Source organism: Oryzias latipes, chromosome 5, assembly GCF_053564925.1.
Source record: "Oryzias latipes strain Hd-rR chromosome 5, Olatipes_Hd-rR_3.1".
NCBI classification, from domain to species: Eukaryota; Metazoa; Chordata; class Actinopteri; order Beloniformes; family Adrianichthyidae; genus Oryzias; species Oryzias latipes.
In genome coordinates, this window is record NC_136241.1 from 1,186,283 (window position 1) to 1,762,998 (window position 576,716).

The following is a 576,716-nucleotide window of genomic DNA, read 5'->3' on the forward strand; positions in this document are numbered from 1 at the left end:
GAGACTGGGCCTCCAAAAAATATTATTGGGAAAGAGTTAACAGTCAAGCCGCCAGCAGCAAGACTAAGAAAAAACACACCAGCAAAAGCCACCATGTCTCAGTGACTTCGGAAGGGGAAAGCAGACTAAGTCACCACTTAGCACTAGCCAACACCACCCCACCTACATTGCTCCCTATTGAGACCAGGGGACTTCAGGGGGAAGCTGTACTGGACACAGGCTGCACCTTCACGCTCATGCAAAGGAGCTTGTGGCAAAGGCTAAGAAGACCAGGTGATGAACTACAAACCGGCGATCCTTTAACTTTTGTGTTGGCGGATGGACAGGCTCATACATCTGAAGGAAAGGTGAAGTTGGCTTATACCTGGCATGGAGCAGTATGGACTATCGATACCCACATCATGGCTGATAAACACCTGACTTTCCCACTGATTCTGGGCCTGGACTTCCTAAGAAAAACAAAGGTCCAGTTAAACCTGGGGAAAAAACCTATGAAGTCCGTGTCAGAGACAAGTCATGCTCCTTTCCATTTTTGGATAGGACGCCAGGACACTCATCATGGACTCCAGCTCACAACCCTTTGAATCTTTATGTGGTGATGGATCCTTCTCTACTGCCCTTTGTGACACAACACGATGCATCTGTAGAGAAACCAGAAAGCCAGTTCAAAGACCATCCCCTTCAAGAATGGCAATCGGTGTGCACAGAGAAACTGGGAAGGACTGACATCACCCAACATCACACTGTAACAAATGACGGGGTACCGGTTCGAACAAGTTCTTATTGAGTCTCCCCCCTGAAGCGGCAAATAATAATTTGCAAAATTTGCAAATCATGATTTGCCGCTTCAGGGGGCACACCGAGGAGCACATAAATCAGATGTTACACGAAGGAATAATAGAACCTTCTCAGTCTGCTTGGGCCTCACCAGTTGTATTAGTTAAAAAACCAGATGGGACTCACCGTTTCTGCATTGATTACAGACAGTTAAATGCCAAAACCCCATTGGACGCTTATCCCATGCCCATCATATATGACATTCTGGAGTCACTACATGGGGCCAGATGGTTCAGTACCCTTGACCTGCAATCTGGTTATTGGCAAGTATCCATGGACTCCAGAAGCAAAGAGAAAACTGCAGTTATCACACCTATGGGTCTCTTTCAATTCAAAGTCATGCCCTTTGGACTAAAAAATGCAGGAGCAACATTTCAACGTCTGATGGAGACAGTGCTGGGAGATCTAAAAGGGCACATATGTTTTGTCTACATTGACGATATCATTGTGCACTCCCCGGCTCCAGAACAGCACCTGAAAGACCTTGAAGCAGTGTTTGCTCGACTTGCAGCATACAATCTATCTTTAAATCTCAAGAAATGCCATTTCCTGAGGAGCAACTTAAAGTTCCTTGGACACCTAGTCACTGAAAAGGGAGTAGAGCCGGACTTTGACAAAACACTAGCTGTGACTAACTATCCCACCCCTCAGAACATCAAAGACCTTCAGAGATTTCTGGGTCTCGCAGGGTGGTACCACAAATTTATACCCCACTTTGCACACCTTGCTGCTCCACTCAACCACCTTAAGCGGAAGGGAGTAAAGTGGGAATGGACCACTGAATGTCAAGAGAGCTTCAACAGACTTAAACAGGCACTGCAGTCATCTCCAGTATTAGCACAGCCTGATACATCAAAGCCATTTCAAGTACAGACGGATGCCAGCGACTTATGCCTCACGTCTTCTACAAGGAGCACAGCGTAACTACTCAACTTCTGAAAAAGAATGTTTGGCTGTTGTCTGGGCTGTCGAAAAGTGGAAGCACTATTTAGAGGGCTCAAAATTCACTGTCTATACCAGGGGTCGGGAACCTATGGCTCGCGAGCCATATATGGCTCTTTTGATGGTCACATGTGGCTCGCAGACACATTTTTAATTTTTTCTTTTTCATTAGACCAGTCCTTCTCGGGCGCGATGCGATGGCAGAGGCGCACAGTAGTAGCGGTGCTTGGAGAGAAGGATCTGCGCCAGCATTATCACTTTACTATTATCTATTATTTCACAGAGTTTGTACCAGCCGGAAACCTGTGAATTGCCGTGCCTAAAATTGCGCGCCCCCGTCTCTGAGAAAGAGCGCGCAGTAGCGGGGACGGGATGTGACTGAGAGGGAGAAAGCAGAGGGTGAGGGTGGAGTTGTGGGCTCGGTCAGTAAGGTGAACCGCGCAGGGATTGTAAAAACATAAAACCTGCTGCCCGTCACTCACTGCAGCGTGTGAGTGTGTGTGTTTGGCTCCGCGTCTGCATGTGATCAGTCTGTCTCACATTTACAGAACATTCAGACCTATGATCACGTTTAAAGTCTCAACGCCTGAACGAAGCAGAAACTCACCACGTATCAACCAGACTAGACCATCAACAAAACTACCACGAGAAATACTCATCATTTATTAGCAACAGCATAACAATGTTATTAAAAATAATCCACAGACTTATTGTACTTTAAAAGTGTTGAAATTATATCAAATGCACACATTCACTTGAATATTTAGTTTTAAACATATTGTAGCGGACTGAGTTTAACTTGGCTGTTGGGCCGCGTTAAAAGTTCTGGAGTTCCTTGAACGCATCAAGCAGAGATCTGATTGGCTCTTAGTTCTGTCGCTCAGCCTGTTGTTAGTTAATTTGGACCAATGGGGTTCAGCTATGGGCCGAATAAGGGAAATGGGAGGGCTGGAGCGGGAGGGGGGAATATAAAGTTGGGAGAAGCGCTCTCGTCTCGGCGGGAGAGATTCAGGAGCTGCTGAATTAATTTACGGCATTTGTTACAGCCTGCATTAACCAGAATAAAGAACCTTAAAAGAGGTTAAGTCTCCGTGTGGGAAAAGGACACTACATTATTGTATGGCTCTTTCGAAATTACATTTAAAAATATGTGGCGTTTATGGCTCTCTTGGCCAAAAAGGTTCCCGACCCCTGGTCTATACTGACCACAGTGCTCTTTCGTGGGCTTTCAACTGTCCCAAAACCTTGTCTCGACTGACCAGATGGACCCTGCGGCTGCAACAATTCACCTTTGACATTCAGTACAGAAAAGGCTGTGTGAACACCGTGCCAGATGCCTTATCCCGCGCTGTCAAAGGGGACCTGTCTGCTGTGGCAGCATCTTACATCCCGACCCACCCAATACCTGCACCATGGATTTGCCCATTTCCTTGGCTGAAATAGCACATGCACAACATCAAGATCCAGAAGTCGAGGAAATGCGGGATAAAGCAAGCACAACTGGACCAAAGATGAACAGGATTGGATGGGAGATATTGCAGGATATCTTGTATAGGACAATACCAACCCAAGTCATAGGCATAAAATATCAACTGGTGGTACCACACAGCTTCACTGAAACATTCATTCATTACTTTCACAACAATCCACTGGGGGCACATCTAGGCCGGCTCAAGACTCTGCTGCGGATCCTGGAAGTTGCTTGGTGGCCTACCATCATAAAAGATGTTTGGAACCATGTCAAAGTCTGCTCAACATGCCAACAATACAAACCAAGCAATCAAAAGCCAGCCGGTTTCCTACAGTCCACGCAAGTTGAAGAACCAGGATTCATGCTTGGGCTCGATTTCATGGGTCCCTTTCCCAGAAGTAGAAGAGGCAACTGCTACCTCTTGGTGGTTGTGGATTACTACACAAAATGGGTAGAACTGTTTCCGTTAAGAGACAGCAAAATGCTTAGATTATATAACATCCTCAGAGACGAAATATTCACCCGGTGGGGGGTACCAAAATATCTGGTATCTGACCGAGGTCCACAATTCACCAGCCAACTTATGTCTGATCTCTGCCAGAAGTGGGGTGACATACATAAAATGAAAACCAGCTATCATCCTCAGACGAACCTAACGGAACGTGTGATTCGCACCCTAAAAGTCATGATGTCCTCATATGTAGGCGATCGACATGAGGAGTGGGACAAGTGGCTGCCGGAATTTCGGTTTGCTATTATTAACACACCATGAAAGTACAGGGAGAACTCCAGCTGAACTGGCATTAGGACGGACTCTTAAAGGCCCCTTGGAAAGACTCATACATCAAAAACCAGTACTGGATCCTCGACAGCCTCAGTATTCCCTGTTGGAACGACAACATCAGTTAGCACAGGAGGGAAGGCAAAGAGTGGGAGTGGCCAGACACAGACAAGCCAGATATTATAATACTCACAGGAGATATGCGCAGTTTCGTGTAGGAGATCTGGTCTGGGTTAGAGCTCATCCACAGTCTAAAGCCTCAGACAAGTTTTCGTCTAAGCTAGTGCCGAAATGGTAAGGTCCAGCAATTGTGACGAAAATTCTAGGTCCCGTAGACTATAGGCTACAATGGCAGAACCATGATAAAGTTGATACAGTCCATGTGAGCAAGCTTAAACCATACTTTGGGCATGTATCCCCTGTACTTCCGGCTTGGGGGGGGGGGGTCTGTGACACTGCCACAAACAGCATGATGAACAGTTTTAAATATTTTGCTATAAATCCCTGCAGGGGCAAAATATATGCTACACGTGCTAATTAAAATATTATGGCCATAGCTGTTTAGTGTGGGACTATAATGATGGACATTTGTGACAGTTTTTTACGGGCATAAGTAAAGGCAGCATGCGCCTTTGAGAAGGCAACTCTGTCTACGAGGGGGGCGGAGCTTTTAATGACACGGGCTGCTACGAGGGAAAACACCTGTCGTTCAAAAACTACGTTCCCCCGGCAAACGGAGAGCCGTGTCTGAGGACTAGACTGGATGTTCCAGAGCCGCTCCATTTCAAGCTCTACACCCTGGATTACATTTTGCTTTTTCCTGGTGGACAGATTAATGCGTGGGTTTTTTCCTCCCCCTTTTTTTCCCTCCCATGGAAATCTACACACCAAGGACTTACGGAAAGCCGGTGAGATCGAGCCTGTTTGTTTTGTTTTGGCTAACTGCAATGCATTGCTGGGACTGAGATACAAACTCATTTACATCAAACTCTAGTTTTGAACAGAGACACCTGGAATTATCTGAGTGTGTGTATTTATATATGGTGTTGGGTGTGTATTTTGCTTGGGGAATTGTTTAAGGCCTGCTGAAAATTACTAAAACAAACTAAAAGTAAGACTGCTGGATTTTCTATGTTTAATGTTAAGTTGTGCACGCTTTTTCTTTTTCAAAGCAAGTAATATTTTAGTTGCTTTATTGTACTCTTCCTCCGCAATAAGGTAGAGGAAGTTGTTACAGTATAACATAGTCTCTGATTTCTCGCTCCATGAAGGGCCAATAAAAGCATTCTCTTGCTAAGTGAATCCCTTTGTCAGCACCTACATGTCCCATGTCATCGTGCAAATGTTTCAACACAGTCTCTTTTAGTTCATTTGGGAGCACAAACTGTTTTCGTTGCCCGGTGCACATGTACAATACTCCCTTGTCGATCGTCAGTTTATTCCATTCATGTACTAGCTTCCGTGTGTCACGTGTCATTTGTTTCTTGTCCTTTTCATTGGAATTCCATCCTTTCTCTTTTAACTGCATCAATTCCCAGATTGCAGTGTCCTTTTTTTGGGCTGTTTTTACATCTTCAGGTGAGAACACAGGCGTTCCTTCTGTAGGTGTGTCATCCATACTTGTGCGTAACTGCAATGCAGCAGCCCAAGGTACATCACTGCTTTCAATGGCTTTGTCTCCCTGCCAAATGGCAGAAACAACTTCTGGTAGCATTGTCTCTGTGAACTCTGAGAGGTGATCTTGTAGTTTGACCGGATATCTTGACAGTGTGTCAGCGTCTGCGTTTGATTTGCCAGGGCGATACTTAATTGTAAAATGAAAGTCTGCTAACTCACCCACCCAGCGATGCCCAACTGCATTTAACTTGGCTGTGCTCAAAACGTAGGTGAGGGGGTTGTTGTCTGTGAACACGGTGAAAGTGGGTGCATAATACAAGTAATCTCTGAATTTGTCACAGATTTCCCACTTAAGCGCAAGAAACTCAAGCTTACCCGGATGATAATGATAGTTTTTTTCGGCAGGCGTGAGGGTCCTGGAACCATATGAAATGACACGCAATTTGTTCCCCTGTTCCTGATAAAGTACAGCCCCAAGTCCTTCATTTTAGGCGTCTGTGTGAAGGACAAAAGGCAGGTTAAAGTCTGGGTATGCTAAAATAGGCGGACTAGTCAACATATCAACAAAGCGTGACACAACTGTACTGTGTTCTCGAGTCCAGTTAACAGGTGTCTTGGAATGGAGTTGGCCACTACTGTTACTTTTATTTTTGGACCTTTTAGATTGATCTTTAAGAAGCCGATGATCTACGTCACCAGGATGATCAACAAGTTTGAACAGTGGTTTTGCTAACCTTGAAAAGTCCTGTATGAATGTTCGGTAGTAGCCTAGGAAGCCAAGAAGAGCTCTTACTTCTCCAACATTCTTTGGCTTTCTCTCTCTAAGCTGATTAACGGCTTCAAGATCTTTAGGATCCACCTGAACACCTTCGTTGGTGACGAGACGGCCAATATATCTGATCTGACGTTTAAAGAACTCGCATTTATTTGGACGTAATTTCACACCATGTTCTTTGAGTCGGTGAAGGACACGTCTTAGGTCACTGACATGGTCATGGAAAGTCTTAGAATAGCATAACACATCATCCAAGTAGGGGGAACAACACTCATCCCTTAACCCCTCAAGTGCCCCTTCCATGCATCTTTTAAAGGCCGCCGGGGCATTGGTGAGACCAAATGGAAGGCGGGTCCACTCATACAATCCCCAAGGCGTGCTGAAAGCTGTCAGGTGTCGTGAATTTTCATCCACAAACCCCTGGTGGTAAGCACTGCCTTGATCCAATATTGTAAACCATGAGTAGCCCCCCAGGTTATCCAGCAGGTCTTGAATGCGTGGCAGTTGATGGCGGTCAGGGATAGTTTTTCGATTTAGGCCCCGAAAATCAACACCCAAACGTAAAGTCATGTCTTTTTTCCGCACACAAACCACTGGAGAAGAATAGGGTGACATTGACTTCCTTATCCATCCATGGTCAAGTAGTTTTTGGGCATATTCTTTGACCTCTTTATATGAGGGCTTGGGAACTGAGTTATATGCTGTTTGCACTGGGATGTTGTCTGTATGGTTTATTCTGAGTTGTAAACTTGGGATACAGCCAATGTCCGAATCATTTTTAGCAAAAACATCTGACTTCAAATAACATTTTTTTCCACAATCCTTTGTTCATCCTCCTCCAAGTGTGACAAATCTACTGGTGGAAGCCATTGTTGACCCTCTGTGTCTGTGGTTTGGGAGTTGTCACTATTTTTCTGATTTTAACTGAGACTGGCAGAACATGCATTTACGTCAGATTGGTGTTTTGACATGTCTGAAACAGGGTTAACTGGTCTTGCGTCAGTGACCTCTTCTAATGTTCCCAAAATAGTTCTCTTTGGAAGGTAAATGTCATGTCTGGTGGTGTTCTGTATAGGGATTTTAACAGTCTTTATTAACCCTTTAGGAACATCTACCAATGCAGGAAACAACTCCAAACCATCTGGACAGTTATTTTCTAAATCAGGCTGAAAAAGCATTGTACCACCTGCTGGCCATTCTCTTACTCTGCACCGGACCTCACATATTTGACCAGCAAGTAAAAGTTTTCCCTTTTTTCCAGTTTTGACATTGCACTCAACAGAGGTTTCAGCTGGAGTCAACACCTCAAGTACAGATACTAATGCTTCAACTGTGCTGTCATTTACACTTAAAGCGTCTTTAAGTAGCATTATTATGTCTACATCAGTCTCTTTACTAGCTTTGATAATCTCAGCAATAACATTACTGCCAAGGATGGGGTGGTTAAGACAGTTCTGGGTTACTAGGACAGGAACTTGGATAGTGACTTTGCCACAATTTTCCCTTCTAACCTGGAGTTCCACATCTGCCCATCCTTCAAAGGGAACATCCGTGCCATTTTCTGCAGATATTGCTAGAGGCTGATCGGACAGGAGGGATTCAAGTGGTTGAACAGCAACATTAGGTAATGTTCTTTGAATCCATGTCTTTCCTACCATAGTCACTTGCGCACCTGAATCAAGTAGCATTTGACTTGGAGCTCCATTAAGAGCACAGGAAATCATGCTTCTTTTACCGATGAGCTGTGCAAGTCTCCGTCTTGGCGATGATGGTAGACGAATTGGCTGTGGATGAGTGGGTCTGAAAAGGCTGGTAGTCACTGTGGGCACGCTGGTTGTCTTGGTTACTGGTTGCCCTTCTCCAGCAACCACGACCCGTTTCCCGACCTCTTCTGTTGTAGGCAGCCTATGGCTCTATGTCCCGCTTGACCACACACAAAGCAATGTTGGCAAGTGGCTTTGTTTTGCTGTGCACATGATTTACATTTCCCCCGTGTGTCCATTGGTGTCTTTGGGTTATGTCTCAAAGATGTAGATTCAACAGGTACAGTGTAGTCGGATGGCTTTGTCAGTTGGGGTAAATGTTTTGTCAGAGAGGACACTTGGGCGGTCAGTTCTCTAATGGTATCCTGTTCAATCTAACTCTGTTTTGTTAGTTAACATTTCTTTAAATGTACCAGATCTCATCATTTTTAGTACACTTCTGATTATTTCTGATTCAGTTAACCCTTCTTGTAGACCTTCATCAATTTGTTTACACAGGTTACCAAATGAAACATCCGAACCAGTGTCTGAAATCTGTCCACCATGGAGTTTGAACTCTCTGCGCGGAAGCAGACTTGCAACATCATTAAGACTCAATACCTGCTTTCCCAAGCTGAAGGATGAACCAACTTCGCTCAGAAGAGGACGCAGAGTTTTTGCAGTTTGAAGTGGAGGGGTGAAACTTTGTGGAAGTACAGCAATTTCTCCATCCTCTCTGGTGGCCAAACCCTGAGTCATTGTGGATGGGGAAAATGACGGAATTGCCATGTCTCTGGGAGGGGTGACAGGAAGTCGATGTGGATGAGATGGTGAGGGCGAGGTTGGAGCAGGACGGGAGGGTTGGTCTTCCATCTGGACGTGGCCTAGTTCTTCAATTCCTGGCTGTGTGGAATCTTTAGGTTGAAGCAGATTGGTGATGAGGTCGTCAAGGGGGAGCAGGCATGAGAAGCCTTCATCTTCCAATGACTGCAACGTGTCACTTCTTAGATAGTCAACAATCGTGTCATACAAGTCTATCTCATTGGTTTCATCAATCAAACCTGTGGTGGTCTTGTCATCGATGGAGCGGTAGATTATTTGAAGCTGATTTGTGTTCAGTCTTGCAAGCTGTTTCTGGATCTTGACAATCACCGCCCGCCGAGGTGCATTAGTGGCCATGACGTTTCAATGGTGGCAGAGAGTCTCTGGATGACACGAGGCTGTAGCCTTCCCTGAAGTTCTGGGCACCCTGAATACTGTGCTCTCACTCTTCACCTGGCAGTTGCTTCCACAAGAACAATCCCGGACGAGCCCCCAATTGTTACCGGCGCCAGCCCTAGGGGTAGCTGGGCGGTAGCAAGTGGCACACAGATAGGGTGTCTGTGTTGCCAAAGGCAGTATGGCTGTGACTGTGGACAAATCCAAAACACGTCTGATCAGGTTTCAGCTCATTTAATAACGGAACATTCATCAAAGACAATTTCACAATACCCAGTATTCCATATTTCTAATAAGTAAACACAATATAATTAATTAATCTTTAGTAATGGTCATGAAACAAAATATTCAAAAAACTATATACAAATAAACCCAAATTCACTATAAATAAAATAATTTGGCTCACAGTGAGCAGAAACGTTACTACACAAATACATTTAGCTGTTCATTTAAACTTTTCCCTAATACTGCACTGAGTCCACATACACTCATGTTATTCGGGCACATCAAAGAGACCGCAGCACTAAATGGCGGTGAAACAGCGGCAGTAAAACACATTTAGAAAAATACGCCTTTTATAAATGTAGGAAAAATAATTGTTCTTCTACAACAATCATGTATTACTTTAAAATTAATCACCACACTCCTAAAATGACATTTAACAAAAATAAAACAACATACCTGTGGACAAATCCAAAACATGTCTGATCAGGTTTCAGCTCATTTAATAACGGAGCTGTGCCTGCACTTTCTTCGTTGGTTGTCCACAGAAGTATAGCAGTACCGACGGCACCTCCTACTGGTGGCCATATGTAACGCACCCACTCAACCAAGTGTTTTTAAAATATCAGAAAAAGAAGGGGGGTTATTTTCTCTCACTGTTTTTTATTTTATTTCTTTTAACCTTCTACACTGTGTCACGGAGCAACCCTGTGTAGCTTTCAAGATACAACCCAATGAAATGTGCAGCTGTGCAGGTCAAATACAGCTAGAGACAAAAAAAACACAAAAGACAGGAGACGATGACTGACAGACCACTATAGTCCGTTCTTAAAGAACCACTCCAATGAAAATGGGGGTTCTTAATATATTCCTCTGGCATTTTTCTCCTGATGGGGAACATATATAAAATAATTTAGTCCTAAAACTGCATTTATGGTAAATGTTGCATACGTATGTAGCGCTCTTCTACCATCCTGGAAGGCCCAAAGCGCTTTACAAGCGCTTTACAGTCCCAGTCCCACTCACCCAGTCACACACATTTACACACTGCTGCCGAAAACTGCCGCCAACCTTCCACCAGAGGCAAGGTGGGGTTCAGTGTCTTGCCCAAGGACACTTCGCCAAAGCGGGAAATAAAACCTACAATCTAGGGTCGACCGCTTTTCCTCTGCACCACGGCCGCCCCACATTTATAAGTATTTCTTCATTTCAATTGTTAGAAAAAAACTTGCTGCTGTTGCATAAAAAAAGTCTGGGGCAGCTCTGATGTATTCTTTAAAAACCCCTTTTTGGGGAAATGAAAAAGTGAATTGAGCTTTTAAAACTCACATCCGCCTTCCGGATGGTAAGAACTGCAGACTAAGTAAGGCAACGTCAGGCAAAAAAGACTATAGATAAATAATATTGTTTCTTAAACCTTTAGATCGATCTCACTAAAGAGTTGCTGAATGTCTCTAGAATCTATCAAATATGCTGAGCAAATGACTTGTTTTCCAGAAAGGCAGAGTCTATGGCAACAATACTTGTATGCAGCCAGCAAAGTAAAGGTCAGTTAGATTTCCAGGTAAAGTGGTTTTGATGTGTCAGCTGAAAACTTAAATTTGAGAAACGCCACATTCTTTAAGACAAAAGAGGCCTGGCTGACTGCAAACACACCTCAGCCTGGCTTTACCTCCATTACGAGGTCATTCATTTCATTTTATGCATTTTTACTGGAAAAAATGCAGTCCTCTGTTTGAGTGAGTGTGTGGTATGGAAGAGATTCTGTAGCATTATTCAAAATAAAAGTCAAAACCAGAAAGGATTTTTCATTTTCAAAATGAAGCTGCATTTTTTGACTCAAAATGAAAATAATCCACCAAAATGCTTTTTCATTTCCTTCCTCAACACTGCTTCTTCTGTCACTTAATGAAAATGAAAATGGTATTTGACATTTCATTTTCAATAAGTTCTGTGGTAAATGTGTAGCAAAATTCATTTAGAAAAGTCTTTTTTTTTTAAACTTGTCCTGTCCAACAGCTGGGCAGACAGATGAGACCTGAGGGCCTCTTTTGTTGGACATATTTTACTTTAACAACAGGGGTTATTAATCTTCTGACAAACCAGAGGTATGTCTGAATAAACCCCTTTTGTAATCGAGGCCAAACTTGATTCATTTTAATCATATTTGAAAATCTTTTGTGTTGGACCGGACGGAAAAGGAAATGTCTAATTTGACAATTAAAATGGTATAACAGAAGTGCTTTTTCATTTTTAAAATGAAGCTGAATCAAATGACTCAAAATTTCCGAGAAAAGATCTGAGAAACTAAACTATCATATGAATATGTGTAATTCACACATATTTACATCCAAGATGCTCATTGCAGCATCACCCGCACGGAGTTTTAATTACCTTCACGGCTAATGTTTTTAGCAAATTTTAGCTTAATGCTATTTTAAAAAAAATATGAGCGAGCAGGCCCTTAATAATAATCACAACAATGAAAGCACATTTAGAAGATAGTCTCCTGCAGCTTCGCGCTGATTTTGCTGTTCGAGGACAGCTGGAGCCCCATCAACAGCTATAGCAGATTTTGCCATGCTAAACGTTTGCTGGTTGGACCAAAATCACACACTCAGCGCAAAGCTGCAGGAGACTATCTTCTAAATGTGCCTTATTACTGTCATGATTAATATTAATGGCCTGCTCGATCATATTTTTTTTAAATCCGTGCGGTGAGTGCTTTTTTCTTCGCTGCACGGAAAGACCGCAAAGAATATGCTAACGGGAAGGGTTAGCATAGGCTAGGCTAATACATGCTAAAAACATTAGAACATTACACTTAAAACTCTGTGCGGGCAATGCCACTATGAGCATCTTGGATGTAAATATGTGGGAATGACATCAGCCTTTACTTTGTCTGGACACCACTGGAAACACAAATTCATATGATGGTTTAGAGTTTCTCAGATCTGCGTAGCAGCACTTCCGTCATCCGGCTGCCAGTCCGAAGACAAAGCCAGTCCCTGGGGGAAGTTTCGACGAACCGCTGTGGGTCCAAAAGCAGAAATTTTAAATTGAAATTTACACAATGGGGAAATTCTTTCTCCTCAGTTCATAACCGTCACAAAGCCCACTCCTCTGTCGCTAACACAAAGCTACACTGCTCCTAGCATTTATCTCTTAGCAGCCGGACACACGGAGATAGCACTGATGTCATCGCCCTGTCTCCCCTCTGGAAATGCTAAATTGAATTGAATTATGCAACACTATTCACAGGGTGGATTTGAAATTGAAAATGCAATCTCCTCTTTGCATTTTCATTTTAATTATGACACAGAATGAGCTGTTTTTGAGTAGAAAATGTAAAAACATTTTGAAGTATTGATTTTTCATTTTAATTTGGAGTCAAAAAATGCAGCTTCATTTTGAAAATGAAAAAGCATTTCTGGTTTTGACTTTTATTTTGAATTATGTTACATAAATGCTTTCATAGTTTTTGCTAAATCTGTGACATTTCTTCAGAAGAAGAATCTTGTCCTTATATGATGTCAGAGCTCTGTCTCCCCCTCTGGTCACCGGTGGGAACTGCTCCAGAGTTCTGGACACACTACATCTCCCAGCAACCCTAGCACACAGTTCCTGGATGCCACACACCTGACTCTCATTTACCAATTCAACCACAGTATACTTAAGCTCTGCACTGAGCTTAGTGTGAAGTATTGTCTGCCTTCTCTGCTGAGTGTTAGATCCAGACCTGGTCTTCTGTCTCCTGATCCTGGTTTGTCTCTGACTCCATTTGCCTGCTGTCTGCCCTGAATCTTGCCTGGATCCTGACTACCCCTGTCTCTGCTCTGATGATCTTATGCCTGTTATTGACTCCTGCCTGACTGACTGACCCTCATTTAGCTTTGTGGACTTTGAGCTGAGCTAATAAACCTGCTGTAGTTGGAACCAGCCATCTTGTCTGTTTTGTGACAAACATTATTACCTAGATAAAAGAAAAGAACAAATTAAAATACTGAGAAAATGTGAATGTTTTTAACATTAAAAATCATAACATATAAAGATATCAATTTAAAGACATTTAGAAAATTAATTAATTGCATTACTAGAATTAACTCATATTACATATTTTTATGGTTTATTCATTCATCCATTTTTATGGTTTATTCATGTAACCTAAAGTAATATCTTTAGTACTTACTGGTGAAAAGAAAACGGCATCATCATAATTAGAAGGCCACAGGGAACACTGTAAAGATCAAAAGGACTTTCAGAATCTGCTGGAATGATGTTAATTGTGTGAACAGTTGAAGAGTGACAGCAGTGGACAGAATGTCAGGAATGGCGCTAAAGTGTTATAGATAGATAGATAGATACATATAAACTTTATTTATCTCCCAAAGGAGAAATTCAGGTGTCCGGTAGCAAAACACACAACCACACACAACAAACAACGGTAAAAAGACAGTTCACAAAATAATATCAGTTCATATCAGGGAGGGTCATTAAACTGAAATGATAGCTGTAGGGACAAATGAGTTCTTAAAGCGCTTTGTCCTGCAGCGCAGTGAAAGGAGCCTATTACTCCGTGAGCTCTTCTGACCAGACATCATGTTGTGCAAGGGATGTCTGGGATTGTCCAGGATGCTCTAAGTCGAGGCCTTCATCCTCTCCTGCAGCCTGGATCCCAGAAAGTCCACCCTCCTCCCGATCACAGATGCACATCTCTTAATCAGTTTGTCCAATCGAGTGCAATCCCTTGGATTTGGATAAAGGGTTAATAAATGTTCATTTATACTGTTGAAATGGAACATGTATGAACCTTACCGTGTCTTCTGACTGGGATACACAACTGTGTCATTAAAATGTCATCGTTTTTTACAAACTGGGGAAACAGCTAGCATGGCCCCGTCCAAATATAGAAACGTATCCGCCTCCATTTAAACCCTGCATTTAGGCATTTGTATTAATAAACCAAAGTACATGTAAAGTGTTGATTAGTATGTTTTATTTTTGTAGAAGTTCCTTTGACTTTAGTTTATCCCCAGTGTGCAACCTTTATGCTTCAGCTGTACTAATTTACATGTATTCTAGCATGCATACATCAGAGTTTTTTCACCTTTTCTTTTCTAGGGTTCTAAAGAAGGTAGACATGCATACTTGCAGAGAAATATAATTGTGTTTCGATAAGTTTAACCCTTGTGCTATCTTAGATGACCCCACCCTTACTTTGACGTGTTCTCCCTACCATGACAAAGGTGGATAAAGGTGGAAAGATTTCATGTAATCCATGGACACCAGTGAAGATCACAAATCATTGAAGAAAAAAGGTTCAGAGCACTGTCTAGTGGGTCTAGATGACCCAACTCCCAATGTTAAAATGCCTAGAATAGCACAAGGGTTAAAGAAACAAAGAGTCTTTTGGCTTTCCTAATTAGTGGCTCATTTTTAGACCAGAAGCTGAAGTCATCTGTTCACCACTGGATCTGTAAATGCCTCCAACACCAAAAAAAAACACCACTGGAAAAGTGTGTCTGCCAGACAAATGGGACTAAAATATCTCCTTAATCTGCAGCAAGACTTTGATTGAGGATCGACAGGCTGACCCACTGACCCACTGGCAGAACAACTTAGACAGGCTGCTCTGTAAACAGTTCCCACAGAGGGAATATCTTTCCACATTAGCCACACTGGATACCACTACTGCACAGAGCTTAGCTGACAACAAACTGGATAATTGGCCACCGGATGCCCCAATGGTCCTTGAGGGCTGTTGTCTTGTTTCACTGTAAATAAAGTAACACAATCCTACAAGAGAACGGCCTCTTAGTCTAAGGCTGAATCCAAATTCTTCCCTGAACCCTCCGGCTTCTCCCTATCCCTCCAATTCTAGGGGCATTTGGGTTACGGGTGTCTAATATAGTTTTTAGAAGGGGTAATGCTGGAGTGGAGGGCAGTCTATCCCTCCGCTGCAAGGGTAATTGTAGAAACCCTTTTCTTTACGTGGGTGAGCTCTGAAGCAAAACTTTTACTTGTAAATTTAAGTCACGACTCTTTGTTTAAGTACGACTTTTTCAAGTTATCAAACTGATGTTATACATTTTCCGAGTGCTGGCAGCTACACGCTAACATGGCTGACCGTGAACCGCTGATGACATCATCGAGTGGGAGTGACGTCTGATTTAGAAGACTATTTTCCATGAATCTCCGTTTGGAGGGCTGAATGTGGGGGTAGGGGAAGAATCTGGATTCAGCTTTGCAAAGTTCAATAGAAGTAACAAAAGTTTTCAATATAAACAGAAAAAATAGGCCCTATTGTCGCTGGCCACAGTATGTATGTATATCATCAAATGCACGCAGAATGCAATGTTTCATATGCATATGGATTGCAAGTTTAGACTTTCAAATATAAATTGCCTTTATCTGTTTAAGACCTTCTTTTTCATTGAATTGCTCCCAGTCTGTTTTTTTTTAATTAAATGTATTCAGATGAAATATTAACACTCATCTGTAAAAGACAACACAAATCTTATGGGGGGGAATCACTCAGCATGTGGATTTAAAAGCATCCAACTTTCATTTTAAAAAGTGCAGGACTCGATGGCAAAAACATGTAGTATCTGACAGATTTCTGACAGTAGAAATCGCCTTGTTTATCAGCTTTATCCTTTGATGTCGCTGTACTTTTTCATTTTTTGACATCTGCAGTGTACATTTGAATAATTTCCGTATTTCCTCCAGAGCAGCTCATTATTAACTAAATCTGTACGGAGTAGAGACCGCGGGGTGTTTATTTTTGTCCCACATGTACAGAGCAGTGAAACAAGTCTGAAGAAAGAAGCTCACAGCAAGCAGATCGCGGTATGGCGTGTTGCACCTCAGATTCATTTCTGTTGTATGTAGAATGCTGATTATGACATTAATGTGAACTTAATGCAAACAGTGTGCTTTCTATAGCTGCTCATTGTGATCTTTACCTGTCAAACACTTTCAGGCAATAATTGATTTCATTTTCCGCTCATTTGAGATGCAGTGCTTTCTTTGTTTTATAAATGCTCATTAAAACCTTGCCTGAGGTTGTGTGTGCAGGTACCGTCTACAGTTGTGGCTCATCACCTGCTGTGTATATCAAGACACTTTGCTGCACACAGCACAACTCCACTTGAGAAAAACGGAAGAAAACATTCATCCCTTCGCCCCATGTGAACTCTTTGATGCAAAACTGTAAAGTTATGATTCTATCTGGAGGACAGAGAGGATGCGCTAAGTGAGGTTGATATAAACAGAAATATTAAACTTTGGAAAAAGGCACAACTTTAACATTTCCCAGAGCTTGGTGGGGGATATTTATTCAGGCTTTTTAATTTAACATCTGCAAAGGCTAGGAAATATATCTAAGGTCCGTGCATGCTGTTCAGACTGATTAAGCAGAACTCAGAGAATGCTGTGAGAGATGGATTCCAATGTAGCTGAAAGACCAGAAGAAAAGCACTGAATGGTAGAGGGAGCTGAGGGGAGGTGAGTGAACCCCTGATTGGTTAGGTAATGAGTGAAGCTGTTGCAGAATAATCTGGCAGGCTGGCAGCTTGGAGCATGTCAGGCCAAGAATCAGGCAAGGCTAAATCTGTGCAAGGAATTCACCCCTGGGGTAATGCAGGAGGTGCAGAACTGAACAATAATCACTGACCTAAGAACAAATGGTTTCCACAGAGGTTGATAAAACAATGTGCTGAAGAAGGGGTGGAAAGTCAGGGTAGATATGCTGCAGGGGCTGATAAGGTGATAAGAAGAGGGTAAGTAAACAGGTCAAGAGAAAAAGTAATCTGCAGTAGAGACTGCGGTAAAATGATTTTATTACTAACCCCTTTACTGTCCTCACAATACAGTGCAGCAGATGCCAGAGAAATTAAATTACATTCAAGGTTTTAATCATATCACTTTCTTTATCTGAGGTGCTGAGTTAATATTCATAGCACAGAGAGATGACAGTCTTTTGTTCAAATCCCAGCTTTAATCACTCTCTCGTGCACACAGCCGAACCTTCTGCAGCAAATAAGGGTGAGGCACAAAGCTGTTTTAATGAAGTATTCATCTTTAAGCTTCGCATAGATTCACAGGAGATTTTGGACAAATAAAAGAAAACGTCAAAAGAAACTCGCTTTCAAATCAAAACAATCTGGCAAAGAGCGGGGATGAGATGACTGATAAAAAATGAGTTCTAAATGAGATGTTTCTCTTTTTTCCTCCCCTGCACATCATATTGAGCCCAGCAGGAACTAGTCACAGTGTTCTAGTGTTGAATTTCAATTTCACCTGTTTGTGCAACACTGTCCCTGCAAATGCAAACTGTTTGCTTGAATGAGATGAGAATCCCGCATAAGGTTGACTGGTTGAGGGGTTTGTTTAACCCTTGAACAGCAGAGCTTTAGCTCTAGTGTTGACATTCTTTAAGTGTCGTAAGTCTTCAACCATTCACACGATTTCTATAAATCAGCAGATTCGGAAACGGGGCTAAGCGACCGCGCTGTTATGTCAGTGTAAATGTGTAAACGGATGAGGTTTTGCGTTATGTCAGAGCCTGTCTTTTTATTCGTATCACCTACGACATCTCTGGTGTTTAAGGGTTATGCTAGTCTCACACACCTGTATGGGGGGGGTTGATCAAAATAACTAATATTTTTACTGAATTATAAAAATGTACATTAAGAGGCCGTAATTTAATCATCTCAGGTGGCAATATTGCAGGTGGAAACTTATAAAATGGGAAGAAAAATACAGCAATTGCAGTGATGAAGAAGAATAACATAGAGTGGGCGGAGCGCAACACGCTTAACCCCGCCCACGCTGAGCCGCGCCTCGGTCTGCACACTGCAGTTGGACATTTTAGCTAAATATGTTATTTGCAATAATCAGAGCACTGTTGCATGTTACCAGATATTAATAAACAACATTCCTTCATAAAAGTAGTGAAAGTCTTATTTAGCTCCTTTGACCTGGGGTGGGGAGGGGTGGGGGGCTTGTCGGCCCTGTCCTGTGGGGGGGCGTTCTGGGGGGGAGGGGGGGCCCATTATTGGTACGGGTCGGGGGGGCTAGCGGGTCGGGGTCTCCGCTGAGGCAATCAGTGGTTGCCTCGGCCGGTTGGCCTCCTCGGTCCCGTCGAGGCCTGACCAGAGCTCCTCTAGGGCCGGCGTCTGGTGGTGGGGGCCTGGGCTTGCTCCGGGGGGGGCGACGCTTTCTGGCTCCTCTCTCTCTGTGTGGGGTGGGTGGTGCCGGGCCTGGGGTGTCGGCGCCTCCGGGGGTGGGGCCCCTGGGCTGGGTGGCCCTGGCCCCTTTGCTGGGGGTGGGCTGGGGGACGGCTGTTTGACCACCGGGGGACAGTCTACCAGCTGTCCCCAACTTACCCCCTTCCTCATATAACCTCATATTAGGGTGAGGGGGTGGGGGGTCTAGCCTGCGATGCGCCTATGGGGGGGGCTACTTGGGAGTGGCCCCCCTCCTATGGTTGCCGTATGGAGTGGGCCCCCCCTCTTTCGGTTTTATTTGCACCTTAGACATGTAGGGTCCTTGGTAGGGGGGGTGCTTGGACATCACTGCAAGCAAGCAGCAGATGTCCTCCTGGCACCCTACCCGCCAATTTTAACCGCACCTTAGACATTTAGGGCCCCTTGGTGTGGAGGGTGAGGGGACGTCACTGTGAGTAATCAGGAGATGTCCCCTTAGTGCCCTACTCGCCAATTTTAACTGCACCCCCCTTAGTACACACACCCCTCCCCCTTCAATATATACATTCCAACATAAACACACACATATGCACACACACACCCTCTCAAACACACATACACGCACACACATTTTACAAGGAAGGTGGGACCTGGGTCCATCTGTCCCCTACCCCTTCCCTGGTGGGGGGTGCGGGCCCCTTGGCGATGGCGGCCGTGTCCCTTGGGTGCCGGCTCCCTGGGCCCGGCGGTGCTCTCTCCGCACGGTGGGGGGGTTCATATTACACCTGAGCCGGAAATGTTCGTGTCCCTGGGGGGTGGGTCCTGGTCCTTGCCCCTGGGCGCTGGGCCCCGCCAAACTTCCAACATGGCCGAGCCTGGTCGGGCCATATTTATAACACCCCTTGTGGGCCGACCTTTTTTCCCCGGGGTTCCCCCCTCCTGGGCGGGGGCGGCGGGCCCCTGCCTTGCTCCTACCTGGACCAACCGTGGGCCGGGTGGGTGGCTGCCTGGAGTGCGGAGCGGGTCTCCCTTGGGGGGTCCTGGCTCGTACCTGGGGTCGGGGCGGGGGGATGCCCGGAACTCCTGGGTGGTGGTGGGGTGCTCGTCTGGGGCTGTGGGCGTCCCTCTCCGGTGGGGCCCTGCGTTGGGCTCTTCCGGCGCGGCGGGGGGGCTGCTTTCCTGGCTGGGCTGGGGCGGCGCTCTCTTTCCCTCCGCGCCTCCCTGCTCTCTGGCTCTGGGGGCCTCGCGGCGGTCCTGCTGGCCCTGGCCTGGGTGGCGGTCTTGGTCGCCCGGGGGGCGGTTGTTCCCTGCCTGTTCCCGTGTGGCGTTGGGGGAATTCCGGCTGCCGCTGCTGCTGCGGCGGGGGTATGGGTGTGGGGATGGCTGGGCGCTCCTTCTCCTTCTTTTCACATTCCACCATCCATTTTAGAAGAACATAAACACTCACTTGAGCACTGGTGTTAGCTCACCTTTGCACTTATAGTTTGCATGATTGAATGAATGAAAGATTTCACACTAGTTGGTTTAAAGGCATAGGTATGCGTTCGTGAACACTATCTGTTTTGTGTACATGTTGACATGTGGACATTTTTGCAGCTAGCAGGTGTGTTGATAATGTTTGAGTGTGTGTGAACAGGCCCCGCCCTTTTTGTACTACATTTGAACCGTACCGTAATGATAAACAACCAGTAAACCTGTCTGCTCTATGCTGCTTCATGGTCTTATCCCCCCTTCCCCTCCTATTATCACCCTCCTACCCCCCCCCCTCTCTCTAACGTCCCTCTCTCTTCTTCCCCTCTTTCCTTTTCCGTCCGGTCCAACACCAAAGATTTTCAAACATGATTGAAATTAATAAAGTTTGGCCTCAATTACAAAAGGGGTTTATTCAGACATCCCTTTGGTTTGTCTGAAGATGAATAACCCCTCTTGTTAAAATAAAATATGTCCAACACAAGAGGCCCTCAGCTCTCATCTGTTTGCCTAGCTGTTGGACAGGACAAGTTTAAAAAAAATAAAAAATAATAATAAATATGTTATTTGCAATAATCAGAGCACTGTTGCATGTTACCAGATATTAATAAACAACATTCCTTCATAAAAGTAGTGAAAGTCTTATTTAGCTCCTTTGACATAAAAACATTTATTTAAGTTAACAGTTTATACAACTGTAAACACAAAAACATGTTTTTAAATTATATCATTTCATCCTTTCTGCATCCGAAAATGTAATAAATAGAACCTCAGATTGAAGAAAGCACAAAAGGCCTGACCGCAGACTGACGGAAATGCTGTCGCAGGATCTTGAAAAGACTCTGTGAAAAACATTGGAACAAACTTTCAGTCATGTGGTGAAAGCTAGCTGTGAAAGATGCAGATCTTTCTGTGGACTCATGAATTTTCAATGTCAGATTCATGAAATGTCATCTTAATTGTTGACATTTTCTTAAACTCAAAATATAACCCTGAGAGTTGACGGTGTATTTACTTTTTCACACAGAGGTACGGTGCCGTCACTGATTGCAGAGACGCATTCAGGAACTGAAGTTTCCGTCTGTGGAGCAACGGTGGTTTTGAAGCTGAGTCACATCAGAGTTTCCAAATGAGAAAATGAGCACGCTTGGCCAGCGACTGACCCCAGCTGAACACTTGAGACCACATAGGTTAGAAACAATCTAATGAGCACCCTCTGTGTGCTGACTCTGCACCGGCTGCTGTGTGCTGAGAATTTGATGTGTGGAAACCAGGGGCGGACTCAGCAGTTTGGGGGCCCCAGGCGAACAATAACACGGGCCCCTCTTGAGCGGTTGTATTCATTTTTATTTAAAAATCCTTCACTATCAATGTCAAGAATCCAAATGTTTTGACAAGAATTTAAAAACAGAAATCACATTTAAATGTTAAAGAAATGTATTTTATTTTAGATATATTGTTTTCACATAGTAAAGCATTGCATTTATTTATTTTGTTTGTTAATCCGTCACTTCTTATAAGGAACAGATGATGAGTTTCTGTCTTTAATTTTAATTTGTCAGGTTTTCCTAAAGAAGCAAAAGAAACAGATTTTTTTAGTCTGTCCTTGTTTTCCTATTGTTCACGTCTTTTGGGAGTTTAACTACAAATGTCTTTCTTTCTCTTTACCTTTTCCTCTTTTCACAGCCCCTTGGATCTCTCTGCTTCATTTGACCTTCCAGAGTTCAGCAGTCTGACTGCTTCTGGGAAGAAACTGTTCCTCAGTCTGGTGGTGCTGCTCTTTATGCTTGACAGCCTCCTGCCTGAGGGGAGCAGGGAGAACAGGGCGTGTGTGCAGGCTGCAGCCCACAGTCCTCTGCTTAGCTTAAAGTCACCCATTGTACCTGAGCCTCCTCAGAAAGTAGAGGCGCTGATGTGCTTTCCTGACCAGGCAGGAAGTGTTGGTGCTTCAGGTCAGGTCGTTGGAGATGTTCACGCCCAGATACCTAAAGCTGGAAACCACTTGTCCTGTCTGTCCCTCCTGAAGTCCATGATCATCTGTTAACCAGAAGTTGTTGTCTCAGCATCAGCCCTCAAAGCGTTCCACCTCCTACCTGTAGTCGGACTTATCATTGTTGTTTGTGTTGTGTTTGTGTTGTGTTACGCTGTAATGAATCCATCTGTGATCTTCAATCTGGATTGCCTGATTGTTAAAAAGTCTTTTGCCCCAAGAAGAAATTCCTTTCTCTCTGTTATGCACAATTAATGGCATTGAACCCTCTCACAAGTGAGAGATCTAAGTGTCGTTGGAAGACGGATTTAGGAACTCAACTTGATGTCAAAACTTGGTCAAATGCTTTTGTGTCTGCACAAAAAACATTTACAAGCAACAAACTCAGGGAAAACCAATATTGAATTTTACACAGGACTCAATATACACCAGAGGTTTTACATAGTATTCAACCACAGCGCTCACCTCTCTGTATAAAATGTAAAAACGCTGTAGGATCTTTCTACCACTGAGTTTGGCAGTGTCAGTTCATCTCCAGATTTGGGAAAATGTTGCTACGGAACTCAGCTCAATTTTTCATAGAAGGCTTCTTCCTCTTGTTCAAAAATATGTAAAACCAGGAACAAAAACTGTACGTGACTGTTGGGTTGCCTACAGACAGGCATTTGATGGCTGCATTCACTACCAGGTGATACTGGTGCTCACACCCAGCTTGTCGAGAGAGCATGAAGAAGTTATAAAGAAGACATTTACAGGTATAGAGGGAATCTGACAGGAAGTGCTTTAAGCATGAATTTAGAAGGTTTTGAGTGGAACCGTTGGCTTGTAGGAAGATTGTTCCAACAAGACGTTGAAGACGTTAGAGCTTGTTACAAAGTCTAAGGGACCCTTTGTATGCTGCAGAAGTGTATCACATTAGCATATCATATTAAAGATTTTTGTTGTCACTGCGGTCTTGTTTCTCTTTAAATTTACCACATGTTACCTGAGGAGAATTGGGAAGATGATCCATGTGCTTATGGCAAGGAAAATGTGCTTGCTGATAAATATTTGTTGAAGACATAGTAACCACACCCAAACAGACCCTGCTTGTTTATTGTTCAGTTTTGTCGTACAATCCTAGAAATTCCTCAAAGATTTTCTTTAACACTGTGCATCTTGCTTGGCAAGTTCTATGCTAACTTCATGGAAAACACAGCAACATGGAACAAAATATTTGATAAGATAATAGGACAAGAAGGAATTAGACCAGAATATGTTTACTTCACCCTTACCAAAAAGTTGGCATTGTCATGGCCTGTCAGCTACTCCCTCCTCCCCCCTCCTTCCTGTTTTGGACGCGACCAGCTGGATCCACTTACCTCATCTTCTCCTGCCTTCATAAGCTCCTCCTGGATCATCAGCCGGTGCCAGTTCGTTGTTCCTCCTATGGTGCATAGTCTGGTCAGCTCATGTTCTGACTCTTGTCTCGTTACCTTTTGCTCATTGCTTCTCTCGCTCTGCTTCAGGACTTAAACCTGTTTTTGATACTCACCTGGTCACTGTCCACCTACGCCGCAGTCCTCCCTCGGGGAATTCCGCCTCAAGATCCCTCCAGCCAGCCGCCGCTCCTCGCCTAAGGAAAAAGCCTGTCAAACTCTGTTCCCAATTAAATCTCTTTAAACTTACCGTTGAGTCCTAGCCTCTTTCCGGGTTCCAGCATCTGGGTCATTCAGAACTCTCGCCCGAATCATGACAGGCATTGTCTCATTGGAATGTCAGAAGACTAAGTGTATTTACACTGTACTGGAAGGTAATACTCGCGTGAATATACCCAGCATTTATTACTGAAAGTACCATGTAGTACAGTGGAAATTAGGCTGACTTTCTTTTACAGTCCAGTTTCATTGTACTTAAAATGTAGTCTCTGTGTTACTACTGTCTGCTTCTAAATGGTAAGTGCCACAAAACACCCTTCAACTTAACATGTAAAATTCACAAAAAATAAATGGTACTTTCTGTGTACATACTCTGTACTCATTAATACGGTGGCTGACAGGGCTCACACTACATACAAAAGAATAAACGCAACGGCATTCCCGAAGCACAACGAAATTACCCGCAAGACGATGACATAACCGCAGCAACAGCATAAACCTCAGCACAACGGAAATTAGGACTTTTTTTTCCTACTGGTGGAAAAAAAAAAATCAGTTTCAAACTATTCTGTGCAACGGAGTTTTAGGGCCACCAAAAAAAAGTAAAATTACGAAGTTTTAAACCGTAAATTTATGAGAAAAAAGTCGTAATTTTACTAGATTAAAGTGGAGGTGATCTTACAGAGCAGCAAGTGAACGCCGTGCAGCAGCAGAGCAGACCCACTAAACGTAGCTGAACAGGTGAGCTGAATGCTTATTGATAACGTTCCAAATGTTTGGAAGCTCATTTGTTTGATTTACGATTTTTTTTTATGTTTTATTTATTGATGGGCGGTTTGCAGGATCTCTGCCTCCTGATGAAGCTGTCGTCAACGGAGTTGGTGTTGTTGTGGAGTGGGGGTGTGTGTGTGCTGGGGACCGCGCGTGCGAGAGAGGGGGGTGAGAGCGCAGAGCGGAGTTCATTCATTCATTCGTTTATATTGTGTGTTCGGAGGACAGAGAACCGTAATAAAAAGAAGGTGCCCCCCAGTTTTGGAGTCTTTATTAACTCGCTTTGGAGGCTGCGAGTCCGAACGGGAAAGTGAACCTCAAACGAGGATCCGCCTTCGTCCCTGGAGAAAATCTCCCCTGCGTTTCCGAACCCAGTCGGAAAGAAAAAAGAGAAGTCATCGCGCAGGAAAGGTTCAACAGTGTCCCTGCAGGCAGCTGTCCACTTCAATCCTTTCTTCCTCCATTAAAGACCAGGGGCCTCATTTATAAATGTTGCGTACGCACAAAAGAAGGCGTATGCCACTCTGCACGCAATAATTTATAGTTATAAAAATCAAACTTGACGGGAAAATGTGCGGTCCTTCACGCAAGCTCTGACCCAGGCGTACGCACAAAAACGGGTGAAATGAGAAACGGCGACGCCGTCGGCAGATGGAAGAAACACGTGAAAGTGAAAATGACAATACTGCCTCTCAGAAATAACATGAAGACTTCACAAAGCAAGTCTTACAATTAACAGCTACACAAACACCCGTTTGATCGATCAGCAGTGAAACAAACAAAAAAAATCAAACGAAAATTACAACAGAAATTCAAATGAACACATATTTGCAAAAAGAAAAGTGAAATATATTCTGCAATATTGGCATGTTGTGCAATTCATCCTCATAAATAATATAGTTAACAGAACAAAATAATGTACAAAACTGATATTCTCGTTAATGTGTCTGTCTGGCGGAGCAGATATGGGTGCGGGCGTGCGGACGGACGGACAGACAGATGTACTAATTGTCCACTGGGGAAAGTTGTTTTCAGAGCAAAACATTTCTTCATAAGCTATGGAATTATGGTATTCATGCATATGCCTTTAGTTTGTTTTATTTTTGATAAAACAATGTATGGCGTATGTCTCAACCATTCAGAAAGCAACAAGAAATTACATTTGTGCTGAACAATTTCCCATTTCCACGTCGATTATTACCGACATCTGTAGCTTGTCAGATGTAATTAAATGGAGGGAAATAAAATGCCCCATCACAATGCGTAATGACGCACAATGGCTGATCTTGCGCTCTTAGAAGATGTGGCAAATGGAAGAATTCGGAGAGAACGCATCTTTAGACAGCAAGAAGACTTGCTGGCAAACGAGGACGAGTGGCTTATGAGCCGGTTCCCACTTCCTCCAGCCGTCCTGTTGGACCTCTGCGGGCTTTTTATTTCGGCCACGGTCTGAGGTTATGAGGCTACAGCATTTACGGCGTCTGCCACCGTTCGCCACTCAAGTGCCTTTTTGGCATTAGTAATGCCCACACCGTACCCTCCAAACAACACTTTTCTCCTCTTTTACATCTCGCTAACGATAACTTCTACTTCACATTGAGTGAAGTTACGTTTTTTTGATTTCCTCTCGGTGTTTGCCATGATTTCGCAATGAATGAATATTCATTTGTGGGCGTTTCACGGACTATTTATGGGCAACTATAGGCGTGTCATGAAGCCGCAAAAGCTGCGCTACATTTAGAATTGGTTGTGATTTATTAAGGGAAAGATGCGCAGGATGTGCGTGCGCACGGTTTTATAAATCCGAATATTTCTGTGCGTACGCACATCCTATGTTTCATCCGTACGCCACTTCTGACGCAAATCCTACGCAAAGTTTTATAAATGAGGCCCCAGATCTCTACGTCTGTGTGACGCTTCCGTCTGAGAAGGAGGAACACTTTATGGCATTGTTAACGTTCTTATTTCTAATATAACAGACTATTTTCATTCCTCTTTATTGTTTTATGTTGAAACAGGACGTTTCATCTGGAGGACGTATGGAACACCGTTTACTTCCGCATTGGTGTTGGGATAACAGGTTCATGACGACAGGTGACAAATGAACTTCAGGTTATGTGAATGAAAAGGAGAATAAAGGCAGCAGCGGTCCTCTACACCCAAACGTCTCTCTGAGCTCCTTATTTTACAAATGAAACTCCGCTTTACCGACACCAAAACCCGGAAAGACGGCTCCACTGAAAATAATCTGATTTTGTGTCGCCAAAAGGTTCAGAATCTGCTTGTTCTTTAAACCTATCCGGAAAAAAAGCTTCACAAAAGGCTCCACATAATCTATGAATTTTCTCTCGTCAATTTACGAGATTTTAAGTCGTAAATTTATGAGATAAAATTACGACTTAAAAGTTGTAATTTAAAAAAAAGACAAAGAGCGTTAGATGCAGATGTCACTATGTGGAGAGCTGGGTAAATTTATATTTTTAGACAAACGTATATTTGTAAGAAATTAGGTTATCTAGTAAGAAAACACCCTATTCTTGTCCAAATATCACGTAACTCTCTGGAGCGCAGAGTAGTTTGAAACTGAATTGTTTTTTTGGTAACGCTTTCTTTTACAGTACAGTACTTACAGTGTACTTAAGTGGTACTTACATTGTACTTATTGTGTAACTACTGGGTACTTTCAGGGTACTTACATGGTACTTTTGATGGAATTTACTGGGTACTTACAGTGTGTTTACATGGTACTTTCTATGGGACTTTACTGGGTACTTACATGGTACTTTTTGTGTCTACTCTGTACTTAAATGGTACTTACTGTGTATTTATGTGGTGCTATTTGGTTCATACCTATGTGGTACATACTGGGTATTTATAATATTCTTACTGGGTATTTACATGTTGTGCAAAGGTGTCTTTTATGGTACTTACCACTTGTATGAACAAGGTAAGTACAAATAAAAACCTTGAATTTCAGTCTGCACTCGCATGTTTCATGGTATTTACCACAAATTTACCACAGAAACTACCCCTTAAGTACACTGAAACTGGACTGTAAAAGAAAGTCAGCCCTATTTCCACTCAACTACATGGTACTTTCAGTAGTAAATGCTGGGTATGTTCACGTATTACCTTCCTGTGCAGTGTACATACACACTTGCTCTTCTGACCTCACCAAACTAGACAATGCTAACTTGTTGGTAAGGTTAAAGTAACTGCATTGTAAAAACATATTCTGGCCTGATTACTTCTTGTAACATGAGGCAAATGTAAAGAGAAACAAGACAGCAGTGAAAACAACAATCTTTAATGATACACTTCTGCAGCATACAAAATGTCATCACAATAAAATTTGTTTTAAGTTCTCAACAGCATTCCAAAAAAACATATTATTGGCCTGAGGGTCGTGCTTTCTGTCCGTCAAAATTCTTTCAGCAGAGTTTGGTAACGGTGCAGGACTGCTTCAGGGTTTGTAACTGCAAGAAAAATCACGATAAATGAACATAAAAAGCATAAAGACTTTTATAAAGTACAAAGTATATTTTACTTATTTAATCGTTTCTGTAATGAGTTTGATAAATCTCTGTGAATTCTTTATTGCTTTGACTGTAATGCTTGAAACTAATCAATTATCCTCATTTATAAACATGATAATTTATAAACAAGCACGTAGCCTAAATAATAAAGTCTGTGGTTCTGTGCTCGTTTGAACGCACGTCTTTCTGGGAAAATCAAAGAAAGGCGTTTATTTAAAATAATGATGATGTACTTCCGTTTTTTACCGCTTTAGATCAGCTATGGTGAAGAAGACATCCCAGACGAATCCGTGAAGCCGCAGGAGAGTAAGCAAAATTAAGCTAAATCCACCAAGTGGACATATTATTTACATTAATGAAGAGTTTAACTGCATTTTCCCCATTTTCTTTTCTTTCTCGGTTTTTATTAATATTATTTTTTTTAATATGGTAGAGACAACAATACCACCACACAGTGAAATTTAATTTAAAACATATTTTTGTGAGTAACTGTGTTGAATTTGAAATTGCCTATTTATTTCTTTTTTTCCTTTTCTATTACACTGTCATGTTTTCATGCTAATGCAAATTGTATTGTTGAATGATATTTAAAGAAGAAATACACACAGCAATTGCCAATTAAAACATTACTTTTGTCATACTTTTTCTAAACAAATTAGATTTTTTATGGCAATTTGGATTTTTTTTCTTTATATTGTTTTTTGTTGTTTTTGTTTATGTAACTAAAATATAAAGTTGTGAATAATCCATCATGTTTATAAATGAGGATAATTGATAAGTTTCAAGCATTACAGTCAAAGCAATAAAGAATTCACAGAGATTTATCAAACTCATTACAGAAACGATTAAATAAGTAAAATATACTTTGTACTTTATAAAAGTCTTTATGCTTTTTATGTTCATTTATCGTGATTTTTCTTGCAGTTACAAACCCTGAAGCAGTCCTGCACCGTTACCAATCTCTGCTGAAAGAATTTTGACGGACAGAAAGCACGACCCTCAGGCCAATAATATGTTTTTTTGGAATGCTGTTGAGAACTTAAAACAAATTTTATTGTGATGACATTTTGTATGCTGCAGAAGTGTATCATTAAAGATTGTTGTTTTCACTGCTGTCTTGTTTCTCTTTACATTTGCCTCATGTTACAAGAAGTAATCAGGCCAGAATATGTTTTTACAATGCAGTTACTTTAACCTTACCAACAAGTTAGCATTGTCTAGTTTGGTGAGGTCAGAAGAGCAAGTGTGTATGTACACTGCACAGGAAGGTAATACGTGAACATACCCAGCATTTACTACTGAAAGTACCATGTAGTTGAGTGGAAATAGGGCTGACTTTCTTTTACAGTCCAGTTTCAGTGCACTTAAGGGGTAGTTTCTGTGGTAAATTTGTGGTAAATACCATGAAACATGCGAGTGCAGACTGAAATTCAAGGTTTTTATTTGTACTTACCTTGTTCATACAAGTGGTAAGTACCATAAAAGACACCTTTGCACAACATGTAAATACCCAGTAAGAATATTATAAATACCCAGTATGTACCACATAGGTATGAACCAAATAGCACCACATAAATAAACAGTAAGTACCATGTAAGCACAGAGTAGACACAAAAAAGTACCATGTAAGTACCCAGTAAAGTCCCATAGAAAGTACCATGTAAACACACTGTAAGTACCCAGTAAATTCCATCAAAAGTACCATGTAAGTACCCTGAAAGTACCCAGTAGTTACACAATAAGTACAATGTAAGTACCACTTAAGTACACTGTAAGTACTGTACTGTAAAAGAAAGCGTTACCTTTTTTTTCAGCCGAGAGGAAAAGAAAAGTCCTCATTCCGTTGTGCTAAGGTTAACGCTAATGCTGCAGTTATGTCGTTGTGTTGCGGGTAATGCCGTTGCGTTTTTTCTTTTGTATGTAGTGTGAGCCCTGTCGGCCACCGTACATTAATAGTGAGTACCACGAAACACACATAAACTTGCTAATTAAGTAGGAAGTAAATTATGTGCCTTTTTTCTCAATACTTCAAATGTAGTTTTTACCTACTTTCTTGTTACACATGGTAAATACTATGAAACATACAATGAGTGAAGAAGAAAAATCAAGGTACTTTATTTGTGCTTACCTTGTTCTTACATGTGGTAAGTACAACAAAAGACAAACTTGCACAACATGTAAATACCCAGTAGGTATACTGTTTAAAAACCCAGTGTGCACAGCATAAATACCCAGTAGGTACAAACATAACTATGAACAAAATAATACCACATACATACACAAAAAGTACCACGTGAGTACCAAGTAGGTACCTAGTAGTTTTTTCAAAAGTACCATGTAAATTCCGCTTAACCCTTGTGCTATCCTATGGGGTCCAGATGACCCCACCCTTACATTGACGTGTAACCATGACAAAGGTGGATAAAGGTGGAAAGATTTCATGTAATCCATGGACACCAGTGAAGATCACAAATCATTGAAGAAAAAAGGTTCAGAGCACTGTCTAGTGGGTCTAGATGACCCAACTCCCAATGGTAAAGTGCCTAGGATAGCACAAGGGTTAAGGGCCCAGTTTGTTCATCTTTTTATATTTCTTGAGAAAAATTAAAACTTTTAATTTTTTGATAAACTTCTGTTGTCCTCTATGGCCGCTTGATCCTTCACAGGAATTAAAGAAGAGATCTACTTATAATTGCAATTTGTTAATAAAAGGGCTACAGACTATGCTAGTGTTTCGTGACTATTACAAGACGTAAAATGTCTTTTAAAAACATTTGTCTTCTCTTCCACTTTCGGCTTCTCCCATCAGGGGTCGCCACAGCGAACGAGTCGCATGGTAAATTTGGCAATGTTTTACGCCGGATGCCGTTCCTGACGCAACCTTCTCAAACCGGGCTTGGAACCGGCAGAGGTAGAGAAGGGAACAGGGAGCAGCCCGGAGTCGAACCCGGGTTTCACGGACGGAAGGTGCCGCAAACCAGCACGAGCTAAACTGGCTCCCCTGACCTTTTTAAAAACATTTGTATGCTGTTTAAATTTCAGGGTAAACATCTGAGACTGACAGTCTCACATAAAGTCTAGTTTATGCAATATAACATGTGGGGTACCCCAAGGATCAGTCTTGGGTCCTAAATAATGTATTCTTTAAATTAATAATAATACCAGGACATCCAAATTATTAAAGTGTATATAATTTGCAGATGATAGAACTTTTTTTATGGAGGAACAAATCCAGAGCATGTAATTGATGATGATGATGATAATTAAAGTGATACAAACAGAGGTAATAAAGATAACAGAATGTTTTGAAATGAATACATTATCTTTAAATTGTTAAAATTCATATTTTATGCTATTAAGTAACAGAAATAAAAACAGTAATATTTCTGTTTACATATGTGGTACTAACATTAAAAAGGTAAATGAAATTAAGTTTCTGGATGTAATCGTTGAAAGATTTTATTGGAAACCTCACAAAAATAACCAAAAGCATTTAATTTACTGTACAACTCTCTGATTGCTTCACATCTGCAATAATGTATAGACATTTGGGACACTACTTATAAAACATACTTAACCCCAATCTTAACATTACAAAAAAAGGCAATAAGAATCGTTTCAGGAAGTAAATATAGAGACCCATCATTATTACTATTCAGTCATTTGAAAATACTAACATATAATGACCAAGTTCATTTCAATCTTCTCAGATGTATGTGTAAAGCACCTGAGACATGGTTAAAAGACAAAGTCAAATAGATTTAAAAGAAAATGAACTATTTAGAAAACCAAGATGAAGTACCACTATCTGTCACACACCTAGGTGTATGACATCTGTTCTCCCTTTTGACCCATCCCCAGGGGGAGCGGCGAGCTGCAGACACAGCCGCACTCAGGAACCATTTGGTGGATTAGCCCCCCCCAATCCAACCCCTTCCTGCAGGGAGGCATTGGGTCCCATTTTTAAAGTCTTTGGTATAACTGAACCTGGGTTTGAACCCACGACCTTCCAGTCACAGGGCAGACACCCTTCCACAATGCCACTGAGCTGGCATTGGAGAGGTGTGTTTCAGTATACAGACCGAACGTTTAGATTAAATTAGACAAAGAGACTAAGAATACAAAATCAACTGCCGCTTTTAAAAGTCTTGTTAAAAATGAGATTGTATGCAAATATTATATATAGTATGTAGAAGTGTTTATCATGCAAATATTCATTTATAAAGCATTAAGTAGACGATGCCACTGAACCTTTGTGGAGGTAAAAGTGTATGTAAATGTGTGTATTTATGTTCATTTCAAATGTAGGCTGGACTTCATGTTAAGATCATTTTCCTTTTCATTGGTGTACTTTGAATTATTTTTGTTGATGCAGTGATACGAGCAGATAATATAATTGTCTTCCTTCTCAGGGGATTATTCAAGTAAGACCCTAAAGTACAGCCAGGATTTCAGATCAAAAACAAACATTTAATGTCATTGTTTCTTTTACACCTCTTTGTTTTTTATTTACTGTAAAATATTCTTTATTTTTTGCGACTTCCGTGAGTTTAACTATTTTCAGAGCTGCTGTTTTTTCTCCAGTTCCTTTTTGTCACAGTTTTAGGCCCTTTTTGCTAGGATTTAGGTGAGGCATGGTTTAGGTTGAAATAGGTCCCTTTACAACATTCATCACATTTTACAATGCTCCATTTTTCTTTCTTCAGTGTTGCCAAGGTGACGAGATTGACAAAGCCCATTTGCCTCTCGAAGGAGAAGTTTCTGTGATTCTTTGAGATGTAAGATAGCAAGCTTAATGTCTTTGGGGTTTATAGTGTTTTTGTGATAAGAAAAGGACCATGTAAGCTCACATGCCTTTATTATCATATAATGTCTAGATTAGTCTAGATTCATTTGTGATTTGAAGATAGCCGAATATTTGGGTCAACACATTGACAATAAGTTTCTAAATGTCTGTTTTCACAATTTTTATATGTTCATAAAGTCAGGTGTGATTCCCAACATGTGCAGATGTAAACAGACAATCACTTTAATCCACACACACTCCAAAAAGGTGTCTGCTGTTTAGATTGCCCATTTCTCTCTTAGGGATTCATTATACATGCAATGAGATATGCAATTACCATTTTGAGTATCAGCCCCCCCACACACTCCCATGCAAACACACTGAAGGTCAGCTTTGAAGGACAGATTTGCTGCTTTCATTTTTAGAGACTTACAGTGTCTCTGTGGTTCAACATCAGAAGCAGTATCTCATGCACCTGTTTGGAGATAAATGCCACTCTGATGGGCATGTTGCCAGCATGAATTTCTATCTTGGAGGGGAAAATAAATGCTAATGGTTCAGTTTCCTGCAAACAGCAGCACCTCAGCTCTGACATGATACATGATTTTTTATTTATCTTTTCCATAGAGCTCATTGGACTTTAAAAAGCCATCTGTCAGCGTACCTGTCAGCTTCTCTTAGTATACCTGTCTAGCAATTATTATTGTAGAATTGCGTCCAGAAAATGGAAAAACAGAAACCGCATTCCAAGGGACACTTTACGGCACAAGATGACAGGGACATTAAGAGAAGCAGACTGATGAGCTTTCTTTAAACGTGTCACTGCTGGGCTATTTTTCGGTCCGTAAACACTTTTTTTCCCATCAAAAGAAATGTCCCATTTTTGTTTTTAAGAAAGCTTTTGCAGCAGGAAAAAAAACACTTTTAAGAGCTGCATAATATTGCTTCTACCCATCTGCCCACCCTCTCTACCATATATGCTTTCGCTTATGACTCTTTTTTACTCCCATCATATATTCTGTTTCAGTATCTGCAGTGGAAATAACTCAGATGGAAGAAGGGACCTGCCAGCTTACCTCCCCATTTATCATAGTCTGTTTGTGGCTAGTGTATGCGCTGAATGAGTCAGCAGCAGCAGGGTGAAACTGAAAGATGACTGAGAGACACTTGCAGTGCTCAGAAAAGTAGAGCGCTGCTCTGCTTTTGGTATTCTGCTGGACACTCTGCTCACTTGCTTGTCTGCCTGCCACCTCTGACCCAGCACAGTGTGAGCGGAATGTTAATGAAAGCCGTATTGAGTACTGTCATTAGCGTATAGGCTCTGAAATGGCATTAGCAATGAGGCCAAGCTATGCTAATCACAAACAATTTGAAAAGGCTGCATCTAAAGCTAGATTCAGACTGGAGACATTTGGTTCGCTTGAAGTGAATCAGAGTTCGTTTCCCCCGATAATCCGATACAAATTTTCAATCTGAATACACCCAAGTGGACCCTGGTCCGGGACCAGGAACCGCTCTCTGACCCAGCGTTGGAGGTGGTCTCGGTTAGTTTCCAAACGGACAGAGCGTCCGTTCACTCCAAGATTCCTCAGTCTAAATACAATCCAACCATGGAGCGGAACAACTGGACCAAAATGGCCACCGCCACCAGTGGTCATGTGATGTAAACACAGTCAGATTGCAGCAAGGAGGAGCTGCAGACAAATAATAGAGTGATTATCATATTATCAAAGAGAAAAAAGAGTCCAACTGTTTATTTGTTAGAACGTTTATTTTTACAAAGCTGAAAACAGGTTTTTCATGTTTTCTGTGTCTTGCGCCTGATAGACGCTGCTGTAACGTCATCCTAAAAACTACCATTTAGTTCCATCACAGAATTCTCTATAACCCTTGTGCTACCTAAGATGACCCCCCCCTTCCATTGACGTGTTCTCTCTACCATGACAAAGGTGGATAAAGGTGGAAAGATTTCATGTTATCCATGGACACCAGTGAAGATCACAAATAATTGAAGAAAAAAGGTTCAGAGCACTGTCTAGTGGGTCTAGATGACCCAACTCCCAATGTTAAAGTGCCTAGGATAGCACAAGGGATAAACAATGCCATAACACATCAACAATGAGATATAGAAACTCTGAGACATTTTTGTGTTGGTCCGGACAGAAAAGAAAAGGAGGGAAGAAGAGAGAGGGAATTTAGAGAGGGGGGGTAGGAGTGTGATTATAGAAGGGGGGGGGGGGGGGGGGGTAAAACACAAAGCAGCATAAAGCAACAAGTTGCTGGATGTTTATAATCAATGCTGTCAGGTTTAGATGTTATACACGGTTGGTCCAGGAAAAAGCGAGGCAGGGGCCGCCACCCCCGCCCAGGAGGACAACGTCCAAGAGAGGTGGGGGTCAACAAGGAGTGTTATAAACATTGCCCGACCAGGCTCATCCACAGTGGAATTTTGGAGAGGGCCGGCGCAAGAGGGCAATGACCAGAACCCGCACCACAGGGACACGGACACCCCCAGGCTCAGATGTGATGTGATCCCCGGCTCTTGGTCTTCCCAGAGAACTCAGGGATCCCTCTCCCCCACATGGAGAGAGGGCCGCCGGGCCCAGGGAGCCAGCACCGAAGGGACAGGGTCATCTACGGTTCAGGTCTAGCTGGGAGCTCCAGCTTTCTGTAGGACTCAGTCCATTGTCTAAGTTGGGGACTTATGTGTCCTCACTGTGGAAGCCGTCCCTCAGCAGACTAGTAAGAATCTGCACCCGACAGACAAGTTTGGCGTTCTAGTCGACATCACAGACTTCATTGTAAGGCGTTCACAAAGCCTGCATGCACTGGGGGCCTCAATTGCGAGTTGGGCATGTTCCAGCCCAAGGCAGCTGGAGCAGACCTGGTGTTTGTCTTTGCTCAAAATGTTGTTGCCACAAGTACACAGTCCCCCTGACGTCTGGTGTGAGGGGTATGGGTGTCCATCTTCCCGCTAACTGGAGTTTTAGCTAAGGAGAAACGTGTGAGCTGGCGGGCTGAGACATTAGCGTGTGCTAACTGGTGTATTAGCACAGGAGTTAGTTAGCTGGTGTGCTAAGCAAACAAATGCTTCAGTCTGTGGTGGAGAACCGAGGCACAACTAGCTTGTGCCAGGCGACGGAATAAGGTGGTCCCAATCTGTGGACAGTTAAGAGCTAGCAAGGAGAACTTGAGATGCGCTCTAAAGAGGTGTTAGAATGATGCTCATTCATATTCATTCATAGTCATATAAAGAGGTGACACAAGTGTCGCAATCCCCAGCCAATCAGTGAGATAAGGGCTTCTGAGGAATGCAGGGGTGTATCCTATAGTGACACATGGAAACGATTGCTAAGAAAGACAACAGGTTTGTCATTGAAAGGTCAGCCGATCCAGTTTAACCTGCTTATTGAGATGTTTTCCTTTTCCAAACAAACGTATCCTGCATCTTACTCCAGATTATGTTAGTGAAGGAGCTTTTTCACCCAAAACATTTGAAAGAAAACAAGATAACTTCCTGATGCCATGCATTCTCCATTGCCCTTTCACACAGATACACTGAAGCATATTGGGCAAATGTTTACCAATTATCATTTCAAAACAGGAGATTACAGATTCCAATCTTGTATGCCTGTATATCTTGCATGTTTTCATAATGGATTGCCATTTGGCTGACATTACCCAGCAAACAAACTGGACTGCATAAACCACTGTGTGGAACAGTTTCATTTCAACAGAGTGGACAGTCTTTGGATTAAACCCGAGGACACAGTGACAGAATGTTTGAGTCTATATCACATGTGTCAAACTCAAGACCCGCGGGCCAAATGTGGCCATGTCATTTTATGTGGCCCGCGAGTAGGGCGGTGATGATGACCTCATCACCGCACTTATTTTATTTTTTTTATTTTTTTATTTTTTTGTTGAAAGTTCAGCATATGGTGCCTGATTGGAACTTTAATAAACACATTAAACGCATTCATCTTTGCTGATAATTTACTTTTTCTGCTAGTCCTGTGTTCAGACTTTCCTTCTTTCTTTCAGACTGTTCTGTCCTCTCCCACCGCGCCTGTCACTCTCTCTCGTCGTCACGCGCTCTCACTGCCTCTGCTGCACGTGGCACGCACGCGGCTCCCTTACACACACACACACCTTGACACCTTGGGTGTATTCTTCATGGGTGTCAGGCTTCATGGCTACCAGAAAGGTGACAAAGTGTCTGCAGTCTGTTTATTAATGGGCAATACATAATATTCTGAGAAGATGTCTGTACCAGAGAGCACAGGTGAAACTCGCGTGCAGCTAGAGAGCGGTCCGCTGCAGAGGAATCAACACGCACCCCCAACACACGTGTGCGCGCTCCCTCCTCCCAGTCCTACACACGACACAGGGCGCTCACACAGTCACAGTCAATCTACAACACCTATATAGTTAGTTCATTAGTTAGATAGGTAGTAGTTAGTTGTTACTGGTATTTGTTAATAAAGAATACTACGTTGTAATTGTATTTATTTCTGATGCGGCTGCCGGGGGATTTTTTTTTTTTGGGGGGGGGGGGGGTGGGGGGGGCTGTGATTAACCGCGACACAGCGCCCCCTGGTAGTACATCGCCGCGGTGATAAAAAAAATCCTACACGTTCCAGCTCTACCCGCGACAAGTTTTTCATTTCTTAAAAATAAAAATTGTTGTATATTTAATCATATCTAGGGTGGAATTGGACTTGATATATCGGATAGGACAGCTAAACATTAGGACTTAAACACTGTCCATATAACTTAACCTGACAGAATCAAATGGAAAAGGATTTATGGTAAAGTAACAAGCAAACAGATGTTTCTATGCAACTGTAATTGTCACTTTAAAAAGTTATAATAAATAAACAATGAGTTATTTAACATTAAGGAGTAGTTACATTTATTTTTCATTATATTTAGTTACATGTAGAAGTTATATCTGGCCCCTTCGAGGACAGCCACTATGCTGATGTGGCCCTCGGTTAAAATGAGTTTGACACCCCTGGTCCATATCATTGCAAAGAAAGGGGGTGGGGAGGTGGGGTGCCAATATCGAATCAGCAGTACTGCAAATGTAGTGTTGGCCTTAAGATGAACCCACCAGGTTATACGCATATCCATAAGTTCACCAAGTCATATTAAGGTACAGCCGATCTCCTTAATGTAAGAGCACTATTTAATTATCTCATTCAAGATAAAGAGAAAAAGCTCTGGTATATTGCATTGTGCACCTTGTAATCAACCCAAAAATGTAACCAAAACAATTAGATAATTTTATAGGCCTTAAAAAAGTACAAATAACAAGGTTGTGATTGTCTTTGTTTTTAAAGTGAAAGATGTATAAAGTGTTGCAAACTCACATTAAGCTTGTATTGGTATTTAATTGTATTGTAATGGTATTGACTGTAAAAATAATATTGTAAAATAATTATTTTCTCACAAATCGTTGTGTAATAATCCCAATTTATTCCAGCACATGTTTCATCTCCAAGCCTCTGTGTTCAATGTTTGACTACACTGGTATAGAGGTCCACTTGAGTGTTTTTCTGGAAATATAAGGCATAGTAAACAATTGTTGTGTCACACATTTTTTGTAGCAAGACAATATTAAAGAAGTAATAATTAAAATAAAATTTGTTTATTTATGCATTTACCAAGAGCAGGGTATTGGTCTCCTGGTGTTTTGTAATATAAATCTGTGTTTCATCTACATTGCTAAGGTCAATAATGTTGTTATCCTTTATACCCTTGGCCAGTGGGAGTGTGCAGATGTTAAATAGAAGTGGCCCCAGCATATAGACTTGGGGGACTCCACATGTGATTTCTATTAGTTCAGGTGTGAAGTTGCCAACTGACACAAAATACTTTCTAGTTCGAGGGACATTTTGAACCAGTTTAGGGATGGCCCAATGAGACCCGCCCAGTTTTCCAGTAGGGAGGGTGTCTTGACCAAGGACACAACAACAATTGAGTGGGGGAACCGGGGATCGAACCTCCGACCCTTTGATCATTGCCTGACCTGCTCAACCTCCTGAGGCACTACTTCTCTGTTGTAGGGTGTTTCCCTTAAACAAAAAAGTTTTAGTTGTATTGCAAATACAAGAGGACAGACGTCATCCGAGCTACAAGTGCTTATGAACAAACTTTAGTTTGACGTGTTTTAATGGGAGGCTTCTGTTTCATTCTGAATTTACAAAGCCTTCAGTGACTCTGAAGATAATACTTGTGGCTGTAAGGTCCAATAAGAGTAACTGTGTCGTGTGCTTGATTTCAGATCCATCAAGCTTCGTTTTGGTTGGATTCTGATGTTGTGTGAGCAGTCCTCACTGACACTATAAAGGAAAGTTTAAATGCTGATGGACTGATTCCAAAAAGGAAAATCTCCACCTAAAAAGAACACTTTTAGTCATCTCAGATTCTAAAAGAATATTTATTTTCCATGTCAAGACTTCCTAAACTGGGGCCTGTTTAAACGCTTAAACTGTTTTTTTGAGACAGTGATCACTTCTCAGAATGTTAGGGAAACGTTGTCTAACTCAATCGCACAGAGGGCCAGAATCTAAAAAAATCCTAACAGAATTAACCTTTAATGAACACACAAAAACTAAAATTGTGAACTTTTAAAATGCTACTTTTTTAACACAAATGTGAACAGAAACAGACAGGAATATTATCCCTTAATAAATCAATTTAAACCTTAAATAACTTATAATATTTTGCTCTCCATAAAAATGTATTGTTAAAATTATACAAGTTAGAAATAAAGTAAACTTTAGCAGCAAAAACACTCTAATTTCTGTACTTTTATGTCATTTGATATTAAAAAATAAAATTAAAATATTCCAGAAAATTTTGCTCTGTATAAAATAGATCCTGGACCTGTTAAAATTATACAAACATGCTGCAGAACAAAACAAACAAAGCCTGGAAATAAAAATAAAATCTGTGCTTTTCAACACAAACGAATGAAATCAAATCTGTTTTCTTTGCTTTTGTGTCGTTTTCTTTTTTTTAGAGCTGGACTCCAGGCATTGTTTTTATCTTCAAGTTCATTTCTGTTTGGTGTGTGAGGTCCTATGTCTTTGTGAGTGATTAGATTTAAAAAAAAATAACGGTTATTGTGAATATTATTTTTTAGGTGTCATTAAAACATTAAAAACTAGACCAAATGACCTAATCACTTGACATTATTCTAATTTGTGCAATTCCAACAGTAATAATCCTCCCAAAAACGTTGATACATTCATAAACAAATGATCGATTGTTTATTTATTAATGAAAAAGTGCAGCTGTCTCACCGCCTGCATCACCGTCCGTCTTTTCAGTGCAGCTTTATGTCAGAGACAAACACCAAAGAAACCACAAATGTAACAATTGGCCTTTTATATGGAAAAAATACATCTTTTAAAAATGTCTATTAGGGATTGCATAATCGCGATAACGATACAATCACGATTAGCGATTGCATAAACCGTACGCTATTTCACCTCACAGTGTACGCGCTGATTGTAAAGGAAACACACAAAATACAGCGATTTTGAGGCTAAATGTGAGTAAAAATCATGAGATAAACTACATTCAGAGAACAAATTAGTGCACGCTTTTTTATTATATTATTCATGTACAGGTAGAGGATTGGGTACAGGTGAGGAGCTGACTCACCTGCCTACTCCTTCAATAAGGAAGCACTGAACTGAATCCAAACCCACCCAAATTATGTGTCCACCCGCCCACAGCTATTTTTGCACATTTAGAATCTAAAACCCCCCAGTTGGACAGGAAATCACCTGTTCTAGAAACACTGGTGTTCGGTAAAGCAGCTGACACACTGCATGATGGGATCTGTTGCTAATTTTGATTTAATTACTCGGCAGGCCGGATGTGTCTTTGTTGTAGATGTGGGCTAACCAACATGTACAAATGTACAAAGACATTTTCCTTAAGCTGTCTGTGAGGAAGAAGACTTGGCAGTAAACAATAGAGGAACACCTTTTTCTTTCTGTGAATATGCTGCTGCCTGTGACAGCCCTTTGGAACTTTCCAAACATGTCAGTTTGGCATGTCTGTGGGTAGTAATCAGCAAAATCCTTGTCACTTGTGCTGGTAAATTGACGATTACTTGAATTGACGATTAAGAGGCACGAGCCAACCTAGTCTCCTTCATATCCAGGATTTTGAAATACAATAAAATAAAATATGCTTTACTGTCTGTCGGTTTTATTGATAAATTTTCTATCTGCTCCAGCTACTGGCCTATCACAAACTGATGTCTTTAAATTACTGTTATTTTCTACATCTTCTTAAAGATGTTCTCCAAACATTTCACGATGCATGCTTCTTCAGATTTGCTCTTAAGTTTTCTTTTCTTCATCCTTGTAATGTGCTAAACATGACGCGACCCTCTGTCGTTCACCTCTGTTTTTTGCCTCATAGACAGTTTGTCTGCATTTGCAGGTTGGAATCATTTGCAAAGGAACCAGGTCCTGGGTAGACCACGATTACTGAGCTCATTTGGTCAACACCAAAGTTCATCTTTCACACCTGTCAAAGAACTCTGGTGAATGTGGCAGGGTGAAATAACCCCTACAACCATTTGAGAAAGTGGTTGGTCTTTTACAACTTTGGTTGACTCCTCCCCCTGTTTGGGGACATGGTTAAAGTCCAAAAACAACCAATAGGGATAAGCGACATATCGGTGCCAGTATGGGTATTGGTTGACATTAAAAAAATCTGATATTCTTCTGTTTCCAGAACCACTTTTTAAATGTATACTATTTCCTAATAGATTGGGAGGCTTATATTTACAGTCTCAGTCAGTATTTGACTGTTTTCAGGTAAATGATTTCTGATACGTGTTGTTCCCAATAGATCCCTGGCAATGGGAAGCTTATGGTTACCGATTATGTCCAATACTCAATAGATGGTCTGAATGCTTTTAGATAGATTTATATCAAAGTTTTAAAGAGATTCTTGTTCCTCTGAGATCCTTTGCTATTTGTTAAAAGGGTGAAGTTCTCCTACTGGATTACAGCCCCTCACACCCCCAAGGTAACATTAGCGGTGAACAAAAACAGCAGCAGTATCCATAGCTATCCATCCGTCCAGTTTAGATGCAGATTCCAGCTCAGACCAGGAAAACAAAGATGCACATGGATCTATTTGTCTGACAGTGGATGATCAGAAAGGGGCGGAGCTGGGAGACTTGTGGCCTGGCGATGACGGATTTTACAAAACAACTATGAGCTTTTTCAAACGGTGTTTTTTTGTCATGTTACAACAACAGAAGCACAATTTTCCTTGGAATAAGTGTCATGGTCAGAACGCAAGACGGACCCAGATGCTGTAACCCGGAAGGAAGAGGCAGGTAGGTGGAAAGGTAAGTAATGAGATTTATTTGTGGAACCAGCGGGCCTTGGTAAACAGTGAGACTGGATCTCTGGCGCAGCTGAGGCTGAGGCGTGGAGGAAGTTTTCAGAGTTCGTGGTGGAGACTCAGTTGACTCGAGTGGTGAGACGTCGGATCCAGATCCAGGTGTGACTGGAGCGTTTGTCAGCGGCGTGGCTGGAGCGCTTGACTGTGGCGTGGCTGGAGTATTAGACAGTGCGTGGCTGGAGTTCTTGACTGTGACATGGCTGGAGATCTTGGGGAGCTTTAGGGTTTTCAGCTTCTGCTCGAGTTGTTGGTTGACTCTGGTGACTCTTGTGGGATGAAAATCCTGTGACACAGCAAAACAAGATTAGCTTGGAGTAACAAGACAAGGGGCCAGACATAGAGTTCAGGAGACTAAGCACCATCAGGGTTAGCGAACTGGCGAAGAATGCTGGAGCTGGGTCTCCTTATGAACGGCAGGTGTCTTGATGAGGTGAGTAGTCACAGCTGTGAGTCCGGAGCAGAGCAGAGCTGGGAGGGGGAGGAGCGCTGACAGGGCACCATGACAATACGACTTAAAAAAATGTTTTTATAGCATGATCTAACATTTTACCCCTAATACAGGTCTGCAGGCGATTACGCAAAACCTAAGTATTTTAACTGCGTTTAGCAAAGGATCTTATTTAAGTTCGTTTAAGTCAAGTTCTTTTGTTTTCATAGAGACGTATGGTCACTGCTCTGCTATTACATCAAAAACACTCTGCATGATTTTGCAGAAGCATGAATTAGATCAGCTGGAGAAAAGTTCACCTTTTCTTTACAAATGAGGTATGTGCAGAAATGTGTACGCATCTAAAATTCAATTATCCAAACGTAAAGCTTTTTGTTATTAACAGGACAGGTTGATATATGTCATGAAAGTGAGCTAGCAGCACTGACACGCAGTCACTTAGCTTGTCTTGCTTGAATTAAGTTTATAAAAATCATGCTGAAACTAAGATTGGTCACAGACTGAAATACACGATGAAACTAAAGCATAATTCATTTAGACATCATTCATAATTCATCATGAGTTAACTGGCCTTTGTTCTTATCTGAATCCACCAGAACAGTTGTGACTGGCTTAAACTAATGCCATTTCTGTGTGCATTTGTGTGTTTTTTGTCCACAGCAGGACATGCTGGAAATAAAACTGCATGGAAGTGGGCGTGGCCCAGCCAGACAGGCATGTGAAACACACGGGGACACAGATATTCCACCATTATGTGGAGAATGGCTCATGTGGCCATGTTTAGTTGTGAGAAAAACACACATCTAAATAGATCACAGCATCAGGGACAAGAGAAGAGATCAGCAGAAAAGACTATGACATCCCAGCAGTTCACTTACAGGAAAATGAACGGCTGTGTGAATGCATTGTGTTTCTCAGCTCTTCCTCTGGCGGTTTCACTGAAGGGCTGGCTGAGAGCTCTTGAGACGTCCACTGCACATATTGCAGACTTTTGCTTTCTCACGTGCCACTCCATCAGATTATTCAATGAACATTTCCCGGCTGTAGTGCCTGAAAGGAAAACTCCTAACTGGTATTTAGTTCTAACCAAGCCTTTCTGATAAGGTCGGTGCCCTTCACAGCTGGGGTTCATCATCTAGCCATGCTTTGACAAGCTTTTTTGGCATTTGCATTTCATGTCTGAAATCCTCTCTGTTGCCTTTTCATCAAGCAATAAAAAAACTCAATTGTTTGAATTCTGTTTCTTCAGCTTTGGAGAAGTGAAATAGTTTTAAAAACTTATAGTGAGGGAAAGACTTTTATATTTTTTCATTCAAGTGAGCGTGCAACACTGAGAGCTCGCTGCAGCACACGGGTTAGGAGAGCACACACAAAACAGCCAAAGAACTTCCCAGTGAAGGTCAAAGTCATTATCAGCGTACACAATTAATGCTAAGGTGAAGAAGAGGATCCGGGCATGCTCATATCTTATTTTATGCATACCAATAAGACTGTGCTACATTTTCACTCAGGCAGAACATTACTTGCTGTGTTAAATTATTTCTCATACTGCTTGTGTTGATTTTCTTATAAATAGGCTGTTTGGGTCTCTAATTGAGACACGGACTGCCTGCTAGTTTTCTGTTGATTATACCGGGCTAGAAAGAGTGACCCCCCCCCCCCCCCACACACACACACACACACACACACACTTATACAAAACACAACACAGAAATGTCAACAGAGAAGCCTCCACCATTACTGTGTTCCACCTGCCAATTCATCACAGCCTCTCCTTTTTTGGCACCATTTCAGCAATAAAACTGAGTAATTGGTATAAATTAGAACCCAAAGTTAAACAATGTCAGCGTCTGAAAAGCACCAAAACCTTTTTATTACTAACAGCAAAAAACAGCACGCTCATCTTTGCCAGACAGCAACCACAGCCAGCACATCCCATTTCATACAGAGATACTCCATTATGCAACAATTACCTCAAGAGCACCGCGCCATAACTTAAAGTAAGGATCTAAATCAGGCCAGCTGCATTTACAGCTTTAGCTCACTGCCTTTTTTCTCTCCATCGCCACATTTGAATGTTCCAACTAGCGCACAAACACTGGCCTTCGCATGAAGTGAGCTTAAAAACAGCTTTTTCTATTCCCTCGCTTTCTTTAGCGTCATCTGAATAATCATGCTTGCATGTGACCCGGCTCACTCCGAGAAAGCCGCTCTCCAACTGCTGCAGCAGGAAGCGAACACAAGCTGTTTTCAGCTCAACACATCAAACTTACACACCTGTTACTGTTACACCGACTTAGACTGCTCTTGGCAGACGGCACAGCGTTATAAATTACTGCCTGCTGCTTCCACTAAATGTAATGAGCTAAATTAAGTTTACCAAGAAAAATAAACTTCTCCTTTATGCTATTGTGATTCTAAGTAATTGTGACCTTTATGGAGATTAACTTGTCTTTTGGATGTTTTTAGAAAACAAACTTTCTCCAGTATTATCCTGTTGTGTTCCCATGGGCACAAAACAAAAGGGGATTACACTATTAGCGTTCAATGCTGAGAACTAATGGGACCACATGAGGACATTTTGAAGTAATTGTCATGTACAAAAGCCATTTACACCCACAAAGCCGTTGTATCCTAAATGAGCCTGAGAATATTATCTCATTAAGCCGACTTCATCCACACATCTATCAGCTTTACCTTTCTGTGAAGCAGAGGTGTTGGGTGGAAACCCCTTCCAAACTTTTTGTGCTGATGCTTTCACACCATGGCTTGTCTTCATTTCTCATCAATCACAATGAAGAACGGCGTTGAGCTATTTATCAAAGCCCTCTAAGGCAAAAAACAAGCGGCCATCTGGCATCATTAAGTCAACATGGTGAAATGTTAGTCCAGAGGCTCATGAGTCGCCATAGCCCATCAAATGTGAACGTTTTGCATACAAACCGTTTGCTAAAGCAATGTTTGTTAGACTCCAAAAGAGCTTGAAATGTGTTGTGACTGCCGTTGGTTCCCCTAGAGAACATCTGTTACGAGACAAGCAAAGCAGGTAAAAGTTTAGCAGACTTCACTAACAAGCAGTGTACAATAATTCCAAAAATGTTTGCCGAATGCCGACATGAAATTCTTCATGAACTTTGTGGATGTATCCACGATAACTGAAAGTGGAGTTTTTTTGAAGGACCATCTAACTGAGATCTCTGGTAACACTTTATATTAAGATTCCTTAACAAGCTTTGTTAACGCATTAACAAACATTATAATAGAATTTTTAGGGCCTTAGTAAGACATTTATTAGTACAATAAGTCTAATAAGGTGTATTAAATTACTTAGTTAACACACTTACAAGCATTATTTCTAGGATATTTTTAAGATGCTAATGATACATATATTGGCATTATAGATGCCTAACAAATGTGTTAATAAGCAAAATGTACGCTTGTTTAGCTTGCTCTGACCTACAGAAGAAGTCTGTAAGACCTTATGAAGAACTTCCCCGGTTTGGGACATCAGGGACACTAAATGTCCCGTTCCCCTTTGTGACGAACCTAGGCCTTGTCTGCAGTGGGGGGGGGGACCCTTCAGGAAAGTTTACAGTGAGACAGGTGGATCCAGCTAGGTCGTTGTCAGTGGCATTTGCCTTCCCACTTAGGATGTGACCAGGTCTTCCATTCAGTCACCAGTACGTAATCTCCTACTTGGATCAGTTGGTCTTCCTGCAATGCAACAGGGGGTCAGGTACACGGTTACAGTGTTAGCCCAGTTACATTAGGTGTTATATTTAAATAGAGTTTTACTAGTTCTAAGGCTCTAGTCCATTGTTTTCCTGTTTCTCCCATTGATTTTCTCAGACATCCTTTAATTGTTGCTTTCATTCTTTCCACTAGGCCTGCACTTTGAGGGTGATCGGCACAACGATATTTTTAATGTGATCCCGAAGCTGCTTCTAACTTGGTCTATTACGTGATTCACAAAATGAGTTCCATTGTCACTATTCATTCCCTCGGGTATTCCAAAACATCGAATTGTACTGGGAGTGCATCTGGATTGGCAGATTTCTGTCCATTTTGAGGACATATCAACGATTGTTAGTGCGTATTGTTTACCTTCTGATTGATTTAATTCAAAAAAATCTATATAAATGTTTAGGAAAGGGTAAATCTGTTTGGGCAATGTTCCTCTTTTTGGACGCATTGCTCCTTGAGCATTATGTTTGGCACAATTGCCTGTACTGTTTGTAAATAGTTTTGAAATTATACCACCTTATTTTTTTACATTTATTTTGTTTTCATAATATTCTACTTTCTTTTTATGATTACAATGCTGTTAAAGCAACGAACAAATTTCCCATGTGTGGGATCAATAAAGTATTTCTGATTCTGATATCAACGCCACTTGTCCCTCTAAGAAGTTAGACGCCGACCGCACAGGGCCGGGTAACTAGTTGGCAAACAACTATATATTGTAGTTTTTTGGTTAACCATGAACCCCGTGTTGAGACATGAGAACTACTATGGCTCAATACAGCTGCTCTTTTGTGTACATTTTTTGAAGAATGAGTTTTCCTTCTGGTCATTTCCAAAGTTGATCATTTAGTTTAGCTCCTTTTTTTAATCCAAAGGTGTTTCTGTGGTTGAGGTGCTGCATTGCATGTCAGTAAGTACTTCATGATCGTTTTCTGTCATCCCTGTTTGGAGTCTCAACGTGCATCATTGACTTTCGTGCTACCTTCTTTACGGTTTCATCTGCAGATTTGTTTCCTTGAGCAATAGAGTTTTTTTCTTTTAGTGTGTGCTGCACATTTGCATATGGCCAGTTTCTTTGGTAGTTAAGCAGTTTCTGAGACTTTGAAAAGCCATTCTTTGTGAGTTACAGTTTTTTGAGAGGATTTATTCATTCCTCTTTTATTTGTAAAAGCAACATGCGCACAGTCTGTAACACTTTCAAAGTCACAGGACGATGTTTAGAAGGAAAAAGAACAACCGATCTGAGCTTATCACTATACATTTGTCCCAACAAAAAAGTTATATGATTATTTTTTCAGTCTACAGTTTGAATATGAGCTTTTGAATTGTCTGGGAGCGCCGATTTACTCAGATCCTTCAAAGCCTGTTTTAGATGACAAAAGGACTCCTCTAGATCAGGAGTCCATTCCAGCTTAGCTGACATTGAAATGATTTTATCAAACATCAAATCCATCAGTGGTCCTGTCACTTCTGCATAGTTTGGTATCCATGCTCTACAATAATTAGTCAAACCCCAAAATGACAACATTTGATTTTTAGTTAGGAGTTTAGGAGCTTGTCAAACTGAAGCCTTCCTTTCAGCCAAAATAGTTTTCTTATATATATATATATATATATATATATATATATATATATATATATATATATATATATATATATATATATATATATATATATATATATATATAAATATATATATAGTCTGCTGGTTCTGGTTCTTAAGAAGAAGAAGAAGTGTCTCTGTGATGGATGTGAAGGGTCCCCTGCAATCCTGATGGCTTTGCAGGTGAGGCGGCGGTGATAAGTGTCCGAGAGGCCAGTGAGAGGGACACTGATGATCTTCTCTGCAGCACATTGTAAGAACAGCTGAGTCTTCCGGCAGGATGCGGTGCAGGCTCCGTACCACACGGTGGTCAGGATGCTCTCGATGGCGCCCCTGTAGAAGGTTTGCATGATGGGGGGAGGAGCTCTGCCCCTCCAGTTTGCGGAGGAAGTACAGGTGTTGTTGGGATTTCTTGGCCAGTGATGCAGTGTTGTGGTTCCAAGACAGGTCGTCGCAGATGTGCCCCCCCAGGAACTTGGTGCAGCTCACCCTTTCCACAGCAGCACCATTGATGATCAGTGGAGCGTGCTGGGTGTGAGTCCACAACCATCTCCTTTGTCTTCTCCACATTCAGGTGGAGATTGTTGTCTTTGCACCACAGAGCAGCCTGCTCACCTCACTCCTGTAGGGGGTCTCATCGTTGTTGTTTATGAGACCCACTCCTGTTGTGTCATCTGCAAACTTGATGAAGAGGTTGGAGTTTGATGTTGGGGTGCAGTCGTGAGTCAGCAGAGTGAAGAGAAGGGGGCTCAGCACACACTCATGTGCTGGAGGTGTTGCTGCCGACACCAACTGCCTGCTGTCTCCCTGTCAGAAAGTCCAGCAGCCAGTTACACAGGGAGGTGTTGAGTCCAAGTTGGTCCAGCTTGTGGGTGAGCTGCTGGGGGAGGACTGTTTTGAAGGCGGAGCTGAAGTCAATGAACAGCATTCTGACATGAGAGTCTTTTGTTTCCAGGTGGGTTAGGACTGAATGGAGGGCTGTGGAGATGGCATCATCGGCCGATTGGTTAGACTGAAATGCAAACTGGTAGTAGTCCAGAGTGGGGGGGGGGGGGGGGGGTAGACTTGATGAGATGCATGACTAGCCACTCAAAGCACTTCATGAGAATGGGGGTGAGAGCGATGGGGCGGTAGTCGTAGCAGGAGGTAGATGACTTCTTTGGGACCGGGATGATGGTGGGGGCTTTGAAGCATGAGGGGACAACAGCCTGGCTCAGTGAGAGGTTGAAGATGTCGGTGATGACATCTGTCAGCTCATCAGCACAGTTCCTCTGGACACAGCCAGCAATGTTGTCAGGTCCTGGGGCTCTCTGTGGCTTTATCCTTCCTAGTGAGCGCCTTACGTTGTCACGTGATAGCGTCAGCACCAGGTCACTGGGGGGGGGGACTTCTGTGCCGGGATGCTGTTGTCTACCTCAAAGAAGGCAAAGACGGTGGTTAGCTGGTCCAGCAGAGGGGTTGAGTTGTCACAGGCCTGTGGGGCGGGCTTGTAATCAGTGATGGTCTGAATGCCCCGCCACAGGTGCCTGGTGTCACTGCTGTGTCTGAAGCGGTCAGCCATCCTCCTGGAGTGCTCCCTCTTGGCCACCCTGATGCCACGTGACAGGTTGGTCCTGGCTGATCTTAAACCAGCTTCATTCCCAGCTCAGAAGGCAGCGTTCCATTCCCTCCAGAGTCTGTGGACATCTCCCGTCAGCCATGGCTTTGGTTGGCTCGAAGGGTGATGGTTTTGGTGACTGTGACATCGTCCATGCATTTTCTCATGTAGGGTGTGACAGTCTCTGTGTACTCCTGGAGATCAGTGATATTATTATAGGTGGCTGCTTGTTTGAATATACTCCAGTCAGTGGTGGCAAAGCAGTCCTGTAGAGCCAGTAGATCCTTCAGCCACACCCAAACCACCTTTTTAGCAGGTCTGATGGCTTTGACCTTTGGCTTGTCTGCTGGCATTAGCATGGCAGTGGTGTGGTCTGAGGCGCAAAGGTGGGGAAGGGAAAGGGCTTTGTAGGCTCTATTGTGTGGGGTGTAAACATTGTCCAAGATGTTTTTGCCTCTTGTGGGGAAGTTGATATGTCCATGGAGTTGTGGAAACTCGCTCTTGGGGTTTGCATGGTTGAAGTCCCCGGCCAGGATGAGGAAGGCATCGGGGTGTGCTGTCTGCTGCTCACTGATGTGCTGGTGTAGTTCATACAGAGCCTCACTCCTGTTGGTGGAGCTGGGAGGGATGTATGTTGCCAAAGTTTCATTGATGATTTCACTGAAATGCTCTCAGTTGTGTGCACAGACTTTGATGGTCTAGTCATTACAGGTGATTTTAATGTTCATGTTGATAATGTCAATGACAGAAATGCAAAAGAGCTCAATGCTGTCCTTGAAACCTTTGATCTAATTCAGCATGTGAGTTCCCCCACCCACAGCAGAGGGCACACTCTGGACTTGCTCATCACAAAGGGGGTTATTATTTACAATGTCAGTGTGGTTGATGTCGCCCTCTCTGATCATTTCTGTGTATTCTTTGACCTGTATGTTGCTCCAAAACCACCGCCTGGCCCTGCAGTTGTCCAAAGGAGACAAATAAATGAGAGCACTAGGGCACAGTTTGTAGAAATGATAAACCCTGAAAACGCCTCTGGTGCCAATGTTGATGAAATGCTGAATTCTGTTACTTCTAGCATCTTGAATGTTCTGTATGCCATTGCCCCTATGAAGGTTAAATTGAGAAAATATAGACAGAAAGCTCCCTGGAGGAACGATGATCTAGTCAGGGCACAGAAACAACAGTGCCGCAGAGATGAGCGAAAGTGGCGCAAGTCAAAACTCCAGGTTCATTATGGAATGTATAAGGGGTAGTTGTACGATTACAACCAGATCTTATGCAGAACAAAGGAAAGGTACTTCTCTGAAATCATTGGAAGTTGCAGCAGCAACTCTCATATCCTGTTCAGAACAGTAAACAGATGAACTAACCCTCCAACCCAGCTACCAATCTCCAGACCTGGAGATACTTATTCATGCATTTGTCTCCAGCAGGTTAGACTACTGTAACGGCCTGCTCACCGGCCTCTCCAAACGAGCTGTAAAACAGCTTCAGTACATCCAGAATGCTGCTGCTCGAGTCCTGACCAGAACCAGGAAGTATGATCACATTAGTCCTGTGCTCAGGTCTCTGCACTGGCTCCCTGTACCTCAATGAATAGACTTCAAAGCAGCTCTGCTTGTGTACAAGTCTCTCCATGGCCGAGCACCAAAGTACATCTCTGACATGTTAGTGCCATATGAACCATCTCGTACTCTGAGGACCTCAGGGGCCGGCCTCCTGTTGATTCCCAGAGTCAGAACTAAACAAGGAGAATCAGCGTTTCAATATTCTGCAGCTAAAATCTGGAACAGCCTCCCTGAAGTCGTAAGACAGGCCTCTTCTGTGTTCATGTTCAAATCTAGACTTAAAACATTTCTGTTTAGCCGTGTATATGACTGAAAGGTCCTATCTGCACTTTTCTGTCCTTTCCTTCCTTTATTTTTAAATCAATTTTCAATTTTTTTTCTTTTCTTTTAAAGTAAATTTTACATTGATTATTTCTATGATGTATTGTGATTTTAATGCATTTTTCTGTTTTGTGAAGCAACTTGATTTACTTTTTGGACGAATTGTGCTATACAAACAGACTTGCCTTGCCTTGCCTTGCCTTGCCTTACCAGCAGTATGCAGCTACATTCTCTCGGCAGGTAGAATGGCCGGCATTTAATGATCATAAACCCAGCCAGTGGGGAGCAGTGTTGATAACTCTGGCATTCCGGCACCAGGCTTCGCTCTTGTAAACACACAGTCCTCCCCCGCGGGTCTTACCCCCCTCGTCGAGCAGCCTGTCGGCCCGGAAGCATGCTAACCCGGCTAGCTGAATGGCACAGTCCAGGACGTTGTCCGTTAGCCGCTTTTCCACAAAGACAAAGAGTCTTGGATGATGTGCGGAGCAGGCGGATATAGTCCAGTTTATTGTCCAGAGATCGTACGTTAGCCAGCGTGATTGTTGGGATAGCTAGCCGCTAGCCTAGTACGGATGCCTCCACACTTCCCCTTCTTTTGTTTCCTCAAGCACCGCCTGTGGCGCCTCCACTCTGTCTGGAGCAGACCGCATTTACATAGCACAACTGGTACATTCCTCAGAAAATGGTCCGAAACATTGGTTCCGCCAATGGCTAGCAGAACCTCATGGCTGGATGTGCACATTGGGTTAAAAACAATTAGACCCAGTTAAACCCAAAAACACAGGACATACCAAAGATAAGGGGAGAGAAGAGTCGCTTCATGTGCACGTGCCTATCTATCTATCTAGCTATCTAGCTATCTAGCTATGTAGATCAGGGGTCGGCAACCCAAAATGTTGAAAGAGCCAAATCGGACTAAAAAAACAAGCTGCTAAATATTAAAAGCCCTATTTAAGCCTTATAATGAAGGCAACACATGCAATATGTATCTATATTAGCTATATTAGCCTACTATCAAAATAACTAAGTTGCTACAAATATATAATGAGGATTCATGATTAAATGTTCATTTGCCCTGCAGTGCATTCTGCGGAGAACGACGCGTCACGTGACTGCTCTGTTGTGCAAGTTTGACTTCATTACAATATCAATGAATTATGTTTCATTGCTTTGATATAATTAAAGAAATGTAATAAAGAAATCCAATTTTTGTTGTCATTTTTATTTTGAGGATTTGAACACAAAACAATAAAAAATGGAACGTGAGTGATGACATGCCCCATGACAGTCAGCTTGCGCTGGAATGACAGAACAGCTTCAAGCATTTGCGGCGCCTGCAGACTTTCATTCAGCTCGTTTAGGTGTTTGTCACAGTCATATCCACCAAAAAGTGCAGCTTTTCAGCCACTCAGTTGTATCTTCCAGTTGCGGGTAGTTCAGGTCTTTACTTTTCAGGAATGTTTTCACGTGTTCGAAACAGACGACAAAGTGACGCAAAACGTCCCCCCTGGACAGCCATCGGACTTTGTTGTGTAGCAGGAGATCAGAATATTTGCTTTCAACTTCATCAAGCAATGCACGGAACTGACGGTGGTTCCATTTACATCAGCCACCTGCCTAGCGGTCCGTTAAAAGCTTCCTCCTCTCTGAGACTGTTCGGAGTCGTGCGTTGTATGGGCCACAGACAGTTCTCCAGCGCTGCCAGTTGATTGACAGCTCAACTTTTTGACAGCGTGGCTCCCGCTGCAAGTGACGTACCTGCTGGGCTTTACAATATTTTTTCTAGACATTAAAACGGTAAGAATGCTTGTGTCTTGTTTTTCCTCCTACAGAAACCATATTAAAACAAAAAATAAATTTCTGTCCCCCATCTTTTTACATTTTCCAACATTTTTGAAAAAGCCCTAGGGAGCCACTAGGGCAGCGCTAAAGAGGCGGGTTGCCGACCCCTGATCTAGAGAGAGAGAGAGAGAGAGAGAGAGAGAGAGAGAGAGAGAGAGAGAGAGAGAGAGAGAGAAAGAGAGAGAGAGAGAGAGAGAGAGAGAGAGAGAGATGTTCTATATACAGATATAGATATCTATCCAAATCAGCAGGTTTATCAACTCAGCTAAATCAGGGTCAGGCAGGCAGGGGTCAATAGCAGGCATGAGATCATCAGAGTAGAAACAGGGGGTATTCAAGATCCAAGAGAGAGTCAGGGCAGGTGGCAGGCAAACAGAGTCATGGTCAGGAAACAGAAGATCAGGTCCTGATATAACACTCAGTAATGAAGGCAAAGTGGCACAAACAATACTTCACACTGACCTCTCAGCTCAGTACCAAGCTTCAGTATGCTGTGGTTGATTGAGTGAATGAGAGTCAGGTGTGCAGCAACCAGGAAGTGTGGTTAGAACTCTGGAGATGGATCCTGTTGGTGACCAGAGGGGGAGACAGAGTTCTGACTTCAGACAGATTCTGACTCAGAGAAAAATGGCTTTGCACCATCATACAATCTAAAGTGTTGTATATATGTGCAAACCTGATATCATTATATGATATGATATTTTTCTTTGTATTACAAGGGTCTGACTCAGGTTGAGCCTTTTACTTGTTGAGGCTTTTCCACGCCTGCGGATCTTCCTGATTCTCTGCTTATCCCGGTCAACTGTGACGTCACGCCCCTAAGGACCCTGCGAATTGCAGTTCCTGTTCTTAAAAGTAATGAGGTGCACCTGGTTCGGATTCTGCCTTGTGGATCTACGTCGTCTGGTTACCATTTTGGGGATTGTGGGGTTTTGCCGGTGGTCCTCGCCTGGACGGGTTTCTCACGTGGGCTGAATTTGTTGTGGCTTTTGACGTATTTCTCTGTTATTTGTGTTATTTACCCCTTTGTTTTATTTAGGAGCTGGATGTGAATCTTGGCCATCATTCGGTGCTGGATTTGTTATTGCGGCTGTCTGTTTTTCTGTCTTTTCTGTTAAGGCTGCTGTGTACATTCGATAGTTTAACCAGTGTTTGGATTGGTTCATCGTCGGACCTGTCTCTCACCTGTGGACATTTTACTTGTCATTGGTCTCTTTTGTGCAACATCTGTGGCTCCTTTTCTCATTTTAATTCACTTCCGGAAGCAACAATCCTTGTGTCTTCAACACTGCATGCTCAGCTCTCTGGTTCTGCTCCATCCTTCCTCCCTTGGGGCCAGCTGGTGTGTGGACAGCCACCCCGCTCTGTGCCCCGCAGAGTCCAGCCCTAGCCTCAGGGAACTAACATCAGCCACCCTTGTAAATGAGTCAGCTTTGTACGCGGGCCCGTCTTCTCAACCTAACAGATATTTTGTTATTTTCTCTTTCTGGTTACTTCATGGGTTTCTGGTTGATTTGTGTTTTATTTTTTTCCCCTCGTGTTTCCCAGATTTGTGGGAACTTACTGTCCGCCCGTGCAGAGCCTGAGATTGTGGATTCGCTCCCGTCTGAGGAGGTTTGTGGGGGTTATATGATGAGCTCTTTCCAGGGCCCCATTTTCCCGTTTTCGAGTCAGCCCCTAAGGGTGGCCACTCGGAAGTATTCAGGTTTGACGCGACTTATATTAGACATGCCTCGCAGTTCATCAATTCTGGACATCAGCAGCCTAATTCCTCGTAATCCTTTCTGTTTTTATTTTATTTATTTTTTGCACTTTGCTGACAGTGCCATCTCTATGATTATTTCCACCGGACGCGGTGCATAGCTGGGAAAGGCGGATATCGCAGATGCTTTCACTGTTCTGCCTCTCCATCCCTCCCAGTGGCATCTTTTTGGCGTTAGGTGGCGCTCAAAGTATTCTTTGTCCGGTTACTTTTTGGCCGTCACAACAGTCCTCATCTTTCCGTCTACATTTGTCTGAAGTCCTGTGCTGGACTTCGTATAACCCTTTGGGCTCCCCTTTGTATTGCGTCTCCTTGATGATTTCTCGGTGGTCGATTTTCCTCCTTTATCGCCTGGTCATTGCATCTGTACGGTCGCGACTCGTTTTCGAACCTGGGTGTTCCGCTTCATCTAAGTAAGACGTATGGTCCTCCACCCGTCTGGATTCATTTCCTGCCATGGATCTTGATGGTTCATTTATGCAAGCCTCTCTGCCCACTATTAACTCTCTTGCTTTCATGCCGGGCGTCGTCTTTTCTTTTATTTTTATTTTTTTATTTTTTACTTGTTCTGTCCAACAGCTGAGCAAACAGATTAGAGCTGAAAGCCTCTTGTGTTGGACAGGTTTTACCATCACAAAAAGAGGTTATAGAACTTTAGAAGCCAGAGTGTAAATTTGTATAAACCCCTTTTTGTTGAATTATTTTTTTATTTATTTGTTAATTTTAGTGTGTGTGGGGAGGGAGAAGGGAAGAATGTGAGGGGGGGGAGAATAAAAGGAAGAAAGGTCAAAAGGTGGGGGATACAAGTACTGATTTGAATAAGTTATTAATTTAAGCTGTTTTTTCAATCTGTTGGACGTGTGACGAAGGGGTATTTTGTCCCTGTTGGGCCTCCTGAATTTTGCTATGTGCATTATTCCCCACGGTCATTCGTTCATCTTGTTTTCTCAATATAGGTAGTTCAGGTTTGGACCTCTTGTGGCTCCTGTGGTTCCTGTTGTTCTGGATGTTTCTCTGTCTTGCGTTTCTGATCTCTCCTTCTCGATGCTTGAAGTACTGTGTCAATTTGATGATGACTATTTTAACTTGTTTACTGAGGCTGCGCCCTGCGTTGGTTTTGGGGGGGATTTTTCTTTTAAAAATTTAGGATGTTGAACCCAAATCCACATCTCTAATGGTCCACTAACGGATCATGGTGTTCTAAGAGAATACAGCCGTGCAGATTAACAAAGGTTGTTAAGAAGTGCGATGATCAATAGTGTAGTGTGTAGGTTGGCATGGTTTAGTGTTTAAATAACTTTATACTACGAGCAAATTTTATCCCTGGCCGTACAAACAATATCGCTGATGCTCTCTAGTTTCAAATTCCAACAGTTAAATTTGTGTCTGCAAGCCAATTCTCTGCCTGCCCTGCTTTCAAGCAGAAGACACTCTTCTAAGAGTATCTACATTTAGAGACTTATACTTGTCAGCCTCTAAATGCAATAGGTTTGGCCCGGCTAAAATACTATTAACCCTTGTGCTATCCTAGGCACTTTACCATTAGGAGTTGGGTCATCTAGACCCATTAGACAGTGCGCTAAACCTTTTATCTTCAATGATTTGTGATCTTCACTGGTGTCCATGGATTACATGAAATCCTCTTCACCTTTATCCACCTTTGTCATTGTAACGAAGAGCTCCTTTGTTACTTTATTAAAGTTATAGGTATGGTACGTGGGCACACAACATTTTAAAAAGTAACATTTAAAACAGGAATAAATGGCACATTTTATAGGTTGGAATAAGGGTTTATTGGGGTTTCCATGGTTTTATTTTTCCTTTGTGGTGTGTAGATGAATTGGCAGCTACCTGGAAGAAAGGAGATGGTATGCTTAATTAGAATTTAAACCACCTGTAATTTTAGTGGCGAGGGTCTCTTTGGTTTGTGAATGAGTTGGTGCCAAGTGAGAGGAAAATACCTATGGAAGAATAAAGATCTTGTCTAATTTAACCTGGCCTCTGAGAACTTCCTACACTCGCACTGCTCAAAGGCCAGCCGGTGACAATTGGTGTCAGAAAAGGGATCTACCCCTGCAGTAGGAAGGAGAAATGACTAGAGGTGGAAGAAAGACTCCCCTGGAGGAGTAGCAGTAGCAGGATGAAGGAGCAGCAGCTTCTGATGCCTGAAGAGCAAATGGAAGAGTTAAAAGGACTAGTAAAGTCACAGATTAAAGCTCAAGCCACTCGGGATCAGAAACTGGACAATGATTTTTCCCGCCAAGAACAGAGATGGAAAAGTATTCAACATCAATTTCAACAACTTCAGTGTCATGGTAAACGATTTAACACAGCAGAAACTAGAACAAGAGATGCAGCATGATGAAATGGAGGATGACGATGGTGATGATGCAGAGCCAAGGAGCGTTCCAGTAGCTCTGGGTAGAGTGCCACAAAGAGAACCAAGACTTCCCCAATTAACTCTAGAAGATGATATTGAACACTTTCTGGCTACGTTTGAAAGAATGGCACAGGTGTGTCGCTGGTCAAAAGAGGACTGGGCTATTCGACTGGTTCCACTGCTGACTGGAAAAGCGCAGACTGCTTATGTGCTCATGGACATTACTGACTTAGTTGACTATGAAAAAGTGAAGGACTCCATTTTAGTTAAATACGAAATTACAACAGACACTTATTGCCGTCGATTCCGATGTTTGATGATCGAGGAAGGAGAAACACCAAGAGAACTCTACGTGCGTTTGAAGGATCTGTTCTTGAGATGGATCAAACCAGAAAAATTGTCAGTCAAGGAAATATCCGAGCAGATAATTCTTGAACAATTTTTGAGGATGGTACATCCCGAGCTGGAACGTCTGGATCCGTGAGCATGACCCGAAAACAGCAGAGGAAGCAGCTCGCCTGGCAGAAGTCTTCACATCAGCCAGAAGAGGGACTCAGTATCATCCCCTTGGCCGGGGGACCCGCTATGCCCAACCAAGTAAGTCCACTGGGGGTGATCAAGGGGTTGGTCAGTGGCAGAGTAAAAAGACTTTCAGTACCAGGCAGTCTGGACCCCAGAACACTAACCATACTAGAACGGTGCCCTTCAAGCCTATTAAAAAAGAAGTGAGGTGTTACAATTGTAATGGGTTGGGTCACACTCAGTACTTTTGTCCAGCATTGAAATCCAAACCTTCTCTCTGTCTAGTCCCAAGACCTGAAAACAAAATGGCGGTTGAGAAGAATAGTTGTATGGTTCCAGTATTAGTAAATGGACAGCGGTGTGAAGCCTTACTTGACTCAGGAAATTTTCAGTCACTAGTCTCTGCCAAGCTGGTTTCAGAGGAAAAGCTAAGCCAGCAAACAACTACAATAAGTTGCATACATGGAGATGAGCATGATTATCCTACTGCAGAGGTGTACCTGACAGTAGGTGATCAGACTTATGTGTTGCCAATAGGTGCGGTACCATCACTACCATGTCCAGTTATACTGGGAAAAGATCTTCCTACTCTGTGTAATCTTATCCATCACTCCGACACTAACCTGACTGCTGGAACCAGTAACCACGAGTGTGCGAGTGAGAGACTGAGTGAGCCATTTGGGTAGAAAAAAAAAACAGGTCAAGAAACGGAGTCATCAAACTCCTGTTTTGTAGTCACCAGATCCCAGAGTGTAAAGGAAGCACTGAGGGAGATGCCATTTTTTGATGAAGAGCTTGAGGCCCAGTTTAAGCCCAGGAAGACGCGATCAGAAAAGCGATGGGAGAAGTTCAAAGGTCAGTGGATGAGGTTACAGTCAGAGTTGCCAAAACCAATAGAGGGAATGGAGTTTAATATCCCCTCAGATATAGGTACGCTAAAAAACAAAGATCCAACACTGAAAGCTTGGTGAGATAAAGTAACAGAGACCGATGGCCTACCACAGGTTAGCTGCCTGGACGATGTGAAATATGTGGTGAAGAGAGGCATTTTGTATCAGAAAAAGGGGAAGGAACGTCTGGAGATGGCAAAGTTTACGCAGACGAACATGAAAGCGGCCCAGGTACGTCAAAAGACCTGGTATGACCAAAAAGCCAGAGACAGAGTTCTTAATCCAGGCCAAAAGGTCTCGCTGTTGCTCCCTACCAGTGAGAATAAGTTGCTGACAAGATGGCATGGCCCATATGAGATCACCGGCCAGCCGGTGACAGTCATGGTAGGGATAACACGTCAATGTAAGGGTGGGGTCATAGGATAGAACAAGGGTTAAAACTTATGATCCCTCATGGATATCAAATTGTTCTTCCTTTGCCAGTATCCAAACACCCCTTTCCGAATTAATATTTCAGTAGTCTGTGCTTTTGTTGTCCAACTATTTTAGCACCGCTGATATCAAGTACAAAGCATCAAATCCAGCCGAGCTGCAGTCCAGTTCTAAATGAGATGTTGAACTTCCTCATCTACGAATCTCCTTGGATACCCTTCCATTCGCCTGCTCCTCGATGGTCTTCTAAAGGTGCGTCCCTCCGGAAATGACAAAAGGTTACCTCTCTCTTTTACCATTGGTGCATACAAATTTTGGTGCTAAGATTACGTGCAGGTTCCATATCTCACTGTCGATTCTCTGTTGGAATCTGTGTTTCTGTGATATGGTGCCACTGTCAGACTCCTCCTCCTCTCCTCTCCGCTTGGCTGCTTATTCAGCCCAGCTGCGACCACTCACCTCATCTACTCATCCGCCTTCTTAAGGAGCTCCTGGATCATCAGTCTTCGCCAGTCCGTTGCCTCTGATGGTGCAGAGTTGGCTCTCTAATCTTGTTCATGTTCTCACGTTACGTTTGTTCACGCCTAATTCCATTCTGTACTTACCCTCAGGAACCCAATGCCATGAGTGGTCGCCTGAAGCTGTCTCTGCCGAGAACCCTCCTGCCTGCACTCCTTGGTGCACCTCGAGCCTCTGCCGTTTCGTCTTCCCCTCCGGGACCTCCGCCGACAACAACTCTCTCTGGAGAACGGCAAAGGGATCCACCAGTGACGTCACCGAAGTCTTTGTTTCACTCTGCCTTTGTTTGTCCTCCCCATTAAATCCTCTTATCTGCAACTCTCGCTCTCTCCTCCTCCGGGTTTCAGCGTCTGGATCGAAAAGGTGTTCTGTAGCCATGACATTCTGATGGCTTTCTAAGGTGTGGTAACACACATCTAGAACCCTCTCTTTAACTCACTACTTGATCTCACTTTTCCAGATTTTGTCGTTTAAGAGGACATTCATTCCCTTTTTCGCAAGCATTCTAAAACTGATCAGTTCTGCTAAGATACATTTATTCATTGCCAATTCATTGGCATTCGTTTCCTGTGACGTCATTTCCGGGTGAGCCTTTCGCAGTACTAGTCGTGTCTGACTGCTGTCCTCTTGTTTGGCAGTAGCCTGACTACTATTGCTTACTCTAAGGGTTATCTGTGTTAATATTCACATCTAGCACCTTTTAGTAGCGAATACACTACTGTTAAACCGCTTGCTGTTCACTTTCTCATTTTGCTAAATAAACCACTTCTCTTTACCTAAACACCGCTAGCCTTAGCTTAGAACCTAGCATGGTCACCACTCCTTCCGCCTTTCCCCCTTTCTCCTGCCCCATGTGCGATATGTTTAGTGATGATCCTGCCTCCTTTAGTGAAGATAGCAGTAGCTGTGTTACGTGTAGTCTTGTGTTATACTTGGAGGCCAGGTTGGAGCAGTTAAAAGCTCCGCACAGTGGAAGCTAAGCCGGCTAGCCAGGTCGTTACTCGTAGCGCAGGCCGCGCTACCAGGGCTAACTTAGTTAGCACCCCAGCGCCCTCCCAACAGCCGGGAGACATTCAGGGGTTTGCACTGGTTGGGAGGAAACATAGTGCTAAACGCAAAAACTTAGAGCACCCGAGACTCCACGTTAGTAATAGGTTCTCCCCCCTCAGCGACACACCCGCTGAACCCTCAACTCTGGTTATAGGCTCTTCTGAAGTTAGATACGTGGAGCTCCCAGCGGCTACAGTCAGGTGACATCGAGGGGAACCTTAGGATGTTAGCTCAGAGTAAGTCCAGGTTCCGTCGAGGCGTGATTCACGCAGGCGGTAATGATGCCCGACGGAGACAATCAGAGGTGGTTAAGTTAAACGTAGCTTCGGTGTGTAAACTGGCTAAGACGATGTCCGACACTGTAATTTTCTGTGGTCCCCTGCCGAACTTAGTCAGTGATGAAATGTACAGTCGCTTTTCATCATTTAACCGCTGGCTTTCTAGATGGTGCCCAGAAAACGGCGTTGGTTTTGTGGATAACTGGAGCGCGTTTTGGGGGAAGCCCGGTCTCATGCGGAGAGATGGTGTCCATCTTACTCGGGACGGTGCCGCTCTTCTTTCTAGAAACATTTCTGCTAGCCTTAGTCGGTCAACCTGACAACCCAGAGACGAGACCCGGGCGCAGAGCAGCAGTGTAAAACGCTCCTCTGAGCCTCCCTTAGGGTTAGTGCTGGTGCAAAACCCATGCAGGGAAAGTCAAGCAGGTTCGAGCTTCAGCTTATGTGCTGAAAGACAAATGAAAGGAGCGCGTCATAGAAACCTTAAAGTGACAGACGGCAGTTCTCACAAGCAGAATTATGATGTCATTAAATGCGGTTTATTAAACATTCGATCCATTTCCTCCAAGTCCCTCTTAGTCAATGAGTTAATCATTGATAACAACCTTAGTCTTTTAGCCTTAACAGAAACTTGGCTCCAACAGGATGACTATGTTAGATTGAATGAAGCAACCCCCCCCACTTATGCTAACTATCAGAAATCCAGGATTTCAGGGAAAGGAGGTGGTTTGGCAGTAATATTACATTCTAGCTTACTTCTCAGCCCTAAAGTTAAAAATGTTTATAACTCCTTTGAAAGCATCATATTGTCTATAAATCACCCAAACAGGAAGACTCGAAAACCTGTTTTACTCATAATTATTTATCGCCCCCCCGGCCCATATTCAGAATTTTTAACTGAGTTTTCCGACTTCCTATCGACTATTGTCTTAGATTCTGATCAAACTATAATATTAGGGTTTTTAATATTCATGTTGATGACCCCAGTGACTGCCTAGGAAATGCTTTTGCAGCTTTATTAGATGATGTTGGTTTCACCCAAAGTGTGAATGAACCCACTCACTGTCATAAGCACACCCTGGACCTTGTTCTAACCCATGGGATAGAGATCAGCCAGCTGAGTGTCCTTCCTCTTAACCCCATCATTTCTGATCACTTTCTGATTACCTTCCAGCTTACACTGGAACATCCTTCTGCCCCAGTGAATAAGAAACAGCTTAGAAGAACCTTAACTGACCGTTCTGTGTCTGAGTTTAAACACACAGTTCAGCCAGTACTTAGTGATATTCTGAGAAAATACTCTGAGTCCAGCTCCCATAGCATCAGTCCTAGTATAAATGACCACTTTGTTAATGATGCCTTACAAGCCCTCAGGAGTACACTCGATGTTGTTGCCCCCTTGAAACCTAAGTTTGTTAGACAAAACCGAGTAGCACCGTGGTTTAACGCTGAAACTCGTTCTCTTAAACAAGAAACCCGTGACTGGGCTCTGGGGCTCAGACTGGGCTCTGGGGCTCACTGGAGGAGCACGTGATGCTGTAGTATCGCGAGAGCCGACGAGAGGAGTGTGGTGAGTTTACTTGGCGGCGCGTAAGTTGTGAACAAACATTTTTGATTTATTTAATTACACCGCCATATTTAAATAATCCAGAAAGTTTAAAAAATAAAAATCTGAAAAAGTTTGTCAAGCATTTGCCAGCCTGGATGACCTGGAGGATCTGGAGAATTACATCGACGAGTGTTTCAATACCTGCCTCATGAAGAAATCCAACACCGCCACTCCGTCCACCAAACGCAACCGTCCCGAAGACTCCCCGGGGGCTGCCTCCTCCCCAGGCAGCAACATGAGTGATATCCTGGATTCAATTGATAAAAGGCTCTCCAGCCTTGATTGCCGTTTAAATCTGCTGGAGATCCTCCATAAGGAATTCCAAGGTCTGCGAGAGTCTCTGGAGTTCAGCCAACAGCAGGTGCAGGAGCTCGCAGCGGAGAACCAGGCCCTCAGAGAGACCGTCAAGACCTTGGGCCACGACACCGCCCGTCTCTCTGAGGATAACCGATCCATCAAGGAAACCCTCCTGGATCTTCAGGCGAGGAGCATGAGGGACAATCTAGTGTTCGCAGGGATTCCAGAAGAGGCAGGGGAAGTCCCGGAGAACATTGTTAAGTCCTTTATAGAGGTCCACCTGAAACTCCCCAAGGAAGAAGTCCAGAAGATCTCCTTCCACAGGGTTCACCGGCTCGGAGGAAAAAGGCCGGACAATCAGCGTCCCCGTCCTATTGTTGCTAAATTTGAACATTATAAACAAAAGATGCAGGTAAAAAGCAGAGGGCGCGAGCTGAAAGACACACATTACAGCGTGAATGATCAGTTTCCAGGCGAGATCCTCCGCCGTCGGAAAATCCTCTTCCCGCTGAGGAGGAAGCACCTGTCTGCTGGAGCACGCGCGGTGGTTGCTGTTGATAAACTTTTTGTGAATGGCAAGCTGTTCCGGGACCCAGAGGTAACACCCTGGCTGTGCTGAAGGCTTTCAGAGGCGCACTGACATCTGCGCTGCCCAGAAGAAACCCGCAAACTTATTTAACTAGGAAATAATCGGATCATCAATAATCCACACCTCTCAGGAAAAGTGTTTTTTCTTTCTCTCACATTCATGTTTCTGTTGTTGTTTCGTTGTTTTTGTTTTTTGTTCTTTCTCTTTCCCTCTCTCTTTTCTCTTGTCCCCCCCCCTTCCCATGTCCTCATATGTGAATCAGGTAAAGTCAACGCAACCATGGTGAGTATTTATTTATGCACGGAACGGGCGCGCGCGCATACTAGCGCGCATAAGAGCATGCACACGCGATCCCGCACACACACGTTGATAAACTGCAAAAACCTCACTTAGGCTCACACAGGACGCACGTAACATGCAGCTCATAGCCAAGACACGTTCACCCACAACGCATAGCGCTTGTCAGTGTAGCAGGTACGCACAGCGGGCACGCGCACACGGACGGGCACACGCACTATTTAGCCTTGCACTCTCCCGGTTAGAACAGCTATGAGCAGTCTTAACATCGTTAGCTGGAATGTGCGTGGACTTGGTTCTGGGCCAAAGAGATTGAAAGTGTTAAATCACCTGAATGATCTTAAAGCAGATATAGCTCTGCTGCAGGAGACCCATTTATCTTTATCAGCTGGTCAACTCCTGTGCTGTTCCCAGTATCCAGCTATGTATTCTGCCAGTTTCAACTCCAAACAAAGAGGGGTTGCAGTTTTGATTAATAAAAATGTTACATTTACTCATAAGGATACAGTTACTGACCCAGAAGGCAGATTTGTAATCATTAATATATCCATTCAGAATAAAGACTTTTGCATCGCCAGTATCTATGGTCCTAATGTTGACGACTCTTCCTTCTTTCACAGATTCTTCACCTCACTCTCAGTTCACTCTGACTCCACAATCATTATAGGAGGAGACGTCAACCTTGTTTTGGACCCTGAACTTGACAGACTCAGCACAGCAGCAAACCAGCGTACATGGCAGTCTGCAAGTATTCTAAAGCAGTACATGAATGATCTGGGTCTCTGCGACGCTTGGCGCTCATGTCATCCAAGCACTAAGGGGTTCACCTTTTTTTCTCCAGTTCACCATTCACAATCTCGTTTAGATTATTTATTAGTCAGTAACTCCCTTTTGAAAGAAATTAAAAGTTCCAACATTCATCCAATTATTATCAGTGACCATGCACCAGTTTCTGTTACTATTTTAAGGGAAGTACCCAGACCCTCGGGTTCAACCTGGAGGTTTAATACGTCTCTGTTAAAAGACCAGGAATTTATTGAATTCTTTAAAAAAGAGTGGGCAACCTTCTTAGAATTCAACGATACTTCTGAAATATCACCAAGTATTCTTTGGGAAGCAGCAAAAGCAGTCATGAGAGGGAAAATCATCTCTTATTCAACGCATAAAAAACGCAAGGAGAAAGCAGATTTATTAGAATTAGGAAATAAAATAAAAACTCTGGAGACTGCTTATGCTGCTTCTGCACAGGAACACATACTGGGCGACCTGAAAAATTTAAAACTGCAGTTAAATGACATCATCAATAAACAAACACAATTCCAGATACAAAGGCTTCGACTGGAAAGATATGAAAACTCAAATAAATCTGGCAAATTTCTAGCTAATCAGCTTAAAATTAATAAAGAAAAATCAACAATCACTTCGATTATGGACCAAACAGGGAATGTCACCCATGACCCGGTAAAAATTAATAATGCGTTTAAAGACTTTTATCAAAACTTATACACTCCACAGATCAATCCATCAGAACAAAGCATCAACTCATTTCTCAACAATATAAACCTGCCCAAGTTAAACGAAGATCAAATCACAAATTTAGACTCTCCGCTCTCGTTGTCTGAGCTTCATGAAGCTCTGTTACTTATGCCTAATGGTAAAGCACCAGGGCCTGACGGCTTTCCTGCAGAGTTTTATAAGGAATTCTGGGAACAACTGGCACCAACGTTTTATAAAACGGTAAAATTTATCAATGAAAGCCAATCTCTACCACCTAACATGAACTCTGCCAACATTATCCTTCTTCTAAAACCAGACAAAGACCCCACGAGTCCTTCAAGCTATCGCCCCATTTCTTTAATTAATGCAGATGTAAAAATTATCTGCAAAGCACTAGCACAGAGAATAGAAAAAGTCACTCCTCACATAATTGACTTTGATCAAACTGGATTCATCAAAGGCAGACACTCGGATGACAATGTCCGCAGACTCGTTAACATAATAGACTTTGCCACCATCAAAAACCAGGAAATGACTATACTATCACTGGATGCTGAAAAAGCCTTTGATAGAGTAAATTGGAAGTTCCTCATTGCTGCCCTCCATAAGTTTGGGTTTGGAGAATCATTCATCAATTGGATCAAAATATTATATCACAACCCCAATGCATCAGTTAGAACTAATAAACAGACTTCCAACAGGTTTTTTCTTGGAAGAGGAACTAGACAGGGTTGCCCACTCTCCCCCTCGCTTTTTGCAATATTTATCGAGCCTCTAGCTGCAGCAATAAGACAGAATGAGAGTATTAAAGGAATTAAAACCAAACACAGCCATCATAAAATTAGTCTCTATGCAGATGACATATTACTGTTTTTAAGTAATATACATTCTGTAAATGAAACGGCAACAATCATTAATGAATTCTCTTCTATATCAGACTATTCCATTAATTGGAATAAATCTGTTTTATTACCACTGAACAGTAATGCGGAGCAAGGACTCACAATACCAGTTAAATCAGGCAATATAAAATATCTAGGTATTTATTTTTCCCCCAAAATATCAGAACTGGTGCTGCTAAACTACACCCCATTACTGAAAAACATACAGGACTACCTAACACGCTGGACCAACCTGCCTTTGTCCCTTATGGGCAAGGTAGCCACGGTTAAAATGAAAATCTTACCCAAAGTTAATTATCTCTTCTCAATGATTCCCACACAACCGCCATTAAAATGGTTCAAAACATTAGACTCATCCATATCAAGCTTTCTATGGAACAATAAACCTGCAAGAATTAGTCTAAAAACTTTAAAATCTGCAAAAAGCTGTGGAGGATTAGAATTACCTAACTTCCACAATTACTTTCTTGCAAATAGATTACAATACATCTTAAAATGGTTAAAAAATAATCCAGAAACCAACTCATGGTTAGACTTGGAACAGGCGTTATGTGGAAAGATCAACCTGTCAGATCTTCCATTTATTAGTCAAATAGTTAAAAAACAGGATTGTTTCAAAAGTATTAATATAAATGCCACTTTAACAGCCTGGTGGGAATTTCTCAAAATATCAAAATCATCAATTCAACCGTGCAAAATGACACCCATCTGGAACAACCCAGACATCCTCATAAACAAAAAAATTATCCACTTCCCAGCTTGGCAAGCAGGGGGCATAAAACAACTAGAGCACATAATTATTGATAGAAGATTCATAACTCCCCAGGAACTTCAAGACAAACATGGAATATATAACTTCTTGGAATATCAGCAACTTAAATCAATTATTACTAAAAAGTTTAAATACAGAGACAACGATTTAAAGCTACCAGATGTAGTTACCACTCTGATCAATTTCTCAATGAATAAAACTCTCTCCAAAATATACAAACTTTTATGTAATTTAGATAACAATATTTCACTTCCGACAACAAAATGGGATGCGGATTTGAGCATCAGCACAGATGAAAGTTTTTGGTCAGAACTTTGTCTAAACACCTTTAAAATGACAAAAAATCCAAATCTGCAGCTAATCCATTTCAAAACTCTTCACAGAATTTACTACACTGGACAGAGGATGTTCAAGATGGGTCTCAGTAACTCAGACATTTGTCAGCACTGTGACAGTAATCTACCCGACAATTACATGCATGCACTATGGTTCTGCACGCCTGTCCAGGCTCTCTGGCAGCAGGTATGTGCCGATCTATCAGTCTGGCTTAAGGTTTCAATCACAGCTTCACCGTCACTTTGTGTGCTTGGTGACATGAGTGCCATCGATGTAGAAGGAGGATTAGGCTCTATCATTTTCATAACTATTTGCATTGCTAAAAAAACTATTTTAATAAATTGGAAAAGCAAAAAAAATATAAATATAAGTCAACACAGAAATCTGCTGCTTGATCATATCAGCTTGGAAAAAATGTCAGCCCAAAGTTCAAGTAACTTTGAAAGAATTCGGTCTCTCTGGTCTCCCATAGCTAACTCCGTGACTTAGGGGGTGGGGGGGGCATGGTCGTCGCTGCTCCTTGCCCTTCTGCCGTGGGCCGGGGTGGGGGTCGGGGCCTCCGGTGCCTGGCCGGGGGTGGTGGGGGCTCCGTTGGTCGGGGGGTCGGGTCCGGCGCCTGGGTGGGGCGGCCTGGGGCGCTGCGTGGTCCTCTGGGCTTGGGTGTGGGGGTGCGTGGTGGGGGGGGTGGGGTGGTGGTCTGGCTTGGCTTGGGGGGGTGGTCCCTTTGCCTGTGCTGGGGGGGGTTGGCGGGGGGCGCTGCTCGGGGGGGGGGGCCCAGCGGCGCTGGATGGGCTTCCCGTCTACACCTGGGGCTGGGATCGGCCCTTCCCTGGCTCTGGGGCGGGACGGGACAACCCTCTTGGGGCCCCCGGTCGCTCTGGGTGTCATCCGCTTCGGCTGCGGGGTCTGGGGGTGGGGTGGGGTGGGGGTCTTGTCGGCCCTGTCCTGTGGGGGGGCATTCTGGGGGAGGGGGGGGGCCACTATTGGTACGGGGCAGGGGGGGTTGACGGGTCGGGGTCTCCGCTGAGGCCATCGGCGGTTTCCCCGGCCGGTTGGCTGCCTCGGTCCCGTCGAGGCCTGACCAGAGCTCTTCTAGGGCCGGCGTTTGGGGGTGGGGGCCTGGGCTTGCTCCGGGGGGGGCCGGCGCTTTCTGGCTCCCCTCTCTCTGTGTGGGGGTGGTGGTGCTGGGCCTGGGGTGTCTGCGCCTCCGGGGGTGGGGCCCCGGGGCTGGGTAGGCCTGGCCCCCTTGCTGGGGGGGGGGGGGCGGGGGACGGCTGTTTGACCACCGGGGGACAGTCTATCATCTGTCCCCAACTTACCCCCTTCCTCATATAACCTCATAATAGGGTGAGGGGGTGGGGGGCTTAGCCTGCGATGAGCCTTGGGGGGGGGGTTTACTAGGCAGTGACCCCCCTCCTGTGGTTGCCGTATGGAGTGGGCCCCCCCTCTTTCGGTTTTATTTGCACCTTAGACATGTAGGGCCCTTGGTAGGGGGGGTGCTTGGACATCACTGCCAGCAAGCAGCGGATGTCCTCCTAGCACCCTACCCGCCAATTTTAACCGCACCTTAGACATTTAGGGCCCCTTGGTGGGGAGGGTGAGGGGACGTCACTGTGAGTAATCAGGAGACGTCCCCTTAGTGCCCTACCCGCCAATTTTAACCGCACCCCCCTTAGTACACACACCCCTCCCCCCTCAATATATACATCCCAACATAAACACACACACATGCACACACACACTCTCTCAAACACACATACACGCACACACATTTTGCAAGGAAGGTGGGACCTAGGACCATCTGTCCCCTGCCTCTTCCCTGGTGGGGGGTACGGGCCCCTTTGCAACGGCGGCTGTGTCCCCGGGGTGCTGGCTTCCTGGGCCCGGCGGTGCTCTCTCCGCGCGGTGGGGGGGTTCACATTACATCTGAGCCGGGGGTGTTCGTGTCCCTGGGGGGTGGGTTCTGGTCCTTGCTCCTGAGTGCTGGGCCCCGCCAAATTTCCAACTGTGGCCGAGCCTGGTCGGGCCATATTTACAACACCCCTTGTGGGCCCTCTTTTTTCCCCGGGGTTCCCCCCTCCTGGGCGGGGGCGGCGGGCCCCTGCCTCGCTCCTCCCTGGACCAACCGTTGGCCGGGCGGATGGCTGCCTGGAGTGCGGAGTGGGTCTCCCTTGGGGGGTCCTGGCCCGTACCTGGGGTTGGGGCGGGGGGATGCCCGGAACTCCTGGGTGGTGGTGGGGTGCTCGTCTGGGGCTGTGGGCGTCCTTCTCCGGTGGGGCCCTGCGTTGGGTTCTCCCGGCGCGGCGGGGGGGCTGCTCTCCTGGTTGGGCTGGGGCGGCGCCCTCTTTCCCTCCGTGCCTCCCTGCTCTCTGGCTCTGGGGGCCTTGCGGCGGCCCTGCTGGCCCTGGCCTGGGTGGCGGGCTTGGTCGCCCGGGCGGCGGTTGTTCCCTGCCGGTTCCCGTGTGGTGTTGGGGGGAATCCGGCTGCCGCTGCTGGTGCGGTGGGGGTCTTGGGGTGGGGATGGCTAGGCACTCTCCCTCCTTCTTTTCACGTTCCACCATCCATTTTAGAAGAACATAAACACTCACCTGAGCACAGGTGTCAGCTCAACAGACTGAATGACTGAAATATTTCACACTAGTTGGTTTTAAGGCATAAGTATGCGTGTGAACACTATCTGTTTTGTGTACATGTCGACAGGTGGACATTTTTGCAACTAACAGGTGTGTTTATAACATTTGAGTGTGTGTGTGGACAGGCTCCGCCCTTTTTTTTTTTGTTTGTTTTTTTTTTACATTTGAACCTTACCATAATGATTAACAACCAGTAAACTTGTTGCTTTATGCTGCTTCATGGTCTTATCCCCCTTCCCCTCCTATTATCACCCCCTACCCCCCCTCTCTCTAACGTCCCTCTTTCTTCTTCCCCTCTTTCCTTTTCCGTCCGGTCCAACACCAAAGATTTTCAGACATGTTTGAAATTAATAAAGTTTGGCCTCAATTACAAAAGGGGTTTATTCAGACATACCTTTGGTTTGTCTGAAGATTAATAACCCCTCTTGTTAAAGTAAAATATGTCCAACCCAAGAGGCCCTCAGCTCTCATCTGTCTGCCTAGCTGTTGGACAGGACAAGTTAAAAAAAAACAAAAAAAAAAACAAGAAACCCGTAAGTTGGAAAGAGAATGGCGCCGCTCCGGTTCAGAGCAGTCTCTGGATACCTGGAAACATAGCCTATTAAATTATAAAAAAGCTCTGCGTAGAGCTAGAAGCCAGTACTATTCAACTTTAATATCAGAGAATGGAAACAATGCGAGATTTCTTTTTAGCACTATTGCTAAATTAACTCGCAGTCAGAGCTCAGTAGAACCACATGTTCCTGTTTCTCTCAGCTCTGATGATTTTCTTACATTTTTTGATAGTAAAATCTCAAATATTAGACATAGGTTAAATCAAGTTATTCCTACTATCAGCCCAGAGCAGGCTGAAGCGGTAGAAATGGAGGCATCCATAGAAACCTCTGTAACATTAGACTGCTTCACTATTGTGGATCAAGCGGAAATAAGATCAATTATTACGTCCTCCAAATCCTCAAAGTGTCTGTTAGACCCAATTCCCACTAGACTTTTTAAAGAAACTTTTCCCCTAATTAATGATTCCATATTAACAATGATAAATACCTCTCTGGAAACGGGTTACGTGCCACAGTCTTTTAAATATGTGGTTTTTAAACCTCTTCTGAAAAAGCCCAGTTTGGATCCTAGCATCTTGGCCAACTATAGACCGATATCAAACCTCCCCTTTATTTCTAAAATCCTAGAAAGAGTTGTAGTTAAGCAGCTTTACTGCCACCTACAGGACAACAGCCACTTTGAAGACTTTCAGTCGGGGTTTAGACGCCACCACAGTACGGAAACTGCACTAGTCAGAGTCTCTAATGACTTGTTATTGGCCTCAGAAAAGGGACTAGTTTCTATTCTGGTCCTGTTGGACCTCAGTGCAGCCTTTGACACTATCGACCAAAGTATTTTACTCCATAGACTAGAGCAGGACATAGGGATCAGAGGATCTGCTCTCCAGCGGTTTAAATCCTATCTGTCCGATAGGTATCAGTTCGTTAATGTAAATGGCCATTCCTCTCAGTGCACTCGAGTCAACTATGGAGTCCCACAGGGCTCAGTCTTGGGACCGATCCTGTTTACGCTTTATATGCTACCCCTAGGAAACATAATCAGGAAACACAGCATTAATTTTCATTGTTATGCCGACGATACGCAGTTGTATTTATCCATGAAGCCTGACCAGAATGACCAGATAGAGAAACTGAACGCCTGCATCAGTAACATCAAGACCTGGATGACAATTAATTACCTCCTCTTGAACCCAGAAAAAACTGAGGTCATTATACTTGGTCCTAAAAACCTCAGAGATGCTCTGTCTGCTCAGACAGTCTCCCTGGATTCTGTAATTATAGCCCCCAATTCGACAGTTAGAAACCTTGGGGTTTTATTTGACCAGGATTTATCATTTAAGGCTCACATATCTCAGGCGTGCAGAACTGCCTTTTTTCACCTGCGGAATATTGCTAAGATCAGAAATATACTTTCTAAGAGTGATGCTGAAAAACTCATCCATACATTTGTTACGTCGAGGCTGGATTACTGTAACTCCTTGTTAGCAGCGTGTCCTAAGAGTTCCTTAAGAAGTCTCCAGTTTGTTCAGAACGCAGCAGCTAGATTGTTAGCAGGAACTAGCAGAAGAGATCACATCACTCCTGTATTAGTTTCAGAATCAGAATCAGAGATACTTTATTGATCCCACACGTGGGAAATTTGTTTGTCACCATAGCAACTGACAGCAGAGGGGAAAAAAGACTTAGAATTAAGTAAAAAAAAAAAAAAAAAAACAAGAAAAAGAAAATGTAGCATAAATACAGACATCAAGGTATTATAATTTAAAAAAAGCTATTTACAGAACCGTGCAAGTAGAAAGATGTGCAAAAGAAATGTGCAAAATAGAAAACAACTAAATAAATAGGTAATAAAAGATGTGCAAAGGTTATCTTTTGCATTGTGTGTTGTTGTACAGGGTTATTGCATTGGGTATGGATGACTTTTGGTACCGGGCAGTTTTGGAGCGGAGCTGTCTGAGCCTCCTGGAGAAGGAGCTCCGCTGTTTGTCTAGAACAGGGTGGAGAGGATGCTCTGGGTTGTCCATGATTGAAAGGAGTCTGTTCAGGGACCTCCTCTCCATCACTGCTTCAAAAGTTTCCTGTTTGCAGCCAATGACAGAACCCGCCTTCCTGATCAGCTTGTTCAGTCTGTTGGTGTCACTGACTGCAATGCTGCTTCCCCAGCAGACCACGGAGGAGAACAGGGTGCTGGCTACCACAGACTGGAAGAAGATCCCCAGCATCTTGCTGCACACATTAAAGGACCTCAGCTTCCTAAGGAAGTAGAGTCTGCTGCAGGCCCTCTTGTAGACAGCGGTGCTGTGGCTCCTCCAGCTCAGTCTGCTGTCGATAGTCACACCCAGATATTTATACTCCTCGACCGCTTCTACATCCTTGCCCAGGATGCAGAAGGGTTGTAAGACAGTCCTTTTCCTCCGGAAGTCGATCACCATCTCCCTGGTCTTGTCCACATTGAGCAGCAGGTGATTCTCTCCAGCCCACTCCACAAATCCGTCCACCAGCCTCCTGTACTCCTCCTCCTGTCCACCGCTTATACACCCCACAACCACAGAGTCATCAGAGAATTTCTGTAGGTGACATGACTCTGAGTTGTGCTGAAAATCTGAGGTGTATAAGGTGAACAGAAATGGAGAGAGCACAGTGCCCTGTGGGGCCCCCACACCACTCAACACCACGTCAGACAGGACGCCGCCCAGTCGGACAAACTGTGGCCTGTCTGTCAGGTAGTCAGTGATCCAGGAGACGGTGGATGCTCCAGCACCCATCAGCCGCAGCTTATCACCCAGTAAAGAAGGCCGGATGGTGTTAAAGGCACTGGCTCCCAGTTGATTCTAGAATCAAGTTCAAGATCCTCCTGTTAACCTATAAGGCCTTACATGGAATGGCCCCGTCCTATATTAAGGACCTCATTGTCCCTTACCATTGCAAAATGCAGGACTGCTTGTGGTTCCTAGAATTAGTAAAAGTACGGTTGGAGGTAGAACGTTTAGCCACCAAGCCTCTGTTTTATGGAATAAGCTCCCAGCTCATGTAAGAGAGGCCGATTCAGTTTCTACATTCAAAGTTAGACTGAAAACATTCCTCTGTGGACAGGCTTATTGTCAGACTAGTTAGTATTCAGAGATTATTTAACTTAATGTTAATGTGTTTAAATTTAACTTAATGTTAATTTGTTTAAATTAAACATAATAACAATAACTATTTGTTTTAAAAGGCTGCTAGAAGTTGAAGCTGGGTAACTATGGTGCTCTGGGGTTCTGTCCTGTTTTCCCATCTTCTTCTACCCTTCCTCTCTTCTCCATTCTTGATCATTATTCATCATTTAGTTCTCCATGCCTCTGTTTGGTGCAGTGCGATCCATGTATTGTCCCTCTTTCCCTCTCCTGGGGATGGGAGTGCTTCCAGACTCCACTTGGCTCATCCGTGCTCCAGTTCCTGACCGTTAACCTCGCCTCTGCTCCTGCTCCTACACCTGGCTGTGGATCCTGTCTCCGGCTCGACTCGCGCCTTTGACTGTCCCCCCAACCACGGCTGGATGAAGCTCGTATGCTGGACTTTAAATATGTAGTTGTAGATTTAGATTAGTTAATTCTTCTCTAAGAGTTCTTGTAAATCGCCTGTCCGTCCTGGGGGAGGATCCCTCCTTCATGTGGGCACCCCTGAGGTTTCTTCGTTTTTTCCGGAATCCGGTTTTTTTGGGAGTTTTTCCTTACCGCGAAGGGGGGTCTAAGGGCAGGGATGCCAGTATAGCTTAGTCAGTTTGTTAGTTCATTTTTAGTATTTTTCTATTGAACTCTTTGTATTCATGATCCTTTTGAGTTCATGTTTACTTCGGAGCCCATCGAGACGACTGTTGTTGTGATTTTGGGCTATACAAATAAAATTGAATTGAATTGAAGACTGATTTTGCTTTTGTCTTTTATCCATGCATCATTTCCTGAGCCTGCTACGCCCTACTCCCTGGTCAGTACTTCAGTTTCTGGTGGACGGTGTAAAACCCTTAACAAGAAGTTGGCTGGCTTCCAAGTTCCACAGTTTCTGCTCATCATGTGGCCTCCCTGCATATCTCGCCCCTGCACGTCTTGAGAATTGGTACCACAACGATTGCACTCCATGCACCTATTTCTGCACTGAAAGGGAAGGGGTGTTGGCCCTCCTCCGTGTTCCAAAGAGACATCAGACTTAAATTGAACAATATATTAGCAGCACAAAGGAAAATCATTTCTTGTATTATGGATGTTTGAATATTATATTATGCCAGGTGGAAGCCTCGAATTTATGAATGTTACTTAAGCTCGTATTTGTATGCCAGATGGAAGCGTTGAATTAATGGATGTCAAGCTCGCATCTTAGTATGCCAGATGGAAGCGATTTATGGATGTTAAGCTTTGTGTCGTCTTATAGGTCTTGGTTCATGTCGGTTTCAATTTATACTTCCCCTGTGGCGTCTTTTTGGACGGATTGGCTCTACGTTCAATTTTGACTGGCTCTCAAAACTGTTCTACTAGATAGATCTTCAAACGCTTCCTGATTTCTTTTTGGTTGGGGGGGGGTTGGTAGTTTAATACCCAAAGTTTCTATGGAGATCTTTGTTTTATGTATCTGAACGGAGCCTTATGCCAAACTAAAAGAAATATGGAAAAAATCCTCTGTCAAACTAAAAGAAATATGGAATAAATCTTCTGTGCTGCATTAGTTGTCTGACTGAAACGAACGACCCTGGGAGTTTTTCGGGCAGGCAACTCGTGCAGTGCGTTTAGCTGGTTACTCCTCCCTGCGGGCGGTTCAGTCTAATTAACTCACCTGTTCAGCGTCCTACTTAAGTTCCAGGTGTGCGGTCCAATCCCTTTTCTTCCATTTCCGCGAGCTTTGCGTTCGTCACCTCCCCCCACCCTCCTCCCCGGCTTCCACCTGTGAGCTCAGTCAGGGGCAGTTTAATACCTAAAGTTTTCTATGGAGATCTTTATAATATGTATCTGAACGGAGCCTTATGCCAAACTAAAAGAAATATGGAAATAAATCTTCTTTACTGCATGAGTTGTCTGACTGAATTATTCATTTTTCATTTATTGAACCCCCCAGGGAGGCCATTAGTGCGGTTCAAGCAATAACTGCACCCTCTTTGCACTACAGTTGCGTGTCCCTAACATGCAGCCTGACTGATATAAATTAGGGAATTAGACAGTAGTTTGTGTGGGTGTCCTGCATGCCCTTACGGATCACCTGCATACTCCATGTGGGCAGCATGAATGTGCAGGAAGACGGTGAGAGGTCAGGAAGAAGGCAGTTTGCGTACCCCACTAAGGCCCCATTTACACTGCATGGTTCAAGTGACCCAATTTCGATTTTTTTCTCATGTGGCACAGATCGGATATGACCGATGAACGTGTAAAAACCGCATGGATTCCGATTTTCTCAGATTGGATTCAGGCCTCATTCATATGTGAAAATAAATGGGAAACGTGCATTTGCGTGTGCCATGTAAGCAGACAAATCGAATATTCTCCAGTAAATGCGAGTTGTACGTCAGTGACGTCAACTCAGGACACCACCGACTGAGATCACATGACTTATTGAGGTGGATTTGTGCGTTGATTTTGCAGTTTGAGGAGAGCGTATTACCTTTCAGCCTCAGGCTTCAGACCGTAGTCGGAAACCGCTGTTATTTCTGGTCCGACCCCGGTCGGGACGTAAACGGTAACTAATCAAGCGGGACACCGTTTCTCTGGAACAGGCTAGAAGCCGTTTATTCCTTTGCTTGGATCAAACTGTTAGTACAGCACAACGTCTGCAAACACTTCCTCGTTCAAACCTCAGAGAGAGCACATAAGCAGACTGAGCAGCCCTCCTTTTTCCTCTCCCCCGCATCCCCTCTCGGGCGCCTGCCTCATCCAGGAGCGCCCAAGGCAACGCCTCCTTCCGTCGCAGTGTTGCCTCCATGACAACCGCAGTCACACCAAAGTCCGAAGGAGGTCGACGGAAGGCGGAAATGCTGCTACGTAGTCCTCAGAAAGTCTTTGTTTGATAGTTTCAGCATTGTATAGTGTAAATGCAAAAATCTGATACGGGTCGCTTTTAAAAAATATCGGATATAGTCAGATATTTGGATTTGGGCGGATATAGTCAGAAATTTGGATTTGGGCATCAAGACCTGCAGTGGAAATGCGGCCTAAGGCTGCGTAAACCACAGTATCACCTGAGCATAAAAGTGTGTTTATCTTACATAATCTTTACAAACATTTCACAATACACTTACCACACACGACAATGGTATGTTCCATTTCCATTTTCCATTTTTATGACATGCAAGACTGCTCCTCTTAAAATGCAGCACCTCCTCTGCATGACCCTCTCCAGTTCTGGCCAACCCTAAACCCACAGCCTCCGTACGGGTCAATCCCCTGTGCCAGTGCATGGGACTAAGGCACCACAGGTGCTTCTATGTTCTGTCTCTGAATATTTAAGTTAGACACTGTTGACCTTCAGTACAGACATTTCAGTTGAGGGAGAACTTTAATCAAATAATGACAAATAATTCATTTCAATATTTACCAAAATTTTGGGAGAAAGGCGTGTACCTATTTGGAATGCCTGGGGGAGGGGTCACCGCGTCTAGTTCTCATATGCAGTCGATGGTATCTAAGCTGCATTTGGAATGACCATCACCGTTACAAACCAAAATTCTAGTTTACAAATCAAGTGGAACGGCACGCGACTGAACAACCACACATTAGGGAAGATGGGAGAAACAAGATGCAGTACCACATTAAAAGAAAAGCTCCATCAAAGTTTCTGATACGTTTGAGAACTCAATAGTCGCTTCTCTTTCTCCACGTTGGCATCAGCTGCCTGCATAGCCCCTCATTCAGCTGATCCTTTACTGTTCCAACCCTCAGCCGCCTGAGTGGCTGAAAAAAAAACAACCACAGCATAAAAAACAACAGGAAGGCCGTGACAATGACACCACAGGGACTTTGGTCTGCTTGGTACGGTGGCCCTAAAGGGCCAATCACACCACCAAATCACTCGATGCAGAAACATATTAAAACTTACAATGACAATTAAAAAACAAAAAAAACATTACATTAGAAAAATCAAAACAAAATTACAGAAAAAACAAAAACAAAATTAAAAAAATGAAACAGAAAGTCATTTCTAGAATCAAAATAAAATAAAAGGAAACACAAAAAGAAATCTGGAAAAGCTAGAAACTTTGGGACATCACTGTTTGGATGATGAAATCCAGTAACACTTGAAATTACAAACGTGTTATTACAAATGGAGTGCGGAGCGGGTCTCCCTTGGGGGGTCCTGGCTCGTACCTGGGGTCGGGGCGGGGGGATGCCCGGAACTCCTGGGTGGTGGTGGGGTGCTCGTCTGGGGCTGTGGGCGTCCCTCTCCGGTGGGGCCCTGCGTTGGGCTCTTCCGGCGCGGCGGGGGGGCTGCTTTCCTGGCTGGGCTGGGGCGGCGCTCTCTTTCCCTCCGCGCCTCCCTGCTCTCTGGCTCTGGGGGCCTCGCGCGGTCCTGCTGGCCCTGGCCTGGGTGGCGGTCTTAGTCGCCCAGGGGGCGGTTGTTCCCTGCCTGTTCCCGTATGGCGTTGGGGGAATTCCGGCTGCCGCTGCTGATGCGGCGGGGGTCTGGGTGTGGGGGTGGCTGGGCGCTCCTCCTCCTTCTTTTCACATTCCACCATCCATTTTAGAAGAACATAAACACTCACCTGAGCACTGGTGTTAGCTCACCTTTGCACTAATAGTTTGCATGATTGAATGAATGAAAGATTTCACACTAGTTGGTTTAAAGGCATAGGTATGCGTTCGTGAACACTATCTGTTTTGTGTACATGTTGACATGTGGACATTTTTGCAGCTAGCAGGTGTGTTGATAATATTTGAGTGTGTGTGAACAGGCCCCGCCCTTTTTGTACTACATTTGAACCGTACCGTAATGATAAACAACCAGTAAACCTGTCTGCTCTATGCTGCTTCATGGTCTTATCCCCCCTTCCCCTCCTATTATCACCCTCCTACCCCCCCCTCTCTCTAACGTCCCTCTCTCTTCTTCCCCTCTTTCCTTTTCCGTCCGGTCCAACACCAAAGATTTTCAAACATGATTGAAATTAATAAAGTTTGGCCTCAATTACAAAAGGGGTTTATTCAGACATACCTTTGGTTTGTCTGAAGATGAATAACCCCTCTTGTTAAAATAAAATATGTCCAACACAAGAGGCCCTCAGCTCTCATCTGTTTGCCTAGCTGTTGGACAGGACAAGTTATAAAAAAAAAAAAAAAAAAAAAAAAGAAATTACAAACGTCATCATCCAATCAGCAATGTCCCATAGTACCTACCTTTTTTGTGTGTGTTTTATTTTTTAACCTTACATTGTAATTTTGGAAATTACTTTTTCAAAACGTTTCATTTTTACTTGGTTTATTTTTTTTTAAACTGTGTTTTGGTTTCTGGAATGTAATGTTGCTTTTTTTTATTATTTATTTTGTTTTTTTTTGATTTTCGTTGGGATCTTTAATGTGTTTTTGCATGGAGTGATTTGTTGGTATGATTTGCACCACAGGGCCACCAAAGTTTGGTCCCTGTATGACAGATTTCTTGTCAAGAGAACCATCTTACTGGTTTCTGTTGGAAAACTCCTTCTCACTAAACTCCCTAACCGAAAAAAAAAAAATAAAGTTTTCACACAAAATTCTTCCAGGTTTTGTTTTTTGTGCTCATAGTGTTGGACGAGAAGACCAGTCGACTCCACTCTGTTCTGTCTGCAGGACATTGTTCCAGAAGTCTCATCTCAGTTGTTCAGATACAGTTTTATGAACAACACTCAAGCTTCCATGCCCTTTTAAACAGCAGAGGTTTTTTTCTGGTAACCTTACATGACATAACAGTCTTATTTCAGTCTTCTAAGGCTACGTTCACACTGCAGGCTGAAACGACCCAATTCCGAATTTTTTGCCCCTAAGTGGCCCAATTCCGATCTTTTCATGACAGTCTGAATGACACAGATCCGATCTTCTCAATTGCGACCCAGGCCCCGTGGGTTTGCCGTCCTGATTCCGAATTGTAGCCGTTCTTTTCAATTGCGACCGCCGTCTGACCGGCCAGGCGACTTGATTCCGAACTGTACGTCATGGACACGCAACAAACGTCATCATTTTGCGTTGAAGTAGGCAGGAACGAGAACGTAAACATCAACCATGGTGGACGATGCTGCTGAGACCACTCAGTGGAAGGGAAGCGAGATCCCCGATTGGATTAATATTTGGGCTGATCGCTCTTTTCAGGCCAAACTCCAGGGCTCTGATCGCAACTGGGCGGTTTCTGAAAAAATTTCCAGATAAATGGCCGAGCGTGGTGTTGAACCTTTCCCGCGATGACTTTTTTTTCTTTCTCCCCGGCCTTTCCGACCGTGCTCAGAAGCGCAGGGGACCCGAGGCGATCCTCCTCCTCCTCCCTGTTCTGATCCTTAGATTCCCCAGAACGGGTAAATAAAGAGTCCATAGCATTTATTTTGGGGAAAACCTTCTTTTATTACCGCCCTCCTTCCTCCGTAACACACAACATGAATGCGCGCCCACACTGCCCCCCCCCTATTCTCTATCGCGGCACGCGCTTGCACACGCGGGCGCGCGGCCCCAACACATACACATTCCTATTCCACTACAGTGGTTACAGACGATCCCGACTCCATTGCCTTCTTAAAATGAGAAGATTGTAATTGTGCTGCTCCTTCGTGAAAATAAATTTAATATTACAAAAAGAGCTCCGCTTTTGACAACACTGTTGTTGACATCCATTGTTAACGTTGGCTCCGCAAACAACGAGTGACGTCGTTCACCGTTGAGTATTCTTCTGGCTCCTTCTGCGCATGCGGGTCTCGTTTGGGTCGTGTCACGGTCACACTGGAGATCACAAAAGTTCGGATTTACTTGGAAATGTGAACGGTCTAGCAAACAATTCTGATTTTTTCAAAAAATCCGAATTGAGCATTAAGCCCTGCAGATGTGAACGTAGCCTAAGAGGGCCACAATGGACTTAACTTGCTTACCGGTACTAAGGTCTACAAGGTCAGCAGTAGCTTTTAAGATTTTTCTTTATGCCCTGCATTTGTTTGTAATCTTTTCCACTGTAGAATGATTTGCTCCATGGATCTAATTTCCTAGAATTTCTTTCAGCACATTTTCTTAGTAAATAGGCATCAGCAGTTGCCTTTGAGAGGGAGTTTCTCCGTGCATTGTGAGGAATCACATATAAACATTTGGAGAACAAATCTTAGACTTTTCTGCAGTCTGAACACGTGCTGATGAATGGAAAATGAAAAGGGTTACAATTAGCAACACTTGGCGGGGAATTTTCTGATAAATCTTGCAGGAGCAGGGAGATGTTACTCATATTTTTGTATCATTTTGATCAATAACTTAAAATATATGTATGTCTAAAGAAATTCTTCTTTAACTACTAAGGGAAAAAGCAGGAACAAAAGAAAAAAGGACAACATTAAGAGAAAAAAATGTAAGGCAAGGCAAGGCAAGTTTGTTTGTATAGGACAATTCGTACACAAAGTAATTCAAGGTGCTTCACAAAACAGAAAAATGCATTAAAATCACAATACATCATAGAAATAATCAATGTAAAATTTACTTTAAAAGAAAAGAAAAAATTTTCTTACGACTTCAGGGAGGCTGTTCCATATTTTAGCTGCAGAATATTGAAACGCTGATTCCCCTTGTTTAGTTCTGACTCTGAGAATCAACAGGAGGCCGGTCCCTGAGGTCCTCAGAGTACGAGATGGTTCATATGGCACTAACATGTCAGAGATGTACTTTGGTGCTCGGCCATGGAGAGCCTTGTACATAAGCAAAGCTGCTTTGAAGTCTATTCTTTGAGGTACAGGGAGCCAGTGCAGAGACCTGAGCACAGGACTAACGTGATCATACTTCCTGGTTTTGGTCAGGACTCGAGCAGCAGCATTCTGGATGTACTGAAGCTGTTTTACAGCTCGTTTGGAGAGGCCGGTGAGCAGGCCGTTACAGTAGTCTAACCTACTGGAGACAAATGCATGAATAAGTATCTCCAGGTCTGGCTTTGACATTATGTTTTTGATTTTTGGCAATGTTTTTCAGATGATAAAATGCCGCCGATGTTACTGACTTGATATGGCTGTTAAAGTTCAGATCAGAGTCCATGATTACCCCTAGATTTCTGACTTGATTTGAGGGTTTAAGAGACAGAGAATGAAGGTAGCTGCTGACACTTTCTCTTTGTTTCTGTGGGCCAAAAATAATAACTTCTGTCTTGTTTGAGTTTAGCTGGAGAAAGTTGTTCTGCATCCACGTACTGATCTGTTGGAGGCAGTGGCTGAGTGAATCCACCGGCCCATATTCACCTGTTGTCAGTGACACATAGATCTGAGTATCATCTGCATAGTTGTGATAAGATATGTTATTACTGCGTATTAACTGCCCTAGTGGCAGCATGTAGAGGTTGAACAGAAGGGGTCCCAGGATTGATCCCTGGGGCACACCACAAGTCAAGGCCATGTAGTCTGAGACACAACTCCCAATTTCAACAAAATATTTCCTGTCTTCTAGATAAGACTTGAGCCAACTTAGGGCAGATCCAGAGATGCCAACCCAGTCTTGGAGTCTGTGCAAAAGGATCCCATGATCAACAGTATCAAAGGCAGCACTCAGGTCTAGCAGGATTAAGACAGAGACTTTGCCATCATCAGTGTTAAGGCAGATGTCGTTGGTTACCTTGATAAGAGCAGTTTCTGTGCTATGATGGGGTCTAAAACCTGACTGGAAAACATCAAATTAATTGTTTAATAAGAGAAAGTCAGTGAGCTGTTAGTAGACAACTTTTTCAAGAAATCTTCCTAAAAATGGCAGATTAGAGATAGGTCTGTAATTATTCAGTACAGTGGGATCAAGACCGCTCTTCTTCAGGAGAGGTTTAATGACTGCAGTTTTTAAAGGCTTCGGGAAATATTACAGATTGAAGAGACATGTTAACTATTTGAGTAATTGATGGCAACACACTGTTCAGGACAGACTTTAGAAATCTAGTGGGTAACACATCAAGACAGCATGTAGACGAGCTCAGACGGGTGATGGTCTCTTGGACAGTTTGGTCAGTGACAGGTACAAAGTGAGTCATCTTAGAGTAAGTAGGTGGCCGTTGGATAGTTATGTGTTGTGGAGTTGATGGCTTTTTTAATGCCCTGAACCTTGTCATTAAAAAATACAGCAAACTCATTACAGTTAGGTGTGCAAACCAGTTCTATTGGTAGCTGGGTTGGAGGGTTAGTTCATCTGTTTACTGTTCTGAACAGGACACGAGAGTTGCTGCTGCAACTTCCAATGATTTCAGAGAAGTCATTGTTCTGCATAAGATCTGGTTGTAAGCGTACAACTCGCCCTTATACATTCCATAATGAACCTGGAGTTTTGACTTGCGCCACTTTCGCTCAGCTCTGCGGCACTGTTGTTTCTGTGCCCTGACTAGATCATCGTTCCTCCAGGGAGTTTTCTGGGAGTTTTCTGTCTATGTAGATTAAATAAGAATGAATAATTGAATACAGCTGCTCTAACATTGTTGAACTGCCCCAACAAAGCGAAGAAACTCAACCTGAACGATATGCACGATGAAGTTTATGGATCAGTTTGACTACATATTCTTTAAACAGGGACAGTGCTTCCTGGTTATTGCACGTAATCCAGATTTATCAGTTTATCATGTACTAATGCGAGTGTCATGACTTGTAGGACGGACAGACCCAGATGCTGTAACCCAGCATGAGGACAATGGTAGGTGAGAGTTAAGGAAGAGATTTTATTTTCTTTCCAGGAGAGATGGTGATGGCTTGGTAAGAAGCTGGCGAGGACAGTGGCTTGTGGCGTGGCTGGAGGTAGTAGAGCGGCTTTACTGAGCTTGAAGTTTTCACAGGGCTTCTGGAGGGCTCGGACTGACTTCCACACAGGAGACAATTGAAGGCTGGAATCCTGAGGCAGGGAAAGATCAGTTAGAAAAGAGGCAAGACTTGAACACGTGAACTTAGACTGAGACCAGGTTTAGTCACCATAAGGGGCAACGAACTGGCGTCGAATACTGAGGCTGAGTCTCCTTAAGAGCTGAAGCAGGTGATTAGGTGAATAGGTCCCAGCTGGTGGAGTCAGGTGCAGAGCAGGAGGGGGAGGGGGAGGAGACTGACAGGCACCATAACAGTACCCCCCCCTCAACGACCGCCTCCAGGCGGTCCAGGGCGGCGATCCGGGTGGGCACGGTAGAAATCCGTGATGAGGGTGTGGTCCAAAATGAGGGAGCGGGAGACCCAGGAGCGCTCCTCAGGGCCGTACCCCTCCCAGTCGACAAGGAACTGATGGCCGCGACCCCGCCGCCGAACATCAAGGATGCGACTGACCGTGTAAGCTGGAGCGCCGTCAATGATACGGGCGGGAGGTGGGGAAGCGGAAGGCGGGCACAAGGTGCTGTCCAACACAGGCTTTATTTGAGAGATATGGAAGGAAGGATGAATCTTGAGGGCGGCCGGGAGTTTGAGGCGGACACAGGAGGGGTTAATGATCTTGTCAATGGTGTACGGACCGATGTACCTGGGGGCGAGCTTGCGAGATGTGGCCTGAATAGGGATGTTCCTAGCTGAGAGCCATACCTTCTGTCCGGGTCGATAGTCGGGTCCCACCACCCTGTGACGGTTCGCCGTCCGGCAGTTGCTCTCCTTTGTGCGGGTGAGTGCTGCCTTGGTCTGTTGCCAAACGCGTTGACATCGCTGGAGGTGGTCTTGCACCGAGGGCACAGCCAGGTCGAGTTCGTGGGACGGGAACAGCGGTGGAGAGAACCCGAGGGATGCCTCAAACGGGGAAATTCCTGTGGCGGAAGAAGGATGTGAGTTGTGTGCATATTCGACCCAAACCAGGTATTTTGACCAGTCAGAAGGATTATCAGCTGCTAGGCAACGGAGAGAGGCTTCCAGCTCTTGATTAGCACGTTCAGCCTGGCCGTTGGACTGAGGATGGTAACCTGACGTGAGACTGACTGTGGCTCCCAGAGCAGAGCAGAAGGCCTTCCACACCTGCGAGATGAACTGTGGTCCGCGATCAGATACAATGTCCGATGGGATGCCGTGATGTCTGAAGATGTGCTGGACCAGAATGTCTGCGGTTTCAGAGGCCGTGGGGAGCTGATGGAGTGGAATGAAGTGACAGAACTTAGAAAAACGGTCGATAACCGTGAATATAACTGTGTGACCTTGAGAATCAGGGAGACCGGTGACAAAATCCACGGCAATATGGGACCACGGTCGACTGGGCGTGGGTAAAGGCTGGAGTAAAAACATGCACCATCCTCCCTGCGTCTTTTACGTTCTTCAGCGGAGATTTTCGAGAGGCCAATCTGCATGGGCTCCTCATGAGAGCTGTGTGATCGTTCTGGAGCACAGGCAGGGAGAAAAAGAGCGTCAGCAGCAGGTTGCACGGGTTTAGGAGTCTTACGTGCCTGATGAAGTCTTTCGTGTTGGCGCTCCCGAAGGCGGGTGTCTGAGCGCAGGGCAGCAGAGACTAGTTCCTCAAAGTTGCTGGTTTCAGGTTGCATGCAGATGTGATCTTTTATGGATTCATTGAGGGATTGATAGAAGACGCCGTGAAGCGCCGGGTCCGACCAGCAGGCCTCCACCGCCAGGATTCTGAAGTCAATGACGTGGTCTCTGACGGAGCGATTATGTTGCCTGAGAGCAAGGAGTTTCCTGGTAGCTTCTTATTTTTTCTTTGGTTGGTCAAACACTAAACGAAACTCATTGATGAAGCGTTCAAACGGAAGGTGGGTTATGGGATTGGCTGCCAGAAAAGCTTGGGCCCACTGCAAGGCTTTATTTCTCAGAGAGTTAACAATGAGAGTGATCTTGCTGGGATCAGAAGAGTAATACCTGGGAGCTTGATGAAACAGAAGCTGACATTGCAGGAGGAACCCGCTGCATGCTTCTACGTCGCCGTAGAATGGCTCTGGTTGCAGGCGGAAGTTTTCCGGAGTCGGAACGGGAGGGTTAGTGGAAGTGTTGCCGGAAGTAGGAAGAGTTGCTGTGGTGACAGAGTTAGACATTTGTCCAGGTAAATCCGTCAATTTTTGCATCATACCATTGAGTCGTGAAAGTAGATCCTCTTGAATTTTAGACATGCGAGAAATGGCGTTGGAGTGCAGTTCCAGGAAAGCTCTTTGCTGGTTAACTGCGTGGCGGAGTCCTTCTGGGTCAGCTGGGTCAGGAGTTTGGCCAGTTCGTTCTGTCATGACTTGTAGGACGGACAGACCCAGATGCTGTAACCCAGAATGAGGACAATGGTAGGTGAGAGTTAAGGAAGAGATTTTATTTTCTTTCCAGGAGAGATGGTGATGGCTTGGTAAGAAGCTGGCGAGGACAGTGGCTTGTGGCGTGGCTGGAGGTAGTAGAGCGGCTTTACTGAGCTTGAAGTTTTCACAGGGCTTCTGGAGGGCTCGGACTGACTTCCACACAGGAGACAATTGAAGGCTGGAATCCTGAGGCAGGGAAAGATCAGTTAGAAAAGAGGCAAGACTTGAACACGTGAACTTAGACTGAGACCAGGTTTAGTCACCATAAGGGGCAACGAACTGGCGTCGAATAATAGGTGATTAGGTGAATAGGTCCCAGCTGGTGGAGTCAGGTGCAGAGCAGGAGGGGGAGGGGGAGGAGACTGACAGGCACCATAACAGCGAGCATTTAATCTATAGTGAAATTACATTCTATTCATCTTTCAACAAATGTTTCTCCATCTTACCCGGTCAGTGAGTCTGGCTGTCCACCTGAGACCTCAGGCTGAGGCTCTGCCGGCTTTATTTTAACAGCTGAAAATGCTATTTAGGTGCTTTTCTGTCTCACTTATGCGGTACGCACTCGTGACATCACCCTAAAAGCTACTGTGTAGTTTCCTTAACAGACCTCTCTTGAAAACAATGTTATAAAACCACAACAATGAGACACATTGGAGTGGGAAAGGGGGAAAGTACATGAATCGCACTGCACCAAACAGAGGCACGGAGAACTAAATGATAAATAATGATCAAGAATAGAGGACAGAAGGAGAGTAGAAGTAGATGAGAATAGAGGACAGAACACCCGTGCACCATAGTTCCCCCAGCTTCATAGTTCTAGCAGTCTACTTAAAACTAATTGTTATTGTTATTAAGTTTAATTTAAACACATTAACATTAAATTAAATAATCTCTGAATAATAGCTAGTCTGACAATAAGCCTGTACAAAGAGGAATGTTTTCAGTCTAACTTTGAATGTAGAAACTGAGTCGGCCTCTCTTCCATGAGCTGGGAGTTTATTCCATAAAACAGGGGCTTGGTGGCTAAACGCTCTACCTCCAACTGTACTTTTACCAATTCTAGGAACCACAAGCAGTCCTGCATATAGTGAGTGAAGTGTTCTTATTAGATGGTAAGGCACTATGAGGTCTTTGATATAGGATGGGGCCATACCATGTAAGGCCTTATAGGTTAACAGGAGGATCTTGGACTTGATTCTAGAATCAACTGGGATCCAGTGAAGTAAACTAACACAGGAGTGATGTGATCTCTTCTGCTAGTTCCTGCTAACTGTCAGAAGTCAAAACTCTGTCTCGTCCTCTAGTCACCGGCGGGAGCCCTCCCCAGACATCTAGCCACACTACAACTTTTGCCAGCGCAAACTTCCTGGACGCCACACACCTGACTCTCATTCACTCAATCAACCACAGCATACTGAAGCTTGGCACTGAGCCAAGCTCAGTGGGAAGTATGTTTGTGCCCCTCTTCCTTCATTACTGAGTGTTATATCAGGACCTGATCTTCTGTTTCCTGACCATGACTCTGTTTGCCTGCCCTGACTCTCGCTTGGATTTTGAATACCCTGTTTCTACTCTGATGATCTCATGCCTGCTATTGACCCCTGCCTGCCTGACCGACCCTGATTTAGCTTTGAGGCCTTTTAGTTGTGGTTATAAACCTGCTGCATTTAGATCCGACCGTCTGCCTGTTCTTGGTCGCTGCTAACAAAGAGTTACAGTAATACAGTCTAAATGTAACAAACGCATGGATGAGCTCATCAGCATTAATTCTAGAAAGTATATTTCTGATCTGAGCTATATTGCGCAGGTGAACAAAATGTAGTTTTACACGCCTGAGATATGTGAGCCTTAAATGATAAATCCTGGTCAAATAAAACCCCAAGGTTTCTATCTGTGGAAATGGGGGCTATACTTACACCATCCAGGGAGACTATCTGATCAGACAGAGCATCTCTCTGGTTTTTAGGACCTAGTATAATGACCTCAGTTTTTTCTGGGTTCAGGAGGAGGTCATCATCCAGGTCTTGATGTCTCTGATGCAGGCATTCAGTTTCTCTATATGCTCATTCTGCTCAGGTTTAATAGATCAATACAACTGTGTATCATCTGCATAAAAGTGAAAATTAATTCTGTGTTTCCTGATTATGTTTCCTAAGGGCAACATGTGATGCATAAACCGAATGGGTCCAATCTGAGCCCTGTGGAACTCCGTAGCTAACTCGAGTGCATTGAGAGGACTGTCCATTTATATTGACAAACTGGTACCTATTGGATACATAGGATTCAAACCACTGGAGGGCAGACCCTCTGATCCCGATGTCATGCTCTAATCTATGGAGTAAAATACTGTAGTCGATAGTGTCAAAGGCCGCACTGAGGTCTAACAGGACCAGAATAGAAAGTAGTCCCTTTTCTGAGGCCAATAACAAGTCATTAGAGACTCTAACTAGTGCAGTTTCCGTACTGTGGTGAGGTCTGAACCCCGACTGAAAGTATTCAAAGTAACTTTTTTCCTGTAGGTAGCAGTATATCTGCCTAACTACAACTCTTTCTAGGGTTTTAGAATTAAAGGGGAGGTTTGATATTGGTTGCCAGGTTGCTAGGATCCAAACTGGGCTTTTTCAGAAGAGGTTTAATAACTGCATATTTAAAAGATTGTGGCACATAACTTGTTTCTAGAGAGGTATTTATTATCATTAGTATGGATTCATATGGAGTGTACTCCTGAGGGCTTGTAAGGCATCGTTAACAAACTGGTCATATATACTAGGACTGATGCTATGGGAGCTGGACTCAGAGTATTTTCTCAGAATGTCACTAAGTACTGGTTGAACTGTGTGTTTAAACTCAGACACAGAACGGTCAGATAAGGTTCTTCTAGGCTTTTTCTTATTCACTGGGGCAGTAGCATGTCCTAATGTAAACTGGAAGGTAATCAGAAAGTGATCAGCAATGATGGGGTTATGAGGAAGGACACTCAGCTGGCTGATCTCTATACCATGGGTTAGAACAAGGTCCAGGGTGTGCTTATGACAGTGAGTGGGTTCATTCACACTTTGGGTGAAACCAACATCATCTAATAAAGCTGCAAAAGCATTTCCTAGACAGTCACTTGGGTCATCAATATGAATATTAAAATCCTCTATTATCATAATTTGATCAGAATCTAAAATATTAGTCGATAGGAATTCTGAAAACTCAGTTAAAAATTCTGAATATGGGCCGGGGGGGCGAGAAATAATTATGAATAAAACAGGTTTTTGAGTCTTCCTGTTTGGGTGATTTATAGACAAAATGATGCTTTCAAATAAATTATAAACATGCCTTACTTTAGGGCTGAGAAGTAAGCTAGACTGTGATTTTACTGCCAAACCACCTCCTTTCCCTGAAATCCTGGATTTTTGATGGGGGGGTTGCCTCATTCAGTCATCATTTCAGGGGGCATCAAGCTCAAAGAAAACTTCCTAAATGACCTCCAAGGTGTTCGTTAGACTTTTGGGGTAACTGATGTTCAGGACATATATCAGTCCCATAAGCAAGGCACAGGCTCTGGGTACATCCAGGTCTCCAAGGACGTCTGTTCCCTCCATCACAATTCATGCATGAACTGGTGTAGTCCCTCTTGCGATGGCAATTTTCAAGATTTCCCCAGTGATGTCTGCATCTTCATCCTAAAAATAATTTAAAAATAATAACAGTGTTTGAAGCCCAAAGAAAAAGGGATCAAGTGTCATGTAGGTCCTCTACCTACCACCAGTTCTTCAAAGGATCTTCCTCCTTTTCATTTAGGTAGACAACCAAGGAACAACTAGCAGCCTGCCTTTTTATTTCAATGGACTGATCCTGTAGAGAGAAAAAGGAAAACTTGATATATGTATGAACTGATTAAAACTTAGAGATTGTCAAGTGGCAACTAACGTGTTGTATACCTCTTCCAGTATATTCTTTATACGCTGAATGTCCATTTTTGTGGCTCCTCCTCTTGTGGAAACCAGGGACAATATTTTTGAACAGTAATGGTCTAGTTTTGACATAAACGTTGCCTCTATAGTGGTGATGCATTTAAATTCTTCATTAATCTCTTCAGAAATAAGTAAAAAATAAAAAGTACAATATTTACCTGAGCAGCACTAAAAAGAGCATGCCATCTGTGTCTGACATCACTGAATCTGCTGGGCAGCCGCGATATTTATCACGTAAACATAGCGGCTGGGCTGCACGGTGCCACAGTGGTTAGCGCTCTTGCCTCACAGCAAGAAGGCCCCCAGTTCAAATCCTGAAACAGAACACCAACCTTTCTGTGTGGAGTTTGCATGTTCTCCCCGTACATGCGTGGGTTCTCTCTGGGGTCTCCGGCTTCCTCCCACTGTCCAAAAACATCCTTCATAGGTGAATTGGCAACTCTTAATTGTCCGTAGGTGTGAGTGTGAATACAGTGTGTGATTGTGGCCCTGTGACAGACTGGCCAAGTGTCCAGGGTGTCCCCTGCTTTCTCCCACAAGTGGCCGGGATAGGCTCCAGCAGCCCCGTGACCCCAAAAGGGATAAGACGGCAGAAGATAAAAATACGGTGGCTGGGTAGCTCGGTTGGTAAAGTGAAAGACTACAACACAAGGAACCAGGGTTTGATTCCCAGAGGAGAATGAACAGTGGCAACAATGGCAATTGGGGCAATTACCATATCAATGGTGAGCAATTAACATCACTCAGTGAGGGTCCTTAGGCAAGACCCTTAACGCTACTGCCTCCCGAGCGCAGTTCAGCTGCAGATCACCGCTCCCCCAGGGGATGGGTCAAATGCGGAGAAGAATTTCCCCATTGAGGGATAAATGAAGTATCCGGAAAAAAACAGAACAACAATTTTCCAACTGTTCAAGAATGATCCTTCTGGACATTTTTTCGTTTTGTTTTAAAGAACTTTACAAAATAATATCTACAACCACCACCTAACTGGAGGTCTAATTTAAAAAGTAAACATCCAGGACTCTGCAGAACTGTTTTTCTTTTTCTTTTTTTAAGGGAGTTAGGACCATAAACTTTCTTGCCAAATATATACGTATATGTTTTCAGATAAGATGAGGGTGTGCAGGAATGGTGTGGATAAGGGAGGAGCTGGACTTTCTCGATAAACGTTTCAGCTTTGGGGCAGTTAAAAGTGAAAAATCTGCTAAAAAATTATCACAGATATATTAGCTGCCTTTGAGAACAAATAAACCGTACTCAAATATTAACCTACAGAAAGTAACGTTCCATATATGACTCATTATAAGAGGAAACTAATTAGCAGACAGAGTAAAGGAAAACATTCAAACTTACAAAATGTCTCACTACTACAGTAAATATCCCCAGGACTGGATAAATAACCCCACTGAGCCGTTCTACCTGACACAGACAAAGCCGTCAGAGTTTTTCCCCCGCCAGGAATATATCCAAACGCTAGGGAGGGATTTGCAATAGGGGTGAGTATTGGCAAGAGTCTGGCGATACGATACGTATCCCGATGTGCGCCCCGCGATACGATACATGTCCCGATATTTTACCAAAACATATTTTCTTTTTTTTTTTCTTTAAATATGACTTTGAAAAAAGTCTACCTGAATTTTAATGTCTTCCACCGTAATAAAATGGTCAAATACAGTTTATTAAATGATCACAATGTTAAGCACTGCAACTGTATCTCATATATAAGTTGCGTTTACCAAAGCAAATTCATAGTGCTTTTATTTTGGTTCTAAAAATATAGAAAGTCACAACAGTCAACATTGTCTGATTCCGCAACAAAATTTTTCAGTATAAGAAAAAACAAAGAATGAATGTGCCTTAACCAATAAGTTTCTATTAGGAAATAAAGTGCTGTTTATTTTCAACATTGCTTAATGTAGCTTTTCCATTACTTTTAAATGGTTCAGGAGCCTGAATGGTGCTTCAAAAATAAAGGGTGGGGTGTGGGTGGGACACTAATTTTTTCCAGAAACAATAAATGTGTGATGAGGCAGCATGACAGAAAGAAGGAAAGTTGCTTTAATTTGACAAAGAAGGTGCTTTGTTTACATATAAGTCTGCTCAAACTCTGCTGCACCTTTGAAGCCACGCTTCTCACAAACGGAGGTAAATTAACGCTCCTCGCCACGATGTCGGCCTTTTTTTAGAGCGTTGTACACATCCCTCTGATCCATCAGGTCACTAAACTAGAATCTATTGCTGGGAGGTTCTGCAGAACATTAGCCCGCTTTGCCGATAGCATTTTAACCGATGCTAAGCGTATTAGCCTATTAGCCGCTGCCGTGCTTCACTCGTGATTATCTGAGCCGCTAAAAAGCACCACAATCCTCGTTTTTATATGTTCCTGGCAGCAACATGGCTCAGAGTTACTGTTTGGTATCCATTCCAAGTAAAAACTAAATAGTTCATGTCTCAAAACAACAGAACAAGCTGCCTCTGGCTGCAGTCTTCCTGTTGTCTTGTGTGGAGTAGAGCTGCTCAAAGAGGCTCCGTGTTCTCTGCTGCCAACTAGCGGTCGGAGGGTGAAGCGGACAACAAGAGTCAGACACTGAAGGACGTTAAGAAAGAATTAAATAAACATCGTTCTGGCGGCATTTTGAATCGATACAAGTATTGCCAAATGAACTATCGCGATATTTTGCCGAATTGATTTTTTTACACCCCTAATTTGCACCACTTTGACTTTTTACATCAAGTTTCATCCCACTGTAGGCAGCAGCAAAAAAACAAAAGAAGAAGAATTTCCCCTCCCTGCCGCTCTCTGCGTGGCCAGTATGAACAAATCGGCTAAATGCACATTCATGAAGCCCCCTATACTGCGTTCTTGAACACACCACATGTGGCTACAGTAAAAGCAGCATCAGTCAGAACTTTCCAGATGCCAGCAACTGGACAACAGAGCAGAATGAAGGGGGCTGCTGCTGTTGCCTCTAAAATACATGGGAGTGTGTGTATGTGTTGGAAGCTCGTGCACAGAATGAACCGTTTCAGATTTTGTATTCTGTAATCTTTCTTTTTTCATTGTCTAACTGCACTCAATGTCAACTTTTAGGCAATTATTTTACCCTAATGCTTCATTAACTGTTAACCCAGTAAAGGACCTCATTAAAGTGACAGCAGATCTACAAAAGTTTATTTTTGTTGCGCTCAATTTAGAAATTCAGGTCAGCTGATTTATTCAGAAAGAAAGATGACAAGTGAATAACAAGACTGACAGTTGTGTGACAGAAAATCAAAGACAGAGAGACAATGGTCATCAAGCAAGTATGTCAAAGCCAGAAGACAAGAAAGCAAATATTCTGTTAGCTCCAGTCAGAGCAGGAGGGACCTTCTTACAGGGTTTAGCTCAACAGAGGCATTTAAAGACCCACGTGAATACAAAAACTGTGTTGTTGGTGTTTTCAACATGTTCTTGTAGCATTTTCCTGATAATGGAGGACATGAATGAAGAAAATTGAGAATAGAATAGAATAGAATAGAATAGAATAGAATAGAATAGAATAGAATATCTTTATTTCTGTAGCACTTTTCCCAGAGCGAGTCACAAAGTACTTTACAAAGAGCATAAAATCATATCAACACACAAAAAAGTGATAAAATACAATAATAATAATAAAAACAAAAACAAATAAAAATAAAAACAAAACACAGGAAAACGTGGTAAAACTAGGACTAAATCAACTAAAAGCTCTCCTAAATAAAAACGTCTTGACCTGAGATTTAAAACACTCAACGAAGTCAATCTGACGAAACGACAATGGGAGGGAGTTCCAAAGACGAGGAGTAACAGCTTGAAATGACAGATCTCCTCTGGTCTTAAAGCGGGTATTTGGAGTGCTTAAAAGATTCTGGTTGGAAGACCTCAAGGATCTGGCCGAAGAGTATGGGGTTAAAAGGTCAGATAAGGCTGTAAAAACTAAAAGTAGAATTTTAAAATCAATTCGAAATTTGACAGGTAACCAATGTAAAGCTGACAGCAGAGGAGTGATGTGTGTCTGTTTACTGGTTCCTGTTAAAAGCCTTGCTGTTTAGGGAACGTTTGTTAAAACAGGTAAAAAGAGAGTTGCAGTAATCTAAACGAGAGGAAATAAAAGCATGGATAATTGTTTCCAGGTCTGATCGAGACAAGATACTTTTTAATTTTGCCACATTCCTCAGATGATAAAAACAGTTTTTTACTATCTGTTTTGAGTGACCTTCCAGAGACATAGACCTGTCAAACAACACCCCAAGATTTCTGAGGCTTGACTGGACAGAAGAGCTCAGACACCCAAGTTCACAATACTTCCTTTTACAGGGCGTATACAGGGCGTATACCCTGCTTTTCTTAAGTCTTTCAGAGTAAACTAGAACCATATATGTGATAAAAAATTACCTTTGGCACACTAAAGAACAAATGATCTATGAACCGAGTTAATTTCGTGAACTCTTTTCTTACTCTGAAGTAAGGCAACTCGATCTTTGGGGCACCGCTACTCGATCCTTGTGAGCGTCGCCCGTTTCATTTTATTTTTCTTCTTTTTAACTTATCCTGTCCAACCGCTGAGCAGACAGATGAGAGCTGAAAGCCTCTTGTGTTGGACGTACTTTACTGTTACAATAAGAGTTATGAAATGTTTGACACACTAGGTGTATATTTAAATGAACCCCTTTTGTAATTTAGGCTAAACTTTATACAGCATACAGCAAGCAGCATAAGGCAAGAAGTTGCTGGATGTTTATAATCATTACAGTCAGATATATAAATAATGTAAAACGAAAGGGGGCAGGGCCTGTCCAGGCACAATGATCTTAGTTTATAGTATAAGGAGGGAGAGTATCCAGCCATCCCCACACCAAAACCCCCGCCGCACCAGAAGTGCCAGCCAGGACCCACCCCAACACCCCCACAGCAGCAGATAGAGAACAACCGCCCACCAGGCAATCACATCTGCCACCCAGGCCAGGGCCAGCAGGACCGCCACAGGGGCCCCATAGCAAGAGAGCAGGGAGGTATGGGGGGACAGAGAGTGCAAGCCCCAGCCCAACCAGGAGACCAGCCCCCACGCCACGCCAGTAGGCCCCAGGAGAGTACCCCCAGCCCAAGACAAGACAAACAACCCACCGCCACCCAGGAGTTCTGGGCATCCCCCCACCCTGACCCCAGGGAGACCCACCTTGTGCTCCAGACAAGCGCCCACCCAGTCCAGGAGAGAGCAAGGCAGGGGCCGGCCACCCCTACCCAGGAGGAAGACACCCTAGAGCATTGTGGGTCCACAAGAAGTGTTTTTAGCATGGTCTGACCAGGCTCACCCATAGATGGAATTTGGAGAAGGTCAGCGCTCGGGGGCAAGGACCAGAACCCACACCACAGGAACACAGACACCCCCAGGCTCAGGTGTGATGTGAACCCCGGTCTTGACGGCGAGAGAGGGCCCAGGAACACGGCCACTGCTGCCAAGGGCCTGGTACCCCCTACCAGGGATGGGGTAGGGGACAGATGGTCCCACCTGTCTTGCAAAATGCATGTGTGTGAGGGTGTGTGTGTGCATGTATGTGTGTTTGTATTGGAGTGTATATTTGAGGGGTAAAGGGTGTGTGAACAAAGGGGATGCAGTTAGTAAAATTGGCGGGTAGGGCACTGAGACAACATCTCCTAATTACTCACAGTGATGTCCAAACACCCTACCCACCAAGGGACCCTAAATGTCTACGGTGCAGTTACAATTGGTGGGTAGGGTCGCTGAAAGGACATCTACTGCTTGCTGGCAGTGATGTCCAAGCATCCCCCCTACCAAGGACCCTACATGTCTAAGGTGCAATTAAAACCGAGAGGGGGGGGAGGTTCCCATATGACATACAGGGGAGGGGGACCACTGCCAAGTAACTCCTTCCCCCGAGGTGCATTGCAGGCTGACCCCTCCCATCACCCTAATAAGTAATTATATAAGGAAGATGGTAAATGGGGGACAGCTGGTAGACTGTCCCCGGGTGATGAGACAACCGTGCCCCAGCCCTCCCCCCCAGCATTGGGCCCAGGTCTCCTCAGCCCATGGGCCCCATCCCCCAAAGTGCCAAGCTCCCACACGCCACACCCCACACAAGGAGAGAGGAGGCAAGAAAGTGCCGCCCCCCACTGAGCAAACTCCGGCCCCTGCCCCCAGGCGCCGCCCCTGGGAGAACTCTGGTCAGGTCTCAACAAGACAGAGGCAGCCGACCAGCCTGGGCAACCATTGATTGCCTCAGAGGAGACCCCAACCCGCCAAACCCCCAAGATCTCGTACTGACAGTGGACCCTCCCCTCCCCTAGGCAACCCCCCCCCCCCCCCCCCCAATAGGGCCTGTCACAATTCTTGAGGGAATGGACCAGGAATGGACTTCAGTCTTCTTTGTGATGGCTACAATGGGTCTGCAGGAACCATGTGATATCCTGGTTCAGGCGTTCCACTTGGGCATTTAACCATAGGTAAGACTCACATTCATGCTCAGATGCTTACATATTTCTTGCGACACACGTGAGGTAAACAGGGGTCCACGGTCCAACACGATGTCTTCTGGGGGACTATAGTGCCAGAACACGAGGTTGAGGAGATTTTCTGCTGTTTCCAGAGCTGTAGGCAGCTTGGTCAAACAGACGGCATGACTTTGAGAATCAATCAATGACTTAGAGTATGGTGGTGTTACCTCTTGAGATCTGTGATGAAGTCCACCACAATGTGCAACCAGGGACGCAGTGGTATGGGAAGTGGTTGCAGGAGACCGGTGGTTACTCAGCCGCATTGAGGTCAGCCAACTCTGTCATTATGTCCTATTGTAAAGGAGCCAGGATCAGCGAAGAGGGAAAGAGGGGTTCTGGAGTGAGTAATTCTTCTGTAGGGGTATCGTAGAGATGGTACAATGCATCTGCATCATTGTTCTTGGAGTCTGGGGAATATGTGATCTGGAACTGAAAGCATGGAAAGAACTAAGATCGTTGTGCCTGCCATGGGCTCCGCCACTTGCCAGACTTGATATATTCCAGATCTTTGTGGTAAGTTAGAACAGTGTTTTTCAACATTTTTTGAGCTACGGCACACTTTAACCTTGACAAAAATCCCGCGGCACACCAGTATCCAAAAAAAAAAAAAAAGGAGAAACTCATAGTCTGTATTGATGTACAGTCCCTCTGCAATCTCACATGCATTTTTGTGAGAATTGTGGCAGAAAAAGCTGGAAGCTGCAGCTGTTTTTTTCTAAAAGATGTAATAAAAGTTAAGTTAAAATATTTAAAACTGTTTGATGTGTGTTCGTTGTTGTTTCAAGGCGTTAAGAGGAGAGACTCATTGTACGCCCAGACGCTGTCACTTTAACCCAATGCATCATGGGAAATGTAGTGCCAAAATCTGCCGAACGCAGGAAGACCAGCGTCTCTAAGCTTCGTTGTTTTGTTCACTTGTTCCACGGTCTGACGCCGGATTCTGTGGAAAGCTACACCGCTGAAGACGAGCTTTAGCTGGTATTTTTGTTAGAACTGAGAGACTTATGAGCAGATCAGAACAAGGAAGTGAAGACTTTAACCACTTCTGATTGGTCAGGCTGATGACGTGTGATTAAGCCTACAAGAATGATTGGCGGAGTCAGTTAAAGGGGCGGGACTTTTCCGAAAACAGCTTAGAACCAGGAAAGGCTGAGCCGACCCCTCAAGCCAGTGCCTCCCCTCAGAGAATGCCTCTTTCATTGCTTTCATGGTGGCCCAAGTTGTTATACCACTCTGAGTCAGACTGGGACCTTCTCTGCAGCGCTGATCGGCCTGCTCTTAGGTTCGGCGGACAGCATGCCAAAGTTGCACCTGAGCCGCCTCCCGCGTCTCTTCACGGCGCCAGAACTACTCGTCCACCGCTGGCAGCTCCTGGGTTCCCTTCGACCAGGGGAAGCACATGGGTTGAACCCCCAGCACGTATTAAAAGGATGAAAGCCCTGTGGCTGCTTTCTTAAGGAAATTCTGGACGAATAAAGGAATGCTTCATTCACATATCCTGGAGACTTTCAGGTGGTACTTCACTAAACCATTTTAGTTGGTGTCGGGGTTGTCTGGGGTTCATTCTTGACATGATCTTGTCTTTGTGTTGTCTTGCATTTGTCTTTTGCGTTTTTGTTGTAATGCTTCAATCTCAACTTGTGATAGGAGTTGACATTTGTTGATGTTGGAACTCTGAGCTCCTGGTTGCTTGGCAGCCTTGATTGTGGGTTTCGAAGTAACCATTCACTCCACATTCTCTGCATGTAACCTTTCTGAGTAGGATTACATGAGTAGGAGCATTCCAACAGAACCTTGTCCACACATCTGGTCCATTTCCATCTTATTCCCACTTTCGATCTGACACAAACCTTTTTTGGCCGTGGGATGTGAGCTGGCCAAAATGCGCCTTAAAGTTGTAGTGGCCTCCGCCTGGTACCTGTGGCGCAGCCGGGCCGGCAGAGGCTCTTTGATGACAGGCAAATTTGCCGGTCAGTCACACATCTGGTGCTCAATGTAGTTGAACACGGATCTGCAGTGATGAGTGTATCAGAGGATGTTCAATTGACTGTTCTGCATGTCAATCAAGTAACATAACTCACGGTTAGGATGATCATTCTCTGATAGCCAAAAAAATACATATTTATTTTGATGGCCCACAATTGACCCACAGATCCTTTGTGATTGACAAAATTAGAAGCACCTGCTCTAGAATAATCAAACCGTTCACCTGCAGACTTTTTTATTTTCGTATATTACATTTCTAACCACAAAATGAGACCTTTCATCAAGTGTGTAGTACTAGTGACATGTGGATTACTTTATTATTTTAACATTTCTTTTCTCTCTTTCTAAACATGCATGCTCTCTATCAATCTAAAGTGAGGGAGTTGAAGGGCAGGTCTTGTCTCAACGTAAACCCAATAGTTCTTGATTTAGTAACTGTCAGATTTTGAGTATTCACCATAAGCAACATTGCATACATAGTTGTAACTCTTGTATTATCTTAGTCACGTTAATGTTAGGAGTGGGGTCATCTAGACCCACTTGACAGTGCTCTGAACCTTTTTTCTTCAATGATTTGTGATCTTCACTGGTGTCCGTGAATTACATGAAATCTTTCCACCTTTATCCACCTTTGTCATGGTAGGGAGAACACGTCAATGGAAGGATCGGGTCATCTGGACCCCATAGGATAGCACAAGGGTTAAGATTTGTTTATATATATATATATATATATATATATATATATATATATATATATATATATATATATATATATATATATATATATATATATATATATATATACTGACCAAAAATATAAACACAACACTTTTGTTATTGCTCCCATTTTTTATGGTATGAACTCAAAGATGTGAAACATTTTCCACGCACAAAATAACCAGATCTCTGAAATATTGTTCACAAATCTGTCTAAATCTGTAATAGTGAGTACTTCTCCCTTGCCAAGACAGTCCATCCCACCTCACAGGTGTGCCATATCAACATGCTGATTAGACAGCATGATTATTGCACAGGTGTGCCTTAGACTGGCCACAAGAAAAGGCCACTCTGAAATCTATCACACAGCACAATACTACACGTGTGTGAGAAGGAAAGGAGAGGGGTAGTGGGCTCAAAATGTTTCTAGTTTAAATAAGGACTGACAGATTTTTTATTTCAGGCACTTTAAGCTACTTTCCTGTTTTAGACTATAACAGGATTTCTGTGGCTAAATAAAATTAATATTAGTTGAAAGAGGATTTATATTGCTGTTTTCTTTTGTTAAAGTTAGAAAATACAATTTTAGGTATACGTACACAGTTTTTATAGATACTAACCTAATATATTGTCACTGCAGCGAGTGTGTGTGTGTGTGAGGGGGGGGGCATTTTCTTTTTCCTAGGGGGGGGTTGAGAAGCACTGCTCTAAATTGTCCATAGGTACATGGGGCCAGGGGGAGAAAACCCAGGAGCAGGAAGAAACGACACAGGTCTATTTCTTACTCGAAAGGCTTTAATGCCAGAAGCTCAAAACACATACTGGAGCATGATAAGCAGGTGTCCTGACACAGAACACATAACAGCCACAGTTTAAATCGAGACACGCATGATAACATAACGCACAACACCTGTGACAGGAGACCTCAGGAAGGGGAGGGCCTACAGGGAGGAGAACAGCTGAAACCCAAGACAGGCCTTTTCATGACAGTGCGATTGTGAGTGTGCATGGGTGTGTGATTGTGGCCCTGAGACAGACTGGAGACCTGTCCAGGATGTCTCTTGCTTTCACCCACAAGTGGCTGGGATAGGCTCCAGCAGCTCTGTGACCCCGAACGGGACAAAACAGATTTAAAAAACCACAGGGGAATCCGACTGTTTGATTAAAACAAAGCATTGCGAGGGCCAGTGGCGGGAGCTGACCATGGTGCTGACCATGGTGCTGATGCGATGTGATTTCTACTGAGTTCTCTGAATATCATAGTGAAGAGCAGTGAAGTGTTTTTTTTTTTTTTTGTATGGTTTATTCGCTGGCCTACTTCTTCCGTGGTTTTAACATGGTTCTTTCATCTGTCAGAATTTCACATAAAGAATCCTTTTCTCATTTTTTTCCACGTATATTCACGTATGACCAGTTTCCATCCTTGGCCAACGTGTAAATTGTACGTCCCGGCGGCAGTGTGACACAGCCTTCAGATTTATTGGACCAATAAAAACATTGCAAAGATGTACATTTGATCAGATTTTTTTCATTGAAGGTTGTTGGGTATGTGTATGCTATGCTCTAATAATTATCGGAAGCAAAGCTTTCCTTCAGCTTCACGGATCACCAGACTTTAATTAATCTCTTAAATAATCTCTTACCGGGTGTTCTGCCTCTGTGATGGGTCACCAGTTGTTTCGTTCAGGTTTTGATTTACTCTTTCATGGAATAACATGGAGCACATATCCTTAAGTGTTGTGTAACATTAAAAATAAAGGATTTGGATTGATAAAGTCCCCAAAATATACTTTTTTAAAGGACTTTAGTTTGTATCACAAATTCTGAAAGAGTTTATCAGACATCTGGGGCCTCATTTATAAAACTTTGCGTAGGATTTGCGTCAGAAGTGGCGTACGGATGAAACATAGGATGTGCGTACGCACAGAAATATTCGGATTTATAAAACCGTGCGCACGCACATCCTACGCATCTTTCCCTTAATAAATCACAACCAATTCTAAATGTAGCGCAGCTTTTGCGGCTTCATGACACGCCCATAGTTGCCCATAAATAGTCCGTGAAACGCCCACAAATGAATATTCATGTCTTGCGAAATCATGGCAAACACAGAGAGGAAATCAAAAAAACGTGACTTCACTCAATGTGAAGTAGAAGTTATCGTTGGCGAGGTGGAAAAGAGGATAAAACGTTGTTTGGAGGGCACAGTGTGGGCATTACTAATGCCAAAAAGGCACGTGAGTGGCAAACAGTGGCAGACGCCAAATGCTGTAGCCTCATAACCTCGGACCGTGGCCGAAGTAAAGAAGAAATGGTCGGACATCAAAGTCGAGGCATAAAAAACGTCTAGCGCTGCATCGCCAGAGTGTGTCTGCCACGGGGGGGGGGGGGGGGGGGGGGGCACCGGAGCGCCAGATGCATCGGGTGACACGCGTGGTTCCTCCGAGTGCTCTTCTGTAACGCCGGGCCAAAAAGTCTGCAGAGGTCCAACAGGACGGCTGGAGGAAGTCGGAACCGGCTCATAAGCCACTCGTCCTCGTTTGCCAGCAAGTCTTCTTGCTGTCTAAAGATGCGTTCACTCTGAATTCTTCCATTTGCCACATCTTCTAAGAGCGCAAGATCAGCCTTTGTGCGTCATTAGGCATTGTGATGGGGCATTTTATTTCCATCCATTTAATTACATCTGACAAGCTACAGATGTCGGTAATAATCCACGTGGAAATGGGAAATTGTTCAGCGCAAATGTAATTTCTTGTTGCTTTCTGAATGGTCGAGACATACGCCATACATTGTTTTATCAAAAATAAAACAAACTAAAGGCATATGCATGAATACCATAATTCCGTAGCTTATGAAGAAATGTTTTAATATGAAAACAACTTTCCCCTGGGAACTATTAGTACATCTGTCTGTCTAATTGCACCTATATCTGCTCCGCCAGACGGACACACTGACGAGAATATCAGTTTTGTACATTATTTCGTTCTGTTAACTATATTATTTATGAGGATGAATTGCACAACATGCCAATATTGCAGAACATATTTCACTTTTCTTTTTGCAAATATGTGTTCATTTGAATTTCTGTTGTAATTTTCGTTTGATTTTTTTGTTTGTTTCACTGCTGATCGATCAAACGGGTGTTCGTGTAGGCTGTTAATTGTAAGACTTGCTTTGTGAAGTCTTCATGTTATTTATGAGAGGCAGTATTGTCATTTTCACTTTCACGTGTTTCTTCCATCTGCCGACGGTGTCGCCGTTTCTCATTTCACCCGTTTTTGTGCGTACGCCTGGGTCAGAGCTTGTGTGAAGGACCGCACATTTTCCCGTCAAGTTTGCTTTTTATGAATCTCAACTATTGCGTAGAGAGTGGCGTACGCCTTCTTTTGTGCGTATGCAACGTTTATAAATGAGGCCCTTGGAAACTTTAATATTGGTTCAGTAAGCAAACTTGTATGTGTGCAGTTAGCATGCATGTTTGATTATGTGGGACAAACGTGACCTGGCTGCAGCCACTTCAGGAGTCTGTTTCTGTTTGTTTTTACAGTTTTATTTAGAGTCAGCATTTTCAGAATTAAAATCCTCTTATTGTCATTGTACATGGTGATACATTGAAATTGCAGCAGCCTTGAAGTGATGAAGATAAATAAAATAAAATAAAAAAGAAATACTGTACAACAACTGTACAAAAAATGTACAATATGTACAGAAACGGTTAAATATTAAATATGTATGGACAAAATAGAATGGAATGGGTTGAGTTGCTGTGAGTGCAGCATAATAAATATTGTGTTATTGCACAGTAGTCAAGATATTGCACACATGTGTAGTAGTCAGTAATTTAGCATTTGTAAAAAGTCAGAGTGGGGTGTAGTTGGTGGAGGTATGTGTATTCCGTATGGTGATTACCTGTGGAAAAAAGCTGTTCCTTAGTCTGTTTGTCCTGGTTCTGATGGACCTGTACCTTCTGCCAGAGGGCAGCAGATCAAACAGAGGGAAAGCAGAATGGGTGGAGTCAGTGATGATGTCAGTCACTCTGCTGAGGCAGCATGACTGGTAGATGTCCTTCAGTGAGGGGAGAGGGCGGCCGATGATCCTCTGCACTGTCTTTACCACTCTCTGGAGGCTCTGCGGTTCTGCTTCAGTGCAGTGGGAAAACCACACTGTGATGCCATAGGACAGGATGCTCTGGATGGTTGAGCGGTAGAAGGTTACCAGCAGCTCCTGGCTGACATTGTTCTTCTTAAGCCTTCTCAGGAAGTGCAGGCGCTGCTGAGCCTTCCTGCTGACAGCCATGGTGTTGATGGACCATGTGAGGTCAGCAGAGATGGTGGTGCCCAGGAGGGTGAAGCTGTGGACCCTCTCCACACAGTTTCTGTTAATGTAGAGTGGGGGTGGATCTACTCTGTTCTTCCTAAAGTCCAGGATGATATCCTTGGTCTTGGTGGTGTTCAGGATGAGGTTATTAGCCTGACACCACCTTGACAGTTTCAGGACTTCGTCTCTATAGGCCGTCTCATCACCCCCAAAGATCAGCCCCACCACAGTAGTGTCGTCTGCAAACTTCACTATGGTGTTGCTGGTGTGGGCTGGTCTGCAGTCTGCTGTGTACAGTGTGAACAGCAGAGGACTCAGCACACATCCCTGTGGGGACCCTGTGCTCAGCATCGGGGTGGAGAAGAAGTATGGACCAAGTTTGACTGTCTGTGGTCTGTTTGTCAGGAAGTCCTTGATCCACGAGCAGGTGAGTGGGTGGAGTCCTAGGTCAGACAGTTTGCTGACCATAATGTCAGGAATGATCGTATTAAGAGCTGAGCTATAGTCCACAAAGAGCACCCTGGCGTAGGCGTCTCTGTGTTCCAGGTGGCTCAACGCAGTGTGGAGGGTGATGGATATGGCATCGTCCGTTGATCTGTTTGTTTTGTAAGCAAACTGGTGGGGGTCAAAGGTTGGAGGAAGGCAGTCTTTGATGTGTCCTAGGAGCGGCCGTTCCAGACACTTGGTGATGACAAGGGTGAGTGCAACTGGATGGTAGTCCGTGAGGCAGGCTGTGGATGACGACTTTTTGGGTATTGGAATGATGATGGATGACTTCAGGCAAGCAGCGACAGGTTAAAGATTTTTGTGAAGACCTGGGATAGCTAGTCGGCGCAGAACCTTCCCAGGAACTCCATCAGGTCCAGCCGCTTTACTGGGGTTTACCCTGCTGAACATCCATGCCAATTCCTGTGTCTGCACAGCCAGGGGTTCGGAGCTGGAAGCAGAGTGAGGATGAGGTGATGGGGCTTCAGACTGCAGCGGTGTGGTCTCGAAGCATGAGAAGAACGAGTTCAGCTGTTCCGCTAGTGCAGCGCTGGGGTGTGCCTCAGTGCTGGCCTGTACCCTGAAGTTGGTCAGGTGTTGTAGTCCCTGCCACTCCTGCAGAGGGTTGTTGTTGGAGAGGTGGTCCTCTATTTTTTTTTTGTAGTCCAACTTGGCCTTCCTGATCCCTCTCCTCAGGTCGGCTCTTTAATACATAAAGTCTGTGTTCTGCAGACAACAGAGGTGCGGTGCAGCCCCAGTCACCAACATCTGCTCCACCTCTTCACCTGCTCTGCAAGAAAAAATGCCCACAGCTCCTATGTAATGAAGAGATCTCACTAGTTTAATAAATAGAGGTTACACAGAAGGTATCAGACTACCTCATGACATTTTCTGATTAAGATTATTTCCTCGACTGCATCTCTGGGTGCTGAGAGGCTGCATCAGAGCTTTGTCAGACATCCAGCTGATCAAATGATGTGGCAGCAAATTCCTCCATTGTGTCTCATTCTGTCACAGGTTTTTTCTTCTTACATGAAAATGACATATACATGTCTAAAGGAGTTAGTGATGAGGTGACAGGCTGTAAAACCCAGTACTTTAGCTTTGAAATTGACATGTAAAAACAAAGATTGCCCTTTTTAGGTTATGATGTCTGACTTATAAGAGATCATTTTCAGATCTAAAATTCCAAAAGACAAAATTGCATAATAAGGGGAACTGTGATTGTTCTTTATTTAAGCCTCAAACAGAGCCAAAAGAAACTAGAACAGGAAAGAAAATCCAAACAGTAATGATCAGAGCAGATGCGGCTGCAGGTTTCAGGTGTCTGGTAACATGTTGCCAAGAAAGAAATATACCAGTAGTGATCTTAGAAAAGACTTTTTTTGCTGCAGATCAGTTTGGTTACATGGCCATTTCTAAACAATTTGGAGTCCATCTAAAAGTAGTGAGAGAGATAGAAAACAGAAACCAATGTCAGACTGTGAAGTCTTCAAAGAAATTGCATACAACACAAAGGACTTCATCTCCAACTCCACACACCTTAGAATGGGGACTTTCTATGTGAAATTACCTAATTACAAACCATTCAATGTGGGGCTTGTTTGGAGAGAAGAAATCAGCAAAATCCCCGTCTGAAATTGTCACAGTGGGAACGCTCATGTTTGCAACAATAACAACACCTGCATCTTTTTTTTGAATGGATAGTTCTAAAAGATCCATGTGGAGTGACTTAGCCTCAGCTCTGCGACCGGCAGTACTTTACTGAACTGTTAACCTTCTCCTGACAAATAAAGCTTTGCAGAAAAAGTAAAGCATCCAAAAGGTCAGGTTCACAAGCACAGCTATTAAACTTTTGAAGAGGATCAAATCTAAGCTTCTGAAGTGAACTGACAGTGTTCTCTCTGCAGAAGAATAAAACAGATGAGTTGATTGGTGCAGTCAGTTTTATGTGACCTCATGAATTATTTAAAGTTTTACACATTCAAGAGTACAGAATTCAAGAGTATCAAGAAGTATGACATGTGAAGTGACATAGAGAACCCAAGAAAAAAGAACAGAGGCTCCTTTTAAACTGAACCACTGAGGAGGCAGGAAAATCCCAGCAAACAGGCTGATCAGCTGACAGACTAAACAAGATACGTTCTTCCTTCAGCAGCAGATTGAGACTGCCTCAGTGTGTGAAGGTGTGTTCCTGCAGGTCATTCTTTCCCATGCCCTCCTCTGTAAAATGACTCATTTATGTATCTATTTCTTTATTGATATATTTGTCTGTCTTTAATTGTCTATCTGGTGGAATGTGATTTGTATTGTTACTGTTTTTTTTCTCTTGAGCTGCCATGACAGGTGAATTTCTCCTCTGTGACACCAGTGAAAGTTCAATTCTATTCAAACATAAAAAGTGTTTGTAAATAATTATTGGAGTAAATTTGCATTCAAAAGATGATTATCAATGAATGCAAGTCCAAGAACAACATGTCCTACATAAAGACAGGAGCTTCAATTTATTCCCCTAAACAATTTTTTAAATCTGTCTTAAATAGATTAAACCTTAATGAAACCATTTCGTTGTTGGCAGTTCTAAGGTTTACCAGCAGGTAAACAACAAAACCAGAATCTCTGAGAAAAGGATCGGGCTAAAGGAGTGAGCTGAAAAACGAAACTTTGAAAAGATAAATAAACTGTAAAAAAAGAAAGAAAACCTTCCAGAAAGAACCATTGCACTTAAAATATTACAAATGTATTTGTTACCTTGGAAACTGATGCAGCTCAGAAAGTGGTGGGTGCCAAAGTTTTTCACAGTCTTTCAGACATCAATCATAAGCTATCAAAAAAAAGAAAGACAGCTCGGAAATGCATTCTTTACATTTGCATATTTGCTTTTGGAGTCTTTAGCATAAGTATTAGAGAGCAACAAAATAATTTAATGTTTGAGTTTATATCCTTGAAAAACATAGTTACTCTTTTGTAGATTCCTAAGATCTTTTAATAGAGAGAAGTTTTAAATGATGATCATGACAGAAGTTTGGAACAGAAAAGCCACTCTGCTGTGTTCTTGTTAGCTTCATGTCTGAAAGCATTGAAAGTTGGATGGCTGTATAGAAAAATCTGAGTTTTTTAGTGAGCTTCACCTGTGGAACAGATTTGATGAAGAAGCAAAAGTCAAAAGAGAAACACTAACCTGAAGCCTCCCTTTGCCATTATGTGAATACCAAATCTGTGGGAGGCAGGCTGGTTGGACTTGTCCTGGGGGGGGGGTCACTATCAGTACGGAACCTTGGAGGTTTGAAATGTCTGAAATGAGCCCCCCCCCAGCGAGGAAGTTCTGCGTTGGTTCCAAAACTGTCCATTATACTATAACGGATTTCTCAGGGACATCGCTGTGGTGGGCGTGTCACTTGTGTAGATTATATGAATGAAGTTCACTCGGATGGAATGAACGCCAGTTAGACCGGATGAGGATGTACGCCTTTTGTTGGCCGCTTACACTATACTGGAAAACCCTTGATCAGTAGGATTCCTTGTAGAAAGCTTAGTTGAAGGTTTTGTTCTTTGTTGCTGCTTAGTTTTCTTAGTACAAAATGATGATGCTTCAACATCGCTTTAACCCTTGTGCTATCTTAGAAGACCCCCCCCCCTTCCATTGAGGTGTTCTCCCTACCATGACAAAGGTGGATAAAGGTGGAAAGATTTCATGTAATCCATGGACACCAGTGAAGATCACAAATCATTGAAGAACAAAGGTTCAGAGCACTGTCTAGTGGGTCTAGATGACCCCACTCCCAATGTTAAAGTGCCTAGGATAGCACAACGGTCAAGCAACACTTTATCATAGCCTTCACTTTAACACCAGGATGGATGGGTGGGTGGGTGGATGCATGGGTGGAGGGAGGGAGGGAGGGAAGGAGGGGTGGATGGATGGATGGTTTATTTTAAAGTGTAGTAACACAGTTTTGAGGACGATGAGAAAGATTGACCAAAAAAGCATTTTTGTCAGCTGGCAGTTGTTTTTACTGGAAGATCGGCTGGCCACCTCTGAAGGAGTCACTATGTTGTCACAATCAGCTGGTTGTAATGGCCGTAACTCGCCATCCAACTAACTACAACAGTTCCTGTTCATTGAAGAGCTGGCTGGGACTTTAACTGTTTTATTTACATGTTGTTCTGAAGGTGGGGGGTGAGTTATCTTTAAAGCAATCGCCTCCCACCCACTAAAAAATAAAAACTAAGAGACAGGTTAAAACAACAGATTACCAGACAAACACATATATATATGTGTGTATAAATATGTTTTTTTTTTCTGAAAATTAACTCAACATAAAGCCAATTTCTTAGATTTAATGAGAGAAAAGAACTTGAGAATCACATTTATACCAACAGGCTGACACTCCTGGGAACGTTTCCAATCTGTGTGATCAAACACGGAGTGCAGAACACAATAAATCATTAGCATCATAACAAATAAATACTAGAATAAATGTGCCACAGAGAAGACAGAGGAGAAGCTAGACAGTGGCAGGCCTTGAAAAATTAAAAGAGAATTACCTGAGCACATAAAGGCCTCCATACTCCATCAAAAGCCCACAATGAGATAAACAACCATGCCCAGATGCTCAATTTAGAATCACAAGCCAAGCTAACGTGCACGGTCTTGGTTTGTGTAGAGAAGCCGAGGTCCCCAGAAAGTTGCTGTTATGCACAGAGAGACATGCAGAAGAAACGTACCATCTCACTGTGAGGGGATTTCACAAAGCACCACATCACTATTAAACCTTCTTATAAATATTTTATGTCTTTTTATTCTCCAAATGATAAAACAGAAACACAACAGAGGCCAAACGTTCACTGTGAATGGTGGGTATTCCTGAAAAATAACAGGTTCTGCAGAATTCATTTTTGCATTTGAGTCATTTGTTTTAGCAACAAGTTTTTAACCAAGAAACTGCAAACGTGGGCGTGAGCAAACAGACGACAGTGGAACAAAAAATGTCACGTTTTCTTAAAATGGAAAAACTTAGTAACGCTAATTCAATGAAATGTGCTGTTCAAAGGGATTTCATAAGAATGATAAAATATAATACAAAAAAATATATAAAAACTAATATAACTAAAAAACATTAGTTTACTTTCACTTTTGTATAACTTATTGAAACATACATAAAACATTCAAGACAAATTACAAGTACACTTCTTGTGTCCTGTAAAAGATAAAACAATATTTAAATGAAAAATTAACCAGATCATTCCAAACCAAATCAGCAAATAACAAACATTGTTCTAGGTCGTTCTCTTTAGAAACGGCTCCAACAGGGTTCAGCTTTCCTGCTCTCAGGGCTCACCAGTAAACATTAAAGGCAACTATAAAACACAGAACCGCAGATGATTTGTGATGCTGTACTCATGAGTTCCTGTTGTTACATAAATGCAGATGTTTCTGATGTTTAGCATCAAAACCAAAAGGACTGTCAGTAGAAAAAATAAAATCATTAAATGCTTAATGTCAAATGATATCTATGACAAAGTGATCTGAGTGCTGTGGATTTCAATGACCATAACCATTGACACAAAATAAATCTGCTTTCTTTTTCTTCAGTGATTCACTATTTGAACCAGTTTAAGTCCAAATGAATCGTCTGAACTGGTTTAAGTCCAAATGAATCATCTGAACTGGTTAAAGTTCAAATGAATCTTCTGAACTGGTTTAGGTCCAAATGAATCATCTGAACTGGTTTAAATCCAAATGAATCATCTGAACTGGTTTAAGTTCAAATGAATCTTCTGAACTGGTTTAAGTCCAAATGAATCATCTGAATTAGTTTAGGTCCAAATGAATCTTCTGAACTGGTTTAAGTCCAAATGAATCATCTGAACTGGTTTAAGTTCAAATGAATCTTCTGAACTGGTTTAAGTCTAAATGAATCGTCGGAACCAGTTTAAGTCCAAATGAATCGTCTGAACTGGTTTAAGTCTAAATGAATCGTCGGAACCAGTTTAAGTCCAAATGAATCGTCTGAACTGGTTTAAGTTCAAATGAATCATCTGAACTGGTTTAAGTCCAAATGAATCATCTGAACTGGTTTAAGTTCAAATGAATCTTCTGAACTGGTTTAAGTCCAAATGAATCATCTGAATTAGTTTAGGTCCAAATGAATCTTCTGAACTGGTTTAAGTCCAAATGAATCATCTGAACTGGTTTAAGTTCAAATGAATCTTCTGAACTGGTTTAAGTCTAAATGAATCGTCGCAACCAGTTTAAGTCCAAATGAATCGTCTGAACTGGTTTAAGTCTAAATGAATCGTCGGAACCAGTTTAAGTCCAAATGAATCGTCTGAACTGGTTTAAGTTCAAATGAATCGTCGGAACCAGTTTAAGTCCAAATGAATCGTCTGAACTGGTTTAAGTTCAAATGAATCTTCTGAACTGGTTTAAGTCCAAATGAATCATCTGAATTAGTTTAGGTCCACATGAATCTTCTGAACTGGTTTAAGTCCAAATGAATCATCTGAACTGGTTTAAGTTCAAATGAATCTTCTGAACTGGTTTAAGTCTAAATGAATCGTCGGAACTAGTTTAAGTCCAAATGAATCGTCTGAACTGGTTTAAGTCTAAATGAATCGTCGGAACCAGTTTAAGTCCAAATGAATCGTCTGAACTGGTTTAAGTTCAAATGAATCGTCGGAACCAGTTTAAGTCCAAATGAATCGTCTGAACTGGTTTAAGTCTAAATGAATCGTCGGAACCAGTTTAAGTCCAAATGAATCGTCGGAACCAGTTTAAGTTCAAATGAATCGTCGGAACCAGTTTAAGTCCAAATGAATCGTCTGAACTGGTTTAAGTTCAAATGACTCCTCTGAATTAGTTTAGGTCCAAATGAATCTTCTGAACTGGTTTGAGTCCAAATGAATTGTCTGAACTGGTTTAAGTTCAAATTAATCATCTAAACTGGTTTAAGTCCAAATGAATCGTCGGAACTGGTTTAAGTATAAATGAATCCTCTGAACTGGTTTAGGTCCTGCACTGATATGAAGCGTTTCAGATGAGAGGTGGAAAATGTCATTTACTAGACCTTCAAATTGATTTGCAACTGTGTGTATTGATGCATGTTACTGCGTTTAGGAAATGCCAATTAGTTTAGCTACTCCCCACTGACAGTGTCAGACCTTTTAATAGAATGACTTTATCTCACGCACCTATTTGATTTTCAAACTACAAAAACATGAGAGAGCTTAATTTGATGTTCAGATTTGGTAATTAATTCATTATCAGGTTAAAAATAGGGCTTTAAGAAAAAAAAGAAATAGTTTAAGAACTACAAACGTGTTTAGGGTTTTTATGTGTTTTTTCAATGTTTTTTTGAACAACCAGCTTTAGATTATTTTTTTGTGATAGAATCATGAAAGTACATTAATAAGCATTAAAAATGATGGCTGGCTCAACTGAAACTTAAATTCACCCATCTTCCTAAGGTACAATGTCAGAACTGGGACAGTGTTTTAATGAGGGTGTTCTGTTTAGAGCGAGGTCTTTTATGATATGTGAAAGGTTTAAATATAGAAAGATGTGTCATTGCCATTCGTTAATAAAACAGGCTAGAAATATGCCCAAAATAGAGCTCTTTCTGTTGTCTTAAGAATATAAAATCCCTTTGCATCGTTGTGATTCTCTTATTGCACACTATAAAATACACAACAGTGACTCATATTTTAATAACAGCCAAGGAGACAGAAGTTTCTGTGTGACATGCAAGGACAAACAAGCTGCTCTTTTATTTTTGGAAGTTTTCTTCTCTTTCCAAACTCTATCAAGGAAATGAATTGATCCGCGTACATTTTGGCTTGAGTCCAATGATGGATGCTCGCGGATGTTTAACCAACTCTCACCTACAAATTGTGCGTGGGTAGTTTTGTAGAAGCTTCCAAGAAAGACTGTGAGAAAATGTATAAAGAAAGCTAAAAGAGAACATGTTTAGGTGTGAAAGTTATTTTCTGTGCATATCTAAGCCTTTCTAATCTCATTGTGACAAAGGTTGCAGCTGCAATCTGACTTATATGGAAGCGATTGTGTAGCACAGGGGTGCTCATTACGTCGATCGCGATCGACCGGTCGATCGTCAAGGACATGAGGGTAGATCGCGGGACAGAGAAATTTTTTTTTTTTTTTAAATCTACTTCTTAAAAATCCACCAGCCAATCAAAATCCTCACCGAGAAGTACGGGACTTGATTGACGTGCAGAACGGCCAATGGGACATCCTCTGATGCATACGTCGCTGCAGACGTGTGTTTAAAAACACTGAGCGCGAACTCTCTGTCATAAGAGAGTTGCTCTCTGCCCCGCGGCACGTCAAGTTCCCGGCAGAAGACCGCTCCGCACAAGCGGAGTGTTTATTGAAGCCGCCCCGTGTCTCCTCCTGCTATCGCCTCTGCAGTTCTCGCCCGATAAATACGAGCTCATTAAGGAAGCTGTTTTTTACGTGGCACGCGCTTCGTACGGAGCCAGCAGCGCCTTTGAAATGCCATGATGCTCCCCCTACTGCACGGTTAACAGAGCGTGACGTATGATAGTCGCTGCTTTCTGTCTTTGTAATAAAACGCCTCATCTGTTAATACAAAAGTATCTTTGTGAAATTCTTACTGTGTAGTTTTTAATCATCAGTATATAAACAACAATGTTCCTAATAAACATAACTAACAAACATTTACTAATAGTACTACATATATATATATATATATATATATATATATATATATATATATATATATTCCTGCAGGGTATCTGATAACTGGCAGTGCGTAGCCAGTTATCAGATACCCTGCAGGAATATGCAAAGAGGCCCCTGAAACAATCCAGCACATAACTGCAGGATGTAAGATGCTGGCAGGTAAAGCATACATGGAGTGCCACAATCAAGTGGCTGGAATAATATACAGGAACATGTGTGCAGAATATGAACTGGAAACCCCAAGGTCAAAATGGGAAACACCTCCAAAGGTGGTAGAGAATGAGAGGGCAAAGATCCTGTGGGACTTCCAGATCCAGACTGATAGGATGGTAATGGAGAACCAACCAGACATTGTAGTGGTGGATAAAGAACAGAGGAAAGCCATTGTGGTGGATGTGGCAGTGCCAAGAGATGGGAACATCAGGAAGAAGGAACATGAGAAACTGGAGAAATACCAGGGACTCAGAGAAGAACTGGAGAAAGCCTGGAAAGTGAAGGTGACAGTGGTGCCTGTGGTAATTGGAGCACTCGGGGCAGTAACCCCCAAGCTGGAGGAGTGGCTACAACAGATACCTGGAAAGACCTCAGACCTCTCAGTCCAGAAAAGCGCAGTGCTAGGAACAGCTAAGATACTGCAGGACCCTCAAGCTCCCAGGCCTCTGGTAGAGGACCCGAGCTTGGAGGAGAAACCACCCGCGGAGGGTGAGAGGGGCGTTATTATATATATATATATATATATATATATATATATATATATACATATATATATTTAGGTAGATCGTCAAGATTGTCGATTCAAAAGTAGCTCACACGCCAAAAAAGTGTGAGCACCCCTGGTGTAGCATAATTAAAAATAAAAGTCAATACAAGAAATGCCTTTTCATTTTCAAAATGAAGCTGCATTTTTTGACTCAAAATTAAAATGAAAAAGCAATTCTACAAAATGCTTTTTCATTCTCTACTTCAACACTGCTTATTCTGTCACTTAATTAAAATGATAAGAAAATGGTATTTGACATTTCATTTTCCAAAAATTCTCTGGTAAATGTGTAGCATAATTCATTTAGAAATATCTAATTGGACAATTAAAATGGATTCACAGAAATACTTTTTCATTTTCACAATGTAACTGCATCAAATGTCTCATTATTAAAATGAAAAGCAATTCTTCAAAATGCTTTTTCATTTTCTTCTTTAACATCCCTCATTCTGTGACATAATTAAAGTGAAAATGCAAAGAGGGGATTGCATTTGCGTTTTCACATCCACCCCGCAAAATCTGTAGCAGTATTCAATCCCAGAGAGCATTTCCGGGGGGGGGGCATGACGTCAATGCTCACTGTTCTTCTGCGCTCTTTGCCCTCCCAGCAGTGTTTTGGGCGGTTTTGGTTCTAAACTTACGGGTAAACATGGCTTTAGGGGAGTTGACAAAACGTAGGTGGTTTTAGGGTCGGTCTGGCAGTTCTTATTTTCTCATGAAAATATTTTACCGGACTGTGTGGCTGTTGGAGTTCTGCGAAGCTTCTATGTACTGGAGCTCCGTGAACGCACCAGGCCGAGTGTGGGAGGAGCTACCAGCTAATGTTTTTAGCCCGATCGCTACATGGAGCGGTGTCTGTGTCACTAACTATCTCACGTACAATGTATGGTAGACACGGAGAATGTGGAGAGATCAGGTTTAGTTATTTTAAAGAGTTCTACATCATAATCATGTTTCCGTGTTTGAGTTCCTCCCAGAGATTCTCCCAGAGAGTCTCTGCTTCAGCTTCAGGCATGACGGCCGCTGCGCTGCAGGCTGCGGTTTTCCATCTCTCTCTCTGACCGAGTCTGAAAGTTTGCTGTCCTGCATTAACCCGAGAGGGAAAAAATAAAACCAGATTTATAATTATTGTATCGATTAAAATAAAACAAACATAAGATTCAGGAGAAGGCTTTAGGATCCGGCTAATACGGGTCAACAACAACATTAAGCTTCTGATGCATTTAAACTCCATACTGCAGGCGATGCCACAATGTGCATCTTGGCTGTAAATATGTGGGAAAAACTTCAGCCTTTATGTTTCTGGACACGATTGGAAACACAAATTCAGATGACTGCACGGTTTCTCAGGACTGTCCGAAGCGCCACTTCAGCCTTCAAAAGCCGCCTCAAAGCTACTCCTCTGCTCAGAGACTCGGTTCTCCGGGGAGACACAGACAGACGGACTGAGGTCTGAAGCATCCTCCGGAGCGTTGAATGTTAGAAAGCACCTTCTTTCACTTTACACAAACACGAAGACTCCGGCTGTACTGATCAGACAGGCTTGGCTCGCACAGAGCATGTAGCCACACCGAGTGAGCACTGACGTCATCGTCCCGCCTCCCCCCTGGAAATGCTGACTGGGATTAAATACTGCTACAGATTTTGCGGGGTGGATGTGAAAACGCAAATGCAATCCCCTCTTTGCATTTTCACTTTAATTATGTCAAAGAATGAGCGATGTTAAAGAAGAAAATGAAAAAGCATTGTAAAGGACTGACATTTCATTGTAATATTGAGTCATTTGATGCAGTTACATTGTGAAAATGAAAAAGCATTTCTGTGAATCCATTTTAATTGTCAAATTAGACATTTCTAAATGAATTTTGCTACACATTTACCAGAGAACTTTTGGAAAATGAAATATCAAATACCATTTTCTTTATCATTTTAATTAAGTGACAGTATAAGCGATGTTGAAGAAGAAGAAAAAGAAGAAAAAAAGAATAAGCGGTTTGGCGGATTGCTTTTTCATTTTAATTTTGCGTTAAAATTGCAGCTTTTTCATTTTTCTTAACCTTTTTTTTTTTTTTCCCTTTTGGGGTCACGGGGCTGCCAGAGCCTATCCCGGCCACTTGTGGGCGAAGGCAGGGGACAACCTGGACAGGTCGCCAGTCTGTCGCAGGGTACAATGGCCACAAACACACAGCCATTCACTTTCACACTCACAGCTAGGGACAATTTAGAGTTGCCAATTAACCTACAAAACATGTTTATTGGGACGGTGGGAGGAAGCTGGAGATCCCAGAGAGAACCCACGCATACACGGGGAGAACATGCAAACTCCACACAGAAAGATCCCCCGTTGATGTAGTTTTTTCACGTCCCCCAGCAGGGACTTGAAACGGAGGCCTTCTTGCTGTGAGGCTGAGCGCTAACCACTGCGCCACTGTGCAGCCAAAAAAAAATTGCAGCTTCATTTTGAAAATGAAAAAGCATTTCTGGTTTTGACTTTTATTTTTAATTATGCTCCAGACAGAGAAACTTCAATAGACTTAATGGGTCAACACTTTTTTTCATATATGAGACTATTATAATTTATGGAAACTCAGGTTGACCTCACATTTTCACATTTGTTTTATTTATTGAACTGTTTATTCTTTTAATAATCTGCAATAAAATACTTCTACAATGGGGTGCTAGGACCACTTTTCAAATAAAGAATAAACAAATATTTGACAACAAAGTCAACAGTTTACAAGAATGAAGTTGTAAAATTATAATTTAAAAAGTTGAAACTTTTGCAGAGTTGGTTCGGTTGATACTTCTGACTAATTGGTGCATTTTGTGATAGCACCAAATTTGGCATGGATCTACCTAAAGTGTGTTTTTTTGTTTTGTTTTGAAATAGCAGCCAAAACTGGAGCCTCCTTTGAATAAAGAATTAACTTGTTAAGGCCCAGGATGTTTATACAGTAGGGAAAAAAAGTATTCAGTCAGCTACCAATTGTGCAAGTTCTCCCACTTAAAAAGACGAGAGAGTTCTGTAATTTTCATCATAGGTATGATGAAAATTACAGAATATATACTCTGTGTATACTTTGTTATAGACCTTTTGTTGGCAGTGACAGCAGTCAAATGTTTTCCGCAAGTCTTCACAAGGGTTTCACAAACTGTTGCTCATATTTTGGCCCATTCCTCCATGCAGATCTCCTCTAGAGCAGTGATGTTTTGGGGATTTTCTATGGGGTTGAGATCTGGAGCCTGGCTAGGCCAATCCAGAACCTTGAAATGCTTCTTATGAAGCCACTCCTTCGTTACCCGGGCAACGTGTATTTGGGATGGCTGTCATGCTGAAAGACCCAGCCATGTTTCATCTTCAATGCTGATGGAAGGAGGTTTTCACTCTGAATCTGACCATACAGTACACGGCCCCATTCATTCTTCCCTTTACATGGATCAGTCATCCTGGTTCCTTTGCTGAAAAACAGCCCCAAAGCATGATGGGGAGATTCTCAGCGGTCTTGTTATCTTCCATTTCCTAATAATTGCTCCCACAGGGGATTTCTTCACACCAAGCTGCTAACCTGTTGCAGATTCAGTCTCCCAGCCTGGTGCAGGTCAACAATTTGGTGTCTGGTGTCCTTAGACAGCTCTTTGGTCTTGGCCATGGTGGAGTTTGGAGTGTGACTGTGTGAGGTTGTGGACAGGTGTCTTTCTATAGATAACCAGTTCAAACAGGTGCCATTAATACAGGTAACCAGTGGTGGATAGAGGATCCTCTACAGAAGAAGTTACAGGTCTGGGAGAGACAGAAATCTCTGTTTGTAAGTCACCAGATGCTTATTTTTCTTCTCTCTTTTTATTTTTTTAAATTAAATTTTGTCTCTCATAGTTGACGTTTACTTATGATGAAAGTTACAGGCCTCCTCATCCTTTTAAGCAGGGGAACTTGTCCAGTTGGTGGCTGACTGAATACTTTTTTGCTCCACTGTAATTATGTAGTCTGACAATAAAAAACGACAGTCTTTTACAGTAGTACTGTACTTTTTTCTTGATTGTTCTGACCTTGCTGGAGTTTCCCTCCATCCTGTCGGTATGAGCGCTTCCACTCTCATCTCTTTGCTCCACAACATCATCAGTGAGCCATCAGTTTGGAGTTCACAAAAACAGAACATTTCTGAATTCTTGCTCCCTAAAATCTGCACTAATTGATCTCATTACATCACACGTTGAGCTCAGGAAAGGCCTTCTAAGTCTGAGGCACAAAAAGAACACAAAAGTTAAACATTGCTCGTATGTAAATTCAGCTCAATGTTTGTATTTAGTTTAGTGTTTTAGCTGGAATATGTAAAAGAACAGAAACAGGGAGCTCAGGATTATCCATTACTGTCATTAATGTTTCAGACAAATCTCAGCAAGTGAACCAATGTGATAATTAACAAATAGTTCCAATTGTTTTCAACATGACATTCTAAGCAGTCACGGTGCCACCTGCTGTTTATTGGTGCCTGTCAGAATCTGATCCTGTTTAATGAAGCAGTTACACACTATTACTCTTTCTTGCTTGTCACCAGAAGACGTCTGCAAAACTAACAGTGCTGTTAAGAAAAATATGAAAAATGACTATTGGCTTTACTTTCTAAGGGATGCTGAGGTGATAATTAGAGATGCTTCACCACCTTCCTCAGGTGGTTTTCAATGCTCCTATAGTATATTCTGTTTTACATTGATGCTGAACGTTGTTACCAGCCTGCATTAGTTTGTTTGTGTAAATTACAACTGTGGAATGCTGGTTTTTCATCATTTGTTCAACATGATGTGGCAGAACTACATGTTTCTTAGAAAAATACTGCTATGTAACTTTAACGACTGTCAATGAATAATCTATTTTCAAACCTGTCATATATAAGGCACACCAAACTATACAATCCGTCAAGAGAGATGAAGCGTATAGGGATAGTTCTGTACGGCAATCAGACTTTATCAACTGCGTTGACAGTAACTCTTGAACTTGTAATGCTACACATTAGCCCCGTTAGAGTATTTACTATACATGTAACTCCCAGTCTTGTTTGCACCATTAAAAAATGGATTGATACCCAACAAACGCTACTGAGACTATATATGTGTAAAGGATTGAAATCCTAACTAATAGGGGTACAAATATTAAGCTTGCTCTGGTCGACTAACAGTAATGCAGGTCCCTGCCACACCTAAAGGGACTGCCCTTTAACTCCTGTGCCTTCGTTTGGAAGGTGTGTGTTCTGTCACCCTGGCCTAACTCTAAAACCTTTTGGTAGTGAATGGGTGTAGTAAGACAGGCTTCAGAACTTGATCCTTGTCAGTCAGCTGAAGCGTTGTTCTGCAATGCACTTGAAGCTCACTTGCACAGATCCTGCCTTTACAACAACCAGCCAGAGTGATGGAGTGCCCCTAACCCAGAACAATCTTCAAAAATTAAAACCTAGACCTCTGTAACTGGCTCAATGAAAACAGCAAACATTTATTTGAACAAGGATTAATCTGTGTTACCTCTCTAAAGTAGTAAAAGAAATATTACTTTCTACTTTGTATGTTCAAAAGAAAACAGATTTGGATGTAAAACACCAGGTGAATTATTTGACAGTCCGGAAACAAAAAAAAACTTGAAAGTCAATAAACCACACAATAAATAAATAAATAGATCCAATATAAAATGGTGATCAAACAAATGAACAAATAGAAATGAATAAATCAAGACAGTAGAGCTTTCGACTTCCTCCGATTAACTAACTCCAGACGTTGATAACAGTTTTCTTCCAGAATGGGCGCGAGATGCCCGAACGGCGTAACAGTCAGTTAACGGTTTTGACAGTTAGCTTCAGACGGTTCTTTTCCGCGGGGAAATCGGACTGGTCGCTAATCCCGAATGGTCTTCAAAAACGTAAATGTTCAAAGACAGTGGTGCCCGCCTCCTTGGCCTCAGATGTTTTCCCGGCTTGAACTGAATTCTCAGCTTCAAAAGATAAAATAAAACAGTACCTTCTCTCCAGACCAGTAGAATGGTGTACAGCTGGTGAATTACCACAGTGAATCACTGGGATGTTAGCTGTATGGCAGGGGAATACTCAGTTTCAGAAACTGCTCAGCAATACGGCCGCTCTGCGGGAACTTCTCTTCTCCGCTGACGGAGCTGTCACAGACACCGCGCTCCGCCTCCGTGCCCTGCCTCCGGGCCCCGCCTCCGAAATCCCGATGCTTGCGGCCTGGGGAACTCCTCCTTACGTGCTGGCTGTCTTCCTGCACTGCTCACGTAACGAGCGAGATACTGCCGTCTCAAAATCACTGTCGAACCTGCTCCAGGTTATTTTCTTCAAAACAATTTTTAAGAAGCCGAGACATCCCATCCGACCAGTCTCTCTCCCGTCCAACCGTTCTTTTTTTTCTGTTTTCCAACGTCTGTCCCCTCGCGCCTTCGTCTGCGTCTGACGTCATGTCAGGCCCGCTCATCACTTTCTGTCACCGTTACATATGCTAACTCCCAACCTTGTTAGCGATGCATGAAAAACACAGGCCAACACTGCTACATGTCAGCTGGATTAAAGTATTCACAATAACACCCAAACCTGCTTGTAACAGACTTATACCACTAAAGCAAACGCTACTATGACTATGCTACCTCCTGACCTTGTATGTAAGACGTAAAACAAAAAAAAACACATTAAGACACTGCTACATAAAAGCTGCATTGGAATATTCCCAGTAACGCCAAAATATTTTGGATAAAGCGACTGTTGCTGCTAAAACAAAGGCTACTGTACCTACGCCTACTCCTGACCTGGTTGGTAACGCGTAAAAAAAAAACAGTCCAACACCGGTATACATCAGCCGCTTTGGCCGTCTTACAATAACACCTAACTGTGCTTGTAACTCCCAAAAATCCAACTCATTGTTATGTTCGGCGTGGAGCAGGGGGGCGTGGCTGACCTTTTCCCTGGTGCCTCTACATTACACACCTGATCCTCATCTCATCACTGTCTTTGAAAGTCTTAGCCTTTTACCTTCTCCCTGCCAGAAGCTGTCCAGTTTGTCAGTCTAGCTCCGTGATTCAGCTTCCTGTCTGATTTTGTTCTTGTTTTACAAGGAATAAACTGTTAACCTGCCTTTGAGGTCCTACCACTCAAAATAACACTCATACTGCTAAATCAAACATAACTGTGAACACACTAACCCCCGACTTTGTATGTAAGGTGTAGAAAAACCACGGGGGGACACCGGTATTGTTCAGGGAAGATAAACCAGGAGCAGGAAGACTCAAACACGTCCAGAAAGATTCAAGGATTTACTCGAGACGCCAAGCCAATGAGACAGCATAGAAGACGCTCCAAGACAAAACACAGAAAGAACAAACCTTAAATAGGAAGCTCGATAATTGCAGGCAGCTGTGACCAATTTGGGAGAGGCCAAAAAACATAACCCAAAAACATCACTAGGGGGCAACCATAACAGCCATACATTAGATACGTTAGCATATTGTCAAGTTACCTTGTTAGTAACATGTAAAAAAAACACAGCCTGACATTTCTGAATGTTAGCCGGATTAGCTTATTCCCAATAACACCCAAACCTGTTTTGGAACTTGTACATAAAAAACGGACTGACATTTAAACAACGCGCTGTATACCTCTCAGAATCGCTTTGACAGAAATAATCCATATATAAAGCGCTCCGGATTAGAAGGCCTACTGTGGTTTTTTTGAAGAAAATTAAAGCTGTTAGGTGCCTTATGGTGCAGAAAATAAGGTAACCTGTTGTATTTAAAAAACGTCCATGATTTTGATCTCAAAGTAACTGTGTCTTCTCTGCGAGCTTGTCTGACCCTTCACTGCTGCTGCCTGTGGGAAACCTGTTTTTGAGGATGAGACCCAAACGCCTTTCCAAGTGAATTTATTCCATAAGGTCCACAAACACTCCATAAAAAATTAAATGATAGTGGAAAACATCAGTTAAAGCTTTTTTTAAATTTCTGGTAGCTGCAAAATCAAATACAAAAAAACTAGTTTTTTCCACAAGATCAGCTTACATAAAAGAATCTGTCTTTTTCGGCTCATTAATCATCACCACAATTAGTTCCTCAGACGTGTCACCCAGTTAGCATAGAGCAGTCACAGGCTTTAATGTCGGCCGTTAGATCACAGCTAACTGCCCGCTAAAGTGAGAAAACACTCCGGAGATCTAGTAATGATTAGATTAGTAGCCAACCAAATGACACTGAAAATGTGTCTTTCAGCGGAGCATCAAAAACGTGAAAACATGCAGATGATTCTGACGGAGCTAATTGAGCTGTGGGTGCTGTGTGCTGCTAAATGAGCTGGCTCCAGGTTCCCAGTGTTATGCTGCAGTTAGGTTCCTGTCATCTTTGCACCGTGTGTGATTATCAAACATGAAGACTAATGAACAGAGAAGAAAAAAAGCTTTGTGTTCTGTGTTCCATCTCCCTGTATGGTGGATTTAAAGCTGCTCGTCGGCAACAATGAGGCTGTTATGTTTAAGCTTTAAAAGGCTGGTTTAAAAACCTGAAATCTAGTCATTAATGATATTACTTATTTGATATAAAACCTCTGTAGGTTTTTTCTTTGTCTGCTGTTGACGCACGGTTTAAAATAACAAGAGTAACATTGCCAGCCCCTGATGGTAATATATATTAAATGGTTCAAATGCAAAAAAAAGACAATATGGGGCTGTGGCCGCCTTCTGTATTTCACTTCAAGGGCAGGAATTACACTTGCAAAACTTCCCCCATACACAGGGAAATTACACTGAGATGTAGCCTCGCTGTGAGTGGCAAACAACAGGGAAATGAAACATGCAGCAAAATGGAAGGACCATAAATCTAATGGGATTCCTCTGCAAATTCTCAGCATTTCGGTATTTCTAGTTCTCACCGGGGGATTGTCAACAGTGGAATAGCTTTCAGACATTTCAGCACATGTAAAAGAGGACTGCAGCTACCCCAGGTCCCACAAAGCTGGAATTATGGTATGTAAATCTGCATGAGCAGCGTCTAATTTTCTTTAGAAAAAATAACAGTTTGAAGTAAAATAATGTGCTCTTCATTAGAAGCCAAATCAGCTTCATTAGACACTGTAATAGCCTCACTTAGTGATGACAGGCACAACAGACTCTGCTCTCCTCATTAGGGAAAGTTGAGTTTCACTGTGATCAACACATGCCAGCATATGATGAATGGCAAACTATGACCCATATTCAGCTGTCTTTCTGTGTACTACACAGTAATTATTTTAGTCAACTTTACCTTGATACAATATTGCATTAAAACGCCTCTTCTTGGGTGGATGTAAACCAGTTCTGCTGCCATGGAACATGACCACTTCTATTATATTGTGTATTTTCTCAACAACGCAAACATGGAGCTTGGAGAGCATGAACAGATCACAGCAGGTCCTGTGTGCACCTGTTTGTGTGTGGAGGAAAGTGGAGGGTTGAATGACAAATTTGAGGGAGGGGAATGCGATTACCGAGACGTTGGCATTGGCAGCATCCGCTGCGACTTCTTGCTTTGCTCCAGAATACAGCCATCCTTCCCTGACTCTTTCAGGGTGCTGAGAGGCGGGGGGAGAATGGATTACTGTTTCTTACGGGTTTTGACGGATGGCAGGGTAATTTACCAAGGTCCCATTTGACCTTCTTACCACTTCAGTAAATGGCTTGGTGAAGTCCTGTCACGTCTGCTGCGATGAAAGTCCAATAACCTTTGCATCATTCTCAGTCTCAGCACAGAAAGACATCTCTGGAATGACTTTTTTGGGAAGTATTGTAGCGCGATGAGTGAAAACTCCAGCGAGGTAGACACAACTGTTGGACCGGAGGCGGCGGAGCTGCAGATGAGTTCACGTTTCTTAAGGAAAAAAACATTCATTCAGACGTTTTGCATTAGGAGCTCAAATTAAAATGTTTGCATGTCCGTTTTTTCATCTCTTTGGTGAACTTTCTTTTACACTTAGCATAACATGCATATCTGTAGGTGAATTTTGAGTCCACCAAACAAGCAACTGCCACTCATGGGAAAAGTAAAGCACTGCTGGGTACTGTTTAATAAATCTTGTTGGTGGTCACATCGTAATTTGAATGGTGGAGAATGAAAGCAAAAGAAGAAGGAAGAACTCTCTGGGGTTTTGATGCATGTGCTGCCTCATCAATGATCAAGAGAGGACGTGAATGGAGAAAAGCAAGATATGCATCACATGACAGAAATACGCTTGCAGTTAGCCAAACAAATGACCTTTACTCGCAAAAGAATTCCAGTTTTTTAAGTCAAGTATTTAAGAAACAAACAAATCAAAGGTGGGAACCAGGAACAGGAAGAGGAGCGATCTGTTGCATGCTGCTTCTATCAAACCCAGTGATTTATTCATGCATATACCCGTCATTTGGCTGGTGAGAAAAAAGCAAAAGGGTGAATGCAAAAGTACATCAAGGTGTTTTATGTGGTTTGACTTTGACAAACTCAGCAAAATACACAAAAGACGACAAAACAATTCATCAAAAGGAAGACAATCCAGGATTTTCTACCAGAAAAATCCTTTTCCTCATTTGGCTTCTTTGGAAAGATCAGTGCAGCACGACATGGTAGAGATAAAGGTAGTGTTGGTGGTTTACCCATTTACTGTATAACAAGACTGAGTGATGTCCCCCATAGAGTAGTAACGGCTGACAAAACCTTAATGAACGTGTCAAAATCAAGCGGCTTAGCTCACTCATTTCATGCTAAAGTCAGGTTGATCTTCATAGAGAAGCTTCACTCATGCTGTTATCGTTGACAGCTAAATGTTCATGCTAAACATTTTTAAAAAACTTTAACGGAAATCATTTTTCTTAATTGCTTTATTTACATGTTCCTTTCTCATCAAACTAATGTTTTTCTTTAGTCACGTTTTACTCTGTTAATTTCTTATGGATGTTTTATTCTGGTTTTTCTTATTGTTAACCTTGAACAGTGACCTTGGGTGACCTGAAAGGTGCTTGAAATAAAATGTATTATTATTATTTTAGATCTGTGGCTTTGGAGCATAATGTGCTGTTTGTTTTTGAAAAAACAAGACATGCAAATTTCTGCATGTCTACTGCTTACAAGAAATATGACCCCCCCCCCCCCCCCCCCCATTCGTATTATGAAAGCCAAAGTCTTGAATCTGCAGCCTTTGTTGATTTTAACTTTAATGGTTTTACTGCTTTCGTTTTGCCTGAATTTGTTTTTATTCTAAAAAGCACTTTGAGGTGCCTTGTGGATTAATTACAAAATATGAAAAGAAACAAGACAGTTGAAAAAGCATTAAGTTATATTTAAGATTTAAATAAACTCAACTGAGCTGTCGTTGCTGGGAGTTTTATGCTATGAAAAGGCTGATAGCAATGAGAAATGGACTCTCCAAATCAGCCTATAGGGGAAGACCTCATCTGTTTTTCAAGTAAAAATCCTCATCACTGCATTTTTTTAGAACCTTAATGTTGATTTAGGCTAAATGTTGATTCTACGTTCAGTACAGACCAAAGGTTTTACACACCTTCTCGTTCAAATGAATGTGTGTCCAAACCTTTGGTCTGTACTGCAGATAAACTGTTTTCAGTTGAATACATGTTGATTTGAAGAAGGAGTTGAAGCAGATGGCTAAATCACATCTATTCACATCTACTAAAGGAAAAGAAATGTGACTAAAACAAGGAAAATATAGATCCTCCGATGCTCAAACCCCCACTGCAGATTCAACAGTTACCTGTTAAAAATAGTGTTGGTGTGACTTTACATGGCAGCCAATGTGAGGTTGTCTGAATTCATCTGCCATTGTCTTCATGTTTCCCTGCAGAGATTTGAAAACGGAGGACAAACACTCCCAGAAAGCACAGTCCACCAAGGCTGAAGAAGAAATTCCTGGATGGAGATCAAAATCCTCATCAACATGTAAAATTCATTTCATCTAAGCTGTTCAAATTTTAATTCAGCTTGTTTTTTTTGAGATGCAGGGAATTTACAAGACTTGACTGGAGGTGAGAAGGTTCTTTGGGCTTCTGCCCACCACCTGGAGAAAGGCAGTGGTGATTCCCAAAAGCCGTCCGAACAAAGAAATAACCTCTGAGGCAACAGCGCAGCCTAAAGTCATTTAGAGAGGATCCGATTTATTACTTCATGTTGATGTCTGGACCGAGGATTCCTGCTGAGACCAAAAGTATTTTATTCAAACTGTATTTATTTGCTGTACTCCAAGCCCCATGGAAGCTGCAGGCAGCTGTTTAATGTTGCTGCACTGGGGACAGATCCATAGGAACAGAATATGGCTCAACATCCCTCCATAGCTGGATTGTTAAAGTTAAAGCCAACCCCAAAGCACAGGGCGGACAGTGCTGGTGTGAGTTCTGTGTGGTGACAATACTCATCCACACAATCCACACTAAAGAGTAAATGTTTGAAAATAGAGCAGAAACGACTCCACAAGCAATGTGCAGTGAACATCCACTGATGGAATGATGATGATGATGGAGGGAACTTTTACTCCTAGTTTTCAACATTTCTGCTTTGCATAAATGTTCATGCTTTGGAGAATGTACCTTTTCTCCGTGAATCAGGACGTTTTGTAGACTTTCAGCATCGTATAATGAAGCGTGAAGCTCTAGTAGACAGAGTGAGGGTCTCACGTTAGCACTTGTGTGTGGATAAAGGCCTCATGCGTGTTGGTTGATGACTGAAGGGTCCAGCAAACACGTCTAATCTACAGGGTTTGAATGTTTAGATGATCCAGCAGGTCGTGCTGATGCTTCATCTTGTTTGTCTGAACCTTCTTCCTGCACAGTCTGTGACTGGTTTGGTAATCTGACAGTTACTCTCACGTCTCGGCTGAACTGTCTGATGCGCACAGCAATGAGGGTAGTGGCTGTGAGTGGCCACCCTTCCTTCCAATTACTTCCATTTGGGGGTTTTTTTGCACTCCAAGGTTCAAATGCAGCTTCTCTAAGAGCAGCTGTACACATATGGCAGAGACACATGTCCTCCAAGCAAAAAGGAGATTGCATCTGGAGAAAGAGTAGTTCAAAAAAACTTGTTTTAATGTTTGGCATTCAATGTGTAACAATGTGTACATAGTTGTAGATGTATGCTCTTTTGCTGAACGTAAACATGTAACAAGACCATTCGGCTCCCTTTCATTTCCCCATTTTGTTTTTTTTTATGTAAATGTTTTCTGGTAAAAAATGAGAAGAAAAAAAACTGTTATGAGGATGACATTAATATGATTGACCCTAATCTGAAGAAATGAAGTAATAGTCATTGTATATTCAAGCATTTTCCCAGCAGTCTGTCTTTTTTCAGCATAATTTAATTAAACAAAATAGCACAATTAATAAAATAGTATCATTCAGATATAAATTTTATATTATTGGGTTTTTCAGGCATTAATGGTAGATAATACAACATGAAATTTCATAAATGTATCAAACTCAATTCAGAAATAAAGTCATGCATTGATTAATACAAAAAGACAAAGTCAGAATGATGCTATTCTCTTAACAATTTGATAACTTGTCACAATGAATAAATATTTTTTGCAGTTCTTTTATTTTATATTTTTACATAGTTGTCATCATTCAGTTCTTATCAAGTGCAAACTTTTTTTTGCCGATTCATCACAGTGTCTTTGTTTCTGTTTTTGATAAATGTATTCCTGTTAAGTTTGTAACAAACGCTACTTTAAAAAATGTTTGATATCAGGACTTTTGGGTTCATCCAACAATGTTTTAAAAGAATCAAATAACAGTCCATTGCAGAAGAGACACACCTTTGTAGATCTTTTTCTTGCCACAGGAAACATCTTTTCCCTCTTTTTTATTTTTTATTTTCACAGGCGTGAGCTCATAAGAATAAAAACTCAATGTGACTGTCCTACGTAAAAGCTCATGCGGACATGTCCGTTCATCCAAATGAAACATCCCCAAAATGTAAATTGCTATACCAGTAAAAAATATATTTGGGTACCCAAGAAGAAAAAGAAAAAGTTCCAACTCACCAGCTGGTGGCGACTCTCCGTTTGTTTGGGAAGCGACCTCTCCCCGGAGCGTGCACGTCACTCCACTTGACAAAACTCCTGCTTTTGGCTCCCCGTCACTCACCTGGACGCCACAGCCAGCTTTGTTGGATAAATCAGGTAAGGAAGAGTGAATTTTTGAGGAGTCTTTGTCGCCTTCTTTGCGTTTTGGGAATCTGTACCAAACAGATTCCCAATGATCTTATGCCGTGTCTGCCATGTGTCAGGTAACCAGCCCACAACACAAGTAAACACGTGAAAATCACAAAAAACGCCTCTAGCATTTTAAGTGGATAACATGTTTTTATCACACACTAAAGAACTTGTAACTCCCCTCATACATACAACAGGTAGAACTACTGTTTTTTTCTTCCTATAGTTATTATGTTAAGTTTGTATTAAACACTCCAAATAGAAAACATGGAGCCAGTAAAGACCAACTCTTAAACAAAGCAAGTCTAATATGAACATTTTAGACTGCAGTTTTGAATAAATAACATTAAGTTGTCTGGAGTTGTACACGTGTTTTTTGCGATTCGTCATAGATGTGGTTTCCAGATCATCAGCCCGACGCTTTAGGCAGGAATCCCGGCTCCTCTTCCTCTCCCAAAGACATCCTTTACAACCAAACAGGCTTATGCAGCAGGTCCGGAAACTTCCTATGTGCTGCATGGTGAAATGACTTTAGTCTCCTTTGTAGAGCTGCCATCTGTTCTTCTGGCACAAACTTGTCGGAAAAATTGCGTCTAGAAACTTGACCTGCAGCAACTAAACATTTTAACTTAACATTATATTTTTTTTTAATTTCTGAAGTGTCAGTTTATATAGATGGTTCAAAAATCTGCAATGCACTCTAAGGATAATCCCAGAGCTTCTGCTATGTTCTCACCAAAAACAATCATGTCAAAACATTAGTGAACAGCATTCACAATAAGACTCCACACAGGTAACCCTGGTCAGGTAAAATAGTAAAAAATGCATTGAAACCTTCATTATCTTTTTGCTGCATTTTCAATTTAAGACATAAATGGGAAAATCTAATAATATTTGCTTTTCTATAGTAGTTCATAAATTGATAGTCAAATGAAGCAGATGTTATTTGTTTTTCTTTTTTTATTTTAATTTGAAAAAACAAATGATTCGTAGTACCTGCATTTTCCAGTTTTTCATTGTGTTGCATTTTTTCAACATTTCATTTTTTTTTCCAAAATGTTTCTTTGTTTTTTAATATTTAATTCTTTTTGTTTTCTCAGATGTTTTTTTTCATTTTTGTTTTTTACGTTTTGGTTTCTTAAAATTTTGTTTTATTTTCTAAAATGTAATGCTGTTTTTCTTAATATTTGTTTTGCTTTTTAAATTGGCATTGTGATCTCTAAAATGTTTTTCTGACAGAGATTTGATGATGTCATTTGCACTTCATGCCCATCGTAGAAAAATACAAAACTGGTTGTTTTAATGTGTTGTTGCTCAGTCTATATTTTTCATAGTAAACTGACTTTTGCTTCATAAATGTAAGACTTTATTCTTGTAAATTCTCAAATTATAACTTATGAAAGTGTAACTTTACTGTTGTACAATATTGACTCTTTCACTCATAATTCTATTATTTTACTCTCGTAAAATTACAACCTAAAGATTCTGACAGGGTGGAGGGACAGTTTTTGGTTCCATCACCTTAAATAAGCATCACCTGCTGTTTGGTCAGATTCTTTGGTTTGTGATGGAGCACGCCATTTTTCCTTTGAAGGGCACATACAGGAAAGGTTGAGTGCAGACAGTGAACCTAATCATGCTGATGGTTGTGGGACTCTAAAAGCCGTGGGTCATTAGCTCGCATAAAGGTCTTCATGCCGTCCCTTGAGTGACGTCTTGCTGAGGACAGGGAGATGCATCTGCTGCATTTTTATTATGGACTTCCCGATGACTGTGGAGGGAGGTCGGTCGATAAAACAAAGGCTTTGGGAGCTGCAGGAGTGTATTGTTTTCTCAACTGTCAGGCCTCCCATCACATGTCTGCATTGAATTTTTAATCTGTATGCAGGCCTGTATCATGTATCTGCAAAGACGCTGCTGTTGCTGCAGCAGACTTCTGCAATGAAAAAATCTAAAAGCGAGATAACTGCGCATCTGTCGTCCCGTCTCCTCTAACACGTTTCCACTCAGGATGCTTTCTGATTGCTGAATTTACGATTGCAAAGCCTGTGGACAATGGAGTTAAGAGAAAAATGCTTCATTTCTGCTGCACCTCAGTGTATTTCCATGGATTTAAAATTCCCCAGCATGTCTTGTGCTGGCAGCCCCCCCATGGGAAACGTATCTGTATCTTTCACACAACAAAGCCTGATTTATTTTCAGTCCACTCCGCGCATTCGATATGTAGTTTAATCTTGGCATCGAGGCAGGGAACGCTTCTATTTGTCTACTCTTGGATTTAGATCAATCTTTTTCCGTGGGACCTAAAACAAAGCATGTGTTGGATGTGCGCCACAACGCAGACGAGTAGCTCAGAAAATGATCTTCAGCATGCATCAATTCAGGGAGGATTCAAGTGGGGGGAGTGTGGGACTCGATTGCAGAGCTCTCATTGCAAAACAAACAAATTAGGGTGCCTGGATAATTTAAAACAATCCACAGACCTTTAAATGCATAAAATGGGAGAAATAAAAATTAAGGTATGAAGGGAAAACGTTTCCTGAACTCAGGCATATTATTATGCACTTAAAGAATCACCCTGATGTGTTTTTGATGTCTTTGACATGTTCTTGTGTTTTTCTGTTGATGGAGGACATTAAATTAAGATTACAATTATATTTCTGAGTATTTCTTTATTCAAACCGATCAGGAACAGACAAAAACACGCCGTTGGTCAAAGAGCAGGTTTTTAGATTTGGGTTAAAATGGCATAATCATCATTAAAAAACCACCGGGAACTTTTTTAAATAGATCCAAAAGATGATCACGGTGGATCCTAAACTAGTTAGTTCAACTATTTCATCCTTTACCAGTCTGCATAAAAACACCTGCACAGCGTCTGAAAGACAGAATGATCTGGATTTAGGTGAAAACTGCTTCCCAGGTCATGCAGATTACACATTTTAAACCAAAACTAAAACATTTCAATATTCAGTCTAAAGACAATGTGCTGCAGCTACGACATTTGGTTAGAAATATAATGTGTCTTTTACAGAAATCCTTAGTTTTAGTGCTGTCACTCTATTTTTAATGTGTGTCACTTTACCACAATCACACGGCACCAACAGCAGCAAATGACTCAAGAATGACTGAGTCGTACTTCATGAACTATAATCTACCTGTGAAAGCAGCGCCATGAATATTACCTTTAAGCAGAAACTACCCATAATGCCGTTTAGTAATTGTAGCGAGTAAGGGGTCAAACTCCATGAAGAATTGGACTTTGTCTCACAGAGGGGAACCACCTCCCTTAAAGGAAGTTACAATTACTTAACGATGTATCAATTTTATATTACAAACTGATTAAAGAGCAATCTATAAATCCAATTTCAACACTTTAGGGAGTAAATTCTATTCTTAATCACAAAGAAAGAACAAGGTGGACAACAGCTGCCTTTGAGATATTTACTAGATTAGCATTAAAATATAAACAATAATAGTTAAACAGGTCAAATTCAATATTATGTGTAAGTGTGTGTGTCTGTAGGTGTTTCAGACCTTTATTTGTAGAAAAGCTATTTCAAATAAAATGTTCATCTCAGCTTGTCCTGAGTTTTTCGGTGTCCTGCCATGAACGCAGGTGTCATATAGTCTTCAACCTTCCAGTCTAAATGAGTCTGCAGTGAAACCTTCAGGAACGATAACAGGGAGTGTTCTTTGAAGACACTCCTGTTTCTGCAAATCTTTCAGTTGTTTTCCTTTTCAAGAAATTCGGTTTGGTACAGACCTGTTGGGGCTTTGGGGCATGATGGGACCTTTTACTGTCCAAAGTGAAGCCAGATCCTTAAAATAAGATCTCATTAGAGCGTTTTCTGGCCTTGGAATGTATTCCTGGTTATAGTAGACTCCCAGTTTTTCCTTCATTTTCATCCTTAGAGAAATCAAACAAGTCAGAAGTCATCGTAGCATGCTACATGGTGTGAGAAAACCCGTTACAACAACAAGGTTTCATCTACATCTAATGTACAGAGTGGATGTGCAGTGAGAGTAGCAAGTGATAAATATGTATATATGTACATGTAAAGAAGAAAAAAAGAAGAAATGAGCCAAAGTGAGACACAACAAACAGGATTAGATGGTTTGCAGGAACATCTGTGCGGCGTATGGCTAGATGTGTTCGAATCCCGGTGGGACACACTGCTGACAGTGCTAGAGAACCACCAGGACCCGCGGGACTTCAAGTTCCAGACTGACAAGCAGCTGCTGACCAGCCGAGCAGACAGAGTGACGGCTGACGACGTCCTGACAGATGCAGAAATCCCAGCTGACAGTAAAGAAAGAAGAAAAGAGCAGCAGAGAATAGAGGTGTACCAGTAGGTCAAAGAACAAATGAGGCAGCTGTTAAAAGGCAAAGTGCTCGGAAATTACAAGAAAACATGTTTAAGGTCCATTTTAATACGAGGTGTATCGATGAGATCATGAGCATAGACGTAACTGTGAGAGGAACGAGCCTCCTTTTTATGCTCCTCCCCGTTAGCAGTTGGACCAAACATAGAACAAAAACATTATTATTGGATGGAGAGCAGTGACACACACAGGCTACATTTTACAGAGAAAATGGGTCTGGTAAAGGTGGTCATTGTTGGTCCTTTAATGGAAAGCTGTCATGTTTTCCCTCACAGACCAACATAGCTATTACATTTTCTTTTATTAGATTGAGAAGGCATTTTGGTTTTGACACAACTGCTGTTTAATTTTTAGATTAAAGCGCTCTGTTCACTGTTTTTATCCCCAAACATATCACCAGATAGTGGATTTAAATGAATACAAATTAAGCTTCCACATTAAATATTTAACTCTCAAGAAACTAACAAGAAAACATTTGTGTTTTGAATGTAGAAATATACCTCTAAAGTACCTCTCTGATCATCTCCTGATCTAGTCTAAAATTGTCCCCAGTGGTCTTTAAATTATTTTTGCCTAAATCAAAAATTTGTGTCGTTTTCTAAGACATAGTTTCTGCAGAGCAACAAGACTTTTGGCTCTGACTTTTTGGAGGTTGTAACTGTCATGGTGCCTCTGTCATGACAGTAACAACTGTTATAAAGAATGTTTTGGGACATCAGCTGCTAGATGAGTTTACAACTCTGTACTTAGAGAATATTGAAGACTCTGTACTTGATGAAGACCTTTACCTGGTAAGGATAGGACTCTTGGAAAACAAGAAAGCAAGAAAACAGTGACAAAAAAATGGCACAATGTGGTGGACACCCCCCACCCCCCACCCCGGTTGAAGATCATATGGACCATTTACTCTATGGAAAAATTGACATTTCAACTAAAACTTCCCTTTCCCTTGAACTAAATGTTAATAACTGTAATGAATGTCTGTGTCTGTGTGTGTGCGTGTTTGTTGTCTTGTATGCCTTAAGTTTGATTTGATTTGATTTGTTGATTTATTTCAAGCATTGTAGTCAAAGCAATAAAGAATTTACACATATTTATCAAACTCATTACAGAAATGATGAAATGCATAGATTAAAAAGAAAATAAAACAAAACAAAAACCTCACTTAAATCACATTTGCTTAATTGAATACAGTGATCATTAACTGAAGTATAAGTAGAGTTTGATTTATTGCTTGAAAAGGAGTGGGAAGAAGCAAGCTTATATAATCCCACCCCTACTGAGTTCATTCATTTGATAGTTTTACAGTGTTTTAAATCCGGTTCTGATCAGATAGATCTCTTCAAGTAACAAAATCCAGTGCTTAGTAATGATTGATGACCTTCAGAAAACATTCATTCATGATTTCAGTAAACAGTAACGGTACCGATATGTAATAATAATTAATTATCATTAGAACACATGATCACATTAAACGAGTAATTATTGCTACACAATTATTGCTGCAGATCAAGTTCTTTATTATTTAATTTTATTCAATTCAGTTTTAATTGTATAGTTCAAATTCACAACAACAGTTGTCTCAATGGGCTTCATACCAGTAATTATAAACATAAAATCGAAAAGATCATAAATGCATAGAATTCAACAGGATAATACTAAAACTTTAACTAAACTGACTAAGCTAAACTGGACATCCCTGCCCTTAGAATGGGGGTCTGCAACCCGCGGCTCAGGAGCCGCATGCGGCTCTTTAGCGCTGCCCTAGTGGCTCCCTGGAGCATTTTCAAATATGTTTGAAAATGTAAAAAGATGGGGGAGATAAATATATTTTTGGTTTTAATATGGTTTCTGAAGGAGGAAAAACAAGACACAAACATTCTTAATGTTTTCCAATGCTGTAAGACTGCGTAGAAAAAACTTTGTAACGCCAAGCAGGTACGTCACTTGCAGAGGGCAAAACGGAAGCCAAGCTGTCTGGAAGTTGAGCTGTCAACCAATTGGCTGCGCTGGAGAAATGTCCATGTCTCAAACAAGGCACGTCTCCGAACAGTTTCAGAGAGGAGCAGGCAGAAAAGCTTCGCTGAAAGCAAAGTCTACTTTCTGGCATTCCAAGCCCCTTTATTTAAAATAGGTACCACATTGAACATTGCACAGGAGTCATCAACCACTGCCCCATCGTAGCTGTCCAGCCATATAAGTTTAAATTCAAGATTCCAGCTCAGATCAGGAAAACAAAGACATCCATGGATCAAACTTTTACAAGTGGATGTATCGGAATGGAACAGACTTGTCATGTTGTCACCAGACTTGGCAGACCCAGATGCTGGAACCCGGAAGAAAACCCAGGAGAGCGTAAGGTAAGTAGGAAGATTGTCATGGCGCCTCTGGCAGCTCTCCTCCCCCGCCCCTCTCTGCTCTGTTCCTGATCATCACCAGCTGTGGACATTCAGCTCATCTTCCTACGGACCTACTAAAGGAGATCCAGATCCAGCATTCATCGCCAGTTTGTTGTTCCTCTACGGTGCCTAGTCTGGTCATCCATGTATCATGTTCATGTACCTAATGCTACTCGTTAATCTTATACTCACGCCTTGCCTCCAGGAAACCACATCCACTAGTGTTCACCTGGTTCCAGCTCCAGAGCTCTTCCTACGCCACGTCTGCTGTTTAACAGCGTCCACGTCTGCCCGTTCTCTGCCGAGTCCCTCCAGCCACGCCACAGCTGAGCATCCCGTTCCTCATCGCTCCACACTCCCACCAGACTCCACCTCACCAGTCTTTGTTGGAAATACATCCAGGAAAAATAAATCTTCTAATTTACATTCTCGTTCTCCTGTGCTCCTTCCGGGTTCCAGCGTCTGGGTCCGCTCGTTTACGAAATCATGACAGAACGAACTGGCCAAACTCCTGACCCAGCTGACTCGGAAGGACTTCTCCTCACTGTCTCTCAACAAGGAGCATTCCTGAAACTACAGTCTAACACCTTGTCTCGAATGTCTGGATTTCAAGAGGATTTGTCTTCCCGACTTAATGGTTTAACACTAACGCTCATGGAACTAACTGGAAAAATTTCTAACTCTCCTGTTTCAGCTCCGCTACAATCTTCCGGCAACATTCCGAGCTCCACCCCCACTACGTCACCGGAAAACTTCCGCCTTCAGCCTGAACCATTCTACGGTGACGTCAATGCCTGCGGCGTCTTTCTATTGCACTGTCAGCTGATTTTCAACAAGCACCTAGGTACTACCAGACCAATCATTAAAAACCACCTTAGTTGTCAATGCTCTACGTGACAAGGCCCTACAATGGGCTCAAGCCTTTTTGACCGCTCATCCCATTTCACATCTACCTTTTGAATGATTCATTGGAGAATCCCGTTTAGTCTTTGACCAGCCTCGCAAGCAGGAAGAAGCTATCCGGCGATTGTTGAGCCTCAAGCAACACGATCGTCTGGTAAGTCACCATCTAATTGACTTTGGATCCTAACTGTAGAGGCAGGCTGGCCTGATGGTGCTCTTAAAGGAATATTTTACCAATCACTTATTGACTGTATCAAAAACCATTTATGTGCTCAACCAGAAACTACCCATTTTGAAGAACTAGTCAATGCAGCTTTCCGTTTGGACATCCGGCTGCATGAACGTCATGCAGAAAGAAGTCACCAAAATCGTAAGCCTCCCCCTAACGCTCCTTCCCTTACTCTTATGTCTAACGCTCCATCTCTATCAGGTCTTGAGTCCCCTCCTAACATCCCTGAGGAACCCATGCAGATTGGACATTCTAAACTAACAGCAGAAGAAAGACTGAAACGCAAGAACGAAGGTTTGTGCTTCTGCTGTGGAAATCCCGGGCACCTGGTTACGCAATGTACACTCCGGTTAAACTCCAGACCCCCCCCCCCCCCCCCCACCCCTTTGTTAGAAGACAGGCTGCGGGGGGAAAATTCAGAAAATTCTAAGGGTAAGCAATTCCTTTACGTTCCTGTCAAAATCTGTAAGAAGTCTGGTCCACTCTTCGCATCTCCAACTGGAATACCTTTTGCATGGCTAACTGCCTTCACTCCGCCATTCCGTCTATTGACACCTCCATGTCCGACGTAGACGTTAACATCGATCTATCAAAGGGTTCCTTCATGTTACCATGATTTAAAGTCATCCTGGAAAAATAAATCCTCTAATTTACATTTTCGTGGTTCCAGCGTCAGGGTCTGTCTTGTTTACGGAATCATGACAAATATTTAATTTACAGAATGTAAATTTAGTGGCAAACTTGAAGGCAGAGTTCAGATGGTAAATGGGAAGATGTGGATCGGGAATCTTGGCTTGGAGGCGAGGCATGGCTGGAGGGTACGGCAGTGGCGGATCTGGAGGGCTTGACTTGAATTGGATCCTAGGCGAAGAAGAGGAGCATGGAACCAGGTGAGCACTCGTGAGGAATCTTTTCCTGTAGGTGAGGCGTAAGGACAAGATAAGCGACGGGAAATAAAGCATTAACAAGATGCATGACGCGACCAGACTATGCACCGTAGAGAAGAGAAGAGAAGAGAAGAGAAGAGAAGAGAAGAGAAGAGAAGAGAAGAGAAGAGAAGAGAAGAGAAGAGAAGAGAAGAGAAGAGAAGAGAAGAGAAGTCCCATCTAAAAGCATTTCCAACAGCATTTTTTGTCTGCTCCTGACTCACAATGATTTGAATGAAGACCGGTTCAGAAATGCTATTTTCAGCTTCATTTTCTTCATATTTCTTATCAGAAAAATGCCACTAGTCCATATTAAAAACATCCAAAACAGCATTTTCATTGGAGCAGATGTAGTTTTTGCTTTTCTTATTTGTGCATTTTCTTTCTTCAATCTAAATGTGCTCACACCATTAAAAACAGAGGATTCATAAGAGAGTTAACCTGAAAACAACAAAGGATTAAGATCATCAAAAACAGGAGGGAAAAAATTCATTGTTGTTGCTTCCAAATAAATGAATTCTGCTCTTTGAGTGGTGTGAATACAGGACAATGATGCATTTCCCATTAGAAATCCTTTTGTTCATCTGCATAACTTCCATTTCTGTAATTGCTTTGCTCAAATGGAGCTGTAGGCTCCTGCCCAGCACTATTTCACTGCATTTCAAATTCTGGCTCCAGATTTAAACGTAGATCTTTTATCTCTGATTTTGGGGGGTGCCATTTGTATGGCTACATTTTTACCCAATAACTTTGGGGTTAAACTGTGTCACTAATTCACTGTTCAAATATCAAAAGAAAATTTTTTCCTGTGTGTTTCATATAGTAGAAGTGCACAGAAATTACAGAAATATGGATAAAACAACAAAAGAAAACCGCGACAAAACAGAAAAATCCTCACAAATAAATCTGATTGGGTTTTCACTTTTTTTCTGCTGCTTGTGATACCCACAGTGCAACTCCAACACTGCGAGTAAACCAGCTGATGTAGCCTTGAGCATAAAACCATAAATGTAGCCACGGGGCCTGAGAAGCCGGAGCAAAGCATCAATACCTTATAGGAAAAGTTAACCTCCAATTAAAATATAGGCATTTTTGCACTGTTATGTATATTTTCCCACCAAATAAAAACCTCCCTGCATCACTTAGATACATGAATTCTGTCTATATATCATAAAGTCTTCTACATTTTCCTTTCTGAGCAGTGATATAAAGAGGATTTTACTGTGGTAGTAAAAAAAAAGAAAGTTTAAGGATGTCTGAACTTACAGCTTTTAGACAGAAACGTGGCTGTTTAGTGAGACATTTTTGCTCTTTGTGCTTCAGAAGCTGAGATCTATGCTTCCATGAGAACAATCTTTTCAGACCATGTCAACACCTCAAGGCCAAACGGCATAAAACAGTTTTTGTCGTTTCATAACGACAGCCAAACTGCTTCACAGGCGATTTAGTGACGGCTTCAAAAGACGTTTAGTTCTAGAAATATTTCAAACTAACACTAGTGAATGTCTTAAAACAACTTTAAAAATTTGCCCAAAATATTTTCATGAATTATTTCTTTGACTTTTATCAGCATGGTGGTGACGTTAATTAGATCTCACAGAGGCATTTTTGGGTATGGCTGGCTTTTTTTTTACAAAACAAGGAGTTTAGGACTTGTAAACTGTTTAAGAGAGAATTTTCATTAACTTGAGAACTCGGGTATGCACATCGTCTGCTTCATGCCTGGTATTTTCTCATTTGCAAGTTCTTTCTTTTGCACACTTTTGGTGCATTTGCTTTTTTTAAAGTTAGTATTCTTTCTACTATAGTTATTGCTTTCTTTGTCAGTTAATTGGACCCTAAAGGGATTCTGACATCCAATTTTTCTCAAGTAATTATTTTTTTCTAAATTGTTTTCAATTTTCAGACACTTGGAAAGAAACATCCTGTATATTTTCTAGTCTCATACGCAGCGTGAGACGTTATGTGCCGAGCTGCAGCTTCAGGAATCAATCAGCCACACCTTGAACAGAGTCGGAGGTCTTGAGCCCGAAGCACCAGGGTGCAGAGAACCCCAAAGTACAGTGGGGTCTGTTCCTGACCACTTCTGCTGGAACAACGTTGGAAGGTTGTTATTTTAAACACTCGGGGCCCTCTGTTCTCTAGGGTGTTGTTAGGCTTTTAATGGCTTTGGTTTCAAGTATCTTTTGTTAAAATGATTAATTTTCTTTTCCTTGGGTTTTCTTTTGGCAAAGCCGTTTCTTACCTCACGAAAAGACCAAATGAAGCCCTCCTGGGGGTTGCACTGCACAAAAGCATCACATGTGCTGGGAAGGACACACTGAAAATGCAAAACAGTAGCAGCATAGCCGCTGTGGCTGAGATGGTAGTTTACAGACCCTCTCCAATCCTCTTTTGAGCTGTTTTCAATATTTTTCCAGAAGTCTTTTTAGTTAGAATAAAAAAACTGTGTTGTTTTCTAGGACACAGTTCCTGCAGAGCAGCAGGAGTTCATCAGAAACTTGCCTCCGAGTTTTGGGCGGGACCGTTGGCACAGAGTTAGCCTGCCCCACTTCCTGTCACCCACCTAGCTGTTTCCATGCTAACCTGATATTAGTGGTGCAACAAAAATGGCAGCAACATCAGAGCTATCCATCCATACAAGTGGATGCATCCATATTAAGGAACTACACGGTAGCTTTCAGGACGACGTCACAGCAGCGCCTGTGGCGCACAAGCCACAGAACCAGACACAGAAAAGCATGTGAAAAGCATTTTCAGCAGTGTAAAAAGAAACAGTTGGACCGTTTTTTCAGTCTGATAGCATGACAGTCGTTGCTTTACATTAGTCCACAGCTCATTCCTACTCTGTTTACGTCGACTACAGTTTAGTTCAGTTGCTCCATTCCAGGAACGGCTTGTATTCAGACTGAGGAATTTTAGATGAAACCGATGCTCAGTTAGGGTGAAAACAAATAAAGACCACCTCAAAAGACGGGTCAGAGATCAGTTCCTAGTCCCAGACCAGGATCCACTTGGGTGTATTCAGAAGGAAAATTTGTTCCAGATTATCAGGAGAAACAAACTCTAGTTCACTTTTGTTCTTTTGCCTTGGTCAGGGGGTTGGCATCTGTTTGCTTTGTGTTCTCATGTCTGCTTTTCGATGTGCCATTTTATTTTAAATAAAATAAGTAGTTCATTAGTCATCTTGCTGTCTCCTGAGCCCTGGCTTTTTTTTACTTTTCCTTTGAACATCACTTCTTGGCAGTAGGTCAAAGACAGTAATGGAAGAGTTTGCAAGGACGGCTTCACTACAACGATAAGTCAGTGCTGTTTTAGAAAAGCTGGGATGTGAGTTGGGTTGAAAACTGCAACTGTTCAAACTAAAGCAAGAAAAGCATTTTCAATAATCTGCCATAGGTGTTTCCATGGTATCTTTTGGTTATGAAAGCCTTGTAAAGGATGACCTTTTGGAAGAAAACAAAACTTTCTGTAGTAAAAATGTCTATTCACATGAATTTTCAAAATAAATGCGCCAGCCCTGAACTTTTTTCTTGTCCTGACGGACGCAGAGGAAGGTTACAATTAGGATTACGTTAACGGTTACGGTTAAAGTACCAAATAGTTCCTGAGCACAGCTGTTCCTGCAGCTCCTCCAAGTGATGGATCAAATGTGGAGAACATTTCACAGGTAATGGGCCCAGCAACAAAATGCAACCTTGGACACACTTACCCCTTGTGCTATCCTAGGCACTTTAACATTGGGAGTTGGGTCATCTAGACCCACTAGACAGTGCTCTGAACCTTTTTTCTTCAATGATTTGTGATCTTCACTGGTGTCCATGGATTACATGAAATCTTTCCACCTTTATCCACCTTTGTCATGGTAGGGAGAACACCTCAATGGAAGGGGGGTGGGTCATCTAAGATAGCACAAGGGTAACGACGTGCTGGCAAAGCAGCAATGCACATCTTGGCTACACATATCACGTGTGGCCTGCAAGAATTTTCATGACTTTTTGTGTGAATAACATCAGCCTAAACTTTTATTGACTAATTAGTGGCAATATTTTAAAATACACTCTTCCCTCACTTATTCACGTTTCAATATTCGTGATTTCACGTATTCTCAGATTTTCTTTTAATCAGTCACATGACTCCTCAGGTTTATCACAAAGCTCAGAGCTCAAGATGCTTGAATGAGTCTTTTTCGTCCGAAGGAGGTGCTGCGTCAATTTCTGAGAAGAGGAGTGGAGATGAAGAACACACCAGCTCATCGGTTTCCTTGCTGGCTGCTAGAGAGAAAGATAATTGCAGAGAACAATCCAGATGAAGGAATGTTGGATGAAACCTTCTGGAAGAAGCGACGCTCAAAACACGCTGCTGGACCTCTCGCACTTCACTGATGAAGGAGGAAGCACGGGCTCCTGGTTCTAAGGTACAGAGAGACACTCCTAATGTGCGTTATAAGGTTTGCTACGGCACGGACTGCTGCTCTGAACTGACAAAAAAACTCTTTATGTTGAGCAACATTCCAACTTTCTTTAATAAATGTTTTAAAAAGTATCAGAAATGTTTCAGAAGGTTTTCGATGAGTAAGTCTTTGGCCGCGGGGGAGGTTGTGTCTGGGGCCCTTCACCCCTGTGAATATGGGGGCAATGCTGTGTAAGAAAAGCAAAAATTATAAGGGACCGGGGAAAAAAACTGGTTTTCTACTCTCCCATTGCGATGTTTTTTTATTTTTATTATTTTTTTTAACTTGTTCTGTCCAACAGCTGAGCAAACAGATCAGAGCTGAAGGCTTTTTGTGTTGGACAGGTTTTACTATCACAAAAAGAGGTTATATAACTTCGAGAAACCAGAGTGTAAATTTGTATAAACCCCTTTTTGCTTTTTATTATTTTTTATTTATTTGTTACATTTAGTGTGTGTGGAGGGAGAGGGGAAGAATGTGTGTGTGGGGGGGGGGGGGGGGTAAAAGGAAAGGGAGGTGAGAAAGTGGGGGATTCAAGCACTGATTTGAATAAGTTATTATTTTAAGCTGTAACAATTATACCAGATCTGCTGTAAAGACGAATATTACATCAAAGGTGAAAATCTGACACTAAGATGAGTGGAAAATATCTGTCCATCAATACTGTCCCATTGCGATCTTAGTCTCTCCTTTGCTGAATAGTACGATCAGGAAAAGTTTGTTAAATCAACAAAACAATTCTAGGGCCCCTTGGTGAGAGGATGTTTGGACATCACTGTGAGTAATCAGGTGATCCTCTCAGTGCCCCACCCACCAATTTTAACTGCACCCTTTAGTACACACCCTTTGCACAACAATATACACTCCAGGACACACACATAAAAACACACAAGCACACGTACATCACACAAGGAAGGTGGGACCTCTAATCTTCTGTCCCCTACCCCATCCCTGGCGGGGGGGAACGGGGCCCTCTGCAATGGCTGCCGTGTCCCTGTGGTGTGAGGGCCTCGCTGGGCCCTTTGAGTGTGGCGGAGGGGCTATTCTTCTGGTTGGGCTGTCATTATGTCCTATCCCAGGGGTCAGGAACCAGCGGCTCTTTCCTCCCTGAGCTGCGGCTCTCTGTGGTTTAGTAAAATAACCATCATGTTCTCAGATTGTCGTGGTGTCCTTAACACCGTCAGGTAGTGCGAGCGGACATGAGGAAGAGAGCAGCGTGAGCGCGGAGGGGGCGTGTCTGCAGCTGTGAAGGCCGACCAGAGTCTGTTATGGGATGGAAAGTTTTCTGGAAAGACAGTCAGTGGCGATCTCATAGGGACACATGAACGCCCAAAAAAGCCTTTTTTCCCCCCTAAAAACCACCCATTTCCACGGAAAATAAATTAAATTAGCGTCAGGGCGTCCTTACTGTCCTGTCACCTTGCTGCTACGATGACCGTATGCCGTCTGTGTAGAACACGCTGGAGGGGGGGGGTTGCATGCGGGGATAACAACGAACAGGTGGAGAGCTGGGGGCTGTGCTTTCTTCTGAGTGGGAAACTGATCCAAATGGCTCTTTGAGAGGTTCAGGTTGCTGACCGCTGGTTTGTCCTATTGTACAGGAGCCATGATCAACAACGTTGGGTTCTAGAGTGACCCCCCCTTCTATAATAATCCTCCTATTTCCTTAGCCCCCCCCTTTTTCCCCCTTTCTTTTGGGCCCGTTCTCCCCTCCCTTCTCTATCATCCCTCCCTTCTTCCCTCTTCTTCTTTTCCATCCGATCCAACAGAAGATTAATAACCCCTGTTGTAACAGTAAAATATGTCCAACACAACAGGCCTTCAGCTCTCATCTGTCTGCTCAGCTGTTGGACAGGACAAGTAAAAAAAAACTATTCCTACTTAAATGGCAGAAAAATACCACCTTTCCTTTGAACAATTTCAAGGCTTTAAATGCAGAAATTAAGCGTCTGCTCTCCATCTCCCTTTCCCTTTTGCTCAGTTTTTCCATTAAAGACTGTAGTTTAGTTTGGTTTCATTTCACACTTTTTTTTTTTTACGAAATGATATAGAAAGTCTGGTGCTAAGGGGTCCCCATAAAACCACCATGCCATGTGGGCTGGGAACGTGCTCACAGCCTACTTCACCCTTTTCAAGTGATGCCTCCCTATTTATCACATTTAAGGCAGCTCTCTGTGAAATCACAGAAAGGTTTTTACAGCTCCAACCTAATGTGCAACAGTACTCAGTCCCAACCACATAAAAGGACTCGGATGTGTAAATTGAGTCCTTTAAATGCTTCGGTATACTGTGCTTTTTATAACCCGAATGACACCAAGCAGGAGGTACATAAAGTCAGTGCTGACATGTCTCATCCCACATAGTTACACGAAAAACTCAATTCTGTCACATTTGTATGTTTTTGATTATTTTACAAAACTTAGAAGATCAATTTTATCCTGAATGAACACCATAGCTGAAGTCTGCAGGAACACACCAGAAACATCTCAAGTTATCAACCTAATGACCTGTTGGAAGGAACACAAGTGTGGAATGCCACCTCTCCAGACCTCGTCATCCCCCTGAACCTAATTGAAGGTAACGGAGGGTAAAGATACTTAGATGATAAGCAGAGCAGAAGAAGGAAATGTAAAGGTAATTTCATTGATTCATTTACAGAGCACCTTCCACCACCATTCGAGGATTTCCAAAGTGCTGAACACAATGTTATATCATTCATTCATTCATCTTCTTCCGGTCGGAAATTATCCATTCCCTCCTCAGAGCTCGTGACGCTGCCTTCAGGTCAGGGGACAGAGCACTATACAGTGCTGCCCGAGCTGACCTGAAAAGGGGAGTAAAAGCAGCCAAGGCAGACCACAGGATGCGCATGGAGGCCCACATTTCCAGCAACAACCCGCGAGAAGTTTGGCGAGGCATCCAGGACATCACCAACTTCAGGGGCTGTGATGTGTCCACAGCAGCTCCAGATGCTACACAGGCAGAGGAGCTTAACTGCTTCTTTGCTCGCCATGAAACAGTCCAACACCACCCCACCACGCCGGACCCACCCCCAACCCCCACCGGCCCCAGCACACCCCCACTCACTGTACAGGAGCACGACGTCAGACGGGTGCTCCTAGCAGTGAACCCCAAGAAGGCTGCTGGCCCCGACGGAGTTCCAGGCAAAGTGCTCAGGGCGTGCGCCCATCAGCTCGCCCCCACCTTCGCAAATATCTTCAACATCTCCCTGGCCCAGGCAGCAATACCATCCTGCCTGAAATCAGCAACCATAATCCCTGTGCCAAAAACATCTCCTACCACCAGCCTCAATGACTATCGCCCAGTGGCCCTCACACCAGTCATAATGAAGTGCTTTGAAAGGCTGATGCTCCAGCACATCAGAGACCACCTCCCCACTGACTTGGACACCCACCAGTTCGCATACCGCAAGAACAGATCCACAGAGGACGCCGTAGCCGTGGCTCTCCATTCCGCACTGAACCACCTGGAGCAGCAGCAGAGCTACGTCCGGATGCTCTTTGTGGATTACAGTTCTGCTTTTAACACAATAATCCCGGACAGACTCTGCAATAAACTGCTCACTCTCGGCCTCCCACCCCTCACATGCAATTGGATTAAAAACTTCCTCACAAACCGAACACAAACTGTGAGACTTGGCCCCCACCACTCCTCCACCCGCACACTGAACATTGGGGCCCCACAGGGCTGTGTGCTAAGCCCCCTGCTGTACTGCCTCTACACTTACGACTGCAGTCCAGCCCACAACAACAACTGCATCATAAAGTTTGCCGACGACACCACGGTGGTCGGACTCATTCCCAGGGGGGAGGAGTCTGCCTACAGAGAGGAGGTCCTGAAGTTGACAACCTGGTCCTCAGAGAACAACCTCACCCTGAAAACCAGCAAAACCAGGGAGATCATAGTCGACTTCAGGAAACATGGCGCGGACCCAGCCCCCCTCCTTATTAATGGGGAGCATGTAGAGAGGGTCCACACCTTCAAGTTCCTCGGCATCATCATCTCTGCATACCTTCCCTGGACAGCCAACACCACCGCCATCATCAAGAAGGCTCAGCAGCGTCTGCACTTCCTGAGGCTCCTCAGGAAGAACAAAATTAAAACCAACCTGCTGCTGACCTTCTACCAGTCATCCATCCAGAGCCTGCTCACTTACTGCATGACTGTTTGGTTCGGCAGCTGCACGGCCGCGGCTAAAAAGAGACTGCAGAGAGTCGTAGAGACAGCTGAGAAAATCATTGGGTGCCCTCTCCCCACCCTGACGGACATCTACTCTGCGCGCTGTCTCACTAGGGCTCAGAACATCATTAAGGACAGTTCACACCCCGGCTCAGACCTGTTCAACCTGATGCCCTCCGGGAGGCGCTACAGAGGCATCAGAAGCAACACGAACAGACTAAAAAACAACTTCTTTCCAAAGGCAATAACAATCCTCAATTCCCAAATGCACAGATAAGAGGAAAAAAAACGAAAAAAAAAAAACATTCCTGTTTACTCTGTCCACAGTCTGACCACAGTGTCATCTATCTACCTCATTGCCACCTCTGCACTTTGACATGTCTACGCACAGTTTTTTCATACGCAATTTTTTCACTGTTATCTCGGCACTCTCCAATACAGTTTACAGCTTATATTGCACACTTGTATATACTGTTTGTTTGCTTGTTTGATTTTATTATACTACAATGTTATCTTTACTACTTTTCCCTTCCTTACTGTTCTTGCACTGATGGTGATGCTTAAATCTCATTGTACTATGCACAATGACAATAAAGCCATTCTATTCTATTCTATTCTATTTATCCCTTTCGGGGTCACGGTGTCATGGTGCCTCTGTCAGACCCCTACCTCTCCCCTCTCTGCTTGGCTCCTGACTCATCACAGCTGCATCCACTCACCTCATCAGCCGCCTGCCTTCATAAGGGGATCCAGGACCAGTCTCCAGTGCCAGATCGTTGCTCCTCTATGGTGCTTAGTATGGTCACCTCGCTCACAGCTACTGCTGTCAAGCTCTCGCCTAAGTCTCTGTTCTCCGTCTGTCCACAGGAGTCCCTTACTACGAGTGGGCGCCTGAGTCATCTTCGCTTCTGGAACCAAGCCTCAGAATTCTTCCGGTCACACCAACGAGCCTCTGCCGATTCAAGCCGCACCACGAACCTCCGCCGATTCAAGCAAATCCACCAGTGACGCCACGGGCTGCAGACACCTACAACCTTCCTCGTGGGAATTTCTCGGACGTGACTACTCCGCCCAAACATCTACTAGACCTAGAACCGAACATTAAAACTCATTATCCATCATCTACTCGCCTGTGTATTCTTCCGGGTTCCAGCGTTTGGGTCTGTTTTCCCGCTAGTCATGACAGAACGATCTGGCCACACTCCTGACCCAGCTGATCCGGAAGGGTTGAGACTCGCCGTAACCCAACAGGGAATAATGCTCGGACGCCAAGCTGATGCCCTTTCGCAGATGGCCGCTGCTCAACAGGACCTTTTCCTTCGCCTGGACGGTATGACACAAAAACTTCATGAACTAACCGGACAATTCTCTCATGCCACAGCTGCTACCCCCCATACCTCCAGCAACGGCCCGGAAACTTCCGCATCCGGGTCCTCCGCCGCTTCCGAAAACTTCCGTCTGCAACCGGAACCTTTCTTGGGTGACGTCGAAGCTTGCGGAGGTTTTGTGCTGCAATGTCAATTAATTTTTCAACAAGCTCCTAGATATTACCAATCTGACCTTAGTAAAATCACACTAGTAATTAACTCTCTTAGAAACAAAGCACTCCAATGGGCTCAAGCCTTTGTTTCATCTAACCCCATCTCGCATCTTACGTATGATAGATTCATTAATGAGTTCAGGCTTATTTTCGATCAGCCTCGTAAGCAGGAAGAAGCCACCCGTCGTCTGCTCAGTTTAAAACAAAACAATCGGTCAGTCAGTGACCATGTGATTGATTTTCATATCTTAGCCGTCGAAGCAGGTTGGCCCGATCTCGCCCTTAAAGGCATCTTTTACCAGTCACTAAATGAAAGAATCAAAGATCATCTCTGTTCCCAACCGGAAGCACGTACTTTTGAGGAGCTGGTCACAGCGGCACTCCGTTCTGACCTCCGTTTGCGGGAACGTCAACGAGAAAGACCCCCAACTACTCGTATTGCAACCCACAATTCATTTATGATTCCCACGCCAGATTCATCTCTTCGTACGGAGAACACCATAACTCAAAAACCTCCTGAGGAGCCTATGCAGATAGGCCATTCAAAACTCACTGAAGAGGAACGTCGTAAGCGCAGAGAGGAAGGTTCCTGCTTCTACTGCGGAAACCAAGGGCATCTAGTCCACGCCTGTCCACGCCGTTTAAACTCCAAGACCCCCCGCTAAAAGCCAAATCGCGGGGGGATCAAACCGGTAAAAACTCTGACGCCGTTTCTCTGTGTATACCTGTTAAACTCTGTTTTACAAACCCAAGTATATGATTCACGTGCTTTAATTGATTCCGGTGCCGAGCAGAGCCTCATAGACCAACAATTGGTTAACCAGCTATCCATACCCACAGAACTTCTGGACGTACCCATTGAAGCTTCAGGCCTGGGCGGCCAACACCTTTCACGAATAACTCATCGCACCAAGCCACTATTACTCATTTCTTCAGGTAATCACAGAGAAACCATTCAACTTCTGATCACGCAATCTACTCATACTCCTATTGTGTTGGGGTACTCCTGGTTAAAACAACATAACCCACAGTTCAACTGGGCACGAAGCACTATTAACCACTGGAGCCCCTATTGCCTGGCCAATTGCCTACAGTCAGCCATTCCTACTACGGCTGTTTCTGCCCATGAAGACTCTTGTGAGATTTACCTTTCCAAGGTTCCGTCTTGTTACCACGACCTTAAAACTGTTTTTTGTAAGATCAAAGCTAGCGCGCTTCCACCCCACCGTCCCTATGATTGCGCAATCAATTTATTACCTGATGCCACTCTCCCTAAAGGACATTTATTCAACTTATCTGGTCCTGAAAGACTGGCTATGGAGAATTATGTTCAAGAAGCCCTTGCTTTGGGACACATCCGACCATCCTCCTCTCCTGTGGGGGCCGGATTCTTTTTTGTTGAAAAAAAAGATAAAACCCTCCGTCCCTGTATCGACTACCGTGAGTTAAATCAAATCACCATAAAGGACAAATACTCTCTACCGCTCATTTCGTCTGTTTTCGATTCGATCCAAGAAGCCCGGATTTTCACTAAATTGGATCTCAGAAACGCCTACCACTTAGTCAGAATTAAGGATGGAGATGAGTGGAAAACGGCTTTCAACACGCCACTGGGGCACTACGAGTATCTTGTGATGCCATTCGGCTTAACCAATGCTCCAGCCATCTTCCAGCGGATGGTTAACGATGTCCTCCGGGACTTCCTCAACAGTTTTGTGTTCATCTACCTAGATGATATCTTGATCTATTCCCACAACCAAGCCCAACATGAACTTCACGTCCGACAGGTTCTGGAACGGCTACTAGAAAATCAACTCTATGTCAAACATGAGAAATGTGAATTCCACGTCAACACGGTGCAATTTCTTGGCTACATTATTGAGGCAGGACGAATTCGCCCTGACCCCGCTAAAATTGAGGCCGTCACGAACTGGGAGCCACCCGAAAACCGCAAGAAATTGCAACAATTTCTCGGATTCGCCAATTTCTACAGGCGCTTTATAAGGAATTATAGCAGTATCGCAGCCCCCCTCACGCAACTAACCTCCGTTAACCGCCCCTTTCAGTGGACCCCAGAAGCACAGCGGGCCTTTTCTAAACTCAAAGAACTCTTCGTCTCTGCACCCATACTTATTCAACCCGACCCTTCCCGGCAATTCATAGTGGAAGTTGATGCATCTGATTCAGGGGTAGGAGCAGTATTATCACAGAAAGAAGAAGGTTCTGGAAAATTGAAACCATGTGCTTTTTTTTCCCGCAAGCTTTCTCCAGCCGAACAAAATTATGATGTTGGCAATCGGGAGTTATTGGCCATCAAGCTGGCTTTGGAAGAATGGCGTCACTGGTTGGAAGGTGCCGAACAACCATTCATTGTATGGACCGACCATAAGAACTTGGAATATCTCAGGACAGCCAAGAGAGTAAACTCCAGGCAAGCTCGTTGGTGTCTCTTTTTTGACCGGTTCCAATTCACTATTACTTACAGGCCCGGCTCTCGAAATGTTAAACCCGATGCCCTCTCCCGGAAGTACAGCCCCATTGAACGCGAATCCACCACCATTCTTCCCCCCACATGTATCATTGGAAATCTCATCTGGGACGTGGAATCTAAAGTCATGCAAGCCCAAGGTGAGGAGCCTAACCCTCCTCCAGTCCCCAGGGGCACACTGTTTGTTCCTCCATCACTCCGTTCTGTTGTCATCTCCTGGGGACACACTTCCCGTGTGGCGTGTCACGGAGGGGTCCACCGCACTCTCAATCTAATTAGGAGGAGGTTTTTCTGGCCCTCCATGGGCAAGGACATCCGGGATTATGTAGCTGCATGTTCTACATGTGCCCATTCCAAAACCTCGTCTTCCGCTCCTGCTGGCCTCCTCCATCCTCTACCCACACCTAAACGCCCTTGGTCCCACCTTGCAATTGACTTCGTCACTGGTTTGCCTCCTTCCCAAGGTAACACGGTCAGGTTGTCAACTTCAGGACCTCCTCTCTGTAGGCAGACTCCTCCCCCCTGGGAATGAGTCCGACCACCGTGGTGTCGTCGGCAAACTTTATGATGCAGTTGTTGTTGTGGGCTGGTCAGCGGAGAGAGCTAACCAGGAACTGGAGGCAGCCTTGCGCTGTCTGGCGGCACAGAACCAACAGGACTGGTCCCAATATCTGGTTTGGATTGAGTATGCGCATAACACTCATCCCTCTACCGCCACTGGGATTTCCCCATTCGAAGCCGCCCTCGGGTACTCAGCACCTCTGTTTCCGTCACAGGAACTCGATCTGGCAGTGCCCTCAGTTCAACACCACCTCCAGCGCTGTCAACGCGTTTGGGACCAGACTAGGGCAGCTCTCCTCCGCACCAAGGAGAGCAACTGCCGTCTCGCCAATCGACGCAGGGTGGTGGGACCCGACTACCAACCTGGTCAGAGGGTCTGGCTCTCGACTCGCAATATCCCCATTCAAGCCTCGTCACGGAAACTGGCGCCACGATTCATTGGACCCTACGTCATTGACAAGATTGTCAACCCCACCTGTGTCCGTCTCCGTCTACCTAAGGCTCTCAAGGTACATCCTTCATTCCATATCTCCCAAGTCAAGCCCGTTTTGGACAGTCCTCTGTGCCCGCCGTCCGCTTCCCCGCCACCCGCCCGGCTCATCGACGGCGCCCCTGCCTTTACGGTCAGTCGGGTTTTGGATGTCCGGCGTAGGGGTCGCGGATTCCAGTTCCTGGTGGACTGGGAGGGTTACGGTCCGGAGGAGCGATCTTGGATCCCCCGCTCGCTCTTCTTGGATCCCTCGCTTATTGAGGACTTTTACCGGGCCCACCCGGATCGCCGCCCTGGACCGCCTGGAGGCGGTCATTGAGGGGGGGGTACTGTCATGGTGCCTCTGTCAGACCCCTACCTCTCCCCTCTCTGCTTGGCTCCTGACTCATCACAGCTGCGTCCACTCACCTCATCAGCCGCCTGCCTTCATAAGGGGATCCAGGACCAGTCTCCAGTGCCAGATCGTTGCTCCTCTATGGTGCTTAGTATGGTCACCTCGCTCACAGCTACTGCTGTCAAGCTCTCGCCTAAGTCTCTGTTCTCCGTCTGTCCACAGGAGTCCCTTACTACGAGTGGGCGCCTGAGTCATCTTCGCTTCTGGAACCAAGCCTCAGAATTCTTCCGGTCACACCAACGAGCCTCTGCCGATTCAAGCCGCACCACGAACCTCCGCCGATTCAAGCAAATCCACCAGTGACGCCACGGGCTGCAGACATCTACAACCTTCCTCGTGGGAATCTCTCGGACGTGACTACTCCGCCCAAACATCTACTAAACCTAGAACCGAACATTAAAACTCATTATCCATCATCTACTCGCCTGTGTATTCTTCCGGGTTCCAGCGTTTGGGTCTGTTTTCCCGCTAGTCATGACACACGGGGCTGCCCGAGCCTATCCCGGCTTATGGACATAGGCACCCATGGTTTATAGGATCAGATGCAAAGAGAATTTAGCTGTGAATCCCAAGAGTCACATTGGATCCAGCTGTCAGGAACTGTAGGTGCAGGAGCCAAAATGCAGGAAACTGGGCTTGGAGGCAGTAACATAAACATTTCATACATAAACGTAAATGGGACAAAGCCGTGGAGAAACAAAAAGCAGATGATCTAACAATATAGAAACTAAACAGCAGACACTTCTACTGAGAGTATATATATATATATATACACATTTGTGCATCACAATGAAAATAGAAATGAGATAGAAAGTCGTGCTTTTACTTTGTCCTTTATTTTTCTCAAACCAGAAACTCTTTCTTTTGCTGATGATGCAGCCGTGTTACTTTAAAATCTCAGACTCCGTCTCACTGAAGTATAGCGCTCTCTTTTTTTCTCCACTCGTTTCCGTGGTGACTCTGGAAATCGGCGATCCATTGAGAATGTCTTTATGTACTTGTCGTGCACGTGCATTAACCCAGGGTTACCAAGTGGAGCGTAATTACGCCAACTCATATCTGGTCTTTTGGAACCGGCATACCCCGAGTAAGCAAGTTCAGGCGGATTTCAGCCAGAGTTCAGGATTAAAGTCAGGCTAGTTTAAACATGCTTCCTGGAAAACCCCCCTGGTGTGACTGATAGAGGACAGAACATGACCAAAAGCACCACTGAAAAACCAAAATCCTCACAACAACAGTATGATAATGACATCAAATATTATTAATAATTTCAGCATTCTGGGAATAAAAGTTGTAGGATGTCTGTCTCTAAAATATTACCATCTGTATGAAACTTGATTCATGTAGCACAATGCCAGAGTTTCATTGTATTGATGTCCTCCAGGTCTATGATTCGATTTAATTTCATTTCCATAGCCCAATATTGCAAAAACAGTCAAATCAGTGGACTTTAGACCAGTAATTGTATACTAATGTAATAGAAGAATAATTTCCGTATTGTTTAAAGAACAAAAAGGTGTTTTTGCTGCCCTTTTCTGCCTTTGAGCCTCTAAACTCCTGTGCACGTCCTTGGTGATAACATCTACCTGAGAATTAAAACAAACTATTGTAAGTGATGTGAAAATGTATCCCCTTGCTTCGCTTATGGTGCAAATATTCTTAAATGAAAATTAAATTAAATTAAAGCCGTGATATTTACATGATTTTGACTCATCTCTGAATTTTCTGGGCTTCCTCCTTTCTTCAGAGTGGAAAAAGACAGCAGATTTTTGGGGTGAAAACTGGAAGCTACACAAACCCACTGCACATGGCTCACAAAACCAGCCTGGAGTAAATGATTATAGCATCAGCGTAACATATTAAATGCACGGATGCTCTATTCTTGTTTCTTTTTCCTTGGTTATTGAATCATCCACAATTGTGTTGCTGGGCTTTGTTGCTTTTCTGTGAAAAATGAGTCCATTATATTCTTCAGCAGCTCCACTGATGGTCCTAGGTGGGTTGAACAACTGCACTGATTAATGGCAACATGAATTTTGCACACACCCTCTACTGTCCTCAAATAGTAAGTACTACAGCCTGGAATCATTTACGTCATAACCCTTTCCTTCTGTTTCCAAATCTTTCTTCCTTTTCCTTACATTTATTTGATTTAATACTGACCACCCAGATCTAAAACCTTTCTCGTTTTCCCAGTTGTCTCTGCATTACAGAAAATCAATCTCCAGGCTATAAAAGTGGGTCAGCAGAGTCACAGCAAAGCCTCTTTACATTTGAGAGTATTACTTTGATAAATGAAGAAATGTCTGCATATGAATCTAATGTATTATCCTCTAATGATTCCATCCTAACTAGGAAAAACTGAGGCGGAGGTTCCGCTCACACTAAGAGCACACCAAGTGTCAGATTTCATTTGTTTTAACGCTGCCTGCCACAGACATCTTCACACTCCAGGAGACAGCTGACGAGTCGCATATAATCAATAGTTGGTGTCACATGGTGCCACAGTGGACTAGTACCTTCCTGTTTCCACAGGAACTTCAGAGGTTCCCTCCTGTCCTCAGGCAGTCCTGTTTGCTTGCATTATTGCAGATAACACTCTAGTGTTTTCTCCTGCAACTTGTTTTCCTGTGCAATTGTGCAAGCTAAATCCAGAACTTTAATTCTTCTCTGCGTATTTGTTATCTAGAGCTTAGCTGCTTAACATAAAAGTAACCAAATCTGTTTTTCTTTTGCAATCTGGATGTATTTGCAAGTTGATTGTGTTTGCAGCTTTCAGTCGGCATTAATCATGAATGCAGGCCTTTTTGGCAACCGCCTTCCCAAAGCACATGGACGCATCATGCAACCAGACTTTTCAAATCTCTCCATGGATTTCAGCACAACATAATATGACTTTGATGAAAATAAAACCAGACATGATGTTCTTTGTAATGGATTAACTTGTCTGTCATTCCGTGCAGACTTTAAATGAATCCACTGTCTGCCAAAACAACAGAAAAGCACATCAGAAATTCCTGGCAGGAATGTGAAATAAATGGGACTCAATGAGTGAAAGAGTCGAGACGACCAAGTCACAGGTTCTAGTCTTTAATATTTGATCAAGTTTAATCACAAGCCAGTGGTTTCTTTTTTATGATTTTGATTGATTTAAAATTAATGAGCTTGGATTGTGGCACAATGAGGATTATTTTTCTAAATATTTTTTCAAATGCAAATAAAGTATAGCTTGTTATTTCAAATGGACTATATTGCAGCTGCTTGTAAATAGTAAAAATAAAAGAAAACAGGACCATCACATCACAAAAGAATTATTTTGGACCTTAGATTTGCTTTAATTTTGGTAATTTTAATTTGAAATCAATTTGGTTTAATCAAAGACTGAATAACAAACCCCCCCCCCCCCCCCCCCCCCCCAAGCCTGTTGACAGATGCTAGTCTTAAGTTCACGGACCATTAACATGATGAAATGAACCAGAGGACAAAAAAAAACCAAAAGATATTTGAAAAGAGTAATAATCATAAAAATAGATTTTGATTAAATAATGTAAAAGATTGAGAATCAAATAAATTATAAATGGTCATAGCCTGAATTGCATTACATAATTGATGCACAGAGTCGTACATTATGCAGCAACTGTCAACATGTGAAATATGTTTGAAAAAATAATACAAGTGTGATTCTTGAACCACTTAATGGAAAAGAGAAAGGAGGGTAGCTGTGGGACGACGCTGGTGCCATGTCTGGACTCACACTGATCCTACAGCGTCGGTGTTTCTCCCTGTTCTCCTACAACCGGATGCAGCATTGACGTGTCAGAGGGAGTGTGGGGGTACCTTTGGGGGTCTCTGCTCCTTAAGGGGGGAGAACATTAGGATGTCAAATGTCACAGAGCGCATTACAAACGCCTCATAAAACTATTAGGGAGTGCAAAGGCGGGCTGCATTAAGTGCCGAGTAGTTTGGGCTTCTTGGATTGTTCAAGATTGTTTCATGAAAGTCGTAGTGATCCAAAGAAAGAATGGCTTTCATGCATCTGCAGCTATCAACTATCTTGTCAAACATTTGGGTTACATAATGAATGGAACTGCCAGGTGTAGTATAAATAATAACTCACTGCCTCATTTTACATTTTTTAAGATCCCCACAGTGCATTGCATGTGGGGGGGGTGGGTGGGCATGTGTTGCTATAAAGGAGGAAATTAAGTTTCATCAAGGGCTGCAATGCAATGTCGACATTACAAGTGCAAACACTCATCCGCCGAAGAACTCATATTGTTTTTAATATTTCTGTATTAAGAGCATCGTGCAGAGGCAGTCACCCATTTGTTTTGCTATACTGTCACTGAAATTGAATTTATTGAAAATTAAAATCACACATACACACACAGTGGAGAACTTACCTACTTTTTATTTAATCCACAAGCCAGGTTTCTAGCATAGTGGATCACAAAACAGCTCCAGGGCAAAGTTATACAACAAGCGAGAAAAAAAGGAAAAAGGTGGTCAAAAATCCTTTTGCTCCGAATCATTCCATGATAAAGGCGTGAACTGCATTGATTTCCTTAAAGCAGTTTCCCACCCTGGTCCTTGGGCAGACTGCATGTTTTCAATCCAACTTTGCCCAAACACTCCTGCCTTTGATGATGTCATTGTCAGGCTTCTGCAGAGCTTTTTGATGAATCAGGTGTGCATAAGCAGAGCAATGTGGAAAACATGCAGGACAGTGCAGGACAGGAGCCCAGAGGACCAGGAGTGGGAAACACTGCCCTAAGGCATGCAGTAAAGGAGGGCCCATTTGTTTATTTATTTCAATTTTTCTTTTTTTTTTTAATTCTCACACAACCCCTGCCCCCTATCCCCACCCACAGGCATGAATCACGGAGTAAAAACATTTTTGGTTGCCAAGTGAGGCTGTTTTGAATTCTGCTGTAGTAGCTTGTGCTCATGGACTTTTATTTCAATCATGTGTGGGTCAAGTACCATCAGCGTAAAATGAAACAGGAGGTAGTTTTAGATTTTGTTTTGTAACATTCTTAAGGGATAATAAAAAAATGACTTAAGGTTAAATGTGGCAAGGGAGACGGGATACAGGGAATACTCAGAGACATCATGTGTTCTGTTGCTTGTGGTTGGTTTTGTTTAATTACAGTTTTGCTCCCTAATGTCTCGTTGCTCTGCCCACAAACTGTAGGGATGTTTGTTCTTGGGTGGCCAGCGTGACCAACATGGCTGTTACAGCACAGTTTGCCTGTGGCAGCCTCCATGTGGTCCCTCCTGCTTTTCCAATTCAAAGATTTGGAGACTGAAGATGCAACAGGCGGACTCACTTCTGGTGACAAAAGGTCACATTTGCAGAGCTGAATTTCCGGGTTGATTTCCTGGATGAATTACGCCCTCGCTAGCTGCTAACTCTGAAATACTTACTGGATGAGAGAAATCTACTATATATATATATATATATATATATATATATATATATATATATATATATATAAGCATATATTTAAGTTTGTTCAGGAAAAGCTATGCTGTGAAATCATTCCAAGGTTCCTGTAAGGATCCTGTGGGCTGGAGCTGATGAGGTGTTGGACGGCCAAAGAGGGAGAAAATGTGGGGATGCTGGAAGTCCTGGTGATGTGGTCGGAGAACAAAGCTGCTCTCATCATCAAAGGTGGAAGACAGTTGCAGAGCCTGATGATGGCGTCCTTCACCCGCTGAAGTTCAGCCCCAGACATCCCAGCTGTCTAACCAAATACAGGAAACCCATCACCAGGTGAAATCTTTTACCACTGATGCTGCAAACTCTGCACCAAGAGCCGTCCCTGGATGTGGGCCTATAGCTGCAGCCCGACAAAAACTCACTGGCAGCATCACCGTGTTAGGTGGGAAGGATAAAGCACCCAGGCGCAGAGAGGAGAGGAGGCAGGAGTTCCAGGAACAAGGGCTTTTAATAACATAAACCAAAAACCACTGCTGAGCAGGCGGGGCAAAAAACTTGAAACACTAGAATCTCTAGAAACAGCAAACTTGAAAACTCGTAATACTCACAAAGGGAAACAGCAAAACTACAAACTATGGACCAGCACAGGACGAAGGGAAAGACAAGACTTAAATACATACAAGGCAACAAGACACAGGTGGAAACACTCAGGACTGATGGGGAAAGGTGAAACTTGAAACAACAACAAAACAGGAAATAAAGGAACAAACACAAAGAAACTGAAACCGTTACACACCAAGGCCTTTGAGGAGCCAAAGAGGAGAGAACTGCCCTGTGGGACCAAAAGTCGTTTACACAGTCTGCATTTTATGCAATGTTTTGCACATTTAGTGACAAAGATACAGACATTTTATTGTAAATAGTGTAATATTTTTTTAATGGTCATGACACTTTTATGACATGGAGTCAATTGTAAACTACTGATAGATATAGAAAACTCTATGTTTTCTGGAAAAAGGGGCAATTCCTTTATAGGACATTCTCTGACCCTCTGTATATTCTAAACTAGCAAAAACGTCCAGGCAGACATTTTCAGGCTGAGGTGTTTAAGGGTTCATCCTAAGAAAGGACAAAGGTGGAATGAGAAAGAGCCCAGCTTTTTCAGACCAGGAGGCCGTCTGTATAGAATGTGTTCTTCAGAACAAGCTCAAAGTACAAATGAAGGAATGAGTTTGTTCCAACTACAGAAAAGTGAATATTACTTTATCCTAACTTTATTTTATTTTAATTATGGTTTTAATGTAAATGCAACATTAAATGGGAGTGAAATAGTATTTGGCTGCTAACAATTCTGCAAATTATTCTATTTAAAATGAGGAAAGTTTGCTAATGTTCATCATAGATACACTTCAACTGTGAGAGACAGAACAAAAGAAATTGTCATGGTTTGAGTTTGTTTTGTCTTGGTTTTTGTTTTATTTCTTGTTCTGTCATGTTTGGTTCTGTTTCCTGTTTTATTTTGAAAGGTGTTCTGTGTTTTCATGTTCCTGAGTTTTACTTCCTTGTCCCTATCTGTCCTGATCATGTTCACCTGTGTCTTGTCTGCCCTGTTTGTATATAAGTCTTGTCTCTGCCTTCCTCTTGTGCTGGTCCATTAACGTCTTCATGTGTCTTCGTCCCTTCATGCCATGTTCCATGTTCCATGTTCCTCGCCACGCCACGCCACGCCACGCCACGCCACAGTAAGCTTTGTTTTGTTTTGATTCCTGTTCTGCAGCGCCTTTTGTTTGTTTAATAAACCCTCTAGCCTTGGAACCGTTTGCCTCCCGCCTCTGCGTCTGGGTCCTACCTGCTCTCGAGCCCCCCTCACTGTGACAGAAATAATCTAAAAAAATCACATTGTATGATTTTTGGAATATCATGCATGATCAAATCTCAGCTCAGAACTACATGGGGGACATGGTCAATGACCTGGAGAAAGCTGGGACCACAATAGCAATGGTTACCATTAGTAACACACGGCTTTGTCATGAACTCAAACCGTGCAGAGCTCCAAAGGTTCTCCTGCTTAAACCAGCACATATCCAGTATCGTCTAAAGTTTTCCAGAAACCATCTGGATGATCCTGAAGAGGACTGGGAGAACGTCAAGTGATCAGATGACATCCACATAGAACGTTTTGTACCAACAGCACTGTGAAGCATGAGAGTGAAAATATCATGGTTTGGTGCTACTCTTGTGCAAAGGTGACAGGATGACTGATCGGTATGAAGGAGAGTGTGAATAGGGCCGTGTATGCTGGGCTAAAACCCTTCTCTTATCAGAAAACATGGCTCGATCTTCCTGCATGACAATGAGCCCAAACACACAAATGTCTACAAAAAATAAAATCTAGATTCTAGAGTAGTCTCTGGATCCAACAGAGAATCAGTGGAGGAACGTCTGTGTTGCCCAAGAACATCACAGATCTTCACAGGATCTGCATGAAGAATAGACCACAATGGCAGCTGCAATATAAACCTGATGAAGACCTGCAGGAAACCTTTGACAACCAGGGTTACATTTACAAAGTATTCAGGGGAATTTTTGTTATTGATCAAATACTCATTTTCTGCACTACTGTGCAAATAAATTCTGTAAAAATCAAACAATATGGTTTCCTGGGTTCTTTATTTACATTCTGTTTCTCACACTTGTGGTCAACATTAGAGACCTCTCTCGTATTTTTAAATAGGACAACTTAAAGAAATTGGTGACATTGGTGACATCACAAAACATTTAGCAGGTGTCTGCACTTCAGATACTATCTTAGCACCGTGACGAACACGTTTAAATACCTTTCTAGAAACCGTTCTGTCCTGTGTCTGTATTTGGTGCTAGTGGTTGTTGCTGATCTGTGCTCTTGCTAAAACTTACACTAAACAGCTCTGCTACAAATATCAGGATAAAAAACGTGGGATTTTATACCCGATCTGATTATATTGACCCTTTTAGACTCCTACCATCAGCAAGGAGTGGTGGGATGCAGACTTGCATAATGGAGACCAAATTGTTCTCTGGAGATCAGCACTGAGGAATTGGGACACCCAACAGGTTTGTACCCAGTGTTGACATTGTGGAACTGAGTTCATAAGTAGTTTTGGAGCAAGGGCTATGAATAAGAGTTTCCCCCTGCTGACACTTATGACAGTCCATTTGGATTTCTTTTCTTTTCCAGACTGAGGGCCAACAACAGGAACGTCTTTAACATCTTCACAGTAGTGTTCGTTCCTTGGCACTATGTCTAAGCTCTTGGTTCTCCGTTGGGGATCAATGGATTGTTTTTAAATTAAAACAGGCTTAACTCATTAAACTGAATGCTGTAAATCAGAAATCTACCAAGATTCCCACTTACACGATGACGCTCATTCCTGCAAACTATCTTCAGATCAAGAGCATTTGATTAGCAGCACCTGAAGAGGAGTTCTAATCGAAGCCCTGTGTTACCTCATGTTTCACAAACTGTCTCTGTAGTTTGGTATAACCTTTGTTTAAGAAAGGATGAAAGAGATGATTTCATGGAATAAAATGTTACATTTGGTAAAAATAAAAGACCAAAACAAACACTTTCAGTAAAAAATTGTCCTGAGGCTCCATCTTTAAAGCCTGATGAACTTACCTTCCAGTTCACTTTTTTTAATCCAAGTGTAAAAACAATCCTTAAAATTATTTAATTTAGATTTGTGTTGAACCCAAAGCAAAAAGGAATATATATAAAAATATCAGACACTTTCGACACCAACGCCCTGTGAAATAAAGTATGAAAAGTAGATTTATTGGGGATTGAATCGTTTTATTATAATCCAAAATTCCTGTTATGCAATCTGCAGCCCATGGAAAGAGGATTTACAGTAAGTACCCGTGCAGGCTTGTGTTTGTTTGAACTACTGCATAATGTCTACCACTAATATATGGAGCCTCCATACACATAATGGTTTGAACATGTTGTCAAAGCTGTATTATCTCCAAACCCTCATTACATTCATTACACAAGAATCTCTTCAGCTTTTTTGCTTTTTTTTGGTCATTAAAAGGAAAAATGATGCAAATGTCCAATCAACTGTGCAAACTCTAAAGGTTTCTTTCATTTAGCAAAATAGTAAAACCAAATATGGGGACCCGGAAATGTATTAAAATAGCAAGACTGTGTAAAAGTCTTGCTTTAAGCTCTTCAGATGTCTTGCAGTGATGCAGGTATGAGAGCCAAAAAAACGACAACAGTGGAGGGAGCAGTTGTAATTTCAAAGGATGGTGTCATTCTGGACATGCTACTTTTTATTCACCATGCCGAAATGTTTGTTGTGGGTTTTCTTGCTAATGAGAAAGTTGGGCTGCAGTGCTACATGGAATATAATTATTTTTGTTATAATAAAAAATAATCAACGTAAAACCTTGTTGGAGATTACTTCAGGTTTTAAACGGTGCACCTGTCGAACAATAGTCCAAATCTCCAGCCATTTTTAGGTGATCCACCCATTTTCTAAGACCTTTTTAGCTTCCTACAGTTTAGGATCGCATGGGGGCTTGAGCCAGATCAAGCTTTCATTGTCAAGAGGCAGGGGACCCTTTTAAAAGGTTGTAACTCCAGAGAAACTAACAAGACAAACTCACTCCTGCAGACCATTTAAATCCTATATAAACCTCAAATACAGAGAAAGTCTGGGAGCTAGGAAAAAGCCCCAAAAGCATCAAATGCACCGGTCTTAGCCAGCATGAGAATCTCAGGAACCTCCCCGCTGTGTTTTGAGTGTGTCTCTATGCTATAATTCATGCCGTACATCTAAATTTCCCCCTTTGGGGATTATTGAGGTAATGTTCAATTAAATATCACCTATTGTTCAATGGAGACATACCTCTTTATTAGGGGTCAGTGTCTTTAGTCCCTTGTACAAACATTTTAGACTCAACCTCATTAATCAAGGAGTTCCTGGTGTTCTGAAAAAGATAAAGAACAAAACTTAAAAGAATTGGTGAGTTTGTGTAATGATGAATCACACTTGATCTGCAGGAGAACAATCAGGTTTGGTGTTATTGTCATCCAATGTGGTGTTTTGCTGTGTGCAGCCTGGAGAACGGTGGAGACGGTGCCCATAAGGCTTTGAAAAGGTAGGCATTTTGGAGAGGAAGCAGATGGCCCACATTAAAAGCAAAGGGCCCTTGTGACTGTCCTCAATGGCCCTGTAGAGAACTTGGTAATTAAATGAAAAATTTAATCAAATCTCTTAAATTAAATGTCCAGCTGGATAGTTCTGCATGAACACCACCGACTATGCGTTTACCTGGGGGAGTATCACCAGAAGATGCATAATTCTCCAATCTGCACACACTTACACAAGATGATGGTCTATTCCAGATGATGATTACTGCTGAAGTATTCCATTCACAATTCAGCCAGCAGGAGGCAAAGGGGCATCATGTGCAGCCACAGAGGGGTCATTTTAATAATGGGAGCTGGGAGAAAGCAACAAATGACAGGATGGGGGGAGCACAAAAATACTACTGGATTTAAATACCCACTCCAATAAAGAACATGTTTTGGTTTTTCTTTTTGGTAATTTTTCGGATGATGGAGGACATATATATGATGGAAATTTATCTTAAAATTGTGTTTCTGAGTAATTCTTTATTTAAATCATTGTGAATCAAAGGCAAATAAAAAAAGCTTGTAGCAGTGACGTCGGCAGAACAATCAGCGGTCCACAAGCCCCCTGCTCCAGTAGCAGTTTTAGGCATGGGCTAAACGGGCGATTGCCTGGGGCGCAAATTTAAAGGGGGCAGCAGCTCATGGCTTGGAAACAAAAAGAAACAAAAATCTGCTCCACTGTTGGTTTTCTATTATCAGTTATATATTAGAGTTTGAAACGGCTTGAAACCTGCGAATAGGCGCCCCTGCAGCTGCACGCTCTCCGGTATTAAAGAAGGAGCCACAAATATGTGTGAAGGAAAACGGGAGGGGTTTAATGCTCAGGCTGCGAGGTGAAACAGCGCATAGAGCGTAGCCTCGATTGCACAATACCTGGATCTTCAAGGGCCTTTAGATGACCCAGCTCATGCTAATAATGTCATTCTTTATGAGGTATTGTAGACATTTTTATGACGTGTCTTTATTTTCCATAATAATGTATTTTTTACGTCTGCCTGTCGTTTCGTTGGTCTCATAACCTATTTGACATAAAGACAGCAAGTAATGCATGAAAACGGCTGCACTTTCTGAGATCATGAATAAACTATAGATCATTTGTGTAAGAAAGAATTAAGGTTTTTGGAGTATTTCTACTGTTGGTGTTGCACAAAATTAGGAAATTAATCGAAGTGATGAGTTTTATGGTTTCGTTTTTTATGTTTTAGAAGACATAAAAATGATATTCACAATAACAGGTTTTTAACCAAATCGAATCTAACTGATATGTTTCACACCAAGCAGAAATGAACATATTGCTAAAATGATGCAGGATGACCCCCCTATAATACAAGTTTATAAAGTTCATGCATTTTTTGTGTAAAATGCCAAATAAAAATAGGGAACAAGAGGATGTCGTCCAATTGTGTGCGTGCGGGGGGTTAGGGTAGAACCGCCACGGCCCTGCTCCTCTCCGTTATTCGTTTCCCTGGACTGAGCTGGCACCTGGCTCCAAACTGTACGTCTGGATAGCTTCATTATTGCTCGCTTCTTTAATCTGACACTTTATTAACATTTCAATGGGATTTAGTTTTTCAATGCTTAACAAAGCGTTTGGATTCTTGACTTGATGCTGTCTAAAAGTGGACCAGAATGACGGTTATTGGAGTTATTTTTATGCTAGCCACGTATTTAAAAAGGGGGCCCCGTGTTGTTGTTCCCCAAACTGCTGAGTCCGCCCCTGACAGCACCTTTACGGCAGCATGCAGGTCCATTCCGTTCCGTGTCATTTTGCATTGAGCCCGTGCTGGCCCCGCCCCGCCCCGCTGGCCCCGCCCCAGCTCCCTGTGACGCGCAGCTTGTCCGGTAGGACGGGACCAGCAGTCGCCACACAGCCCCGCGTGCCTGACCGCAAGACTACTTCCTGGATCAAAGCACGGGACGTTTCCAGCACCAACCTCCGTGATAATGACTTCATAATGACCACGTGCGATCAATAACAATATTGACCCCCCCCCCTCCTGTAGTTAATGACAGCGATTGATCGCCGATCGCCCCTCCGGACTTGGGGAATGTGGCTTCCCGGACGCCCGCAGCAGCAGCAGCCGCGCAGGAGTCGGAGCTCAGCTCCCGCAGCGCCGCGTTAACGTGTTCGTTCCTGGAAGCAGACAGCGGCGTCCCCGCAGCCATGAGGCGCGGAACCGGGTCCTTCTGACCGAACCCCGTGACCGCCGCGGCGCTCCCCCCGATGCTCTGCCTGCGTGTCAACTTCGTCCCGGCTGCGGCGCCGAGGCTGTGATTCTTTTCATTATCAACCAGAGGAGGAGGAAGCAGGACGCGGCGCTCGAACTTCTCTCTGCTTGTGATTTTTCCGCCTCCTGTCTCTCGATGAGCAGGCTAACATGCGGAGAACCCGGGAACCGAGTTACTGGTGGATTTTATCCCTCTTCTGTGTAACGGTGCCGTGCCAGCCCGGTGAGTACTGAGTGTCGGCTGTCATTCCCGTGGCCCAGCGGTGTTCCCTATTGTTATTGGAAAGGGGTAACAGAACATGGAACAGGGGGAGTTTTTGCTCGACGAAGGGGCAGATTTCCCTGGAGGTAACGCGGCGGATGCCGGGCCGGTTTTCCCGCGTAGCCTCCGTGATTTGCCTGCATGTTATCGATGAAGCAGTTGGACGGGGGCGCGAACTGTCCCCGCGGCCACGTCACGCGCACGGTTCAACCAGCACTACTGGTCACGCGGCGTTTTGACCCCTCCATCACCGCCATTGACGCACTAACGGGACCGTTAAACGGCGGAACATTCCGCTTGTTCGCTCGTTTCTACCACTTTGAAACAACTGGCCGTGTCCTCCAGGAATTAGCCGGGTCCCCAGACCCGTTCACACTAGTTCTGTGCCAGTCTAGCTGAGCATCCAAGTTGGGAAGCCGGGATTAGTGTGGCCCGGTCCGGTTCAGCTGGTTGTATAATTGAATATCCGGCGGAGTGGGAGACCGGGCCGGTAGTTGGTGCGGGATGAGGGGAGCTTAATGCCTCTGGTGACACAGCTGATCACCAGAAAAACCAGAAGGTTACATGATGATCATTAGGAGTATTTCTGTTTAAAAAGCCCCCCCCTCCCCCTCCCCCTCCCCCCATGACCTGGTCTTTTTACATGTCAGATGATTTAAGATGGTGTCAGAATAAAGCACCTGTAACTTGTGGTGATTAATTTAGTCCAGCTCTTCCAATCATATAAAGTATAATATTGGGGTCAAAGGTTGATATAAGAAGTCTATAGTCGAAACGTGTAGCTGTGAGAAGCAGCTGTATTTCTGGCTCTCATTTTTTTAAATGCCACGCTGCATGATTGTCTAATACTTTAATAAATGAAGTTCAATAATTTATAATTGGCATAATCATCAATAAAGGGAAATGAAATTGGAATAAGCCAAATTAACACAAGAGATGACATCAAGACATATTTTTCTGTGTATTACAGAAAAGGAATAAAAAAGAGAAAAAGCACAAAACACGTATTATAAATGACATCTGTGCTGATATAAGATTAAAATTTAGTACAGATATAAAGTAGTGGGAAAAAGCCAAACCAAATGACTCCATGCTGGTTTAGAAATGCACTTTTAACTCATTTGGAATGCATTTTTCTTTGACTACATCCAACTTTAAGCTTTTATTTTATGTTGCCTTTTAAGAAGTCTAAATCCTCTTTCCTAAACGTAGTTCTAAAATGTCTTTAGGAAGCTCGTCGTCTTGAATGACATTTACCTTTGGAACATAACCCCTGAACAATGCTTTCCTTGTCTGTTCCGCTGTTAGATTTTGGCTCAGCACTTGATTTCCAGGTTGAAGCTTTGCAGATGCGTCCTTCCTGAAGACATAATTCCTACCCAAATCTTTCAAAGAATCCCCGCCAGCTATTTCGATTTGCCTCTTTCTTTTACTCCATTACTTATCAATCTCCCATCCCTGGCTGCAGATCTCACAGTTAAGAAACCTTTATTCCCTCGTCTCCCAGAAAGCAGGAAAACGCTCTTGAGATGCTGCATATTTCAATGATCCATTTCCAAATCCTTGGATGGAGAAAGCTCCCATGGTCATCCAGTCATTGGAAGAACTTTTTTTTGACGAATTCCAATCTGGCTTCATGAAAATGAATTTGCTAACAGTGATTGACAACATCTTTCTGTGTGCAGATAAAAACGCTGCCGTTTTTATTCCTGATTTGTTAGCAGCTGCTGACACCATTGATCATATCTTTCTAATTGAAAGTGTCAAACTGATTTGGACATTCTTGGTTTGTTTTTAGTTCATTTTCTTTATAGCTCTGATGTATGGAATGTCTATCATTTAAGCAGTAGAACTTCTGTATTCTTCTGTCAAAAAACTGGATTTTTAGACTCGTATGTTAAGCTTTTGCAGACCCGTTGTTTTAGGGGAACAGTCTTGTTTTGCCATCTTTCTTGTTTCCATCTCTATTTAAACATGAATGAAGCAGAGTATCTTTATTGTGGTTCCCACTAACCCCAGTCGTGTCTCTTTGGGCACATTTACCCTGGCAGCTCTGATTTAATTGCCTGTCTGCGAGCCTTTGGCAGGGCAAAGGCTCACCTGAACCGATGTGGTTTAATCAGCAGGACACTAGTCTGCTCGAGAATGTGCATTTTGAACTTTAGGAGAGCCGGTCTACAGTGCAGGTTTAAAAAGAGCAAATCATGACCAAATTAAAAAAGAGTTTAAGAAAAAAGTTTATTTTGTAGAAATAGTTGGTACTCAATTAAAAACCCCATATGTTTCTGATTTCAATGTTGTACAACTTTTTATTTTTTTGCCCAAAAGATGGGTTTCTGTGTATGTAACAGGTTTCCTTCATCAAGGATTCAGTCTTTAAGAATAAAGCATCTTCTCTTTTGTGTCAAATCAAGGTCCTCGTGACTCACTGACGATGCATCCGTGGAAGGCCACCGCTTATTTAATAAAACAATGTGGATTTATTGTTAAAGGGCCTATAGCATGAAAACCCATTTGTTGAGTTAGGCAGGGCAGTACACTATGATGAGCAAGAATTATTACACTTGAAGTTTATTTCATTAAGTTTACAGTGAGGTATAATTGAGTATAAGTATGGCAAGTCTACTGTAGAGCATGTATGTGTAGTGTACTAACTGAATACTTCTTCAGACTAAATTGAAACATTTTAAATCTATGAAATATAGATTGTGCATAAAAACTAAACTTAAAGAATACTTCTAATTATACTTGTAGTACACTTAGACTACTTTTTGCAAAATCATTATTGATGAAAGACTTTCTGTGGTTTAAAAATAAGTCAGATTTTTGTTGAAGACAGTTTTCCACTGCTGGCAAACGTCTGCTTCACCAAACTATAGTTAGGATGTGACATTGATAAGAGGAATAAGATAACTTGGAAGGCATAATTATTTGAAAAAAAAATCTTTTACCTTTTTTTAAGTTTCCACAAACTGTTTACTTGGTGACATTTGTTTTCTCACTCGTGAGAACAATGTCCTGCTAAAGGTGACTGATCAGTAATCCTCAGTAGAAAACGTGAGTCTTGTCATCCAGCCTACCTGCTGTGTTTGGATTCTGGATGATCTATTGACCCTCTGGCTCTGTTGAGTCTCTATAGCCATAATGATGTAACCCACTGGAAGGGTTCCTGTCTGAGTCACCCCCATTACCACACTGCAAAATCCCCCCAGTGCCATGTGTGTACATCCTTGTCTTTGCATCGCAGCTTTATTTGTTGGCAGATTTACAAGCCCATAAGAGTGGGCTTTTCTCTGGAGGTTTGTTGCCCCAAAGCCCTGACACGAAGGCGATACACTTTAGCTAACCGAGCGGCTAGAAGGCTTTTGGTAAACCCTTCCAACAAGCTGCTTTGTCTGAGAGGAATCTTTGAGTGAAATGCCAGCAAGAAAAAGTAAATTCTAAATGTGAGAAATCTTATATAAATGATCTATTTCATTCATTTGAATTCCTTGGTTTTTGGAAACTGTAAACATTGTTTTTGCCTTTGCTTTTTTAAAGACTCGTTAAGTTTAGTCTTTTTTTATACACTGTCTCCATGGATGCTCTTGTGTTTTCAGTAAATGAGTTAACTGTGTAACCAGTTCAGTTTGCATCAAAATCATATAATTATGGCTGTGGTATGGTACAATAAACTATTACCCTACAATATAGTTAGATTTCCAATCAGTGTTAATCCAAGAAACTTTAGAGACCAACACCAATCATCTTCTGATCTACTCTAAAAGCATTCCTAGTAGTCTTTTAAATTATGAGCAGCCGTTTTTAGCCAAAAGCAAAAAGCCTGTGTTGTTTTCTAGGACATAGCTTCTCAGAGTGGCAGGAGTTCATCACGTTGTGAGCCGGACTGTTGCCGTGGAATTAGCCCCCCGCCCCCCGCCACCTGCGTTACATTACCGGTGCAACAAAAATGAGTAATATTGGAGCGATCCAGCCAAACAGTTTAGTCAGACCCCAGCTCAGACGAGGAAAACAAAGACTCACACGGATCTATCTGCAAGTGGATGCATCAGTTTCTACAAAACAAATCAGCTCTTTCTCAAAGTGTATTTTTTAGGTCTTTTCCTGATGTACGATTTGAATAAAGAAATACTTAGAAATGGAAAGCTTATTTTACTAGTTAAATGTTTATTTCAGTGTTTAATCTAGGAATTTGATAATGTTCAGCTGCAGGATAATAGATGAGAATATGATAGTGCTAAAGCATTTTATACATTTAATTAATGAGACTTGATGCTCTCCTGTGCCGGTGGGTCACATGGACCCGACCAGTTCTGGCAACGCGATCCGCCCCATCGAGGTTCTCTATTTTCTTTGGATGACTGGTTTGATGTGTAGAGTATTCACTAAAAAATCTCCAAAGTAATCATTGTTTTTAAAATAGCCTCTCTAGCATATGTTTGGTCTCAGACTTAGATGGGCTCAGTGAGGTGTTGTGTGTGTCTGTGTGTGTCTTTGTGTTGTCTTGCCACCAGCTGCCTGTGCCACCTTACTAAATGGTTCAATGGGGAAACATTGGAACTTTAATCACTTTTCACTGCTGTGCACATAATATGCTGTTTACCCTTTTTTACTAGTGGTGCTAATTTTTCCTTTACTGCCTTCATAGTTATTGATTAGCTGAACAGTTTTTCAAATGAAAGTGGGACATTTAATATGACAATATACCAGTTTTGATTTCTGTCCCCTTTGAACAGCAGTGGCTGAACGGTAACTGGGTTGGCACACAGTTTACGAGGCATTATGGCGGCTAAGCGGTGATCACCGTTGTGGTTTGGAAAAAGCACATCAGCTTTTTTACCTGAATTCAATTAGCAGTGAAAAAACATGCTACGTTTGGCTGACACCGCTTGTGAAAAGAGACACTTATCTCACAGCTTTTTTTAGAATATGTAGCTGCAGAAAGAATTTAGTCCTATGTATTCTAATTTAATTTGTTGATTAAAATTGTGCTAATGTTTAAAAAAAAAAAACTAAAATGTACACAGAAACAGACTGTAACTGATGTTCTACTTTTTACCTCTTGCATATTCAAAGAGCGTCTGGAGCCTTATTGGGTTAGGGGCAGCAGGGACAGAGTGGGAAACGGTACCTTCACAAACACACGGACGGAGTGGGAAACGGTACCTTCACAAACACACGGACGGAGTGGGAAACGGTACCTTCACAAACACACGGACAGAGTGGGAAACGGTACCTTCACAAACACACGGACAGAGTGGGAAACGGTACCTTCACAAACACACGGACAGAGTGGGAAACAGTACCTTCACAAACACACGGACAGAGTGGGGAAACAGTACCTTCACAAACACACGGACAGAGTGGGAAACGGTACCTTCACAAACACACGGACAGAGTGGGAAACGGTACCTTCACAAACACACGGACAGAGTGGGAAACGGTACCTTCACAAGGATAACCATTTTAAACATGTCAGTATGGTCTCCAGTAGAGAAGGCCTTTTTCTATTCTCCAGTTTCAGTGCGGGGCTGCTGCGACTTTCCTGATGGGAAATGTGCTTTGAAAAAGCCGTCATGATTTCCCCAGAGTAGAGGCTGTAAGCTTGGGCAAACATAGGCAATCATCTGTGTTATTTGCAGATTTTATGGCTCATCCAATCACTTGCCTAAAACATGGAAGATCATGTTTTTTGTCTATTTGAAAGTATTTGCTTATATAGCCAAAAACAATTTCTGGCTGTACTCCCCCTCCCCAGATTGGTCATCTGTGTTAGCTGTATTTAAGGTTTGCTCATTAAACCATAAGCCTTGGCAGAAGTCGGTAAATAGTTAATGAAACAAAGAAATCTGTTGAATGACATAGAAGAAAATCATGGTATGGGATGTAGACCTCACCAATGGATTCTAGTTCAAATGTGTAGATTTCTGCTTCTGATCCTTTTATTTTTTATGTCATTTTGTCTCAGCATTGAATTTAATGGTAACTTTTTAAACCTCAGCACAAAAGTTAAATGTCTAAACTTGATGTCACGTTAAATCAGAAGGGCACCGATCAGAGTGTACAGTGCAATAGATATTCTTTGTTTTTGACAGGATCTCTTACTTCTTATAGTGATTGAGTGCAGTAGAAGCTGGTCAGAGTACCGTCTGTCAGCCTCTTGTCTTTGTTTTCAGCATGTCTGCGTTGCATCAGGCTTATTGTATTATTGATTACATTTGTAATGAAATTTGGAAGTTTCTGCATCGACCGGATTCATTGAAGTCTATAGCTGTGCTGTTCTAAAGCAGCCTTTTCCCATCCTGTTTAAAGGTAAAAGTAAAGCTTTGTGTTTAAAGGATCATCTGGATAAAGGATGTTTGGGTAGCAATATTAATACATATAATAAAGGGGGGGTGAATTGTCAGTTAAAAGATTTTGTTCTGTAGTGTTTGCAAACATTTCAAATCCTGTACTTGTATCTTGAACACCTCAACTTTCACAGTGTTTCTTTAAATACAATCAGATTTTAATTTGTAGCTAGTTGTATATTTTAATTAACTGTATTTTCACTTTCTTCATGTGTTTGTTTGCAGTCTATTTTTATTTTTTTAAATCTGGTTAAATAATTAACTCCAAATTATAGAACGTCTTTTAAATTACTCAGTTAACTTTTATTTCTTATGTATTCATTAAATGGGTACCTTTTTGCTCCTTTACCTCGGTGTATAAATATTTTGTCATATATGAGGAAACAAACATCCGTTCTTTAGCACTTGGCTGTTGCAAAAGGCTCCTTTTCTGACAGTGTGACTTAGAGGACAAAGCAACAGCTCTTATAGCTCATCTGCTGCTACAGCTGCACCTCCACCAGAGATGAGCTCACATTTGCTCTTCGTAACCACAGAACAGCTGACCTACAGAGGTCAGGGGGGTGCTTTCCTTCTCTTTCACTTGTACACCGACATGGGCTCACCACGCCACGTAGTGGGAAGTACAAACAGAAAACAAGTTTGGATGACAGAAAACAAAACACATGGCAAGAAAAGGCTTCTGTACACCTTTGGAACAAACAGCTAATGTGGTTGCGGTTGGCTAATATTCAGCCAGTATGACGATGGGAATCGCTCAGAAAGTCTGTCTGCATCAAGTAGGAATAATACCCCCACACATCTATCTATCTATCTATCTATCTATCTCTATCTATCTCTATCTATCTCTATCTATCTCTATCTATCTCTATCTATCTCTATCTATCTCTATCTCTATCTATCTCTATCTATCTCTATCTCTATCTCTATTATCTCTATCTCTATTATCTCTATCTCTATTATCTCTATCTCTATCTCTCTCTATCTCTATCTCTCTCTATCTCTATCTCTCTCTCTCTCTCTATCTCTCTCTCTCTATCTCTATCTCTATCTCTATCTATCTCTATCTCTATCTCTATCTCTATCTCTCTCTATCTCTCTCTCTATCTCTCTCTATCTCTCTCTATCTCTCTCTATCTCTCTCTATCTCTCTCTCTCTCTATCTATCTCTCTCTCTCTCTCTCTCTATCTATCTATCTCTATCTATCTCTATCTATCTCTCTCTATCTATCTCTCTCTCTCTATCTATCTATCTCTATCTATCTATCTATCTCTATCTCTGTCTCTGTCAGTACTAAAAAAGGAGGAAAACAACTTTAAAAGAATATAAAAACTTGTATAAAATGACAAACACAACCTATCTTTTTGTATATTTATACAAAAAGGAAACAGTCTAACTCACCAATTTATCAAATTCACACAAACACTTAACATACTACTTGTTTGCTTGTAAATAACTGGTAAAAGTATAGCATTTTTGGTAAAATACATTTTTGTCTTTTTTGGACATATGACAATTTTTTTTTAAAGAAAAGATATACATTTAGTATAAATCATAAATGTTATATGTGTCTGTTGGATACGTTTTGACTATAGGATGTATTCAGACTGGGAAAAACAGTTTGGTCTGGACCCAGTCCGCTTAATTTGGTTTGGGTCGAGCTCTGAACCTTGCGTTTGGTCTGTATTTAGACGCCCGCCAAGGAGACTTGATTGATTTGAACCAAAGCTTGTAAGCAAAACTTCATGAATAAAAACCTCTTCACTGATTGGTCAGGAAGTATGAGGGAGAAGAAAAACAAGAGATAGAAATTATGGAATTCCTGTGCTTTGCAGTGCAGTGCTTTTTTCGCTGAGCAATTTTAAACGCCTGTATCAACGTCAGGTACACTTGTTTTTCTGCTGCTTTGGTCCAGTGGTGGGGTGCTGCAGGGCAGTTACCGCCAAGAAGGTATGCTGCTAAATGTTTATGACATACAGATTGTGGGGTCATAGAATTCTGGCTCAATAATTAATTTCTGTTGGTACATCCGTGAATTGAAAAAGACGCCATCCATATGTCACTACCAAATGTGATCCACTCATTGGTCAAAGTTTACCTGGTTTAACTCTTTTTTTTTTTTTTTTTTTTTTCTTTTTTTAACTTGTCCTGTCCAACAGCTGGGCAGTCAGATGAGAGCTGAGGGCCTCTTGGGTTGGACATATTTTACTTTAACAAGAGGGGTTATTAATCTTCAGACAAACCAAAGGTATGTCTGAATAAACCCCTTTTGTAATTGAGGCCAAACTTTATTAATTTCAAACATGTCTGAAAATCTTTGGTGTTGGACCGGACGGAAAAGGAAAGAGGGGAAGAAGAGAGAGGGACGTTAAGGGGGGGTAGGGGGTGATAATAGTAGGGGAAGGGGGATAAGACCATGAAGCAGCATAAAGCAACAAGTTTACTGGTTGTTAATCATTATGGTAAGGTTTAAATGTAAAAAAAAAACAAAAAAAAGGGCGGAGCCTGTCCACACACACACTCAAATGTTATAAACACACCTGTTAGCTGCAAAAATGTCCACCTGTCGACATGTACATAAAACAGTGTTCACACGCATACTTATGCCTTAAAACCAACTAGTGTGAAATATTTCAGTCATTCAGTCTGTTGAGCTAACACCTGTGCTCAGGTGAGTGTTTATGTTCTTCTAAAATGGATGGTGGAACGTGAAAAGAAGGAGGGAGAGTGCCCAGCCATCCCCACCCCAAGACCCCCACCGCACCAGCAGCGGCAGCCGGAATCCCCCCAACGCCACACGGGAACCGGCAGGGAACAACCGCCGCCCGGGCGACCAAGCCCGCCACCCAGGCCAGGGCCAGCAGGGCCGCCGCAAGGCCCCCAGAGCCAGAGAGCAGGGAGGCACGGAGGGAAAGAGGGCGCCGCCCCAGCCCAACCAGGAGAGCAGCCCCCCCGCCGCGCCGGGAGAACCCAACGCAGGGCCCCCACCGGGGAAGGACGCCCACAGCCCCAGACGAGCACCCCACCACCACCCAGGAGTTCCGGGCATCCCCCCGCCCCAACCCCAGGTACGAGCCAGGACCCCCCAAGGGAGACCCACTCCGCACTCCAGGCAGCCATCCGCCCGGCCCACGGTTGGTCCAGGGAGGAGCGAGGCAGGGGCCCGCCGCCCCCGCCCAGGAGGGGGGAACCCCGGGGAAAAAAAGAGGGCCCACAAGGGGTGTTGTAAATATGGCCCGACCAGGCTCGGCCACAGTTGGAAATTTGGCGGGGCCCAGCACTCAGGAGCAAGGACCAGAACCCACCCTCCAGGGACACAAACACCCCCGGCTCAGATGTAATGTGAACCCCCCCACCGCGCGGAGAGAGCACCGCCGGGCCCAGGAAGCCGGCACCCCAGGGACACAGCCGCCGTTGCAAAGGGGCCCGTACCCCCCACCAGGGAAGAGGCAGGGGACAGATGGTCCTAGGTCCCACCTTCCTTGCAAAATGTGTGTGCGTGTATGTGTGTTTGAGAGAGTGTGTGTGTGCATGTGTGTGTGTGTTTATGCTGGGTTGATATATTGAGGGGGGAGGGGTGTGTGTACTAAGGGGGGTGCGGTTAAAATTGGCGGGTAGGGCACTAAGGGGACATCTCCTGATTCCTCACAGTGACGTCCCCTCACCCTCCCCACCAAGGGGCCCTAAATGTCTAAGGTGCGGTTAAAATTGGCGGGTAGGGTGCTAGGAGGACATCCGCTGCTTGCTGGCAGTGATGTCCAAGCACCCCCCCTACCAAGGGCCCTACATGTCTAAGGTGCAAATAAAATTGAAAGAGGGGGGGCCCACTCCATACGGCAACCACAGGAGGGGGGCCACTGCCTAGTAAACCCCCCCCAAGGCTCATCGCAGGCTAAGCCCCCCACCCCCTCACCCTATTATGAGGTTATATGAGGAAGGGGGTAAGTTGGGGACATATGATAGACTGTCCCCCGGTGGTCAAACAGCCGTCCCCCGCCCCCCCCCCCCCCCCCCCCCCCCCCCCCCCCCCCCAGCAAGGGGGCCAGGCCCACCCAGCCCCGGGGCCCCACTCCCGGAGGCGCAGACACCCCAGGCCCAGCACCACCACCCCCACACAGAGAGAGGGGGGAGCCAGAAAGCGCCGCCCCCCCCCGGAGCAAGCCCAGGCCCCCTGGTTTAACTCTAAACACGCGTTTTGTACGTGAAGCCCGGAAACGGACCCAAAAACTTTTGTAGCATCGTGTGAAGCTTGGAATGTGCAAACATGCACATTTACATAGACTTTTCTATAAAAATGGTCACTTGTTGCAGAGGCTGGTGTGAACATAGCAGAAGACATTTGCTAAAGAAAAATTACAGATGACTGGCATAGGAAATATAGTGAGAATAGAAGTATTTTTCAGAATAATTTGGTTTTTGCATGTTTTTCCAGTCTGATATTTATTGTTCAGAGAGAAGCATGACTGATCTAGTGTAATCACCAGTAGAAGAGAACAGCAGTGAGTGAAATGGTACATCTGCCACATGTCAGTTCACTTCTGAAAACAGAGGAAGTGAGATTACCTTACTGGAAAATACTGAAATTGGATTTAAAGTGAAATATTTGAAGTTGATGTGACAACAGCATTCTTTGGACCATTGTTTATTTAGCAAGATAATCGCTATAATTTGACCTTAATAGTGATGGAACGGTTTATTTGTCTCACTGTGGTAATTAAGGCCATCAGTCATTAGTTCATTACTTGATGTGTATGGTCGACTTCCCTCCGTCTTTCAGGCGAAACACTCACAGCGGAGCACGGTTGTGTTTTAATCATTCGGAATGACTCAGTCACTTCAGACAAGATCATTTCATTTGTCTTTGAGACATTAAATGAAACACGCTGACTTCCAGCAGGTGGACTTCAAGGAAAACGCCACGGGGGAAACTGCCGTACTTGTTTCCTGTGCTTCATGTCAATAATGATTATTATCGAGGGAACAAGGAGACACTTTTCTTGAAGGCCGTCTATTGCTGGACTTGAAGACTTGGCCATATCAATAAATGTCCTTTGTCCTTCATTTGCCTTGTCCACTTTCCCCTAAACAATGTTGCTGCGATGCAATACTGTGTCAGCTTTACTTACAGTTAAACTGTCAGTCCCAGCTGCCCCGTGGAGACTGCAGACAATGGAACCTTCAGGCGGCCTTTTCTTTGTCTTATTGTGCTTCAGCGGACCATGTTTGCTTTGTGCCCCTTGGTCTCTTTCTTTTCTTTCTCTTTTCTGGTGCCTACAATTGAGATTGCCCTTTTCTCATGCTGGGAAAAACAAATAATCTTCCTCTTTCACTCATTTTCCCTTTCATTTATAATTTAAATTTAAAGTTAAAATCCAAAATGATTTATTATTAATCCCTAAAGAGGAAATTCATGAATTCCTACTGCTATTGTAGAGGAATGTGTGGATTTTAGTGAGGTCCAGCTGCTAGTCTGTTTTGATTTACTTTGCAATTAGAATAATGCCATCACGTGTAATCCTTTCTACAGTAAGCTCATCCTTTTTAATCATATACATAACATAGTCTATATATTGTCTGTTAACGTGCACAGCAGCATTCCATCCTTCTTCTTTTGAATATGACATCACCGCGTAAAAATCTTTTCTGATCAGGTCATTTGTCATGTGAGGCCTATTCAGTATAACGTTTATACCAAACTCCTTCAGTATTATGGCGTGGAAGCAGCTCGTTCAAAGCATTATTCTGGAAACGTTTTTGCCTCATTTTCTGACCGTTCTTTTGTGCAGTCAGCACGTTGGCACCTGTCCAATGAGCTTTGAGGTTCTACTAGTTAATAAATTCAAATGTTTGCTAAAGCTACCTCATATCATGGTATGAATACGAACCCTCTTTATATTACCGTCACTCGTTTATTTACACAGTGTAATTCCAACCACTGTCGAGCTCTTTTAGTCAGCTGTTGGCTTGCGTCAATTGCGTAACAGTTGCACAGGTACCGTAGTTCAAAGAGCGCATGTTACTTCCTGTTGCCGATGTTAAAACGTTTAACATGTCCTGCACTAATACAGTAAAAGAAATGTTAAAGCTATATGATGGACCTTCAATAGCCTGATTGTTAAAGAATAAAAATGCTATCTTACATACTTTTTGCACATCCAAATATATATATATATATCAAATATATAGTCATATATATATATATATATTAGGGCGGGGAATCACTGGGTACCTCACAATACGATTTGCGATACATTTCTCACGATAACGATACTATCACAAAATGGCGATATTGTGATAATTGATTTATCTCGTCTCCAACAACTCAAGATTGATCAAACTTTAAGAAAGAAGAACTTGGAAAAACTGTTTTTTGGAAAATATTTCCCCATTTATTTCCCCATGATAATAAACAACTTGTCTTATTTGGTGTAATGAATAACAGACTTTTGTGCAACATTTCTGAGATCAGTAATACTCTGTCTTTGACAAACAATGACAATTTTCATTTGGAAATATCTGTAAAATTTGGTTTAAACGATAGCGAACATGAACAGCAGCCATTATTTAGTACAGAATTGCTGTAAACAGGATTAAAAAATGAATAAGCCAAGTAGCTGCCAGGCACATTGGTATTAACTTTTGAAAAACAAAACCATAGCCATTGCTTAATTTAAAAGAAATAGCTGTTAATAAGATATTAATTCTGTGAACAAATTATAGTGTCGCTGTTAAAAATAAATGACACCATTTAGTGCAAATGTGGTGTAAAAAAAATAAAACTCTCCCAGAAAAATAAAAATCAGGTAGCTAGAAACTTTCCTTTAAGTTATTTAAGACATAAACTGCTTTCAAAATAAATGACAAGGGATAAAATCCAAGAAGAACTTAAAGTGCATGTAAAAGTAAACATCTTTGTGTACAACACGTTTGAAGAAAAAGCTGCATGCGATGCATGTTTATATGTTCATGTTTTTCTGGAGAACCACAGGCTTTTTAGCGTCAAGCCGCCGCTCGTCTACCGCTGCTTAGAGGAGAAGGGCGGTCTATGGGCGGGGATGCCTCTCTTTCTTCCGTTTCCATCTCAACCATAGCTCTGGTCTGGCCGTACAGTGCAGGGATCCTTTTTTCAGTATTTCCGAGAGGGATTGTCAAAGCGTGGCTCTAATGCATTCAATAAAAACGAAATCCCTCATTCTCCACCTCCCGTTTTTTTTTCCCTGTTTGTTATTGCCGGTGCTCTCGCAGAAGACGGCGGTGGCTTCGTCTGGAAAAACGTATCTGCACCAGGCCGTGTCTGCTTCAGGCCAGCAACAACGTCGGCTTTCTCACACAACTCTGTTGATGCAGCTTCCATGCTGCCGGCGCGTCTTTTAAGTTGCTGCTCTCGCTTCTCATTGTTTTTCCCATCCACCATCTTTGTTTGAGTGTGTGTTCTTTTTCGTCTACCCGCAACAGGCAATCTCGCAACGAGCCCCCCCATTGACCCTCCGAAGAATCGTCTTACCAAAGGATGGTTAATATAAGGTTTTACAGGGTCTTTAAACGTAAATAAAAGGTCGATACTTGACGAAGACGTCTCGAGAATCAATCGCGGGACTAAATATCGCGATATATCGCCATATCGATATTTTGGCACACCCCTAATATATATATGGCTAGTAGGCTACATGCTACGTATCCCATCACACATCATGACCAGCCAATCATTTGTCTCGTTGTTACACTACAGTTATAGGGACACAGTGATTGGTCGAGATGCATTTTGGGGAAAATGTGATGTACGATAGAACATAGCCTGGAATGTAGCCTTCTAGCCTTCGGATGTGAAGTGACTGCTAACGAGTATGATGCTTTTGTAGAGCTTTTTAAAATGAATAAATTTGATCTCTAAACATCCTCAGTGTCTTCAATGCAATGTAATGAGACACACAGACAGAAATGTGAAGGTATCTGCTGTAAATTCAACTATTGTTCACATCCATTTTTATGAAGCTAGGAGCTAAGGAAGTCCGGTAGGCGAAACAGCCAGCTTGGGCATCCTAGATCTTATGATATTTTTCTGATTTTCATCGAGACAATAATAGATCGATCATTCTTGTTTTTATTTTTCCCCTTTTGAACGAATGTGGGTCACAGAGGCTGTGTCCGAATTACCGCCCAAACCCCTAACTACTAAAATCCTATTTAGTGTGGAACTATATAGTTCTCTATTTAGTTCTTTGAATTTTCACAGCATTTTGGACACCCGTGCTCACTAGTTTTCTCTTTCGGGTGTTTTCAAATGGCGCTTGGCACGAAAACAAAGTGGCGCATTACCACCAGCCCACCACCTGGTCTGGAGGGGAACTACTTCTTTTTAACGCGGAGAATGACACCCATTTGTCAAAGTAAAAATATAATAAATATGAACATTTTATGAAGACTATTTATGAATCTGCTGTTTTCTAATCATGGAAAACGTGGCTTATTTATAAATAATAAAATTACAAACACATTTGTGTTAATGTATTTGTTGATAAATAAACCCCCATGTTATTACTCCATGGCAATATTTATTTTTGTGCCGCTGAACGATTTACGGGCTCTTGCGAGGAGGCATTTTTTTTCTGTAGTTTTCTCTTCTACCTTACTGAAAATAGCTTTGAATATGAATCTGTCCGTGTTCCTGTTGGCAATAATTCAACCGTTTTTCGTGAGATCAAACTGAAAACGAGCAGATATGCAGCATCACAGGACAGCAAGGAGGAGGAACAGACATCTCAGAAGATTTCCTCTGGATGCTCTGGCCAGACATGAACAACTTGTGAGTAAAACCTAAAGTTTTTTTATTAGTTCAATTTAAGCATTTGTTACTAATTGTGCTCAAGGTTACACAGTCTGCTGGGTAAGACTTTTTAACATTCTTTTTCAACACTGGACTATAAACTGTATAGTCTAACTACATGAAACACTTGTGAGATCAAAGTTTAGTATTTTTTATTCAGAGTCAAACCATATCACTTGTTTTAAACAAAAATACTTTATTTTTTAAATATTTATATGAAAATCCAAAAACCCAGCCAATAAAACCATGAGATTTTCCAGCATTTATAAATACGTCATAAACTAAAATTTAAGACATCAGAATAAAATGAAACATTCAAAAAAATGTGATTTAATTTTCTCAATGAAATAATTATTTTTCTATTTTACAGGGTCTTCCACGTCTCTACTGCTTTGCCAACATAAAGGTGTCTGTCGTGGCCCTTCACGCTGACGGTCAGTCCGACACAAGACCAGACCGGCAGACCTGCAGATCGGTTGACCCGCAGGACCATTGAGCATCTGGTGGAGCAGCTTCGGGTTCCTCGCACTCTGGGGGGGGCACAGGAGACTGAGGTCCTGGTGTTTCTTTTCTGGCTGGCGTGTGGCACATCTTACGGTGTGGTAACCAGGGCCTTTGACATGCCACGGTCCACTGTGAGCGACGTTGTTCACAGGACGGCAGACCGCATCCTCCAGCTGATGAGCAGGGTCACCCAGCATCCAGTGGGAATGAACTGCCATTAGTCAACTCTGGTTTTTTAGCAGCTCGCTGAGTCTTCCACCTTTCAAAAGGTCGTAGGGAGCATTGATGGCTGCCACATAGGAATATAGGCCCTAAAAGAAAATGCAGCTTGTTATTTTAACAGGAAGCTTTTTTATTCCATTCAACTGCAGGCTGTACGTGACTAATGCCAAATTTAGAGATATTTTTGTTGGGAATCAAGGATCAGTCCACAGTTCACAGGTTCTACGTAAAAGCCCAATTTATGTAAATAAAACATTACCCACCTGAAGGATCCTTTTGGGTGATGGTGGGTATCCCTGCATTGGACATCCCATCACGCTGCTGACACCCTGTACAGGGAACCCATGAGGAATGTGGTTCAGGCCCGTTACAACCAGCACCACGCCAAGGCATGCTCTGTGGTGGAGAGAGAGCATTTGGCAGATGAGGAGGAGAGCAATATTTCTGGGGGCACTGGAAGTAAAACCAACCTTTGCAATGAAAATCATTGCCTGCAGTTCAGTTCTGCACAATCTGTGCATCAGCGAAGGGGACTGCTGGGAGCCACAGATGTTGAGCCACACCAGGAACCAGTAGGACGGGTAAAGTGGCATCCGTCTGCGAGGACAAATCTCTGCTTTCCTTTCAGCTCCAACTGTGACACACATGACTCTAGAAGACCAGGATTATTGTTAAGATGTATAAAAATAAATGTTAACATATAAAACGAAAATGTAAATATGTACATTTGATATTTATTTGAAAATTCTTTTGAGATTGTTAAAAATGGCTCAGATTTAAATAATGCATGTAAATAATTCATTTTTGTTACTGCATTTATTAAACAAATTGCAAAAACAACGACGACGTTACATTTTGTGAACAATATTTTAAACTCAGGTAAGCTTAACAGACTCTCCTGTCACTCTTTGTCCCTTCGTGCTCTTTCCTCCTCTCCTCTTTCAACAACAACCGTTACCCCAACATGACAACGATTACAGTTTAATGATAAAAAAATACAAATCTGATCAAGTGTCTCTTACTCCCATCCGGCACGAGCTTGACTGATAACAAACAGGCTATCTTTCTCCATCCACAGATGGATCAGATTTTCCTTATCCTCGTCAGTCCCTACATATATAAACATATTTAAAAAATGTGTTTATAACTTATTACTACGGTTAGAACTCACTCTTTTTTTATATAATATCAACAGCGTTTGTTTTTAGCATTCGGCGCTAATTCGCGCTAGCGTTAGCTTTAGCATTACCGAAATTGATGAGCTTCAAAACAATGTAGATAGTCGATTGAGGAATATAACATATTAAACACATCATCTTACGCATTTACAAATATATTTTACAACAGATACTTGATACTTTTAAATATACTTACATTTTTAAGTCCTCTTTCTCGCGCAACCGTCCGCCATCTTCGAATAATTCAAACGCAGTGTATTGTGGGTCACACGCAATGCATTCTGGTATGAACGCAGTGCATTCTGGGCAATATTCGCCGATCGAGTGAGCATCGATCCACACTGGTTTTTCGTAGAGAATTCTGGGAAATTTCTAGTGCACATGATTTTTGAACTGTAGATTCGGACAGCACTAAAAAATGGCGACCGCACTATATAGTGCACTATATAAGGGTTAGGGCGGTAATTTGGACACAGCCAGAGACACGGAAGTGGCGGCAGGAAGTGGCTTTTACAGCAGGAGGACGGAGAGCGTACCGGGATGTGAATGAACCCAAACATGAAAACGTGATTACTGATGCTTTTGTGCTTTTTAAAATAAAAAAATCTGATCTCTAAACATCCTCCGTGTCTTCTATGCAATGTAATGAGACACACAGACAGAAATGTGAAAGTATCTGCTGTAAATCCAAATATTGCTCACATCCATATTAATGAATGCCTTATGACGTGAATAATAAGTTAATAATGGGCTAGGTAGCATGTAGCCTTTGGATGTAAAGTGACTGCTAAAGAAACGTAAGTATGTAAAGTATGTAAAGTATGTAAAGAAAAGACATGTCCTGAATATTATTATTCCTATTCGACCGTAAACTACAATATCCCATACCGCCGGCCAGCCAAGTGCCTGAACGCCGGCAAGACAAGCTAAAGAGCTCTGCGGTGGAGTTAGGAGCCATGTCCGGAGAATCGCTGCGGTGTGGCGAAACAGCAAGCTTGGGCATCCTAAATCTTCTGATTTTACCTATATTCATTGAGACAATGATAAATTGATCATTCTTCTTTTTCTTTTTCCTTTCTTGAACGTATGTGGGTCACAGAGACATGAAAGTTACCGCTGAAAGTGGCTTTTGGGGCAGGACGGAGAGCATATCCGTGTTTAGGAATGACTTATGACGTGAATAATTATTTCGCTCGCACGAATTAATTATTTCGAGGGAACGAAATAGTATTTCGTGGGAACGGAATATTATCTTGCGAGAGCGGAATATTATTTCGTGCGAACAAGATATTAATTTGTGGGAACTACATATTGTCAGGAACTCGTAGGTGAGGACACAGGCGCAGACGCAGGGACTCGTAGTCAAATCGTAGGTTTTAATAATACTCACGATTGTAACAACAATCCAAAACGATCCCGTGACAGGGACAGGATCAGTGCAGGCTAAATACCCTCCAGGTGATTCAGCGACATGTGGGACCAATAAGGTAAAGACAGAACAAACGAGCAGACAAAAAACAAACCGGAAGTGTCAAAACAAAACCCAACAACCGCCCTGGCCCAGAACCTGACACATATATTTTCTTTTTTTAATGTCAGGACGTGGGCTCACTAGTTTTGTGATTCTGGTGAAACCTCTGAAGATAATGCGATAGTGGTTCAACTTGAGACTTTTAAACATGAAATCAGTGGTTTAACTATAAAAATGTAATTAGTTTGTGAATAGTTTTTAATTTTCGGTGGTCTTTGAGTGAAAGTGTTTTGTGAAAAAGTCTTTGCTAGTTTGGGGGAGTTCTGCTTTTTTTCTTTAAGATAAAAATCCTTAAGAGTATTTACAGTTTGAGGCTAAAAACGTCATGCTTTTGATTTGAATTATTTTTTATTCTGATCTTTTTAATGGTGGAGATTAGACGGAATAAAGATAAAAAGCAAAATAAAAGCAATAAGGAACCATTGACAAACAAGTGCTCTTAAGTTTTAACAGAAACAGGAGTCGTGTTTCTTTTCCTGTCATGTTTAACCATTTTATGAGGTCTTAGTTTAATGTGACCTGCTCTCATATGTTAAGGAGGATGAGGCCAGACAGCATCAATATGGTTTTTTTCTTGCATTGTTGCTACATTTCCAAGAGAAATCTTTAGAACATAAATATAAAGGTCAGGGTAATTGGTGTTTAACTGTGTTACTTGAGTAAACTGTTTAAGGTAATATATGTTCTTCCACGTGCTCAATGCCTCTTAATTAAAAGGTCAGTTTTGGATTGCAGGCTCCCATTCCATATGAAGTAAAAAATGTGCTGTTGGTTTAAAAAAAACCAAGTTGTATGCAGATCTGCTGAGTTCAATAGTTTTGGAGGCAGAACAGAAGTTCACAGAGGATGCTATCGATCCTGTTGACACACTCCCCCTTTAGAGGATGCAAATGTTTCTGTTCTTCAACACAAACATTCAAAGCCGTCTAGTGGTAGAACCCTAATTAACCAGGGATGTGAAGACCATGGCCTTTTCGTTTGACATTTTCATATTTCAGAGACATTCTACATGGGCATGAAGTAACAAATATTTCAAACAAAACGCCTTATTTCAGACCCACTAGGTGAGTCTGATAAACACATACGTGTTTATCAGAGCAGAGAGAGCGTCCAAAGGTAATCACGAATCACTGAAGGATTCTGGAGAAGGTTGGTCTCCACAGCTTACTGTCAGTGTGGAGCAGCTGGGAGCTAGCTACCGCTTTGCTGCGTCAACATCCTGATCTTCAGGACAATCGTTTGTCTCACTGTCATCTGTAGAGGTCGCCAGTCTGTCGCAGGGTAGAATGTCCACAAACACACACCCATTCACTCTCACTCTCACACCTAGGGACAATTTAGAGTTGCCAATTAACCTATGAAGCATGTTTTTGGACAGTGGGAGGAAGCCGGAGACCCCGGAGAAAACCCACGCATGCACGGGGAGAACATGCAAATTCCACACAGAAAGGTCCTCCGTTGATGTAGGTCCGGCTCCGGTCCCTCGTAGCAGTTACAATATGGTCCTTGCAGTCTATGACTGCTGCGGGCCATAATAATAATACATTTTATTTATAAGGCGCCTTTCTGGGCACTCAAGGTCGCCGCACAGCATGTATACAGTATAAAATACAATAAACACTTAAAACAACAACAACAACAATTTAAATAAATACAAAATTAAATAAAAAATATATAAAAAGGTGAAAAGGTTAATGTTAAAGTGAATAGGCCATTTGGAAAAGATGAGTTTTTAGCTTTGATTTGAAATGTGGGAGTGTGTCAGTGTTGCGGAGGTCAGGGGGGAGTGAGTTCCAAAGCCGGGGAGCAGAGCAACTGAATGCCCGGCTCCCCATGGTGACAAGACGGGCAGAAGGGACAGAAAACTGGTTAGAAGAAGAGGAGCGGAGGGAGCGAGCAGGTATGGAGACATGGAGGAGGTCAGAGAGATATGGAGGTGCAAGGTTGTGAAAGGCTTTGAATGTGGAGAGCAAGATTTTGTATTGAATGCGGTATGGAATGGGTAGCCAGTGAAGCTGTTGAAGGATAGGTGTGATATGGTTGATGGAGGGAGTGCGTGTGATGATACGAGCAGCTGAATGCTGAACCATTTGAAGTTTATGGAGGGTTTTTTATGGGAGACCAAATAGAAGAGAGTTACAATAGTCCAGGCGGGAAGTAACAAGACTATGTACCAGTACAGCAGTGGACTGAGTAGTGAGGGAGGGCCGTAGACGTTGGATGTTGCGTAGATGGAAGTAAGCTGATCTGGTGATGCTGTTTATGTGAGAAGTGAAAGAGAGACTACTGTCGAGGATGACACCCAAACTCTTTACCTGAGGGGAGGGAGAGATGGTGGATCCGTCAATGTAAAGAGAGAAATTGTTGGTCTTGCTCAGGGTGGATTTGGTGCCTATCAGAAGAAGTTCAGTTTTATTGCTATTGAGTTTTAAAAAGTTTGAGGTGAACCAGGATTTGACTTCATTGATGCAGTCAACCAGCGCTAATGGAGGCAGTGTGGAGTTGGGTTGGCTGGAAAGATAGAGCTGGGTGTCATCCGCATAGCAATGAAAATGGATGTGGTGTTTTTGGAAAATATGACCAAGCGGGAGAAGGTAGATAATAAAGAGGAGTGGACCGAGGACAGAACCCTGAGGGACACCAGTTGTGATGGGGACAGAATGAGAAGTGAAAGATTTCAGTTGGATAAACTGAGTACGGTCAGACAGGTAGGAATGGAACCAGGAGAGGACGGTGCCAGAGATGCCAATGGAGTCTGTTCAAGAGGATAGAATGAGAAATGTATGTATGTATGTATATACATTGAGGTCAATAAGTATTTGATCACCCTGTGATTAAGCAAGTTCTCCCACTTAGAAAACATGGAGGGGTCTAAAATTTTCATCATAGGTGCATTTCCACAGTGAGAGACAGAATCTGAAGAAACATTCAGAAATCACGTTGTACGATTTTTTAAAACAATTATATATGTATGTATGTATATATATATATATATATATATATATATATATATATATATATATATATATATATATATATATATATATATATATATATTAGGCCTGCACAATATACCGCAAATTTATCGTTATCGCAATATCAAGCTGTGCAATATGCATATCGCGAAAGACAGCAAATTTGCAATAAATGGTTACCTTAGATGTGGCCAAACAATCTTATGGCAGCTTGAAGTGTTTAATGGATTGAAAGAATCCCTTTCTGCATTTGACCAATTAGATGGACCCCTTCACGTTGTTAACTAATCGGATGGCGCCCTTTTATGTTGTATGTTCGCCTCCTATGTCAACAAGGGTCATTTGTAGTATAATTTTTAAGCTGTTGTAATGGAATGGGAATAATATTTTTGGTTGTTTTGCTAATTGTTTATATACCGCAAATTATATCGTTATCGCAATATTAATTACTAATATTGCATATCGCGAGTTTTCTTCATATCGTGCAGCCCTAATATATATATATATATATATATATATATGTGTGTGTATGTGTGTATGTGTATGTGTATGTGTATGTGTATATGTATATATGTATATGTATATATGTATATCTCAACTCGGAAGGATGTGAGTAAGCTGACAGAGGCTCAAAGAGGTACGATGAGAAAGCAAGTACCTCAGAGATGCAGCCAGATGCCCATACCTGAAGCACTGGAAACTGCCAAACAAAGGCTCCTAGCCTTGAGCAGCCGCCTAAAGAGGTACACAAGAGACAATGAAGCCAGACGAATAAACAGGCTCTTCGCAACTCAACCTGCAAAAGTGTACGCTCAGTGGCAGGGTCAAAGCAGCCGAGCAGACCCACCAAGGCTGGAAACTGAACAGTACTGGAAAAGTATATGGGAGAAAGAGACGGCACATAACAGTAATGCCCAGTGGCTGGTCACTCTGAGAAAAGAACATAGCAACCTCCCTGAACAGAATCCAGTAACCATCACAGTGGCAGACATCCAAGAAAGAGTCTCAGGTATGAAGAACTGGACAGCACCGGGCCCTGACATGATACATGCCTCCTGGCTAAAGAAGCTTACCGCACTCCACGAGCGCCTGGCAGCATAAATGAACCAGCTGCTAAGAGATGGGACTCACCCTGAATGGCTAACGGAAGGGCGAACGATCCTGATCCAGAAGGATCCCCCAAAGGGTGCAGTCCCATCCAACTACTGGCCAATAATCTGTCTGTCCACAACATGGAAGCTCATGTCAGGCATCACTGCAACCAAGATATATAGGCACATGGATCAATTCATGAGGAACACACAAAAGGGCATTGGTAGAGACTCCAGAGGAGCCAAACACCAACTCCTGGTCGACAGAACAGTCGCTCAAGACTGTAAGTCACGACACGCCAACCTGTGCACAGCCTGTATTGATTACAAGAAGGCCTTTTTTAATATATATATGTGTATATATATGTATTATCTATGTATTTTTATTATAAATGTCGCGATCTCTCTCTCTCTCTCTCTCTCTCTCTCTCTCTCTCTCTCTGTCTCTATCTCTCTCTATCTTTCCATGGGTGGTTTCTCACCCAAGCTGGGGTCCTCTACCAGAGGCCTGGGAGCTTGAGGGTCCTGCAGTATCTTAGCTGTTCCTAGCACTGCGCTTTTCTGGACTGAGAGGTCTGAGGTCTTTTCAGGTATCTGTTGTAGCCACTCCTCCAGCTTGGGGGTTACTGCCCCGAGTGCTCCAATTACCACAGGCACCACTGTCACCTTCACTTTCCAGGCTTTCTCCAGTTCTTCTCTGAGTCCCTGGTATTTCTCCAGTTTCTCATGTTCCTTCTTCCTGATGTTCCCATCTCTTGGCACTGCCACATCCACCACAACGGCTTTCCTCTGTTCTTTATCCACCACTACAATGTCTGGTTGGTTCTCCATTACCATCCTATCAGTCTGGATCTGGAAGTCCGACAGGATCTTTGCCCTCTCATTCTCTACCACCTTCGGAGGTGTTTCCCATTTTGACCTTGGGGTTTCCAGTTCATATTCTGCACACATGTTCCTGTATATTATTCCAGCCACTTGATTGTGGCGCTCCATGTTTGCTTTACCTGCCAGCATCTTACATCCTGCAGTTATGTGCTGGATTGTTTCAGGCACCTCTTTGCACAGCCTACACCTTGGGTCTTGTCTGATGTGGTAGATCTATACCTTGGGTCTTGTCTGGTGTGGTAGAACTACACCTTCGTTTTGTCTGGTGTGGTAGATCTACACCTTTGTTTTGTCTGGTGTGGTAGATCTACACCTTGGGTCTTGTCTGGTGTGGTAGATCTACACCTTGGGTCTTGTCTGGTGTGATAGATCTGAGCCTCTATTGCTCTGGTGCTCAGGGCTTGTTCCTGAGCTGCCAGGATGAGTGCTTCAGTGCTGTCCTGTAGGCCAGCCCTTTCTAGCCATTGGTAGGACTTCTTGATATCAGCCACTTCAGTTATGGTCTGGTGGTACATCCCATGCAGGGGTTTGTCCTCCCATGAGGATCTCTCCTCCAGCACTGTATCCTCTGCCCTCCATTGCCTGAGACATTCACTGAGGACACTGTAAGTTGTGGCCTTGAGCTTGATGTATTCATGGATCTTGGATGTTTCATCCTGGATAGTGGCTTTGACTCTCACTAGTCATCGGTCTCCTTCCTTGCGGCTAGCATACAGTCTCAGGGTGCTGGATTTGGGATGAAACCTTCCATGCATGGTGAGGAGATGGTCTTAACATCTGTGGTCTGTATCTCTTCCTTTGGCCATCTTATTATTCCTTTGTCACGTACGTATATATATATGTATGTGTATGTATATATGTATATATATATATGTGTATGTAGGTAGGTATGTAGGTATGTAGGTATGTAGGTACGTACGTACGTACGTACGTAGTGATCCCTCGCTATGACGCGGTTTACTTTTCATGGTTTTGCTACTTCACGGATTTGCATCATGCATTGTGTTCTGCATTCTGATTGGCTAAAAAGTCACTCCGCTTCTTTTCTACCTGTGCGTCAATAACGTTGCAGTTTAAGGTGTGCAGGTAGGTAAAACAGCTTGCCAAATTTACTTTACGTGCGTGCAAAATCTCTTGCAATTTTGAGTTTCTCTAAAACCCATAGAAAAAAGAGCGACAACAACCGTCAATCACTATGTTCTTCTCCCGAACAAACACAGCTGCACCGCGGGCTTCAAAAGAAGAAAACACTGCAAAGCGGAGTCAGGATGCAGCGACTCAGTCTGAAGAGCAGTGAAAAACACCTGAGTCACTATTTGTCCCACTGTACTTTGTATTCTTTTTCATAATCATTTAAAATTTTCTCCCGTTTAATCCAATTATTCGGGTCGCGGTGGGCGGGGCTAATCTCCGCAATTTGAAGCCCTCTGTTCACATTGATGATTAAAATTATTATCTGACAGTACAGTACAGAAGTTATTTGTTGAAAAAAACGTTTCTAAAGTACTTTTATTTGTGAAACAAATGCTTGAGCCTGTAAAATTGTTTATTTCTTTTCAATGTATAATAGAGTATTTAATTGTATAATAATTGTAAAAAAAAATAGAGGTTTCTACTTCATGGATTTTGCCTATCATGGGTTCTTTTTGGAACGTAACCCCCGCGACAAACAAGGATTTACTGTATAGCTATGATAAAAATTACAGGTCTCTCATCTTTTTAAGTGGGAGGACTTGTATAATTGGTGGCTGACTGAATACTTTTTTGCCCCTTTGTTATACATAAGGCACACTGAACTATAAGATGCATTAAACAAGACAAAAGAGTCAAAGATTAGTCTGACTACGTTCTCAGTAACTATAGAACTTTTTTATGGTGCAGACAATACATTTTGTGGTTCTAAATATATCTTCAAAATACTAAAACTACTGCAATTATAGCAAATGTATTTTTTTATGTTAAAGGTCAGTTTCTGTTTCTGTCTCCAATTTTTGTTTAGATTGAACAATGCTGCAGTTTCTATTGTTTCTAATAGAAGAGGCGGTGTTTCCCTTTTGGATTTGGAACAAGAATTGTCTTGGACCACCTAGGTCATGAAATTAGCAGGTATTAGCTAAATTGCATAATGGATTTCCCACAGCACTGCAGTGTGTTGTATTTGATGAAAATCATTAGTGGAAGTCACAGCCAGGCACCCTTGATCGATTGCTTCTTTTCCATCTTTGTTTGCTCTCGTTTCCGTACGCTCCCGATCCAAAGCCTCGATTTTGTCTATGCAGGAGTTCAGCTGCATGTACACCACAGAATTAATGCCACAGTGGCTTCACTGTATTTAATGAGAAACATTTGTGTTGTTTGGTGATGCAGTCACTAGACTGCAATGTATGAAAACAGTAGCGTGTGTCGAGGAGTTGTGGTCTGAGCAGATGTCCTCATTAGTCATGAGTGATGTGTTGCTATAGATGACTTGTACTGTAATCATCTTGTAATCCCTTTTGGCTAATTAATGGTCATCTTATTTCGGCTTGCTACATGATTTCTTCCTTCATAATTCTTCCCAAGTTAATCAGCAGAAATAATTTTGAATTCTTTGGATCATTTCAATTCATCAGCGACATGAAGTGTGAATTCCTTCTTACTGGGGATTTCTTATTGAGGTGGAAATTGTCTGCACAGCAGTTCTGATCTTTGCTGGGTTAACAACTGGATGGGTATTGGTAATTATAGAGATGTTTTCTTTTAACTTCATTATTTTTGAAGACCAAAACAAAAAAGGCTATAATGTTAAACTTTTTTTAAAGAAGGTATCAAATAAATGACAAGATAATTAACAGTGAGTGGTGATAAGCTTCTGGGAATTGAAAACTGCTTCATAGAAAAAAGCAAAAAAATGTATTTTAAAACTTTGGAACCGAGAATAAATCTTCATAAATTATGCCAATTTCCATGCTATGAAAATGCTCAGTTTAACAAACACTTTTTAACAATTAGGAAAAAAAAATCCCATTAGGCTGGAAGTATTTTTCAAGGTTGCAGTGGTTATGCATGTATATGTTCTTCGTGCAGAAATCCAGTAGATGATGGCCATCCCGGGATCTGCGGTCATGTTTTGGAATGCTGCGTATTATCTCAGCAGCAGAATAATGTCATGCGTGTTCCACTATTCTAGGATCAAGACTCCATCCTGGTCGTTATACAATAGATATTCCCTGCAAGTGAGATTACAGTGGAGGCTCTTAGAGAGATATCAGGTCCAAGGCTTTTCATGTTTTTATCCATCACTTCTAAATTCAGCCTTCAAGTATTGATTAGAGTCCAACCTCAAAGAGCGTTTAAAGAGGAAGGGAGCCGTTCTTCCAGCTTGTATGCCCCGGGCAGGCATGACGAGTTTGCATAGAAGTGATGCATGGAAAATCCTTCTGCAGCAGGCTTTGTTTGTGGCTTCAGGGTTTAACCCTTTTCATTTGTTAAATGGTGCATCTTTTCTATTATTCCACATTACTGAATTTTATTTAAAATATTTGACCACATTTCGAAGCTCGACATGGTTGCCTTCTTTGGTGATGCTTTACTGTGACGTGCACTACAGTAGCCAGACTGCAATGCATTTTCAGCCTCGGTTACCGTTCTGTGATGAAATGACTGACCCAGCAGTATCTACGTCCCTTTTTCTGGATGGACCCATTTACAGGACTAGAAATCAACCATCACCACACTTAAACGCCATTAAAGTGTGAGCAGTGTAATGTATCCACCGGAGGCAGTCGAATGTATTTCAGAATCGATAACTAGACGATTCATGCAGGACGGCACACTGCACTGTGAGGAATGACCTCATAAGCTTTTGGCACTTAAGTGATCCAATTGCCACATATTGAAAGTTGAAAACTCACTTTACACGGTGGATTTTCCTGACGCTGTCAAAATGGTCATATGCTGTCCTGCTGCTTGTGCCGTGTGCGGACACACATTGGAAAGGCTCGAAGGAACAAAGCCGCCTTGTACAGTGAGCTCCCAAAGTCACATTTTGTCTTATCTTGGTATTGTTTTTTCCTTCAGCCTTTGATGCTTTCAGTCAGTAATCACCTCAGTTATGAATGAAATTTAGTTTTCTGTTCAATCATCGGTCCTAGAGTTAATTATATGACTGACACCATCTACCATTTTTCTGTGGGGTAGAAATCCACCGTGGTTCTGATAAACACTGAGCCCACTGCAGGATGCAGGATGGTGTAGTTTTAATTCAGAGGTCATTTTTGGTGAGACAATAGAACAATTGTTCTTTAACCGCTTCTTTTTAAAGGGAGTAAATGCCAGGATGTGCCTTTTTTTCCTCCCTCTCCTTTCTTTTTTGTATTCCAGGAAGGGTGAATACACTGGAGACTTTCATCTAGATCTCTTCGACCACTTGCTTTATCAAAGTCTGACACATGATGTACTGTGGGTCTTACTTATCCCTGGTGGTAAAAGGTTTGGGAAGACTGTAGCACATGACATATCACAGGGCTCAGGCCTCCCTCCTGTTGACTTATGGAATATTCCATTCTCATGAATCTTTGCGATGTGCCTTTTTCAAATGGACAATATCTCCTTGTGAATGCAGTCTTTTGACCCGAGTGTGCTGAGAGGCCGACACATTCTTCTATCTTTATAATGGTGGGATAGCATTAACTACATGAGATTAAACCAGGGGTGGGCCATTATTTTAACTTGCGGGCCACATTGGGTTCTAAAATTCAATAGAAGGGCCGGACCAGGAGCAGAGATGCGTGGAGTGAGAATGAAATAACATGGAATGTAGATGAAAACATTCAGATTCTAAAATTGAATATTCTAGAGTTTTTAGTTTTAAACTTTTGTTCCCATTTTAGATCTTTTTTTTATTGTGAAATGGTAAATGGCGTATACTTATATAGCGCTTTTAGACCTACAAGGCCCAAAGTGCTTTACAATCACACACACATTCACACACTGGTGGCGGCTCCGCTGCTGAACACTGCCACCAACATCCCACCAGAGGCAAGGTGGGGTTCAGGGTCTCGCCCAAGGACACTTCGACGCATGGGCGCGCAAGGCGGGAAATCGAACCTGCAACCTAATGATCATGGGTCGACCTCCTTACCGCTGCACCACGGGCGTGGTCCTTTGGTACCTTTAAGGAGATGTAAAGTGCTGTATGAATAAAGTTTCATTCATTCATGATCCTTTTAATAAAATAAATAGCATTATTTATGAAATAAAGCAATGACCAAATAACACTATGATTTACAAAGGCAAAAATTCAGAAAAAATATACTGATTCATTAAAAAAAACAAAAACAAAAAAAATAAATAGTGGATCCTCTCCCGTCATAATCCTAATAAAGACTTTAAGGGCTGCAGCTCATCACACGTCTCACCGTTTGCACAGCTGCGACCTGCACGTCTCTCACGTTTCTCTTCCAGTAATCATGAAAAAAGCACATTTCTATGTCTTCTGCTGCAGCTAAGCATATATCTGTGTTAACTTTTCACCAGCACAGAGTTCCCTCGTTTATTGCAGGAGTTTCATTCTAAAAATAACCGTGATCAGTGAAATCCACAGAGTCTGATTATTTACATACGTTTATGGCATCAAAACTCCTCACTGCCTAAATACACTTTTCTCAGACATACATGAACATTTTCACATTTTTCTTCTGTTTAAATTCTCAAACCTTCATAGAAATTAGGTCCAGGATCTTAGAATAAAGACAAAGATCTGGGGCCTCATTTATAAACGTTGCATACGCACAAAAGAAGGCGTACGCCACTCTCTACGCAATAATTGAGATTCATAAAAAGCAAACTTGACGGGAAAATGTGCGGTCCTTCACGCAAGCTCTGACCCAGGCGTACGCACAAAAACGGGTGAAATGAGAAACGGCGACGCCGTCGGCAGATGGAAGAAACACGTGAAAGTGAAAATGACAATACTGCCTCTCAGAAATAACATGAAGACTTCACAAAGCAAGTCTGACAATTAACAGCTACACCAACACCCGTTTGATCGATCAGCAGTGAAACATACAAAAAAAATCAAACGAAAATTACAACAGAAATTCAAATGAACACATATTTGCAAAAAGAAAAGTGAAATATATTCTGCAATATTGGCATGTTGTGCAATTCATCCTCATAAATAATATAGTTAACAGAACGAAATAATGTACAAAACTGATATTCTCGTCAATGTGTCCGTCTGGCGGAGCAGATAGAGGTGCAATTAGACAGACAGACAGATGTACTAATAGTTCCCAGGGGAAAGTTGTTTTCATAGTAAAACATTTCTTCATAAACTATGGAATTATGGTATTCATGCATATGCCTTTAGTTTGTTTTATTTTTGATAAAACAATGTATGGCGTATGTCTCAACCATTCAGAAAGCAACAAGAAATTACATTTGCGCTGAACAATTTCCCATTTCCACGTGGATTATTACCGACATCTGTAGCTTGTCAGATGTAATTAAATGGATGGAAATAAAATGCCCCATCACAATGCCTAATGACGCACAATGGCTGATCTTGCGCTCTTAGAAGATGTGGCAAATGGAAGAATTCAGAGTGAACGCATCTTTAGACAGCAAGAAGACTTGCTGGCAAACGAGGACGAGTGGCTTATGAGCCGGTTCCGACTTCCTCCAGCCGTCCTGTTGGACCTCTGCAGACTTTTGGGCCCGGCGTTACAGAGGAGCACTCGGAGGAACCACGCGTGTCACCCATTGCATCTGTCTCTCCGGTGCCCCCCCCCCCCCCCCCCCCCCCCCCCCCCCCCCCCGTGGCAGAGACACTCTGGCGATGCAGCGCTAGACGTTTTTTATTCCTCGACCTTGATGTCCGACCATTTCTTCTTTATTTCGGCCACGGTCTGAGGTTATGAGGCTACAGCATTTTCGGCGTCTGCCACCGTTTGCCACTCACGTGCCTTTTCGGCATTAGTAATGCCCACACTGTGCCCTCCAAACAACACTTTTCTCCTCTTTTACATCTCGCCAACGATAACTTCTACTTCACATTGAGTAAAGTTACGTTTTTTTGATTTCCTCTCTGTGTTTGCCATGATTTCGCAAGACATGAATATTAATTTGTGGGCGTTTCACGGACTATTTATGGGCAACTATGGGCGTGTCATGAAGCCGCAAAAGCTGCGCTGCATTTAGAATTGGTTGTGATTTATTAAGGGAAAGATGCGTAGGATGTGCGTGCGCACGGTTTAATAAATCCGAATATTTCTGTGCGTACGCACGTCCTATGTTTCATCCGTACGCCACTTCTGACGCAAATCCTACGCAAAGTTTTATAAATGAGGCCCCTGATCATCAATCACAGATTTCTGTAGATCTGAAGAGCTCCGCGTTTCTGTACAGGAGACACGGCTCGGGGAGATTGATTGACAGGGTCTCCAGCCAATCAGGACACAGAACAGGATGCGCTGTTAAAAAAGGCAGCATGGCAAGGCAAGCGGGGGGCATAAAACAACTAGAGCACATAATTATTGATAGAAGATTCATAACTCCCCAGGAACTTCAAGACAAACATGGAATAAATAACTTCTTGGAATATCAGCAACTTAAATCAATTATTACTAAAAAGTTTAAATACAGAGACAACGATTTAAAGCTACCAGATGTAGTTACCACTCTGATTAATTTCTCAATGAATAAAACTCTCTCCAAAATATACAAACTTTTATGTAATTTAGATAATAATATTTCACTTCCGACAACAAAATGGGATGCGGATTTGAGCATCAGCACAGATGAAAGCTTCTGGTCAGAACCTTGTCTAAACACCTTTAAAATTACAAAAAGTCCAAATCTGCAGCTAATCCATTTCAAAACTATTCACAGAATTTACTACACTGGACAGAGGATGTTCAAGATGGGTCTCAGTAACTCAGACATTTGTCAGCACTGTGACAGTAATCTACCCGACAATTACATGCATGCACTATGGTTCTGCACGCCTGTCCAGGCTCTCTGGCAGCAGGTATGTGCCGATCTATCAGTCTGGCTTAAGGTTTCAATCACAGCTTCACCGTCACTTTGTGTGCTTGGTGACATGAGTGCCATCGATGTAGAAGGAGGATTAGGCTCTATCATTTTCATAACTCTTTGCATTGCTAAAAAAACTATTTTAATAAATTGGAAAAGCAAAAAAAATATAAATATAAGTCAACACAGAAATCTGCTGCTTGATCATATCAGCTTGGAAAAAATGTCAGCCCAAAGTTCAAGTAACTTTGAAAGAATTCGGTCTCTCTGGTCTCCCATAGCTAACTCCATGACTTAGGGGGTGGGGGGGGCCTGGTCGTCGCTGCTCCTTGCCCTTCTGCCGTGGGCCGGGGTGGGGGTCGGGGCCTCCGGTGCCTGGCGGGGGGTGGTGGGGGCTCCGTTGGTCGGGGGGTCGGGTCCGGCGCCTGGGTGGGGCGGGCTGGGGCGCTGCGTGGTCCTCTGGGCTTGGGTGTGGGGGTGCGTGGTGGTGGTGGGGGGGGGGTGGCGGTCTGGCTTGGCTTGGGGGGGTGGTCCCTTTGTCTGTGCTGGGGGGGGTTGGCGGGGGGCGCTGCTCGGGGGGGGGCCCCAGCGGCGCTGGATGGGCTTCCCATCTACACCTGGGGCTGGGATCGGCCCTTCCCTGGCTCTGGGGCGGGACGGGACAACCCTCTTGGGGCCCCCGGATGCTCTGGGTGTCATCCGCTTCGGCTGCGGGGTCTGGGGTGGGGTGGGGTGGGGGGGTCTTGTCGGCCCTGTCCTGTGGGGGGGCATTCTGGGGGAGGGGGGGGCCACTATTGGTACGGGGCAGGGGGGGTTGATGGGTCGGGGTCTCCGCTGAGGCCATCTGCGGTTTCCCCGGCCGGTTGGCTGCCTCGGTCCCGTCGGGGCCTGACCAGACCTCTTCTAGGGCCGGCGTTTGGGGGTGGGGGCCAGGGCTTGCTCCGGGGGGGGGCCGGCGCTTTCTGGCTCCTCTCTCTCTGTGTGGGGGGGTGGTGCTGGGCCTGGGGTGTCGGCGCCTCTGGGGGTGGGGCCCCTGGGCTGGGTGGGCCTGGCCCCCTTGCTGGGGGGGGGGGGGGGCGGGGGCGGGGGACAGCTGTTTGACCACCGGGGGACAGTCTATCAGCTGTCCCCAACTTACCCCCTTCCTCATATAACCTCATAATAGGGTGAGGGGGTGGGGGGCTTAGCCTGCGATGAGCCTTGGGGGGGGGGTTTACTAGGCAGTGGCCCCCCTCCTATGGTTGCCGTATGGAGTGGGCCCCCCCTCTTTCGGTTTTATTTGCACCTTAGACATGTAGGGCCCTTGGTAGGGGGGGTGCTTGGACATCACTGCCAGCAAGCAGCGGATGTCCTCCTAGCACCCTACCCGCCAATTTTAACCGCACCTTAGACATTTAGGGCCCCTTGGTGGGGAGGGTGAGGGGACGTCACTGTGAGTAATCAGGAGATGTCCCCTTAGTGCCCTACCCGCCAATTTTAACTGCACCCCCCTTAGTACACACACCCCTCCCCCCTTAATATATACATCCCAACATAAACACACACACATGCACACACACACCTTCTCAAACACACATACACGCACACACATGTTGCAAGGAAGGTGGGACCTGGGTCCATCTGTCCCCTGCCTCTTCCCTGGTCGGGGGTACGGGCCCCTTTGCAACGGCGGCCGTGTCCCCGGGGTGCCGGCTTCCTGGGCCCGGCGGTTCTCTCTCCGCGCGGTGGGGGGGTTCACATTACATCTGAGCCGGGGGTGTCTGGTCCCTGGGGGGTGGGTTCTGGTTCTTGCTCCTGGGTGCTGGGCCCCGCCAAATTTCCAACTGTGGCCGAGCCTGGTCGGGCCATATTTAAAACACCCCTTGTGGGCCCTCTTTTTTTTCCCCGGGGTTCCCCCCTCCTGGGCGGGGGCGGCGGGCCCCCTGCCTCGCTCCTCCCTGGACCAACCGTGGGCCGGGCGGGTGGCTGCCTGGAGTGCGGGGCGGGTCTCCCTTGGGGGGTCCTGGCTCGTACCTGGGGTTGGGGCGGGGGGATGCCCGGAACTCCTGGGTGGTGGTGGGGTGCTCGTTTGGGGCTTTGGGCGTCCTTCTCCGGTGGGGCCCTGCGTTGGGTTCTCCTGGCGCGGCAGGGGGGCTGCTCTCCTGGTTGGGCTGGGGCGGCGCTCTCTTTCCCTCCGTGCCTCCCTGGCCTCTGGCTCTGGGGGCCTTCCGGCGGCCCTGCTGGCCCTGGCCAGGGTGGCGGGCTTGGTCGCCCGGGCGGCGGTTGTTCCCTGCCGGTTCCCGTGTGGCGTTGGGGGGATTCCGGCTGCCGCTGCTGCTGCGGTGGGGGTCTTGGGGTGGGGATGGCTGGGCACTCTCCCTCCTTCTTTTCACGTTCCACCATCCATTTTAGAAGAACATAAACACTCACCTGAGCACAGGTGTTAGCTCAACAGACTGAATGACTGAAATATTTCACACTAGTTGGTTTTAAGGCATAAGTATGCGTGTGAACACTGTTTTATGTACATGTCGACAGGTGGACATTTTTGCAGCTAGCAGGTGTGTTTATAACATTTGAGTGTGTGTGTGGACAGGCCCCGCCCTTTTTGTACTACATTTGAACCTTACCATAATGATTAACAACCAGTAAACTTGTTGCTTTATGCTGCTTCATGGTCTCACCCCCCTTCCCCTCCTATTATCACCCCCTACCCCCCTCTCTCTAACGTCCCTCTCTCTTCTTCCCCTCTTTCCTTTTCCGTCCGGTCCAACACCAAAGATTTTCAGACATGTTTGAAATTAATAAAGTTTGGCCTCAATTACAAAAGGGGTTTATTCAGACATACCTTTGGTTTGTCTGAAGATTAATAACCCCTCTTGTTAAAGTAAAATATGTCCAACACAAGAGGCCCTCAGCTCTCATCTGTCTGCCCAGCTGTTGGACAGGACAAGTTAGAGAAAAAAACAAAAAAAAGGCAGCATGATCGCTTTGAAAGAACGAGCTAAACCGGGAAAGATGAACTGCGACGTAGAAAAGGAAGACTGTCTTCTGTTCTGTTTGACAGAGATTTTTAGAGGGTTTCAGATCACATTTTGATCGTGTGGTCAGATTAAAAAACAAAACATGGGTCTCTGATATTGTTCAGTGGGCCGGACCAAACATGGAGGCGGGCCAGATCCAGGCCCACCCCTGGATTAAACAAAGGGCAGGGGAACCAGCGTGCTCTATTTGAGCTCCATCCCAGCTAAACTGGAATGGGAAAACTTAAACAACCTGCAGACTCCTTTAACATTAGTTTGTTTTTCTTTTGCAGATCATGTTTTCCAAATTTGCCTAATATTGTAGCTACAGTAGGACTTCCTGCCAATTACCTTGATGTCTGGTGTGAATATCTGTAACTATATGTTTTTTTCGTATTTACGTAACAGAAAAAATATCCAACATGATGTGGAAGAATAGAAGAATTTAGCACACAATAATTGGCTTAATTTTTATGTAACACAGCTTTATTCCCTGGGCCAAGGACACTGACTGATGCCTCTTTGCTGCAACCGTTGGTTTGTTAGCGTTGGGATTTGGGTTGTGTTATCATTTCAGTTTGATGCTGTAGCCCTAAGGTCTGGCTCCCTCTGTGCTGTGTCTTTGGCTGATCTTGGCATTTCTTATTTTCCCAGGGTCCTCTGTGTGACTACAACACTTTTGGGAATATCTCGCCACATTTCCCACTTCCCAAGTTGCCAGAAACACGTGTTTTCAAGATAAAGCTCCGCTTCTTTTTAGTGATTTTTTATTTTCTATCTTCTGCAGCTTGCACAGTTTTTGATGTTTCACAAGGTTTATGCTCTAAGAGTAGATACTTAAAGCTACTGAAAAGCCCAATAAATGTAGGCATGCTCGTCATAACGATGTGTTTTAACTAAAAGCTGAGCGGATGTCCTCACATTTCACTGTTGACTCATTGGAGATGGGTTTAGGTTGCATCCCTCTCCGTCCGAATGCTTTTATATTTTACTACATGACAGTTTCCAAACTCCAACGGTGATGACTACGAAATCACAGCTCATTACCATTTTCCAGTATTTAAACTAGATAACATAAATGGTGGAAGTTTTTCTAATACGGCAGTTTAGTGTCATGAACCCACTAAGAAAACAGAATAATGATGGTGATGGTGACCTATGCTGTCCTCCTCTCCTAAAGGTTTTTAAATGAAACATGGAAGCATGTGAGGCAGAGCAGTGCTAAAGGAAAACCTGGAGGCTACATGGATTCTTTTTGGAAATGTCTGTGTTCTCTATCAAGCTACAAATATATTCATCATTAGACGTTAACGGTAGCATATCAGTTTTCAAATAAAAGGATCATCTCTCATTAGCTGTGTTTTCAGTGACTATGAAATTACACAAATTGGATTTGGGATAGTAAATTGCCAAATGGAAAGAAATTTGCATTTACTGAGAAAAGGTTTTTGAGCTTGGAGGATGAGGTGTATCGAAGTTGACATATTTTGCAAAATTACTTGTAAATAAGTCACATGACTACCAACTATGCACAGGAAGCCAGCATGCTTCCATCTTCTGGAGTGAAGATGGAAGGGTGAAGGAGGGATACACCCTGGACGGCTGGCTGGTCAGCAAACAGAGAGTCGCTGTGGGATGGGGAGGTGGCCACCCGCCCAAGAGCCAGCATAGCTGGAGCGATCGCGCTGATGGTGGAGCCTGCTGTGCCAGGCAGTGGAGCCCGTTGGTCGCTATCCCGGCCCCTGAGCGGCTGGCTGGCCGGCAGACAGAGAGCTGCTGTGGGATGGGGAGGCGACCTGCTCAAGCCTCCTACATCTTGTGATATTTTTCTTGTTTTTATCGAGTCAGTAATAAAACGATCCTCTAATTTTGATGAAACGGTCTGCCGTCCAACTGGGTCACAGAGACGCAGAAGTAGCAGCGAAAAGCTTCTGCAGCGGAAGTGAAGAGAGTCTGAATGATGGAGACGGGATTACCGATGCTTTAGTAGAGCTTTTTAAGATAAATAAATCCCACCTTTAAACATCCTCCGTTTCTTCCATGCATTGTGATGACATATGCAGACATGGCTCCATGTGCTGGTAGCTCCTCCCACACGCGTGTTTTGGACAGGTGTCAAGCAGCAAATGTGACGTGCGTCAAAAGCCACATTAATGCATCTTCTCAGGGGCTCTTCAAGCTTTCAGTTACATCAACTGGCTATTTTATTTTACGTTCATTTGTCAACTGCTATGTGTGAACATGTATGTAAGAGTTTTTCTTTCCTGTATATTTCTCATTTATTTTATTGTGCTGCTACTACAACTTCATTTCCCTACAGAGATAAATAAATGAAATCTTAATCTTAAAAGAGAGGAAAAAAAGAAATGCATACACTTAGACTATTTCCGTTATGTTTTTCTGATACTGAGGGAAGTTTTAGTTTGAAAAATGACTGGATTCTATTTAACAATCCATCTGTCTTTACGTGTTTTGTGACATTAGCAGCTACTTGTGTCGCAATGTTAAAAGCCCAAAGCTAAAAAGTTAATAAAAACCAAACAAACGTATTTGGAAAGTTTTGGTAAGGAAACCAAAGAAGAAACTTTGACTTCAAAGAAAAGTAAAGCTGCTGTTTGCAGACAAATCCAGGATTTTTCCCCGACATACAGATTTAAGGAGACGTTGGTCTCATGTAGCGGAAGTCACTTTGCCTGATAAGGGGGGGCTGACTCAAATATTTCACACACGCAGATAATAAAGTGGCAGACGTGGTGTATTCACCTCTGTTATATTTAGAAAACACCAGTTTTACCACGGTTGAGTCATTTTATATTGCTTTATTTATCCATCACACCTTAAAAGTTGGACGCGGCTAAAGTTAGCATCCGGTTGTTGAAAGGAAAATCTTTATCACAAAGTCTTAAGTTTAAACCAAAAAAATTGGCTGATTTGTGTAAACTTATTTACGGGACATTTATCAATTAGGGTTGTGCCGATGGACGACTCCCCTTCGTGATGCCACGCCCCCGCCACGCTGCAAGGCGGCACCAGAAGCCGTGGTTACATGTGCAAAATATCTTGATCGGATCAATGGTTGGATTAGAATTGAACCGTGTACATGGGCCCAGAAAAAACGTTTCCGATTATTACAAACGTTCACATGGTCTCACTTTTGGTCAGAATAAATCATTCGCACATATACATAGATATGTCAGGTCAGTAATATACGAGATGATCTTCTAAACGTGCTTTTATTATTATTATGGTTATTATGAAGCACATGTTCGCTCATCATTTTATTTTTAATCCGTGTGGTCAGTATTTTTTTTATGGAAGAACGGAGCTGGAAGAAGTTGAAGAAGGGTTAGGAGAGGCTAACACGGGCTAACAACATTTAGCCTTGGATGAACATAAATCCATGCGGGAAATTCTGCAATCTGCATCTTGGCTGCATGTAAATATGTGAGAATAACATCAGCCTTTATTTTGTCGGGACACGACAGGAAACACAAATCCATGTGATTGTTTGAATTGTTTCTAAGGACTGAGCGACATTTCTGCTTTGAAAAGCTCAAACACCGCCCCAGAGCCGCTGTGTGAGCTGACGGTCCGAGGTCTGCCTGGACACACACTTTTACCGGAAGACCCGGTTCTCCTGAGTTCAGTAGCTCGTTCACGTAGAGCTGTGGGACGGAATGCTGTCCGAAGTCTCAAACACATAGCGCACCCGTAACAAAGCATCCTCCCTTCCCCTCAAACACAAAGTCCATCTGCTCTGCTAGGAGACACGGTCGCTCGGTCCACCGGTTCACTTGACTAATCAAGTGCAGGAGCGGACTACTTCTTTTCTATCTTGTTTGTTATTTATTTATTTAGTCAATTCCCTCAGTGTATACTGAGGGAAGTCATTAGTTGTGAAATAAAGTAATGAAGCAAAATAACCAATAATAATTATATAATAACAAAAAATTAAAAATACCCCCCCCCCCCCTCCCACGATATCATCGTCCATCCTGATGGTTTACTGCAAACATCGTCAACTGCCAATTTAAGGGACATCGCCCAACCCTATTATGAATTTGAAATGTTCCTATGTAAAAACAAAAAATAAGTGCACAATTAATCAGGATTTATGTAACACTGTGTGGTGTTAACAATCCAATTGGTTTATTATTTAACTAATATTTACAGTATGTGAAGTGTATCAGATTAATATGAATATCTTCAGAACATATATAAATTATTAATGTACTTCTATACAAATATGTCTACATGTGTAAACCGTGTATATTCCAAATTGAATTTATTTAATTGAGTTGAATCGAATCAAGTGGATTGAAAGACTGATTGGTGATACCCAGTTCTACTTATTACCCTGGTCTAATTCTACAGTCCCCTCTATATAAAAAAAACCTTTCTAAAGTTAAATTCTTCCCTCTGTCCCATAGCTGGAGCTTTGCTAAAACTTGGCCCCTGGCCTGGAGTATCATGAATCTTAACCTTGGTGGAACTTCTTGTAAATGAATACCCACTCGCCTCAGTAAAATGAGACATAACTCTAAGGAACGGTAGATCTAGACTAGAGCCACATTGTTGTTAAGATGAAGCTTTATTTACCCAACTTGAACACCTCATAAAAATCATCCTTAATGATGATTTTTTTAAACTCTTAGACTTGTGTGGGCTTTATTTTTTACCACCTTTGAATGCTTAATCCAGTCCTAAATAATCCTCCTGGTGACAAGGATGTTCCAGCCTTGCTAGCCGTCGCATATCTGATGCCAACAGTGATGATTGATATTTTATCTCAGTCCCCAAATGACTAATGCCAGCTAAATGCTCCTGTGGTTGTTGTTAGGCTGCCATTTTTCAAGGTCTCTCTGGGGTTCTTGGCTTGTTGTTGCGTGTTATATTATGGAACAAATAGTGGAACATAATGGTGGCATAGATGATTTAACTGCCCTCAGGGTGACGGGAAAGGAAAGTGATTTTTTTTTTCTTTATCTACAGAAATGTCTTTCTTTGGTCTTTGTAGTCACTTTAAAGCCTTAGTTCCTCAGCCTCGTGAAAGCAATGGCCTATTGTTTAACCTAGAGCATGCTAAACCTGGATTCTCCAATGTCGTCCACATCTCACACGAATGTATTTGGTTTGCATGCAGCCCAGCTCTCCTCTGGTTCCTTCAGGCCCAGCTCTGTGTTGTCTGCTCTGCTTCATCAGAAATTCTGTGGCTTTAATCCATTGCCCACAGGGGACGGCTGACATGGATGTGTGTAAACTGTTGACGTGCCGCTGTCGCATTCGCTCTCTGATCAAAGACGCTGTGCTCTCTTCTTTTACAACCTGCCTTGAAATGTGGTCCAAGTCTTAGTCTTGCAGACTTCCGTCTTTCTGTTTCCCACTTTCTGTTAACTTTTGTGTCTCCATTGTAAATTGGTTCCTATGATAGTAGCACTAGAGCCATTTGTGACTGTGCAGATGTAGCGTCCTCCACATTTCTTTAAGCAAGAACCGGTAAGAACAGGAACCGGTAACGCTCTGACTTATGCGCGTGAGGAACAATTGGCATCAACATTACGCTAACTTTAATTAATTGTTGTAAAGGAAGCAACTATTCGTAAGAACTCTGTTAATCTGGAGTTTATGGATGTGTGGAAAAAGACGACTGGTATCTTTTGAGCGGAGGTGCTGACCAAGCTGCTTACAAGTCATCCTGCAAAGGTCGTTTCTATTCAGAGGTTCAGGAAACTCAACACCCAGTTTCTTAAGATTCTTGTCAAAAGTCTTCTAAGAAATGGGTTGTGCTCTAGTTTTACATTTGTTTGGAAAATTACATTTGCCTGCTTTTTATCTTTATCAATGCATAATGAGCTTCTTCTGAGAATGAACAAATCCTGGGAAACGCATGACGAGGATATCCTGGTATACCTGTAATGCAGACTGCATACTTTTATGTATTTCTTTAATTAGACCGTTAACTTGAAGAAATTCCAACAGATTCTAAGGCGTAGAAAAACAGCTCTGTGCTGATATGCAACACTTTACAGGAGTAGTGTTTGCACAATGACACACTGAGTCTGATGCAGAAAAAGGAAACTTCCAAACACGTTAGAATGACGTTTAGCTCATAAATGGTCAGTTTTAGTAGTTCAAGAGCGTGTTATTTTGTGACAGCTCAGGTGTCCAGTGTTTAAAGTCTCACTCCAATCATCTCTTCATCTATTTTAAAAGCGTCCCCTTTTTATAATTTTGTCCTTTTTTGTCAAAATCAAGGAACCAGTGGTATTTTTTTTGGGACAGTTTCTGCAGAGTGGCAGTAGTTCATATGAAATTGGCCTCTGCATTGGTGACGGACCGTTGGCGTAGAGTACACTTTAAAATGCCCACACTATTGCACTCATCAACGCAAATCACGTTTCTTATTTGTGTCCCCGATGAACAATGGCTTTGGGTAGTCATCCATTCTTCATCTCTTACAGAGCACATTTCCCAGTGAGGATGACTGTTGTCAGTCTGGGGGGCTGCCTCAGGGAGTGTGCATGCGAAAGGACGGTCTGCGCCCCCAGCGCTCTCTGTAATTCTGTTGACAATATTTGATTTTCTTTTTGGCATTTTCTTTTTTTTTTAATAGAAGTTAAAGGGACATTTGTGCCTAAAAGACACAGAACGGATTGTCTGCACCCCCGGTAGCACAAGCTGTCTGCAGTTCACCCATTTAAGTTTTATAAAGGTGCTCTGGGGTGGCGGGTGCTGCTGATTCTACCAACAAGGAAACAGCATTTTGTTTGCAAATTAAAGTATATAGTATGAGATGCTACAGTCTCTTAGTTCTCTGAATCCTTAACGGTTGGTTCTATTAGTGGTGCAGTAGGTTTGGTGTGTGTATATATATATATATAGTCTTATCTACAGTATGTCCATACAGCCTTTTCCAGTCATACCCATGTTGGGGTATTATTTTGTGAGTGGATGGACATGACGGCAAATGAAAACTATATACCTAAAGTATTCACAGCTAAAGAAGCAACGGTGGAAAAAATTGTTTGGGAAATGCATCACATTTTTCTGAAGCACTTTTTTTTGTCCTCAAACGGTTGAATAGTTCAGTCTGAGTGGTAAAGAAATGTGAAAGGACCTTGCAGACCATAACACTACAAGAAGAATCTAAAGTCACCAATGATATCATTTAAAAATATGTTTTAGGATTTTTTTCTCTACATAGGTCTTTAGGCTTCATTTTATTACAAGTTTAATACATTTTATTCAGGCATGTTTTTTTCATCGCTAAGGTGTACTATAAGAATGAAAAAAAAAAAGCGCTTTCTTGCACTGTTACTTCTACGTGTTAGATACCATTGGCATGTTAATGCAGATGGACAGCAAGCCAGGATGCTAGCTCTTTGCTCCTTCATTCAGGTCTCCTTTAGACAGCTGACAAAGGATATTGTGGCTTGAAAAATTGACGAGTAAAACTGAAATACATGAAACGTAACCAGAGTAAAACCCAGCAACAGTTAAGCACTAAAACAATATAAAAAAATCAGGAAACAGCATCAAAATAATGCTTTAATTTAAACTTAAATATCTCCAAGTTGTAGAAGGTATTAATGATGAAAACGAGACATTTATATGCTAATTAGACCTTTAACACGTGCATTTGTATGCAAATGTGCAGCAACAGCTGGCGGAATACACCGGCAAGGTCTATATCCTTAAAACAAACATGTATAGAAAATAAACATAAACTTTATGAATGCATAACATTAGCATATTCTTATTGTATTAGTCATTATTAAACTTACAGCTTTGTTTTCAAAGGTTTTGATGAGATGTTAAGACGTAGCAGGAGAGCAGCTTGAACATTAGAAGCACTTCTCCCAAAAACAGGACTTCCTGCTACCCATGGTGCAATGCAACTACAGACTATCCCACCAAAATAAAACAGAAAAATCCTTACCGACAGAATCATAACTTTTAACTTAACTTGGACTGCTAACGCAGAATTATGATATTGCCAGAATTATGATATTGCCAAATGCTTCGTCGATATATATGTTGATGATCGTCCCGATGGGTTGAATAAAGCATCGGTTCAGAGAGAAAGTTCCCCTCTTACCGCTTGTTTTTGTCCAGATGATGACGCTAAAGGTTGTTTTAAAGAACCCGGCGCAGTGATACAGAAGATTTAAGATGGGTGACCGGAACTTGTTTTTTGGGCGTGCGGTTATCACCGTGCGTTATTACTTTTTAATGCACGCCGTAGAAGCCTGAACCGCCATAAGCCTGGCATGTTTGGTGATTTCAGAATTCTTTCTGGTCAGATGGTCGTTCAGATATGCAGCAGATCCCTTCAGATTCCTCCTTTGATTCATCAGAGCTAGCTTGTGTTTTTGATTCACAAACCTGATGAGGATCGCTGGTTTATCCGTCTCCTTTCTCCTGGGGAGCGGGTGGCAGGTCTCCATGGTATTTAGATCCAGGGAAATCCCTTTAGACTTGAGAAATGATTCCACTTGGTGTTCCAGAGTGTCTCCCTCGCTCCCCGTTTCAGAAGAACCACTAGGAATGCTAGCGCTGTTAGTATTAGCAATGCTAGCTCCAGCTGCATTTAGCTTTGCACGAGGTTTGAGTGGTATTCCAGTGAGAATGACATTATTCATCCTCGCTTGTTGTTCCACATCGTCCAGTCTTTTCTCCAGATTATCGACCCAGTTATCTCGTTGCTCGTTTTAGCTCGGAATCTTCTGAACTCTTCCATTAGCTCCATGGGAGGAGTTAGCTGAGCCTGGATGTCGTTCATTCGCTCCATGAAAGGACATAACGTAGCTTGAATGTCGTCAAGTATTTTTCTTAAGGTCATCTTAGTCACCCGTTGCTTGGTTTTTCTTCGGGGCCATGGTCAGCTGTCTTTTTTTCGAAGAAAATCAACTTTTAAGTCACTTGAAGATTGTCGTGAGAGCTGCCGAGAGCCAAACGCGTCCATGTTATAACCCAGAACCAGAAGCTCCTAGATTACATTCATTCTTATTAAACTGACTTATTATCACTAAAATATTTTACTGATTTTCACGTTTTATCAACACAAACAAAATACAAAGACGTAACACCAAAAGACAGAATGCAATTCAAATGACAGCATGAAAGGTTAAATAAACATAAAAGTAACAGGTGATTAAGTTCAGTTGAGTACAGTTTAAATAAAAGTTGACCTGTATTCAACAAATTAAAGACATACAATATATTAAGAAATGGACCAATCATGAATGGCATTAGGAAAAAAAAAACTTAACAATAAAGTAACTTTAGTTGCAGCATATAGGTAAAAAACGTGTTTCAGCCTCAAAGTAGAAAAGAAAAGGCTGCCATGTTATGTAATCATTTAACTAGATCCTCCCAGCGGGCTGCACGGTGGTGCAGTGGTTAGCGCTTTTGCCTCACAGCAAGAAGGCCCGGGTTCAAGTCCTGGCTGGGGGACCTGAACTAGAACACCAGTGGGGACCTTTCTTTGTGGAGTTTGCATGTTCTCCCCGTGCATGCATGGGTTTTCTCCGGGGTCTCGGGCTTCCTCCCACCGTCCAAAAACATGCTTCATAGGTTAATTGGTTAATCTAAATTCACATAGATGAATTAATTAATAGATCCACTAATTGTACGTTCAAGTCTCACATGACATGACTTCTTTGACCCAATGTGTAAAAGATAGAGGGGCTGTTTTCCTTCAGGTAAATCCTATCAAGCCTCTTGCAATCAATGTACTGAAAGCTACAGCATTACCGATGGGACAACCCCAAATAAAGCAGGACCATGACATGGGCCATTAGCCCTTTAACATATCCACGAAATGGTTTTGAATTTTTTTCCCCAAAAGTCTCTTGGCCTAAGACGTGTCCATGTTCTGAACACATCCAGAACATGTGGCTTCGATTGACCGATTGATTGGCCACACCTACCACAGGAAGGGTCAGCAGATGGAAATACTATTATTAATTTACTTGGAGATAGATGGAACCTGTGCAAGACCTTCAACTGTAGTAGATCATGTCTAATGCATAGAGATGTTGAATGAATTCTTGTAACTGCCATTTGCCAAGTTTGATCTGTTAATTGTTCCCCTAGTCCTTGTTCCCATTTGACCTTTAGATGACACAGTGATAGCGATGGAGCCGCTACTTCTTAGATTTTGCTATAACTTAATGAGACCAAGCTTTATCAAGCAGATCCTAGTCCAGACATTTATGGAGCCATGTTGTTGGAGGCGAAGTTAAAGAGAAAGCTGCGTATTTGAAGGTCCCTAAAGTCTGAATGTGGAATGTCAAAATCACTTTTTAGCTGCTCGAATGTACTGTACTGTACTGTGTCCTGACATGGATAAAATAAAGAATATCTTGTTCCCGTAAATTAATATCTTGTTCCCACAAAATTATATTCCGTTCCCTTTAAATAATTAATTTGTGCAAACGAAATAATTATTCACGTGATTAGTCATTCATAAACACAGATGGATTTACAGCAGATACCTTCACATGTCTGTCTGTGTGTGACTCATTACATTGCATTGAAGACACTGAGGATGTTTAGAGATCAGATTTATTTATTTTAAAAAGCACAAAAGCATTTGTAATCGTGTCTCCATGTCTGCGTTCATTCACATCCCGGTACGGTCTTCTTCCTGCCGCAAAAGCTGCTTTCCGCGGCTACTATATCAATATTCTGCAGCTAAAATCTGGAACAGCCTCCCTGAAGTCGTAAAACAGGCCTCTTCTGTGTTCATGTTCAAATCTAGACTTAAAACATTTCTTTTTAGACGTGTATATGACTGAAAGGTCTTATCTGCACTTTTCTTTCCTTTCCTTCCTTTATTTTTAAATCAATTTTCAAATTTTTTTTTCTTTTCTTTTAAAGTAAATTTTACGTTGATTTTTTTCTAAGATGTATTGTGATTTTAATGCATTTTTCTGTTTTGTGAAGCACCTTGAATTACTTTGTGGACGAATTGTGCTATACAAATAAACTTGCCTTGCCTTGCCTTGCCTACTTCCGTGTCTGTGTGACACACATTCATTCAAGAGGGGAAAAATAAAAACAAGACTGATCGATTTATTATTGTCTGATGAAAATAAGAAAAATATCATATTTAGGATGCCCAAGCTTGTTGCTTCCACATACTGTAGCAAATTTCCGGACATAGCTCGCTCGAGCTATAAGCTATGTACTACAAGCTCCGGCCCGCCGCGGAGCTACTTTGCTTGTCATTACGGCATTCGGACAGCCAGCTGCGGTATGGGATATTGTAGTTTAGGGTTGAATACAAATAATAATATTCTGGTCTTTTAACAAACTCGTTGGCAGTCACTTAACATCCAAGGGCACATGCCACGTATCCCATCATGCATCACACATATCCCATAATGCACCTCGACCAATCACCGTGGCCCTGTAATTGTGATACATTCAAATACAACAGTACAAATGATATACTACGTAGCATGTAGCAAAAATCGATAATCAGTCCATAAAAGTACCAGTTGATATTTTATGTCTTCCCTTTTCCTGTGACCTAACGCAAAACAGCAGCAAACCAAAGTCCGTTAGCTTGATGCTAATTTATAATGGAATTTCCCATAGGACAGCTAATGCTAACGCTTGTTTCATCAAAACATACATTGCTGACTAAATGAACAGCTTTATACTCACAGTAGGGGACTCACAGTAGGAGACTTTGGACGTACCATCGTCCAAAGTCTCCCACATATAGCGCACATGTAACAAAGCATCCTCCCTTCCCCTCAAACACAAAGCTAAGTCCGGCTTCTCTGCTCAGAGACACGGTCGCTCAGTCCACTTGACTAATCGAGTGCAGGAGCGGACTTCTTCTTTTCTATTATGTTTGTTATTTTGTTTGTTTAAGTCACTTTCCTCCATTTATACTGGATCATCGCGGATGAGTCATTAGTTGGGAAATAAAATATATTAAGTAATAATGTAAAAAAACGAATAATAATTATATAATGACTGTATCGGATACCCGGGCTACTGCGCAGCAGCTTCCTCACTTCTGTAAATGCAAAGCGTTTATGGCTCACAGCTGAAGTAAAGGCTGGCATGAGGAAAATCCGGTCTTCATTCACAGTTCTTACCACCTTTGTCGCAGCAGCTTTCTTCAGTAGCATTTCATTTACACTGAAATCATCTGTTGATTAGGAGTGGAGCGTTCTGTACGCCATATCTAGACTCTGTGTTTTTTCAATGCTAAGTGCAACTTTCAGCATGTTTGCCATAAAGTCAGAGGGATTTTTACCGTGCTCTCACTCTTCTTTCCCACCGGTGATGCGGATATTGCAGTGGTGCGACTGTGCATCTGGCCCTCAGCAAGGTGCTGGTCACCTCCGACTCTAGAGCAACAATCATGTCTGAGTGCTGACTCCATGTTTAAGTCGGGGGTACGACTCCCTGTGTTGTCCAGGCTCCTGTTCATCTTCTCAGTAGCATTGCGTAGCTCTGCTCTGTCAAGCAGCTCTTGTTTGAGAGCTATGATAGCATCAAGAACCTGTCTGTTGCTGGTGGAGGGGCCAGCATCGTCCGGGCGAGGACCCGGTAAGCTAAAATTAGCCCTATTTTGGTGGTCGTCCCCCGCCTCCAATTGTTCCCCCTTGGCTGTTCTCACTGTTTTCTGATCTGGGAGAATGGTTTCCCGTGAAGAACCCTGTGAGACGCGTCTTCACAACAGGAAGTCGATTAAACTGACTTATGCACGCTTATAGGCGTACTTAGATTTTTCTCACATGATCTGTTTGCATTTTGCATTATTGAGCCAAATGTCACATATTTATTCTAATTCTGATTCTGATTTACCATAACTGTGATTTTTTTTTGTCCTTTTGTAACAACTGTGTATCATGTCTTGCCTAATATGACAGATTGTTCTTCAGAGTTTTGCTTTGAAGACTTTTCCGTATTTAATAATTCTAGCTTAGGTTGTAAGCTGTACCTTACCTCAATGCAATGTCCTGAACTCCATTTTCTCTCCCACAGTTGTAATGGGTGACCAACCTCTCTTAACTGGACGCCCCCATTCAGGAATCACAGGGGTAATGAGGGAGAGGAGGACAGCTGGTGACCCCTACTGGTCCTATTCAGGTGATGCTTTTCATGGATGCTTTTGCCAAAGCTAAATTATAAGAAAACAATCCCCTTAAACTCGTCTTTGTTTGTTTGTTGCTTTGCCGGCCATGTTTGGGTCCTCTTTAATGCTGCTTTAGCTGTTAATACATGGAAGGGCGTAGAGTGGGGATCGATCCGCCAACCCTTCGATTGTTGGACGACCTGCTCCACTGCCTGAGCTAAACTGTCAAAAGAAGTTGGTGTTGTGACTCAATGTTTGGTTGTTAGGTTTGAGACAGCCGTGGTTGACCAAAAATTAAGAAGTGGTAGGGTGCACAGGTGGGGAAAAGTAAAATATGTAACCTGTTCCTATAATTTATTGTAGTGCATGTTTTCATCAACACAGTATTTCTTTGATTACTTTAAATATAGATGGCACCTCGTAAGAGACTATTTAAAAAAATAGATTTTCAATTCACACATACTTGAGTTATCTATATTTAGATATAACTACCGTAATTACCGGACTATAAGCCGCTACTTTTTTCCTGCGCTTACAGCCGTGCGGCTCATTCAGTGACGCGGCTAATTTATGGTTTTAATTGGCGGCCGCCATGTACGTACTTTCGGACACAGTGAATGGTTAGAATTCTCTATTTAACACCAAGCACAAGTCATTTGTTTTTCAACACACCTCTAAGCAGCCAAACAGCATGGACTTGACTTCAGGTCTTAGACACTTCAGTCATGGTTCAACAAAACGAAACACGCATGCCCGGCCGCATCCCAGAATCCTTTGGTGCCATTAGACCCAACGTGCACGTGATCGCCACTACAATATGATGCAGCTTTCAAGTTAAAAGCAATCGTTAAAAACAGCGTGAAAAAATCCACCATCACCAACGGGTTTGGAAAAGCCGGTCAGCTGCGTGACAGAGAAAACAGCGCATGGAGTGAATTTACCTCTGAGTCATAGTGACTCGGCTGGCTGCACGTAAATATGTGAGAATAACATCAGCCTTTATTTTGTCGGGACACGACTGGAAACACAAATTGACGTGGTCGTGTTAACGGTTTCTAAGGACTGAGCAGAGTTTTGCATTGAAACGCTCACAGCCTCCGTGTGAGCTGGAGACTGCGTGTCGTGTGAGCTGCGGGGCCGATGGCAGTCTGAAGGCTCCCACACGTAACAGCGCATCCGCCCCTCATACACAAAACGTACAGTATTAAGTCCGATTGCTCTGCACAGACACGATTTGCTCCGTTCACCGGCGCAATGGGGACGAAGCGCTCCTCCTTGAAGCCGCCCTGGCCAGAGCTGTCGGAGAAGATAGGAAGGGGAGACAAGGAGCGCGCGGGAGCGCAGAGCGCAGAGCGCAGAGGCGTCGAGCCATTCTGCAGGCTGCAGCCAGGGCTTACTCGAGGCGTCCGCGGAGCAACAGTGTTTGTTGTGGAAGGAAACTTCTGACCCACGCGCTGCGAGGAGGCGCGCGTATCGCGCTGAGGCGCGCGCTTTTCAGTCGTCGCTGCTTTATTTTACTAGCGTGTTTTTTAACCAGTCCTGTTACTCCCATAACGCTGCCGCGACACAAGCGGAAGGAGAGCTTTACCCGTTCACCCCTCCATGCACTGCTGATACTTGCTCATTCTTAAACACGTACAACAGTATGGCGAGCCGGGCATTGGCCCCGCCTTTAGCCCCTAAGACTCATGGGAAATGGGGGATCGCGGATGTAAATTTCCTCATCATAACTGAGGGATGTAATGTTGATTATATGGTTACTGTTTGTAATTTTATGTGTGATACCTAGATTGTCAATAAGTTAAAAATAAATAAATAAAAAAATAAAAATAAAAAAACCATAACTGAGGAACTTGTGAACAGAATAGAGTTCCATGCTGTTTGGCAGATGTAGATAAACTCAAATACATGAGCCTGAGGCAAAGCTGACTCCACCAACTGTGTGCTAATGAATCACACTTGCTCTGGGAGTCAGGACGTGATTTGTCAGGATGACAATGTTGCCTAATACATGCGGCTTGTATTCCGACGCGGTTTGTGTATGTATAAAAGTAGTTCAACACATGAAAATGGGTGGGTGCGGCTAGCAATCGGGTGCGCTTTGTAGTCCGGAATTTATGGTATATTGTATAAATTAAAGCAAAGTTAAACATTTAGCATTTGAATTCATTGTAAACCAGTCAAGACCTACATTAGATTATTTAATGTCCATGTATGTATATTATGGTGAATGTTTAAATCTTAGAGAACTACCCCAAGTCTTTGGCCTTTTAGGCAATTTACGTAACGACAACAGGTTGTTATGCAGACAACCAAGTGAGGATGTGAGGTGTGAAACTGTTGAAGTTACGGAAGCTCAAGAATGTCAAGACTGTTATGGGGTTAAAGGAAAAACATAATTCTGGTATTAAATTGTTCAGAGAGCCACTCTGATAAAAATGGTGATTTTGTGTTTTCATCATGCTCTGGTGGCATTTTTCTAAGGATGGAAGACATTTATATCTCTAAGTAATTCTTATTCAAATTGTTGGGATTTAGGCACAGACAAAAAAAAATCTGTTTGAACAAGAGCATTTTTGTGATGTAGAAAGTATTCGGGGTGAGCTACAAACCCCCCCCTCCAAGCTCTCAGCAATAGGGAAGGGAAGGGGGGCGGGGTTGCTCTCTGCCAACAGTCCTACCCACATTTCAGGCCAGGCAAATTTCTGATGAAGTCCTGCTGTTCTGCAGAAACTATGTCCTAGAAAAGGACACAGTTTTCTTTTTTTAATTTATCCTAAAAATGTCATAATAGAAAGACCCCTGGGAACATTTTTAGAATAGATCAAAAGATGAACAGAGTGGGACTTTAACCACTGAAGCATTGTCCAGGGGTTGACATAGCCCAGAAATTTGCACTGGCCCACAGGGCCAGTAGTTTTTGAAAGTTACTGGCCCGACACCGCGCACAGCGAGACCCGCCGCTCCGCAGGTGCTTGCAACTTTAGGGGGGTCCGGGGGCATGCCTCCCCAGAAAATTTTAATATGGTGCAATTTGGTGCATTCTGGTGACATCTAGCACTTATTTATACACTTTTCAATGACTGAAAATGGAGCATGTCAAACTTAAATCTGTTCTAGTCTGTTTCAGATGTTTTGAAGAGAGCACTGCAGTGTAGTAGGAAACACTAGTTAAGAAGTGTTCATGCTGCTTCTAATCACTGCTATTTCACATTTGTTCCTAATCAATAGTTAAGAAGTTTTATTGACTTTTTTGCCCTGACTGCCTTAAGGTTCTGCTTTTTGTTACTGTTGCAAAGTTACATTTACTTTTTAGTTACTTTAGTTACCTAATTAAATTAAATAATTGAAAAATTAAATGCAATTAAATTACTGAGATCATTCAGCTAACTAGAAATACTCACTGCTTACAGTGTTGTAAAGAAAAACAAAATTAAGTAGTTTGACCTTATACTCCGTTTGAGTCTGAGATTCAGGTATTTTGAGTTGCCTTTGATTCTTTGACATTCAGCTTAAAGCTTAGTGCATACAGTTTCATCTTCAATGCATTCATTAAATATCTTGCTGTCCATAGCACTAATTCCACCCGTCACTCCATCTAACATATTCCTATCTATTCCTGCCATGTCTTCCACATCTCTGACATGCTTCAGTCTCTCTTCAGTGACGGTGTTGGATTTATGATCATCGCGGTTAAAAACCACCAGGGGGCGCGCTGATATGTGTGTCAGTTTAAATATATCTGCCTAAAATGTAATAATAACCCACTGGCTTGTTCCTTCGTTGTTGCTGTTAAACATTGTTTAGTATTGAATTGTTACATTCAATAAAGTTTGAAAAAAAAAAGTAGTGAGCGCGTGCCGCGTGGTGCTCGGCAGTGACAGCCGCGCGCGCAGGCGGGAGAGGAGGACAAGAGTGATAAAAGGTTTCCCATAGAAACCCTTGAAGTCTGAACACAGGACTAGCAGAAAAAGTGAATTATAAAGACGAGGTAAATCTACACGTTTTCGCAAAATATACTTTATTGTAAAAGGTGAAAAATGTATTAATTGTTAGATATTTTAGTGGCCTGAGCGGACAAGTAAAAAATAAAGTCTTGTGGTCCGTACTGCTCGAAAAACAGGACCGGGCCAGCGGACAAATGGCTATGTCGAGCCCTGATTGTCTTCGTTCAATCAGCCCATCCGTTTTGAAACCATTAGAATATTCTGTTGTGTTGTACAATGACTGTACGTGTGTAGGAGGAAGGAGCGCACTAGTGTGTTGGGGGTGTGCGTTGATTCTTCTGCTCTCTAGCTGCATGTGAGGCTTCACCTGTGCTCTCTGGTACAGACATCTTCTCAGAATATTATTTATTGCCCAGTAATAAACAGACTGCAAACACCTTGTCACCTTTCTGGTAGCCATCAAGCCTGACACCCATGAAGAACGCGGGGCAGGAGGCTCCGCCTTTTTTTTTACAGACATCTAACTTTGCGCTGCACAAAATAATTCCCAAACAAAACATGTAACACATGTTTGTTACATGTCTGTAACACATGTTTGATGTTACAGAGTGAAGGAGAACAGTAATAAATGCCCCCCCCCCAACACAAAATCCTCCTGTGGGCGGCCGTGTCACGCACTCAAGAACGCACGCAGCTTGTAATGGAAATGAATAATTAGAACACAGTAAATTTGTCCTATTTCCTCGTGAGATGGAAACTTCTGTTGTAGAATGAGGATGTGTGTGTGCTGCTGAAACCGCACTCGTGTGTAAGAAGAGGGAGTGTGTGCAGCGTAGAGCGAGTGAAGGAGAACAGTAATAAAAGGCTTCCCTCAGAAGTCTGAATACAGGACTAGCAGAAAAAGTAAATTATCAGCAAAGATGAATGTGTTTAATGTGTTGATTATAGTTCCAATCACACACCATATGCAGAACTTAAGAAAAAAAGTTAAAATAAAAACGTGCAGTGATGCGGTTATAATCACACCCCTACTTGTCTGCCCCTTAAATCTGAGGATAAAGGTTTAAAATTAGCGACAAACTGACATGTTCTACTCACAATGGCCTCATAATGATGAAGATCACACACCACAGTCCAAGATGGTTGATAATGTCAGCTACCAATGCTCTGGTGGACCTCACATGTCCTCTGCTTCCAGTCTGACTCCAGGGCTGACTGGAGTCTAATTCACAGATACATGTGGTTTATATGCCAGCAGCTGGAAGACGTAGGGATGGCGTGGTCCAATAAACATGGTCTTTTCACACATATGAAGCCACATGAATGCTAACGTAGACTTCAGTTGACTTCAGAGACTTCAGCCTCACTGGGTAATTGGGCTGTGTGCTCTGAATGGGAGGGCTGCAGAAACCCAGAGAGGCTGTATTTACAGGTCTAATAACACCACCACGCTCTCTACTGGAATACATCACAGCTCTGAAAATAATGTCACTGATGGAATATTTGGATCTCAGCTCTGCTGTTTTGAACCAAGAAAATCATAGATTTTAGGCAAGAAAATTGCAGAATTGTGCGTGAAAAGATGAACTGTGCTTAATTCAGACTGGCGTTTGTTTGGTATTCATGTCACTCCTAATAGTGGTCTTCAGCTCCCTCCGTTGTCGGTTAGGAGCAGTAAATGACAGTCTGCTGTGATTATCCAAGCATGACAACTCTCTCACAACGAACCAGGTATGTGCAGCCCATGGTAAGAATACCACACCCATCAAACGGGGCTTTGTTCTCTGAAATCATGTATGTGGAGACCTTGCATCCATCATTATTGTTTTTGTCTGTATTTCTTCTTTATGATTTAACCATTTCTTGTTTGGTGAGATGGCGCTACAAAAAACACATTTTCCACACAGCAACGTCTCTTTTAGCCTAAACCAGCACTAGTCTTTTGAGGTAAACATGGCACAACCAGTAAATGGAAGTCAAAATAATTTAGCTAAGGTCTGCAGAGGTAGAGAACCACTAAGAATCCAACATGAGCTGTCAGTGGATCTGCTGGTCACATCTATTCTCCCAGTTTTCCATTTTTCCATTAAGATGGAGCCGTGTATTTGAATGCAGTGTGGAAACGGTTTGCAGTGATATTTATTCTGTGCCTATGCAAAGGACTGGTTCCTGCTAGTGACGGCAGCTGGCTGATTGCAGAGGGTAGAAGGGAAGCATTGAGGGAACAGAGAAATGACCATTACTTTGGGAATGTAATTAGTGGCTCAGGCTGTGAATAGGGGACAGACGAGCGTGCCTCAGCAGCTAAATGGTTATTAAGGGCATTTGCTCAGTGCAAGGGAGTGTTACAAAAACACAGTAAGTAAGGTTGACCTCAAGCTAGAAGGTAGTCGTGCAAGACGGGGTTCAGCTGTGAGACAGAAACCCAGAAATATGGAGAAGTCAGACCTCTTTGTTGCTTCTAAACTGATGGACAGACAGGGCAATGTTCCCTGTGTGCTTATGCACCGCTCACACATTCTCAGTGCATAAAAATATGTGCAGCGCACAAACTAAACAGACATACTACTCACATACACAGTTATAGTCTTAACATCAAAACAAAGAGTTAATAAGAACTCACAAACGAACCAATCATTAACATGAACAATGAGAATGGACCCGCAGTCGGCTAGGTACAGTCGGAGTTTCACACACTCAGACAATCTCCTCCTTCTGATGAGGAGCAACTGGTCGTACACACTCGATTTACGCCAGAACCTCCCAAAACCGGAGAAAAGTGCAGCCTTCAGGTGCAAACCGCCTTTTCACGCGGTTTTACGAACGTGCAGCAGACACCCTGGTAGCAGTGGGGGGTCTTCTTCTTTTGTGTTTTTACTGTTTATTAACGCTCGTCCGCCTCCTACAATAGGTAGAGGCTAGGAGCAAGAAGTCAAAACGGGGCAAATCCCACAAATCTAACTCCAGACCTCTTTTTTTTCACGGCTCTGTTCCTATAAATGTCCATCTTTGTGTCGCATTAATCCAGCCGTGCACAAACCGCAATTATTAATGTCTACAACGGTTGACACTTCCGTTCAAAAGGGCGCTACGTACTCGTCACGCCATGGAAATAGGCTACATACATTACAAAACATTCAAATGAATATAAAGGTTATAATAGCACAGGACATACTAAGGGGGAGAGGCATGTTTAAAGTTCAATTGAATGGTCAGGACAACCCCAACTTCCTGTTCCCGTTCAGTCTCGCTGCAGCGTTCGCCTTCATCTCCCCGCCTTTCCCCGCCCCCGTCTGCAGCCGGCTGGTCTCGCCATTGATCCGGTGGAGGTGCTGGTTCTTCTCAAACACGGCTAATGCTCAACTGGTTAAACATTTAGCGCGCGATCAATAAACCCCCCATTTGTACTTTGTGTTTGCCCACGTTGGCTTAAGTGGGCACTCAATGGGCGGAGCTAGTTACGCTAGGTGGACAGTGTAGCCCAGAGCTAGCTATGCTCTGCCCACTTTCAAACCACATGAGCCCCACTTGGCCTGGCTGGCTGGAGACCACCACCCACCCCCCAGTAATTTGCTGTCTTCCTGTGTGCTTTGAGTATGAATCTCTATGCAAGCAGTCATAAAACTTGTTATTTAAGGCAGGATTTGTGTTCACAAGTGGAAGCATTTTTCATAAGAGGGATGATATCAGGCTCAGCATAAAACTCCCAAAGGTACAGGTCCATGCATCACTCCCCCATTTTTATCTCTGCAGGTTTTCTCAGGATTTTCATTCCTTTCCCTTCTCATTTTCCTTTTTTTTTCTCTTTTAAGATAGAATTTGTGTTTTTTGACATGTTCGTGTGGCTGTTTTTATGATTAGAGGACTTGTATGAAGAAAATTAGGATTTAAATCCATTTCTGAGTATTTCTTTATTTCAATTGTTGTGAGTCAGAAGAAGATGGAAAAATGCAGTTTGAAAATCAGCGTATTTGTTACACACTCCAACCTAATTAATCCACCTGCAGACAAATACAGTCAGGACAACTGGACAAATGACTTCCATGCATGGGCAGGTGTGGGCAATTCCCTTGTTATGTCATTATGAGTGAAGCAGATAAAAGGCCTGGAGTTGACTAGAGGACTCGTGCTGCATTTGGAAGATTTTGCTGTGAACAGACAACATGCGATCAAAGGAGCTCTCCATGCAGGTGAAAGGAGCCATCATTAAGCGGAGAAAACAGAAAAAAACATCAAACCAGAAATTGCTACAGTATTAGGAGTGGCTAAATCAACAGTGTGGTACATCCTGAGAAAGAAAGAAAGAAAGCTCTGGTGAACCCAGCAACGCAAAAAGACCTGGACGTCCACGGAAGACAACAGTGGTGGATGATGGTAGAATCATTTCCATGGTGAAGAGGAACCCGTTCACAACAGCCAACCAAGTGAACAACACTCTCCAGGAGGTAGGCGGATCAATATCCAAGTCTACCATCAAAAGAAGACTGCATGAAAGTAGATCCAGAGGGAACACTGCAAGATGCAAGCCACTCATAAGCCTCAAGAATAGGAAGGCTGGATTGGACTTTGCTAAAAAGTATCTAAAAAAGTTCTGGAAAAACATTCTTTGGACAGAAGAAACCAAAATCAACCTCTACCAGAATGATGGCAAGAGAAAAGTATGGAGAAGGCGTGGAGAAGCTCCTGATCCAAAGCACACTACATCATCAGTAAAACACGGTGGAGGCAGTGTGATGGTCTGGGCCTGCATGGCTGCTAGTGGCACTGGGACACTAGTGTTTATTGATGACGTGACACAGGACAGAAGCAGCCCAATGAATTCTGAGGTGTTCAGAGACAGACTGTCTGCACAGATCCAGGTGAATGCAGCCAAACTGATTGGACGGCGTTTCATAATCCAGATGGACAACGACCCAAAACATCCAGCCAAAGCAACTCAGGAGTTTATTAAAGCAAAGAAGTGGAATATTCTTGAATGGCCAAGTCAGTCACCTGATCTTAACCCAATTGAGCAGCATTTCACTTGAAGACTAAACTTCAGACAGAAAGGCCCACAAACAAACAGCAACTGTTTGCTGCTGCAGTAAAGGCCTGGCAGAGCATTCAGAAGGAGAAAACCCAGCATCTGGTGATGTCCATGAGTTCAAGACTTCAGGCTGTCATTGCCAACAAAGGCTTTTCAACCAAATATTAGGAATGACCATTTGGTTTTCACTTATTTCATTTGTCCAATTACTTACCAGCCCATGAAATGAAGGGATTGTGTTTAAAAAATGCTTTAGTTTTTCACATTTTTATACAATCTTTTTGTTCAACCCATGGAATAAAAGCTGAAAGTCTGCACTTCAATGGCATCTGAGTTTTTTTATTTAAAATTCACTGTGGTATTGTCCAGAAACTAAATTAGAAAGAATGTGTCTCTGTCCAAATATTTTGGTCCTGACTGTAGATCCATGAACGTCTTCGTTTTCCTCATTCGAGTTGGAATCTGGATCAGATTCTGTACGGCTGGATAGCTTTTGTTCTGCTCACCATTTTTGTTGCAATGGTAATGTTAGGTTTGGGTGTCCGTAGGTCGATGCGAAGTTAGAATTTTTGATGCATCGTTTTTTTTTTGTGATTTAAAATGATTATAATAACCAATTAACTTTCTGAACCATAGAAGAAGAGGACAGATGCAAACGTACGTCTCATGCTGCATTCACACCTGCCGCATGTGGTGCATTCAAGAACTCTACGTGGTTTTATGAACGCGTATCCAGCTGGTCGTGCACACACTGGACCAGCGCCAGACCACAGGGAAAAGATTCCTCTTCTTTTGTGTGTTTCTTAGCGCATGTCTGCCACCTACAATTGTCAGGTGCTGGTGGTGGAGGACCCAAACCGCAGGAGAACCGGCGTGGTGATAAATAATTCAAAAAACAAACTGAAACATGACAAAACCATGGGGAGAAACAAACCAGTGACACAACAGAGCAGATGACCTGACAAGGATGAACAGAAAACCAGACACTTAAATAAGCTGAGGATAATTAACTGAACTGAAGAAAGCTGTGGATCATGAACCTGAAACTGGTGAGACTGACAAAAAGAAAAACCAAATACATGACCAAGAACAACCAAACCACAGAATCCTCACAACAATAGGAAATAACTCGCAATAACTGCACAAACTCAAAACAGTGCAAATCCCACAAATCTGCTCTGTTCCCATAAATGTCTGTCTTGGTGTCATATTAATCCAACCGGACAGAAAGCGTAATAATTAATGTCTCCTTCATGAACGTGTTTTCAACGGCTGGTATTTCTGTGTTATGAAGCGGACTCCACTCACACATCAATACTAAATTGAGTCTGGGACTGTTCACAGCGCTGCTTTCAGTCGGCTAACTGTCAGCACGCAATCAATGAACGCCCCATATGGATGTAGAGCTCACGACCCACCTTTAAAATCTACGCAGCGACGCACAATCACGGGGATTCAAGGTGCAGAAGCCCTAAATTCTTGTCTGCACCATTGACTGAAGACTGGGAGGAGCCAGTGCAGGGCGGAGATGACTGCCACCCTTAGAACATCCTTAACGTGTTTCTGAAAGGAATGACACCTCTGCCTATGGTTGGGCCGCACCCTGGCTGATGGAGGAAAAATGATGGTAGAATATTCTATTGTTCACTACTTGCTAAAGTAAAACCCATGATCCTAAAAATATGTTTGCTTACTGTTTCTGTGGGACATTTAGACACTGATTTGGTGGAGGGATCAGGAATCCTGCAGCTTGTCTGTAAATTGTCTTTTTTGTGCTCGTATGAGACTTATCTGGGTCCTTAAACTTTTCATCTTTTATAAGGTGATGTTGAACTCAGACAACACAGACTGAGTAGCAGCACTATCACCTTTGGTTAAAAAACAAACAGAAAAAGTGACCATTGTTGACTAATCGACCTCTGAAATAATGGTTAGTGACGGCTGTAGGTGTCAGGTGCTGTAAGCTAGCAGGAGAGCATGCAAACAGATGGATGATGGGAAGTAGAGGCAGGCTTACTCTGCACCAACAGTCCTGCCCACAACTGAGAGGTGAATTTCCAATGAACTCCTGTCGCTCTGCAGAAACTATGTCCAAGAAAACAACACAGGTTGATATTTTATTTAGGCTAAAAACGGCATCATCAGAATTAAAGACCACTGGAGACACTTTTCCAAAAGATCAAAGATAATCGGAGTGGAGCTTGAACATTTTTTCTCCTTGTCTGTTTGCAGTGGGAGCAGCTTAATGCACATCAACAGAAGTCTTATGTTTGATCCCCTTTAAGAGCCTTTTGAACGGGGAAAAAAGAAAATAAACTGGTAAACAACAAAAAGCAAGACACATGGAGAAATATAGATTCATGTCCCTAAGTTGTCTGTCGATTTTCATTTCTATTGCATTATGAAATCGTTCCTGAGTGAGCCCTCAGATTGATGCCATGCAGGCGCTCCTTAATGAAAGATTGATGTTTTTGCTTTGATCACACCGAGACGTCATTATGTTGGTCTGAAATGCGGGATGACTGTGTGAAATTCAGGCAATTAAAAATGCCATCAAGAACATATGTTTGTCCAGTCCCCATCCGTCACATGATGTGGCGTCTTTGCTTGGCCGTGTTGTAAATGAAGCTTCAGTGCAGGTCGGCGTTTAAATCAAGGTTGAATGTATGAATTAATGAAAAAGTGTCTACCTCCACAAATTGATTATATAGCTTAAGGCGCTGGATCTCAGTGATTTTTCACATGAACAACCGTTTGCAGAGACGGAGCTCCCACCGTCTGCTTTCCAGGCAGCGGCGTAGGTATTTGGAGGGAAGCCGCGCTGACGGGCTCCTGTAGCCGCCGGAAGAGCCTGCAGTCGTCTGATATGTGCGGGTTCTATTCCTGACTCTTCCGTTTCGCCCATGATTATTCGTAATCTTTCCTCTCATTTCTCGCATATTCAACTGAGCGATGTTTCATTTTCAGTCAACTGCTAAGTTGATCCGACCTAATTAGTACTTTAGAGTACACCAAACAAGATAAGGTACTGAACAACCCTGTTGTTGGCTCTGAACCCTCAGTTCTATTTGGCACTCTCTCTTTTATTTCTTTATTGCATGTTTTCATTGTTTTATGGATGAACCTTTTAGAGTGTTAGTATTTCTTTGTTTGTCCTGAAATGTTCCAATCAGTTCAGATTTCATGATTGATGGGAAATCAGCTGGGCTGTGTGAAAATAGTGCTCCATGTTGTGCTGTGAACCCCACCCCACTTCCTCTAAAACCTGCAGGACAAAGAAAGAAAGAAGCCAACGTTGTCATGGTGCTTCAGCAGTAGCAGCTCTGCTCCTGGAGGTAATGAATTGAGAGGAGGATTGTTCCCGGTAGACCTCCGTCTGTGAGCAGCACTTGTTTAAGGCAAAGCTGGCTGGCTCTATGCTTTCACAGGGGAAAAGAGAAGGATGCTGAAGGATGGGGCTTTCTATGCAGGGACCCAGGGACATCGTCTCCTGAGATAAAGAGTCTAACTTTTTTTATATTAGACTATAGATAACAAGCTTTCAGATAAGCTGAGTTTATAAGAAATTGAGAGGTCTCTTCTTGTTCTGTCCTCCTAATACAGGTTTGGTTTTCTAATTTTACACTACTTTCTTTGTTTTTATGTACAAAAAGAAGAATAGATGTGTTCTGAAGTAGTTCTCATGAAATGCATCATGTGCACTAGGCTTGTACGGTGTTACAGTAATACCATTGATGTCTAAAAATAGATGTGGTATCATGTGGTATCATCATGAAAAAAATGGAAGAACCACTTCCACAGTTTGGGGGACCTTTGGGTCCCCCCCTCCCTCCCAGGGATGCTGGGGGCCATCTTCCCTAAATGTGGCGACTTGCCCAAAAGAACCCGTGCGTGTCTGAACTACAAGCTGTTTATCCGAGCGCGTGTTCAGTATCGCGGGTAAATGCTTGTTTTTCTGCAGTCTGAAAAACATTACAGAGTTTATGGGCCTGTATTAACACTTCATCTCAACACGCTGCTACTTCAAGTTTAACTTGAAATAGCAATTTGAATTCATGTAGATGAACTGCAGCCATCAGTGTTCTTGCAGTTTTTTAATTTATATTTATATAAATATATTTAATGATTTGGTTTGGATTTTTTTGCTAAAGATGGCTCAGACATTAGCAGAAAATTGCAGTCAATGCTTTGTTCATTTGATGCCAGTTACTTTTCCAGTATGTTTGTTGCATTACTTAAATAAAAAAAGGTCAATCCAACCATTTCATGTTGTGTTTGTTTAAATAATTGTGTTTTGTATGGTGGAGACAGACCCAGCAGTTTAGTAAAGCCACGTAAAGGGCAGACATCACCCTTTCAGAGGAAACTATCCATGATCATCTATTACCTTTGGCACACCAAAGGAACAAATTATTTTTCAAATACGAGTTATTTTTTTAACCATTTTCTTACCGTAGACTGAGACAACGCCATCTCTGAGGCTCCGCCTTTCTCTTATTGTGTATGACATCATCCTAGAGTCGGCCTCAGCAGCGTGTCTGTGTTTCATCAGAACTTTTGCAAAGATGGATGTGCGTAATGTGGAGCTGCCTTTAGATGCTCCGGGGTTTATTCCTAAAATGCTGCAGCCGGTTCAGTGTTTATAGGCGTCTGTAGGAGATCGGCTTTTTATTTATTTTTATTCCATCACAGACGCCGGTGATGGTTAACGGCTTCATTTTGCGGTAAAATATGGTCAAGCCTGCAGATTGCAGCTTCCATGTCATATCTACAAGCTTTTCTTAAACATTTTTTTGTCTTCACCCCAATTTTAAGAAATGGGCAGAAACACAGTTTTAATTGTACTGATCTTTAAAAATGATCTTCATGATCAGAAAAATGCTGCAAGAACAGGTTAAAAACAGCATTTTCATTTCAGAGGGTCTTTCAGATGCAGACATGGCAACCCAAACCCCACAGCGCCTGTACGGGTCAAGGCCTGACGGGCGCTGGGACTACAGTGTCACTAATAATTTCAAAAAGGTTGAATGTTTCCATCAACTGTAGGTAAAAGTCTGGGGTTCTAGAGCTTTTTAAGCTTTTTTTTGCCTGTGATCTGACTGCAGTGCACGCCAGAATGCTTTACGTGAGCGTCTGCTCATAGCTCAGATTTCTTTACAGATTGTTCCTGGCAGTTTTAAGATGAGTTTATCAAAAGCTTCTTATCTTTTCTCTTTCTAAAGAATTAGTGAAGTTTTTTGGGCTCCTGAAGACGCCTGATTTCTGCCTGCCTTTAACTAAATGTTTTAGCTGTCAAGTGTTCAGAAAAAGCTTCATTTTGTATCAATGGCTTGTTGCAGTGGCGTTAACGTCTGTCTGTCAGACCGGAGCTGCCAGTACAAGCCGTTTCCGGTGCACTTGAGAGATTTCTGCTCTCTCATGTATTGTGACCTGCTGAACTCGGTGCAGCTCATCCTGTAACATTTCTGTACAGCCGCCGTGCCAGCGGGCTTTCTTGAGTTGATGAATACCCCTCTCCTGAAGGAACATGGAGGCATTTATCTGCCTCAGGCCGACATCCTCCCATACAAGCCACAGCACTCAGCATCCTCTTCATTCCTCCAGTCTTCTCATAGTCGGATCTACCTGTAGATGCACCTGCACTCATTTCCTGAGAAATTGAGGGGTGCAAGAACACTAATTATTAAAAATGAATTTTGCTGGAGCCCAAGCGGAGTCATTATTCATCCTGGTTATTGCTAGCACTTTGGATCAGGCTTTGTGTGCCAGAATTGGCCGATTTGTCTCTGTCAGGGGTGGGCCCTTGACAGATGTGCCAATATGGCTGCCGAAGTTCTGTGCTGGGGGAGAGGCATCTTAATTCTCCATGATGTATCGCACTGGCAGCAACCAATTTAGCAGAATTGAGCTCCAAATCATCTTACTTCCCACTGTCTCTGACAATCTGCTTCCTTTGCTAGATGAGGTAAATATGTTCTGGATGGAAATGAATGACTGCTTTCTGCAGCCTTTGCTGAGTTTTTGTCCTCTTGATTGTACCGTTACAGGCCGCTGTCCCGAGGATGGCGTGTAAGGCTGGGGTCACCGTGATGCACACAGCCAAATGAGCGGGTCTCTGTGTTTGGAACAGATGGATGTGTTGGACTGACACTTTGTTGTGTAAGCCTAATGAATTAAATTTCAGGTGTCACATGGCGTTAGCGCGCCTCAAGGCAGTATATTAGGCTTGGTGGGAAGCTGAGGTCCCGCCTAATGGATGTGGACACGCTCGGCCTGCTGGGATGGCAATATGGAGGAAGTGCGAGAGTGCCAGCCCACAGGTCTCCCCTCTAATGTGGTTATGCTGATGAGCTGAAATAAGCCGGATAGCAGCTCAGCAAATGTTTTCCACTCATGATCATGATGACTGACTTTATAATGAGTACACATCCCCTGAGAGGTGAGAAGATAACTGTTGGGGGCAAGGTCGTAATGGTAATATGATGGCAGGGTTCTGGGAGGCGTGTTTGGCCCCCCCCTGAATTATAAAGCAATGTTTGATGATTGTTTGCTCAAAAGCAGGGAGGTGTTTAAGCATAAAATGCGATTTGAAAGCACTGAGCCACTCAGTGGAAGGCGTTGATGGTGTTTTCTACTGCATCGTCTGTCCTCTCCCAGGCTGGTTAGGACGGTTTACTGTTTCTAGATTACCCCGTTACTCCGCTGCCATTGATTTATGTAGAGATTCTTCATTTTAAGGACACTTGGTTCTGTTCCTGCTTGGCTTGCAGAACAGCTGCCAAAGGGGCAGAGCAGGGGGGGGGACTGTAGCCCCCAACGGTTCAAGCCCCTTTTCTTGCCCTGCATTAGTTTGTGGACCAATGGGGCCCAATGGGTGGGGGCCGTGGTTTTAGTCTCTGAGATCGTTGGCACGATTGGGGTGTTGATTAATCCGGCATTGATTTTTAACTGAATTCAGGTGTCTAAGAAAGACTGAAGATGTTTGAGACATCCCGGTTGATCTGTCTTTACGAGTCCAGACCGTCACAGAGGAAGAGGAAGTCGCTCAAGCCTGCGATGCTTCGTCATGAAGCTTATGAGATGGTCAAGTCTGAGATCAAAAGCCGTGAAGGGGTTAAATAATGCAACGTTTTGAGAAATATTAAAGCTGCATCCCTCCATGCTTATCAAACATCTTCCATAGATTGTTGGATTTTTTTATTAGTATTTTAGATTTAAGAAATTCATTTGCTTTTCTGGTTGGGTTTGATTTACAGGTAATTGAGGGGAAAAAAACTTTTGCTGGAGTTTTTTTTAAACCAATGTAGTCATGATCTATTAAAGAAAGTAACATAAAAGTCACAGTAACCCACTGGGTCGGTCATCCTGAGCCTTTTTTCCCATTTTAGTGACATCATCTATTCTGACGATTTCTTCAAAGAATTTACCAATTTTTAATTTAAAAGTTTAATTCTGTTTTTTGAGCATTTGTTCAGACGAAGCAACAAGAAGTTGGATCTAAATTGGGATTTTAATTCCATTCAAGTTTTAGTTCCTTTTTTTCCATTTATTTAGTCTTCTCTTCTTAGACTTGGACTCGTGCCTACGGCGTCTTCAATTTGAAAGAGAATTGAACCAAAGGCGTTCCTCTCTGCAGGAATCAATTTTCTGCAGCTTCATGGGAGTTCCCTCCTCCCTTCTAAATTTGAATTTCCTCCCTCATCCCTCATTTCTTCTGCTTGCCACAAACCAGTTGCGAGAACCTCCGTTCTGCTGTGAGAGGTGTAGGAGAGACAAACTGGATTAGGGTTGGGATCTAAGATGGCTGCAGTGCTCATCTGTGGATGTGGTCATGTGCAATCATTGGATTTTTGCTTTCTTGGTTACCAAAAAAAAAAAAAATAAAATCAAGGAAAGAAATGATTCCAAAAAAGCCCCCATATGCAGACACACTCACTCCTACACTTCAGCTCTGAAGTCTGTGCACAGGATGACTGAAACCGCGTGAACAGGCTTCAAATAGAGCCTTCCTGTGCAGACAGAGGCTTCTCTGTTCAGCCAATTTGTCATTGGTGAAATAAATAAACACACGTCTGTTTGGTTCAGGTCAAAGTGCACATGTGCAACACTGAAAGATAATTTGGCTCCAGCTCGGGTCTGCTTCTGCCAGGAAGGTTATGCTAAGATGGCCCTCAGCTGCCTGTTTGGGTTTATTTCCCAAATATCTTACATTAATGACTGGATTAGCATAGACTTCATGCACCAGAGAGGAAGGGGCCTATTAAACGGAGAGACCTTCTGACCTTCTCTAAACATGTATTTGAATTCAAGTGTTGACTCTACAGAACGGTTGGTTGTATGTGAGGCCTTAAGCTGACTGTGCAGGTCAGCCGCTCAGGTCACCCTCATCTGACACATCAACATGTTTAGGTTTATTTCTGCACCTTTTTTGTCGTTCGTAAGACATGTCGCTAAAGACAACTCCCCAAATATTTATTTTCAACCTCCATCCTTTTCTGTATTTTTTTCCTGTTTAAGCTTTTTTCTTCACATTGTTGTTGTGATTCCTTCCAAACTGCTTATAAATGTGTTTGTTTTTCAGCTTTAATGAGATGTAGTTTGTAGAGTGGAACTGTTGGCTTTCCAATAAAAACTTTAGCTAAACAGTGGATCCAGTTTTACATGAATCCTAATCAAGCTTCATGGTCGTAATGTTGGCTTTCAAAAGGATGAGCCGTTTTCAGGGCTTTGGAAGTGGAAGAAATCCCAGATGCTACGGGATACGAGTCAGAGTGCAGCTCAGAGACAGGTTCCTAAAAATCAAAATAAAACAATTCCAGAATGGGGAACATTTAAAAACACAGAGCAGGTTATTGGAGGGGGGATGTGACTGCCAAATCCCAAAGAAAAATGTTACAAATGCCATTTTGTTTCATGGCTTTCTTCCCAAGTCTAAAAATATCCTCTTCAGTGATCCATTGGAATCTGTGAAGAATTGTTCTGTTTTCCCATCTTATGTCCATTTGACACCACGCCTCATTTACTGTGTAGCTCAAGGCGTTAACACCCATTTGAGAATTAGGGACAACCTCCAGAACAAGAGGGGAGTGACTCCTTGTCCCACTCACAGCCGTTTCTGTAATCACATCCATGAATACAGTATTCTGACCAAACTGTAGCCGCGGTTACGTGTCCAAAATATCTTGATATCTTGAATCCAACCGTGTACATTGGATCAGAAAACCTTTTTCTGATTAGAACAAATGTTCACATTGTCACACTTTTGGTCAGAATAAATCATTGGACATGCTCAGTAGTATTGGAAAAACCGGAAGAGGAAATGAGTCCCACAGTATACAAACTTATATACATTATATATGCCATATACGTTTATGCAGCAGCTCTTTAATAAACGAGACGATCTTCTAAATGTGCTTTATTAATGTTATGAATATTATGAAGCGCCTGTTTGCTCATCATTTTATTTTTAATCCGTGTGTCAGTGCTTTTTTTTCTAGAAGAACGGAGCTGGTAGAAGTTGAAGAAGGGTTAGAAGAGGCTAACACGAGCTAACAACATTTAGCCTTGGATGAACATAAATCCATGCAGGAAATTCTGCAATCTGCATCTTGGCTGCACGTAAATATGTGGGAAAAACATCAGCCTTTATTTTGTCGGGACACGACAGGAAACACAAATCCACGTGATTGTATGAACGGTTTCTAAGGACTGAGCCACATTTCTGCTTTGAAAAGCTATGTGAGCTGGCGGTCACTCACACTTGTCACTGCTGGCGCACACGTAACAAAGCACCACCGCCCTGTCCGCAAACACAAAGCAACAAGTCCGGCTGCTCTGTTCACAGACACGGTTCACTCGCGCGGAGCAGCCGGTCGGTCCTGTTTGAGCTCCAAAGCTTTCTCTCAGCGAAACACCGTCTATGTGTGACGTAAACCAGAGCAGTAGTGACACACAATCGGAATGAACCGTTTACATGAACAACGATCGGATCTACAATCGGCATAACCCACCTATCTCCATCGGAAAGAAATTTTGATCTAAACGAGTCTGATCGGGACAGACTATTCAGAACGGCGTGTTTACATGACGCATTTCTCTTCTGATCAGGCGTTCATTCCGATTACTTTAGTCCATGTAAACACAGCTACTGTTACAGTTCTTTAACTGTTTGACACCAGAGCCGACGACGGCATAATAAAACAATCTGAACCGTAACTCTGACTGACTGACGTAAACCAGCGGGTCTTCAGTGCAGAAAAGTTCTTGTTTACACTGATAGCAAAAATAGTTCAAGTGTTTCATCTGAGTGCAAAGCTGTCTTTCTCCACTTTGAAGTTTGTTGGAATTGAATTGTGTAAATGATTGAATAGTTACAGTGATTCAAAGAAGGTTAACACTGGAGCTAAAGCTTTGGGGTGAAAGGGTTAACTCAAACCTCAGGATAGTTTTGAGAATTTGTGGTTTTATCTCATTGTTTGCTAACCAGAACAACATGATTCAATGGCTAAAGATAAATATGTTGTTGTTTTTTAGAACTGGCTTTGATTGCGGCTAAACTTCCTGGAATTATCCTGCTAACCAGGCTGACATATGCTTTGTGGGATGAATGCACTTTTGATGACCAATTACCGATTGATTCCAAAGGAACAGGGACAATTGTCCTGATTTGCATGTTTGTTAGAGCTCACATTTCCACAGCTGGCTGACATTTACTGGCTCAGTGAAGCACACTCCAAGTGTAAGCAGTTTTTGAGTGAGGGGTGCAAAGTGGAAGTGTTGATGATTTGGTTAAGGTCATTAAATTAGCCGCATGTTAAGAAGATAAGACAAGTTGTGTTAAAAACATGTTGTGTGGGTCTGTCCTAGTGGGCTGTTGTGAAGGGTTTTTCTTGCCAAATAGTTTTCTAGTGTTAACTTGAACAAAAGTCAATGTTACTATTAGTTACGCTTAACTTTCCAGGTTTTACAGTGTTCACTCTCCTCAAGAGCTTTTCTAGTTAAATAAGTGCAGTGGCAGCCCCTCCCACTCCTCTATGACTTTGAGTCCTTTTCTTTTCCGTAGGCGTGGTAATGCATTACTGTTGTAATGACAACACTCATCAGTAGTTGTGTGTAGTGCAGTAAGCAGATTTCATATCAATAAACCTTAATAGAGCACAGTATGTGGATCGTGCACAGACAACCTGTGCTTGGGCTGATCATCACTTTAAGATGGAAGTTCAAACTTAGTTTATTGTCATGTACACACTGGGCACGTGCGGTGCCTTCAGGAATGCGCTCTTAGCATACGGTGCTCACACAGATCTGTCGTTATCCGATGCTAGCGCATCGGCAGCGAAATGCCGAGGCGGTGCAAATCCCAGGCTTTTTCTTTCACAGCTCTATTCTGAAATATGGATGACTTGGTGTCGTATAATTCCCGCCAGGCACAAACTGCACACGTTCAGTTACCACGCGTTTTGTACATGGAGCCCAAAAATGGACGTAGACTTTTCATTGGAAGCTGTCGCTCCAACACGTGTTTACGAGCCCATGTGAATGTAGCATGACACGTTTATAGCGGGTCCTTAAGAGCCAGAATCACAACCAGTTTAAAAACTTTCTTTTCAACAGTTTCTGGGAGACGACCTCCTCTGTACCATCGGTGCACTTCATGGAAGAATCAGGCTTGTATGTTTAGGGAGGTGTCTATACAATTGCAGGCATTTTCTGGTTATCACAGCATAAAATGGCACTGCAGACCCAAACACTCTCTGACAGAATAATATATACAAAAAAAAATACTTCCAAACAGTTTGTCATTGGAAGAAGTTACTGTGTGGGTGGATATTTTCACCTATGAATGCGGCTAATGGTCTGCCTTGTCCTCGCATCATGGATTTATCCTGGCGCCATGACAGGCGAGTATATGAGAGGCCTCTGTTTGTCTCGTAACCTCTGTCACGCAGGGAGACAGCAACCTCCTTATACTTGTCCCGGTTAATCACTATACAGTGACCCAGAGTTAACACGTTCCCTTTTACTCCACTGTGTCCCTCAGTCCCAATGATGAGGGTCCTCTGGCAGGTTTCTAACATTGCCCTCCTCGGCCTCCATACCTGATGGCAGATGCTTGACGTGTGAATGACAGCGCAGTTGGAGTTTCAGTCTGCAGGATATGCTTCGAGTTTGTAGCGGTGCTTGTGTGGAGTGGGCTGGTGATGCCAGCTGCAATACTACTTCAATCATTTAAAAAAAAAAAAAAACTCAAAAACTTGACCTAATTGAATGATAGATTGTTCTGGGAAATGTCTTCAGCGGTTACCATCCATTCACATCATCCTGAATGTCAAACTGTTGACTTCTAGAAACCTTGTTTTGACAGTGAGCGCTGTTGCACGGTGCATCATATTTACAGTCTAAATAAAGTGGTAGCGGTTGTCAGATAGTTGGTTTCAGAAGCTGATGGGACACTAACACCTCCCTCTAGTATGTCTGAGTTGAGAAAAGCAAAATAATGGAAAGGTCTAGTCATTTGGGATGAATACATTTCAAGATGGGTGGGGTGGTCCAATAAGCAACGATCTGAGCCACAATGAAGCTAAATCCGTACGTTGACGTAAACGGCTATACAGACCTCCTCTGGTGAACGTAAATGGAGAGTTTCTCTGTGACAAAACCAAATGTGGACTTAAACAGACTAGAGAGAACAGCAGATATACAGTAGATCGCCTTATCCATAATTGGGCTGAAGTGATTTAGACTGACCAGTTATCGTCATTAATGCTCTGCACTCTCGCTAGCGAGTAGAGAAAAGGGTCACAGTGTACTTTCTCTAATATTCAGGTGCTGAAGTCGTAGCTTAAGGCGAATTCCTAAACCCAAAGAGTTAATTAAACTAATGGATGAAGCTGCATGAATAGAAGATGAGGACATGGAAGGGTGAGAGTTCAGCAGGAGGAAGGGCGCTCTCCAATAAAGCCATAACAATAGAAACTGGTTTTAATAATGTGACATAGAAGATGGAATGAGAGACCCTAGGAGACACAATTTAAACTTTGTCGCACGAACTCTAAAATACTTTTACAAACATACTATTATAGTCATTTTCAAGCACTATCGTACTCTCACACAAATATCAAACCCTCACGCGTATGTACATACTATTAAACTCGTGTATTTATAGTATCAAACTCATGTTTATACTATCAAACTCACACATTTATACTATCAAACTCACACATTTATACTATCAAACTCACACGTTTATACTATCAAACTCACACGTTTATACTATCAAACTCACACATTTATACTATCAAACTCACACGTTTATACTATCAAACTCACACGTTTATACTATCAAACTCACACATTTATACTATCAAACTCACACGTTTATACTATCAAACTCACACGTTTATACTATCAAACTCACACATTTATACTATCAAACTCACACATTTATACTATCAAACTCAAATGTTTATACTATCAAACCTAAACGTTTATTCTAACAAACTCACGTCTATACTATCAAACTCACACAATTATACCATCAAACTTGTATGTTTATACTAACAAAGTTATAGATGTATACCATCAAACTCATATTTATATTATCAAACTCATACATTTTTACTATCAAACTCACACATTTTTACTTTCAAATGTACACCTTTATACTATTAAACTCACACATTTATACCATCAAACTCACACAAAAAACTGTGGATATGATTAAAGGAAGTATAATACTATCTACAACATTACTGTTAAACCTATAAGAAAGTTATGCAGAAGCTCCCTATTCATCTTTACGTCTGTTCGGGGTTAAGCTTTGGAAAAAAAAACTATTTTTACTATACCCAATTCTTACCCCACAATACCACACACACACACGCACGCACGCACACACACACGCAAACACACACCCAGGTTATTCAAAGAAGGTGGCTCAGCAACCTTCTTTCTGCTACACTATCCCTGGTGGGGGGAACCGGGCCGTCTGCAACGGCAGCCATGTCCTTTAGGTGCTGGCTTCCCGGGCCTGGCGGTCCACACAAGGAGGGGGATTTCTTAGTTCTCTGGCTCGGCCACGAGCTGGGATCACTTCACATCTGAGCCTGGGGGTGTCCATACCCCTGTGCTTCTGGTTCTGGTCCTTGACTCTTTAAAGTTCCCAATAGAGGGACTCTGGTTGGCCCATGTTTACCATGCTCGTCAGCCCTGGCCTTGGTGGCAGACCATATGTTGACCCAGGGGTTTCCCCTTGATCTGCTTTTCTGCTTGTATGTCTGGGGGTCCCGGGCTGCCACTGCTGCCTTGCCTTTGGCGGTGGTCTTAGTGTGGGGACTCTGGGCATTTTTTTTTTTTTTTACATTCCATTATCTTCTACAGGAAAACTCACTCACCTGTTCACAAACAGTATGCATGTGGGAATGATGTGTGTCTGTGTTGGCCTCCATGTGTGTGATGGTTTTTGGAGACAACAGCCATGTTTGGAATATTTGAGGATGAGTGTGTCTGTGGACAGGCGCTGCCCTTCAAACATCTACTGTAATAATGACAAACGTCCAGCAAATGGTTTCCTCTTTGAATGATTCTACCACCTCTGACCCCTCTAACCTTCCCCCCTTTTTTGTACCCTTCTCCCCCATCTCTGACATCCGGCTGTCTCCTTGTCTGTCTTCTCTTCTCTTTTCCACTCGGTCCAACAAGAAAATCTAAACAAATACTAAAGTTTAGCCTCAAATACAGAAGGGGTTTATACAAATATACACATCGTGTGTCCAAAGAGTCACAGCCCCCTGTTGGAACAGGAACATCAGACCATGGTAAGAGGCTTTCAGCTCCTTTCTCATCTGTTCAGCTGCTGGACAGAACAAGTTAAAAACAGCCTACAGTCAGCAGCTTTAAGCAGTCCAAGCAGCAATCCAGTTTTTTAGAAAGAGCATGAAGAAAGACATGACTGTTTGTGTGTTGATGACCAGCTGAAAAATATGGACTATTCGGTTTCTGCTCGCATAAATGCCTCTGCTGCAGAAGGCTTGATTGTTTCCATCTATTTAAATCTGGCTGCTATATCTCTATCTTCATTTGCAGGGTCACGGATAACTACCAAATGTATTCTTCAGTTCAATCTGAGCCTGATTTCAATATAACCACAGTTTCTTATATTAAAGCTTCCATCACACTCAGCTCCAGGACTCTTCTGAATATTGAGGTTAGCTTGGGAGTTTCCGACAGCTAACTGATATGAAACATTTGCCCTTGGACAAAGCAGAGTAATGTACCGTCACTAATAAGTCTTTCATTTTGCTGCTCTACAGAGGAGATCTTTGTTCTGCTCCACAGAACGCTCACCTCCCTCCCCAGTTAACAATTAGCAAGAGTCCTCCTTCCATTGAAGCCAGTGTGCACTGATACCCAGAGGGCAAAACCCAGAGAGAAAACAGTTTTTATTAAAAAGAAAAGCAGCTTAAAGACATTTCAATGTCGTGGATTTTTGCCATGATGCCACTGACAGTAAATATGCTGCGTTCTCACGAGGGGGGGGTATTTATTTTAGCTCAACACCGGCTCTGATACCTACTTCTTAACATCTTTCTGATCCTAATTTTTTTGTGTGCAAGTTATTGTAGTTATGAACTGACCAATCAGATGTCTTAGTAAAAGCACGTGGGTCTGACATTGAATGTCTGAGGCGTTTGATTGACAGGTTTTGAGTAGCCAATGGCAGCAGACTTGATCCATGTAGGTCTTTTCCTTCTTATTTTGCAATCCTTTTAAGTGTTAAAAAGTAAAACCAAATACTTAACCATGTCTCTTGGGTTTGACGTGGATGAAGCAGGAGAAAAAACTCTAAAAATAAGAATAAAGGTTAACAAATAAAAAATTATGGAAGCGATTGTGTAGCATAAATAAAAATAAAGTCAATACCAGAAATGCTTTTTCATTTTCAAAACGAAGCTTCATTTTTTGACTCAAAATTCAAATGAAAAAGCAATCAGCCAAAATGATTTTTCATTTTCTACTTCAACACTGCTTATTCTGTCACTTAATTAAAATGATAAAGAAAATGGGGTTTTTTGACATTTCATTTTCCAAAAGTTCTCTGGTAAATGTGTAGCAAAATTCATTTAGAAATGTCTAATTTGACAATTAAAATGGATTCACAGAAATGCTTTTTCATTTTTCACAATGTAACTGCATCAAATGACTCAATATTACAATGAAATGTCAGTCCTTTACAATGCTTTTTCATTTTCTTCTTTAACATCGCTCATTCTGTGACATAATTAAAGTGAAAATGCAAAGAGGGGATTGCATTTGCATTTTCACATCCACCCCGCAAAATCTGTAGCAGTATTCAATCCCAGTCAGCATTTCCAGGGGGGAGGCGGGACGATGACGTCAGTGCTCACTCGGTGTGGCTACATGCTCTGTGCGAGCCAAGCCTGTCTGATCAGTACAGCCGGAGTCTTCGTGTTTGTGTAAAGTGAAAGAAGGTGCTTTGTAACATTCAACGCTCCGGAGGATGCTTCAGACCTCAGTCCGTCTGTCTGTGTCTCCCCGGAGAACCGAGTCTCTGAGCAGAGGAGTAGCTTTGAGGCGGCTTTTGAAGGCTGAAGTGGCGCTTCGGACAGTCCTGAGAAACCGTGCAGTCATCTGAATTTGTGTTTCCAATCGTGTCCAGAAACATAAAGGCTGAAGTTTTTCCCACATATTTACAGCCAAGATGCACATTGTGGCATCGCCTGCAGTACGGAGTTTAAATGCATCAGAAGCTTAATGTTGTTGTTGACCCGTATTAGCCGGATCCTAAAGCCTTCTCCTGAATCTTATGTTTGTTTTATTTTAATCGATACAATAATTATAAATCTGGTTTTATTTTTTCCCTCTCGGGTTAATGCAGGACATCAAACTTTCAGACTCGGTCAGAGAGAGAGATGGAAAACCGCAGCCTGCAGCGCAGCGGCCGTCATGCCTGAAGCTGAAGCAGAGACTCTCTGGGAGAATCTCTGGGAGGAACTCAAACACGGAAACATGATTATGATGTAGAACTCTTTAAAATAACTAAACCTGATCTCTCCACATTCTCCGTGTCTACCATACATTGTACGTGAGATAGTTAGTGACACAGACACCGCTCCATGTAGTGATCGGGCTAAAAACATTAGCTGGTAGCTCCTCCCACACTCGGCCTGGTGCGTTCACGGAGCTCCAGTACATAGAAGCTTCACAGAACTCCAACAGCCACACAGTCCGGTAAAATATTTTCATGAGAACATAAGAACTGCCAGACCGACCCTAAAACCACCTACGTTTTGTCAACTCCCCTAAAGCCATGTTTACCCGTAAGTTTAGAACCAAAACCGCCCAAAACACTGCTGGGAGGGCAAAGAGTGCAGAAGAACAGTGAGCATTGACGTCATGCCCCCCCCCCGGAAATGCTCTCTGGGATTGAATACTGCTACAGATTTTGCGGGGTGGATGTGAAAACGCAAATGCAATCCCCTCTTTGCATTTTCACTTTAATTATGTCACAGAATGAGGGATGTTAAAGAAGAAAATGAAAAAGCATTTTGAAGAATTGCTTTTCATTTTAATAATGAGACATTTGATGCAGTTACATTGTGAAAATGAAAAAGTATTTCTGTGAATCCATTTTAATTGTCCAATTAGACATTTCTAAATGAATTATGCTACACATTTACCAGAGAACTTTTGGAAAATGAAATGTCAAATACCATTTTCTTTATCAACTTTTATTTTTATTTAGGCTACACAATGGCTTCCATAAAAAATGACCGTTTGCAGATTCAAATGTTGGAAGAATTCTCTCTCAGCAGCTTTTACAATTCTCCTCATCCGTGTTATTGTCTGTAGAAAGGAAAGCTGAACAGTCTGCGTTTCCATGACACGAATGCTTAAAACTTTATTGAAATTGTAGAAATGTCAAAAAACACATTTTCACTGTTTCCATTAAATTAAAATTCTGTGAATAAACACAAACCAACATTCACATTTCTGTCTGCGTTTCTCTCATTCCAATGCATGGAAGACACGGAGAATGTTCACAGATCATTTGTTTATTGTAAAAAGTTCTACAAAGCATCGGTAATCACGTTGATGAGATCATTCAGTCTCTAACTCTGGAACACTAACTTTACCAAATCAATGTGTCTCCCAGACAAAGACAAGGTTTCCCCTTCTGACATAATTGTGTTCTTTGATCTCTGTACTCAGTCCCAGCAGCCCCAAAAGCAAAATTCACTTTATAGCTAGTCATATGCTGGTTGCATTCAAGGATGATAATGCAGTCATTACATCTGCTGGAATTTTCCTTGAGGTATCATGCCAAAGGGATAAATAAAGTTTTATCCAATCAAATCTAATTTAAATCGCATATATAGATGCTCAAATACCCTGAAAGAAATAAAAAATATTTGATGTGCTCAAGAGCGTTCAGCCAGCTTTTTATTAACTTTACTGTTATTACTGGTCAGTTTGTCTCTAAATGATTTTATTGCTTGAGTTGAGCTTTGAATTAACAGTTGAAGTCATTTGAAAATATTAAGCAAGCTTTTGTGTGGCTCATCTTTCGATATGGTGAATGCACAAAAATAATGAACAAATTTGTCTTCTTAGAACACGACAATATTTCTGAAAAATTATCCAATTGTCAGACGTTCTCATTGTCTTCACAGGGCTGATTTTAATGGAAATCTAAAGGCCGGTACACGGGAGGTCAGCCTGTGAGCCTGTGCTATCACAGCTCATGCATCCGTAGTACCTTTGCACTTTTTGTTAACTCTGTTTTCTTCTTTTATTTTTTTATTGTGGTAAATGCAGAATGCTTTTACAATTGGACAAAGCTATTATGAACAACCAAATGCAAAAACCAGGAACATCAGCATTTATTATTCAGCTTATTAAATGGAAAGTATATAAAGAAAACCTAAACGACTAAGTTTCTACAGTTTCCTAGATAAATAACATGCAACCATGGGAACCACCGGTGACATCAGTGTGTCAGAAACACATCAGACATGGATTATGTTGTCCACTTGGTTTGTAGTAAATCACACATCATTTTATATTCGTGAACAAATGTCTCTGGGCTCTTATGGCTTACCAGAAAAAGTCACAGCTGATGTGTTTACATGTTATGGCCAAGGACTGTGAAACCATGTATGCAGAAAAACTGGAGATAGGGGAACATGAAGTGAACAGCATTGTCTCGTCGCTTGTAAATAACGTTTGCCAACCATAACCTGACTATCAGTTTTTTAAATGCAGTTCTTCTCGTTTTTTTGTTCTACAGTTCTAAGTGGTGCTCTTTAGCTTTAAAAAAATAACCTTCAATCATCCACAACCTTAAATAATGAAACACTTGGCAGCAGTCTAGTTATTTAACTTCCTTAATGTTGGAATAATGAATGTTTTCATTTTTACGTGGCCAAACGAACCTAAACTAACCCAACTCTTAACTCCTTTCAAATAGGTTTTTGGTTTAATAATAATAATTATAACCTTTTTTTCTTGTTCACCAAAGCAACAAACTGCTCCATGAAGGTGAATTATTTTCATATGTATCCAAGACAAGTGGTTTGGAAAATGGATGTAATCTTTCTTTCTATGACTATTTCTCATAGTTGTAAATTGCTAATAAAATAAAGAGTTATAAAGATAATTCTTTACAGCTCACATGCTTTTATCCTATCATAGAGGTGGCAGGCATTTTCATTGGTATCGATCATTTTAGTATTTATTTTAGTGAAGCTTTCAAATAAAAAAGAAAGATTTGCTGATATGCTGGACATCTTTTGGCTGTGGCTTGACCTAAAAATAATTTTTCTGTAGGTTTATAATAATATCAGTATGCTGAAGCATCACGCTAGCTTTATACTTTTTTTAATTAAACGCTCTCTTAGTCTGGTCTGCGTTGACCGTCTGAAGTTTCCTCCTACATTCTTGTTGGTGCGCTGGATCTTAAAGCGGAAGCTGTCAAAGCCTGTGAATTGGAGGGAAGTTCCTCCTTGTGGGACGGAATGTATTTCTGTCCCCCTTTTCTTTACAGCAAGTCTCTGATATTCTTTTTACAGACTAGGGGATGTTGTATTTATGTAGCAGCCAACACCCAAGAACAGGAAGCCCATGTTTCTATGAAAGCCCACAAGATGGAAGCAGATAGCGCCAAGGGAAAACAATATTTTGGCTGGAGCTCATTCTGCTGGCCAATTAGAGCCCAATGCCTGTATGATTTACCATTTCCTCTACCTGCTCTTATGAGTTTAGGGCTACTGCTTAGAACACAATGAGTCCTGATTAAAGATTGAGCTCATGCTTTGAGACTTTCATGGCGCCATTCTTATCAAATGCCTACTTCTCAGAAGTCAGCAAGACCACCTGAAGTCCATGGTCATACAGTCACACTCTGAATGTATACTTAAAGTTTTCAGTTTTAACCAGAGGTCAGAAAAGCAATATTCTAATGCTGCTTTTAGTTTCAGAGACATTTGTCCTTTTTGATTTTTTTGATTCAGGCATTACAGTTTTTGTGAAAATGGTGTTTAAAACACATCAGACATTGTTCGTACCATTACACTTCAAAATGAAAAGAAGTGTTTATCATTTTATCTAAAATGCACATGGAATCTGCTTTGAGTGTAGAGTTTGAAGCAGGAGCTTCATGTTAAAACCACTTTGAAGCCCTCACTTTGATGCAAGGCTTTGGCACGGACAGAAATGGATTGTTTGTCTTTCCCCACCCTCTCCTGCAGACATTGTCTGGAAGTGAAGCTTGGATCTTGAATGGCTGGGTGGAGTTCCTGCAATGAAGTCGCTGTTAACTGCATTACAAAAAATGTTGAGAGTTGAGCTGAGAGTGCCTGAGACAAAGTCATGAGGTACAGAAAGGAGGGGTTTTTATAAATTACCCTTATCTTAGTGTAGTATTAGAACATCTACTGCTGCACTTGTGTTCTAACTAGGCAGATATGTCTGTCAGCCTATCTGTCAGTCTGTCCCAGGGCAGCTGTGGTACATAGTTACCATCACCAAGTATGAATGAATGATGGACACATTGGAAGAATTTTGAGCGTCAGATTTGTTAAACAGCAGTACCGAACCGAAATGTACCGAACCGAGCCCTATGAAATTCTTAACCGAACCGAATTGAGATTTTAGCGTATCATTACACCCCTTCTGTAAACCATACGCTCCCCATTTCCAGGGATCTATTAAGAACAACATGTATCAGAAATAACAGTTACCTGAAAACAGTCAAATACTGACTAAGACTGTAAACATAAGCTTCCCAATCTATTAGGAACAAGAATGCATTTAAAAAATGAAGTCAGAAGAATATCCGTAGATTTTTTAATATCGGACCAATACCGATGAACTCACATTATGAAAATATCGGTACTGGCACCAAAATATCACCCATCCCTAGTTCCAACATTGGCTTAACCCCTTTGATACCTGAATTTATATCTAGCTATGAAACTAATAAATGTGTGAGTTTGATAGTATAATCGTGTGAGTTTGATAGTATAAATGTATGAGTTTGATAGTATGAACATGAGTTTGATAGTATAAACGTGTGAGTTTGATAGTATAAACGTGTGAGTTTGATAGTATAAACGTGAGTTTGATAGTATAAACGTGTGAGTTTGATAGTATAAACGTGTGAGTTTGATAGTATAAATGTATGACTTTGATAGTATGAACATGAGTTTGATAGTATAAACGTGTGAGTTTAATAGTATAAACGTGTGAGTTTGATAGTATAAACGTGTGAGTTTGATAGTATGAACATGAGTTTGATAGTATAAACGTGTGAGTTTGATAGTATAAACGTGTGAGTTTGATAGTATGAACATGAGTTTGATAGTATAAACATGTGAGTTTGATAGTATAAATGTGTGAGTTTGATAGTATAAACGTGAGTTTGATAGTATAAACGTGTGAGTTTGATAGTATAAACGTGTGAGTTTGATAGTATAAACGTGAGTTTGATAGTATAAACGTGTGACTTTGATAGTATGAACATGAGTTTGATAGTATAAACGTGTGAGTTTGATAGTATAAATGTGTGAGTTTGATAGTATAAACGTGTGAGTTTGATAGTATAAACGTGAGTTTGATAGTATAAATGTGTGAGTTTGATAGTATGAACATGAGTTTGATAGTATAATTGTGTGAATTTGATGGTAAAAATGTGAGTTTGATAGTATAAATGTGTGGGTTTGTTAGTATAAACGTATGAGTTTTATAGTATAAATGTATGAGTTTGATAGTATGAACGTATGAATTTGATGGTTTAAATGTGAGTTTGATAGTATAAATGTGTGAGTTTGATAGTATGAATGTATGAGTTTGATAGTATAAACGTATGAGTTTGATAGTATAAACGTATGTGTTGTATAGTAGAAGTGTGTGAGTTTGAAAGTATAAATGTATGAGTTTGGTTTCTGACACCGAAATTTTAATGGAGATTTGAATCCCATGTGATCAAAAAGGTTCTAAAGATACTCGTGCTACAGTTACCAAACATGACTAATTATTTACTAGTTAAGAGTTAAATTTTTTCCAAGGTGATAGTTTTGCCTAATTATTCAAGTTACTTCCCAGAAATGCCCTGTTTAGGGGTGAAATGATGAGAGAAGATATATGAAATAATAAAAACAGGAACTATCTGGACCTGTTTAGTACATTTGTTCAATTTTTTTTTTTTTTACTTGTCCTGGGCAAACAGATGAGAGCTGAAGGTCTCTTGTGTTGGACACATTTTACTTTTACAACAGGGGTTATGAATCTTCTTGTAATCGAGGCCAAACTTTATTCATTTTAGTCATATTTGAAAATCTTTAGTGTTGGACCAGACGGAAAAGGAAAGGAGGGAGGATTAAAAAAGGGATGTTAGAGAGGGGGGATAGGAGGGTGATTATAGAGGGGGGGGGGGACCATGAAGCAGCATAAAGCAACAAGTTGCTGGATGGTTATACTCATTACAGTGAGGTTCAGATGTAATACAAGTCTATAAAGGTGGGGCCTGTCCACACACACCCAAATGCCACAAACAAACCTGTTGGCTCCAAAAACGTTCACCTGTCAACATGTATACAATACAAATAATGTTCACACACGCATACTTATGCATTCAAACCAACTAGTGTGAAATATTTCAATCAATCACGCAAACTATTTGTGCAAAGGTGAGCTAACACCTGTGCTCAAGTGAGTGTTTATGCTCCTCAAAAATAGATGATGGAATTTAAAAAAGAAGGAAGGAGAGTGCCCAGTCATCCTCAAACCAAGACCCCCACCGCAGCAGCAGCCAAAAACCCTAATACCCGCACGGAATTTGTTCAATTTTTAAATGTATTACAAAATTATTGGTTTGGGACTCGATATCGGCAGACACTCGAAATCAAAGGACGTGGAATTGGGGGGGAAAAAAGAGCATGAGTGGGGCATCCCTAGTATTTAGTGTAGTGAACCTGAAGTGGCTGGTAATGGTGTCAGCACAATAATCCTGTCCAACCTTTTCCTTGACCTGGTGACATTCAGACATTTTGCCTCTGATCTGGTCTGATCTCTCGGCATTTCCATTTGTAAAGAGAAGGCGGTTGTTTTTTGTACTTTCACCATCCCTCAATTTAAGTATAAAAAGCTTCTGTTTTAACTTTTATCATAAAATACAGCATTTAACATTTACTCGAGGTGTCCTCATTTGTTCTCATTTTCTCTTGCAACCTTTTAAAGACCGTGGCCTTGTGCAAAAAGGTTTTTATTGACGCTGGTTTAAGATGACCTTCTACATTTTTTTCCATGATCGTAATGCAGAAAAGATTAAAAAAGTGGACTATTTTTAGATATTTTTGAGAGGTAAGGCCATACTCCTTTCAAACCTCCTGCTTTGTTTTCTGATTGTGAAGAACTTCTCCAGATCTTCTTTCCATGGAGCTTTGATGTCCAGGTTGGAAGGTTTGGTTGGGGTTTCAGTACGAGACTTGATGGCTTTCGTCTTCTTTGGCTGACAGGACTTTGTGTGTGAGCATGTCTGGATCCGATTCTTTAACTTCTCCATTGGGTTTGGGGTTGCACAGGGCTTTATGGTAGGACCACTTTCATTCTCTTTGTACCTCCTTCCTCTGTCCAAATGGTGTCCAAAATAGTTTTTTGCGCTGTGCAAAGAAGAAATGAATTTCTTCATGTGGGTGTGCTCTGAAGTTCAGAAGTTTACATGTAAATTGAAGTCATGATTTTTTTGTTTTGTTTTAGCATGACTTTTTAAAGTTATGAAACTGATGTTGTTTTGCATTTTCCGAGTTCTGGCAGCTACGTGCTAAAGTGGCTGACCAGCGACTATTGATGACATCATCAAATGGGAGTGCCACCCGAATTAGAAGACACTATTTTTCCATAACTCTCTTTGGAGGGCTAAATGTGGTGGTAGGGAGGATTCAGTCTAACATATACACCTGACAGTGATGATTATAAACTTCCAGCAACTTGTTGCTTTATGATTCTGCTCCCCCATTTTCTTTCATTATCCTCCCAATTTTGTTAACCCCCCCTTTTTCAATAATTTTCCTATTGTATGACTATTTTATATGCTTTTATGTTAAGTGCTTTGTGTTTTTAACCAAAATGAAAGGCGCTATACCATTCATTTATTTTTTACCGTTTTGTCCATTTTGGGGTCACGGGGCTGCTGGAGCCTATCCCAACCACTTGTGGGCGAAGGCAGGGGACACCCTGGACTGTTCACCAGTCTGTTGCAGGGCCACAATCACACACCCATTCACTCTCACACTCACACCTAGGGACAATTTAGAGTTTACAATTCACCTATGAAGCATGTTTTGGGACGGTGGGAGGAAGCTGGAGACCCCGGAGAAAACCCTCGTATGCACGGGGAGAACATGCAAACTCCACACAGAAAGGTCCCCCATTGTTGTTCTGTTGCAGGTCCCCCACACAGCAGCAGCTCCCCCTTTTTTTAACCTAAATTACATAGGGGGTTTATTCAAATATAACCTAGTGTGTCAGAAAGATTCATAACCCCTGTTGTAACAGTAAAATCTGTCAAACACAAGAGGCCTTCAGCTCTCATCTGTTTGCTCAGCTGTTGGACAGGAGACACACGTTTTGTGTACATATTCATCACAGAGCTGACAAGGCTATAAAAATCCAGCATTTAATTTGGTGAAATGTAACTGAAGACCCAGTCATGCATCGCTGTCTCTGTTCTCCACAGTGACCCACACTTGCCTTTGTTCATGCTTGCTAACAGCACTGATATGTCAAGTGCTAGCTACTTTAGATCTTCCTTGGAGACGAGGATACTTGGCAATGTGAAGAAAATGGATTTTAAAGCATTTAAACTACAGTGCTATTAACGCTCCAGACTAAGTTTTTTCACTAGGAGCACAGTGGCCCCTAACTGAAAATTTTAGGGGCACAACCAGAAAATTTAGGGGCGCATACCGTAAATCAACATTCTAACCAAATCTACTAATTTCCAATGAATTACTAATAAGTGCTTTAATAATAGATGCAGAAATTACAATGTGCCGTTTCAAATTCAGTGTCAGATTTTATTCTGCACTTTTGAAGATGCAACAAGAAGGTAAACTGACAGAAGAAGGTAAACTGACAGCAGCATCGCTGTCATGACAGTACAAATAGTAAACAAAATACCATACATTTATAATTCAAAAAAAGCTTTAATAACAAAGTAATTACCGTAGTAACCTTTCGGTCATTTCACAGTTACAAACAATACTTAAATGTTTGTAAACATTAGGGGATGGAAATTTATCTTGGTGACACCAAATCGGTGCAGCCAAGATGCATAATAAGCGTGTTTGAGCTCACCCAGGTGAACTCAACGCTGCGCAGATCACCTGGTGTGTGACATATATTTTTGTTTTTGCTCCAACATCAACTGTCAATCATCACAAAAATATCGCAAGAAAGGGGCGGAGCAAGGGGCAAACCTACCCGGACACAGCTGGAAACTGAACTGACTGAAAGCTGCCCTACAGACTACAAAACAATGCATTATGGGACATGTGTCCTGATGGTTTTTGTAGTTGAGTGATTTAATAAAATAATTTAAAATACCAATTCATTAAAAAAGGCCACATACATCACAAAACATTAAAATAATCATAAAATATATAATAACACAGATCACACTAAGGGGGAGAGGAATATTAAAACTAAATTGAATGTTATGGACAACTCCATCTTCCTGTCCTCCTTCAGTCTTGCTGCAGATTCGCCTTCATCTCACAGCCCCCCCCCCACCCCCCCACCACCCCGTCCCCCCGTCTCCCAAACGATCCAGGCGAGCCGCCGGTTCATCTCAAACACGTCTATCGTTGCATTTTCCCCACGTATTTTCAGTGTGTCTAAAACTAATGTTGTTTTTGATCGAGCGTGTTTAAAGTTCAAGCCCCGTTAGCTGTCACGCATGTAGGTGTGGGACATTTATTCTCCTCAGCTGAGTCCCGCGGGAGCGGTGTGCTGCCGTAACAGCCGTGCATAACCGTTTGATGCGCCGCCGTAACCGTAACCAAAACCTAAACCTTCCTCCGGGTCTGTGTGACCCAGAGAAAAGTTCAGGACGGACTGCATGCATTTAGAAAAGCACGAGCGAATAAATACGTTCTAAAGTAATGTAAGGAACTTCTTAATGTGGCCCGGGGAGGGAGGGGGCTGTCAGGTTTCCTGCTTTCAAACCCTGTCATTCTCACGCCCCCAATAGTCATATACCCCACTGTGATTGGTTGGTCAGCTCCGTGCACGATGATGAAAAAGTGTCATTCATACAAACTGGCGTGCTGCAGTAACATTAAACTTTCATATTAAGGCGGGGACCGCAAAATATCATCTTGGGGGCCACAAATAGCCTGCGGGCCGCGAGTTTGAGACCCCTGCTGTACACTCTGGCACTGGTACACTAGCCGCAGGTCGGAAGAATGAATCAATAGTTCACTTACCCAGTTCAGACGCACATATCAGGTTGTGATGATATTTGTCTCCGTTTCCATCCCACAGAGCGCGCTCGATTATCTCTAGGCCCCTCCCCCTCCACGCATTTTAGCCACTTACAGTGGCTTTCCCTATTCTTCTCACACGCAGTGGCCGCCTCACAGACTGGCATCACGCGAGTGTGTGCTGGCGTTTCATGAGTATGTGCGCGAGTGTGTGTGTCTGCCTGCGTGCGTGTGCGCTCGCGTCTCATTGATTATTTCATTGATCATTGACGTGCCCCTTCCACGTTTAATGTATAAAAAATTACGGAGGGTGGGGGAGGCAAATTTACTGGTAGCACATGTGCGAATGGATGTAAAATTCAGTCGCACACTCTCAAATTTCAAATTGCTCGCAGTCTGGAGCCCTGGCTATTATGTTCTACTTGCATGGTTAAAAGTCCTTACTGTCTCTCACTGCTGTCTGACGCCTACTGAGGGTATTATAGTTTCACCTTCATGGTTTACTGATAACTGTGTTATTTAAACTCCTGTTAGGAATCTAACGACAAACTTCCCAGAAAGTAGCTGCTTGTTAACACAATTCGTGTTTGCGCGTAGGAAATGGAAATCATATCATTGCAGAGGAGGGTTTACATTTTGCAACGATGTTTCGATCATTTGACTGCATCAAGTCAAACTTTTCAACCATATTTTAAAAAAGGATTCCATCTTCTGGAAGGCCCAGCACTAGCTGACTAAAACTTACTCTATGATTAGATGAGTTTATGTTTCACCCTTGAGTAACATTCTGCAGTTTTGGCAGCATGACCTCGTTTAGACTTGGGAAAAGCTGGTCACCACTTATCTGGCCCAGTTTTGCCAAAATGAGTTTCTTGTCTTGGAGTGTTGATGGATACAGTGTAATGAAACTTCCAACAAATCCATTTCCAGTTGCAATCTAATTGTAGATTTGTGCTCCATTTCATGTGAACTTCCTGTGTGGGGGTCTGGGGGTCTAAATGACACGGAGCTCCTCGTATCACGCTATATACAAAGGTGACCGACTGAGCCCTGCTGCAAGCATGGGCGGATCCAAGAAAGAAGCTGTAAATGCTCCCAGTCTGCATCACTCGGCAAACTGAGTCCCTTTTCTTCCCCCTTGGGTTGATTCAGCTAAGCTCAGAGCTCTGCTCTCTTCCTCTTTCCTCTGTCACATAGCAGCCATTAGGTCACAGAGCTGCCAGGAAGTCTGTAAAGAGATCTGCGTGACACAGACCGAAGAACTAGTCTGGTCGCTTGTTGGAGGGAATGAGCTCTGCTATTGCAGAATTCCTGTCCTGATCAGCATGTTGGACGTCTTCATTTTGAACAGATTTTTGAATAAAACAAACCCCGGACATCTGTCAGTCACATATTCTGAGAGTATCTGTTTAATGCCCACAATCCAAGGACTTTCTTTTCAGTGTTTTCCAGTTGGCAAAATGCTGGGTGCCAGCTTTTCTTTTTCTTTTTTTTACCCACCAATCTGTCAAAGGCAACACTTCCTGAATAATCCATAAAAAAAAGAAAATGCAAACCGAGCTTTCCTCTTCTGAAATAATGTCTCTTAATACAGTCCTTGTATTTCTTTGGCCAAATCCATCTTTCAAACCGCTAGTCCTGTTCTGAACACGTCAAAAACTGTTGCCATGGCAACCACAAATACTTCTGATCAGTTATACTGACAACTTGTTCCTCTCCTGGTTTTTATGTATGAGCACAAGTACAGGTTTGTCACATCAATGGGTCCAAATGAGGCTTATGTGGACATGACATCTGACTTTTGCACAGAAGACTTTCTTGACTGAAATTCAATGATTTGTCTCTCATTTATGTTCTTCAAAACTTCCTACTTCTGAGGAATAACACCAGAATGGACCAAAGTATCAGCTGGTGCAAACCTGGACCTGCAGGAAACATTTGACCTCTTGTCATTGACAACCAGAATAAAAAAGTAGAGGTGAACTGATGTGAAGGTGACCAAATATTTATTTTTCTGCACCAATACATTCAAAGCGATTTTCTGGATTCAATGTTCACATTCTGTCTCTGAGAGTTGAAATATATCTATGATGAGCTTTACAGACCTCTCATCTTTTTAATGGAGAAAACTGGGAGAACCTTGAAAAGCCAAACACTTTCCCCCCATGGAAATTAACCAGCAGAATGTTTCAAAGAGCTTTTGTAATCTTCTGTATGGAGAATGCATTTCGAAAAGAAAACTTGCTCTAAATGGACAGAAAGGAAAGACGTAGAGGACCTATAGTGATTTTAAATAGTTGTTGTCTAAAAATACATTGTCTGTCTTTTACCTATCTTATAACTTTTTTTTTCTCCTGCCTTATGTAACACACATTTGAATTTGAATCAGAAAACCAGATCACTGTTTTTCCAAAAACATTTATGTTCATTTGGATATGCATTTTAGTCATGGGTCTTTATGGTGGGATCCACCACATTTCTGTCATATTCACACACAAGACAATTATCTTAAGTAATTCTAGACTACACTAGACAAAATGAGGCAGACATATTTAAAGATTCAACAGAAAGCAGGTCTTGAAGCAGCATCCAGTGAAATAGTCCATAGTTGACATTGTGTTTCTTCACTTTACCATTTTGACTCAGCCTTCTTTTCAGTCTGTGACGGTGTGGCACCGTCAGATGACGAGGGGGGGGCCACACCGTGTTTTATTTTTGGTGTATTTATTTATTTTATGTATAAAATTGATTCCTGTGATGCCACCTGGAGGATAATTAAGAGCCACGCCCAATGGGAGGGGCTCACTATTCAAAAGGGAGCATCACAGGGAGTAATGGAGGAGTGAGACAGAGGTGCCATGTGCTGGTGCGGCCCTGCGTGAAACAACTTGTGTCCTGAATAAAAACAGATCCTCCTCACCTTGGCTCCTCTGCATCCTTTCTCGGCGGGACCCCGTCACATTTGGTGTCAGAAGTGGGATCGCAGAGGGGCCACAAAAAGGTGAGGACGCAGCGGCGTGGTGGGGACGACGATTCCCCGGCAGCTCAGCGCCTCCTCAGAGCAGTCCATCCTCTGAGGAAGAGGGGGTGGATCCGGGTCGCCTCGCCGGAGCGTCAGGCCTGGCCAGGGGCCCGGAAAGAACTACGGCATCCAGATCGGCGTCCATGACGAGCGGAGGACCTCGCGGGCAGCAGGGGCGGACCGCCGGATCGCGGGGACAGCCGGAGGCGGGACGGCACACCGCCCGGTTCCACTGCCGCGGATGCGGGCGTTGGAGGCCTGCGCGGAGCGGGACAAGGGGCGGACCGACGTCTACCGGGCCGTCGGGGGAGTGCTCCGGGAGAGGCGCATCATCTCGCCTGTAACCTGCTGTCGGCGGCTCCGATCAGCGGAGGTGCCATCCGGAAGGGGACCAGCGGGGGCGTGTTGCCGTTTGAAGGGCCTTTGCCGGGGCTGGGACCGACCGGAGCGGCACCGAGGAGCAGATCGGAGGGGTCGCCGTCGTGGAGCAGCAAAAACAGATCCTCCTCACCTTGGCTCCTCTGCATCCTTTCTCGGCGGGATCTGTTTTTATTAAAGACCCGGTGAGCACCACGCAGGGCCATGCAGCATGCAGCACTCTCTGTCACTCCCCTTCTCTCTAACCTGTGATGCTCCTTTTAAATGAGGAGCCCCTCCCATGGGGCGTGGCTCTTAATCCTCACACAGGTGGCACCACAGGTAATAATTTTGAACATAAAATACATAAATGCACAAACAATAAAACACGGTGTGGCCCCCCCTCGTCATCTGACGGTGCCACACCGTCACACCATCCCTCTCCTCTGAGGGATTGACGATGTGCGGCAATCCCCTCAGCAGTCCGCCGCCGTGCATTCCCCACGCCGATCCGCCAGAAACACGTCCTTGCGTCGCGTCGGATGGTTGCATGGACTGCTGCTCCACGACGGCGACCCCTCCGATCTGCTCCTCGGTGCCGCTCCGGTCGGTCCCAGCCCCGGCAAAGGCCCTTCAAACGGCAACACGCCCCCGCTGGTCCCCTTCCGGATGGCACCTCCGCTGATCGGAGCCGCCGACAGCAGGTTACAGGCGAGATGATGCGCCTCCCCCGGAGCACTCCCCCGACGGCCCGGTAGACGTCGGTCCGCCCCTTGTCCCGCTCCGCGCAGGCCTCCAACGCCCGCATCCGCGGCAGTGGAACCGGGCGGTGTGCCGTCCCGCCTCCGGCTGTCCCCGCGATCCGGCGGTCCGCCCCTGCTGCCCGCGAGGTCCTCCGCTCGTCATGGACGCCGATCTGGATGCCGTAGTTCTTTCCGGGCCCCTGGCCAGGCCTGACGCTCCGGCGAGGCGACCCGGATCCACCCCCTCTTCCTCAGAGGATGGACTGCTCTGAGGAGGCGCTGAGCTGCCGGGGAATCGTCGTCCCCACCACGCCGCTGCGTCCTCACCTTTTTGTGGCCCCTCTGCGATCCCACTTCTGACACCAAATGTGACGGGGTCCCGCCGAGAAAGGATGCAGAGGAGCCAAGGTGAGGAGGATCTGTTTTTATTAAAGACCCGGTGAGCACCACGCAGGGCCATGCAGCATGCAGCACTCTCTGTCACTCCCCTTCTCTCTAACCTGTGATGCTCCTTTTAAATGAGGAGCCCCTCCCATGGGGCGTGGCTCTTAATCCTCACACAGGTGGCACCACAGGTAATAATTTTGAACATAAAATACATAAATGCACAAACAATAAAACACGGTGTGGCCCCCCCTCGTCATCTGACGGTGCCACACCGTCACACAGTCCAAATGATCATCTGAACTATATTTAGTGCATGTCGAGTAACAGGCTATCTCAGACCTACTTCTCTTCTAATGGCTTCATCTGATTGGATGTGAGGGGTTGAAGGCCTGTCCTTTACTTGTCAGCTGTTGAATGATAACCAAGCAAGCCGTCTGCTGTCTCCACAATGTTTAGGCTTTGAGCTCATCAGTTGTCTAACCTGAACATTTGATACCACACAGCACTGGAGTGTCTGTTTCAACCATCTGGAGTGTTGTCAGCGAATTGAAACTGACAGCAGGAACGCTTCCCAAATTTCATTTGATGCTCCTGCATGCAGCGATGCTATTCGTGGCTTAAAGTCTTCCCAATCCTCCATCCACACAAATGCTGTGACCCTCTCAGTGGGGACAGTGTAGTACTTTCTGCTGGCTATGTTTTGCTGTCAGTGCTACTCATACATATGGACTGATCAGTGTGGATCTTTGCAAGAGCCAGTCTGCCAATTCTGGGAGGTCTGCCAGTCGGCATACAGCATGCATGCCTTCACCGCAAGGGACAAAACGGAAATGACAAGGCAATTGCCATTCTGTCAGCACTGCCATGGAAGCACAGGCATGGCTGTTTATCCCAAGGTTAATGGGATGACGTCTGGAACTGAAAGTGCCAGATTGAGAGAAACATGTGCCTGTTTTACTTAAAACTGTAGTAGATTGGCGAGAGTGGTGTCACTTCACTCAGGGAAGGGTCACAGCAGCCCCGAATAACAAAGTGAATATCTAACATTACAAACGTCATCTTACACTTTCCATACATCGTAATAAAATCCATGCTTGGCATGAAGCAGGGGTTATAAACATACAACTCTAACACAAAATAACAAAATAATTTTGATGGTTTTAGCATAAATCTACAGCCGTCAGTAGAGTTTAAGCTCGGCCAAAGTCTTGTTTTGTAATAAGCCAACCTTTTTGAATTCAAACTGTATTTTTTTTCAGGTGATTTTTCTGCAAAGGCTTGAGGTGAAATGTCTTTGAAGTTTCTGTGAGCATTTAGAGCAGACTGCATGTGCACAAATATGCGGCTGTCAAGGACACTACAACTCTCAAATGAGCAGCTTGTCACAAGTGAGCTGTTTCTCTTGCAGGCTGCTGTATTTTTTTAAACCGAGGAATCAGATGGCACGGTTTATTTAGGAACGTCCCTCCCCACCATGTTTGCAAATGGGGACCGGGTTGTTGGAGCGACACAGGTTCAATTTGTTTCAAATTGATGACATTGTAATTACAGCGTAAACTGTAAGGTTTTTTTACATTCTTTGCTTTTTTTGGAAAACTAATCAGCCAGAAATTCTTCTTCTTTTTTTAAACCAAAATGTTATTGCAGTTTAGACTCATTCTTCTTTACATTAAATTTGAAGTATAAAATAGATATATGGCAATGTCCATTATGACCAAACCACAGAGTAGATTCCATTTTAATTCACAAGTATTTTTCTGATTCTACACAACTCAATTAAATATGAATGTAGTTGTCAAATTTCCATTCCAAATTCTAAATGAAATCAAATAAAAACAGTTTGCACATTACTGGTGACTACCATTTTAAAAAAGATGAAACAATAAAAAAACACATTTTTATATTGAAAGCTAAAAGAACACAAAATAGCTTTAAAAAAAGTGCAAGTGCTGCTAATTGCTTCTTCCACAGCCAGCCCATAATGTCATAGACTATTCTGTTGGTCTTAAATGTAAAACAACAATCTTTGTAGCATCGTTATGCTACAAAATTGCACATGTATGTTGTAGTTGACAGTAGTGCTGGTAAATACCTAAAAAGGAATTTACAAGATTATTTTTCTCAATTGTATTAAATCCAAATATAAATTTTTTGTCTCCGATTGCTACAGAAATGGATTGCTCTATATTTAAACGTATGAACCTAACTGCTGTTCAGAGACTCCGCTGCATGCCAAAAGGGTTGAACGCCGGCCGTAAACTCTGATTGTGATGAACAGCATTGGACAGACTGCTGTGAAACCATCACTTATCTGATTTGGGGACTCCTCCTCTGTGCTTAAAAGGCAGCATTAGTCTTCTAGCCATAGATGAGATGTGACGTGTGTTTTAATAGGAAATTAGCAAAAGACTATGCTTTTTATATTATATAAAAAATATTTTATAAAAAATGAATTCATACCTTTGATAAGAGAAGAAATGCCAGGATAACTGAACAGTCCAGCATTTTGCAGCTAGGGTGGTCCTTAAGCACATTGATGTTAAAAGCCTGTTCTGGGATGTTCTATCCTCACAGTAACTTTTCTTAAATCACTCTGAGAAGTTATTTTCTGGCCCATGGTAATCACGTTTCTCAACACATAAGCCCTTTTAAATATGTATTTGCAGATATTTCGTTTATTTTGTGGTAGCTCAGGTTTTTCTCGAAGGATTGTGTCATCTTAAGTTTTGGAAACCTAATGCCATAGTCACATGCACCTGTCTGGGGGTCGACCCGTACGGTGGGAGTTTTTAGTGGGCGTTCGTAGACCGGGGGGGGGGCTGCATCTCAAAGGGAGGGGAGGCGTGTCAGCTCCTGTATGGCTCATGTGGCCACCTTTAGAGACATCATAAAAATAGTCATCACAATTGTTGTGTGTGTGCTATAATGTGTCATGAAGTATCTGTAGGAATAATGTCGGCCTGCACAATAAATCACAAATTTATCGTTAACGCCATATAAAGCTGTGCAATACGCTTATCAGAAAAGTTGATGAAAAGTGCAATAAATGTTAACCTTAAATGTGCTAAAACTATAATAAATTGGTGCCTGAGCGTTGTTTAAGGGTTCACTACAACCTGTTATGCTAGGAATGCCCGTAGAAACACAAGTACATGATCCTACCACCCTACAGGTTCACTGAGTGGTCTACCATCAATTATGCCTGCGTGCCCCGTTCAGGTTTGCCCTCTTTTTACCCCCAGACGGCCTCTATCCACCTGTAATGGAAGTTGTGACTAAAGCTGCAATAATCTAAAAAAAAATCTCATGGATTGTATAGTTTGCATAGATAGAGAAATCAAGACAAAGGACCAGGTGAAATGAAATGGTGTAGAAAAAAAACATTGTAGTATTTCTATTTGTCAGTTTGTAAAAAAAAAAAAAAGCTTGTTTGCTGATGTGGATATCAATTATCTGCAAACATGTCTTTCATACTTCATGTTTAGCTGTTACTGCAAAAATTCTGAGCTTTAAAGCTGTTCAAACGAGAACATTAACTGGACTTTACATCGTTTCATTTCAGCTAAAACCTTAGCAACAACACATCCAATGGAGCACCGAATGACAAACGCACATGTTGTTAATAGAAACTTGTGTGCACGCCGACCTTTATCTGAAAACAGGAACATTTGCTTCAGTTTATGTAAAGCCTCTTTGTTTTCATGATAGGCAAGCAGCTTTCAATTGCCTCGTGGTGTTCGAGCTCATTCATAAAGGGCTCCATCCCGGGGTATAAAATGTTGGGGTTGCACCAGAACAAACGCATTTATAATTCCATAATCATGGCTGACAAACGTAATCCTTCTTGCTAATGCAGCCATTAGTTCCACAGGCAGCTGAGATTCGTAGGAGCTGTTATTTAGATTCTGACTTCACCAGTCTGTTGTGGGCCGTGTTTGGAATAGACTTTAGGTTCTTTGGGCAGATATGAGGAATCGTTCATCTCTCCAATGAAGCCGCCTCTATGCTCTGAAATGAGAGAACTCCTGCAAATGTCTGTATATCTGCACGCCCCCCAGCGTCTGCCCTTCTCTGGTTGATGTAGTCAAACACGGCGCCTTTCAAAAATAATCCTCGACCGCATTGTTTTCTTTGAAGGAGCTGAGCACCGCCCGTTTGGCTGCAAGGTGTTTATACATCAGGAACATGGAGCCCCACCCTTTGATTCGTGGGTCCTATTGAAGAGGAGTTCTCACATCATTTTTTTTTTATGTGCTCTTAGCAAAGTTGTCCTGTATCTGTAGGGAATGGCATCATGCATTTGTGTTAACCCAGAAAAGTTCAAATCCAAGCGTGCTTTCTTGTTCCCCTGATCCCTCTGCTTTTGTTGTTCCGTCGGCCAATTGTACCCAGGAAGAGATCAAGGGGACCCCTGTCGCTGTGGATTATTCCTTTGTAGAGGCGCCACTGTAGGGGAGAAAGGATTAAAAGATCAGGAAGTGGATGGGGATTCTACGGGAAGTTGGTTTGAATCCCACACTGTACATGGGTTACTAACGTGAAGACATTTAGTGTCAAACGTGAAACGTTGATTATTTCTTTTATACCAACAGAAATAGGTTCAAAGGATCAGATGTAGCAGGAATCTGATCAAAACTAAACCTGAAGGAATCTCTGTCCTCTTTCTCTGTGGTCCTTCTGCGTCCTCCACACATCATCCTCTGTTTCTAAATTCATTTGCATTAGAGCTGAAACTAGCTACTATTTTCTAATTTCCCCTCTGGGAAAGTTTTTTTGGGATTAAATATTCACTAATAAATGAGAGCGGACTCTAACTGGTGGTTGGTGTGCATCTTTTTCACAGGGAGCCATGGACCCCGAGGCTGGGCAGCTTTATACCCCGAGTGTGCTGCCAATAACCAGTCACCTGTGGATATCGTAGACGAGCAGTCTGTGCCTTCAGATGAGTACCTGGAGCTGGTCTTGGACCGATTCTACGTTGATTCCTCCAACCAGACAACCATGAAGAACACTGGAAAGACAGGTTTGTTTTTGACAATAGTTCAAATCATCCTGGGCTTTTGACACAGTTGTCCTTATCTTGTGCAATAATCGTTTATATTTGACTCTACAGTCATGCTTATTTGTGGAGGTATTTCCTGAAAAGAGCAGCTGGAAATTACTTTTGTTGTTCACTCCATAATGACAATCAAAGACGGATTCTGATCATTGACCCCTTTATGTGAAATAATGTAAGATGTCTTGTGCTAAATGGGTCTGTGGGTTCTAACTTAAAACTACCTTATAGGATCAGTTTCCACATTGTTCGTCAGTCTGCCACAATAAAAACTTTCAAAAGTCTTGATTAAGATATCCAATGAATTAAACATTTTTATTAGGGTTTAAGGATTAATCAATAAAGTGATTTATATTCCTGATTTCCAACTAGAGCAGTCTGTCTGAGGCAGGTTGTCAATTAAATTGACCCATACCGTCATAAAATTGTAACAAATTGAAATAAATGGATTTAGTCAATATTGGAAAATACCATCTGGATTGATGCATGGTAGCTTTATTTTAGTACAACATACAAAATGACATCACAGCAGAAAACACAGTTTACGTGCTCTGACGTCACTGGGCAGATACCAGGAATCATTCATCAGGAACAGCAAAGACGGATCAACCATCATTCCAGTTCAATGTGTGGAAACACGTTGAATTTAGCAAAGTCATGTGACCATCCAGTGTCTAGAATTCATGACAACCAAGGCAACAAATGGTGCCGAAAGGGGGGCAGACTGAGGAGGGGCCCACAGAGACCCTTAATGATAATGAAATGATCAAGTTGGAGTTTAAGTTGTTCTGTTTTAAAATGTTTCACCAGTTTTTGTGCATCAATATTGGGTTTGTTGGTTACATTTGTTTCTGTATTGAAGTTTTTGTAATGGGGTGATCTTATAATAGTAAGTAAACTTGTTTTTAACCACTCCTGCTGACATGACACTAAATTAGGAGGCCTTTAAATACTTTATCAATCCTCTAAAACTCTCATGTCAGGTTATTAAGGATGAAGAAATCTACTGTCAGAACTGTTTATTATCAGATTCAGTTTAAAGCTCATGTTCTTCTCTATAGTTTCTGTTCAGAAGCAAAGTTCTTAAAGGACAGAATTGTAATAATAAGTGCAAGTCTATTTACTGCTTTAGGAGGATCTATTTGGACACTTTTATTTTGAAGGAACCTGAATGTGCTGCTGTCAGAGTAAAAGAAATCTCAATTGTTATAAAGCCGTTTAAACAATATAACACTGTTAGAGTTTAATTATGATGAATATTTAGAAGTTACATGTTAGAACTTAATGGCCAGAAAAGTTTATTCTTTATTAAAAGAGTAGTGAGATTTTGTGGATCTCTCGGTTTGTCAATAAGAAACTGGACCAAATGGTTTTTTTAGAGGTTGCAGACCCCTGGTTTAGCTGTTGCCTTAGTATCATCATTCAAAGTACATGTACACTAACAGCCAGGCTGCACGCATGGAACATTTACAATTATCAGGCTTTAACGCACACTTGCCACACTTGTCAAATGAAGACATAATTGAGATCTTTAAAATAATTCAACCTCAATTATTGGTGGAAAATTTGAACGTATTTATTCTGATCCAGATCTCGGCTCATCAGTCCTCCCTGTGATTATTTGTGAAAAATACCATTATAATCCATAATTGTGTGTAAAACAGCATCAAAAAATGTGTCTGTAAAAACTCTTTTCAACTTTTCTCAAATCCCTGGTTGCACCGCGGCAGCCAAGCACGGCTTCTGGCTACATGCATGGAAACAGAGCTATTGCCAAACACATGACCAATGAGAAACATGACCAGAAAAGACATGAAAAATGATCATATTAAAGACAGTGAGGTCAGATGTCGGTCCATAGTTTTGCCAAGTGTCCAACAAATACCTCGAATCTGACCATTTTTGTCTTCTGATTCTTCTGAAAACTGCATTTATGTAAACTGGTACTGAATCAGATGATTAAACCAGGTTTACGTTCATCACTTAAACTGGGACGTGAATGTTCTGTTGCATAAACAAATTTCACTCAAGCATTCCATTTGACAAGAATCAGTATTTTTGCCACGGCTGCATTTATTTTTGTACGTTGGAATTTTTTCTTGTTATGGTGCAGAAAAATGATTTTCCAGTTTTGAATGCACGGCGTTGTTTGGTCTTTTATTTGTCCAGATCTTTTCTTCTTTCTTCTTCAGCAGGATTTGTGGCAGCCTTGATATTTTGTTTGTGAACTTAAAAATCTCTTTAGTGCTCATTTTTCCTTTTTTTTCTTTTTTAATTGCTTTGAAATGTTTTGAAGACTGGGTCAGAAAGGCTTAGAGTTGAGACAGTCTCAACCCTTTGCTTTGGTTCTGATTCTGTCTTGAGCAGAACCACACCGTTGTCAAACCAGATCAGCTCCTGTTATATTGTGAAACCATGTAGAACTCCTTTTTTCTTTCCATTCTTTCTCCCATCACCAACTGTTGGTGTGATCCGGCTTCACAGGATCCATTTGGGTCTCTGAAGGTGGCTCAGAAAAGTGTCATCCTCAGTTTGAACCATTACTTGTGTTTTCATTTCCAGTAGAAACTGCTCATGCCAATCCGAGTTGGAGACAAATGGACATAAATCTCTGGAAACTGACTGTCTCTAGTTGTTCTTTGCCTTTCTGACCAGTTTCTCCACACAAACATTTAATAAATGCTTTGACTTTCCTCTATGCACACAGCATTAGCTGCATCTGAAATGCTGAGATGAGGTTTTTCTTGCCCATTTACATTGGAACATTAAAGAAAATACATATAATTACAACCATCCTTTGCTGTTCTGTAATCAGCAGCTCCTTGACATTATTATTTGAATGATGTGTTCCAGTTTAATTAAATCATTAACAAATGTTCCCATCAATTTACACTCCACTCCATTAGGTTTATATATTTCTGTGCATCATCATTCTTTATTTTTTTGCCTTGACTATAGTGAACATCTCTCCATCACTGCCTCCACAGTGTTTTAGGCCTTAGAGAAAAGAGAGCAGAGTAGAAAAAATAAAAAATCCTTCTCAGTTGCTGAATCTGAGGTTGTTGGTGCAGTCGCCTTGGATGCCCTGAAGGAAACGTTCAGCACTTAGGATCCTCCATGTTCAGCGTCTTTCCACCGTCTGTCGGTTTCCTCTTTGGGGTGGTGCCTGTAAAGTGCTGCTGCATGTTCCAGCTTGTCTGCTGCCGACCGCTAATCGCTGAGATGAAGAACGCCGCCATCACAGAGAATGTTAAAACGCAGGCCAGGCTGTCTAACAACCATCTGCTGCTACAGATTCAGCTCAACACTGAGCTCAATTGGACCGGTACCTCTCAAACAAGGTTTGGTCTTTCAGGTTTGTGATGTCTGTAGCCGCCATCCCTGTGTTTTATGGTCAACAACCTGCCATGTGCCAATAGGTGCAGCTAAAATAAAGTAGTTGGAATCTCCCACAGAGGGGCATTAACACCCATCACAGTATTTAAAAGTCAGTGTTGCAATTAAGAGCCCAGTGAATAGATCTTAAAAGTTCATTACGATTGATTACATGACGCTCCCATGAGTCTTGACCTCCTTTAAGATCGGCCGCATTGGCTGCCATTCAAGCACCGTTCCTCAACAAAACATTCCTCAGTGGAAATTTCAAACAACTTTAAGTCGAATTCAGGGGGAGTCGGTGGGCCCCGGGGACATTTGCATTGATCAAGGGTTTACTTTCACACACACTCTTCTTTAACAAGCTGTGATTCAAGGTCTTTCTGGCTTAGCTTCTAATTCCTCCTCTGCTGCTGGAGAGTTCACACACACCCAGGGCTGTTTTTCTAATGAAAGGCCCAAGGCCAGCCAGCTTCTGAGTTCCCTCAGCTTTTCTTGTGTTGCACAAAGGATTACACTGCTCCAAAAACAGCAGTAATGTTCTTGTTTTCCCTTTGGATTCTGAGAAAGGACCTGTAGATATATAGTTTTAAAAAATGTTATTTTTCAGGCAGACTAACTTGCAATTGACCCAAAACTTGTGGTTTGGTCTTCTTCCTTGTTCATCCTCCAGGGCTTCAAATTCAAATTAAAAGGACATTAAGAAGCTGGGGTCCTCCACCAGAGGTCTGGGAGCTTGAGGGTCCTGCAGGATCTTAGCTGTTCCTGTTCTTTTCTGGACTGAGAGGTCTGAGGTCTTTCCAGGGATCTGCTGTAGCCACTCCTCCAGCTTGGGGGTTACTGCCCCGAGTGCTTAATTATCGTCTGCATAACTATGAAAGCCTATGCTGTGTCTCCTGATGATGTCACCAAGTGGAAGCATGTACAGGTTCAAAAGCGTAGGACCCAGGCTGGACCCTTGAGGTACCCCACATGTCAGTCTGTGCCTCCCAGAGGATGAATCATTCATATTAGCAATAAAATCCCTATCTGCGAGGTAGCATTGAAAGCTGTTCCAGTCTTTCTAACCGTGTCATAAAGTCTGTTTAAAATAATGGAGTGGTCAGCTGTGACAAATGCTGCACTCAGGTCCAGTAAAAGTAGGATTGAAACTTTTATTTATGTCAACATTGGAACTGAGGTCATGTAAAAGCTCGACAAGTGCCATCTCTGTGCAAAACCAGACTGGAACTTTGCTTAAAAAATCATTAATAAAATCATTCCATTGATTAAAAACAAGTTGTTCTTAAAACCTCACCTAAAAAGGACAGGTTGGATAGTGCACAGTAATTATTAGGATGTAGCATCTAAAGCGCTCCTCTTCAGAGAAGATGGCAGTCTGGAGATGTTGAGCAGTTCTTCCTCACAGGAACTAAAGATCGACTTGCAAAGTGAGGTGGAGATGGGATTGAGAGGACATGTTTTGGTTCTCATTTGAGAAATCACTTGTTGGAGGACAGGACAGTGTCTTCTCACAGACAGGAGGACATGCAGTGGAGGATTAATAGAAGGTTGGTGTCCAATGGATGCTGTTACGGCTGTGGCCGTAATATTGTCTTGTTTGTATGTTTGGAATGTTTTTCTGTATGTTTTCTTTTGGGATCTTTCCTTTTCTTTTCCCTTCTCTACAGTGCCAATTAGATTCCATCGTGTCCAGACCACCTGATTGGCTGAGGACTTCCCAGCGGCAGCTTTAAAAACTGCCACCTCATCTGTTGAAGCCCCTCCCCCTCCAGCTGGCAGCAGCAGAGCATTAGAACAAACATTGTTAGAGTTTATTGATCCTGGTAATTTGGGTTGGTTATTGTTGTAGGTTTTTGAGATGCCATTGTAAATAAATTCCCAGCTTGATTTCAGTCTGGGTCTGGTGAGGGTTTTTCGAGTCATTGGTGAATTTTGTTTTTCTTTTTACCTTTATGTTACTCCCATTTACAAACTCCTAGACAGGGGTGTAACATGAATTGGGGCTCGTCCGGGATGTTTCTCGCTTGGGGTGTGAGAGGTCCCGGGTTTGATCCCGGACGAGCCCTCATAAATTGGGGGCTCGTCCGGGATCTCTGACCTGGTTTGTTTGTTTGTGTGGGATATTTGGTACCTAATTTACTTTTTCTTATGATATATGGTTTTGGGTTTTGCCTACTTGTTTGTTGGACTTTTTTAAGTAGTTTGGTTGACAGTTTTATTGTGAGATAATGGCCTTTGACCTAAATGATTTCGTACTGGCTCCATCTTTGGAGAAATCCAATATTGTTGGTCTTAGTGGTGGTTCAGAGATCAGATTCATTAGCAAAGAGAACTTGATTTTGTCTGATTATCTGTTATCAGTTTTGAAAAATAGTCCTGTCTTGCAACTTTATTGAGTTATTGTATTGTCTTAGTGTTTCTGAAAATGTGTTGATAAATTGTTCATTTTGTTGTTAGCCATTGTTACTCTGCCCTACTTGTGATTCTTTTAAGTTTCTTCAGTTCTTCCTCTTTTGTACAGTTTGTATTTTTAAGGGGGCAACTTTGTCCAGTATTGATCCGAGTTTGTTGTTAAAATGCTGAATGGATAAGTCTGCAGAAAAAGGTAGAATATTTGATTTTCCAACAAATCAACAATGATGCTTACAGTCACTTCAGGATTTAGACAGTGCCCCCTGATGGTTCTCTTGGGAAACTTCTTTTTTATCTATCTTGGCAAGTTTCCTAATGACACGAACAGATTTATAAGTCAGGCAAAAGAGAGAACATAACTATTTGAAAGATCATCAACATGCAAGTTAAAATCACCTAAAACCATCATTTACCCAAAATCCACATCTACAAAGCAGTTCTAGAAAGTCATCAATAAAAATTAAACGTTGGCGGCCTGCAAACATAAGATGTGTTCATTAAATAAGATCAAACTAATACCAGCATCTAAAATAGCAGCAGTTGCACCACCGTTGCCTTGTTTTCTGTCTTTGGGAAGTAAAATGGGCTGGTGTTGCCTCTGACAGTCAGATTGGTGCATCACAGATCCAAGGCTCTGTTAAAAACCGGTCATTAAGATGGTGATCAGAATTAGAAGTGATTTGTTTGATCGTGAACAAACATTTAGAAGTGCCATGTTCAGTGCAGACGAGCTTTTACTGCTTATTGGTTTCTGGATGTGTCCCGTTTGAAGATTATTGCAGTTCCTGTTCTATGGCTTATGGGGTGAATCAGGTGTATTTGATTTAACAGATGGGGTGGAGAAGGTGGTGGGAGTTTGGGGTACATTTTTGGGGAAGGTGTTGGTTTTGAATGGGCCTTCAGAGTATCCAGGTAGATGGGGGGAAAGGTAGCTATGGGGGGGGGTTGCGACCCAGCAGGTATGGCGATACCTTCCTCCCGCTCGGCTCTTGCGGTTCCTGGTGCAGTTGAAGGGCCAGTTCAAAGGTGCGTTCATGGTTGGCTGAGGCCCACACAGCAGCCTGTCACTGCTTCCCAGAGGAGTTTGATCCTCCGGTTTGAGGAAGCGGCGTCGCCGCGCTTCGGCACCAGCAACTGGGGCGGGGCCATTTCCGAGAACGCTGCCCGAGGCGGCAGCAGTGTGTGGCGGGAATTGGTGGCGAGGTGGTTCTCAAATGCTGCCACTGCCCCCAGCAGCAGCCGTGACTGTTTGCCGGAATGGTGAACTGATGGCTGTGGCCAGCTGGCCGAGGTCTGGTGGATTTCACGCCGGGCTCCAGTGAAACCCTGGGGGGGAGGTCTATGGGATGCTGCGCTGGTCTTCCCTCAGCACAGGTTTTTTCTCTCCTCCTCCTATTGCTTCAGATCTCTCATCTCGTTTCCTCGCTCTGCCCGTCCGTCATGTGGTTCATTGGCTTCCACAAACTCTCCAAAATAGTCCATGGTGTTGCGTGATTCCCAGCGATCTGCCACCCCTGTAGTTTGTTGTCAAACGCTGAAAAGTTGGCTGCTCTGTTTAGAAGCTTACTGAATGTCCCTGTGTAGAGGAGGCTCAGCTGACGGAGCAGCAGGTCTATCTGAGCAATGAGGCCAGATCTAGACGTGGTGCAGGACCCCTGATGACACTGCTGTGAACATGTCCTTCACTGTCTCCTGTACATACATAGAAGCCCTCGGCAACATGCTAACCACACGCGTTTGCTGTGCTCTGACTTTTTTCCACGTGACTGTAATAGATCATACATGGAAAAATCATACCGTCAGCCAAAGATGTCAGGCCAGTGGGAGCCAGAGGTTTCTGTCCAAAGGGGGAGATCACTGCAAACTCTCACACCTCGTATTTTTGATTTCATTTTTGAATTCTGCCGTCATGCGGGTCATAAAGAAGCTCGTCTGTCTGTCAGGAAGTGAAGTTCTTGGTCCTAATGAAAATGAAAACAGACATTTAAAGTTTCCCATCAACAGAGCAGACTGCTGACCTAATCTCTACCACCTTTCATGCTTTGCTTCCTCATATCGTCGGTTTTTCTCAGCTAATGCACCCCAAACTTGAAAAGAGCGTGTTTTTAGTTTGACCTTCTTGATGAATTGTGATTGTTGACCCTCTCTTGCAGTTGCTGTGCTCCTGAAGGATGACTACTTTGTGAGAGGAGCTGGACTGCCAGGCCGTTTTAAAGCTGAGAAGATGGAGTTTCACTGGGGCCAGAGTAACGGGTCAGCAGGCTCAGAGCACAGCATCAACGGCAGAAGGTTCCCAGTAGAGGTAAACCATCTGACAAATACTGCAGGTCAATGCTGGACGATAAAGAACCGTCTGGAAGCTGCTACATATATTATGAGCTGATACTTTTCCTAAACAATTGCTTTGCTGCAGATGAAATACCCAGTATACCATAGTAATAAAGTCTAAACAGCTAATCGGCGTCTTTAAGCCTCATCACCCCATGGAAGCATCGGCTGTATCCTTACAATGCATGGAAGACATGGATGATGTTGAGTGTCTGATTTCCATCCGTTCCATTGTGTATCGTATTTCCTGCTCTATAGGGCGAATGGTTTATTCTCAAACATATGTCATATATAAGGCACTCTGACCAAGTGAGACAAAAGAGTCAGAGGTCAGTCTTTTAGTCAGTCAGACTTCATTAAGCGTGTTCACAGTAACTTTAGAACACGCTACACGTTAGTCATGTCAGAAGCGGTAGTTACGTTACCTGGCAAGGCAAGGCAAGGCAAGTTTATTTGTATAGCACAATTCGTACACAACGTAATTCAAGGTGCTTCACAAAACAGAAAAATGCATTAAAATCACAATACATCATAGAAATAATCAACATAAATTTACTTTAAAAGAAAAGAAAAAAAAATAATAATAATTGAAAATTGATTTAAAAATAAAGGAAGGAAAGGAAAGAAAAGTGCAGATAGGACCTTTCAGTCATATACACGGCTAAACAGAAATGTTTTAAGTCTAGATTTGAACATGAACACAGAAGAGGCCTGTCTTACGACTTCAGGGACCTGTCACTCCCGCCTTGGTTGTAGCTTGTAAAAACAGACTGACAGCACTGAAACAGCAGTCACTGTGGCTAAGCTAACTCCCCACCAAAGAAAACACAGTCCACACATACATGTCAGCCTCGTTAGCGTGTTCACAACAACAACACAACCCAACATTCGGACAGACATCACTAAACAAACCTTCAATAAAAGACGTTTCCCAGTCCTGGTCCTCGGGACGGACTGCATCCTGTAACACGCCTGCCTGTCATGACCGTCACTGTCAGGCGTCTGCAGAGTCTGATGATGAGCCGAGTCAGGCGTGCAGAAGCAGAGCAACACGGGACAGTGTTCTCCAAGGACCAGGAGTGGGAATCACTGCTCCAGATTATGAGGCGCACTGTCATTTTTCAGAAAAAAGGGCAGAAAATACTAAATTCCTAAACACCAAATGCATCACATTTCATATGTTTTTCCTCTTTTACCAAATCTTGACCCTAAATGGTTGATGATGATCCTAAATGGTACATATAGTGATGGAAGCTGCTGGTGCAGCGTCCGTCCTCCTCTCTTTGGCGCTCTGCTTTGGAGTCTCTACCAGCACAACGGCTGAGTAATTAGATTCCTTTTTGTCACATCATGTGTGTTCAGCGTACCGTTAAAGGGCGCAGGATTAAATACAGCCGTTACAAAGCTGTTGTGCGTCGGCTGTTTTAAAACGGGCTGTTGGAGAAAGCCTTCAGTTACACAACTGTATATTTGATTTGATTTGATTTGAAATGGGTTTTTTCAAGCAATCAAATAGAAATAATACACAAAAGCAATATAATCATCAGTTATACATTCATACAGTAACTAATCAAACTTAGGATAATTAGACATATTAATAAATATTGCTTGAAAGGGAGTGAAAGGAAGCGAACTTATATAATCCCACCCCTGTTCTACCATAACCATTTTATTACATGATTTATCAATATCCGGTTCCTAGCTTTTATCAGACAGAATTAAGAATCTTGAAGCATCAATAAAGCACATGACAATAAATAACGCAGCTTCACAGCTTTGGTGTGTAGCTGGGTTGCATTTAAGGATTCTAGGCAGATTGCTGTTTATTTCCTTTACATATTGTTCCAGAGCTTTATGTGAAATTTAGAAACAAACAACACACTCAGAAACACACCGGATACATTTTTGCACAGGTTTGAATAGAAACTACCTCACAAAACAGGAAAAATATCCGTTTGAGCCTCTGAGAGGTTTTTAGATAATGTTTTACAAGGATTTTTGAAGCTTCAATGTAAGGAAAACCACTACAAAGGTTTCTTTTTGAGATCTCTAAACTAAACTTTCCTGAATGTTCTGAGACGGTGATGAAGGTCGTGTGCTACACAGACGTCATCTGGAGCACCATGTCTCAGAAATGACTCCACGCTGTGATAAAAACATTCATAGTGCACTTTACACACAAATCGAAAAGTGTTAAATATTTACTAAAAACAATTATTCCTAATGTCTGTTTCAGTTTAGCAAACTCAACCCCTCAGAATCCAGCCAAATGCAACTTTTTAAACAGAGTTCCTTTAAATGACCTCTAAAGCGTTTAGCTAAAACATGAAGATATTGTTTGGGTTTGAAAACATTCAGACGGTTTGGACTGAACCACCTGGAAGAAGAAAAGCAAAAAGAAGCTCTTAAGGGGCTTTATGAAATAAAAATGAAACGGAACAATGACAGAGTTTAATCACAAGAAATTAGAATCTGTTTTCATGTTTTAAATAATGTAGACGTAAATAAGGAGACGTTCTGGCTCTAAAGCCGGCCCTCATTACCATGAGGCTGTGCGTTGACATCACAGGCATGTGATGAGACCTGACCCTTTTCTTTTTTTAGGTCTGCTTGTTCAGGTTGATGTTTGTAAAGTTCTGCTCTGAGGAAAAGAAACCAGCCTAGAGATGTTTGGTTGCATTTGGTGATGATCTCTGCTAACACAGCATCGTTCCGTCCTGGAATTTTCCATCAACTCCTCTGTGTTCTGAGGTCGCCCTGACTCAGAGGGGACGTCGTACGTCCCACAGTTGCTCTTTGGCCGCCTGCAGGTCAGCTGATGGGACAACAGCAAACCTGTGACAATGCTGCTACAAAAAAGCTCCCCTCTGTGAAAACCCCTTTTTTTAGGTGTTGACGCGTCCGTGTGGAATTTAACTAATAAAAGAGAACAAATATAAAACAAATTGATTCATTTTTGCATTTCTGAGTGTATCTCGCTGTCAAGCTGTCGTAAAGACGCTCTTTTTGAATTATTGTGAGGACACAACAGCCCCATAGCATATGCGCTAGCGTCCTGATCTGCCCCGTCTACCCTGTATGTGGGGGAGGGGGGCAGTCAAAAATACAGTCAAAACAAAAGTGTGTTTTAAATAAATAGCATGACTTAGTTCTCACTGACACACACACCAACAGATAGTCTGCACACAGCTATGTACAGGTCTGGAGTATATTCATACATTAATGATGGAAGATTAATCTCACAGGACTTCTGCACACAAACACACACACACACACACACACACACACACATACACACGCACACGCACACACAAGACTTACAAAAACAATATTCTGTAAAACAATACCCATGCCCATATTTGCCCATTAAGTCTATTTACTGCTTTAGGAGGATCTTTTTGGACACTTTTATTTTGAAGGAACCTGAATGTGCTGCTGTCAGAGTAAAAGAAATCTCAATTCTTATAAAGCCGTTTAAAAAATATAACACTGTTAGAGTTTAATTATAGTGAATATTTAAAAGTTACATGTTAGAACTTAATGGCCAGAAAAGTGTATTCTTTATTAAAAGAGTAGTGAGATTTTGTGGATCTCTCGGTTTGTCAATAAGAAACTGGACCAAATGGTTTTTTAGAGGTTGCAGACCCCTGGTTTAGCTGTTGCCTTAGTATCATCATTCAAAGTACATGTACAGTCAGGACCATCAATATTTGGACAGAAACATATTTTTTCAAATGCCATTGAAGTGCAGACTTTCAGCTTTTATTCCATGGGTTGAACAAAAAGATTGCATCAAAATGTGAAAAACTAAAGCATTTTTTAAACAAAATCCCTTCATTTCATCGGCTGGTAAGTCATTGGACAAATGAAATAAGTGAAAACTAAATGGTCATTCCTAATATTTGGTTGAAAAGCCTTTGTTGGCAATGACAGCCTGAAGTCTTGAACTCATGGACATCACTAGATGCTGGGTTTTCTCCTTCTGAATGCTCTGCCAGGCCTTTACTGCAGCGGCAAACAGTTGCTGTTTGTTTGTGGGCCTTTCTGTCTGAAGTTTAGTCTTCAACAAGTGAAATGCTGCTCAATTGGGTTAAGATCAGGTGACTGACTTGGCCATTCAAGAATATTCCACTTCTTTGCTTTAATAAACTCCTGAGTTGCTTTGGCTGGATGTTTTGGGTCGTTGTCCATCTGTATTATGAAACGCCGTCCAATCAGTTTGGCTGCATTCACCTGGATCTGTGCAGACAGTCTGTCTCTGAACACCTCAGAATTCATTGGGCTGCTTCTGTCCTGTGTCACGTCATCAATAAACACTAGTGTCCCTGTGCCACTAGCAGCCATGCAGGCCCAGACCATCACACTGCCTCCACCGTGTTTTACTGATGATGTAGTGTGCTTTGGATCAGGAGCTTCTCCACGCCTTCTCCATACTTTTCTCTTGCCATCATTCTGGTAGAGGTTGATTTTGGTTTCTTCTGTCCAAAGAATGTTTTTCCAGAACTGTGCTGGCTTTTTTAGATGTTTTAGTTTTTCACATTTTTATGCAATCTTTTTCTTCAACCCATGGAATAAAAGCTGAAAGTCTGCACTTCAATGGCATCTGAGTTGTTTTATTTCAAATTCACTGTGATAATGTACAGAAACTAAATTAGAAAGAATGTGTTTCTGTCCAAATATTTATAGTCCTGATTATATACACCCCTTATACATATACACACTGTATATGTAGGAATATTTACAATGAATCCATATCGGACTTTAACATCTTGTCCACACATGTCAAATGAAGCTATAATTGAGAATTCCAAAATAATTCAAACTTGGTTATTGATGGAAAATCAGAATTTCAGCTATTCTGATCCACATCTCGGTCCATCAATCCTCTCTGTGATTATTTCCAGGATTAAATGAGTAAACTCCAGGCTGGCTCCTTAAAAATGGTTACATATAAAAAGAGCCAAATGAACCAGTCCTTTGAACGGCTCTTTGACATGAACTGAACCAAAAAATTCGGCTCCTTAAAAGAGCCGTAAATCCATCACTACCCACAGGAAACAGGCACTTAGCATTACAGCTACGGTTCGGTTGTTCCACCTGTCTGCAGCCTCCATGGCAGCAGCCAACAGCTCTCCAGATCCTCCCACGACATGCAAATTTGCTTTTCTTATACATGAGCAATCTGACACAACGCCCATCAGACTCCGCCCCTTCGCGGGTTAAAACAGTGCCAGTTCTTTGGCATTGAAAGTAACAAAAAATCAAGAGAGAGAAAAAATAAAATAATCAAGAGAGAGAAAAAATATAAAGAGAAACACAATTGACTAAAAACTCAAACTTGAATATAATTAGTGTTTTAAAATCTAGAGTGTTCTCTTTATCATATTTATTTTGAAATCATTTACTGTTTAAAGCCAGCTTGTGTTTCAGTGGCATGTACATTGGCGTCACTATATGGTTTCATAGCACCAGTGTAACACCATAACCCAGTTTATTGTTTACGTCACAAAGAAGATCTTTTTTAAACAAAAGTTTTTCGTCTTCTCCTGATTTACAACGATTTGAATAAATGCTCAAAAATGTTTCCTTTCAATCCTAATTGTCTGTATAAAGTCCTCCATCATCAGAAAATGCCATGAGAACATGTTACAAACACCAGAAACAGCATTTTCATCAGATTGGTCTTTAGGTTACAACACTTTGAGTGGAATTTTTCAACCCACTGTGAACTTTCAGATTTCATTTTTTCCCTTTTTGAACTTAGAAGCTGGCGGCAGACTTTCATGTTCACATGCTTGTATTAGGTGGATTACAGACGTTTACCTTTGAAAAGTCCTCACTCATAAGGCCGACTGCATACATCAAACGTGAAGCATTGTTCCACTCGGTGAATCAGAGAGTAAACGTAAAACCAGATGATGAATGGCTCAGGAGAAATGGCTCTGGCTTTTAACCATGTGACAGCTTCATCTTCTACCATGGTCCATTTTCATTTGTCACATTTATGAAATCCAACAATATGATGCATTTGAGGTTGACAGAATGAATGCGTGTGCTCTAAAGCATGTAGACGTGTGCTTGCAGCACGCGGTGACCTTTTTAAGCACAGGTTCCATCGGTTCTGTTGAGGTCTTTCTGGACCGTGAAGGTTCAGGCCCAGGAGTTATTGGCCTCTGCCAGGATAAAAGTTTTATAACGTTCTGGCTAATTATCTTTCCACGCCAACCGAGTCACATCCAGCCTTGGGCCACATGTGACACTGCATAAAATATGTACTCCTACTGAGGAAAAGTGTCTTTTTGCACACAAATACATTTGAGCTGGAGAAAGGGAAAGGCAAATGATGTGTTTAAAGCTGAGATGATGGGCTGTTATAGAACTGATCTGGCTTTGCACTCTGGTTAGGTTTGACAATAAATAAAAAAGGGAGAAAAAGGAAAAGCAATGGCTGCTGCTGGCCTGTGGCTCTGGAGCTTGACATTAATCTAACCACGGTCTTTTTCATGGAAGTGGAGGGAGGAGATCAATACATGGACCACCTGTTTTCTCCAACAGCATAATGAAAAATGAAACTGTGGACTTTTTCTCCTTCAGGGTACCTTAGGGAGATCGTTTCTCATAATATATTAGGATGTCACCAAGGTGAGATTATTTATACATGGACTGCAAATCCCACTTTAGAAGGGTACACATTTGCACACACTAAAGGCATGTGAATAAATGTTCCTGTGAGCATACAGTAAAGAAGATTGAAGCGTGAAAACACTGGAAGCCATCGTGCTAGTAGTCCAAGACGCGTAAGGAAGTCAGGGCGTGTGTTCGATGACTGGAGGTTGATCTTTTCCCGCTCAGAGCTCTGAGAAACGAATCACTGAGGCAGCCCGCAAACATGAGATCCACGTAGAAACGTGTCATGAAAACACACCACAGGACATTGAGCAGCCATTTGCAGAGCAGAGGATTCAGTGAAATGCATGATGGAAGCTTTAGCAGCCGTGTTTGACACTAAAAATATCACAGACGGTCTCTGAATCAAACGGTTGGGAATCATTGTTTACCTGCTTGATGTTGCAAAGTTGAGACTTTTCATGTTCCTGTTTCTACTGTGCACCAAACACTGTACGCCTTTGTGTTTGTTTCACTCTCTGCTGGAATAATATGAGGTCAACAAAGCATGTTTCTTAGTCAAATCTGTTTTTATTCAAAGAAACTATGAACTTGCTCTACTCCTGTTTGCAAAGTTTTGTCAGGGATGTGTGCTAATAAAGTAACAAGTGGCTGACACATTTGGTGTCTTGAAAATTAAAACTTTAGCACTTAGATGCTCTAGAAAAAAAAAGCAAGGTAGATGAAAATGTGCAAAAAGAGTGTGAGGATTGTGAATTGATCAAACCAAATGTTGTCGTAGCACAGTCAGGAATCCGAGGGAAAAGCATTTGCTTCTCTGTGATAAAACTTCTTCTTTCTTTGCTTTTCTTTTCTTGGCTCAACATTTAGCGTCCTGGGAACGCAGCAGAGCAAGACTTTGTTTTTTACCCTTTCCGCTGTAAGTGGGACATGGGAATGCAGAGGAGCTGTAGGCTTTTGTCTTCACTCTGTGCTGGAAATGCAGAAAACATTTGGCATAAACTGAATTTAGACGGAAAAATCTCTGAGGAAATATGAGCTGCACATTCCTCTGCTTTGCAAACAGCTTTAAGATTTGTCAGACCACCTGTTTGTCCTGTTTTACCCCAACTCCTTTGTCTGAGGGAACGGGTCACGTTTGCTCCCAGCAAACAAACAGTCAACAGACTGTCTTATCAAGTCATTGGAGTGTCTTTATTAAGTGCTATGAAAGTGTTTAATTGAAAATCACTTTTTCCAAAGTGTGCAGTTAACCATAGTCGGCCACGTGAACCAATCTGGGTGAGTAAATGAAGCCTAAGGGGGCAGCATAATTGGGTAATGTAGTTAATAACATCTAACGGGTGATGAATGGCCAGTCCTCCTTCTTGCTGAGTCTCACACAACAAATTAGTTCCATTAAAGGCTGCAGTTAAAGGAACTCTGAAGGAAACTGATTAACCTAAATTATTTGGATAGTCATTTGAACCACTGGCTTGGTTGGACCCAATGACCTTATTCTTTTCTTTTCTATGCTTGTTTCTTTTCTTTGTCGTCAGCTGGAGTCTTATCATTTCCTTTTTTAAAAGGGAGGGGGGCAAACTCTTTGTTTGAACTCACTTGGTCCACTGGAAGTGACCCAGAGTTCGTTCTCCCCGATAATCCAGAACACATTTTCAGTCTGAATACACCCAAGCGGACCCTGGTCCGGGACCAGGAACCGCCCTCTGACCCGTCTTTGGAGGTGGTCACGGTTCGGTTCCAGTCAGACTGAGCTTCGGTTCGCTCTGAGATTCCTCAGTCGGGATACAATCCATCCACGGAGCAGAACAACTGGAGCAAACGGCCACCGTAACCAACGTAAACAGAGCAGGAATGAAGCCACGGTTGAGCCGTGGACAACTGGAAAGTATTGGTTGTCGTGTTATCAGACAAAAGAGTCCAATTGCCTACTTAGAAAGTTATTTTTAACACCGCTAACAACACTTCTACGTGCTTTTCTGTGTCTCGTTAAACAGCATGTGCACGGCACGTGCACGGCACGTGCACGGCGCTCGTCCCCCTAAAAGCAGAATTCTCTGAAAACAACGCCATAACTCCAGAATGATGAGACACAGCAACTCACTGAAATGTGATTGGATGAATGCAGGCTCATTAAAACAACCATCATAAAGACTGATCAGTATGCTTCCTACCAGACGTCTCCTCAACACTGCAGCTGCTAGCTTCCTCTGAGCTAAAGCTCACGCCGCTCGTCTCCTCAGTAACCGCCCTGCAGCACGAACCGGCGTACCAAAGTAACAAGTACAAAGTTTGTTCAAGACATTCAAAACCGACCATCAACATGTAAAGTTTTAATAAGTTAATTAAACCGAGAAGAAGCGTAGAGCGCAGCACGTCTGTCTTTCTCTTGTTGTTTTGCCCCGCCCTCGTTCCTGACCAATGACTGAGGAGATATTTAGTCACATGTTTAAAAGCTTTGGTCCGTAACAGGACGGTCCGCTCGGATCTGAAAACAGACCAAACACAATGTTCGAGACTCAACGTGGAACAACTTTAGTGGACTCGGACTGAAACCAAAAATCTTTCAAGTCTGAATCCAGCATCTAATGAAATCAACATCTAGGACCTTTTTCTTATTGCCAACTAACTCAATTCAGTGACACAAAAGATTTTTGAATTCTCCGAGGCCTTGCAGCTCCAAATGCTACTTTTCGAATCGTTTGAAGATTCCATCAGTTCTACCATACATTCTGCTTTAAACAGGTTTTTAATCCCTGTTGTTTTTAGGGTTTTTAAAGGATGGAGCCGTGAAGACTATTGGTAAATCCTGTGAAAAGTGGATTTCAGTGTACACAAACAAGCAGCTTAGTTTGGAAATCAGAAGCACTGTTGTGGGTGATTTAAGGTAATTGGGAGAGATGATTAAAGGCAAACCATTCTGTTGGATGTTTGCAAAGGGAAGAGGAAAACGGGGAAGATTTTCCCAAGTTTCTCTCCTTTCTCCTTGTTAGCGTGCCTGTGAGGACAGTCACCCTGAGGAAGGGGATGCTGTATTTCTCTGGCAGCCTCCAGGAGTGACAGTACAGGCAAAAGAAGAATGACACAGATTATGAGAGATTTATAGGAGGGATAAATACAGCCTTTTTCAGCCCCTCAACACAGCTTTTCATCAGCTCTTCAGCAGAGCGTCGGAGTGATTGATGACAGGACTCCTGCTTCTCCTTGTCCACTGCTCAAGCTGTTTATGCTCTGTTTCCCATCCCAGATGCAGATCTACCTTTACAATTCAGACGACTTTGACAGCCTCACTGCTGCCATCAAGGAGAGACGCATCATCGCTGCCATGGCTGTCTTCTTTGAGGTAAAGTATCACGACTTAAGGTCTAGACTTACCAGGAAGATCAAAGAATCCAATGAAGCACTGGTTTGTTGCTTTAGCTTGAAGAATTACTGATTTATTTCTCTAAGGTGAGGTCCACATTTAATCTGTTTGATCCTCCAAAAAGGCACCAGACAGGGGTGTCCACTGCCCCCCCTCTCTATTTGCTTTATTTATTGAACCTCTGTTAATATACTTAAAACCAGTAAATAGATGTGTGCAGACTATTAATGTTAGTGTGTATATGTGAGAACTAAGTCATGCAATGTACTTATGATACTCTTGACGCTATGGCCCCCCCACCTCCCCCATCTTAACCCCTCATCCGCCATCTCTAACATCCTACTCTCTGTCTCTTCTTTCTTCCGTCCAGTCCAACAATCAATGCATGTACACCTAATTATTATAAATAAAGCTTAATACAAATATGGGCTTTGTTTGTCTGAAGATCCATAAATCCTATCGTAACAGTAAAATCTGTCCAACACAAGAGGCCTTCAGCTCTGATCTGTCTGCTCAGCTGTAGGACAAGTTAAAGAAACATAAACCTCTGACTCCCAACCATGTTTGCAACATGAAACAAACAGACTGATATCGCTAAAGCAAACTAACTACGCTAACTTCTATCCTTGTTCATGACACGTAAAAAGATCACAGTCCAGCAGCTCGTTAAACCACGTTAGTTGGTTAACATCCAACCAAACATTTGGACAGAGTGTTGTGTGCCTCTCTGAACTGCCACGACACCATTAACACAACCAGATTTAGTCCATAAAGCACTGCAGGTTCTAAGGGTTTGAATTGTGGCTTTTAGTGAGGAACATATGGTTTGTAGAGCAATAGCTGGGTGGAAGAAAACAAAGCTAACAAGGAATTTAACTGAATGTAAAACATAATGAAGTGTAATATGGATGTTGCCGATATCTTTGAGTTATCAATTGTCCGTTATTTGATTATCTATACTGGCTTTAGAGGCAAGGTTCTCCCTGGACAGGATGCCAGTTCATTCAGGGTCACACACAGACCGTACACTAGACCCTGATCTATCCGTGACAGTTATCTGTGGCCTGGAGGAGGAAGCTGGAGGACCCAGAGAAAACCCATGTATGCCACATGCTAACTACACACAGCAAGGACACAGCCAGGGTTCCCATTAAGTGCTGCAATATTATATTTCTGAAATGATTTATGTGAGCAAAAGCCTCTTTTCATCTGGTTGCTAATCATTTTTAGCGCTTTGTGGCAGATTGCTATCTCGGTAACCTTAAATTGTTCCTTGAAGATCTGAACACAAAGGCTCCTAATGACTGAGATTGCTCACATTTTCAGTTGGAATCACTTCTGAGATTAATTCATGGTGAGTCACTGCACTGAAAGCCTCTTTCTACCGTCTCTGGTCACTAGTAAAGGCAGGTGATCAGTGCATGCCCACACTCACAGGGATGACAGTTAGGTCAAAGGTCAGTTTTCCTTGCAGAGGCATGCTGGAATGGGGACACAGGTGTTTTGTAATGTAGGTCTTTGCACAGACAGTGATCTACTGTTTGTGTGGGAGCACCTAAATGGCTCCGCTGAGTCCTGACAACCCTATTGCTTACTGCAATTAGCACCAACGTACACAACCCGCTGAACAGCAGTTTACAGTGTGAGAGGTTTTTAGCGGGCTGACACACATTGGCTCAAATTTACCATTTGTAATCAATGAGGAGGGTTTTTACTGTGCTCCCCAAAGACCTATTATTGGCCTCTAAGGTGTGCATATTATCCACGTTCAGCATTCACTTCCACACAATTATTCTCCTCTGACTAACCAGAATTAATGTTGAGCAAGAGAGGATTAGTCCCTACATCCCAGCACGGTTTGGTCCACTATTGTGTCTTAAGTAGGACATTGGGAATATTCGTAAAAGGTGGAGCTGAGCAATAATGTCCGTGTTTAGTCATCACAAGCAATTAGGTGTTGGTAAGGCAGGCGAGAAAGGAACCTTCTGTGAGAATTTGTCTTTTTTTTTCTCTTGTTGAGACAACTTGGAGGACAGATGACCTGAAACGTTAAGGAATTGAAATCTAGAAACATTTAGGGAAACAGTTACAAAGTTTTTTTTACCCAAGTTCCCCAAAAATATTTCATTAGTAAAAAGAAGACTACAAACATCTCTCTATGATCCACATTTACAGTAATGTTGTCCTAATCAAGGTTTTAATCAAAATCCCACGCTGCTTTTTCAAATATGGTATAATCCCAGATGTTGCAGTTCTCCAAATGTCCACTGGAGGCCGGTTTCAGAAGGAAGAAATGTGATTAACAGGACCTTTCGTGGTACTGCCTAACTATGTAGCCACATGGGGGCCCGGGTTTGGGTCCCCTGTGCTGGTCCCCTGCCCAGATAAAACACAGGGTTGTGTCAGGAAGGGCATCCGGCCCAAGTCTCTGCCACACCACCCATGTGAATCCCCGGAAGCTGATTGGCTGGGATATTCCAGAAGCTTGGATTGAGCAACTTTTGAGTTTTGGGATCACCAAAGTAATTTATGGAAGTTTTCTTGCTGTCTCTCAAATTTTGGATTTTTGTGGAAAACTGGAGTTCCCCTTTGAACTTGTCAGGTTAAAGCGTCTTTAGATGGAGAACTTTTACGTCTTTACTTTCTCTTTGTGCTTTATCAATTTGAATTTTTTGCTTTTTTAATTTCATTTCCACAAAAGATCTTGCACAAGTTCTTATACGGACAATGAAGGGAACAAAAAGCCGAAAGCTTGTTTTTCTGCCCCTTTTACATTTTAATACTTCTAAACTGCACAATTTCTTTCATTGCTGTTTGGTTGCTTCAGTGTTTCGAAATGAAAATGAATCAAATTTAGAAGAATACATTTAAAAAAAAAAATGAATTTGGCATGAAAGATTATATAAAGTCTAAACCAACAAACATTAAACAATAGAGAACTAAGATCACATCAAATATCAAGCCTATTGTTTCATTTTTACCAAAAAATCAGTTGAAAGTTGTTTATCTGAGTTTTAGTTCCTGCTATGAATGATATGAAGTCATAGTTAGCATGCTCACAGTGGAAAAGTTGTCCAAACACTGGATGCGGACAGACCTCCTGCCTCCATGACTGCTGCTGTCTGCAAAAGCAGGACTCCTCACCGTGAGGAGATCCTCTGCAGTCTGTTCCCTCACAGCCTCACCTTCAGAGGCTGCAGCCAAAAGCATCACCAGCATCAAACGTCCTGCAGAATTTGTCCACGTCAGGAGACGTGTTTGGACCAAATGCTGAAATTCGCTTTGCTTAATACAATATGCTGATACTCTTGAGTGTGATCTTATGTATGAACATCCCATAATTCTATGGCTTTCCCTTCTATGTAGCCAACAACAGAATGCTTCTGTTATGAAAAACCTTTACCATCCATTCATTCACTGTAAATAACAGCAGGGCTTGAAAGTGAGGCCTTATAATATCACTGGGCTGAAGGAAATGGTATTTATTCTCTAGAAGCCTCTACATGCTTACAGTCAATGTTTGTCAGAAAAATGATTATAACTCTGGAAATGAAAAGAGCGTTGAAGCATCTCTCAAGTAAATCAATGCCATACGAGCCGAAGCCATGACATTCAGATTCTAAACCTTAGGATGCTTATGGATTATATGAAGACCAGCCTGATTATCTCCCACTTAATCAGTTGCTCTTATTTTATTCTCCTTCTCCTTTGTCTTCTGATCAACTTGATTGTTTTTTTTTGGCATTTTATTTAGATTATCCTACAAGTCCTATAATCCCTTTGGTAATCCTTCTGCTTGTGGATATTCCCTACAGCTCGGACAAAAAGACAACCCGGCGGTGGAACCAATCATCCAGGGATTGAAAGGAGTGGTGCATCATGGTAAGTAATAAGAAGGCAACCATGTGGAAACTCTGCGTCATACATAAACAGCCTTCAAATGCAGATGCTGAATAGATATTTGGTGCTCTGCAGGATTTATATGTAACTAAATGATATATTTTGTCTGCTATACCAAATCTTCTTACCACCGAATATTACGACAGGAGTTCAATTGATGTGGGATTTTCACTGAACAGCTGACCTGCACAGAACCCTTCAGAAATGATGTTTACGGTGGTTTATCCACCTAGACACGTCCTTGTTTGCACAAAAAGAAATATCAATATGTCTGTATTTAGCTGCTTAAACATTGGCTGCTTTATAACCCGCTGAATTAAACCGAGCAGGACAAACGGCTCCGACTTGAGAAGGAGAACGGACCAAACTGCCTTGTCCCTGATAGTTTACTGTGGGGCCGCAGAACGAGACCTCTAAACCTGCCAGGAACGGTAAATAAATGTGTTTTGGGCAAACGATTTGTTGGAGGAACAATTCCTCTTTGTAGAGAGGAGTCAGGGAAGTCTAGGTGCTACCCACAAACGACCCACAAACCCTGCTCGGCTGCCCCGCCCACTAATGCATGTTCCTCTCAGCATTTCATAGGAAAGTAAACCGGCTTTTAATTTAAATACATTTATTATTAAGACCATCTTTTTTTAGTTACTTATTGTGTTAATTTATGAATGAAAACTGTTCATTTTTGAAATGTGGCTCCTACATGGGTTCTTCCTGATGTCAGTGTCCATGTGTCGTTCACACTGGCCTGGGCTAAAGCGCGTTCACCACTTCCAATGAGGGTCTTTGACTGGATCCAAATTCTTTCCCTACGGCTCCTCCATACCCTACATTCAGCCCTCCAAGCAGACAGATATGGAACAAAATCCACTTGATGGCGTCATGAATGATATGAAGTCATAGTTAGCATGCTCACAGGAAAAGTTGTCCAAACGCTGGATGCGGACAGACCTCCTGCCTCCATGACTGCTGCTGTCTGCAAAAGCAGGACTCCTCACCGTGAGGAGATCCTCTGCAGTCTGTTCCCTCACAGCCTCACCTTCAGAGGCTGCAGCCAAAAGCATCACCAGCATCAAACGTCCTGCAGAATTTGTCCACGTCAGGAGACGTGTTTGGACCAAATGCTGAAATTCGCTTTGCTTAATACAATATGCTGATACTCTTGAGTGTGATCTTATGTATGAACATCCCATAATTCTATGGCTTTCCCTTCTATGTAGCCAACAACAGAATGCTTCTGTTATGAAAAACCTTTACCATCCATTCATTCACTGTAAATAACAGCAGGGCTTGAAAGTGAGGCCTTATAATATCACTGGGCTGAAGGAAATACGTTTGACACAGACTGTTTTTTGTTTGTTTCATTATTTATTAATCTTCATTTTTTGTAAATATAGCATTGGTCTCCTGCAGGACTGTTTTTCATCAGCTCACTCTGTTTATATGTTTCTACTACATCTACTCTGGAAAATCTCTGGGTTTTCTGAACTAACTGGTTGGCCGACAGCCCGCTCCTCCTCCTTAAGCACAGCCTCTGTGCTTGAAGCCTGCGCTGTAAAGCAGCACAGATGTTTGTGCAGCAACACACAATCTCATTTCCCAGCTGAAAAGACGCTTGGCATGGGTGTGGTGTTTGTGGACTCTCTTCCTGCTTAGCTTCTAAATGCTCCTCGCCTTCTCTGCTGCTAGGACGGCTGCTTTTCCACTAGCTCGTTATCCCAGTCATCCATCCATCAGCATCTCAGCAGCCCAGGAGCGATAGGGCACGTACGCTGTCTGAAGAGGAGAAAGACTGTGCATACTGAGTTGGACTCTGGGTACAGATGAGGCAAGGGGGCGAGGCTTCCTGTGCTTCTGTAGTCTGAATGAAACCACACCCTAAACCTGTTTCTTTTGAGATAAGGCTGTGAGCCCAGAGAGATCGGATGTGACATAAACGTTGCTGTGTTTGGGTTTGTCTCGTCATAATTCAGGGTAAAAACAAACCAACACCCAAAGCCCACATACTTCCAGGAGATAAGGGCATCTTCCTCTGGATATATATTTTTCTCTTTCTCTCTACACAGACCCGGCCAGGTTCTGATCAGAGGATAGCTAATCATTGGATCTTCTTAATCTTTGCGGCCCAGCTACAGTTGTTACACAGTGGAGAGCAAGCTTACCGCCCAAGCACAGATCAGCTGTCAGAGCTGGCCATCTTATCAGACCTCCCTGCCTTTGCTGCTCTCTTAGCCTCAGCAGAGAGATCTGTCTGCAGCGATAACTACCGTCTTTCCACCGGTGGAGCTCACAGGAAAGCAGGAAAACAGCCACCAGTACAGAGAAATGAAGTCACTTTCAGGGCTGCACAAAAACTCACATTCTACACATGAACTAAAAGCAAAAACAACTAAATGCATCATTTTCATTTCACTGTAGCAGTTTTTTAAAGGGTCTATACCATGCTTTGAAGTGTTTTATAATGATTATTCCTCACAAAAACAACCCCATAGTGGTAATTTGATCCAGTCACATATTTCTTAGTATTCCTCTATAAACCTGCTCTCTGAGCCGCAGCCCCTCCCAATCCACGAAAACCAGCAGGTTCTCACATTGTGACGTAGATAAAGGGAGGAACAGCCCCTTCCAGGAAGAGTCTGCACTGCCAGCTCCGCCCCCATGCTAACAGACACGCCCACTTTCTCAGTTAAGCTAGCGGCGATCGGCTCGACGCTTTTGTTTTATATGAACAAAATAAACATCCATCTTTGGAAAAGTTCAGATGTTTGTTTTCGTGGGAGAAACTGCTGAGGTCAGCTCTAGGAGGATGTTGTGCGCCAAAGGAAATATTTTATCATATACATGGATATAGTTTACTATAAAGGTTTAAGAATAGCATTAAGAGAAGTCAACATAACTCTAAATATACTCCAATGATCCTTGTCTACATAGAAGGCAGGCGTCTAATGGCTTCAGTCAGTTGGTTGAAGGACTCTATTTAATTTATGAAATACTTCATGCTGCCATGAGATTAATTTAGCATGTGTGTTAACATTTAAGACAGCTGTTTATTGCAATTTACGCCATCTTTTGTGACAGTGCAAAGGACGATATCACAATAACAATAAACAACATTTTCACTGCACTGCAAAAACTGAGTAGAAAATCTTATTAAGAAACTTAGTTTAAGATAGATATATGTATGTCCTCCATAAAAAAGCTGCCACACTAACTTGTCAAAAACACCATTTCATTGTAGTGAGACTTTAAAAGCAATAAGCCATTGGTGTAAGAATTTCTGACCTATTTCCTAAGGGCCTGTTTTTGCAGTGTTTAGATGGAAACAGAGAAATAAAGAGTGTTTTTTCTGCCATTTTGGGCTTTACAGTCTGATGTAGCGGTAAACTCTAACCCCGTGTTTTACAACAGAAAAGGAGACCAACCTCCGGCCGTTCGTCCTGAGGGATCTGCTGCCATCGTCCGTGGACAGCTATTACCGATACACCGGCTCTTTGACCACTCCCCCCTGCAGCAAGGTGGTGGAGTGGATCGTCTTCTCCAGGCCGGTGTATCTGTCCCACTCACAGGTGCGTTCAGTCCAGTCACACACGCCTACACAGCCGGATTCTCCACACAGGAACATCCCATTTGTGCTCCGGCAGCAAAGCTGCGACGGCACAAACAATTTTCTACCCGTGTGCCTCTGGTCTTGGTCCTCTTTCCTCGTTCCTCAGCAGCTCCTTTGCATCTGAAACCGTGACTGCCTATATAGTGCATGGTTAAACAGGAAGAGGGAGCCAATTACTGGCATTTGAGTGATGGTCGATGGGAAGTAGAACTTTTCTATATGATGCTGTTGCTCTGTTAGACACCATCAGTGGCTTCATACATGTAATTCAGCATCACATGTGGGCTTCTTACTATGCTACTGAAATCACTCATGTCCATCAAATTAAAATGATTTTTAAACTATCAGAAAATCAGCTTAACACGTGTTTAATGAAAAATGTATAGCCGTGCCTCTGGGCTTTATGTTCTAATGACTTTTTTACGTAGCTTTTTTCATATTGTGCTGGATAAAATACGCTAAATCTTTTCTCTCTTTTTTTTTTTGCTTATTCCCTCCACTGCATCTTTTTTGCATACAGCTCGGGGGTCACGCTGCTGCACAGCCTCTAATGCATTCTGTACTGCAGATGTTTGGATCAGTGGAATTTCTCTGACTCGTGAGGACAAATCTTTTGTTCGGAGATGACTTCTACTGCAGGGATATTGACCAGCGGAACAATGTTTGTGACGCTCACAGATAGTCTTTTATGAAGCTGTAATTCATTTCTCCAAGCACCCATAGGACACATTGATCCCCCGGATCTGCAATGTGTAGTCATTACAGCGCGCGGCAGGAGATCATTCTTGGCAATCAATGGCCACAAATTTGTCCCATTGAGAAGTTACAACTCAGCAGGTAGCAGGCGGTGATTGAAGGCCCTGCTGCGGCTGCTGCTGCGGCTGCTGCTGCGGCTGCGGCTGTGGCTGCTGCTGCTGGATGTGTTAATGTTTCTTTGCAAATACTGCTGCACTCGTGAACCGTCAGCAAGTGGCTGCTTCTGGACGATGATCTATGATGATCTATTGTGTTTGAGAGCTTTACACAAACCTGCGTCATAACTTGGGTTTGTTTCTGCCCGCCTAGCTGGAAGCGTTTTACTCCATCTTCACCACGGAGCAGCAGGACCACGTCAAGTCTGTCGAGTACCTGAGGAACAACTTCCGACCTCTGCAGGACCTGGCCCAAAGGAAGGTTTTTAAGTCTGCCGTGAGGGACGCATGGCAGAGGGATCTGACCGAGATCCTGGGAAGTCCTCACAGCACTGACGCCGCAAGAGGTAAACCTTTGTCTTTCAAACCAGAAACCAGGAATGCTCCTCTAATGGCAGTTATGATATCCTAATTTTATACTTTAAGGAAAGTGAATGCATTTAACCCTTTAACACCAGAGCTGTAGCTCTTTCCCCGTTTATGCTATTAATGTGATGCCAGTGGATTCTGAAGCAGACAAAAGCCCCCACTTTACACGGTTGACATTAATTAGCCGATGAGCACCTATTCCTACATTTTGGTTTCCTGAATAACCACAATGAATGCCAGTCGTAACTTAACATTTGTTAAACTTTAAAGTAACATTCTAAAAATGGAACCAAAAATAGCAATTTGAGTTTTTTTATCCTAAATCAAGTTTTTCTGTTGTCGGGTCTGGAGCAAAAGGATTTTGACTCATTTTCATTCTAGTCTCTGAGATCTAGATCCCAGCTATTAATGAGATAAAAAATCTCGACTGTGCTGACCTTGAGAAGTGTGGAGCAAATAGAAGTTCAGCTAAAAACACGGAAAAACGTCTTGAGTGTCTAAAATTTGAAATCTTTGCAAGTAACAGTTACAGTGTGACATGGAGACGTGGCTTTGCAGCATGATGCAAAACTTTGAAGTGTTGCATATCGGTGGGACGCTGCTTTTCTCCCAGTCACAATCAGCTGATTCACCTTGATGGCGGGGTCTGCGACCTTCAAGGCCACCTTGATGGCGGGGTCTGCGACCTTCAAGGCCACCTTGATGGCGGGGTCTGCGACCTTCAAGGTCCCCTTGATGGCGGGGTCTGCGACCTTCAAGGCCCCCTTGATGGCGGGGTCTGCGACCTTCAATGCCACCTTGATGGCGGGGTCTGCGACCTTCAAGGCCACCTTGATGGCGGGGTCTGCGACCTTCAAGGCCACCTTGATGGCGGGGTCTGCGACCTTCAAGGCCACCTTGATGGCGGGGTCTGCGACCTTCAAGGCCCCCCTGATGGCGGGGTCTGCGACCTTCAAGGCCCCCTTGATGGCGGGGTCTGCGACCTTCAAGGCCACCTTGATGGCGGGGTCTGCGACCTTCAAGGCCCCCTTGATGGCGGGGTCTGCGACCTTCAAGGCCCCCTTGATGGCGGGGTCTGCGACCTTCAAGGCCACCTTGATGGCGGGGTCTGCGACCTTCAAGGCCCCCTTGATGGCGGGGTCTGCGACCTTCAAGGCCCCCTTGATGGCGGGGTCTGCGACCTTCAAGGCCCCCTTGATGGCGGGGTCTGCGACCTTCAAGGCCCCCCTGATGGCGGGGTCTGCGACCTTCAAGGCCCCCTTGATGGCGGGGTCTGCGACCTTCAATGCCACCTTGATGGCGGGGTCTGCGACCTTCAAGGCCACCTTGATGGCGGGGTCTGCGACCTTCAAGGCCACCTTGATGGCGGGGTCTGCGACCTTCAAGGCCACCTTGATGGCGGGGTCTGCGACCTTCAAGGCCCCCTTGATGGCGGGGTCTGCGACCTTCAAGGCCACCTTGATGGCGGGGTCTGCGACCTTCAAGGCCCCCTTGATGGCGGGGTCTGCGACCTTCAAGGCCCCCTTGATGGCGGGGTCTGCGACCTTCAAGGCCCCCTTGATGGCGGGGTCTGCGACCTTCAAGGCCACCTTGATGGCGGGGTCTGCGACCTTCAAGGCCCCCTTGATGGCGGGGTCTGCGACCTTCAAGGCCACCTTGATGGCGGGGTCTGCGACCTTCAAGGCCACCTTGATGGCGGGGTCTGCGACCTTCAAGGCCCCCTTGATGGCGGGGTCTGCGACCTTCAAGGCCAGCTAAAAGAATCCGTTTCAGAGAGCTGCAAAGGCCCACCTCACCGTTGGGAAAAATAGTCTTTGTGTATGTTTGTGGTCATTAAGCCTTTCATGACATGCAGCTTTTAAATCTTTACAAAATGGAACAATAGTGTAAGCAGTGTCAAATTTCTATTGAATTACTTTTGACAGCAGAACATACAGGTTCCTTTCAAAATGAAATCCATCATGTATTAATGAGATCTTACTGCTATAGATTTGCCACCAAAGTTATTCTAATACTAACAATACACCAAACCTTCCTCCGTATCTGACGTTTGCATTTTGGAGGTAAAACTCTCAGTGCCTCTTGATTTAGTGGAATGTTAAAAAAAGTTTTTGACTCATGTAAGATCCACTTAGTTTTAAAAACATATGTATTGTTCTAATTATTTCTTCTTTTACTGTCCCATTGTTGCTCTTTGGCTTTGATGAAGAGTGCTACTAATCTGAATTATTTACACCGGGGGCCTCAGGTTGGAGACCGCTGGTGTGAACGATGAAAGTTTAACAGACTGTGGTGGGTTTTGGTTTTTTGTGCTGTTTTTTATCCGGTGTTCTACAATTAGTCAGCTCTTTTGCTGTTAGAATATTCTAAAAACCGTAGAACCTTGATTATCAGCAGTCAAGACTCTCATGGTCATCCTTCCTCAGAAAATATGTATTTTTGCCTCCTGTTTTAGCATCTTGTAGATTTGTTTCTTTGTTGCACAGAGTTTGCACTCCCATTTAGGAGTTGGAATGTAGAAAAACACATGGAAACAGCAGAATTCTGGTGGTTTTCTAAGACTCCGCCCAGAGACTGAGCTGTGTTTATCAGCTTGTGTCGATCACATGATGTTGTTCTCAGGAAGGAATCATCACTTTGTGACCAGCCAGACAAAAATAAACCCCCTGGTCTTTTTTCGGTAGAATAAGAGTAATAGGAGCGTGTCAGATGATGACAGCTGCAGGTGCAGCAACGGTTGTCAGCTATGATCTTCGTCGCAGCTCATGCTCTTCTTCCTCTGTGTCCTCTTCTGGGACTGTTTCCCTCGGATGTGATTGGATCGTTTCAGCAGGATCCTGAGTATCCTCCAGGGGGATGTTGAGCTCTGGGTCTCCTGGCACTGGTTCCTCATTAGAGGATTCCACCAGAACAATAACAGTGGGTCCTCTGGGACGGGCTCTAGTGCCGTCTCTCACTTACCTTTACCTTTTGCCTCGGGTGGTGAAGGAACAAGGACAGGAAAGTTCTCTTCTTTCTGTGTGCTTTGAAGAGTTTCTCCGCTCTTTGATTGGGCGCCGTCTGCGGGACCAGGACAGGATTTTCTTGGGCTGACTCCTCTGGAGTAGTTTCCGTTGCAACAGCTCCCACCTGATTCGCGGCTTCTGTCTCGGGGGCTGCAGGAACAAGAACAAGGGAGTCTCCTGCTGTACAAGAGGCCTTTCTTCCTTCATTAGTGGATCCTTTTCCAACATCCAAACAGACAGAAACGTCTTTTTTAAGTTGCATGAACATTTTCCCGTTGGAAATACACCCCCGCCCCCCCCATAACTAGCCACACGTGCTTCCACAGATGTTGAATAAAATATTTTCCTCTTTAGTTAGAAATTTCCATCCAGCTATAATTACAATAGTTACTTATTGCTTGTTTTAGTGTGAATTGTTGACGTGAACAAATTCACAGTTGTAAAACATTCATCTGATGCGAGAGGAAAGAGTGATTCATTGAAATGAAACGGCGCATCAATGGCGAGCACAGCCCCCAGCAGGGTCTGACCAGCTATTTTGGTTGGTCTTTTTTCTTCAAAGTGCTCCTCTGGCTGCAGGAGAATAATGAGAAAGGCTGCTACTCCCTAAATCCGTGTTTGTCTTGAAGTCTGGTGAGGAGGATCGATTAGGAATGCTTGTGATGCAGTTGGAACGCTCTTAAAAAGGCGATCAGCAATCATCATTAATATGTGGCAAAGCTAAAATAGAGCCTCACAAATGAAGCCTTGAAGTTGCTTTAGTGGTGTTGTGTCCCGATGCAGGATGAATGAGGGCCAGCGGATCTTTCCTTCCAGATAGAAGCTGCTGGGCAATGAGACGGTCAGGAGCTTCTTTGTGCTGATATGTGCCGATGGTGTGATGCACGTGTGTCCCCACACAGCAAATGATGTGCTTTGATTTAAGACATGATGAGAGCCAGGGTCACACGTTGACTGAATATTCAATCACCGTGGCTTTTATGGCCACCAATGTTGTTTGGCCATTAGAGATGCGGCACTAACCCTTCAGCTGCAAAATAGAGATTGCAGATGAGTTTGTGTAGTGAAGATTTATTGATTGTTCCATATTAATTGCAGAGTCTATAAGGCAGAATGTGTTTGATCATTCCTCTTTGCTGTATTGTGAGTGTGAGTAAAACTCAGCTCAGTCAGAACAGCCAGGATTTAGTGTGTAGACATTCTGTTTCTTTAAAAAATCTTTTTATTTTCTCTGTTTTTGCTTTGATCACCTACAAAAATGTCAGAGAACAGTAAAATAGCAGACATTATTTTCTAGTGTTGGCGGTAATAAAAAAGCTCCTTGTTGTCTAAGCGACAGCATCCCATCGTAACTAAGGCTTTCCTAAAGCCTGCAATCGCATCTGTGGCACGAGTCCTGCATTATCCAAAAATACGTCTTATGAGTGCGTTGAGAGCCATGCCTCAGATAAATGTATGTACTGAGACAGTCTCTTTGTTGTTTTGGGGACATTCTTGTTCGCTGCGTCACTACAGCTGCACTAAAACGGAGCGTGCAGCTTTCCGAGGCAGAACGGCATCAATTCATCCCGTTTGTGGTGAAGCTGCCAGGAGAGAGACTCCTCTGCTCTGAGGACCGTCACAGAATGAGCTTCACTCTCTGTCCACTCTGTGGATTTACAGATGAACACTTTGATTGGACAAAAATGTGGACTAATACTACATAGTTAAGTGTAATCACTGCAGGTTATTGGTTTTGGTTACGTTTGGACAGAATCTGATCAAATGGAAAAAACTCATCTGCAGCAGTTTGAGGAGTTGGATATTAAATGTCATCTAAACGGCAGATTTAACATGAAAATCTTCTTTATTGGTTTGGACTCTTTCCGTGTTACATGATTCAATACTCATCTCCATACATGGTCCATGAGCAGCTACATATAAAGCTTAACTAACTTTGTGGCGATACAATGCAGTCCAGTTCTTGGACTTAAACAGAGACAGTCTACATATGTATTTGGCATTTAAAGACCCACTCAGATGAAAATGGGGTTTTCATATGTTCTTTTGGATTTTTTCTGATGATAGTTGAGCTGAAAATAGCATTTCTGAGTACTTCTTTATGCAAATTGTTTGAAAAAGCTTGTAGTTCTTACTTTAGCAACTCAAATCTGCAGGTCAGTCTCCAAGCTCCGCCCCTTTTCTGATCATCCACTGTCAGACCAACAGATCCATGAACGTCTCTGTTCTCCTGGTCCGAGCTGGAATCTGGATCAGAACTGGACGGAGGGTTGGATCTGACATTGCTGCCATTTTTGTTGCACAGCTAATGATAGGCTGGGGGTGTGAGGGGCTGTAAGCTAGCGGGGAGAGTGTGAACAGAGAGCTCTCAGCAGTTAGGACGGGAACCCTAAGCCTTCTGCCCACAACTTAGAGGTTTCTATTTCTATTAAACTACTGCCGTTCTGCAGAAACTATGTCCTAAAGAACCACACCGTTTTCTTTGTAGTTGTTGTTAAAATCCTCATTAATGGACCAGCGGGAATCCTTTTACGATAGATTAAAGGTTATCGGAGTGGGACTCCAAAACTAAACATAAACCGGCCTTTCTGTTGTCGTTTTTACTGGCACTCAAACCTAAAAAGCATTTTGGGTCTTTTAGACTGTTGTGTTGCTTCTGGTTAAACATAGTGTGTCATATTAATTTATTCAGGCACTCTTTGAAGTGCTGTGAAACATCGAGGGTCTGTTTAGTGCCACACCACACATCACTCACTGCAGTTCACCTTCAGCCAAATGTAATTGACTCGACTTGGTTGAAGCAAGCCTATGATTGGATGTCCTTTTGTTTGCATCACATGTACCTAAAGAGGTAAAGACGATGGAGACACAACAGGAAGAGAAACTGACGTCTGGCAGAAATCGATTACTTCCGTCTGGATAGATTTCCACCTTTTTTCCACCCTTATCTTGTTTGTATCTGTGCTTTTTAAGCGATGCTGCTTTTCATCTCTATTCTTTATCGTTTCCTCTCATAAATACATTAATGTTCAGAATCAGGAGCAGAACTTTGTAACAGCAGATTTGTATCTTTGTGGTTATTTTTAAAAAGGAAGTGATAGTTTAGACAGGATTGAAACTGCCACTGAAACCACAGTAACATCCCCAGCTGCTATTAAATTATAGTTCTTGAGCTCTTGAACTTGACAATGAACATCTGACGGGTTATGATGCATTTCACACCTGTCACACCTAATCAACACCCCCAGATTTCCTTCCTGTTGTTTTTTTCCCCTTTGTTCCTTTGACTGATTCCCATTCCTCCCTTTCTTTCCCTCACATGTCACGGTGTATAATTTGCGTCACAGGCTGACTGTGCAAATGGAGAAAATTGTGGTGACAATTTCAATTTGGCAGAAACTCTGCAAGCACATTGTCATTTGACACTGGTTTGTGATTGCTGCTGCCCTGATGTGCTGAGAGGCATGTCCAGATTTTCCCCCGTCAGGCTGATGGTTCTGTGGAAGCGCCTCATGCTGCAGCCTGCAGTGCCATCTAGAGGCCCACAAACGGATCCTTTTGTTCTCCTCTCTCACACTGCTCAGCTTTATTCTGGGGGGCTAACCTCAGCAAACCTTCAGGAATGTCTCTGCTACTCAGGTCCTACATTTGTTTGCATCTTAAAGTTAGTGATAATTATTGATGCAATGAATAAGAAGAGTCAAACATCAGTCCATCTTTTTTTTTTTTTTTAACTTTAACATCAGTCCATCTTGAAGAACCCTGTGCTGCTTTGTCCCCAAATTTGGACTTCGTATCACCAATCATTTCCATTTGCAGGATTCTGGGTTGAATTTACACAGCGTACACATTTAGACATATTTGTATGGAAACACATTAATAATCTATAAATGTTTGGAAGATCTTTATATTAATCTGATACTGTCAAATTTGTCAGTGAAATAATAAATCAATGAGATTGTTACACCATGGACTGTTACATAGTTATGCAAAAGGAGAAGCTCCAACAAAAATGAGCTGGCGCTATAGCAGGACACTGTATTCCAGAAGATTTGGGGAAAAAAGACTGATTTAGACCACAAATGGTTATTTAAAAAAATGTTTCCTTAAAAGAGTTTGGAAAATTCCTGCCTGTGAGTCTCTAAAGCTGTTCATTCAGTCAGAAACGTATGTTTGGGTTGACCGAGCGTTAGCATGAGCCGTCCTATGGGAAACTCCATTATACGCCGGCTTTACTGCTGTTTTTGTTGAAGTGACAGTGTAGATGTATCTCAGTAATGTTCCATGAACCTTCCAGTTGTATTTTGTAAACTGTCTAGCAGTTTTACAGTTGTCCACCATGATTGTTTTTAAAGCTTGATCTCTCCAAAGCTCACAAAATCTCATGAGAGTAGCGTTAGGTCACCGGAAAACGAAAGACATAAAAGATCAAGCTGTACTTGTACGGTTCGATTATTGATCTATGAAGCTTGGATTGATTCAGATCGATAAATGGATTCTATCCACCTTTCCTCAGAATGCTGTTTTCTTTGTGGCTTTCCAGCATGTAGCAGTGCCCCAGTGAGCATGAAGATCCAGCCACTGAACCAGACGGCCTTGATGGTGAGCTGGGAACGCCCTCTGACAATCTACCACCCCCCCATCACCGGCTACATGGTGTCCTATAGCTGGGTGAAGCGGGACGTTGCAGATGAAAAGACCTTTACCAAAACGGGGGACCAGAGAATGGTGAGTGTTCTTTGGAGACAGAATGGCCATGAATCCTTCCCTCCTTTTCCTGTCTCTTCTTGAATCAGCGTTTGAACAAACGTGTCGCCTTAACAGCTCTGAGTGTTGTAGGGAGCCGCAGATGGATCCATCAGGATAAAGGGTTGGCGTGATCAGTGACGGTGTGAAACAGGGGAGACAGCTTGTGATGAACTCTGCATGTGGCGGCTGGTTGATATGAGGACCAGGACGCGTCCCTGTCACTCACCTGTCTAAGAATAGAAACTCAGGCCCGTCTCTGAAAATTGATGCGTCACAAGCGATGTTTGTATAATGAGCACCTCTGGCCTTCCCGCAGATGTGACAGTTTGCATCATCTATTGATCTCTGCTTTGTTTGTCTTTGTTTTGCATCCATTTAAATTTAAATCAGGCTTTGAAGTGGGAATCTGTTTTACAGGGTTATGAAGCTAATTCAAACCAATTGAGGCGTAAACAAACTGATGTTTGCACTTTTTCTTGTACAAATGTGAAAACCAGTGATAATTTGGAAAGTTCTGTTCTGGTTTCAGGCAGCATGAAAGACTTTGATCACAGATTTGTAGAGCAAATTCAGTGCAAATTGAGTTTCATTTTTCGATCTTTAATGTACTGTTTACTTATAGTTTTATTTTCTTTGGTCCCAGATGCTTAATTAATGGCTAAAATGACCCAGGTTCGGCCATATCTTTCCACCAGAATATGCTCTGCGTCTGTGAAAATAGATCTTCTCTGTTGGAGATGGCACCTATTGAGATGCTTCTTTTCACACTGGATAATCTTCTCGCTGGTCCTGCTTTTTATTCTTTGCCGTTTCTGGGACTTCAACACCCAACCGTGCGTCTCTGAAAGGCCTGTTTGCACGACTGCCTCTAAATATAAACAGTCATGGTCAAAACCAGTTCAGAAGCCTGGGATCAGTTCCCTAGAGACACTGCCACCTCCAGGTTGGTCATGCATTTGAAAATCGGCACTTGTCAATGTCACGGGGTGGATGACCCAGAGTAGGCCTGCACAATTAATCGCAAATTTATCGTTATCGCGATTTCAAGCTGTGCAATATCCACATCGCAAAAAGTTGGTAAAAATCGCAATAAATGGTATACCTTAAATGTTAAAAGCAATCTTATGGCAACATGAACTATTTAATTCATTTAAAAAAATCCCTTTATGCATTTGACCAATCAGATGGAGCCCTTCACGTTGTTGACCAATCGGATGTTAGATGTTGCCCTCCTGATTAGACGAGAGTCATTTGGAGACTAATTTAGGGTATTTTGACTATTATCTAAGTTAAACTTTTGCAGTGAAATGGAAATGTTTGTGTTGTTTTTGCTATTTGTTCATTTATTGCAAGTCATATCGTCATCGCAATATTGATCACTGATATCGCATATCGCATGTTTTCCTCATATCGTGCAGCCCTACTCCAGAGGTTTTTGGCATTACTGCTGCTGTGCTGGTTCCTTGTTTGTATTGATGCCTGTAAAAGTAAGGCCAACATTGAAGCGACCTTTGACCCGGTCTTTTCAGCTACTCTATGTTTTGGTCCTGTTCAGAATGGTCCAGGCAATTCAGGTGAGTGTTTCCACTCAAAGCTGGACCGTCACAGCGCATGCCGGGTGAAGCTAGCTGGAACAATGACTGTCATCCAGCAGCTCGTCTTTTTCCACTTGGCTTTTGGTGCTTCGTATATACAAAGCCAGTCAATGGGTTTCTACATGAACTCCACCCTAACCGGTCTTCTCCATTTTTCTATGGACCTACAACCAACGGGGGTCCAAACATGGAGCACTTCGGTCCAGCTTAATGGGTCCGTTTGATAATGGAAACGCTCAAATACCAAATACCGCTCAGTGGAAATGAGGCTTAAGTTGCTCCGCCGTATAAGGATCAGCATGCATGAAAAAGAAGACGAAATCATATACACTAGAGTATACGTTGCACTTTTGGGAGAAAAAGTGCAACAACTGAACATATCGGCCAAGCCCAACGTAACGATGCGTTCACAGCAAACGTGTCAAACGTGTCAAAATGTCTTCATGTCTCAGACTATGGATTTAGCCTCGTGACTAGAAGCATTGAGCGTATATTTTATTTCCAATGCATGAAAGACATGGATGCTGTTGAGAGATCAGGTTTATTTATTTTGAAGAGCTCCACAGAAATCTCAGGAATCACGCCATCAACCATGGCGCTTTCAGACGCCGTCTGTCTGTGACCCAGTTTGATGACTCGCCGTCCCGCATTAGTCCAAGGAAGGAACAAATCAAAACAGCTATAATAAAGTCTGAGTTGACGATGTCAAACTCTAGGTTTTCTGTCAACTTCCTAGTTAACCTCAGCAGTAAACAAAACACAAACATCCCTGTCACTTTGTATCATCAAACAACAAATGTTCTCTATCGGTAGATGACAAGACGATAGTAAATGAAGACACATCGACACCTAAATAAAAAGGACTGTAACAATTAGAAAAAAACTCAGTCCTTCAACCTAAACTGACTAGACTTTTTCCTACAGACATGATTTATAAGCTGCCTTTTCTCATCCTGATTGGAAATACCAGAAACACACTTTTCATCTCCAAAAAAGGTTAACTATCTTGAATCAGTGATCTCCAGTGTTGCTAATATTCCTACTTACATTTTCTGGAACAGGTTGCAGACATCCGAGTACTCGAATACTCGTCACAGCTCTACTGAATATAATCCCTCCAAAAACCATTTCCCATCATACAGGATGGTTTTAGGATATTTTAATAGTTTTCTAAGCAAACGCTGATTTATAATGAAGCTAAAATGCCTCCATTACTCACACACTTTGAATGAATGAGATGATGAGACGTTTTGCAGCCACACGTGGAAAATGAGCACTTTATGAATATTCACGGTTTCTGGGAAGAAGAGATTTAAACCAGGTAATTGGACTTGTTTAGTAGGGGGAAATAGTTTCTAAGGCTTCTTATTATTCTGTGGGGTTTGTTCTGTAGGCCTTAAAAACATGCCTGGAGGGAATCTTTAACTTAGCATCTAGCAGCTTAAGCAAAGGCATGATGGACAAGCACATGAAAATGAATATGCAAAGGAGCTTCTAGCTGTCAGGGACGGCCTTACAAATGAAGTCCATGCTGCGCTCGTCCAGAGATGGTTTATTATTTATCCGTCTCAGAACATTTCCAACCACGCCACGATGGCTCTGTTTGATGTTCAGCAGAGATGGGCTTTCATTCGCCATCTCCTTTTGCTGCCAACTGAATGTTGCGGGCAATTTCTCGCAACATTTAGTGACCTTTAAGCTCTCCGTACAGCCCCTAAAGTGGCTTTATGCTCTGCTGCATTGTCATGAAAAGCATAAAGACAGGAGACTTCCCTGCAGTTTAGGAGCTGCTCTAATGTGGGCAGACTTGCTGAAGGTGTTGAGGTAAGGTGTTGTGTTTGTTCCTGATGCCTTTGAACCCTGACATCTTTGGGTCTGGCAGCAATAGATGTTCGGCTTCGTGATGGTTTTGGATCACATTTGTCTTGGATGAAGACCTGCACGTTAGTATTTCCAGCATTTGGGGTTTGAAAAGGCGAGGAAAGGAATAAGAACTGCTTTAGCCTCCAAGTCAGAGCCGTCCGTTTTTCCTCTCTGCTGTCGTTCTCTTCACTCGCCCACTTTAATTTCATTTTCCATTTCTAGTTTCTATCCCTGCCCACTTTATCGGCATCATTTTAAGGGAAAGCATCTCTGCTCCTGCAGAGGCAATCAAAGTATAACCATCTGTGTGAATACTATTAAATTAGGAAAGAGACAATTGACTGTAATCTAATATATTTTCACTTTAGCAGCCACTCTTTCAATAGTGGATTACTCTGTAGTTATTCTTTGAATGTGTTTGGTCTTCTCTCCTGCAGAAAGCAGTCATTACTAATGTGTCTCCTGACGTCCTGTACCTGTTCAGAGTGCAGGCGGTATGTCAGCATGACCTGCGCAGTGACTTCAGCCAGACGCTGTTGTTCAGAGGTAGATTTTCAAAACCCTCCAGCCAATGACTCATTTTCTTCTCCATGCACACAATCGATCCCTTTTCCTTTTTTCTCTTCTGCAGCAAATACAACCAGAATCTTTGAAGGCTCTCGCATTGTGAAGACGGGGATGGTTAGTGGACCAGAAAATGGCGATGCTAATTTTCTTTTTGTGTCATTGTCCTGCTTAAACTCTCTCTCTTTTGCGGCTGTTCTCCTCAGCCCACTATTTCTCCAGCTTCCACGGCAGACATGGCTCCCATCAGCTCGGGTTCCTCCACTTGGACCTCCTCTGGTATTCACTTCTCCCTCGTGTCCATGGCAACTGGAATGGGTCCCTCCTCTAGTGGCAGTCAGGCCACAGTGGCTTCCGTTGTGACCAGCACCTTGCTGGCAGGTTTGGGGGTCGGTGGAGGGGTCATTTCCTCTCTGCCGAGTTCTGTCGGGCCCACTCGGGCCCCTCAAGCCACTCAGAAGCCAACACACCCATCCAGCACACAGCAGACGGCATCCGAGGGGGCTGACACGGACAAGCCATCGGAGGATAAAAAGGCTACAGAGGAGGACAAGGAAGAGGAGGATGAAGGGGAAGGGGAGCAAGAAGAAGAAGAGGATGAAAGGAAGAGAAAGACCAAGAATCCCCCTGATATAGTGGAGAAACAAGCAAACGGCACTGTGGCTGAGGAGCCTTTGGTCCTGACTCCTTCCTCCACAACCGAAGACATTGAGAACCGAGATGTTGATCGGATGATGAACACTGAGAGGAAACCCACAGAAACAAACCAAGTCTCTACCCAGGACTTCCAAAACAACACTGCAGAGATGCAGATCCCTGAGAGCACCACCCTCTCTCCAAAGATGGGTGCTGATGGGAAAAGTCGCTGGCCGTTCTCCGTCTACACCGGTGAGTGAACCAGATCTGTCTAGACATCACAGAGACTAATCACCTCCAAACTCTCAGCAAGTGCTGCTCTGCAGCTGTCTCACAGCAAAGCAGGGTTCTTTAAAGACTCCCAACAGTTCCCAGCTCAATTTAGGAGAACAAATAACTTGATAAAAGACGGTAACTAGTCTGGTTACCGACTCATGACAAGACGACGCCTCAGGGTTCCGTGTCACGACAACACAAAAGCCTCCAGCAGGAAAACGGCAATCTGCTCGAGGCTTTCTGCCTCCAGGAATTCTTTTAAGGGTATTTCAGAAGAGTTTGCTTCAAGGGAGAGCGTTCCTGTTGCTTTTTTGTTTTCAGAAATGATAGTTTATGTGAACAGAGATTGACATCACTGGTTGTTCTGATAGGCTTTGCAAAGTTTACATTTGTGGAAAGAAAGGAAAAAAGATGAAGCCTAAAATATGGCAGTGCTACTGTATTTAGAGATAACTGCAGGAGCAGGACAGCGAATTGTTATTTTACTGTTTTATTTAAAACCCACTCTAATAAGATCAATGTTTTTGCTGTTTTTAACATGCTCTTGTGGCAGTTTCTACAAATTGAGGACATACATGTACAAAATCACACTGCTTCTTTTGTATTTTTGAGGTTTTTTTTGTGAATCAGAATCAGATGAAAAAATGCCATTTGAAGAAGAGCATATTTGTTAGGTAGAAACACGCCTCCAGCTCCCTGCTGTGGTCCTTACTCCTGCTTCCACCTGTAGACGTCTAATTTATCTTGGTTTTCCCATCCGAGCTGGAGTCTGGCTCCAATCTGAACGGCTGGACCGCGCCGATAGCCCACCGCCATTCTGGTTGCTCGGGTAATGTGAGGTTGGAGTTGTGAGGGGCTGTAAGCTAGTGGTAGCAGGAGAGAGTGTAGACAAAGGGATGAGTGGAAGTTAGGGCAGGCTTACTCCACAAAAAGCCCCGCCCACAACTCAGAGGTGAATTTCTAATGAAGTACTGCTGCTCTGCAGAAACTATGTCCAGAAACGACACGGGTCGTTTTTTTATTCAGCCTAAAACGGCACAATCCTGTCAAAAGACCACCATTCAGACTTGAATACATTTTCAGTTTCAAAGTGATGAATGCAGAAAATGCAGTAGTTCTCCCTGAAACAGGACTGCTGGAGTCAGTTGTATGTATTTGTATCCTGTTAGATCCAACCGTCTTGTCCAACGGGACGCGGAGCCCCCACCCCAGCATGGGCCGGATGGTGTGGATCGTCCCCCTGGTGGTGGTGTCGGCCCTCACGCTGCTGTGCCTCATCATGCTGCTGGTTGTGATGGTTTACTGGAGGTGAGCGCTCAGCACATCAGCACACAGATGTTTGTGGGGAGGGCAGAGCTGGGGGGGGAGCATGTGGACTGGTGTGTGATCATAATTACTGGAGCAGATGGATGTGTGCTGTGTGTGAGGAAGTGAGCCGTCTTCCTCCACCACTAACCTCGTCTTCATCTGTTCGGGTGCATTTCCAGGTTTTTCTGTTCACATGTATGTTGCATGAAGATGAACACGCTTCATTCTTAACCGTGGCGTTACCACACATTAGCATGCCCCTCCCCCACCCGGGGGGAGAGGGGGTTTCACCACCGGTCCCAGCTGTGTCTTCATCCGCCGGGTTGATTCCCAGCCCTGATAATTAAGGCGGCCGGGCCACTGGTGCATATGGGACGCTAGTTAATGAGGAGCCCCCCCCCCCCCCCCCCCCCCCCCCCCCCCGTTGGTGCTGGGCATATTTACTGCTGCTGCTTGTCTGAGGTTTTATTTGCCCCTTCTTTTGTTAGGACGATGTTTTTAGCCCCTCACGGGGCAGATAATACAGTTGTGACATAAATAAGATCATGGCTTCCGCCTCACAGACAGCTGGAAAGAGATGACTGCAGCGGATTCAAGGGGGGGAACCGCACCGCTGGGGTATTTGAGCAGAAAGGCAGGGGCAGTTTGGAGATGAAAACAGCTGTTGTTTTGACAACTCCCACTGTTCAGAGACAATAGCTTCTTTCCCAGGGGAGGGGGCCATACTGAGGATGAAACCTCCTTTCTGTGCCGTGTTCGGGTGACGGGGGAGCAGCTCTCTGGTCACGCCTGCGTTTCCTCATGAATGACCGATGGGCTCCTGGGTTTGTGGTACTTTGTGTGACGAGCACATCCACAATGGAATTAATTGCCAGACTCGGGGAGGGCATCTGGAAGCTTCTGAGGCTCTGCGTGTTTGTTGCCCCGTCAGAGGGCAAATCCAGGCTATTGCTGGGGCGGATCTTCAGTGGATTCATCCCAGATTTTGCAGCCGGCTCCTCTGCAGGTGCGGGGCGGAGCCTGGAAGGAGGTGTTGACAGCACCCCTCAGGGAGCTGGGCCACATCTGCCCTCCAGGGGGGCATTAGATGGGGCGGCTGGGATGAAAGGCAGTGGGGAACTCTCCTCCCCCATGACTTTTTCCTCTCTCACTCCCCTCTCCCCGTCTGTCTGCAAAGCCCCATTTTTTCCTGGCCTGTAAAGAATGACGAGCTTCTGCTCTCTGCTCTGCAGCACGTCCAGGTAGGACAAACCGGAGATTTTCCAGAATGGGAGGAGTTTTCCGTGTTGGTATGCGGCGTGTGAGGATGCGGCGGATGTCCAGGACTTTACATTCATCTCTCACTTCAGTGCCACTTCAGAACTGTAGATATTTTTGTCTCGTTGAGAAAAAAACATGTCTAGAATCTGTATTGTGTTAACCTGAAGAGATGGACCATTTCTTATAGTGTTTTCTTTAACTGATGTACCGCTAAATATTTTAGACATATCTCTAGAGTGGTGGGTTGCTGGGAGTTCTTGAAATAAAGTTTTGGCCTCGGGCTGTGAAAGATTAGGCTGAACTAGGTTTGACTTTTTTACTAATATTGACTCTCATGCAGGCAAGGATTTCAAAATTAGGAACATTGTATATAGAAATGTTATTGCGGCAGGTTGTTGTATTGAGTTTTTTCTCCCAAAGGTTCTCGTCTAAGTTAAAGTTTGGTTTTTTAGAGTCCTGACACATTTGTATGTAAAGACCCACTCCATTTAGAATCGTGTTTGTGGTGTTTTTAACATGTTCTTGCTGCATTTTCTCATAGTTGTGGAGAAATATAAGTAACATTAGGCTTAAAATGATATTCCTGAGTATTCCTTTATTCAAATCCTTGTGAACAGGAGCAGATGAAAAAATCCAGTTTAAAAAGCTTGTAGCCATGTTTAGGTGCTACAGTCTCCAGTCGTCCTGCTCTGCTCCATTCTGATCCTCCACCTGCAGACCAACAGATCCATGAACGTCTGTGTTTTCTAGTCTGAGCTGGAATCTGGATCAGAACTGGACCGACAGATCTGATACTGCTGCTGTTTTTGTGCCACCGCTTCTGTTAGGTTGGGGTTTTGACAGGCTGTAAGCTAGAGGGACAGAATGTAAACAAAAGAGATGATGGGAAGTGAGGGCAGGCTTACTCCATGTCCTGCTCACAGCTCAAATGCGGATTTCCAACGAAAACCTGCCGCTCTGCAGTAGCTATGTCCACAATAACAACTGTTTTTTTTTTTTGGTTGAAAACGACATGATTATAATTTTATTTTTGGTCTCTTAAGACAACTTGGAAGTTTCTACAGTAGATGAGGAGATGATCGGGTGGGTCTGTAGGAGATGAAGGGAGGTTATGTGTGTAAGCTTGTGGGTGTGGTTGTGTGTCGTGTGTTCTCCTGCTCCCCGTCGTCGGCCCTGATGTCAGACCCGCTGTGTTGTGGTCACTCTCAGGTTTCATCAGCAGTTTTTGCTGCTAACAAACGGCCTGTGAAGGCGGTTCTTGTACCCTAATGTCTTCGTTGGTGTTGATGACGTGTTTGTGTTTGTAGGAAGTTTTTCCAGACGGCGCATTTCTATGTGGAGGAAAGCAGCTCTCCAAGGGTGGTGGCCAATGACAACATCCCCGTCATCCCCATTCCAGGTGACCTCCTGTGTTCTTATGATCCGGGGGGGGCTGTGGGCAGACACTTCTCTGGGGTAAATCTGTTCAGCTGGACAGCGTAATACTTCCTCATCGGTTCAAATCCCTGAATGAGCTGGACCTTTTGGTTTGCTCACTTCCTGTTAAATCCCAGGTGAAGTGACTGTTTGAAGTAGAAGCGGCGTGACGGACTTCTCTCCGGCCGTAATATCCCAGGCAGCAGCGCGCTGACAGCTCGTCGATAGCAGACTCTGCTTTCAGCGTCGCTTCAAGCTCAGGGACGTTTTAATGCAGTCGCGGCTCGCTCAGACTTCAACCCGCAGACAGATTTTTTCCTTTTTTCTTATCCTCCTTCTGTCTGTCCTTGTTTCTGTCCTTTCCTTCCTTCTTCAGTTTCTCTCGTACTGTCTATCTTTCCTTTTAATGTCTTATATTTTCTGTCCAATTTCTCTTTCCTCCCATCTCTTTTCCTCACGTGGTTTGTTTGTTCATTTTTGTTCTTTCTTCCTGTTTCTTTTATTAATACAGTCTGCCTCACAGGCCTTTCGCCACACAGGAACAGATCTGGGAACAGTTTTAACCAGCCAACCAAAAGACATTTTGACAAATGATCAGATTAATAAATCAGAGCTCACAGTAATCTCTGACGTGGGGCAGAAGCCCCCCCCCCCTCAGCTGCAGGGGCGTGTTAGTTAAGACATCGGCCAGTGTCAGCGCCGATGGCAGCTGAGGCCCGGCTTGGTCAGACCCGCCTCATCAGCTGGTTTTTGGGCTGATTTGTGATGGACAGAGGCTCCCCCCATAAACCACCACAAGCACAGAAACGGTGTTTGGAAATAAATCATCACCGTTCGTTTGCCTGTTTTCTACGGTGACCCTTAAAGTGCAAATCACTCACTGCAAAAAACATTAGGGATCAAAATGACAAATATAAAAACCAAACAAATAAGGAAAAGTTTACTTTTTAGAAACCAAAACATAATTAAAAAAACTAAAACAGAATAAAAATGAAATGTTTCAGAAAACAAATTCATTTCCAGGAATCTAAATAAAATGTTTAATCATGAAAACAGAATAAGAAACTAAGGTGGGTGTTATGGAACATTGCTGATTTTCAACATAAGTCATTTGGCTCGGCTCTGTCTTCTGAGGAGGAGGTTTGCTGATTGATCAGTCAACGTTTGGGTTAAAACCTCCTTCTGCTTTCCCTCCTCTTCAAACTCAGTGACGACTCTTTGCCCTCCTTTTCCACTTTTCTAGTCTGTTTAATTTTTTGACAATTAGGCCTGCACAATATACCGCAAATTTATCGTTATCGCAATATCCAGCTCTGCAATATGCATATCGCAAAAGACGGCGAATATCGCAATAAATCGCAAACCCAAAATGTCTTAAAACAATCTTCTTGCAGCTTGAAGCATTTAACGAATCAAATAAATCCCTTTATGCTTTGACCAATCAGATGGACGCCTTCCCATTGTTGACCAATCAGATGGAGTCCTATTATGTTAGATGTTTGTCCCCCGTGTCGACGAGGGTCATTTGGAGTATAATTTTTAAACTGTTGCAATGAAATGGGAATTATGTTTTTGTTTATTTTTCTATTTGTTTATTTACTGCAAATTATATCGTTATCGCAATATTGATCACTAGTATCGCAAGTTTTCCTCATATCGTGCAGCCCTAGTTCATACTAGGTCACGTTTAAGTTGTGGGCCTCTATCTTTTTTCTTCATTGTTCATTTATGTTTTGGCCACAGCTATAGGTCTTAACTTTTTCTCCTTTTTGAAAAAGACTTGGATTTTAAGTTATGTTGACTTATTTAATAACACTTGCAGTAAAATGGAAATGTAGGAGACACCAACCTATTTTATTCCTGGGAATCTATATAAATCTTTTGTAATCATTCATCATAGTTTTGGCAAGTTCTATGGTAAATATATTTTCTTCTTTTTGAATAAAACATGCACGTTAATTTAAGTTGTGTTGAATTATTTGAATAAAACTCACACTGAAACCAAAATGTATTGGTATTTTTGCTTTTCTATTTTTCCATTTATCGCAAGTCATACCGTCATCGCAGTTTCAAACACTGATATCGCATATTGCAGATTTTTCTAAAATCGTGCAGGCCTATTGACAATCATTTTTTGGTTTCTGGAAATGACTTTTCTTACAAAAAATTTTTTAAGTTTTAGTTTCTGGAATTCTGCTTTGATTTCTAAAATGTTTGTCATTATTTGTTTTGTTTTCTTAGTTATTGTTGTGATATTTAACATGTGTTTGCATTTGTTGAGTTGATTTGCTCTTCAGGGCCACCATAGATTTTTCATCAGAAGCTACCAGGAATAACAAACTCTCATCTTCTTTAGATGTTCCTGCAAAAGGAAATCAAAAACGGAGTTTTGCTAAATGTGTGACATTTCCTCTGCAGATGACATGGAGGCCGTCCCCGTCAAGCAGTTTGTGAAGCACTGCATGGAGCTCTACAAAAACAACATGCAAGGCTTTGCTGAGGAGTTCGAGGTACATTTAGCTTCATTTCCCTCAGAAACAATCTGCTGAGAGCGGTCTGCATTGTGGTCTGCATGATGGTCTGCATTGTGGTCTGCATTGTGGTCTGCATGATGGTCTGCATGATGGTCTGCATTGTGGTCTGCATTGTGGTCTGCATTGTGGTCTGCATTGTGGTCTGCATTGTGGTCTGCATTGTGGTCTGCATTGTGGTCTGCATTGTGGTCTGCATTGTGGTCTGCATTGTGGTCTGCATGATGGTCTGCATTGTGGTCTGCATTGTGGTCTGCATGATGGTCTGCATTGTGGTCTGCATTGTGGTCTGCATTGTGGTCTGCATGATGGTCTGCATTGTGGTCTGCATTGTGGTCTGCATTGTGGTCTGCATGATGGTCTGCATTGTGGTCTGCATTGTGGTCTGCATGATGGTCTGCATGATGGTCTGCATTGTGGTCTGCATTGTGGTCTGCATTGTGGTCTGCATTGTGGTCTGCATTGTGGTCTGCATTGTGGTCTGCATGATGGTCTGCATTGTGGTCTGCATTGTGGTCTGCATTGTGGTCTGCATTGTGGTCTGCATTGTGGTCTGCATTGTGGTCTGCATGATGGTCTGCATTGTGGTCTGCATTGTGGTCTGCATTGTGGTCTGCATTGTGGTCTGCATTGTGGTCTGCATTGTGGTCTGCATTGTGGTCTGCATTGTGGTCTGCATTGTGGTCTGCATGATGGTCTGCATTGTGGTCTGCATTGTGGTCTGCATGATGGTCTGCATGATGGTCTGCATTGTGGTCTGCATTGTGGTCTGCATTGTGGTCTGCATTGTGGTCTGCATTGTGGTCTGCATTGTGGTCTGCATGATGGTCTGCATTGTGGTCTGCATTGTGGTCTGCATTGTGGTCTGCATTGTGGTCTGCATTGTGGTCTGCATTGTGGTCTGCATGATGGTCTGCATTGTGGTCTGCATTGTGGTCTGCATGATGGTCTGCATTGTGGTCTGCATTGTGGTCTGCATTGTGGTCTGCATTGTGGTCTGCATGATGGTCTGCATTGTGGTCTGCATTGTGGTCTGCATGATGGTCTGCATTGTGGTCTGCATTGTGGTCTGCATGATGGTCTGCATTGTGGTCTGCATTGTGGTCTGCATGATGGCCTGCATGATGGTCTGCATGATGGTCTGCATTGTGGTCTGCATTGTGGTCTGCATTGTGGTCTGCATTGTGGTCTGCATGATGGTCTGCATTGTGGTCTGCATTGTGGTCTGCATGATGGTCTGCATTGTGGTCTGCATTGTGGTCTGCATTGTGGTCTGCATTGTGGTCTGCATGATGGTCTGCATTGTGGTCTGCATTGTGGTCTGCATGATGGTCTGCATTGTGGTCTGCATTGTGGTCTGAATAACCCTTCAGCTCTCAGTCTACTGCCAAAATGGGCTTCAGATGTGCAGACAATTAAAGGAAGATGTCTGTTCTCCTCTAGTTTAGCTAATATTGACCTGACCTTTGTCATAAATTGTGCTTCATCAGTGAACTGAACCATGAAGGCGTGTGCTTTTCTCTCCCAGCAAAAGGTGCAGGCAGGTCTTTCTCTGAACAACCGCGTTGAACGGATTTAGACTGCGATTTAGAAGAGATAAGATAAGATATTCTTTATTGATCCCACGTTGGGGTAATTCAATTGTTTCAGCAGTTCAGTGCAAAATGGAGAAAAAAGAAGAACAACAGCAATGTGCAAAAATGCAAAAGTAATGACATTTAACAACAAGAAGAATCTACACCTATTCAAGATTCAAGATTCAAGAGGTTTTTATTGCCATATTCTGTGTAGCTACACATAGTAGGAATTTGTTTCGGTGCAAATGTGCAACATAAAACAGAAGAACAGTAAACAACAAAATTTCGACACAAAATTTTTACACAAAACAAAAATATAAATAGAGTCAGTAGTGCAAGGAGTGACAAAACAGTGCAAACTGAGAATGTTCAAGGTGCAGGTAGTGGGCTGGTGACTGGTTGGACATTTAAGTGAAATTTGGGGGGGGTTACAGGGCGTTTAAGAGTCTGACTGCAGAGGGAAAGAAACTGTTCTTGTGTCTGGAGGTTCTGGTCCTGATAGACCTTAGCCTCCTGCCTGAAGGGAGTAGTTTCAGTAGGTAATGTCCAGGGTGAGAAGGGTCGGCAGCTATCCGGCCTGCACGTCCCCGGGTTCTGGAGACATATAGTTCCTGGACAGATGGGAGGCTGCAGCCGATCACCTTCTCTGCTGAGCGCACAATACGCTGTAGCCTGTTAATGTCCCTGGTTGTGGCACTAGTGTACCACACGGTGATGGAGGAGGTGAGGATGGACTCAATGATGGCCGTGTAGAACTGCACCATCATCTGGGCCGGCAGCCGGGCTTTCTTCAACTGCCGCAGGAAGTACATCCTCTGCTGGGCCTTTTTGAGGAGAGAGCAGATGGATGGCTCCCACTTGAGGTCCTGCGTGATGGTGGTGCCGAGGAAACGCACAGAGTCCACTATGGTGATGGGAGAGTCTGACAGGGTGAGAGGGGGTGAGGGGGCTGTGACTTTCCTGAAGTCCACTATCATCTCCACTGTCTTCTGGGTGTTCAGCTCCAGGTTGTTGATGCTGCACCACGAACCCAGCCGGTCCACCTCCCTCCTATAGGCAGACTCATCATCATTACAGATGAGTCCGATGAGGGTGGTGTCATCTGCAAACTTGATCAGTTTGACAGAGTCATGGCTGGAGGTGCAGCAGTTAGTGTACAGGGAGAAGAGCAGAGGGGAAAGTACACAGCCCTGTGGAGTTCCTGTGCTGATGCATTGGGTGGTGGAGACATTCTTCCCCAGCCGCACACACTGCCTCCGGTCTATTAGGAAGTCAGTGATCCACCTGCAGGTGGAGTCAGGCACGTTGAGCTGGAGGAGCTTTTCCTGGAGCAGAGAGGGGAGGATGGTATTGAACGCAGAGCTGAAGTCCACGAACAGGATCCTAGCATAGGTTCCCGGGGAGTCCAGGTGCTGCAGGATGAAGTGGAGGGCCAGGTTGATGGCATCGTCTACAGACCTGTTGGCTCTGTAGGCGAACTGCAGAGGGTCCAGGAGGGGGGAGGTGAAGGATTTGAGGTGGGGGAGGACCAGTCGCTCGAATGACTTCATGACTACAGACGTGAGTGCCACAGGCCTGTAGTCATTGAGGCCAGTTATGCGGGGCTTCTTGGGGACAGGGACGATGGTGGACCGTTTGAAGCAGGCCGGGACGTGGCAGGACTCCAGGGAGGTGTTGAAAATGTCTGTGAAGACCGCTGCCAGTTCGCCTGCGCAGTGTTTCAGGGTGGCAGGGGAGATGCCGTCCGGACCCGGAGCCTTCCGTGGGTTTTGCTTCCAGAAAAGCTTATGCACCTCCTCTTCTGTCACTGAGAGGACAGTGGTGGGGGAGAGGTGGTCTGGGGGGGTCATACTGTCCTCAGTGATAGTGGTGGGGGAGGAAAGTGGCACCAAAGTTGTTGAGGAAACCTGTTCAGTGAGGGGGGAGGAGGAGGGGTGTGGGACCTCAATCCTGGCATAAAAGGTGTTAAGCCTCTCAGCCAGTTGTAGGTCGTCAGCAGCATGATGGGCTCTGGGCTTGTAGTTCGTGATTTGCCTGAGCCCTCTCCAAACAGAGGTGACGTCGTTGACAGAGAATTGGTCTTCCAGGCGTTTATTGTGCCGAGTTCTCGCCTGTTCCACCTCTTTAGAGAACTGGTACTTAGCGGCCTTATAGCTCTCTTTGTCTTCCGCTCTGTGGGCTGCTTCTTTCTCCTTCCTCAGCTGTCTCAGTCTGGGTGTGAACCAGGGTTTATCATTGTTATAACTGACCCTGGTTTTTGTTGGGATGATGCTGTCTTCACAAAACTGGATGTATGACGTCACAGTGTCTGTGTAATCATCCAAACTGTCTGTGGCAGCTCTAAACACATCCCAGTCCGTTGTGTCCAGACACGTGCGAAGCTCCTCCACAGCCTCGCTGGTCCACATCTTGGAAGTCCTCACTGTTGGTTTGGAGAGCTTCAGCTTTTGTCTGAATGCGGGGATGAGGTGAATCAGGGCGTGGTCCGAGAAGCCCAGAGCCGCGCGGGCCACGGCTCTGTAAGCCCCGCTGACTGTTGTATAGCAATGATCCAGCGTGTTCTGCTCTCTTGTTGGGCATTTGACAAACTGTTTGTATCTAGGGAGCTCCTGGCTCAGATTCTCTTTATTAAAATCCCAGAGGATAATGATTAAAGAGTCCGGAAAAGTTCGTTCCACACATAGAATCTGCTCCGCGAGCGCGCGCTGTGCCTCGTGCACGTCCGCGCTCGGCGGGATGTAAACAGCGGCCAGAATGAATCAAGCAAACTCGCGTGGGGAGTAGAATGGTTTGCAGTTAGTGAAGATGTATTCCACCGAAGGAGAACAGTGCGTGGAGATTACAGTCACATCCGAACACCAGGCGTTGTTGATGTAAAAGCAGACACCTCCACCTCTGGACTTTCCTCCCGAGAAGTCCCGATGTCTGTCCGCGCGGAGAAGCTGGAATCCTTCCAAATGAAGCGCGAAGTCCGGGATCTGCTCATTGAGCCACGTCTCCGTGAAGCACAGGGCACATGAGGAAGAAAAGTCCCTGTTCCGACGCATCAGCAGTGCCAGTTCATCCATTTTGTTGCTGAGTGAGCGAACTATTATGACATAACATAACATATGTTATGTAGGTAACATTAAAATTTAATTATGTAAAAGAGAGAATATTCGGCTGGGCTATGGATGCATGATAACCGGTTTGTACATGCATGTTTAAACTGTGGCATTGTACAATCTCACAGCTTTTAGAATGAATGACTTGCGGAACCGTTCCTTCCTGCATGGGGGTCGTAGAAGTCTGCAGCTGAAGGAGCTGTTCACTGCCTCCACTTTCTGATGCAGTGGGTGAGAGGTGTTGTCCATGATGGATGTTAACTTGGCCAACATCCTCCTTTCACCCACTTCCTCCACAAAGTCCAGTGGACATCCCAGGACAGAACTGGCCCTCCTGACCAGCTTGTTGAGTTTCTTCCTGTCCCGGTCTGTGCTGCCTGCTCCCCAACAGGCCACGGCGTAGTGGATAACAGAGGCTACCACAGAGTCATAGAAAGTCCTTAAGAGAGGCCTGCACTCTCCAAAGGACCTCAGTCTCCTCAGAAGGTGGAGGCGACTTTGGCCCTTCTTATGCAGGGCATCGGTGTTTTGAGTCCAGTCCAGTTTCTTGTTGAGGTGAACACCCAGGTACTTAAAACTGTCCACTACCTCAATGTTCGAGCCCTGGATGCTCACCGGTGTGTATTGTGGTTTTCTCCTCCGGAAATCAATCACCATCTCCATTGTCTTACTGGTGTTCAAGCACAGGTGATTACGCTCACACCAGTCCACAAAGTCCTTGATGACTGACCTGTACTCCAGCTCGTTCCCCCCCGACACACAACCAACAATGGCCGAGTTGTCAGAGAACTTCTGGAGGTGACAACTCCCGGTGTTGTACGTAAAGTCTGATGTATAAAGGGTGAAGAGGAACAGTGAGAGCACCTTCCCCTGAGGAGCACCAGTGCTGGAAACCACCACCTCTGACACACAGTTGTGTAGCCTCACAAACTGTGGCCTGTAGGCAAACTGCAGCGGGTCGGTTTCGGTGCTGACCACTGAGTGAAGGTGGCTGAGGATGAGGCTCTCCATGGTCTTCATCAGGTAGGAGGTCAGAGCTACTGGTCTGAAGTGATTCGGCTCCTTAGCGTGCGCCATCTTAGGAACCGGAACCACACAGGAGGTCTTCCACAGGACTGGGACCGTCTCCAGACTCAGGCTCAGGTTGAAGATGTAGGTGACCAGCTCACAGAGCTGGTCAGCACAGTCCCTGAGCAGTCCGGGTCAGATGCTGTCTGGACCTGCAGCTTTCCTGGTCTTAAGTCGCCTCAGTTCTCTCCTCACCTGATCAGAAGTGAGGAAAAGGGGGGAGAAGATGGGGGGCAGAGATGGTATGGCTGTGGATGGGGGTGGTGTGCAGTGATGAGAGTGCTTGGGGTGCTTAAAACAAAGATGAAGAGGAGGATCAGAGATATGGAGGTTAATCAGAGCTCTGACAGGATAGGCAGAAACTCAAACTTCTGGGTAACTGAGTTAAGAAAATGGATGAAGGCATCATCCAGTCACTCCGTGTGACAGTTCATTTAAGGAACAGTGATGGTATTGAGGATGGTTTGTGGTGAAGAAGACAGAAGCGGGTCATTGGACCCCCGTGGCAGAAAGCATCTGCTCCACTCGGTGACCTTGAAACAGACTCTCCACTTTATCCTGAGCTCCTGATGTAAAGAAAGCAGCTTTATGTTGGCAAACAGGAAGCCCCCACTGAAAGAAAGCCCCCGTCAAAGCTGAAGTCAGTTGATAACAGCGTTAGCCTTTTGCTCCTTGTTTAGTAAAATCTATTTTTCCTCTGCAGGAGGTCCAGCGCTCCACGGCTGACTTGAAAATCACAGCAGAGCATTCAAATCATCCTGACAACAAGCACAAAAACAGATACATCAACATCATGGCCTGTGAGTAATCTGATTACAAGTCTACCGCTGTGAAATCAATGTTTCTGTGTGGGCTTTTACGTGTCTGTGTGCTTAGATGACCACAGCAGGGTGAAGCTGCGAGCTCTGGCGGGAAAAGACGCCAAACACTCAGATTACATCAACGCCAACTACGTGGACGTAAGACCTTCTGCTTTACTCAGAACTCCAGGTTTGCTTATCAGTGAGATGTGTATGAAGATGAAACATCCTGCTGCTGAAAGCCATTGTTTACAGTCAGAGTGAGAGGAGGAAATACTAAATTAGCATCTATATGAAACCTGTGAAATTATGCAAAAATAGGATCCCTTTCTGTCATTTCATGTGAGGAATCTGCTGACATGCAGAAGTTAGGAAAGCAGTGATGTCCTTTGGTTTCAGGGTTATAATCAGCCCCGAGCGTACATAGCGGCTCAGGGGCCCCTCAAGTCCACGTTTGAGGACTTCTGGAGGATGGTGTGGCAGCAGAACACGGAAATCATCGTCATGATCACAAACCTGGTGGAGAAAGGAAGAGTAGGTTCACCACTCTGCACCGAGCATAGGCAGGATTCTGCGTCATGCGTGCTCCTGAATGACTAAGCGTGTGTCTTGCAGAGGAAGTGCGACCAGTACTGGCCAACGGAGAACAGCGAGCAGTACGGCAACGTGGTGGTGACGCTGAAGAGCACCAAAGTGCAGGCCTGCTACACAGTGAGGCACTTCCTCATCAGGAACACGAAGGTCAAAAAGGTGAAAACACGAGAAAAGTCTTTGTGTGGAAATAACGGTTATTAAAGAAAGCTGGCCTGGAAATGTTGACTTCTAAAAGTAAAAAAACAGAAACGTCTGACTTGTTTGGGTTTCATTACCTCAAACAGAAAAAGTCCAGCCATGATTTGCTCTTTCTACTATTTGCTAAAAGTAGCAGAAGGCATTTCATGAAGTGAATCTAGAGTTTGAACATCATTCAACAGAAAAACCATTCAGCTTTTCTTGAATTAGGATGAGCTTGCTGTCGTTTTCTAATTCATGTAGGACGATGAACAGTGGCTGGCTCCATCAGATGACTGACATCCTTGTTTTAATCCAACTATTTGACAGGAAACCAGCCTTTTTATTCATGTGTGGTGTTTGAGGGTCTAATGAAATGCTGTGGATCTTCTGCGGGGGGGGGGGGGGGGGGGGGGGGGGGGGGTTAATCCTTTAGCGTCTGACGTGTCACAGACTGATGCTGCTGTGAAAGGGTTTAACTCTCCTGTCTCCCAACGTTTCAGTGTCAGAAGGGAAACCCTAAAGGGAAGCTGAACGAGCGCGTCCTGGTCCAGTTTCACTACACGCAGTGGCCGGACATGGGGGTTCCAGAGTACACCCTGCCCGTCCTCACCTTCATCCACCGCTCGTCTGCAGCTCGGACCGCAGACTCGGGCCCGGTCCTGGTGCACTGCAGGTAAGGTCAGCGGCGGCACCGGCTGGGTTGGAGCTTCCGGAGGAGCCGCTCACGGTGGTCCGCTGTGCTCTCCAGTGCAGGGGTCGGCCGCACGGGAACGTACATCGTCATCGACAGCATGCTGCAGCAGATCAAGGACAAAGGCACCGTCAGCGTCCTGGACTTCCTCAAACACATACGCACACAACGCAACTACCTGGTCCAGACCGAGGTACGGCGCTCACAGCGGTCACTCACTAAAGGTCATCCTGATTTAAGGTGGAAAAGCAGTTATGGAATCAATTCAGATAAAGGTCACCCTGACTGCAGCTGTAGTGCAGCACAGACGGGAAACCGTCACTCCATCCCATCATACACATTCAGCTCATGAGCTTTTTAAACAGCCTGAGTTCTTCTGCTCACAGTCTGTTTGTCTCTGGAATCAGGGACCGTCCACAGCGGCTCTGCCTTAAAGGAAACTCACTAATGGGATTCAGTTTTTGTGTAAAAACACAATAAATGTTCTTACTCAAACTAATAAAGTCTGTTGATTAGAAGACGACACCAGTTTTTCTCTTTTAGGAGCAGACTGGTCAGACATGTTCAGTTGTAGACAGACAGACAGACAGACAGACAGCAGCTTTATTCATGTTTCAAAGACAGAAATATGACAACTGTCAGGGAGAAACTGGCTGGCATCACAACAGGCTGCCCAATTTATCCAAAAAGTACATTTACTTCCACTGTCATTTGCTTTTGGTTGCTGTCTTCAGCACTGTTCACTTTTGTACATGTAAATGATCCTATCATATGCAGTCAGCTGCTGCATCTGTTTGCAGAGGTCATCCACACACACAGGTTCACTGCTTTATGGGACCGAAAGGTTAGAAATGATTCAGCAGCAAAGTCAAAATGATGAAGAGGAGCTGGAGACTAGACCAGAAGAGAGTTCAGCCGCTCGGCCCCCTGCCTGTTGGTCAAAAGACCCAAAAACAGACAAATGAGCCACGACAACGCTCAGAAATCTGGAACACAAGCAGCCTCACTCATCCCACTAACTACGGCCCGCGGGCCCATCCGGCCCTCCTCCATATTTGGTCCGGTCCCCTGAACAACATCAGAGACACATGATGTACTTTTCAATCTGGACTGTGATGGAGACCCGCATAGAATGTTACCTTTCATCCACTCTTCTGCAGTCCGTGCCCCGATCCGAAACCCTCTAAATCCATTTCTGCGTCACTTTGTTCTCTTTGAGGATTTCTCTCGTTCTTTTAGAGCCATTGTGCTGCTTTTTTTTTCAAACAGCGCCAACCGTTCTGTGTCCTGATTGGCTGGAGACCTTGTCAATCAATCTCCTCTGTGTCGTGTCTCCTTTACAGAAACACGATCAGATCTTTGTTTTCATTCTAAAATCCTGGACTTCATTCTATGAAGGTTTGAACTAAAAGAATTTAAACATGATGGAGAAGTTCATGTCTGTCTGAGGACAGTGCATAAAGTGTGCAGTGAGGAGTTTTACTGTGTGGATTTCATTGTTTACAGTTATTTGTTATTTGTACAGTTATTATTACAGATATTTGTCCAGAAATGTGACTTTTTCATCATCACTGGATGAACAACAGACGTGCAGCTGCTGCGTTTTAGTCATGAAGTTCAGCACAAACTGAGACGTGAGGAGCTGCCGCCTCAAAGTCTCAACGGGAGAAGACAGACTATTTATAATAATAATAATAATAATGGATTGGATTTATCTGCGCTTTTCAAGACACCCAAAGCGCTTACATTGTGTCCATTATTCATTCACTCCTCATTCATACTTGGTGATGGTAACTACTGTTGTAGCCAAAGCTGCCCTGGGGCAGACTGACAGAGGCGTGGCTGCCATTTCGCGCCTACGGCCCCTCTGACCATCACCGGGATCATTCATGCACATCCACACACCAGTGGAGCCACACTGGAGGCAAGGAGGGTGAAGTGTCTTGCCCAAGGACACAACGACATTTTGGCTGGTGGGAGCAGGGATCGAACCGCCAACCCTTCGATCATTGGACGACCCGCTCAACCACCTGAGCCACTGTCGCCCACATAGTGGTTCTATTTTTGACATTTATCACTATTACTTTTCCTGACTTTTATTCTGTGAAGATCACAGAGAGTTATTTGGTTATTTTGTATTTCATAAAGATTGTTTCATGTTTCATTGAAAGGATCATGAATGAATGAATGAATGGAAGTTTATTCATGTGGCACTTTACAACTCCTTTAGGGAACCAAAGGGCTTCACTATGAAAGAAAGACAAAGAAGTTTCAAATCAGGCTCATCAGAACAAAGTTGTGTGGCCTTCACAAGAAACAGTTTGTCAGAATAGGAGGGGCCAGATGCACAGAGGTCAGAGGTCATTCAAACGAACCCATGTAGACACAGGAAACCATTAGACATATGAAGCCAAATGTTTTTTTTAGTGATCATTTTCGTTTTGGGAATTAGTTTATTTCAAGCAATCAGAACAAAAAAAATGAATGTATGCAGAATGTAAAACAGGAAAAAGAAGAGTTTTTAGCGTTTAGACCAGGATTCTCAAAACTCAATTTGCCTGAGGGCCACTGAAAGCAGGGTCTAACTGGGGGAGGGCCACAACTATAACGCACACACACCACTTGTGAGTGTCTGAGAGCCAATAAATTTGTATGGAACATTTACTATACTATTACTATACTCTATTATTAACTGTTTACTGTAGAAACTTTACTTTTAAAACTCTCATTCAAATAAAATACGTGAATAAAAAAATCAATAAGTAAATAAATCAGTAATACATTTCTGTTTATTTATTCTTTTATATCTGCTGTTTTCTGATTTAAATGTCCTTATTAACACAGTTCAGTTAACACTGTTGAATTCTAACTATTAAAAACTAAAGAAGACTCCAATTCTACAGTTCTGTAACCTCCATCAATGGTTCTTCTGATCACGGCTTCTCTTGTCTACTTCTTACTGATGGACACTTGGCAGCACTTCCTCCACAGCTGAGACCCTCAGTGTGGAGGAAGATGATTGTCAGGAAATCTGGACTGAACTTGGACTTATTGAGATTTAAAGATGATAAGAGAGGATGTGCTCCCAATTTTGAGTCTGTGTTGAATGTTTTTTTTTAAGTTTACTCTTTAAACAACAAATCAGTAAAGGATAAATAAAATTCAGAAACCATTTTTGGATTTTCTTTCTTATGACTTTTTGCACATTTAAACTCTGGTCACAAGTTATTGTAGAGCAGATGATCAGCCACTCCCATGTTTTCATTCTGAATCCAAACTGTGGTTCCTAAAAGAACGGGCGCAATTGTTACAGATACAGATTTATTCTCCTCAGATGGCTCATCTCCTGGGGGGGCGGTGGGTTGCAGTGACACAAGAACCGTTTGGTTTGGGTTAATACGCCTAACCGTAACCATAACCTTAACCCTCCTCCGGGTCTGTGCGACCCAGAGAAAAGATCAGCACGGACTGCATGGATTTAGAAAAATTACGAGCAAATAAAAACGTTCTAAAAAGGAAGGTAAGGAACTCCTTAATGTGCTCCGGGGAGGGGGCTGTCAGGTGTCCTGCCTTAAATGTTCTCCTGCTTTCAAGCCTGGTCAGTGTCACTCCCCCAAGAGTCAAATACCCCACTGTGATTGGTTGGTTCGTCAGCTCCGCGCACACAACACTGAAAAAGTGTCATTCATACAGACTGGCGGGCCGCATTAACATTAAACTTTATTATTAAGGCTGGGGCAGCAAATAGCCCGCGGGCCGCGAGTTTGAGACCCCTGCTTTAGATGATGTGAAGTTTAAAATGTTGACACTTTCCAGCATGTATGAATGTGTTAAAACAACAATCCTCACTGAATGGAAGCTGAAATTCATTCCAAAAGGGTTTTTTGTAAAGCGTCAGTGTGAAAGTCCTGCACAGCAGCAGCTTAAACCTGACCCGTCCTTGTCCTCGCTTTCCCACCAGGAGCAATACGTTTTCATTCACGACGCTCTGACGGAGGCCATCCTCAGCCGAGAGACGGAGGTTCCCGCCTGGCAGCTGCACAGCTACGTCAACAGCATCCTCACGCCAAGCGCCGGCGGCCGCACGCGGCTTCAGAAGCAGTTTAGGGTGAGTCTGCGCAGCCGCCTGACCGTCTGCAGCCGTGCCGTCAGCTGGATCTGATCAGAAGCTTGTTAGCGACTCACACGTGGTTTTCCACTTCCAGACATGACGAGACGGAAAGCATCTTTGATGTTGGTGTTAATAAAGTCATGTCTTCACTCCTGCTGCGTTAGGCAAAGTTTGATGAATGTTTCATGGAGCTGCAGCTCTTCTAACATCAATAGAGGCAGAAATAATTGCTGATAGAATGTCACTTCCTTCCATATCCAAATATGTCCTTTAGTTTCAGGTTACTAACTACGTTATGTCCAATTCTATGTCTTTACGGTAAAAACGGAATCTTAGGAAAGTAAAAAGACCCTTATTTAAAGAAAAAAAAGTTTTATTTTCTGTTTTCCAAGAAAAATAATCTTATTGTCTTAGTGTCTGGAATGTGGTTCTCAAAGTAAGAATTTTTATTTTTATATTTTTACCACATTGGCTTTTTTTATTTGCTTATTTAAAGAAAAGTTTTCAAATGTTGAGAATTTTATAATTCTTTCTATATGAGGTCATATTTATGCCACATTGCAAATAACACTTTCTAGGTAGAAAATGAAAATGTCAAATATTTGCTTTCAAATACTTTTTCTTTGCTTCTTTTAAAAAACTATTTCTTTATTTCAAAACAAATCTATTCATATGCGTTGTGTCTCATCTAACTTTTTTCTTATCATTGATTTTGCGTTCATACGTTTCAGTTTAGCGTGACAAAACTGCCATCAAACACATCTGCTGTCACATGGCCGGCCTGTAATGTGACCTCTGCTGTCACATGACCGGCCTGTAACGTGACCTTTGCTGTCACATGACCGGCCTGTAACGTGACCTCTGCTGTCACATGACCGGCCTGTAACGTGACCTTTGCTGTCACATGACCGGCCTGTAACGTGACCTTTGCTGTCACATGACCAGCCTGTAACGTGACCTTTGCTGTCACATGGCCGGCCTGTAACGTGACCTTTGCTGTCACATGACCGGCCTGTAACGTGACCTTTGCTGTCACATGGCCGGCCTGTAACGTGACCTTTGCTGTCACATGGCCGGCCTGTAACGTGACCTTTGCTGTCACATGACCGGCCTGTAACGTGACCTTTGCTGTCAGATGACCGGCCTGTAACGTGACCTTTGCTGTCAGATGACCGGCCTGTAATGTGACCTTTGCTGTCACATGACCGGCCTGTAACGTGACCCCTGCTGTCACGTGACCGGCCTGTAACGTCACCTTTGCTGTCACATGACCGGCCTGTAACGTGACCCCTGCTGTCACATGACCAGCCTGTAACGTGACCTTTGCTGTCACATGACCGGCCTGTAACGTGACCCCTGCTGTCACGTGACCGGCCTGTAACGTCACCTTTGCTGTCACATGACCGGCCTGTAACGTGACCCCTGCTGTCACATGACCGGCCTGTAACGTGACCTCTTGTCACATGACCGGCCTGTAACGTGACCTATTGTCACATGACCAGCCTGTAACGTAACCTCTGCTGTCAACTGACCGGCCGGTAACGTAACCTCTGCTGTCACAAGACCGGCCTGTAACGTGACCTCTGCTGTCACATGACCGGCCTGTAACGTGACCCCTGATGTCACATGACCGGCCTGTAACGTGACCTCTTGTCACATGACCAGCCTGTAACGTGACCTCTGCTGTCACATGACCGGCCTGTAACGTGACCTCTGCTGTCACATGACCAGCCTGTAACGTGACCTTTGCTGTCACATGACCGGCCTGTAACGTGACCTCTTGTCACATGACCAGCCTGTAACATGACCTCTGCTGTCACATGACCGGCCTGTAACGTGACCTCTGCTGTCACATGACCGGCCTGTAACGTGACCTTTGCTGTCACATGACCGGCCTGTAACGTGACCTCTTGTCACATGACCAGCCTGTAACGTGACCTCTGCTGTCACATGACCGGCCTGTAACGTGACCTCTACTGTCACATGACCGGCCTGTAACGTGACCTCTTGTCACATGATCAGCCTGTAACGTCACCTCTGCTGTCACATGACCGGCCTGTTACGTAACCTCTGCTGTCACATGACCGGCCTGTAACGTGACCTTTGCTGTCACATGACCAGCCTGTAACGTGACCTCTGCTGTCACGTGACCGGCCTGTAACGTTACCTTTGCTGTCACATGACAGGCCTGTAACGTAATCTCTGCTGTCACATGACCGGCCTGTAACGTGACCTCTTGTCACATGACCAGCCTGTAACGTGACCTCTGCTGTCACGTGACCGGCCTGTAACGTGACCTCTGCAGTCACATGACCGGCCTGTAACGTGACCTTTGCTGTCACATGACCGGCCTGTAACGTAACCTCTGCTGTCACATGACCAGCCTGTAACGTGACCTCTGCTGTCACATGACCGGCCTGTAACGTGACCCCTGATGTCACGTGACCGGCCTGTGACGTGACCTCTTGTCACATGACCAGCCTGTAACATGACCTCTGCTGTCACATGACAGGCCTGTAACGTGACCTCTGCTGTCACATGACCAGCCTGTAACGTGACCTTTGCTGTCACATGACCGGCCTTTAACGTGACCTCTTGTCACATGACCAGCCTGTAACGTCACCTCTGCTGTCACATGACCGGCCTGTAACGTGACCTCTGCTGTCACATGACCGGCCTGTAACGTGACCTTTGCTGTCACATGACCGGCCTGTAACGTGACCTCTTGTCACATGACCAGCCTGTAACGTGACCTCTGCTGTCACATGACCGGCCTGTAACGTGACCTCTGCTGTCACATGACCGGCCTGTAACGTGACCTCTTGTCACATGATCAGCCTGTAACGTCACCTCTGCTGTCACATGACCGGCCTGTAACGTGACCTCTTGTCACACGACCAGCCTGTAACGTAACCTCTGCTGTCACATGACCGGCCTGTAACGTAACCTCTGCTGTCACATGACCGGCCTGTAACGTGACCTCTTGTCACATGACCAGCCTGTAACGTGACCTCTGCTGTCACGTGACCGGCCTGTAACGTGACCTTTGCTGTCACATGACCGGCCTGTAACGTGACCTCTTGTCACATGACCAGCCTGTAACGTGACCTCTGCTGTCACGTGACCGGCCTGTAACGTGACCTTTGCTGTCACATGACCGGCCTGTAACGTGACCTCTTGTCACATGACCAGCCTGTAACGTGACCTCTGCTGTCACGTGACCGGCCTGTAACGTGACCTCTGCAGTCACATGACCGGCCTGTAACGTGACCTTTGCTGTCACATGACCGGCCTGTAACGTAACCTCTGCTGTCACATGACCAGCCTGTAACGTGACCTCTGCTGTCACATGACCGGCCTGTAACGTGACCCCTGATGTCACGTGACCGGCCTGTGACGTGACCTCTTGTCACATGACCAGCCTGTAACATGACCTCTGCTGTCACATGACAGGCCTGTAACGTGACCTCTGCTGTCACATGACCAGCCTGTAACGTGACCTTTGCTGTCACATGACCGGCCTTTAACGTGACCTCTTGTCACATGACCAGCCTGTAACGTCACCTCTGCTGTCACATGACCGGCCTGTAACGTGACCTCTGCTGTCACATGACCGGCCTGTAACGTGACCTTTGCTGTCACATGACCGGCCTGTAACGTGACCTCTTGTCACATGACCAGCCTGTAACGTGACCTCTGCTGTCACATGACCGGCCTGTAACGTGACCTCTGCTGTCAGATGACCGGCCTGTAACGTGACCTCTTGTCACATGATCAGCCTGTAACGTCACCTCTGCTGTCACATGACCGGCCTGTAACGTGACCTCTTGTCACACGACCAGCCTGTAACGTAACCTCTGCTGTCACATGACCGGCCTGTAACGTAACCTCTGCTGTCACATGACCGGCCTGTAACGTGACCTCTTGTCACATGACCAGCCTGTAACGTGACCTCTGCTGTCACGTGACCGGCCTGTAACGTGACCTTTGCTGTCACATGACCGGCCTGTAACGTGACCTCTTGTCACATGACCAGCCTGTAACGTGACCTCTGCTGTCACGTGACCGGCCTGTAACGTGACCTTTGCTGTCACATGACCGGCCTGTAACGTGACCTCTTGTCACATGACCAGCCTGTAACGTGACCTCTGCTGTCACGTGACCGGCCTGTAACGTGACCTCTGCAGTCACATGACCGGCCTGTAACGTGACCTTTGCTGTCACATGACCGGCCTGTAACGTAACCTCTGCTGTCACATGACCAGCCTGTAACGTGACCTCTTGTCACATGACCAGCATGTAACGTGACCTCTGCTGTCACATAACCGGCCTGTAACGTGACATCTGCTCTCTCTGCTGTCGCTGAAACACAGAAACGCCACTCAAAGCCGATACGGATGCTGTAAAAACCAGCAGCTGCAATTTCACAAAACCTTTGTGAATCTGCATGAAAACGTTGAAGTTTCAGACTTTGGAGGCATTAAGGGGAAAACTCATCATTTTTTAGCAGTTTTCCGTTCCTCCAGGGTTTTACAATGTCCTAAATTCACTCAAATTCCATTCAATCTGCACCTTTTTTTTAACACAGAAACTGTATGTTTGGCTAAAAGTTTTCCAAACTGTCTGCACCAATCAGGTTTGGAGGCTTTAATATGAACGACGTTGTAATGTCCTGGTTCTGGTGACTCTCAGGACTCTTTTGTTTTTTTCCAGCTGCTGACTCAATGTAACACCCGCTTTGTCGAGTGCTTCAGCGCCTACAAGGACTGCAACAAGGAAAAGAACCGCAACTCCTCCGTGGTTCCCTGTGAGTGTTTACCTGACATGAGGTTCCACTTAGAACTAACAACGTTGGGTTTGATTTGATTTGATTGCTCTGTAAACCAGATTTCTTCAGAATTAGAATTCCATTTCCTTCATTTTCTTGCATCGTCTCACCAGCCTGACGACAGCACACAACGTACTTGTTACTATAGCAACGGTCGAGACTTGAATGAGAGTGATTATTATCAGCAGGTGTGATGTGTAGGAAAACCTCTGTTTTATCTGCATCTGAACAGCGGAGCGAGCTCGGGTCGGACTCACCACTCTGCCAGGCATGAAAGGAACCGATTACATTAACGCATCCTACATCATGGTACGCCGCTGATCATCAGCGTTTCTTTATCTTTCCCGTCGTGCCGGTGCCACACTGAGAAATGATAACTGACGTGACACGGCGATGCTTCAGAAAGGCTAACGACTCTCCTCCGTCTCCCCAGGGCTACTACAGGAGTAACGAGTTCATCATTACCCAGCATCCTTTGCCCCACACCACCACAGACTTCTGGAGGATGATTTGGGACCACAACGCTCAGATTATTGTCATGCTGCCTGACAACCAGGGCCTGGTGTGTAGCGGGAAGTTGCTGGGTTGCAGGTTTAAGGGCGGAGACGTTGAATGCGTGTCGCTGTTTTCCTACAGGCGGAAGACGAGTTTGTTTACTGGCCGAGTCGGGAAGAGGCCATGAATTGCATTGCTTTTACTGTCACTCTCATCAATAAGGACAGACTCTGCCTCTCTAACGAGGAGCAGATCATCATCCATGACTTCATCTTGGAGGCCACACAGGTACCTGCCCCCCCCCCTGTGTGTACCCCTCACACGTCACAGTCCTTAACTCCTTCCTGTCTGGGTTTCCTCTGCCTCTCATAGGATGACTATGTGCTGGAAGTGAGACATTTCCAGTGTCCCAAGTGGCCAAACCCAGACTCCCCCCTGAGCAGCACCTTTGAACTCATCAGTGTGATCAAAGAGGAAGCCATGACCCGAGATGGCCCCACCATCGTGCACGATGAGTATGCTAGTTTATCTTATCCAGAGATTCCTGCAGGATCAGCTTTTGAGGTTCAAGTATGGTTTGTTTTATGCTGAGAGTAAAAAAAAGGTATCTGATTTATTAACTGGTATTAGCAATGCCTCAAACAGGTTTTTTTTGGCCCGATCTGATTCCAAGTCATTTGATTTGAGTTATTAATTAATTCCTTTTTATTTTATTAACCTTTTTTCATTATTTGACGCTCAAACAGCTTAAACAATCAAGTAAAAATAGTGCAACTAGCAGGTAAAACAATAGTATAGTTAGAAAAAAAGTAATAAGTAGTCATTTGAGAAGGTTTGGTGGCTGTGGTTTTAGTCTCTTCAGAACTATTGAACATTTTTGATCAGATGTGATTCATATTTCTATTCAAAGTTCTTCAAATAAAGGATTTTCTTTTCAAATCATTGCTGTTGCATGAATGTGGTGACGAGTATTCATGACTGATATCAAAAGAACCATTAATTAGTTTTGGTTGATTATGGATTTCTCTTTTTTAATCCCTTTTTCCTGGATTTTGACTTTGTAGACCGTCCCTTGGCAGCGTCTCTGTCTGCAGCACAGACAGAGCAATTCTCAATCCAGACAAACACAAAGTCAATCTTTTTTGCTGGTTGTTATTTGAGTCAAGACAAAACAATAAAGACACTTGCTGCCAGCTTAAACATTCATTTAAAAAGTTATAGAATCTGGGACTTCTTGCTGACTTTACTGCATCATCTGAAACTGATGGAGTCTGAGACCATGTGATCGGGTCTTGATGGTTAATGTATTGTGTTGAGGACGTTGGGACGTTTGTGGACGTTCTGTGCTGCAGCAGCAGAACCTTTTGGGAAACTGGACTTTAGGATGAAGAGCGGCTGAACAGGAGAGCCGTTGCTGACCGTGAACGTCTCGTCTCAGGTATGGAGCGGTGTCGGCGGGGATGTTCTGCGCCCTCACCACGCTGTCCCAGCAGCTGGAGAACGACGGGCTCATTGACATCTATCAGGTGGCTAAGATGATGAATCTCATGAGGCCGGCAGTCTTCACTGATATCGTAAGTTCACTCTCGTGGAGAGACGCCGAGATTCCCTGAAACAAGGCGTGGGAACTCCATGATGCTTGAGTTTTTGATGCATTTACAGGAAGACGCAGCTGACTGGATGACTGCTAACAGCAAAGATGTTGACTTTAATGACAAACTGCTCTGTGCTTTAATGGTCTTAGCTTCATTGTTTTGCAGGTACCATGCTTTTAAAAACATGTTAACCAAAGTTGCTGGATCCTCTGTGGGACGGTAATACCCGGGTGACGAGCACCGGAATGGGTGCTGCAGCTTTTTGGGTTGTCTGGGCTCTTGAAGGGTCGTAGACAGGAGTGGGGGGATGGACAGGTGTTCATCTGGCCACCTTCAAGTTCATGAAAATGGAACGTACCATTGTGGTGCGTGTGGCAGGTGTATTGTCAAGTATTTGTTAGGCGACTAAGTTAGACGCACTACGTGTGCTGTTCTCATGCCACACTCCAGTTAGGTTTAAGGTGTGCCTGCTGGATCCTTACTGATCACGCACACGTGCGCACGCACTGGGTGTGCACGTTTGTTAGATTAACTTACATTAGTCTAACAAACACGTTTCGATACACTTACTACCCGCACGACAATAATACGTTCCGTTATCATGGACACACTAGCATGAAGGGAACTGCGAGACACACCTGCACTCCTCTGAAGCTGCAGCCTCATCCTGTTTACGAGTCTTTACGGGCCTGAACAACTAACAGATACGCAGCACCCATTATGTTCCATGTCAGTACACATACTAACACTGCAGGAGGGGCGCAGGTGTATCATGCAGTTCCCTTACTGACATCAGACACAGGGTGTGCAGACGTTGGATGGAAGCTGCGTTGGATGGAAGACACCCAATGGATGGAAGACGCTGTTGGATGGAAGCTGCGTTGGATGGAAGACACCCAATGGATGGAAGACGCTGTTGGATGGAAGCTGCGTTGGATGGAAGACACCCAATGGATGGAAGACGCTGTTGGATGGAAGACGCCGTTGGATGGAAGACACCCAATGGATGGAAGACGCTGTTGGATGGAAGACGCTGTTGGATGGAAGCTGCGTTGGATGGAAGATACCCAATGGATGGAAGACGCTGTTGGATGGAAGACGCCGTTGGATGGAAGACACCCAATGGATGGAAGACGCTGTTGGATGGAAGACGCTGTTGGATGGAAGCTGCGTTGGATGGAAGACACCCAATGGATGGAAGACGCTGTTGGATGGAAGACGCTGTTGGATGGAAGACACCCAATGGATGGAAGACGCTGTTGGATGGAAGCTGCGTTGGATGGAAGACACCCAATGGATGGAAGACGCTGTTGGATGGAAGACGCTGTTGGATGGAAGACACCCAATGGATGGAAGACGCTGTTGGATGGAAGCTGCGTTGGATGGAAGACACCCAATGGATGGAAGACGCTGTTGGATGGAAGACGCCGTTGGATGGAAGACACCCAATGGATGGAAGACGCTGTTGGATGGAAGCTGCGTTGGATGGAAGACACCCAATGGATGGAAGACGCTGTTGGATGGAAGCTGCGTTGGATGGAAGACACCCAATGGATGGAAGACACTGTTGGATGGAAGACGCTGTTGGATGGAAGACACCCAATGGATGGAAGACGCTGTTGGATGGAAGACACCCAATGGATGGAAGACGCTGTTGGATGGAAGACGCTGTTGGATGGAAGACACCCAATGGATGGAAGACGCTGTTGGATGGAAGACACCCAATGGATGGAAGACGCTGTTGGATGGAAGACGCTGTTGGATGGAAGACACCCAATGGATGGAAGACGCTGTTGGATGGAAGACACCCAATGGATGGAAGACGCTGTTGGATGGAAGACGCCGTTGGATGGAAGACACCCAATGGATGGAAGACGCTGTTGGATGGAAGACGCTGTTGGATGGAAGCTGCGTTGGATGGAAGACACCCAATGGATGGAAGACGCTGTTGGATGGAAGACGCTGCTGGATGGAAGCTGCGTTGGATGGAAGACACCTAATGGATGGAACGCTGTTGGATGGAAGACGCCGTGGGATCCCCTCACAGACTACATCACGATTTGGTTTCCTGGTGTCCAACAGCCAGGCAGCGTTTGCCATGCGCAGCACTAACAGACCCCTTCTGCAGTTCTTTGGGGTCCAGGGGATTGAAGAAATGAAAAATCCGTACGTCATTCCTGCTTCTCAACTACCTTACCCTCACGTGCTCTTAGCGTGTTCGCTACAACCTGTCGCCCACAGCACGCCTGCAGAAAGGAATGTTAGACTCACCGAGTGGTCCTGGATTTGTGCAGCCTACCTTTATGCCCTGGAAAGGTCTGCCCCATTTGTTGCCCACAGACAGTTTGTTTCTCCCATAAGGACAGTTGTTACTAAGGCATTAGTTACAGTAGATGGGGGAGGGGGGTCTATGCAGTGTGTTTAACTTTGTCACCTCTTGTGTCGCCAAGTCGCCCTCTTCCTAATTTAGCATCATCTGGAACAGAAAAACCAAAGAAGAACATGTAGCTCTAACATTTGGAATACCGTTGTGGGTACCAGATCGACTCGGGCTGCCACATCTTCTCGGGGTCCTTCGACCAATGCTGACGTCAGCCTACGGCAACACCAGTTGGACAAACTACTTAGCGATTTTACAGAAATATGTTCTGTTTGTGTTTTAAAGAATGGTAAATGGTAAATGGCGTATACTTATATAGCGCTTTCTACCTTCTTTCGAAGGCCCAAAGCGCTTTACAGTCACAGTCCCATTCACCCATGCACACACACATTCACACACTGATGGCGGCTCCGCTGCCAAACACTGGCGCCAACCTCCCACCAGAAGCAAGGTGGGGTTCAGTGTCTTGCCCAAGGACACTTTGACACATGGGCGTGCAAGGCGGGAATCGAACCTGCAATCTTACGATCATGGGTCGACCGCCCTACCGCTGCACCACGGCAAGAAGAAACAATGGCAATATAAACTTATTTTTCCAATTTGAGCAAATGTATGAGTGTATAAAAACAATATTTATTTATGGTGTGCAGTCTGGTTTAAGTCTCCCAAATGTCAGTTTTCCTTTTTTTATCTCAGAAAAAGCATCGTCATATTGATAACTATAATCAAAAGGAGCAGCCTACAGTCCTAAGCATTAATGGAATTACACACTATGGAATTACAACTTCATCTGATTTAACAGTTATGATTGCAAAGTTTATATTTCCTGTTTAAAACTTTTTGAAAGCATTAAAAAAATAGCACTTTTTTGGCTCAATTTTTATTTGTTCTTCATGTTTTATCAAAACAAATAAACGAGCAAATTTTTTTTTTCCGATGTAATACTTATCCATGTTTCTCACGAATGGCGGAAAATTATTATAGTATTAACGTTCACTGTAACTGACCAATCACCATCGTATACGTCATCGTGCCAACTTACAGCCAATCAAATAGTGTAACGTCATCATTGGTCGAAGGACCCCGAGAAGATGAGGCTGCAGGTGTTTATGCATGTGTGTAGTAAGTGTCAGGCGTGTGTGTGTGCAGGAGCAGTACCAGTACCTTTACAAAGCCATGCTCAGCCTGCTGGGGAGCAGAGAGTGCAGCCTGAGCCCCATGCACATGGACTCTAACGGGGCGGCGGTCATCGCAGACGAGCTGGACCCTGCAGAGAGCATGGAGTCGCTCGTCTGAGGACATTCCAGCCGGCGCTTCATTTGTAAAAAAACAGGAGAAAAAAATCCTAGAACTTTTCTGAGGCCTTTTTTGCCAGATTATTGATTAAATAAATAACCTTATTACTTTTTATACTGATAAAAGTTTTTGATATTTATGTTTTGGTCCTTTATTTCTCGTCTTAAATGTTCTGCTGAGCATTTGCACCTGTTAAAGTTAACGCGAGGAACAAGCAGCTCGGTCCAGTTTGCACTACATTATCAGTGTTACTGCCTACAACCTGGACTCGCCGCCTCTGGCGCTGCCGCGGAACCGGGTTTTTGGACCGCATCGAGACAAACCTAAAGCATGAAGACCAGGACCAGTTCAGGCTAACCCTCACTTAATGACAACGCATCTCTTTTGCACGGTTTCTGTCACTTTGTCACTCAATTCAAACCGTTTGAGACCCCGCCCCACATGAGGGCGGAGCCTTTTCTCACACATGTAGAGACTCACAGCTGCCTGAACATCATTGTCCCAGTACCTCACTGCTGTCTTGTAACAAAATGTACTTATTTTGTCAGTGAGTTCCAACTTCAAATGTGAATATTTGTTTCTTTCTCTAACTTTGTCCTACATTCAACAAACAGCTGGCTGTTTCTACTTCCTCCTGTTCTGTTTCTATTCGTGTGAAACTCATGTTCCGTTTTTTACATGTAACTTCCAGGTCTCCAGTCATCCATGCTTCAGCAGAGACGGTTTAGCTCTTCACACATGTACCGACACAATGCAATGCCTGAACTGAAGGTTGGCTCTACCAAAGGTTTTCATGTTTTATTTTGCTGCGTTTGTCTGGATTGATGTTTGACACTGATCAGCACCAAATTGCTTGATGTCGAGGTGAAAGCAAATGTTGGATAATTGGACTTCAGAATGAACATTTTGCTTCCTTTTTTAGTTGAATACAGGTTTGTGATTTCTTTTTGGTTTGGCTGACATTTCTGTTTCAAACATTAATGTGTTTTTTTACGAGCCAGCTCTGACTTTTCCACTATTTTGTTTGAATTTACTGGTTTACTGAGTTTTGATCTTCACTGACTGTGCCTGTGAAGATGCTGTTCAGTGCCTTGAATAACTTTCTAATTATTGATCACGATTTATGCTTTTTGGTAAACGTGTCTCCCCTTTTTTGTAAATGACACTGCAGCTCATATCATTCATTTTTCCTCTGAAGCGAATGTCAGACATTAGAAATATCGAACACTCTTGGAGGGGCCAGCGCTGCTTTTGAATTTAAAGTGAAATAAATTCTTTTTTTTTATCAGAATAAAGAGTAATTGAAGGATTATTGTTTCATTTTGACACATGAAATCAGCTGATCAGTGTCTAGAAATAAATCTGTAAATAAATAAAACATGAGAAAAACCTGACAGAAGAGAAAACCTTCTAGAAAAACACTGTAGTTTCTTTTTCGTGGGTTGATGCTTTATTTGTAACCAAAGATGTGGTTCCAGTTTGCAACCTGTAAGTGATTTTGTCCTGAAATCTATTTAATCGCTAAGAATTAAAATGTGCAGTACTGATTTCCAGTGTCAAAGGTGTGAATTGAAGCGGAGTGGAGCATGTTTCTGTTTGAGCCTCAGGAACACACCTTCCCATCATCGGACTTGTGATGCTTTCCTCATATTAGAGACTCTCAGACTGTAAATTGTATTTCATTTGCATTTATTCCTTCTTCACGTTATTTTGTGACTATAATTATAATCTCTTTTAAACCCTGAATGTTGCTCTCATCATTTACCCTTTTTCCTTTCTTCCTGGTGGGGAGGGGCATACAGTTGGAGGGAAGATCTGCTTCCTCCAAACTTTCAGCGTAGACGTTGGTTGGTGGACAAACATTTATGTGTATTGGTTTGGAAATGCATAAACTGTTTCTATTCTTGCAGGTTGGTATTCCGAATCAGACACTGATATATTAATCATTTGTAATATTGCCACACCTATTCAGAATAAAGTTATGGTTTTATTCAGAATATTCTAGAGTGTAAACACTTTGCTTTAACATCACACACTGGAAAAAGCATTTTTTTTTTTGGTAATGATTTTTTTCTTCATCATAATAAAACCCCAGCAGAAATATTTTTAGTATTCAGGTTCTTGAACTTGGTGATATTATTCTGAGTCTCTGGGTGATCTAGTCCTATATGTGCGTGTTGTTTCTTTAGTGTGAGTGAGGAGGCTGCAGGGTTGTATGGAAGCAGACGGTTTCCATGGCAACCCCTGAAAAGAAACCCGGCTGCAGGCCGTGCTCAAATCACTGCATGGACGGGAACTATTGCCGCATTAAATGTACAACGATGGCTTCACATGATACAGATAAAAGTTATCATTACTTCAATTAAAGGCTGTCAACAGGTTTTACATCTTAAAATGGATTCAATTAAAAGATGTCACCATCCGTGACCTATCTGACCTTTGTCAAATATTCATTTTCCAGGAATAATGACACTGCACTGAACACTAAATGTGTGTGTTACGTATATAATGATAACCTCTCAGTTATCTCTATAGTATGTCCCAGAGAAGTTCCTTAAAATGTTACGAATTGAGTTTTTATATTTAAAGTCCCCCTCCAAGCTTTTTCAAATGCATTTTACATCTGCTCCTGATTCACAACAGTTTGAATACAGAAATACTTAGAAAACATATTTAAGCTTCATTTTCTTCATATATATGTCCTCCATTGTGAGAAAAATCTCACAAATACATGTTTAAAACACCATTTTCATTGAAGTGGGTCTTTACATTGAGAAATTGTTAGACAGGTAGTGGGTAGGAAAATAAATAATTTATTTTCTTTCTCTTTTTTTTCTGTTTATCACTTATAAAGTGGTTCCCATGGAAACGTCAGCAACAGTTAGATTATTCTAAAAGTACTTATTAGCTAAATCTGCAGTTTTACCGCTGACTTAAGCTTTTAAGATGGAAAAGATGATGACTAGCTACAAAAAGTTTAAAGAGGTTTTAGGTAGTTGTACGTAAACCATAGGAGGAATTGTTTAGCTCGTTAGATTCAATTCATTTTTATTTCTACAGCCCAATATTTACAACAATAGTCGTCTCAATGGACTTCATACCATTAAATGTGTAACAAACATGAATCATAAAGAATATGAACTCATCGAATTTAATAGGTAATGGTTAAACTAAACTGGTCACCCTTAGACCCCCCTTCTCTGTAAGGAAAAACTCTTTAACCCTTGTGCTTACCTATGACCCCACCCTTCCATTGACGTGTTCTCCCTACCATGACAATGGTGGATAAAGGTGGAAAGATTTCATGTAATCCATGGACACCAGTGAAGATCACAAATCATTGAAGAACAAAGGTTCAGCGCACTGTCTACTGGGTCTAGATGACCCAACTCCCAATGTTAAAGTGGCTAGGATAGCACAAGGGTTAAAAAAATGGATTCTGGAAAAAAAGCAGAAACCTCAGGGGTGCCCCATGAAGGAGGGATCCTCCCCCAGGACGGACAGGCCATGTACCAGAACTCTTAGAGAGAATTAGCTTATCTAACTCTACAACTACATGTTTAAATAGTCCAGCAGATGAGCTTCATCCAGATGAAGTTGGGGGACGGCTGGGGGCGCCAGACGAGCAAGAGGGGGGGTCCACAGCCAAGTGTAGGAGCGGGAGTAGACGAGGTTCATGGAGGGGAGAGGGAAAGAGGGACAGAACATGAATCACACTGCACCAAACAGGCATGGAGAACTCTAATGATCAAGAATAGAGGACAGAACCCCAGTGCACCTTAGTTTCCCCAGCTACAAACTTCTAGCAGCCTAGTGACAACTTTATTGCGGCTCTTTGCGTCTCATCATATTTTCTATATAGTGTGCCTAATTTAATAGTTTTTCCCCTCTTAAACTACACTAAAAACCCATCAGAGGGTATTTAAAATAAATAATAAAAAATAAATAAATAATAATAAATAAATAATAATAAAATAAATAAATAATAATTTGGCAGTGTGTGTGTTTTGATGCTGCTCCCACTTCCAATCATTTGCGCGGGTTACGCCCAATGCCGGAAAACATAAACAAAGATTTGATGTGTGTGCAGACTGTTACCCTCATGGTAAAAATGGTGAAATTCAGAGTATAAAGATGAACACAGGACATTTCTGGAAGAACGGGAAGATTCTTACTTTTTCACTGAACAGAATGGCGTCATGATGTTTATCATTATGAGCTTTTGGAAGCAGTAAAATAGTTCATGGCAGAAAAGAACAAAACGTATCCCGGAGAAAATGAAAAACTCTTCCTGATCAACACAAATTGCCTCCTTTATTAAAAAGTTAAAGCTTTTCAAAGTGCACATTCAAAACGGCCATCAATCCACTCTCCTTCTTTGTGGAGCTCACAGCAGAAAGCTGCAATCCAAATGAATAAAGCAGAACGTGCTGGACGGAAACTTTACTTTGCGGTTTGAGGACCTGCAGCAGAAATGACCGAAGGTCACTTTTCTCATGGATCCTTTAATGCAGAGACGGACTGCCTGAGATCCCAGCTTGTCACTGATGAGGCAGCGAGCGAACCGGGGATGAAATCTCTTTGAAAGATGGCCCTGTTCCCTTTTGGAGAACGGAAAAATCCCCTTGTGTAAAAGAGTTGCTCTTAATCTGCTGCTGATGTTCTCCTCAATATATGTCTGCCAGTCCCTGTTTATTACCTTGAAACACGTGAAATCAAAGCATCGGTCAGTTCTGACCGACACTCAGGTAAAGGAACTGATCAGAGAGGCTACAACTGAATATAAACCTGATCTACAGAGGATTACTAGAAACAAGAGAAATCCCACTGAGATCATCATCCATCAGTGCAGCAAGGTAAAAAATTCTGAGATGTAGTTTGGAAAACACACCTGACCGAGCATGCTTGTGTGAATAGTGTGGCGAGCTGGGGGTTAGCCCCGCCTTCAACCCCTAAGACTCATGGGAAGTGGGGAATCTTGGGTGTAAGACCATGAGTGAGGGGGCTGTGAGCAGAAGTCACATCCATCCTGTTTGGTTGTTTGTGTGTGTGATCAAAGAAATGGGCACTAAACCGGAAAGGAGGGGTTCAAACAGCTCTCTAACTCAACCAGTAATGCGGCAGCTCAGCGCTTGTTTGCCTGCTATAGTGATGTTTGAGTCATTGCAATATAATAATATTCCATAAATTTTCAGGTTTTCATGCATAAAGTCAATCATTGAATTTTAAATAAAATAAGTTTTAAAGGCAAAATTTGATGAAGGTTAAAATTAAATTATGCTACACACATCTGAAATGGTGTGTGTGTTTGTGTGTGTGTGTGTGCGTGCATGCGTGTGTGTGTGTGTGTGTGTGTGAGTTAGATGAGAGAGAGGTGCCTGTGTGTGTGTGGAGGGGGTATCTGACCTCCAGGGTAGTCTCTGTGTTAACTCTGGCTAAGCTGCATTTGATGTGTATTGAGGGTGGACACTTTCCTTGAAATAAACACAAGTACAATACTTGCTGTTGTGTTGTAGGGAGAGGAGTGTGTTAAGGGAAATAATACGGCTTTAACCCTTGTGCTATCTTAGATGACCCCCCCCCCTTCCATTGATGTGTTCTCCCTACCATGACAAAGGTGGATAAAGGTGGAACGATTTCATGTACAGTGATCCCTCGCTATAACACGGTTTACTTTTCACGGTTTCGCTACTTCACGGATTTGCATCGTGCATTGTGTTCTGCACTCTGATTGGCTAAAAAGTCACTCCGCTTCTTTTCTACCTGTGCGGCAATAACGTTGCAGTTTAAAGTGTACAGGTAGGTAAAACAGCTCGCCTAATTTACTTTACGTGCGTGCAAATTCTCTTGCAATTTTGAGTTTCTCTAAAACCCATAGAAAAAAGAGCGACAACAACTGCCAATCACTATGTTCTTCTCCCGAACAAACACAGCTGCACCGCGGGCTTCAAAAGAAGAAAACACTGCAGAGTGGAGTCAGGATGCAGCGGCTCAGTCTGAAGAGCAGTGAAATACACCTGAGTCACTATTTGTCCCACTGTACTTTGTATTTTTTTTAATAATCATTTTAAATTTTCTCCCGTTTAATCCAATTATTCAGGTCGCAGAGGGCGGGGCTAATCTCCGCAATTTGAAGCCTTCTGTTCACATTTATGATTAAAATTATTATTTGACAGTACAGTACAGAAGTTATTTGTTGAAAAAAACGTTTCTAAAGTACTTTTATTTGTGAAACAAATGCTTGAGCCTGTAAAATGGTTTGTTCTTTCTGTTCAATGTATAATATAGTATTTCATTGTATAACAATAATAAAAAAAAAAAAAGAGGTTTCTACCTCACGGATTTTGCCTATCACGGGTTCTTTTTGAACGTAACCCCCGCGAAAAACAAGGGTTTACTATAATCCATGGACACCAGTGAAAATCACAAATCATTGAAGAAAAAAGTTTCAGCGCACTGTCTAGTGGGTCTAGATGACCCAACTCCCAATGTTAAAGTGCCTAGGATAGCACAAGGGTTACTTGCGTGTTTGTGTGTGTACGTCTTGGCAGGTCAGTGTGTGGTGTGGCTCTTTGACTCTCACAGTTAAAAATTTCAGCTCTTTGTGTCAAACTTGTTCGCCACCCCTGTACTAGTCTGTCAATAAGCCTGTCCAAAGAGGAATGTTTTCAGTCTAACTTTGAATGTAGAAACTGAGTCGGCCTTTCTTACATGAGCTGGGAGCTTATTCCATAAAACAGGAGCTTGGTGGCTAAACGCTCTACCTACAACTGTACTTTTACTAATTCTAGGAACCACAAGCAGTCCTGCATTTTGCGAGTGAAGTGTTCTTATTGGATGGTAAGGGACTATGAGGTCCTTAATATAGGACGGGGCCATTCCATGTAAGGCCTTATAGGTTAACAGGAGGATCTTGAACTTGATTCTGGAATCAACTGGGAGCCAATGGAGCGAAACTAACACAGGAGTGATGTGATCTCTTCTGCTGGTTCCAGCTAACTGTCAGAAGTCAAAACTCTGTCTCGTCCTCTAGTCACCGGCGGGAGCCCTCCCCAGACATCTAGCCACACTACAACTTTTGCCAGCGCAAACTTCCTGGACGCCACACACCTGACTCTCATTCACTCAATCAACCACAGCATACTGAAGCTTGGCACTGAGCCAAGCTCAGTGGGAAGTATGTTTGTGCCCCTCTTCCTTCATTACTGAGTGTTATATCAGGACCTGATCTTCTGTTTCCTGACCATGACTCTGTTTGCCTGCCCTGACTCTCGCTTGGATTTTGAATACCCTGTTTCTACTCTGATGATCTCATGCCTGCTATTGACCCCTGCCTGCCTGACCGACCCTAATTTAGCTTTGAGGACTTTTAGTTGTGGTTATAAACCTGCTGCATTTGGGCAATGACAGTGGCAGCTGGAGGGCCGTGATTGGTAGGAATGCCCCCCCTGATCTGAACCTGAGTGATGTTTTGTTATGGAACTTCTGTGCTCGTCATAGTTTGTCCATAACAAGCACCATGTTCGAGCACAAGGGTGTCCATCAATACACCTGGCATCAGGACACCCTAGGCAGGAGGTCAATGATCGACTTTGTAGTTGTTTCAGCCGATCTTCGACCCTGTGTCTAGGACACTCGGGTAAAGAGAGGGACAGAGCTGTCCACCAATCACTACCTGGTGGTGAGTTGGATTCGCTGGTGGGGAAGGAGGCCGGATAGACTTGGAAGACCCAAACATACTGTGAGGGTCTTCTGGGAACGTCTGGCTGAGCCCTTCGTTAGGGAAGTCTTTAACTCCCACATCCGGGAGGACCTTCAAACAGGTACAGAGGGAGGTTGGGGACATTGAGTCAGAGTGGACCATGTTTTCCACTTCCATTGTCTCTGCTGCTGCTCGGAGCTGTGGTCGCAAGGCCTGTCGTGGCGGTAACCCCCGAACGTGGTGGTGGACACCGGAAGTAAGGGATGCCGTCAAGCTGAAGATAGAGTCCTACCAGGCCTGGCTGGCTTGCGGGTCTCTAGAGGCAGCTGACAGGTATCGGCAGTCTAAGCGAGCTGCGGACTGGACTGTTGCAGAGGCAAAAACTCGGTCCTGGGAGGAGTTTGGTGAGGCCATGGAGAAGGACTATCGGTTGGCCTCGAAGAAATTCTGGCAAACCATCCAGCGCCTCAGGAGGGGAAAGCAGTTCTCTACAGGCACCGTTTTCAGTGCAGGTGGGGGGCTGTTGACTTCGACTGGTGACATTGTCGGGCGGTGGAAGGAATACTTCGAGGATCTCCTCAATCCCACTGACACGCCTTCTGTTGAAGAAGCAGAGAATAAGGAAGTTGGGGTGAGGCTTTCTATTACCCAAGCTGAAGTCACTGAGGTAGTCAACGAGCTCCTCAGTGGCAAGACTCCGGAAAAGGATGACATCCACCCTGAGTACCTCAAGTCTCTGGATGCTGTGGGAGAGTCTTGGCTGACACGTCCCAACAACATCGCGTGGCAGGAGGGAACTGTACCACTGGACTGGCAGTCAGGGGTGGTGGTTCCCTCCGTAACCCTTGTGCTATCCTAGGCACTTTACCATTGGGAGTTGGGTCATCTAGACCCACTAGACAGTGCGCTGAACCTTTTTTCTTCAATGATTTGTGATCTTCACTGGTGTCCATGGATTACATAAAATCTTTCCACCTTTATCCACCTTTGTCATGGTAGGGAGAACACGTCACTGTGAGGCTGGGGTCATCTAAGATAGCACAAGGGGTAAGAAGGGGGACCGGAGGGTGTGTTCCAACTACAGGAGAATCACACTCCTCAGCCTCCCTGGGAAAGTCTCTGCCAGGGTCCTGGAGACGAAAGTTCGTCCGATGGTCGAACCTCAGATTCAGGAACAACAGTGCGGTTTCCATCCTGGTCGTGGAACAGTGGACCAGCTCTACCCCCTCTTTAGGGTGCTGGAGGGATTGTGGGAGTTCGCTCATCCAGTCCATATGTGTTTTGTGGATTTGGAGAAGACATTCGACCGCGTCCCCCCTGGTATCCTGTGGAGGGTGCTCTGGGAGTGTGGGGTCCGGGGAGCCTTACTGAGGGCTGTCTTGTCTCTGTATGACCGGAGTAAGAGCTTGGTTCGCATAGCCGGCAGTAAGTCAGACCTGTTCCCGGTGTACGTTGGACTCTGCCAGGGCTTCCCTTTATCACCGGTTCTGTTCATAGTTTTTACGGACAGAATTTCTAGGCTCAGCCAGGGGCCGGAAGGGGTCTGGTTTAGGGGCCACATGATTTCCTCTCTGCTCTTTGCAGATGATGTTGTTCTGTTGGCTTCATCGTGGCCGGGACCTCCAGCGTGCATTGGGGCGGTTTGCGGCAGAGTACTTCTAGTCCGGGTGCCTCCTGGATGCCTCCCTGGAGAAGTGTTCCGGTCATGTCCCACTGGGCGGAGGCCCCGGGGAAGACCCAGAACACATGGGAGAGACTACTTCTCTCTGATGGCCTGGGAACGCCTTGGAGTCCCCCCAGAGGAGCTGGAGGAAGTGGCCGGGGAAAGGGAAGTTTGGGCATCTCTGCTTAGACTGCTGCCCCTGCGACCCAGTCCAGGATAAGCACAGAAAGATGGATGGATGGATGGATGTTGCTGTCAGACTATGCAACAAACCACAACTTCTACTCTGAAAATTACTGTAATCTGTTATGTCGTTCCTTCCTATGTGACAGAGGGAAGTATTTCACTGACAGGAACTAAAATGCAGATAGATAAATATGTATTTGGCTAATTAACAGGAACAAAACATGTTCCATCTAGAGAAATGCATGTTTCTGTTTTGTGTCAGAAGATTCCCAAAGAATACTTTTCTCATAGTAAAAACATTAAGGATTCAGCCGTGACAGTCTGTGACACATTCCGTGAAACTGAGGTTTGCTGAGCCTCATTTTCAGTTATTTCTATGCTGATTTAAGGAAATCTGTCAAGGGGGAGTATCTTCCCCACAAGGAATTTCAGATTTCGTCTACAGAGTCATGTCTTTGTTGACTTGTAAGAAGGACGGGACTAACCTGGAGTACTTGAGTAGATGTAACGACTTTTACTTTGCAGTTCTGCTGGTGTCTGAGGTGCAGCCAGTTAACACGACAGAGGTTGCACATGTACAGTAATTTTTATTTAGAGGCCACAGCTCTTGCATATTACAACTGTTGGCTTTCATAAGGCAAAAAGCAAAAATGAATCCACCAGCTAATTCACACAAAAACAGAACGTGTTTGGGGAGAGTGGGAACCCACAGGCATGCAGCAATGGCTCAGAATGCAATGTACAGCATTTTATATTTATATATATTTATATTATATATACAAAACAACAGTGAGACCCAAACAAATGCCAGACACCTCATTCTACACAATTACAGAACAAAGACAGACCAACTTTTGTTTTGTTTTTTGTTTTTTTTTCAATAAAAAGAAAATTTTTTACTTTTTTTTCTCTGTAAAAGTGCAACTGAAGTAAAATAGAACCTGTTTAAAGGCCTTTTTTAAATGTGGAAAGAAAGAAAATAGAATCTGCCAAGTTATCAAAAGGGAGTTATGAGAATATTGCATCTCCCGAAGACTGTCTCTGACGTTCAAGACGCTTGTTGAGCTGCGTCTATTCAGAGCCCGACACCAGATCACAGAGCGTCGACACGTGAGTACAAATGTGGGTCTGGCCTTAATGTCGGTGATCAGAACGGCGAGTAGACGACCATTTTTCCTTAACAGCTGTAAACAAATACAGACGTTTTATTTTCAGTTTGAAGCAGTTGGCGTTCACTTAAAAACAGACGAGACGAAGAAAAGGGTCCACACTCATCATCACGACAATGATCCATTAATGAATGTAGAATACGACAAAGAAGCGCCATATAGGTTTGCATTGACAAGGATACACCTAGTAATCTCACTTCTCACTCAACATTTTTTAACAAATGGTTTTCTCCATATTGCTTGGTAACACATAGTAATGAATTTAGAAATGAATGAAGACCAAAGATAGGTGCTATCTTAATCATGAAACAGCTAAACTGCCAATCATGGTTATTTTTGACATGTTTATTTTCTTCAGTATAATTTCTATTTTTATAGTTATTAATTCCTTCATAGGCAATTCGAGCAGACAAAGAGGTCCTAGAGTGGCTATCTGAGTTGGTACATGCATTGTAACCAGGCTAAAGTCAAAAGTGTGAGGGGGAAAGGGGGGGGACAGACGGCCTGTAGAGTCTGTGCGCGGGCCCTAGTCTTCCTCGTCTTCCTCGTCGCTGTCTTTCATGGAAATGCCCTGCATGCCTCCTTCCCTCACTGAAGCAGAGGCCTCTTCCATGGTCAGCCTGTTGCGCACTGTCTCGTACATCTTACTGTTGAGGGTGGAGTCCAGCACCCCCTGCAGGCGGAAGTCTCTGTACTTTTTCTGCAGGAGAGCACAGGAAGGTCAGAACAGGGCGGCAGGCGACGCAAGGTCCCCCCAGCTGCTCTCCACCCTCCTTACTTTGGTGATCCTGATGAGGATCTTTAGCTGGTATACGTGGAGCTGCTGATCCATGCGTTCAGTGAGCCAGGTTCCCAGCAGGTTCATGGTGGCAGTGTACCATTGCTGAAACACAAACACACAACTCTCTCCAGCAAGACACACACCCACAGGCAGCAAAACTAACCCAGAGATGCAACAAATGTACATGAACACTATTCTGATGCAACTGCTCTGCTGTCACTCAAGTGTGGTTAGTCAGCCATGATGTGTCAAAAACCTCTGTTAGTGTCAAAAACCTCTGAGAGGTCAGTTTGAGGTTGGTACACCTTAAAGACCCACTCTGACCAATGTTTGATCCACTGCCAACATTTTTCACAGTGGAGTTTTCATTATGATGATACTTTTCTTAAAAACCTGTGTCGTTTTCTAGGACCTAGTTTCTGCAGAGCAGCAGGAGTTTATTAGAAATTCACCTCAGGAGTTGTGGGCGGGACTGTTGGCTCTAAGCAACCAGGCCTCCCCTTCCCCTTCCTGTTGCTGAGAGCTCTCTGTTTACACACTCTCCCTCTGCTTACAGCCCCAACCTAACATTACCGGTGCAACAAAAACAGCAGCCATATCATAACTATCCATCCGTCCAGTTCTGATCCAGATTCCAGCTCAGACCAGGTAAACAAAGACGTTCATGGAACTATTTTTCTGCAGGTGGATGATCAGAAAGGGGCGGAGTTTGGAGACTTTGATCCCGCCCAGCAAATTCTCGACATCACAAACAAGATCCTTTTAAAACTGCATTTTTTCGCCTGTTCCTGATTCACAACAATTTGAGTAGCCCTTGTGCTGTCCTAGGCACTTTACCATTGGGAGTTGGGTCATCTAGACCCACTAGACAGTGCTCTGAACCTTTTTTCTTCAATGATTTGTGATCTTCACTGGTGTCCATGGATTACATGAACTCTTTCCACCTTTATCCACCTTTGTCATGGTAGGGAGAACATGTCAATGTAAGGGGGGGGGGGGGGTGTCATACATTAGCACAAGGGATAAAGAAAAACTCAAAAATACAATTTTAAGATGAATGTTCTTAACACTCAGGTCTTCCAGCATGAGTAAAGTGCCACAAAAACACAATAGAAACACCAACAAAACATTTTCACTGGAGTGGGTCTTTAAAGGAAATCCAAAGCAACTAAAGAAAAAAATCAGACCACAAAATAATAACAAACACTAAACAAAGGATTAAGAAAAAGTCTTGTAAAATACTTAAAAATAAAAAAGATTATTTAAAAATATAGCAAATATGGGGAAATATAAAAAAAAAGTAATTAAGAGACATAAAATGTTGATGTGAATAGACAAAAATAGAAATGAACATGATAAAAAAAGACAGTTAAGTGTGTTTATGGTCTCCTGTTTTGGCTCTGGAAAACCTTCTTTTGTAAAGGAGGAGACATTTAATGGAGTTTGCATAATGCTTTTAATTTGAAAGATAACAATCAGCAATCAGTCCAAGAACGACTTCCAAATACACAAATTGGATCCAAGAAGGGTTCTGGGTTAGGGTTCCAAGATACTGAGTTAGGGTTTTTTGGTTTTGGGTTAGGGTCCTTAGGTTCTGGGTAAGGGTTCTTACTGTCTGGGTTAGGGTTCTTATGTTCTAAGTTAGGTTTCTTATGTTCTAAGTTAGGGTTCTTATGTTCTAAGTTAGGGTTCTTATGTTCTAGGTTAAGGTTTTAAGGTTCTGTGTTAGGGCTCTTGGGGTCTGGGTTAGGGTTCTTAGGCTCTAAATTAGGGTTTTTAGGTTCTGAGTTAAGGTTTTAAGGTTTTGTGTTAGGGTCCTTAGGTTCTGGGTTAAGGTTTTTAGGTTCCGTGTTAGGGTCCTTAGATTCTGGGTTAGGGTTTTTAGGTTCTGAGTTAAGGTTTTTGTGCTCTGGGTTAGGGTTTGGGTTGGTTCTGGGTTAGGGTTTTTAGGTTCTGAGTTAGGGTCCTAAGAGTTTGGGTTAGGGTCAATAGGTTCTGGGTTAGGATTTTTTAGGTTCTGAGTTAAGGTTTTTAGGTTCTGGGTTTGGGTCATTAAGTTCTGAGTTAGGATCTTTAGGGACTAGGTTAGAGTTCTAACATTCTGGGTTAGGGTTCTTAGGTTCTGGGTTAGGGTCCTTAGGTTCTTGCTTAAGGTTGTTAGGGTCTTAGAGTTTGGGTTGGTTCTGGGTTAGGGTTTTTAGGTACTGAGTTAGGGTTCTTAGGTTCTGGGTTGGGGTCCTTAGATTCTGGGTAACGTTTTTTAGGGTCAGGCTTAGGGTTCCTACGGTCTGGGTTAGGGTTCCTACGGCCTGGGTTAGGGTTCTTATGTTCTAAGTTAGGGTTCTTATGTTCTAAGTTAGGGTTTTTATGTTCTGAGTTTTTTAGGTTCTCTGTTAGGGTCCTTAGGTTCTAGGTTAAGGTTTTAAGGTTCTGTGTTAGGTCTCTTAGGGTCTGGGTTATGGTTATTAGGTTCTAAGTTAGGGTTTTTAGGTTCTGAGTTAAGGTTTTAAGGTTCTGTGTTAGGGTCCTTAGGTTCTGGGTAAGGTTTTAAGGTTCTGTGTTAGGGTTCTTAGGTTCTGTATAAGGGACCTTACTGTCTGGGTTAGGGTGCTTATGTTCTGAGTTAAGGTTTTTGTGCTCTGGGTTAGGGTTTGGGTTGGTTCTGGGTTAGGGTTTTTAGGTTCTGAGTTAGGGTTCTTAGGGTTTGGGTTAGGGTCCCTAAGTTCTGGGTTAGGATTTTTAGGTTCTGAGTAAAGGTTTTTAGGTTCTGGGTTTGGGTCATTAGGTTCTGAGCTAGGTTGCTTAGGGACTAGGTTAGATTTCTTAGGTTCTGGGTTAGGGTTCTTAGGTTCTGGGTTAGGGTTTTAAGGTTCTGTGTTAGGGTTCTTAGGGTTTGGGTTAGGGTCCCTAGGTTCTGTGTTAGGGTTCTTAGGTTCTGTATAAGGGACTTTAATGTCTGGGTTAGGGTGCTTATGTTCTGAGTTAAGCTGTTTGTGCTCTGGGTTAGGGTTTGGGTTGGTTCTGGGTTAGGGTTTTTAGGTTCTGAGTTAGGGTTCTTAGGGTCTGGGTTAGGGTCCTTAGGTTCTTGCTTAAGGTTGTTAGGCTCTGGGTTGGGGTTCTTAGAGTTTGGGTTGGTTCTGGGTTAGGGTTTTTAGGTTCTGAGTTAGGGTTCTTAGGGTCTGGGTTAGGGTCCTTAGGTTCTTGCTTAAGGTTGTTAGGCTCTGGGTTGGGGTTCTTAGAGTTTGGGTTGGTTCTGGGTTAGGGTTTTTAGGTACTGAGTTAGGGTTCTCAGGTTCTGGGTTAGGGTCCTTAGATTCTGGGTAAGGGTTTTTAGGGTCTGGCTTAGGGTTCTTAGGGTCTGGGTTAGGGTCCTTAGGGTCTGGCTTAGGGTTCCTACGGTCTGGGTTAGGGTTCTTAGGTTCTGAGTTAAGGTTCTTAGGTTCTGGGTTAGGGTCCTTAGGGTCTGGCTTAGGGTTCTTAGGGTCTGGGTTAGGGTTCTTAGGTTCTGGCTTAGGGTTCTTAGGTTCTGAGTTAAGGTCCTTAGGTTGTGGCTTAGGGTTCTTAGGGTCTGGGTTAGGGTTCTTATGGTCTCACTAGTATTATCTTTTTCTGAAATCCGATCAAATTTCAAAAGTTGCATTGAGCTCCCTTACTTTCCGTACAAAGTAGGATTTTTCTTTACTTTCAGTCTCCTTGAACGGGGTTGTGAGGATTTTACTGCACTCAAGTAGATGTTGGTCTACATGAAGATCCGAGCCAGTGACATATTCCCCCAAAAGAAATGGTAAAATGTGCTCTCTTTTCTGTAAGTTTATGGTAAAAATACATTATTTCTATGATAAGAAAACCAAGATTTGCCCCCCTCCTGACAGAGCAAATGCGATGGGAAGATCCCCCCCCTCCTCTGATCTCTGCAGGGAGCTTAGCTTGAGCCCGTCTCTGCCCAAAGGTAATGAAATCCTCTGGTTTGATGACATCCATCCAATCTCCAAGGGAGACGCTACAGGAAGTGGTCTAACACAGAAGTAATGGCACACTAAAAAATAAAAGTAGAGAGCCAAGCGGCAGTGCTGATTGGAAGCCTTAGTTTTCATCTTTGTCTCGGTTGCTGAATTACAGCAGTGGATCCAAATGTTCCCAACATGCAACAGATCCATTTCTCATCCATGGCAGAAATACTGAAACATATATTTCCCAACATGATGACAAATCTTCATCACATCACTTCATCTCAAAAGCCTGAAATCTGTTTTTTCATTGAACTTTAGGTGTTTTCTGCAGACATGAAAGTGATGCGTCGGAATTAAGAGAGGAAATGTTTGCTGAGGGCAAATATGCTCAGACTAAATTCAATAAAAACAAGAAGCTTGATCTGTTTTTGATCCATTTTCCTCATAAAGGAACTCAAACACACACCAAGCTCTCATACAACACTAGAGTTGAAGAGGGGTCCTTCACATGTGTTTACCTAATGCACCGAGTCTCCAGCTACATGAAAAAAGGAATAGGATTTGTGAAACGCTGACAGATTTATCAAGCTGAAATTACCTCGTGTAATGTAAAAATGAAAAATCGGCACGGCCCATTAACCACAGAAGGCCACCGTTTATCCTTTTTGTTCAGTTTATTCAAGTGGAAACGCCAGGACTCAAACGCCTGCTCTGCAGAAGAGGCAACTATGAGATGAGACTCAAGCCGTGACACCAGATCAACAGCCAAAGAAAAACAAGAGGGAGTGAGCTGAGAGCAGGACAGGCTGCTGTTTCCTTGGAGCTTCTTGGCTGTTTGCTTTGGGTCCCTGTTTACAAGTTTTAAGCCACAAGGCAACAGCAGACATGTCTTCTAGTAGCAGTTACCCCAGGAGGAAAGATGCCAACTGTAAACCTGAGAGCAGGCAGGACTGCAGGGAGACCCATGAGGCCCACGTCCTTGACGTGTGTTTAAGTTTGGTGAATGTGGCTAAGCAGATGCCTGTCCACGTCACAGTGGAGTTGAGCGTGCAGTGCATGCAGCCCTCGCATGTGGGCGGGGTGCTGAGAACGTGCTGAGGAAGACTGCTGTATGTGCAGATGAGGCAGAGCTTGGAGGAGGAAGGGTCATGCTAGAAGATGTACACAGAAAGATTATTCGATTCCATCATCATGCCATCCAGCTAAATGTGAGAAAACAAAGCAACGCAATGCTAGAGATAAGTGCCACTTTTTTCATAGAAGGAGGCAGCGGGAATGGTGTTAATCAGAAAGATGAAAACTGATTCAAAGCAAAAGCTGCCAGAGAAAGAGATAAAAAAGAGAACAAGCAACATCAAGAAACATATCTGACACGCATGCAAATTTATGGAGAGATTTGCATTCAAATGAAATAAAACAAAACACTCAGAACTTCTAATTAACATGCAGTTAAAAGTGCAAAAACAGAACCATTCACAGCAAATCTTCCATTGAACAAGACAGCGCCAAGTGGGTTTTCAGTGGACGAAAGAGGAAAAACTCCACATTAGCAGTGCTGATGAAACATAAGAAGACATTGTAGCCAGGGTGGACAACCAAGACAAAACGCAGACCCACTCCACGACAGCTTCATTCCTCATGGATTCACAAAATCAATATGAACGTTGTCTGGGACAGAACTCCTGTTTCTACAGAACAAAAAGAAAGGAGGCTTCTGAGAGTCTGCTGGACATGAAAACACCTCACAAGAAGCTGCACAGGATCCAGGTCTGTGAAAATACTCACTCAATGACATGAAGCACACCACTCACAGTGTTATATGTCCATCAAACCACACATGGAGGACACATATACAGTATATCAATGTATCCTGCTAGGATTATGTATGTTAAGGCAGTGCTCCCTTCTCTCTGGTTCCCAACCTTTTCTACTTGACTTACCACAGCTGATCAATGCCAACAGCCTTTGTTAGAAATGTAAGCTGACTGTCTTTTAAAATAGCACCAATTTATTGCTCAGGCTCAGATGCAGAATATTCTGTGTACATGCATGTGGGCTCAGTTTTTCTGTGATGGCACACGTTCAAGATTCATTCAGTGGTATATTTAGTTATCAACGGGACATAGTTCACCAACCAACAAGACTGTTGTCGTCATGCCCATCCCAATGAAAACCCTGCAGTGGAGAACCCATCTATCTCCTGCTCCCACAATTTTAAATATGGGACTTTAAGAGTAAAAGTTTGTCAATGATTCAAATACAAATCCTACAGTGAAACATATGGATAATGGTGATGTGACAAACGACACTCAGATTGTCCCATTTCCCCATTTCTAACAGTCAGGCTGCCTGTACGGATGTGCATGTATCACATGAACAGCACTAACGGGCCTTGGGCAGGGTTCGGGGGGTGAAGAAATATTCATACTATGTGGCTACATCTAATCTACTATAAATGGTCTCTAGGTATCCTCTACGGCCTGATGTCCTCAGCCTGGCCGTAGGAAAAGACGTGCATGAACCTTTTTCCCTACGGGCTCACCGAGCGATCTTCGACCACATGTGTGCCCCCGTACAGGTTTGCCCATCCCCCCCCAGACAGACCATGTTCACCCATGAGGGCAGTTGTGACAAAGGCTTTATATGAAATGTAGGAGGAAGCTTAACTTGATCCAATTATTGTTAATTATTGGAAAGCCTTTACTAACAACTATCTATTTTGGATTCCACTGATTGCATCATATTAGTTAAATGTCTTCTAAAAGTCAACTTCCAACACTTTCTAAAAAAAAACAAGACGACCTGGTTCTACAAAAAAAGAAGAATATCAATTTTCCCCTCAAATCTCTGATGCAGATGTAATGACATACATGCTCACGTTTGCTTAAATACCAACTTTTCTGTTTTGTGTTTGTTCTGACTTTTTTAAAATGCGTGTGTACACATATTTTATGCATCTGGCATATACTTTTGTAAAAGAATACATTATGGATTGTTACTGAAGAATAATCAAACTCAGGTTGGGAACCATTCTTTACCAGATCAAAGCTCAGCCTCTCGCTTTCGAGTGCCTGCCACATCCTGAGGAGGACGACACTACATGATGAAGGAAGTGTGTGGTAGCTTGTGAGGGACCGAAACACACCTAAACCCTGGTGCAGGATGGCTGTGACTGTGTATGTCCTGTCCTCAGAGAGCACTGCATCAAATAATCCTTTTCATATAAAGAAGATCTTTGTTTGCTTGAAAACACAAATGCCCCAAAGCATTGTGGCAGCGAGTACCAGAATGCTGAGGCCAGTTAGAGAGAAAGGAGACAGTCAGAAAGAGGGAAGTCAAGAGGGATCAGAAAAGCCTCTTCTACCAGGTTTCAGTTACTTCCCGCTCTCAAAATGGAACTTATCCCTCTCTGGCCTGTTGTTTTGACACATTTTTGGAGGCCCCTTCATTCTTGAATGGAGGAGACGGCATCTTACTTACATCAAATAACCTTTCTATATACACCTCCTCATTGACCTTATCACGGAGTATGTCCTGAGAGTGCCGCATAAAGGTCACATAGCCGTCAGCTACATCCATCCCAGGTTTCTGCAAAGACAAAAGCACGACACTAACAAAAACTCGGACCATCTTGGAGCACCGCTATTGTCCTAGAAAGAATGTTTTCATCAATTCTAGGCAGATAACCTCAGAAAAGACAACTTGATTTGATCAAACTTACAGGAACATCCACGTATTTTGAGGCAGCTTTCACCTAAAATAGGAACATTCAAAGCGTGAAGCATTGGTTAGGGAAATGACAAAATAAAAAGGTTTTGCATCTAGTACCAGAGTCCCTTTTATTTATGTTGGTACTAGGTTTTACAAGCATTACACTTAATAAAGAGGTTCAATAAATTACATACTTTTGTTAAAAGCGGCTTCATGCTTCAATCAGAAGTTATTAATATGTTCATACATAGTTTGTATCTTTAAATCATTGTTTGATCTTTGTAAAACCGTTCCCAGTGGTCTTTTAATTATGATCAAGCCGTTTTTAGCTAAAATAAAAAAAACAGTGTCATTTTCTAGGACATAGTTTCTGCAGAGCGGCAAGAGTTCATTAGAAATGATTAGTTATTATTATTTTAATTAGTATTTTTACAAACAACAAAAATCTGTATCTTTCTGCTCATCAAAATGCAAAATGTGTGTTTTAGAAACCCATTCAGCTGTTATAACTAAATAAACGGAAAAAACTACATTATGCTGTTGGAGAAATAAAGGTTTTATCTCACCGTGAAAGAAAGGAAAGAAGAGAAAAGAGTTCCTTCATCATATCTGGAAATCTTTGCCAGTACTCCTTCCAAAATGGCAACAAACTGAGAAAATAAGAGTAAAAAAGAGAAACAATTGGCCTGTCATGAGTTTTTCTTTTTTTACATTTTCTCTTCGTCTGAGAATGTTACAGTCGCTTCACAGCTAAAATGCAGCCGCACCTTTGCCACCAGAAGCTGAATCATGTCTTTGACACTCTCTTCAATCAGCTCATCTATTTTGGAGTGGAACTGTTTCTGCAGGTGACAAAACAGGTTTCACCACAGTCATTCAGGTGAGCCAGCTGTTGCTCCTGTCATCTCTAGGTAGGTTTTTACCTCTTGGCCCATCTCCATGGCACACAGCTTAGCTGATTGGTCCTTGGCATCCACCATCACATTGAACATTGTGCACAGTGATGGGGAAACACGGAAATCTGTCGACTTACTGCTTTTTGCCAGTTTGGACTCAAACGCCATCCTGGTGCTAAGGAGTAATTAAAAAAGATACTCAGAACATTACCAGAGAAGACAGCGAAGGTGGATTCTTTGTTAATCATCATGCACTGGTACACACCGCTTCACACAGCTCTCAATCATGTTGCTGGACATGAGCTGGATGCGACTCTCCAGGTGTTTGGCAAACTCGTCTTCAGGCCAGTGCAAGTCTCTGATGAAAGTCTGAAGGGCGTCCAGCTTCCAGAAGAGGTCCTCTGACGCGCCAGAGCCATTACTGTCATGGGGCCAAACACAAACAGGTCAGAGGAGACACACTTGCTCCTGGGGCTATTGAGGCTCAGAGGGTGGGGCTGTTGTGGTAGGTGCAAAGGAGGTTGCGGATCCTCTGCACCTGAACACAGCAGGGGTTAGCATGGGTCATACAGCCACCAGTCTGGCCTAATGTTCATCACATTTCCTATTTTCTGAGATGTGTTGAGGAAGTCAATGTATGGGGCAAGTGGGGTTTAGTGTAACAGATCAACAACCATTCAACAGAAGTGGTTATTGATTGGGATGTGTTGTGGCTGCATGCAGGTAAAAGCGCTGCAGGTACAGTTGCTGCTCACACTGAGTAAAGACAGACAGAAGGAAATGGAAATATAAGGGAGGGCATGTAACCATTGTGCTATCCTAGGCACTTTAACATTGGGAGTGGGGTCATCTAGACCCAGTAGACAGTGCGCTGAACCTTTTTTCTTCAATGATTTGTGATCTTCACTGGTGGATTACATGAAATCTTTCCACCTTTATCCACCTTTGTCATGGTAGGGAGAACACGTCAATGGAAGGGGGGGGGGGGGGTCATCTAAGATAGCACAAGGGTTAAAACAAACCAAAATAAAAATATCAAGCTTTAAGAATCAGTGTCCAAAAGGCAAAGAATTTTCTAGAAGTGAAGGAGGCCCTCTCTCAACATCCATGTTCCCAGGCTACTAAAGCCCTGAAAAGGGACCTGACAGACCATGCAGGGTGTTTGGGACAAATGCAGAGCTGATAGGAAACATGAACGACGTGGAGATGCAATAAAACAGAGAGGTTTGAGCCTTTAGCCTCCCCACTTTACCATCCTAGGATAACATTAGCTTATCTTCCAATTGGGGTAACAGCAGGTGGTAATGAACTTAGTCCATGGTACTAAGCATACCCCCCTGCATGCTGGATAAGCCCCCACATCTGTTACAACCTGTCTTATGGGGCTCCTCTGTAAAGATGTGGATAAAGACTGTGAGGTTTTTTGGGATTAAAGGCTCTCAGAGCTGCTTCTCTGTAAGAGAGCACATATGCAATTGACTAAAGGCTTTCAAAGTAAAAATACAACCAATATTTTATGAGATTCTATATCCATATCCACCTTGTATGGCTGCCCGTCACCCAGGTTGTAACAGTGAATGAAGAAAACGCCTTAAAATGTCCACTTTGGTAGATTTTTGGAGTGGCAATCTTGACTTAGAAAAAGGTTTGTTTGATACTTGTTTGGAGTCCCAAACCCCTGCTTCATTCATACAGTCAGACACTTTGGAGAGTGAGAGCCGTCTCTACACAGCTCAGCGCGACAGCATGCATGTTGAGACAAATGAGAGTGCTCACACCTCTCATTTCATCTACTCTAACACCTTCAAGAGTGACCTTGGTATGAACATGAAAGCATTCATAGAAAGCAAAATAAAAGTAACTTTGTCTTTTGACATTTTGATTTATATGTAATGACCATCATTCTTGCACAAAAACATACTTTGGTACTTGCTACTCAAAAGCATCTTCATACCGAGTTCCTCTCAGCTAAACAAATAAAAATCTAAGGTAATCTATTTGAATACACACTCTGAATCATATATAGCAGCCATCCATGACGGGGTAGAAAAGCTAGGCATTTGTGGAAGGTTAACTGATAGTCCTGCTACTGGCACTGGCAGATTTGGTACTTTGGGAATTTGGAGGTTCACATTTGGTAGATTCACATTGGGTAGATTACTTGTTAAACTCCTGCAGAAAAGACAGACAAAAAGAAAAAAAAAGAATCCATAACAGTGCGTGGAAGCTGCAGAAAGCAATGCAACACTCATCAGTAAAGGAAAATCTGAAACTATGTGAAGACTGGAATGTACAGAACCGCACATGAACAGGACAAACATCGCACTAAAATGTGTACGTATTCATCCAAATGTGATACACATTGATACAAGCAAGTAATTCCTGGACAATGGACACGTAAAACAAAGGAGAAACTTTATCACGACAAAAGGTTACTAGAACTCCTTCAAAAATAGGCAAAACATGTTAAACATAAATGATAATAATTTAACAAATAAAATAAAACTGCTTTTGGTAACACATCAAAGCACATATTATGACGTTAGTTTACAAATAAAGCAACAGAAATATTATGTTTTGCTCTGACCCCAATGCTTTGCAGAAATCTGCTTTATGTATGCATTATTGAAAGACTCAATAACCTTTTCTAAGGTTAAAAAATAGGTTATTCAGCCCACTCTTCGCTCATCCTTCAGCAGTGAACCAACAGGAAGCTGAACACTAGAACTGTTCTCCCACATGGTATTTCCCAGCCTCCACACAGTCAAAATACCCTCTGTCTATAAAAAGCCTTCCATCTTGAAAAATCCTACACCCTTGCTTTAAAGACGAGGGCCCTTACTTTACAGGCTCCCAGGACTCTCTCTCAAAGCTCTTGTGAATTGACTGTGCAATGGAGGACTCCATCAGATCCACATATCTAACCACCAGAGGGGCATACAGATCCTGAAGGTGTTTGTGGAACTTTCCATTGCACAGGTGATCTGCAGATAAAAAGCAGAATATAACACTTAGCATGATGGTTTCAGGACTACAATATCAAAACGTTCACAGGCTTACAGTCTGTCCGGAGAAAGTCATTGAGGAGCTGGAAAAGAGGAAAGCTATCCCAGCTCTCGGGGGACTGAATCTCCAGAGCGGCATCCATGTCGATGGCATAGAGAGCCAGGAAGTTTTCTGCATGCTCCACCATGAGGTCCGTCCACCATGCAAACGCCTACAAACACAACAGGAGGGACAGCAAACAATTCTTTTTGTTGGGAAACAAAATAGTTCATTCCTTAGATGTCATAGATTTCACAAGACCATAAGGCTTTATTACTGTACTTTTCAGAGTAAAAGTCTTGTTTTTTTTGTGTGCATAGTTTGCGACTATACTCAGGTGGATTTTTTAAAAATAAACAGCAACAACCATTAGAGGGCGCTGTAGGTGTGTGTCTCAGTATTTGCCACTGACAGCAATACAGAAGAAGTGTTGCTCAGTCTAACACTGGGCTTGGTGGAGCTGTTCCACAGCGACATGGGATGAAAAAAATCAATGCATTTAGAGATTTAAAGATACTTAAAGAGTTTACTTAAATTGTTAGCATTTTCTTTATACTATGTTTATCTGGATAATTTTTCATATGTTGCACTAATATACTGGATTATTTCTATGTTTCATGAAGCTAAATAAGCATCAATGTGTTACGATAGTGAAGTTTGCAGATATTTTGTATACACATATATGTATATTGTTATCTACACTCACTGGCCCCTTTATTACGCACACCTGTCCAACTGCTTGTTAACGCAAATTTCTAATCAGCCAATCACATGACAGCAACTCAATGCTTTCAGGCATGTAGACACCGTCCAGATGATCTGCTCCAGTTCAAACGAAAAGAAAGGTGACTGAAGTGACTTTGAACGTGGCATGATTGTTGGTGCCAAACAGGCTGGTCTGAGGATTTCAGAAAATGAAGATCTACTGGGGTTTTCACCCACAACCATCTTTAGGGTTTACAGAAAAAGAGAAAATATCCTGTGAGCAGAAATGCCTCATTGATGCCAGAGGTCAGAGTACAATGTCCGGATTGGTTCCAGCTGATAGAAAGACAACAGCAACTCAAAGAACCACTGTTCCAACCGAGGTCTGCAGAAGAGCATCTCTGAAAGAACAACACGTCCAACCTGGAGGCAGATGGACTACAGCAGCAGAAGACCACACCGGGTACCACTGCTGTCAGCTAAGAACAGGAAACTGAGGCTACAATTCACACAGACTCACCAAAACTGGACCATAGGAGATGGAAAAATGTTGTCTGGTCTGATGAGTCTCCATTTCTGCTGCCACATTCAGATGGTGGGGTCAGAATTTGGAGTCAACAGCATGAAAGCATGGATCCATCCTGCCTTGTATCAACAGTTCAGGCTGCTGGTGGTGGTGTAACGTCAATATGGACCAAAGTCTCTGAGGAATGTTTCCAGGACCTTGTTGAATCTATGCCATCAAGGATTAAGGCGGTTCTGAAGGCAAAAGGAGGTCCAACCTGGTACTAGTCAGGTGTAACTATAAAGCGGCCGCTGAGTGTATTCCCTTATTTTAAAATCATGATCAATGTTTTTTTTGGTGCCGTAGTTTGTTAAATACATTTTTCCCAATACTACAGTCCAACTTATACATGATGTTTTCTTGTTTACTATGCTTTATGGCCGCTGCATCTCTGGAGTAATTTTTGTCCAAAAAAATGCTACATGAATTAAATCTGTAGGGTTTTGGAGAAAAATGAGACATACCTTACACCAAAAATGTTTTTGTAACATATGAGCGTCGCATGAAAATGCTTTCAAAAACATTCTGAGAGCTGAAGGTGTGAAGTCCACGGACGAAAAAAACTGGAGACTTTCTTGTGACATTGTCCATTTAACTGTCAGAATGTCAGTATGTTTATCACGTTTGCCCTGGTGGTTACATATTTGTTATATATTAAAATATTTCAAATACATTCACGAGAAATCATGAAAGTTTCTTGTTTGTGGTCGTTTCAAACTGTAAATTCAAAAGAATCTGAATAATAATTAGATGAATAACTTGATCTCTGTTGTCTAGATTTGAGAGGCACACACTGTAGTGCATACGGTGTTGAGTGTCATAAAAACTCCAGTGGTTGCTTGTGAATAGGGCTATCTGCAAACCCAAACAAACATGCATTTCATTTTCAATTCTTCCTGTAAAGATTAGAACATAGGAGTTACACGTCCGTGTTTTCTTCTTCTTTCTGACTGAAAAAGTGCTGTTTTGCATGCAAACACAGGCTTTTCTGCATGCTTCCAGTGCTCCAAGCTGAGGAAAAAGGCTCCATCGTCATTCACATCTACAGCAAACCCAAAGTCTTCTGGATGTAAGTCATGCGTGTTTTTGACTGGTGACCCCATTAGCTGCAGGAAGCAGCTTTTCTGGAGTTGAGATGAATCTGTTTTCATTTGTTAAGGGATTCTGAGTTTCAGAAATTTTCGAGCACAGTCAATTCATTGAGAGCACAAGTAGCTTATCATTCAGACTAACGTCTTTCCAGGTTTGGAGACTAAGGCTGGATTCAGACTGGACACATTTGGTCCTCTTAACCCTTGTGCTATCTTAGATGACCCCCCCCCCCCCCCCCCTTCCATTGACGTGTTCTTCCTACCATGACAAAGGTGGATAAAGGTGGAAAGATTTCATGTAATCCATGGACACCAGTGAAGATCACAAATCATTGAAGAAAAAAGGTTCAGAGCACTGTCTAGTGGGTCTAGATGACCCCACTCCCGATGTTAACGTGCCTAGGATAGCACAAGGGTTAAAGTGACCCAGAGTTTGTTTCCCCCGATAATCCGGAACAAATTTTCAGTTTGAATACACCCAAGTGGACCCTGGTCCAGGACCAGGAACCGCCCTCTGACCCGTCTTTGGAGGTGGTCTTGGTTCATTTCCAATCAGACTAAGCTTCAGTTCGCTCTGACATTCCTCAGTCTGAATACAATCTGTCCAAAGCGGAATAACTAAAAGAAGGACGTGCTGCGCTCTACAATTCTTATCGGCACAGTTAACTTATTAAAACTTTACATGTTGATGATCGGTTTTGAATGTCTTGAACAAACTTTGTACTTGCTACTTTGGTATGGCGGTTCGTGCTGCAGGGCGGTTACTGAGGAGACGAGCGGCGTGAGCTTTAGCTCAGAGGAAGCTAGCAGCTGCAGTGTTGAGGAGACGTCTGGTAGGAAGGTACATCGCTTAGTGTTTCTGATGTATAGATTGTCCGGAAAACAATGAGAAGCAATGAGGATCATGTTAAAAATAGCTTTGTGCGCCTGCATTTATACGACCACATTTCAGAGAGTTGCTGTGTCTCTTGTGGTTTTATTGTTTTCCTGTTAAGGAAACTACACAGTAGCTTTCAGGGTGACGTCACAGCAGCACCTGCCGCACAACGAGAGTCCGAAAAGCATTTCAGAAGCAGTTTTCAGGTGTTAAAATAAACGTTCTAACTAGGAAACAGTTGGACTTTTTTTTTCTTTTTGATGACACGACAACCATTGCTTTATATTTGCCATCGGTTGCTTTATTCCTACTTTGATTTGTTAGCTACGGTGGCCATTTTGGTCCGATAGTTCCACTCCGAGGACGGATTGTTTCCAGACTGAGGAATGTCAGAGCGAACCGAAGCTCAGTCCGATAGAAAACGAACCAAGGCCACCTCCAAAGACGGGTCAGGGGCGGTTCCTGGTCCTGGTAGAACTGTGGTTCCCTTTAAGCGAACTAAAAGTGTCCAGTCTGAATCCACCCTGAGACTTTTCTGAGGAGTTATCCCCTATCACTTACCCGCAAACTTACCTGATCAACTGCAGAAAAGAAAATCGCTTTGATAACAGAAGCAAGCAACATACAATCTCCATCGTAATCAAGAGGAGTTGCTTTCATGACAGCTTAAGGGAAGGGCAGCAAAAGTGTTTCAAGTGGAGCGAAAAGGAAAAACACTTAAGGGCGGAGAAGCCTTTGGTGGTTCTTAAGAGACACATCCAGGGTTGTGAGAGCTCTACATCAGATGGGTTTAATCACACACATTACTGAGTTGTATCAATGCAGCTGTGCAAAAGGACAGACTCCAAGTGTTGTAAAGCTGAAGGGGGAGGCATCATCTACTTCACATGCACAGAGCTTTCTGTAAAATTGACTACATACCTCTTTTCCCTGCTTGGACAGTCACCAATCATATGACAGTGAAAACACAGGAAGATGTACAGAACAATAAGGTGTTTTTGAGGCATTTGCTCAGAATTCTTTTATGCTTAGAACAGACAGCAGAGAGGGGATGAACGAGGAGAAGCTGGAGGAGGAAATGCTGGGGCAAGTGCGGACTGTGAATTCATTATTGGATGGAAGGGGGTGGGGGGTGGGTGGGGGGGGCAAATGTTCATGGCGGATCAAACTTCAAAGGTTCACATGGAGCATACTTTGGGAAATTTTCTACTTCAGCATGCTTGGAAAAAAAGGAAATCTTTTTTATGACTCAATGAACATGCTTTATGACCACGATTATGTAGTGCAAGCTAGTGAGCTGCTTGAACATTGGAAAAGTTGCCTGTCTCGACTGACGTACAACCCCCCCCGCTGCTACAGAGCTTATCAGTTCATTCTCTGCATAGGTTGTGTCTCTTGCCAAAGTGGCGCACATGCCATACAGGGGTTGTGATGGGGACTGAGGAGGAGGGAAAAAAAGTATAAATACTGTACCGATTGATCTCCAGAACTCGTGACTGCCGCCTGTCAAGCATATTCAGAGAGATACAATAAATCTGCTTTATCTGCATTCTCTACGACCACATTGGATCACCTGCAGATCTACACAACTACACACTGTCATCATGCTTTCCGCTCGCTGCTTTGTGTTTTTGCTTTTCTGGCAGCAAAAAGAATTTAGCATAGAAGCTGCTTCTTTGAAATAATGAAGTGATACGTTTTAAATGTGAACAGCTAAATGTCTACTTTACCTTTTATCTTACAGCTAATCTCCTTAATACAATAGGATCTGTGTGAGAAAACAACAGCAAAAGCTTGTAGAGTGTTTTGCTGTTATCAAATCCCCACTTAGGATTTTTCCTTATAATATCAAACAAACAAGGAAAGGAAAGTTATTGAATTATTTGCTTACACAGTTAAATCTAAAACTCTTTTTAGGTTTTTAATCCAAATGCTTGCAGCAGATAAAGCTGAACTAAAAAGTAAATTTGATCTTTCCGGCTTTCTTGATGATCTGACTAGTTTTAAAGTAAATACAGGACTGTAGTAATTTCTTACTGAGATAACTAAATGCTGCATTTATTTAGTTAGTAGCTTTTGGAACTCACTCAGTTTAAAATAAACAGAAAGGTTTTAGAGTTAAATCCTCTTCACTGTTATTTGAATCCATTTTAAAGAAACAAAATAGCAGGAAAGAAGAGAAGGGGACATTTGTCGTGTCAAACTTCTGACACCATTTTTTCAAAATTTGACCTTGGTCTACTTAATGACCCATAAACGTTATTACTGGAGGAGACTCTACAATCTTGTCTGTGGCTTCGACCTCAGTCTTTACTGAAACCCTAAACTAAACAGAAGAGAAAACAAACTTCTGCTGACCTTCCTACCACATATTTAGTATACTGTTTTTAGTAAATTGTTAGTGATGTTACTGACTTTGGTCTTTTAGACAATCGATTGAGATCGCACTAAAAACAAAAAATGGAGACCTTATTTATTTTGCTGTGGAATTGAACCCCTACACAGATTCTGCGGCTTTGCCTCCATCCTTCCTTGACTGAATTCATCTCCACTGTGCTTTTTATTTTCTTGAGACCCATAGATGAAAAGAGGTTTATTTATAGTGCACTGATGATAAAACTAAGTGGATTGAGTGAGCATATACAGAGGAAGTGGTAGAGGAGGGGCTGGCTGTCACTCACCTCGGCGTGGTGCTCCTGGTTCTGCTGGAGGACCTCTATGACTAACTCTGCCAGGCGAATGGTTTCCTCCAGCTTTTTGGCAGGTGTGACTAAGTTGCCTGCGTTCTCTGAGACAAAGGGATGAGGGTGAGGGATGAGTGGTTAGTCGAGCACATAGAAGCATACCAGGGCTTTTTCTTATGACTAATCAATTGATTTTTCCTCTCTATAGTGGACCACTTTAAAATGTAAAAATAAGCACAGCACTTCCGCTGTAATGTGTAGCCCTTAATGCCCCTCATAACAGCCAAAATGGGATCTATTTTAGTGTAAAAGCATTTTAGGCTGCATGACACACAGCAATGGAGTAAATGGACAGCAAGGCTGTTTGGGTTTCTGCTGGAGTATCAGGCAAGAAAGGTGGCAATAAAATGGAGCTGGAATGTGGCAGCACAAACATGCATATTGTGAGGGGCTACGTGGTCACGGTTACGTGGTTAAGGCTCTTTGTAGAAGAAGTTAATCCGAATTCTTCCCCCACCCCTCCGGCTTCTCCCTACCTCTCTAAAGTAGGGGCATTTGGAGGGATAGGAGTGCCCAAGATCGTTTTCTGCGCTGTGCCGCGGAGCAGAAACCCTTTTCTTTACATTTACGTGTAAATGTAAGTCATGACTTTTTGTGTTAGTACGACTTTTTCAAGATATCAAACTGATGTTATACATTTTCCCAGTGCTGGCAGCTACACACTAACGTGGCTGACCGTCAACAGCTGATGACATCATCGAGTGGGAGTGACGTCTGAATTAGAAGACACTAGTTTTCCATAAGTCTCCGTTTGGAGGGCTGAATGTGGGGGTAGGGAGTAGCCGTGGGGGTGGGGAGGGAATCTGGATTTGGCCTAAATCGTGAAAGATAACTTCTTTAAAACACTCAAAAAAAGAAAGAATTTTTTACAGTAAATAGAAAGAATTTGTATCTTATTTCCAACAGCAACTCCACATATATGGCTTTAAAACCTGTTTATGTGACACAAATCTTTTTTTTTGCCTCTCTCCCTCTGCCTTTTTCTACACTCACATTTTGGTAAGACATACAATGCTTAAAAATAGACTGCTTTTCACAGGAAAAATTGTATATGTTTGCATCATCTGTCATTACTAGAACAACATGAGACCCATGCATTTATTATTTATAAAGTTTTATTTTGTCAGTTTTATTTACTTTATAGTGAGTAAAACCATTTTAGGAAGTTGCAAATGTTTAAAGGTGTTTATTTGTTAAGGATGCACAAGATGTGAGTCTAATGCTAACAAAGCTAGCTTACAGCCCCTCAATCCCTCAAGCTAACTTCTTCTTCTTCTTTCTCTTTCGGCTTTTCCCATCAGGGGTCGCCACAGCGAATCATCGTTTTCCACCTCACTCTATCATGGACATCTTCTACCCTAACATTAGCCAACTTCATGTCCTCTGTTAAGACATCCATGTATCTCCTCTTTGGCCGTCCTCTTGCCCTCCTGCCAGGCAGCTCCATCTCCAACATCCTTCTACCAATATATCCACTATCCCTCCTCTGAACATGTCCAAACCATCTCAGTCTGGCTTCTCTGACTTTGTCGCTAACACAGGCAACATGAGCCTTCCCTCTGATGTACTCGTTCCTTATCCTGTCTAAACTGGTCACTCCTAAGGAGAACCTCAACATCTTCATCTCCGCTACCTCCATCTCAGCCTCTTGTCTCTGTCTCACTGCTACCGTCTCTAACCCATAGAGCAGAGCTGGTCTCACCAATGAGTTATATCACTAGAGGAGACATCACGTGGTTCCTCATGGGAGGAGAGCACCGCCATCTTGGTGAGGTCAAGTTACTGCTGCAGTGAATGCATGTGAACACATTTGTTGCATAATACCAATTCATTGTTTGGGTTTCAACTGCCAAAATCAGATAAATGAGTCCATGAAGGAGGTAGGTATATCATTTCACAGGTAAGTATCTGAATTTTTGTTTTCTTTTAAGGCTGCAGGGGCTTCATTAATAGAACACATGAAGTTGACAGGTATGATGCTGCAGGGCTATTATCAACATGCTGCATGATGTACGTGTAATTTGCTATCTATATAAATGTACATTTTATTTTGCTAAACCTGTATACAGCATACTAGGCTATTATAGTAATACAGATTTATACATTTCTGACTCAGTTACTGAACTTTTCTTGCAGGTTTCCAATGGACTCAGACTTAGGGAAAAAGTGGATCTTAGCAATAAAAAGAGCAAAACAGATTTTGATAAGAGGCCAGACTGTTTTTTTTTTTAGGGTAAATCTATTGTTCACTTTTGGACTTCTTTTGAATATTATTATTATTATTATTATTATTATTATTATTATTATTATTATTATTATTATTATTATTATTATTATTATTATTATTATTAATAATAATAATAATATAATTATTTTTATTATTATTTATTGCCTTTTTATTTCCCTATTGTTGGATTTTTCTAAATAGTTTAAATTACATGTCAAAGAGGTCTAAAACTTCTAAAAGTTTAGAAATTAATTTTAAAAATTCTTTCTAATAATTTTTTTATTTGTAAGAAGTCCTGCAACAATGCATTTTCATTCAAGTTTGAGCTTTTAAGGCTGACTGTTTCTCTTCTTTAACAACAACAATTTATGTATCTATATATATATTATATACATAAAATATAATATATTCATATATATGTATAAATATATTTAAATCTAAAAATATATACAGTATATAAAAGCTACTTAGACACCACTAAAATCAATAGAAATCAATGTCATGTGGGCGTCGTCGACCTCACCAAGATGGCGTCGCGCTCCGCCACCGTCGGCCAGGCTTCTAAAGCGGGCGTGTCTCCTCTAGTCATATAACTCATTGGGTCTCACCACCGTCTTGTACACCTTTCCTTTGAGTCTTGCCGACACTCTTCTGTCACACAACACTCCTGACACTTTCCTCCACCCGCTCCAACCTGCCTGCACTCACCTCTTCACCTCTTTTCCGCAATACCAGTATAACAAAAGGGAGCTATCCATCCGTACAGTTTAGACCCAGATTCCAGCTCAGACCAGCAAAACAAAGACGCTCATGGATCATTCATCCCATCAGAATGGAGTGGAGCGGGGAGCTTGTGGCCTGCCCAGCGTATTTTCTACGTCACAAATACAATCTTCTCACAAACAGCGTTTTTTTTTTTTGACTGCTCCTGATTCACAATGATTTGAATAAAGACAGGAGGAGATTCTTCAATCTTGTATTTAAGATGATATTAACTGTTGCGTCAGAAAAGAGGTGGAACTTATACCACATGACCAAAGAGCCGTCATGCAGACTCCGCCTTCATGGGGGGGGTTCCAGTGACCAAATTGACGTGGTAAATTGGGTTGGTCTTGTCCCCTCCCCAGCAACACCTGGATGTGCAGGGTTTGTCTCAGGATGTGTGGGGGGGTCACTTTTGTTTGAAACCTTTATAGACTTTAATGAGGTGATAGAAAAAATGCAATCCAGATCATTTAGAGTGGATGTCATGTATAGTTTGAACCTGAGTCTCCATGAATGAGGGGTGTCATTCTCCTTTGATGAAGCCATTGTAGATGTTATCAGGAGTTGGAGAAAGTGTTTGGATGTGAAACCTAAACTTTTTGCCCTACTTAGATAGTCTGACTGTATCACCAACGTTAAATTAAAACCAGCGTATTTTTTGGGTAGTGAACACCGTTTTGTCATTGTGTTCGTTCACAGATGTGGGGACATCTTGATGGATCTGTGATATGAATTATACGCTCCAACGAGGTCCTGCAGCTTGTCCACCCACCTCCTGGACTTCACAAATAAGGATCTCCACATTTTGGCCTTCAAAGTACGCTTAAAGCATTTAACGACACTGGCCTTTGTCTCATCTGAGGTTGAGGAGTGTGTGATTTTAGATTCCTGCTTCAGCTTCTGAAAATCCTGCTTGTAAAATTCTTTTCCCACATCTGTTTGAGGTTTCAGAGGAATGCAGTCTTCGCTCAAAATGTTTTCAAATGCACCACTGACCACTGCTGCAGATTTATTCTCTAAACATCAGAACCAGAAAAACATCTGTACGACTCAAACTGTACTTTACACCATTGTTTTCCTATGAATAGTCACTCATGTCCACCAGGTCTGCTCGTAAGAATCCTGAAGAAAAACCAGAACCAGACAGACTCATGAGTGGATTGAAAAATACGATTTATGGAGCTTCTCACCACCAATTTCTGCTCCTACGGATGCTGTCACAGCTATGTGGGACTTCTGGGACAGGATGTCCCACACCAGGTTATGTCCACACCTAAGGTGAGTTTTCCTGAACCGCATAATGATTTCAAAGGTTATGGGCTGGATGTCATAGTTCAATTCTTTCTCCAACACCTGATAAAATCTACAATGGCTTCATCAAAGGATAAACAGGGCGGCTGTGGTGCAGCGGTAGGCCGGTCGACCCATGATCGTAATATTGCAGGTTCGATTCTCGCCTTGCACGGAATTGTGTTGAAGTGTCCTTGGGCAAGACACTGAACCCCACTTTGCCTCTGGTGGGAGGTTGGCGCCAGTGTTCGGCAGCAGAACACAGTGTGTGAATGTGTGTGTGAATGTGTGTGTGCATGGGTGAATGGGACTGTGACTGTAAAGCGCTTTGCGCCTTCAAAAGAGGGTAGAAAGCGCTATATAATGACACCCCTCATTCATGGAGACTCAGTTTTAAACTATACATGACATCCACTCTAAATGAGCTGGATTGCATTTTTCTATCACCTCATTAAAGTCTATAAAGGTTTCAAACAATAGTGACCCCCCCACACATCCTGAGACAAACCCTCCACGTGGTCAGGTACATATCCTGTATCTGGCCATGTACCTCCTCTCTGCTCCCGCTCCTACACTTGGCTGTGAACCCCCCCTCTGGCTCTTCTGGCGCCCACCAGCCGTCCCCCCACCCATCTGGATGAAGCTCATCTGCTGGACTCTTTAAACATGTAGTTCTAGGGTTAGATAAGCTAATTGTTCTCTAAGAGTTCTGGTACATGGCCTGTCCGTCCTGGGGGAGGATCCCTCCTTCATTTGGACACCCCTGAGGTTTCTGCTTTTTTTCCGGATTCTGTTTTTTTAGGAGTTTTTCCTTACAGAGAAGGAGGGTCTAGGGGCAGGGATGCCAGTTAAGTTTATTCTGTTTAGTTCAGTTTAGTATTATCCTATCGAATTCTATGCATTTGTGATCCTTTTGATTTTATGTTTATGATTACCGGTATGAAGCCCATTAAGACGACTGTTGTTGTGAATTTGGGCTATATAAATAAAACTGAATTAAAATTAATTGAAATCTGAATCCATGTGTCATGCTGGGGAGGGGACAGGATCAACCCACTTTACTACGTGATTTTGGTCCCTGGAACCCCCCCAGGAAGGCGGAGTCTGCATGACGGCTCTTTGGTCACGTGGCATAAGTTCCACCTCTTTTCTGACACGTTCGTGGTGATGTCAAGTCACATTCACCTGATGAAACTATAGTCATGAAACTGGATTGCAGAAACAGTATTCTTATGTAAAGTGAAATGTTTTTCTACTTTAAAAGTTTCTGCTTCTCAGTTTCATGTTTAAGTCCAAAGCATTATTGCATACAGCAATAATAACTGTTTAATAGCACCGTTGACTGTCTTCTTAAGGTTAGTGCCAGTGGTTTAAAGTAAAAAAAAACTCTTTTTATCTTTGAATATTTAAACTTTGTCAGTCAAATGTAGTACTGCATGTCACAGTCCTAGTCCGTCAAAGTAATGATAAACATATGTAACCTACATTTGATTGAAGAAAGGAAAACGTGATTGATTTTAGGGGACATTTTTCGATTCATAATTATTATCTGCATAAAAATGCTGGACAAATGTATTTTTACTTTAGCAGATTTTTTCCATTTTGCCAATCAAAGGATCACATGACTTTGATGTGTGGATTATTTTAGTTGGATTATTTATTGGTAATAATTAGTTCTAAAAGTACATCTGCATTAAACATTTGTGTCTGCTCCTCAACTTTGATAAGCTTTAAGTTTTATTATTAGAAAGTATAAGTAATTTAATAAATTTACTGCTTTTGAGTAAAGCGACACATTAAAGGGTGGATTTTAAAAATAAAGAGAATAAAAAAGTGCCTTTGTATGTTTTTTTATGATCAAATATGACCTTTATCTAAACTTTAGGATACTTTCTGATGCCTTTTATGGAGTGGGCATCCCTAACATGTCACTCATGCAGAAAGCTTATCCTGTGTATTATCATGAGGACAAGTGCTTTTTGATGAGATAGTCTGGGATTGTACAGTAGACTGTGTTTGGTGGCCTGCAATAATGCAAAAAGTCTACAACCTAAAGTACCTAACATACATGTATTTTTATTGTTTGTGTGCTTCGTAACAGAGTTGTTTCTGGAATGCATGCCAAAGCATTAGTGTGTGATGTGCTGCATGACAGATGCTGGTAAATGCATGCATACAGGCATGCAGGTGTTTGTGTTTTATGTGTGGATGTATGCTAAACTATCATTTTAGCATGGCTTCACCTGGATCCTTCTGATCCTTTTGCCCTTTCTCAACTTGAGTGCAAAAAACAAGAGAGAAGATAAAGAGGAGAGGTTTAGAGATGGCGTGTGCCTGTGGTCATTGCTGAAGGAAGGGGTGGGTCAAGGCTGTCATGTGACCCTTTTATCAAATCTGCTGGGTGTCCACTGGTTGAGGTTTCTGGACAACAGACACACAATGACAAAGAAAGCTCTGAAACATTAGCCGTGGAGAACTGGAAAATAAAAAGTGATGATTTTGAATAAACAAGAAAAGCTTAGAGCGCTGGAAACAGATAGACAGGTAGGACACACACGCTTTGTAGGACGACAGGCACAACGAAGCCGCTCAGCTGATTCGAGTCAAGTAAATACACAGTGGAGCCGTTGCAATCCTAAAACCTCTCCTGTCTTCTCCGTCCAATGGTAATGTCGACAGATGATCCTTCATCACAGCCGGGGGACGTGAGAAGCAAACAAAAGGCCTACCTGTCCGGCACAGCATGGCACTGACACATGATCAATGACTGGAGGAGATCCCAGTGTAAAGAATATAAAAATGCATTCAAATCAAGGAAATGGCACCCAACCAAAATGAAGAAGCTTACAGAGCAGACTCCTCATCATCACAAACAGATGGCGCTGCAAAGAGGGACACCAGACTCCTTTAGTTCTCTCAACTGATGCGCTCCCCACTCACTCTAACACATATAGGCACAGATAAAAACAAGCATGGGGGGGGGGTCTGTGAAGAAGACAAGGAGGCCAGAAAAGAGATGAGGGTGAAAGAGCACTTAAAACAAGAAGAGGAAGGAGGGAAGGTGTGGAGAGGATGATGAGGGTACTCACGGATGGTTAAATCCATCACTTGAGAGGCCAAGCAGAAGACAGGGTGCTCATACATTTCCCTCTTATTCCCTACAGTAAAAAAGGGAAAAAAGGGCCGTGGCATGCAAGAGGCGGGAATCAAAAGAGGGAAAGCAGAAGGACAGGAGCAAGTGGGAAGAGGGCTCTCCAGGTGAAACCAATCCCACCTGCTGGGCAGGAAGTTTACTGTTAAAAAGAAATCTTTGGATGGATTTGAACCAAAAGGACAGAGGGAAGTAGTTACATCGCGTGTAAAGATAGTGAAGTCTGAAGCCTCAGTATCTTTAGCACCTTCAAGCATCTCTTTCAAGGCATAAACATTTTATTGTTCAGAGAAAATGCAAAAGCCGAAAGAGAGAAAACACACAAAAACTAAGATGAACACAAAATGTCCCAGTTTTGTGTCACAAAAGTGTTTGTATTTCTTTTTTTGCTTTGTATGAAATGTATGCCACTGAGGAAAAGCCTGGCTGTTGTGTATCAAAGCACATGCAGGTGGTGGTTGGTGCTGGAAGCACAGCTCTGCTGAACACTTTGTGAACCCCTGTTCTCACCTACAAAACAATAAAAGTAGCTACCCATAGTTAAACATGTAAAGAAAATATGGAACCAATCAAACTGCCATCTGGGAATTTTGGTCTCAAGGTGGAAGCAACATCCATCACAGGACTGTTGAGAACCATCCAAAGTCCATGGATTAAGGCTGGTGAGAAAACACACAATGTAAGCTTTCCATTCCAACAAACTAAATGAAATATGCCCACCTAGGCATTTACTGAATAATGGATCAATTTGAAAAATCAATGGCAGTTTGGTTCTTAGGATGAAACGTCTAGAAGGGTTCACAAACTGCCACATCGCCTGTTTAAGGTCCAGCCGTGCTTTTGGCCAAAGCCAGCATGACATGTTGAAGAGGTCAAAGGAAGTGAATTGGGTGGAGGAGCAGAGAGAAGCAGAAGACAGCAGGTCTGAAGCAAGAGCACCGGACAAAGGTGACCTGAGAGCTCAGGCTCCATCCAGGCTTGGGTGGTGGTGGGGTGGGGGTGCAGAGGCGGAGTACAGAACAGTGTAAAGAATTGAAGACGTGAGAGTTACAATGAGATAGTGGTGGAGACAGAGTGTGCATAAACTCAGAGCTGGGAGGCTTAGAGGACGTTCAGTTATACCGAGATAACAGTCCAGTCATCCAATACCAGCTGCCGGCTACGACACAGCTTTGAATAGTCGAGGCACAATGAGAGACCGGGACATCAACAAGTTTTAGTGCTTTGGATTTGAATGCATTTTTACTCACACACCTCTACACAAAAGCCAAGTTGGCCTACAGAACAGCACAGAGCTAAAGCAGGCCTGAAACAAAGGAGAGAGTTATTGGAACGAGTGACACGAGGCGAACGACAAACTCTCACTACTGATCTACGACGTGGACACAGATTCACCATTCACCCCATAACAGAATGGTGTGTCGCAATAGTTATCAGTCTCAAAGAGAAGTAAGACAAAAGGATTTGAAAAACGTTGGAGTTCCACAGTGCAGAATGACTCCTGAGCTGGCTGACGCTGTGAGTGTTTCTAACGTCAGCTGTCATTGTGCTCCTGCACTTACCTTCAACTTTAGCATAGTCTTTGATCCGCTGATAGTTGAGCTGGGCGGCCTGCTCCAAACACTTGCGGATAACTCCTTTAACCTCTTCTGGTGGAACTGGGGTCACAATGTCCTTCATCAGGACCTGCAAGAAAAGAAGAGGGATCAGCATTTTACCCTAGCCTTCGTCATCATCATCATCTCTGGGTTTTGATGCACATACCCTCTCCAGCAAAGACAGAGTGGCCTTTAGAGCTCCCTCTGGACGACCAAATGGAAAAAAATATCTGCCACGGAAAATCAGACCAAAGTGTGATATGCCACAACAGACTTCCTGTACAGATGATGGACCATTAGTAGGGGTGTAACAATTCCTTTGAACAATGATTCGATTCATTTCATAATTTGTGGTTGACGATCCGATTCTCTGATCTAAAGTGGATACAGATCATCTTTCTCCAAACTTCCAGACGGAAATTCCTGCTACTGAAGAGTGAAGTTTTCCAGATTCTTGGACTTCTTCCAGATCATCAAGTATAAATGAAATCTGTGTCCAAACAAACAAGTAAACTAGAATGAATGTCAAATCCATTCATATGTTAGTTTCCTAAAGTTCACCTCTGTTGTTTTTCCACATCCAAAGAATCCAAAGGGAACATTCTTAGAACATTCTAGACACTGAATGGTCACATGACTTTATTCAAAGTCTTTCCACACATTGGACTGATGATGTCATCACATGTGTGTTGTCCAGTGAAGCACTTGATCGTTGTAATAGTAAAATAAACATATCCAATGGTATTTTCAATATGGATATATTGAATATTTGCTACTACCACCAAGATCTGCACCCGCGGCGGCTCCAGCCGGGCTCGTGCCCCAGGCTTCTGTGCGCACCGTGGCGGCCCTCTTACTCGTCGCAGCCTAGCCCTCACGGCTCCCGTTGCCGGCGGCGATGGATTTATAACATTTTGAAATAATTTCATAATGCTATCCGTCGATTCGCTTAAAAACTTGCCTCAGACAGATCGATCTGGTTGCATCGCAGGGATATTAACGGATTCATCAGTAAAGTCAATTAATTGTTACACCCCCAGCTGTAAGACATTTGAATCACCTGAAGTTAACAATCTGGTTTTCCAGAATGACACGCAGCCGCTCCTTGATGTCTTCAAAGCGTTCCTTCTCGTCTACAATCACTGTGCTCAGCCCGTCTGGCCTGCAAGGACCAGAAAGTAAAACCCACATGAGCTTTTTTGCTTCATGGAAACTCCAACAGCAGCAAAAGAAACAAACATGACACGGCAACTGACTGGGTTCCGCTTCCAAAAAGCTGAGTGTGACAAATCATGTGACCGTTTGTCTCTGGTGTCTCACCTTTTTTCACCTTGAAAGGACTCCCTTCTCTTTCTAAACTTGAATATGCGTGCCCGCTTCGAGGCAGCGCGAGGATCTGGGCTTTGGGGGTTCTTTGGGGATATTATGGCCTCATAGCCCAACGGGCCCCAATAACTGCTGCCCTCTCTGACTTTAACGGACGCATGGGAGGATGAATAATATGGACAGTGAGAGACTATGGCAACAAACAGCAGAGAAAAAAGAAACACAAAGAAAAATGGTAGAAAACAAGGAAATACAAATACATGCAGGTAATCGGAAAACTCAACATGAAATGCAAACTAAAAAGCCCAAAGTGATAAAACATAAAAAAGGTGAGCATCGGCGTTTTTAAGGATAATAACAGAAATACATACAGGAAAAACAAATGGATGCTTCTGGAAAAGGTTTTAACGTACAAAGTAAAATGTCTTGATAAAATGGGTTTCCTAATTATATTTCATCGACCAATTTTCACAGGAAATAGGCAGCTGCTTGTCAGATTTCTTTAGGACGTTCTTGTGATTTCACCACTAGAACTGAGAAATGATGTTTGTCGTGAAAATGGAAATTTTTGAGACAAATTTTTTAGCTGTCACCACAACACAGTGACTGCCACAGGATGTCGGAGGGAAGTTCTTTTCAATTTTGAATCTTTGTTTAGGAACATTTTTAAAAAAAGAGCCCATTGCTATTATCCAGTGTAAACCGAGATTATTGATGTTGGTTTTTAATGGCCGTGTCACACAGTCACAACATTGATTATACGTGAATATAGGCGGGAAAAGTAAGAAAAGTTGTGGTCTTTACATGAAATCTTTTCCAGATGTATCATGAATGAACCACGTTGAAACGACAAAAAACGTATAAATAAACCCGGCAAAGAACACGTAAACCCGAGCTTCATTGGATTTCTTCACTTTGACTTTCAGAGCACTGAGCAGAAATCGTGTCAGCACCATGGTCAGCTCCCGCCTCGTGGTGCTTTGTTTTAACTAGACAGTCGATTCTCCTGGACCACACTATTGTAAGACAGCTGCAAGGTGCCAGCCAGACAGTTAGGGAGGGATGGGGGGACCCCCGTTGGGAGTCGCAACTGGGGAGATCTGCTAGAAAGGCCTGTGTGCATCCATAGTCGCATCCTTGTACACCGTACTTGGCACACTTCTGCGACCTGCCTGCAGCACGGCGCCGGGCATTGCCCCGTGACAGACCCAACCCCATGTGCGGACGAGCTGGGTGGGGGGAGTGGGATACCCCTGCTTGATATAGACTGCTGGAGGGGTGAAATAGACATACGTGGAACAGTTGTGGAAAACAAAAAAATTGCGAATGCATCTTGCAAAAATCAGGAACAATTGCGTAAGATTTAGGAAATTGTGCTTAAAACCTACACTAAACACGCATAAACTCTGTAAATCTTAACCAAACTAAACAGAATTCACAAAATCCATGACTAACATCTGTGCAGATGGACGAATGATGAACGCAAGAAACATTTTCAAATTACGTAAATCACGCATGTATCGCAAAAGACGGAAACTTCATTTGTGGAAAATGTGCAAAATGTACATCGTGGCTGTGCAACACAACCTTTACCTCCAAAAGGCATTGCATAAGGCCAATTTTCACAGACTTGATACGCTACATGGTTTTTGCCCTCCCTCATCAGCTAGTCGTTATTTTATTTTAAATAATTTAAACTATAATGTAAATGCAGGATATTGAAACCCTCAATAAATTTGTGCAAAATCCCTACAGTTTTCTGCAATCTGCATCAAATATGCCAACTTAGAAAACGGTGTGGGATAAAGCTCTGCTCCTTGGACTCTGTAGGTTTACTCACAAACCGTAACTATGTCAACAGATGAGGTCACACCTGTTCCCATGGACATGAGAGGCACAAAAAGCGAAGCTGTAGTGAAGAAGTGTGGGGTCAATTATGGCCCCGTTCTCTGCTCTTTCCAGTAGGTCACGCAGGTAACACAAATGCCTGTGACAACCTCGAACTCCGTTCCTGGCGCAGTACTCATCCAGGACAAACACCTGGCCTGGGCTGAACCATCCCTGCACGACAAAAACACACATGTTTGTCATCATCTTTGGCCCACAAGTGTGATTGGATAAATGACAAAAGTGTGATTGGATAAAAGCCAGGGTGTTGCCACAGGCAACACCCTGTTGGTACCTAACATTCAGAGCCTCAAGGCAAAACAAGAAACACATTTGTGTTTTTTGTGATCAAAACCAAAGCATTTTGTATTTCTGAATAAGATTAGGTTTGTGTTTTTTCTCTGTTAACATGATTTAAATTTAGAAATCTACAGTGAGCATTTAATAGCGAATAATCCTTAACATTTCATATGAACCCAGATTTAATTTTGACAAAAGGTTTTCTTCAGACAGATATTTCTTTGTTTTATTTCTGGACTTCCAATTGGAAATTCACAGTAGTTTTAGTAAAAAATAATTATATGTATTTCCCGTTTATGGGAATAAATTATTATTGCAAAACAACTTTCATTTAATCGTTTATTTGCATTTATAAGGGTTCAAAACAATGCAGGCTGAACGGTTGGGCCTCACACATTTTCACTGCACCAAGCCGGATTGGACACCCCTGCCTGTTTCATTTTGCCCTCCTCCCCAGCATAAAGTGACATGACCCCCCCTTAAAACATTGTGTAAACCTCATGAAAGAGGAAGGAGACTCACCAGAGAGCAGAAGGTGTCATTGAGCCTGTAATCCAACGTGAGTCGCTGCACCATCTCAAAAAGTGAGGCGTGGTCAAAGCTACAGGGGTTAGCGGAGATAAACTCATCCATGCCATGTTTCTGAGCTCTGTCAGCATCTATCCAGCCAAACGGCACAGGGAAAAGCACACGGTTCAGAGGAGAGGACATCAGTCAACCACAGGCAGACAAGCAAGCCATCTGTACTTACACATGAACCACCAGGGCTTTTTGATCTACTTCTAGAGCCAAATTATAAACACTTACAGCTTACATTGTCAACTTGCATTGTGTCTGACAGCGTAAAGCGCTTTTTTCTTTCATTTTTTTCTAGTCTTTTTGTGTTAGTAGATGAAAATGTATTGATCCTACTTGCCTATGCCCTGATAGATAGGTGCATACATTCCAGAACATCGTCAAAGATCCAAAGAGTGTTTGAAAAAGTGCTGTCAAAATACAATTCAATAGATTCTGCCATTCGCAACTGTTGTCACTCAGGTCCTAACAAATATTCAGATGTGTGCTAATAAAAAAGCTCATTTATGTGGCAAAAGATGAATTCAGATTAGCTTAGGGTGCTGATCCACAAAAATAAAAACTTCAAATATTAAAGTTTTTTCCTTTCTAGAGTTTTTCCTCTGCCATGGATGAAAAGTTCTGGTAAAAGTTGACTTTAATTGTTGTGTTCTTCTACCTTATAACCCCAAAACCAACTGTGTCATCAAAAATGAAAGCACATTTCAAATAACACAGTGACTCACAAAGTAAATACGGGTTTGTAAACCCTGACTGAATCAATTGGAACGTCTTTTAAGACATTTTATGAACTGAAAGTGAATATTTGATCTGTCACGAGACTGTCAGAGAAAAAAATGACAGAATGGTGGGGACACGAATGATTCAGATTAAATAGGAGGAGCATTCATGTCCTCACTGTGAGTGACAGGTGTCATGTCTGAGGGAGGGGGACATGAGTGATGGTGACTGAAGGGATTCGAGTGTGTGAAGTGGGGGCCTGATCTTAGCAGGGCAGGACCGAAACACTGAATTGAGCACGACTGTCATCTGTCACCCTCCAGCTCAGGACGACGGGAGTCTTGGACCTGATTTTACTTTATTTTTTTAACTTCAGGCAACAAAGGAAAAACTGTAAGACAAATGTGAACAAATGAATGTGGGACAAGAAAAGGGACACAACAGAGACAGGGAGGAAGAGAGGAAGGGTGGACAGCTGACACAAAAGTCTGGAAACACAGAAAGAATGGTGTTATGTTGAAGATGAAGTCGACTCTGGATGACAGAGACAAGACAAGATGACAGAAGGTTTGGTGTGAAGACAATCTTTAGTGGGTCAGGAAGACGGGTTAGTGTTGCAGAGTGAAAGCAAGACTCACTCCAAGACAAGTTCTACAACAAAAATTGCTGGTGTAACAAAGAGGTAAAGTAAAGTCGAGTGTGACAAAGTGCAGAAACCTGAGTCCGGATTACAAGCTGCACTGGGGGGGGGGGATTTGTCCATGAAGAAAAGGAGATCCACAGTAAACTCTGCACTTCATACCTCTCACTAATGTGTATAAGTATAGACTGACTTTAACATCAATAAAAAGACCAAATTACCAAAGCAGATTTGAGACTCCATTACTTTGCTGAAATCTGAGTCATGCACATCCATTTGCAAATTTGCAATTCTATTTTTTCATGGATTTGTTTTGGTTTGTTTTTTTTCATTTCTTCTCTACGCATTTGCAAGTTGACAATACTTAAACATGTTACAAAGTAGTCATGATCTTTAAGGAGCACACTAACAGGCATACCACTACCGGAGAACTCTAACAGGGTAGCAATACAATCTGGTGCAAGTACATGGGTAAATAGCATGAAGCCGACAGAGGCAAAACTGTATCATTCTCTAGGAGATGGGGGGAATGAATGAAAACGCCTGTATCTGTACAAAAAGTATGGACACATGACAGAGGTGTTCTCCTGTTCAGGCAAAAAGAAATGAAAATAAAGCATCTCCGTTCTGGAGGTGTAACGCCTGCTGAGCTTCTAACTACAGGCCCATCTGCTGTTGGAGGAAAGGGGAGGTGGGGTCCGGAGTATTTCATCAGGAGGGGGGGCGGCAGTGACTACTTCTATTCTCTGGCATTCAGAATACTCCGCGTACATATTTGCCAACTCTCATCGTGAACATTTTCAAAGTAAAACACAGTTCAATGATATTGAGCCCTCAGCATTGAAGCTTGATAAACATGCCAAAAAAAAGTCTTAATTAATTTTCTCACAACAGCTTTAGCACTTAAAATGAAAACCTTAATTGTACACTTTCAATCGTTCTTCTATCATGTTGAAGCTTCAGATCAAGTTACTTTTCTTTGAGGGTCTTGTCACCAATAAGAGTAAAGAGAGAAGGCAATTATGCAAAAAACAACAACTATCAGATCAGCTTTCTTTGTTATTTAGCCAAATAATAAGTTCCTAAAGATAAAATACATGCATCCTATGCTGGCATGAATGGATGCTTATACTTTGCTCCTCAAGCTGAGGTTATTTAAAATAAAAAATCATCAACTAATATCTAAGACATGAAGCGAGACGTGAAAAAGGAGAAGAGGGAAAGAAGAGAAAAAGAACGTTGCATTTGTCAGATAATCGGCGAGGATTATCTGAGCAGTGCCGGCTACAGGGAAGCACTTACCCTTGAGTCCAGCTAGAAGACAGCAGGGTAAGAAGGGACAAACCAGAATAACATAAAGACTAGCAACAAGGCTGGAGCAATCACCAGAGTCCCTGACCTAGCAGCTGCATTACTAGAGAAGGGTCCAGGCAAAGCATGAAGAAGAAACAACTGGAAAAAGCCTAGACCAACGTGAGCGTTTGTGGGTGGTGGTGCGCGAGCACATGTGAAGATAAGTGAACAACAGATGCTGAGGCATTTCAGAGAGAAAGAAAGAGACAGGGAGGACAGAGAAAGAGGGAGGAGGACAGAAGAAACAATCCTCATCACTCCACTGCAGGTATATTAATAGGTAATATATATTAATATATTAATAGGTTAGGAGCCCAGGGTCACACGTTTAGTCGGATTAGACACAGTCGTGTTAAAAAGGATGCCGGCAAGCAGAGTAAAACACAGAAATGCAGACTTCAGGGAAGTTTGGTCTGTATAGAATTGACACTTTTATTTTGAAAGAGGATATGAAGGTCCTGGAAAATATCGGATGCATGCAGAATGAAAAAACAAACTTTTGAAAGTTTTAGCATCGATTGTAGCTTTAACAAAGAGACCTTAAAAAAAGAAAAGCTCTGATCACACAAACACTTTATGCATTCATAATTTAACCAAACAACTACTGAATCTTAAACAGCCACAGCGTTTGGCCCAAGACATGTTTCTATCTGAAACAGCTTCTTTCAAATAATGTCTGGATTGAAGGACAAATTCAAGTTTAGACTTCAAGAAATCGCTCTTGTTTTCATTCTTTTTGTTTTTTGTGAGGTTACATAAAATACTCTTAAAATCAGCACATCTCTATACAGCCTTTAGTTGAAAATTACAACTTCCAGTTTTTGCGCCTTATAAAATACATGAGAGATCTTGAAGGGACTGATACATTAGTAATACAGTCTCCTTTTTTGTTTTTGTTTGCTTTGCTGGTGTGAGTCATGACTTTGGTGAACCTTAGCTAAAAAAGGTTGAAAAACACTAATTTATTAGTCTTTAACATTGAAATAGTTTTAAAAGAAAGTTTCAGTCAAATTTTTTATTTATTTATTTAGAAATGTTTTATCCCTGTAATTACTTATTTCGATTCTGAGGCTTTACCATGACTGTGTTTACAATTAAACAGCCTTAAATTCTCGACAGAGTACGACAGAGTTTTAGGGTCACCAAAAAAAAACAAAAAAAAAGGAAAATTACGAGATTTTAAGTCGTAGATTTACGAGAAAAGGTCGTCATTTTACGAGATTAAAGTGGAGGTGATCTTACAGAGCAGCAAGTGAACGCCGTGCAGCAGCAGAGCAGACCCACTAAACGTAGCTGAACAGATGAGCTGAATGCTTATTGATCAACAATCATTTGTTTGATTTACAATTTCTTTATGTTTTATTCATTGTTGGCGACTTCAAGGATCTCTGCAGCCGTTGATGAAGACACCGGTGTCCCTGCAGATGTCCACTTGGATCCTTTCTTCCTCCATTAAAGACAAGATCTCTACGCCTATGTTCACACTGTAGGGCTTAATGCTCAATTCGGATTCTTTGAAAAAATCAAATTTTTTTGCTGCGCTGTTCACATTTCCAATTAAATGTGAACTTTTGTGATCTCCTGTGTGACCGTGAAATGACCCAGAAGTGACCCGCATGCGCAGAAGAGTACTCAACGGTGAACGACGTCACTGTTGTTTGCGGAAGTAGCTACCGTTAACAATGGATGTCAACAACAGTGTTGTCAACAGCGGAGCTCTTTTTGCATTATTACATTTATTTTCCCAAAGGAGCCAGCACAATTACAATCTTCTCATTTTAAGAAGGCATTGGAGCCGGGATCGTCTGTAACCACTGTAGTAGAATGGGGATGTGTATGTGCTGGGGCCGCATGCGCGCGCGCGTGTGTGTAAGAGAGGGGCGAGAGTGCGTGCAGCGGTAGAGAATGGGAAGGGGGGGGGGGCAGTGTGGGCGCGCATTCATATTGTGTGTTACGGAGGAAGCTATGGACTCTTTATTAACCCGTTCTGGACAATCCTGGAAAATCTAAGGGTCAGAACAGGGCGGAGGAGGAGGATCCGCCTTGGGTCCCCCGCGCTTCTGACCACAGTCGGAAAGGGGAGAAATAAAAAAAATTAATCGCCGGAAAGGTTCAACACCAGCTGTCACCCCAAATATGAATCCAATCGGTGACCTCGCTTCCCTTCCACTGACTGGTCTCAGCAGCATCATCCACCATGGTTGATGTTTATGTTCTTGTTCCCGCCTACTTCAACGCAGAATGATGACGTTTGTAGCGTATCAATGACGTACGGGTCGGATACATGTGGCCTGGCCGTTCAGACGGCAGTCGCATTTAAAAAGATCAGATACGTATTGGATTCAGGACCACATACCCAAGTGGCCTGGGTCACATTTGAAAAGATCGGATCTGTGTTGTTCAGACTGTCATGAAAAGATCCGATACAGGTCGCACCGGGGCAAAAAAATCGGAATTTGGTCGTTTCAGCCTGCAGTGTGAACGTAGCCTAAGTCTTTGTGATGCTTCCGTCTGAGGAGGAGCAGCACTTTTTGACTATTGTCAACGTTCTAATGCCAATATAAAAGACTATTTTCATTCCTCTTTATTGTTTTATGTTGAAACGGGACGTTTCATCTTGGGGAGGGGGCTTATGTAACACCGTTTACTTCCGCATTGGTGTTGGGATGACAGGTTCATGACGTCAGGTGACAAATGAACTTCAGGTTACGTGAATGAAAAGGAGAATAAAGGCAGCAGCGGTCCTCTACACCCAAACGTCTCTCTGAGCTCCTTATTTTACAAATGAAACTCCGCTTTACCGACACCAAAACCCGGAAAGACGGCTACACTGAAAATAATCTGATTTTGAAATAAAGCTTCACAAAAGGCTCCACATATTTCTTCTTCATGCTAGGCTCCGATAAACGGTAAACTTTGGTGTTTTTTCCTCGTTAATCTATGACTTTTTTTCGTAATTTTACGATATTTAAAGTCATAAATTTATTTACAAGTTTTTTTTCTTAAAAGTCGTAATTAAAATTTTTTTTTTTGTAAACTGGCCCTAAAACTCCGTCGTACATAAGAACAAGATGTCTGACTCTTTTTCTTTTGTTGGCAGCAGAATGAAGACCCAACATTTCTGTTACTGCACCTGTTGCAGTAAAGTACAGCTCTTTTTTCTACAGTTTTTTTGCTCATACATAATTTCTTCCTGATAAACCTTGATTTACATTCCTGGGTGGAACTGCAGGAGTGAGCCAGACACAGCTGCACTTTAGAATAAGCAGGAAGACATCAAGAAAAAGAATCAGTTGTGTGTCTGTGTGCTCTCATTGTCTCATGAAAACATTATGAAAACGGAGGTCCCTAATTCAGCTTTGGGACTTCTCATTCCCAAACAGTCCTGGAAAGACATGTTTGTTTGTTTTTATTTTTCTAACCTTGTACACACAAAGTATTGACCGGTCAGAACAGACAGAAAATACTATTTGTACTTGTTACGATTCCACTTATCTGTCTCAGTTTCTATTTAGGCATTCATTTCTCTCTGCTACAATTCTAAATCCTCCACTTGGAGCCAAAGAGAACATGCCCGTTTTCCTCAACTGAGCTGCCGTCGAGCTGCCATATGTAGCGAACATTAGCTATGCTAATGTTGTAGCTAACATTAGCAGGGCTGCCACATGGCAGCTTGTCGTACGCTACTGTTAGCTTGGACTTTTGAGATGCTTGTCGCTAGCGGGATGGAGTGCAGACCAAGGCATGCTGAAAAATCAAATAGGCTAACTTCCGCGCCAACAGTCCCATCCACAACCCAAAAGTAAATTTCTAATGAACTATTTAAAAAGAAAGACGCAGGTTTTTTGTTTTTAGCCAAAAACTGCTTAATAATGATTGAAAGACCACTGTGAACAATTTTACAAAAAAACAGGAGTGGGACTTTAGGTGTTGTAATCTGAGGTTTTTAACTGTGGTTTCCAATATCAACAAAAGCTATTTTTCCACCAAGCTTCAACCACCGTTGTTCCTTGCTCAAAAGCCAGCGTTAAATATTTCCAAGATAGGTCACGGAAAAATACCATATTTGACAAAATGCACATCAATCTACAGAATGAAAGAATATGACCTTGTTTAGAAGTGCATTTGTGATGTGAACTGAGCTGCATTTCTCAAATAAAAAGGGAATCAGGCTTGTGCAACATTTCCAGAACCTTCATAGGACTCTTTTGGTTTCCATCCTTCTACTGCAGAAGAGTCAGGAGGGCTGTGCATGTCATGGTCCAAGTGCCATTCAAGACCACCAGGGGGTGAAACATGTACGCGTGTTGTGCCACAATGTTTCAGGGAGGGTAAGGAGGTCTGAGCCACTGTGAGGAGGCTTTGAATGGCAGCAGCTGGCATCAGAGGAGTCAGCTAACCACAAGAACAACCACATACTGGACAAAGAAACCAATGGAGAAACACAGACTTTTATGTGACTGGATTCTAAATAACTGACCCAATGCGTGTATTTTCCTACAGTCAAGGAGCGACATAAACATTTTATATTTGCTGTTACTGATACTCTGTTTCTAGGCATCAATTAAAAAATGCCAATTTATTTATGTATATCTTTTAAAATGCACACAAAAAGTTTGGTTCTGAATAGCAGGATCTATTTATGTGAGCTGTTGATCAGTGTGGTGCATAACATCTACCAAGTAAAAGGTTTGTGTTAGTGCAGATATGTAGCTTTCAGTTTAGATCAACAAACTACGGTGGCCCTGAGGTGCAAATCTCACCAACAAATGACTCAACACAAAAACATATTTAGGATCACAAGGAAAAAAGCAAAAAAAAGCAAGAAAAATAATAAAAAAAAAAAAAAAACAACATTACATTTTAGAAAATCAAAACAAAATCAAAACAAAATTCTAAATATAAAAAGAATACCGTAACAAAATTCCAAAAAAATTAAAATAGATTGAGGAAATGTTCAAAAGCAGAAAAAGTGGGTACAATAGGACATTGCTGATTTGACGATGACGCTTGACTTTTGACGTTTACAACGGCCGTTTACTGAAATAAGTTTTATGATTAGTACGGAGTGTATCCAGTATCGCTTCATGCCCAATGACTTTCAGTTGAAATGATGGGCAAACGTCATCATCCACTCAGCCATAGTATCTAACCTTTGCTGTTTCCGTAAAACAGAAGAAAAAAAAACCATTTCAGAAACCAAAAAGAAACGTTAAAACAAAAGAGGTTTAGCCTTTTTATTTGTTATTGTGATCTTTATTATGCTTTAGCCTTGAGTGATGTGTTGGTGTGATAAGCATTTCATGGCCACCGTAACAAAGAAATGAATGATAGCATAACTGCAGGTTAGAACCAACCTGAGTCACTACAGACTGACTAAAGCAAAAGATTATTAACCTTCCTAAATGGGGGAGGAACACAAGGGATGGTTACAACAGAAGTTGGTGCAGAAGCCACACTTCTTCGTCAGTCTTACCTTTATTTTGCTATTTGACCTGAGGACTGCTCAAAAGTGCAAGTACAGTGAAATGTTGATTACAAATTTTAGACATGGCTGGCCTCGCTGTCATTTCCAGGACATATAAAACAAGGAGAAACCTGTCTCTGGGTCACATGCAGCCGTCTGCGCAGCAGCCGCTAAGATTTAAGCAGAACCGGTATTAAAACAAGAGCAGCACACCCTGGCAGTCTCGGTCTGAATTTAACCCCAGCAGGCTTGAATGTTCAAATATTATGTGTGGTGACCTGTTTGATATTCAAAGTCTTTTTTGGGAGTTCAGGTTGGTTGTTCCTTGCAAACATACTGATGGCATAGCATGGAACTGCACCTCTGAACACTGTGGGAGTGGTGACGATGAGTGGAAGTCTATAGGATGCTGGAAGTATCAGTGAGCAATAATGAATGTCGGCAGGTGCTTGTGTGTTAGTTGTGCTAGCGCGCTTGTGGAGCACATGGAGTGACACACATTCATGGTTGTAAGGTTTAACAGCGTTGTGGATGGAAACTGCTTTCTGCTTGAGTTAGCACTGTTGTTTCAGGCTACTTACAGAACTGAGAAATGGGGGCATCCATTTGTGCCGAAGCACCCCCTTTGGAGTTTAGTTTCTGGACCTGAGTGGGTGGAACAGGCTTGTGGGACTGGCCAGTTGCACGGTACATGGCCTGGACCCACAGGATGCGATCCTGCTCATCATCACTGGCAAACATCACGGTGTCTCCTTCCTTCACTGCATTAAAGAAAGCACGGCCACCGTCCAGGCCTAAAATAAAAAAGAAATACCGTTTTTGGCTTCTTAGCTTTGTGCGCATTTGATTTATTTTCGGTTTGTGCAGTGTTACCCGGCTGAGGGTCACTGTAGTCCACAGTATAGCCATCCAGCTGCAGAAGCTCTTGTGGTTCGGATTTCTTTTCTCTGTAGCTGCACATTGCAAATGTATACTGACTCACCTAGCAAACAGAAAGAGACACTTGACATGTTAAAAGCTGGAAATTCAAACCCATCAAGTAACAAAAGCATGAGCAAAGCAATACAGAAATGTTGTAAAAATATCAAAATGAACAAATCTTATTCTTCTCTAAATGTTGATTAGGGGTGGAACGACTAACCGATGGATCAATTTCTACGATCCAAGCAGATCCATCTGTCTGAGGCATTCTGTTAATGAATTCTACCTAAAGCATTAGGAAATGATTTCAAAAGGACATAAATCAATCATATCAATATTGGAAAATACCATTTGAACTAAGACATGATAGGTTTAATAACTATAACCTAAACACGATCAAGTGTATCACAGCGGTCAACACACACGTGATGATATCATAAAACATGGATCACCATGGATGACCATCCAGTGACTAGAATGTTCTGAGAATGTTCCCTTTGGATTCTTTGATGTGGAAAAACAACAGTGGTGAACTTTAGGAAACTAACATGTGAATGGATTTGACATTCATTCTAGTTTACTTGTTTGTTTGGACACAGATTTCATTTCCACTTGATGATCTGGAAGAAATCCAAGAATCTGGAAAACTTCACTGTTCAGTAGCAGGAATTTCTGTCTGAGTCTCACTGCTGGAAGTTTGGATGAAGATGATCTGGATACAGTTTAGGTCAGAGATTCAAATCCAACTGGATCGTTCACAATGAACTAATATCGACTATGAATTGTCTCAGCAACCACAAATTATTACAAGAATCAAACAGTTGTTAAAATGAATCGTTACACCTATGTTGTTGAGAAATTAACAATTAAGAATCCATTTTATTAACTGTGCTAACAGCCCAGCCTTCTTGATAAAGACTCTGTTTGAAAGAATTTGTAGTAAATCTTGAGTATCTTGCTCCCTCATTTTGTAAATCTACCCTCTCCTTATTTATCCTTCAACTTCTAGAGCCTCGTTATTCCTTTTTTGTATCCTTATCCTCCAAACCCTGTTCACCAGTCCTAGCGTCTGCTATGCAATAACAAATAAAATTAGAATTATAAACCCTGTCATTCAGGCTGAAGAGGGACCATGCAGCATCTTTAATGCACACGTCAAGCGCCAACAGCAAACTCATGTTTTCAGGTGAGCTGCCCTGTTTCAGCCACATGCGATTTAAAAATGGCTTCAAAGTTTGGGACTGCAAATGCTGGAATGAGCTGCAGGCATGGTCCTTGCCCATTGAAAACATCTCAGAAATAGAAATTTAAAAAAAAAGGACGAATCTGAGCTGTCAAAAAGCAGCAAATGTAAGAGAGGCGTGTCTGAATTACAATGTCGTTTTCCTTTAAATCAATCGATCAAAACACATTTTCTAAGCTGTCAACTGATCTAGAGTTTATTATACTATTTAAATTATATTTGTTTTAAATACAGCAATCAAAATTTTTTATGGCTAAAAAAACAATATTACTACGTACTGTAAATCATCCTTTTGTTCATTACAGTACTTTAGAGTTTTCCAAGTGGCTTTGATGTGGTTTTATGACATTTTTCAAGGATTTTTAAAATGAACTGACTGGTCTTTAAGGCTCCTGGAAAACACTTTGAACTACAATCTGTATGAAAAGTGCAGCAGAAAAACAGCTGGTTAAAAAAAGCGTCCACTTTCTATTCCGGTCACATCAAATGCCCCTTATTTAAAGAGTAACAACACTATTTTCTGCAGCAGCCTACCTGCACAAGGACAAAGAATCGCTTCTTCCAGCGCTTCCAAACGTTTTTCCCGAAAGCCCACAGATACCTGTCAAAGCAGTGTTCAAACACAGTTTAACGGCAGGACTCCATGTCAGAATTAAGAGAAAAGCAGCTGAATGTCACACAGGAAATCTTATCAGAATATCTCAGTTCACGTTCACTTTCCAAGCAACACCTTTTTTAGTCCCTGATTTTGCTCAGTGGCATCAAGGTTACGTATGTGACATTTCATTAACACTGATTTCATTAAATTTGTTAGCTCTTTGTGATTAAGACAAAAAAGGAATTCTGCACTCTGGCATCCACCAGAGGGAGTAGTGCACTTCATGGCATTTTTCCACAGCATGTGAATAGAAATGAGGCCAAGGAACTGGCAGGGCTGCATTTCTGGAGGAAAAAGGAAAGCAGAGGGCGGCAGAACGCTCCCTACTCGACAGGCCGTGTCTCACCCGCAGTGTTTCATGTTCTGGGGTTTGTCCATCCGTATGGCCAGCTTGATCTTGAGATCTTGGTCAGGGCAAGCTTTGGTAACAGTCATCTTGTGAAGCTCTGACTGTTTGGGGCTGTTAGGTGTTGGGTGGAGGACAACCTGCATAAAGAAAAAGAAGAAAACCCAAGCTATAAATGGGAATTATCTGACATCCAGGAAACTCGGTATCTGATCCCGTTGCAGCTCTAAAATGCAGAAGTCCGTCCCTGCAAACGGTGCTGGTCTCAACAGTAAGATGAGTTTAGGTGGAGTAACAGAGCAGTGCTGTGCTCTGCCTCCCTGAAGAGGAGGCCTAATCTCTCTTTGCTTATTTAAAGAGCTTTGAGGAAGCCTGCCTTCCTGCCTAGTCTGCTGCAGGGGGAGATCAAAGAGCTTCATCACAGCCAAGGTCACTGCTACCTCACAGATATCTGAGGGGCTGCTGCCCAAACTCCGGCAGCATCACCTTCCTTAACAGCCTGTCAACTTTACACAAGTAAACACAAGGTGTCAACCAGATTAGCCCTTGATCTCTCTTGACATTTAAGCCAGGCTGCGTCAGCATGCAGGAACATTAACATGGACCAGTTTCATCTAAAATCTAAATGCAAAACTGACACCAAATGTATGCCTGTACCAGTGGAGGTGTTCCATTTGTGGTGTTGTCGCTTCAGAAAGACCCAAACAAGCTCTCAGGAAAAGGAGCACTCAGGAGCTATTTTTACTGCAGGCTCACAGCTGCAGTGGGATCAGGTCTGTGTGTGTGGGAACAGCAGAGTTACCCTGCCCAGCTCCTTGTCCTCCAGAGCCAGAACCCCTGTGCTCTCTGTGAACAGCTTCACCTTGACGGCGGGCAGAGGGTGTGTGGTGGTGAAGTCCCCTTGGGTTCCCCAGCTGAAACACACAACACAGGACCCTCAGCAGCTTCACTCCCTGTGACTCCCTCTATTTAAACCCCACCTGCAGTGGAGCTTTCGCTTAAGTTCAACATTGTATTTATGAATCCTAGAGAAAAAAACAGTTCAAGTATTTTAAATGGAAAAAATGACCCTGGAGTGCAAATAACATCAACAAATCACTCGACGCAAAACATTTTAAAGATCACCAATACAATTGAAGATGCAAAGCAAATAATAAAAACCAACATTACATTTAAGGAGTCAAAACAAAAAACCCAATGCCGTATTTTCATCCATTCACATTTCTGGGCACAGAGGCAGCACCCAAGCGACAGACGCAGCATGCCCCCCCCGGGAAATTTTAATGTGGTGCATTCTGGTGACATCTAGCACTTATTTCTACACTTTTCAATGACTGAAAATGGAGCATATCAAACTTAAATCTGCTCTAGTCTGTTTCAGATGTTTTGAAGAGAGCACTGCAGTGTAGTAGGTAACACTGGTTAAGAAGTTTTCATGCTGCTTCTAAAATCACTGCTATTTCACATTTGTTCCTAATCAATAGTTAAGAAGTTTTATTTACTGTTTTGCTCTGACTGCCTTGAGGTTCTGCTTTTTGTTAATGCTGCAAAGTTACATTTACTTTTTATTTACTTTAGTTACTTAATTAAATTAAATAATTGAAAGTATAAGTATGAGTGTAAGTGTAAGTATAAGTATGATAATTTTTTTCTTTTAATGCTGCAGGGGCTTTATTAATAGAACACATGTTGACATGCATGATGCTGCAGGGTTATTATCAACATGCTGCATGATGTACGGAGAATTTGCTGTCAACATAAATGTACATTTTATTTTGCTAAACCTGTATACAGCATACTAGGCTATTATAGTAATATAGATTTATACATTTCTGACTCAGTGACTGAACTTTTCACTATTCAGACTTAAGGAAAAAGTGGATCTTAGCAATAAAAAGAGCTAACCCAGATGGATCACTGTGGTACCAACTAGTAATACAGTCTGACTGTTCAAAACATTTTGTGGAAACACATTTTGATGAGAGGCCAGACTGTTTGCTTGAAACCCGACACCATAACATCTGTGTTACACAAATTGATCACTCACATGAATCAGTATAAATCTATTATTTTTCTTTGTTGTTGTTATTTTAGGGTAAATTTATTGTTCACTTTTGGACTTCTTTTGAATATTTATTTTATTATTATTATTATTATTATTATTATTTTTATTATTGTTATTATTAATAATAATATTAAAAGACTCATATTTTATTATTTATTGACTTATTATGTATGTATTGCTATTATTTATTGTTTGTATTGACTTACTATTGATTTATTATTATTATTATTATTATTATTATTATTATTGACTTATTGTTGGGTTTTTCTAAATAATTAAATTACATGTCAAAGAGGTCTAAAACTCCTAAATGTTTACAAATAATTTTTTTAAAATTCTTTGTAATAAATTTTTTATTTGTAAGAAGTCCTGCAACAATGCCTTTTCATTAAAGTTTGAGCTTTTAAGGCTGACTGTTTCTCTTCTTTAACAACAACAAATTATGTATCTATATATATATTATATACATAAAATATAATATATTCATATATATGTATAAATATATATAAATTGTAAAAACATATATAGTATATAAAAGCTACTTAGACACCACTAAAAGCAATAGAAATCATTGTCATGTGGGCGTCGTCGACCTCACCAAGATGGCGTCACGCTCCGCCACCGTCGGCCAGGCTTCTAAAGCGGGCGTGTCTCCTCTAGTGATATAACTCATTGGTTATACTGTTCGCTGTTGCGGAGATGCGTGCGCACCACGTGACCAAAACAATCATGGCGGACGTCAAACTTTCAAAGCGATGAAGACGAGGTAAATCTACACGTTTTTGCAAAATATACTTTATTGAAAAAGGTGAAAAATATATTAACCGTTAGATATTTTAGTGGCCCGAGCGGACAAGTGAAAAATAAAGTCTTGTGGTCCGTACTGCTCGAGAAACAGGACCGGGCCAGCGGACAAATGGCTATGTCGAGCCCTGCAAACTGACCGGGTGCCATAGAGAAGTGAGAACCGCTGTAGGTACCGGATGTTCTCGGGTTGCCGGATGTTCTCGGGGTCCTTCAGGGTCCTTCCAATGAGTTATATCACTAGAGGAGACATCACGTGGTTCCTCATGGGAGGAGAGCACCGCCATCTTGGTGAGGTCAAGTTTTGAAGACCAAACCACTTTTATAACATTTAATAAAGAGCTCTGTTTTTGCTTTCAATCACTTCATTATATGAAAAAGAAGAATGGCTTGAAATTGCTTAGTTTTGTTCAGAAATAAAAACTATTCGAGTACCCCTAACTTAACTAGTATTAGACTACTTAGATTTTTTCTATGTTCCTTTATTTTATTTTACTTATGTTTTTATTTATTTGTGTGTTATGTTCATTGTTTCTTTTTTTCCCCTCTATTCTTTATTTTCTATGTCAATATGTTATATTTGGCAATGGTGACTGATCTTCGAGGCAATATTGATTACATCGTTATTGTTCGTTGTTAACGTTAATGTCATTGTTAATGTATGATACCGCAATTGTCAATAAAGTTTTCAAAAAACTTAGCGACGTTAACTCATTGGTCGTGGCAACTTACAGCCAATCAAATAGTGTGACGTCATCATTGGTCGAAGGACCCCGAAGGACCCCGAGAACATCCGGCAACCCGAGAACATCCGGTACCCACACCGCCGCTTCCAGGAAGAGTTTGCACCGTTAGCCCCGCCCCCAGGCTAAAGCACACGCCCACTTTCTGTGTGGAGCTAGTGGTGCTCAGCAAAACACTTTCGTTTTAAAATCACACTACCATATATCTTCCAATTGTGTCCTGTCTCCAATGAAGAAGGTATAAAACTACACAAGCCATTAGAAAGTCCTGCTATTTTTAAAACAAATTCCCCCTGAATGGAACTAACCCCAAACATTTTTGGAAAACAGGGAGAACTCGAAAATAAGCCCTCAACCCAACTGCCTTTATCAATCAGCCCACAATGTAATAATTTTGGACAAGGAATGAATGATTAATACTTTTAATGAACATTTCATAAAATCGGACTATGTCTATGAATCTACAAATACTTTGATCAGCAGAAAAACACTCAGTTATTGTCTCCTCCTGTAATCAGTACACGTTTGTCTTTAGGCTCCAGTCAGTCTCAGAACAGCTCATTCTTGAAGGGCTGCTAAGTCTTGACCCAAATAAGCCAGCTGGATCTTAAAGGGACCCTTTCTTTTATAAAACTGCAGCATCTATTATAGCATCACCAATTAACCCTTGTGCTATCCTAGGCACTTTAACATTGGGAGTTGGGTCATCTAGACCCACTAGACAGTGGTCTGAACCTTTTTTCTTCAATGATTTGTGATCTTCACTGGTGTCCATGGATTACATGAAATCTTTCCACCTTTTTCCACCTTTATCCACCTTTGTCATGGTAGGGAGAACACGTCAATGGTCATCTTGACCCCAGACATAATAAATCTGTTTTTTGAAACCGCTGAAATACCACAATCACGTTGAACAGCAGTTGTCCATCCAATGTTTATGGGTGGAGATTATTCTGACCCTAACTGTTATCAGCCCATCTCAATTTGTTTGACACTATCACCGCAACCCAGTGTGGCGTCCGACCAGGTCATGGTTGTATCACAGCTAACTTGAAAGTCTTAAATGAAATGACTCTTAGACAAAATAAAACAACTTAGATAAAAAAAATTGTTCTGTGCAGCATACATCTGGCCAACGCATTTGATACTGTAGATCATTCTATTCTATGAAATAAACTGGCAGACATTGGTGTTTAAAATAGCTCAGTTGGCTGGTTTTCTAACTATCATTCAAACAGATCACAGTATCTAAAATCAGATCTTTTAATATCACAATCTCTCCCTGCTACCTGTGGAGTGCCACAGGGCTCTATCTTAGGGCCTACCCTGTTCTAAATTTATATAAATCAATTATCTGCAGCAAGACGTGGGTCATCCATTCATCTTTTTGCAGACGACACAATTCTTTATACACCAGGTCAATCCCCAGAGGCAGTAGCAGCTTCACGTCAAGAGAGTTTTAACTCATTTCAGGAATCTTTGTTGTCCATAAGGCTCATACTGAACACAAACTGAACCAAAGTCATATGGTTTGAAAGAAAAAGCTGTTGTCAATCGTGTGCATTTCCAAAAATCACCACTTCAAATGGGACTTTTCTTGAACAAGTTCCTGAATCCAAATATCAGAGCATCTGGTTGTCTAGTTATCTATCATTCTCACACCACAGAAGAAGGGCCTTGGTCCAGATGATGGTCCTACCGATGCTCGACTATGGTGATATCATTTATGGATCAGCTTCTAATTTCATAATAAATACCTACTTTCACACTAATCACTGTTGTTTGTATTCTGCAGTAAAGTGGTCATCTTTACAAAACTGAAGAAAACCCCGCTGATATCTGTTTATCCATAACAGTTTAATGGGTCTGACTCCACCCTATCGTTGCCATTTGCTACGACCCTCTCTGATTCCCTATAGCACACGCTCAGCCCAGCTTACAATGCTTAATGGTCCTAAAATAAATTCAAATATGGAGAATTATTTGTCTAACATGCAGCAGCAAAAGACTGGAATGTCCTTCAAAAATGACTAAAACTAAGCACCTTTGTATCAATCTCAGCTTTTAAAACCTTTTAATTAATGTACTGACTGAATCTTGCACGTTTTCACTAAAAATGTATTAACCCTTTGTACATTTTCCATAATTCTTTTTGACTGAATAGTTTTCTTGATGTAAATTGTTGTATATATTGTGATGTGCTTTTGTCTACCTTTGTATTTCTCCACTTCCTAGGTCGTAGTTGTGAATAAGAACATGTTCCCAATAGCTTAGCTGGTTAAATAAAGGTTAAAAAAAATTATTAAAAATACCGGGTCTAACAGGGGCTCATTACTTTATAAGCTGGTGACTAATAGTGTTCAGGCGTGGTATTTGTGTTGTGTAGCAATGGCCAAGACATGCTCATTCCATTTAGCATTTGAACATTTTGTGGTGGCGTATGCCAAAGAACATTCTGGTGTAAATCTGCACGACATTTTGGGGTGGATCCTAAAGGTTTCTGAGAATGGCGCAGGTGATATTGAGAAGAAAAAGGAGGAAACAATTTCCTAGAGGATGTGCAAAGAAAGCGAGTGACGAATTAGAAGAACTGATTTGAACGTGGATCACTGAGCAAAGACGGAAAGGCGGTCGTGTCTCCAGGAAAATAATCCACATGAAAGTGAAGAGGATTTTTGATACAGATTGATGACGCTTCAAAGAGAAAAGAAAGTGGTGCAGCGGTAGGGAGGTCGATTGCAGGTTCGATTCCCGCCTTGCACAACGATGTGTCGAAGTGTCCTTGGGCAAGACACTGAACCCCACCTTGCCTCTGGTGGGAGGTTGGCGCCAGTGTTCGGCAGCGTAGCTGCCATGAGTGTGTTAATGTGTGTGTGACTGGGTGAATGGGTCTATGACTGTAAAGCGCTTTGGGCCTTGTAGGTAGTAAAGCGCTAGAAAAAAATATACACCATTTAATCCTTTCAATAAATCCTGTAATGTTCATCTGGTGTTGTCTGCATTAGCTGTCACAATTCTGTCTGGGATGAACTCCGGTCCCTAACAGACCCAGAGAGTCCATGTTGGGGTACCAGCAGTAGACGGCGTCTCCTTCAGCCAGTCCTCAGCACCGGACTCATCTTAGAGAGCGCGCCCCCATCTTACAGAGCTGTAAATCTCGGGTGGGAGCTTGTAAAGGCGGAGCACGTTGTCTGCGCTGTTGGTCAGGACACAGAAGCCGTCGGGGACCCGTTTGCACCCTTTGAGTTAATTTTCTGGGAACTTTGAGAACCCCGGTCAGCATCTGGGGATTGTGGGTAAAATCGAAGCCGAGGTGCTGTTCCACAGTGGGGCTGTCTGCAGATCTGTTCCTCCTGCACTCCACAACCTCCTCCAGAGCTGACTCCTTCTCCTCTGGATCTTTGACATCATGAAATGGGCGGTAACCGTGAGGACCGAAATGTGGCGTCTCGGAGATCGAGTCGTCTGACTCCCGGGTAGGAAAAGAGTTCAGGAAAATAACTCATAATTCATCAAAAAGTAATTTTGTGTGCCAAAGGTTATATATGATCATATATATGGATATAGTTTACTATGAAAGTAAGTTATTTCACTGGGACAGAAATAATCAGAACCAAACGGAGGAAATGGCTATGTTTGCACAAAAAAACCCCAAAAACAGTCAAAGGGATTTGCAGTATGTCAAAGCCAAGATAACACTCTGAGTGAGAAAACACACACAGTCTAGCTAATTTCTTATCAAAATACACACCTGCTATCTTTAAACATAATAATTTATAGCTGTTCTTGTTGAAAATTGTTAAGATCAACAAACTTTTGATCAAACACAACCTTTATGAATCTGCAGCTCAGAGATCAGTCATTACTGGTGTGTTTTTGAATTCAGCAACATCCTTGAAGGAAGGCCCTTTTTAAATATTTTAACTAGAAATCCTTCTCAAGAAAACACTCAGTCTATGAAGTATATATAACTCAAATACAGATTTGATGGGAAATGTACTGATTTTGTAATTAATTTCATTAGAAATAGATAGAATGAGGTTGATCTACTCATCAGTCTGCCCGCAAGATACCACTGTGCAGAAAAAAGCACTTCACGTTGTATTTAGATGATGGCAGTCCAACGGTAAGGTGGCAACTTGCTAATTACAAATCCAGCTTTAGCAAGACAAATCATCATTACGTTAGAAAACATGTGCTTTTAACACGCCTCGCTGCCGTGCACGGCGTCCAGCATGTGGGTCCTCATGAAGCCAGAGCAGCAAAACGCTGGAGTTCTGGCACTGACTGAAGCGAGGTGAGAGATCATTTTTCCACTTTCCAGCCTCAGACATGCAGCCATTGCATAATGTTTGCTTCTCCATAGTTAGAAAGAGGCTGGAGCTGCGGAAAACAGAGATGCTGCTTGATGAATTCCTTGTCAGAGCTCTGTTGATTTCACGTGAAGCAACTGTTCTGGCATGAAGACGACCTTGCTGCTCAGTGGAAGGTCTAATAATGGACATGATGGCATGGCACTCTGATGGCCCTTTTCCCCAAAACCTATGAAACCCTGCGCGCACTCAAGGAGGTCAAATGACAAAAACCTAACAGCTAAATGGACTTTTGACCTCCTTCATCAAAGACCTTAGAGGTAAACAGCTGAGAAGCCAGTCTGAGAACACATCTAATTACTGTACGGCAGAATAACATCCATGTAATGTGTGCGTATGTGTGTATCCATGCCTGAACATGTGAGAACTTTCTGTACTTTGCTGCATACATGCAGTCACGTTTCCATTGTTTTAACTCTGTTTTTTTACCTCATGGAATCAAACCTTTACCATACTTTCATATGCCCTCTTCTCTGTGAAAGTTTGGATTTTCCTCATCAGATTTACGTCGCCGCATCACACAATGTCGCACACAATGTCGCACACATCAACCCTTCACCATTCTCTCTCAAACTCCCTCTTCAGAAAATGGCTGTAGAATTAGGAAGATGAGAGGAAGATGTCCTGGCCAAAAATAGCTCTCATTTCCATCAATGTTTCATGGACCTGTCTGTCGTGTTCCGGGCTGCTGAAGAAGGAGAAGCAGGAGGACGGGCTTTCTCCTCTTCAGTGAAGACGGCCTTAAAACAACACAACCAGACAGAATAATGTCGGGCACATATATGGTAATTTCATTATGAAGGAAGGGGCTTACTGCTTTGACCCGTTAGCTAAAGCATACATTTTTATTTCTAATGGACTGAATTAGAAATCTCTCAGTCAAAAAGTGTTTGTACCACAACTTCCCATCATCCTTCACTCGCATAATCTCTGCTTCTAACAATTTGTGAGAGCAACTACAGTTATAATCAAATCTTAGTGTTTTAGTACATATTACTATAATGAATATATTTCCTCTATGCAGGAAGTCAGACTCATTTGTAAGAAGCACAGGTGTGTTGAACTCAGTACCTAAGGAGATTAAATTGCTAACAACATTCAATGCCTTAAAAAATTTCAATATGTGGAGGTTTTTAATATATATTAAAAAAAACGCCTCTCTCACCCTCCGCGGGTGGTTTCTCACCCAAGCTGGGGTCCTCTACCAGAGGCCTGGGAGCTTGAGGGTCCTGCAGTATCTTAGCTGTTCCTGTTCTTTTCTGGACTGAGAGGTCTGAGGTCTTTCCAGGGATCTGTTGTAGCCACTCCTCCAGCTTGGGGGTTACTGCCCCGAGTGCTCCAATTACCACAGGCACCACTGTCACCTTCACTTTCCAGGCTTTCTCCAGTTCTTCTCTGAGTCCCTGGTATTTCTCCAGTTTCTCATGTTCCTTCTTCCTGATGTTTCCATCGCTTGGCACTGCCACATCCACCACAACGGCTTTCCTCTGTTCTTTATCCACCACTACAATGTCTGGTTGGTTCCCCATTACAATCCTATCAGTCTGAATCTGGAAGTCCCACAGGATCTTTGCCCTCTCATTCTCTACCACCTTTGGAGGTGTGTCCCATTTTGACCTTGGGGTTTCCAGTTCATATTCTGCACACATGTTCCTGTATATTATATCAGCCACTTGATTGTGGCGCTCCATGTATGCTTTACCTGCCTGCATCTTACACCCTGCAGTTATGTGCTGGATTGTTTCAGGCGCCTCTTTGCACAGCCTACACCTTGGGTCTTGTGTGGTATGGTAGATTTACACCTTGGGTCTTGTCTGGTGTGGTAGATCTACACCTTGGGTCTTGTCTGGTGTGGTAGATCTACACCTTGGGTCTTGTCTGGTGTGGTAGATCTACACCTTGGGTCTTGTCTGGTGTGGTACATCTACACCTTGGGTCTTGTCTGGTGTGATAGATCTGAGCCTCTATTGCTCTGGTGCTCAGGGCTTGTTCCTGAGCTGCCAGGATGAGTGCTTCAGTGCTGTCCTGTAGGCCAGCCCTTTCTAGCCATTGGTAGGACTTCTTGATATCAGCCACTTCAGTTATGGTCTGGTGGTACATCCCATGCAGGGGTTTGTCCTCCCATGAGGATCTTTCCTCCAGCACTGTATCCTCTGCTCTCCATTGCCTGAGACATTCACTGAGGACACTGTCAGTTGTGGCCTTGAGCTTGATGTATTCATGGATCTTGGATGTTTCATCCTGGATAGTGGCTTCCACACTCACTAGTCCTCGGCATCCTTCCTTGCGGCTAGCATACAGTCTCAGGGTGCTGGATTTGGGATGGATCCCTCCATGCATGGTGAGGAGCTTTCGTGTTTTAACATCCGTGGTCTGTATCTTTTGTTGTTGTTACAAAGCACGTTTTTGAGTTAATGCCAAAATCTGTTTAAAAAGTCTGTTTGACCTGCTGTTTGTGAATGAAAGAAAATCTCAGATCTATTGGAAATGTTTCAGTATTTCTTTGTATTAGAGTTTACATTATAGTTGGTGATGTCACAGTTGTTGGAAGGCTGCTGACTGCTGACGTCATTTCCGGGTGAGCCTTTTCCAGTGCTAGTCTTGTCTGACTGCTCTTCTCTTGTTTGGTATTGCTTACTCTAAGGGCTATCTGGTTTAGTATTCACATCTAGCACCTTTTAGTATCGAATACACCACTGTTAAACTGCTTGCTGTTCACTTTTCTCATTTTGCTAAATAAACCACTTCTCTTTACCTAAACACCGCTAGCCTTAGCTTAGAACCTAGCATGGCCACCAGTCCTTCCGCCTTTCCTCCTTTCTCCTGCTCAATGTGCCTTATGTTTAGTGAGGATCCTGCCTCCTTTAGTGAAGATAGCGGTAGGTGTGTTAAGTGTAGTCTTGCGTTAGACTTGGAGGCCAGGCTGGAGCAGTTAGAAGCGCGGCTCCGCACAGTGGAAGCTAAGCCGGCTAGCCAGGTCGTTGCTCGTAGCGCGGGCCGGGCTACCAGGGCTAACTTAGTTAGCACCCCAGCGCCCTCCCAACAGCCGGGAGACACACAGGGGTTTGCACCGGTTGGGAGGAAACATATTGCTAAACGCAAAAACTTAGAGCACCCGAGACTCCACGTTAATAATAGGTTCTCCCCCCTCAGCGACACACCCGCTGAACCCTCAACTCTGTTTATAGGCTCTTCTGAAGTTAGATACGTGGAGCTCCCAGCGGCTACAGTCAGGTGAAAAACGCTCCTCTGAGCCTCCTTTAGGGTTAGTGCTGGTGCAAAACCCATGCAGGGAAAGTCAAGCAGGTCCTAGCTTTAGCTTATGTGCTGAAAGACAAATGAAAGGAGCGCGTCATAGAAACCTTAAAGTGACAGACGGCAGTTCTCACAAGCAGAATTATGATGTCATTAAATGCGGTTTATTAAACATTCGATCCATTTCCTCCAAGTCCCTCTTAGTCAATGAGTTAATCATTGATAACAACCTTAGTCTTCTAGCCTTAACCGAAACTTGGCTCCAACAGGATGACTATGTTAGATTGAATGAAGCAACCCTCCCCACTTATGCTAACTATTAGACATCCAGGATTTCAGGGAAAGGAGGTGGTTTGGCAGTAATATCACAGTCTAGCTTACTTCTCAGCCCTAAAGTTAAAAATGCTTATAATTCATTTGAAAGCATCATATTGTCTTTAAGTCACCCAAACAGGAAGACTCGAAAACCTGTTTTACTCATAATTATTTATCGCCCCCCCGGCCCATATTCAGAATTTTTAACTGAGTTTTCCGACTTCCTATCGACTATTGTCTTAGATTCTGATCAAACTATAATAATAGGGGATTTTAATATTCATGTTGATGACCCCAGTGACTGTCTAGGAAATGCTTTTGCAGCTTTATTAGATGATGTTGGTTTCACCCAAAGTGTGAATGAACCACTCACTGTCATAAGCACACCCTGGACCTTGTTCTAACCCATGGGATAGAGATCAGCCAGCTGAGTGTCCTTCCTCTTAACCCCATCATTTCTGATCACTTTATGATTACCTTCCAGCTTACACTGGAACATCCTTCTGTCCCAGTGAATAAGAAACAGCTTAGAAGAACCTTAACTGACCGTTCTGTGTCTGAGTTTAAACACACAGTTCAGCCAGTACTTAGTGATATTCTGAGAAAATACTCTGAGACCAGCTCCCATAGCATCAGTCCTAGTATAAATGACCACTTTGTTAATGATGCCTTACAAGCCCTCAGGAGTACACTTGATGTTGTTGCCCCCTTGAAACCTAAGTTTGTTAGACAAAACCGAGTAGCACCGTGGTTTAACGCTGAAACTCGTTCTCTTAAACAAGATGGAAAGAGAATGGCGCCGCTCCGGTTCAGAGCAGTCTCTGGATATCTGGAAACATAGCCTATTAAATTATAAAAAAGCTCTGCGTAGAGCTAGAAGCCAGTACTATTCAACCTTAATATCAGAGAATGGAAACAATCCAAGATTTCTTTTTAGCACTATTGCTAAATTAACTCGCAGTCAGAGCTCAGTAGAACCACATGTTCCTGTTTCTCTCAGCTCTGATGATTTTCTTACATTTTTTGATAGTAAAATCTCAAATATTAGACATAAGTTAAATCAAGTTATTCCTACTATCAGCCCAGAACAGGCTGTAGCGGTAGAAGTGGAGGCATCCATAGAAACCTCTGTAACATTAGACTGCTTCACTATTGTGGATCAAGCGGAAATAAGATCAATTATTACGTCCTCCAAATCCTCAAAGTGTCTGTTAGACCCAATTCCCACTAGACTTTTTAAAGAAACTTTTCCCCTAATTAATGATTCCATATTAACAATGATAAATACCTCTCTGGAAACGGGTTACGTGCCAAAGTCTTTTAAATATGCAGTTGTTAAACCTCTTCTGAAAAAGCCCAGTTTGGATCCTAGCATCTTGGCCAACTATAGACCGATATCAAACCTGCCTTTTATTTCTAAAATCCTAGAAAGAGTTGTAGTTAGGCAGCTTTACTGCCACCTTCAGGACAACAGCCACTTTGAAGACTTTCCACCGCAGTACGGAAACTGCACTAGTTAGAGTCTTTAATGACTTGTTATTGGCCTCAGAAAAGGGACTAGTTTCTATTCTGGTCCTGTTAGACCTCAGTGCAGCCTTTGACACTATCGACCACATTATTTTACTCCATAGATTAGAGCAGGACATAGGGATCAGAGGATCTGCTCTCCAGCGGTTTAAATCCTATCTGTCCGATAGGTATCACTTCGTTAATGTAAATGGACATTCCTCTCAGTGCACTTGAGTCAACTATGGAGTCCCACAGGGCTCAGTCTTAGGACCCATTCTGTTTACGCTTTATATGCTACCCCTACGAAACATAATCAGGAAACACAGCATTAATTTTCATTGTTATGCCGATGATACGCAGTTGTATTTATCCATGAAACCTGACCAGAATGAGGATATAGAGAAAGTGAACGCCTGCATCAGAGACATCAAGACCTGGATGACAATTAATTATCTCCTCTTGAACCCAGAAAAAACTGAGGTCATTATACTAGGTCCTAAAAACCTCAGAGATACTCTGTCTGCTCAGATTGTCTCCCTGGATGGCATAAGTATAGCCTCAAATTCCCCAGTTAGAAACCTTGGGGTTTTATTTGACCAGGATTTATCATTTAAGGCTCACATATCTCAGGCGTGCAGAACTGCCTTTTTTCACCTGCGGAATATTGCTAAGATCAGAAATATACTTTCTAAGAGTGATGCTGAAAAACTCATCCATGCATTTGTTACGTCGAGGCTGGATTACTGTAACTCCTTGTTAGCAGCGTGTCCTAAGAGTTCCTTAAGAAGTCTCCAGCTTGTTCAGAACGCAGCAGCTAGATTGTTAGCAGGAACAAGCAGAAGAGATCACATCACTCCTGTGTTAGTTTACTTCACTGGCTCCCAGTTGATTCCAGAATCAAGTTCAAGATCCTCCTGTTAACCTATAAGGCCTTACATGGAATGGCCCCGTCCTATATTAAGAACCTCATAGTCCCTTACCATCCAATGAGAACACTTCACTCGCAAAACGCAGGACTGCTTGTGGTTCCTAGAATTAGTAAAAGTACGGTTGGAGGTAGAGCGTTTAGTCACCAAGCCCCTGTTTTATGGAATAAACTCCCAGCTCATGGAAGAGAGGCCGACTCAGTTTCTACATTCAAAGTTAGACTTAAAACATTCCTCTTTGGACAGGCTTATTATCAGACTAGCTAGTATTCAGAGATTATTTAACTTAATGTTAATGGGTTTAAATTAAACTTAATAACAATAACTACCGTAAATTCCGGACTACAAAGCGCACCCGATTACCCATTACTCATTTTCACATGTTTAATTAGTTTTATACATACACAAGCCGCGTCAGAGTACAAGCCGCGCATGAGTTAGGCGATAGTGTCATCCTGACAGATCACGCCCAGCATCCCAGAGTGAGTGCAATTCATTAGCACATTGTGGGTGGTGCCAGTTTTGCCTCTGGCTCATGTATTTGAGTGTATCGACATCTGTCAAACAGCATGGACCTCTATTCTGTTCACAAGTTCCTCAGTTATGGTGTTTTTATTTCATTTTTTTTTACTTATTGACAATCTAGGTATCATACATAAAATTACAAACAGTAACCATATAATCAACATTACATCCCTCAGTTATGATGAGGAAATTTACATCCGCGATTCCACATTTCCCATGAGTCTTAGGGGCTAAAGGCGGGGCCAATGCCCGGCTCGCCATTCTGTTGTACATGTTTAAGAATGAGCAAGTATCAGCAGTGCATGGAGGGGTGAACGGGTACAGCTCTCCTTCCGCTTGTGTCGCGGCAGCGTTATGGGAGTAACAGGGCTGGTTAAAAAACACACCGGTAAAATACAGCAGCGGCGACTGAAAAGCGCGCGCCTCAGCGTGATACGCGCGCCTCAGTGCGGCGCGTGCGTCAGAATTCAGAAGCCTCTGCACTCCGCGGACGCCTCTGCGCTCCGCTCCCGCCCCGCGCGCTCCTTGTCTCCCCTTCCTATCTACTCCGACACCTCTGGCCAGGGCGGCTTCAGGGAGGAGCACTTCGTCCCCGTTGCGCCGGTGGATGGAGCAAATCGTTTCTGTGCAAAGCAATCGGACTTAATACTGTACGTTTTGTGTATGAGGGGCGGGTGCGTTGTTACGTGTGGGAGCCTTCAGACTGCCATCGGCCCCGCAGCTCAATCAGCAGGAGAAGATGTCTCCAGCTCACACGGAGGCTGTGAGTTTTTCAAAGCAAAATTACGCTTTTACGGTTTCCTTAGAAACCGTAAATGGAGTGTAAATTCACTCCATGCGCTGTTCTCTCCGTCACGCAGCAAACCGGCTTTTCCAAACCCGTTGGTGACGGTGGACTTTTTTACGCTGCTTTTAACAATTGCTTTTAACTTGAAAGCTGCATCATATTGTAGCGGCGATCACGTGCACGTTGGGTCTAATGGCACCAAAGGATTCTGGGATGCGGCCGGGCATGCGTGTTTCGTTTTGTTGAACCATGACTGAAGTGTCTAAGACCTGAAGTCAAGTCCATGCTGTTTGGCTGCTTAGAGGTGTGTTGAATATAAATGCCTTGTGCTTGGTGTTAGATAGAGAATTCAAACTATTCACTGAGTTCGAAAGTACGTACATGGCGGCCGCTAATTAAAACCATAAATTAGCCGCGTCACTGAATAAGCCGCAGGGCTGTAAGCGCAGGAAAAAAGTAGCGGCTTGTAGTCCGGAAATTACGGTATTTGTTTTAAGGCTGCTAGAAGTTGAAGCTGGGGTAACTATGGTGCTCCGGGGTTCTGTCCTCTTTTCTCTTCTACTTCTACCCTTCCTCTCCTCCATTCTTGATCATAATTTATCATTTAGTTCTCCATGCCTCTGTTTGGTGCAGTGCGATTCATGTATTGTCCCTCTTTTCCTCTCCCCTCCTGGGGAGTGGGAGTGCTTCCAGACTCCAGTTGGCTCATCCGTGCTCCAGTTCCTGACCGTCTACCTTGCCTTTGCTCCTGCTCCTACACCTGGCTGTGGATCCTGCCTCTGGCTCATCTCTGGCTCGTCTCTGCTCTGTGCCTGACCGAGTACCTCATCTCTGCTCCTGCTCCTACGACTGGCTGTGGTTCCTGTCTCCGGCTCGACTCGCGCCTTTGACTGTCCCCACAACCACGGCTGGATGAGGCTCGTCTGCTGGACTTGAAATATGTAGTTGTAGATTTAGATAAGTTAATTCTTCTCTAAGAGTTCTGGTATATCGCCTGTCTGTCCTGGGGGAGGATCCCTCCTTCATGTGGGCACCCCTGAGGTTTCTTCGTTTTTTCCGGAATCCGTTTTTTTTTAGGAGTTTTTCCTTACCGCGAAGGGGGGTCTAAGGGCAGGGATGCCAGTATAGCTTAGTCAGTTTGTTAGTTCATTTTAGTATTTTTCTATTGAACTCTTTGTATTCATGATCCTTTTGAGTTCATGTTTCACTTCAAAGCCCATCGAGACGACTGTTGTTGTGATTTTGGGCTATACAAATAAAATTGAATTGAATTTTCACACAAAAACACGATGGCAGATTAAAATGCAACAGATTTGGAGATATTTTACGATTATTTTAAAGTTTGTCAATTGCAAAATGCTGTTTCAAATTGCATGATCAAATTGCAAATTGAATTTTGTATTTTACTTTAAATGATGACATATTTACCTGAAGCTTGTCTCCATTTATTTGAGTTTTTATTTTAGTCACATCTCTGTATTTACGCCCATTGTAACAACAGCTATAGCTGTTCTGACAGAATCTTTTCTTGTTCTGAAAAATAGTTTTCTCTAAGCCACTGGACCTGGTTGTTCTGTTTAAACTTTTTTTTGTTGTTGTAAAACTGTAATGTGGAATAGCTGACAGTTTAGTGTGATAGACTAGACAATAAACACATTTGCCTAAAGAAAAGGATGCAAAAGACAACTTACGTTGGCTTGGATGCCTCTGCTTGGTCGGTTTGGAGTTTCTCGCCTCCTTCCACCTCCATAGTGCAGTAAACAATCCTGTTTGGAGCCAGGGATTTCAGGCCCTGTACCTCCATGATCACCACCTGGGAGGAGTGGGAAATAATTCCAGTCAGGAAATGATTCATCTCCTCTGAGAGAAAGATGCGGAAAGGGTCAAATTCCACGGCGAAGAATGCAAATCCATCCAGAAACACTATCCAAGCCTGACTTTTTACAGCTGCCGAGTGCGTCTTTGCAGTGCAATCGGCTCTGGTTTCGTTTTTTCCATCCAAGTTGTCTGTAAGGTTGCATGTATCCTCTATGGACTCCAAACTGCTTGAAGGCATTATCTGCCACATAAATTCCTATACCTATGTTTACAGACTCGCTGACTGCAGTGTAGCAGTGCCGTTGGTAGGGTTATTTTTGAAATGCAACTGTGAATTTGAATGGCACAAACCTAAGGCTGAAGCAGGCAGTCTGGAAAAGAGTCCACTTACACTAACAGCTTTCACTTGACAGTCAGTGCTCAAAGGGGCCAGACATTTACTGAATGACAACCTTAGCCCTTGTGCTATCTTAGATGACCCCCCCCCCCCTTCCATTGACATGTTCTCCCTACCATGACAAAGGTGGATAAAGGTGGAAAGATTTCATGTAATCCATGGACACCAGTGAAGATCACAAATCATTGAAGAAAAAAGGTTCAGAGCACTGTCTAGTGGGTCTAGATGACCCCACTCCCAATGGTAAAGTGCCTAGGATAGCACAAGGGTTACATACACTTTATCAGTCCTGTCATTTTAGAATCATTTGGGATTAAGGGAATAATGTTAGTCTAACTTTTGTGTAAAATATTTATACTGTAACACTGGGCTGAATCTTGATTTGTAATCATTTTCAAGGATTTTTTGCATATTAATTCAAATAACTAATTCTAAATGGGGAAAAGTCTATATTTTCTTTATGTTTGTTGGCCAACTAAAAAATAGCATTTAGCACCCCGCTGCCTCGCCGAATTTGGCCACCCCCTGAACACGGCTCGCAAACCCAGCGAGCGCGCAGTCAGAGCTTTACGCTCACTCGTTTCCTGAATCCACTCGCTCAGTTATCTTTGTGTTCCTTCAATTAGTGGCAGCCATGAAACGCCGTACATATCCAATAAATCAATTAAAAAACTAGAATGATATTTTGGTGATTGAAAATGAAACTCAAAGGGTAATAATTGGCAAAAATAAATAATGCTTCATAGCATTCAACCAATAAAATCAAAGATCCACCATTCCTGTGTTCAAAGAGAAGGAATGAGCAGGTAAATGAAATACCTGGGTATCTCCTGATGTGTACTTTATGTACACTGAATTCTACATTAAACTTTGATTTTCGCGTCATTGTTTTGTTTTGATATATGATCCGTGTATTTACATAACAACAAAAACCTAAACATTCAGGAAAAACCCCTCTTTTTATTGAATAATCAGCGAGTAACAGTGAAGAAAAATCCATTAATTGACTTAAATTAAGCCTGGTGCAATTTAATAAAACAATAAGTACTAAATCTGTGACTGACTGGCGACCTGTCCATGGTGCCCCCTGCCTTCGCCCACAAGTGGCCGGGATAGGCTCCAGCAGCCCCGTGACCCCGAAAGGAAATAAACGGAAGAAGATGAAGATGAATGGATGAATAATTAATAAATTCTTATTAAATTAAGCAGAAAAATTGTTTGACACTTTTAACTCAGTCACACTGGTATGCAGTGGGGATGCAATGATTGACTCTCCACACGGTTTGGTTCAAAGGTGAAACATACAGTTTGGTTTTAAAACAAGAACTGTGGCATCCCTAGTAAATAAATAAACCAAACTTAAACTAATTTAGTTATTGACCCCATATTTTGACACTTCAGACATACAGATTTTTTTTTAAATAACACATTGTATTACATTTTACATTTTACTATTACCGTAATTTTCAACAAAGTGGGAGATCCCACCACCTTGGTTTAAAAAAACATCTTGCTGAGCAAAGAATTCAACTCCACTTCACGACTCCTCCGTTCCAATTTCACACACTGCCTTCATCAGCCAAGGACCAGGCTAACCACTATGGGAGACAGAGCCTTTCAGGCTGCTGCCCCTCGACTCTGGAACAATCTTCCACAATCCCTCAGAGCCCCACAAAGCCTTGGCACATTCAAAAAAGGCTTAAAAACTTTTCTTTTTAATAATGCTTTTTAGTACTTTCATTGTTGTTTTATTTTTGTCTTACCTTGTTCTTATTGTAAATCATTTTTATTTCTGCCTCCATTGTAGCGCTTTGGGATTTTATCTAAAATGTAAAGCGCATTCTAAATAAAATTTATTATTATTATTATTATTAACTCTAGGCGGTTTAAACCGCGAGCTAAACAGGAAGAAGAAGCGCTCCAGTGGGGTCGCAGCTCATGCTGCTCCTCCTGACTCTGACATAGCACTGCATCATAAGAGGAGAGGTGTGATCCCTCGCTGTTATATGGCGACAGCTCAGCACAGACGATAACGAGATGAGTCATGTCTTCTGCCGGGTAACAGGTAAAAGGGTTTCACAGCGTACATATGTACGTGTCAGTCTGCTGCTCACACTGCGTCGGTTCAAACCCCCAAACAGGTGTGCTGTCTGTAAATATATTTAGTCTGCAGCACAGGAGTTGACAACTTGTTCTAGGTTCTGGCTCTGAAGTTCTGTGCAACATTCTGACAATAATGGAACAGTGTTTGTGTCAATTTTCTAAAGCTGGAAACATAAACAAAACATCCATGCGGAGAAGACAAACTCGAATATGACGGCTGGAGTAATAAAAGATCGACTTCCCTGACTAAAATAACAACAGTCCCTGCACAGATGGTGCGGCCCAGAGGGCTGTGACCTTAATATCAGCAAGTCAGTCTGAGAATTCAAACAAAGGACTTGGAGCCAGCCTCCATTCAGGCCCGGTCAAGACTGTACAGTGGAGTGCCTGTCTGTTCTTTGCTCTCTGCTTACATGTCAAACAAAAAAAGAACATTTGTAATGACTCCGCTGTGATTGTGTTACACATAAAAGCAACACAACCCTCTGTTTTAAAGGGCCTATGTCTTACTTCTCTTAAGACTTTCAGAGTAAACTATATCCATATACATATATGATCAAATATTACCTTTGGCTCGCTAAAGAACATTTTTTGATGAAATACGAGTTATTTTCGTGACCTATTTTCCTACCCAGGCGTAAGACGACTCGATATCTGAGGCTCCGCCTTTTCTCTGCTTGTGGGTGTCGCCCATTTCCTGACGTCAGCCCAGAGCTTTGCGCGTCCGCATTTCAGCCTTGAAAACGAACAACATCCAAATTTTTGCAGAGCTGGATGGTCGTATTGTGGAGGCTTTTTTAAAGTGTTTTTGCCGATCACAGCTAGCTCCGCTGAGAAAGTGGGTTAGCCTGGGGCGCTGATGCGGCACAGACTCCTCCTGGAAGGGGCGGTTCCTTACTTTGTGACATCACAATGTGAGAACTTGCTCGCTGTTGTTTTAGGGTTTTAGAGGAATGCTCAGAAATGTGTGACTGAATCAAAATCCCACTTTGGGTTTATTTGTGAGAAATAATCATTGTAATACACTCCAAAAGTTGATTTTGCATGATTTAGGCCCTTTGAAACAAGTCACACGAATGTGTCATTTCCATATACCTCCAGAGTGAATGAGAGGACCACATCGGACTTGGACAGACTGTTTTCGTCCTCCTGACCCATGTCGATGATGGACGTGTTGTGGCCACGTTTAAGCTTCTGCAGCTTAAACTCCCCGCCCTTGGACACCGGCATGCTCTCCAGATTAGCCATGAGCTGATTCACTGAGGACCTGAGCTCTTCGATGTACATGGCCTCCATCTCTTTTGACACAAACTTTGGAAACTTGCCTCCCTTTGAACCAAAAAACAAGAAAGAGATAGCAAAAAAGATGTGTAGATATTTCCAGGAAAAGAAGCAGTTTTCAAGTTGTGTTGGACAGTTTTTATGAAAAACGTGAAACTATATATATCTATGTATATTTATAACAAACAACTGTAATGTTTTTGGGAGTCTCACAATGTTTACTCGGGTGACACCATATTAATGACATATTAGCCAAATAACAAAGAACATAACAACATTCCAGATCACCCCCACAGGCTGACTCACCCGGGCAATCTGGTCTGCCATCTGAAGACGACCGTCCAGCTCTCTCCTGATCTGAGCAGCCTGCTCATCCAGATTGTCAAGCTATTGATGAACACAGAAAACAGGGTTATTAGATCATGTATGGATCAGGCAATACCTGCAGATCATCGCCACAAGGATTCCAATCCACTATGTCACTAACGTCAGCACTGCCTATTTGTCAAATCCACAGAACTAAAAACACTTCAAAGACATTTTCAACCGAAAATATGCTGCATCATCATCAAAAAATAATAAAAGTACATTTTAAATGTATGAAGTAATCTTTTAAAGATTTGGATCCATGTTCTCGAAGCTCAAATAAAGGACAAATAAAAGAAATAAAGCTTCAAAACATGAGGACGTTACATTTTAATCTACGTGTTTTGTTATGGCAACTCAACTCCTCAAAGCAGCGAATTTTGCAACTAACTTTTTCTCCTTTTTAAAAAGAATTATTGGTGTAATGTTTTACTTAGAAAAAGGTGAAGAGGGGACACTGAATGTTAAACCTCACATCAGCTATTATCTTTACCTGCAGTGTGACACACCAGTAAAAAGAGTTTCATTGAATAAAAAACAAAATGCAAACAAAAGCATGAAAAGATCCACAAGGAAATAGAAGTATTTTGTTTTTTGAGCTAATATTATACATTGTTCAACAACTAAGTAAGTGATTTTTTTTTTTTTTTTTACAAGTAAATGACTTTAGTTCAAGTATTCTTATTTGATTAGGTAACCTAGGATCACCTCAGTCCTCTTGGAAAAGTGGTAACTTGTGAGCAAAAAATGCTGACGCAGCAAACCAAAAACCCTTAGGTGTCACCACTTTAGGAAACACGTGACATGTCGGCTCTCTCTCCAAAGCTCTGAAAGCCTCAGTGATGTTTTAGACTGTTGGGTGGAGGAATATCTCTGCACTTTCTTATTAAGAGTCCAAGTTTTTCATTCAGTCTGATTTGAAGCAGAATGAGAGGACAGATGATCCGCTCTGTGACTGAAAAGCCGTGAATCTAGAAAAGCGATCTAGTGAATGTGGCTCCTTCTTGGGGAACTCCATCAAACTGCCGTGAATAAATCATATTGGGATGCTGATGTGAGGGATGTGTCCATAACGTGAGTGCTGGGACTGGGACCAAACGAGGAAACCTTTAGACTCAGACCACAGAAATGAGGTTTCCATCACAAAAGGAATTAGTCCATACATAAATAACTAGATATATGCCCCTCTTCATTCACATTTACCTTTTTTCCTTCAAGCAGTTCTCTGCAAAGTATTGTGAAGCACAAATCACTTATTCATGTGCTATTAATTATTAATCTACCTCTTCTACATTTCTAATGTTATCTAATTTCCCCAGTGTGCCTCTGTTATTTGCCTTTAATGGAGAGAACTTCATGTAATGGTGAAAATGATTAGGTTTCTAACTAAAACGATGGTTTCTGTCACATTCTGGCATGCTACACCCAGATGAAATATGACCTGTTTGACACTGACAAAGCTCTCACAAGCTGGGATTAGAAAACATGCCAGGCTAAATGGAAATCTAAAAAGAAAAATCTTATTTCCTACAAACCTAACATGAAGCAAAAGCTTGACTCACATGTATGTCACAGTGAACACTGCTATCCATCACAAGAACTGGAATTTTCCCATCATATTTCTGTCAGTGTCAGCTGATGCTTGGATGAATGCCCTTTCCAAAAGAACACCCTGGGTAATTGCTCTGATTTTTGTCACTGTAACCAACTTGTTCTTTGACTACAAATTGTGCTTTTAAGGCTAAAGAAATGACTTAGGAATAGAAAACGTTGAATTGCTGTCACCACATCCAAAAAGCTACTGAATAAAATTGCAGTGTTAGCACCCAAAAGCGACCCATGCATATTGTTATAGCAAAGGAACATAAAAAGGCCAATGAAAAAAAGCTGCAGGTCATTCTGCAAACTGTGACTGGAGATGGAAAAAAAGGAAAAAACAAAACTTTTATCTGACAGGAAATATCTCATTACCATAGAGACCGTGAACGACTATATAAGATGTGCCGAGTGTTTTAGTTCTTCCATTTTTCCTGGTCATTTACCCGACAGAAGGAAAAGACATCAGCTCTGAAAAGGGCTCTGCTGAACTGAAATGAAAGCAAATATTAATGACAAACTAAAAATGTAAAAAGTACTGAAAGGATTTTCAAACAGAACTAAAGCAAGGTACAGTTGTAAGAACAACACTGGGCCTGCAACAACCAAGAAAAGAAAATGTTCTGGCATATCAATAATAAATGAGAACATGACATGAAGAAATTATGGGATGCCTGATCCCCCTTTCTCCTTCTCTGCTTATGTGTGTCTGAGATTTTCTTTGCAGAGACACGTTTCCTTCTCGTCAGAAGTGATGTTGTGACTCACCGCCATTGTGCGCCGTTGACTGTAATGTCTGTGGTCTATCTGAGACGTGACTGCAGTCACACCCTGAGGGTTACAGACCTCTGCAGACAGAAGGTTTGTCCATCTTTGCTTAGTAAAATGAAACTTTCCTTATGTTTTTAGTTTTACAGAGCACACACGGACCCAGCCAGAAGTGAACTCCACCGGCTGGACCCTTGTGGAAAAGGCCCTGGGGAGGTGCATCTGACATAAATCTCTAGTGGGCACCTTTCCTTTGAGACTGAAAAGTCACAACAAATCAATACAAAGATGCTCAGAAAAATCCCCTTCATGCCATGATGACAATTGGTGGTCCCAAAGGTAGCAGCCCATTCAAAGGTTACAATCCTTCCAAACCGGAGCTAAGAGGGTCACTGAGCAGTTGGAGGAAAAGAGGAATAATGTGACTTCTAAGCCATGTCCTTGACGATGACCACATTTTACCCCGGCTGAACAGGAATATAAAGCTTTTTGACAGACGGTGATCCAAATCCTCGCTACACATTGAAGATTTCCTAATGATTTGTGATGTCTAAACCGAAACAAATCAACATATTTGGCAACACTTTTATTCAGATAAAGAGATTTCAAAGGAACGTGACAAGAAATGAAGCAAAGTGTTAAGAAGTAACAGGTAAGGCCTTAGTCACCTGAACCCCAAGGGGGTTTACTCATGCAGGTGCTGTGGGGTTTTAGAAGGGGTGTGTACTGGCAAGAGTCCATACGGTACTGTGATACTATACCGGAACACATTCTTTCTTTTTTCTTTTAAATATAACTTAGTAAAAACTCTACCTGAATATCAATACGTCTTCCATTGTAATAAAATTGTCAAATTCAGTTTATTTAATGATCACAATGTGAAGCACTGCAAGCAGCATCTCATATATATGCTGCTTTTACCCATGCAAAGTCATCGTGCTTTTATTTTGGTAACTTAAAATATAGAAGGGAACAGTCAATCATGTCTGAGTTCCACAATCAAATCTTTTTCAGTATAAATAAATAGAATGAATGTGCCTAAACCAATAAGGTTCTAAAAGTATGATTGAGGAAATAATTAAATGTTTATTTTCAACATTAATGTAGCTTCTCCAGAACTTTTAAACGGTTCAGGAGCCTGAACGGTGCTTCAAACATAAAGGGAAAAAACAAAAAACACTATTTCTATCCAGAAACAATAAAGTGATGATGATGAGGCAGCATGACAGGATGAAGGAGATGCTTTAATGTGGCTAAGATGCTTTATTTCCATGACAGTCTGCTCTGCAGCTCCGTAAACACAGATTTCACCGCTCATCGCCACGGCGATGGCCTCTTTCCAGAGCTTGGACACATCACTCCGATCCATCAGTGGAGCTGTGACGGTGTGGGATTTTTGATCACCGCGGTGATCAAGCACCAGGAGAACCATCAGATCTGCTGAGAAGATTATTGGTTCCTGCCTTCGCTCCATTCAGGACCTGGACCGGTCCAGCGTCAGGAAGCAGGCTGGCAGCATCACCAAAGACCCCTTTCATCCTGGACACTACCTTCTCAGCTTTCTACCGTCAGAGCGGCGTTTTAGGACAACGTGCCCCAAAACCACTCGCCACAAAGTCAGCTTCTTCCCCCGAGCTGTCACTCTGATGACCCCCTGACCAATCACAGAGCACGGAACAGAAACATGAGAACCGTCACACCGGAGCTACTGTTGTATTTTTATTTCATTTATTTTGATTTACTCCTATAAGTATCTGCTATTACTTTTTTATTATTGATCTTTTTGGTCTTACCTCTTTACACGTTTTTATACCTTGCTGGTTTGCTCGAGAGCACAAGACACCAAAGCCAAATTCCTTGTATTTGCACTGGATTGGCCAATAAAGCTGATTCTGATTCGGAAATGTTAACTACGACCCGTAACCCTAAGTGTGTTCACAAAAAATGTGCACCAACAGGCTGACTGAGCCACTCACCACCTTGCCATTTCATCCGTGCCACCGTCCTACCATGTACAGGTTTGCTCATTTTTCTCCAAAAAAACAGCCCCTACTCACCCCGAAGGGCAGTTGTGACAAAGGCATAAACACAGCTCAGTGTGGTTCTTAACATGAAATTTGATTCTATTCCAGAGAAATCCTTTGGTGTCGCTGCTGGAACCTGTGCCGGTGCGGACCTCTTTGCATGTTGTGGTATTCCACCCACTCTTGTTTCATTAACAGCTCTCATCTCTCAAGCTTCACCATATTGATTCTCTGCCCCTTCCAGCATTCCTTTTTAAGAGAGAATGAACTAAAGTCCCACCGCAGTCGTTAAAGGGGGGAGGAGTGTACTAAATAACAGACAGCAGACACCAATGTGGAGGTTCTGTAGTAAAAAACACAATTAAAAGCATGAATTATCAGCATCTTACACATGAAACCTCTAAAAAAGAAACCTAAGTGGATTGTCACACTAACCCGTTTCTATTTGATTCTGTTCACTGGTGTGGACAATATGAACTGATATAAGCCAGCTGTGTCTTGTACAGAGGACAGTTAGCATGAACTGTTGAGTCTGGTTCCTACTAGTGTTGGCCACTGAACAGCCACCCTATGCATAACCCAGAGTTCCTGTTTAGTAGAGCACATAATCAGACTTTGCCACCAGCTGCAGCAGAATATCTGCATAGGAAGCACAGCAGGCCTCAGTACTGATGCCTCACAAAGTGGCCTCTTTCCATTCTTATGCTTCTTCTCTCTTTCCATCAATCGGAACAAGAAAAACAATGAAACCAACAAAACCGTGACTTTTCCTCTCACGTTATGTCTGTTGCACTGCAGCAGCTTCCTACACTGGGCTTCCGGCAATTTTGTGTCAAAACCCTCTGAGATACAGACACTGCTAGACTGGCGTGTCAGCAACATCTGACACATGCAATCCCACAAGAACGACCGTTGCTGTGCCTGGAAAACCAGCAGCCCGGCCTGTCAACCATGATTGTTTGACATTGCATTTTTACTATCCTGCCTTTGTGCTTTCCTCTCTGAACCTGCGGAACACAGCAACCCTTCATCCTGGGGAGCTATGGACTGCAGGAAGCTGCTCAATGTGACCCGTTCCGGGTTAAGGAACGGACGCGTTCTCGGAGGCTCTCACAAGGATCGTCAAGCAACTTAAAAGTTGATTCAACAATCGTCAAGCAACTTAAAAGCTGAACCAAGCATCAGGTTACAACGATGACATTAAAAAAACCTCAACGACATCCAGGCTAACTCCTCTCATGTCTATTTTACATTATTATTAAGTCATTCATCTTTGTCATGTGATCATTGATACTTAAGTTTTCTTAATGACCTGAAACAGTGTTGGTAAAGCATAAATATCTGATCATTGCTAGGAACCGGATATTGATAAATCATGTCATAAAATTGTTACGGTATAACGGGGAGGGGATTATATAAATTCACTCCCTTCCACTCCATTTCACGCAATCTTTACTTTTATGTCTAACTATCCTGAGTTGGATACGTCTTTGTATGAATGTATAACTGCTGATTGTATTGTTTTTTTGTGCATTATTCTTACTTGAATGCTTGAAATAAACCATTTCAAATAAAACACATGCTCAGAACGTTTTTCTGCAAACATCAGAGATTTAATGCTGGAGCTCTTTTCCTTAATAACATCTCTTTCTAAATGATTCTAAATGATTGAAAACTGAAGGCTGCCTTGGCTGTGGAAGGTGAGGAAAGCCAGGGGGGAGGGGGGGGTCTCTGTGATCTGACCACCACCTACTGAGCCTCACAGCACCTGGACCAACAGCAGCCAAAAGGTCTCTGCTGTCAATGACCCGTATGCTCAATGCAGGTGGACGGGCAAATGCATGAAAACGAGGAGACCGGACAAAAGGCAAGCTTCCAGCGATGTTACCGAAGCTGACAGCAGCGCCGCGGCTAAATGGAGAAGACACGACTTTGGTGTTAGCCGAGCGGACAGCAGGTTAAAGGTGACGGAAAGGTTTCACGCGGGTATTTAACAGCCACACTGATGACAGATTCCCAGGTGGCTGCTAAGAAATGAGCATCGGATGCCTAACGTGGCCGAGGGAGAGTGAGTGAGGGGGGGTTCTTAAGAAGCAAGACTATGAAGCAGCTACGGCTGAAACCTGAGAGACTTCACGCTGCTTGTCTATATTTAGACTTGCACATACATGTTGAAATGCACTGAATGCTAAAAGGCTCATCGTTTTACCTGGAGATTCACACAAGGAGCTGTAATTAGGAAGTCCAGTGTGTACATCTCTGTGCTGACCTATAATTTCACATGCTGTCAATAATGCACACCAATTTAAATTTGGTGTGGTTATTAATGCCAGAAGTTTAACTATGAGGTTAAAAAGCAGCCATCAGGATGAACTGAAGATGTTTCTGCTCCATGTTCATGTTGTGACTGTTCATCTCATATTTCATCTCTCAGTTACCTCTGGCAAAACATAAAAAGGTTTCTCTAATTGATCTATGCGTCCAGCCAATGTTAACTACATGCTGGTTATTATAAAAACCAGCATCTCTTTTACTATGTTTGACAGAGAGGTATATCCTCAAAGTGGTTATAAATGCCCAACATGGAAAAAGAAAGCATTTGCTTTCCAGTGGAAACATCATGCCTCTGAAAAATGGCGTTCTCTTTGTCTATGAGAAGATGCAATGACCAATGAAATTGTCTTATTACCTTCACAAGTCATTAGCTACTATGATTGTATTTCCATGCTGAACTGGTCCCAAGTGACCAAAAAGGAGACGAGAAGTCTGAAAGACGATGTGATTCAGAGAAGTTTGACATTAGTGGCAGATTACCAAACGATGAAGCAACATTTGGATGGAGCCATAAACATCTGAAACTTTACAGATTTCTTTAATGATGAGCCGAAAGTGGAACATTTGCTCGCCTACTGTTATGGTATCGTGCTAATAAACAATCAGGCTTTCATCTGGTGTTTCAGCATCGTTGCTCCTGCAGCTAAGAGGCGGTCTAACAAATGCTCTCGTCCACTTCTCATTCTGTGGGCATTGAAGGGGCTCCATTATGCAATTATATCAGCTACAGGCTGAAGAAAGGCTCAGACATTCTCTCCAGCTAACAGTTGCTGACATGTCAAATTTAACTGTAAAGAAAGGGTCAACAATCTTTTTGGATTCGATGTTCCTAAGAAGAAAACAGAACAGATCGCAGAAGGCAAAACGGAGCAAAACTAGCATGTTCTCAACCAAATGACCTTCAAGTCACAAAAGACGTTTTGTAATGTTAGCCCTCCCCAACAAAGCAACACAAATAAATACACAGAGTAAATCCTGCTAACATATGATCTAAACCAAAATATGCATTTGGGAATGAGATTTGTTTTTGTTATTTGTCCAAAAAGGTTGTATGAAGCACTTTAAAGTCTTTTTTGGCAAGCTGTGGAGAACGAACAACAAAGCTACACTTTTTATGAAGCACTTTTACATTTCTGTGTTGGACATCAGGCAACAGGTAACTAATCTTCAATAGATTTTACAATCAAATGAGATTTGTCATGGTGCCTCTGGCCGTCTCTCCTCCCCCTCCCCTCTCTGCTCTGCTCTGCCTTCCTGATTGGACCCAGCTGTGGACACTGACCGCATCTACTGCCTTCATAAGGAGATCAAGCGACAGCATTCATCGCCAGTTCGTTGCCCTTAACCCTTGTGCTATCCTATGGGGTCCAGATGACCCCACCCTTGCATTGACGTGTTCTCCCTACCATGACAAAGGTGGATAAAGGTGGAAAGATTTCATGTAATCCATGGACACCAGTGAAGATCACAAATCATTGAAGAAAAAAGGTTCAGAGCACTGTCTAGTGGGTCTAGATGACCCAACTCCCAATGTTAAAGTGCCTAGGATAGCACAAGGGTTAATGGTGCTTAGTCTGGTCACCTAGTCATGTCTCTGCTCCTAAGTTTATGCGTTTTACTGACCTCATTTCTTCGTCTCATCTTCAGGTCTATCACCACGAGTGTCCACCTGGGTCTGTCCCTCTCAAGAGCAGGCCGGTCCGACTCCACGGTTCCCACTTTCCGCCACACCAAGACTCCTGCCAAGGCACGAATCCAGCCACGCCCCAATTCACGCCTCGTCTCCAACCAAGTCAAAACTCGCGCTACAGCAAGACTCCAGCCGCTGGCTGTCTACTTTCCAGTTACGAACTCGAAAAGACTCATATTTATATCTGCTCTGGAAAATAAATCCTTTTGTTCCAACAAACATCTTCTGAGTCTCCTTCCGGGTTGCAGCGTCTGGGTCTGCTTTGTTATTCTGATCATGACAAGATTAAAGTATCCCAAAATGCCCTCATTAATGATAACATGTCCTTGTAGCATTTTCTCATGATAGAGGACATATTTAAAGAAAGTTAAGTTTAAAATTGCATTTCTGTGTATTTTCTATTCAAATCATTGTGTGACACAGAAACTACTAATGGCAGGAAAGGCCATAGTCTCCCTGCTCTGCTCCAATCTGATCCTCCACCTGCAGACAAACAGATCCATGAACGTCTTTGTTTTCCTGGTCTGAGCTGGAATCTGGATCAGAACTGGACGGAGGGATAAATCTGACATTGCTGCTGTTTTTGTTGCACCAGTAATGTTATTTTTTTATTACAACACCTTCAAGGGGTCACAACAGGTCAATAACTAGGGATGTCCCAATCAGGTTTTTCTGGGTCTATTTCGATTCCATATCATTTGATATGAAGGATCTGCTACAAAACATTTAAAAAATGAACAAAACAGATCCAAGCTTTTACTATATTCATTCTATTACCCTTCTCTCATCCATTAACACTTAAACACAGCACTTCTGTCGCCGTTCCTTACCGTCTGTTTTCGACGGCTCCGAGTCCGAGACCGAGTGGAGCTGCAGAAATGGCAGCTTAGAACTCTCGTATTACAAAAAAATTGGAAGAATATTGTAAGGATTTTGAGTTGAGGTTTCTTGTTTTTTTCTTGTATCACTAACAGGAATTTATTTGTGTTCGTACAATAAAAAAAAAACAGAGGGCGCTTTTTAATACGAGGCAAAAGGGCAGGAGCTCATTCACCCCTCTGTGTGCAAGTGCCTGCAGTAGAGTATTTATCTGGAATAATTAGCTTGAAACATAAAGTTCTGATCACAACAGGAATGAATTAAAGGCCCTATGCCATGCAGAATAACTTTCCAAACTTTTAAGTGTATCATAATGTTCAGTCTTCACGAAAAGAAACCCCAAAACTGCATTTTGATCCGTTTACACATTTCTGAGCACAAGCTCCACCCAGGCTATGAAAACTGCTGTGGCCGACTCTAGATGACATCATGAAATGGGCGGTACCCACAAGGAGAGAAAGGCAGAGCCTCAAAGATCGAGTCATCTTGGAAAAGAGCTCAGGAAAATAACTCTTATTTTATTAAAAAACATTGTTCTTTTGTGTGCCATGATCATGTTCATGGAAATTGTCTGCTATAAAGGCTTAGGAGTAGCATGGTATAGGCCAGGGGTCGGCAACCCATGGCTCCGGAGCCACATGTGGCTCTTTCATCCATCTGTTGTGGCTCCCTGTGACTTTGGAAAATAATGAGTATTTCATAATAATTAAATTTTATTTTAGTTTGTTCATTTTTCATGGCATTTCAAAGGCGCTGATGGCTCCGTACGAAGCGCGAGCCACGTAAAAAACAGCTTCATAATGAGCTCGTATTTATCGGGCGAGACCTGCAGAGCTGATAGCAGGAGGAGACACGTGGGGCGGCTTCAATAAACACTCCGATTTTCTGCCGGGAACTTGACGTGCCGTGGGGCAGAGACCAACTCGCTGATGACAGACTGAGAGTTCGCGCCAGCGTTGCCAGATAGAGTCACAGTTTTCCAGCCGAAAAGTCATCTGAAAACCGCCAGACCCAGCCAAAAACCGCCCAAAACAGCTTTTGTTGATGTTTTTTTTGTACTGGACTGATAAAATAAAATATTTTTCTAAATAAAAGATAGTTCTGACCAATAAAAAAATGTGTACAATATTGAATATTTCTTCAGCGGAGCGCCTTCTTTCAATCATTTGCTTAACCCGCTCTATCCCCGCTATAACCTGCGTCCGGCTCTTTCATCCTTGTGCTGGGCTAGAGCGCCCCGACTACCGTATTTTGCGCTCTCTGTGTAGGACACACTGAGGAGCGCGGGGGAAACAAATCTCAGCTGCAGAGGATGTGAACAGGTGAACAGGTAGAGAGGAGAAGCAGGTGGAGAGGCGGAGGAGGGGCTTTGGCTTCAAACTCTGTCAGAGAAATGCAAACACGGGCGTCAGATTCAGACGCAGCTTTCCCAGCAGGAGTTGAAGCAGAGACTTTCTCTGGCATGATTTTATGAACTCAAACATGGAAACATGATTACCAAGTAGAACTCTTCAAAATAATAATCCTGATCTCTCCACATTCTCAGTGTCTACCATGCATTGATAAACACATCGCTCCATGCAGCGATCAGACCAGAACTATTAGCTCCTCCCACACGTGGCCGCGGTATCATCCTTTAAAGAACATAATGTGCATTTGCAGCGACGTATGCTTCAGATGATGTCCGATTGGCCAATCTACATGTCAATCAAGTCCCGTACTTCTCAGTGAGGACTTTGGTGGATTTTAAATAAGTACTTTTTTTTTTTTTGTATCTTTTTTGGCCCTGGATCTACACTCATGTCAATGAAGATCTACCGGTCGATCGCGATTGACGTAATGAGCACCTTTGAATAATATATACATGCATAATATATATAATGATGTCAAAACGGGTTGTGGCTCCAGGTGCTTTCTTTTATAGTAGGGGTGGTCCCAAATGGCTCTTGGTATAGGCCTATAAATGTCTGATCCTTAATCAAGCTACAACGATCAGGGATCGCTCATCAACCACGTGATCAAATCTAGACATCCCTATCAATAACTAAACAAATATATACATGTTAACCCTTCTGCTATCTTAGATGACCCCCCCCCTTCCATTGAGGTGTTCTCTCTACCATGACAAAGGTGGATAAAGGTGGAAAGATTTCATGTAATCCATGGACACCAGTGAAGATCACAAATCATTGAAGAAAAAAGGTTCAGAGCACTGTCTAGTGGGTCTAGATGACCCCAGTCCCAATGTTAAAGTACCTAGGATAGCACAAGGGTTAATCTAAGCTTATAGATGGGTCCTAGTTAAACCCCTTGTCTGGGCACAACTAGATTTTTGTGAGGAAACACCCAGAACAACTGGAGACGCTGTTCAATCCACGTTCCTTCATAAACACACACCACTTTCAAATAACTCCTGTCATTTCTAGGACCTATAACACTACAACACTGAGCCAATGTGTTTATGCAGGGCATTCTAATGCAGTCACGAAGGGGCATTGTTCACTGTTTACCCAGAGATTTCCATTCTTCAGAGCTGAGTGGGCTCAGCATACAGCTCTTGAACTAGGTTAGGCCTTCTCAAAGGATTTTAGATGCAAACTAAATGGGGGCTGAGGTGATGTACTGCTCCTCTGGTTTGAAGGATCACACCAGTGAACAATCATGCAGAACAGGGCTTATATTGATTTTTGCCGACCGAGACATTTCAACAATAAAACTGTGTCATTTGTTGAACTGCACCGTGTGTCGTCTGCTCAAATTTCAGGAGTTTCAAAAGGGAGAGTGACCCCCGGGCCGAGGAAATGTAGCAAATTCAATTAATCTGGCATCTAAAAAGGCATAGAACAGATTAGGAGAGGGGAGGAGATGTATGCACTCTGTCCGTTAGCAGATGTAAAGGTGTCGTGTGTGTTTTAGGAATACTGTCAGGGTTAGACTTTGAATCAATCTCCAACAGAAAGACAGGGCAAGTGCTGCTTTCAGCATTCCCAGAAAGAACAGGAATGACAGGACTGGAACAGCGAGGGAGACTTATGTCTGACAGGAGCACCCCAGAGTCCACTATTATCCACCAGCTATTCCAATATATGTCTCTTTTAATGAAGCACGGCGGATCTGCCATCAAGGACAACGCTTCACCAACCTTATTCAGCAACAACAACGAGGCTTTTATGTTGTAGTCTGATAGGTCATTAGGTTCAGATGGAAGGATATCAAACCTTTCTTGACTTGCCTTTTTTAAATAATTGTATTTATGTTAAAAGAAATGGCTCTCTGGCGTTAATTGATTGAAGCAGCATTTCCAGAAGAAAATGCAGGGTTGATGCTATATTGCTAGCTGAAAATGAAGCTTAAAGGGTAATAAACGGAAAAAAATAAAATAAAGAAATGATCAAAGTTGACCATGAATAAAGTGAAAACCACAAAATAACAAAAAAGATCTGTTTGTGAAAAATGCCAGGGTATTGAACCAGCGAGCTTCTGCACCAAGGATTCCCATCTATTTCAATGGAGGCAAAAATCCTGGAAATCCTGGAATATCTGGAAAAGTTCAAGGATTTGAAGGACCAAGAGTCACAGCTGGAATAAGCGGAACAAGCTGAACATTTGAATAGTTGAATGGGTAAAATAGCTGAAATATTGTAAGAGTTAAGCGGCAGAAAATGGATGAAGATACTAGAATAAAGAAAGAGAAACAGGAAAACAATGATTGAAGGATTTATGGTATTCAACCAAGTACAAAGTTTAAATCCTCCTATGTTACACCCAGGCTTTATAACTCACCTGACAGGCCTGATATAGCAGCTGGTGCTCAAACTTCTTGATTCCCAGGATGTTCTGGAACATCTCGTACAGCTGGTCCTTGCTGAGAATCAGCTCGGAGGCGGCGCTGGCCGTCATGCGCTGCTGTGCCTTTCGGGGGTCCTCGTCCCCACGGTAGATGGTGTCAAACTTGGCCATCCAGGAGCTGAGCACAGTCTCTTTGCTTAAGCCGTCGATCTCCGGGAGGCTGCGAACACGTTTCTCGATGTGCCTCTTGAACACTTCCCTGAAATCGCTGGCTGAGAAGCCGCCACTCTGGACCATCTTGGCCACACGGTCACTCTTGAGGAACACCTGTATGGTGAGAGATCTTCTTAATTAAATGCTGTGGAAAACAAAGCTATTCACCTTAAATACCCACTCAGAGGAAAAGTGGTCCTTTGGTGTTAAGATGACATGTTCTCCAGGCATTTTTCTCAAAATGGAGGACACTTAAATGAGGAAAATTTAAATAGCATTCCTGAGTACCGTAAATTCCGGACTACAAAGCGCACCCGATTGCTAGCCGCACCCACCCATTTTCATGTGTTGAACTACTTTTATACATACACAAACCGCGTCGGAATACAAGCCGCATGTATTAGGCAACATTGTCATCCTGACAAATCACGTCCTGACTCCCAGAGCAAGTGTGATTCATTAGCACACAGTTGGTGGAGTCAGCTTTGCCTCAGGCTCATGTATTTGAGTTTATCTACATCTGCCAAACAGCATGGAACTCTATTCTGTTCACAAGTTCCTCAGTTATGGTTTTTTTATTTTATTTTTTTATTTATTTATTTTTAACTTATTGACAATCTAGGTATCATACATAAAATTACAAACAGTAACCATATAATCAACATTACATCCCTCAGTTATGATGAGGAAATTTACATCCCCGATCCCCCATTTCCCATGAGTCTTAGGGGCTAAAGGCGGGGCCAATGCCCGGCTCACCATACTGTTGTACGTGTTTAAGAATGAGCAAGTATCAGCAGTGCATGGAGGGGTGAACGGGTAAAGCTTTCCTTCCGCTTGTGTCGCGGCAGCCTTATGGGAGTAACAGGGCTGGTTAAAAAACACACCGGTAAAATAAAGCAGCGACGACTGAAAAGCGCGCGCCTCAGCGTGATACGCGCGCCTCCTCGCGGCGCGTGGGTCAGAAGTTTCCTTCCACAACGGACGCCTCGAGTAAGCCCTGGCTGCAGCCTGCAGAATGGCTCGACGCCTCTGCGCTCTGCGCTCCCGCGCGCTCCTTGTCTCCCCTTCCTATCTTCTCCGACAGCTCTGGCCAGGGCGGCTTCAAGGAGGAGCGCTTCGTCCCCATTGCGCCGGTGAACGGAGCAAATCGTGTCTGTGCAGAGCAATCGGACTTAATACTGTACGTTTTGTGTATGAGGGGCGGATGCGCTGTTACGTGTGGGAGCCTTCAGACTGCCATCGGCCCCGCAGCTCACACGACACGCAGTCTCCAGCTCACACGGAGGCTGTGAGCGTTTCAATGCAAAACTCCGCTCAGTCCTTAGAAACCGTTAACACGACCACGTCAATTTGTGTTTCCAGTCGTGTCCCGACAAAATAAAGGCTGATGTTATTCTCACATATTTACGTGCAGCCAGCCGAGTCACTATGACTCAGAGGTAAATTCACTCCATGCGCTGTTCTCTCCGTCAGGCAGCTGACCGGCTTTTCCAAACCCGTTGGCGATGGTGGATTTTTCACGCTGCTTTTAACGATTGCTTTTAACTTGAAAGCTGCATCATATTGTAGTGGCGATCACGTGCACGTTGGGTCTAATGGCACCAAAGGATTCTGGGATGCGGCCGGGCATGCGTGTTTCGTTTTGTTGAACCATGACTGAAGTGTCTAAGACCTGAAGTCAAGTCCATGCTGTTTGGCTGCTTAGAGGTGTGTTGAAAAACAAATGACTTGTGCTTGGTGTTAGATAGAGAATACAAACCATTCACTGTGTCCGAAAATGCGTACATGGCGGCCGCCAATTAAAACCATAAATTAGCCGCGTCACTGAATAAGCCGCAGGGCTGTAAACGCAGGAAAAAAGTAGCGGCTTATAGTCCGGAAATTACAGTATGTCTTTATCTTTAAAAAAATGGAAGCTGTGAGCCACAAGCTCCCTGCTCCGCTCCATTCCAATACATCCACTTGCAGACAATTGATGTTAATGTTATGTTAGGGGGCTGAGGGCTGTAAGCTAGTGGGAGAGAGTGTAAACAGGGAGCTCTCAGCAACAGTGCCACCCACAGCTAAGAAGTGAATTTCTGATGAACTAGTCGCTCTGCAAAAACTACAGATTTTTATTTGTAGCTTCAAAAGGGCATCACCACCATTTAAAGACACTTTTACAATAAATCAAGATAATCAGAGTGAGCTTCTGAGTTTTTCATGTCTGTTGCTTTTATGCATTTGACTTAAACTAAAGAAAAAAGATAAATGATTGAACCATTCTATTCTTGCCCGTTTTTCCATGATTTCGCAGGAGGTGGGATGCCTGTGTCAAAAACAAGCTAACAGGGACAGAGGCAAGTGAAGCAAGCAGCTAGCGTGACGTCTTCAGCACCCCGACACGCACACGTTGTTCTTAGCAGCAATTGTGGCTGCAGAGCAGCAACCTCCCCAGAATGAACATGAACTATTGTGGTGATGACCAAGGAAACCCTCTCAGGATGGAATAATCGTCTCGTCTACTCCACCATTTGGAAAAATCTTAATGAGGAGTAACAATCCATGAAATGTGAAATGTGTGTCTTCTGCATTACAACTACACTTGTGCTCATATAGTTCTCATTTTTCCCTAACCATCTATTTTTATCTCAATGGAATTTTAAACAAACCGTGACTTGCAGTCATTTTCTAGCTTGCTTGGTATTCTATGCTTGCCAAAGGTACAGATATAAATAAATCCATATTTTAAATGTAATTTCTTTTCTATAATGACTGGCACAACAACACCTAAGATATTAGAAACAATGTATATCTACTTAAACCTCACAGCGTACTGAAAAGGAGTTCCATCTAACAATAAGACACCATACAACTGATCCTTCTTCCTTTTTGTCCCATACTTTCAGCGCTGCATGCGTGGTCGTAACGACATTTTCATCAGCCGGCTGAGGAGGAAAGCTGGAAAAGTTGTCTGTGTGAACCACATGCTCTGACTCATCATCTGTTCAGTCAAAAGCCAGAGCCACCATTTTGCCACTCAGATCACAAAAGTCCGGCATTTTGACACAGAATAGCAGGAGGTTTTTAGGATCCGTCCAACTGAAAGCTATTTTGGATAAACATGAAAGGCTGGAGAGCTCGGGTACATTTTTTTAAATGTCAACAAGGCAGAATGTGCATTATTTATATGAGAAGAACAAAAATGGTGAATAAGAAGAGTGACCGGTGTGAAAGCATGGAGTCACAACTGTTCATACCTCAGAGTAACTCTGCACTGCATTGATGAAGGCCTCATCAGCTACAATTTGTGTGTCTCCATTGAGGAAGGCCTGGAAGCGGTCTTTAGTCTGCTGAAGCTGTTGCTTAGTTATCTGTGGAGAGGATGACAAAAAGTACAGCAAAATGTGTTAGAATACACACAAAAAAGTACCTTCTTAACGTGTCAGACTCACACAAATGGGTAAATTAATCCAAACACCTATAGGACTGTGTCTCTGTACTCACCTCTGCCTCAAAGTGAGACGAGCTCAATGATGCTCTAAGTCTGCTTCAAGCTATAACAGAATATTCAAACAACTCATTTCTGATGTTTGCCCCCACATTGCAGCAATTCTTCAGGGGGCAACGGCCCTGCTCACTTCTCTGCATGTTCTGTCTTTCCCATCTGAGCTTCTGTCTATCTGTGGTTCAGTGAGAGACAGACAGGCTTCAGCCGCTGGTCATGACTGAAGCCCGCTGTTGCCTGCGATCTTTCATTTGGGTTAACTCTTCACCCTCCAGCCGGACCAAGCAGCGTTTTACCAGCCCACACACTCAGCGGCGCCCTGTCAGGGCTCTGTGCAGTAGATCACTGGAGGTCAATGAAGCAGAAACCATAGTAACGGGCCATCCCAGCATCATTCAAGCATAACTACGGAGAACAGGTGAGGACGTTCACCCATACAAATAGACTATTTCTATAGCACCAATATAAGACATTCAAATTAGAATTTTTAATAATAATCCTGTTAAATGGATGTCCAAGAATCTGTTTTTGTTCTATTTTCCGTTTTCAAAAACAGCAACTAATGGAAATCAGATTTAATCTAATTCACTTTATTTACTTTGAGCTTACACATCTTTTTCCTTTTCTTGTGAAGCTTCTGTCAGAGGCCTCTCTCCCCTTTTCCAGACCTCCATTCCCCCTTCCCCTGCTTTTCTGTGTTGTATCTCAGTGTTTTTCAACCAGTGTGCCGCAGCACACTAGTGTGCCGTGGGAGGTGGTCAAGTGTGCCGTGGGAAATTGCCCTCATTACCTGATTTAACAACATTTTCCATCTCCAGGATTTCAGCTCTTTGTTCATCCAAACAGGCCCTGATAAAACACTTAGAAATTAGCTATATGAAAGATCATAAAATAATTTTTTTTTTTTGTGTTTATTTGATTCTATTAAAAACATTTTGATAAGAATGACTGGTACCGCGATTTGGCTGCAGCTAAAGCCGTTTGCGGCAAAGTCCCGCCCCTTTAACTGTCTCCGCCAATCATTCTTGGATTCTTAATCACATGTCATCAGTCTGACCAATCAGAAGTGGTTAACGTCTTCACTTCCTTGCTCTGAATTCTGCTGATAAAGTCGCTCAGTTCTAACAAAAATACCAGCTAAAGCTCGTATTTAGCGGTGTAGCTTTCCACAGAATCCGGTGTCAGACCGTGGAACAAGTGAACAAAACCATGAAGCTCGGAGACGCTGGTCTTTCTGCGTTCGGCGGATAATTAACTACATCTCCCATGATGCATTGGGTTAAAAATGACAGCGTGAGCGTCTTGGCGCACAACGAGTCTCTCTTAACGTCTTGAAACAGCGAACACAAATCAAAAAGTTTTTAAATCTTCTTACTTAGCTTTTATTACATTTATTAGAAAAAACAGCTGCAACTTACAGCTTTTAGTGCCACAATTATCACAAAAATTCATGTGAGATCATGGAGGGACTGTGGATCAATACAGACTGTTTTTATCCTTTTTTTTCCTCTTTTTTTTGAATACTGGTGTGCCGCGGGATTTTTGTCAAGGTTAAAGTGTGCCGTGGCTCAAAAAAGGTTGAAAAACACTGTTGTATCTGTCTTGTGTTCAAATCCCAGCTGGCTCCTCCCTGTTTGCTTTGCACCTGCTCCTCATCAGGCAATCACCTGGACGCCTCTAAAGTCCTGCCCCAACTCCCAGCTAACACCAGGCTGTTTTGATTGTGTGCTTGGGGCAGTTCTTTTTAGTTTCAGTCATGGTGGGTTTTTTTCAGAACTCCTGCACAGCTGAGAATCACATTCCAGCCAGATGCGTATGCTTTTACTAGTATAAAGAAACCAATGAAGAATCTGCATTCTACAGCTGGGGGGTATTCCAGAAAGCAGGTCATGTGAGTTACCATGGTATGTGTGAGGCTAAAGAAGCGGATAACCACAGCTTTCGGTTCCAAAAACAGAGGTATGTTTCAGGGTATGTTTAGTTCCCATAGCAACTCATGCTCTGAACTGGGGATGGGAATAGAAGCCCCATGAAGCTTTAGCAGTTCATGTAATTGTGCCAGAAAAATGAACCAACCATTCAGGGCTTTGAAACCACACAGAATATCTGGTGGCGGACTGGATGTATATCATAAGCTTCAACTAAGCTCCTAGTAACTCTTCAATGTGGAAATGATGGAAAAAACGTAAAACAAAACAAGTTGTTAATGATGATTAACGTAAAACAACACAATATATGACATTTTCTGTGAGAAGTGCTTGACACAGCAAAACACACATCACATGAAGAATATAAACGCAAAGCAAAAAAAAACCAAAAAAAATTGTAAAACACTTGTTGAACCCAGGATCCCTGGATGCAAACGCCATGATAAATATACAGAGCTATCTCTACTACTACAATTACACTTCGCCATCATATATTCGCAGAAGTATTTTCATTAGAAATAATATTCAAGGTGTATTGTCTTATTAGGAGAAACAGAGTTGAAACGATCCTGAGCCACAGTGCTTTTTTTTTTTTTTTTTACCAGGAACCATAGTAAAGTGCAATGAACTGAAGCTGATTGCAATACAGGAGAAACAATAGAACTGGTCGGGAAACGTTCGGGATTCATTTGTACTATTTTCAGAGAATAGCGCCCAACTGTTCAAACACAAGTGACATCAGGAGGGGTATTCCAGAAAGCAGGTTATGCTAGCTCCCACAGTAAGTTTGAGGCTAAGGAAGTTGATGATCTCAGCTTTAGGTTCCAAAAACAGAGATATGTTTTCAGGGTATGCTTAGTTGCCATAGCAACTCATGCTCTGAACATAACCTGGTCTGGAGCAGGTTTAGTTGAAGGTTAGTTTGTTTACAGAGAGGTGAAGCAGCATGGCGTGTCCATTTGAAGATGATTTAGTGGATGAAAAAGCTCAGATAATACTTTTTCCACCGTGAGAGGCTTATAAGACCACATATGGATGTTGAAAAAATAAACTTTTTTACTTTGATCTAACTTAATAATTTGCTTCAGTTAAGATAAATCATTTTTTTGTTAAGTCAGCTTAAAAATAACACGTCGTTATCAGACATTTATTTTACTTTGAGTCAAATTAATTCAATTAAGTAGGTGTAACTTTGGTGCTGCTGTTAGATCGGCACCGCAAGGGATTGTGGGATACCATTCCCTTAGCCTGTCTGGACGGATTTGGGTGCAAGTGTGGGTTTTTGACCAAATGAGTTTAGTTGTAGCTGTTTTACTGTGTATTGCTGAGTTATTTTATTCTGTTATGTTTAATTCTTTCTGCACCATGAGTGAGAGGTAGAGAGAGGATGATGAGTTTATTTGGCACCCCTAATGTCCAGTATTATAACGTTAAAGTCCAAGAAATGGTAAATGATTTTGTGCTGCAAATCTATCTTGATTCTTTATTTTTATTGTTATAAAAATGAGTATATCTGCAGGCTCAAACTTAGACATATGAGGGTTCAAGAATTACAATAAATTAACATGTAAAAACATTTAATTGATCTGGAGTAATATGACATTTAGTTAAATAAATATGTAAATTTGAGTTTTATAAAAATATTGAGTTGGATAGACGTAAGAAATTTGGTTGAATACATTTAATTCAATTACTTGTTACCAATAGAAGTAATTCATTTAAGTTGGATAAGTTATATATACACTATATATAAAAATAATAATGAAATAAGATCAGAAACTTGTGCGTTTTCTTTGTCCGTTTTTTTTCTCCAAGCAGAAACTCTTTCTTTTGCTGCTGATGCAGCCGGGTTACTTTTTTGATGGACGTATAATCTTCATACGCCATCATTAAAAAATGTGATTTTTTTTTTTTTTTTACACTATGAGAAAATGTCTGACAGCTACATGACATGATTGCAACCAGTGCAAGAGAACCCATGAAGGGAGTTCTCACATCACATTAAAGCTTTTTATTTTGTGGGCCAATGCTTCCATGACACCTAATGCCACAAGAGTGGGATGCTCCCTAATACAAAACGATGAAACAATCAGGATGTTCCACTTAGTTAGACAAACAAGTGCTTTTCTACAATTAAAGTGCTGCTAAAAAGGATTCAAATTATATGCTTCTCTGCCTTTAACTTCCTGAAATCTGCTGTTTGACTCAGCTGATGCCTTCCTCACCTCTGCATTTGTTACTGTTTGTAAAGTGACGTGAATCTAGGCTGGATTTTTCTGCATGACAACAGCCAGTTGTCTGCTTGCCTCGCACAGTTGTCATTTATCTCAAGGTATTAGTCTTGTGTGAAGAAGAGAAGTAAAGGATTTAATATGAAATACAGACATTTAAATTTCATGAAGGTGCATCAGCAGTAACATAAAAACAAAATGACTGTCATTAAAGACTTGACCTCCTCATTCCTGGTTGTAAAACGTCCATCAATGTATCTCCAATTATTTCACATAGAAATCCCTCCTCCCAGAGCCTTTTTAGAGTTGTTGTGGCATCATCACACTCCAAATGATAAACCACTTAATGTGCAAACACAACAAGTCACAACGCAGAGATCAATACACGCTTCTCTGCTTCAAGGTTTCAGACTGTGGAGGACGGCTGGTTTAATGGACCATGGGCTGAAGGAACGTCCCGAGGCAACGCGTGTTATTATTGTCACATGCTAATTTATTTTGTTTGTAACACGTCTGGCTCCTGCTCTTTTTCACAAAAAACTACATTAAAATGATGTGGAATATGTTTAAATGAGAATAAAAATGCAGTCAATAGTATACAAAGCTTCTAAAAATATCAAAAGACAATTATATTTGCATGGCCATCATTAAAAATGTACAGAAGCAAATAATAAAAATACACTGAAGGAAACAGTACGAGCAGTATTTTATATGGAGACAAAAAAAGGTCAAGGTTTTGGGTCTGAAGGTGGTTCCAGTTACGTCTGGGTTCATCAGAAAGCTGGTTCCATCTGTGAGAAATAAAGCAGCGTCTCCCTGTTTGCGTTAGATTCCATCTTCCTGCAGGTCTTAAATGGAAGGATTCCTTCTCAGGGTCCAGTACACGGACTCAATTACTAAATATAAACTTTATTTCTTTAAATGATGTATACTACTGGAGGTTTTGTACAGAGACCAAGATATTCTTTAAAATCCATAGAATTTGTATAATCTTATCTTTTTGTAAATACTAATAAGCTAAAAAGCCAACGATTAAAACTATTTTCAAAAACTTTAAACATAAATATGCTTTAAGGATATGGATGTTTTAATGTCTTATTTGGAATGTAGTATTTCTCTCTGTCTGCTTTTGGAACCGGAATAATCCTTCAAGACCCACTCTGATCATCCTTCGAACTATTTTTAAAGCGTTCCCGGTGATCTTTTCATCATGATTACGTGGTTTTTAGCTCAAATTAAAAACCTTGTGTTGTTTTCTAGGACACAGTTTCTGCAGAGTGGCAGTGGTTTATTAGAAATTCCCCTCTAAACTGTGGGTGGGACAGTCGGCGCACAACAACCCCGCCCCCCTTCCCGTTGCAGCAAGCTTGTCACCTACCTGGATAAATAAAAGTTTAACAATAAATGTCCTCCATCATCAGAAAAATGCCACAAGATCAGGTTAAAAATACCAAAAACAAAAACTTTTATTGGAGTTAGGACTTTAGGTTTCCCTAAAGAAAAGAGTAACGTTGTGAATGTCAGTAGAAGATGAGCATTACAATGTTCACATGTAAAGCTGTTGATGACGTGTCCAGCAGTGAGTTAAATCAGATGTTCCCACAATGACAGAGCTGATCCGTTTCCACCTGGACGTTTTTCATGAAAGGTCAAAGCTAATAATAATTTGGCTTTTGCTGTCAGATTATCTTGACCGGTCTGAGGTTATGTGACATCACAACACGCTGTGTGCACTGCACACGTGTGTTTTGGTACAGCTCTGAAGGCGGTGCATTCGGCTTGCTGACTGAATGGTGTGCACTTCCTGGCTGAAGCAGCTCTGAAATGCATTAAGGATTGCAAACTTTCAACTTCAGTGCGTACCCATTCATCACTGATTAGAAACTGATTAGTATCCAAGCTGATGGCTGAAAAAAAGTGTCCATTTTCATTAGTCAAAGCTCCAGAGACACAGTTTCCAGCTTTACTCGTATTGATTCTCTCTGTAGCTTTTATCCAGATTGCAGAGTTACAAAGTGATTAATTCACCTGCAGGGAAGCAGGCACTGACATTAATCATCAAAAGAAAAGGACGCACATGTTTTGTGACTTCATTACAGTTACAATAGTTTTTGGACTTGATGTTTTCCTGTATCCTTATTGTTGTTATGTGGAAAAAAACACATGTCAGTTCTTGAAAGATGTGTGAATTATGGGTACATTCCTGTTTTTCTGCTAAAATGTGGTATAAATTTTAGAAAAAGTATTACTGTTTTATAGGGGTACCAATTCCTTGATGAACCAATTTCAATTCCAGATCCATCTGTCTGAGGCGTGTTGTTAATTGAATCAACCTAAACCATTAGGTTTCAAAGCGTATTCAATCAATCATATCAATATTGGAAAATACCATTGGAACTAAGACATGGTAGTTTTATTTAACTATAACCTAAAAATGAAGTGCATCACAGCAGACAACACACACGTGATGACATCATCAGCCCGTCATTCCAGTCCATCAATGTGTGGACAGACTTTGAATAAAGTCATGTGACCATCCAGTGTCTAGAATGTTCTAAGAATGTTCCCTTTGGATTCTTTGGATGTGGAAAAACAACAGCGGTGAACTTTAGGAAACTAACATGTGAATGGATTTGACATTCATTCTAGTTTACTTGTTTGTTTGGACACAGATTTCATTTCCAGACCAAGAATCTGGAAAACTGTTCAGTATCAGGAATTTCTGTCTGAGTCTCACTGCTGGAAGTTTGGATGAAGAGGATCTGGATCCACTTTAGCTCCGAGAATGGGATCGCTCAAAATGAACAAATATCGTCTACCACATTAATCAAATTGTTGATAAAATAATCATTATACCCTTAGAACATTCATGTTCAGTGCATTTTTTCGTGATAAAATTTGGTGAAAATATTGAGAAATGATTACTGTTTGACTGTGATTTCAGACCTGTATGTATGGCTTTTTGCTATTTCAAACAGTTGTTGTGTTGCTTTGGTACATTTTATAATTAGAATGCTAAAACTTAAAGAGGTTATTAGGAATACTTGTATGAGGCACTGCAGATCGAGAAAAAAATATATTTTTAAACCTATATTTTTGAGATTTTGCAGTCCAGTCAATCATCTTCATCATTTAATGGTCTACATGTAATAAAATGTATTATCATAGGCACAAAAAAGCTTACTGAACTAAAACGGAAGATTTCTTTTTTTTAAATCTGATGGGGGGAAAAATTGACAGTTACATTTGGTTTTAGTATCCATTATAGAATCTTCTCCTATTTAAATCAGGTGTGTGTATGTATTTACACCTAAAAAAATGTTTTGTCTGTTAAGCAATATTGTTGGTTTCATAATTTCAAAGTTCTGAGGGGAACTTTCCATCAGCCTATAGGAAGCATTCTCAGCTGTCCTCACAGTCCTGTGATGATGAGAGTCATTAAGTAATTGAATGCAGTGTACGGTGAGCTGCAGTGTGTCGGTGCAGCACAGCCACTGCTTTGCCGACTCATGCTGAGGCTTATATAACGTTAAAAGGATGCGTTAAACGAGGCTATTTTCCTAAATTAAATCAATGTAATACATGATTCAGCAAAGTGTGACTCTAATCGATTCATAAACGAAAGGTTTCATTAAGTTAGAGGACTAATGCTGAGCTTAAACCAGGGGCGGACTTAGCAGTTTGGGGGCCCCGGGCGAACAATAACATGGGCCCCTCTGCAGCGGTTGTATTCATTATTATTTTAAAATCGTACCCTATAGGATCAAACGTCCAATAACGTCCTCACTGGTCCACTTTTAGACAACGTCAAGGTCATTTCAAAAAGTGAAATCACATTGAAATGTTAAAGAAAGGTATTTTATATTATAAACATAATTTTTACTTGGAAAGACATTACAATTATTAAATGCATTAATTTGTTAATCCGTCACTTCCTATAAGGAACAGATGATGAGTTTCTGTCTTTAATTTTAATTTGTCAGGTTTTCCTAAAGAAGCAAAAGAAACAGATTTTTTTAGTCTGTCCTTGTTTTCCTATTGTTCACGTCTTTTGGGAGTTTAACAACAAATGTCTTTCTTTCTCTTTATCTTTTCCTCTTTTCACAGCCCCTTGGATCTCTCTGATTTAATCTCTGCCAGCGTTGCCCAGACCCAACAAAAACACCCAAAATATGAATCAGTGATTAATTGTCAGTAATTAATTATGCATTAGTTATTACTTCCTGATTGGGTTGAAAGTCCAACTTTAACACATTTTAATGATATTACATCCATGTCAGTCAGAGGAATCATTAAACTTTACTAACAATCACTAATGTTTTTCTCAAGTATTAATAACAATAAAAAAGTAAATAAAAAAAAAACAAATAATCAAACACAATAAGTGTTCCAGTTTAACTTAGCTTATTAAACTATCATGAACTAAAGTGGAAATTGATTTAGTTTTTTCATATATTTAGCTGAGGTAAGGCATAAGCAAATGTCCCGTGTAACATAATAAATAGGAGTTTAATTCTTAAAACCTTTTCTTCTGAATATAAAATTTACACACATTAAAGAAAACATAAAGAACTAAATCAAACATCACCTAAGATGACTCCAAATAATACTTTGTGTTTTTCTAATTGTATTAAAAAAAGGAATTTTGTGCAACACCAAGAGTAAAAATCCTCCAAAAATCACAAAAATGCTTTAATGAAACACTTGATCTATTGTTTCTATTAATATCACAAAAATCTCATTGTTGTTATTCTGTCTTTTTATTGCAGCTTCAAGTCACATCTGAGGTTAAATACATGACCTATGGTATAGAAATGGGGGACATAGAATAAAAATGTCCAGAAGACAAACGTTTACATTATTAACGTACGCTGGGTAAACTAGAGAATAAATCAACTCGACTTCACTCAGGATTGCATAATCTCTAATGCAGCAGAGATCGCAGCTGAAATTAAACAGGAAATATGCAAAATACAACAATGTTGAGGATAAAAACAAAATTATTAGAATCAAACTTATAATTGCATTTATTGAACAAATTTGTGGACACATTTATTTTATCAGTAGGGTTTACATCTCATGATGGCAGGTGAGGAAGACGGCAGGTGAGGAAGAGGGGAGGTGAGGAAGAGGGGAGGTGAGGAAGAGGGGAGGTGAGGAAGAGGGGAGGTGAGGAAGACGGCAGGTGAGGAAGATGGCAGGTGAGGAAGATGGCAGATGAGGAAGACAGCAGATGAGGAAGAGGGCAGATGAGGAAGACGGCAGGTGAGGAAGAGGGGAGGTCAGGAAGACGGCAGGTGAGGAAGATGGCAAATGAGGAAGAGGGGAGGTGAGGAAGAGGGGAGGTGAGGAAGACAGCAGGTGAGGAAGACAGCAGATGAGGAAGAGGGCAGATGAGGAAGACGGCAGGTGAGGAAGAGGGGAGGTGAGGAAGACGGCAGGTGAGGAAGACAGCAGATGAGGAAGAGGGCAGATGAGGAAGACGGCAGGTGAGGAAGAGGGGAGGTGAGGAAGACGGCAGGTGAGGAAGAGGGCAGATGAGGAAGAGGGGAGGTGAGGAAGAGGGGAGGTGAGGAAGAGGGCAGGTGAAGCACTGCCTGTCACCTGCCTCTCCCCAGACCACCCTTCACTTCTCAAAAAGGTTTTTCAACAAGGAACTAAAAGCTCCAGAACTGATTCTAAACCCGAACAAATGATGTCCATGCACCTAAAGCAATGTTTGCTTGCTGGAATATACCATTGCTGCAGAAGGACGGGGGAGGACCAAAGACTTTGACTTGATCAACCTTATGCCAGTTCATTTATTTGAGGTGGGTTTTTTTTATGACAGAGTAAAATAATGATGGATGTAGAATTTATTTTAGACATTTTCATTAAGTCTTCAGCTGGGGGCCCCTAGAGTGTTGGGGGCCCTTGGCGATCGCCTACCTTCTCCTAGTGGTAAGTCTACTTTAAAGTTAACATTAATGTTTTAAAAAGGTAAAAGGCCAATAAAAGTAAAAGGTTTTTCCAGGTAAATCATTTTTTTCAGGTGAACGGATCTGTTAGCGTTCAACAAACATGCTGTCAGTGGATCTGCCCAGAACATTCTGCTCAGGCTGCAGACAATACCAGAGGTCCACATTTGAGTAAACATCACCGAGCTCAGCATGACAGCTGAACAAGGTCTGCCAGCAACAGGCCTGAGCAAACACAAAGCCTCAGCATCGTGTGGCAACTACAGTCGCACAACTGCACAAAGACAAGCTGATGTATGGTCTGTGCACAAATACAGCAGAGACAGGGGGGTAAATATCTACTCACTTAGAAAACAAGCCCACTGTTCAGACTGAGCATCAACCATGGAGAAAACGGGGAGCTCTTAGTAAAAAGACTACACACTTCTATGTCACTGACAGCAGGAAAGCCCTGACCTTATCAGTCAGACCATGAAACCTGTTCAGTGGTTCCTCTGCTACAGGGAGGTGATTGACTGAGGTTTTTGGAACTGCAAGAATGAGATCAGTTAGTCAACCTAATAAAAGAAGTCCCCCAAACCACATGTTTCATGAAGCTGTGGCTGATTCAGACTTTCATTTATTCTGTTCATCAAGAACAGAATAATTGTCTCTGCCTTCAGACCGGATTGGATTAAGGTCACTGTACAGTGCAAGGAGTTGTACTTTTTTTCACAAAGAAGAATACATTTTTAAGGACCTACGCCAATGAAAATTGTGGTTTTTTTTTACATGTTCTTGTAGCATTTTTCTGATGATTGAGGATACAGCTAAAGAAATTTAAGATTCAAACTGAGCTTCTGCGTATTTCTTTACTCAAATTACGATGAATCTGGAGCCGACAAAAGAAAAGCTCTTTGAAAACGTTTGACGTTGTAACGTAGAAACTACAATCAGGGGGCCACAAGCGTCCTGCTCTGCTCCATTCTGATCATCCACTGTCAGACCAACAGATCCATGAATGTCTCTGTTCTCCTGTTCTGAGCTGGAATCTGGATCAGAACTGGACGGATAGATCGATCTGATATTACTGCCACTTTTGCTCCTCTGGGAATGTCTGGTTGTTGGTGTGAGGGGCTGTAAGCTAGTGGGAGACAGTATAAAGAGAGGCATGATGGGAAATAAACACAGCCTCTCACAATTCAGAGGCAAATTTTTAATAAGCTCCTGTCTGCAGAAACTCTGCAGGACTTTATTTAGATGCAAATGTATCTGAATGAGGGGGTGTGGACCTTTATGTGTGTGGAGGTTTGCATGTTCTCCTTTGGCTTCCTCCACCTTTCCACAAACAGGCTTCATAGATTATCTAGTGAGCCTAAATTGTGTCTCAGTTTCTCTGCCTGCGTGTGAACCTGCCACGGACTATTCGCCTGTGTGCCCACCCTTTCAGTGAAGTGGCTGGGATAGGCTCCAGCAGCCCCTGTTACCCTGCACAGATCAAACCTTAAACAAAAGATCGATGGAGGAGTTCTATCCCAGTTCTGATTTTGATCCCAGTCTTGAAAAGATTTAGGCATTCCTCTCTAGTTTCTCTATATTTCTCTCTAGTTATTTCTGTATTTTGAAAAATTTGTAATGTTTTTTTTTTTATTTTTTATTTTTTTTACAGTTTACATGTTTTGCAGACCGCATGTTTTTTACACTTTTGCAGCTGTATTTATTTAATATTTAATATTTATTTCTTTATTTAATAAGAATCTCATTTTTGATAATAATTTTTCATAATAATTTTAGTAATATTTTTAATTATCTAATATAAATGTCATTTGTGATGTCCTTTATTGATGTTATATTATATAGATTATTTCTGAATGTTGTGTTGCTGCCACAGAAATGAAATTTCCCCATTGTGGGATTAATAAAGTCATCTATCTATCTATCTATCTATCGCTCTAACATGCATGTCCAGTCGGATGAATCACCTGCATCTGAGCTTGTGTCTGCTTGCAGCAGGGTCCAAAAGAGAGCAGTTTATTTTTACTTTAGTTCAGGGGTCTGCAGCCTGAGGCCCCGTAGCCACATGCAGCTCCTTTACCCTTCCATAGAGGCTCTCTGGTTGAAGAAAAATAAAATGATAGTAAAGTTTCAAGTTATGTTTAGCTTAGTTAGCAGTGATTAAATTGAGATTAGTTAGGTTTATGAATACAAAGGGGCATCTGGAACAATAAGACAGACTGTACAGATTTAACACCCCTACTGACATTACAACAAAGCCAGAAGCTTGTGTGCTCTGTACCAGAACCCCAGCCCATTTCAGGCCGCAGACCGGTTTAATGTCAGGCAATATTTTCACGTACCGGTCCCAATGGGGCCAAAGTTTGCATTTATTAATGTCATACTTCCAGTTTCTGAAAAAGCTATTTTTCATGTTAATATGCTACTGCAAAAAATAATTGTTTTAAAAAAACCCTGAAAACATTAGAATTTATTTTTGTGGTGAAGGAAAGTTGTTGGTTTGAAGCCCGGTGCCAAGTGGCCCACGGACCGGTACTGATCGGCGGACCAGGGGGTTGGGGGCCACTATACCATTCCTCCAGAAGGCACAAATACTATAAAAAGTGTTTAAAGTACACACCCTTCACAACAATGTTGAGTACATGTGCTGTAGGGAGTCCAGTGGGGACAAGAAATGTGAATATTCTTTATTTCTATTGAATTCTAAACCAGAAGTCATGTCTTGTTTCACGATAGTAGTAAACAGGGAAAATGAAGACCTCAGGTATAGCAGAGAAATGCAAGTTTTGAATTGTGTTGTTTACAACTTTTCATTGGAGTTCATTAGCCTCAGTGGGGCGGCCATGGTGCAGCGTTAGGGCGGTCGACCTCGGATCAGAAGATTATTATTGTGTCGAAGTGTCCTTGGGCAAGACACTGACCCCCACCTTGCCTCTGGTGGAACGTTGGCGCCAGTGTTCGGCAGCGGAGCCGCCATGAGTGTGTGAATGTGTGTGTGTAAATGTAAAGCGCTTTGGGCCTTTGAGGAAGGTAGGAAGGTACGCCATTTACTATTTACCATGTCAGTGGGATAATCCTATGAGGCATAGCTTTTATTTTGAAAGGAAGTCATACCAGCCTCTGTCAAAAGGCAGTTTTTTTCTGTGTAAATTTCAGTTTTTATTCCAGTCATGCATCGATTTTCTGATCACGTACTGCTGCTGGAGCCTATACTGGCCCCTGTTAGGTGAAGGCAGGGGACACCCCGGACAGGTCCCCAGTCTGTCTCAGGGCCACAATCACACACCCATGCACACTCACATTCACACCTAAGGACAATTTAGTGTTACCAATGACGCTGGGGGGAAGAAAACCCACGCTTGCACGGAGAGAACATGCTAACTCCACACAGAAAGGTCCCCCATTGATGTTCTGGTGCAGATCCCCCAGCCGGGACTTGAAGAGCGCAACAATTAGCATTGATTTAAATAAATGTGTAGGTGCTGTACTGTGCAGGTTTCGTTGACTGTATTTGAAAACTGGACTGAGTGACCCCTCCCATTGGTGTTCCAAACAGGAAGTGGCTCCAAGAAGCTAAAATCCCATAGACCTCTGTAGAGAAATAACCAGCTGTTCCTCAGTCATTCAATTAGTCAAGACACTTTTAAAATACTCTTCTGTATCCTAATTTTTTTCTGTAGTCCAAGTTGTTCAAGTTTTAAACTGACCATTCAGGTGTCTCAATAAAAGCACATAGTCTCGATGTTTGAAACGTTTGACTGGCAGATTCTCCCGAGCCTCTCATGTTGTAGGGGTGTAGCCTTCCAACAAGCTCCCTCCTGATTGGTGAGAGTGGTAGCAATAGAAACAATGACTCAGACCGACTCAGACCAATCGCTGCTCGCTAAGGATTTCTGATCCCAAAATGGCGGCTTCCGTATTACAAAAAAATGGCAACTAAATTGGCTTAATTTCCTTGGGTAGAGAAGTAGGCCATTTTCTATGGGTCCAGTTCTCATGCAGTCAATGGCAGGTTCACATGTAGAACGGAGTATTAGAGCCAATTGACAGGCAAAACAATTCCTAAAAGTAGGACTTTAAAGTTATAAATTACCAGGAAAAAGTTGTAACATACCGAGAATAAAGTTGTAGATTTACAGCTTTAAAGGTCATTATTTTTATTACTTTAAATTTTGTAATGTATTACTTTAAAACAGTGTTTTTTAACCTTTTTGGAGCCAAGGCAGACTTTAACCTTCACAAAAATCCTGCGGCACACCAGCATCCAAAAATTAAAAAAAAGCTGGAAGATGCATCTGTTTTTTCTAAAAGATGTACCGGTAATAAAAGTTAAGTTAGTTTTCATTAATAATTTTCAACTAAATTATTCGACATTTTACCCTGGTAGTTGTTTTTTCCATCAGTTTATTAACATGTAATTTTATGTAACCTCACAAAAAAACAAATATATTCTTTCTAAATAGTGATTTATTTTTTAATTATTTATTTCAATGTTGGTGCAAAGGCAACTGTTATTTTTGAACAATATGATCACAATATGATTGATCACATTTTACACAAAAGACTAACATATTTTTTTTCTGTAGCTACACAAAAAGTGAACATGTTTTATTAGTTTTTCTTTTGTCTTAATCAAAGATGAAATGTTTGAAAACTTTAACAGAAATGTTTTATTTCTTTTTAGATGATTAAATTGTTTCTATTTAGTTTAATTGTGTCTTGAGACTCTCTTCTCTGAGCTTCATGGTTTTGTTCACTTGTTCCACGGTCTGACACCGGACTCTGTGAAAAGCTACACCGCTACAGACGAGCTTTAGCTGGTATTTTTGTTGGAACTGAGAGACTTTATGAGCAGAATCTGAACAAAGAAGTGAAGACTTTAACCACTTCTGATTGGTCAGACTGATGACATGTGATTAAGACTCCAAGAATGATTGGTGGAAACAGTTGAAGGGGCGGGACTTTTCCGAAAACAGAGCTGAAGCTGCGGCTAAATCGCTGTACCGTCATTCTTATCAAAATGTCTTTAATTTAATCATATAAACACAAAGAAAAAAAATATTTTATGATCTTTCATATTCCTAACTACTCATATTTCATATGAGTAGTTATCAGGGCCTGTTTGGATGAACACAGAGCTGATATCCTGGAGATGGGAAATGTTTTTAGATCAGTGAAAATGGGTAATTCCCACAGCACACCGGTTGAACAACACTGCTTTAAAGCCCTTACATTTGCAAGAAAAAAGTACATTTATGAGAAAGGACACCAAATGTGTCTGTTTAACGGAGCAGTGCTAGAAGATGACTTTAGGGTTGACGCTTTATGTCCATATTGGTTTTAAAAACTTAGAAATTCTCAACCTTTTGGCGACTCAATCTCAAATTATTATTAGCATAAGGACATTGAAAAGAATATCTTGAAAACTGAGCCTTTTCAGATGAAAATATTGCAGAGACTTGGAGAAGATCTTGTCTCTCCTGGAGAAAGAATGAACAGAAGTGAAGAGCTGCAGGGATGTGGCTGATCTCATATAACTTTCTTTTTGGTTTGTGGTGGTCTTAACTCTCTGTTGTACACATGAACCTTTTCTTTACCAGTTTATTTATTTTTTGCACTTGATAAAATGAGGATGACGTTAACTTCACATCTTATTTAAAAATGCATAGAACATCTAAAAGGCACTTTAGGGATTTCTGTTTTATTTCAGAATTGGCTCCAGAATCCGTTTTAAATGTTTTTCTTTCTTGTTCAAATGAAACTTCTTGAAGCTTGTAGAGCTTACAGTAAGTTACTTCTATGTAGAGTCCCATCCTCCCTCGTTCAACAAACACATACGTCAGTGAGAAAGTGTGACGTTAAAATAACAGGCTTGGTTGTTTGTGCAGACATGCGTTGAAAGTGTAGCTAGTGCTGCTTTAACAGAATCAAAGCTTTCAAGTTCCTCTCAACACACTTTACCTTCATTGCTCTAATTAGTGCATCACCTTCCTTAAATATTCCAAACAATGAAAGTAAGTGTTTTTTCATCACCTGGAATTTTCTTTTCATCTAATTTAGCTCATTTATTTATGCCAATAACAATTTCAGTTGAAAGAAAAACAGAAATAGCAAACGTGGAACTCACACTGCAGATGTGAAAAAGCTCTGCGGCCGCTGCTTGAAAGCTTTCAGAAAATAATTAAAAAGTACATCTTGTACTCTGTGCAGTGGGAAGGGGGCGTGTCCATGTGTGACATATTGTAATCCTGGCGGATTCTGTACACTTTAGAGGTGTTTAGATCCATTATTAAGTCACCTGCAGTTTATAGTCAGAGCTTTCCACTGCGTGCGTGTCGGGTTCCAAATGTTGATCAGTTAGATCCTGCCTTCGTGTAGTCAAGCCTTTTAGTAGCTGTACAGTCTTTTGCAAATGAAATCTTCCTCGTCGGCTATCTGCTGTCAATGGGGGAGAGGTGGGATTTTGTGAAGCTGTGATTTGTTGCATGAAGCTGCCCAGATTGCGGGTAAGGGGGTATTTCACCTGCTGCTTCTCAGCTGTCACCCTTTCCGTGTCCATTTAGCATATCTGTGCTGTGACTGCAGACCGTCATCGGCTCGCTTTGCTGGGTCTGAAATATGCTTTAGAATCTGTTGCTGCAGCACATAACTTCTCTCTGCACCGGTTTTTACATCCTGATTGACATGATTTATTGTTGACTGAGCGCCTGAGTTTGTTGCTGCCAGCTAATCATCTTTTATTGTCAATGGATGCATTTTTTCTGTCTAAACGCAATTTAGTGATCTTACATAATAATGCAAATGATTTCCGTGTCCTTCTTCTGCAGCCCAGTGGCTGCAGCTGCCTTTTGTTTGCATGACAACATGTTTGGTGAACACGGGAGGCCTGGGCAGTTTATTTCAGATATTTGCAATTCCAAATCCCTTTGGAATTCCTCTGACATCATTTAAGAAAAATAAAAGAATCAGAAGATTATGGAATTGATCCACATGTTTATGCTATTTAAAAAACTGAGTGTTGCACAAAACTCAAAACTAAGGCTGCATGTAATAAAATAAACCCATAACCATCCTGCAGACATCAGTTTCTTCCCCTTCTTCATACATCTTGAGGTCACCTCCTAAAATCAGTGAGTTCTTTTTCTGCATATCACTCCAGTCAGATGTTTAATGATCCAATCAGATCATTACTGTAGATCTGGTTTACGTTTACTCCCTTGTGCAATAGGGCCTGACTGTTACTTACTAGGTTTCCTTTGGTTACTATCCTCCACAAACACAAGTGGCAGTTAACAGTAGGGTTGGGCGATGTCCCCTAAATTGGCCGTTGACGATGTTTGCTGTCAACCATCGGGATGGACGATGACATCGTCGGGGGGGGGGGTATTTTTGCATTTTTCGTTCTTATATAACTGCTATTTGTTATTTTGCTTTTTTCATTTTATTTCCCAACTAATGGTTAATCCGCGATGATCCAGTATAAACTGAGGGAAGTGACTTTAACAGAAAAAGTAACAAGCAAGATAGAAAAGAAGTAGTCCACTCCCGCACTTAACTGGCGGAGTGGACCGGCGGAGTGCGGATTTACAGCTCTGTGTTTGATGGGAGGGGGGGGTACATGAGCGGTATGTGTGGGAGATTTAAGACTGCGATCCGTCCCGCAGCTCTAGGGGTACGAGCTATCAAACTCAGAACCGGGTCTAAAAGTGTGTCTGAGCACAGTTCGGATCGTCAGCAGACACACAGCGGTTTGAGCTTCAAAGCAGAAAGGCCGCTCAGTCCTTAGAAAACATTCAAACAATCACGTGGATTTGTGTTTCCAGTTGATGTTATTCACAGGATGCAGCACCACCCAAAGCTAATGTTGTTAGCCCGTGTTAGCATACTGCTAATCCTGGCTACGTTCAGAAAAAGCACTGACCACACGGATTAAAATTCAAATGATGAGCGAACAGGTGTTTCATAATAACCGTAACATTATTAAAAGCACGTTTAGAAGATCATCTCGTATTTTACCGAGCTGACATGTCAATATATATAGCCGCTCGGCGCTGTTATCGTTTTGTATTGAATTGTTACCTTCAATAAAGTTTGGAAAAAAAGCCGCTCGGCGGAAGTTGTATCCCCTTCCGGTTTTCAAACTGCGCATGTGCGAATACTGCGCATTTGCGAATGATTTATTCCGACCGAAATTTTGACCTTAGTGAACGTTTTTACATTCTGAAAACATTTTTCTGGGCCCATGTACACGGTTGGATTCTAATCCGACCATTGATCCCATCAGGATATTTTGCACATGTAACCGCGGCTTATGGTGTCGACGCGCAACGTGGCGGGGGCGTGGCATCACGATGGTGTCTCTCCATCGGGATGTCAGTCACCCATCACGATGGACGATGATATCGTCCATCGGCACAACCCTAGTTAACAGGTGACAGAACAACACATGAGGGCAATTCTGAGAGCAAAGCTGCTGTCCTGCCTTTAAATCATGTGACATAGAAAGAAAACGGACAAATCTTTTAAGGTCAGCAGGATTCATTCATTACAAATTCACAACACAAGAGGGCTGCACAATCCACTGCTGGTCACCCGCTGAGCACACAGGCCATTAAATGTGGAAATGCAAAGAGACACTCACTTAGAAGTTTGATACGTCAGTGTTCATATATGTTTGTTTGAATCCAAACACTATTCTTTACATTTCATTTAATAAGCAAAGCTTGAGTTTTCCCTGTTTACCTGATGACCTGATTAATGCTATAGTCCTGCTGCACTTCAGATTTAGTCAGAGATTCTGTGACATGCACTAAACTGTAACTAGACCATCAAATGAGCAGAACTTCACACAGAAGCTTGAGAAAAAAGCATGCTGTTCCCTTTTTTATGTTTTAATTGAAGTGCCTGCCAGCTTAATTCCTTCATTCATGCAGGTGAGGAAGACGTGTGATTAAATGGATGCAGGTTTTGCCCTTTAGGACAATCAAAGAGATTGCAGCACTGACATCTGTACATCTACAAATGGAAAAGCTACGGTACACGTCTTCTTCTGAGCCGTTCCTGTTTCTATGCCCAAGGACAGCAAGCCATTCACACAAGCACATGCGCCACCAGTTAATTATGCATGAATACTCATACAGTGTTTAAGAAACAGCCTCCATTACATTGAGCTATAAAGTATTTCCTTCAATCCTCCATGACAGGCCACTGCCGGGTCTGCTGGCTTCTCCTCTCACAAGGTTAGGGTGACACTTTCCTGGTAGCAGCAGCAGAGCAGACAAAGTCTGCAGCCCTGTCTGCTTCTCCGCGATTGCCCAGCACCACCGTTTGTGTGCCAGAGCTTTTAATAACGGATTATTGTGGAGCTGCTCCACATGTTTTTCTGAGGCCTTTAAGTCTTTTCATTACAGAAATGACTCCATCTCATTTCTGAGACTAACCTACAATAGCCAAAATGGTAAAAGGCCAGACATGAAGTTGTGCATCCAGCACACAGCACAAGGAGGAGTTCCCTTTAAAACTCATCACACAGAAGCGTGCAGAGCACAATCCATGAAAAACAGACTCTTTGCTTCAGTTGAATACCATCTATTTGTTTCTAAATCACAAAGAAGTAGCTGGAATGATGACTACCGATAACCCTTGTGCTATCTTAGATGACCCCACCCCCCTTCCATTGACGTGTTCTCCCTACCATGACAAAGGTGGATAAAGGTGGAAAGATTTCATGTAATCCATGGACACAGTGAAGATCACAAATCATTGAAGAAAAAAGCTTCAGAGCACTGTCTAGTGGGTCTAGATGACCCAACTCCCAACGTTAAAGTGCCTAGGACAGAACAAGGGATAAATATGACAAGAAGTAATCTACTCAGACTTTAGTGAGGTCTGCTGGCTCCATGAAGGCATCATTACCAATTTAAACAAAAGCCATTGTGTACCAAGCTCTCTAGCAAGGACCATTTGTTTTTGAAGGTTATCATTTGTTCAAGCAGAGATTTGATTGGCCTGAATCAAAGGCAGCAGACACAGGACTCTTTGATTGGCTCCTCTGATAGGAAACATCTCCTGTTTGGTCCAGATACTCACTCACCCACGATCTAGGAGCACAGTTGCCCAAGTTTCCTGCTAGGATCATGAAACACAGATCTCTCATCTGAGTATTGGTAACCTACACTCACCGGGTCCACAAACATCTAAAACATGGAAACACTGGGGTTCCTGCCTCCCACATGCACATGTGCATGAGCGAGCAGACAACGCACACCATATGGCTCAAGTGTCTGGAGAAAGATGACTCTGCAGATTAAACTAACCCTGCAGTTTCAAAGCAGTAGTACTTTTTACTGTTATGTCCGATGGTGGTCACATGGCAGGGACTGAAATGTAAACCTTTTCTCTGTCACTGCTTCTGGGACGGTTTTAGTCTGAAATTACAGCAGCCATTGAGGTCTGTGTGGACATTGTGACATCCCAGACTCACTTCATAATAAAACGATCCATTTTTATCAGCATCCCTGATCATACAGGTAGTAAGCATGAACGTGCTAAAGCAGGTTACAAGAGGCTCATAGTGAAGAGGAGGAGGGATGGATGAAGCAGCTTCTAGAACAGAGTGCTGTTGTACTGTTGTGTGGTGCACAGAAGCATGTCACAGCCTGTATTTCAGGAACTATAAACACTCAATACATCTCTACTGACTGACCTAATTAAAGCAACATGCCTCTTTCCCGCCTTTGTAATGTATTATTTGCTAATTCAAAAACAAAAAATCAAATTCTGAAGTACTTCATTTTTTCCTGAAGGCAAACGGACTGTTGCATTGCCTGTCAGTCAATAAAGTAATTAAGTCAGTGCACACTCCCAGCAGATTGTTACAGATGTGAAATGATCTGCTTGTAACAAAACAGTAGAAACCAGCTTCAGTCCAAACAGGTCAATAAAGAGGGTGTTAACCAGCCAATTATTTCCCTAAATGTATTATGGAAATGCTAAACAAAAACCTCCAATGTGTTGAGCATGACTTGTGTACAGTGAGGCCCATATGAGGCTGTGACTTTGACAGTAAGGACAGCATGACCTAAAACCATCTCCAGCATCAATGAAAGAACCAGTGGAGGCCCTGCTCCTCCCACCATCTTCTGTAAATCTCTTCAGCTTGATATTTGGTCAGAAACTGTGCAGAAAGCTGGAAATGTTTAAACGCAGACGTCCTGGCAAGAAGCAAGCCCATCTGCAGGGAATAAAAGGTTGTTAAGCTACCATCCTCAAGAGGTCCGGGCAGAAAAGTCACCTTGGGATGTCAGAATGAGGGGACGAGAGATAGCACAAACTGCTCGGAAGTGGGAATCTGCCACACAAACGTGTACACCTGCTGGAGAACGTGACCAGAGGACATACGGTCCAGGTGTGACCATAACATGGTCCTGGTGGGCATCGACCTCTGTCTCCTGAATGCCTTTTACCTCATGGGGCTTGCTGGGTTCCAGGGCTGATGTCTCAGAGTCTGGTAGTGTATTGGAATAACATGAACTGCACTCAGGCTGCAGCTCTGCAGCACTACCGTCCCTTCTCTGTCCGAGGCTGTGCCTCTTTGCCCCTGTCACACCAGGACAACTGGACATTTTGCGTCAAAACACAAACTGTGCTCTGTGGCTCTGCGCTGTATTCATGCGCAATAGGACAGGCCTAATGCTTTTCTAGCTTATGTAGGTCATCAATGACAACATCTGAGCAATGAAAGGAGTCACTTCGTCTTCATGGGCTTTTTTCTGAATTGTGACTTTGCACCGACAGGCCCTTACCTTCTGCTGTCGCCGTGCCATGTCTGTGGGCTGCTTGGCATTGAATGGATAGGCGACGCATCGCATCACGAAGACATACAGCTGCAGCTTCTTTTTGCGCTCTTCCTCCTCTCTCTGTAGCTTCTCCAGGTCCTCCTTCTCCTCGCTGACGGCGGAGGGGCTCGGGCTGGTCGGACGGGCGCTGCTGCGGGTGCTGCTGCTGGGCGCCAGTCCTCCGGAGCTCTCGCTCGTCCGGCTTGGAGACATGCGGGATCCGGCCTGGGGGGCCATCGCCTCTTTGCTCTCCTCCTCGACTATCCCATCAGATTCCTCCTCGCTGGACGACGGGTCTAGCATCTCGTTCGGGCTCGGTGCACCTCCTCAAACCTTAATGAAGTTTTTCGGCGGTCCTCCCCGCTGCTGGAGGCTGAGGCGCTGTCCTCTCCGTGCCGGGGTGTGGAGCAGAGCGCGCCCCGCAGTGAAGGAGGGAGCAGGCCCCGACGGTCGGTGGCTCTCCGGGAGATGACAGCAGTGCGCGCGGCGCTGGAGGAGCTCGGGCTGCCTCTCGCTGAGCCTCCCCTGCTCCGAGCTCTCGTCACTGCTGACGTATTTTCTGGGTTTTATTGGTCGCGCGGTGCTGCGAATGTGAGGGGGGGTGGGGTGGGGGTGAGAAAGATGCCGAGGGGAGGAGCAGGCAGGAGGAGTGATGTGTGGCTACAGATAAGGGGAGCAGGATAGATGGCTGTTCTTCCTGCGAGCGGGAGATGACCTCTCCCTTCCTGCGAGGCGGGGGCTCGCGCGACCGGAGCTGGCCGTGGTCCTGAAGGCAGGAGGAGCGGGAGATGCAGCCGCCTTCACTGCATCACCGCCTCAGTATCCTGCAGCGAAACACCCAAGATGGCTGCCGCAGAATTACTGTTAAATAGTCTCTGACTGCACGTGGAAACGTTGGTTCTTTCTCCTCCTCCACTTCTCGCACACTTTCTTTGAATGATGGAGACCAGAAGGTCTCGAAAGTCCTGAACTCTTTCTGTCCGCGTGACTTTACAGGAACCTGGCTGCTGTAGATTCTCTTTGGTCATGGACTTCCTCCAGTTTGGAGCCACACAATATCACCTTTCTCTGAATGGAGATCTTCTGACTCAGCAAAGAAAGACGACTTACAATGCATACTGTACTAAGCTAATTGCCATGAAGCTCAGACAATAAACCCACCTGTGCAATATTTGCCCAAAGGCTTGCTGCCTTTCTGCAGTCCAAATATGAATTAGGTTTCAAATTCCTCCTGCACCTCATCCTGTAAAGAAAAAAAAGGTTTGTGTCCAACAGTAAATTTATGTACACACCTGGCATGTGACCTGCATTCACAAATGCATTAAACGCACATTTAGCTCATGGTGTTCACACTAGACAAAAAGGGAGAGGCTTCTTATTTTTCTACTGTTCACTAGCACAGTGGTCCCCAACCATTTATGTACCATTATGTACCATGCTACCATTAGTTAATCTAGCAACGCATAACATAGTATAACATCATCATCCTCTCCATTTCCCGCACTCATGGTGCCAAAAAGAAGTGCTGTCTGTTAAATGTAGCTCTATTTTTTTTGGGAAGTGGAAGGCTCCTCTTCTGTCTCCTGGCTGGGCGTTTTCCCCTTGGAAAAGAAGCTTTCCAAAGACGTTTGTTTTTTATTCATTTTGCTAGCTCCTGGGTTTCATTTTAGTGGTAACTTATCAGGTGACCAAGAAGAGCGCCTTGGCCTGCATGCGTCAAGAGTGACAGAGACGGATGTCTTTTTCAAAATAAAACGTCTTTCAGATTCCAAAATAAATAAAACAGAAGTTAAGCAAGTTATTTATTCTTTCTGTGCGGCCCGGTACCAAATGACCCACGGACCGGTACCGGTCTGCGGCCCGGGGTTGGGGACCGCTGCACTAGCACATGTTTACCACCAGTTGGAAGAGGTTTGGTACAAAATGTTGAAGTGGTGCAAATCAGGTAAATCTTGCCCCAGGGTTTTTCTTTCACAGCTCTATTCCGATATATGACAGAGTTGATGTCATAATTCTAGACACGAACTGCAATGTTTCATTCCTACATGATCAGTTCTCAAATGGTTGGCAGTTAAAGGGTCTTCTGTACACCATGCTATACTTAAGCCTTTCATAGTAAACAATAAATGATAATATAGCAGTTTGACACACCTTTTCATTCAAAGAGAATGAGACGGTGCAGCCACCCTACCACTGCACCACAGCCGGCCCGTGGTGCAGCAGAAGAGCGGTCGAACCATGATCGTAAGATTGCAGGTTTGGTTCCTTGCACGCCCATGTGCCAAATTGTCCTTGGGCAAGACACTGACCCCCCCCCCCTTGCCTCTGGTGGAAGGTTGGCGCCAGTGTTCGGCAGCGGAGCCGCCATCAGTGTGTAAATTTGTGAATGGGTCTGTGACTGTAAAGCGCTTTGGGTCTTTGAGGAAGGTAGAAAAGAGCTACATAGGTATACACCATTTACCTTATTTAATTACCATTGGCACACAAAATAATTGTTTTTTGTAAAGTTTTTGTTATTTTCCTGAGCTATTTTCCAACCCGGTAGTTCTACCAAGTTTAACTGGTCCAGTATTTTGCATTGAAAGTCCAAAAATTATCGTGAAAACTTGTGTAGCTGCGCGTGAATGAAAACGTTTTGAATGCGCAAGCCCAAAACCTGCTTTCACACACCTAATGTCAGAGTTTTGGATATGGACCCCAAGAAAGCCAACAGACAAAAGCACAACAAGGTTCATTCTGGGACTCTTGTAGGAGAGGAAAAAGGAGCCTCTGGGAGAAACCTGGTCATTGGCCAGCAGGTGGAGCTGCAGTCTCTGCATAGGAAGTGATGTTATAATATGTCCAACCACAACAAGGCGATTACCTTCTTGTGCGAGCGATGCTCATGGCAGCAGGAGTCCAAGGCGAGAGAAACTGAAGGACCGTGTGAGACCAGATCAGACTGAGAAGGATTGTCTTGTTGGGGTTCTACTTGACATCAGCAAGTCTCTCCTCTGGAAAACCCATGAAGAAAAAACAGATGCACGACTCCAGACACTCCTGAGAGGCAGGGGGGTATCCCAGAAAGCAGGTTATGTGTCCAGAAAGCAGGTTATGTGAGTTACCACAGTAAGTTTAAGGCTAAGGAAGTGGAAAATCTCAGCTTTTTGTTCCAAAAATGGAGGTATGTTTCAGGGTATGCTTAGCAACTCATGCTCTGAATATAACCTGGTCTGGAGCAGGTTTAGTTGAAGGTTAGTTTGTTTCAGGGGGGTATTCCAGAAAGCATGTTTAAACTAGCCTGACTTTAACCCTGAACTCTGGCTGAAATCCGCCTGAACTTGCTTACTCTGGGTATGTCGGTTCCAAAAGACTTGATATGAGTTAGTGTAATTACGCCCGACTTAGTAACCCTGGGTTAATGCAAGTGCACGTCAAGTACATAAAGACATTCTCAATGTATCGCCAATTTCTGGAGTCACCATGGAAACGCGCAGAGATTTTAATGAAAGCGTATGAAGATTATACGTCCATCAAAAAAGTAACCTGGCTGCATCATCGGCAAAAGAAAGAGTTTCTGCTTGAAGAAAAAGAACGGACAAAGGAAACACAGAAGTTTATATCTCATTTCTATTTTCATTGTGACGCACAAATGTGTGTATATATATATATATATAAAAATAATGGATTTCCATCATGAAACCATGTACCATATCTCTGAATCTATCATTACACCACTACACAGTAGGGGTACTTTATAAACTCATCATCCTCTCACTCATAGTGCAAAAAGAATTAAGCATAACAGAATAAAATAACTCGGCAAAACACAGTAAAACAGCTAAACAACTAAACACATTTGGTCAGAAACCCACACTTAAACCCAAATCAAATAATTAAGTTAGATCAAAGTAAAAAAGTTTGTCTTTTCAACATCCATATGTGGTTTTATCACCCTCTCATGGTGGAAAAAATATTATCTGAGCTTCTTCATCCACTAAATCATCTTCAAATGGACACGCCATGCTGCTTCACCTCTCTGAAACAAACTAACCTTCAACTATACCTGGGGGGTATTCCAGAAAGCAGGTTATGCTAGCTCCCACGGTAAGTTTGAGGCTAAAGAAGTGTACAACCACCGCTTTCGGTTCCAAAAACAGAGGTATGTTTGAGGGTATGTCAAGTTGCCATAGCAACTCATGCTCTGAACATAACCTGGTCTGAAGCAGGTTTAGTTGAAGGTTAGTGGTGCTTGTGGTAATTGGGTAATCGGGGCAGTAACCCCCAAGCTGGAGGAGTGGCTACAACAGATACCTGGAAAGACCTCAGACCTCTCAGTCCAGAAAAGTGCAGTGCTAGGAACAGCTAAGATACTGCAGGACCCTCAAGCTCCCAGGCCTCTGGTAGAGGACCCCAGCTTGGAGGAGAAAACACCCGCAGAGGGGTGAGAGGGGCACAATGAAAATGGAAATGAGATAGAAACTCATGCGATTACTTTGTCCGTTGTTTTTCTCCAAACAGAAACTCTTTCTTTTGCTGATTCAACCGTATGACTTTTTTGATGGACATAAAATCTTCATACGTCACAACTCATATCCGGTCTTTTGGAACCGACATACCCAGAGTAAGCAAGTTCAGGCGGATTTTAGCCAGAGTTCAGGGTTAAAGTCAGGGTAGTTTAAAAATGCTTTCTGGGATACCCCCCAGTAAGTTCTGCAGTGACGATAAATGCCACATTCTTCTTCAATTTAGGAAAAACCTTATTATAATCACCATTTGCTAAAACACAGTTCAAAATGATTTTGTAGACTAATTATATATTTTTAAAAGACTTATATTTCTTGATATAAAGAGAAAAACACAGATCTATTTAAATTGATACATGTTTCATTTAATGCCACTAACTGTAGTGGATTTAAAAGTTGGCCTTTTTGATATTTTGGTTAAAGATGTTGTGAAAAAAAAGTAGTCACTTATAAACATACACACACACTTTTATTTGTGTTTACTGACCTCCTGCTCAGGTCAGGGTTTGCTTGGCAGCCGTTTTAAATAAAGCCATTGCGATTTAAAAGGGTCTTGTTTTAAGTATTTTCTGGTTGCTCAGTCAAAATTAAAACAGCATTCGTTTGTGGCGGTTTGAACCTTTGAACCACAGCCGAGTCATACCAAAGACTACTAACAGGACCTATTACCTATTCGACCTAAAAAAGGACACAAGTAAAACCTTCCACTGAGCATGAGTGAAAATCAAGCATAAAAACACAACATAGGACTTGTACTGAATGATCAATATAAAATGGTGTTCACTGTTCATCACCACTAAATCCACCGTTTGAATAAATCCTCTGTGGTGGAATTCTGGCTCTCACTTTAAATGATGCTGCTCGCTCTGCTGCCTTAAGGTGATTACTTCACTGGATTTCTAATCACCAAATGGAGAGCTCAAGCCCGAGTTGGTTATGTCAGGGAGGCTTTCAGTCAAAATTGCATGAAAGGTTAAGAATGAACGTTGTTAACCCTTGTGCTATCCTATGGAGTCAAGATGACCATTGACATGTTCTCCCTACCATGACAAAGGTGGACAAAGGTGGAAAGATTTCATGTAATCCATGGACACCAGTGAAGATCACAAATCATTGAAGAAAAAAGGTTCAGAGCACTGTCTAGTGGGTCTAGATGACCCAACTCCCAATGTTAAAGTGCCTAGGATAGCACAAGGGTTAAATCAGTGAAACTGTGTTCAGTTACTTTACTCAGATCTGCAAGTTAGCACAATGACCATAAACAGTCTATGACTCACAGGGAGATCGGTCCACAGAGCAAAAGTTGTTTGAATGTTGATGGACTTTTGTGTACATCTGATTGAATATCAGGGGCTTGATCTTGCAGTGAAGTTAGTTTTAGTTTGGATATTGGATCTCCAGTGGGGTCTCTTAGGGACCGTCAACAAATTAACAAGTGCATGAGATGGAGAAGATTTAAGATCAAAGCTAAGACTAAATGCTTTGCAAAAATAAAATAAAGTACAATGAAACACTTCATCATGTTGTGTAGAAACAATTTTATTTATTTTGGAATGTTTTAATAAGAAAAGTTTTGCAATTACATCCTCATTAACAAAAAATGATACAGTTCCCACGGCAGTCCAGCGGTGCTGGATGGGCTGCCCATCTGCACCTGGGGCTGGGATCACTCCTTCCCTGGCTCTGGGTTGGGGAAACTCTCTTAGGGCCCGCTCTAGGTGACATCCACCAGGGCCGCAGGGTCTGGAGGAGTGCTGGCCCTTTTCTGAGGGGTGGCTGCCTCGGGGAGGGGGAGGGTCCACTATCGGTACGGGATCTTGGAGGTTTGACAGGTTGGTGTCCCCGTTGAGGCAATCGGCGGTTGCCCCGGCGGGTTGGCTGGGGCGGCGCCTGGGGGCGGGGTCCTAGGCTTGCTCCAGAGGGGAGGGGGCGGCGCCTTCATGCTCCTGTCTCTCTGTGTGGGGTGGGTGGTGTGGGGCCTGGGGGGTGGGGTTTCCCCCCGGCTGTTTGACAACCGGGGGACAGTCTACCAGCTGTCCCCAACTTACCCTTTTCCTCATATAATCTCTTATTAGGGTGATGGGGGGGAGGTTCCAGCCTGCGATGCACCTTGGGGGGAGGAGCTATTTGGCAGTGGTCCCCCTCCCGTGGTTGCCGTATGGAATAGCCCCCCCCCCCCTCGGTTTTATTTGCACCGTAGACATTTAGGGCCCCTTGGTGGGGAGGGTGATGTCCCTCCCCACCAAGTAATCAGGAGATGTCCTCTGTGAAGAAACTGGATTCTCTAGAAAGGACTGTATTAAATTTTAGGTTCGTACCCGTCAGTTTCTTGCACACAGAAATAAAGAATAATGACTCAGAGACAGTTACTTAGCTTTTGTGGAGGTTTTACTTCACACAAACACGAAGGGGACAGACATGAACATGGTGCATTCAAAGTCCGAACCAACGAGCTCAGGGATGGGCTTGGTATAAAAACCCTGCATTTACATATTCAGAAGATCGTCTGATGGACCTCGTGTGAAAATCACGCCCACAGTTTACTGCTAGAGAGGAGCTCCAAGGCTAAAGTGAAGATAAGTCTGAGGCCTGCTCAGCAGAAAACATGCACAGAAAAGAGGGAGTATGAGAAGAAACTGTTAGAACAATAGTTTGGCTGTGCTTTCTTCAAATGTAATATAATTTTGAGATGACAATACATGCTCAGTGAATTAAGTTTAAACCATTAGTGTAATAAAAGTTAAAGACAGTTTCTAACTATTCTTCACATACCCCCCTGTTTGTCATATCAAAATTATACATGGAAAGTCAGCAGAACTCCTCTCATCATCAACCATATACCATTTCACGAAGATTTTCAGTATAGGCAGCATATCGGCTCTGCATCGAAAACAAAGGTGTAGAGATACAGGTAAATACACAAGAACATTAAAATCAACGTGAATAAATGAGCATATCAGAGGTGGTAGGTGATACATGAGTGTTGATGCGAAAACCTCCAGGGCTAAACTTATACCATCTGTGTGAAACATTCAGTGAGCGATCAGGGAGGGCAAAACTCATCAACGACTCTGTGCCCCTCAGCAGCCACCACTAAGGATACGCATGCATCACCAGTCCAAACCTCGGCACAAAATCCTTAATTAAAGTTACATAGAACAAGAAACAAATTAATAAATAAAGAAAATAAAAAAAAATAAAAAAAATCAACTCAAACAAAAGAAAAACAATAAAATAAATCTGTAAAGACCAGGTTCAACCACGAGCGGATGCGAATTAGGTTAATTGTTGGCATAATGCTGATAGAGTCGGTAGAGGCCTGACAGCATCATTCATTTGACACATGGAATCAAACAGGTGACGAAAAGAAAAAAGAAAAACAACACACAGAGGACCGGAGTGACTAGTTTTATCAGTACACTCCACCAGAAGTAAACCAATAAAGTGGGGACCCAGACCAGTAGGTGTCAGTCATCTAAGAAGAAATGTGTGATTTAAGGGCCTTGACCTCACTGATGATGTGAGTGAGATCTCCAGAGGAAGAGGGAATAAAAGTACAAGATGAAACCACGAGCAACAGCTAAACCCATGTCAGCTGGTTCGAAGCTCACTGTAGCTGGAAGAGAGCAGTGCTAGAGGAAACACACCAGGGAGCGCCCCTCGCCAGGAGTAGTGTCACACTTCGTAGTTGGACTTCAACCAGGGATGTGTCGCAAAATGTCAGTCTGATAGGCTCTCAGCAATTTACAGTGGCTTACGTGAATCCAGGAGGGTCGTTCAGCAAGTCAGACTGCAGTTGGCATAGCGAGGAGAACCTTGAAGGGTCCCGTCCACCTCGGGTGTGACCAATCAGTCCGTTGAATGGCCTTCAGGTAAAGCAGGTCACCGACAGAGGCCTTCTGGTCGGGATGCAGAGTCTGTGGGGAGGAGAGAGCTGGAGGCAGACTCAATGCGTTCCCTTGTTCTCACAGCTTTCTTCAAACAATCATGTAAATCATCAATGATGTCAGTAGAGCCAGGCATGAGAGTAGAAACAAAAATCAGGAAAAAAGTAAAATAAATAAAAATTAAAAAAAATAATAATAATTGTGAAAAAACACATTGAAAGTGAAACAGACAAGAACTGCGTCTCATTTCAACAGCAGCATGAACAGGCTGATAACAGTTTGACTAATGGGAAAGCTTGGACAGAAGAGAGTAGAGCATACTGCATGTGATTCTGGAGAATTCGCACAAGAGAATCACAGGTGACATTGTTTCAACTATCAGCCGCGCAAGCAGCTGCAGCTTACAGCGAGTGAGTGAAGGTGGGGGGCTGATCAGATAAGGTGGTGAGGTCCGGGGAGAGAAATAATTTTGCTAGAAACAGAAACTAAATGTCCCAAAAAATTTTAACCTGTGCTTGGGCCAGCTGGAGTTTGGTTTTACCGCACTTATTGCCCTGAGAGTTGAAACTTAGAAAAATTAGCATACATGTCCATTAAAAAAAAAAAAAATGCAAGGCGAGTTAGTGAACCAGAGATCCTCAGGAATGCTTTTAAGGGGTCAATCCTGATTTACAAGCAGAAATGCAGGGACCTGATCAGTGGGGTCAGGAGGCTGCAATCAAACGTTTTATGAGCAGGGGAGAGTGAACTAAAAAAAGGGAAGGCGACATCCGCCATCTGAGTCTGATCATGTTTATGCAAGAGGGAGGTGTGTCCTGCACAAACTCATCCACGTCTGCTTTGTAAGAAATGATACTTTCTATAGCTTTTTCTGAACATCTACCCTAGTCCATGTCCTAAACACTAAAATACACACTAAAACACGTCCTATCATTATTCGGAGAGCAGAGAAAGCTGTTATATCTGCTTACAATGGAGAAATCACCCCTCCTTTCTGCAAGTTCTCATCCGCCTGTCTGCAGGCTCGGGCACGCGCACTCTGATTTGAGAAGCTGCTCCCCCCTCCTTCTACACTCTCCTGCACTCTGAGGCTGCTTAATTTTCTATTGAATCCATAATCTTTAACCCATTGATCCAAATACTTGATTAATGTCTGATCCTGACTTTCCACATACTTCCAAACTTTATGAAAAGCTTTCTGAACCTGAGCAATGGGCTTTCTTACGGTCTTTGTTAGATTTTGTGACTGAGTCCCACCCATCTTTTTGAGGTTTTTGATCGACGATCAGCTACAACGTTGTCAATTTCAATCACAAACCAGAGTTCCCACCCAAATAACCCGTTTTATGGATTCTCCAGCGCTGAATCTAATCAGCAGAAAAAGCTTGGAGAATCAGAAAAGAAACCTAATTATTTGTCAACTGAGTCATTATTCTGTTTTAGAACGAGGCACTAATCAAATAGAGCACACACCACAGGGGCCGTCGAAAAAGGGCAAACTCAGACATAGACGGAGAGACATAAAAAGCGTTACACACACATTGTTTCCCGGAGCTCCGTTTCGTCTCAAAAGTCATACTCAGCCATCCAAGGCTCTATGTCTTCGGCTTCACTCGCCGCGGCTGCACCTACACTTATGCCTACACTGCAGCCGCTTCTCTATTCTTCCCCCAACATTGATGCACGCATACACAAAGACACAGACACAGTTAACATTAGGCCCTAACAAGTAAAGAGAGGACAGACTTTCTGTGTGGCGTACTCACTTCAAGCAATAAACCTCGTTATTTGATGAGGGTCAGACGACGCCGAGGGCACCACCGGATCCAAGGGCAGGGCCACCGATCCTGAAGTCGGATGGGTCAATGCTGAGACCGTAGTCTCAGACCACGCGTGGTTTTCGGACAACCCCTCCCCCAGGGGCTCCAGCGATGTCCAAGGCGCGCCGGCCGGCTCAGAAGGACCAAATGTGAAGAAACTGGATTCTCTAGAAAGGACTGTATTAAATTTTAGGTTCGTACCCGTCAGTTTCTTGCACACAAAAATAAAGAATAATGACTCAGAGACAGTTACTTAGCTTTTGTGGAGGTTTTACTTCGCACAAATACGAAGGGGACAGACATGAACATGGTACATTCAAAGTCCGAACCAACGAGCTCAGGGATGGGCTTTGGTATAAAAACCCTGCATTTGCATATTCAGAAGATCGTCTGATGGACCTCGTGTGAAAATCACGCCCACAGGTTACTGCTGGAGAGAACCTCCAAGGCTAAAGTGAAGATAAGTCTGAGGCCTGCTCAGCAGAAAACATGCACAGAAAAGAGGGAGTATGGGAAGAAACTGTTAGAACAATAGTTTGGCTGTGCTTTCTTCAAATGTAATATAATTTTGAGATGACAATACATGCTCAGTGAATTAAGTTTAAACCATTAGTGTAATAAAAGTTAAAGACAGTTTCTAACTATTCTTCACATCCTCTCAGTGCCCTACCTGCCAATTTTAACTGCACCCTCTTAGTACACACACCCTTTACTCCTCAAAATATACATTCCAATACAAACACACGCATTTCACAAAGAAGGTGGGACATTGGACCATCTGCCCCTGCCTTGCTCTCTACTGGACCAATCATGGGCTGGGTGGGTAGCTGCCTGGAGCGCGGGGTGGGTCTCCCTTGGGGGATCCTGGCTCGTACCTGGGGTTAAGGTGGGGGGATGCTAAGAACTCCTGGGTGGTGGGGGCTGCTCTCCTGGTTGGGCTGGAGCTTGCACTCTCTGTCCCCCCATGCCTCACCGTTCTCTGGCTTTGGGGGCCCCCGTGGCGGTCCTGCTGGCCCTTGCCTGGGTGGTGGATGTGATCACCCAGAGGGCGGTTGTTCTCTACCTGCTGCCGTGCGGGTGTTGGGGGGGTTCTGGCTGCCGCTGCGGCGGGGGTCTTGGTGTGGGGATGGCTGGTCATTCTCCCTCCTTCTTTTTTAAATTCCATCATCCATTTTAGAAGAGCATAAACACTCACCTGAGCACAGGTTTTAGCTCACCTTTGCACAAATAGTTTGCGTGATTGAATGAAATATCTCACACTAGTTGGTGTGAAGGCATAAGTATGCGTGTGTGAACATTATTTGTATTGTGTACATGTTGACATGTGAACATTTTAGGAGCCAACAGTTATGTTATAACATATGAATGCGTGTGTGGACAGGCCCCGCCTTTATAGACCTGTATTACATCTGAACCTCACTGTAATGAGTATAACCATCCAAAAACTTGTTGCTTTATGCTGCTTCATGGTTTTACCCCCCCCCCCCTCCTTCTATAATCACCCTACTATCCCCCCCTCTTTAACATCCCTCTCTCTTCCCCCCTCCTTTCCTTTTCCGTCCGATCCAACACAAAAGATTAAAATGAATAAAGTTTGGACTCGATTCCAAAAGGGGTTTATTCAGACGTACCTCTAGTTTGTCAAAAAATTCAGAACCCCTGTTGTTAAAGTAAAATATGTCCAACACAAGAGGCCTTCAGCTCTCATCTGTCTGCCCAGCTGTTGGACAGGACAAGTAAAAAAACAAAAAAATAAAAAGGTTGGATGTCGTCATGGTTTTACTTTAAAACTGTGGGATGTCAGTCACTTTAAATGAAGAGATTCTGCTGTAACATCTTAATGCTGTCCTTATATATTATGACCTTTAGAAAAGAAAATAACAAATGAAAATACTGAGAAAATGTTTTAAAAATTAAAAATCATAACAAATAATTGAAGATGTTAATTTGAAAACATTTTGAAAATAATTAAATTGAATTACTGTGGAATTAACGGAAACAACTATAATATATATTTTTATGGTTTAAAAATGTCAATTATAAAGTAATTTTTTTAGAACTTACGGGTGAAAAACTCCCAGAGAGCGTGTTACAACAGTTTACAGCCCGACAGCAGAACAAAACCCAAAATTAGCGTACATGCTGAAGCTAACACGGAGGGAATGCCAGAGTTCCCAGAATCCACCACGATCACCATCTGTCAATCATTAAACCTCAACACCTCATTAAGCAAACTGAAATGCTGTGAAGAAAATATTGCAAACTAAGAGAAAAAAATCACTCCCCCCAGAGTTCCCATGAATCAAAGCAGCGACCATTGATGAAATAAAAAGTTCAGTTGCTGTTCTGCAAAGTTTTGCTACGCCCCGCCCCCCACCTGCAAGTGTTACCGCCTGGTCCAAAGCCACAGCTAAAAATGTCCTGGGTTTAAATGAGCCAATAAATCAGATAGCATCAAACCTAAGAGCAAAGTCATTTTTGTTAAATTGTCATTACTTTGGTGTTCATTGAGTCATCTTGAAATTGCACAGCTTTCATTAAAAGCTTACAATTCTTCGGATTCTAAATGTCCGTAGAAGTACAATGTTTTTATATTAATGTTGTAAAAACTGCTCCATGAATGTGTAAGACTAAATCGAAAAATTAAATTAAATCGAAAAAACTAGTTTTTGAGTTAATGTGTTTATTTATGATTAATAGTAACAACTGAATTATTTACAAGTGTATGTGAATGTATGGATATATACAGTCAGGCCCTGAAATATTTGGACAGTTTTGTTATTTGAGGTGTGTATTTGGCCTGTCAATATTTCTTTCCTTTTTATTCAATATGGGCGTAACCCTTGTGCTATCCTAGGCACTTTAACATTGGGAGGTGGGTCATCTAGACCCACTAGACAGTGCTCTGAACCTTTTTTCTTCAATGATTTGTGATCTTCACTGGTGTCCATGGATTACATGAAATCTTTCCACCTTTATCCACCTTTGTCATGGTAGGAAGAACACGTCAATGTAAGGGTGGGGTCATCTAGGATAGCACAAGGGTTAAAGTGCAAAGTCTCAGATGTCATATGAGAGCATCCGAATCCCAATTGGAGCAAGGGTTTAGGATTAACAGCTATTACATTTGTGGCCACCTCTTCTTTAAGGAACCCAAAGAAATTGGACAAATGACTCAGAAGGTTGAAAACAAAAAAAAGGTTGCATGGGCTCTTTCCTCATTTACCCGTCATCAGTTTGGCAGTTTTAAAAGCTCTTTATGGAAGTGAAACAGACCATCCTGAGGCTAGGAAAAAGGAGGAACGCTATCAGAAAGGTGGCAGAAATATTGGGAGTGGCCAAGTCAACAGTTTGGTACATACATACTGAGTTTGAGAACTCCAAAAGGCCTGAACGTCCACAAAAGACAACAGTGGTGGATGATCACAGACGGTGAAGAAAAAATTCTTCACAGCCTCTGAAGAACACTTGAGGAAGTTGGTGTATCAATTCCTAAATCCACCACAGAGAGAAGACGTCATTAATTACCACAAGCTGCAAATCCCTGATGAGCTTCAAAAACAGAAAGGCCAGAATTGACGTTGCCAATAACCACCTAAAGAAGCCAGACCTGTTCTGGAACAGCATTCTTTAGACAGACGAGACCATCAATCTGTAACAGAATGATGGGAAGAGGAAAGTTTGGAGAAGAATTGAAACAGCCCTTGATCCAAAGCACACCACATCTTCTGTAAAACACGGTGGAGACAGCGTGATGGCACGGGCATGCACGGCGTCCGGCATCACGGGGTCACGTGAGCCAAATGCTGCGATTGGACGGCGATTCACAGTACAGACCAGGGGTCGGGAACCTATGGCTCGCGAGCCATATATGGCTATTTTGATGGTCACATGTGGCTCGCAGACAAATCTTTAATTATACTTTTTTTTATCATTAGTCCAGTCCTTCTCGGGCGCGATGCGATGCCAGAGGCGCGTAGTAGTAGCGGTGCTTGGAGAGAAAAATCTACACCTGCACTATCAATTTACTATTATCTATTATTTCACAGAGTTTGTACCAGCTGGAAACCAGTGAATTGCCGTGCCTAAAACTGCGCGCTCCCGTCTCTGAGAAAGAGCGCGGAGTTGCGGGGACGGGATGTGTGAGGGAGAAAGCAGAGGGTGGGGCTGAGGTGTTGTGGGGACAGGCAGCAGGTGAATCGCGCAGGGATTGTAAAAACGTAAAACCCGCTGCCCGTCACTCACTGCAGCGTGTGAGTGTGTGTTTGTCTCCACGTCTGCATGTGAGCGTCTTTCTCACATCTAAAGAGCAGTCAGACATAAGATCACGTTTAAAGTATCAACGCCTGCATGAAGCAGAAACTCACCACGTATCAACCAGACCAGACAATCAGCAAAACTACCACGAGAAATACTCATCATTTATTAGCAATAGCATAACAATGTTATTAAAAATAATCCGCAGACTTATTGTACTTTAAAAGTGTTGAAATGACATCAAATGCACACATTCACTTGTATATTTAGTTTCAAACATATCGTTGCGGTCTGAGTTGGACTGGGTGGCTGTTGGGCCGCGTTATAAGTTCTGGAGTTCATTAAACGCATCAAGCAGAGATCTGATTGGCTCTCAGTTCTGTCGCTCAGCCTGTTGTTAGTTAATTTGGACCAATGGGGTTCAGCTATGGGCCGAATAAGGGAAATGTGAGAGCTGGAGCGGGAGCAGGGGAATATAAAGTTGGGAGAAGCGCTCTCGTCTCAGTGGGAGAAATTCAGGAGTTGCTGAATTAATTTTACGGCGTTTGTTGTGGTCTGCAGTAACCAGAATAAAGAACCTTAAAAGAGGTTAAGTCTCCGTGCCTCAGTGTGGAAAAGGGACGCTACATTACTGTATGGCTCTTTTTAAATTACATTTAAAAATATGTGGCGTTTTATGGCTCTCTTGGCCAAAAAGGTTCCCGACCCCTGGTACAGACGGACAATGACCCAAAGAATACTGCAACAGCAGCCCAGGAGTTTTTCAACGCAAACAAGTGGAATATTCTATGTATATATAATGGCCCAGTTTCATCATCATCTCATCACAGCTCTGAACATAATGTGCATTTCACTTGCTCAAGACATAACGTGAGGCGGAAAGACCCACAAACAAGTAAAGACAACTGCAGTTAAGGCCTGCAGAAGCATCAAAAAGGAGGAAACCTTTGGTGACCTTTGAGCGTTTGGTGATGTCCGTGGCTTCCAGACTCAAGACATTCAGTGCCTGCAAAGGATTCTCAACAATATATCCACAAGACACGTTTTATTTAAAGTCGTGTTTCTTACTTTTGAGCCTCTGAAAGAAGGAGCAATATAATTTCTACATGTTTTATCACATCTTTGTGTTCAACCCCTTGAATTAAGCTTTAAAGTCTGCACATCATTCATATTGTAGATGTTTTATTTCAAATCAAATGTGGTGGCCTATAGAGGCCAAATCATTATGGCCCGCAGCACTCACAGAGTGCAAGGACCATATTGTAACTGGTACGAGGGTCGAACACTCAAAAAGGTCCAAAACGTCAAAAAAATGCGTCAAAACGCCAAAAAATGGGGTCAAAAGTCGCCCAAAGCACACAACGAGACGACAATTGTGTAACGCAACAAAAATACACACACACACGCACAACACCACCGCACAAACGACAAAATTGTAGTCGCAAAAATGACGACAAAAACACGAAAACGCCTCAAAAAGCCCTCAAAGGAAGGGTTTAAAGCCAAAAAGACATGCCCAGCCTATAGTAAAAGACAGGCCGCATTGAAATACATAGGCCACCTGACTGCAAAAACTTCTATATTGTTTTTCGAAAGTTTTTTTATTATGGCCCGCAGCAGTCATAGACTGCAAGGACCATATTGTAACTGCTACGAGTGTCGAACACTCAAAAAGGTCCAAAACGTCGAAAAAACGCGTCAAAACGCCAAAAAATGGGGTCAAAAGTCGCCCAAAGCACAAAATGACACGACAATTGTGTAACGCAACAAAAATACACACACACACGCACAACACCAACGCAAAAACGTCAAAATTGTAGTCGCAAAAATGACGACAAAAACACAAAAAAGCCCCAAAAAGCCCTCAAAAGACGGGTTTAAAGCCAAAAAGACATGCCCAGCCAACCCAGTCTCATCCTAAAATGTGTAGTAGCTACATTTGTCCACATGGAAATGCGTGAGAGTTTCACAAAAACGCCCCCTAAACTGTGAGGGGGATACGTTTCATTTTTCTATTCATTTTCTACGAGCCTTCTCAGGATCACGTGACTTTGGAAGTTTGGCCTGCCGTGAGCAAAAAACATGGCGGATGCACGTTCATTTTTCGGTGGAATATCCCATAAAACAAGATATTTTGAGGACTAATTTTTATTTTGACAACATTTCTAGTGAGAAATATACCATTTTCTTTTAAAATATGCTTTCATTTTGGACATACAGTTTGTAGTTTGCTTGTTTCGTTCAACTTTTTCTCCCAAAGGCTCTGTTACGTTGGAGAAACACGTTAACTTTCATTCATATCTGCAGACGTGCGCGTGGGTCACGTGACTAATATGATTCTCTTTTTTTCCGCAGAAAATGCCATAAAATAGGAGTGATTGTGGACTAATTTATTTTTGAAAACATTTCTAGCAGAATATATCCCCTTTATTTTCATAATATCCATTCATTGCAGACATGCAGTTCGTAGTTTGTTTGTTACGTTCAACTTTTCCTCAAAGGATCTGAAGGCGTTTGATCTTTTCCATAAATATATGCAGCCTGACGTGGGTCACGTGACCTGAGTTTCTCTTTTTTCATATAGAAGATCTCGTAAAAAGGTACGTTGCTATTTATTAATTATTTTTATTTACATTTCTGCGGACCCGTGTATAGGTTTCATGCTGTGTAGTTGCGACTTTGAAGGACATTTAAACAAACCGGAAGAATGTTGTTCAGGAACGGACTGGAGAGTTCTCTAAATTTACTTAGCGATTTGTTTTATTCAATATTCTTTTACATGTTAAAGTATTCACACTACAAGTCTAAATACTGTGTACAATGTCTGATCTTTCCCATCATATCTGTGGGCTGACGTGGGGTCATGTGACGCGAGTTTCTTTTTTTTCCCGTGGAAAAAAAATCTCGTAAAATAAGATCGTCTGAGGTTTAATATTTACGTTTAACAACATTTCTAGGGACCGATGTACTCTGTCGTAACGTCCATGCAAGCGTATTTTTTCAACATCAACTAGTTGAGTTAAGAAATACACTGTAAATAATAAAAAAAGACGTTTGGCTCTAAACTGGTTTTGTGATTGCTCCCACGTTTATCGGGAAGATTAAGTTTTAAAAATAAGCCCAGCGACAAACAGGTGTTTATTTTTATTTTTTACAGAAATTAATGTTTCCATTACTAATGCAAACTTTTTGTTTTGCAGGTACTTAAAGAAACAAAACATCAAATGTTTCTCAGAGGGAAGGTATCATGTCGCATGACAGATTGCAGTTGTTTTTTATACAAACTTTATTGACTGTAACAATTCAAAACAACAATTCCAAAAAGCAACAAGAAAGAAACAAACCAGGGGATTATTATGAAATTTTTCACAAAAACATTGAAACTGACGCACAGATTGAATGTTTTAAATGCTTTCTTATTGTCAGAGTTTCTTATTGTGTTCATGTTTTGTTTGAACTCATTGATAAAGTTAGAAAAATGGGGGGTATGATTTATAACTTTGTATTTATGAATGTGCCATATGAATAAAAATAAAAAAAGGTTAATGATGTAGAATTGTTCTTTTTTATGGGATGGACAGTGGGTGAGGCACGACAGATTACAGTAAAACAGTCAAACTGCTACCACAATAGCGTTGAACTTCTGTTGAGAATAATTCATTCATAAATCTGTCTATATATTAGAATATCAGCATCTGGATCATTTACGTCTATTTTAACATAAAAGGGGCTAAAAAGAACTAACATCAACAAACAACAACTACTAATAAATATTATAGGAAATAAGGAAACTAAGTATAAAAAAGTAAAACAGAATAAATGTACATAGTATATTATTTATTATTGTAAATAAAAAAAATAAACATGTCTGACTAAGAGTGGGGGTTGAGGTCAGGGGTTTTTTTGTCTCTTTTTTGGAATCCAGCGTAGAGGCCATGACCCCCCCCCCCCTGCAAGAAAAGTAGAGAAGGTTCAATCAAACAGTGATAGACAATGGGCTACAGTTTGTTCACTCAGTGCTTACAGGACGACTGTTTTTAATCTGATTAGTGTCAATTATCCTTTGTAGGAAATATTAGTACTATTCAAATATTCATGAATAATTACAATATTACATTGATTTTAATGCATAGCACAAAAGCATCAAATAATCAATATCTAACAACTTGTAGAACATGAATAATAAAATTTGGACATGCATCCATCATCTACCCCTTTTGTCCTTTTATTGACAAAATTAGAAAAGATTTATATAATTTTAAATAAACAAAAAAACAAATTAGGCTGATTATTATTTGGACTTATTTATTTGCGACCAAGCAAAAAAACTGATGGAAATTCATGTTGAAGAGGCACGTTGCTGGATTGTCCGTACGTATTTTAACCATAACCCCGCCTTCTTTACTTGCAAATAGGCACTTCAAAATAAATAAATAAATTCATTAATAATATATACAACATAAAACATGACTAGCACTCCATTAACTCCATCTGGGTTTCATAAATAAAATAAAAACGTTTACCACTCAAAACAATCATCAGAACTCTAACACAGTAAATATGCCAAACAAATTAATAAAAAAGCATTTATATACATTAGAGTTCTACTTTAAAATAGTAATAATGTAAAATAAAAACTGCTCCTTTTTTCTTTAAATGTCCTCATTGCATATTAATCTTTTCCTCCAATCACACGGCTGCATTCTGAAAGATGAAAAGTGTAAACTTGTTTAAGAGATGTTTAAGAGGACTACTGTAAACTAAGATAAATGTGTTAGTTAAAATAAAGTAATAATGCATAGTTATTTTATAATAAAAGACTAAAAAAGGCAAATTAATAATACAAAATCCAAATCTTTACAAATTCTGCAAGTATTTTGTCGTATTACTTTTTACTGGTGGAAATGCAAAGAAAAGCGACAAATAGGAAGAACTGGTTTGAACATGAATTATTGCACAAAGACGGAAAGGTGGGCGTGTCTCCAGGAAAGAGATCCTCATGACAACCAACATGATTTTTGATACGGAGGCTGATGCTTCAAGGAGAAAAGAAACGTCAACAGCCAGTGCTGATCAGAACACAATCCAATGTTCTCATCATTTGAATAAATCCTGAAATGTTCATCTGCTGGTGTTTGTCTGCATTTCTTGATGAAATTTTGCTGCAAAATAAACCCATTAACCATCACTGTTCTGTCTGTGATGGAATAAACGCCAGGGCTACTATGGGAAGATATACGGTAGTCAACATTTTCTTGGAAAGGATTCTTTTTAAATAATATTTTATAGAATCTTTTAATAGTGTGTAAAATGTTTTTAACTACAAAGCATTTTAATTGCATGTTATATGTTTTATATCAACTGTAATGCCCATTAAAAAGAAAAGCTAAAGTAAACTTGAACTGAATCATTTCTTTCTTATTAAAGATTTGAGGAAAAGTGTAAAAATAACCACCAGATGAATTATTCTGTAGTTTCACATTTCTTTGGAGAAACATTTGTTGATGATAAAAAAACACAGGAATTTCTTAAAAAACATATCATTTTTGCTAACTGTGCAGAAAAATAAGATTGTACCAGGATAGTAAAATGTCAGGAGTTGGGACACTGGTGGACGGCTGTGGGGCTGAAGTGGTGGGAGGATGGATGTCTGAAACGGTTGATGGTTGGACGGCTGAAGCACTGGAGGGCTGCTGGTTTTTCCAACCTTAATGGATGAAAATGATAAAATGATTAGTGTGGTTGTTTTGGTGAGACATGACCAGATCTGCTGACGGTTCACAAATGAAAGTTTCTAATCAAACTAGAGTTCAAGCAGATTGAAGATGTCGTGTCATCAAGCTTCCATGAATAATGAGTTAAAACAACAGACTGAGGTGAATGTAAAATTATTATTACCAGTATACCTGATACAAGGCCTTCCTCCAGTCAAAGCACGTTTCTGCTTGATCAGGGAACTTAGGGCACCTTAGGGGCACAACATGTGTGTGGTAAGAGGCGGGACTTTTTGGCAGGTTTGGCAGCAATTTTTGTATCGTCATCGTCAAAATTTAAATGATCATATAACACTGTGAACAGATCAACAATTGGTTAATGACTCTGAGTGACAGATGGTAAATACATACCAATACAGACACTTCATCACATGTGAGGCGTTCTCTTTTGGCCTGAAATCTTTGTAGCCCGCCTGACATTTGGATGTTTTGGCGGCCACAGCGATCACAGTTGATGCAAGAAGTTGTCGAGCCTCGTGGCAGATTCAGCTGAAAATAGGAAAAGCAGAATTTTTATGTCTCCAGTTCCCCATTCTGATAAGATTTGGGGAAAATATTGCCATATTAATGACAATGGTTGTTAGTTTTACAATTAAATTAAGGTAGCAATTGAAGTCTAACAGTTTTGTAAGAATGTGCAGGTTATTATTTCTGAATTTTAAAAAGAAAAGTTATAAAAAAAGGTCATGAAGACTTGGTTTTGAGCTGAAGATGTCTTTCCTCTTATCCAAAATGATTTCTGGAATAAAACTGGTAAAAAAGCAGTTTGACTGGATCAGAGAAAAGGTCTGAGCGAGTGTGACGTCACCCATTTCCTTCCAGATCCATCATAACAAATTCAATTCTGTCGTCGTTTCTCTGTGATAAAGACGTCACCACGTTGGAGCCAGTTGACAGTGATTGATCTGAGTCAACGTTTCTATGGCAACTACTGTCGCCAATCAGGAGTAAGCTTGTTGAAAGTCCACACTGCTTCCACTGAAAGTGAGCTTGGTGGAATTTGTCAAACATTCAAGGTGGCACATGCTATTACTGAGGCATCTGTTGGTCAGTCTATAATTTGAATAACTTGTGATAAAGAAGCAGTTTTGTAAAACTATTAACTGGAATTAGAAAAAACATGTTGAAAAGGGTATCACAACAAGAATGGTTAATCTGACCCATAGAATGACTGACTAACAGCTGTTTGTTTCTCTTTAGAAGTCTATAGGATTTTGGCTCCTTGTACTTCCTGTTTGGAACGTGAGGGGGAGGAGTCAGTCAGTCCAGGTCTCTGAGACAGAGACTGTTTTAAAATATTTACAAAACCAAGTCCAGATGATCGTTGTTACAACGTTTTTTGTTTAAATTTGGAGAAAAACCCTAAATAGGTCAATCATAACACTTTAATATATCAGTAAATTACTGTTCCTTTTTTTGCCGGGAAACCGGCGGTGGCGCGAGCGCTGCCATAATCATTAGCTAATGTAACCCCGATTCTCACAAAGCCTCCCTTCCTCTGCTCCACCACAATAACTATACAGTCGAAACAAATAATTAATACATTTTTCTATGACGATCATAGTAACCTGCAGTCGTGTTACGTTCAGTCTCTCGATGGAGGCCGTATTTTTCAGCACCGCTCTTCTGTCACACAGTGATAACAACAGCTGCATTCATCTGTCAGATGAAAATACATTCAGATGACCATAAAGTATTTTCATTACTGCCTCTTGTGTTTACATTTCTTACCTTTGAGACTTCTTTAGCTCGTGCAGAGATGCAGAACGCGCGACAACCAGATTACCTTTATTGACGCCCAACACCCACCGACCGGCGCGCGGATACGTGGGGGTGGGGTGGCTTAATGTGCACGGCGCGCACGCATGCGTATTTGCACTAAAATTTTCACATGGCCTCTTTGACATATAAACCTAACATTTCTATCATTTGTGTCTAAATTACTAGCATTAAATAACACAACTTGATGTGTGTCTGTCATAAAATATTCCATGTTGGGTCTAAATCAGATAAGCATTGTTCATCACATCAAATATTTACATATTTACTGTATTATACTGTTTTCATATATTTATTACTTTTATCATCTAAATTGTCCTAAGATTTATGAAAAAATGAAAATCACACACTGAAAAATAGGGTTTGCTTTATCATTTTATTCTGCATAATGGAATGTTTGGCTCAAAACTGAGCTCTTTGGCATCAACTCAACCATTGGGTTTGGAGGAAGAGAATTGCTACCTATGACCCCAAGAACAGCTTCCCCACTGTCAAACATGGAGGTGGAAGCATTATGCTTTGTGGCTATTTTTCTGCACAGAGCTACGTCACCACGTTGATGGAGCCATTAATGGAAAATCCTGAGTGAGAACTTCCTACCCTCCTTAAGCCAGGACCCTTCAAATCAGTCATGGATGGGTCTTCCAACAGGTTAGTGACCTAGAACCTACAGCCAAGGCAACCAAGGAATGGCTGAAGAACAATCATATCAAGGTCATTGAGAGGCCCAGCCCATGTCAATCCTATGGAGAGATCTCACAGTCGCCAAGCAACAGCCACCAAATATTCATGATGTAGAAGGGTCAAAAGAAGGGCAAATTAATTTATATAAATTCTTTCAACTTGATTTCTTTCTAGGTTTGCAATTCTGCATAACAAACAAAGGACAAAAACTTTTTTTCCTCCAAATAAAGGGAAAAACCTTGAAACTTCATGTGAGTTCTTGGCAACTGCCATTTCCCAAATCCTGCTCATACTGGACCCACATCTCCATGTCTTGGATATAAGTAATTAACTTGCCAATAACAAAGACTTATTAAAGGTCACTGAGGTGAACTTTGTAGACAAGTGCGGAAACTGTATAGTGTAAGGCTGATCGGCAAATAAGAGACCATGAAAGTCATCTTGGACTATAGTAGGCACAGAGGAGGGTTCACAGCTTCCCTTTCCTTGGCATCCCCATCTCAGCTGATCTAACTTGGTTTCCTAACATTCAGGACGTTATCAACAAGGCACATCAGCACGTCTGAAGCTGCTGGCAACCTACCGCTCAGCCAGTCCAACTGTATCCTGGTCTGGCTCTCAGATCAAACTGAAGAAGAGCAGCAGAAGCTTCAGTGCTGAAGATACTGGAGCAGATCATCAGCTACCCCCTTCCCTACCTGTCATCCTGTCTGAGTAAAGGGACGTGTCAAGGACAGCACCCTTCCTGCAGCTAACATACTGATAAATACACATATCACTCCACACTTCTAATATTCTTAATTTCTCATGTCATTTACCCCTAATTTAAGATAACTCATTGTCATTTTGCTACATTTTACTTCAGTCTTGCTACAATTAAAATGTAGTCTGTACCCTGACAAGGATTTGGAGATGCATAGCACATTTATTATATGAGTTTAATAGGTCAGTGTTTCATTCTAAGGTGTTGGACATACAAATCAAAGGCCAAACGTTTGAGTTAAAATGAGAAGTGTCTTCAGCACAGGTGTGAGCACTGAAATGTTTAGCTAGTGTTGTAGAAACTTGAACGGAGGTAAAAAACAATGTAATTGTTGAAATTTAGGTTGAAAAACCCTTCATTGGTGCAGTTCAGAAAGAATCTCTCATTTCAATTAAAAGTCATTTATTGGTACAAAGTTGAAATGAGGTTTTCCTTTATATAAGCCTTTTTTTAGAGGTGGAGCTGGGGCTTGAACTGAAGAAAGTCTCCTCCTCAGCAGACAATTAGTCCCTCATGTTCTCTCTCCATCAATGACTCTGTGCTGCCTAAAAATGAAATGAAGAAGAAAACACATAAATGCCACAAGCCCTGGACATCCATGCAGATCACAAAGAGAAACCTCCTGACTTTGTGGGGCAGAACCTTCCAAAAGCTGGGAGGAGAGCTCTTCAACCACACTTCAAGGACCCGCAGTGCTGCTGGACTTCACCAACCGCAGTTTGGTCAGCAGCATGACATCATAGAGCCTTTAGTTCTTTACCATGGCACCATAACCTGCAATCCATCACATCATGCTTGATCAGTTATGCAACAACTTTAGAAAGTGTAACCCTTGTTCTATCCTAGGCACTTTACCATTGGGAGTTGGGTCATCTAGACCCACTAGACAGAGCTCTGAACCTTTTTTCTTCAATGATTTGTGATCTTCACTGGTGTCCATGGATTACATGAAATCTTTCCACCTTTATCCACCTTTGTCATGGTAGGGAGAACACCTCAATGTGAGGGGGGGGGTCACAAGATAGCACAAAGGTTACAAAAGATTTTTACCATATGTTGATGACAGCTGATTCTTGTTTTCCTGATGCTCAGACAAAGCCCTTCAGTGTTTTTCTCTGGGTCATTTTGATTGGTCCTTGTGGGAAGAAATTAATGTATTAATAATACTGAAGAAATCAAGAGATATTCCACATCAACAGCATGAGAGTAACATGAAAGAAACAAGCCAACATTTATCTACAACATTACCACAGTCTTTACCTGGAGGTATCATTCCGTTCACGTCTGCTCCAGCTTTTCTGACTTCCGCTTGTTCCAGCCACTGGCCTGAACGGCGAGGATGTCTGTGCAGAATGAAAGGATCAAAATGTATTAAACTGAGAAAACAAACTACACAAAAAGGATGCATCTTCAATGAGTATTTACCAGTTTTTGACACATATGTACTCGGAACATGTGTCTGCTGAAGAGAGGAAGCTGTTCAGTCGGTTCAGTCCCTTTCCCTGATGTTGTCCCTTCTTGATGTCATCCTCGGATCCTCATCATTTCAACCAAAATGTATGTTTGCAAACTTTTGAAACATAAGGGGTTAGAAAAAAACTCCAACAGGAATAAGGGCAGAGGCCCTAAGGGAGACCCAGGACACGCTGGGGAGACTACGTCTCTCAGCTGGCCCCGGGGTCCCCCAAGAGGAGCTGGAGGAGAGCGAAGTGTGGGCATCTTTGCTTAGACTGCTGCCCTCACAACCTGGTTCCTGATGAATGGAAGAAGATGGATGCATGGATGGAACGTGTTCAGGCCTTTCAGCAAAACTCCACGATGGCAGACTGCGATCCTTCCTCATTTACTTTGCCAGAAGACTTGTTGGAGGACTCTGGTGCTGCCACAAACTTACCTGCTCCACATCTCCCATCTCCAGGATTCTATCAAAACAAATAAATGTCGTATATTAACATGATGATATGACACAAAATACAATAAAACATATATGCAGGCATGTTCATTTTCTTAAGGAAGAGGCCATGAAAATAACCTTACATATTCTATTTCCCCATGAATGCAGTTCACAGGAGGTCACCACAGTGTTTTTGGTCAAAAACGCATCTTCAAAATAACCACTGAGCCTAAAAGAACAGAAAAGTTTACATAAGAAAAACATTTATACCATCAAAAATGTAGGTGCAAAAGAATTTTACACAACCCAGTTGGCTCTCAAAACAGTACATTTAGCAAGTTCCATCCACTGCTACAGCCAACATGGAGGGAGAGCATGCAGGACCCTGAAACAGATGAACCTGACAGCCTCTCCATCTCAAAGTTAGCAGAAGATCAGTCCAGGAACTATTTGTACATGTTGTCTCAACATAACTGACCAGTCTGAGAGAGGAAAGGGAAAAAAACATGAGGTTCTTTTATGTATATACATACATACAAGAAACAGGAATCAGACATTCTGTTGTAGTGGGACTTTAAGTCCCACTCCAACAGAATTTTTAGCTATTATAAAATCGTTCCCAGTGTTTTTTTTAATTACGATCATTTTGTTTTTTTAAGACATTTTTCTGCAGCACAGCAGCTCATAAGAATTTCACCTCAGAGCTGTGGTGCAGCTGTTTGCCTCTGCTAATTTCCCATAAACCATTTGTTGATTCTCTCTCCCGCTAGCTTATAGCACCTCACAAGCCCTAGCCGACATTAGCATAGCAAAAAAAAAAAATCAATGAGCAACATTGGAGCTATCCATGTGTAAACTTTTGAGCCAGATACCAGCTCAGACAAGGGAACTCAGGACATTAATGGATCTACCGGTATTTGTCTGCAAGTGGATGCATCAGAATTGGAGCGGAGTAGAGACTTTGGCCCATTCATGGCAGTTAGAGCGTCACAACTATAAGCTTTTTGAGACAATGAGTTTTATCTTCTCCTGATCCATTGAGATTTGAATAAATACTCAGAAACAGTTTTAATCTTATATTATTGTGTATGTGTTTATATTTTTGTTAATGTTCTCAATAAAGAGAAAAATGTTTGATCTTAAAAACATGACTTCCATTGGAGCGGCTCTTTAACTTTGTTGACAATGCTAGGATAAATACATGTGGTCAGCCAAATCAGCCATAACTGTTTAGACCAGGGGTCTGCAGCCTGAGGCTCCACAGCCACAAGTGGCTCCTTGACCCCTCCTCTGTGGTTCTCCGACAAAAAATAAAACTGTTTTTAATTCAAACAAATATCCTATTTTTCAGACGACACAGCGCATCACGCAAAACATAACAGTCAGATAAGTCAAACTTTACTCAACTTGGTGATCTACTCAACAGTTGAAGCAAAGTATTACTGTGCCAGGCTCCTGACTACAGTACCCATAATGCTTCAATAATCTATCAAGCGGTGATGCACAATATTTTAAGAAATTTATGAAGAATTTTTTTAAACCTGACAACGTACCCTAAAAAAAATCAATTTGAGGTCAATACGCACAATTTAGAGGGCCTATCCCATGCTAGCCATTTAGAATAAACTATTTCCTCGAGCTCTGAGGCTCCGCCTTTCTCTTCTTGTGGGTGTCGCCTATTTCATGACATCAACCTAGAGTCGGCGTCGGCAGCGTTTCTGCGTTTCTTCCATCCAAACTTTTGCAAAGATGGATGTGAATATTGTGCAATGAAAGCATTTTGCTGATCACCGCTAGCTCCATTGATAAAGTGGGCGTGTCTGTTAGCCTGGAGGCGGTTTAGCTGCACAGGCTCTTCCTAGAAGAGGCTGCTCCTCACTTATGATGACGTCACAATGTGAGGACCCTCTTATTGTGAATTGGGAGGGGCTGGTGCTCAGAGGGTTTCAGAGGAATGCTGAGAGATGCGTGAATGGATCAAAATACCGCTGTGGATTAGTTTTTGTGAGGAATTAACATTATAATACACTTTAAAATTTTAAAACATTGATGTTGCATGATATAGGCCCTTAAAGAAATACTGGCTGAGATGTACTAACAACATAAAATCTACAATGTGTAAAAAAAAAAAGCCTTTGTAAACCCCAGTAGTTATCAAGTTTCCAAAATAACATAAATGCAAATGAGTGTTTGATTTTCTAAAGGCTGAAGAGACACCTTGTGTGTCCTACTGAGTTCTGGACAGTGAGACATTAGAAAGGCTCTTAGCTGTTTAAAGGGCTGCAGACCCCCGTTTCTGGCTAAATGACCCAAAAGGAAACTTACCTCTGCGGAGACCACGTGACGTTTCCGCCCCCCGTCCTCTTTACAGAAGAGGCCTTCACCGTGATCCTGCGGCCTTTTAAATTTAAGATGGAAAAACGCCTCGTCATTCAACGTTTATCCTAAACAGCCAACACGTTTTTACTAAAAACCCATCCCTGGTTTCCCAAATCTAAACATTACATTTCTACAGAGAAAAGTTCAAAGCATCGCCCACCTTCCAGCTGTCCAAGAAGTTCTTCAGCCGCGCGCCTTCCTGCGGGTTCATCCGGGGGTTTCCGGGGGAGTGGGGTGGGGGTGCCCGTATGACGCTGCGTTCACTGGCTTTTCGAAATGCGCACTTCATGTCAATTGGGGCAAATTGAAGGCTTAAAACCCTGTTTACTTTAGATAATATATCCTATTTAATATATCCTATTTAAAACATTATTGAGAATTACTACAGGAAACAGTGATGAAACCTTTTTTAACAGATAAATTAGACCACTTCATTGTAATACTATAATATATGAGATACGTCAAAAAATTGACAGTTAAAGAAAAAAGAATATAATAGATCCTAATATTTTATAAACTCCATCAAAATAATTTTTTCATCTCATTTATCATAATATTTATAGTTTTTTCTATCACACACCATTAGACTCGTAGTGTAAATAAATTAAAATGCAGAAAAATCAATTTAAAGAACTCTTTGGTCCGTCCCTGAACTCAACATTTTTCCGGTTTGTTGTCACATGTCAATCAAAGCCTGATCGCCGCAACAGCAACACGGAACGAGAAAACCTATACACGGGTCCCTAGAAATGTAAATAAAACAAATTAGTAAATCGCAACGTACCTTTTTACGAGATTTTCCACAGGAAAAAAAGAGAAAGGCACGTCACGTGACCCACGTCAGCCCGCATATATGAATGGAAAAGATCAGACGCTTTCAGATCCTTTGAGGAAAGTTGAACGTAACAAACAAACAACTTCATGTCTGCAATATTACGAAAATAAAGGGGATATATTCTGCTAGAAATGTTTTCAAAAATAAATTAGTCCACAATCACTCTTATTTTATAGCATTTTCTGCGGAAAAAAAGAGAATCATATTAGTCACGTGACCCACGCGCACGTCTGCAGATATGAATGAAAGTTAACGTGTTTCTCCAACGTAACAGAGCCTTTGGGAGAAAAAGTTGAACGAAACAAGCAAACTACAAACTGTATGTCCAAAATGAAAGCATATTTTAAAAGAAAATGGTATATTTCTCACTAGAAATGTTGTCAAAATAAAAATTAGTCCTCAAAATATCTTGTTTTATGGGATATTCCACCGAAAAATGAACGTGCATCCGCCATGTTTTTTGCTCACGGCAGGCCAAACTTCCAAAGTCACGTGATCCTGAGAAGGCTCGTAGAAAATGAATAGAAAAATGAAACGTATCCCCCTCACAGTTTAGGGGGCGTTTTTGTAAAACTCTCACGCATTTCCATGTGGACAAATGTAGCTACTACACATTTTAGGATGAGACCGGGTTGGCCCAGCCTATAGTAAAAGACAGGCCGGATTGAAATACATAAGCCACCTGACTGCAAAAACTTCTATATTGTTTCTGCTTTGTTTCATTATTATGGCCCGCAGCAGTCATAGACTGCAAGGACCATATTGTAACTGGTACGAGGGTCGAACACTCAAAAAGGTCCAAAACGTCAAAAAAACGCGTAAAAACGGCAAAAAATGGGGTCAAAAGTCGCCCAAAGCACACAACGACACAACTATTGTGTGACGCAACAAAAATACACACACACACGCACAACACACCCGCACAAATGACAAAATTGTAGTCGCAAAAAGGACGACAAAAACACGAAAAAGCCAAAAAAGGCCCCAAAAAGCCCTCAAAGAAGGGGTATAAAGCCAAAAAGACATGCCCAGCCTATAGTAAAAGACAGGCCGCATTGAAATACATAGGCCACCTGACTGCAAAAACTTCTATATTGTTTCTGCTTCGTTTCATTATTATTATGGCCCGCAGCACTCACAGAGTGCAAGGACCATATTGTAACTGGTACGAGGGTCGAACACTCAAAAAGGTCCAAAACGTCAAAAAAACGCGTCAAAACGCCAAAAAATGGGGTCAAAAGTCGCCCAAAGCACAAAACAACACGACAATTGTGTAACGCAACAAAAACACACACACACGCACAACACCAACGCAAAAACGTAAAAATTGTAGTCGCAAAAATGACGACAGAAACACAAAAAAGCCCAAAAAAGCCCTCAAAAGACGGGTTTAAAGCCAAAAAGACATGCCCAGCCTATAGTAAAAGACAGGCCGCATTGAAATACATAGGAAATCCTAACCGCAAAAACTTCTATATTGTTTTTGCTTCGTTTCATTATTATGGCCCGCAGCACTCACAGAGTGCAAGGACCATATTGTAACTGGTACGAGGGTCGAACACTCAAAAAGGTCCAAAACGTCGAAAAAACGCGTCAAAACGCCAAAAAATGGGGTCAAAAGTCGCCCAAAGCACAAAACGACACGACAATTGTGTAACGCAACAAAAATACACACACACACGCACAACACCAACGCACAAACGTCAAAATTGTAGTCGCAAAAATGACGACAAAAACACAAAAAAGCCCCAAAAAGCCCTCAAAAGACGGGTTTAAAGCCAAAAAGACATGCCCAGCCTATAGTAAAAGACAGGCCGCATTGAAATACATAGGCCACCTGACTGCAAAAACTTCTATATTGTTTTTCGAATGTTTATTATGGCCCGCAGCAGTCATAGACTGCAAGGACCATATTGTAACTGGTACGAGGGTCGAACACTCAAAAAGGTCCAAAACGTCAAAAAAACGCGTCAAAACGCCAAAAAATGGGGTCAAAAGTCGCCCAAAGCACAAAACGACACGGCAATTGTGTAACGCAACAAAAATACACACACACACGCACAACACCATCGCACAAACGTTAAAATTGTAGTCGCAAAAATGACGACAAAAACACAAAAGAGCCCCAAAAAGCCCTCAAAAGACGGGTTTAAAGCCAAAAAGACATGCCCAGCCTATAGTAAAAGACAGGCTGCATTGAAATATATAGGCCACCTGACTGCAAAAACTTCTATATTGTTTCTGCTTCGTTTCATTATTATTATTTTTCCGCTTTCTTATCGCGCCTTTGAGCTCAAATTTGACCCCCGCCACATACCCGAAAACTCACCAAAATTGGCACACACCTGGGATAAATTGAAAATGAATTTTTGGCAAAGAGAACGCCACCCCCCCGAAGTCGATGACATCACGGCGAGCGTTCCCGTAAAAAAAATGAATGGGCCGAAAATTTGAAACGCGTGCGCGTGGCGAATTCGCAACCGTCGCCATTTAAGCTAGCTCGCACATATTTTATCGGAATAGCCTGAAACTGAAATATGCGATACCCTGGCCCACACTGAACAAAACGATGTCACATACGACAAAATCCATAAAGGAATGTGGCCGTGGTAAACAAAAAACGATCGCAAAAAAAAGTGCTGACTCAGCTAAAAAAATAAAATTCGGATTTTTTTTTAAAGAATCGGCTAGCGAAACCCAGATAACTTTGTCGGGTATATCCAAAGAAAGTTTTGAAATCATTACGTGATGGCGACACGACCTACGGTTTGGCGGCCATTTTGTGCCAAAATCTGCCATTTTGAGTTTTTCGCGATTTTACACAATATGGAAGAATGAACTTTTTTCAAGCGATTTTGACGAAATTTGACTGGCATGTCCCTAGCATAAGTCTACAATCACCTTTGGAGTTTCGTCGACCTTTGACCTCGGGAAAAGGCGGCCATCTTGAATTTTATATAAAAAACACCTTTACCACCGGATTCAAACTTAAACTTGTCGTTGGAATTTTCATCAATCATCTCGAAACTTTTTAGGCATCAATGGCAAGCCACTGTGGAAAAAATGTTGGAATTAGAAGTTGTAGATTTTGAACGGCGTGTGCGTGGCATGCTAGCAAAGTGGCGCACTGTTATAACTCCCATGCATTTCAATACAATAGAGTGAAAATTGAATGCATGCATTCATACCTGAAACAGATTACATTGAAAAACACTGGACATATAAGGAATGTGGGCGTGGTTAGCATAAAACCACTGTTGCTAAGGACGACAAAAAGTTTACTTTTACCGATTTGTCCGAAACTGACGTCAATCTGTTCGTCCTCCCGAGGGGACCAAAACATAAAATGGTTGCTATGGAGATAAAATCAACAGAAAAGCCGCCATTTTGGAAAAAGTGTTTTTTTTTTATCAAATTTTGACATAGCTCTCACCAATGGAGGAATATGTTTTTCTGAGTCAGTAAATGATGCTTATCGCTATGCTAGCAATTTTAGCCACATTAGCATAGCTAGCATAGTTAGCATAATTAGCATTTTAGGTAATGTGTTTTTCTGAGTCAGTTGATGATGCTGATCGCTATGCTAGCACTTTTAGCCACATTAGCATAGCTAGCATAGTTAGCATAATTAGCATTTTAGGTAATGTGTTTTTCTGAGTCAGTTGATGATGCTGATCGCTATGCTAGCACTTTTAGCCACATTAGCGTAGCTAGCATAGTTAGCATAATTAGCATTTTAGATAATGTGTTTTTCTGAGTCAGTTGATGATGCTGATCGCAATGCTAGCAATTTTAGCCACATTAGCATAGTTAGCATTGTTAGCATAATTAACAAATCCAGCCTTGACTAGCTTTTAATTTGCGGGCTGTGAGGGCGGTGAGGTCAGCGGTGGTGCGTAGAGTTGGGCGTGGAGGCGGGTTGCGTCTGCGGGCCATACAACGCCGCTTGCGGCTTTAATTATGGCCCGCAGCACTCACAGAGTGCAAGGACCATATTGTAACTGGTACGAGGGTTGAACACTCAAAAAGTCCAAAACGTAAAAAAACACGTCAAAACGCCAAAAAATGGGGTCAAAAGTCGCCCAAAGCACATAACGACACGACAATTGTGTAACGCAACAAAAATATATACACACGCACAACACCAACGCAAAAACGTAAAAATTGTAGTCGCAAAAATGACGTCAAAAACCCCAAAAAGCCCTCAAAAGACGGGTTTAAAGCCAAAAAGACATGCCCAGCCTATAGTAAAAGACAGGCCGCATTGAAATACATAGGAAATCCTAACCGCAAAAACTTCTATATTGTTTTTCGAATGTTTATTATTATTATTATTATTCCCGTTTCTAACGGATCCGTTGAGCTCAAATTTGACCCCCGCCACATACCCGAAAACTCACCGAAATTGGCACACACCTAGGATAAATTGAAAATGAATTTTCGGCAAAGAGAACGTCACCCCCCCGAAATCGATGACATCACAGCGAGCGTTTCCGTAAAAAAAATGAATGGGCCGAAATCTCTTTATGGGGCCAAAAAAAAATATTTCGAAATAGAGCTATGAAACCAAAACACACGTGTTGGAGATATCCCAAAGAAGTTTTGAAATCATTATGGGATGGCCACACGACCTATGGTTTGGCGGCCATTTTGTGGCGAACTCAGAGAAATGGCGATTTTCGTGTTTTTTGACAATATGGGAAAACGACACTTTTGTTTAAGCGATTTTCACGAAATTGCACACATATGCCAAGACCCTGATTCAACAATAACCAAAGAAGTTTCGTTGACCTTTGACCTTGGGAAGGGGCGGCCATCTTGAATTTTCTTAAAAAAGCACCTTTAGTAACGTATACAAACGAAAACTCGTCCTAGGGATTTTTATCGATCTTTTTGAAACTTCTCGGGCATCAATGGCAAGCTACTGTGGACAAAATGTTGGAATTAGAAGTTGTAGAATTTGAAACGCGTGCGCGTGGCGAATTCGCAACCGTCGCCATTTTAGCTAGCTCGCACATATTTTATCGGAATAGCCTGAAACTGAAATATGCGATACCCTGGCCCACACTGAACAAAACGATGTCACATACGACAAAATCGATAAAGGAATGTGGCCGTGGTAAACAAAAAACCGTCGCAAAAAAAAGTGCTGACTCGGCAAAAAAAAATTTTTTCGGATTTTATTTTTAAGAATCGGCTAACGAAACCCAGATAACTTTGTCGGGTATATCCAAAGAAAGTTTTGGAATCATTACGTGATGGCGACACGACCTACGGTTTGGCGGCCATTTTGTGCCAAAATATGCCATTTTGCGTTTTTCGCGTTTTTACACGATATGGAAAAATGAACTTTTTTTCGAGCGATTTTCACGAAATTTGACGCACATGTCCCTAGCGTAAGTCTACAATCACCTCTGGAGTTTCGTCGACCTTTGACCTCGGGAAAAGGCGGCCATCTTGAATTTTCTATAAAAAACACCTTAACCACCAGATTCAAACGTAAACTTGTCGTTGGAATTTTCTTCGATTGTCTCAAAACTTTTTGGGCATCAATGGCAAGCTACTGTGTAAAAAATGTTGGAATTAGAAGTTGTAGATTTTGAACGGCGTGCGCGTGGCAAGCTAGCAAAGTGGCGCACTGTTATAACTCCCATGCATTTCAATACAATACAGTGAAAATTGAATGCATGCATTAATGCCTGAAACTGAATACATTGAAAAACACTGGATATGGACATATAAGGAATGTGGGCGTGGTTAGCATAAAACCACTGTTGCTAAGGACAACAAAAAGTTTACTTTTACCGATTTGTCCGAAACTGACGTCAATCTGTTCATCATCCCGAGGGGACCAAAACATAAAATGGTTGCTATGGAGATAAAATCAACAGAAAAGCTGCCATTTTGGAAAAAGTGGGTTTTTTATCAACTTATGACACATAGCTCTCACCAATGGAGGAATGTGTTTTTCTGAGTCAGTTGATGATGCAGATCGCTATGCTAGCACTTTTAGCTATGTTAGCATAACTAGCATAGTTAGCATAATTAGCATTTTAGCTAATGTGTTTTTCTGAGTCAATTGATGATAATGATTGCTATGCTAGCACTTTTAGCCACATTAGCATAGCTAGCATAGTTAGCATAATTAGCATTTTAGGTAATGTATTTTCTGAGTCAATTGATGATGCTGATCACAATGCTAGCACTTTCAGCCACATTAGCATAGCTAGCATAGTTAGCATAATTAGCATTTTAGATAATGTGTTTTTCTGAGTCAGTTAATGATGCTGATCGCTATGCTAGCACTTTTAGCCACATTAGCATAGCTAGCATAGATAGCATAATTAGCATTTTAGGTGATGTGTTTTTTTGAGTCAGTTAATGTTGCTGATCGCTATGCTAGCACTTTTAGCCACATTAGCATAGCTAGCATAGTTAGCATAATTAGCATTTTAGGTAATGTGTTTTTCTGAGTCAGTTGATGATGCTGATCGCTATGCTAGCACTTTTAGCCACATTAGCATAGCTAGCATAGTTAGCATTATTAGCATTTTAGATAATGTGTTTTTCTGAGTCAGTTAAAGATGCTGATCGCAATGCTAGCACTTTTAGCCACATTAGCATAGCTAGCATAGTTAGCATAATTAGCATTTTAGGTAATGTGTTTTTCTGAGTCAGTTGATGATGCTGATCGCTATGCTAGCACTTTTAGCCACATTAGCATAGCTAGCATAGCTAGCATAGTTAGCATAATTAGCATATGCAGTTTTGACTAGCCTTCATCAAAAGTGTGCGGTGAGGGCGGTGGTGCGTAGAGTTGGGCGTGGAAGGCGGGTTGCATCTGCGGGCCATACAACGCCGCTTGCGGCTTTAATTATTATTATTATTATTATTATTCTTCTTGTCCTCTAACGGCGTCTTTGAGCTTAATTTTGACCCCCGCCACATACCCGAAAACTCACCAAAATTGGCACACACCTGGGATAAATTGAAAATGAATTTTCGGCAAAGAGAACGTCACCCCCCCGAAATCGATGACATCACAGCGAGCGTTCCCGTAAAAAAAATGAATGGGCCGAAATCTCTTTATGGGGCCAAAAAAAAATATTTCGAATTAGAGCTATGAAACCAAAACACGCGTGTTGGAGATATCCCAAAGAAGTTTTGAAATCATTATGGGATGGCCACACGACCTACGGCTTGGCGGCCATTTTGTGGCGAACTCAGAGAAATGGCGATTTTCGTGTTTTTTCACAATATGGGAAAACGACACTTTTGTTTAAGCGATTTTCACGAAATTGCGCACATATGCCAAGACCCTGATTCTACAATAACCAAAGAAGTTTCGTTGACCTTTGACCTTGGGAAGGGGCGGCCATCTTGAATTTTCTTAAAAAAGCACCTTTAGTAACGTATACAAACGAAAACTCGTCCTAGGGATTTTTATCGATCTTTTTGAAACTTCTCGGGCATCAATGGCAAGCTACTGTGGACAAAATGTTGGAATTAGAAGTTGTAGAATTTGAAACGCGTGCGTGTGGCGAATTCGCAACCGTCGCCATTTTAGCTAGCTCGCTCATATTATATCGGAATAGCCTGACACTGAAATATGCGATACCCTGGCCCACACTGAACAAAACGACGTCACATACGACAAAATCGATAAAGGAATGTGGCCGTGTTAAACAAAAAACGGTCGCAAAAAAAAGTGCTGACTCGGCAAAAAAAAAAATTTTCGGATTTTATTTTTAAGAATCGGCTAACGAAACCCAGATAACTCTGTCGGGTACATCCAAATAAAGTTTTGAAATCATTACGTGATGGCGACCCGACCTACGGTTTGGCGGCCATTTTGTGCCAAAATCTGCCGTTTTGAGTTTTTCGCGTTTTTACACAATATGGAAAAATGAACTTTTTTTCGAGCGATTTTCACGAAATTTGACGCGCATGTCCGTAGCGTAAGTCTACAATCACCTCTGGAGTTTCATTGACCTTTGACCTCGGGAAAAGGCGGCCATCTTGAATTTTCTATAAAAAACACCTTTACCACCAGATTCAAACGTAAACTTGTCGTTGGAATTTTCATCGATTGTCTCGAAACTTTTTGGGCATCAATGGCAAGCTACTGTGGAAAAAATGTTGGAATTAGAAGTTGTAGATTTTGAACGGCGTGCGCGTGGCGAGCTAGCAAAGTGGCGCACTGTTATAACTCCCATGCATTTCAATACAATACAGTGAAAATTGAATGCATGCATTAATGCCTGAAACTGAATACATTGAAAAACACTGGATATAGACATATAAGGAATGTGGGCGTGGTTAGCATAAAACCCCTGTTGCTAAGGACAACAAAAATTTTACTTTTACCGATTTGTCCGAAACTGACGTCAATCTGTTCGTCCTCCCGAGGGGACCAAAACATAAAATGGTTGCTATGGAGATAAAATCAACAGAAAAGCCGCCATTTTGGAAAAAGTAGGTTTTTTATCAACTTATGACATATAACTCTCAGCAATGGAGGAATGTGTTTTTCTGAGTCAGTTGATGATGCTGATCGCTATGCTAGCAATTTTAGCCACATTAGCATAGCTAGCATAGTTAGCATAATTAGCATTTTAGGAAATGTGTTTTTTTGAGTCAGTTGATGATGCTGATCGCTATGCTAGCACTTTTAGCTATGTTAGCATAGCTAGCATAGTTAGCATAATTAGCATTTTAGGTAATGTGTTTTTCTGAGTCAGTTGAAGATGCTGATTGCTATGCTAGCACTTTTAGCCACATTAGCATAGTTAGCATAGTTAGCATTATTAGCATTTTAGGTAATGTGTTTTTCTGAGGCAGTTGATGATGCTGATCGCTATGCTAGCACTTTTAGCCACATTAGCATAGCTAGCATAGTTAGCATAATTAGCATTTTAGGAAATGTGTTTTTTTGAGTCAGTTTATGATGCTAATCGCAATGCTAGCTCATTTAGGCACATTAGCATAGCTAGCATGGTTAGCATAATTAGCATTTTAGGAAATGTGTTTTTCTGCGAGAGTTGATTATGCTGATCGCTATGCTAGGACTTTTAGTCACATTAGCATAGTTAGCATAGTTAGCATTATGAGCAAATCCAGCCTTGATTAGCTTTTAATTTGTGGGCGGTGAGGGCGGAGAGGGCCGCGGTAGTGCGTAGAGTTGGGCGTGGAAGGCGGGTTGCGTCTGCGGGCCATACAACGCCGCTTGCGGCTTTAATTATTATTATTCCCGTTTCTAACGGATCCGTTGAGCTCAAATTTGACCCCCGCCACATACCCGAAAACTCACCAAAATTGGCACACACCTAGGATAAATTGAAAATGAATTTTCGGCAAAGAGAACGTCACCCCCCCCATGATGATGACATCACGGCGAGCGTTCCCGTAAAAAAAATGAATGGGCCGAAAATCGCTTATGGGGCCAAAAAAAAATATTTCAAATTAGAGCAACGAAACTAAAACACGCGTGTTGGAGAAATCCCAAAGAAGTTCTGAAATCATTATGGGATGGCCACATGACCTACGGCTTGGCGGCCATTTTGTGGCGAACTCAGAGAAATGGCGAATTTCGTGTTTTTTCACAATATGGGAAAACGACACTTTTGTTCAAGCGATTTTCACGAAATTGCACACACATGCCACAACCACGTTTCTACAACTACCAAAGAAGTTTTGTTGACCTTTGACCTTTGCAAAGGGCGGCCATCTTGAATTTTCATAAAAAAGCACCTTTAGTAACAGATACAAACGAAAACTCGTCCTAGGGATTTTTATCAATCTTTTTGAAACTTCTCGGGCATCAATGGCAAGCTACTGTGGACAAAATGTTGGAATTAGAAGTTGTAGAATTTGAAACGCGTGCGCGTGGCGAATTCGCAACCGTCGCCATTTTAGCTAGCTCGCACATATTTTATCGGAATAGCCTGAAACTGAAATATACGATACCCTGGCCCAAACTGAACAAAATGATGTCACATACGACAAAATCGATAAAGGAATGTGGCCGTGGTAAACAAAAAACGATCGCAAAAAAAAGTGCTGACTCTGCAAAAAAAAAAATTTTTCTGATTTTATTTTTAAGAATCGACTAACGAAACCCAGATAACTTTGTCGGGTATATCCAAAGAAAGTTTTGAAATCATTACGTGATGGCGACACGACCTACGGTTTGGTGGCCATTTTGTGCCGAAATCTGCCATATTGAGTTTTTCGCGTTTTTACACAATATGGAAAAAGGAACTTTTTTTCGAGCGATTTTCACGAAATTTGACGCGCATGTCCCTAGCGTAAGTCTACAATCTCCTCTGGAGTTTCGTCGACCTTTGACCTCGGGAAAAGGCGGCCATCTTGAATTTTCTATAAAAACCACCTTTACCACCAGATTTAAACGTAAACTTGTCGTTGGAATTTTCATCGATTGTCTCGAAACTTTTTGGGCATCAATGGCAGGCTACTGTGGAAAAAATGTTGGAATTAGAAGTTGTAGATTTTAAACGGCGTGCGCGTGGCGAGCTAGCAAAGTGGCGCACTGTTGTAACTCCCATGCCTTTCATTGGAAAACAGTGAAAATTGAATGCATGCATCCATAGCAGGAACTGAATACATTGAAAACCACTGGATATGGACATATAAGGAATGTGGGTGTGGTTACCATAAAACCACTGTTGCTAAGGACAACAAAAAGTTTACTTTTACCGATTTGTCCGAAACTGACGTCAATCGGTTCGTCCTCCAGAGGGGAACAAAACATAAAATGGTTGCTATGGAGATAAAATCAACAGAAAAGCCGCTATTTTTGAAAAAGTGGGTTTTTTTAATCAACTTATGACATGTAGCTCTCACCAATGGAGGAATGTGTTTTTCTGAGTCAGTCAATGATGCTGATCGCTATGCTAGCACTTTTAGCCACATTAGCATAGCTAGCATAGTTAGCATAATTAGCATTTTAGGTAATGTGTTTGTTTGGAGTCAGTTGATGATGCTGATCGCAATGCTAGCACTTTTAGCCACCTTAGCATAGCTGGCATAATTTGCATAATTAGCATTTTGAGAAATTTTGACTAGCCTTTATCAGTGTGGGCGGTGAGGACGGTGGTGCGTAGAGTTGGGCGTGGAAGGCGGGTTGCGTCTGCGGGCCATACAACGCCGCTTGCGGCTTTAATTATGGCCCGCAGCAGTCATAGACTGCAAGGACCATATTGTAACTGGTACGAGGGTCGAACACTCAAAAAGTCCAAAACGTCAAAAAAACGCGTCAAAACGCCAAAAAATGGGGTCAAAAGTCGCCCAAAGCACACAACGAGACGACAATTGTGTAACGCAACAAAAATAGACACACACACGCACAACACCCCCGCACAAACGACAAATTTGTAGTCGCAAAAATGACGACAAAAACACGAAAAAGCCCCAAAAAGCCCTCAAAAGACGGGTTTAAAGCCAAAAAGACATGCCCAGCCTATAGTAAAAGACAGGCCGCATTGAAATACATAGGAAATCCTAACCGCAAAAACTTCTATATTGTTTTTCGAATGTTTATTATTATGGCCCGCAGCAGTCATAGACTGCAAGGACCATATTGTAACTGGTACGAGGGTCGAACACTCAAAAAGTCCAAAACGTCAAAAAAAACGCGTCAAAACGCCAAAAAATGGGGTCAAAAGTCGCCCAAAGCACAAAACGACACGACAATTGTGTAACACAACAAAAATACACACACACACGCACAACACCAACGCACAAACGTCAAAATTGTAGTCGCAAAAATGACGACAAAAAACCAAAAAAGCCCCAAAAAGCCCTCAAAGAACGGGTTTAAAGCCAAAAAGACATGCCCAGCCTATAGTAAAAGACAGGCCGCATTGAAATACATAGGCCACCTGACTGCAAAAACTTCTATATTGTTTTTCGAATGTTTTTTATGGCCCGCAGCACTCACAGAGTGCAAGGACCATATTGTAACTGGTACGAGGGTCGAACACTCAAAAAGTCCAAAACGTCAAAAAAACGCGTCAAAACGCCAAAAAATGGGGTCAAAAGTCGCCCAAAGCACAAAACGACACGACAATTGTGTAACGCAACAAAAATACACACACACACGCACAACACCAACGCAAAAACGTCAAAATTGTAGTCGCAAAAATGACGACAAAAACACAAAAAAGCCCCAAAAAGCCCTCAAAAGACGGGTTTAAAGCCAAAAAGACGTGCCCAGCCTATAGTAAAAGACAGGCCGCATTGAAATACATAGGCCACCTGACTGCAAAAACTTCTATATTGTTTCTGCTTTGTTTCATTATTATGGCCCGCAGCAGTCATAGACTGCAAGGACCATATTGTAACTGCTACGAGGGTCGAACACTCAAAAAGTCCAAAACGTCAAAAAAACGCGTCAAAACGCCCAAAAATGGGGTCAAAAGTCGCCCAAAGCACAAAACGACACGACAATAGTGTAACGCAACAAAAATACACACACACACGCACAACACCAACGCAAAAACGTAAAAATTGTAGTCGCAAAAATGACGACAAAAGCACAAAAAAGCCCAAAAAAGCCCTCAAAAGACGGGTTTAAAGCCAAAAAGACATGCCCAGCCTATAGTAAAAGACAGGCCGCATTGAAATACATAGGCCACCTGACTGCAAAAACTTCTATATTGTTTCTGCTTTGTTTCATTATTATTACGTTTCTTCTTTCTTACGGATCCGTTGATCGCAAATTTGACCCCCGCCACATACCCGAAAACTCACCAAAATTGGCACACATCTGGGATAAATTGAAAATGAATTTTCGGCAAAGAGAACGTCACCCCCCCCATGACGATGACATCACGGCGAGCGTTCCCGTAAAAAAAATGAATGGGCCGAAAATCGCTTATGGGGCCAAAAAAAAATATTTCAAATTAGAGCAACGAAACCAAAACATGCGTGTTGGAGATATCCCAAAGAAGTTATGAAATCATTATGGGATGGCCACACGACCTACGGCTTGGCGGCCATTTTGTGGCGAACTCAGAGAAATGGCGATTTTCGTGTTTTTTCACAATATGGGAAAACGACACTTTTGTTCAAGCGATTTTCACGAAATTGCACACACATGCCACAAACACGATTCTCCAACTTCCAAAGAAGTTTTGTTGACCTTTGACCTTGGCAAGGGGCGGCCATCTTGAATTTTCATAAAAAAGCACCTTTAGTAATGGATACAAACGAAAACTCGTCCTAGGGATTTTTATCAATCTTTTTGAAACTTCTCGGGCATCAATGGCAAGCTACTGTGGACAAAATGTTGGAATTAGAAGTTGTAGAATTTGAAACGCGTGCGCGTGGCGAATTCGCAACCGTCGCCATTTTAGCTAGCTCGCACATATTTTATCGGAATAGCCTGAAACTGAAATATGCGATACCCTGGCCCGCACTGTACAAAACGATGTCACATACAACTAAATCGATAAAGGAATGTGGCCGTGGTAATCAAAAAACGATCGCAAAAAAAAGTGCTGACTCGGCAAAAAAAATTTTTTTCGGATTTTATTTTTAAGAATCGGCTAACGAAACCCAGATAACTTTGTCAGGTATATCCAAAGAAAGTTTTGAAATCATTACGTGATGGCGACACGACCTACCGTTTGGCGGCCATTTTGTGCTAAAATCTGCCATTTTGCGTTTTTCGCGATTTTACACAATATGGAAAAATGAACTTTTTTTCGAGCGATTTTGACGAAATTTGACTCGCATGTCTTTAGCGTAAGTGTACAATCACCTCTGGAGTTTCGTCGACCTTTGACCTCGGGAAAAGGCGGCCATCTTGAATTTTCTATAAAAAACACCTTTACCACCAGATTCAAACGTAAACTTGTCGTTGGAATTTTCATCGATTGTCTCGAAACTTTTTGGGCATCAATGGCAAGCTACTGTGGAAAAAATGTTGGAATTAGAAGTTGTAGATTTTGAGCGGCGTGTGCGTGGCAAGCTAGCAAAGTGGCGCACTGTTATAACTCCCATGCATTTCAATACAATACAGTGAAAATTGAATGCATGCATTCATGCCTGAAACAGAATACATTGAAAAAGACTGGACATGGACATATAAGGAATGTGGGCGTGGTTAGCATAAAACCACTGTTGCTAAGGACGACAAAAAGTTTACTTTTACCGATTTGTCAGAAACTGACGTCAATCTGTTCGTCGTCCCGAGGAGACCAAAACATAAAATGGTTGCTATGGAGATAAAATCAACAAAAAAGCCGCCATTTTGGAAAAAGTGGGTTTTTTATCAACTTATGACATGTAGCTCTCACCAATGGAGGAATGTGTTTTTCTGAGTCAGTTGATGATGCTGATCGCTATGCTAGCAATTTTAGCCACATTAACATAGCTAGCATAGTTAGCATAATTAGCATTTTAGGAAATGTGTTTTTTTGAGACAGTTGATGATGCTGATCGCTATGCTAGCACTTTAAGCTATGTTAGCATAGCTAGCATAGTTAGCATAATTAGCATTTTAGGTAATGTCTTTTTCTGAGTCAGTTGAAGATGCTGATTGCTATGCTAGCACTTTTAGCCACATTAGCATAGTTAGCATAGTTAGCATAATTAGCATTTTATGTAATGTGTTTTTCTGAGTCAGTTGATGATGCTGATCGCTATGTTAGCACTTTTAGCTATGTTAGCATAGCTAGCATAGTTAGCATAATTAGCATTTTAGGTTATGTGTTTTTCTGAGTCAGTTGAAGATGCTGATTGCTATGCTAGCACTTTTAGCCACATTAGCATAGTTAGCATAGTTAGCATAATTAGCATTTTAGGTAATGTGTTTTTCTGAGTCAGTTGATGATGCTGATCGCTATGCTAGCACTTTTAGCCACGTTAGCATAGCTAGCATAGTTATCATAATTAGCATTTTAGGAAATGTGTTTTTTTGAGTCAGTTGATGATGCTGATCACAATGCTAGCACTTTTAACCACATTAGCATAGCTAGCATAGTTAGCATAATTAGCATTTTAGGAAATGTGTTTTTCTGAGAGAGTTGATTATGCTGATCGCTATGCTAGGACTTTTAGTCACATTAGCATAGTTAGCATAGTTAGCATTATGAGCAAATCCAGCTTTGATTAGCTTTTAATTTGTGGGCGGTGAGGGCGGAGTGGGCCGCGGTGTTGGGTAGAATTGGGCGTGGAAGGGGGGTTGCGACTGCGGGCCATACAACGCCGCTTGCGGCTTTAATTATTCTTCTCGTTTCTAACGGCGTCTTTGAGCTCAAATTTGACCCCCGCCACATACCCGAAAACTCACCAAAATTGGCACACATCTGGGATAAATTGAAAATGAATTTTCGGCAAAGAAAACGTCAACCCCCCCACGACGATGACATCACGGCGAGCGTTCTCGTAAAAAAAATGAATGGGCCGAAAATCGCTTATGGGGCCAAAAAAAAATATTTCGGAATACAGTTACGAACCCAAAACACGCGTGTTGGAGATATCCCAAAGAAGATTTGAAATCATTATGGGATGGCCACACGACCTACAGCTTGGCGGCCATTTTGTGGCGAACTCAAAGAAATGGCGATTTTCGTGTTTTTTGACAATATGGGAAAACGACACTTTTGTTTATGCGATTGTCACGAAATTGCACACACATGCCAAGACCCTGATTCTACAATAACCAAAGAAGTTTCGTTGACCTTTGACCTTGGGAAGGGGCGGCCATCTTGAATTTTCATAAAAAAGCACCTTTAGTAACGGATACAAACGAAAACTCGTCCTAGGGATTTTTATCGATCTTTTTGAAACTTCTCAGGCATCAATGGCAAGCTACTGTGGACAAAATGTTGGAATTAGAAGTTGTAGAATTTGAAACGCGTGCGCGTGGCGAATTCGCAACCGTCGCCATTTTAGCTAGCTCGCACATATTTTATCGGAATAGCCTGAAACTGAAATATGCGATACCCTGGCCCACACTGAACAAAACGATGTCACATACGACAAAATCGAGAAAGGAATGTGGCCGTGGTAAACAAAAAACCGTCGCAAAAAAAAGTGCTGACTCGGCAAAAAAAATTTTTTTCGGATTTTATTTTTAAGAATCGGCTAACGAAACCCAGATAACTTTGTCGGGTATATCCAAAGAAAGTTTTGAAATCATTACGTGATGGCCACACGACCTACGGTTTGGCGGCCATTTTGTGCCAAAATCTGCCATTTTGAGTTTTTCGCGTTTTTACACGATATGGAAAATTGAACTTTTTTTCGAGCGATTTTCACGAAATTTGACTCGCATGTTCCTAGCGTAAGTCTACAATCACCTTTGGAGTTTCGTCGACCTTTGACCTCGGGAAAAGGCGGCCATCTTGAATTTTCTATAAAAAACACCTTAACCACCAGATTCAAACGTAAACTTGTCGTTGGAATTTTCTTCGATCGTCTCAAAACTTTTTGGGCATCAATGGCAAGCTACTGTGGAAAAAATGTTGGAATTAGAAGTTGTAGATTTTGAACGGCGTGCGCGTGGCAAGCTAGCAAAGTGGCGCACTGTTATAACTCCCATGCATTTCAATACAATACAGTGAAAATTTAATGCATGCATTAATGCCTGAAACTGAATACATTGAAAAACACTGGATATGGACATATAAGGAATGTGGGCGTGGTTAGCATAAAACCACTGTTGCTAAGGACGACAAAAAGTTTACTTTTACCGATTTGTCCGAAACTGACGTCAATCTGTTCGTCCTCCCGAGGGGACCAAAACATACAATGGTTGCTATGGATATAAAATCAACAGAAAAGCCGCCATTTTGGAAAAAGTGGGCTTTTTAGCAACTTATGACATATAACTCTCACCAATGGAGGAATGTGTTTTTCTGAGTCAGTTGATGATGCTGATCGCTATGCTAGCAATTTTAGCCACATTAGCATAGCTAGCATAGTTAGCATAATTAGCATTTTAGGAAATGTGTTTTTTTGAGTCAGTTAATGATGCTGATCGCTATGCTAGCACTTTTAGCTATGTTAGCATAGCTAGCATAGTTAGCATAATTAGCATTTTAGGTAATGTGTTTTTCTGAGTCAGTTGAAGATGTTGATTGCTATGCTAGCACTTTTAGCCACATTAGCATAGTTAGCATAGTTAGCATAATTAGCATTTTAGGTAATGTGTTTTTCTGAGTCAGTTGATGATGCTGATCGCTATGCTAGCACTTTTAGCCACATTAGCATAGCTAGCATAGTTAGCATAATTAGCATTTTAGGAAATGTGTTTTTTTGAGTCAGTTGATGATGCTAATCGCAATGCTAGCTCATTTAGGCACATTAGCATAGCTAGCATAGTTAGCATAATTAGCTTTTTAGGAAATGTGTTTTTCTGAGAGAGTTGATTATGCTGATCGCTATGCTAGGACTTTTAGTCACATTAGCATAGTTAGCATAGTTAGCATTATGAGCAAATCCAGCCTTGATTAGCTTTTAATTTGTGGGCGGTGAGGGCGGAGAGGGCCGCAGTAGTGCGTAGAGTTGGGCGTGGAAGGCGGGTTGCGTCTGCGGGCCATACAACGCCGCTTGCGGCTTTAATTATTATTATTATTATTACGTTTCTTGTTTGTTACGGACGTTTTGAGCTCAAATTTGACCCCCGCCACATACCCGAAAACTCACCAAAATTGGTACACACCTAGGATAAATTGAAAATGAATTTTCGGCAAAGAGAACGTCAACCCCCCCGCGACGATGACATCACGGCGAGCGTTCCCGTAAAAAAAATGAATGGGCCGAAAATTGCTTATGAGGCCAAAAAAAAATATTTTGAAATACAGTTACGAAACCAAAACACGTGTGTTGGAGATATCACAAAGAAGTTATAAAATCATTATGGGATGGCCACACGACCTACGGCTTGGCGGCCATTTTGTGGCGAACTCAGAGAAATGGCGATTTTCGTGTTTTTTGACAATATGGGAAAACGACACTTTTGTTCAAGCGATTTTCACAAAATTGCATACACATGCCACTAGCACGATTCTACAATAACCAAAGAAGTTTTGTTGACCTTTGACCTTGGGAAAGGGCGGCCATCTTGAATTTTCATAAAAAAGAACCTTTAGTAAGGTATTCAAACGAAAACTCGTCCTAGGAATTTTCATCGATCTTTTTGAAACTTCTTGGGCATCAATGGCAATCAATTGTGGACAAAATGTTGGAATAAGAAGTTGTAGATTTTGAAACGCGTGCGCGTGGCGAATTCGCAACCGTCGCCATTTTAGCTAGCTTGCACATATTTTATCGGAATGTCGTGAAAATGAAATATACGATTCCCTGGCCCACACTGAACAAAACGATGTCAGATACGACAAAATCGATAAAGGAATGTGGCCGTAGTAAACAAAAAACGATCGCAAAAAAAAGTGCTGACTCGGCTAAAAAAAAAAAATTCAGATTTTTTTTTTATGAATCGGCTAGCGAAACCCAGATAACTTTGTCGGGTATATCCAAACAAAGTTTTGAAAGCACTACGTGATGGCGACACGACCTACGGTTTGGCGGCCATTTTGTGCCAAAATCGGCCATTTGGAGATTTTCGCGTTTTTACTTAATATGGAAAAAGGAACTTTTTTTTGAGCAATTTTCACGAAATTTGACTCGCATGTCCATAGCATAAGTCTACAATTACCTCTGGAGTTTCGTCGACCTTTGACCTCGGGAAAAGGCGGCCATCTTGAATTTTCTATAAAATACACCTTAACCACCAGATTCAAACGTAAACTTGTCGTTGGAATTTTCTTCGATCGTCTCAAAACTTTTTGGGCATCAATGGCAAGCTACTATGTAAAAAATGTTGGAATTAAATCAAAATCAAATCAAATCAAATCAAACTTTATTTATAAAGCACTTTTCATATATAAATATAACACAAAGTGCTTTACATTAAAACACAACAAAATATAAAAACAAGCATTGACGATTTAAAAATAAATAAATAAATGGGGCCCCCCTCCCCGTACCTAGGCCCCCACTCCTTTCACACCTCCCACCCCCTAAGTGATGGCAAAGGACAATGTGAGCTGAGCACAAAAAGAGGATGCTGGAAACGCTAATAATTGGAACCTCCCCCTCCGTGAACAGCGGCATAGACAGCCAAATGCAGCTTCACAGGCGGGGACCGCTCCACCACAGCTAAGTGGTGATGCAGGTCCCCATCTAGAGCTGCAGTGGCTGAACAGCAGCCGACCCAGAAGGAGGGGTTCCAGCTGAGGAAGCACCGGAAATAAAAATGAATAAAAATGAGAATAAACAAGTAAAAATATTGATAAAAACAATAAAACATTAAAATAAGGTAAATTAAAATAACGCGTTAAAATCAGATTCAAGTTCATAAAACAAGATAAAATGGATAGATAAATAAATAAAATAAAAAGTACATATAAATAAATAAATAACTGAATAAATACATAAAAGTAGTAAAAAATTAGCTAAAAGCCAGGTTAAAAAGATGGGTCTTGAGCCTTTTCTTAAAAGCATTAATGCTCTCTGCGGCTCTCAGGTCCTCCGGCAGACTGTTCCATAAACGGGGACCATAGTGCTGAAATGCAGCCTCTCCATAGGTTTTACTTTTTACAGTTGGAATGGTTAACAGACCAGTGCCAGAGGATCTCAGGGTCCGCGAGGGTTCATACTTCACTAAAAGATCTGATAAATAAGAAGGCGCAAGACCGTTAAGACATTTAAAAACTGTTAAAAGTATCTTAAAATCAATCCTGAAGCATATGGGGAGCCAATGCAGGGATTTCAGAATTGGGGTGATGTGAGCTCGCCTCCTGGTCTTTGTAAGAACTCGTGCAGCAGAGTTCTGGAGAAGCTGAAGGTTCCTAATGTTGGTTTTTGGAAGACCAGAAAGCAGGGCGTTACAGTAATCAACTTTACTCATGATAAAAGCATGCATTAGCATCTCCATATTAGCAAGAGAGAGTAGTGGGCGGACTCTAGCCAGATTTTTGAGATGATAAAAACCAGTTTTAACCACCTGTTTTATATGGGGGATAAAAGTTAGCTTAGAGTCGAAGATAACACCCAGGTTTCTGACTGTTTCTGAATGACTTAATGAAAGTTCCTGTAGCTTCAGAAACTGTTTCTCCCTCTTGGCTTCAGGACCGATAACTAAAATTTCCGTTTTGTCCTGGTTGAGCTGCAGAAAATTATTTGCCATCCATAATTTTACATCTAAAATACAGTTAAAAAGTGCTTCTATTGGTCTTGTGTCATCAGGAGACATAGCTATGTACAGCTGGGTATCATCAGCATAGCTATGAAAGCTGATGTTGTGGCTCCTGATGACATTCCCCAGAGGAAGCATGTAAATGTTAAAAAGCAAGGGGCCAAGGATGGAACCTTGAGGCACACCACAATTAATTTCATGGACCCCAGAGAAGTGCGTGTCCATGCTTACCATAAAGTTTCTCTCCATGAGATACGATTCGAACCACTTGAGAACAGTCCCTGAAAGGCCAAGACTTTTAAGTCTGTTTACAAGGATCAGGTGATCAACAGTATCAAAAGCTGCGCTTAGATCTAGTAGAACTAGTACTGAGATCTGACCTGAATCCAAGGCACATCTGACATCATTAACGATTTTTAACAAGGCTGTCTCTGTGCTGTGGTTCGTCCTAAAGCCAGACTGGTTTATCTCAAAAATGTTGTTTTGAGAGAGAAACTCATTCAGCTGAATAAAAACAAGTTTTTCTAAAACCTTACTTAAAAATGGCAAGTTGGACACAGGTCTGTAGTTATTAAAAATTGAAGGGTCTGAATTAGTTTTCTTGAGTAACGGTTTCACCACTGCCGTTTTAAAGGCAGCAGGAAAAATACCCGTCTGTAGAGAGGAGTTCATGATATTTAAAATCTCACTCTCAAAAGACCCGTAAAAGGATTTAAAAAGTGATGTAGGGATGGGATCTAAAAAACAAGTTGTTGGATTAACTTGGGAGAAAACTCGACCAAGTGTTGCAGCTTCAACCAGGTCAAAACTGTCCAGTGCTTCCTCAGGTAACATCAAGCCAACATAACCAATAGAGAGGCTTTTCTGTTCTTTTATGATGTTAGATCTGACAGAATCGATCTTGCTCCTGAAGTGGTCTGCAAAGTCCTCACACAATGAGGCGGAGGCTGGCATTGTGTTTTTGTTTGCATTTGAGTTGATCAGGGACTCAATTGTGGTGAAAAGGACTCTGGGGTTATTCTTATTTACAGAAATGATGTTAGCAAAATATGAATTTCTGGTCTGTTTTACGGTTTGATTATATAGTTTTAGCTGGTTTTGGTATAATTGATAGTTTATTTCAAGTTTGTGTTTTCTCCAAAGTCTTTCGGCAGATCTACAACGTCTCTTCAATTGTTTAATTTCTTCAGTTCTCCAAGGGGGTGTGGCTTTGGTTCTTATCTTTTTAGACGTTAGTGGAGCTACTGAGTCGAGACTGGATTTTAATTTACTGTTAAAACTTTCAACAAGTAGATCACAGGGGGCCGGCAAGACAAGCGGAGAGTAGGAGCGAACAGATGTAATAAACTTTTCGACCACTTCAGGAGTCAAGTAGCGTTTCTTCACCGTTCTCACAGAGGTCTCTTGCTTTATAAAACCAGTGATGTTAAAAAGCACACAGTAATGGTCAGATACAGCCAGATCCACAACAGCGGACACACTGGTAGGTAAACCATGACTGATGACAAGGTCAAGAGTGTGCCCTCTGCTGTGAGTCGGCTGCATGACGTGTTGTTTAAAATCAAGAGAGGAGAGCAAGTCCAAGAACTGAGTAGTGCAATAGTCCGACTTCCCGTCTGTATGCAAGTTAAAATCACCTGTTATTAAAATCATGTTAAAAGAAGTGTGGACAGATGCTAAAAACTCAGAAAACTCCTCAATAAAAACAGAGCTTGGTTTGGGTGGTCTGTATACTGTGATGCATAAAACTGGAGGGCTGTTAAAAACAAAGGCATGATGTTCAAAGCTGGGGTACTCATCTAATGCAATCTGCTTTACTGCAAAGGAGTTGGACATTATAGATGCAGTACCCCCACCCTTTTTGCCCTCCCTGGTTGAAAAAACAAAGCTAAAATTGGGTGGAGAGGCCTCTGTGAGAACAGTAGACGCATCCGTGCTCAGCCATGTTTCAGTTAAAAAGAGTCCATCAATTTTATAATCATGGATAAAATCATTTATGATAAATGTTTTGTTGGACAAAGATCGAATATTAAAAAGTGCCAAGTTAAGAGAGGGGGGTGGAGTGGTTGTGGAAGCTGCTTCCTCAGGTTTTGGTGATTCCTTTAGTGGACGAAGCCAGTTAGCGTTTGCTTTTCTCCCAGCACTTCCCCTCATGGAAGACCTGTCTGTAATAATGGTCTTAATGGGATAGACTGGGGGGGCTGGAGGTCGTGGCAAGGAAGCACTGTCAATCGAAGCAGTTTTTTGGGGAATGTGGGGAGGTGATACCAAATCCAGTCAGTCACTTCCACAGACCGATGTCTGCATGGATGAGGAGGAGATCTGGACTGGTGGGGGCATGATGGGGGCTGGTGATGTCTGGACTGAGTGTCTGATGTTGGCAGCTAAAATATTGCTGCCCAGTGGACTGGGGTGAATCCCGTTAGTTTTATAGAATGAAGTTCTGTTCCAGAAAAGATTAAAATTGTCAATAAAAACAAATCTGTTCCTACTGGAAGCAGAGTGGAGCCAGGTGCTCAGACTCAGCAGCCTGCTGAAGCGGCCCTGGCCGCGGGAGAGGGAGGGGAGGGGTCCCGAGATAAAAACAGTCAATGGACAAGAGTTTAAAAAATTAAAAAGTCTGATGAACGCCTTTTTAGTCGTTTCAGACTCTCGATAAGATGTGTCATTAAAACCAACATGTAAAATCAGCCTCCTGACTGTGGAAGGGAAAGATCGCAGCAGGTCTGGGAGTTTCTCCAGAATATCCAGAACTGTGGCTCCTGGAAAGCAATGTGTGACCGCGTTAAAGAAGCGGACCTTCCGTATTATGGAGTCCCCGATTATCGCCGTTGTCGGTGTGAACAGTGGAGGAGGAGACGCGGGCGCAGGTGCAGAGCCGACAGGTACCTGCGTGACGACAGCGGCAGCGGCGGCCTCACCTTGCGGCCGGTGGTTCATCTGCGGCGGCGAGGTCCGAGCCTTGCTGGAATGGAAGCGGACGGCTTCCTTCAGGATCCGACGGCGGGAGGAAGAAGCTGGAGCCCGCGAGGACGCGGGGAGATCCAGACGCTCGTCTGATCCTGATGGGGCTTTAGCGGTGATCCTCGAGGCCCGGTCCGGGTTGCTGCATACCGCGATGCGTCCGTCCTCCTTCGGGATCACAGTGGCGTCTCTCCGTAGAGCGGGGAAATCCATGGTGGAGCCCAGGTCTGGTGGAGTCTGTGCCGCTGTGATCGCTGCGGAAGGAGCGGGAGAATCCGTAGCCAGGCCGGAGAAGCGGTTGGAGAGACTCAGGACAGGAGCCTTCCGGGTCTCGTCAGATCTCCTCCTTCTGGGCCTTCGGACAACCACTTCTTCATCCAGGGATCTTTGCTTGGGTGTTGAGAATGAAGAAGGCCGTGGGCAGGTGGACGGGTCCCATGGAGCTGTGTCCTGGAGTGCGGCGCTATGCGAGGTTAGCCGCTTAGACTGAGCGAAGGAGACGTCCATGAATCTGGACAGGAGAGCGTCCTTCATTTCCAGCTCAGCTTTCAGAAGACGGATGTCTTCCTTGAGGTCAGTGATCATTCCAGTAGCTTTACTCAGAGACTGTGAGACCAGATCATTGGTTGGATTTGGGTTTTTTCCCAAGTTTTGGTCTGGACTCACCACTGCTGTTTCTCCGTCCGCCATTTTATCCGCCATCTTCCGACCCAATGACCACTGGAGCCATAGAAGTTGTAGATTTTGAACAGCGTGCGCGTGGCAAGCTAGCAAAGTGGCGCACTGTTATAACTCCCATGCATTTCAATACAATACAGTGAAAATTGAATGCATGCATTAATGCCTGAAACTGAATACATTGAAAAACACTGGATATGGACATATAAGGAATGTGGGCGTGGTTACCATGAAACCACTGTTGCTAAAGACAACAAAAATTTTACTTTTACCGATTTGTCCGAAACTGACGTCAATCTGTTCGTCCTCTCGAGGGGACCAAAACACAAAATGGTTGCTATGGAGATAAAATCAACAGAAAAGCCGCCATTTTGGAAAAAGTGTTTTTTTTATCAAATTATGACATAGCTCTCACCAATGGAGGAATGTGTTTTTCTGAGTCAGTTGATGATGCAGATCGCTATGCTAGCACTTTTAGCCACATTAGCATAGCTAGCATAGTTAGCACAATTAGCATTTTAGATAATGTGTTTTTCTGAGTCAGTTGATGATGCTGATCGCTATGCTAGCACTTTTAGCCACATTAGCATAGCTAGCATAGTTAGCATAATTAGCATATGCAGTTTTGACTAGCCATTATTAAAAGTGGGCAGTGAGGGGGGTGAGGGCGGTGGTGCGTAGAGTTGGGCGTGGAAGGCGGGTTGCGTCTGCGGGCCATACAACGCCGCTTGCGGCTTTAATTTATTATTATTCTTCTGGTTTCTAACGGACAGTTTGAGCTCAAATTTGACCCCCGCCACATACCCGAAAACTCACCAAAATTGCCACACAGCTAGGATAAATGTGAAATGAATTTTCGGCAAAGAGAACATCACCCCCCCCACGATGATGACATCACGGCGAGCGTTCCCGTCAAAAAAATGAATGGGCCGAAAATCGCTTATGGGGCCAAAAAAAAATATTTTGAAATACAGTTACGAAACCAAAACACGCGTGTTGGAGATATCCCAAAGAAGTTATGAAATCATTATGGGATGGCCACATGACCTACGGCTTGGCGGCCATTTTGTGGCGAACACAGAGAAATTGCGATTTTCGTGTTTTTTCACAATATGGGAAAACGACACTTTTGTTCAAGCGATTTTCACGAAATTGCACACACATGCCACAAACACGATTCTACAACTACCAAAGAAGTTTTGTTGACCTTTGACCTTGGCAAGGGGCGGCCATCTTGAATTTTCATAAAAAAGCACCTTTAGTAACGGATACAAACGAAAACTCGTCCTAGGGATTTTTATCAATCTTTTTGAAACTTCTCGGGCATCAATGGCAACCTACTGTGGACAAAATGTTGGAATTAGAAGTTGTAGAATTTGAAACGCGTGCGCATGGCGAATTCGCAACCGTCGCCATTTTAGCTAGCTCGCACATATTTTATCGGAATAGCCTGAAACTGAAATATGCGATACCTTGGCCCACACTGAACAAAATGATGTCACATACGACAAAATGCATAAAGGAATGTGGCCGTGGTAAACAAAAAACGATTGCAAAAAAAAGTGCTGACTCGGCAAAAAAAAAAATTTTCTGATTTTATTTTTAAGAATCGACTAACGAAACCCAGATAACTTTGTTGGGTATATCCAAAGAAAGTTTTGAAATCATTACGTGATGGCAACACGACCTACGGTTTGGTGGCCATTTTGTGCCGAAATCTGCCATTTTGAGTTTTTCGCGTTTTTACACAATATGGAAAAATGAACTTTTTTTCTAGCGATTTTCACGAAATTTGACGCGCATGTCCCTAGCGTAAGTCTACAATCACCTCTGGAGTTTCGTCGACCTTTGACCTCGGGAAAAGGCGGCCATCTTGAATTTTTTATAAAAAACACCTTTACCACCAGATTCAAACGTAAACTTGTCGTTGGAATTTTCAGCGATCGTCTCGAAACTTTTTGGGCATCAATGGCAAGCTACTGTGGAAAAAATGTTGGAATTAGAAGTTGTAGATTTTAAACGGCGTGCGCGTGGCGAGCTAGCAAAGTGGCACACTGTTATAACTCCTATGTTTTTCAATGGACTACTGTGAAATTTGAATGCATGCAATAATGCCTGAAACTGCATACATTGAAAAACACTGGAAATGGACATATAAGGAATGTGGGCGTGGTTAGCATAAAACCCTGTTGCTAAGGACAACAAAAAGTTTACTTTTACCGATCTGTCCGAAACTGACGTCAATCTGTTCGTCCTCCCGAGGGGACCAAACTATAAAATGGTTGCTATGGAGATAAAATCAACAGAAAAGCCGCCATTTTGGAAAAAGTGTTGTTTTTTTTATCAACTTATGACATATAGCTCTCGACAATGGAGGAATGTGTTTTTCTGAGAGAGTTGGTGATGCTGATCGCTATGCTTGCAATTTTAGCCACATTAGCATAGCTAGCATAGTTAGCATAATTAGCATTTTAGGTAATGTGTTTTTCTGAGTCAGTTGATGGTGCTGATCACAATGCTAGCACTTTTAGCCACATTAGCATAGCTAGCATAGTTAGCATAATTAGCATTTTAGGTAATGTGATTTTCTGAGTCAGTTGATGATGCTGATCGCTATGCTAGCACTTTTAGCCACATTAGCATAGCTAGCATAGTTAGCGTAATAAGCATTTTAGGTAATGTGTTTTTCTGAGTCAGTTGATGATGCTGATCGCAATGCTAGCACTTTTAGCCACATTAGCATTGCTAGCATAGTTAGCATAATTAGCATATGCAGTTTTGACTAGCCATTATCAAAAGTGGGCAGTGAGGGCGGTGAGGGCGGTGGTGCGTAGAGTTGGGCGTGGAAGGCGGGTTGCGTCTGCGGGCCATACAACGCCGCTTGCGGCTTTAATTATTATTCTTCTTGCACACTAACGGCGTCTTTGAGCTTAAATTTGACCCCCGCCACATACCCGAAAACTCACCAAAATTGGCACACATCTGGGATAAATTGAAAATGAATTTTCGGCAAAGAGAACGTCACCCCCCCGAAGTCGATGACATCACAGCGAGCGTTCCCGTCAAAAAAATGAATGGGCCGAAAATTGCTTATGGGGCCAAAAAAAAAATTTTGAAATACAGGTATAAAACCAAAACACGCGTGTTGGAAATATCCCAAAGAAGTTATAAAATCATTATGGGATGGCCACACGACCTACGGCTTGGCGGCCATTTTGTGGCGAAATCAGAGAAATGGCGATTTTCGTGTTTTTTGACAATATGGGAAAACAATACTTTTGTTTGAGCGATTTTCACGAAATTGCACACACATGCCAGTAGCACGATTGTACAACTACTAGAGAAGTTTCGTTGACCTTTGACCTTGGGAAGAGGCGGCCATCTTGAATTTTCAAATAAAAGCACCTTTAGTAAGGTATTCAAACGAAAACTCGTCCTAGGGATTTTTTTCGATCTTTTTGAAACTTCTCGGGCATCAATGGCAAGCTACTGTGGACAAAATGTTGGAATTAGAAGTTGTAGAATTTGAAACGCGTGCGCATGGCGAATTCGCAACCGTCGCCATTTTAGCTAGCTCGCACATATTTTATCGGAATAGCCTGAAACTGAAATATGCGATTCCCTGGCCCATACTGAAAAAAATGATGTCACATACGACAAAATCGATAAAGGAATGTGGCCATGGTAAACAAAAAACGATCGCAAAAAAAAGTGCTGACTCGGCTAAAAAAAAAAAAAATTCGGATTTTTTTTTTATGAATCGGCTAGCGAAACCCAGATAACTTTGTCGGGTATATCCAAACAAAGTTTTGAAATTATTACGTGATGGCGACACGACCTACGGTTTGGCGGCCATTTTGTGCCAAAATCGGCCATTTTGAGTTTTTCGCGTTTTTACACAATATGGAAAAAGGAACTTTTCTTTGAGCGATTTTCACGAAATTTGACTCGCATGTCCGTAGCATAAGTCTACAATTACCTCTGGAGTTTCGTCGACTTTTGACCTCGGGAAAAGGCGGCCATCTTGAATTTTCTATAAAAAACACCTTTGCCACTGGATTCAAACGTAAACTTGTCGTTGGAATTTTTATCGATCGTCTCGAAACTTTTTGGGCATCAATGGCAAGCTACTGTGGAAAAAATTTTGGAATTAGAAGTTGTAGATTTTGAACGGCGTGCGCGTGGCAAGCTAGCAAAGTGGCGCACTGTTATAACTCCCATGCATTTCAATACTTAACAGTGAAAATTGAATGCATGCATTAATGCCTGAAACTGAATACATTGAAAAACACTGGATATGGACATATAAGGAATGTGGGCGTGGTTAGCATAAAACCACTGTTGCTAAGGACGACAAAAAGTTTACTTTTACCGATTTGTCCAAAACTGACGTCAATCTGTTCGTCTTCTCAAGGGGACCAAAACATACAATGGTTGCTATGGAGATAAAATAAACAAAAAAGCAGCCATTTTGGAAAAAGTGGGTTTTTTATCAACTTATGGCATATAGCTCTCACCAATGGAGGAATGTGTTTTTCTGAGTCAGTTGATGATGCTGATCGCTATGCTAGCACTTTTAGCTATGTTAGCATAACTAGCATAGTTAGCATAATTAGCATTTTAGGTAATGTGTTTTTCTGAGTCAGTTGATGATGCTGATCGCTATGCTAGCACTTTTAGCCACATTAGCATAGCTAGCATAGTTAACATAATTAGCATTTTAGGTAATGTGTTTTTCTGAGTCAGTTAATGATGCTGATCGCTATGCTAGCACTTTTAGCCACATTAGCATAGCTAGCATAGTTAGCATAATTAGCATTTTAGGAAATGTGTTTTTCTGAGTCAGTTGATGATGCTGATCGCTATGCTAGCAATTTTAGCTATGTTAGCATAGCTAGCATAGTTAGCATAATTAGCATTTTAGGTAATGTGTTTTTCTGAGTCAGTTGATGATGCTGATCGCTATGCTAGCACTTTTAGCTATGTTAGCATAACTAGCATAGTTAGAATAATTAGCATTTTAGGAAATGTTTTTTTCTGAGTAAGTTGAAGATGCTGATCGCAATGCTAGCACTTTTAGCCACATTAGCATAGCTAGCATAGTTGGCATTAATTAGCATTTTAGGTAATGTGTTTTTCTGAGAGAGTTGATTATGCTAATCGCTATGCTAGGACTTTTAGTCACATTAGCATAGTTAGCATAGTTAGCATTATTAGCAAATCCAGCCTTGACTAGCTTTTAATTTGTGGGCGGTGAGGGCGGAGAGGGCCGCGGTGTTGCGTAGAATTGGGCGTGGAAGGCGGGTTGCGTCTGAGGGCCATACAACGCCGCTTGCGGCTTTATTTTTCTTCTACTTTCTTTCTTCCACTTTGAGCTCGAATTTGATCCCCGCCACATACCCGAAAACTCACCAAAATTGGCACAGACCTAGGATAAATTGAAAAAGAATTTTCGGCAAAGAGAACGTCACCCCCCCCACGATGATGACATCACAGCGAGCCTTCCCGTCAAAAAAATGAATGGGCCGAAAATCGCTTATGGGGCCAAAAAAAAATATTTCGGAATACAGTTACGAAACCAAAACACGCGTGTTGGAGATATCCCCAAGAAGTTTTGAAATCATTATGGGATGGCCACACGACCTACGGCTTGGCAGCCATTTTGTGGCGAACTCTGAGAAATGGCGATTTTTGTGTTTTTTGACAATATGGGAAAACAACACTTTTGTTCAAGCGATTTTCACGAAATCGGACACACATGCCACTAGCACGATTCTACAATAACCAAAGAAGTTTCGTTGACCTTTGACCTTGGGAAGGGGCGGCCATCTTGAATTTTCAAAAAAAAGCACCTTTAGTGAGGTATTCAAACGAAAACTCGTCCTAGGAATTTTCATCGATCTTTTTAAAACTTCTTGGGCATCAATGGCAATCAATTGTGGACAAAATGTTGGAATTAGAAGTTGTAGATTTTGAAACGCGTGCGCGTGGCGAATTCGCAACCATCGCCATTTTAGCTAGCTTGCACATATTTTATCGGAATGTCGTGAAAATGAAATATACGATTCCCTGGCCCACACTGAACAAAACGATGTCAGATACGACAAAATCGATAAAGAAATGTGGCCGTGGTAAACAAAAAACGATCGCAAAAAAAGGTGCTGACTCGGCAAAAAAAAAAATTTCGGATTTTATTTTTATGAATCGGCTAGCGAAACCCAGATAACTTTGTTGGGTATATCCAAACAAAGTTTTGAAATCATTACGTGATGGCGACACGACCTACGGTTTGGCGGCCATTTTGTGCCAAAATCGGCCATTTTGAGTTTTTCGCGTTTTTACACAATATGAAAAAAGGAACTTTTTTTCGAGCGATTTTCACGAAATTTGACTCGCATGTCCGTAGCATAAGTCTACAATTACCTCTGGAGTTTCGTCGACCTTTGACCTCGGGAAAAGGCGGCCATCTTGAATTTTCTATAAAAAACACCTTTGCGATTGGATTCAAACGTAAACTTGTCGTTGGAATTTTTATCGATCGTCTCGAAACTTTTTGGGCATCAATGGCAAGCTACTGTGGAAAAAATGGTGGAATTAGAAGTTGTAGATTTTGAACGGCGTGCGTGTGGCAAGCTAGCAAAGTGGCGCACTGTTATAACTCCCATGTCTTCCAATACAATACAGTGAAAATTGAATGCATGCATTAATGCCTGAAACTGAATACATTGAAAAACACTGGATATGGACATATAAGGAAAGTGGGCGTGGTTAGCATAAACCACTGTTGCTAAGGACGACAAAAACTTTACTTTTACCGATTTGTCCGAAACGGACGCCAATCTGTTCGTCTTCTCAAGGGGACCAAAACATAAAATGGTTGCTATGGAGATAAAATAAACAAAAAAGCCGCCATTTTGGAAAAGTGGTTTTTTTTTATCAACTTATGGCATATAGCTCTCACCAATGGAGGAAGGTGTTTTTCTGAGTCAGTTGATGATGCTGATCGCTATGCTAGCACTTTTAGCCACATTAGCATAGCTAGCATAGTTAGCATAATTAGCATTTTAGGTAATGTGTTTTTCTGAGTCAGTTGATGATGCTGATCGCTATGCTAGCACTTTTAGCCACATTAGCATAGCTAGCATAGTTAGCATAATTAGCAAATGCCGTTTTTACTAGCCTTTATCAAAAGTGGCCAGTGAGGGCGGTGAGGGAGACGGTGGTGCATAGAGTTGGGCGTGGAAAGCGGGTTGCGTCTGCGGGCCATACAACGCCGCTTGCGGCTTTAATTATTATTGTGTCACTGTCTGACTGTGTGTAATTATCATAAGTTTGATATATCTCTGTATAGATGTATGCTTCTGTTGTTCATTTTGTTAAGCTTTATTAGTGATTTGATTGCTTGAATCAAACCATATCCAAATCTAAAATGATTAGTTTTAGTTTTTCACTGCAGAAAAATCAAGTGTCTTAGACTTACGACTAAGAACTGATGTAGCCAGGTTTGTACGGTCATGGAAAACCTGGAAATGTTTTAGAAAACTGAAAAGGCAACTTTTTGGGTCCTTGAAAAGTTTGTGAAAATGAAATATTCTGTAAAGTTTTGGAAAAGTCATGAAATTTTAATATTTTGGATGCAAAACACATTAAAAACAGGACATTTTAATTTGAGATTCGAACTTAAATCGTGGCAGAAGTTCAGCCTCACGCTATGGATGATGGGAGTTCACGTAGCCGTTAATCAGTCCAGTTGTCATCCGTTCAGCGCGTGGCGTTATCAACGATTGTGAAATGCTATGACATGCCGGGAAATGTAGCTTTAACAACAGTGGCTTTTCCAGGAGGAGTATCATCGATGGCCACTGCAAGACCTTAAGCAGAAACATCCACAGACCTTCCACATCAGCAGCATGACAGCGACATACTGCTGATGCTTCATGATAGCATGGTAACAATAATGAGTACTTGTGAGGAATTTTTGTAGAGTGAGTTACTGAGAAACTGCTATGTGTGTCTAGGGTGTTTTTGTGTACTTTATTGACGGTCCCTGCCTGCCTCTGCAGCTCACTGCAAAACATACTCCGGCTGCAATGGTTTTCTGCATCCCCACAGACAGAGATGAGCAGTTCATGCTGGTCAATAGAACTACATCCAACGTTTTTCTCTGTGATGTTAAGGTGATGGATGAAGTCAGGAGGTGCAGAGGAGCAGATGGTGAACAGATCATGTCTGTGACACGGACACTTTGAGGCTTTTCTACCTACATTTGCAGCTCATCTTCTAGTTTTCATGAGAGGATGAGGTCAGTTAGTTCCTAAAAATATTGCAAGGAAAATCATGAAAGACATAGAATAAAGATCACTCGTCCTTTTTTATTTTTATCGAAGGCGGTCCTTTTCCATACCTTATTGCAGCTGCAGTTTTAACGGCAAGCAGACAAACTGTGTCTTGGTTTGATTTAGTGTCACCGACTACAACAGTCAGACTGAAATGTGTTTATTTTTGGTTTCGGAAGTTCTGTGAAAGTTTGTGGAGAAATGATTGAAAGCCATCCTAAAAAAGGTGTCCAGCCCTGTGTCTGCTTATAGCAATACTCTGTTCACAATGTGAGATTTTGCTTATATGCTACAATATTGAAGGGAAACATAATGAAGTACTGAATGTATATTCTTTATTTTTTTGATGATCAATCGAAATGCTGTTTTTAAGCTGCTGTTTGACCTCTACATTGAAGGCTGCTGTTGTTTCTTCTCCACATACCATCTGGAGGAAGGAGACGTCTGAGAAACTGATGAGACACAATTCAGGATCTGCAGACGGATATTCCTGTCTACAGCGAGAAGTTTGAACAAGTTTATTGTTAACTACTGACGTTGCATCTGTAACCTAGGCAACCTAGTAGAAGTGAAGGACAGGGTTACCATCCTCAGGTGCTGGAGGCTGATGTGTTGAACTGTTGATAAATCTTACACGACTCCCGACTGTTTTTGAATTCTGTCTTGTCTTTTCATAAATTACCTTGACATGACCCTAACTCCACCTGTTTGTTTGTTTTTCTTACTCTGGGGGTTCTTACTTTTAATAAATTAAAGTTATCTATAGTTTGATCTACAGAAATGTAAACTCCAGTTATTAAATCACTCATAAAGAGGGATCTGGATGTTTCCCATTCCACAGCAACAGGCCAATTTCTCTTCTTTAATTGGAAACCACACGCAGCAGGTTTTGGTCATTATTTAGAAAACACCACAGCCCTGAAACTACACTGATTACACTTGTGATAGATGACATTCATGTCCATACACATTTAGGTCAGACATCCGTTTTAGAGCAGCTTGATCTCAAGGCAGCTTTTGATATGGAGGAGCATATTATCCTTCTTGACAGGCTGATGGGTGGGTGGATTGATAAGACACACTCCACACTTAGCTCAGAACTCAGACTCTGCATCCATTGAAACAGCTAACAATGCCACACAGAGTCCCCCAGGGTTTGATTACAAGACCTATGCTATTTTACCTATAGGTGATGTGGGTCATCTCCACAATATGAATGTCAACAACATTCAGAACTACAACAACACTATTTGGATGTAACTTTGTGAACAGACAGGGAAAAACTTGTCAGCTTGTGATTATATTTTTTTCAGCATGCATAAACTTTAACCCTTGTGCTATCTTAGATGACCCCCCCCCCCCCTTCCATTGACGTGTTCTCCCTACCATGACAAAGGTGGATAAAGGTGGAAAGATTTCATGTAATCCATGGACACCAGTGAAGATCACAAATCATTGAAGAAAAAAGGTTCAGAGCACTGTCTAGTCTAGTGGGTCTAGATGACCCAACTCCCAATGTTAAAGTGCCTAGGATAGAACAAGGGCTATGGTCCCTTCTGACAGCTACATGCAGTGGTCTTTAAAGAACTGCCACATGTGGTACTTCCTGGGGCCAAATAGGTAAAAAAAAAAAGGTGGGGGGCATGGTTTCAAATGTAAACCTGCATTCATGCAACAATCCAGGCTTTAAGGATTTTCCTTGTGGATATTCTGTTGTATTTTACACATCCCACTTTTACTAATGCCGTTATAAAAAAAGTACCTTTAAGTGCTAAAATACCGTGGCAAAACTAATCAGTGCCATGAAGTTACCAAGTGATAAAATCGAACACAAGGATTTTTCTTTTTCCTCTCTTTTGTACTTTAAATCTACTGTTCTGGTCTAACGCTGACTCTAGCAACAGAAAGTGACTAAACTTCTGAAGCATTAATAATTGAGAGATATTCTTGGCCTTTGCTTCTGCAGTACTCAGGCTTGATAGCCCTGACATTAAATGTTGATAAGCAGTTTAACATCACCAAGGCTGCACTGCATTGAGATATTGTGAGGAGAAAAGACACTTTAACCTCCCTATGCAACCAATATTGTTTTTTATTTAAGTAATAAAAGATTGGTTAGATTTGTATTCTTTTGCTAATACAAACCATGAAACACAAGATCAACATGGAAACTTATAACTGTGACTTTTAATACCTAGACAAGGGAATCCCATATTATTATTAATATAATTAATTATAATATTTAATTATTGTTTGATTCATCATTGTATGAATGTATAACTGATGATTGTATTGTTCTTTGTGTACTATTTGTCATGGCGTCGTAGACGTAGCAGACCCAGATGCTGAAACCCGGAAGAAAACTCACAGCAAGGATGGCTTTAAATGGATTTATTTTACCAGAGGTAAATAAGTTTCTGAGGGGATGTGGACGTATTTCCTCCGTGGATTGGACTTGGTGTTTCCTTTGAGCTGATGCAGATGAAGGGGAGGGGGCAACACCAGGAGGCGTCGAACCGTGGATCCAGCGGGAGCGAGGCTTGGGCGCTGAGGACAGCGGGACCGGCTTGAGGTGAGGCGTGGACGCCGAGACCAGCTTGGAACGAGGCGTGGATGCCGAGGACGGCAGGACCAGCGTGACCAAGGTAGGAACCTGAAGGTGAGCACAAGACGTGGTAAGTACGGAGACAAGCTAAACTTTAGCTGAGACTAAAAGGCCAGGCATAAGCACCGGAGTGAGTATAACAAACTGGCGTTGAATTCTGGTGAGAGCTCCCTTATGAAGACCGGCAGGATGATGAGAAGATGAGGATCAGCTGGTTCCAATCAGCAAGGTGGTGAGAGCTGAAGGAGGGGGGAAGTGAACTGTCAGGCACCGTGACACTATTCTTATTTGATTGCTTGAAGTAAACCATTTCAAATCAAATCAAAAATTTAAAACAAGAAACAAATAATTACATAAATAAACGGGTAAATACTTCATACTTACCCATAAATGGATAAGTATGACTAAAAATGTAAAAATAAGTAAATAAATAAATAAGTTAAAAAAATTACTAAATCTATATAAATTCACATATATCAAACTGGTAAAAAGAGAACATAAATAATTAAAACATCCAATAAATTCCTAAATTTCTACTAAAAGCTAAATTAAAAAGGTAGGTCTTAAGCCTTCCTTTTAAAACATGAACAGTATCTACGGCCCTGAGGCATGCTGGGAGGCTGTTCAACAGGCGAGGTCCATAAAAACTAAATGAGGCCTCGGCGTATGTTTTAGTTCTAGCTTTTGGGATAACCAAAAGGCCGGTATCAGAAGACCTCAGGGTCCAAACCAAACACACTCACCTTTAGTTCTGTCAGTTGGTAAAGGAGTTGCCTCTTGCTTGTTAGCAGTAGTTGCCCCCCCAATTGCTGACATTGTTCTCCTGTGCTGCGTTTACTACAATGTTGATTAATTTAATGCAGAAGTCTTGCAGGGAAATGCACCACATCAGCCAAAGTGGACAAATAATTTTGTGCAATTCCAGATGAAAGGAAAAGACTTTCATTTTTGGGCTATGATAGTCGAGCCGTATAGATTCATGCTTTAGCTCATTATTCAATTTCAACTTGAACATTTACTTTAATAATGTTAAAATTAGTATTTTCTCCCAGTCACAGCACACCAGCTTTAAATCTTTAAATCTCAGTATGATCAAATTCCAGGACTTTCAGTTGTTCTCTGCTCTCTAGCTTCTTGTATTTGTCAAGTTCGTAGTTCTTTGCTTGATTTAAGTTCATGTTTTGATTTTCTGAGGACAGAATTTTGCTCTTCGTAATTTTACAGAATATGATCTGGTTGTCACAGTTGTCCCCAAACTTTATGTGGCTGAATTTTAATCTATTTGAGAAATGCATTAAATGACCTATGTTGGTCCGGCACAATAAATCACAAATTTATCATTGTCGCATTATTAAGCTGTGCAAACGCATATCGCAAAAGACGAAAAAAATGGCTATAAATGGTAACGTTAAATCTACTAAAAGAATCTTATAGGTGGAATTATTTAACAAATCAAATAAATCCATTTATGCATGTGACCAATCAGATGGACGCCTTTATGTCCGACGTTCACCCAATAGACGAGGCTCATTTGGAGTATAATTTAAGGTATTTTGACTCTCATTTAAATTAAACTATTGTAGTGAAATGGAAATGAAAAGAATATTGAGTTAAATAGACGTAAGAAATTAGGTTGAATAAATGTAACTCAATTACTTGTTACCAATTGAATCAATTCATTTAAGTTGTATATAAATATATATATATATATATATATATCACAATGTCATTGCAAATAACATCAGAAACTTCTGCGTTTACTTTGTCCGTTCTTTTTCTCCAAGCAGAAACTCTTTCTTTTGCTGATGATGCAGCCGTGTTACTTTTTTGATGGACGTATAATCTTCATACGCCGTCATTAATCTCAGACCCCATCTCACTGAAGTATAGCTCTCTTTTTTTTTCTCCACTCGTTTCCATGGTGACTCTGGAAATCGGCGAATGTCTTTATGTACTTGTCGTGCACGTGCATTAACCCAGGGTTACCAAGTGGAGCGTAATTACGCCAACTCATATCCGGTCTTTTGGAACCGACATACCCAGAGTAAGCAAGTTCAGGTGGATTTCAGCCAGAGTTCAGGGTTAAAGTCTGGGTAGTTTAAACATCCTTTCTGGAATCCCCCCTGGTCACTCCAGAGGAAAAGCAGACAAAAAACTGAATCCCGTTCAGATAAAGACTTTGATCAGTGGGGAAAAAAACAGAATCACCTTCAACTCCTTTTGACCTCACACTGAAATCACAGTCACAGTCAATCAAGGCCAGTTGGTGTTCATCATCGTCCTCCTGCCAGTCTGGGAGTCTCAAACAGCAATTTTTTCTTTCTTTCAACATAATGAATGCTAATTAAAAACTGTGAAAATATTTAAAAAAAGAAGATAAATTGTAGTCATGGAAATAGATAATTTGTCAGTAGAGTTATGTGTTTGTGTTTTGCACAGTAGCGTGTTCGTAAAAGACAAAGTTGTGAGTGCAGCATTGCTGGAGCCACAGACCAACTTGAAAATGTGTCAGTAAAAACATCTTTCCCTTCATTTCTAAAGCCTTCAGGTGACTCTTTCCACAGACCGGTTCAGTGGCAGGGTGTGAGAGGGTGGTGGGGACAGGGTTTGGATGTTTTACAGTGATAGATGTGTTTGGTGTTGACAGTAGTTCAGTCAGAACGGTGTTATCTGTTAGGGGCATCGGCTCGTTCAGTCATCCGTAATACCTTCAGTAGCAGAAGAAAACATTTGTTGGAAGCACACGCGTTCTGAGCTCCTCTGAGTTGACCGAGAAAGCTTTGAAATATTTAAATGCTGAGAGCGGTTTTAATCTGAGATTGATGGAATTGGGTCAGTTTCAGCGTGGTAGCTGTTCTTGACATACTAGAAATGATTTTTCACACCTGCAAAGACCAAACTTCAAATTCAGTCAAACAAATGTTCCTGGAATCACCCAGAGGTGTGGAGCTCAGGAAAATAATGCAGTTAAAAAAAACAGGAGAACGTTGAACACAGCTCTGAAAAGGTTCTAAGAATCTCTTTGCATGACACTGTCACACCCACCCACCCTACTCAGCATTCATAATATATAGATCTAATTGCAACAACCAGATTAATACCCCCCCATATCTGTCTTCTGTAGAGAGAAGAAATGATGCCAGAAAAAGATGCATTAATAATGAATGCAGTGAGATGCTGGAGCTGCACCACTTTAGTGTGTTGAAAACAAAACACAGCCAGAAAGCCTAGATTCAGATTTTTAAAAGTGTGTCCAGCAACAGAAAGATTTTAAGATATTTACCTTATTCTGCATGCAGGACTATGTTTGAGAGCAGAGAGAAAGAGCAAAGGGAGTGCAGGAAAAGGGAGAGCTTCTCCTCACTGCAGGTTCACAGATCTCTGTCAGAACCAGAACAAAGAAACGCTTCCCTCTGCTGGCTGGACGTCTGCATTGAGTCCCACACACGCACCCTTTCCAAAATATTCCAATATCATGGAAAAGTTTATTCATTTCCATTATTCTATTCAGCAAATGAAACTTTCACAGAATTAATTTTTTATTTTTACATAAATGTGGGGTTCCAGCTGATGAAACCCATGAAAACAGGATTTCAGAAAATTAGGATACTCTAAAGAAATTACTATTTAAGACTAAGATCAACTGTATTAATCCCTTTAGGGAAGTTCAGTTGTAGTAGCAGCACCATCAAATAAAATAAATACGAAATATACACAAAAACCTCTCATCTCCATGTTCAGACATGACTACAGATGAGTCGTAGAGTCTGACGGCAGGAATCCCTTCCCTAACGTTCCTTGGCACAGCGGGGATGTATAAGTGCTAAAGCTGATTGTCAGCTTACTTCTCCGTTTTTGCAAAAACGTAAAGACAGAGATCATGATCACATCAAAATGAAGTACTTTCAAGAGGATTTGTCCATCTTCAATCCTTCAGTCGTGTGTGCAGATGCCAGGTCCTGCTGGAAGAGGAAATCTGCATCTTTTCTGTGGAACACAAGCTATTCCACTTATAAACTGACCAATCAGAAAGCATGTGGTGCCCGCTGGCCCCCACCTCAAACAGTTGATTGACAGGTTCTCCTGATCCACTTTCAGTAAGAGGAGTGTTGACTTTGAACAAGTTTACCCCGATTGGTGACGGTAGTTGCAGCCTCCAGCTCACTCATAACAGCTATTGTAAAGCCTGAAGTCTTCCCCAAATTGAACCAAACTAAACCAATTTCATGAGATCCTGTGCTTTGAGTTTAGTAGATGATCAGTTGGTGAAACTCAGTTTAAAGGGCCCACATCTTGCTTTTCCCAAACCTTTCAGAGTAAACCATATCCACATAATCAGGGCTCTAAATGAACGGTTTTGGTTACCAGGTAACCAGTAACATCCAAAGTCTACCAGCCGGAAACCCAATTTATGTAAAAGGAAGAGCCAAATAAATACAAATAAATGAACTTGAAATCTATGAAACAGTGAGGCCTGAATCTATAATCTATGAAAGTTGAATTGTATGAATGGAATTATGGACGTGAATCCACTATTTCATAGAAAGGCTCTCTAGTATATTCTGCTCTACATTGAGGCTGATCTTTTGTCCCTCCCAGTCCTCCACTGGAGGCCTTGGTGCTACGCGGTTACTGCCCTTTTCTGAACGTCCTGACTCCACTGGAGCTGCTCCCCAGGTTTCGGGGTTTCAGTCCCGAGTGTCTCAGTTACCAGTCGCTTGTGCCTGGAAAACGAATTATTGTGGCCTCTCAGAACTGTAAAGGCCCACACCACACAGGGCTTTACATGTCTCTTCTCATCAGGACTCCCACTTCAGCTTCTATTTTTGTATGGATTTAATGTTTCTGGCAGCCTCCAGCTCACTCAAAGCGGCTACTAAAATACTCTTCACGTCATCTGCCTTCCCTCTCTGGGGTTAAGAATCTGTCACTTAAGGTTTTAGGACATTTTTTGAAGTATTCACTCTGACCTGTCATCATGTGTCAAATGTTCCCATATTGTATCTATGGTACACTAACTGACAGCTTTCAGGCAGATGTATTTCTGTTAAAATTAAGAATGGGCGATATGGAGAAGACGGCTGCAGAAACGATTTCCTGGTGGAGGTGCAAAAAAGTGAAGGACAAATTAGAAGCATTGGTTTTAACATGGATTACTGAGCAAAGACGGAAATGTGGGCGTGTCTCCAGGAAAATGCTCCGCACTAAAGCAAAGAGGATTTTTGATAAGGAGATTGATCGCAGCCAGAGCTAATCATAGCAAAATACAAAATTCTCATCATTTCATAAATCCTGAAATGTTCATCTGCTGTTGTCTGCCTCTCTTGATCATTTAAACGCTGGACCACCGGCTGCAACATTTTAGGAATGAGCATCTAAAGGCAGATCCACAACACGCACATCCATCTTTGCAAAAGTTCAGATGTTTGTTTGTCTTCAAGGTGTGGTTCAGTGTCGGAACCACACTTTGCCTCTGGTGGGAGGTTGGCGCCAGTGTTCGGCGTGAACATGTGTGTGACTGTAAAGCGCCTTGGGCCTTTGAGGACGGTAGAATGCGCTTTACAATCAGTTACCATTTACCAAAATTGTGCACTAAGCAGCTAGCTGTCCCATTTTCAGCATTACATGTTTTCTAGTGAAGTACCAATTGGCCTACTAGTAGAGATCTGCATTGAACTAGTGAACTAGTTGCATTGGTAGTTTTTGTTTTTACTAGAAGACTGTCAGCATACTTCACTTCAAATTCACTTTGCAGATCCGGGTTGTTTTTTAAAGATTCCTCCTCCTTTTCCTCTGTGGCCACATGGACATCATGTTCAGGTTATTGTTATGATGATGCAATGTTCACATGTTTCTCTTTATTCTGAAGGAATCATTAAGAAAAGACCGGTGGGCTGTAATATCAACAGGGAAGAAATACTGGAAGGGTTCACCCTGGAGCTTTGCTGCACAGCCAATAGGAGGACTTTTCTGGATTACATCACTCATCCACATTAATGTATTGGAACACTAGTTAACTAGCTGACAAACAGCTCTTCACTAGTTCACTAGTGACTTTTATCAAGATTAACTAGTGAACTAGTAAGAAAATAATGTGCTCACTAGTTAACTAGTGAGCTTTTTGCACCACACTAGTTCAGTGCAATTTTTCTCTCTCACTAGTTATCTAATAAGACTTACCGGTACATACATCTCACTAGTCGACTAGATAAACAATGTTTATGTCACTAGTAAACTAGTACAACATTTAGGTCACACTGCTTCATTAGTTATCTTTACAGGAGCCTTACTAGAGAATTTATAGAAACATTGCATGTTACTAGTTAAATAGAAGCCTTTTTAGATTGTCACTAGTTAACTAGTAAGCACAAACAGTGCTCATTGGTAAACTAGTGCACATTTTAAACATTACTAGTCAAACATTGAAACATTAATACATTATTTTGTTTTTTTGGCATTACTAGTTAGGCTTAACCCTTGTGCTATCTTAGATGACCCCCCCCCCCTTACATGGACGTGTTCTCCCTACCATGACAAAGGTGGATAAAGGTGGAAAGATTTCATGTAATCCACCAGTGAAGATCACAAATCATTGAAGAAAAAAGGTTCAGAGCACTGACTAGTGGGTCTAGATGACCCAACTCCCAACGTTAAAGTGCCTTAGGATAGCACAGCCTGATATCAAGGAAATCGATTTGATGTTCAAACAAGGTCCCTTACACACCAACATCTGCACGATGTGGGGGTGGAGCCTGCTCACTGTTAGAGACCGCCGTCTAAAGTGACGAGTACCCGTTAGAACGGCTTTATTGAAGACGGGACACAGTTGGATGATATATTGTGAATTTAAACTTAACCTGTTTATCCGATCACCGCTCGCTTCAGTGAAAAAGTGGGCGTGTGTGTTGGCCTGGGGGCGGGGCTCACAGCACAGACTCTTGCTGGAAGAGGCTGTTTTCACTGGTCTACGTCAGCTTGTGAGAAGCCGCTCGTTTTTGTGGATTGGGAGGGGCTGGTGCTCAGAGCGCAGGTTTAGAGGAATACTCAGAAATTTGAGAAAATATCACTTTGGAGTTGTTTTATGTCAGGAATGAACATGAGACACTGAAAAGCTCAAAAAGTTGATTTTTCATGGTGTAGTCCCTCTTAAGTCCCACTCTGATGAAAATCAAGTTTATTGAGTTGTGACATGTAGAAGAAACAATGTAACAAAAAGTCATTTAATTTAAAAACAAGAATAAAATCAGGAGACTTTTTTATTATTGGCTCCATGAAAATAAGATCAACCTAAAGTTCTGGAGGCCCGATCAGACGGACTCCCCGTCCTGCCGCAGGTCTCTGTCTGGCCACCAGCTCGCCTCCTGGGAGCTGCCATAGTGATCAGGATCGCTCCATCTGCCCTGTGACAGACTGTTCAGGGTTTACCCGCCTTCAGCCAAGTAGCTGTGACGGGTACTGCTGGGCGATTTGCTTCAGACGGTTCAGACGGGTACCAAATTGTGCTGCTGAAATCGCGTTTCCGCCAGACCTTTACCCCGTAGACCTCTGGACCTGGGATCGCGTCTGTGTTATCGACTTAACATTAAAACCACAAATCAAGTTTGGTGTGAATGCAGCTTAACCCGTAATCCTAACCTTAACTTTCCTCTGGATCCATGCGGCTAAGATAAAAGTTCAGCGCCGGCTGCACATATTCGGAAAATGACCTGTGAATAGTCACTTTCTAGATTTATCAATCTGCATGTTTTGGCATCACATCAGTTCTGAGCCACAGCAGTCCTGCTGCAAAGGAACCTAAATCATAATGTCATTCAAAGCATTTTCATGTAATTGCATTAAACAGCAGGGTCTGTTGAGGATATATGATTCAAACTGTATTGTCAATCATTTTATCGTTCCACACTCCGTTCATAAAATGTGGATTTGGAACCAGAAATGTGTCAATTTTCACCGTTTCTGTATCGCTAAAGAGAAACTTTGGAGAATAGAGACTGTCAGTCGGTGCCGTTTGTGCCCCCCCCCCCCTTGTGTTAAGCTCTTCACACATGCAAGATGCTGGTTGCAGATGGGGGGGTGTTAAGGGCGGAGCTACTCTGCTCAGCTCCAATGGCCACGTCCATTTAGAGGAGATTTTGGTAACAGAGGCTTTTAAGGCTCTTAATGCAGCGGAATGTTCCTTTAGTGCCCTCGCGAATCAGAAGCTGTGAATCGCAGACATTTGTCAGCACTGCGATAGCAATCTACCTGACAGTTACATGCATGCACCGTGGTTCTGCACGCCTGTCCAGGCTCTCTGGCAGCATGTATGTGCCGATCTATCAGTCTGGCTTAAGGTTTCAATCACGGCTTCACCGTCACTTTGTGTGCTTGGTGACATGAAAACAATGAATAATATGAAAAATATTACTGTAAGTCAACACAGAAATCTGCTGCTTGATCATATCATCTTGGAAAAAATGTCAGCCCAAAGTTCAAGTAACTTTGAAAGAATTCAGTCTGTCTGGTCTCCCATAGCTAACTCCATGACTTAGGGGGTGGGGGGCCTGGTCGTCGCTGCTCCTTACCTTACTGCATTGGTTCAGGGTGGGGGTCGGGGCCTCCAGTGGGGAGTCTTCTGGGCTCGGGTGTGTGTGTGTGTGTGTGGGGGGGGGGGGGGGAGGTTGAGTGTTGGTCCGGCTTGGCTTGGGGTGGTGGTCTCTTTGCCCGTGCTGGGGGGGGGGGGGGTTGGCGGGGGGTCCTGCTCGGGGGTGGGGGCCCAGCGGCGCTGGATGGGCTGCCCTTCTACACCTGGGGCTGGGATCAACCCTTCCATGGCTCTGGGACGGGGCGGGGCAACCCTCTTGGGGCCCCCGGTCGCTCTGGGTATCATCCGCTGGGGCTGCGGGGTCTGTGGAGGGGTGGGTTTTGTCGGCCCTGTCTTGTGGGGGGGGGGCTTTCTGGGGGGGGGGGCACTACCCCTGTCTTGTGGGGGGGTGGCTTTCTTGTGTGGGGGGGGGGGGCACTATCGGTACGGGACCTTGGGGGTTTTCACGTGTCGGGGTCTCCGCTGAGGCAATTGGTGGTGCCCCGGCCGGTTAGCAGCTTCGGTCCCGTCGAAGCCTGACCGGAGCTCTCCCAGGGCCGGCGCCTGGGGGTGGGGGCCTGGACTTGCTTAAGGGGGGGGCGCTTTCTGGCTCCTCTCTCTCTGTGTGGGGTGGGTGGTGCTGGGCCTGAGGCGTCGGCGCCTCGGGGAATGGGACCCCGGGGCTGGGGGACCTGGGCCCTATGCTGGGGGGGGCTGGGGGACGGCTGTTTAACCACCGGGGGACAGTCTACCAGCTGTTCCCAATTTACCCCCTTCCTCAAATAATCTCATATTAGGGTGAGGGGGTGGGGGGTTTAGCCTGCGATGCGCCTGGGGGGGGGGGGGCTACTTGGCAGTGGTCCCCCTCCCATGGTTGCCGTATGGAATGGGCCCCCCCTCTCTCGGTTTTATTTGCACCTTAGACATGTAGGTTCCTTGGTAGGGGGGGTGATTGGACATCACCGCCAGCAAGCAGTAGATGTCCTCTGCACCCCCTTAGTACACACACCCCTCCCCCCTCAAAATATACATTCCAAGATAAACACATGCACACACACACCCTCACAAACACGCACTCATTTCGCAAGGAACGTGGGACCTTGGACCATCTGTCCCCTACCCCATCCCTGGTAGGGGGTACGGGGCCCTTGGCAACGGCGGCCGTGTCCCCTGGGTGCCGGTTTCCTGGGCCTGGCGATGCTCTCTCCACGCAGGGAGAGGGATCCCTGAGCCTTTTTTGGCAAGGTCACAAGCCGGGGATCGCATTACACCTGAGCCGGGGGTGTCTGCGTCCCTGTGGGGTGGGTTCTGGTCCTTGCCCCCGGGTGCTAGGCCTCGCCAAATTTCCAACAGTGGCCGAGCCTGGTCGGGCCACGTTTACAACAACCCTCGTGGGCCCCCTTCTCCCCAGGGTGCCCCCCTCCTGGGTGGGGGCGGCTGGCCCCCGTCTTGCTCCTTTCTGGACCAACCGTGGGCCTGGTGGGTGGCTGCCTGGAGCGCGGAGCGGGTCTCCCTTGGGGGGTCCTGGCTCATACCTAGGGTTGGGGAGGGGGGATGCCCAAAACTCCTGGGTGGTGACGGGGTGGTCGTCTGGGGCTCTGGGCGCCCCTCTCGGGTGGGGCCCGGCGTTGGGCCCTACTGGCGCTGCGGGGGGGCTGCTCTCCTGGTTGGGCTGGGGCGGCACTCTCTTTCCCCCCATGCCTCCCTGCTCTCTGGCTCTGGGGGCCTCGCCGCGGTCCTGCTGGCCCTGGCCTGGGTGGCGGATGCGATCGCTCGGGGAGCGGTTGTTCTCTACCTGCTGCCGTGTGGCGTTGGGGGCTTCTGGCTGCCGCTGTGGCGGGGGTCTTGGTGTGGGGGTGGCTGGTCATTCTCCCTCCTTCTTTTCACATTCCACCATCCATTTTAGAAGAACATAAACACTGACTTAAGCACAGGTGTTAGCTCACCTTTGCACTAATAGTTTGCGTGATTGAATGAAATATTTCACACTAGTTGGTTTGAAGTTACAAGTATGCATGTGTGAACACTATCTGTATTGTGTACATGTTGACTTGTGGAAATTTTTGCAGCTAACAGGTGTGTTGATAACATTTGAGTTTGTTCGGACAGGCCCCGCTCCTTTGAGATTTGTATTACATCTGAACCTGACCGTAATGATAAACACCCAGCAGCTTGTTGCTCTAAGCCGCTTCATGGTTTTACCCCCCCCCCCCTCCTATAATCACCCTCCTTTCCCCCCCTCTCTAACATCCCTCTCTCTTCTTCCCTCCTGTCCTTTTCCGTCCGGTCCAACACAAAAGATTTTCAAAAACGATCAGAATGAATAAAGTTTGGCCTCAATTACAAAAGGGGTTTATTCAGACATACCTCTGGTTTGTCAAAAAATTCAGAACCCCTGTTGTTAAAGTAAAATATGTCCAACACAAGAGGCCTTCAGCTCTCATCTGTCTGCCCAGCTGTTGGACAGGACAAGTAAAAAACAAAAACAAAAAGAAGCTGTGAATCGCAAGCCAACTTCAGCGTTGTCTGACCGCACGGATTTAAAAACATATGATCGAGCAGAAGGCAGCAAAAGATTGTCCGCGGTGCGTCCGAACAAGGACCGCAAAGGGCGGACATGCTGCTATGTAGTCCTGAGAAGCTGTGTAAAATAATCAGAAGTTCACAACCATCACAAAGCCATCTTCTCTGCCGCTAACAGAAAGCTCCACTGCTCCTAGTCTGTCTGTGTCTCTTAGCAGCCAGACACACAGAGAAAGCATGCCCCGCCTCCCCTCTGGAAATGCTCACTGTTAATGAATTTTGCTACAGATTTTGCAGGGTGGATGTGAAAATGAAAATGGAATCCCCTCTTTGCATTTTCGTTTTAATTATGACACACAATTAGCGGTTTTGAGTATAAAATTAAAAGGCATTTTGAAATATTGATTTTTCATTTTAATTTTGAGTTATTTAATGCAGTTACATTTTGAAAATGAAAAGCATTTCTGTGAATCAATTTAATTGTCAAATTAGACATTTCTAAGTGAATTTTGCTACAAATTTAGCAGAGAACATTTTGAAAATTAAATGTCAAATACCATTTTCATTATCATTTTAATTAAGTGACAGAATAAGCAGTGTTGAGGAAGGAAATGAAAAAGCATTTTGGTGGATTGCTTTTTCATTTCAATTTTGAGTCAAAAAATGCAGCTTCATTTTGAAAATGAAAAAGCATTTCTGGTTTTGACTTTTCTTTTTATTTATGCTACACAATCGCTTCCATACACGGCCACCTGAGGTGTGCCATATTTAAAAAAAAAAACTTTTATAATGCACATTTTTTTTGGACCAAACATAGTATTTGATTTCTTTCGATCTAAACCCAGAAGGCTCTTCAGCGTCTCATCTATGCTGAAACTGACGTCTGCAACGCAGCGTGACTACCAACAGAAGGCAGCAAAAGCCTGTTTTTACAGAACATTTGTCAGCTACAGTTCATGATCACAGGAGGATGCTTCTACATTTTATTTGTAAGTAAAGTATGACAAATGGGTGACAGAATACTGCAAAAGCTGCATTAATTCATCTTTTGCTCTTAAAGACTTTCCAAGAAACAACCATCCTAATGCTGACGACCTTTTCCGTGTCTTTTCTCCATCAAGTTTTCAGTAAACTCTATTACAGAAGTCTATTCTCTTATGATTCAGTGGTGAACAGTATAATGAGTTTATTCACACAGCAGTCAGGTAACCTAAATACTGTGACGACACGCCTGCCCCACATGCATGTTGGGATGCATTGATTCATTTGGAGGTTTTTTGCCTGCACTGCGGTCACAGCACGCAGAGCTTCTTTTGGTTTGTTCAAATGTTTTTGGAGCTCAACAGAGTCTCAGACTCCTCCTTGCAGTCCACCTCCTGTTGGCCCTCCCCTCGGCTCTCAAAGCTGTTCTGGTTCTCCGGTCCACATCAGTTCCATCTGAACCTGGTTACAGCCGCTGGCACGCTGTGGGGTTGGCTGTGTGATCTTTAAATGTGTATGGTTATTTTTGCACCGGTAAGTTTCCCCTTTTCTAAGGTTTTTCTCTCTGCAGTTTGCTTTTTTTGCTGTAATTATGCTCCTGCTTGGGCTCTGAAATTTAAACTAATTAAAATGTGACAAATGCAGTTTATTTGTGACATTGTATCATTTGTTGTCTCTGCAGATCAAAAGAAATCTGTCTTTTCTGAGTCTTTGAAATAAAATATAGCAAAGATAAAACAAAGCTATAATCTTTTAATTGGGATAGAAAAAAGAAAAACGGTGTCATACATGCCAGCCAAAGCCCAGTGTGTCGCTGTGGCCTCCCTCTGGTGCACAGAAAGCAGCTCCATTAGTTATCTCCTACCTATGAATTATTGATGTTTGTCTTCAGACCAGTTATAAACCCCAATAATCTGGCATGTAGGTTATTGACGTTCATTCACAATGGAGGGATGTCTATGCTCAGTTATTGGATATCTAAAGAATCCCTGGATGTTGGCATCATTTTGTGTCCCGATTTGTCCTTTCTAGATATTTGCCATTTGTGCATTTGCAACATGTGGGGGATACTCTGGCCACCTCCAGGTTAAGGTGGATTGTGCAGGCAGGAAGCAGAGCAACCTGAGCATCACTGTCGACTTCGCTTATCCGTTCAGGTATATCAGCACGGCGTGTTATTTGTCACCCAAAGCAAAGGATGTCAGATGCTTGGATTGATAAATGCACCTTCTACTCCCTTTCATATTATAAACAGTGGAAACAGAGAAGGATTGGTCTCTCTCTGAAACGTACCCCTTTTTTAAAATGAGGCTGCTGGACAACAGAGCAGGAACACGACCCAGTTTGACATGCCCAGCGTCTTTACACATTTCCCGCCAGCCCTTCAGTGCTTGGCACAAATGGACCTGCAACCCTCACAGTTGTGACATTTTTAGTACACTTTTTTTTCCTGTGGTTGTTGGCCAGAAATGTCTTCCTGCAATTCCCACAGGACTTTTTTGATTTATTAGGAGGATGTAGGTTTTCAGCTTTAAAAAGCAAGTTTCATGTTTTCCTTTTTTAGTTTGAGTATTTTGTTTTGGATTGCATTTGTGTGATCATTTATTCATCAGCAGATAATCCCCTACCCATGGTGACAAACCCTCACCCCCCACCCCATACCCATTAAAGCACTACTGTTAATAAAACTGTAGCAATCAAATAACCCTGTAAGGACGGTTAACCTGCTCATGGCAAATGCGTAAAATAGTATAAAGGAATTGTTATGCAGGTTAAAGTCAGCTGGCATGAATGTTGCTATACATGAATCTCAACTCATTGCCATGCCTGCTGACACATTTGAATAGTTAGAGACAAAATCAAGAACTGTTTTCTACTGGGGGGAGACTTAAAAATGAAAAAAAGCAAGAAAATATTTGATAAAGAAATGTAATCACCACCAAATCACCACATGAACAGAATTGATGTGAAAAGGATCTTTTCACTATTAGAGAATAATGAGATAACGTTCTAAGCATAAGGTATTGAAGGTATTGTCCTGTGGTAAAAGGGTGGCCAAGAAAAGACAAAAATAAATGAAGCATTAAAAAAATTGGTATTATAAAAGTATAAGATGTCATTAATTGCATCTGTGTGTGACACGTCTATTACAGTGTAACAGGCACTGACTCAAGAAATAGCACATCAAATATTTATTGTTTGGTCAAGATGCGTGGCCTCATGTTTTTAAAGTTCTGTGTCAAATAAGTACTTTCTGCACTACAGAGAACAGCAAAATACAATGGATCATCCATTTTTTTAACATGGATCATATGTAAGGTACATCGAACTACAAGGCGAATTAGATGAGACAAAAGAATCAGAGATAATGTATTAATTCTACAGCTTGTTTGTAACACGCTACATGTTAGCCACGTTAGTGTATTCAAAATACCTGTAAGTTCCAACCTAACACGTAGAAACACAGACTGATACCAGTAAAACGGTACTGAGACCACGCTAACTCCCAGCCTTGTCAGTGCGTGTTTCTACATGTTACTATCACATGAAAACAGTCTGATACCGCTACATGCTAGTGTCTTCACGACAACACCCCACCAAGCATTTTAAATGAGACAAAATCACTTCAACATCCATAAACACAACCAGAATGAATCCATATTTAAGGCTTGAAATGTCCCTGATGGTACAGAAAATACAGTTTATTATAAACTTTGAAGCTTTAATGTTATTATAAGGACTTTATATTCACAAAGAGCATCTTAAGGTTGAAGGAAAACTGGAATCAGTCCTTGTCTTGTAGGTTTACTGTGCCGCAGTTCAGCTCCAGTGTGAGTGGTTTTATTCCACAAAGGCCTATTTCTATGCAGTTCTTCACTTGAGGCTGTTGTCTATGAATCACATTAGATCTTTTTCTAAAGTACAACACAGGAATTCTTACAGAAAATACAGCAGACAGTCGAGAACCAAAAGGACTTAATCTTTTAGCTTTCACTTATATACGGTGATTATCACTCGTATACGGTTACCACTGTTCTCCCACAGTACTAGAGAACTGTACTGTACTAGTACTAGTACTAGTAATAGTAATAGTACTGTGGGTGTCTACAAACACATGTTCCCTCATTCTTCCACTCTACCACTGTTTCTTTTGCAGATTACACCAAGTGCACTTCAAGGCTCCGTCGTGTGAGGACAGCTCTGGGGAAGTTGTTTTTCTCAATGGGGACTTCTCCACAGCCGCTCAGTTTTTTCTGACTGTGGGGGTTTTGGCGTTTTTGTACTCACTCCTGGCAACGGTGGTTTACATCTTCTACCAGAACAAGTACTTGAAGAACAACAGGGGACCTCTTGTGGTTCGTGAGTTTTCCTTTTTGTCCGTCAGTCTACCCAAAAACAAAGAAATGTTCACCACATCAAACCAGTAGCTCCTTGCCTCTCTATTGGTCGAGGTATTGCTGTGAGACCCTTTCTAAAGACAGTTTCACATGATTCAGCCACGAAAACAATTAACCCATGGAAAGAAATGCTTTTAAACTTGAGCTGCACAAAGGGGTTTGCCTCCAAATAAAGTTCCTGTCAAAGACCCAGTCTGATGAAAACGGTGTTTTAACATGTTTATTTGTTAAAAACACAGCAAACTCCCTGCCTGAGCCTGCAGCAACAGGGAGGGGAAGTGGGGCGGGACCTCAACCACAACTCAGAAACGAATTCCCAATGAACCCCTGCCGCTCTGCAGAAACTTTTTTTTACATTTTCGGCTAAAAACAGCATAATCTTGATTAAAAGACCACTGCTTCTTCAATTTTTCTTCAATTCTTCCCTAAAGTTGAGGCATCTGAACTTAAAATCTTCTTCCTTTAAACAAACCTGCAGTAAATCGTTAGGATGACCATGAATCTACTCCATGATCCTCGTAGCCTGAACCCAAGTAGACTGTGGAGCTTCAGTTTTAGTCCAGGAAGTCTTTTTGGGCAAGTCTTCAACCTTAACCCAACAGAATCAGAATGTTTCCCCCTTTGTGATTCTCACTTGATGTTACACAACATTTCACTGTTCATTCAAGATAAACCTTGTAATATGAGAAACTTGTATCTTCTGATACGTTTGAACGTTTTTACCAGAAAAACCCAGAAACAAATTTCTTCTGTGGTTTTTAAAGCTAACATGTTTTTTGTTTATTTGCTCAGTAATTAACAATGGTCACAATGACAAACAAAGAAAAACCAAAATTAATAACAGCTGCCAAATTGGATCTAGTTGTTTCTCCAGGATTACTGTTGTGTATCCAACCTCACCTGCATATTTTGAGTAACATTTTTGGGGAAAAAAATAAGCTAGTAATGAAAGATGATGAAAAATGAATAACAAAAAAAAAAAAACACCTAAAAATTATTTTTCCCCAGAGAGACCTAGAAACCAAATATACAAGATTTAATCACAAATGAACTGGAGTTTGAAAAAAAAGAGTGTGGCAAAGATCTTCAAACTAAATGACAGATTTTTGGATGGAAGTCCTGAAATTCTAGAAAGAAAGCCATAAATCTCTACAAAAGGTAGAAAAGGCAATATTGCAAGTTTGGGGAAATTTTTATATTTTATGAGCAGTTTTGTTATCAAATTGCAAGAACAAAAAATAAATATGAAAATGTTTTTTTTATTTCAAAAGTAATTTTACTGAGAAATAAATAGCAGTGCAGCCACTTTAATTTAAACTTAAACTTAACTCCTGATGTCTGGCACTGTTCTAATGTGAATGAAGTTTTCCAACTGTTTAGACGAGCTGTTGCCCTTAAGGAGCTCTGGTTTCTTGGTGTGTTTTTGTAGGACATTGTAAAGATGAGTGGAAAATCCAAAAGGGAAATCAGTTGTCTTGAGCAGCATATAGGAAAATAAAATATCTTTCTTTCACTTTTATGAGGACGACATTTAAGAAATAGCATCTTCTGACTTTTATCAATCTTTTTCTGTCTCATTCAGGATTTTTTTGTCACGGTGGTGTTTTCCTTCATGTGGATGGTCAGCAGCTGTTACTGGGCCAAAACTCTCGCCGACTTAAAAACTGCAACCAACCCAACCCAGGTGCTTCTTCTCATCTCTGCTTGTAAGGCTCCAAAAAACACATGCTCCGCCACACAGGAGCCCCTCTGGTCCCGTCTCAACACAGCTGCTGTAGGTTCCAAGTCAGGAAAATTGTGCATCCCTGCAAAAAACAAACAACTAACCCATGTTTCCTCCCCTTTTTACCTTCAGGTTTTTGGTTTTATCAATGTTGTCCTTTGGTCTGGGAATATTTGGTTTGTGTTTAAGGAGACGGGTTGGTACAAAACTGGTCAGAGATACCCCATCAGGAGTGCTTCTGGGAAACGTTCCAGCGAAATGCGGCAGCAACTCTACAGTGAGAGCAGCTTTGACCAGCCAGAAGAGAGTTTTGGCCCCTCGCTCCAAGACCCTTTCAGTCCGTCCAATGGGGATTTAGATAAGCAGGTTCACAGACAAGCTAGTGTCAACCACTCACAAGTTAACCTAAGCTTACCACAAACAAACCTTCATGAATGAAAGAGCAAACCCAGAGGATTCTTCAGGACCCATTCTTTTTCTCAGTGACATTTGACTAGAGGTTTAAGCGCCAAATGGCGCCATTGAGCGCTTGTGAGGGCAAGTTTTACTGCTCAGTTAAAGTATTAGGTAGTACCTGCAGTTAAAGCAAAACCTACACAAAACATATGAACATTTAACATCATGCCATTTGCATTAAAGTCCCACTGCAATCATCTTTTGATCTGTTGTTAAAGCCTTCCCAGTGGTCTTTTAATCATCATGATGCCCATTTTAACCCAAATCAAAAACCTGCCATTTTCTATCAATTCAATTCAATTGAATTTTATTTGTGTAGCCCAGAATCAAAACAACAGTTGTGTCGATGGGCTTTGAGGCTTCTAGGACATAGTTACTGCAGAGCTGCAGGAGTTCATTAGAAATGTTGAGTTGTAGGCAACCCTATTCTAATTGTAGTGTTTCCATGGAGCAACCCTGCCCTTACTTCCCAACATCCATCTGTGTTCACTCTCGCCCACTAGCTTACAGCCCTTCACACCCCCAACCTAACATTAGCGATGCAAGACAAACAGCAGCAGCATCATAGCTTTCCCTCCGTCCAGTTCTGATCCAGATTCCAGCTCAGACCAGAGAAACAGAGACGTTCATGGATCTGTGTGTCTGACAGTGGATGATCAGAATGGAGCAGAGCAGGGGGCTGGTGGTCTGCAGATTGTATTTTCTGCAGAAGAACTACCAGCTTTATCTGTATTTTCATCTGCTCCTGATGCACAATGATTTGATTCAAGAAATTATTCAGAAATGCAATTTTACGCTCAAATTTCTGTGAATATGTCCTCCATCATCAGAAAACAGTAGAAAGAATCGGAGTGGGTCTAAAATGACACATTCAACTTTGTTGGTAATGTTTCTGAGTCAAGAATTTTGATGAACTATCATAAAAACACTTTCCATAAAAGAAAAGAAAACGTTTTCCTTCATTCCCAAAACAAACATGCATATTGACATTTTAATATTGTAGCTTGAAGCACAAATATGTAAAAAAAATATATATATACTTTTTAATGGCTCAAAGTGCAACACTTTAAATTGTTTGTCATGTTTTTTAAGCAATTTGCGTCATAAAGTAAAATTGTACACATCATTTAAACTCCATAGATAGAGAAGATTCAATGTTACTGACTCAGACAATAATGATTGTTGAGCAGCATTGTTGTTTCCTATGAATTTGGACCAGGAAATAGGAAAACAGGCACATGTTTCTTCTAACATGTATGTTGCATTTGTAATTGAAATTGTGTAATCCAGTGTGTGAACAGTGAAGTGTGAAACCCCGTTCACACCGAACGCAGCACCTCGCCTGGATTTTTGGCAAGACCGGGTGGCTGCAGGGAGGGGGGAGACCAGGCGGCTGCAGGGAGGGGGGAGACCAGGCAGCTGCAGGGAGGGGGGAGACCAGGTGGCAGCTGCAGGGAGGGGTGAGACCGGGCGGCTGCAGGGAGGGGTGAAAGCGGTCGGCTGAAGGGAGGGGGGAGACCAGGCGGCTGCAGGGAGGGGGGAGACCAGGCAGCTGCAGGGAGGGGGGAGACCAGGCAGCTGCAGGGAGGGGGGAGAACGGGCGGCTGCAGGGAGGGGGGAGAACGGGCGGCTGCAGGGAGGGGTGAAACAGGTCGGCTGCAGGGAGGGGTGAAACAGGTCGGCTGCAGGGAGGGGTGAGACCGGGCGGCTGCAGGGAGGGGTGAAAGCGGTCGGCTGAAGGGAGGGGGGAGACCAGGCGGCTGCAGGGAGGGGGGAGACCAGGCAGCTGCAGGGAGGGGGGAGAACGGGCGGCTGCAGGGAGGGGTGAAACAGGTCGGCTGCAGGGAGGGGTGAAACAGGTCGGCTGCAGGGAGGGGGGAGACCAGGCGGCTGCAGGGAGGGGGGAGACCAGGCGGCTGCAGGGAGGGGTGAAACCGGTCGGCTGCAGGGAGGGGTGAAAGCGGTCGGCTGCAGGGAGGGGTGAGACCGGGCGGCTGCAGGGAGGGGTGAAAGCGGTCGGCTGCAGGGAGGGGGGAGACCAGGCGGCTGCAGGGAGGGGGGAGACCAGGCAGCTGCAGGGAGGGGGGAGACCAGGCAGCTGCAGGGAGGGGTGAAAGCGGTCGGCTGCAGGGAGGGGGGAGACCAGGCGGCTGCAGGGAGGGGGGAGACCAGGCGGCTGCAGGGAGGGGTGAAACCGGTCGGCTGCAGGGAGGGGGGAGACCAGGCGGCTGCAGTGAGGGGGAGACCAGGCGGCTGCAGGGAGGGGGGAGACCAGGCGGCTGCAGTGAGGGGGAGACCAGGCGGCTGCAGGGAGGACGGAGACCAGACGGCTGCAGGGAGGGGGGAGACCAGGCGGCTGCAGGGGGGGGGGGGAGACCGGGCGGCTGCAGGGAGGGGTAAAACCGGGCGGCTGCAGGGAGGGGGGAGACCAGGCGGCTGCAGGGAGGGGGGAGACCAGGCGGCTGCAGGGGGGGGGGGGGAGACCGGGCGGCTGCAGGGAGGGGTAAAACCGGGCGGCTGCAGGGAGGGGGGAGACCAGGCGGCTGCAGGGAGGGGGGAGACCAGGCGGCTGCAGGGGGGGGGGGGGGGGGGAGAGACCGGGCGGCTGCAGGGAGGGGTAAAACCGGGCGGCTGCAGGGAGGGGGGAGACCAGGCGGCTGCAGGGAGGGGGGAGACCGGGCGGCTGCAGGGAGGGGTAAAACCGGGCGGCTGCAGGGAGGGGGAGAAGGGCGCCTGAGGAATGAGAACAGGAAGTTGTGTTTGTCTTCAACAATTGGTTGAATTTGATTACGCCTCTCCCTTTTATTAGGATCTCTGCTATTATGTCTTTATTCTAATTGTAGTGTTTTGCAATATGTGTATTTTTATCAATAGATATTTTAAGTCTCAGCCGCTGGGATCATTCTGGCTCTTTGCATGTGATGCTTTTAATGTGTCCTTGAGACAGAAATAAAACTAAAGTAAACATTAAAGGCAACAATTAAACACAGAACCGCAGATGATTTGTGATGCTGTACTCATGAGTTCCTGTTGTTACATAAATGCAGATGTTTCTGATGTTTAGCATCAAAACCAAAAGGACTGTCAGTAGAAAAAATAAAATCATTAAATGCTTAATGTCAAATGATATCTATGACAAAGTGATCTGAGTGCTGTGGATTTCAATGACCATAACCATTGACACAAAATAAATCTGCTTTCTTTTTTCATCAATGATTCATTTTTTGCAGAAATTATTACAGAACACACAGATTACCTTCATTGAGCTCCAGCTGTTTCTGACACGTATCACTTTTAATTTCAAGAACTGTCAGGACACCGTTTCCCACAATGCATTGTTGTTTAGTCATCAAGACATGCTAGTTTTTTTGGTTAAATTAGACATTTTTCCAGTTTTCTTAAGCTAATTTGGAGTTGAGTTACTATTTTAGCAATATGCTAGCTGTTTTGGGTAAATGATTCTTCTTCTTCCATTTTTGGACGGCCATAGCTCCTCAACCACAGACTGCAGGGCCAAGAGGGATAACTCCCCAGGGTGTCTCATCCTGCTTAAGTCTGTTAAAACAACACTAATACCCAGAACCTCTTTAGCATCATGATCTGTTCATGTTCATGTTCTGAGCAAACCTCACATGTTCTCCCATATTTCATGGGTCTGAAAGCACTGCTGTTATTTGTGAATCCCAGTACCTGTGGCTTGAAGGTTTTAGGCTCAGAACTGCAGGTTTTCTGGTTCTTTGTTCTTGTCTCAGCAGGCTCCAGTGGCATTGGCACAAAATGGCACATAGATGCTCAAAATGCAACAAAAAACAATTCTTTATGAGACATGAAGGTGGAAAAGAATTCTGTTTACAAAAAGGCAACTGTGTTCTAAACATATAATGGTTTGTTGAGGAGTGTCATTCATTTAGAAATCATATTGTTTCTCTGAGCTAATGGTTTGTTTGCTGTAAATTCATTATAAATGACCCCAAATCTACCTAAAAGTAAGTTACAACATTTGTCCGGAAACACATTCAATCAACTGCAACGATTCCTTTTAATCAATCAAAGAGACACTGACAGAATCTCAACCAAAGCAGACCATTAAGAAACCATCAGTTAGTTTTTATTCAGTTTTTTTAATTATTCAGCAATTTAACGACCATCAGTTCAACATTTTTTTTTGTTGAATTTCCATAGCAATCCCCACAAATTGTTTTCTCCTTTTTGTGACTTTTTATTGTAAATGATGAAGATTTAAGTAAAATCTCAACTGTAGCTTTGGCTTTTATGTGATAAATATTTCTAAAATGGTAAAAACTGCCTTGTAAAAGTTAAAGTATAAAGAAAAATCAGTTTTGAATTGAACCTGCACACCAGCGTTCTGAACCCAGACTGAAAAGCACCTGAAATTCTGCTGGTTTACTGTTTAATTAATCAGCATTTGAAAATCAAGGCTGTGGTCCTGCAGGTTGTGAGCACACAAACGTTTCCCTCTATTCTTTTGAGCGAACGTTTGCCTCCAAATTCAATGGGCACTTCCCAGAGCTTGTTATTAATGCCTGTTCTTTCCAATCCGAGCAGTCAGAACAAAAAGAAGTGGTGCTCGCCTCTGCCGGCCCCCTGACAGAGAGACTAAGCACATGCAGGTGCCCAGAGCTGGCTCTTTGAAGAAAATTACAGTGTGTGTGCCGTCAGCATGACAATTAGGGTCGGGTTATCTGCTCAAAATGAGGGGCTGCCTCATGAGATAGATGGCCTATCAGGTAGGGAAAAATGCTCGTTTGAAAGTAATTATATCCTCATAAGCAACAATTTGTTTTAGACCAGCGTGTAGAAGGTTTTACTGGTTTCCTGCAGAAGCATCAAGTAGCTCCCTGCAGGTCAGAGCTGGTTGCTCACCAAACCAGGTCATGTTCTGTCGTGTCTTCAGAGCACCAGCAGAGGGCGGTGTAACCATTTCTCTGAGCTGCAAGTTGCCCCCCCTGATTTATTGACCAAAGAAAGAGCTGAAAGAAATATCTCAAATGCAGATGTTTATTTGCAATGTTTCCCTCTTGTCTTTTCCTTGTTCTTTGTGTCTTGTGTTCTTTTTCTGTCAGTGCGACAGGCACCAAGTTTAGCCCACTAAAGAGCCGTATGTTAGAGCACCACTTCATCACGGCCTATGTAGTGTGGCCTGATTGGGCGGTTTTGGTTCTGAATTAGCAGGCACAAATTGCTTTGGGTGGGTTGACATAATCTGGGCGGGTTTGAGGTCGGTTTTGCGGTTTTAGTTCCTCATCCAAATGCTTTTCGACCAGCGAGGCGCGGTCAGGGGAGGCGCATGAGACAGTACCACATATGTCATCGTCCTTGCCATCATGAACCACTCATATTCAAAAAAACATGTGCCCACTAATCTGTTCCATAAATGCAATTTTCATGTATCATTTAAATCCTAATTTCCCCTAAAATAGTGTAATTTGCATTTTTCTTGTTCAGTACAGCGCAGGCTGAGAGCTGAAGCAGCCTCACAATCCTGTAAGCTGGGTTGAATTTGGGCCTTTAGTTTACTTAACGTATTCTGATTATGGAACACTTCAATATCTTTTAATACATTGTTGACATGTTCTGTTACATGTCCTCACTTTTCTGTTAATACAGAAATTTAGTGCTGACATAAAGCTGAACCTGAAGCGAGGAAAACAGCGGGGCATTTTTGTCAGAAAGAAACAGTCGATCATTTGCTCAGAAACACATGAACGTTTTTGATAAGATTTTTGTTGCTGGTGTTGCATAAAATTAGGAAAACACCAAATAGTTTCTGGAGAAAAACTGAAGTTATATTTGATTTAGTTTAGAATGTTTATCAATAAGGTACTTAACCCTTGTGCTATCCTAGGCACTTTAACATTGGGAGTTGGGTCATCTAGACCCACTAGACAGTGCTCTGAAGCTTTTTTCTTCAATGATTTGTGATCTTCACTGGTGTCCATGGATTACATGAAATCTTTCCACCTTTATCCACCTTTGTCATAGGGAGAACACGTCAATGGAAGGGGGGGGGGTCATCTAAGATGGCACAAGGGTTATAAAAAATTAGATTCACAAGGACAGGTTTTTTCTAACTTCCAGCCGCTCTTTAATATATTACATCAGGACATTATATGTTTCACTTCACATAAATTCACGAAAAGGAAAAATGCAGAAAAAATTATCCAGTTTTGATTATAATAATAAAATATTAAATTGCGGAAGAAAAGTCATTAAAAAATGTCTGAAAGTTTGACTTTAAATCAAAATAGGAAGAAACAAACAAAGGAGGAATAATTACAGCTAATTAATCCCTGATCAACTTTTTGGGCGTCTTTTTGTGAGACCTGGTGGTTTTTGGATGATTATCAGGCTGGAAAACCCAGACTCAATCTGGCAACACTGCTCTTTTCTCTTCTGGGCAAATCTAGAATCAACTACACAGAATAATGGTAAGGAGCAATTTAATTGTTAAGTAGTGATTTTTAAATCACTTAAGGGATCAAAGCATTTGGACTTCCTGCCTCTTAAATGAATGCAGAAATACTAGTAAAGGTTTTCCCCTTTAAAAACAGACCACAAAGTCAATTAATCTTTCATCAGTCAGCAGTTGCTGACTGATTATCATTTCACCCTTTTTTACTAAACATACAGTTAAAGAGTTTTTCTGTCAAAACAACCCTCATTCATGTACTCTATGTATAGTTGATTTCAAGGTCAAATGACGACTGAAGATGCCCAGACTGTAAGAGCAACCAAGCCAGCAAAGATGGAGTCTGTATTTTCATTCATTCATTCATTTTCTACACCGTTTTTCCCTTTCGGGTTCACGGGGATGCTGGAGCCTATCCCGGCCACTTGTGGGCGAAGGTAGGGGAGACTCTGGACAGGGTGCCAGTCTGTCGCCGGGTGTATTTTCATTTTTACTGGAAAATAAATGAACATTTAGGAAGTTCTATGTGCTTCTATAAGTAAAGTTAATACAATAGAAGACCAAGCACACTAACTTTTTTCAAACATTTTTCAAAACAACCAAAAATAGAGGAAATAATATGTGAGTTTTTATTAAGCTTTAGTCCTTCAACTTTATTAGAATTGAAGTTTAAATACATTTTTTCCCCTAAATCATTGTGTATGCAACCTTGTTTTTTATATGGCATGTGTATGTGAACTGGTGCATGTTCTCACTTTGGTTGGACTGTGTGAACCCCATCATAAATGGACAAATCAACAGAGGCCATACGATCACACAGGATCTTTTCTTTTAAATGCATGCATTTATTATCTATTCATTACAGATTTTTATCTGTTTTTCGCAAAATACATAAAAATAATGCAAACAATCAGTAAAGCAAGTTCCCACATGCATTTCTGTGAAAATGCATCACAGATGAGTTCCTCAGAATATGTTGTTGAAGAAAACCTCCATACTGATGAAACCACAATGAATTCCTTAATTGTTCCAAACTGAAAGATACTTTTTTGGCAAAACATTCCAAACTTTTTCTTTTTTTAAGTGCTTCCTTTAAAATCTCAAAAGGATCTTTTAAATGAAAGTGTCAGACTTAAAGAGGTTGTTGTAATTAAGACATGTGGTCCTTAAGCTGCAGTTGAGACTTCTGTCTTGCTTGTTGACACTGAGGTCTCATCCTCCACCAAGCCTCCCATTCCAATGGCAGCCAGCATGCAGTTACGGAACTAGAAGAAGGTAGATCAAGTCAGACGCTACGCGCCAAGAAAACACACAAACAAACTGATATGACTGAATATCACACCAACCTGTTTGTTCAGCAGCACGTAGATAACAGCATTGTACAATGCTGAGCTCTTAGCAAAGAAAGCAGGGATGGAGGCAGTCAGGGCAGTGAAGGAAGCTCCTTTATTCAGGAAAATCCAGCCAGCAAAGCTGGCGTACGGAACCCAAGCTACCAGGAAGCCAAAGACCATCAACAGGCACATACGTGTTACCTCCTTCTCAGCCTTCTGGGTAGAAGCTGAGTCCTGCTGCTGCGCTGCTGCCTGCACACATGGAGATTGGTAAAACAAAAGATAGATTTACTTAAAGCCATTTAATAGCTGATAGACTCAGCACCAAGGCTTCATTTCTTGCTAAATTCTTGGGGAAATAGCATAAAACTGAACTCACAGCTTTGACAGTCAACACCAGACTTCCATAAGTGAAGAAAATGAGGAAGACTGGGATGCAGAAGTGCACGCAGAACATATACATGACGTATGACTCATTGTTGAAGCCAGGAGCCAGAGTGTAGTAGTCGGGTCCACAGGAGCATTGCATGCCTTCAGGGATGTACCTGGAGGGGACATTTAAATGAAGAAAACTCTAGTTAATAAAATAAAAAAAAAACTATAGTAAATTTCTGAAAAACAACCATTTCGTCCATTTCCTTGATTTTGAAACAAACGAGCGTTACCTGGACCAACCAAGCAGTGGAGGAGCAGCACAAGCCAGAGCCATTACCCAGGTGAAAAGGACTCCAGCTGCGGCGTGAGTTCCTGTGAATTTGAAGCTCCCCATGGGTTTGCAGACAACAATATATCTCTCAACAGCCAGGACAACCAGAGACCAGAGAGCAATTTGACCTGCAGGCGGAGAAAAGTCAATTAAAAGGCACCCAATGAAAGCAGTTTTAGACAGGAAGCATTCAGCATCTTCCACCTACCATTTGGTTGTTTTCTTACCTCCAAGTGTGGCCATAAATCCCTCAACGGCACAGAAGGTGGGTCCAAGAACAAAATAGCCATAAAAGCTTGAATTGAGGGTGATGGTGAAGCCAAAGGCGCACATGATGAGTCCGGCCACCGCCAGGTTCACCAGGATGAAGTTGAGAGGTTGCTGAAGCTTCTTGTTGGTCGCTGTTACGTACAACGTCAAGCCGTTGATGGGAGTTCCAGTGCAGATCAGGAAGAACATGTAGAAAGCCAGAATCTTGTACATTATTGGGTCGACCATGTAGTACTGAGGGTATTCATAGGGGCTTCTGACAACCCCCGTCCGGTTGGACATTGGGATGTAGAAGTTCTTTCCCTCGGTTCCATTTTGCTCTCCTCCATCCCAGCCCATGTCTGCTTGCTTGGTCTTCTGGAGCTTCAGCTGATGCAAACTTTCAGCAGTGTCAGAATCGACAAGCTCACAAAGGTAGTATTTGTTCACGTGGCAATTTATACCTTCTTAGGTGTTATCCTTAAATTAGCAAAATTAGATTAGTGGCGGATTGTGAGGAAGTGAACAGCTCAAGTCCAACTGATAATTAAATCAGATAGCAAGCCAGGGCGATGACCTTAAATGTTAATTCCCCCGGGTTGACTGATGCATATTTGAGATTTTCAAACCTTATACTGAAATCTAAACAAAGATGAAATAAAAAAGGGACTATTTTGTGCTTCCTATTGAGTCTAACGTGTGTGAAAATGGATACATGGTATAGTGCATTTGACATCAACAACAGATTACTGATAAATTAATTAATTTGAAGTGAAGGATTCACACTATAAAGTTAGTGGGAGCCCAAACAGACACACTAGTCTTGTTATAAACTGCTCATTCATAACAGCATGCGCTTCTGAGACCATTAAAAAAGTCGCTGGGTTGAGTAAACTAATCAGCTTTTCTCATGACCTTCAGTTTTCATGGATTTATTGAAATCAAGAAGCTGAGACTTCTAAAAGTGGGACTGTGCAAGTTTTTCTGCTGCTTTGGTCATAACCAAAACAAGGTTTTTTTAACTGTCAGTAACTCCACAACCTTTCATCTGTTAAATGTCTTTACCTCGTCTACTAAAGTGAACTCCAGGAATTCTGTGTCTGGAGCTCCTTCTGCTTTCATCATCATCTTTAGGCAAGATCATCCACTTACATTGGTTCAGATTTCACTGCTATCCAGATAATCTGCTCCATCTGTCACCAAACGATACCGCGGTCCTGGCCAAGTGATCCCCCTGCTTCTCCGAAATTTCTGCTGAACCTGACCAAGACTGAGCTCATTATTAGTTTAGCTCAACTGTCTATCCAGCATGTTTCAAAAGCAGTAGCACATCATCCTTCCAGGTGAGTAACAAAGCTGGATGGAAGTGATGTTTGTCAATTTAGGATAGACATCAGAAATCTTTGACACACTCTTTGTCTGAAATGTTTTTTTTAAACTATTTGTTCTGAATCATCTGTTATCTTTTCTCATTTTGTGATAATCAACGTTCACTTTGCAGATGAACTTTTGCTATACGTATAACTAAAAGCGGATTTAAAGAAAAATAAAAGAACAAAAGCAATTTTTGACATTTATTGACGACATAGTCCATAGCTATTCTTAAGTTAATCTGTGTCCTACCAAACAAAATGTTATAGTTTACAGTGCTAGCTATAAACCCTTTCATCTTGTTTCAAATATAATAAGACAGATAGCCTAATAATGTCAAGAAACAAAATAACATAATAATAAAAAAATTCCAAAGAAGAGTAACTTAGAAACTGAGATCCAAACAACCTTGATAATAATTGACCACTATCCTTCTAGCCATTTTTTAATAAAATAACTGAAAATAATGTTTTGTCCAGTCATACGTGTTTTTACATGCTTTTATTTGAAAAGCATCAATCTGGTTTTCGGATCAACCCCAGTACAGGGACAGCCCTTGTGAAAACAGTTAATGATGGTACATGACTCTCAGAAACTCTGCCCTGGTGGATCTGAGGACTGCATTTGATAGAGTGGGTCACAACATTTTACCAAACAGGCTGAGAAGTTTGGGTCTCTCTGGTACTGTTAACTGGTTTTATACTTATCTCACAGATCGAAGAGTTTTCGTAATTATAGATGCTTGCTCCTTAAGAGTCCATGAAAAATTGTGGAGTTCCCCAAGAATTTATTTTAGACCCACTAGTTTTGAATCGATATATGATGCTAAATGGGGACGTCATCAGTATGGAAGCGATTCTGTAGCATAATCAAGAATCAAAGTCAATACCAGAAATGCTTTTTCATTTTCGAAATTAAGCTGCTTTTTTTTAACTCAAAATTAAAATGAAAAAGCAATCTGCCAACCCGCTTTTTCTTTTTCTTCTTCTTCTTCAACACTGCTTATTCTGTCACTTAATTAAAATGATAATGAAAATGGTATTTGACAGTTCATTTTCATTTAATTTCATGCTCTGGTAAATGTGTGGCAAAATTAATTTAGAAATGTCTAATTTGACGGTGGCGCAGTGGTTAGAACTCTTGCCTCACAGCAAGAAGGCCCCCGGTTCAAGTCCTGGCTGGGGGACCTGAACCAGAACATCAATGGGGTGTGTGGAGTTTGCATGTTCTCCCCGTGCATGCGTGGGTTTTCTCCGGGATCTCCAGCTTCCTCCCACTGTCCGAAAACATGCTTCATAGGTGAATTGGCAACTCTAAATTCTCCGTGAGAGTGAATGGGTGTGTGATTGTGGACATTCTGCCCTGTAACAGACTGGCGACCTGTCCAGGGTGTCCCCCTGCCTTCGCCCACAAGTGTCTGGGATAGGCTCCAGCAGCCCCGTGATCCTGAAAGGGACTAAATGGAATAGAAAATGAATGAATGAATAATTTGACAATTAAAATGGATTAACAGAAATGCTTCAACTCCCCGGAGGATGTAGAGCAGGGGTGGGCAATTCCAGGCCTCGAGGGCCGGTGTGTCTGCATGATTTCCAGATAGTCTTGCCCTACTCATGGCTGATTACCTGGTTCAGGTGTGTCCAGCCAATTAGAACATGCCAGAGCAGGGTATGCTGGAAAACATGCAGGAATGCGGCCCTCAGTGCCCACCTCTGATGTAGAGACTTTCACGTATCCAGGCTGTCTGTTGAACTTACAAGGAAGAACACACTCCGATGTAAAAACGCCTGTTGGAAAGGCAAGGGCATCCTTCACCAGCCTCAAGAACATCTAGAGATCGTAGCTCATCACTACTCGCACCAAGATTCGCCTGTTCAACTCAAATGTCAAGTCTGTGCAACTGCACGGAACAGAAACAAGGAGAACAACTAAAAGAGAACACTTACATTCATCAATTCTTGTCCGAGAAGAATCCTCAAGAACCACTGGCCTGAAATCATCAGCAATAAAGAACTGTAGAAAAGGACAAAACATGCGGCAGTGGATGAAGAGATCACAAGGCGGAGATGGGGTTGGCTAGGTCACACTCTGAGAAAACCAACATCTAGCATTACTTGCTAGGCCCTGAGATGGAATCCTGAGGAGAATAGTTGGAAAGGCAAGGGCATCCTTCACCAGCCTCAAGAACATCTAGAGATCGTAGCTCATCACTACTCGCACCAAGATTCGCCTGTTCAACTCAAATGTCAAGTCTGTGCAACTGCACGGAACAGAAACAAGGAGAACAACTAAAAGAGAACACTTACATTCATCAATTCTTGTCCGAGAAGAATCCTCAAGAACCACTGGCCTGAAATCATCAGCAATAAAGAACTGTAGAAAAGGACAAAACATGCGGCAGTGGATGAAGAGATCACAAGGCGGAGATGGGGTTGGCTAGGTCACACTCTGAGAAAACCAACATCTAGCATTACTTGCTAGGCCCTGAGATGGAATCCTGAGGAGAATAGAAACCGTGGAAGACCATAAAACATGTGGAGGAGGGGCCTGCAGGCTGACGTCAAGCAGACTGGTCATACCTGGGAAGAGCTAAAAAGCATAGCCCTGGACAGAAGACAACAGGGAGACATTGTTGTTGGCCCATGCCCCACCAGGGGCTGAAGAGGAGCTACATGCAGATTGTTGAATAAACTTGCACAACAATAAAATGAAATGCCAGTGGAACGGGGTGATTTTCCCCACCTGTCCCATCTATGTTTTTAAATCTTTTTTATTGATCCTGGTTGTGCAACCTGAAACTGAAAATCCGTGACTCAAGCTAAACAAAACAATGTAACATATAATAAGGTTGTATTAGGAATGTGAGCGTGGTAAACGAAAAACCGTCGCAAAAAAATGTGCTGACTCAGCTAAAACGAAAAAATGTGGAAAAATCTTTTTTTAGAAATGACTAACAAAACCAATATATCCTTGTCAGGGATATCCAAACTGAGTTTTCAAATCATTATGGGATGGTGACATGACCTACAGTTTGGTGGCCATTTTGTGCCAAAATCTTTGATTTCGCATTTTTCCACAATATGGGAAAAAAACTTTTTTTTTTTTTTTTTTGCGATTTTTACAGAATTTTACAAACATGCCTCTAGCTCAAGTCTACAACCACCTTTGGAGTTTTGTCAACCTTTGACCTCGGGAAGAGGCCATCATCTTGAACTTTCGAAAATTGCCCCTTTAGTACCAGATACAAATGAAAACTTGTTGTTGGGATTTTTATCAATCGTCTTATAACTTCTCGGTCATCAATGGCAAGCAACTGTTGACAAAATGCTGGAATTAGAAGTTGTAGATTTTGAACAGCGTGCGCGAATTCAGAACTGTTGTGATTTTAGCTAGCTCGTACATTTTTCATCAGAATGTTGTAAAAAAATGTATGGGATTCCCTGGTCCAAGCTGAACAAAATAATTTAAAATACGATACGACATTTCCTAAAATTGTAGGTGTGGCAAACAAAAAAGCGTCACAAAAAACATGCTTGGTGTGGCGAGCTCACAAAAGTGGCGTACTTTTATAACTTGCATGTTTTTCAATGGAATACTGTGAAAATTGAATGCATGCATTCATGGCTGGAACATATTGAAATACACTGGATATGAACATATAAGGAATGTGGGCGTGTTAGCAAAAAAGCTCCTGCCAAGGACACTCAAATGTTTTTTTTTAGGATTCGTCTGAAACTGACGTAAATCTGTTTGTTATCACCAGGCGACCAAAACATAAAATGGTTCCTATGGACATCAAATCAACAGGAAAGCCGCCATTTTGAAAAAATGGATTTTCTATCAATTTATCACATGTAGCTCTTACCAATGTGATAATCGTGGGTTTTTCTTAGTCAGTTGATGATGCTGATAGCAATGCCGGTAATTTTAGCCACATGCAGCCTTACAGAAAGAGAACAGAGAGTTAGATGCGCGCAGTGGCTGCTCAGCAATTGGGTTTTGGTCAAAGGTGGGTGGTGAAAGAGGCGGTGGTGCCTAGACCCAGGTGGCAAGGGTAGTGGTGGTGCGTAGAGGTGGGCAGTGAGGGCGGGTAGCGCATGCGGGCCATAAAACGCAACTCATGGCTTCAATTACATTTGTTCCCTTTCATAAGAAAAAGGCCACACGTACTTGTCAAAAACTCTAAAAAATAATTTTGCTTTTTGTCCCCCTCATCGGATGGGGACTTTAAGACTTGGTGACCTCAGCAGGCAAAGAAAGCAGAGTGCAGATGAACTAACAGATGGATAAAGTTGGAACACCTTTGAGATCAGATTTATTCTATGTACATGTGACGAGGAACCAAGGAGGAACCCAGGTGCAGGAAAGACACACAAACTAAATAACTCGAAAGGGCTTTTAATGCCAAGAGCAAAGCTAGAGAAGCCAGTAAACCACAACGCTGCGACAATGACAGAGGGTTCAGAGCAATTTAAGAAGGGCACAAATCAGGAGCACATGAGAACCAGCTGTGAAGACCTGAGAGCAGGGAGGGGAGGAGGGGCCTCCAGGAGGAGTGACCTCCAGGAGGAGTGCAGCTGAGCAGCAGGAGGCTTTCCTTGACAGTACATCATAACAGCAGACAAACAGGTTGAGCATGTTTAGTTTTGAGTTGTTCTCAAATCGAGTGCATTCTGCGGATCTACAATCCATCTACATTGGCGTACCTTTAAGGAGATGAGACCTGTTTCAAGGTCCCATACCATTGAGCATCACTGACCTGGAGTGAGGTTCATGGCTACAGAGTAGCTCATTCAACATGTGATTGGCCATAGTAAAAGTGTGCGGATTTTAATTTCATTTCAACATTTAAAAAAAAAAAAAAAGTTCTTCTGAAGAAACTCATGGATTAGCTGTTTGTTTTTCCTTTTATTAAAAATCTCTCTGTCTCATTGGAGATTAAACAAATTTCTGAGTTTAGACACATAATCATCCATTTAGAAAATGATGCTATATTACATACAATATTAAAGAAGAACTGGACGAATCCGAAATCTTCCCCAAGGCTTAATTCTCCCTCCAACACTTTTCACACTCGGCACAATGCAGTCAAAAATGTACCATTCTCCCGGCAACCTCCAAACCCAAACTCATCCATAAGATGGCAAAGCATGAATCATCACGCCAGAGAACATGTCTCCACTGCTCTACAGTCCAGTGGCAGCGTGCTGAGCACCATTGAATCCAACGCTTTGCATTGCACTTGGTGATGTGGAGTGTAAATTACTTCTAATGAAAACTATATTTATTGACTTTTTGACATGTAAGTGTGGCATTTTTGTTTTTGAAAGAGAGCAAATGTAATAAAAAAATCATTTCATTGTATTTTCTGTGTAAGGTAATTAACAACAATCTGCATGTGTTAGCATCACATCCGTTCTGAGCCACAGACAGTGCTGCTTGCTGCTGCAATGCCTAATTTTTAATATAATAAAAAAAAATGTCATGTTCTTAAGTTTTTTTTCATGTGCAATTTTACTAAACAGCAGGGTCTGGACAACACATTAGTTTTGTTGTTCCACACATTGTTGAAAAAGGGTCAATTTGGAACCAGAAATGTGTCAATTTTCTTATTGTTTTTTTATCGCTGAAGAGAAACTTTGGAGAATAGAGACTGTCAGTCGTTTGCGCATGCACCCCCCCCCCCCCCCCTTTATGTCAGACTCTTCACTCATGCAAGACACAGCTGTCATCATCAGAAAGGATCAAGGCAGACGGATATTCAGCTCAGCACCAACGGCCACCCCCCTGTACGGGGGGTTTTGGAAACAATGTGGCTTTTCTAGACATTTAGGTTGTTGAATTTTGGTAAAAAAAACTTCATAATTGTAATTATACCCCCACTGGAAACATTTTTATTTAAAAAAAAAAGGCATAGAGAGGCTTTAAGGAGTTGTTGATTACTTGTTTTCAACTACTTTACTTTACTTGTTCCTCAATTTAAAAAGTAATTCATTACTGTTAAATTAAATTTTTCCACTAACATAAAAACTCTGAAGGAGTTCCTTTGTAAAATCCATGTTAAACATAGATGCTACACAAGCAAGTACGTTTTAGCCATTGTTAAGAACAATGGCCAGTTCTCTTGATTTCAATTCAAACTGACAGCATTTTTCTGTATGAGCTCCAGTGTCAGAGAAAACGGAAAAGAGATGTGATATTGAGATTTCAACATGTATCAATGATAAACAGGAGGGAATGTGGTAAAAATAAATTGTTTTTATTTTAATCATTGTTTAATTGTGTTTTTAAAGGTTAACTCAAACCGCCCTTTTTTTTTACTTTTCAGAAACAGTTCTGTGTTTTATTGTCTGCTTCTTACCCCCATCTTGGGGGAGGGGGTTTAACGACATACTGACGTCTAGATGCATTTATCTGATGTCCAGCTTCTACAATCCTTTTTGGAAGACCAGAAAGAAGGTTAGTAGTTTTTCAGCCTTGCTGTAGATAAAGAAGTGAAAGCCTCTCTTAATTCAGTCTGGGGATGAGATTTGTGTGTCTGACTCTTTGTTTCAATTGTTTGGAGGATCATTAAAACTTAATTTCAGTCATCTGAAGCAGAGCTAATCAGTAACTTTTGCTTGTCATTTCCATCTCTCCATCTATTTTCTTAACCTGCTATGTCTCTTTCGGGGTCACCCAGTCTGCGCCGGCTACTGTTTGGCGAAGCCAGGGTTCATCCAGGCAGGTCGCTGGTCTGTCACAGTGTCTGCCATTCCATTAAAAAAATATAACCTGAGATAATAACTGTGAAACTCAACAGAGAGACAGCCAGCACTGAATAAAAAGCTGAATGGACCATCTCTTGCAATGGAAAATGTCAGTAAGTTGTTAATTTCTTTGTGCGTTTGGGTTTTCACTGGAAACTCTTTGGGAGGATTGAGCTGTGTAAGTGTAATATCAAAGTGTGACCCTTTTTACCTGTTGCTGATCAAGAAGTTTTGTTGCCTGAAGTCTTTTTGGACTGAGCAGGTATTTATTGTGAGTGACATCTTTGGCAGTAAGATGTTCCAAATGTCTTAGTGTGGTTAGAGTTGTTAATCAAACTTTAAAATGGAACAAGCAACACCCCTTTTTTGCATGTACAGGTCAGAGATCACTCTGTTTGTTTTTGTTTTAATAAAAAAAAGTAGGTGTCTGATGTCGTTAATGTTGGGATATGTGTTGCAGTAAAATGACATGGCTTTGTATGTTTATTGTTTATTGACCACTCCTGGACACTTGGGGGCACACACTTTAGAGTGTGTTCAGGGAATCACTGGTAAACAGGTAATGGGAAATGGAAGAAAGTTAAGATTTTCAAATGTGTGTGTTTGTGGCTCGAGTTATCTGCATCTTAGTTCTTGTTTTTGTTTTAATTTTTTTTTCTTATTTTGTCATTTCTTGCATTTTTGTTTATTGAATTTTTATCCACTGAAAAATAATGCAAAAATGTTGTTGAGGCTGCACGGTGGCGCAGGGGTTAGCACTCTTGCCTCACAGCAAGAAGTCCAGGCTGGGGGCCTGAAACAGAACATCAACTGTGTGAAGTTTGCATGTTCTCCCCCCCTGGCATGCATGGGTTCTCTCCGGGGTCTCCAGCTTCCTCCCACCGTCCAAAAACATGCTTCATAGGTTCATGGGCAACTCTAAATTGTCCCTAGATGTGAATGTGAGAGTGCATGGGTGTGTGATATGTGTGACACTGTGACAGACTGGCGACCAGTCCAGGGTGTCCCCTGCCTTCACCCACAAGTGGCTGGGATAGGCTCCAGCAGCCCCGTGACCCCGAAATAGAGGTAAGATCTTAAGCCCGGGCTTCTCTCTCGCTGACTTTTTTAATAAATATATTGTAATGGCCGCAAAGAAGCTCCTTAGGCGCGCGGTTTTCAAACAGATCTTTATTAATCCTGTATGTCAGAACGGTTACCGCACGAACCGAAAGGCACAACCAGCTTCTTACTCAGAGGGAGAACGTTCACCGAACGCGCACACACACACACACACACACACACACAGGTAGACCCCGCCCCCTCTATCCCACCAGTCACCAGCCCACCGTTGATTGACATACACTGTGGTCCAGCAACTGGCAGAAAGAGGGGGGCGCCGGCCCCCCGTAGCTCTACGCACGTGTCGTGAATGTAATCTTCCCTCCGCAAGCCCGTATCTATTTTGTTTAGGTATCCTCGATATGGAGCAGCAAGAAGTCAAGGATAAACTGAAGACAGGGGAACTGAAAAGGCAAACACGCACCGCCGAGGCTGCAGTATTTCTCCGCATTAAGCGAGTGCGCATCAAGATGTCTCTTTCACTCTCTTAGTCTGCCCTCTTATTCTGTGTTCCAGCGTTATTTCATTGTGCAAATGCATTAATCATGATCATAAAAATATGTAGATTATTTTAACCCATACTATGGGATAAATTGAAATTTCGGGTTTGCTTCGGGCTCGGGCCTTAATTGGTCGTGTTCTGGCCGGGTTCGGCTATAATGCCCGCGGGCCTGTGTCGGGTCGGGCTGGATTTTGTAGGCCCGATCTTACCTCTACCCCGAAAGGGATAAAACGGAAGAAGATGAATTAAAAAATGAATGAATAATGTTGAGTATGCATAATATTCCTCAATTAGCCCATTATGAAAGGTTTATTATTGTCACAAATTAAAAAATTTTTTTTTAAAAAACTGCATAAAATAATAGTTTGAAATATTTCACAGAAGTAAATCAAAATCCCAAATTTAGACAAAATCTTAAGAAATGTTCACAGTTTGGGAACCAAAGATTTTGTCTTTCTGATTAATCTGATGGCTCAATCTGATTCTGACACTTTTGATTTGAAAAAATAAAATGACAAAAAAAACAATTTCTTGTTTTAATGAAGACATTTGGATTGCCTAAGTCTGGATGAGGTAGAATCTAAACTTGCTTTCAGTGGGCACTTCTGATGGTGAGGTACACCCCAAAGTTGATGCTCAACCTGGTATTTTGTATTTATTTTGCTATTTCAAATAAAATCATGTTTAAAAAACTGCCAGTATTTGAGGGAAAAGGTTGTAAAGCTAGGGTAAATGAAGAGTTTTTCTGTCGTTTTTGTTCAGTTTCATCTTGAAAAGTGGCTAAAATGTATATTTTGTGCCTGATTTTAAGGCTTAGGAGGGTAGGCTTCCAACCAGCTCAATACTTATTGGCAAGAATGGTTGCCATTGAAACGTTGACTCAGACCAACTCGGACCAATCACTGCTTACTTGTGATTTCTGGTTCCAACACATGCTTCTCCTGAGTGTACTTTCCCCTTATGCAGGGGGGTTTCTAAGAGTAAAAAGCCTTTGTTAGTGTCATATATGTTTGATAACTAGTGTCTTTGGTATTCAGACCTTATTTTGTGCTGATGAGCAGCATTCTCTGCTTCCTGTTTAACACCCTTGGTAATGTGTTGAAAGATTTCTTCATACAAAAACAAGAGCGTCTGATTTCTACATCCTGCCTCCCACATAAACTCCTAACTCCCACTTAGACAGTAAGCAGAGATGGAGACTGGAGTCACACTTAAGCCTCGCATTCTGGGATTTCTATTCCGACTCAAGACTTGACCTTAGCGACCTGAGATTTGAGCTTTGGACCTTTAAGCAATGTTGATTTGTTTAATCCTTGTTCTTACCTCAGAATATTACAGTCAAATCTAACAAACAAGGCTTTTTTCAAATGTAAATGCTTGTTTAAACACATATTTGTTTTTCCCATCTAGTCTGTTACAATAGAAGTAAAAACAGCTTTCTAATCACTATCTATATCATAAAGTTCTATTTACTTCCTTTTACAGACTACATCTGAATATTTAAAATATTTTCTTTTACTTAATGAACAACAACATTCGGCAGTTATTCACCTTTTTTAAAAGTTGTGTACTTTTCTGAGGGATGCGAGAAAATGAACCATGAAGACCAAACATTTTAGTTTTTATAAAGATCCACGTGAAAAAGTCTCTGAAATTCGATTTGGTCAGGAAACATAAAAGGAATATTTGAATTAAAAAACTCCTATTTAACTTTTAGTTATTAACAGTTAGATACAATACTTTTATGTAGGTGCATTAGAAAGTCCTATTGCACGTGACAGACAAATGGAAACTGCGTCTGAGACTTAATGAGTGTTTCATTAATCTGTGTCGCTCTGATGCTGAGAGCACTTCCCCATTGGATACATCAGATTAGCCTCTCTGTCCTTCTTCGCAGACTTTCTTTAAAACATCTAAAGTATTTTACTGCTCCTGGGTCACCGACAGGAGAGAGGAGATTATGGCAAACACATTGTACTAATGGGCTGTGGCTATTACAGTGACCATTTATTTAATCAGGTTAGGTATGAACAAGAGAGGTCGCACACCGTGAGCTCCTGACAGCCGTTCATGCTGCCAGCATCAGTACCACCTTCCTTTAAGATAAACTCTGGGGCTTTTATACTTTTACAAAAAGTCATTTCCAGACTTCCTAGGATGAATGTGGAATTGGGAATCTTCTCTGAGGAGAGAATGATTGTCATGCCTGGCATTTAAACCAACCGACTGACGTCAGCAGCTCAACACCCTGTTGCCTGGTGACCCAGATTTAAAGTCTGAAAATGCATGATAACTAACTCAGACAGTTAAAAACCATTGTTTTGTGTTACATCTAAATTGCTTAGATTGAGAAAGACCATCATTAGAGGTGTTAATCTTTAGTTTAGAGGTTGAAACACCCCCATTGTTCAATCTTTTGTTCATTAAATCCTGCTGATTTAATAAAAAGTAAAAACTAATTCAATTTTTTGGAAAAATAATGAACACTTCAATATACTGGCTAGTTAGTTCATCTCCTGCTTTGTTTTTGGTGATGCTAAAAATATACAATAGAATAAAATTGATTTCCCAAAATAAAACGTTTGAGTAAATAAAGCATAAATGTGTGTAACAGAATTAGAAAATGTTTTAAGATTGACTTACCAATGTCTTTTGTGGGCAAAAATATGAGACGCACTTTTCTAATAATCTGTATGTGAAAGATGTAAAGCTTAAACAGTCAGTGATCCATCTTTGGATAAATGAGCCACAGCTACTTCTCCTTTTATGCATGCATTTATTGTCTACTCCACAAGACGTACAGTTTCAAATCCATAAAAATCCTGCATCAGGTAAACCGGCGAACCTTCAGCTCGTCTATCTGCTCATTCAGTCACACTGGCTCAAACACACATCAGATGCACTATTCAAGACACTCTCCAAAGCAGATTAACTCCAGCGTGTTTGGAAGTATGCCGATGGAATTCCTTAGCGAGTCCAACGTTGACAAATCCAAAACCAAAGCTTTGGCAAAGTTCATGACTTTTTTTCCCCTTCTTTTTTTTGGGTTTTTAACGTGCTTCTTTAAACCTGAAAGCAATCACTGAAAGTGTCCACAAAAGCGACGAGGTTGTTGTAATTAAGACATGTGGTCCTTAAGCTGCAGTTGAGACTTCTGTCTTGCTTGTTGACACTGAGGTCTCATCCTCCACCAAGCCTCCCATTCCAATGGCAGCCAGCATGCAGTTACGGAACTAGAAGAAGGTAGATCAAGTCAGACGCTACGCGCCAAGAAAACACACAAACAAACTGATATGACTGAATATCACACCAACCTGTTTGTTCAGCAGCACGTAGATAACAGCATTGTACAATGCTGAGCTCTTAGCAAAGAAAGCAGGGATGGAGGCAGTCAGGGCAGTGAAGGAAGCTCCTTTATTCAGGAAAATCCAGCCAGCAAAGCTGGCGTACGGAACCCAAGCTACCAGGAAGCCAAAGACCATCAACAGGCACATACGTGTTACCTCCTTCTCAGCCTTCTGGGTAGAAGCTGAGTCCTGCTGCTGCGCTGCTGCCTGCACACATGGAGATTGGTAAAACAAAAGATAGATTTACTTAAAGCCATTTAATAGCTGATAGACTCAGCGCCAAGGCTTCATTTCTTGCTAAATTCTTGGGGAAATAGCATAAAACTGAACTCACAGCTTTGACAGTCAACACCAGACTTCCATAAGTGAAGAAAATGAGGAAGACTGGGACGAAGAAGTGCACAACAAACATATATATGACGTATGACTCATTGTTGAAGCCAGGAGCCAGAGTGTAGTAGTCGGGTCCACAGGAGCATTGCATGCCTTCAGGGATGTACCTGGATGGTAGTCAAAGAAAATGGGCCATCTATGTGTGTTTTTCTGTTTTTGCGAAATGTTTCTTTTTCTACTTAAAGCAATGTGCTGGTGTTACCTGGACCAGCCGCAAAGTGGAGGAGCAGCACAAGCCAGAGCCATTACCCAGGTCAGAAGGACTCCAGCTCCGGCGTGAGTTCCTGAGAATTTGAAGCTCCCCATGGGTTTGCAGACAACAATATATCTCTCAACAGCCAGGACAACCAGAGACCAGAGAGCAACTTCACCTGAGAGAGAAGTAAAAACAAAAAGGTAAAAGTTTTACAGAAAAATCTCCTTGAGATGTAGGTTTGAGTACCACCGTCTATTCTTCTTGTGGAGCGTTTTGCTTCCTCTGGTTTTTTTGTTTTACCTCCAAGTGTGGCCATAAATCCCTCAATGGCACAGAAGGTGGGTCCTAGAACAAAATAGCCATAGAAGCTTGATGTGATGGTGATGGTGAAGCCAAAGGCGCACATGATGAGTCCGGCCACCGCCAGGTTCACCAGGATGAAGTTGAGAGGTTGCTGAAGCTTCTTGTTGGTCGCTGTTACGTACAACGTCAAGCCGTTGATGGGAGTTCCAGTGCAGATCAGGAAGAACATGTAGAAAGCCAGAATCTTGTACATTATTGGGTCGACCATGTAGTACTGAGGGTATTCAAAGGGGCTTCTGACAACCCCCGTCCGGTTGGACATTGGGATGTAGAAGTTTTGTCCTTCAGTGCCATTAGGCTCCCAACCCATTTTTGATGCTCCCTTGGACTCTCTTGAAGCGGAGGATCCGGGACAGTTTCGGAACATGCAGCTCAGAGCTTAGCCTTGTGATTTTTATACCTTCCCTCTCTCCTTATTGCTTAATAGCTAAAACGGATTATGTTGGCAGGATTGTGAGGCCGTACGGAAATTAAGAGGCCAGTAATTTATCTTAACACCTGATAATGCTGGGTAACTTGATCGACTTTTCAAGTCCGGATAAACTCCTGTAATCCTAACTGAATGAATTTGATGTCAGCTTCCACAGATTAAGACACTTCCGACTGTAATGATTCCTGATGGAAAGTTTCAGTGTCCTGCATGTAACTTTTAATCTCAGGCATCTAATAAATAATCAAGTGTAGATTTTTGGGGGGATCATAAGATCATTTCAATATAATCCACTTAATTTGATTCAAATCTGTGGGTATGATGTCTTTTTTTGAGAGGACTTTGGTATCCTGGTTAGGTTTAGCCAGTTATCATCCCATTCAAAGATTCAAGGATTTAAGGGTTTTAGGATTCTTTATCGTCATTTCACTACAGGGTAAAACAAAGTTTGGGTCCGGAGCCAGCCAGTTGCAGAGCATAAACAAAAATATATGAGAACACGGGAATAAAACGAAGCTAATGAATATTGGAAATCCATTGTTCTTAACTAAAAACGAACAATTGTTGCTTTTCTACCTACAAGTTCATCTCATCTCCAAAAAATGATCCTGTTTACTAAGTGAAAGCTGCAAATCCTTAATCACTGAGTTTAATAAGGCGTGAAAATGTGTTTATGTGAACAAAACTTCAAAAGGATTGCTTTGTTGCATATCAAATAGCTAAAACATCTTTTGATCGGAGTTCCCACCTTGAATAGAACTGTGTTTTTGGCATCTTCTGTAGAGTCTGGATGCACAGCAAACATTAAACTGACTAAAATTGCCACAAAACCTTTAAAATGGATTAAAAATGAGCATTTTCTTTATTCTAAGCGACTGAAAATTGTGTGATCTGTGGTTTACTCTTTTATTTCTTTTGCCTTGTACAAGATACTTGATGTAATAGTGTCTTTTGTTCCTCATCTGCCATTGTTGAATCTCATTTCAGGACTGGTGATGGACCTCACAATAATCCACAAACTTCATTCTTGCTGTGACCAGATGACAGAGAGAACATTTAATAATCGAGCATTTGCACCCTAGACGTCCATCTTCATTTAGAGGGGCTGTAATCGGCGGTATCCTGATGGGATTAACCTCAATATCCTCTTGTCCTGCAGTGGCCTGACGTGTTGTAGCTACAGCTTACTGTCACAAGTCAAACTCACACGTAGCTTAGCAGCTGTGGCTTTAATCTGCATCTCCTCCGTCAGAGTTAAGACTGTTGATTATGAAGTGCTGCTAAGGCTGCTCATATTAAAACAGGGAAGGAGGGTACTGCAAATGTGTTCGCTTTTTTGGCTTTTGTACATTTATACATTTGTATAAAATATACATCTCTAAAAAATGAATTATTTTAGCATTTGTCTGTTTCTCCCTTTTAGGCTAAGAGACAACTGATTTACAAATAAAAATTCTGTGTCTTTAAAGTTCCTGGGCAAGAATGTTTTTCACAAAACTACATTTCCTGATTTGATTAACCTAATATGAAACCAAACTGATTAAATATATTTTGGGTAAAGCAGTGGCTGAGAAATCTTCCTGAAAGACTGAAGTTAAGGAGTCAAAACGGGATCTGAGATCATTTCAAGTTACTAGAAAATACAGTATACATTACTTCTGAAGGAATGAAAAATGTATTTAAAAGTAATCCCTGACTTGAAATTGTTTCTGTTGCATAATGGGAGATAACGTCTGTTCACTTTTGTGTTACTTTCCTTGTAAACATGAAGTAGAGCATCAAATCAACAGCATCAAGGTAACAGATGCACTGCAGAGCATTTGACAGCTAGAAAAGGGGCCATCTAAATTCATATTTACTTCTAATAATATAGTTTGTTTTTGGTAAACAACAGAATGAAGTATTCTACTTTGAAAAAAGCAGAATGCAGAGACCACATGAGGAGCCTGAGGCGTGTGCCTTAAATGACTAACAAATGCTGCACGTTCTTGTCATGTATGGCTTTTTAAAATGAGGAGCTTCTAATAGTGTTGAGGAGCTGGGGTAAACAAAGTGAAGCTGAATGTGTAAATGCCTCCACGCCGTCAGTAGAGGGCGTCACGTTCCACGCATGAGGATCAGACTAACATCATTGCAGGCTTTGCACACAGAAAACACTGATGACGTACATATAAACAAGAAAGTCACACAGTTACATGTCAAATGATTTGGTTTAAAAAAAAAACTGCATTTCTGACTCAATGACCCTGGTACCACAGTCATTTGATGCTTTTTCTTTCCAAAAACTGGGTGTCTTTTGCAACATTTCTGCCACAACCATCTGTAGCATTTCAACAGAAATCAATTTTACATTCATTGATTTAGTCAACAACTGTCTTTGTTCTTTTATTGAGCTGCGTATACGCTATTGTTGTTTAACCCTTGTGCTGTAGATGACCCCCCCCCCCCTTACATTGATGTGTTCTCCCTACCATGACAAAGGTGGATAAAGGTGGAAAGATTTCATGTCATCCATGGACACCAGTGAAGATCACAAATCACTGAAGAAAAAAGGTTCAGAGCACTGACTAGTGGGTCTAGATGACCCAACTCCCAAAGTTAGAGTGCCTAGGATAGCACAAGGGTTAAATGTATGTTTGAAATTAGAGGCTGCACGTCTTCCATGTGTTCTTGTTCCTGTTCAAACATTGACACCGTTGGCTGTCAGTGAATAAACTGAAAACAGTTTTAGTGGCAACAAAAGAAAAACAGAGTTCATAACTTAAAGATTGGCTTTTAACACCAGAGAGAATGATAATTAGACAGCTTTTTTAGTGTTTTCTTTTATTGATGATTTTATTATCGTTTTACTGTGCTTCTTTGAATTTTACCTTTGGTTTTAGTGTATTTATACTTGAGCAGCACTTTGGATGTCTGGCAGATGTGAAAGTGCTATATAAATAAAGATTTGATTGATTGATGGATAAAAATGTTTAGGTTAAAATCTAAGATGCTATACAGAACTTGTTAATTTGTAGATAATAGTAAATCTTAACGCTGGGAGAGAAACAAACTCTAACACAGAAATGTCTTTTACACCAGCCAATACACATTTTGTTAAGTTTTCCTATTTCACTGACACTAACCTTCAGTCACATGAAGGTTCCTCTACACAATGAGATTTGAGTTCTAGTAGTGATAACAAATCCTATTTGCTAAAGAAGCTAAAAATTACAGTTATTTTGGATTTGAAATGGTCAAGTTGTTAAATAACTAAACATCTTTCCTGTCTCATCCTAAATCTAACCAGAAGTCTAGAAAATGTTATTCTGCTAGTAAAATGTCCTAAAATTTCTAGTAATAAGCTTAGAAAACAGAAATACGACAAATATGAGCATGACACACAAGCACACACACCAGCACACACACACACACACATGCCCATGCGCAGGCACACACACAAAAACGCACGCACACACACATGCACACACACGCACCCGCGCACGCACACACGTGCACACACAGGCACACACACACACGCATATGCACTTACGCACGCACACACACATGCACACACACGCACCCATGCACGCACACACGTGCACACACACATGCACGCACACACACACACGCGCATACACATGCACGCACCAGCACACACACAGACACATGCACGCACACACACGCACGCACACACACACACATCCACTTGCCTGTTCAGCTCTATGATCCATGTGATGAATCCCACTCGAACTTTTCAGAAGGACTTCTGACCTCTAACCTTTTTTCTCTGCACTGGTGGCACACTGCACTGAAGTCCATCCATCCATTCAGAAAGAACTTCGTCAAAGATTTTCTAAAAAACACACAGGAGGATGACCAATGACATCAGAGTCAAACTTTCTGTACATGTGACCCTGAAACTCTTTTCCGCTTGTTCAGCAGCAGGTTGGCTTTTATGTTTTCTTCATGATGTGGAATCTGGTGACTTTCCAGGCATTTCTTTGAATGAATCGTCTTTTAAATGTTCATCAGACATTTTAGAAAGGCTTCACCTGTAATTATACATAAATAGTTGTAAATCTGATGAGAGAAATGATCATCAATGTAACATGAAATTAAAAGATGGAGGGAGAAAGTTTTTGCAGTTTAAAAAAACAAACTAAACGAATGCTTTCAGACCCGGACAGCAGTCATGAAAACATCACTTTAAAAGAATGGATTGTGGATCTGGCAGTAAGAACAAGCTCACCACAAAGCTATCTGCTTTCATCAAAGGTCTGGAGGATGACTTAAGGTTTTGACCTCAAACGCTTAGGGAAGAGCTTTTTTAACGCAGAAAAATGGGTTTTGGTGAGCCCTTCACCCAGGGTGTCTACTTTAGAAAACGAGGACAGCAACGATGGCTAACTATTGCAAACCCAATGAAGATTGAAGGGTTAAAAGGTCATCAAAACACAAGCTCAGAGTTGAGTCAACAAGAGAGAAACCTAATGCCTAAAAATTTATCCAACTAACCAGGTTACCGAGGGAACCACGAGCTTACGGCAAAGTGGTTAGCGAGTAAACTAATGCAATTTCCTGACTGAGGTTCTAATTGTGTCAAATCAAGAGAAACACAAGTAAAGCCAATCAAATAAAGTGGGGGGAAGTAAATAAGTAAAATGAAGTAAAGAAATGATACCTTGGCTCCATCATTAGATCGCAGCCTCAAACCCGAGCACCGTGGCGGTGGTTGCATCAGGTAAGACATTCGGCACCAAACCAATGTGTGAAACGCTGACGTGGTGACCCCAGGAAAAAAGGGAGGGGTGGTCAGGAGAAAACAACCAACCGACACCAAAAAACGTTCAAAAAACGTGGTAAACCTGACTTGTAACGATTAAGTTTGGATCAAGATAAACTATCAATGAATGTAGATGTAACAAAACAACCTGGATGATCTGTGGAAGGACAAAGCTTTGAAACTGTAATTGTAGCTGTTACTGTTCACAAGGACTTACAGAGAAATGCAATTAGGAAAAGATGTAAGTCTATTAGACTGAGAACAGAATAATCCATTGAAGCTCTTAAGATAACGCACCAGGAGGTGTTGGGGAACGAGGCTGGACGTGTTATCGGCAGCGCATAGGCATCGCTAACGTTTCTGCTTTTACGCTGAGTTTGCCGCATCACATTTCAAAGCTGTGCTGGTCTCTGTGGGGAAAACAGGCAACATGATTGGGAAGCCCCTCCTAAAATCTGATTCTGGTTGCCTCTAAATGTCACCGTATACCATATAGTAATGGAAAGAAACCAACATCCCATAATATCTACATAAAAATCTACCATTGTAGAAATGTTGCTCCTAAAGAAGAGTTTCATTGTTTCAGAAATTTTGAAGGTGATTTTTAGCAAATTACAAACATTTATTTAGAAAAGTTAATATGCATAAACACTATAAAAACTACAAGTTGACATAAACTACTCAGCAAGTTTTATTTAAAAACTATAGTTTGGGGAAAAATCCTTAAACTTTTTAAAAGCAACTCCCATGTTACTTTTTCACAAAGTATTCATAAATAGTTAACATTTTTGAAGTGGGCTAAAAATGGAAAATGACCCCGAACAGTCACACAGTATTTACAGTTTTACGATCTTAAACAACCTGTTTCAGCCACAACCTTCTTTTAACATCGTGCCCATTTTTTTCCAACCGACAGAATCAATTCTTGCTAGGTTTTTTTCTTAAATAAAGCAGAGAGTCAAAGGTTCAGGCCTGTAACCATTAGGCTTGTTTTGTGCTTTGCCCAGAGCGGATCAGGAAAAATCCTGCATTTGGGTCTCTTCTGCTGAAGAGGATTGTCCTGTGAAGGACCGGGACGGGATGAGGACGCATGGATCGCCAAAGAGAGCTCTTCTTTATACTTTCAAATGTTTACAGGTTGATGTGAGCAAAAGAGGCCAGTAAACATTTGGACACTAGTTTTAGTAATCTTAGAGGCAATTGTTGTCCTTTTTTTAACCTTTAAATAACTTTCCCATGAAATGGGCAGCCTCCATTTACTTTGTAATTGGCAGTTATATCAGAAAAGCTGCACAAATAAAAATCTACTTTTTTCTCTCTCTGTAGCTTTTACAATCCACTTTCATTGACGCTGTGGAACGTTTTTATGCAGAGTATATATATATATATATATATATATATATATATATATATATATATATATATATATATATATATATATATATATATATATATATATATATATATATATATATATATATATATATATATATATATATATGTATGTATAAAGGAGGATAATGGAGAGTCAAGCTCAACAGGGTCTCCCCGCTGATTCTGCCAAGCCCGTTCCCGTGGCTGTGGTTTTGCTTTAATTATTCAGTTTTACTTCCCATTTCATTTCAAAATAACAAAGTCTTATAAAAGTCCTAATATGGTCATATCATTAATAATTATTATTCTCAGTTGGTATAAAAATGATGCGACATACTTTTTGTTTGTGATTTCAGGTCCCGTCCATATTTTTCCATGTGTTTGGGTGACAAAATTCTGATTCTGAACACCCTGCTAAATCTAAGCCTGTGCCTGTTCTTCACCATCGAGCGCGATAAATGTTAGTTTTCCATGAATGGACAAACTTTTGACTTCCAGATTAAAGCACACTTTTAAATGAATGTCTCTGGAAGCATATGCAGTTTCCCAGGTAAAACCTTGACAATGTTTAATGAAAAAAAAATATTCTCCAACTTTACAGCAGACGGATAACCACAGCATCTTCAGCTTTAGCTATTTGGATTTTACAGACACCTGTTTGTCCCGCCTTCTTGCTGGTTTTGATAAAGTCAAACGTTTCTGCTGACTCGCTGCAGCTGCAGGGCTGAAAAACTGATTTCATATTGACTCAATCCAAATCAAATTGGTCACATGACCACATCAATCCTTCCTCTCTTTTATAGTGAATGTTTCCTAACAGAGCAGCAACCTGCCACATCAAGCACCCCGTGTGGTTGCAAGGCAGCATTTCTAGAACTTCCCTCTGGCAGGTTTGACAAGTAAAACTTGAGTTTTTCCAGCGAAAACCAAATTGTTCCTGGGAAATTGAAGACTGGGTTTTGGTTGATTCAATCCTCGTTGAGCGCTTTAGCCTGAGCCGAAGTGCTCGTCAGCGTATGTGCAATTTGATCTCTTGACACACTGCTTGACTTTACTAAGTATCATAATCTAATTATTGTAAATAAAAGCTCTAATTAGAAACCACATTGAGAGAATTAGCTTATGATTTGTCACCAGGCATAAAAGGATCACGCTCAATGACCAACAAACCCAAACAATGCAAGAATTCCCAGAAAAGAGGGTCATTTGTCCACATAGAGGCAAAGCAGAAGAGGTTTGTGACTGCATCACGACCAGATGATGGCATCGTTCCATGGCAGTTAGTTTCACATCTGCATTTCCTTTTTCATTGATGTTTTTAAAAATGGTTTCTTGCCCTAAACAACTGATTTAGACACTAAGATGCCTGCAGATGTGCTCCCTCAGAGCAAATCTTACTGATGTTCCACCTGTTGACCCCATCACTGTGGCAGAGGGGGGGGGCAAACATATCCTGAAGCTGGTTTGGACGGAACATTTGGGTTTATGTAAATTACCAGATTTTGTACCAGCTGACTCATAGCATTTGTTTAAGCATGGTGACAGTAAAAAAAAAACATATTTCATACCCCCCCCCCCTTTAGTGCTGTCACTTTTTCATCTGAAAAAATATCTCATTTTAAAATTCCCGCCCATTAAAAAAAACATGGGAGGGAGTAACTGGACAATGAAAGGAAGGATTCTTGACCAAAACATCTTTTCATGCATGCATTTAATCTTTTTTCTACATTTTTTTCTTTATAAAATATTTACAGGCTATCATAGTCGAGGCTGAAACATAAGCAAACCTCTCCATTTCATAAATATACAAAGGTGAATTCAGTCACTCACCATCCAAACATTTAACACGTTGTTACCAAGACCGTCAACAAGGAAACACTTCAGGTCGTGTTTCATTTAAGAGTTCAGGTTTTGCTGTTGTCCAGAAGTGTTGGACTGGTGTCCATTTATGAGAAGGAAGTTGACTTGCATCTTTTTTGCTTAATTCCATGCCAGAGGGAGGAAGACACCGAGAAAGAGGCAGTCCAGAGACGTCCGGCGTGGTCTTTAAGCAGCAGTAGAGACTTCTGTCTTGCTGGTGGACACTGAAGTCTCATCTTCAACCATGCCGCCCATTCCAATTGTAGCCAGCATGCAGTTACGGAACTGAAGGGGAGAGAAAAAAGCGATCCAGGAATGAATGTGTGATAGAAAAACTGCTACCAATTTCAGTTCTGAATGAAACGCTGTCAGATTAGAACCCATAACCCCTATGACTGATGGCACATAGGAATAAAAGTTGTGTTAACCCTATACCTGTTTGTTCAACAAAATATAGATGATAGGATTGAACAGGGCTGAGCTCTTTGAAAAGAAGGATGGGATGGCCATGGACATGGCTGAGAAGGCGGCTCCTCTGTTGAAGAAGATCCAGGCGGCGTAGGAAGCATAAGGGACCCAAGCCAGGAGGAACCCCAGCACCATCAGGAAGCACATCCGAGTCACTTCCTTCTCTGCTTTCTGAGTAGAAGCTGAGTCTTGCTGCTGGGCTGCAGCCTGAAAAGGAGGTCAACAATGTTAAATATTTCTGTTGTAATTATAAATCCAGATATCTTCTGTTTCCTAACAGGAAAGCGTTTTCGGTTTTAAGAAAGAAAACGTCTAAATTCAGTCATTTTATTGCTGATATTAGCTTATAAACCATCACCTGTTGATTTAATTTATGGCATAGCAAAATCAGAAACAAAAACAATGGAGCTGCCTTCATCCACGTGCATTGCTTTCTACACAACATTGTTCTTGAAACTCCCAGACCAGTAACAATGAAACATGGTCAATAAACGCTGTTTTTTCTGTCTGGATGCCACTCAAAGCTCTTTTCTGCAACAAGCATCAAACTGTTGTTATGTAAGAACGACCCTTTGAGGGGCTCACGGTGATGCTGGGCAGGATTCATGACCAGATGTGTCGTTTTCACAGATGTTTAAACGTTTAAGAAACAGTGAGAAAGAGAGCAAGTCTGAATGGAAATGGAAAAAAGGAATTAGGGAATGGGATGAACAGGCATTAGGCAGCATGTGAGCAGTCTATAGCTGCAACACGTTCTTGGAAGCAGGAAGAATTTGGAGGCACAGATGGCTTAGAGGAGATCTAAGTGGGGTTGGCAGGGCAACGGATCATCTTAACAATGACTCATTTTATGGCATTTCACTGAAAAACATGACCCTGTCTGTCTCATCAAGGTTTTAGAGGATGTGATTGGACCATAGCTGCATTAAATGGAGATCCATTCTTGGACTTGAATGAAAACTTAACATTTATCCAGCTGAGGAACATTTCAATGAGCACCAAGTGGAACAGAACATTCTGGGTATGCTTTGGTCTGAAAGTTTGAGTCCACAAGAAAACATCTGTTTACAGATGGATCTTCTGTTTCACTTTAACTTCACTTTGCTGCAGATTTATCTAATTTGCCTCTAAAATAGAAATGTCTATTAAGTCTGACTAAGATTTGTTTGAGTCACAAGACGGAGAAAATATTCCATGTTGTGTGTTGATGGATCTGCTGCTTGCAGGCCGTGAAACTAGGTCAAAAACGGTGAGCTCATGGTAGTTTGGAAATTGATCGTGCATTGAGATTTGCTCCAATAACACATTGGCTAACTGCATGCTGAAGCACAGCCTACGCAAACAGTGAAAGCTATTTAAGCTTCAGTACTTACAGCCTTTACTGTCATCACAAGGCTGCCATAGGTGAAGAAGATGGTGAAGACAGGCACACAGAAGTGGCAGGAAAACATGTACATGACAAAGGATTCGTTGTTAAAGCCTGGGGCCAAAGTGTAATAGTCAGGTCCGCAGGAAACCTGAATGCCCTCTGGAATATACCTGTGAATGTAAAAACATGAAACATCAAATATTTTAGCAATGCTGCTCCTGAAATTCTAGTGTCACTAAAAACGGAAGTCTCCAAGTTCTCAAAAGCTCTGGAAACCTTCAGCTGAGGCATTAAATGTCTCAATTCAGTTCAATTCTGTTTTATTTCTCTAGCCCAAGTTCACAACAACAGTTGTCTCAATGGCCTTCGTACCAGGATTTTGTAAAGTGAACATACAATCAAGCAAAAGTTCTTGTAATCCTGAGTGACTGGAATTGTCTTTAAATGCCTTAAATCTTGTTGCTTCCAGTGGGCCACTGCAGCGTCCTCAAAGCTAAGCGTGCCAACTTTCAGGTAAATAGGAAATAGCTGAAGCATAGCTTCAAAATTACTTTCTCAAACATATCTATCTATCTATCTATCTATCTATCTATCTATCTATCTATCTATCTATCTATCTATCTATCTATCTATCTATCTTTATGTATCTGTTCTCATTTACATTATGATGCTGTATTGCTGCCTATATTTTTCCTTCAATCCATAAAAATAAATGATAACACAACAACAACACACATTTGTCATGTTTGAGGTCCTAATGCAGTGAAACACAAGGACTCATACTTGATGAAACCGAACCTAAACCTGTTTTTAAAGCTAGACTTCAGAGAGAAATGTGGAGGATTAGATGGAAGTCCAGTATAAAGTCCCAGTCAAATGAACCATGGCCTCAGGATGCAGACAGCTAGCTCACTGTCTCTTTGGTAATGTATCTCATTACCTTGACCAGCCAACCAAAGGAGGGACTGCACAGGAGCTGGCCATTATCCAGGTGAACGCGCAGCCGGCTGCAGAGTGGGTTGCAGTGAATTTGAAACTTCCCATGGGTTTACAGACCACAATGTATCTCTCAATAGCTAAGACCACAAGAGACCACAGAGACACTTGACCTGTTGATGAGATGCACAAGAGTCAGAGTATGAGCAGAAGCATTGGATTCTGCCATCAGCCACGATTTGCTCTTCAGCATTTTGCATCAGTTTACCTCCAAGTGTTGCCATGAATCCCTCTATTGTACAGCCCAGGGGTCCCAGAGAGAAATAGCCCACCATGCAAGAATAAATGCAAACCGTGAATCCAAAGCAGACCATGATCAGTCCAGCCACCGCCAAGTTCACCAGGATGAAGTTGAGAGGTTGGCGGAGCTTCTTGTTCTGAGCTGTGACCACGAGTGTTAGAGCGTTGATGGGGAAGCCGGTGAGGATCAGGAAAAACATGTAGATGCCCAATAACTTGAACTGCCATGGATCTGCCAAATAATACTGCGGATATTCATAAGGACTCCTCACAAGCCCGGTCCTATTGTTCATGGGGATGTAGAAGTTCTTGCCCTCTGTGCCGTTCTCCATCTTTGCAAGTTAGGATCTGGATTAGCCAAGCAGAGTTACTGTTGAGCTCTGTCTATGCAGCTGTCCAGCTCCTTACATGTGATTCAGGAGCCATGTTTATATACCTCCTAAGGGCGTTATAAGAAGATGAGCTAAGACGATCAGCCGATAATCTGAGTATAATCACTTGTTAATCAGTGATCCCTTTTTTCTATGTTTTTAGGACAGGTTTGCTGATTAGAGGTATCTGTGTCACAGCATCCTTATGCTGGCATTCCTGGAGGTAATTTTCCTGGTTTTCCATATTTTCTCCCCGTCTTTCTTCTCCTCTCAGTTGTAGAAATGTAGTCTCTTCTTTGCTCCATTTTTAAACATTTTATTTCTGCTGCTCTTTCAGTTGGATTGCTTCCTCTCTTCACACAAATACCTTTGTAATCTAAGGGATATCAATCAAAATGACCCTTTTCCATCACATACATGAAGCTTCATCATAACTGCTGATATTAGTCAAACTAGCAGCAGTTCTCAGTTTTGTTCTGTTTCGTCCAACGATGACTCTAAATCAAGCTAGACTGGTTAAAAGAATTGCTTGATGCAAATCTTTAAACCAGAATCACCTGATGGTAGTTTCAAGAACTTAAAACCAAAAATTCTAGTTATTTGCATTTCTAAATGTCAAAAAACAAAACACAGAGTTAAGTTGTATTTCCTCGTCAGGTCTTGACAATTGTTCTATCTTTACAGACAGAACTGCTATCTTTCATAAAAGAAGGTGTTGCTACTACATTCATGTATTTGCAAGTTGTCTACAAGTTTTTATAGACTTTACATTTGCTGATGAATGACACGGCTTAGTGACTGCTGTCATTGTCTCGTTTGTTTTACTTCCTGTATTCCTCGTGTTTGGCACTGAATGCTTCCTAGCAGAGACAGACAGAGATAGGCGTCTCACTTCACAGTCAGTATTGGATTACACGAGACAACCAAAGACAGGGAGACAACCTCAATCCACAGAAGAAAGTTTTAAGAAGCTGCAGCACCCTAGTGCTCTATAGAAATCCCTGGAAGGAGGAACGCAGAAGCAGAAAAGACACTGTCTGCTGCACTTCACAGTCGACTCAATGTGACTCACCATCAGTCACAAGTTCTGAAAAAAAACTTTAAAATGCATTGATTTTAAACATTTACTTAGTTAAATAGTTTTGCCAGGAAAAAGATTTGCTATATTATTATTTTGGTTTTGTTATTGTATTGTATTGTTTATTTCTTCATCTTTTTACCTGTCTGACAACAAACCCACTGCTGGTGTCTCACTTCTCTACACTTCCGTTTTTGAGTGATGCAATGCTTAATATAGCAAACTAAATAGGTGGTTTACGTAAGAAACTTTTCTGAATTCATTGTCTGCATCATTTTGATGCGTTTTTGATGGCTTTGCTATTTTGCTGCCAAAAATGGCCTGAAAGCATAAGATTTGAACTTTTTCTATGGTGGCCCTGAAGTGTAAATCAAACCAACAAACGTATCGATGTAAAAATATTTTAAAATTCCAAAAACCAAAACACAAAAAAAAAGAAAAGAAAAAAATTTTGGAAAACGAAAGAAATCAAAACAAAATGCTAGAAAAACAAAACACAATAAGAAATCAGGGGCCTGTTTCAGAAAGGAGGTTAAGTGTAAACTCTGAGTGCGTTAACCCTGAAATCAGGGAAACCCTGGGTTTTCCGTTTCAGAATGGGAGGTTTGTTAAACCAGAGAAAGCAGAGTAAGTCAAACCCGTTTCTGAAAGAGAGGTAACTTATACTCGGAGTCAGTGTCCATGGTTACTTACGCTGTGAACCTAACCTGGTCGGGAGCAGGTTTTATTCTCTAAACTCAAGGTTTCTGCCGGTCCCCTCCCCTATTTAAAGACGAAGCGGTATTTTTTGCTTTAACCTTCATTGCCCAAATTTCCGTCACACAGAGACCAGTGACAAGAATGGCTTGTCCTTTTTTGGAGGACCCAATAGACGAGGAGGCTGCATTAATTCCTAGAGAATTACATTTACGTCGTGCGAGGATTTTGAGACCTAGACTCGATTTTTTTGTCATTGCTCCATACGTTTTTGTTTGAGCGTTACCGTCTTTCGTTGCAATCAATTACATATATACAATGAAAACAACATTAGATATCTATTGCTATGTAGATGTTTCATATGTCAAATATTGTCAACAAAGCCTACATCCATGACATGCTCAAATTTGACCTGATTAAATTATGTTTTTATACTTCATTTTTAGCTGCTGCCATGTTCTTTTAATTCCTGCAGGATTGCATCTACATGGAAATGAAATCAGGGACATTGAATTAGATGAATGTAACAATTACTTTTTGAAAACACAATTTGCTAGTAGTACTGCTTAATTTCTTAATCCCATATAAACCTATACCACTTGATCAATACAAGGGTAGACAAAAGTTCACTTTTAAAAACACAATTGCATGTATTAATATTAAACTGACCAACGTTTGCAAGAGGGGAAGGTTAATAAAAAAGTCCTCTAAACATTACCGACGTTAAATGCATTTTCCCCCAGATTGGTTCTGTACACTATGCAGCATTTCATGCAATTACACCAGGAATAACACTTCAAAAGTACACCTAAATATCGCCATTTTTTATTTCACACCTTACGCTATTTAGAAAGTTATTACAGCCAATTTTTATAACAATGATTTAAATGCAAACTTGCGCATTAACCTGGGCAGCTATGTTTTCCCACGCTAACTCAAGTTCTAACTCAGTTCAAGTTTAACCTCAGAGTTGGTTGAACCTCCTTTCTGAAACAGGCCCCAGGAAAGGTAGGTACTGTGTACATCGCTGATTAGATGTTGACGTTTGTCCAGTTTTTTTAACCAGAAGTTATTTGACATAAAGCGGTTTTGGATATCATCATCCAATCTTTACTATCTAAACAGAATGACTTTGATGTTGGCAGCAGTAAGCTGAAGTTTACTAAAGACTACTTCTGTACATTGTGCTTATTGTAATGTACTGAGTGTGTCGTCATGGTGACAGTGATAGTTAGAGATACTGCTTTTGCTAGGCAGCGCGCAGGCTTTCTGCCAACATTTGTAAATGTTTCTCCGCTTTTTATATCCCAATATACCTTGGGCTATCCTATGGGGTCAAAATGACCCCACCCTTGCATTGACGTGTTCTCCCTACCATGACAAAGGTGGATAAAGGTGGAAAGATTTCATGTAATCCATGGACACCAGTGAAAACCACGAATCATTGAAGAAAAAAGGTTCAGAACACTGTCTAGTGGGTCTAGATGACCCAACTCCCAATATTAAAGGGCCTAGGATGACAGAAGGGTAAAAGTGACTGTTTTGAGTCTGGATTATTGGAACTCTCCCCTGGCAAGACGTAGCATCAAACTGGTGACAAGGATACGGCTTTTCTCTGGAAAATCGATGAGTTCATACCTGAAAGTGAGCCGTGGTTAGCCTATGTGGAACATGTCGAACATTTCGGCGAGGCTAATGTTAGCAATGACAAGCAAAGGCGATGCTGCTCAGCTCTGTGGGAGCGGCGACACACGGACTCCTGCAGAACCTTTTCAAAAAGAAACGCTTTTGAAGAAACTGTGGACATTTTGGGAGTTCCTTTTGCCCTTGGTGATAGCCGTTTGAACCAGTGCATTCAAAAACAGGGAGAGGCTGTCTAGCACTCATCACATCACTGATGCAGAAAGAGTTCAGCGTCTGGTGAGCTCGTTGTAATATTGAGCTAAATCAATAAAATGGAATTGAATTGAATCAGAGCTAGAACAACATCCAAAACTTACACATAGACATGTACAACAGGCGGTTTAGGTTCATTTTAACCTTGTTTTTCTGGTTTAGTTACATGGTAACAATTTTTACTTTGTTTTTTGTTTTTTTGACTTTCTTAAATTATCAACATTTAGATAACATTTGTATAAACCAGGGATGGGCAAACTTTTTGCCTCGTGGGCCACTAAGGGTTTCTGAATTTAAAAGAAGGGCTGGACCAGGAGCAGATGCACGGAGTGTTCTGGAAATCCCCCTTATAACTGAAAGAAATGACACGGAATCTGGACCAAAACATTTTGATTGAAAATTGATATATAATTTAAAACAGAACATTTTTGAGGTTTTATTTCAAAACTATGGTTTTTTATGGAGGTATTTGTGTAGCAATAATAATAATAATAATAAGTTTTATTTAGAATGCGCTTTACATTTTAGATAAAATCCCAAAGCTCTACAATGGAGGCAGAAATAAAAATGATTTACAATAAGAACAAGGTAAGACAAAAATAAAACAACAATGAAAGTACTAAAAAGCATTATTAAAAAGAAAAGTTTTTTAGCATAATTAAAAATAAAATTCCAAAATGCTTTTCCATGTTCTTCCTCAAGACTGACACATTTATGTCCCTCTATGTGAGGGACCATCGCACAATTAACACATTAACTGACTGCCTTGCTGAAGACAGGCCGTGGATGTCAGCTAACTTTCTTGACCTAAATGAAAGCAAAACTGAGGTTATTGTTTTTACCCCTGGTGGTAGAAAAGATCATGGTCTTGATCTCCTCTCTCTTCCCCCTTTTGAACAGTCTGTGGTCACAGTTCTGGGCGTGAAACTTGTTGCAGCTCTGAAGCTCGACCTCCAAAAAAACGTTGTAATCAGCTCCTGCTTTCTTCAGATGTGATGTCTGGCTGGGACTGAGTCTTTCACATCAAAAACAAATGTTGACACTGTCGCCCATGCCTTCGTCAGACTAAATTATTGCAGTTCTTTGTATGCTGGGTTACCCAAAGCTTCAAAATACAGACTGCAGCTGGTCCAAAATGCAGCAGCCAGATTTATTTGTGAGGCAAAGAAGTTTGGCCCCAAAACACCGATCTTGGCCTCTTTGAACTGTCTGCAGATTTTTATTCAAATTCTGGTCCTAACTTTTCAGTCCCTGGCAGGTACGACACCCCCTTACCTCTCCAGTCTGCTTTACAAACACTCCCCCCTAAAGTCCTTAAGTTCCAAGACCGGTTTGTGTTCATGGTTCCCAGAACTAAACGTAAGTTTCGGTGCGTTTATGTGTCGGCTCCTAAACTATGGAATCAGTTCCACCGGCGATTAGAGAGGTCACCGTTTTAAAAAAGAATTGTTTCTCCATTTCAGTGCTTTAGCATCAGCCTGGTCCTGTTATTATGCTATTTGAATCTCCCTTTTTATGGGTTTTATGCTTTTTATTGTTTTGTGTTTTATAATTGTACAATGTTGTGTTCTCCCTGTTTACAGCACTTTGGGCCTCTTTGGCTGTTGGTGGAAGGTACTTTATAAATAAATAAATAAATGATGATGATGATGATGATGATGATGATGATGATGATGATGATGATGATGATGATGATGATGATGATACAGGTTTCAGGGAAATTTCTTTATTTGAATTTATTGTATTGTGTTAAATGTTTAAATGTTTCCACCGTCGGTTCAAAGCTTTATTTGAAATGATACAACGGTAAAGTGATTGTTAAGAAATGAAGCAGTGAAAATGACATTTTTGATTTAATTTGTCACATTCTTTCTGTCCACTTGTTCATTTTGATTGTCAATTTTGTTTTTTCACTAAAAACTGCTAAAAAGAGGGAAAATAAAGGCCCCACAGTATTATCTTAGAAGCTTGTGTATCATTAAATCCGACTTTATGTTTTTGAAGCAACAGTTGGCTCCAGAGTGGCTGAAAAAGAGAGAAAGTGAGGCAAATATGGATTAAAGGGAGGATATAAAGTGGGGAAAGGCACAACAAATCTATTAGCATTAGAGAAAAACATTCAAATGAAATTGAAATTGACAATGAAATTGCTGCAGGTCTGACATTATGGCTGTCAGTTGTTTAAAAAAGGGCTGCATTTCTGTGCACAATTACACAAATCTACACACTCAAGTGTTCACACAAACACAAAAAGCAAACGTCACCACTGTCTGCAAAAAGCTCACACATATAATATACTAATGAATGATTAATATTATTAATATAGATACACACTGAGAACTGTACATGCTACATTTACAAATGATGCCAACACGTGTTTAACACCACACACAAATGCGCATATGAATATGTCCATGCATTAAAATAAAAAATGTTTGTGCAGAGATGACAATTACGAGTTTTTTTACAATCAACTTTGATTTTATGAAGTGATATTAATGCCAACGCATTGCAAATAAAAACTTTCTAAGTAGCAAATAAAAATATTAAATATTTTCTTTCAAATTTTTATTTTTTTTACTTTCAAAAACTTTTTCTTTTTACTTTTTTCCCTGTAAAATTGTTTTTTGCATGAATTTTTTTTTTTCGAATCATTGAAGAAAAAAGGTTCAGAACACTGTCTAGTGGGTCTAGATGACCCAACTCCCAATATTAAAGGGCCTAGGATGACAGAAGGGTAAAAGTGACTGTTTTGAGTCTGGATTATTGGAACTCTCCCCTGGCAAGACGTAGCATCAAACTGGTGACAAGGATACGGCTTTTCTCTGGAAAATCGATGAGTTCATACCTGAAAGTGAGCCGTGGTTAGCCTATGTGGAACATGTCGAACATTTCGGCGAGGCTAATGTTAGCAATGACAAGCAAAGGCGATGCTGCTCAGCTCTGTGGGAGCGGCGACACACGGACTCCTGCAGAACCTTTTCAAAAAGAAACGCTTTTGAAGAAACTGTGGACATTTTGGGAGTTCCTTTTGCCCTTGGTGATAGCCGTTTGAACCAGTGCATTCAAAAACAGGGAGAGGCTGTCTAGCAAATTTTTATTTTTTTTACTTTCAAAAACTTTTTCTTTTTACTTTTTTCCCTGTAAAATTGTTTTTTGCATGAATTTTTTTTTTTCGTTTTGCTTTCGTTTGCAACACAAATGTTTTAGATGTATTGTGTGTCATCTCACTTTTTTACTATATTTGATTTTGCGGTCATAAGTTTCAGTTTAGCGTGACAAAGCTGCCATCAAACAGCTCCTGATTGGTCCAGATTCTAAACAAACAGGTGTCTCTGTCTCGTATTGTGCTTGGAGACGGACACTGACTTTGGACTTTGCATCAGTTCAGTTCAACCGGGATTCTGCAGTCTTCAACCATCCTGGCCCGTTTCTCTCAGAGTAAAACCCAGAAGGAGCAGCAAAGCAGCTAAAATCAAACAGGTTTGAATTGATTTATGTCAGTGTAGCGACCAGCAGGTTTAAAATGTCTGCAGCAGAAAAAAACCTCTGAGCTCCGACTCCATCCAGCTGGAAGTTACATTTGATTACTATGAAGATTCTGAACTATTATTTTATTTTCATCAATAAATGTTGAAATATGAGCAGAAAATAGCATTTTTTTCACGAGTAATTGTTTTTTTACTTTTGACAAAAACATAGGAGTTCTTAAAAATAAGACCCTGTGAAAATTAACATAAAGTTAAAAATGCTTCTTCTGCTAAATACATTTAGTCTACCTTAGGTTATTTTACTGATTACTGCTGTTAATCTATTCCAAAATACTGTTGTGCATCATAAGATAATATCAGCTTTAAATCTTCTTTTTCCAAACAGATCTTAAAGAAAATCAAACTTTCAACAATATTTTTCTCTGGAGGATTCACAGATTAAACACAGGGCTGTTGATTTAATGTCAGCAGATAAACGTTACAGTTTATTTTACTGTTTCAGGAGATCCTCAGTCATAAATTCACTAAATAAAAAATAACCAATGCAATAAATAAATAAAATTAAAAATCATATGTTATTTTTTAAATTGATTAAAATTGAATTTCTTTTTCAGCCACAGGGTCAATCGAGGGTAAAGAGCTGGTTCAGCTTCTGAGCCTCACAGACACCATGTCGTTTGCGTTGTGGTGGCATAAATATCACTTCATACGATCTATTGTGACAGAGTCCACAGTGAGCTGCGTGGCTGCAGAGGTGGCCAGGGGCCGACCCAGGGTCCCCCATGACAGGGGCCCCGACTGCCAAGAAGCCAAACAGCACAGAACTAGGGAGAGCATGAGGCAGAAGCTGCAGACACCTAAGTTTGAAAGGTTTGTAAATAGGACTCCCTATCAGCTGCACAGAAATCGCTGCACACTCTCTGCAGTCTTCAATAAAGCGTATCCTTCAGTCAGTCTGACTGTGAAAATATGAAACGGGATCTCTGAGAGCTTTAGCAGCACTTGTCTTTCAGGGCACCAGAGCAACTTTGACTCCAAGCCTCCGGATGCCCCTGGAGACCCACGGGTGTTTAAAATCAACAGCTCTTCACCTAAGAGTGGACTAATACTGTTTAACATAAACAATTCACAAGACATTCACGATGAGGTAATAGGTTTCTGGCATGAGTAATTCAATCAGGACAGGATCCACTGTTGTCTCGCAGTCAAGTACACAATGTCGACTCAACTTACCTCCACCAGATGCAAATCACAAGCCACCAATGATGAAGTAATTGGATCCTGTTAATTAAACCAGATCCCTTCCTAATTAAACTATAGTGATGGCTTTAGACGTGTTTGCCAAACAGTTAAGTTACAGTTAACATCCAAGTCTCCTTGATATTCTTATTTTTGATGGGAGATTATATTCATCAAATGTTAAATGAAACCTTTACATGACAGAGTGAAGCTCAACACAGGTCTGTGAATTATCAAAGTTCAGTGTCTTTTATTGAAAAAAGTATCATTGACCTTTTACTCCCCATTTATTCAACCCTTCTGCGGAAATGTATCTGCCTTCAATGGATGCAAATCTTCAGGGTTTATGATTTGCTGCAAGCTCTAATCTGAATCACATTATCTGGAGTTTTTTTAACAAAACTGTTCCAACTTTGTCATATTTCATTTGTACGTCTTTTTAATGTTCCCGTGGCTTCTAATCAATATTTTTGATATTCTGTCTTATTTAGTTCATGATATTGCTCCCCAAACCAGAACTATAGTATCAGGCCCCCCTGGAGGCTGATTCAGTACTACAAATCAGAATGGAGCATCCATCCCATGTCTGAGCCTGTACTTATGGGGAGCCTGAAGGCGGCATACTCCCTGGACCGGTCGCCCGTCTGTCACAGGCCATGGAACATGTTATGCTTTTAACTACACAAAAATCAAGAGTTTCTGAATTACAGAAATAAAAAATGATGACAATTGTAGAATGAGCTGAAACAGCAGCAACGGTGGAGCGGGACGTTTGGGCACCCTTGATTCATAGGGATTCTAACACCTATTCAAATAACCAGATTAGTGGCGGGGTGAAGAAAGTTTGGGAGCACCTGAGGTAATCCCTTTACAGGTAGGGCCTGCCTGTGATGATGAATGCAAGCTTACACCATTAGAGACCCAAAATCCTATTAACTCTCTACATTTTCAGAAAATGACCTAATAAAGGAACCCAAAGGCAGTGATTTCCTTAAAGTCAATGTGTTTCTGTCTTGACCATCCATTACAAAGGAAAGCATCTGAGTAGTTCCACTGCCAACAAGAACTTCAAGTCTTTTTCCTCAAGTCTGTTCATTGGAGGATTAGTTTGCAATCATTTTAAGAAATCATTACAATACACTGTGATGCAAAAATAAACATGTCTTTTTATGCACTATGCATCACATATTTCAAAGAAATGAGCTGTTGAGTGGAAGTTATGTAGCACTAAAACATGTTTCTGCAGTTACAGAATGAAAAGAAAGTTCTGTCTGGATTACAGGGCTGCATGATCATTAGGCAGAATAATCTTGAACATTTGCTATGCTTGTCTTGTTAAAATGCCAAAAAAAAGTCTTGACAGTTTTTGATTTATTTGTTGAATCTCTTTTGAACAAATTCTACTGGCGAAATCCAATGTCTGCAAACCTAAAATGTTCTGCTTCCTGAATCAAAACAGGTGCGATCTGGGACCTTTTCACCCACTTTGTGAACTGTTTTTATCATAATCATAAGCTCAAAATTCTAATGCACAGCATGCATGGTTTTAAAAAAATGTTCAATATATTTATCTGTGTCTCTAGAATTGGTTGCTCATCACGTAGATATGGGTTATTAGTAAATTACAGGTTAGACAGTCTCTCTGCAAGATCTAGATTCGTATTTGTCTGTCTGTCTGTTTGTTTGTTTGCTTGTGAGCTGCATCAAGACAATTTCATCAGTGGAAATAGAATAGAATATTTCTACAGGAGTTCTTTTTCAAATTTGGATGGGAATGAAGGGAATATCTTTTAACTGAGTGTCTAAGCTGCTTAACTCGTAGGTGACTGTGCATTAAATGCTGTTTCCCACCGACTGCGTTTCATAAATGTCAACAGTTCTCTCCGTAATCTCGCTTTGCTTTTATTTTTACAAAATTCAACTGAAAGACCAACAGATGAGAAGGTTGTAGAGGATCAGTGAACTGTTAGTGTTCATGATCTATTGCTTTACTGTTTCAAGGTTCGATTCCTTGGCATTTGTTGTCATTGCAGGGCCAATTGAATTGTGGGTGGTCCCGCAGCACCAATGCACAATTAAATACAAAACACACAAAGACATGCAGTAATAGATAAAGGAAGAGAAATAATAATAGCAGATCAATCCTTTTAAACCATTTCCCACTGTTCGTTCCTTTCTGTAATTCATTTTACAATGAAACTTCTTAAATGTCCCAATAGGATCTAACCTTAAAAATACAACCTCAGCTTCGTGTCAAGAATCCCAGCAGCTTTACAGCTAAGCTTCACAGTTTCATCCAACAGGAGAACTAAACTGTTCCCTGATGGAACACTTTATTACTGCAAAAAGATGATGTGCACTGGTTTTGTGATGCTTAGAGGACTTCCTGGACACGGTGACAGAAAACCATCTGTCCCCCAGCTTTCATAAGACTGACCATTCCCACCAGTGGGATTTCCAGATCAAGAAGCTTGTGTTCATCCGCTTAGCATCCAAAAATTGTCACCAGCAAGCTGTTAAACCGGAGGAGTTTCAATCCCTCAATCCTTACAAATTGGATTCACACCTTGTGCACAAGTCAGAGTTGATAAGTAGGCTAAGAAGTCTGGAAATGTTAGAGGTGACTCCTGTCTTATTTACTTCATAAAGGCTTTAAACGTAGTCACCACAGTGGCAGGTGAGCTATTTTCTATCTTTTAAAAAATAAAACCAGTTTCCAGAGAAAAGGCTCTTTGTGACAAATGCAGTGTCACTTGTTGTGTTGCACAATGTCCACCGTTTGAATGTCTGTATGTTGGATGAATCAATGGATTTATGATGTCATCAGCATTGAAAGGGCACTAAAGTCTTAAACTACCTGCTCAACTAAATGGTGGAGCACGTTTAGAATACTTGTTAAAAACATTGATTGTGTGCCCCCCCCCCCCCCCCCCCCCCCCCCCCCGAGGCAATAAGCAGCAGAAAAGACATTTTATTGACTTTGTCTTGGGTAAGTGGTTAAGGGGCTAAAGCTTCTGGAAAAAGCTGTTTCTGAATTTATGTTCAGAAATGCATATCCAGCAAACATTTGTTGTCAACTGCAGTGCTTCATGTCAGATTGTCAGGGATTTCAGCTTCATTTGCTGCCACTCTTCATTGACCTTACCACTGAAGCTTTCAGGCATCAGTCGTAGTTAAACACCGCGGTTACACCAAAGCTTTGAATTCACCATAGAACAGAGGAAAACCAGGAGTTAGGAGGGGTCCGCTGTCTAGTTGAAGTTAGCCTGAATTCAGTGAGTGGAGGAAAACAAAGAACAGCAGAAATAAAAAATGATGCCAAAGGAAAAATTTGTGTTTTTTTTATTTGGTTTTATCATTTACATCATATCCATTTTTGTACTTTCACTTTTTTTTTCTTTCCAATTGGTCTATTCTGATTTTTACTCTGGAAACATTTGCAAACAAATGTCCACAGTGTTCAAATGTAAAGGAAAGTGGACCCAGACCCCCCCATAACAACATGAGACACTCATACCTGCTGACAGAAAAGGTCAGCTAAACTTCAGGTTTCGGTGGTTTTTTCCCATTAGTTCACTAAACAGCTGTGCTTCTTGTTGTTTTTGCTGGATTTGGGGCTCTTCATCAAAAGTTGAGCTCATCGAGTGTTAAACTTCAGTTATAAACAGATCTTCTGTTAATAATGTCATTCAAACGTAGAATTTCAAGAGGCTTTGATTTTTGTCATGTCCAGAGTTACGGGGGGGTCAAACTGAAGATTTGCTTTGCTGAGGGGCATCTGGTGTCACAGGGATCTGAGGAGTTGAGCGCTAAATGAGATTTCTAAAAGCTTGACTAAGGTGAGAAGGTCCAAGAAAGCTTAGATCACTGGGGTGCCTGTCACATTTCTACATTCATGCGTAAACAACAGCTAATTCCTTCGCAGCTCGGGGTACTTAGCACACTTGTTGGGGACTAAAGGGCATTGAAACTGTAACAGGAAGCAAACAGGAACTGCAAATGATCTGTCAGTAGGTAACTAAGACACATTACATGAGAGACACAGAACAGTTTGTGACCCACTTAGTATTTCAATTGGTTTAGAAAATGGAGAAAAGTCCTTTTCCAGCCGTGCTTTGCAACAGAATCTGAACATTTCATGACAAAAGGTGACGGTTTTCAGTGTCAGCTGATGTCTTTATTGTTTTATCAGATGCAAGAATAATTCATTTTCGTTAAGTTTGCATGTCAATTTCATTGCAGAAACCCTTATAAAGAAATATTGTTTTTAAGTTGTGCAATTTTTGTTTGTTTTCTTATGTCATGGAAAATGTACCGATTCTGAATGAACAGTGAATTCACACGCAGTAGTGACTGTTTGTCTCCACTTTCTTGTGCGTTTTCATAGTGTTGTGGTCATAAGTACTAGTTGGTTTTAGGTCTACAGCCTGAAAACATGGTAAGAGCAGCCCAGAATAAACATGTTAACATCATTCTGGATGGAACATTGGAGTCAGTAACAAAGATGTTATCGTTTCAACTTGTTCATTTTCATATTTAAATTCTAATTGTAATTCATTTTATTTCTAAAGCACCTTTCATGAAAAAAAGAACAGCTCAAGGTGCTGCACATAAAAAACAAGAACACAAAAACACCACTAAAATACTAGAATAAGCCCCTCATGATAAAACAAACAAAGACAAATAAAAGAGAAATGATTCTAAAAAGCTCAAGAAGAGAGAACCCAGAAGGCGCCGCCCGCCCTGTCCTCCTGCTGGACGTGGCGTCATTTTACTTTCACCATCCAGGTTTTTCTTTTATTCAAAAATGATCGATCCTGATTCATGAAAAAGACTCTGATCAGGTAAAGGTCATTGTGTTCAGCCTTCACACAGTTTGCCTTTACTGCATTAATGCATTAATGTATTGCGTGCCTCAGAAAATGAAGACTGATCATTTTCAGAGCTGCTGCTCCACGACCTTCATGGCTCTGATCAGTGTCACGTCTGATTTTGCCTTCTGGAGTGACAGACGACTGAGCCGACCGGGGATTACAGCCTCACGCAGAGCGACTCTCGCTTCCTCTGCCGTCACATCTAAATAAAGTATCAGACTTACATAAGCATGAAACAATAACTAATTAATTCCAGCAGGAATTCCTTACTATGAACACAGCTTCCAAACTCCGGATTTGCGTAAATGATTCTACTAAAGTGTAATTCCCCACTTTGCTTAGCATCAGCAGTGCAGAAAACATCCAAAAGATCCTTTTCAGAAGTTTGACTTTTCCTCAATCCTGTCAAATACTTGTAATCTTTTTAAAGTTTTATTTCTATTTCTTCTTTTATTTGAAAAACCAAACAGAAATTCACTGAAGGCTCCACAGAACAGGTCTGTCATGTCTGTTATTACATTCTTTAAAAACATTGGTTTAAATATTTTTACGTTTCAAGGAGGCGCTTCCTGTTTTAATGAAGCTTTTGGAGTTCAAGAGTCTGACTGAAGATGGACGGCTGGGACCATCAGCTGTTTTACTCTGACGGGGAGTCAATCCAAATTAGTGGTTAAAAACATGTATTAATAACACGTAATATATTATAATTAAACCATACTGTATGGCAGAAACAACTTGGTCACATAAAAGGTAAGTGGAATGTTTTCTCTGGTGAAAAGGCTTATTGAGAGACGGAGCTTTAGCGCCTCCCAGAGGACAAAATCAGAATCATTCACAGAAACATCTATCATCTGTTTTTGGATTATGAAGAAATTATGAAATTAATCTCACATTTTTAAGGATCTTCATGTTCAAATAGCAACAACAGAAGAAGGAATGTCCAATAAAATGCCGTGGACATAAACGGTTTATAAAACAATAAAGAAAATACAACAAGCGCCTGGAAAGGAAGGGACTTCTTGACTAAAAGTATTTATTTGTAGTTGGTAGAAATGAGGAAAAATACTTCTTTGTAACAAAAGCTGTTCTTTACATGAAGGATGCAGACGTGTCCTCAGATGGACTCCAGATGGCGCTAAAGTACCTGCTTTTTGCACAGCTTGCTCAGTTTTTAATTTTTATTTTTGCAGCACATCTTTGGATTGAAGACGTTTTGCAAACATGAATAAAAAGCAAAGAGATCATTACTTTGCACCTTAAACTGGACACACATGTTTTGATATTTTAAATCAATTTAACTTAGTCTCAATATTTCATTATTTGTAACCACTCCATTTATTCACATTTATTTGAACTTTTTTTGCATTTATATAATACAGCCATGTTTCTCTGTTGTCATTTCTATGAAGAATATGTTCTGAAATTTTTTTTTTTATCTTGAAGTTTTTTTAAATGATTGGCTTTGATGTGATGTGAAAAATGTGGCATTTTAGCCTCTTAAGAGCCAAACTAATATTTGAGATAACCCTCTACATGTAGTCAAACTTAACCCGTGTGCTATCCTAGGCTCTTTAACATTAGGAGTTGGGTCATCTAGACCCACTAGACAGTGCTCTGAACCTTTTTTCTTCAATGATTTGTGTTCTTCACTGGTGTCCATGGATTACATGAAATCTTTCCACCTTTATCCACCTTTGTCATGGTAGGGAGAACACGTCAATGGAAGGATCGGGTCATCTGGACCCCATAGGATAGCACAACGGTTAAGCAGAATTCACTACTGTGGTCTGTTAACCATTCCAACTGTAAAAACTAAAACCTATGGAGAAGCTGCATTTCAGCACTATGGTCCCCGTTTATGGAAGAGTCTGCCGGAGGACCTGAGAGCCGCAGAGAGCATTAATGCTTTTAAGAAAAGGCTCAAGACCCATCTTTTTAACCTGGCTCTTAGCTAATTTTTTACTACTTTTATATATTTATTCAGTTATTTATTTATATGTACTTTTTATTTTATTTATTTATTCATCCATTTTATCTTGTTTTATGAACTTGAATCTGATTTTAACGCGTTATCTTAATTTACCTTATTTTAATGTTTTATTGTTTTTATCAATATGTTTACTTGTTTATTCTCATTTTTATTCATTTTTATTTCCGGTGCTTCCTCAGCTGGAACCTCTCCCTCTGGGTCGGCTGCTGTTCAGCCACTGCAGCTCTAGATGGGGACCTGCATCACCACTTAGCTGTGGTGGAGCGGTCCCCGCCTGTGAAGCTGCATTTGGCTGTCTATGCGGCTGTTCACGGAGGGGGAGGTTCCAATTATTAGCGTTTCCAGCATCCTGTTTTTGTGCTCAGCCTATTTTTCATTGTCCTTTGCCATCACTTAGGGGGTGGGAGGTGTGAAAGGAGTGGGGGGCTAGGTACGGGGAGGGGGGCCCTATTTATTTATTTATTTTTATTTTATTTATTTTTAAATCGTCAATGCTTGTTTTTATATTTTGTTGTGTTTTAATGTAAAGCACTTTGTGTTATATTTGTATATGAAAAGTGCTTTATAAATAAAGTTTGATTTGATTTGATTTGATTTGATTTGATTTGATTTGATTTGATTTGATTTGATTTGATTTGTTACTATAACCCAAAATGTGATGTTCAGGTGTGCGGATGCAGATCTGAAGAGGTATAAACAATAAGAACGCAGAATTACTGAATGTGGGATCTCACAGCATGAACACTGCAGGATCCTTCCATTTTTTGAATAATTAAATGTGTTGTGTTTGTGTGTTTCAGTGTTGTTGTACTTTCCTTCTTTCTACTGAGGTATTCTGTTACATTCCAGATAAGATGTACTTACTGCATAAAGAAGAATTGTCTGATGTTTTAAAGTGATGTTTTAAATTACTCTGTAATTAGTCGACAAAAAAAAAAAATTCTCACAGTTTCTTGTGTCGAGGATCTGAGGTGTTTTCTTTCAAACACACATGTAAACATCAGAGCTCGTGTGTTTCAAGAAACCACACGAAACAGCCAAGACTTTAGTTTAGGCATCTGCAGACAAAAGTCTTTGCCTTTCCAAACACATAAGTGGTTAGGTACACTTTCAAAGACTACATGAGCACATCCTCCATTCACAGTGTTGATTGGAAATACGACTTACGACTTACGACAAAAACTCAAACCAACAACTACCAGTAAAGTCAATGAAAAACCTGTCAAATCCTTGAATCCTATCCATTAATGTGTTAAATCTAAACTCCTTTGTGATGGAGCACTTAAATGTAAAACTTAAGGCCATGTTGTTGTAGTCTTCATGTGGACGCTCCTTCTTGCTGTGTTTTAATTGCCAGCTTTGGAACTGTATTCATAAAAATTACGTCACCATTGTCTCCAGCGTTTCAGACCATCAATACTCGCTGATTTTCTGCGTCGGTTGGACTCTGGTTTGTGCGTAATGTGTGAAGGTCTGTGAAAGTCTGAAATGCTTCAAAGTTTGATGCTTTCTTGGACGGTGGGCTTGGTAAGTCCTTGGATGGGGTGCAAAGAAGTTTCAGCCTCTGAGTAATAAAAGAAAAAAACTGGAGACGTGAGACGAGTTTAACACATTTGATCCAACCAATAAATGATTGTGAATATAAGTAAACAGTACATTATCTTACACACAAGAACATTTATATATATACATTATTTTTACGTTTGGCTGTCATAACTTACTTTTGTTAGGGATCCAGGTTTGCTTGTTACGGCATAAAGCATCCATAGAGGAACCATCAATGTGGAAGAAAGAGTAAAGAATCCTCCGAGGGCGTATCCCCACCAAGGGTATTCGTATACGTTGTTGAATTTGAGAGGAGTATATTTGACTAAAGAAAACACAAATGTGCACTAGAAAAAAAAGTGAAAAGAGATGCTGAGGTAGAGCGTTTAGCCACCAAGCCCCTGTCTTATGGAATAAACTCCCAGCTCATGTAAGAGAGGCCGACTCAGTTTCTACATTCAAAGTTAGACTGAAAACATTCCTCTTTGGACAGGCTTATTGTCAGACTAGTTAGTATTCAGAGATTATTTAACTTAATTTTAATTTGTTTAAATTAAACTTAATAACTATTTCTTTTAAAAGGCTGCTAGAAGTTGAAGCTGGGGTAACTATGGTGCACTGGGGTTCTGTCCTCTTTTCTCTTCTACTTCTACCCTTCCTCTCTTCTCCATTCTTGATCATTATTCATCATTTAGTTCTCCATGCCTCTGTTTGGTGCAGTGCGATTCATGTATTGTCCCTCTTTTCCTCTCCCCTCCTGGGGATGGGAGTGCTTCCAGATTCCAGTTGGCCCATCCGTGCTCCAGTTCCTGACCGTGTACCTCGCCTTTGCTCGCGCTCCTACACCTGGCTGTGGTTCCTGTCTCCGGCTCGACTCGCGCCCCTGACTGTCCCCCCGACCACGGCTGGATGAAGCTCGTCTGCTGGACTTTTATATATGTAGTTGTAGATTTAGATAAGTTAATTCTTCTCTAAGAGTTCTGGTAAATCGCCTGTCCGTCCTGGGGGAGGATCCCTCCTTCATGTGGACACCCCTGAGGTTTCTTCGTTTTTTCCGGAATCCTGTTTTTTTAGGAGTTTTTCCTTACCGCGAAGGGGGGTCTAAGGGCAGGGATGCCAGTATAGCTTAGTCAGATTGTTAGTTCATTTTAGTATTTTCCTATTGAACTCTTTGTATTCGTGATCCTTTTGAGTTCATGTTTACTTCGAAGCCCATCGAGACGACTGTTGTTGTGATTTTGGGCTATACAAATAAAATTGAATTTAATTGAATTGAATTGCTGGCGGTGAGTGTGGAGGACAGAGATTGCATTGAAAAGGATCCCATCTGTGTTCTAAAAATGAAATGTCCCTGTTAGAAAACTAGGATGTGGTTTCATGAATATGCTAAGCAGCAAATATTTTAATAAGAAAGCTGCTGCTGTGAATCCTTTCTATACGCTGCCTGGCTTCGTACCACATTCCAACAGTAAAAATATTTTGCGTTGTGGCTTGAAATGCTGTTTGAGTGTGCATGTTTTCTGTTTTTAGTCTATTCATGGCCCTGGGCCCCATCCCTCTCTGAAAGGCTGAAGCAGCTCACGTTCTACTTCTGTAAATATTATAAAGAAGGTAGCTTAAAGTAGCACGGGACTCTTGTAACACAATGCTGAGTGAGTAATAGTGTACGATAAGGGATTACTAGTCTGTGACGAGTTACTGCTTGATCATTCAACAATGATTATTCCTAACAGGCATTAGGTACTTTCACAAACAAAGGTTTTCTATTTTGCCTTTCTCCGTTTTTTAAACAAGAATGTAATATTGATGAACCAATGGTTTTGAAAAAAGTTGAAAGATTTCCACCTCAAATGACTCAGGACAGCTGCTTTCTACCAAAAGACAACACACTGACAAAAGGAACACAAAAGCCTAGACGTGCACGTGTGGAACACTTACAGTGCAGATGGCCGGCGTCAAGTATTTCCAGCAGTATTTCATGAAGGGCCAGGGATGATAACCAATCATGTCCTTTATGTTGTCATAGTGACGATCTGAACCTGATGAAAAATGTTAAACTTTATTGACCACCAGAAAACAATCGTCAAACACAGTCACTGGAGAAGTGAGAGAGGTCCGAAAAATGGCCTACCTACCGACTTTTACAAAACAGTACAAAAACACACACCTATAACAGTTGTTGTTGTACTTGTTGTAGCTTCCTAATGATGTCAAAACCCCTGTGCAAACTCCATAGGAGTAGAAAATCTGGCTTCCAGCATCCATCCATACCTGGGAAGTGTCAACAAGGTCATGTTTTAATACTTTCAATTCAAATAGTTGTTATTTTTTGCACAAAAAAGTTCTTAAAATAGAGCTGAGTGATGAATCAATACTTCATTTCTGATGTAAAAATCTCTTCAACATCAATTCATGACATCTTCTTTACAGTTTGACCCTTACACCCTTGAAAAATATATATTTACTCAACCGAAGGGATTGTGATTAAAGGGAAGTATTACAAATTAATCGACTGCAGCTGAAAACGCAGGAAGAGGCGCAAACCCGCCAGATGCAACTGGAAATCAAAAGAATGGAGATCGAAGCCGAGACAGCGTCAGGATCCGACAGCTGGAGTTGGAGGCCAAAGCTGGCACTCCTGTAACCCGATGCAGCGGCACAAACCCGCTTTCCCCCGGTTTACCTAGTTCACTTGACATCAGTAAATTGCTCTGTCTCGTTCCCGTTTTCAGGGAATCAGAAGTTGATTCCTATTTTGCATCATTTGGATGCATAGCTGGTTCTCTGAAGTGGAAACATGATTCCTCAGGTTTTCACCATGTGGCCTTTACTCCACTGTAAACTGAGTGAAAATGCCCAGGGGGTTGTAGCGTCCCTCCCTCTTGAGGATTCACCATCTAAGGTTTGGGTTAAAATGGCTGTTGTGGAGTTTGGTCGTGAAAAGAGCATTCTCTTTGATCAATGGTGTACAGTACAGTTGATGGTTTTGTTTCTCTTCGGGAACTGATGTTGTTCAAACGAAGTTTGCCAGAGAGTCTTGTGGTTTCCCTGAATGAGCAGAAGGTTAACTCTGTGACGTCAGCAGCGGCGCTGGCTGATGAGTATGTGTTAACTCACAAAACATCCTTCCCTGTGCCAAACAACCACCTGAGAGCAGCTGCTGTACATCAGCCGTCTCACAATAAACCCTGTACATCCAGAGAAATACGCGAGTGTTTTTATTGTCACAAAACCCGACATGTCATCGCTGACTGCGTTCTCCTGCAAAATAAAGCTGAAAACACCCAACAGATTCCTTCTAGTCCAAAAGGGGTGGGAGTTATCTCAAAGCCAGGTAATGGTAAGACACACCCAGCCTCCTGCTTTATCTTGCTGAACAGCAAACGCACGGATGAGCGCTCAGTGCGCATTTGAGCGACACAGGTCGGTCCCAGACCTTGATTTTAGCAAATGCACTGCTGTTTTTAGATTCATGGGTATACCTGCATGCTTCGTGGTGTTGGCATGGAGTGTTCTCCTCGCTCTGTTCACCTGGTCCATCTGAAATCTGAATCAATTACAGGTATTTTTCCCATGGCAGTTTGTCCGGAACTACCATAAAAGAGTTACGGTTTTGCTGGGAAATTATGTGGCTGGCGAAAAGATTGTGCCACATCCCGAGGTATCGCCGAAAACCACCTTAGTGCCACCGAAACATCAGCACAGAATACCAGTGCGCAGGCCGTATCCAGTCTGCGCCATCACGCGTGCACAGCTCCGAGATGACTTGTCTGATAACTTTTCTAAGCCTGTTCATTCAGGTGGTAATCGCGTTACGACCTGAGCCCGACAGTTTTTCTCACAGACAGGTGACGATGAGAAAGGATTAGACGTCTGATTTGAAGCACTGAAGGAAGTCCACACTCCCCGATGCACACAACCCATGACACACAGAGAGCTGATCAAATTTTACGGACGGGTTTTTTCGTTTATTGATATTCTGCACGTGACCCGCTAGAAGGGGCACTCGTATTTAGACCGAGAAAATTAGGAAGCGTTCCCACCCCGCGACGTTCCCCTCATGGCTTTAGCATGAGTTCCAGCCCGGAAATCCCAACCTACGCATCCGGCGCTCGGTTTTGTTGGAAAAGGAGAACCAGTTAGGTGATGACCTGTCCAGATTAGGTTAAGTTCTTCTGCAAAGTGAGTTGTACATCACACACTTCATTTCATAACCTGTCTATTTAAAGGTTTGCAGCTTAAGGGGAGGGGTGTTACGACTTCTGGTAGTGTCTGCTTGTTTTGTGGTGTGTGTATGTGTTTGAGTTTCAGCTCCTGCAGAAGTCAGCTGCTGCACAGCGGCTGACTCCGCCCCCCTGCAGAGCTGATTGAGGCTGCTTCTAATCGCCTGGCTTTAAAAGCTCCCAGGATCCTCTGCTCCAGGGGCCGCTGCATTCCTGAGTGGGAATTTGTTTTCCAGCCTGCCCCTGATGTCTGCCTGGCCTCAGCTTGAGAAAGCCTCTGGTTTCCCCCTTAGTTTGATTCTGGTTTTGTCCTTTTGTCACATTTATTCTTGCTTTTCTGTCATAGTTGTACAGCTACAAAGCCTGAGAATTTAATTTATACCATCATTTATTCCACCTTTGGTGTTTT

At 42.3% G+C, this 576,716-nt stretch overlaps 7 protein-coding genes and 5 long non-coding RNA genes across 45 annotated transcripts in view; 5 read left to right on the forward strand and 7 right to left on the reverse strand.

Moving 5' to 3' along the window:
- Window positions 1-157,689: 157,689 nt before the first annotated feature.
- On the forward strand, window positions 157,690-160,701 carry LOC144992270 (uncharacterized). The gene is made up of 3 exons (XR_013656146.1): window positions 157,690-158,108; window positions 159,361-159,459; window positions 159,584-160,701. It is a non-coding gene; the product is annotated as an uncharacterized LOC144992270 (long non-coding RNA).
- Window positions 160,702-163,358: 2,657 nt separating this feature from the next.
- Window positions 163,359-327,823, forward strand: ca16b (carbonic anhydrase XVI b). Of its 2 annotated transcripts, XM_078946751.1 has the most exons (29): window positions 163,375-163,999; window positions 211,632-211,736; window positions 257,050-257,229; window positions 265,206-265,354; window positions 275,255-275,350; window positions 279,187-279,253; window positions 282,677-282,834; window positions 283,941-284,133; window positions 291,704-291,888; window positions 295,805-295,913; window positions 295,999-296,048; window positions 296,138-296,819; window positions 298,013-298,151; window positions 300,719-300,810; window positions 303,246-303,337; window positions 309,811-309,907; window positions 309,984-310,066; window positions 310,307-310,441; window positions 310,523-310,657; window positions 311,182-311,354; window positions 311,430-311,565; window positions 315,334-315,480; window positions 320,197-320,290; window positions 320,544-320,620; window positions 320,745-320,873; window positions 320,948-321,094; window positions 321,179-321,321; window positions 322,245-322,380; window positions 325,931-327,823. In XM_078946751.1, the coding sequence occupies exons 1-29, from the start codon at window positions 163,927-163,929 to the stop codon at window positions 326,075-326,077; spliced, it is 4,149 nt and encodes a 1,382-aa protein (XP_078802877.1). In that variant the 5' UTR covers window positions 163,375-163,926; the 3' UTR covers window positions 326,078-327,823. The 2 variants fall into 2 exon arrangements, with proteins under 2 accessions (XP_078802878.1, XP_078802877.1); XM_078946752.1 differs by lacking the exon at window positions 211,632-211,736 and having other exon boundaries at window positions 163,359-163,999.
- On the forward strand, window positions 179,098-180,779 carry LOC144992085 (uncharacterized). The gene is made up of 2 exons (XR_013655867.1): window positions 179,098-179,192; window positions 179,584-180,779. It is a non-coding gene; the product is annotated as an uncharacterized LOC144992085 (long non-coding RNA).
- An 8,372-nt stretch (window positions 327,824-336,195) lies between the features above and the next one.
- On the reverse strand, window positions 336,196-440,687 carry cadpsb (Ca2+-dependent activator protein for secretion b). 19 transcript variants are annotated; one of them, XM_078946756.1, is made up of 31 exons: window positions 439,595-440,687; window positions 417,433-417,546; window positions 413,972-414,304; window positions 400,838-400,918; window positions 400,346-400,579; window positions 396,624-396,745; window positions 380,433-380,544; window positions 379,631-379,770; window positions 379,161-379,227; window positions 377,336-377,444; window positions 377,044-377,256; window positions 370,945-370,956; window positions 368,229-368,365; window positions 367,393-367,580; window positions 365,254-365,355; window positions 364,360-364,423; window positions 364,158-364,281; window positions 361,688-361,720; window positions 355,100-355,206; window positions 353,892-353,921; window positions 349,196-349,352; window positions 348,978-349,119; window positions 348,146-348,307; window positions 346,401-346,556; window positions 346,163-346,310; window positions 346,007-346,081; window positions 345,806-345,889; window positions 345,250-345,282; window positions 345,009-345,116; window positions 337,576-337,680; window positions 336,196-337,497 (listed from the first exon to the last, which is right to left on the reverse strand). In XM_078946756.1, the coding sequence occupies exons 1-31, from the start codon at window positions 439,928-439,930 to the stop codon at window positions 337,324-337,326; spliced, it is 4,002 nt and encodes a 1,333-aa protein (XP_078802882.1). In that variant the 5' UTR covers window positions 439,931-440,687; the 3' UTR covers window positions 336,196-337,323. The 19 variants fall into 19 exon arrangements, with proteins under 19 accessions (XP_078802882.1, XP_078802879.1, XP_078802884.1 ...); XM_078946753.1 differs by lacking the exon at window positions 361,688-361,720 and adding an exon at window positions 362,534-362,602; XM_078946758.1 differs by lacking the exon at window positions 370,945-370,956.
- Window positions 440,688-446,502: 5,815 nt separating this feature from the next.
- Window positions 446,503-450,170, reverse strand: LOC144992086 (uncharacterized). The gene is made up of 2 exons (XR_013655868.1): window positions 449,786-450,170; window positions 446,503-448,049 (listed from the first exon to the last, which is right to left on the reverse strand). It is a non-coding gene; the product is annotated as an uncharacterized LOC144992086 (long non-coding RNA).
- A 5,150-nt stretch (window positions 450,171-455,320) lies between these two features.
- On the forward strand, window positions 455,321-457,646 carry LOC144992087 (uncharacterized). Its single transcript, XR_013655883.1, has 2 exons — window positions 455,321-456,696; window positions 457,297-457,646. It is a non-coding gene; the product is annotated as an uncharacterized LOC144992087 (long non-coding RNA).
- On the reverse strand, window positions 457,365-468,853 carry LOC105358540 (uncharacterized). Of its 14 annotated transcripts, none has more exons than XR_013655871.1 (13): window positions 468,574-468,851; window positions 467,530-468,253; window positions 467,316-467,388; window positions 465,134-465,219; window positions 464,522-465,018; window positions 464,357-464,439; window positions 464,147-464,231; window positions 463,724-463,870; window positions 461,602-463,641; window positions 461,439-461,529; window positions 460,222-460,359; window positions 459,674-459,803; window positions 457,365-458,046 (listed from the first exon to the last, which is right to left on the reverse strand). It is a non-coding gene; the product is annotated as an uncharacterized LOC105358540 (long non-coding RNA). The 14 variants fall into 14 exon arrangements; XR_013655879.1 differs by lacking the exon at window positions 457,365-458,046 and adding an exon at window positions 463,952-464,068 and having other exon boundaries at window positions 458,384-459,803; window positions 468,574-468,853; XR_013655877.1 differs by lacking the exon at window positions 457,365-458,046 and adding an exon at window positions 460,003-460,063 and having other exon boundaries at window positions 458,384-459,803; window positions 468,574-468,852.
- A 46,508-nt stretch (window positions 468,854-515,361) lies between these two features.
- Window positions 515,362-522,070, forward strand: LOC101167855 (synaptoporin). 2 transcript variants are annotated; one of them, XM_004086170.5, is made up of 5 exons: window positions 515,388-515,618; window positions 516,117-516,241; window positions 518,242-518,440; window positions 520,065-520,256; window positions 520,338-522,070. In XM_004086170.5, exons 1-5 carry the CDS (start codon window positions 515,595-515,597, stop codon window positions 520,641-520,643), a joined length of 846 nt encoding a protein of 281 aa, XP_004086218.1. In that variant the 5' UTR covers window positions 515,388-515,594; the 3' UTR covers window positions 520,644-522,070. The 2 variants fall into 2 exon arrangements, with proteins under 2 accessions (XP_078804057.1, XP_004086218.1); XM_078947931.1 differs by lacking the exon at window positions 520,338-522,070 and having other exon boundaries at window positions 515,362-515,618; window positions 518,242-518,444; window positions 520,065-520,204.
- A 5,845-nt stretch (window positions 522,071-527,915) lies between these two features.
- On the reverse strand, window positions 527,916-529,822 carry LOC101158336 (green-sensitive opsin). Its single transcript, XM_004086132.5, has 5 exons — window positions 529,359-529,822; window positions 529,091-529,259; window positions 528,805-528,970; window positions 528,438-528,677; window positions 527,916-528,356 (listed from the first exon to the last, which is right to left on the reverse strand). The coding sequence occupies exons 1-5, from the start codon at window positions 529,738-529,740 to the stop codon at window positions 528,258-528,260; spliced, it is 1,056 nt and encodes a 351-aa protein (XP_004086180.1). The 5' UTR covers window positions 529,741-529,822; the 3' UTR covers window positions 527,916-528,257.
- A 12,037-nt stretch (window positions 529,823-541,859) lies between these two features.
- LOC101157922 (green-sensitive opsin) lies at window positions 541,860-548,622 on the reverse strand. Its single transcript, XM_004086130.5, has 6 exons — window positions 548,496-548,622; window positions 543,340-547,667; window positions 543,046-543,214; window positions 542,785-542,950; window positions 542,418-542,657; window positions 541,860-542,336 (listed from the first exon to the last, which is right to left on the reverse strand). The coding sequence occupies exons 2-6, from the start codon at window positions 543,767-543,769 to the stop codon at window positions 542,238-542,240; spliced, it is 1,104 nt and encodes a 367-aa protein (XP_004086178.2). The 5' UTR covers window positions 543,770-547,667; window positions 548,496-548,622; the 3' UTR covers window positions 541,860-542,237.
- Window positions 548,623-551,666: 3,044 nt separating this feature from the next.
- kfh-g (KFH-G protein) lies at window positions 551,667-555,299 on the reverse strand. Its single transcript, NM_001104655.1, has 5 exons — window positions 554,873-555,299; window positions 554,609-554,777; window positions 553,673-553,838; window positions 552,267-552,506; window positions 551,667-552,116 (listed from the first exon to the last, which is right to left on the reverse strand). The coding sequence occupies exons 1-5, from the start codon at window positions 555,234-555,236 to the stop codon at window positions 552,018-552,020; spliced, it is 1,038 nt and encodes a 345-aa protein (NP_001098125.1). The 5' UTR covers window positions 555,237-555,299; the 3' UTR covers window positions 551,667-552,017.
- Window positions 555,300-571,435: 16,136 nt separating this feature from the next.
- LOC101159554 (sodium- and chloride-dependent GABA transporter 2) overlaps window positions 571,436-576,716 on the reverse strand; it is a 13,446-nt gene continuing 8,165 nt past the window's right edge. The window contains exons 8-11 of the mRNA XM_023954662.2: window positions 574,220-574,355; window positions 574,023-574,123; window positions 572,261-572,431; window positions 571,436-572,103 (exon numbers count right to left, since the gene is read on the reverse strand). Of these exons, the coding sequence (XP_023810430.1) occupies window positions 571,945-572,103; window positions 572,261-572,431; window positions 574,023-574,123; window positions 574,220-574,355 (567 nt within the window). The 3' untranslated portion in view covers window positions 571,436-571,944. The remainder of the gene's footprint in view (window positions 572,104-572,260; window positions 572,432-574,022; window positions 574,124-574,219; window positions 574,356-576,716) is intronic.

Coding starts and splice junctions, on each gene's coding strand:
- LOC101157922 (XM_004086130.5), bottom strand. CDS start 543,769: ATGTTCCGAAACTGTCCCGGATCCTCCGCTTCAAGAGAGTCCAAGGGA. Junction 543,215..543,339: donor ATTTATGGCCACACTTGGAG/GTAAAACAAAAA, acceptor CTTCTCTCTCAG/GTGAAGTTGCTCTCTGGTCT. Junction 542,337..542,417: donor ACGTGCTGCTGAACAAACAG/GTTGGTGTGATA, acceptor ACCTTCTTCTAG/TTCCGTAACTGCATGCTGGC.
- cadpsb (XM_078946753.1), bottom strand. CDS start 439,930: ATGCTAGACCCGTCGTCCAGCGAGGAGGAATCTGATGGGATAGTCGAG. Junction 396,746..400,345: donor TCCTCTCATTCACTCTGGAG/GTATATGGAAAT, acceptor CACTCCTCCCAG/GTGGTGATCATGGAGGTACA. Junction 362,603..364,157: donor AGACTATGCTAAAGTTGAAG/GTAAGTGCAGGA, acceptor TTTTTACTGTAG/GGAATAAGAGGGAAATGTAT.
- LOC101167855 (XM_004086170.5), top strand. CDS start 515,595: ATGTGTATGGTTATTTTTGCACCG. Junction 515,619..516,116: donor GTATGGTTATTTTTGCACCG/GTAAGTTTCCCC, acceptor TGTCCTTTCTAG/ATATTTGCCATTTGTGCATT. Junction 516,242..518,241: donor GACTTCGCTTATCCGTTCAG/GTATATCAGCAC, acceptor TTTCTTTTGCAG/ATTACACCAAGTGCACTTCA.
- ca16b (XM_078946751.1), top strand. CDS start 163,927: ATGCGGAGAACCCGGGAACCGAGTTACTGGTGGATTTTATCCCTCTTC. Junction 315,481..320,196: donor GGCTTCAGAAGCAGTTTAGG/GTGAGTCTGCGC, acceptor GTTTTTTTCCAG/CTGCTGACTCAATGTAACAC. Junction 321,095..321,178: donor TCATCTTGGAGGCCACACAG/GTACCTGCCCCC, acceptor TGCCTCTCATAG/GATGACTATGTGCTGGAAGT.
- LOC101158336 (XM_004086132.5), bottom strand. CDS start 529,740: ATGGGCTGGGATGGAGGAGAGCAAAATGGAACCGAGGGAAAGAACTTC. Junction 528,971..529,090: donor CCACTGCTTGGTTGGTCCAG/GTAACGCTCGTT, acceptor TGTCCCCTCCAG/GTACATCCCTGAAGGCATGC. Junction 528,357..528,437: donor ACGTGCTGCTGAACAAACAG/GTTGGTGTGATA, acceptor ACCTTCTTCTAG/TTCCGTAACTGCATGCTGGC.
- kfh-g (NM_001104655.1), bottom strand. CDS start 555,236: ATGGAGAACGGCACAGAGGGCAAGAACTTCTACATCCCCATGAACAAT. Junction 554,778..554,872: donor ATTCATGGCAACACTTGGAG/GTAAACTGATGC, acceptor TCTCATCAACAG/GTCAAGTGTCTCTGTGGTCT. Junction 553,839..554,608: donor CCTTTGGTTGGCTGGTCAAG/GTAATGAGATAC, acceptor TTACATTCACAG/GTATATTCCAGAGGGCATTC.